We start from the raw sequence: 486,717 nt of genomic DNA, 5'->3' as shown, positions 1-486,717 counted from the left end.
GCTCAGTGAGCGATTGACACGTGTGCAAAGTCTTAACAACAGTGACAGGGAAAGCAGCCTCCTGTCACTGCTATTAGGATTTCTGGTTTTGTTTTTAATGGCAGAGATGTGTGTACATTAAACACAACCTGTCCCATTAAAAAAAAAAAGCCCCCCATGCCATGCCCTCCCACCCTGCGCTGGCACCCCAAGCCACTCCCCCCCCCCACCCCGAGCTGCCGACACACAGCAAAATGACAGGAGGGATGCCCATTCCCTCCTGTCATGAAAGAACTCCCTCCCCCACCCCCCAAAAAACCAGGAAGGATGCCCACTCCCTTCTGCCATTAAGGAACTCCCTCGCTCCCACCCAAAAAAAAGGCAGGATGGATGCCCACTCCCTCCTGCCACTGGAGGCCCTTCCCCCTCCAGGCCCCCCTGCCCTGTACCTCTTAAAAGTTGGGAGTAGGAGATACTGAGAACACCTCCTGCTCCTCCCTCCGACTACGATACTGGGTCTAAGGCCCTGATTGGCTCAGATGCCACAGGACCCTGAGATGTCTGAGCCAATCAGGGACATCCTAAGTCTGTGTCCCTGTCAAAACCTAAACCTACAGTAATCTGCCCTGCTTCTCTAACTGACCCATTTCTCACCCCATGTCCATACCTCACGGACCCCTGCCATCCCACTTCCCCACCCCTCCTACTTGAAACCTCTCTCCACTTCCTTCCATTTCTACTTACTCATCTTGCTCTCTGTTACTGTGCTGTCTCTGTTTGTCCTGTGTGCCAGGAGCTGCAGAGTGAGTGCTGATTGTCTCACCTGTGTCTGTCTGCTATGTCTAAGGGATGGGCTGGCTGATTGAAGACTGCTGTTGTTGTCTGTGTCTGGGATAGCGAGTGCCTGGGGGGGGGGGTCATCTGTTTAGGGAGAGAGCACAACATTTGGTAGATGGTGGAAGTTAGTGGGGATAGTGGTCTGCACCTGTGGTGGGTCATGGAACACTTATTGCACTGGTGGTGGCTGAAGTTCTGCCACGGGAGGAAGAGAGAGATCAGGGAGGGCCCACACAGGAGATACTCCCGCATGAGAGTCTTCAGGGCTCACTCCTTCCTAGACCTCACAGACCAGGAATGTTTAGATAGATACCGCTTCAACAGGGCAGTTATACAGGATTTCTGTCAGCAACTGAAAACTCCTCCTCCAAGCATGCACACACAGGAAAAACTCCATACCCATCCACCTCAAGGTCACTGCTTCCCTCACATTCCTAGGCACTGGGAGCTTCCAGTCTATCCTAGCAGCCAACACAGCACTCACCTAGCCTGCCAAAGCCACACGCGTGTTGGTCAGGCCACTGTGGTATCTCACTTATGTGAGCATTGGCACAGGTGCCATTGGCACAGGTGACATATTCCATGCAGACCCAGCCCCCTCCCCTTTTGCTCAGATTCTACTGACTGCATGGTCATTGTCCCCAATGGCTACACAGTGCACTGCTCTTCCTCTTTGGCCACTAAGCTATTTCAGTGTCCTGCTCTGTAGTCTCAGGTCCAGGTCAATAAAACTACATAAGTGGATAATATGTTGTGGCAAGTAGACACACACTTCCCCTAATCCTTTATGGCAGGCTGGGGGAACACTGATTAGATTGGCAAGGAGTGACCACTGCTGCAAATGGTCATAGGGGTGCTCCTCCCTGTCAAGAATTTAGAAACTCTGAACTTTTATTAATAATAGTTATTCTATTTTATTCTTTTCATTGTTAAGTATATAAAGTAGAGGGGACGGAACTTCTATACTGCGTTCTCTGTGTGGTTTACACAATCAAAGTGGTTTACTTATTTTGTACCTGGGGCAATGAAGTGACTTTCCCAGAGTCACACGGAGCTGCAGTGGGAATCAAACTCACAACCTCAATAATAATAGTAATGCTTCAAATTTTAGGGTAAATACAAATTAATATAGACATGCTAGAATACTTGTTATGAAAAGAGTAATGCAAGAATAGATATACAAAAACATGGCTTCTTAAAGCCAAAATTATATCAAATTACTCTAAGTGGAGCAAGACAGGTGTGCCCAAATAAACCAAAGCCTTTAACAGTGTCTGACCTGGTCAAAGAAGAAATTCTTTTCTGACACCTAAATTGTTTATTTCTCTTAGCCTGGCACAATTCAGTGAGAAATGTAAGCTTTTTCTCAAAGTGTCATTAATTACTTGATTCTCATCACATTCCATTCTATGAGCCACCGATATCCTTTATTATTTCTGAGAATTTTCAGACCTGAAAAATTTCAGAACTCGGGAGGGTAGCCTCCTTTGTGGGGAACAGAGGCTCTGCAAATCCATATCTCTGTACTGCAATTACAGGATCAGGACACACATGTAATCCCCCCCCAAAAAACAAACAAACAAACCAACCAACCAATTGTAAACTGCAGTTACCTTAAACATCATCTTGTAAATTAGCTTTTCAACAGAATTCATCAACTTTATTATTGGTAGAATATGGTGACAGCATTTAGCATAGCAGGCAGTAACGTCAAGTAGGCTGATAATGTCCCACCACATATATCCATATGTCCTGTTGAAATGCAGTTGGTAAAGTCCACAGAATATGGGAAGGATAGGCCTCATAATGTCCTTTCAAATCATTGGGATATTGCCAGGTACTTGTGGGCTGGTTTGGCCGCTGTTGGCATCAACAAGCATAGCAAAGGCAACCTCTGAGTTCTAAAAGATTTTATTGTTCCAATAAAGACTCAACACATCCATGTTTCAGCCTGTATGGCTTGCATCAGGAGTCTAGAGTACAAAAAACACATCAAAATGTGTAAAGAAAAAACATAAAAATAGCATATGAAAAAAAAATTATATATATATATGTGTGAGCATAAAGCATATACAGTTACAGTTATTTGATATACTGCCATTTTTAACAACATAAAAAAGTCAAATCAAAGCAGTTTACAAAAAAAAAGCAATGGGCAATAATTAAAATTGATAAAAACAAACAAGGGAAATAGATATAGACAGACAAATTAACTAAAATGGATACAAGTAGGCAAACAAGGGCAGGAGAGGTTTAAAATATCATAAGAAAACAGGATAAAAACATACATAAAACAATAGCATGAAAAAGCATATGTATTTAAAAGAAATAGGAAAACCAATAAAACAATACAGCAGATATCTGATGTGGAATGCAATAGCAGCTCATATCGTATATATATAAACATTGGGAAGGGTCAGTTAAGAACAAAACAACAAAAAATCATGTCATTGATTACTGACATTTAACACATTCATATATAAATACACATATAGTGAAAAATCTATATGGACATATGTAAACATGTGACAATGCATCATTACTCTACAAAATATACAAATGTGTCGGACAAAACTCGCAGTTGAAAATGAGTCAAATCATACATAAACATCAAAGAACATTGAAATGAATACCAAATGTTACCACATTCAACTGTAAAATATAAGATTAAAGCCTATGTGCTAGCTAATTGTTGATGAAATTATTAAAATTATACACCAAATATGACCTCCACTTTTTCTGTAGATTTTTTGAGAAACTTGAAAAACAGCCTTCTACTGTCTTGCAGTTTGGGAACACTGAGGGCCTGCTTTGAATGCCGTGCTAGCAGCTGCCATGCAGCAACAGCCCCGAAGCCCTTTAAATCTCTATGGGCTTTGGGGCTGTTACTGCGCTGCAGCTTTGTAAAACAGGCCCTAATAAGCAATAAAAATATTTTTAATAAGCCAAGGTATAATTAAGAGAAAGAAAGAAAGAAAAAATAAGGAAAACTAGGAAAGAAGAAAAAAGAAAGAAAAAAAAGCAAACTTTGGTTACATACCTCTACATGATATAACTTTCAGCGAGTATCAGAAAAAGTAATCAAGTCAAAAAAAGGGAGGGCCACTGTAAAGAAAGTGTGAAAACTTATGCATCACTTATGAAAAATAATAAAATCTGATGTAACCAAACAATATATAATAAAGAAAAACTAAGGCCTCCTTTTATGAAACTGCGATAGCAGTTTCTAGTGCGGGGAGCCGCGCTGAATGGCCCGCGCTTCTCCCGACGCTCATTGAGTATATATGAGCGTCAGGAGCAATGTGGGCCATTCAGCGCGGCTTCCCGCACTAGAAACTGCTATCGCAGTTTCGTAAAAGAGGGGGTAAGTGCATGTTGACCAGTGTCTATTTAAAGCAACATTTAGAAAATATATTTGAAATTCAAATATCTTCCCTATGTGTAGGAAATATATAGTCAACATGTTTGTGATTTGCCATTTATAAAGGCAAAAACCTAATAAACCTAATAAATCCTAATAAAATTTGGATTGGCAAGTTTTTCTATGACCTTTGATTGCTTAAGATTGTACAAAAACGGTTCTCTCTTTATCCAAAGGATTGATACTTAAAATCCCCCAAAATAATGGATTATTCTCTCTTTGAACAATGACAATACCATAATACATAATATATTGCCATAAATGTAAATGCAAACTTTAGCCGAAAGCCATGGAAAGTTCATAAGCAATGAGCCATTTTTTAAATAGTGTTAGTCCACTGCCAAACGATGGCTGACGTATATATTTTCTATTCTTATTCTCACAAACTTCAATGACTTCATAGGAAGCCCACATAAAAGAACATTGCAGTAGTCTAAATGTGGTAGAACAAAGCATTGCATAACTTGATGAAAGTTAGATGGAGAAAGCAAATCTCACAATTTCAGTACTAAACAGATTTTTAAAAACATTGTCTTCACCACTGAAGAGATATGACCTTGAAATTATAAGGGGGAGTTCAACAGGACCCCCAAACTGTTAATCTACAAAAACTTACAAAGTTCTCTCTATGCTCCATACCTCCATGCTGCCTGAAGTCTACCAGGAGAGCTTGTGGTACTGCTTGAACATTGGCCCAACTGTGGAGGCCCCCCCTCCCCCCACTGCAGAGAAATGACTTCCAGGGCATGCTGATGGCAGCAGTCTAACCTCGTTGCCACTGCCAGACTGCCTGAAGATTCAATGCAGCAGCCAGGGAGGAGGAAGGTGAAGAGAGAGACCATGCAGATTCCACTGGGGGGTTGGAAGGAGAGAGAGACAGAAAGAGAAGCACTGGAGGGGGGTTGGAAGGAAAGACAGACAGACAGAAAAGCACCCAGGGGGAAGGGCTGAAAGGAGAGAGAGAGAGAAGTACCTATGGCTAGGGTATAGGGAGATGCTACCAAACCTAACTCCTCACTGCCCTCAAAGAAATGTTTTACCAAGTGCTGAGCTATATACGTATAGATGTATAGCATGTCAGGAATATCCTGTTACTACTACGGTAAGGTTTTGACATCTTCAGAGATGTTTTCTGGCACAACTAATGGGGTCGTCTACTGTAGACATTTTGTGGGACGTATAATTGAAACACTTAGTCGTCCACTAGAGCCCTCCTTAGACGGTGATTTTTCAGAAGCTTATCTATTTGATTTTTGAAACATCTTCATCTCCTTGTACATCTTTTTGATTATTGCTGCTAGTTGTTGGATATCCATCTCTGGACGTCTGGGGGTCGAACTTATACATTCTGTTGAAAATGCTCTTCCATGTATACTGGTGTTTCATTTTTCATTTCATTTCACTTTTATCCAAAGTGGAGTTCAAGGGTAACATACTGTAAACAATAAAAACAATAAAAAGACCACTAACAATAACAAAACACCCATAAACTATGACCATGACTCTCTCTCATGCTGCCTCTGAGCATCACTCACCAACCTGAAGAGTGGAAGACTAGAGTCAGAGATTTAACTGAGTGCCTGCAGTATGGTTGACCCATGTTTTTTCCTCACGTTTTGTCATCTCATTTTTAGCTTTCTGTTATCCTTTCCCTTATATTTCTCCTTCCTAGTGGCTATAACAGTAGGCTGAGAGCCAGTAGGGCTACCAGATTTTCCATAATGAAAATCTGGACCCATGGCCCCACTCCCCAAGGCCCGCCCAGCTCTACCCGGCCCAGTCCCATTCTACCTGAGTCACACCCCAGCCCCGCCCCCAGCCCCACTCCCTCAACCTGTTCGCTTGTCGGGAGGGCATTTGTGCATGCGCTGGTGTGACACGATGATGTCACATGCATGAATGTTACATCACCACATTGCATCTGTGCAGGCGCAGATGCTGTCCCGACGTTGCCACTAGTTGGAAGCTTTTCAAAACACAGACAAAGTGCTGGGTTTTGAAAAGCCGTCCAGATCCCCGGACATGTGCTCGAAAATGAGGACATGTCCGCGGAAATCCGGACGTCTGGCAACCCTAAGAACCAGGGAGGTCAGCGTTCAAATCCCATTGAAATGTCTTATTATGCTGAGCAAGTAACCAGGAGGCCCTTTGACTAAGCTGCATTAGCAAATGGGCTTAGAAGGCTTTTAGACAGGTACGCTAAGCCCATTTCTAGCATGGCCACAAAATAGCCTTCATTTCTGGCTTTGTTGAAAAAATTAATGCTGCCATATTAAAGGCCCCTTTTACAAAGCCATGATAGCGATTCTTCTGTGGCAAATGCGCTAGGAATGAAATGGGCTTTGGTGCATTTGCAGCGGGGAAATCTCTATCATGGCTTTGTAAAAGGGGAAACAAGTTTGTGTTAACCAAATAGCACACAGTAATGTCAGTGCACCAGCTGGTGAACACTTTCACACTCACTCGCTATCCATTTTCCATCCCTAACACACAACCCACCCCCCCCCAAAAAAAAAAAATTGAGAAAATAAATACTGCATGTTTAGCGTGCAGCCAATAACATTAACACAGAACACTTTAGCATGTCACATTTTAGGCCATTTTTGCTGCATTGTGCATGCATTAGCAACTAATGCAGCTAGGTAAAAGGCCCCATTAATCTAGGGTTACCAGATTTTTATGCCCCCCCCCAAAAAAAAAAAGAGGATGAGTGGCCATGCCCCATTTCACCCACAGCCCTGCCCAGTTCCTCCCCTCCCAACTTTGCCCCCACATAAACCTAGTTTCTTTGGGGCCACGTCTGAAGGGCATCTGTGCATGCATGGATGTGATGCGATGACATCGTGCGCATGCATGTGATGTCATCGTGTCGCATCCGTGGAGGCATGGATGGCCTCCAGACGCAGCCCCGAGCTCCCATCAGTTTTCAAAATCCAGATAATCTGCCGGGTTTTGAAAACCCGTCTGGACGCACAGAGAATCCTCTAAAAAGAGGACATATTCGGGTAAATCTAGACGCCTGATAACCCTACCTTAATCCTCCATTGACTCGGATACAGGCTTAGACTGTAGCTTCTTAGGAACTGTACCTGCATGTAACTCACCCCTTCCATTACTGAGAAAGGTATGAGCTAAATCCAGAATTCCTTGACCCCTCTCTCTCCTTTCATGTTGTGTTTCTCTTCCCTCTTTCTCTCCTTTGATTAAGTGCCAACTCTGTCCTCTCATGACTCTTTTTCTCAGTAGGGCGAGGAGAGAGGAAAGAGTGCAGGAGCTGCTTTTTCCTGATCCTGGTACTGTGGGTATATCCTCGGTAGCCCTTCAGTTTTGCTGATGGCTCTCTGGTAAGGGGTCTCACAGGGCACCATCAGGGAGGAAGAGAGAATGAAGGGAAAGACCGCAGACACGTAATGAGGTCTGTGACCCCAGCGGAAAATTAAAATATTGCTTGTCTGCTTGTTACCAGCCAGTCCGCAGCAATGCTAATTGCCCCCTGAAAAAATGAATTGCTAGCAGCTGGGGCTTGGAGGGGCACTGCTTTAGCATCTAATTTGGAAGGCTGGAGGGAGAGATGAAGGAAGAGGGTCAGCCTAGGGCCTAAGAATGTGGGTGGTTGCAAAAGTCAGACCACAGCAGGAGGTTTCCTCTGCTGACTGGATGGCAAAAGAAGCAGGAGGGAAGCAGAGAGCCCCTGCTGATGTACTGTCCCTTTCTGCTGCTTAGTTTTTCAGTGGAAAAGGAGCAAGAGAAATGTAGGGAGATGAGAGAAAAATAGCTTTAGGAATGGTGGCCTTTTTTGAACTTTGGGCTGGAGGTGCCAGCCTGAGGCCCTGTCCCTCACATTTGTAATGTAGTAGGATATACTGTATTATATTAACACAGTAAATGTCTGTACACTATATCCAGTCTGACTAACAAGATAGCCAGAGTTGTATCTGGCACGCTGTGCAAGTTCCACTTCCTTATGATTAAACATTGGCATACGTAATATGTAACATCATTGTATTTGAATTATCTCTGTAATATACCAGAAGCAGGGCCATAGCGACCTAAGTGCAGGCAGTGCAGCTGCACAGGGCACAAGGGAGGTGGGGGCTCCAAACTTGTGTCTCTTCCATTGCCTTCCCTGCTTGGCTGTGATGCAGTGGGCAAGATAGGACCGCCAGAAGGCATGTTGCTCAGGGGGGGTGTCCAGCTCAAGACGGTCCTGACTAAGGTTACCAGACATCTGGGAAAACCTGGACATGCCCTCTTTTTTAGAGGATCGTCCAGGTGCCCAGAGGGATTTCCACAACCTGGCAGTTTGGCTGGGTTTTGTAAGTCCCCGCCTCAGGGGCGTGTCTGGAGAGCATCTGTGCAGGCGTGGACGTCAATGCAATGACATTACACACATGCATGCGCAGATGTGATCCTGAGCTCGGGGAGGTTCGTGTGAGGATGGGGCTGGGAGTGGAACGGGGCAGAGCTGGAAGCGGAATGGAGCGGGGCGGGGCTGGGGGCAGAACAGGGCGGGGCCAGGTGTCCTCTTTTCTTTTTAACTTAGGAAATCTGGCAACCCTAGTTTTGACCAGAAACAAATCTTTTTAGTGGAAAGGAGATTTTAGGTCATGACAAAGGCCACGATATGAATCTCCAAGGGGATAAGGCTCAGGTGGGAAAAGATATTAGAACTTAGCTCAGGCTTTTTCCATTAGCAAGTCAAAGTGAGTTACATTTAGGTAAAATAGGTATTTTCCTGTCCTTATATGATCTCACAATCAGAGGGTTCGATAGAGATGGAAGAGTGCAGTTATCATGACGTCTGCACACAACTTTCTTGGCGCAAAAGGGTTTTGCACAGAAGCCAGTCTAGCAAAAACTTTGAATTAGATACCACATTGCACATTAAAATCAATGGTATTACGGCTACTAGCTGTTCCACCCTGATGCAGTACAACTCAGGAAGCTGAACGCCAGGTCTAACGAGGTGTAGCAGGGTTAGTAACATAATAAATAATGGCAGATAAAGGCCTGCAAGGTCCATCTAGTGTGCCCAACAAAGTGGCCAGAGCCATCCCCTCCACTCTGTACAGATCCCAGTCACCCATGCTTAAAAACTGGTTGTCAAGTCTCCTTGCCAACCATATAAGCAGCCAAACATGATGGAGTCTTGGTTATAGCCATATATACAGTCAAACCTTAGTTTATGAGTGCACCGGTTTGCGAGTGTTTTGTGACTCGCAAACTGAGCATTGACTCGATTTGCAAGTCCCCCCCACCCGCTAACCGGCATCGCCCCCCACCCGCAAATGCTGCCCCCACGTGAACTGGGATCCCCCCCCCCCCCGCACAAACTGGCATCCCCTGCCCGAACTGAAAGCTTACCCCCAATGTGGCACTGGAGGGAATGAGAGCCAGAAGGCCTTGAGCATGCGCAGATGCTCAAGGCCCCGCATGCTCAAGGCCCAGTCGAAGGAGAGGCACGATCTTCGGGCACCGGCACCGACACCTCCTGTGAGTTGGTGCTGCATGCCGGTGCCACATTGGGGGGTAAGCTTTCAGTTTGGGTGGGCGGGGGATGACAGTTCACGCGGGGGGTGGGCATTCGTGAGGGGGGGGGCGATGCTAGTTTGCGGAGGGGCAGCGTTTGCAGACAGGGGAGCCATGCCGGTTCATGGGGGGGGGAGATGTGGAAGCCCACCAGTGGCCTTGGGGGTGAGGGGGTCTTTTGGGAATGTGGTGGAGTGGGGTGGAGCAGTGCCGGTGGCTGGGGGGGATGGGAGGTGGAACGAATCAAGCGAGTTTCCCTTACTTTCTATGGGGAAACTCGTTTTGATATATGAGTAAATTGGTTTATGAGCATGCTTCTGGAACGAATTATGCTCGTAAACCAAGGTTCCACTGTAATTCCCAAGTATAGCTGACAGCATGCAACTTAATAGATGAGATGTCTTCCTACCCTCCTCCCCACGAGCTGCATGACACCCTCACTCACAGTATATGACAATAAAGTAATCTACAACACTGGAGTTGTCGAACCTTCACTTGTCTTTTGCCATTTGCAAGACACAGACTATAGAAGTCTGATCGGCATCAGCCTTAGTTCCTATCTCAATAGTCATGTTGTATTTCCATCCTCTTTCTATTTAGGCATCCCTTTTGTCTATCCCATGCTCACAGTTTTTGACTCTACCACCTCTCCTGGAAGAGTGTTCCGGGTGTCCACTACCCTCTCTGTGAAAAAAATATCTCGACGTTACTCCTAAGTCCCCCCTGCTGCTGACCCTTATAATGATATGAAGTCCTGAGGATGCAAAGGGCAGAGTTCTCAAGTATTTGGTAAATAAGCGTCAGTAATAATAACAGGGTCGATATTCAAAAGGGTTTAGCCCTTTGTATTATATTTACTTGATTCCTTCAATAAAATGTTATAACATAACCAGGGAGGTTCCTACCCAATTAAACCCCAATTAAACCATGCCTGGTTGTTCAGCAGCACTTAACTGGTTAGTGCATCTAAAAATCTCCTCAGACCAGACATTCTCTAACTAGCTAGATTAGGAGCAGAGAAACATAGAAATATGATAGCAGATAAAGGCCACATGGCCCATCCAGTCTGCCCACCCACAGTATCCATTATATCCTCCTCTCTCTGAGAGATTCCACATGCCTATCCCACTCTTTCTTGAATTCAGACACAGTCTTTCTCTCCATTACCTTTACCAGGAGAGTATTCCAAACATCTACCACTCTTTCTGTAAAAAAGTATTTCCATTGATTACTCCTAAGCCTATCACCTCTTAAATTCACCCAATGCCCTCTCACTCTGGAATATCCTCTCAACTGAAAGAGACTCGCCTCATGTGTATTTATGTCACATATGTATTTAAATGTCTCTATTATATCTCCCTTCTCCCGCCTTTCCTCCAGGCGATCTTTGCCTTATGACATAGACCAGTGTTTCCCAACCCTGTCCTGGAGGACCACCAGCCAGTCGGGTTTTGGGGATAACCCTAATGAATATGCATGAGAAAGATTTGCATGCAAATTTGCTCCATGCATATTCATTAAGGCTATCCTGAAAACCTGTCTGGCTGGTGGTCCTCCAGGACATGGTTGGGAACCACTGACGTAGACCATCAGCCATTTTAATTACTTTCCTCTGGACCAATTCCATCCTATTTATATCTTTTTGAAAATGCAGTCTCCAGAATTATAGACTGGATTCTAAATGAAAAGGTGGAGCCAGCACTTAACCAGTTAGCGGCGATAAGTGAGTGTATAAAGTTAGTACAGTGGGCAGAGAAACTGGGTTAGGATTATCATATGGCTCCAGAAAAAAGAGGACGGATTAAGACATCCAGGTTTTACTTCAATTGAAAGTAATGGAAGTAAAACCCAGATGTCTCAATCCATTCTCCTTTTTCTGGAGCCATATGGTAACCCTAAACTGGGTTCAATTTTCACTGCAGCTCCTTGTGACTTCTGAGCAAATCACATAACCCTCATTCAAGTGCAGTAGGTGAGACATTCAAGACAGATGGGTTGTGTCCCCATGGCCGCGTGCTATCTGCAGAAAGAATCCACTCCAGATTTTTTTCTCTATGCCTTTGCTGTACTTCATTGTGCTCTCTAGCTCCACCTACAGTTTTTTCCTTGTGCATGTGTGCCAGCAGGAGTGTGTTGTTCTGCTCTCTTTTGTATTATTTGCCGGATCTTAGTGCAGAGTCTTTGTAGGCAGTAGCGTACTAAGGGGGGGGGCGGTCCGCCCCGGGTGCCAGCCCGCCCCGGGTGCCAGCCCTGAGGGGGGTGCTCCCGGCCTTGCCGTTCAGTCCCCCCCACCCCCGAAGGACCGCTCGCCCCCCTGGCCTCCCTGCACCACCTATGAAGCAGCCCCCAGCGGGATCGCGATGTCGGCGATCCCTGAGCTGCTTCGGCGCTGCTTCCTGCGCCGCGGTCCCGCCCCTCCCCTCCTCTGACATCAGAGAAGGGGCGGGACCGCGGCGGAGGAAGCAGCTCCGAAGCAGCGAAGGGATCGCTGACATTGCGATCCCGCTGCGGGCTGATTCAGGTGGTGCAGGGAGGCCAGGGGGGCGAGTGGTTCTTCGGTGGGGGGGACTGAACTCAAGGCCGGGAGCACCCCCTCAGGGCCTGATTCAGATGGTGCAGGGAGGCCAGGGGGGGCGAGCGGTCCTTCGGGGTGGGGCGGGCAGGCAGGCCTTCAAGGGGGAGGGAGGGGTGACAGGCAGGCAGGCCTTCAAGGGGGGGAGGACAGGCAGGCAGGCCTTCAAAGGGGGGACAGGCCTTCAAGGGGGGGGTCAGGCAGGCAGGCAGGCTTTCAAGGGAGGGACAGGCCTTCAAGGGGGGGACAGGCAGGCAGGCTTTCAAGGGAGGGACAGGCCTTCAAGGGGGGGGGAACAGGCAGGCCTTCAAGGGGGGGACAGGCCTTCAAGGGGGGATAGGCCTTCAAGGGGATCAGGCAGGCAGGCCTTCGGGGGGGACAGGCAGGCAGGCAGGTCTTCAAGGGGGGTGCAGGCCTTTGGAGGGGGGGTGCAGGCCTTCGGGGGGGTACAGGCCTTCAGGTGGGGGAGTGCAGGCCTTCGGGGGGGAGTGCAGGCCTTCGGGGGGGAGTGCAGGCCTTCAAGGGGGGGGAGGACAGGCAGGCAGGCCTTCAAAGGGGGGACAGGCCTTCAAGGGGGGGGGGTCAGGCAGGCAGGCAGGCTTTCAAGGGAGGGACAGGCCTTCAAGGGGGGGGACAGGCAGGCAGGCTTTCAAGGGAGGGACAGGCCTTCAAGGGGGGATAGGCCTTCAAGGGGGGACAGGCAGGCAGGCCTTCGGGGGGGGACAGGCAGGCAGGCAGGCCTTCAAGGGGTGTGCAGGCCTTTGGAGGGGGGGTGCAGGCCTTCGGGGGGTACAGGCCTTCAGGTGGGGGAGTGCAGGCCTTCGGGGGGGAGTGCAGGCCTTCGGGGGGTAGGCAGGCAGGCAGGCCTTTAAAGGGGTGCAGGCCTTCGGAGGGGGGGTGCAGGCCTTCGGGGGGGTGCAGGCCTTCGGGTGGGGGAGTGCAGGCCTTCGGGGGGGGGAGTGCAGGCCTTCAGTGGTGGGATGCAGGCCTTCAGGGAGGGGGGCCCTGGTGTAGAAATACACGGAGGGAATGAGGGGGTTCTAAGAGACGCACATATGCCGGACTTTGGGTGGGAAGAAATAATTGATCTGAAAATATAGAATAGGGAGAGATGATGGACCATAGTTTTTAGAGAGGAAAGGAACAGAAAGGGAGAGAAGTTGGACACAAGGGATGGTGTGGGGGGGGGACAGAGATACTGGATAGGAGGGTAGTTGGGAAAAGAAAGGGAGAGATGGTGGACCCTGGGGTGGTGGGGAAGGAGGGAGAGATGCTGGATGAAAGGGTAGTTAAGAAAAGATAGATCTGTGGAGGGAGATGAAAAAAGGATAGAGGCCAGACCTCCTGGGGAGGGAAGGGAAACGGAGAGGACAGAGATGGCAGATGGATGGTTAGCATGCAGAAAGAAGGAAGAAGGAGACCCTGGCAAGCAAGTTATCAGAAGACAACCAGAGCCTTGGACCAACAAGATTTGAAAAATAACCAGACAACAAAAGGTAGAAAAACTAATTCTATTTTCTGTTTTGTGATTACAATATGTCAGATTTGAAATGTGTATCCTGCCAGAGCTGGTGTTAGACCGCAAACGTGAGCTAGGATTTAACAGAGAGGAAAAGTCCTTTTTGTTTCTTTATTTTATTTACACCACAGTGCCAGTGTGGTTAGGAGAAGCCAAAGGGGGGTGAAAAAGCTATAAAATAAGCCCACCAGGATGTTAAAAAAAAAAAAACCAAACACCCAATTGGGCAGGAAATTTGAATCAAAAAACCAATTCAATAGGCTGAATCGAATCGAAAAAATTTTTTTTCTTGAATTGGGCAGCACTAGTTTGCACTACTGTCTTACCTGGGATTGGAGAGAGATGGCATCCTCAGTACTTTATAATGCAAGTGAAATGAGGATTTGGTCAGACTTTTGAAGGGTCTGCAGAAGAAAAATATTGTATAGGCCGGGGACATGAGACAGCAGGAAACGGGAACTTTTCTTCCTTCTATTTTTGTGAATGGCAAGGCTGAGGATGTCAGAGAGTTCAATTAAAATATGTGCTTTATAAGAAATAGAATAATGTGTTTTATAAAGTTTACTAGTATTTTAGCCCATTACATTAACGGGTGCTAGAATATATGTCTGTCTGTCTGTCTTTATTTCCGTGTCTCTCTCTCTGTCCTGCTGTCTTTCTTTCTGTCTGTCTCTGTCCCTGGTCCCCTTTGTCTGTCTGTCTTTCTGTGTCTCTCGCTGTCCCTGTGTCTTTCTTCTTTTATTTCTGTCTCCCTTCCTCCCGCTGGCGGTAGAATATATGTCTGTGTTTCTTTCTGTTTCTCTCCATACTCTCATTCATCTTGTCATCTCCCTTTTGACCTCATTCAAATGGCTCACCACTTTCAGAATACCCCTCCCTCTCTCCACTGGTCAGCCTATATCTCCCTGTCCCTTTCTCTTCATCCCCTAGCATCTTCTTATCCCAGCTCTCTGCCCTCCCATGGATTCTTCTTTCCTCCATTTTTTGTTGTTCTTCTTCCTTCCCCCATTGATGCTGAACAATAAGATGGAGGGAAAAAAAGAGATGCTGCATCTCTCTCCCCTTTCCACCCCCAGACCTAACATTTCTCCCTCCCTTCCATCCCTAGGTCCAACTTCCCTCCCCCAGGTCCACCATCTCTCCCCAATAGTCCTCCTTTCAAGTATCTCTTTCCCCAGATCCAGCTTCGCTCCCTTCAGACCATTACCTACCATCTCTCTCTCTCCTCTGTTCCTGGCCCCATAAGTTGTCCCCCATGCCCAGTCTGGCACTTCTTTTAATATTCTCCCCCTTTGTACTTTATAAAAATTTAAAAAAAGTTAATCCAGGGAATTTCCTAGGCCCAACATGTTCTCCCTCTTCTCTCCATTCCATTCTGATATTGCCTTCATCTTCTGTCTCGCTGAAAAATCCACTGGCCTCAGCTGTGATTCAGGAACGTTGGCCATGGCTCCCCTTCCTGCTTTCAATCTGCCGCAGTTCTCCCCCCCCCTCCCCCCGGCGGAATGTTTCTGAATTACAGCCGAGGGTGGTGGATTTTTCAGCAAAACAGAAGGCGAGGGCGACATCAGACCAGTCCCTTTCTCCCTATCTCCTTCCCTACTTCCCTGTGCAGCAGCCGCAGCATTCCCTCTCCCTCCATTAACCGCGAGAGGAGCCTGCACACGGACATAACAGGCCGAGCCTCCAGCAGTCTAACTTCCCGGCGGCTCCTCTGATGATCGCCGCCTTCTCCGACGCAGGAGCAGCTCATGAGAGGAGCCGCTGCAGCGTCTGTGAAGTTGAAAAAAACTTCGGCCTGTTTCCGTGCTCGGCCACGGCGGGCTACAGGTGCCGCGGTCTGCAGCCACCGACATCCATTTTGACTTTTTTTTTTTTAGTTGAAAGACGCGGCGGTGGCTCCTCTCATGATCCCCACCTGCGTCAGAAGTCCGACGCAGGCGGGGATCGTGAAAGTAGCCACCGCTGCGTCTTTCAAAGAACCGTAAACCGCGCATGCGCACTTCCTATGTGTCGCTACAGCTCACGGAAAAGCGGTGCACACTTAGGAAGTGCGCATGCACGGCTTACCATTTTATTATATTAGATAAGCATTGCTGGCCTATCCGTTGAGGTGTTCCTAATGGTGGTGGTGGCGGTGGCAGCGTGTCAATGTGTTGAGAGGAAGAGGTGGTCTGGGAAATTCTGCTGAGCAAACTCTGGGCCCATTTCCACCCCCCAGTTAGTCCACTCCACTCAACTGGTTCACACACTGAGTGGGTCTTTGGGTGTTGTGCCTGGGTAGTTGTTTTGGGATCTCTTCTAGTAGTTTGTCAGTATCTCCTTGTGGTCCAAGGAAGGAAACTTTGTTAACCTTAGCATTGACCTTCAGAATATGTTTGTAACGGTGACGGGACTAAATCGCGCGAGACAACGGCGCGCCGACAACTGAGCGCAAGGTTGATGGCGCGCCGAAGAAAAGCACTATTTTAAAGGGCTCCGACAGGGGGTGTGGGGGGGAACCCCCCCACTTTACTTAACAGACATTGCGCTGGTGTTGTGGGGGGTTTGGGGGGTTGTAACCCCCCACATTATACTTAAAACTGAACTTTTTCCCTAAAAAACAGGCAAAAAGTTTGATTTCAAGTATAATGATGGGGGTTACAACCCCACAAACCCCCCACAACGCCAGCGCGATGTCTGTTAAGTAAAATAGGGGGGTTCCCCACCAACACCCCCCGTCGGAACCCTTTAAAATAGTGCTTTTCTTCGGCGCGCCGTCAACCTTGCGCTCAGTTGTCGGCGCGCCGTTGTCTCACGCGATTTTGTCTATGAACCGTTTGTAACAGCGCTGCTTGTGTGGCATTAGACTATGTAGTGATCGAAAGAAAAAAACAGATCTTTGCACATTTTTGCACTATATGGTGGGTGTATGAGGATATTCACATTTCCTGCACAGCTAAGTCCTTGTGAAGTTACCTTGTTCTTTCTGTATTTGACATCTAGCAAGGTCTCTGTTTGGAAGGAAAGAACTAAGCTTAAAAATGAATTGGCCAGAAGTTATGGTAAAAGCAGATATCATTGCTGATTTTAAGAAAGGTTTGGACAAATTCCTGGAGGAAAAGTCCATAGTCTGTTATTAAGACATGAGGGAAGTGTCTGCTTGCCCTGGATCGGTGGCATGGAATGTTGCTACTCTTTGGGTTTTGACCAGGTACTAATGACCTGGATTGGTTACCATGAGAATGGGCTACTGGGCATGATGGTCCATTGGTCTGATCCAGTTAGGCTATTCTTATGTTATGTTCTCATCTGTAGGGGCCTTTGTTTTCACCTCTTATTTTAATGTATTTTTTTTCTGGGAACTTATCAGTGTTTTTTTAGAATGGGAACAAAAATGGAAGAGAATTAATGTGTGTGGAATGGGGGGGGGGGTTACTAATTTCTTCAGCTAAATAATTAAATGCACTTCAACCAGACATAGGAGAACTCATGCACCATTCATACACCCTCCAATCAAAATCATCAAAAGAAAAAATACTGTTCGACAACCTCCTAACACTCGACCCCCAACTCTATAACCTATTGACTTCGACCACAGACTACAAAACCTTCAAAAAAGAAATAAAAACCCTTCTATTCAAAAACACATAAAACCGAACTAACACAATCAGAACTGTCCCAAGCATCACCTGCAACTACTCCATATGTACTTCTGATGTCATGACAATTCAGACATAATTTATGTTATGTTTGGATTAATGGTTACATATATGAGGTTCAATAAAAGAAAATTTTCAGTGCCTGTTTCTATTATTTTTTTTTTTTTTTTTTTTTTTTTTTTTATTCAATGTTTTAAAACATTATTATTTGTACATAATAATAAAGAAAGGAATTTACAACAAGAAATTAAGAAAAGTTATTGAAACCAGAGGTTATCATAAGCTTCCTCAAGTCCACATAACTGAGAGATAGCAAACAAATATTACTTACATAAAAAAACTCAAAATAAACATGATCTAAAAGATCAACCATATTAGTGTTAATTATTTCAAAACTCCAACATATTAATTATATAGGGACAGATGAAATAATTTCATGATGTTGCAAAAATTGCTCCAATTGCATCGAATCCCAATAAACATATTCATTATCTTTAAATTTAATCAAGCATTTACAAGGAAATTTTAAATAGAATGTAGCCCCCAAAGCCAACACCCTAGATTTTAATGCCAAAAAGGATTTTCTTCTTAATTGTGTTGCTTGGGCTACATCTGGAAAAATCAAAACATTTTCCCCACAAAATTTAGTTTGCTTATTTTGAAAATAAGCTTTCATAATTAAGGATTTATCTATCTCTCTTGTACAAGTTATAAGAAGTGTAGACCTAGTTGGAATTATATCCTGTGAATCTTCCAGGAAACCAGTTAAATCAAATTCAATTTGTTCCAACTGGTCTACACCTGGTTCTATGGAAACCTTTTTCCTCTGCGGAATATAATATAAATTTGTTAAAGGCAAATTGTCTACATCAGCCATCCCCAAAATTTCTTTAAAATATTTTTTAACCAATATTTCTGGAGACAACAAATGAGTTTTGGGGAAATTAACTAGACGTAGATTTTTTGCTCTTTGCAAATTCTCCATTTTTTCAAATTTCATATGAGTGATATGAAAATCCTTAACTGCTGTTGAAGAAACTGCTTGTAGTGTAACAACCTGAGATTCTGTTGTTCTAATCGATTTTTCAATGATTTTAAAGTTGGAATCAACATTCACAAACTTTTCAATAACTTCTTTTGAAAATTTTTCATTTTGTGTCACTACAGATTTTAATAACCCCTCCATTCGAGTATTTATTTGCCAAAGATCCCTTAAAGTAACTTCCTGAGGTTCAGTCTGGGACTCTCTGACCAACAAAGCCTCATCTTGAAAAGACAAAGCTTTGGGCATCACCCCATAAACTAATAAGGGTGACGCCATTTGCTCAGATAGTCCCTCCGGCTGAAAATTGGAGCCATTCTTAGGCCCCAAAACTTCAGGATTACTTGGTGGAGGTGGTGGAGTTCTACCTGGAGGACTAAGAGATGCCCCTGACAGCGAGTCCGCTCCTTGGCTGTGGCCTAAGGCACTGGATGACGTGAAATGCCTGTCTATGGGGCCTAATAATATTGGTGTAGAAACCTTAGCTTTACCTTTTCTTTTCCCCATCTTTTTTTGAAAAATTTAATACATACAGTTTTCTCCCGTTCTCCCAGTGTCTCCAAGGGGCTCCCAAGGGGCAGAACGTGCCCCTTAGGGCACGCCCCTTTGGCCACGCCCTGCGGCCGCGCCCTGCGGCCGCGCGCCGCAGTCGCGGCGTCCCTTTAACCCTCCGGCAAAGGACCCACGTGACGTCAGGACGTCTGACTCCTTGGGTGCCCGCAGGGAAACAGGTCCCGACTCTCCAGCTTCTGGTGTTAATGAAGCAACTGCAAACCAGGTTAGTTCAAAGTCCACCAAGATGGTAACACCCTCAGTCGTTTGCCTCTCCAAACTAGTGCAGTCGCGGCGTCCCTTTAACCCTCCGGCAAAGGACCCACGTGACGTCAGGACGTCTGACTCCTTGGGTGCCCGCAGGGAAACAGGTCCCGACTCTCCAGCTTCTGGTGTTAATGAAGCAACTGCAAACCAGGTCAGTTCAAAGTCCACCAAGATGGTAACACCCTCAGTCGTTTGCCTCTCCAAACTAGTGCAGTCGCGGCGTCCCTTTAACCCTCCGGCAAAGGACCCACGTGACGTCAGGACGTCTGACTCCTTGGGTGCCCGCAGGGAAACAGGTCCCGACTCTCCAGCTTCTGGTGTTAATGAAGCAACTGCAAACCAGGTTAGTTCAAAGTCCACCAAGATGGTAACACCCTCAGTCGTTTGCCTCTCCATGCCTGTTTCTATTATGACCATTTATTTTTCATGGTTATTACAAAAAATATTTTTTTACATGGGGGGTGTCAAAAAATGATGGGCCCCGGGTGCCACATACCCTAGGTACGCCACTGTTTGTAGGAGTTGAATTTAGTCACATAGCTGACTCCGTCCACTTCTTCCTGGCTTTGTACTGTGCGCTCGCAGTCTTCCACTTTTCCCTGGCATCTGATATGAGCATTCTGATTTCAGAGCAATTTGACTCTCCGGAAGGTGCTCTTAAGATAGCGAGAACCATGTCTTGCTTGTATCCTCTGGCAAAGGAGCGCCAACAGCTTCTGGGTCAGCCCAGGGTGGATTCTTTGGTTGCACAGATGACTAAGCACACTTCTCTACTAGAGAGTTGCGCGGGGACAGAAATGCCACCCGTCCCCACCCGTCCCCGCCAAAGTCCCACCCGTCCCCACCCGTCCCCGTGAGGACTCCCACCCGTCCCCACCCGTCCCCGCGAGGAATCCCTCCGTCCCCACCCGTCCCCGCGAGGAATCCCCTATGTCCCCACCCATCCCCGCGAGGAATCCCCTACGTCCCCGCCTGTCCCTATAAACTACAGAAATAGTTATTTCATTTAATTATGCTACTGAATTAAAGGCTCTGGTAGAAACCCATTTAAAAATAAGCAAAAAGACTTTATTAATTTGGAAATATTAATTGGGAAGAATACATACTTTGTAAACGGGTTTCTACCAGAGCCTCTAATGTTTATAAATTTTTATCAACACAACTAATATACTACTTTATCCTTAAGCAAAAAAAAAAAAATAATAATAATTTTTTTCCTACCTTTATTGCCTGGTTTCTGCTTTCTTCATGTTCTCATTCAATTCCTTCCATCCACTGCCTCTCTTCTCTCTGTGTCTTCCATTTGCTCTGTTACTGTGCCTCTCCCTTTCTCCCCCCTCCCAAATTGGTCTGGCACCCATCTTTTTCCCTCCGCTACCCCCATAGTCTGGCACCTCTGTCTTCTTCTCTGCCAGCGTCTTCTTCCCATTCCCTCTTCCCCATTTCCTTTCAGTGTCCTTCTCCCCCACCATCTTCCCCATGTCCTGTCAGGCAGCATCCTTCTCCCCCCTCTGCCTTCCCCATGTCCTTTCAGCATCCTTCTCCCCCCTCTGTCTTCCCCATGTCCTTTCAGCGGCCTTCTCCACCCTCTGTCTTCCCCATGTCCTTTCAGCGGCCTTCTCCACCCCTGTTTTCCCCATGTCCTTTCAGTGGCATTCTCCACCCCTTTGTCTTCCCCAGTGCTTTCAGGGTCCTTCCCCCCCCTTCCTCCCGTTTACCCCATGTCCTTTCAGCGTTCTTTTCCACCCCTTTGTCTTCCCGTGCTTTCAGCGGCCTTCTCCCCCCTTAAGCGTCTTTTCTTCTCCACTCCACCTTTCCTCCCTCCCTGCCTCCACCTTTGTGGCGCTTTTGCACCCGACCGACAACAGAACAGGCCCGGTCGGACAAATCTCCCTGTCCTGTAGCCGCGAATCTAAATTACCTTCTTACAGCAGCTGGAGTAGTGAAGCTGCTGTAAGAGGTAATTTAGATTTGCGGCTACAGGGCAGGGAGATTTGTCGGCCGGGCCTGTTGTCGGTCGATCGGGGGACCTGACCGGCTGTGCACATTCTCCGGGGCGGACCGCCCCCTCCCCCCTCTTTCGTACGCCATTGCCTTCTTCCTACCTGCCCTGCCGCACACAGCCGACCGGAAGTCTTCCTGATGTCAGCGCTGACGTCGGAGGAAGGGAGGGCTTTGCTTAAGCCCTCCCTCCGACGTCAGCGCTGACATCGGGAAGATTTCCGTTCGGATGTGTGCTGCGACAGGGCAGGTAAGGAGAAGGAGACTACCCTCGCGGCTCGACCAACCCCGCTGCGATCCAACCCCGCAGGAACCCCGTGACCCTCGGAGGCGTCCCCACGGGATCCCCGCGACCCTAGGGGGCGTCCCCACGGGATCCCCGTGACCTAAAGGGGGAACCCGCGGGATCCCCGTGGGTCCCGCGGGATTCCCGTCATCCCCGTTCCCGTGCAGCTCTCTATTCTCTACCCAGTGATGGTGGTGTGGTGCTTAAAGATATGCAGGACTGCCGTGTGGATGTGGTCTTCCAGAGACTTTTTGATGCAGCTGCTTTAGGCATAAAGGCTGCTTTGGCAGCATCTTTTGTCACTTGCGCATGTCTCTCTCAACCAGTGGCGTACCTAGGGTATGTGGCACCCGGGGCCCATCATTTTTTGACACCCCTCCCCCCCCCCATGTAAAAATTTTTTTTTTTTTTTTTTGCAATAACCATGAAATGGAATAAATGGTCAGAATAGAAACAGGCAGTGAAAATTTTCTTTTATTGAACCTCATATATGTAACCATTATTCCAAACATAACAAAACATAAATTATGTCTAAATTGTCATGACATTAGAAGTACATATGGAGTAGTTGCAGGCAGTGGCGTACTTAGGGTATGTGGCACCCAGAGCCCATCATTTTTTGACACCCCCCCCATCTATATGAAAAATATGATTTTTAGTACCAATCTACATATCGCACCACAAGAGTGTACCTAGGAAAAGGCTGCATCTTAAACACTGCAGTGAGCACTAGAACACCAACACATACATTGTAAAACTAAACAAGCCAGATCCCGCACAGTCAATTGGTCCTGTAGTCAATGCCAACTGAAAACTATGTCTTTTTCATACACACAGAACAGAGATACACCCTCGCCCAAAATGGAATAATCACAAACTAAAAATAGAAATATGTAGACAAAAGTTAAACTGATCCGCCAAGAAACCAGACCCTGGATACAATGCAACACCACAAAAAACAGTAACACATGTCCTCTAAAACAGTGCAAAATATAAAGACAGTAGATGTAAATTTGAAAAAACTGATACATAACAATCACCACTTTATAAATTAACAAATAAAAATAAAACAAATAATGAGATATAAAAAAATACAATTTTTTATTGGACTAATCCCCGTAAGCTCGGTCCCCATCCCCGCAAACCACCTGATTCCATCCACACAAGCCTTGAATTGTTTATATTAAAGTATAAAAAGAAACAATATTCTGTACAATTGTCAATTTATAAATCAGCGTCTTCTCCCCACTCTCTTCCCCATTTCCCTTCAGCATCCTCAGCCCACTCTCTCTCCACTTTCCTTCAGCGCACGCACATAAAAACAAGCAAGTAATTTTATATCATTTTCATTCTATTCATTCATAGAAATTAAAGTCTAGATAATGCCAGTCACATAACAAAACATGATTTTACAAAAATAATTCCCTGCAGTCAAGCCTGCAAGGATTATTAGATGTCTTTCAGCAGTTCCCCTCCCTCCCTCCCTCTTACCTTTGTGGCCAAGTCAAAATGATCTACCAACAATAAAATTTTAAAAACACAAAGCACGCTGTACGCAGAGAAAATGTTAATTATCATTTATATTCCGCGGGTTTTCAAAGAGGTCAAGGCAGATGACTTTATGCAATGTCACCTCAGTAACAACTATACAAAAATAGACAAATATTCCCCCTCCCTTTTTACTAAACTGCGATAGCGGTTTTTAGCGTAGGGAGCTGCGCTGAATGCCCCACGCTGCTCTCGACGCTCATAGGCTTCCTGCGCTAAAAAACTCTATTGCGGTTTAGTAAAAGGGGGCCATAGTGCAAAATATAGACAGCAGATATAAATTTTCAAAACGGACACATTTTGATCACTAAGTTGAAAATAAAATCATTTTTCCTACTTTTTTGTCTGGTGATTTCATGAGTCTCTGGTCCTTCTTCTGATCCTTCTTCTTTCTCTCTCCCCCTGGCTCCCCTCTTTATTTCTGTCTTTCTTTCTCTCTCCTCCTGGCCCCCTCTTTCTTTCTGCCTTTCTTTCTCTCCCCCTTGACCCCCCTCTTTATTTCTGCCTTTCTTTCTCTCCCCTTGGTCCCCCTCTTTCTTTCTGCCTTTCTTTCTCTCTCCCCCTGGCCCTCCTCTTTCTTTCTGCCTTTCTTTCTCTCCCCCTTGACCCCCCTCTTTATTTCTGCCTTTCTTTCTCTCTCCTCCTGGCCCCCTCTTTATTTCTGCCTTTCTTTCTCTCCCCTTGGTCCCCCTCTTTCTTTCTGCCTTTCTTTCTCTCTCCCCCTGGCCCCCCCTCTTTATTTTTTCCTTTCTTTCTCTCTCCCCCTAGCCTGCACAAAGCCATCGTGCCGATTTCTCCACTTCCACGATTCTTTCCCTACCCTCACCCCCAAGCCAGCAGCCGATTTCTCCCTGCTCCTTCCCCGATGTCCTGATGTCCTGAACTTCATCGGGCAGCAGCAGCATTCACAATTCACTGATGTTGCCCGCTTCAGGCCTTCCTCTCTGTCGGGTCCTGTCTTCATGAAAACTGGAAGTAGGCAGGACCCGGCAGAGAACAAGGCCTGAAGCCGGCAACAGCAGCGAATTGTAAACGCTGCTGCTGCCCGAAGAAGGTAATGGAGCACCGAGGCAGTCCGCTTCTCCCCCCTCCCCCGCTGACCCTCCTATCTCCCCCCCCCCCCGTGAACCTTTCCGACCTTCCCAGCGAGAGCAGCAAACCTCCTTCGCGGCTTTCTCCTCCCTCTGCCGCGTTACTGATGACGTCATCAGTGATGCGGCAGAGGGAGGATAAAGCCGACGCTACTGGAGGGAGGTTTGCTGCTTTCGCTGGGAGGGTCAGAAAGGTTCACTTGGGGGGGGGGAGAGAGATAGGATGGTCAGCGGGGTTTCGGCTGGGAGGGGAGAGAAGCGGTCTGCCTTGGTGCTCCAAGGCCTGGCGCCATTACCTTTTTCGATAATGGCGCCGATGCTGCTTTCGCTGGGAGGGTAGGAGCGCGATAGGGACCGGGCCAGCTGTGCACCCCCCCTAAGGCGGCACCCGGGATGGACCTCCCCCTCGCCCCCCTTGGTACGCTACTGCCCTGGGGAAACAGCCTGCAACAAGATAATAATAATAATAATAATAATTTTATTCTTGTATACCGCCATACCCGTAAAGTTCTAGGCGGTTTACATCCATTAATTAAGGTCCGTGATAACACACGGATTTACAAAATTTTGACAAGGATACAGGCAATGAAGTGGGGGGGGGAACTTTTTTGAAGAGATTAGGTCGAGGTAAACGGTAATACAGGAGGATGGGTTGTAAGATATGATATAGCGAGAGAGAGATGAAATCGGGAGGGGGGGAAGGGACAGCCGAAGGGGCGGGGTAGAGAGGGAAAGGGGAGAAAATAGGGGGCAAGGGGGATTAAAAGGCCTGTTCACGGAAAAGGTGCGTTTTGAGAAGTTTTCTGAAGCTAAGGTAAGAGGGGGCCTCGAGTATCATTTGGGCAAGCCAAGGGTTCAGCTTGGCTGCCTGGTAAGCAAAGGTTTTGTCGAGAAATCTTTTGAAATGACATAATTTTAGGGATGGGAAGACAAACAGCTGTATTCTGCGGGATTTCTTGTTGGTGTGGTTCAGAGTGAAATGGTGATTGAGGTATCTAGGTAATAGGCCAAAAACAGTTTTGTAACAGAAGCAGGCGAATTTGAACAGGATTCTGGATTCGAAGGGGAGCCAATGCAGTTGGTGGTAGAAAGGTGTGATGTGGTCCCATTTGTTCAGGCCGAATATGAGGCGGACGGCAGTGTTCTGGATCAGTTTTAGTCTTCTAAGGGTTTTCTTTGTGGAGCTCAGATAAATGATATTGCAATAGTCTAGTACGCTCAGGACAGAGGACTGTACCAGAAGGCGGAAAGAGGAGTCGTCAAAGTATTTTTTTATGATGCGCAGTTTCCAGAGTACCGAGAAGCATTTCTTGACAGTGAGATCGGTGTGATTTTCTAGGGATAGATGTTTGTCTAGAGTGACTCCCAGTATTTTTAATGTTTGTTCGAGGGGGAAGACCAAGCCTTTCACTTGGATTGTGGAGACTTTGATTTTTTCATTGGGGGAGGCTAGGAAGAATTTTGTTTTGTCCGGGTTTAGTTTTAATCTGTAGGATTGCATCCAGAGTTCTATCTGATTAAGTATGCTTGTGATGTGGGCTAGTAGATCTGGGGAGAAGGTGGTGAGTGGGATGACTATTGTGATGTCATCTGCGTAGATGAAGGATTTGAGTTTGAGGTTTTGAAGGAGGTTCCCCAGGGAGGCGAGGTAGATATTAAATAGTGTGGGGGACAGGGGGGAGCCCTGCGGCACCCCGCAGGAATTAACCCAGCTAGATGAGGAGGAATCGTTTTTGCGAACTCTGTAGGATCTGTTTCGTAGGAATCCGTGAAACCAGCTGAAGACCTGGTCGGAGATGCCAATGTGGGTCAGGCATTCTAGGAGAATGTTGTGGTCTACTAGGTCGAACGCACTGCTCAGATCGAGTTGAAGGATCAAGGCGCTGGAGCCCAGGCTAAAGAGGGTATGCAAGTAGTCGAATAAGGCTGCAATAATGGTTTCAGTGCTGTGGTCGGTTCGAAAGCCCGATTGATTGTCACATAGTATGTTGAATTTATCCAGGTATGCGGTGAGTTCAGCATTTACTATCCCTTCCGCTATTTTGGTGAATAGAGGAATGCTAGCGATAGGTCTGTAATTAGAAGGGGCGTTTGGGGGTTCTTTCGTGTTTTTTATGATTGGGGTTAGCATGATATGGCCTTGCTCAGGTGGAAAGTATCCTGAGGAAAGTAGAGAGTTCACCCAGGATAACATGTTGGCTTTGAAGTGGATGGGTGCAGTTTTCATGACATTTGGAGGGCAGGTATCTAGTTTGCAGAAGGAGTTAGAGTATTTGTTGTAGAATTTATTGAAGGTTTCCCAGTCCAGTATATTGAATTGGTTCCAGTATAGATCTGCTCTGGACCCTTGGTCTGGTTTGTATATGCTGGTATCAGTAAGAATGGGGAAAAGCTCAAGGGGATTTGTCGAGGCAGGTAGAGTAGATCTTAGTTTTTGGATCTTGGAGATGAAGAAATCAGCTAAGGTGTTTGCGGTTAATGTGGAATCTTCGTGGTTGTTAGTGAGTGTCTCGATGTAGTATAGGTCATTAACTAGCTTAAAGAGATTGCTACTGTTGTTTGTAAAGTCACCAATTTTGTGTGAATAGAATTTTTTACGTTTTTCTTTGGTCAGGTTTTTATAGATTTTTAGTTTGAGTCTCCAGGCATCTCTGTGTTCCTGGGTTTCTGATTTTCGCCATACTCTTTCCGATTTTCTAAGGTCCTTCTTCATCTGTAATAGTTCTGCATCAAACCATCCCTCCTGCTTTGTGGTTCTGGTTTGGCGGGTTTTTATGGGGGCTATTTCGTTTAAAATGTTTGTGCTGTCGTTGATCCAGTCTGTCATAAGTTGTTCTGTTTCTTCGCTAAGTTTTGTGTTCTTTTCATAGCGGGCCCAGAATTCCTCTGGGTCTATCTTTCCCCTGGTGGTGAGGGTTTTGATGTTTCTTGTTTTGCCAATTTTTGAGGGTTTTTGTTGGCAGACAATGGAAAAGTCACAGAGTCTGTGATCGGACCAAAGGGAATCTGACCAATTGGCATGTGTCCAATTAAGTTTTGGGCTGGATAGGACTTTGGAGGAGAAGGTCACCAAGTCTAGTTGATGACCTCTTTGATGAGTTTTGATAGGGGGGGCGCGATGCCAGAGATCGCGCGATGCCAGAGATCGCGCGATGCCAGAGATTTTTGCCTGCTTCGGCTGTTTCCTCCGCCGCGGTCCCGCCCCTCCTCTGACATCAGAGGAGGGGCAGGACCGTGGCGGAGGAAACAGTCGAAGCAGGCAAAGATCTCTGGCATCGCGATCTTGCTGCAGGCTGTTTCCAGACGCGACACCCGGCGCAGGGGGGGGTAACTGGACCGGACCGGGAGCACCCCCTCAGGGCTTGGTACCCGGGGCGGACCGCCCCCCCCGCCCCCCCTTGGTACGCCACTGCTCTCAACTGCGCACATTGGACAGTGAGGCTGTGGATCCTCCTCCTCAACTTCTTTTGGCAGAGTCAGATTATGCTGCTGATGCATTGTATGATCTTATGCGGGTTTTGACAAAAGTGTCAGAGTACTCCATTTCTGCCTGCAGGATGCTAAGGATTAGGCAATGAATTGGTGATTCCACTTCCAAGGCTACTTTGGCTAGACTTCCCTTTATGGGCTACTTATTGTTTGCAAGGGCCTGGACGACATCATGAATTCTGTGGTGGACCGTTCCTAAGACCCTGTCTGACAGCTGACCCAGGACTTCTAGAGGTTCTGATCACTCTAATTTTTGTGGCTCCCGGTAATTCCCGACCGTATGCGAGTGCCACATTGCAGGGATTTTCAAAGGGCTCTTGGCCCAGGTATGCCGGCTACAGGCAGTCCCAGCCTTCCACCTCCCATCCTGCATCCTCTGCCAAAAAGGCACAATGACTCCAGGCCAAGGGATGCCCCTCTTCAGCTAGGAGACATACTCTCAGTGTTCCTGTCCGCCTGGGTTCACATTTCATCTGACCAGTGGGTCTTGGACATTATTTGATCAGGTTACAAGCTGGAATTTGCCTGACCTCTGATGGACTGGTTTGTAGGCTATCCCGATGGGTGGCTGGACAAGGCGCTCAAGGTTCAAACCACTGTTAAATGCTTGCTGGATATTCAAGCTAGAGAGCTGATGCCGCCTGAACTCTTGGGCTCAGGCAGATACTCTATATATTTTGTTGTGCCAAAGTAAAGCTCCAAAGATTGGAGGCCTATTCTGGGATCTTCAGCAAGTGAATGCAGCTCTCAAGATTCCACGCTTTTGCATGGAGACGATGCACATTCCAATTTTTCCAGCCCACCACAAATTCTTACGGTTTCATGTCCTGGAACAGCATTACGAGTTCTCGGCTCTGCTCTTTGGCAATGGCTCCCCATACCTTCACCCAGGTAATGATGGTCATAGCAGCTTACCTGTGAAAAACAGGTCTGCAGGTTCACCTTTACTTGGACGACTGGCTGATCAGGGCTCCCTCATTGGCCATGGGTCAGCACAGTCACTGGAATATCTGGTAGTTCCTTTTTTGACATGGCTACGGGCCGTGTCTATCTTCCAGAGGCACGCAGACTGAAACTGTGTGTCCAGATTTCTTCCCTTCTGGAGCTGCCGGCACCTTTGGCATGTGCCTATCTTCAGGTCCTAGGGTCCATGGTAGCCACTATATATGTAGTGCCGTAGGTGAGGGTACACATGTGTTCTCTCTAGCATGCCCTGCTCTCATGCTGGGCTCTGCACAGGGATGTTTTACAGTCCTGTCTTACCTGGACTCTGAAGGCTCAAGCCAGCATGAATTGGTGGCTTTGCCCTGTCACTCTGCAGGGGCATTCTGCTGCAGATTATTTCCTGGATTGTGGTAATGACAGATGCCAGCCTTCGGAGCTGGGGAGCCCACTGCAATCATTGTCCTGTCCAGGGGTGTTGGACACCCTCTCAGAGGAAATCAACCGGTTGGAACTGAGAGCCATTCAGCTGGCTCTGATGCAATTGCAGAAGATTCTGGAAGGCCATGCGGTCAGGTCTTTTCCAAAAATGCGACAGCAATAACATATGTCAATCACCAGGGAGGGACCAGAAGCCCGCCTTCTGTTTCTATGGGCGGAACGTCACCTCCAGACTTTATCAGCAGCGCATGTGGCAGGAGTTGACAATGTTCAAGTTGACTTTCTCAGCAGACAGACTCTGGATCTGGGCAAGTAGGCCCTGTCTGCAGCGGTGTTCTGAGCCTTAGTGCAGCACTGGGGCCAGCCCCGTTCAACCTCAAGGCCACTGTGAAGAAGAAAGTGGATTGTTTCTTCAGTTGAAGATCCGAGCCTGAAAGCGAGGGTCTCACTGCTCCAGTGCAGCCATGGTCGCAAGAGATTCACCTGTATGTCTTTCCTCCCTGATCCATGATAGGTCAAGTCATTCGGCAGATCAAGGTCCATTCGGGCCAAATCATTCTAGTGGCTCCAGTTTGGCCTCGCAGACCGTGGTACATATATCTGATGTGTCTTTGCAAGGGTCACAGCCTTCAGCCGAGCACCCATTCAGACCTGCTTATGAAGGGTTCGGTATGCATGGAGGACCCAAATTGCTTTGGTTATTCTGAAGTGGTTATTGATACTCTTATCAAGTCTAAGAAGTCGTCCACAGTTTCTGCTTACGCTAAAGCGTGAAAGGCTTTCCAACATTGGTGCGCTCAGGACCAGGTGGGCCCATATTCAGCTCCGATCTCAGTGATTCTTGCCTTTCTGCAAGCTGTGGCATCTCTTCGGGTCCAGGTAGCCAGGCTCTCTTGTTTTAGACCCAGTCAAGCAACTATTCCCTTCCTGGAACTTCAACCTTATGCTGTCTAGCCTTACCAAAGCTCCCTTTGGGCCCTTTCGGGATGCTTCCCTCTTGGACTTGATGATCAAGCCCGTGTTTCTGGTCACTGTTACTTCAGCGCAGAGGGTCTCGGAACTCTAGGCTCTCTCTTGTATTGAACTGTTCCTCCACCGCTTGCACAATTACAGTTCCCGTTGCCTTTCTTACCCGCGTTGTTTGCTTGTCTTACTTTCCATTGATTGGGGGGGGGGGCGCGTTGCCGATCGATGCTGGAGGGGCCCATCGCCATTTGGAAAAAACAATGTTGATGCCTTCCTTCATCGGGCCCCCCTGACCATTTCGGGCCCTAGGCATGTGCCTACTTGACCCATTGGTTAATCCTGCCCTGCCTGGAGGTCACTAATGAGTTTCATGTCTCTGAGTTTCATGTTTGTGCTGACTCATTCTGTTAAGTGGAGTGCTCCCACTTCCAAGGCCATAAGTTCCAGATAGATCCATAGGGCCATTTTGTCAGCCTATATTCTTTCTAGGAAACGGTCTCCTGTTTCCATCAAGGTGCATTCTATCAGAATTGTGGCTTCTTCATGGGCTGAATGCTATTGAATTCAATAGCATTCGGAAATTATACAGATACTAGAGCGATGGCTTTCTGCATTGCTGGTATTAAGATGTGGAACACTTTGGTAGGCCATTTCCAACTATGTGTAAACCGGTCTCAATTTAAGAAACAATTAAAAACTCAGCTATTTGTCACTGCATTCCTGTGATTTATTCACTGTCACATGAAGAGAAGAAACTGTTAACTATGGAGTTTTTAAGATTATAGTCTGTTTTCTATTTTATGTATATTCTTATTGATGTGAACCATTTAGTTTTTTAGTTAAATTGATAGAGAATCAAGTGATATTGTATAAGTTTAAATGTTATTTTATGATATACTTATTGTAAGATGTAAAATGAATAAATAATTTTTTTTTAAAAGTTTTTTAAATGGTATAAAAAAAATCTAATATAATAAAGCCCTAAGCGTGCATGTGCACTCCCACTTGCATGCTCCTGTTTTCCGTGCACTGTAGGGACCTGCAGGTAGGAGTGCGCATGCACGCGGCCCACGCTTGCGGCAGCAGAAAGAAGAGGCCGTACAGCGCCGCGTCTCCCGCGGCTTCGGAGTGTGAACTGGCCAGGGCGATGTCAGCGGGGGCCGGACCAGAGCTGGAAGGGAGAGGAGCTGCTCTCCTCCCCTCCCCAAATGGACTTTAATTCCTGGTTCCCAGGCTACTCCTTCTACGCCGGCTGGGTCCGCGTAAAAAACCCAAAACCCCCAGAGCTCGCTTCGGGTCCGGCAAGGGCTGCAGGTCCTGAAACCTTCCAATTCAAGCAGCATCTGCAGCACTCTACACACGCTGCTTCGGGGCCTTCTACTGCCGTGATTTGCTGGGCAGTAGAGGCCCCGAAGCAGCGTGTGTAGAATGATGCAGACGCTGCTGGAATCGGAAGGTTTGTCGGGACCGCGGGAACGGAAAGGGGGGAGCGGTAAGGGACTAAGGGAGCCGGCCAGACCGCAGAATGGGAAAAGGGGGGGGTAGGGGAAACACTGCTGCTGCACAGGGAAGTGGTGTGTGGGGAGAGAAATGAAGGGGGAGGGAATGCTGTTGTGGCTGCTGCACAGGGAAGTGGTGGGAGAGAAATGCTGCTGCATTGGAGGCAGGGAGAGAGACAGATAGATAGAAAGAAAAGAAGAAAGACACAGGGGCAGGGAGAGACACAGAAAGACAGACAGACAAAGGGGGACAGGGAGAGAGACAGACAGCGGGAGGGAGAGAGAGACAGAAATAAAGACACACAGATATATATTCTAGCACCTGTTAATGTAACGGGCTAAAATACTAGTGTTTTAAATAAATAAATGTCTCAATCCATCTTCCTTTTTCTGAAGCCATATGGTAATCTTATATGTACAGGAAGACAGCGTGGTGGTATCTGGTGTTTTGAAGAGTAGATTGAAATCTTATACTGACCATCTTAAGGTAATTCAGGGTCATCTGTGTTATGAGATCAGTGGTGACATCTAGAGATAAGAATCAGGTTGCAATTGTCTGTGGTGTATTATTATTACAAAGCTTTTAATATTCCACCAAAGCCCTTATGAGTTCCAGGTGGATTACAATAAAGCAGAAGACCGGAAACAAACCCAGTTAAACAGGCAATATTGAAAAAAATTATAAAAACAATCAGTTCAAAAATTTCTTGAATAAACCTTTTTTAAAAGTTTTCTAAAAACTAAATAATTAGTTTCTGATCTAACAGTGAGAGGAAGTTTATTCCAAATAGTCAGAGCTTGATAACTAAAAGAAGCACTAAGTTGACAGAATAGCTTAATTGATTTAGGCCAGTGTTTCTCAACTCGGTCCTGGAGTACCCCCTGGCCAGTCAGGTTGTCAGGATATCCACAATGAATATGCTTGAAATAAATTTGCATTTAATGGAGGAAGTATGCAAATTTAGGGCTCCTTTTACGAAGGTGCGCTAGGGTTTTAGCGCACACACAAAATTACCGCGCGCTATAGCGTGCAGTAGCCAAAAATCTACCGCCTCTTAAAAAGGAGGCGGTAGTGGCTAGTGCGCTCGAGAATTTAATGCGTGCTATGGCGGGCGATAAGGCCCTAGCGCACCTTTGTAAAAGGAGCACTAAGTTTCTGCATACTCATTGTGGACATCCTGAAAATCTGACTTGCCAGGGGGTACTACAGGACCGAGTTGAGAAACACTGATTTAGGCGATGGAAATTGTAAATAGAATTGATTTTGTTGTATATGACCCTGTCTACCAATCATTAAGGAAACTAAGGGCTCCTTTTACAAAAGTGCACTAGCGTTTTTAGTGCACGCACCGGATTAGCGCGTGCTAGAGTGCGCGCTACCCGAAAAACTACCACCTGCTCAAGAGGAGGCAGTAATGGTTAGCGCGTGCGGCATTTTAGTGCGTGCTATTCCACACGTTAAGGCCCTAACACACCTTTGTAAAAGGAGCCCTAAATCCAGCAAATAAGAAGGAGCTAGCGTAGACCATGTAAAATATGGTATGGCCATGTAAAAAATTAATGGCTTTGGCCAGAGGAGCATGATTGCAACGACCAGATTAGATAAGTTTCTGGATTGTTCCATGTGCATTGTAGACTATCCCACTCAAATGAATACTGATTAGGAGGCAGTGCATCCTATGTAATTTTAGTTTATTTTTAATTGTCTGTGGTCCTATTATTATTTCATGAGTGTGTGGCAACTATGGGGCTCTAACCTGTAATTTTGCAGTTAGCACATGACCCCGTAGCACCTCTTAAATGCATCCTCGCTAACTGCTACCAGGGTATCGTGTGCTAATCCAAGTTTCCAAGTTTATTAAAATTTTACTACCCTGCACCTAAGGAAAAACCTTCAAAGTGGCTTACAATCTAAGTACATTTAAAGTATACTGTTTACAATAACATTATGGCTAGAACAAAACGAAAGGCATAACATAAATGTTGGGGGAGGGGAGGCACCTGTTCTTTGGAACTCTCTCCCCACTTACCTTCGCAAAGAAAAATCATTCATTACATTTAAAGCAGAATTAAAGGCATTTTACTTCTCTCAAGAATTTTGCTCATAATTTTTTGGGGGGTTATATTATGGATACCCCTTTTTTTCTTCTCTTTCCCTATTTTCCTTTTGCAAATTTTATTGTTATTTAACCTTATTGTTTTCCCTTTAAATGTAACAGTTTGATTTGTATTATTTTTTAAATTTATTTATTCTTTATCATTATTTCAACAAAATAAGCTTATTGAACAAACAAAAGTTTTCCCAAACTAAAATATACAAGGAAAATAAAGTACTCATTCAAATTTCAATACATACAAACTTTTGAACAGCCCACATTAGGGAGAGAAACAATTCACATCCATTGGGAATGAAAAATTTTTTTTAAAAAAAATTTTAAAATACAAAATCAAATTGGTAGCACCTCTACATTTTAAAATCAGACCAGTAAATTGGGATCAATTGGAACTCTGCATTGTCACTCCCCTCCCTTCCAGAAAGAACTGCAATTGGGAAGGTTCATAAAAAACATAGGTATTCTGATCCAAGCAAATTACACATTTACAAGGATAGTGCAATTGAAATTTTGCCCCCAAACTTTTAACATTCTCTTTCAATTCCAGGAATTTTTTCCTTCTTGATTGTGTCATTCTTGAGACATCTGAGAATATAGAAATCTTGCCAACCATAAAGGAGACTTCTTTCAACCTAAAAAATAGGCGAAGAAGCGCTTCCTTATCTTGTAGAAATACAAATGTCACTAGAAGCGTTGTTTGAAGTACTTCTTCTGAGGTCTCCAGAATTCTAGATATATTGATAGGGCTTAAGTCCACATTAGATTGAACAACTTCTGAGGAAGAAGGTTTATTTTAACAGAAACTGGTATAAAGTATATTTTATGTAGAGGAGGAAGCCCGTCTTCAGCATATTTAAAGACTTCTTTCAAAAATTTATAAAACAACTCTTTTGGGGACATTGTAAGTGTTTTGGGGAAGTTCAAAACTCTTAAATTTAACTGTTTAGTATAGTTCTCCATATTTTCCATTTTCCTCAAAAGCACCAATTTGTCCTGAGTAATTAAAGTACAAGAAGATTTAACTCCTTGGACAGATTGTTCTAAGGATTTAACTTTCTCCCCTTGAGCTTTTAAATCCTCTACATACTTTTGCATGTTCACATTTTGATTTTGAACAAGTGGTAAGATTCCCAGGCATACCTTGTGGAGAGAGTCCAGTGCAGTCCAATTGATTCCAGAGTAATTTCGGCAGGTCTCTCAAGGGGTTGAAGAATTGGTAATTCCCCCTGTACTGCTGGAATTGCTATAGCCACCTTCGGTAAAGATGATTCGGCCGGAGAGTCCTGAAGAGCCAGCAAGCACGATAGCTCCATAGACAGCGTAGCTTCCGTTGTCTGCAATGCAGCCAGCATTCCCCTTTCACCCGGCTGCAAAGGAGGCGCTGGTCCCGCGGGGCTGAGCAAAATCTCGCTCCCCAAAGCCGACGCTTCCCTAGCGTTCGGCTCAGTGGGAACACCCCGGGTTGAAGACATGAAGAAGCTGGTGATGGCTCCCTGCCACAGAACGGTAGGCTCCGGTGGTTGGGCTACCGTCACTCTACCTCTTCTCTACCTCTACCTCTTCTCAAAAGAGCAGGAAAGTAGTATTAGGCAAGAGCTGTGGTCACCGCGTCTTACTACCAAGACGCCGTCTTGTTTCTGATTTGTATTGTTTTATTCCCTTATTTTATACTTATGGTAAACAGTGTGTAAGGGCATAATCAAAAGGAACATCTATGACCGTTTTCGTCTAAGTCCATTTTCATCCAAGTCGCAAGTTGTCCAAAGTAAAAAAAACAGCTTAGGACCCATTTTCAAAAAATACGTCCAAATTATTTTCCATTTCGAAAATCGTCTAACCATACGTCCTGCCGATCTGATTGTGCAAGCTGCTAAATCGTCCATCTTTATACCACATTTTCGTCCAACTTTTCTTCCAAGGCAAAAACGCCTAGGGAGGAGTCTACAAAGTGATGGACTGGACAACCAGTCATGGCACCTAAATAGTGGGGTACCTTACAGGGCACTGCTGTTAACTTCACAAAAAGGGTGCCATGGCTTCATCTCACTACAGCTCCCTTATAGATAATGGTGAGCCCCCCAAACCACCTCCCAAGTCCCCTAGACCCACCTATCTACCACCCAATAGCCTTTATGGCTGCAGAAGCCACTTATAGGGCAGTACAAAAGGGTTTGGGTTTTTTTTTAGGGGAGTGCACATGTTTAACCAGCAATGCAGTGATTACAGTGGCTTATGGGCATGGGTCCTCCTCTCCATGGGTCCCTAACCCACCCCCAAGGCGACTTAAGCCGCCTCTGTGCAGGTCGACTAGGCTTTCCTATGCCAGGCTGCCAGGTGATGATGGTCTGAAGGCTGAATTTTAAAGGTGTGATTACGATTTTTATGGGGTTGGAAGGGAGGGGGTCGGTGATCACTAAGATAGTGTGTTTGTGTCTGTAGTGCTTATCTGGTGACTTTAGGTTGTTTTTTGTGACTTAGACCATGTTTTAAATGGTCTAAGTCACAACGTCCATGTTCCGTCTATGCTGTGCAGTACGACTAAGTCTAAGCCTGCCCACGTCCTGCCCAAATCCCGCCCTTGACACTCCTCCTGAAACACCCCATTTAGCTATGGTCGTTCAGCGGCACTGTGAAGGCCTAGGTCATTTTTAAATACGTCCAAAACTCGGATTTATTATCGGCACTTGGACGTTTTTGACTGATGATCGTCTAAGTGCTGATTTAGGCCGGTTTTTGGACGTTTTTCTCTTTCGATTATGAGCCCCTTAGATTTTATCTTTTTTGTTTTATATTTGCGGTATATTAAATAAATTGAAATGGAACTGGAACTATAGAATAGAATAGAAAAGTAAGGAGGGAAAACACATTAGGGACATTTTAACGTGCGACCTACAAAAGAAACGCTGAACCTACCCCCTTTATAGATGTCACATTAAATTTGCATTTACTGCACATTACCGCATGTCTTGCATTAAGGGACGTTAACTGCAAAATTGAATGCATTTATCGAGCAGTTTTCTGCATGGCAACTGCAGATGCACAACTGCCTTAAGGGTCTTTGAGGTATAACTTTGGCATTTGCCCGCATTAGCATTCACTCCCCAAAATCCTTGTTACCCCCGTCCCCAATCTTTTTTTTTTTTTCTTGACCACAGCTTTATTAGTATTACAACAATTGCCAAATGTGAATTACAACAAATTCAATTCACATATGCAACAATAAAAAAATCACCCATTTTTCAATCCAGCTAGATGGTATCGAACTCGCTCTTAAATAACTCCCCACGCCACAGGCCTATGATGTCACGGGCCCAACTAATTCCCAAAAAATGCTCAAGGTAGTGTGTCACATGCAAGCGCCCAACATATCCTTATATATTAACTCCTGTTCTTAACTAACCTCTCCCCATTTTCAATTCCTGCATGCCGCGACCCCCTACACCCACCCCATACCCTCACCAGCATAACAAAACCCCTTCCAACCTCATGGTTTCAAAATTGAAAAATAAAAATTGAAAGCTGCTTTCAATTCCAAACTCCAACCCACCTGCTAAACACCAATTCCCCCACCTGAACACTGTGTATAGATGCACCTTCTTGTCCAGTTTGTCTGTATTGACTAGATGGTAAGCTTTTTTGAGCAGGGACCTTCTCTTCTAAGTTTTGAAGGTGCGTCTATACACAGTGCTCAGGTGGTAAAATTACAGAGTGAATGTCTAGTAGCACTATAGAAATGATAAGTAGTAGTAGCAGTAGTTTTGATGTGTTTGTTTTGTTGTTGCTCACTCAGAATTGTAGATGAAACGAGTTGAAAATTATTTTTAAATAAAGTGACAATGGAGGAGTATAATGAGAGAGAAAAATCTCTGAGAAGTTGCACATGATGGATCATGATGCCAGGATCCCAGACCTGATTCCCTAATTGCCAACTCCCCCCCCCCCCAGATCAGAATTCAAAAAGAAATATCCAGAAAAAAGAAAACCCGTCTTTTTATGGAAGTTTGGGAAATGCAAGGTCATGCACGTGGGGAAAAAGAACCCGATGTTCACTTACAAAATGGGGGGAACACCACTAGGGGTCAGTAACCTAGAGAGAGACCTGGGAGTGATGGTAGACACAACACTGAAGGCATCGGCGCAGTGCGCCACGGCTTCAAGGAAAGCAAACAGAATGTTGGGTATCATTAAGAAGGGTATCACCACCAGGACGAGGGAAGTCATCATGCCGCTGTATCGTGCAATGGTGCGGCCGCATCTGGAGTACTGTGTCCAGTACTGGTCACCGTATCTCAAGAAGGACATGGCAGTACTTGAGGGAGTACAGAGAAGAGCAACTAAACTGATAAAGGGAATGGAAAATCTCCCATATACCGACAGATTGAAGCAGTTAGGACTTTTCTCCCTGGAAAAGCGGAGACTTAGAGGAGATATGATAGAAACCTTCAAGATCCTGAAGGGCATAGAAAAAGTAGACAGGGACAGATTTTTCAAATTATGGGGCAACACAAGTACAAGGGGGCACTCGGAGAAATTGAAGGGGGACAGGTTTAGAACAAAACGCTAGGAAGTTCTTTTTCATTCAGAGGGTGGTGGATACATGGAACGCGCTTCCAGAGGCTGTGGTAGACAGGAACACATTAAATGGTTTCAAAGAAGGTTTGGATAGATTCCTAGAAGAAAAAGGGATTGAGGGGTATAGATAGGTAAAGACCACTACTCAGGCAATGGACTTGATGGGCCGCCACGAGAGCGGACCGCTGGGCCGGATGGACCTATGGTCTGCCTCAGCGGAGGCAACTTCTTATGTTCTTATATATTCAAAACCTTTTACCTAGAGCAAGAAGTTTAATTCTCAATGATTTACGTTGAAGCTAAGGTTGTTTAATTTACATTCCAGTTCGTTATTTTTATTTATTTTTGTCAGCTTTCATCAAGGGTGGGGAGAATTGATTATGGGATAAAAGGGATAGAATTTTATATAATATATGGATTAGAATTTTAACAATTGTGAATTATTTATTATTTGTAAAAGAATTTCTTTCTGTATAATTTATATGTATTTTTACTCTATTCCTTTAATAAAATGTTTGAACATAAATAAGGGGGGGGGGTAGGGAAGAGGGAAAGGGGGATGGGGATTGGGAAAGAGGGAATGGGATTAGGGGAAATGTATAGAGGTATGAAATAGGTAATATGGAAATATATTTTGGAGGAATGATAGAAATATGTATGAAACAGCCATAACTTCAGAAAAGAAATAAAGACTACATTCTTCAAGAAATTCCTGAAACAGCCCTAACTTCAAACTTAACATCCTTCCCCCCCTCCCTCTTCCCGCCACACAGAAACTACATAACCTACTCATTAACATAACATAACATAACATAACCTCTCTAGAAAGGACAAATGTTCTTCCATTGTAACCCTCCGTTTTTTTAAAATCTCTTTTGTAATCCGCCTTAAAACCGCAAGGTAATGGCGGAATAGAAATTTCTAATGTAATATAATGTAATGTATTGTGAATATAATTGTAATGAACTTCTTATTGTATTATATTATTGTATACTTATTTGATTCCTTCACTAAAATGTTATAAACTAAGAAATATCCAGATAACTGCAAGTATCTGGGGACATTCATGACACTAGCTGAATCGTCCTGGTATCAAGGCCAGCCTTGAACAGAGGCAACAGGGGCTGCCACACAGGGTCCCACGCTCCTAGAGGTCTGACCCCAGCATTTCCCCTTGTCGCTGAACCTCCCCACTATCACCACCTTTTTAAAATATGCACTTCTCCATACAGGGCTCAGGGCAACAGCAGCAATTTGAAGTGGCATAGTAAGAGGTGGGGGGGCGGTCTGCCCCTGGCACCGTCTTAGTGGGGCCCCGTTACCCATCCTCCTTTCCGTCGCCTTGCTCCTTCCCACTCCTCCCACCACCACGTGTGCGCCTTCACTTCCCCCTTTGCCGAACCTTTAGTTTTTCGCCGGCGCAAGCAGCAACTCCAATCTACTGCTCGCGCCAGTGTCAGCTGTCTCTCCGTCCTGGCATTTTCAGCCCAAAACTTCCGGGTCCTGTGCTAGGAGGTGATGTCAGAAGGAGAGCCGACACTGACACAGGCAGCAAGTTCATGAGGCTGCTTACGCTGGGAAAATTAAAGAAGTATGGGGAAAGGAAGAGGCACACGTCTGTGGTGGGGGGGAGGTTTGGGAAGGAACGGGGAAGGGGCACCACCTCCTCGGGCACCACTCACCCTTGCTATGCCTCTAGCAATTTGCATAGGCTGCCTTCCTCTGACCCCAGAGACTGCTCTCTGTTGCATCTGCCCCCCCCCCCTCCCTTTCAAAAGGGCCCCGCAATTTGTAAGGCTAAATAGGTTTCCTGTGGCTGCCACCGCCAGTGTTTAAAAAAAACATGCTCACTGTGGAGGCCAAATATTGCTCACATATAAATATAGACAAGCATTGACTACAAATCCCTGCATGCAATGGGATTCAAATTACGACTAGATCAGCCTGTTCTTACAATTCACAAGCCATTTCTTAGCTTCAAGCAGAGGGAAGGGACAGTAGATGGTCTTCTTGAGGCTTATCTGAAACCATTTTTCTATCAAACAAAAGCTGTTTTGAATATTTCTCCCTCGCTACCCACCCTGCATCCGGATTTCCTTTATAAATACCAAATGCCACCCTCTCCTCCTACACATTTGCAGATTGCGTCTTGCAGATTGCATGATTACATCAAGCATTTAACAAAACCTTCTCTTTTAGGAAAATTAATTCTGCTATGTGGGAGGAATGAGGAAAGATCATCAACTCCCTGTTTCATCCTCTCAGAACTTCAGCATTTCTGGTTCTGGTCCTTTGTTTCTTGCTCTGTTCCCAGCCACATGCCTTCATAGTTCACCTTTATTTGCTCTAGGAAAAAAAGAGTACAGATTGAGATATCCGGGTTTTACTTCCGTTGAACGCACTGGAAGTAAAACCTGGATGTCTCAATCCACCCTCCTTTTTCTGGAGCCATATGGTAACCCTAGGCAAGGAGGAGGTGCAAAAAGAGTATAGAAGTGACTGTAACAGGGTAGCAGAGCATATCTGAGTAGAATGACAAGTTAAGATCCAGTTTCTGGTTGAGGTAATTGATTAGCAGCTATTAAAGTAGTTAAGGTCTCGGTGGCAATTTTGGCAGTGGAGATAACCAGAGGGGTGAGAGTGACTGTGAATTGCTCTTGCCTCTGGTTAGGCCACTAGACTACCAGGGCATCTAAAGTAGGCCTAGGGGACAGAGGTTGGCTGATGGATGGCTCTGAGAGGGGCTGTAGGGGGGCTGTGTGCAGTGATAGTGGCAACAGCAGCTTTAGGGGGAGTTTCAGTTTCAGCTAAAAGTGTCCTGGCATTTTCAGCCAAAACCCAGATTTCAGGCCTTCTGTAGTGCCAAAACCAAAAATTGGGCACAGTGATATAGCAAGGGCGAGCGGCGCCCCTCCTCCTCCCTGCCACACGTGCACACACCCCCCCCCCCCACACACACACACACAAACACACACTTCCCTTTCCCTGTAGCTTTTTCTTTTTTTTCTTTTTTTTTTTAGTTCAATCATCTTTATTAGGATTTTAAAATATACATACAACCAAAGGCATGTTTAACTTCTCCGGCGTGAGCAGCATGCCCATGTTGGTGTCAGCTCGCCCTTTGACATCATTTAATAGGCGCAGATCCCAGAAGTGACATCAGAGGGAGCGCCAATGCCAACGTGGGCAGCAACCTCGTGCCAGGGAACTACAAAAGGTACAGGAAAGACAGAGTGCACGGCAAGGAGAAGAGTGGGAGGACAGAGAGGCGGAGGGGTGTCGCATCGTTAGGAAAACTGCACCCGGAGTGGACTGCCCTTACTATGCCACTGATTGGGCAACCTCTACTTCCGTGTCTTCTTCCCTGCAATCTGATTCCACTGGCAGTCACAGTTACCACCACTGAAATACTGACTGGAAAGACACAGGAGCATTGGAGCCTGAAAGCAAGCTGAGATTAATCCTGGGGAATTCTAATCCAATCCCACCGATTCGTCCCTACAACAGGGCTCGACTCGGTTAACAAAATATTAGCAAAATATATAAGGAATTGGATATTGGATTCAACAGTCGTTAGTTTGAAACAGGGGAGTCAGTCAGAAATTTCTGAAATAAGTAAGTTTTCAGTACTTTCCGGAAAATTGGTAAATGAGAGAGAAGTATGACTGCAGAAGTCTGACTGGTCAAAAATTAAGAATTCTGTGTACAAAATTGAAGAATTCTGCATACTATATATACTCGTATGTATCAAAATATTTCAGTATAACCGCTATCTGAGAATAGTAATTAATTTAAACTTCTAAACTGAAAACTTCTTACTCAAAGATGCCAAGTTTTTAAGTTTTTAGTGCAGATGTTCCGACCAGAGTATAGCAATAAAGCAATATAGCTTGGGCTTCTGGCTTTCAGTGATTTTCATTTCAACATCCCACTGGGTCCAAAGGGAGCTCTGAGCTCCTGACATGGATAATATGAGAAAAGACCTAGCAAAGATTGAGGAATGGTCCAAAATTTGGCAGCTACGATGCAATGCTAGAAATGCAAGGTCATATATTTGGGCTGCGCAAACCCAATGGAATGGTACAGTTTAGGGGGTGAAGAATGTTTGAGCATGAAAGAAATTTGGGTATGATAGTATGTGATGATCTTAAGGTGGCCAAACAGATTGAAAAAGTGAGAGTGAAAACTAGAAGGATGCTTAGGTACATGGGGAGAGAAATGGCCAGTAGGAGAAAGGAGATATTTATGCGCTTGTATAAAATTCTGGTGAGACCTCATTTAGAATATTGTGTACAATTCTGGAGACCGCACCTTCAAAAAGATATAAAAAAGATGGAGTTGGTCCAGAGGAAGGCTACTAAAATGATCTGTGGTTTTCATTATAAGGCATGTGGAGACAGACTTAAAGATCTCAGTATGTATATTTTGGAGGAAAGGCGGGAGAGGGGAGATGCAGAAACACAAAAACATAGAAACATGATGGCAGATAAAGGCCAAATAGCCCATCCAATCTGCCCATCTACAGCAGTCACTATCTCCACTGGTCCCATATTTTATTGAATTCAGACAGTCTTTATCTTTACCACCTCTACTGGGAGACTATTTCATGCATGTACCACCTTTTCTGTAAAAAAATATTTCCTTAGATTACTCCTGAGCCTAACACCTCTTAACTTCATCCTATATCCTCTCATTCCAGAACTTCCTTTCAAATGAAAGAGACTTGCCTTATGTGCATTTCTGCCACGTAGGTATTTAAACGTCTCTATCATATCTCCCCTCTCCCACTTTTCCTCCAAAGTATACATATTGCAATATTAAGTCTGTCCCCATGTGCCTTATGATGAAGACCACTGACCATTTTAGTAGCCTTCCTCTGGACCAACTCCATCCTGTTTATATCTTTTTGAAGGTGCGGTCTCCAGAATTGTACACAATATTTTAAAAGAGGTTTCACCAGAGTCTTATACAGAGGCATCAATCCGCCTTTTTCCTACTGGCTATATTTCTCCCTAAGTACCCTAGAATCCTTCTAGCTTTCACCATCACCTTTTCAACCTGTTTGGCCACCTTAAGATCATCACATACTATCACATCCAAGTCCCGCTTCTCTTTCGTACACAAAAGTTTTTCACTCCTAAACTGTACCGTTTACTTGGGTTTCTGCAGCCCAAATGCATAATTTTGCATTTCTTAGCATTAAATCTTAGCTGCCAAATTTCAGACCATGCTTCAAGCTTTGCTAGATCCTTCCTCGTGTTATTCACACCATCAGGGGTGTCTACTCTATTGCAGATTTTAGTATCATCCACCAAGAGGCAAATCTTACCTGACAGCCCTTCACAATATCAGCAAAACCTTGATGCACACAACTGGTAACTGTTAGAGATGTTTAAATACCTACATGGCATAAATGTGCATGAGGTGAGTCTCTTTCAATGAGAGGAAACTCTGGAATGAAGGGACATAGGATGGAGGTGAAAGGAGATAGATTCAGAAATAACCTCAGAAAGTACTTTTTCATGGAAAGGGTAGTGAATACTTGGATTGGCCTCTCAGTGGAGATTGTGGAGATAAAGAGTGCGTCTGAATTCAAGACAGCTTGGGACAAGTACATTGGATCTCTCAGGGAGAGGAGGGAATAGTGGATGGCATGGTTGGGCAGACTAGATAGGCCACTAGATTTTTATCTGCCTTCTTTTTTCTATGTTTCTATGACTTATTGCAACAACATAGAGCGGTTCATAGTTGTTAATACAAATGTTAGCATTGGGGGAAAAAGGTCAGTGCTATCCAGGGGCGTAGCCATGGGCTGGCCTAGATGGGCCTGGCCCACCCAGTCTAGACTCAGACCCATCCACCCAGCAGCTACAGGCCACAGGCAGCGGGTTTTAAATGCTGCCATCAGTTGACCCAGAAGCCTTCCCTCTGACGCATTTGTGTTTTGCGTCAGAGGGAAGGCTTCTGGGTCAGCCACCGGCAGCATGCAGGACCCACTGCTGGTGGCCAGGCTGCACGGCTATAGGGGTGGGAAAGGAAGGAACACGAGAGGCTGCATGGGCTGGGGGGGAGGGAAAGAGAAAGGCTGGGGGTGGGAAAGGAGGGAAAGTCCCCTACCCTCTTTACTTCATCATTCCCTCTGCAATTCCATATGTAAACAACATATATAGATTCACCTTTTGTCCTGTATGTCTATCATAATTAGATTGTAAGCTCCTTCGAGCAGGGACCATCTCTTGCATGTTTAATGTACAGAACTGTGCGCTTCTGGTTGCGCTATGGAAATAATAAATAGTAGTAGGCTGTACAGGCTGGGGTGAGGTAGGAAGGTAGCTCCTGGACTTTGCATGGTTCTGTCCAAACAAATAAACAAGAACGTGTCAATTTATAGTAAGGATTAAAATATAAAACTTGCTATAGAGGTTGATTTAACTATACGTGTGGTATTACCTATGTCTTTTACATTTTAAAATTATCCTTCTAAGGAAGAATGTGAATTTGATATTAGTTACTTTATTTAAAAAGAAAAAAAGTTGAGCATTTTATTTGTTTCCACTTAAAAGCTGATTTACTGAAACATTAACACCCCCTCCCCTTTTTCAAAGCATCGCAGCAAAAGCCCCCAAACCCTTTAAATCCCTACGGGCTTCAGGGCACTTACCTCAGTAAAAGGGGGGAAAGTACTTTGTCATAGTCATATTGTCCTGTTTATCTTTCCGATTACAGATGTGTGCAAAAGTCTGGAACTACTTGTCAATGTTGCATTCTTTCAACTTTCTGAACTTTTATTTACATTTTTTATTGACCCAATAGATTTGTCTATGTACCACATTATGAGAGATGCATTTGTCTATTCAAATCAACTTTATATTTTAGCTTTCTGAGTTTGTTTGTTAAAGTTGCCATGTTAATTGGTTTTCAGTGTAAATTGAGTAATGTACTTTGCTGGCCAAAAAATATGAGCATCATCTATCCTTCTTATTCATGTAGGAGACTGTTTTGTGTGTCAGTGATGGCTCAGTATTTGATGGCTCTCCAATGTTTTACCCAACTTCCAAAATATCCAGCGTTCCCCTCCGTAGAATTACAAATTGTTAAACATACTCTCATTTATTTCAAATGTAACAAAATGTGGCCTCAGGCACACCTCCTCCACCCTTTTTTAAGTTCAATAATGTTTTATTTTAAAAAAGTACAAAAATAACCAGTGTTTTCATTCCTCATTGGCTCACATTCTTTTTTTGCAATTATTTAAGTAAACTTTTTTTAAAAACTTTTTAATTTTTTTATCCACCGTGCTCTTTTTAGAAGTTTCCTTGAGATTATTCTATTTAAAAATGTTCAAATAAATTGTATACTTAGCTTATCATGCTACTGGGTTACATGATCCGGCATGTTTTGCAACAATTTGCTTTATCAAGGATCCCCCAGAGCCATTGTGTCCACCATCTTACTCAAAATTAGCACAGGACCTGAAAAAAGTGATTTTTTTTTTTTTTTTTTTTGGGGGGGGAGTGAAGAAATAGGCTTAGTTCATTAAGGATATGCTAAGCCTGGATTTTGTTGCAGCTAAGTAAAAAGAGCCCCAGAATTAGATACATAAATCCTTTGAATATTGAGCCCTATGGGATTAGTAACTTGATGAATTGGATCTCAGTTGGATCGTTCTTTATTTTTACTGCTGTATTATTCCAGTCCTGCCCTTAACCTCCCTCCCTCTATTGCTTGTATGAGTTTGCAGTTCTGTCAGCCCTCTTTGGAATTGGTGGGTAGCTGTGATAGCTTCTTTTCCTGATGTGCTAACAGATCTGAAGAAGAAGGTATTGCCCTCAAATGCTAACCAAAAATTATATTGTTAGTTCAATAAAAAAGGTATCATCATATTTTCTTTGTTTTGGAGTGATTGGTGATGGGGACAAGGAAGCATGGGACAGACATGTGGGGTCTCTTAGGGGGATGGAAAAGATAGTGGATGATTTGGATGGGCCGTATGGCCTTTATATTTATTGCCAAAGCTTCATGAAAGATTCTATAGTGGATCCAGCAGAGGGTACCAGTGAGCTATTTAGAGACATGAGAGAGGCAAATCCTGGGTGGAGTTTGAATAGGGATGAAAAAACATTCCCGTCTGAAGCTGTGCCCAGGGGAAGTGAACTTTAACGCACTGCACGCCAGCGAGCTGCCAAGTGACTGAAGTGGCAAGCAGAAAAAAAAAAAAAAAAGAAAAGCTGGCAATGAGCTTTCTGGCGGGTGGCTGCACAGCATCATCTTAAGCCATTTGCCTGTCACACATTGACTTCCTATCTCCTAGGAGGGATCTATTCTGGTATTTGCTCTGTAGAGACGGAGAGGTACTTTATGAGGTGCTGTGCTTGCTGTGGAGGATTCTGGCCTGTCTTCCTATCCTGGTTTACAGAGTCACCCTGCTATATAAATGCAATTTGCTCTTAGACTGTAGAAGCTGGCTGAATTGGCACTAAAATCATCCCCAAATCCATTTTTTCTGCCTGGTTTTGGTTTCAGCCACAAGGTTATTTTAATTTTGGGCACAGCATGGATTTTAGCCCCAGCCGTGGCGGTAACAGCTCCTACACTCATATGAATTCTATGAACGTCGGAGCTGTTACCACCAAGGCCGGCGCTAAAAACTGCGCTATGCTTTTGTAAAAGGGGGGGGGGGAAATATAGAGATAAAACAGATACGTAAATGAATAAAGCTGATACTTTTTTTTTTATTGGACTAACTTAATGCATTTTCTGATTAACTTTCAAAGGTAACCCTTCTTCTTCAGATCTGAAATAATTAAATGTTGACAAGTATCAGAATATTTAAGTAAACCATAAAAGCATTCTCACAGGAAGAGGGAGGAGTGGGTAATGTGGAAATGGAGAGCTGGACATATGGAAGGATGATACAAAGATGGCAAAACAGTTTCAAGTTTATTATAAAATTTGATTAATCGCTTATTCAACATTCTAAGCGATGAACAAATCAATAAAATTACAAAATGGGGGGGACAAACAAAAGTAACAAAAAAACTGAACCTTACAAAATATATTGAAGACTAACTTAACAAACATAATAAAACGTGAGGAAAGGATGGGGACAGAAGTAAAATTTGGTCGATAGAAGAAAAGATACTTATGGTTGAAAACAATAGGAAGGGAAAGAATCTCAAAGAAGTTATGGAAATAAAATGAAGCTCCTAGACAGTCCTTTTAGTCATTAAATGCGTCTATTAAAAGAAAGCTTTTAAGTTTGCTCTTAAATTTATCCAAATTTTTTTCCTCTCTTAAGTAAATAGGGAGGGAATTCCATGTTTGAGGAGCTGTGACGGAAAAGATGAAGTGCCGTCGTGTATTAATAATTTTAAGTGAGGGGATGACTAATAAGTGTTGGTCATTGGACCTCAGTAATCTGGTTTTTAATGGGATGAAACCCCAAGATCTTTGTTAAGGCCTTACATCCCAAAGCAGTGTGGGATTTGTAGTGCCTGATTCTGCCCATTGAAATCAATGCTGCAAGTCCCATAATGCACCATGATGGTGTGGTCAGAAATCCAGGATTGCTCAAAATCTTTTTATAAAGGCAGTTAATAAATCCTAATAAATACAATCTCCAGCCTGGAACTGGGTAACTTGGCATCTCTGTGAGGGGAAAACCAGACATCAGCTAGGATCTGTGGCCAATCAAATGGGCCTTATGGTCATTAACTGCTTCCATATTCTCTCTTTCTTTGATTATGTGAAGTTTTACTGTAGACCAGTGGCATACCTAGGGTATGTGACACCTGGGGCCCATCATTTTTTTTACACCCCCATGTAAAAAAATATTTTTAGTAATAAGGGCCCCCCCCCCATTCCACACACATTAATTCTCTTCAATTTTTGTTCCCATTATAACAAACACTGATAAGTTCCCAGAAAAAAAAATACCAGTACATTAAAATAAGAAGTGAAAACAAAGGCCTATACAGATGAGAACATAAGAGCATACGAATAGCCTTACTGGGTCAGACCAATGGTCCATCAAGCCCAGTAGCCCGTTCTCATGGTGGCCAATCCAGGTCATTGGTACTTGGTGAAGACCCAAAGAGTTGCAACACTCCATGCTGCTGATCCAGGGCAGGGCTACAAATGTTATTTTAATCATGAGTGTGGCTCCCAAATGTACATTTTGGACTAAAAAATGTTTAGTTCTAAATATTTAAAAAACCCCAAAACTTTATGTTTTCATGAAGCATTTTTCTAGGACACGTATATTTACTTTTATTTTGAAATTTATATTACCAGTTGCCATTAAAATTGCACAAAAAGAATATTGGTCTGTTTTCTGATGGTGATCATTACACCTTTGGCCTCGCACGTCTCACCTCAGTTCACTGTATTGTGCTGTGCACCGCTGAGTACATATCATATCTACATCTGTGCCAGAACTGCTGCCGGTCCAAAGTTTACCTTCTGTGCTGAAAAAACTGCCAGCATCGGCAGTGATTCAGCTACGTCACCCGCGGCTCCCCTTCCTGCTTTCCATCTGCCTCAATCCACCCGGGTGGAAACAGGAAGTTGCATCATTGGCAGATGCGGAAAGCAAGAAGGGGAGCCACGGGCGACATAGCTGAATCACTGCCGAAGCCGGCAGCTTTTTCATCTTCACGAAAGGTAAAGGGCCATCGGACCGGACAGGAGAGAAGGCTGGGAACATGCTGGGCCCCGTGGACTACCCAGAGCCTCGGGGCCGGGCCATGAGAAGGGAAGTTCCCGGACCATGACTCCAAGGCCAGAAACACTACCCCTCATGGCTTGCATCTGGGGTGGACCGCCCCCCTTTGATACGCCACTGCTGCAGACTATCTGGCTTGAACATTTGGGTAGGATAAGTGCATAGGTAAAGTAAGCTTATGCCAGTGTTTTGTTTTGTTTTTATTCATTTATATTCCGCTTTATACAAAGCGGTTTACAGCGAGAACATATACAATATTTAAAACAAACACAGATTAGCGACCAGCACTCCGGTAAATGTAATAGACCTAGTTCCCATGTTTCATTTTACAGAAAACAAGTGTCTCTTCAATAATCGCTTAAAAGTACATGTTTCCCTGCTGGCATATATACATAGGTAATTCGTTCCATTCCTGAGGGCCCATGCATGAAAACATGCTTGTTCTTGACACCTTCAACCTCAGACACTTGACAGGCGGAATATGCAAATCAGCATGATGAACAGAACGTAATTGTGGTAATGGAACATATGGCAGAATAGTTTCTAAATAAGGAGGAAAATATGGTTTCCAAACCTGTTCTAGGAGAACCCCAGCCGGTCAGGTTTTCAGGATATCTGAAATGAATATTCATCAGATTGATTTGCATACACTGCTTCTACTGCATACAGATTTCTCTCATACAGAGAGAGGTGCGGGTAGAGCGGTGCCAAGAGAACTTTGTGCCCACCCACTTTGGGCTCAGGCCCGCTCAAAACTGGCTGTCTGGCTATGCCACTGCTCCAGAGACAGAGAAATACCTAGCACACCTGAATGTAAAACACCTAGAACTATTACTGCAAAGGCAGAAGCTAAATCCCCAAATAAATAAAATGCATGCAAAACGCCAAATTCTTAATTGTTCCCATCATCTTCCAGAATGTACAACTAGGGCTCAGGTGCCACAATTTCAGAAGGTGGCAGCAGGATGAAGAGGATGTCTCCCCAGGATCAAGTGAGCATAATTATTGATCCATAGGAATGAGGTGCTGCACCACTGAGAGGTCTAGTCGAGAACCTCCTTGTGCATGGGGTGGGGGGGGGGGTGAGTGTCTGAAGCTCATTGGGCTACCAGGTAAAGTTTGCAGGATAGAGATGAGAGGTCCAAGGCCCACTGGGCCCCCAAAGATTTTTTAATGGGTGTTTTTTGTCTCCGTTCCTGTCAGAGCATGAGGAAATCCCCCCTCATATACTGACCAGGAGAAACCTCTCATGACCCTATGCAGAAAACCTCAGCAGATTACCATAGCAGTGTGTGACAATTTTTGTCAGTACACATTTATAAGAACATAAGAGTTGCCATATTGGGACAGGCCGAAGGTTCATCAAGCCCAGAATCCTGTTTCCAACAGTGGCCAACCCAGGTCACAAGTACCTGACAAGATTCCAAGGAGAAAAACAGATTTTATGCTGTTTATCCTAGCAATAAGCAGTGGATTTCCCCAAGCCACCTTAATAATGGCTTATGGACTTCTCTTTTAGGAAATTATCTAAACATTTTTTAAACCCTGCTAAGCTAACTTAAAGCCACAGTAATCTGCTTGATATTACAAGATTTTGTTTTTCCAGTGAATGTGTTAGAATGGTGTGTGCTACAGTTAAGTGCACCGTTCTAATGAGTAGCTTATCACATCATCCCCTAAAGAGCCTCTCCCCCTGAGTTAATAATCTCTCCCATTCTATAATGTCAGTGCTATTATATTACAATCATTGTTTATATACCGCAAATACCTATACAGGTTCACTGCGGTTTACAATCAGCAAGAGTGGAGACAATATCCAGAATAACAACGAAAACATTTTTTTAAAACCCTAAAATGCACACATCATTATGCTTTTAACACAAATTTACTAAAAAGATATGTTTTAATTTTTTTAGTCTGAGGAGCAACTTGAACCAGTAAGTTTTTCCAAGAGTTAGCAGCTTGATAGGCAAAGGTTGACCTAAATATTCAATATTTTTTTCCTCTCACCTCCGGAAATCAAAATGGGGGTATCATTCTTAGATTGTAAATCTTTATCTCTACATGTAGGTCTCCTTGTACATTTTTCTGCAGTTTGGTTTTGGATTTTTGCCTGGCATCTTCACTGCAATTTTCGTTGGTTCTTTTTTGCCTCCCCTTTAATGAAGCCATGTTAGGCTTTTTTATCGCCGGCTTCGGTGGTTTTAGCTCTGACATTCATAGGAATTCTATAACCATCAGATTTTTTACTACCACAGCCGGCGATAAAAAAGCCTAACGTGGCTTCGTAAAAGTGATATATATATACGTGATATAGATAGATAGATATGTGGAATACTAGCATTTTCAAGGTCAAGTGTGCATGGATATGTGTAACTACTATTTGCACATTCAGTGCTATTCTATAATCAAGGTGCATAATTCACTTAGGGCTCCTTTTACAAAGCTCTGGAAAAAAGTGGCCTTAGCATGCCCTTATGTGGGTTTTTTCCACATGCTAAGATCATTTTTCCTACCGCCAGAAAAAGGCCGATTTTCCATTTTCTGAATTAATGGTCATGTTGCCATTAGTGCACGGCCAGCATGTGAACACTTTCCAACACTTATTTTGTAGTTGGCAAGGGCTTATAGTTGGTAAGCACACGGCAATGTAGCTGTGCTACCTGATTAACGCAGAAACACCCACTCTACGCCCTCCAGACATGCGCCCTCTGATGAAAAATTTAAATTATATACACGTGAGCATTGCAAAATTACTACAGGATGCCTCAGCATGCCCCTCAGTAAGCCCTTTTAAGCTGCAGTACACATGCACTACTGCATACTGAAGTTGAGTAAAAGGAGCCTTAGACCCTCTTTCACTAAGCCGCAATAGAGGTTTCTATCGCAGCATGGAGCGCTAAATGCTCCAACGCTCATAGGAATTCTATGAGTGTCGGAACATTTAGTGCTCCTGGGGAGAGGTTAGTGCATAAATTCAAAGGGGTGCAGCATGGGCAGGGCATACGTAGGGATCCCACTCATACACATAACTTATAAAATACTGTAACATCCTGAAGCGCTGAATTTAGCTACTAGTGATCTGGATAGGCCAACATGAAGACAGGCTACTGGGCTAGATGAACCATTGGTCTGACCCAGTAAGGCTATTCTTATGTTCTTATGCATTATTTTTTTTGCCTCACCTGTATATTGTGTTGGCATTGTAAGTAATTTAATGGTTGGTGCAGTGGACTAAGATCTTGGGGAACTGGGTTCATTCCCCTCTACAGAACCTTGTTACCCTGGGCAAATGGAACTACATAAACTATAGAGGCCAAGAATTCACAGCTTCTGACGTGCTGTGATGGGGTGGCGAGAAAGGCCTTTCGGCAGAGCTGGATCAGGTATCGAGTCTTTGTTGAGGCAGGAATGCACAGGTCTGAGTCATGTCCAGGGTCTGAATGGGTTCCAAATGGGATTTTTGGTAGTTGACCGTGAACCCCAGAATCTCCATTAGGTGAACTGTTGCCTGCATTGCTTGGAGAAATTGATGAGGTGCTGCCTTGCTAAGTCAGTCATCCAGGTAAGGGAAGACCTGAAATCCATGGACACGGAGGATTGCGGCCACTACTACCAAGCATTTGGTGAACACTCTTGAAGCTGACGCCAGACCAAATGGGAGTACCTTGTATTGGAAGTGATGGGTCACCAGTTGAAAGAGGAGGTATCTCCTGTGAGCGAGGAGAATGGGGATATAGAGGTAAGCTTCTTTAAGATCTAGAAAGCATAATCAGCCATCTTGTTCTAAGAGTGGTAACAGGGTTCCTAGGGAAACTGTGTGAAACTTTTCCTTGACCAATTTGTTGAAGGTTCGGAGGTCCAGGATTAGATGGGTTCCTCCAGTGTTTTCCGGAAAGAGGAAGTATTTGGAGTAAAACCCTCTTCCTCTATTCCCACAAGGGAACTTCTCTTTGGCATTGAGTTGGAGGAGGGCTATGAGCTCCTGGCAAAGTAAGGTCCATCGCTGTACACTGAAATGAGACTCGCTTGGTGGGTGGTTCAGTGATTTTGTGTGGAAGTGAAGGGCGTAAACCTGTTGTATCACCTGAAGGATCCACTAGTCTAAAGTGATCTGGGCCCAGAACCAATGGAAATGGGTGAGTCAGCTCCCAATAGGCAAAGTCTGAGGCAGAGGAGGAATGTGAGTCATGATCTCTAATAGATAGTCAAAAGGACTGCTGTTGCTTGAGTGAAGGAAGCAGGGGGGCTTTATGCTGCCTTGAGCATCACAGAGTTGGTGGACAGGAAGATACATAGATGAGATCTCATGGATGATAAGGAAGTCATGCAGTCCATATGACATTGGATTCTCTGGGAAGCATCCTCAATCTGTTCTCCAAATAAATCATCCCCTGTGCAGGATATTTTAGAAAGACGATCTTGAACATTGGGATCAAGATTTGTAGCCAAGCTTGTCTGCACATCGCAATGGAAACTGCATAGGTTTGAGAGGTAATATCAAATAAGGAACTGCTAGATGGTGGTAGGATGGAAGATGATATGGTGGAATGCTTTTTTTTAAAAAAAATAACCTTTATTCAGTTCCAAAGGAAAGCAGCAACAAACAAAGACAGGCCAAAACGGCATCAAGATAACAAAAAGAAACTCTACAAAAGCCAAACGAACAAGGCCTGTAGGTTAACATTTGCTAAGGAACCATCATATTGTAAGGAACAAATAACAAGCACATCCCTAATCTCTCTCTCTCTCCCTCCCTCCTTCTCTTCTCCCACCAGTACCCAATACCTCCCTCCCTCCCAATCCCAATCCCAATCCCATACTAGGTGAGTACAAAACAAAGAGGGACCCATGAAGGCAAGCAATCAATAACCCTCAGTCACATATTCAAAAGGCGGCTACGTACAAGGTGGAATGTATTTATCATAACTGGACATCTTCTGAACAAGGAACTTCAGACAGAAGTCCATAAAGAAATTATAATTCAGGATTCTGCTAGCTATCATGGATCCCTGGAACATTCTGTGTCCAAATTTGTCCAGAGTTCTGCCTTCTCTTCCAGGGGGGCACTGGCAATAGTTCTTGCACTGTGCGCCCTTTTTAATGCAGATTCTGCAACCAAAGACTGGTGTGGAAGCCACGGTCTGTCAAACCCAGGGCAGGACTGGATGTGATAAAGAACATCCAACTTGCTTGGCGTTACTGGGATATCAAGTGGGGATGCCAATTTTTAAATAAGTTCTCCTTCAGAAGATGACGGAGAGGAACCTTGATGCAGTTCTTAGGCCACGCCATATAGTCAAGTGCAGCCATGAGCTCTGCTTGAGGCTGGGCTTTAGAATCCATGGTGATAGGCAGTGTCTGCCCCATTTATCTGACAAACGTTGTGAAGGACAGACTTTCTGGGGGCAATCTTCGATGAGGAAAAGTGTCCGAAATCAAGCTGGAAGACTCATCCATTGATAGGCTAGGAAAATTGCTAGAAGCGTGGATAGATAGGTCAGAGTCATACCTGTCTAAATTAGCCCTTGGTAACATAGGCTGTAGAGGGGGATGTCTAGCAGAGCATTGGGGAGATTGTTGTAGAGAACACTGAGATGATCTTTGGCAACAAGAATGTTGAGAGGACTACCTAGAGCAGGAGGATGAGCTGTGCTTTGTTGATGAGGGTCCATGCCATGACCGTGATGCTGGGTGCTGCTCATGCGCCTCAACGGTGGATGTCAATGATGTTCGCCACCCATATGCATTGATACCAGTCACCCATGAGGTGCACTAGTGACATGTATTGGGGTCAAGCGATGCTGCTCGACATGTGGAGGTCCAAGATTGGCGCTCTACTGTGGATCCCAGGCAACATTTGGACAAGCCAGAAGCAAAGGGCTTTGAGGCAGGGGTTGGCACTGCATGTGCCTGCAGGAGCCCAGGTAGTTCCGTCTGCCACAGCGTGAGAAGCTGTTCACATAGAGATGGCATCAGCATTGATACTTATAAAGGTGCCATGGGCAGATCTGCATCAGGTGTCAAGGTGCTGGTCACCCCACTACGGAGGCACACCTCAAGGAGGACACCGACTGAAGGGATGGTGATCTAGTCTCAGTATGGAAGAGCTTATAGTACATGGATAGTGAAGAAGATGGAGAAGACCCTGACGCAGGCCTTGAGGGGGAGACATTCTTTGGCTTGTCAGTTCTCTTACAAGGTTCACCTGAGGGGAGTAGCAGTGATGAGGAGGACGCCAAAGGTGTCAGTGCTGGAGTGGCATGGGAATTCCCTGGCATAATGTTCTCCCAGTGTGTATTTAAGTTCCTTGAGCCATGCTGCCAGGTATCGGTGGTTCCGGCTGAAATGTTGGTGTGCTGGATCACCTCAATGCTCTGACTGTGCGGGTTACCTTGCTGCTTGGGGCCAGCTCTGGAAGTTCCTCCCCACACGTTACTCATTCCTTTCTGATCACTTCCTGAAAAAGGGGGTTAAGTCCAGGGAGACTATAGTTTAGAGCCAGGTCTCCAGAATGCTCTCAGTCCGGTTAGATAGGATCTGAGCTGAGACGGACCTGGAAGCTTGAACCATGGTTCAGTGTAGAGTTGGCAAGAAAAGTAAAATGTAGACACATGTATCTCTGTTTTGGCTTTTCCACTCTGCGTAGACGAAAAAACTGGAGGTCTCACTAGTTGGAGGAGGTTATGAAGCAGCCGACACACACACAAGGCATGGGCAGTCTCAGAACTCTTAAAGTGACATTGCAGTTTAGATAGTTGTACAGGGGCTCCGTGGTGATGTCACCCATATATGACAACAGTCTGCCTGCTTGTCCTTGGATAACTTCTAGTAGCACTATAGAAACAATTAGTAAGTTATTTGAATATTTTTTCTGCTGAAATTTTCTATTGGCTATGTCCAAATTGCTCTTGCTGTTCACTGTCTTGGATGAATTTATTTCAGAAAGGTAGTAAATAAATCCAAATAAATTAATAACTAACCCTCCTTTTACAAAGCCACGCTAGCAGTTGCCACATAGCAAAAACCCTGAACCCTATGGGTTTCAGGGCAGTTACCACAGCGGCCCATGCTATTGAGCTTTTTATAAGAGGGGCTAAATAACTAAGGCCCAGTGCTGGCTGTCTGACAGCTCTCACACTGTGAACTTTATCTGAAAGGAGCAAGACTACAATTCCCATAGTACAATGGGACTGGGATAAAAGTTATAAAACACAGACAAACCAGAGCCTACTTCAAGCTCAGTGAGCCCAAGCCTTTCAGATTTTGCATAGGCTCTCACAAGCACCCTCAGGTCTCAGCCCAATGGGAACTTGAGACTTACAGGGCTTTTTTTTGTTTAGTTAGGTTTTTTTCCCCAATAACTTTTAATGCATGCTCCTGATGCAAAAGACAGGGTCTAGGATGAGAAGAAATTTTGTGATCCCTGGTTGCTTTTTAGCAGCATGGTCTCCTTTATTAAGTTGAATCAAAGATGTTTCCGTTAAATTCCTGTTGAATAAAAACTGGCAGCTCTCCCAGTCTCCTCCCTGGGATTCAGAAGCTCTCCCAACATTCATGCATATCTTGCCGACCAATCATCCTGCTAGCTGTCTGTAGGTTAACAGAGGACAGCAGGGGAGGGACTGGCAACCAGGCTTCAAACTGTTTTCAGAAAAGCCTTTGTATGCAGCCAGCTGGGAGAATGTATGAAGCTCAGGCTCCTCACATACTGTATACATGTGTGTATACCCCAGTTCCCTGAGCCTCCCCCCTACACTTCCATGTACATATAAACAGAGACACATAAAAGGGTAGCAGATAAAAACAGATAAAGTCTCTACAGTATTTTCTTCTCACTTGCAGATCAGATCCTCTGTGCTTGAATTCAGGTAACTTCCTTATCCATCCCACCTCTTCTGAAAAACTGTTCCATGTATTATGCCTCAGTTCTACCCCTTTCACACTATACTCCCTCATTCAAGAGTTTCTTTAAATTGAAATAGACTCACCTCCTGAGTATTTATGCCACAGAGTTAAATATCTCTATTATATCCCCCATCTCTAGAGTTCCAATATTTGTCAAGCCAAAAAAGGAGGACACCTGACCTCGGTCCCACACACATTGGCCTGCCCCGCCCTTGCCTCCCACTAGCCTGGCCCCTAACCTGCTGCACCCTCCCAGCGCAGCCTCTCTCTCTCTCCAGCCCCTCGCCCGGGCCACCCCAGAGACAGGTATGGCTTTCTGAGTTTCCCCTGTCCCCACACAACTCCTCCAGCGCTGCAATTTCAAACTTCAGACAGCTAGCAGTGTTAGCAACATGATCCTGATTCCATTGGATGAACCTTTACCACACCTTGATGAATCCCCTCCCCCTAATAATGGTAGATACATTTGAGCAGTGGTGTAGTAAGAATAGGAGGTACACCCCCCCCTCCCGCACCCCTGCTCCTTCCCACATACCCTGCTCCTTCCTGTCCCCCACTCCACACATTCTCCCTTCATCTCCACCCCATACCTCTAAATCTTTGCTGGTGCAAGGGCTTCTCCAGCATGCTCCTCATGCCAGCATTGGCTTTCCCTCTGATGTCACTTCCTGGCCCCGTGACCTAGAAGTGATTCAGAAAGGATCCAGGCTGGCGCGATCAACAGGCAGGAGAAGTTGCTCAGGCTAGCAAAGATCTACAGAGGTACAGGGTGGGGAAGGGATGGTGTGAGCATGGCATGGTGTGGCGGGGTGGAGAGGTGCCGGCGCCCCCACCGACACGGCACTCAGGGCGGTGCACCCCACCCCTACCTCCTTACTAGGCCACTGCATTTGGGGTATGATATAAACATGTGCTCTTAAATTGTACCATATGGAGGTGGCTAATGAAGGAGCAAACGTAGGTCTCCCCCTAGCTGTCCTGAAAATTTGCATGTAAAACTCGTCATGAAATATGAAATCATTTTGCCTGATATTCAAAATGATTTGGCAGGCCACTAACAAGCTAAATTGCTTGGTCAGGGCTAGCCTCTAATATTCAGTGGCAATAAACTGGCTAAATGTTGCTGAATATCTTGGTCAGCGTTGAACACAAAACCAGCTATCTTGGTGGTGTTCTGGGAGCAGTCAGCTCTTGACCACTGATTGAAGTGCTGATATTCAGCACTTAAGCGGGCAGGGTTAGCACATACATAAATAGGGCTACATAAATGTCTGTCCTATCTTTATGTACTAATACCTATGGTCATGTAGGTGCTGAATATTGACTTAAGTGGCTATGTGTTAGCCAGCTTAAAAAATAACTTGATATTCAAAGTTGAGCCCACAGGGGTCCCAGCTTTGAATATCCAGAAATAATGCCATTGACGGTGAGCAAAACACTCACCACCAATGGCTGAATATTGAACCCATTATTTTTCAAGACAATAGTAGATTTATGTGCACATCTTGCAAAGTGCTATTCTACAAAGGGCATGTGCCAATTCTATCTGGGAGGGACAGGGGCGTTCACTTAAGATGCATGCGCCATTATAGAGTTTGGATTTCCTGGTAGATGGTGTGTTCCCTGTTGGTCAGCTGATCTCGGTTAGAGAATGACATGGGGAAAAAATCTGTCCCTGTCACGTCACTGGACCACTGTCCTCTTCACTGCCCCATCCCCGCCGTCCCCTTCACTGCCCCATCCCCGCCCCCGCCGTCCCCTTCACCGCCCCATCCCCATCCCCGCAGCATCCACCCTTCCCTCTCGCCACTTCACTGCCCTTTGGCACCCCTCACGCGGTCCGTGCATCTCCCTCCCTCCCCCTTACCTTCTCGGCGCGTTTTAAAGTTTCATACTTGTTAAAAGCTGCTGGAGTGTTTGTGCAGTCGCGTGCGTATGTGGACGGAAGCTTCTCCTCTGACACAACCGGCAGTTTGCAAAGGTTTTGAAAAGCATTGAGCTTAGGGATGCGTCTGGAAGGCATCTGCGCATGCGCGGATGCAGTGTGATGATGCGTGGATGCGATGCGATGATGCATGGATGCAATGCATGCATGCGCGCATGTTATCTCATCGCATTGCTTCCGCGCATGTGCAGTGACCCTCCAGACGTGAACCCGAAGAGACAAGGTTTGTGTGGGCCGGGATTGTGGGCAGAATGGGACGGGGCCCTGGGAAAAATGGAGCGGGGGTGGGGGGCTGAACGGGGCAGGGCCACACATCCACTTTTTTTTGCATCAAAAATCTGGTAACCCTACTGAGGAGGCATTTCCAATTTTATATTAAAACCATACTCTTCAAAAAACACATAAAACCTATCCAGCACAACCAATCCCAATCCAATATCCAACACTCTATTCACCCTTAGATCTCTCTAATACTCTTTTATCTATCAAACATTATCTAAAACCCATAATTTCATCCTATTCTTATCTCCTAAAGACCTCCACTTCCCTTTGGTAACTCTTTACCCAACGTATATTACCTTAAAAATTCTATGTCATCGCTTATTCTAGTCTTTCAAATTTTGAATGTAATTTTTGTTTTAGTTTGGATGTAATCCGCCTTGAACCACACAGTAATGGCGGAATAGAAATGTATATGTATCTAGTAACGTGGACAGCATTGGAATCTTTGGATGCTCATGATTCAAATACTGAAATTCATGTTTAAACTGCTTCCGTGAGCCTTCCTTATCTGTTATCCCCCACTGTGTTCTCTCTTTTTGTTAAAATAATTTCTGACATCTCAGAAGTCTCTTCTACCAGTTGCAATACAGAGGTTTAATGTACTCTTTACTGAAGCCTATTAGTAATCAAAGGGTATTTATTACTTCAATAACATCCCTCTCTGCCTTCCTCTCTTTTCCCATCCTCTAAGCCCTTATAAGATAATAACCATTTTTATTGAGTTTCCAAAATGCAGACACCCAATAAAGGTCATATCCCTTTCATATAAAGATGTATTAGGGACTTTGTTACCTACAGAATATGTAGCAACCTACTACGAGGAAAGGCTGGATAAGTTACAGCTCTACTCACTCGAGGAACGCAGAGAGAGGGGAGACATGATCGAGACGTTCAAGTATCTCACGGGTCGCATCGAAGTGGAAGAAGATATCTTCCTTCTCAAGGGTCCCACGGTAACCAGAGGGCACCCGTGGAAAATCAGGGGAGGGAAACTGCACAGTGACACCAGGAAATTCTTTTTCACTGAAAGAGTGGTTGACCGCTGGAACAATCTTCCACTTCAGGTCACTGAGGCCAGCAGCGTGCCTGATTTTAAGGCCAAATGGGATAGACACGTGGGATCTATTCACTGAGTTAGGTGGGGAAGGGTCATTGCGGTGGGAAGACTAGATGGGCCGTGGCCCTTATGTGCCGTCTATTTCTATGTTTCTATGAAGGGAGGATGGGATTGGATATACGGTACTGTCTTTGTCACAATCAAAGTGGTTTATATGTTATATACAAGTGCTTTTTCTGTCCTTAATGGGCTCACAATCTAAGTTTTTTTTATTTTTTGTACCTGGGGCAATGGAGGATGTGACTTACCCATAGTCACAAGGAGCAGCAGTGGGAATTGAACCTGGCCACTGCACTAATTTTACATTTCCACAACCTTTAATTGTTCAATATATGTATAGGAATTCTTTTATACTAAATACACTTATACTCAGGTCAACAGCATATAATAAATTGTGCCAGGTGCCAGGGTCTATCAACAGGCAGGGGCCCGACTTCCGCCACTAGCGCAGAATCCAGCACTCCCTAGAGTGCCAGTGAGGTAATTCAGCCAGTGGTAGTAAGGGGGAGGGGGGGCAGTCCACCCTGGATGTCATCTTTGTGGGGGTACCAGCACCTGCCCTCCTCTTGGCCTCCCCACCTCCTCACTCTTTCCATGCCCCCCCCCCCCACTACTGTGCATTCTCCTTCCTTTCTCTTCCCCATACCTCTTTAACATTCCCGGCGCGAGCAGCAACCCCAACATGCTGCTTGTGATAGTGTTGGCTCTTCCTCTGACATCACTTCCTGGACCTGCGCCTAGGAAATGACATCAGAGGAAGAGCCAATGCTGGTGTGAGCAGCAGGCTGGGGTAGATACTCGTGCTGTGAATGTTAAAAAGGTATGAGAGAAGGGAAGGAATGCACGCGCATGGCATTAGGGGGCGGGGAAGGAGCAGATGGGGGTGGGGGCGCCACCTCCCCAGCCACCTCTCACTCTCGTTGTGCCACTGAATGCAGCTTAGAGGCTTGTCAGTCAGGCACCGAGCCCAATATCAGTTCAAAACAAATATATATTTATTTTCCAGTCTCCAGTTTACTGGCTTGGCCACTCAATGAATCCGGTAATCTTTACATCCAACACTTCTTTAAAATCAATTCATATTTGAAACCCCTTTAAATGTTCATCAGGTTAATTCACATGATATCAGCATACCTGCTGTTTGTGTACAGTCCAGCTGCATCCCTTTAGCACAGTTCTTGCACTCTCAATGCATGGACCTTTCGTCCATGTTCATTAGCCAGCATGCTGGGCCAAACGGCCCCTCCGTCTTTACAGGTTCCTCTTTATGGTTTCTAAAGGAAATGTACAGCAATTGTTGAGCACTGTTCTAAGAAATCTCCTCCTGACTTCCTAAGTCACTTTGCCACTATTGACCTCCCTTTAAAACTGGGCCATGTGGTGGGGAATCGTTCCACCCTATTAATATTCTGATGGTTCACCCAACCAAGTTCCACTGTAAGTTGCTTCAGGAAAGTCTAGGCTTTGGGATTCCTTAAGAGTTCTAATCCCCTGCACTTTTCTAGCTAGGTCTCTCACTCCCCAGTGCTGGCTAGCTCATTCACCCTTCCCAAAGCCACATAATCTTTCTTTGTAAACATACACTCACATTTCCTCTTTACATTTCACAGTCTTGAGGACTACCTTATTTCAGTAAAGTCTTTAACTCATTTATCAGACAGGTTTACTAACACAATTTCCCCTCTGCTCCTGAGGTCCACTCCATGTCATTTTTCTCCTCATTCATGTCAGGAATATTTTCTTCTAGCTCCATAAAGCTTTCCTCCTCAGACAGCTGTTCCCTTTCCTTTAAACATGGGGACAAATGATTCCTTGGGGCAGCTCTTGGGTAAGCCTCTTCTAATGAGCTCTCTCCAGTGGCGTAGTGAGGGTGAAAGGTATCTGGGGCAGTGGTGCCCCTCCCCCATACTCATCCCCACCCCTTCCCTTCCCCCGTACATCTAGAAGTTGCTCGCAGTGGTCAACAACGTGCTCCTCGTGACCCCATTGGCTCTCCCTCTGACATCACTTCCTATGCGCAGCACCCAGAAGTGATGTCAATGGGAGAGTTGACAGGGTTGCAAAGAGCATGTTGACTGCTGTGAACAACAACTTCCACTAGAGGTATAGGAGAAGGGAAGGGGGTGCGCACATGGAAGAGAGGAATGGGAAGAGGCGGGGCGGAAAGGAGGAGGGATGTCATGCCCACACCAATATGGCGCCCGGGGCGGACCGCCCCCCCCTCTCTCCCCTCCGGCTCTCTCTCCAAGTAAGTTTTGGTCTTGGAGCTTTATTTATGCAGGTTCTGTTCTCTCCATCCATGCCATGCCCCACCCGGACCATGTGTCTGTCCCCTGGCCAGTTCTCTCTTCCCTTCTCTGACACTACTGCCCATTCCTGGCAGGATGTGGCTTCATAGGTCACCATCAGCATCAAGTAGTAGTGTGAGAGGAGGGAGGAGGGATGTGGTGCACTTCCCTATTCTGATGCTGGCTCTTTCTCCTCGTAGCAGCTGGACCATGAAGCCACATCCTGCTGGGACAGGGCAGCATCAGAAGTGAGAGGAGAAAAGTGTAGCCACAGGGTAGCCTAAATTATGGCCTAGTGATGTCACAGCTCTGGGCATTTGGCGCTCTTTAGTGCTGGTGCCCTGGGCCTGAGCCTGAGCCTCACCTGGTCCATAGGTTATACCGGCCCTGCCCAAAAGAAACCTCTCACCCCAATTCAACCTGCATTGAGGTGCCTAGGTTAAATGAAAGATTCATCTTCTGTTCTTCAGGGCATGGTTTTCTCCAAGTCCTTTATAAATGTGTCAATCCCACTCAAACTGTTGTCAGTTTGCTGCTTTTAAAGTTTATGCATTAGACTTGTGGGCAAAAGCAGGACTGCCATGTGGCATTTTCATTAAATTGGCCCTTTTAGTAGGGAATTCAATAAGTGGTGCCGAAAATATTCAGCATTAAGCAATATTCTATAAAGCAGTGTTTTTCAACCGCTGTGATGTTGCCTGGTGTGCCGTACGGTCAGGGCCGCCATCAGGGCAGTACCGCCAGTCTAGGGAGAGGGGCGGTCCGCCCCACGTGGACAAGAGAGAACTGGACGGGGGACCCGCGGAATTCAATACATCTCGAGCCGCGAGGCTCGTCTTCTGTTCCTGCCTGCCCTGCAGCTAACATATAGCCGATCGCAAGCGTTCCCCGATGTCAGCGCTGACGTCGGAGGGAGGGCTTAAGCAAAGCCTGCCCTCCGACGTCAGCGCTGACGTCGGAGAATACTTCCGTTCGGCTATTTGTGCGCGGCAGGGCAGGCAGGAAGCAGAAGATGAGCCTCGCGGCTTGAGCTTCGTTTTGCTGAGAAAGTTGCAAAGATGGGCTGGGAGGCAAACACGGAACACAAAAGGGGGGAGGGAGTGCGTTTTGGACACAAGGCATGAACTTGGGAGAGAGGAAGGGAGGGAAAGAGATGCTGAGGTGGGGGAGGGAATGGGTTTTTGGACACAGAAGAAATGGACTTGGGAGAGAGGAAGGGAGGGAAAGAGATGCTGAGGTGGGGGAGGGAATGAGTGTTTGGACACAGAAGGCATGGACTTTGGAGAGAGGAAGGGAGGGAAAGAGATGGTTGTGTACACGGGGAATAGAAGAAAGGAGAATTTTTGGTCATAGGGAGGGAGTGAGGTACAGATAGTGGCATACCAGGGTGGGGGGGGGCGGTCTGCCCCACCCCAGGTTTACGTCCCAAGGGGGTGCACAGCTGGCCACCCTCCAGTGTTGTCCCTAGGCTGGCAAACTGCGGCTCTTTAGCCACTTGAGTGCCACCGCCGCCAACGGTGTTGTTGGCGGTGGCAGCATTATAAAATACTTTCTTTGTGTTTATTTGATTCCTATTCAAGATAATTACTTTATATATAGTCAATATAGGCACAGAGTTAAATTTTTTAACATTTTCTAATGGTGGTGTGCCTCGTGATTTTTTTCATGAAACAAGTGTGCCTTTGCCCAAAAAAGGTTGAAAAACACTGCTATAAAGGATACACGCCTTATATAGAATAACGCTTAGGCGTGGATCCCGCCTCTAATTTGGGGGGGCTGGAATTATGCCTGCCCAAACCAGGTGTAAATACTAATGCCCAAGTTAGGCTGTGCTTAGGCCAAAATCTGTAATTGCATGTGCAACTTTTTGGGAATGCCCCGACAACCCCCCTCACCACGCCCTCTTTTCAGATACACACTAGAAAAGTTGGATGCCAATTCTTATAGAATAGCGTGCAGCCCGCACACACAACTTCTAATCAAAGCCAATTTACTGTAATAATTGTTAGCGCCCATTCATTGCCAGTTAAGGACTCGTTAAGTAAATTGTGTGCACATCTTGTGTGCGATATTTAGAATCCTGGGGATAATGACCAATGTTGTCATATAGAATCTATAAAATCCTAGGGATAATGACCAACCAGGGAGAATAATCCTTCCCTTTCTTTTGCGCTAGATACTGAAAATAAACCATTGGGAAGGTGTTAGGACAGCCCTGACCAATTATTGTTCTTTAAAGAATTTCTTTTCATTAAGTTTTATCTCTGTGCTAGGAGCTGCCAGGTTGTGTAAGAATAAACAGAGGCTTCGGGTGTGAAGGTAAATTCAAAACCAAAGCAGGATGGTGCTAATAAATTTTCCAAAGCCTCTGAATATCAACCATTAAGATCATTGCTGAAAACGAAGGCTAACCCTAAATATGTGGAAATGACTTTCACATGTGCAGGGATTAAATTGTAGAATAGCCTGGTTGGTCAAATCCAAAAATGTAGAGATAAGAGCTCATGTGGGAAAATGCTGTAAACACAATTATTTGTAGATGCATTTCTTTGAGAAATTGATTTTATGTAAGGATTGAATCTGTTTGTGTTGTTCTAACCTTGTTCTGAATTTTATAATATTTTATGTATTTAATTATTTGTAAACCGTTTTGGAATAAAATGGTATATAATTTTTTTTTTTATTATTATAATTTTGAATACTTACAATATCCAATAGTTCAAAGGAAAAAAAGGATCTCATAAACAATACATAATCAGTCATACATAATTCCTTTTTAAGCCCACATTATGGAGATACATGTTACAATTTCAACAACAAATTTAGAAAATAATTCTCAGTTCATCCTAACGAACCTTGAATCATTCCTTACTTAATATAAATTTTAATAAATAAATAACTGATGTGGCGTAGTAAGGGTGAGCAGTGCCCGGGGCGGTGTCGCCCCTCCCCCGCCCCCCCTTCCCTTTACCCGTACCTTTTAACTTCTCCAACATGAGCAGCATGCCCATGTCGGTGTCAGCTGGCTCTTTGACGTCACTTTCTAGGCGCAGGTTCTGGAAGTGACGTCAGAGAGAGTGCCGATGCCAATGCGGGCAGTGACCTTGCACCAGGGAAGTAAAAAAGGTACAGGGGAAGGCAAGGGGCACATGCACGACAAGGAGAGGAACAGGGGGTGGAGAGGAGGATGGGGTGCCATGCCCTTAGGTAGACCGAGCCCGGGGCAGACCACCCCCCTCCTTATTATGCTACTGTGCAACTGCTCAATGAGGGGTACAGCCTTTGCTTGGAAGAGCTACCAAGGACGCTCAGAAGTTACTGGAAACACGTGAGAAAAAGGTTTTGCCAGCTTTCCCATTACTTATTAGCTGAAAGGCTGTTTAGGTGGTATGACAGTGCTTGAAGAAAATTGCTATGAATTAGAGATATGCATGTCACAGGCACAACAGAAAATCTATGGGGATGATGAGAGGATGGCAGCAATATGATGGGGATGGGGGGGATGGAAAATAATTCACTAGAGATGGTATGAGGATGGGGACCAGATTATGTCTTAACACACAGGAATTAAACACAAAGTTAGAGTGGGGAAAAATAATCAGCACTTTACATACAATAACACCACTCACTTCCAGAACGGCAAGATGACTATTGCAACAAGATAAAGTGGAGAAAAAGACCTCAGTACAAGAAAAGTGCTCTGATAATACCAGCATAAGCTCCAAATTAGCCAGGCACAGCTTAATCATAGGTCCAAAAAACTCTACCAAAACATGTCCAAGATTATATCCCCATATACATATCTAGGGACAGATTTTGTACACAGCACCTAAATTGTCATGTGTCAATCACTCATCGGCACCATTTACAGAATCACGCCTAACGGCACCTATAAAAAAAACAGACGTCATTAATGTAGGCCAGGCTCCTAAGTTCTTTAGAGAATCACGCCTAGCGGCACCTATGTCTGTCTCCACCCCTAAACATGCCCCCTTGGGCGTTAGGTGCTACTAGGCACCATGCATTAGGCACCTACCTTTTATAGAATTGGGTAGGTGCCTATTGACCAAATACATTTTTTTTCAATTATGAGCTTGCTAAAGCTTATAATTGAATCTATTAAGATGGTTTGGGTAATTAAGATAGGTGCCTAAATCAGCACCTCTTATAGAATCCAGCCCCTAGGGCTGGATTCTGTAAACAGCGCCTAAATCAGCAGGTGCTGGCCATGCTTCAATCATGCTTAGGTGCCATTTATATAATAGAGCCTAATGGCACCTATCCAAAAACTTAGGTGCTGGTAAGTTCCTAAGTTCTTTAGAAAATCACACCTACTGGTGCCTATGTCTGTCTCCGCCCCCCAAACACGCCTTCGTAGGCTTTAGGCACCATGTAATAAGCGCCTATCTTTTATAGAATCGGGTAGGTGCCTATTGACCAATTCCTTTTTTTTTTCCAATTATGAGCTGTTAAAGCTCACAGTTGAATCTATTACGGTGGTTTGGGTAATTAAGGTAGGTGTATAAATTGGCACCTCTTATAGAATCCAGCCCCTAGTGTACAGTTCATGCAACAGAGATTTTGTTGGCTTTGGAGTGGGTGACTGGCTTGAAAATTAAAACAGTAAACTTCAGCAGACTCTTTCATCTGTGGTGGCCTCCAAAGAGTCTGTTGGAGGTCATATTTGAGAAATGTTAGCCTGAATTAGGCAAGAAGCCCGGCTTACTGAATTGGTCCAGTACTTATAAACTGCTGCTGTACAATTACAGACCCTAGAAAATCATTCCTCTGCTCCAGAAAATATAGGATTTTTGGATCATTTAGGGAGGAAGTTATGAATGTAGACTACTGTTACGCTATATTATTTTACCACAGGTTTCAGTAAGTACGGCGTAGTAAGGGTGAGCGGCGCCTGGGATGGTGGTGCCCCTCCCCCGCCCTCTTCCCAGCCCCCCTGCTGTGCATGCGCCCCCTTCCCTTTCCTCATAACCTTTTAACTTCTCCAATGTGAGCAGCATGCCCACGTCGGTGTAGGCTCACCCTTTGGCGTCACTTCCTAGGCACGGGTCCCGGAAGTGATGACAGAGAGAATGCTGATGCCGACTTGGGCAGCAATCTTGTGTTAGGGAAGTAAAAAAGATATGGGGAAGGCAAAGGACATGCGCACGCAGCAAGAAGAGGAGAAGGGGGAGGCGAGAAGGAGGGGTGCCACGCCCTTAGGAAGACTGTACCCTTAGGAAGACCGCACCTGGGGCCGACCCCCCCCTTACTACACCACTGACATGTTCCATTTTATGCAATGAAACCTAGTTACTAGCAACCCAGTTTAATAGTAAAATAACACATCTTAACGTTATCCTAAGTTGATTCCTTCCTGCTGGAAAAGGGGATAGAGGGGTATAGATAGAGGATTACTGCACAGGTCCTGGACCTGTGGGCCGTCATGTGAGCAGACTGCTGGGCACGATGGACCTCAGGTCTGACCCAGCAAAGGCATTGCTTATGTTCTTATTTATCATCATGGGCTACCATTAAGATGTGTTATTTTACTACTCATTTGTGCTATTTTAGCATAGTTCCCATTTAGGGAGGACATTATCAACATGGTTTACTATTAAGATTACGTTTAAGTTTATTTAAAAATTTGATTTGATCTCAATATCATATTCCAATGCAATTTACAAATAATGATAAAAACGGTTACATTTTAAAACACATATTTTAAAACTATGACACTACAGGACACAAGAGGAAGACAGGTTTAACTACAATTGAAAAAATAAAATAAAATGAACGTAGAGGTAGGTAGGTAATTGTTACCACTCAATTTTCATTTAGAGGATTTTAGTCCACTATAGAATGTTTGAGTTTTGTAGAATTCAAGCAGCTCAGTTGAAAGCGTCCTTAAAGAGCCAGCTTTTTAAGAGACCTTTGAACTTACTAAGTGATTTTTCTTCCCTAATATAAATTGGAAATGAGTTCCAAGTTTGAGGTGCCCTAACAGAGAAGATTGTGTCCCTGGGTTATTAGTATCTAAGTTTCATGGTATAAAATGGGGCCTGTGCTAAAATACCCCATCTTAGTTGTGCCCGACATTAAAACTTTTCCCTTAATTCAATGAGACCAAGTAACAAATATCTGAGGTTACAAAAAATAAAACGCCTTAACGGTAGCCCATGTTGATAACTACAGCGATGTTCAGCCACTAAACCTAAAAATAGTGCATATAAGGTGGCCTCCACAAATAACAGGTATATCTTGAAACATCTAAATTGATTCAAGTTTTATTTATTTTATGAAGGGGTGCTTTTTACCAAACATCAGTAAAAAGTGGCCTTAATGTGCCTTCATGTGGACCCACACACACACACTAAAGCCATTGAATTTCCTTTTTTTTTTTTTATTAATGACCACGCACTAATTTGGCCATTAGCACATGGCCCGTAAAATAGATTAGCACCTGAGTCCCTACCACAACTTATTATGCAGGCAGTAAGACCCTGATTCTATACAAAGTGCATACTGTTAGGCACTTAGATTGGCATGCCCAGATGATCAAGGTGCCTGACTTATTTGTCTAATTGGTTGAATCAATTAATTTTTAGGTAGGCACCTAATTCAGTAGGCACCATGTAGGCATCTACAACGAGGCGCCTACCTGCATCTACCCAAAAAGTGGGCATGGTTAAGGGCGGAGTTCAGGTATGGATTGACTTAGGCGCCTGTAGGTGTCAGAGTTAGGTGCCAGTAAATTAGGCCAAGAAAACCCTGACCTAATATACCGGCACCTAAGTTGAGTTAGGCGCAATTCTACAAACGGCACCTAGCAGTTGATTGAAAAGCCACTAGGACCCAGATTTTCTATACGGCATCGATATTGGTGGTCATTGATTGCATGTCAATTGAGCAACATAAGAACATAAGAATAGCCTTACTGGGTCAGACCAATGGTCCATCAAGTCCAGTAGCCTGTTCTCACGGTGGCCAATTCAGATCACTAGTACTTGGCCAAAACCCAAAGAGTAGCAACTTTCCATGCTACCGATACAGGGCAAGCAGTGGCTTCCCCCGTGTCTTTCTCAATTACAGACTATGGACTTTTCCTCCAGGAACTTGTCCAAACCTTTCTTAAAACCAGCTACACTATCCGCTCTTACCACATCCTCTGGCAACACTTAACTATTCTCTGAGAAAAAAAAAAAATTCCTCCTATTGCTTTTAAAAGTATTTCCCTGTAACTTCATCGAGTGTCTTCTAGTCTTTGTAATTTTTGACGGAGCGAAAAAACGATCCATTTGTACCCATTCTACTCCACTCAGGATTTTGTATAGTGAATCACGCCTCCGGGAAAGATAGGTGCCAGAAATGTAGGCCAGGGTTTTCTGGAACTACATTTCCACGCCTATCTTTGTTGTGAATCAGCACCTTTACAGCACCTAACACCACTTCCAGCATTAGCCATGCCCATATTGGCATTAAGCACCATAAAACGCCTACATAGGTGCTAGTCTGGCGCATATTAATTTAAGCGCCGGTAGGCACTTTAACTTTTGTTTTTGTTTTTTACTGTTTTAAACAGCATTTGTCAATTAACTTAGGCGTCATTTCTAGAATTTTCCCCTGGGTGTCATTTATAGAATCAGGGCCTACAGGCTCACATACTAAGCATGTGCTAATAGTTAATATTAGGCAATGTACGATAGCTATGCTAACCGATTAGCACAGGACACACCCACTCTCCACCCAGAGACTTGCCCCCACCACAAAAAAAAATACGATGATCAACGTGGATTATACAATGTCATAACATATAACAAATATCAATGGCATCCCTTGATGGATAGCCTGGAAAATCAACACCAATACTTTAATTGTTATATGAGATCTAATAGGTAGGATTACCAGATGTCCGGATTTCTCCGGACGGCTTTTCAAAACCTGGCACTTTGTTCGGATTTTTTAAAGCTTCCCTCTAAATTGTGTTGGGCAGGAGAAAATCTGTGAATGTGCGGATTTCTTCCTGCCCGACGAGAGCAGGCGGGGTGGGGAGGGGGGGCGGGATTAGGAGCAGGGCTGGGGTATAACGGGGTGGGGATGGGCCTATCTTACTGGTGATCTAGTGGGATCTTTTGGAGCAGTACTGATCCACTCCTTTCCTGTGGCTATACCTGCATCCAATATGGTGGCTGCAACCTTTCTCCTTTGTCTCATGGTGCTGCAAGACTATGGAGAAAGGTCTCAGACACCAGATTGGGTGCAGATGTGGCCAAGGGCAAGAGCAGATCAGCATTGCTCCTGCCCCAATGGACTTGGCTTGAATACCAGCGGGGTAGGCCTGGACGAAAGCTTGGATACTGGGGGATGCAGGGGAGTCAGAACATTTCCATTTGTGCCATCTCCCATGATGACAAAATGAATGGGGGGGGGGACACCTGAACAAAAGAAACAGGAAAATTAAAGTTTTCTGGTTGTCCATCTCTAGCATGTGCTGGGGACGGTATATTATGTTAAGTAACATCTGCATTAGAGAATGACAGGGGGACAAATTTTTCCCAGTCCCTGCGGGAACTCATTTTCCCGTCTCGTCCCAGCAAGTTCTTTTCCTGTCCTTGCCCTGTTCCTACAAGCTCTGTCCTCATCTGCACAAGCCTTGCTTGTGCAGTTAAGGCAGAGCTTATAGGAATGGAGTAGGGACGGGGGACTGTGAAAAAACTTGCAGGGATGGGAAAATGGAATTCCTGCAGGAATGGGGACAAATTTGTCCCCGTGTCATTCTCTAATCTGCATCTTACTCTCTGGACAGTCGAACTGAATATAGAATTTGAAGAGCAATCAAAGACCTATTCAGTGAGCCCATATTTCTTTCCTGCCATGATGGCACAGACCTAGGGTTGTCAGATTTCCTCATTAAAAAAGAGGACACCCTGCCAAACCTCCTGTCTCATCCCCTGGGTTCTGGAGGGCCTCTGTGCATGCACAGATGTCGATGCAGCCCCGAGCTCGAGGACTTCCATAATCCGGACAAACTGCCAGGTTTTGGAAATTCTTCCAAGCATCTGGACAGTCCTCTAAAAAGAGAACATGTCCGTGTTTTCCTGGATGTCTGGTAATCCTACTCAGATCTTACCTCATCCTTGGTTTCCATTGATTTGATTTAATTCAATTCATAGATCCTGCATTATGTCCACAGTACCTCTTATGTGTGATTCCCCCTTTCCCCCCAAACACATACTTTGTTATGGTAAGATCCCTATTGCTCTTACTTCTCAAGCCCTTCCTTCTCTTTCACCCCATCATGACTACAGTGCATGTCAACACCTAAGCTGCCCCTACCCACGGGCACCAGAACCTTTGGAAAGTTTTGAACTGTACTTAAATGAATTTTGTCAGGCTTATCCCGTTGGCCTGAATTTGACAGAGGGAGGGAGAAGTATATTGAACAACTTGTAGAGGTATGAGGGATGCTTTCTGGCAGTGTAGGCCCTGCTGGATTTTGAATAAACATTTACAGTGAATGGCGTCATCTTACAGGAATCTCAGCATAGCTGCAGTCCTGCTGTGAAAATCCTTGGTCTGAGTATCATGTGGGGACTAGCTGCATGGTTCAAATCCAGCACTTTGCCCTGGCATTGTGTCCTAACCCCTGCGAAGGTGCAGGCAGCATCACCTCTGCCTTCACAGGACTTATCCTGAGGATCAGATAGCAATGCAACAGCCCTCATTTTTTCCTGCCTGCCTGTTTTGAATTTAGAGGTACGGAGGGCGTATGGACGTGTGAGAACAGGATAAAAGCTGGCACCTTTTGGGCAGGGCGGTAGCTGCCTGGGCTGTGAAAGGGAACTCTTTGTAATAGCACTGTGCCAAGTTTAAGAGACATTGCCATGGTCTTTTCTTGCCCTGCACTGAGAAGCAGGCATATTGGATGTTCCACACCAGAAGGGAAGTTCAGTGGACGGTCTCAAGGGATTCTCTCTTCAGAAGCTGAAGTGCTATAGGTGCCTAGTGCCGGGGTATTGGTGAGAAGCAGCGGCACAAATGTCAGGATGCATTGCAGAGCTAAGGAGGAAGACCTCTGTACTGGAAAGGCAGGAGTTACTGCTGAGGTGCAGTACTAAAATAGTACTTGCATTAAAGGATGGGGTTGCCAATTTGGTATATATGTCAGCATTCCTGGAGGTGGTGACTAGGCAGAGCTGAAGGAGAGTTGAAATATATGCCTTCAGAGCATAGGTACCCTGTTACAAAATTACCTGCCTAAGCAAGATCTTCCTCTGTCTCATGCTCATATTCATTTTGTCTTTCTCCACCATTTTGGGAAGAACATAAAGATAGCCAACTCCAGGATGCACCCTTTCTCTCTTGCTGCATCTTAACGCTTGGAACAAACTGCCTGAGTCAGTACGTCTACTAGCTCCATCCCTGGAACTATTCAAATCCAGAGTATAAGAGCACCTTGTCAAGAATGGATTTGACCCATAACCCCCTCACCCTAAGCATCCTGAGAAACTCCCTAAGTCCCTATTTGTCCTGAAGTAGGTATGCCACTGTTTCCAATTATAATTTCTAGAACTTGCAGTTTGCCAGACAAACCCAGCTGCCAATGAGTTCTATCATCGCATCCTGCCAGTCATACTGGCCCAAATGGATATCTGTATTCCATTAGGAATTCTAACATTTCTTATTAACCATGTTGCCATACTTTCTGTCACCACAACACCCATTGTTAAATTGGGATAGTATTTTGCTATAAACCCTTAAAAACATGCTGCTGAGTCAAACTCTCTAGCAGCTAAGGATCCTATGACAGTGGGGGCCCAATTGGTTTCTAATGAGCTGGAGGAGACCTGCCATATATCTTCCCATGTGGGGCAATGACACTGCTAGATAGTGTGTGTCAGTGATATCCATCCCCACCAGTTCACTTTCAGACTTCATTGGGAGGTATCCTCAAAGTTGTGAGCATTTCCAAATGCATTCTATTTTGTCTGTTGAGAAATGCCTTGTCCTTCAATAGGGTTACCAGATGTCCAGATTTCATGTGGGTCCGGATGGCTTTTCAATATCCAGCGCTTTGCCTGGGTTTTGAAAAGCTTCTAGCAACGAGCGACGTCAGGACAGTATCTGCGCATGCGCAGATGCAATGTGGTGACATGATGTCACTGCGTCACACCAGCGCATGTGTAAATGCCATCCCAACAGGTTGAGGGGCGGGACTGGGGGCAGAACAGAGTGCGGCTTGAGTGGAACAGGGAGTAGCTGGGTGAAAAGGGGTGGGTCTGGGGGCAGGGTCATGGATCTGAATTTTCATTTACGAAAATCTGGTAAGCCTATCCTTCAAGCATGTGGTTCTTCCCATTTTTGTCCTGAGCCTTGGTAGACAGGCAGAGTAGCATTAAAAAAAAACAACAGAAAGACAATGGGGACCACCCCAGAGGTCTCCAGGAGCCACCATTGGTTCCCAAGCCTTGCACTGAAGAACAGTGTCCTATGAGATTATTCCATGTACTCTTAAACATTGCTATTGTTTAGCCAGAGACACCTTCATCAGGAGTTTGTTCCAAGCTTCCACTGCTGTTTTCACAAGGTTCAGTGGCTGAGTGACGCACGCGGACCTCAATAAAGCAATTAGATGGACTGCTGCAGAGCAGGGCTGAGGCCCACTGACTGAGTTGAAACTTCCATTAAGTAGGTATTTTGTGGAGCATGCCTTAGGGATTTGTCCTTCTCTAAAAAGGAAATAAACTCTCTAAAGACATGTAAGAGCACCTAGATATAAAACGGGTGGTAACCAAAGCCTACCGGAATAGACAGACTGCTGACAGTAGGCCTTACTTAGTTTGTCACTTTGAACATGTAATCCCTCATCTGCTCCTACTTGGATCATAAGCTTTTTGAAGAAGGGATCTTGTCAGCTTTTTTTCCTCTAAGGTGAATAATTAACTAGAAACATAAGTTGCACCTGCACATCTTTAATGCAGTGAATAATGGTTAATTTTCTAAATAAAAAAAAAAGAAGAAAGAAAGATGTTTCAAGTGTGACCAGCAGGAGTTCTCCTGTCTATTTTCAACACCTAACTCCCACTCACCGTAAGATGCCTAGGTCATCCTATCATTCTCTGCAAGAAACTCCCCAACTCTAAGCGTGGGAGAGTGTGGCGCAGTGGTTAAAGCTACAGCCTCAGCACCCTGGGGTTGTGGGTTCAAACCCATGCTGTTCCTTGTGATACTGGGCAAGTCACTTAATCCCTAAGTTAGGAGTTTTGTATGTCCTTCCTGAGATTTTTTTTTGGCATGTCACTTAATCCCTCATTGCCCCAGGTACATTAGATAGATTGTGAGCCTGCCAGGACAGACAGGGAAAAATGCTTGAGTACCTGAATAAACTCATGTAAACCGTTCTGAGCTCTCCTGGGAGAATGGTATATAAAATTAAATAAATAAATGTCCTGTCTGTCCAAATTAGATTTTAAGCTCTTCTGAACAGGGACCGTCTATTGCTTGTTAAATGTACAGTGCTGTGTACGCCTGTCAGTACTATAGAAATGATAAATAGTAGTATTAATAGTACTCCTGCAATGGCAAAAACTGAAGCAAGTTCACAAAGGTCTTGGGTTGGTAACTTCACAGAAAATCAGTATATGCCGTTCAGTTTCCTGAACACTGTTAAAATGCTGACACATTAGTATTCTCTATGGAAGGGTGTTTGTTTTGCTCTGCACCCTCTTCTCTTCTAACTCTTTTAATGGTATAGTCCAGGGGTAGGGAACTCCGGTACTCGAGAGCGGTATTCCAGTCGGGTTTTCAGGATTTCCCCAATGAATATGCATTGAAAGTAGTGCATGCACATAGATCTCCTGCATATTCATTGGGGAAATCCTGAAAACCCGACTGGATTACGGCTCTCGAGGACCGGAGTTCCCTACCCCTGGTATAGTCTGTTCTCATTATTCGTGGTAATACAGTTCCTGAAAATATTCACAAACCACAAAATCGCAAATAATGAAATAAGTCTATGGGAAAATATAGGTTAGGTTCTGCCTCAAAACCGCAGAAAGTGAACAGTGAATCCTATTGGGAAGATAGGCCCCCCTCTTTTCCTATGGCGTGCTAAATGCTAATGCTTCCATAGAATATAATGGATGCATTAGCATTTTGCGTGCTAATATTTAGCGGGCGCTAAATCAGCTAGCACACCTTAGTAAAAGGACCCCTCGGTTAGGTTCCTGCATGGGACAGCACTTGAAGCACCTGTAATTCACTCTCTGGATGCTTGGGGATCATATCTGGAAGTAAAGCCTGACCATGAAGTGAAGGTGAAAGCAAATGAGTTGGATTTTTTTAAGCGCCGGTCCATGAATACGCAAACTCAGTGGCACGAATGGGGAATATTGGTTGCAATTGATGCAACCATGGATAGGTGAAATTGTGCATGAGAACAGACTGTATAATGAAGTAGTTTTGGCCAAATTAAGAGTTGCAGAAGTGGCCCATCAAGATGATCATTCACGTTCTTTCGTTCTTTTTTTTCTGACTAACAAATCCTAAGTTTGAGGCTATGAAATTTATAAGAATTGTTCTAAAATAATATGACCTTCATAAGAATTTGCTTATTATATAAAAAAATGGAATGTTAATATAGGAAGACAGGGGAATGAGATTGACTGACAACAAAAGAAAGGTCAGTGGAAGTGGCTGACTACTCTATCTTCATAGATACTACTTGTTTCCTGGTCATCTTCCTCACTTCCTCTCTTCCCTTCACCTCCCTCCAGGAGATGATGTTCAGGAAACTGGCTTCTAGATCTTAAGTTTCCTCCTGAAGGTCTAGAACAGTGGTTCCCAACCCTGTCCTGGAGGACCCCCAGGCCAATTGGGTTTTCAGGCTATCCCTAATGAATATGCATGAGAGAGATTTGCATAGAATGGAAGTGACAGGCATGCAAATCTGCTCCATGCATATTCATTAGGGCTAGCCTGAAAACCTGATTGGCCTGGGGGTCCTTCCAGGACAGGGTTGGGAACCACTGGTCTAGAAGCCAGTTTCCTGAATATCACCCTCCAGTGGCATAGTGCGGGGGTGCAGTCCGCCCCAGGCGCTGTCTTCCTAGGGGCGTGATGGCACTCCCTCCTTCTCTCCACTCGCCTGCCCATTCCTTTCCTTGCTGTGCGTGCCCCTTGCCTTTCCCTGTACTTTTTTGGTGCTCTCTTTGACTTCACTTCCGGAACCCGTGCCTAGGAAGTGATGTCAAAAAGTTATGGGGGAAGGCAAAGGGGTGCGCATGCACGATGGGGGCAGGGCGCCCCTCACCCTTACTATGCCACTGTCACCCTCCATGCCAAGCTAACCCTCTAGCCCAGGGGTAGGGAACTCCGGTCCTCGAGAGCCGTATTCCAGTTGGGTTTTCAGGATTTCCCCAATGAATATGCAGGAGATCTATTTGCATGCACTGCTTTCAATGCATATTCATTGGGGAAATCCTGAAAACCCGACTGGAATACGGCTCTCGAGGACCGGAGTTCCCTACCCCTGCTCTAACCCCTAATGCGCTAGATATCTGACCATGGGATGCTTCCTGCATAGCTTGGGGAAACAACCTGAGGAATAAAACAAGCATCCTTTGCAAATATGCTGGTTGTATCTTCTTGTGATCACAACACCTCCAAGACATGTTTGTACCCCAAAGCTGCGATGATTATGGGTGGTACCAAGTCAACCCTTCTCCCATCCATGATTTAGGGTGTCAAAGTCCCTCCTCGAGGGCCGTAATCCAGTCGGGTTTTCAGGATTTCCCCAATGAATATGCATTGAAAGCAGTGCATGCACATAGATCTCATGCATATTCATTGGGGAAATCCTGAAAACCCGACTGGATTCCGGCCCTCGAGGACCGACTTTGAGTCACCTGTGATAGAGTGTTTGGATTCTGGTAGGTTTCATTTTTTTCTTATACATCAGTGGGTCTCTGGAACTCACAGGGTTAATTTGCAATGCTTGAAGAGTTTGTACTGCTAATTCCCATCCTGCAGCTGTAGATTACACTGGGATCGATCCAGCAACCTTAGATTGCAACACACTTTTATTAATTCCTGTCCTCTCCTTTGTTATGCAAGCATCATGCTTGTTGGCTGACTGATCAGACTGGTTGGAGAACAGCTTAAATTCCAAGGTGAAGATAGGACTGCAGCCAGGTCAGCCCATGTGACCAGGTTGGATGAGGTTTTAAGGTTTCAGCTTTGACAGGGGAGGAATGCGTTTCAAAGATTTATTTGCCTTTTAGAGAGAATCCCAGCGTGGCACTGGTGCCAGGGCGCATTACTCCACATCCTCAATTATGGCCTGCAGTCTGGACACAGTCATTAGGAAGAAGAGGCCAAGGAAGTTTTCGGGGAAGCTGGATAGCTGTGAAAGGCACGTTCCATCTGACATAGATGCATGCGATTGTCAGACATATGTTTCTCTTGGTCTGTGCTGACAATTAGCACCTGCCTTGGGATACCTCACCCTGTGTAGTATCCTAAAGGCACCTGTTTCCCAATAACTGTCATTCTGTAGACCTCTACTTGCCTTTCTGGGTCAGTCTCTTCTTGTATGTGATGCATTTGTCAGTCTATAGATCTTTGCTTACCTCTGTGGAACAGTCTCTTCTCATACCTGATAAATTTATAAGAGCTGTGGGTCAATTTCATCTTGTACCTGATGTATTCTGGTTCCTGAGTCATACCCCTGTGTTGCCTATTTGGTCCTTTTTAATCACAGAAGTCAGCACAATGATGCAGAGTAACTGTGCTCCTTAGCAATTGTCATTTTCATAGTAGCAGGTCTTTCTAGTTCCAAGATAAAACTAGACTATCAGAGGTTACCCTTAAAATGCCCATGATAAATCTGCCTATCCTGTATCATTTCCTCACATGAGGGTAGGATGCCTCTGTTATGTTATGTTATGTTAATCAGGTTTTCTATTCCACCTTTACCTATTCAGTTCAAGATCAAATTACTGTACATTAAAAGAGGTTGGGTAAGTTACCCAGGAAGTTACAATAGACAGTTTAACATGGATATTCAATTGGGTTGCTAGTACAGGTAGATCAGTACAACTGTTAATCGAGTTAGGTCATAGTTACAAGTACACGTATGCTAGGAAGTGAAGTCAGAGGGAAAACCAATGCTGGTGCAAGCAGGAGGCAGGAGAAAGTGTAGTTACTTACCTGTAACGTAGGTTCTCCGTGGACAGCAGGATAGTCAGCCACATATGGGTGTTGTCCCAACACCTCCCAATTTGCGGATAAGCTCTCCAATAGCTCAGAGAGATTTTTTTTTTTTTTTCTCTGAGCACGTGCAGTGCCCGGGCCCCACTGGGCATGCCCGAGCCCTACCCATTTCCCCCTGCTTCCCCCTAATCCCCAGGATGTTCCTAGCTGTGGCCGGGTCGGCCGTATGGGGAGGCGGGTGGGTTGTGTGGCTGACTATCCTGCTGTCCACGGAGAACCTACGTTACAGGTAAGTAACTACACTTTCTCCTAGGACAAGCAGGATGAGTCAGCCACATATGGGTGACTCCCTAGCCGAGGGATGGACCGACTGGACCTGCGCCTTAGCGCTTTGTGCATCCCTCGCCTGGCTGTGGAGGCCGAGCCGGGCAGGGTAATCAGGCAAAGCAGGTAAAGTTGTGGAAACAAGGTTTTAGATAAAATGCTGTGTTAACTGAGCAATAATACTCACAGAACAGTGACCTGGTCAATGACAATCAATGAACAGTGAGAAACCAACAGGTCAACAGTGACCATTCGTACTTGCATGTGAGAATTCATACTTGCCTATTCCACCTTCAGTCTAGACAGGAAGTGCTGGAAGACCTACTTAACTCACAGAACAGCGAAGACTGATCAATGACAATCAATGAACAGTGAGAAAACCAACTGGTCAACGGTGACAATTCATAACTGGTCAATAGTGACAATTCGTACTTGCATATGAGAAGTCATACTTGCCTATTCCACATTCAGACTAGACAGGATTGCTGGAAGACCTACTTAACTCACAGAACAGTGAAATTGGTCAATGACAATCAATGAACAGTGAGAAACCAACTGGTCAACAGTGACAAATCGTACTTGCATGTGAGAATTCATACTTGCCTATTCCACATTCAGTCTAGGAAGGAGTGCTGGAAGACCTACTTAATCAATATCTATAACACCCTACTTGAACAGTGTTTGTCGATATTTATAACACCCTGCTTGATCAGTGTTTGTCAAGGCTGTGCTAGTGGTTGCTGTCCCTCCCAGGAGGGAAGAGCCACTTCCAAGACTGCTCGGCCGAATGCATTTAGAGCATGGAATGCTATGTCGAGGCAGTAGTGCTTGGTGAAGGTATGCATGGAGGACCAAGTGGCTGCATCGCAGATGTCCCCTATTGGTGTGTGGTGCAGATGTACCGTTGTGTTGGCTATGGTTCTGGGCTGGTGGGCGTTAGCTCCCACCTGCGGTTGATGCTGCGCTTTTCTATAGGTGAAGGGGATGCACTCTTATATCCAGCGCGAGCGCCTGCGTTTGGTGGCCGGAAGTCCTGGTCTGTTTTGGTCATAGGAGACGAACAATTGAGGCTTGTCTAATCTGCTGCATAGTCAGGGCCCGCACACAGTCCAGGAGGTGTTGCTGAGGTGGCAGTGTGCCTCCCTGTGGGGAGATGTAGAGTGCCGGGAGGCACGCTGAAGCCACCTTCAGCAAGAATCGGGGGTGGGTTCTGGGTACCACCCTGTTCTCATGAGGGAGTGTGTCGGTAGACACGATGGTCAGGGTTTTCCCAGCCAGGAATACGGGATCTGCCTCCCCCAAAGGTTTGAAGGGGTCGAGGTGAGATGATGCGGCACCAAGTTGAGGTCCCATCCGGGCGGTGGTGGTCTGACCGGTGGGTGCAGATTGGACAGTCCCTTCATGAAATTTTGTGATTACTGGATGCGTCAACACTGGTTTGCTGTCTAGGCCAGCGTGGTATGCCGTGATTGCACTTAGGTGGACCTTGATGGAAGTGGGTTTTAGGTCCCCCTGAGATAAGCTCAGTATGTACTGCAGGATGTCCGGTATGGGGCAGTTGTAGGGGTCTCGCTGCGTGTCTGTGCACTGGTAGCGGAACCTTCTCCCTTTAAACCCATAGTGTTTTCTGGTTGAAGGTCTTCTGGCTGCCATAAGAGTGTGCTCCACGTCTTGTAGTAGGTTCATCCTCTCATCATCCATGCGGTCAGGGCTAAGGAACGCAGGTCGTGGTGGAGGGTAAGGTTCCCGCGTTGTGTAATGAGAACTGCACTGATAGGGAGCGGGGAGAGGTGGGTGAACCGCTATCCCTTGCCGGATAGGGAACCATGGTTGCAGAAGCCCGAACAGGGCAATCATGATCACCGTTGCTCTGTCCTGAAGAATCTTCTGCAGGACTTAGGGTGTTCCAACTCACAGACAGACCGTCGGGGCTTGATCTCTTTGCGCAGAAGGTCGAGTATTTTGAGTTCGGTTCGGTTGCAAACAGGTCGATGCTCGGTGTGCCCCAGGTGCTGAAGATCTTCTTTATCGCCGCTGGGTTGAGACACCACTCATCGGGATCCAGCTGGTGGCTGAGTCTTTCTGCCAGGTCGTTCTGCTCCCACAGGAGGTAAGTTGCCTGGATGGGGCATTGAATGGAGTTGGAGAACTCCCACATGTGGCAAGCTTCCTTGCATAGCGAGGTTGACCCTGTCCCTCCCTGTTTGTTGATATAGTGCAAGGCCACCTGGTTTTCTGTTTGGGTGAGGACTGCCCTGCCTGTTTGAAGGTTTCGAGGGCATTCCCTAAGGCCCTGAGCTCCAGTAGGTGGGTGGTCAGAGGTTGGGTACACTGGTCCCAGTGACGTCTGAGGTGCCCTTTCAGGGATCACATGAGTAGTCTGGTGTGCTGCACAACAAAGACCGGAGCGTGCTGACGATAAGCTGCTGGCAGGGATGCACTGGGCCAGGGATGTCATGGCGTCGATCTGGTAGTCCCGTAGGACGGCCTTGGTCTGCGTGGTGTCGATGACCGCCCAGATGAACAATATCCCCTGGGTGGGTATCAGGTGGGATTTCATGTAGTTGATGAGGAACCCCAGTTCTTGGAGGAGGGTTATGGTGGTTGACGGGGCTGCCAGCTGTCGAGATAAGATAGGACGCGCACCCCTTGAAGGCGAGGATGTGCCACTGCCACGCACTTTGTGAACGCTCTTGGAGCCGTTGAGAGTCCAAGGGGCAGGACCTTGTACTGGAGGCATCTGTCTTGGCTTTAGAAGCGACAATGCCTCCTGTGGGCTAGGTGCATGGGATACTAGCCAATACTCGGGCTGTAACAGGGCCAAGACTGTACCCAGAGAGTGTATCTGGACTTTGTGTATGCATCTGTTGAGCTTAGAGAGATCCAGGGACGAGCGTTGTCCTTGTCCATGGTGACGCGGGGGTTCCTGGAGTAGAAACCCCTTGGTGATCTCCTCTGTTCGTCACCGCCTCTATTGATTCTGCCGAAGCAGGTCCTCTCCTTGCTGCAGGAAAGTTGGGTCATCAGATGGAGGGTTCCCCGCCCATTCCGGGGGGGGGGGCGGGAGTGGAGACGAATTCGGAATCCCTGCTTGATGATGCTGAGGGCCCACTGGTCGATGGTGATCCTGGGCCAAGCCTTCGCAGATCCTGCTGGGCCGGAGGGTGGTCAAGGTTCTGTTTTTGTCTTGGGGAGAGGGCTGCCCTTGGATGCCCCTGCCCCTCGGGCGGTGCTTGTTTGCATAGCAGTTATGTTACTGTTGCGAGCGCTGGGGCACAGACTGCTGCCAGTGTGGACTGGCTCAGTTGTGAGCTGGAGTCTCTATTTTATTTTATTTATTTATTTCCTCTCACTGGCCTCCTGATAAAGCCGCATCTGGAACTGGAGCGCAGCAATTCGTGCGCTCAGCATTGCGCCCTCGAAGGTCTTTTTCCCCATGGAAACCAGGGTTTTTCAGGTCCTTCCCTGACGGGGGTTGGAGGGGGGGGTCGTGCTGCCCTGTTTCTCTTAAGCTACCGCAATGTCCATGTATGGCTGCTGCGGGTTGTCGAATCCCTGAGCTGGAAAGATCTGGTACTTCAATCCCAGTCTCCTTGATGTTGGTTGCCCTGAGGAGGGAGTCAGCCAAATCTTGTCTCTGCAGTCCAGGAGGTTCTTGTGGACTGGAATCGCCACTGCCTGCGTGAAGTACTGGTACTGGTAGTTCAGGCCTTGTAGTACTCTATCTTGGGTACTTGTTGTCCACCAGTTCTTACATGTCTGTAATTTCCCAGATCTCCTCTGGAACCCTTTCTTAAAATTGGCATAACATTGGCCACCCTCCAATCTTGAGGTATTACAGACGATTTTATCGACAGGTTACAGATCATTAACAACAGGTCAGCAATTTCATGTTTGAGTTCTTTTAGTACCCTGGGATGTATACCATCTGATCCAGGTGATTTATCACTTTTTAACTTTTCAATTTGGCTTAATACATCTTCCAGATTCACCAAGATTTCTTTCAGTTCCTCCGCATCATCACCCTTGAAAACCATTTCCGGTTCAGATAGATCACTTACATCTTCTTCCATAAAGACCAAAGCAAAGAATTCATTCAGTCTCTCCGCTATGGTTTTATTCTCCCTTTTGCTCCTTGATCATCCAATGATCCCACAAATTCCCTCACAGGTTTTCTGTTTCTGATGTACCTAAAAAAGTTATTATGAGTTTTTGCCTCTTTTGCAAGTTTCTCTTCATATTCTTTCATAGCTTTCTTTATCAATACTTTGCATCTAACTTGCCAGTGCTTGTGTCTCTTCTTATTTTCTTCATTCGGATCCTTTTTCCATTCTTTAAAGGATGATTTTTGGCTCTAATAGCTTCTTTCATTTAAACTTTTAACCATGCCGGCTCTTGTTTCCTCTTCTTTCCACCTTTGCTAATATGTGGAATACATCTGGTCTGGGTTTCCATGATGGTATTTTTAAATAACATCCACGCCTGGTTTACAGTTTTAACCTTTGCAACTGATCCTTTTAGCTTCTTTTAACCATTTTCCTCATTTTATCATATTCATCCTTTCGAAAATTAAGGCCTGGATTCTGTATAGGACGACCAGTCTCAGAAGCTGCCTAAGTAGCTTTTGAGAATTGCAAACGGCGTCCTATAGAGAATTGCGCCTAAGCCCACCTACGAACTCGATTCTCTAATCGACATCCATGTTACAGGCACCGGTTAGAGAATTGGGTTGCCACTGAGCTTATCGCAGTAAGGGATCTCCCTGCCACGATAAATTTAGTAGCAACACGTCCCCACCTCCCACAAAGACTACCGGCAGGAAGAATGCCCAATCCCTCCTACCAGAACCCTCCCACCTCCCCATACATCGCCAGCAGGAGAGATGCCCAATCCCTCTTGCCTGCCACCTCTGAATGATCACAGCAGGATGGATGCCCAATCTCTCCTGCCTACACCCTGTGCCCCCCCCCCCCCCATTTTACTTGGCAGGAGGGATGCCCAATTCCTCCTGCTGACACCTTATAAACCCCCTCAATGTTCCCTGGAAGGAGGGATGCCCAATCCCTCCTGCCAGAACCCCCCCGAAAGTTATCCCCCCTCCAAAAAGTTTGCCCCCACCCCCACCATCAGTGTTCAACCTCCTAATGCAATCCTTGGGAGCCAACCTAGATCTCACACAAATAAAACATTTTACCAATGTGGATGACATAACAATCATGCGACCTGTAATAGATGTACTTGTTAATACCCTCACTGCTGTCAAAAAATGTGTCTGCATCATAGAAAACTGGACCTTTACCCACCCACTGCCTCAAACTAAATAAAAACAAAAACAAATTCCTTTGGCTAGGACTCTCGACTTACCCACACTACACTCTGATTTTCCATTAGAACTACAATCCCGAATCTTAGGAGTAGAAATTGATAACCACCTACACATGAAGAGCCACATACAATCAATAACAAAACAATCTTTCCATTTAATAAGAAATCTAAGATCCATCAGAAAATACTTTGAAATTGAGGCTTTCTGAATTTTACAGCAATCCCTAATCCTATCTCGACTGGACTACTGCAATGTAACACTAGCTCTAAAACACTGATATCACACTTAAAACTAGTTCAAAATGCAGCAGTAAGACTCATACAGAATATGGAAATTGGAACATCTGCAACCATACTATTTGAAACTACTTTGGCTACCCATAGCTGCAAGGATCAAGTTTAAATTAGGCATCACTTCTTTTAAAATCCTAAGAGGGAATGTCCCCGACTACCTAACAGGGTTGGCCATCCTACTCCAGGGTGCTTCCAACAGATATTCCACCAGAAATCTTTTCCACTTAAAATTCTCAGCATGCAACAATATAAAGTCCAAATAACGTAACGAGGCAAATCAAGTCACATCAGGGTTTGTTTGAAGGGCGCTCAGGAAGCTAATCCTATGTTCACAACTCAACCAGAATCGTGTGATTATAATATGTGTGAAGGATGCTCTCAGTGTGAACCATCAGCGATAGGAGTCCAGCTCCGACACTTCACTTCTGGGTCAAGGCGGTAAGCCTCCACCCCCACACCATCATCGAGCACCCTAAGTGTGCTGCAAATTAAGTAATTCAATAAATCAATCCCCCGCCCTCCAGCCGACCTCTTCGTTTTTGCTTTCGTCGGGGGTCAGGTTCCTGAAGAAGGGCTCCTCCCCGAAACCAGCGTGGTTGAACCTTTTCTCCTGGCGCGGTTTTTGCTTGTTAATGTGTGAGAAGTTTTTCAGATAAGTATTCCTTTTTCAATTTTTGTATGGTGATTTTTGATTTTGATTTTGCTGAATGTTTTTTGAGGGGTCTGGCTGGCAGGGTTTTGTTTGGGGGTCGCTCAGGTATTTTTGTTTGAATTATATTTGATTTATTCACTGGTTTATTATTTGATTGATTTATTGAATTACTTAATTTGCAGCACACTTAGGGTGCTCGATGATGGTGTGGGGGTGGAGGCTTACCGCCTTGACCCAGAAGTGAAGTGTCGGAGCTGGACTCCTATTGCTGATGGTTCACACTGAGAGCACCCTTCACACATATTATAATCACACGATTCTGGTTGTGAGTTGTGAACATAGGTTTAACTTCCTGAGCGCCCTTCAAACAAACCCTGATGTGACTTGATTTGCCTCGTTACGTTATTTCTACTGTAGGATTTTTGGCAAAAATTGAGTGTATTTGTTGTGTACAATATAAAGTCCAGCAGGCAAATCACTTTATCCGTCCAATATCAATTAGCACAATGATGGAGCCAACTTCCACTTCCACTATGATCTTGTGACCACTATCTCAGGTTCAGAAAACTTCTAAAAGCATTTCTGTACCAAGACAGGGAGCCAACCCTGAAGTAACTGAAATGGTTAATTGTAAAATCCCATCTGTAAACTGCTTAATGCAAGTCCTGGGACAAAACAAAGAACCAACAATCAGTGACATAGCAAGAGTAGCAGGTGCTTGGAGCGTTGGTGTCTCCCATTCCCTCCTCTCTGCCCCCACCTCCCCCGCTCCATCCATGCCACCTCCTGCTCCTTCTGCACCCCACACTTGTACCCTCTCTTCCTAACCCGTACCTCTTTAAATCTTCACCAGCGCAAGCAGCTTCTCCTAGGACAAGCAGGATGAGTTAGCCACATATGGGTGTTGTCCCAACACCTCCCAATTTGCGGATAAGCTCTCCAATAGCTCAGAGAGATTTTTTTTTTTTCTCTCTCTCTGAGCACGTGCAGTGCCCGGGCCCCACTGGGCATGCCCGAGCCCTACCCATTTCCCCCTGCTTCTCCCTAATCCCCAGTCTTTAGTTTCCGCCCGTTCCCATCGGTCGGATTTTTCTACAGCTCTCCATTACAACTTTTCTACTCATCAACTTGAAGATGCCTGAATCATCTAAAGAAACAACTGGGATGCAGGAGGAGGATGAACACACTGGATCCTCATGAATTGTGCGCCCACTGATTGGATCCGGCGCTCGAGGTTTCCGTGTGGCTTGCATTGTGCGCACATGTCACCACGTGCACGCAAGCTAAGGAAGAGGGCACTGAGAGACTTCATGAAGAGAAGTGAGGCCCGAGAATCTTCCTCCAGCAGCCATTCTCATCGGAGCGTAGCAGCGGGGGATCCACAGACGAATCCGGTGAGGAGCCTCCAGGACATCCTGGCTCAGTCAACCCCCCCCCCCCCCCGACTGCAACTTGCCCGGTCGAGAAATCTCTTCCGGAGGTCCTGCATGCTGTCGCTAGACGCCAGCCCCTGCAGGAAGCCGATAGGAGTCTCACCAGACCGAGAGATCTCTCCAGGAGTTCCTGCATGTTACTGCTTACAGCCAGCCTCTGCAGGGCATGAAGAGAAGTGAGGCCCGAGAATCTTCCTCCAGCAGCCATCCTCATCAGAATGCAGCAGCGGGGGATCCACAAGCTACAGTGGCAAGGAACCTCCAGGATGCCCTGGCTCAGCTAATCCCCCCGCCTGCACTTGGCCCGGTAGAGAAATATCTCCCGGAGTCCCTGCATGTTGCCGCCTAGAACCAGCCTCTGCAGGGCAGCCGATAGGAGTCTCGCCAGACCGAGAGATCTCTCCAGGAATCCCTGCATGTTGCCATCCTCTGCAGGGCAGCCGATAGGAGTCTTGCATGCTGCTGCGTAAATCCACAGCCTCTGCAAGCAACAGATCGGGGCTTTCACCCTCCAGACGGCATGCTGCCTCTTACAGCCAGCCTCTGCAGGGAGCCGATTGGGGTTCAAAGGTAAGTCCTATCTGCTTGTTTTTGGGAAAACCTCTGATAATCTGTTGCAGCCCCGAGGGCTCTGCCCCACCCTCCTCCCAATCTGAATTTAAGGAGAAAGAATCTCCCATGCTTCTTTCCCTTGGAGGGGACCTGCAGACCTCTCCCCCTAGTAGGAGACATGCTGCCCCAGAGTTCAGCTCATAAAGGACATGCTGAAAAAAAAACAAAAACCCAACTTGATGTTTCTTTCCCTCTTGGGGTCCTGCAGAGTCTACAATTCACACCTTTCCCACCCCGCCCCCCTCCCCCTCTCATGTTGGGAACGAGGAGTCTGCCTTTCTCAGCAGGGTGCTGATATCTTCAGAGATGCGGCATGTCAGACCATGCCTCTCCAAAGGTGGGGGTTTGAAACTCCTCAGCCTTAAAAGCTGTTTGCTCTTCATAAAACCTAGGCAGAGTGCTTTTCCAGCTAGCATGAGGGACTCTGTACTATTCATGATTTCTATAGCACTGAAAGGCATATGCAGCGCTGTACAGTTTAACATACAATAGGCAGTACAGCAGCAGAAGCTAACTCAAGAGGCATTATCACTCCTCTTTCTCTGCCTCCAGGCACAGTGGGAAACGCAGCCAGGAGCACTGGCACAGATGAAGGGGTGCATCCTGCCCCTTCTCTGCAGGCTCTCCCCCCCTCTCAAGAAGGACAGAGAAGGGCGGTGGGGTACATGGAGCCACCCAACCAGTCAAGTGGAGCAGCACATGAACTTGCGAACCACCAGGGTGGGACCAGCAGCCACAGTTAATCCTCCTGCTGACCCACTCCTCTCTCAGCGGGCTACACTCCCCACTATGCCCCCCTTTAGAGGGAGCCACGCACAACAACATGGCGCAGTTCAGCGGCATGCCATGCACCCAAGCAACGGAGGAACCAGCTACACACCAGCCTCCAGCCACGCCCCGAGTTACCACCCACAAAAATATTTACTAAAAAAAACCCCAAAAAACCCCACAAACGAGGACTCACCCCAAGTCCCTCCAGAAACTCACAGCCTTTCTCAAGATAATAATAAGTTATCTATTTCATTCCAGTATGATTAAGGGGCTTCTTTGTTTCTATAATGAGAGGCTACTCAGGGGGGACACAGTTTGGTTATTGATAATCTCTTTCCAGAATATGGTGAATTTTAGGAGTAGGTGATCTGACCAAGAGAATTAAATTCTAGGTTGCTTTTGATCCAGGTTCCATAGATTTTTGTTTCACTGGGACCCCTGTGAATGTTGAAATCATTCAGCAGCATCTTAAGGGAAGCCATTTACAGTATACTATAAGTGATGACTCAATGAAAATTTAGGACAGTTGAGGTAAACTGATGCAAAGATGAGATGACACCAACTCAGGCCATGCATTGCTTACAGACAAATTCTACTTGCATCCATTGGTAGTAGTATATACCCTGTATCAACAAGGGATCCAAGAAGAAAAAGAACAAGGAACCGGAGTGGCTCACTGTAATGGTGAAAGAAGCGATCAGAGACAAGAAGACTTCATTTAAGGAATGGAAAAGGTAAAAAACAAACAGCATCAAAGCAGGTGTCATAAGGTGGTAAGAGGGGCCAAAAGAGACTACAAGGAAAAAATAGCCAAGGAGGCGAAAAACTTCAAGCCGTTCTTTTGATAAATTAAGGGGAAACGACCCGCAAAGGAAGCGGTGGGGCCGTTGGATGACCATGGAATAAAGGGAGTGCTAAAGGAGGACAAAGCCATCGCCGACAAACTGAATACATTTTTTGCATCTGTATTTATCGAAGAGGATATACACAACATACCGTAAGCTGACAGGCTATATGCAGGAAACGAAGACGGGAAACTGACAGGGCTGACAGTCAGTCTAGAAGAGGTATGCAGGCAGATTGATAGGCTTAAAACAATAAATCCCGGGACCGGATGGCATCCATCTGAGGTTAATCAAGGACTGAAAGGGGCTATATCTGAACTGCTTCAACTAATAACCAATCTGTCGATCAAATCGGGAAGAATTCCGGAAGACTGGAAAGTGGCAAATGTTACGCCAATCTTCGAGGGGAGATCCGGGAAACTACAGACTGGTCAGTCTGACCTCAGTACCGGGAAAGATGGTAGAGACACTGATAATGGACTGCATCATTGATCACCTTGATGGACATGATCTGATGAGGACCAGCCAGCACGGCTTCAGCAAAGGAAGATCTTGCTTGACGAGCATGCTGCACTTCTTCGAGGGAGTAAACAGGCAGATAGACAAGGGCGACCCGATCAGCATTGTATATCTGGATTTTCAGAAGGTGTTCGACAAGGTTCTGCATGAATAACTACTGCGAAAAATTGCGAGCCATGGAATCGAGGGTGAAATACTCACGTGGATTAAAAAGTGGCTAGTGGACAGGAAACAGAAAGTGGGGGTAAATGGACAATACTCGGACTGGAAAAGCATCATCAGTGGAGTGCCGCAGGGTTCCGTGCTTGGACCCATGCTCTTCAACAAATTTATAAACGATCTGGAAATTGGTACGACGAGTGAGGTGATTAAATTTGCAGACGATACTAAGTTATTCAGAGTAGTGATGACACAGGTGGATTGCAAAGATCTGCAACGTGACATAAACACACTTGAGAAATGGGCTGCGACATGGTAAATGAGGTTCAACATGGATAAGTGTAAGAAGATGCATGTCTGTAACAAAATTCTTATCCATGAATACAGGATATCCGGGGCGTTACTTGGAGAGACCCCCCCCAGGAAAGAAACTTGAGATTGATGGTCGATAGGTCGATGAAGCCACCCATGTAATGCATGGTGGTGGCGAAAAGGGCGAATATGATGCTAGGAATGATTAAGAAGGGGATCAAGAACAAATCGGAGAAGATTATCATGCCGCTGTACCAGGCCATGGTACAACCTCACCTGGAATACTGCATCCAGCACTGGTCACCGTACATGAAGAAGGACACAGCACTACTTGAAAGGTTCCAGAGAAGAGCAACTAAAATGGTTAAGGGGCTGGAGGAGTTGCCGTACAGTGAGAAATTAGAGAAACTGGGCCTCTTCTCTCTTGAAAAGAGGAGACTGAAAGGGGACATGATCGAAACATTCAAGATACTGAAGGGAATAGATTTAGTAGATAAAGAAAGGTTGTTCACCCTCTCCAAGGTAAAGAGAACGAGAGGGCACTCTCTGAAGTTAAAAGGGGATAGATTCCATATAAACATAAGGAAGTTCTTCTTCACCCAGAGAGTGGTAGAAATCTGGAACGCTCTTCCGGAGGCTGTTATAGGGGTAAACACCCTTCAGGGATTCAAGACAAAGTTACACAAGTTCCTGCTTAACCAGAACGTACACAGGTAAGGCTAGTCTCAGTTAGGGCACTGGTCTTTGACCTAAGGGCTGCCGCGGGAGCGGACTGCTGGGCACGATGGACCCCTGGTCTGACCCAGCAGCGGCAATTCTTATGTTCTTAATAACATCTTCAAAAGGAAGGGGAATGCAGGGCCAATTAAAAAAAGAAAGGGATGTTTTCCTTACTTCTGTCATCTTGGCACACTGTTGGGTGTTGCTCTGTGCCAGACAGTTGCAATCTTCTCTCCCTCGCCCTTTGGCACACTATTTTTTTTATTGTCAACAAGAATAAAGATTTCATCACTCCCACTAGTTTAATGGGACAATTATTGCACTGTAGAAATGAGGTTGTAGAGGTAGAAAGGTGTGACAGGCCAAACTGCCTAAAATGTCTAGAGAGAGGCAGTGCTGAGCCCTGACAGAGAAGTTGCTCTATGCATCTGGACAGGGTTTTGGGGGCTCACTGCATGTATCAGTTCCAGAAGAATAGCTATGGGATGTGCAAAGAAAGTGGTTGTTCCCCCAAATGGACTGCCAATAAAAATAGTGCCTATGTGGTTTTATAAACCTATTCATGCTGGCATCTGTTTTTAGGTTGTTGGTTTTTGTTTTTTTTTAACTGTCTGTTCTCCCTACCTCAAAACTTGGCTATGCTTCTGATCAACTCCTATGGTAAAACTGTTTTGGAAAATCTTTCAAAAATATGGGGAGGATAATAAATGTGAATCGCTCAATCAAAACACATTAGTTCTGTAATCTGTTACGCCTTGGGAGATGATATGATGTGTGATACTGTGTCTAATCGGAAAGTGTGGCATTTACTCTGTCATCGATAGTATTCTTTCAGAGCATCAGGAATGTGGTCATGGGGTCAGCTGAGCCCCTTCATGATATGAAGATGGTCATGCTGTATTTTCAAGATTCCCCCCTCCCCCACCTTATATGCTTGCATTCTTTCTCGCTCTGTCTCTTTTGTAAGTTGACCATCCAAGTGGTGACTCCATTTTCTCAGTGGAGCTACATGTAATGGATTTTGGAGGTCAAAATCATAGTAAAATAATAGGGCAAAGTAGGCTAAGGATTAAGGGCTTGATGTGCTTTGATTGTACCACAGAAAGGCAATATATCAAATCCATTACCCTATACCTTTTATTAAACTTTTTCTCCCATAGACATAAACAGCTACAATTACAACCACTTTAGTGTGTGTTGAACATTGTTAATACGAGTTATTAATAGATTCTGTTGCATCAATTGGTACCTGCAGGAAAATGACATGCATTCATTTATTAATGCAGTAGTTCTTCTTAGTAACTCTAGAGCAGGGGTGTCAAAGTCTCTCCTCGAGGGCCGCAATTCAGTCGGGTTTTCAGGATTTCCCCAATGAATATGCATGAGATCTATTAGCATACAATGAAAGCAGTGCATGCAAATAGATCTCATGCATATTCATTGGGAAAATCCTGACAACCTGACTGGATTGCAGCCCTCGAGGAGGGACTTTGACACCCCTGCTCTAGAGCAAAACTGGAATAAGAGACTTAGGCCCTGAAGTTCTTATTTAAAAAAACCTTAAAAACATTTCTCTTTAAAGATGCTTACGATTCCTAGCACACTAATTATCGATTTTTACTTAAGTAGCTAAAATTACCGCCCCCCTTTTTTTGTTCTTTCCTTTTATGTTTTTCTTTCTCTCCTATCTAAACATTGTAACTTTCTCCCCACTTACCCACACAATTCTTGTAAGTTTTAACCCATAACAAAAGTTATTTTGTATGTATATATTTTATATGTTAATTTTTAACCCATAACAAAAGTCATTTTTTATGTTACACCAATATTTTATCTGTATATTTTATTATGTTGTACATCGCTTAGTAATTTAAATAGGCGATTCATTAAGAACAAATAAACTTGAACTTGAACTAAATATACTGTTAAAATACTGTGGGTCATTGTAGTGCTGGTAAATTTTCCGATTTGAAAAAGACAAGCGATACTGCAAAAACTTTGCATGCAAATGAGCTCCGCAGAGGTCCACGGAAATTCCATCCGATCAGTCTTTGAAGAAAGCGACTGACACACGCGCATAGTCCATGGAAAGAGGCATAATAGTGTGCATGCACCAGGAAATGCTGTCGTAGGAACATATGAGAATGGCATAACAAGGGTGAGAGGTGCCCAGGGTGGTGGTGCCCCTCCCCCGCCCTCTTCTTCGCACCCTCACCTCTACACACTCCTTCCATGCCCCCTCCTGCTGCATGCATGCCACTGCCCTTCTCCCATCAGTGGCTTAGTAAGGGAGGTGCGGACCACCCCGGACTCCATCAGTGGGGATGCTGGCACCTCTCTTCCCCACCCTGCCATATCATGCCAGCCTCGCGCCATCCTTCCTCCCTACCCTGTACCTCCATATTATCTTTGCTTGCGCGAGCAACTTCTACCTGTTGCTCACACCAGCCTGGTTCCTCTTTGAATCACTTTTGGGTCACGGGACCAGGAAGTGATGTCAGAGGGAATCCGATACTGGCACAAGGAGCATGCTTGCAGAAGCCACTCGAGCTGGCGATGATTAAGAGGTATGGGGGGAGCGAAAGCACAAGTGTGGAATGGGGAGTGGGAAGGAGTTGGGGTGCAGAGAGGAGGGTGCGAGGGACGCCACTGCCCCGGGCACCTCCTACCCTTACTATGCCACTGTCCCCGTACCTCTGTAATGTTCTGTAATGTTCCTGGCACGAGCAGCATCCCCCAACCTTCTGTTGTGTTGGAACTTCTTCTGATGTCACTTCCTAGGTGTGGGTCCAGGAAGTGATGTCAGAGGAAAAGCTGACCCTGGCACAACAGCAGATTGGGGGTTGCTGCTCACACCAGGAACGTTACAGAGTTATGGGGAAGGGAAGCAGCGAGCATGCGCGGCAAGGGGGGGAAGGGGCAGAGGGGTGGAGAGGAAGACAGGTGCCTGCGCTCTCACCAAGACGGTGCCCGGGGCAGACTGCCCCTCCATCCCCCTTTACTATGCCACTTATCATAGGCATACCTTATTGTTGCATGTCTGTCAATGCCATAGGCAGAGAAAAGGGGCAGAGAGTTTCCAGCAAGCCATGGAAATGCAAATGCTTTTTTCTATACTGCTTCTGCGGGACATATATGCTGCCTCCATAGTTTTTAAACTTCCACCTCTCATGCAATCGGCAGCCCCAGAGCTGACAGCATATGCTTTTAACAGACACGCTTCAGACGTGCTTTTAATACACGCATATATGCTAACCCTTCCCCCCCATCAAGTGTAATAAATGTATCTTCATCTTTCATGCAAATGGCAAGCCCGAACTGCCGGTGTGCATTTTTGATGCACCTTTAACACATGCGCCTAAGACATGCTTTTAACACACTACTGGCACCTCAGGACTTGCTGATAATTTTGGAGAGTTAAAGGTCAAAACTTCATTTCGTGCATCACCGGGCAATGTCTGGGCATCGCCTGGAGTGTTCATTTTAATATTAATGACCTTGTACTATATTTATATAGGTTTATTGGAGGATGCTACGAAGCACAGAAAAGACCACATAGAGCCATTATATGCATTGGAAGTTAAAATACTTCAATGCTAAACCGGTTAGAACTGGTTTCCTGTTGATCGTTAAAGGCATGGTAAGTTATAACATCGGGACCTTAGAATATTGGGCCCTAATTTTTCTGAAAACAAATCCCTGCCATCTATAGTTCCCCTCTGTATTTGCCCTGGCAGCAGCTCTTTGTCAAGGACAGCGAGGAAAGCTGACTTTCAAAGAGAGAAACAAGGTTAACAAATATTTAATGAAAAAAAGTACTGCTGGCAAAGAGTGCAGGTTTTGCAGTTTTAGGAAGCACTTGCCACACCCTTCCCTCTGTGTACGACTGGCTCATGCAGAGCCCTGTGCCACCTGGCACTAAGGAAACATCCGTCTGGGCTGCAGGATTCCTTTCATTATCCATTACTTCAAAACAAGCTTCATTGACTGAGCTGGGTTTTGGTTGGGGTTTGTTTTTTTTTTTACCTTTTTTTTGTTATGGACTGGACTGCACCCAAAGCTCTCAAGTCCATTAATGCTTTTGTGCCTCCGTCTTGTCTTTCTCTGTCTCTCTGGAAGACTCTATCAGCCTAGGAGGCAGGAAGCCAGGTACAATGCACATCACAGGGGCTGAGCAGCAAGATGGGCGCTTGGCACAGAACACACAGCTTGGGCGGTAAATGCCGTCTGAGCACCTGGCAGCAGGTAAATGGAGACGCCTCCCTGCCCCCAACACCACCATTTATTTTCCAGACTATTCTGCCTAGGCTTTATCTTGTTAACTCCTTGGCAAAAGGGAGGCCAGGTGAGATGGAAAATTCCCAAGACAAGGTTGAGCCAAAAGATCAAGCAGAATTCTATGACTCATTGTAGATCCTGTCCAGGGCAGTCACGTGCAGAAACACTTGGGGATTAGCCAGACACCTAAAACGTGTAGAGCTTGTCTGTACTTCTTAACAGCTCTGTCTTCTAAAGGAACAGTTGAGTGTTTTACACAGTTTCTATTTTGCAGAGCTCATCCATGTTCTAGAAAGCTCTAAACTTCAGTTCCGAAAAGGCTTTGACTTGTAAGGGTTTGGGGTTCTTCAGCCCCTTGATAACTCCAGAAGGAGTAGAAATGAGGAACGGTGGGACTTAGTGATGTGCAGGACTCTGTTCTTTGAGTTCTGCAAGAGAAATCCTGTTTTCTATGTAATCAGACCTGCCAAATTAACCCATTCTGTTATCTGAGGTATGGAGATGGATGTTCTTTCTGCATGCAGGGAAACAGACTTGTATGTGGTGCTCTCTCATAGAAGAAATTAATAGGCAAAAATATCTGGAAAAGTTAAGAGAGGTTGGTTGAGAAGTCAGGAAAGCAAAGATACAAATGGAAGAAAAAATAGCTGACATGGTAAAATTTTTTATATATATCAGCATAGGCGTCAGAACAGGGGAGCCCGCCCACCCTCCCGACTCCCAGGGTTTAACTTAAAATGATCAGGCAGCCGCCGCCATGAAGCTTCAAGGAACAGGCCTGCCCACGGAAATAGAATGAAGACTCGGGGGCAGTCCTTCTTCTTAATGCTGTGTGGCGGCTGCCCAATCATTTAAAATTGAAGCTACCGCACGATTTCGCCAGGGCTAGGGCGGAGCACCTTGGCCCCTCCCCCCAACCAAGACAGCATTCCACTGCTCTGTATATCAGTGATAGGAAGAAGTACAAAAGTGGCATTGTGAGACTCAAAAGTGAAGGGGAGTAATATGTAGAAGCTGATAAAGAAAAGACTGAATTGCTTAACAAATATATCTGTTCTAAGTTCATGGCTGAAGATCCAGGAGCGGGACTACAGAAGACAAATGTGAATAGGAATGGTGGAGTGGTAGACCCCGATCGATTTTCAGAGGATTGTGTTTATGAGGAACTAGCTAAATTAAAGGTAGATAAAGTGATGGGGCCGGATGGTGTACATCTGAGGGTGCTGAAGGAACTTAAAGAAGTTCTAGTGGCTCTGCTGACTGACCTTTTAAATGCTTCTCTAGAGTCGGGAGTAGTACCGGAGGACTAGAGAAGGGAGAATGTGGTCCCTCTACACAAAAGTGGAAGTAAGGAAGAAGTAGGGAATTACAGGCCAGTAAGTCTGACTTCTGTGGTAAGCAAATTAATGGAAACGTTTCTAGAACAGAAAATGGTGAAGTTTCTGGAATCCAGTGGATTACAGGACCAGAAGCAACATGGATTCACTAGAGGTAGATCTTGTCAGACAAATCTGATCAATTTCTTTGACTGGGTGACCAGAGAATTGGGTAGAGAGAGTGCACTAGGTCTGATGTATTTAGAGTTTAGCAAAGCCTTTGAGAGTGTACCACACAGATGTCTAATAAATAAACTGAGTGCTCTTGGAATGGGCTGCATAGTGACAGGCTTGGTCAGGAACTAGTTAAGTGGAAGATGACAGAGGGTAGTGGTCAATGGAGATCACTCTGAGGAAAGGGATATTACCAGTGGTGTGCCGCAAGGATCTGTTCTTGGGCCTGTTCTTTTAAACATTTTTATAAGTGATATTTGCTGAAGGGCTGTCAGGTAAGATTTGCTTCTTTGTGGATGATACCAAAATCTACAATAGATTAGACACCCCGGATGGGAAAGACCTAGTAAAGCTTGAATAATGGTCTGAAATTTAGCAGCTAAAATTTAATGCTAAGAAATTCAAGGTCATGCATTTGGGCTACAAAAACCCAAAGGAATGGTACAGTTTAAGGGTTGAAGAACTCTTGTATGTGCACAACAGAAGAGCAGGACTTGGGTGTAATTGTATGTGATGATCTTAAGGTGGCCACATAGGTTGAAAAAGTGACGGCAAAAGTTAGAAGGATGCTAGAGTGCATAGGAAGAGGTATGGCTAGTACGAAAGAGGAGGTATTGAAGCCCCTGTAGAAGACTCTGGTGAGATCTCATTTAGAATATTGTGTACAATTCTGGAGACTTCATCTTCAAAAATATATAAAAAGGATGGAGTTGGTCCAGAGGAAGGCTACTAAAATGATGTGTGGTCTTTGTAATAAGGGTTCCTGAAGAAAAAGGGGATCCAGGGGTACAATTAGAGGGTTAATATACAGTACAAAAGGCTGTAGAGTAATAGAGTAATGGATCACTGCAGGTCATTGACCTGGGGGGGCCGCCGCGGGAGCGGACTGCTGGGCATGATGGACCTATGGTCTGACTCGGCAGAGGCAATGCTTATGTGCTTATGTGCATAAGGAGACAGACTTAAAGAGCTCAATATGTATACTTTAGAGGGAAGTTCAAATAGAGACGTTCAAATACCTACATGGCATAAGGGTGATAGGCTCCAGAGTAATCTAAGGAAATACTTTTTTACAGAAAGGGTGGTAGATGTGTTGAACAGTCTCCCAGAAAATGTGGTGGAGACAGAGACCGTGTCTGAATTCAAAAAGTCATGGGATAGGCAAGTGGGATCTCTCAGAGAGAGAAAGAGGTAGTGGTTACTACAGATGGGCAGACAAGATGGGACATTTGTCTTTTATCTGCCATCATGTATCTATGTCTTTTTGGCAGAGGTGATGGAGATGAGAACAGTATCTGAATTCCAGAAGATATGGGACAAGCATAGGGGATCTCTGAGAGCATGAGGAAGTGTTTGGAGAGCTCAGTAAACCAATAGTGAGGGTGAGAAGCGCCTGCGGGGGGAGTGAACCTCCCCATCTTCTTCTCCATCCCCTGCCCCCATCCACTCCTTCCTTGCTCCCTCCTGCTGTGTACATGTGCCCCTTCCCTCTCCCCCCATACCTCTTTAATGTTCTCAGCATGAGCAGCAATCCCCAACCTGCTGCTCGCATCCACGCTGGCTTTTCCTCTGATGTCACTTTCTAGGCACAGGCCATTGGAAGAGCCAACAACGTTGAAGAGGTACGGGAAAGGGAAGGGGCACGCACACATGGTAGGGGGGATGAACCGGGGGGGGGGGGGGGCGCGGAGGAGAGGACAGGAGCCAGTTTCCTCAACATGACTGCGCCCGAGGTGAGTTCTAAAAATTGGATAAATGCAAGTTTTTATTTTGAAATATTCTATCCAACATAAGAACATTTTATTTCATTGAATATCATACACCTTACGAATACATGGAGTTTTTAGGATTTCTGCGACCACTGCCTTACAGGTTACTAGAAATTAGATTATTTTATCTCATATCGACTACTGTAATGCCCTCTATCTTGGTATTACAAAAAATTGGCTTTATAGATTGCAATTGATGCTGAACACTGCTGCCAGATTCAGGAAATGCAAATTTGATCTTGTGACACCATTACTTTACAATCTGCATTGGCTGCCCATTTATTTTAGAGTCCAGTTCAAATGTGCCTGTGTCATTTTAAAATTCTCTTTGGCATCTTCTCTCCGTTAGTCTCTCTATCTTGGAATCTTTATAGATTCTCTTTTGCAAGGGTACCAGGGGGCGAAAAAGGACTATCTAGACAGAGCTAAATCTGTCAAAAAAGAAGTCAGAGAGGCCAAACTCCGAATGGAAGAAGAGCTAGCACGGAATATTAAGAAAGGGGATAAATCTTTCTTTAGCTATATTAGTGACAGGAAAAGAAACAAAGTCGGGATAGAACGGCTGAAGCAATCGGACGGTAACTTTGCGGAATCAAATTCTGCCAAGGCAAACCTACTAAACGAATACTTCTGTTCAGTCTTCACCTGCGAAGCACCAGGAGCTGGTCCACAACTTCAGACGGGAGATAACCAGAAAGACCCGTTTCAGGATTTCAAGTTTACGCCCAGTAGCGTCTACAACGAACTATCAAGACTCAAAGTAAACAAGGCCATAGGACCGGACAACCTACACCCCAGGGTGCTCAGGGAATTAAGCGAAGTCCTGGCAGAACCATTATCTGTGCTTTTCAATCTTTCCCTACGCACAGGAAGAGTCCCCTTGGACTGGAAAACAGCCAACGTAATCCCACTCCACAAAAAGGGCTGCAGGACAGAGACGGCAAACTACAGACCAGTGAGTCTCACATCTGTAGTGTGTAAACTCATGGAAACTCTGATCAAACGGAATCTTGACACAATCCTAAACGAGGATAACCTACGTGACCCCCACCAACACGGGTTCACCCAGGGTAGATCATGCCAATCTAATCTGATTAGCTTTTTTGACTGGGTTACTAGACAACTGGATGCCGGAGAATCACTGGATGTGGTATATTTGGATTTCAGTAAAGCATTTGATAGCGTCCCACACAGAAGGCTATTGAACAAGTTGAAAACGATGGGGTTGGGAGACCTCTAACTACATGGGTTGGGGATTGGCTGAGTGGTAGACTTCAGAGGGTGGTGGTGAATGGTACCCCATCCAAGGCGTCGGAATCAGTGGGGTGCCGCAGGGCTCAGTCCTGGGCCCGATTCTATTCAATTTATTCATAAGAGATATGACGCAAGGACTTAAAGGAAGGGTAGCACTGTTCGCTGACGACGCCAAACTTTGCAACATAGTAGGCAAAAGCGTATTACCTGACAATATGACACATGTTCTACTGCTGCTGGAAAGATGGTCAACTACTTGGCAGCTAGGCTTCAATGCTAAAAAATGCAAGATAATGTACCTGGGCAAGAGTAATCCACGTAGAACTTATGTACTGAATGGAGAAACATTGGTCAAGACCAGTGCAGAACATGATCTAGGGGTGATTATTAGTGAGGATATGAAGGTTGCCAATCAAGTGGAGAAGGCTTCCTCCAGGGCAAGACAGATGATGGGTTGCATCCGCAGAGGTTTTGTCAGCAGGAGACCTGAAGTAATGATGCCGTTATACAGATCCATGGTGAGGCCTCACTTGGAGTACTGTGTTCAGTTCTGGAGACCACACTACCGTAAGGACATACTGAGGATCGAGTCAGTTCAACGAATGGCGACAAGGATGGTCTTGGGGCTCAAGGATCTCACGTATGAAGAAAGACTAAAAAAGTTGTGGCTGTATTCACTTGAGGAAAGAAGAGAACGGGGAGACATGATTGAAACGTATAAGTACATCACGGGACGTATTGAGTCGGAAGATGATCTCTTCTGTCTCATGGGACCCTCAACCACCAGAGGGTATCCGCTGAAAATCAGCGGAGGGAAATTTCGTAGCGACTCCAGAAAGTACTTCTTCACCGAGAGAGTGGTGGATCACTGGAATGGACTCCCATTGCAGGTGATTTAGGCCAGCAGCGTGACGGATTTTAAGAGGAAATAGGATATTCACGTGGGATCTCTAGGGGAATGAACTCTGGTGGGCGGATAATTGGAATGGGCAGACTTGGTGGGCTATAGCCCTTTTCTGCCGTCATTTTCTATGTTTCTATGATCAACAATTTAAGCTATCTTGTCCATCTAGTAAAGGTATCAAAAGAACCAAAGTTTTTGGTCAATCTCTGTCCTTCAAGCTCACCCAACTTTGGAATGATCTTCCACTTTTTTTGCAAAGTTTTAGTTATCTTTCATCCTTTCGCAAGTGTCTGAAACCACCCTGTTCACCAAACACTTTGGTAATTAATTCCTCTCCCACTTCTGCTATGTTACTATGTACTTAATTTAATTACTGTTTTTTATTTTCATTACCTTATCTAACTACTGTAAACCAAGTCGAGCATTCTTGGATTGAGGACTCGGTATACAAAACTAATTAGATTAGATTAGATCAGGCTTGATGAGTCTTGGTAATCTCTCTGTAACTTCTTGGATTTTAGAACCAGGTAGATGGCATACCTCCTGGGACTTCATGTCTGGTATGCAGATGGATGTTTCTGTACCCCTCAGAAGGGAATCACCAACTACTAGTACTTTATGCCTCCTAGTGGTCACAGATCCAGTAATTTTTGGAATTTTAAGCTTTGGTTTCCCATCCTCTCCTTGGGATGCTCTCATCTCTTTCACTTCCAGGACAGCATACCGGTTTTTCAATTCAAGAGGGGGTGAGTCACAGTACCAATCTTGCAGTGTTCTGTAATCCGAGTCCAACTGTCTTTCCTCAGCACAGCCTCTTTTTCCCCACTGCTCTCATTCTCAAGGATGCTTCTCAGTCTTGCCACCTCCTCTCTGTTTCTTTAGGGGACATGATCAAAACATTCAAGATAATGAAGGGAATAGGCTTAGTAGATAGAGAGAAGTTGTTCACCCTCTCCAAGGTAGAGAGAACGAGAGGGCACTCTCTAAAGTTAAAAGGGAATAGATTCCGTACAAACGTAAGGAAGTTCTTCTTCACCCAGAGAGTGGTAGAAAACTGGAACGCTCTTCTGGAGTTTGTCATAGGGGAAAACGTCCTCCAGGGATTCAAGATGAAGTTAGACAAGTTCCTGCTGAACCGGAACGTACGCAGGTAGGGCTAGTCTCAGGGTGCTGTTCTTTGACCAGAGGGACGCCACGTGAGTGGACTGCTGGGCACGATGGACCATTGGTCTGACCCAGCAGCGGCAATTCTTATGGTTCTTCTTGAAGTCTTTTTGGAGTAGGGAAATATGATCATGTGTCAGATTATTATGTCAAACATTATATTGGCTTGAAATAAAATACAGGATGCAGCAATGGTGTAGTAAGGGAGGTGGGGGGGGGGCGGTCCTCCCTGGGCACCATGTTGTTGGGGGTGCCGACACCCCTCCTCCTCTCTTCCTTTGCTACACATGCGCTCCCCCTTCCCTTCCCCCTACCTCTAGTTGTTCACCACCACGAGCAAGAACTTCAACGTGTTCCTCGTTACCACATCATCTCTCCTGCTGACATCACTTTTGGGCACCGCACATAGGAAGTGGCATCAGAGGGAGAGCCGACAGGGTCACGAGGAGCATGTTTTTTTGTAAAATAATTTATATTCCGGATATCCTACAATTCTATGCGGATTACAAATTATTCAGGTACTCAACCATTTTTCCCTAACTGTCCCGTCGGGCTCCCACTCTAACGCACATACCTGGGGCAAGAGGGGTTAAGTGACTTGCCCAGGGTCACAAGGAGCAGTGTGGAATTCAAACCCACAACCTCAGGGTGCCAAAGCTGTAGCTCTAATCACTGCACCACACGCTCCCTAAGTTCTTGAAGTTGAAGCTCTTGTTGCTCATGGTGGTGAGCAACTAGAGATAAGGGGAAGGGAAGGGGGGCAGGCATGGCAGGGGGGAGGGATCAGGGAAGGAACGGTGGGGCAGAGATGAAGGAGGGGGAGAGGCACCACAGCCCCGAGCGCCTCTCACTCTCGCTATGTCACTGGGGTTCTGTTGCTACTAATTTATCTGAGTATTCATCAGTATGCGCCAAAATACTTGATTGATAGTATTTTACATTATAGTAACATAATAAATGACGACAGATAAAGGCTTGAACGGTCCATCCAGTCTGCCCAGTAGTTATACCCATTAAAAATACATGATTAAATTAACTTGTCTCTTCTTTGATATTTCTGGGTCATAGACTGTAAAGTCCACCTGGTATTGTCCTAGGTTCCAAATGCTGAAGTTGCCGTCAAAGCTCATTCCAGCCCATCCAACCATCCTGTTTGCAGGATATCTACCATAAAGTCTGACCAGTAACATCCTCATGTTCCAAGTTAGTGGAGTTCCCATCGATGCCCTTCCCAGCCCAATCCTACACCAAATCGTCACGTGTGGGATACAGACCATGCAAGCCTGTCCAGTACTGGCCTTAGCTCAATAATTTACATTCTTCATTTTCTAATTAGAGATCCTCTATGTTTATCCCATGCTTTTTTGAATTCTATCACCATTTTCCTCTCCACCACTTCCCTTGGGAGGGCATTCCAGGCATCTACCACCCTCTCCGTGAAAAAGAATTTCCTAACATTGGTCCTGAGTCTTCCTCCTTGCAACCTCGAATTATGCCCTCTAGTTTTACCATTTTCTCTTCTCCTCTATATTACCTTTCAAGTATTTAAACGACTGTATCATATCTCACCTGTCCCTCCTCTCCTCCAGAGTATACATATTTAGGTCTTTCAGTCTCTTCTCATACTTCTTTTGGTTCAAACCTCTTAACATTTTTGTCGCTTTCCTCTGGACCGCTTCAAGTCTTTTTATATCCTTCACCAGATACGGCTTCCAAAACTGAATACAATATTCCAACTGCGGCATCCCCTTCAAAAATTATGCTCTGCGGGCCAATGTGTTTTATATATATACACCAACGAAGAAAATAAGACTACAAACTAGAGGAAGTGTTTTCTCATGTGTAGGCTCCGTAGAATGGAATAAGCTCCTGATTTATATAAAGCAGCAATGAGATGTGAAGATTTTTAAAAGATTGATAAAACAATATTTATTTTGTTAAAATGAAGCACAAATGTTGAAAAATCATTTTATGCTATAGTGGAATAATGGACATTGTGGTGGAGAGATGTATTTATTGTCTAATTTTGTATAGATGTTTGTTATGTACTGTATATTATGGGGCTCATAATTGAAAGAGAAAAACGTCCAAAAACCGGCCTAAGTCGGCACTTGGACGAACATTGTCAAAATACGTCCAAGTGCCGATAATAAAAAGGGTTTTGGACATATTTCTAAACGACCTAGGCCTTCATAGTGCCGCTGAACGACCAAAGCTAAACAGGGCCTTTCAGGAGGAGTGCCGAGGGCGGGAGTTGGGCGGGACGTGGGCCGGCTTAGACTTAGTCGTACAGCATGTATAACCGAAAGTTATACAGCCCAGGATCGAAGGAACTTGGACGTTGTGACTTAGACCATGTAAAACATGGTCTAAGTGACAAAAAAAACCACCTAAAGTCACCAGATAAGCACTGCAAACACATAAAACAGACCCCCATACACTACCCCAGTGATCACTGACCCCCCCCCCAACCCCATAACAATCGTAATCACACCTTTAAAATTCAGCCTCCAGACTATCATCAGCCTGGCATAGGAAAGCCTAGTTGTCCAGCACAGAGGTGGCTTAAGCCGTCTTGGAGGTGGGTTAGGGACTCATGGAGAGGAGGACCCATGCCCATAAGCCCCTGTAATCACTGTATTGATACTTAAACATGTGCACTCCTCTATACACCCCCAAAACCCTTTTTTACTGGCATATAAGTGGCTCCTGCAGCCATAAGATCTATTGGGGTGGTAGATAAGTGGGTCTAGGGGATTCTGGAGGTGGTTTGGGGGGCTCACCATGACCTATAAGGGAGCTGTAGTGAGATGAAGACATGGCACCCTTTTTGTGAAGTTCACAGTAGTGCCCTGTAAGGTACCCCACTATTTAAGTGCAATGTCTGGGTGTTCAGTCCATCACTTTGCAGACCCCTCCAACGTCCAACAGGACTTGTTCTAGGTGTTTTTGACTTGGACGAAAGGTTGGATGAAAATGTGGTATAAAGATGGACGATTTAGTGACTTGGACGATCAGATCGGCAGGACATATAGTTAGACGATTTTAGAAACACAAAAAATTTTGGACGTATTTTTCAAAAATGTGTCCTAGGCTCTTTTTTTACTTTGGATGACTTGCGACTTAAGACGAAAATGGACTTAGACGTTCCTTTCGATTATGCCCCTCCACGTATGTGATTTTGTGATCTGCTTTGCAAAAAAAGTGGACAATAAATAAATAAACTGTAAACTACATGCCTTTCGGTGTAAGTTTCATACATCCTATGGCTATCTATAAAGGCAATCTGTTTCTGGTATGAATTCATTTTTTTTTAAACGTACTTAAAAGATTTTGGAACTCACCAATTGTTGTGGATAGGCAGATTGGATAAGCCATATGGTCTTTATCTGCTGTCATTTTTTCTTAAGCCATTAACATACAAAGCAGCAGCAATTGCCCTCAGGTTTAAATCACCTGAGACTTTTTTTTTTTTTTTTTTTAGTGAGGGCATGATAAAGGTAACCACTAATTCCAGCCCAAATTGGCATACACACATTCAGACACAATGGCACTCTGCAGTGAATAGCCCAGAGTGTGTTTTAATTTTGTCAGCAACAGATGGTGGTTAAAAGATTACAGCTGAAGTATAACCTTTTGGGTGGAACCTTGTAATTACGGAAAGACAAGTTACATAGGATCCTATTTGTTAGGATCTAGCCACAGGTGTGGTTCTAGTGGTTAACCCAGAAATCTACAGACCTGTGGAGGCCCTGTGAAACTGGGCAAATCATCTGATTTTCACCCAGCCTCCCATTTCCCCAAATACAATTGGATATAAGCACTTTTGCTATTTTCTTTGACCTGGATTTGTGTGGAGGCTGTGCTAAGACAAAGCTGATAGGTTTTGAAGGTGTAGAAAAAAAAAAAAATACAGGACTGTCAAAGGTCCCTTGTTTTCAGGCAGTGTGGCTTTCCTGTTTCATTCTTAGGTGTCCTGGGTACCTTTTCTTCTAATACTAATGTCAGTAAATCTTAGCCACATATGTTTGCAGATGTGTGGCCTCTCTAATGTCATTGTCCATTTTTTTCTCCTTTGAAAAAAATGTCTTACAAATAAAGGTCCTGCTTTCTCCCACCCCACAGCCCCAGCTCTCCAGCCTTGAATGTGTCATTCCAAATCATCCTCTTAGACTTGCTTCACAAACCCCCTAGAAATCTGTGAAAATGCCACAATAATCCCGATTGGGGGAAAGGGGAAGAGGGAATCCCGGTTTGTTTATTTCTCTCTTTCAGTCAAATTGTCAATGACAAAAATAAAACAAAAACAAAATTAAAAAGCAGGAGCTGTGAATTTAGTCAGTCTGGCAACTGCATTAATGTTCTTTCCACGTTCGGCATCTGTGCAAGCAGAGAACTGTGTGTTCCAACTAGATATATTCTGGCCAAGCTCAGAAAAGTTCATCATCTCTCCTCTGGGTGTTTGCTGGTGATTACAGGTTTTCCAGGCAGAGTTGTGAAAGAAAAGGAACTTATGGGATGGGGTGGGGGTGGGTGGGAGGAAAAATTGAGATTAAAATCATAAAAGTCTTTAATAACAATCTAAAATCCAGAATGGCTTTCCTAGGATTAAACAAGGCCTTATACCACTTTCTGTTTTTAAACCAGGCTTGTGTCTTTTGGCATGCATATATGGAAATTCTTTCAAAAAGAAAGGAATACGCTAATACACATCTGACAGTGAGGTTTGTGTGGTCTGGAAACTCCTGCACTTCAACATCTTGTTTGGTCCTTTATTTAAAAGCTATCATAACCTGTAAATTCTCCAGGCCTTTGTGGGTAAGAGGAGAGGAAAAGTAGATGTAGAATAAGTCCTTAAATGGACTTTGCTGTAATTCCATAGGTTTGCATTTCTAAGGCCAAGGAACACGTAATGTATGCCATGCCGATTCAGACCAAAGGTCTCTGTCAGTGGCCAATCTGAGTAACCTGGAAATACCTGGTAGTCACAATGACCCTTTCTTTGTTGCTCACTAACAGGAATAAACATAGGCTTTCCGAAATCCATCTCACTAGAGATGTTTCCTCTAGGAGCTCCTCCAAACCCCTTTTAAACACAGGCATCCTAGATGACTGGGCCACATCCTCTGCAAATCCCACAACCTCCTTATGCGGTACCGTGACCAGGATGTGATGTCAGAAGGGAGCCGATGCCAGAATGAGCAGCGGATGGAAGATTCTTTCAAAAGATATACGGGGAGCGGGGACCCAAGCGATGGGGTGGAGTAGGAAGGTGCTCAAGCGGCAGGGAAGAGTGGAGCATGGTGCAGCGATGCAGGATGCCAGAGTCTTGGGTGCCAACCTCCCTCACTAAGCCACTGGGTAGGCATTAAAACCTTAGGCACACTGCCATTTAATCCAGAGGGTTTTTTTGGGCCTAAATGAGTGCACTTAAATGAAATCAAATTTGCCTCATATCTGCTCCTAACTATGCCTACATGCCGGTGTCACCTTGGTGTAGATGTCTACCTGCTAATTATGTTGTGTTATGTTATGGCCAATCTAGGTACCTAACCTCAGGCGCCATTTATAGAATCTGGGGCACAGCAATCCAGGTGCAGTCACAAAAGGGATAAATACAGAGGCATTATGAATTCAAGAAAGCATGGGACTGGAGTGGATGTTGCGGATGGACAGATTGGATGGGCCATTTGGCCTTTATCTGCCATCATGTTTCTATAACCATAAAGCTCTATGACCTCACAATGCAAGTGTTAAGAGCCGTAGAGGGGCATAATCAAAAATGTACCTAGGTCTGAGGTTGGATGTTTTGTGCAAAATGTCCACAAACCCAGCAAGAAAAATGTTCATTTTCAAAGCTGCCAAACGTCTATCTTTTATTTTTGAAAATGAGCTAGGTATATGTTTAGGTCCTTAGGACACCTACCTTTTTGCCCATTTTCAAAAATAAAAACTTCCATGCAAAAAAACATACAAAAGCAAGTTTTGTAGATGTACCCATCAACTATCTTGTCTGATCGCGGCAGTAGGAATCCCCATCAGCTGATCTGGTTTTGGGGATTCCTGGTGGCTCAGCTGATGAGGATTCCCCCTGCCAGGATCAGCTAAGCCCTACACCCCTCCCCCGACATGGCCTGACATCCTCCTGGACCTCTCCCGACATGGCCTGACATCTCTGCCCCCATCCCCCAACATTCCTGGGCCCTCCTATCACATCCCCGGAACCTCCCCGTACCTTTGGATGATCAAACGGAGGAGAGAAGCTCATTCCCTCCTGCCTACAGGGCCTACGTGTGACAAATGACGGGGCTTCCCCTCCCAATAAATCTTGGAATGCAGTGGGAAGGGCCGAAGACCCTGATTGGTTCAAATGACAGGGCTGATTGGCTCAAATGATGGGGCTTCCCCCTCCTAATGCTTCTTGGGCTGAAAGCCCTGATTGGCTCAAAAGAGCAGCACAGAGCCCCTCCTGCTGCACATGCATCTTTTCCCCGTACCTCATTAACATTCATTGTATGAGCAGCAACCCCAACCTGCTGCTCGCTCCAGTGTTGGCTCTTCCTCTGACATCACTTCCAAGGTGCACTGGGAGGGGGAAGCCCTGTCATTTGCAACACGCAGGCTCTGTAGGCAGGAGGGAGTGAGCTTCCCTCCTGCATTTGATCTTCCCGGAATTCCAGTGTGCTGCTGTGCAATGTTCCTCATTTCTTCCAAAAGTGGTTTCCGCTTTCCACTTAAATCAGGAAGTCCAGCTTCCTGCTTTTGCTTCCTCCGGTATGAAAAACAGGACCAGGTGTTGCAGTCATTGGATGTGCACAAGCTCCTGCTGTGTTACCTGGAGTTTACAAACGATTTTCGTCTCTCCGACCATCTTTTTATTCTGGTGGGTCCTGCCCACAGGGGCAAGCAGGTTTCCAAGGCCACCATTTCTAGATGAATTCGTATGGCCATATCTGTGGCTTACGCTGCGGTGAGAAAGAAGCCCCCACTCATGGTATGGGTTCATTCTACCAGAGGCCTTTCATCCTCTTAGGCAGCCATTAGCAGTTTCTTTGGAACAAATTTTAAGGGCTGCTAGTTGGTTCTCTTTGCATACGTTCACCAGGTTTTACAGAATCGATGTAGCGGCAAAGCAGGATGCTACTTTTGGTGCCTCTGTTTTGGCAGCAAGCTTATCAGTCCCACCCCAATTCTCTGGAACTGCTCTGTCCCGGAATAAAGTGGGATTATACAAGAACGAAAGATTAGGTTCTTATCTTTGCTAATCTTCTTTCTTGTAAATCCACACTTTATTCCGGGAACCCACCCTGTGCTTGCTGATTTGCCGATTGTCTGCCTTTCCAAGTACTGGTAAGCTGAATTTTCAATTTTTGACCAGCCTTTCTAAGAGTGCCATCAGGCTGGGTTTAACACTTAGTTTGGGGGGAGGGGCCCTAGTTCAGGCTCCCCCTTCTGACAGTGCAGGCTATGTCTCCTTATAGCACTATTTTTTGTCGTTCAGGTTTCTAATGTTTAATGAACTGGGTCAATTGTTTTTGATTGTTGCATATCTTTCTATGGGCAGATTGTACTTATTTGTCAGGGAGTGTCCCTGTACCCCACTTTTGTCTTTGTTCGCTTCAGATGTTCCTGGCTGCTTTACAATTAACTGGTTCCTGAGAGGACAATGCTGAGGAAAGAGGGATGGAGCTTAAGTCTCTGAAATGTTAGGTTTCCTACAAAGTTCTGGTGGGTACAGGAAAATAACCCCAATGGTCCTAGAATAAAATGTGGATTTACAAGAAAGAAGATTAGCAAAGGTATGAACCTAATTTTTCATTCCTGCTAATTAAGGATTTTTAGAAGATACAAAACACATCCCTATTTAACAGTGTATTTGCTCCATAGGTACAATTGCTTGGCACCTTTTCTGATGGAATTAAATGTAAATGTGTGTCACTTAAGGATGGTACTTACCACAAAAAAGGCACAAAAACTGAATGAAGGATATGAGTTAAGCCAGGGGAGGTGTTGCAGAGTAAGAGAGTGCTGTAAGTGGTGGTTTTCTGGAATTTAGCCAGCAAAGACCTAGTTAAAAGTTTTTTTGTATCAGAGGTGTTTTGCTGGTGTTTAATCTGTTAAAACCTAAAATCAGAAGCTGTATATAAAGGATCCCACACATCCGCTGTTCTCAGCTCAGAAGCTATGCTTTCTACAATCCAGATAAAAGACATAGAGGAGTAAAGGGGGGAGGGGGTAAAAACAAGAGGTACTGCACTTAAAAAAAAAAAGCTTGAGCCTTTTACTTAAGAAGTCTACTTCTTCTAAGCTTGCATCACATCCACTGCAAATATTCTTGCCTTATTTTATATATCCAAATCTCAAGCCTTTATCAAGATTTTTTGGGCCTCCAACTTGGCACTTTATGAAGCTTTGACATTAGTTTTCTCTGATATTCACTCGTTTTCTGAGTGCCACTCAGACTTCATTCAATAATATTAAGAAAAATCAGATATAAGAAAAGTATTTTCTTCAATCTTTACTTATCAAGCAGGAAGCTGGTGGAATTCCTTACTATGGCTTAGATTCACTAAGCTTATCGATCGTGTCCCGACCAGTATACGACCACTTTGCAACCCTGACCCGATCCACTAACCTTCCTCCCGATTCAATCTGCACCCGATCCAATCCACACATGCAAATGAGGGGAAATGGCATGCAAAAATAGGAAGGCAGTGATTCACTAAAAAGAAGGAACACCGACTGGGCTGACCAATCAAAAAAAGAAGAGACTTATGAGGAACAGTCGCTCACAACCTTTCCGACTGTCCTGCTCTCTGCTGCCCTGAAATCCCAGCCCTTCCGCCATGAAATAAAACATCTTCCTTGTGCAAAAGTGTCCTGCTCTCTGCTGCCCTGCCCTCTGCCATCCTGCTGCCCTGCCTCTCTGCCGCCTTTCGAGCCCGTGGTTTTAACCCACGGGTTAAAAGCATGTTCTAATCAGGCTGCAGCATGTTCTGTTGTATCTGGCTGCCATTCCAACCCCCCCTTCCCGGTTTGTTTTGACCTTGCTTGTGTGGTCTGCGCATGTGTCAGGATCGTTCTGCAGCAATTCGTGGGGTCACTATGGGGCCTCTGATCGTCTTAATTTGCATGAGGACATGTTGTGAATCAGTCGCCCGGGAAAACTCAGCCATGGATCGCCTAACAAGGTGAAGTTTAGTGAATCTAGCCCTATCTACTCAGTTGTGTAGTGAAGATGAGAGTCCCTCCCCCATGCTTTTCTCCATCCCCCCTCCTTCCCAACCCCCCATGCTGTATGTGCACCCTTTCCCTGTCCTTCTTTTCCGGAGCGAGCAGCATCACGAACTTGCCGTCGGTATTGGCTCTCCCTTTGATGTCACTTCCTAGGTGCGGGACCCAGAAGTGACATCAGAGGGAGAGCCAACGCTGGCATGAGCAACAAGTTGAAGTTGCTGCTTGTGCTGGTGATGAGCAGAGGTATGGTATGGGGGGGGGGGGGGCTGAGTGAAGACACGCACGCAACAGGGGGAATAATGGGAAGGAGCGAGCAGGGGCTGGGGAAGAGGATGGGTGCATCTACTTTGAGATGATTAACCAACGACAAGAAGTTTCACAAATCTTTGAAGACATTTTTATTTCAAACATTTGTTCTTGATAATAGATGAAGTGTATGTTGAATAGTTGTGATAGATTTAAATAATTTTTATTTGATTTTGGGGGGAATTCATCAATATGTACTACTAAGATGGGTTATTTTTTCCACAAGTCGTGCTATTTTATTTAATGAGACCTTGTGCTAAAATAGCACAACTTGTGATAAAGTGTAGTTACTTACCTATAACATAGGTTCTCCGTGGACAGCAGGATAGTCAGCCACATATGGGTGTTGTCCCAACAGCTCCCAATTTGCGGATATGCTCTCCAATAGCTCAGAGATTTTTTTTTCTCTGAGCACGTGCAGTGCCCGGGCCCCACTGGGCATGCCCGAGCCCTACCCATTTCCCCCTGCTTCCCCCTAATCCCCAGGATGTTCCTAGCTGTGGCCGGGTCAGCCGTATGGGGAGGCGGGTGGGTTGTGTGGCTGACTATCCTGCTGTCCACGGAGAACCTACGTTACAGGTAAGTAACTACACTTTCTCCTAGGACAAGCAGGATGAATCAGCCACATATGGGTGACTCCCTAGCCGAGGGATGTACCGACTGGACCTGTGCCTTAGCGTTCTGTGCATCCCTCGCCTGGCTGTGGAGGCCGAGCCGGGCAGGATAATCAGGTGAAGCAGGTGAAGTTGTGGAAACAAGGTTTTTGATAAAGTGCTGTGTTAACTGAGCAATAATACTCACAGAACAGTGAACTGGTCAATGACAATCAATGAACAGTGAGAAACCAACTGGTCAACAGTGACAATTCGTACTTGCATGTGACAATTCATACTTGCATATTCAACATTCAGTCTAGACAGGTAGTGCTGGAAGACCTACTTAATCGATATCTATAACACCCTACTTGATCAGTGTTTGTCAATATTTATAACACCCTACTTGATCAGTGTTTGTCAAGGCTGTGCTAGTGGTTGCTCTCCCTCCCGGGAGGGAAGGGCCACTTGCAAGACTGTTCGGCTGAATGAATTTGGAGCGTGGAATGCTATGTCGAGGCAGTAGTGCTTGGTGAAGGTGTGCATGGAGGACCAAGTGGCTGCATCGCAGATGTCCCCTATTGGTGAGTGGTGCAGATGAGCCGGAGTGTTGGCTATGGCTCTGAGCTGGTGGGCGTGGACTCCCACCGGCGGTTCACGCTGCGCTCTTCTATAGGTGAAGGAGATGCACTGGGATATCCAGTGCGAGAGCCTGCGTTTGGTGGCCAGCAGTCCTGGTCTGTTTTGGTCGTAGGAGACGAACAATTGTGAGACTTGTCTGGTCTGTTGCGTAGTCAGGGCCCGCACACAGTCCAGGAGGTGTCGCTGAGGTGGCTGTGTGCCTCCCTGTGGGGGGACGTAGAGTGCAGGGAGGATGATAAACTGGTTGATGTGGAACGCTGAAGCCACCTTCACATGAATCGGGGGTGGGTTCTGAGCACCACCCTGTTCTCATGGAGGGGTGTGTTGGGGGGTGATGGACCAGGGTCTGGATCTCGCTGATACATTTGGCTGCCGCGATGGAGGTCAGAGTTTTCCCGGCAAGGAATCCGGGATCTGCCTCCCCCAAAGGTTTGAAGGGGTCGAGGGTGAGCTGATGCGGCACCAAGTTGAGGTCCCATCTGGACAGAGGTGGTCTGACCGGTAGATGCAGATTGGACAGTCCCTTCATGAAATTTTGTGATTACTCGATGCTCCGACACTGGTTTGTTGTCTAGGCCAGTGTGGTACGCCACGATCGCACTTAGGTGGACCTTGATGGAAGTGGGTTTTAGGTCCCTCTGAGATAAACTCAGTATGTACTGCAGGATGTCCGGTATGGGGTAGTTGTAGGGGTCTCTCTGCGTGTCTTTGCACCAGTAGTGGAACCTTCTCCATTTCAACCCATAGCATTTTCTGGTTGAAGGTCTTCTGGCTGCCATAAGAATGTGCTCCACGTCTTGTGGTAGGTTCATCCTCTCAACATCCCTGCGGACAGGGCTAAGGAACGCAGGTCGTGGTGGAGGGTAAGGCTCCCGCGTTATGTTATGAGAACTGCGCTGATTGGGAGGCGGAGAGGTGGGTGAACCGCTATCCATTGCCGGAACAGGAACCATGGTTGCTGGGGCCCGAACCGGGCAATCATGATCACGGTTGCTCTGTCCTGAAGGATCTTCTGCAGGACTTAGGGTATGAGAAGTGTTGGCGGGTAGGCGTATAAGAGTCCGTGGTTCCAACTCACAGACAGACCGACGGGGCTGAGACGGCGATGGGTCGATCTCTTTGAGCAGAAGGTTGTGTATTTTGAGTTCAGTTCGGTTGCAAACAGGTCGATGCTCGGTGTGCCCCAGGTGCTGAAGATCTTCTTCGTCACCGCTGGGTTGAGACACCACTCATAGGGATCCAGCTGGCGGCTGAGGCTTTCTGCCAGGTCGTTCTGCTCCCCCGGAAGGTAAGTTGCCTGGATGGGGCATTGAATGGAGTTGGCGAACTCCCATATGCGGCAAGCTTCCTTGCATAGCGAGGCTGACCCGGTCCCTCCCTGCTTGTTGATGTAGTACATGGCTACCTGGTTTTCTGTTTGGGTGAGGACTGCCCTGCCTGTCACCCATTGTTTGAAGGTTTCGAGGGCATTCCCTATGGCCCTGAGCTCCAGTAGGTTGATATGGAGTGAGGACGCCTGGGAAGAACATATGTCCCCTGTGCGAAGATTGAGAAGGTGTGTCCCCCATCCATGTTTGTTTGGAGGCATCCATGGTGACCACCAGCTGGTGAGGTGGTGGTCTGGTTTCCCTTTCACTAAGTTATCTCGGGCCATTCACCAGTGAAGCGTCTTGTGTATGGGTTGGCAAATGGGTATCTGGGTGGTCAGAGGTTGGGTATGCTGGTCCCAGTGACGTCTGAGGTGCCCTTGCAGGGATCTCATGTGTAGTCTGGTGTGCTGGACAACAAAGACCGCAGCCGCCATGTGGTTCATGAGACGCAGGAGGGAGCGTGCTGACGATGAGCTGCTGGCAGAGAAGCACTGGGCCAGGTTCAACGTGGAGAAATGCAAGGTAATGCATTTAGGCAGTAAGAATAAGGAATACGAGTACAAAATGACAGGTGCAACTCTGGGAAAAAGTGAACAAGAAAGAGACCTGGGTGTACTGATAGATAGGACCCTGAAGCCGTCGGCACAATGCGCGGCAGCGGCAAAGAAGGCAAATAGAATGTTGGGCATGATAAAGAAAGGAATCTCGAGTAGATCGGAGAAAGTAATAATGCCGCTTTATAGGGCAATGGTCAGACCTCACTTGGAATACTGCGTCCAACATTGGTCTCCCTACCTAAAGAAGGATATAAAACTGCTGGAGAGGGTGCAGAGACGAGCAACTAAACTAGTGAAGGGTATGGAGAAACTGGTATATGAGGATCGACTTAAAACACTGGGATTGTTCTCCCTTGAGAAAAGGAGACTGCGGGGGGATATGATCGAGACCTTCAAAATACTGAAAGGAATCGACAAAATAGAGCAGAGAAGATTATTTACATTGTCCAATTTGACATGGACAAGAGGACATGAAATGAAGCTAAGGGGGGACAAGTTCAGGACTAATGTCAGGAAGTTCTGCTTCACACAGAGAGTGGTGGACATCTGGAATACTCTCCCAGGGGAGATTATTGCGGAATCGACAGTCCCAGGCTTCAAAAGCAAACTAGATGCATATCTCCTTGAGAAAGGCATATAAAGATATGGTGGCTATAAATAAACCAGGTGTATACCTGGCGGGGCCTCCGCGTGTGCGGATCGCCGGACTTGATGGACCGAAGGTCTGATCCGGAGATGGCGCTTCTTATGTTCTTATGTTCTTATGGATGTCATGGCGTCGATCTGGCAGTCCAGTAGGAAGGCCTTGGTCTGTGTGATGTCGATGACTGCCCCAATGAACAATATCCCCTGGGTGGGTATCAGGTGGGATTTTTTGTAGTTGATGAGGAACCCCAGTTCTTGGAGGAGGGTTATGGTGGTTGTCAGGGCTGCCTGTGCCTCCCCTGAAGGCACACACTTTGTGAACATTCTTGGAGCCGTTGAGAGTCCAAAGGGTAGGACCTTGTACTGGAAGTGTCTGTCTTGGCTTTAGAAGTGACGATGCCTCCTGCAGCCTGGGTGCATGGGCACGTGAGTGTATGCATCTTGTAAGTCCGGGGTTACTAGCCAATACTCGGGCTGTAACAGGGGCAAGACTGTACCCAGAGAATGCATCTATGCACCTGTTGAGCTTCCAGAGATCCAGAATCGAGCGTTTGTCCTTGTCTATGGGGACGTAGGGATTCCTGGAGTAAAAACCCCTTGGTGATCTCCTCTGTTCGGCACCACCTCTATTGATTCTGCCCGAAGCAGGTCCTCTCCTTGCTGCAGGAAAATTGGGTCATCAGATGAAGGGTGTCCTGCCCACTCTGGGGGGCAGGAGTGGAGACGAATTCAGAATCCTTGCTTGATGATGATGATGATGATGATGCTTGATGATACCCCACTGGTCAATGGTGATCCTGGGCCAAGCCTTCGCAATCTGATCCTGCTTCCCCAGGCCCCTGCTGGGCCGGAGGGTGGTCAAGGTTCTTTTTTTGTTTTGGGGAGAGGGCTGCCCTTGGCTGCCCCTGTCCCTCGGGCAGAGCTTGTTTGCGTAGCAGTTATGCTACTGTTGCGAGCGCTGGGGCATAGACTGCTGCCAGTGTGGTGTTCTGGGGTATCACTTGGGGGTCAAGACATGCGAGGATGGTTCCTCTGGTGTCTTCATGGGTGTGCCCAGCATTCTAAGGGTGGTGAAGTCATCTTTGGTGCCGTTGACTGTCTCTGTAACCTTGTCCCCGAACAGGTTAACCTCTGTGCATGGTGCATTTACTAGAGACTCAGGCACAAGGCTAGGCTAAGCGCTGGGTAGGGATGGCTTTTCCCCCAGTGCGGCTGGATGTTTCAAAGAATTCAAAGGCCGTCTTGGAGAGGCGATAGCTGCATTCCTCTAAATTATGGAGGAGGAATGAAATAGACTCCTGGACCGGCTTGGTGGTGAGCTGGAGTCCCTGTTTTATTTTATTTATTTATTTTCTCTCAATGGCCTCTTGATAAAGCCGCATCTGGAACTGGAGCGCAGCAATTTGTGCGCTCAGCATTGCGCCCTTGAAGGTCTTTTTCCCTGTGGAATCCAGGGTTTTTCAGGACCTTCCCTGGTGGGGTGTTGGAGGGGGGGGGTCGTGCTGCCCTGTTTCTCTTGAGCGCCAAGGCTACCGCAATGTCCTTGTATGGTTGCTGTGGGTTGTCGAACCCCCGGGCCGGAAAGATCTGATACTTCACTTCCAGTCTTCTTGATGTTGGTTGCCCTGAAGAGGGAGTCTGCCAAATCTTGTCTCTGCAGTCCATGAGGTTCTTGTGGACTGGAATCGCCACCGCCTTTGTAGTAATCTGTCTTGGGTACTGGTGGTCCACCCACGTGGATCTTGAGAAAGGCTGTGAGTTTCTGGAGGAACTTGGGGTAAGTCCTCGTTTGTGGGTTTTGTTTTGTTTTTTAATAGTTATTTATTTATTTATTTTTGTGGGTGGTGACTCGGAGCGTGGCTGGAGGCTGGTATGTTGCTTGTTCCTCCGTTGCTTGGGTGCATGGCATGCCGCTGGAATGCGCCATGTTGTTGTGCGTGGCTCCCTCTAAAGGGGGGAATTGGGGGAGTGTTGCCCGCTGAGAGAGGGGTTGGGTCAGCAGGAGGATTAATTGTTGCTGCTGGTCCCACCCCTGGTGGTTTGCAGGTTCATGTGCTGCTCCACTTGACTGGTTGGGTGGCTCCATATACCCCACCGACATTCTTCTTGAGAGAGGGGGTGAGCCTGCAGAGAGGGGGCAGGATGCTCCTCTTCATCTGTGCCAGTGACCCTGGCTGCGTTTCCCACTGTGCCTGGAGGCAGAGGAAGGAGTGGTGATGATGCCTCCTGTGTGGGCTTCTCCTGCCATACTGCCTATTAAACTGTACAGTGCTGTTTCAGTACTATAGAAATAATAAATACTGTTTCAGCGCTATAGAAATAATAAATAGTAGCAGAGTCCCTCATGCTGGCTGTGAGCTGTGGAAAAGCACTCTCTGCCTATGTTTCTGAAGTGCAGTGAACAGCTCTTTAGGCTGAGGAGTTTCAAACCCCCACCTTTGGGGAGGCGTGGTCTGACATGCCGCATCACTGATGACATCAGCACACACTCTCAGAAGAGTTCCCGGGACTGCCTCTGTTGCCGGGGAGGAAGGAAAAACCTGTGCTGCAATTGGTTGCCAGTGGTTTCCATCATGGCTGGTTGCTGAGACAGGGAGGAGGGACACTTCTGGGATTGCTTACCAAGTGCCCTGCCCATGTCTGATCTCCGAGCTTAATGTGAAAGGCAGACTCCTGTGCTGCAAAGGTTCTTCCATGAGGGGGGGGGGGGGGGAGGGGGGAGAGGTCTGCACTGCAGATTCTGCAGGTCCCCAAGAGGGAAAGAAGCATCGAGTTTCTTTTTCAGAATGGGAGGAGGGAGGGAGATTATCAGAAGTTTCCCAGAGCAGGCAGATAAGGCACTTACCTTGATGGCTGATGCAGGGAGTCAGGGCAAAGCCAGGGCATCCTGAAGGCTCCTTATCCCTGCCAATTTTACATACCCCATTGCTGCCTTACGATCAGGCTGTGCAGGCTGATTCTTAGGCTTCACTCCTTTCCATGGAGTTTCTCAGCGCCCTCTTCCTCAACTGGAGTGCTCATGAAAACAGGTGGGCACAGTTCCAGGAGGGCTGGCTTACGTGCGTGCGGATACAAGCAGGCACAAGGTAAGCAGGGCTGGTTCGGCTTACGTGCGTGCGGATACGGGCAGACACAAGGTAAGCGGGGGTCAGCTTATGTGCGCACGAAGACATGTGCGCACAGTGCAAGCAACATGGAACCTCGTGCGTTGGATCCAATCAGTGGACGCACAATTCATGAGGATCCAGTGCATTCATCCTTCTCCTGCATCCCAGTCATTTCTTTTGATGATTCAGGCATCTTCAAGGTGATGAGTAGAAAAGTTGTAATGGAGAGCTGTAGAAAAACCGACCGATGGGAACGGGAAGAAACTAAAGACTGGGGATTAGGGGGAAGCAGGGGGAAATGGGTAAGGCTCGGGCATGCCCAGTGGGGCCCGGGCCGTGCTCAGAGAAAAAAATAAAAAATCTCTCTGAGCTATTGGAGAGCTTATCTGCAAATTGGGAGCTGTTGGGACAACACCCATATGTGGCTGACTCATCCTGCTTGTCCTAGGGGAATCTGTCTTAACAGTAGCACACATTGATGAATTCCCTCCTAAGTGATAATTCCTAAGAATACTCAGCTATTCATGATATAAACTGCTATGGACTCTTGAGGCTATGGTGGGTAACGAGCAGTACTCCACCTTTTTAATATGTAGAGAACCTTAGAATTAATTAGTTTGTTAAACAGCATCATGTGCCTGTTAATCAGAGTCCTTTGACACACAATTATGACATCAACAAGGTCACTAACCAGTAGTAAGTGAGCTTTGTCAGTTCTTCATAACATCACTGTGTGTAACCACTGAGATTTCTGCTGAGCAGTCATATGTACAGCCTGTACACCACAGAAGTCCCCAAATCTGGCTTACTAGGATGACAATCCAGTGCAGTATTCAAGATTTTTGCACTGAATATGCAAGAAATGATAGGAAGTGGAATGAGGTAGACCACTGAGGCCTGACCAATATTTTGCTCAACATAGCATCAGCAACTACAGTAATGTAGAATGCTTGGCAGTGGACCAGAGATTGTTTGGTCCCTCCAACTAAAAACGTGTTCAACTTTTCCTACGAGATATTTATGTTATGGAAATTCTGAACACTAGACTTGTTTACAGTCTTTGAGGACTGAATTTTGGGACCCCTTGTTCCTTCCTTAAAAAATCTGGATTTCATCTCCTAGCAGCTGACCTTTGGCTTCATCTTGCTACTTTTTGGGGATTCTACCAGGTACTTGTGACCTAGATTGGCTGCTTTTAGAAGAAAGATACTGGTGCTAGATGGACCTTCAGTTTATCCTAGTATGTTATTATGCCTTACACAGCAAGCAGCCTGTAGCAAGAATGCACATTTCAATATGTGTAACAATGTACATGCATCACACATACCCGTGCAAGACCAAATATTTATCATAAGGTAGAGTTTACCGAATCTGTCTTGGTCTTGGCACATGTGTATAATAAACTATAACACAATGCACATGTATAAATATGTTTACATATATGAGGTACTGGGGCTGCAGTGCTGGTAAATTTATCCCATGCATATGCCTTATAGATTTTCTGAAAATCTGATTTGGGTCACAAGAAGGGTGAGTGTGTTCTCTTAGGCTTTCGTGGCTGATGTCATCATGATCATTGCAGCTGTCCGGGTGATGCCATACCTAGGTAAGTGAAATTGACATTTCAATCATGAAGAATGCCACAGCATGATCGGACAGCCTCAATGTGCTGTAAATACAAAAGCAGGTGACCTCTCCCCTATTGTTAACATATTCTGGTTTTTGGACCATAATCTGTTCTGATGTCAGAAAGTCTGAAAATGTTAAAAGTTAAAAAAAGGTCATCTACCAGTTCTTGCCCACCATGATAGACACAGGTAAGCACGAATGGAAAGAGGCAGATTTTTTGGTCAGGCTCAGTCAGTTTGGTGGACAGTTTATAAGAGCTGCATCACAGGCCCAACTGGCCCTTGTAGGCTACAGCGGGTCCTCTGATGCTAACAAGTTCCTGTCTCAACAGTAAAGCCAAAATCTACAGAACTATGTAAGGTTCATTTCTATCATGATATGTACAAAACTAATCTATTTGGAGAAATTGCCCTGAATGATGATCCCAACTATTCTGAAAATCCTCCCCCCCAAACACATACACAGTATTTTTCAGCACCTATAAGAACCCTGTTGTAGTTTCTAGACATCCATTAGACGCTATTACTGCACAATCTAAATCCTTCCTCTAAAACAGGTGTAGGGAACTCCGGTCCTCGAGAGCCCTATTCCAGTCGGGTTTTCAGGATTTCCCCAATGAATATGCATGAGATCTATTTGCATGCACTGCTTTCAATGCATATTCATTGGGGAAATCCTGAAAACCCGACTGGAATATGGCTCTCGAGGACCAGAGTTCCCTACCCCTGCTCTAAAATAAGAAAGGAGACAATTCTCTTGACTTTTACAAGCCCACCCCCTCCTCCTGTGTACCCCAAAATGCCACTTGCAGATCTTCCTGAGGAAGCAGCTTCAACGGCCGGGATCACGGCTAAGAAGAAAGGGGAGGAGGCTGAGAGGGGAAGGTCCTAAGCTGTCAACCAAAACGGTGCTGGACCCAAACTGCTTTTTTTCTGGGGGGGGGGGGAGGGAGAGAAGGGACTGTTGTGATGTTTTTAATGTTCACATCTGTGTAACTTGTGTGTTTATATCCAACTATTCCTCTCTCTATTTGCAAAAAAAAGTCTCAAAATACCCAACAACCCTGCAACACTGAGCAGCAGCCACAAGGGCTATGAAGGGGGGGGGGGGAATATGAACCCTGTTTCTCAGTGTTTTTTGGAGTGGTGGGGATAGAGATGCACCGAGTGGCACCCAGCCGCAGGACTCATCTCTTCGCTAAATATTCCTTCCGATCATTCAGGTTGCTCGTAACGTTGAGTGTTCCGGCTTCTCCTCCTCCTTCCCTCCGAATCCAGGCGTGCATCACATCCTCTGAGCCGCTTGCCCCTGCGTGCCCGTCTGCCATCGGCATCCTGTCTCCGAGGAAATGGCACGAAAGATGCGCTGCCAGCCTTTTCCCTTCTAAAACACCCCCCCCCCCCTTAAAAAAAAAATAAAACAGAAAAGGGAAAGCAGTAAAAGGCAGACAGGTGGACTTTACCGTTATAAGGTCGATGCAGGAAGCAGCATCCAGAATGACCTGACCAAAGTGGAGCTTACTGGGGGGGGGGGGGGGGGGGGAGGTTTCTTGTCCCGTTTTGAATTTTTTTTTTTTCCTTGGTCAACAGCTTTTCTGACATCTGGTGCATCTGACTTGGGCCATGGTAGGTTCTCGTATCACTTTCAGTTTTACTTTTAAGGTTGCTTTGGCGGCGGTGGCTGTGTTTTTCTGTTTTGCAGGCTCTTTTTTCTCGTGCAGTCGGCTCGCTCTCTTGCCCAGGAAGTAAAGTTGCTTTTCTAGCCGCTACTCCGTAAAAGTAAAAAGCGATTATTTGCTGCTGGGGTAGTTTGGAAGAAGGGCCACAGGAGAAAAGGATGCCGGGAAATGGGATCTTGTCTATGCTTGGGAGGGGGGGGGGAATCCTGCTGTTTATTTTGAAGGCGAGAAAAACGATTTGGGGGAGGGGGTAGTGCTGGCATGTCAGTGTTTTCAGGCTGAGTTAAGTTTCATTTCAGGGAAGAAGGCGTGACATAAGATTAAGGCCCTCTGCGTCCTTTGGGGAGGGCTGCCCCTATCTCCCCCCCCCCCTTCCACAGCGCTTGTACTTCCCCACCTCGCTCTCGCGGGTGGGGGGGGGGGGAGAAAGCTGGAGAGATCAGGGCCAGCCCCGGCCCTGCTCTGCGAGCGCCGGAGGTAGCGGAAAAATGGCCGCTAAGGAGAGGGCGGAGAGGAAGGCGATCTGCGCCAACTTGAACTTGAGAGCGATGCCGCGGCTGCCTCTGCCCGGCTTGAAGGCCCGCAGGAAAGGCTCCTTGCAGCAGTGCCTGTGCAGCACAGACAAGCAATGCAGCAAAAGCCGAGTCCTAAGGTGAACCTTCTCCGCCTCCCCCCCCGCCCCTGCCTGCAAACCCAGACACATTTATGGATAACAGAAAAGCTCCCTGCGTGATATATGCATACCTTACACACTACACAGCTCTTTCGTTTGGCTTTCCAAAAGGAAGACCTTTCAGAGTCCCACACGTTGAATACAGAAGAATGTACGCCTGTCGTTTAATTACGAGCAAAAAGACGCATCTAGAAGGAGAGGGTTCCTTGGCGAAGCTTTTTGTCCTAGTACTTTCACTTTTAAACAAGCTTAGACAAATTGGCGTTTTCCAAAGTGGTGGTGTTTTTTTTTCTCTCTCTCTCTCTCATTTCTTTAAAATCAAAGTGGCAGAAGCACTACATAATCCAGTTTTTAAAAGGTCTATATACAGTGAATGAGGGACCCTGAAGTGAAACGTGACGCGTTTTCCTTCTCGACCTTGACCTTCGAGTGAAATGAACGGACGATTAACGTAGAGGAAATGGTGTGTAGATAGCTTGGCCTTCCAGTTTAATCCATACAGCCCCATTTTCACTGCTGCTGCTGCTGCTGGGCCTTAACATTTTATTTAGTTACTTCCCATAAAAAAAGAGGTACCACCTAAACCCCGTGTGTCAGCTTCTCCTCGGCTAACAAGAATAGAGACTCCAACTTGTGTGGGAGTTAAAGTGAGTGAGTGTCAAGCCTGCCACGTTTTAACCAGGAAAATAATCTTGCATTTTCAAAAAGATTTAAGTGGAGATCCCAAAGTGCCAGCTTATTGTAAATTTTATATAGATATTAAATTACAGATAGAAGGGGAAGTTATTGTTTTTTTTTCTAGCTAGTGGGATACTTTTTTAGGTTGAGTCTTAATATTTCCAATAGATTGTAATTTGCAGGATACATTTTATAGAGAGCTTTTCATATGGTTTCATCCTTATTACTAGCAGTTGTAAGAGCACTAAAAAGGATATCTTCTAATATTTTTTTACAAATATCGTTGGCAGGACAGATACTTTTAATTTAAGATACTGATATTATTAGCTGATAGGCACGCTGCTCAGGCTTCCTGGCCCATCTCAAGTTCACTCATGAGCAGCGATTCCCTTTGACTTTCTGTCTCCGCATATAATAAAGCTGCTTTGTGATTTTACACTTTTCTTTCTCTAGTGGAAACATGCGGTTTCCAGTTTTGCTCGATACCTCGCCGTCACCCGGATTTACTTTGAAGTGGTGGCTTGATGCTTCACCGTCACCCCCCCCCCCCCCAAAGGGCAATTCCTAGCAAGAGCCAGGCTTTACCTTGCAATTACATTTGAGGAGGAACTTAGAAAATATAAAGGGCTTTTCTTTTTCGCCTCAACTTCGTGCAAATTATTGGAATCGTTAGTCTCTGTACGAAAGAGGCAGTTGGAAGGCTGCATGTGATTCACTAGTGTAATTACATTTACAACGCATCAAAAAAAGTTTAACCCAGAGGCTTCAGTGGAAAAGATACGGTAAAGTCTGAGAGAGACTTTTGTTTAAGGGCGGTCTAATGGAGAGTGCTGAGCTATCTGCTGCGTCAGCAGGTTTGAGTACTGTATTTTATCAATTTTATTTGGCGGGGAAAAAGCGCATATATTTTAATGGCTTTTTGATGTTGTGTCGAATTTAGCAGGTGCTATTGCTAGGTTGCAAATAAAATGAAATGTATAATAGTTTGTATGTATTTTGGTTGCTATAAATCAATGTGCAATGTATATATAAAATTAAAACTATGTATACATAAGAAAATCACGTGTGATCAGCCCCTCCATGAAATTTAAGGCAAACAGGTGTATAATTTATTTGCTGTTGATGATATATCTACATAGATGGTCCTTTGCTGGATATATATTATTAACTATTAATTCCCTTCCTTTTGTATATATATATATATATATATAAATATAATCCCCCCCCCAATAAACAGAAAACCCAATTTATCCAAAGTCCTCCAGGGCAGGCCCTTCATGCAAGTATATATATATATATTTTTTTTAATTATTTATGCATCTATAAACATATTTGTTGATTTCTATAATGTTGCCTTCTACGAATATTACGCACGATTCCCTACCATTCTTGCCTTGAAGCATCTTAGGGTGAGGGAGGCGAGAAGCGCACTTTGTCCTGGCATGGTAAGGGACCCATTTCTGTACGAAGGCTTGTCTGGGTGCCCTAAAAGCAATTCAAGAGGTTTGCATTCGCGATGACGTTACATATGTAGAGTAGGAGAGATTCCGCCGAATGACCCTGATCAACGCTTATGATAAATGAACTTTATCCCGGCAGCCTTCTTCTGACCCGAGTCATCTGAGGAATCTGGTGCAGTTAGAAGACTTGAGTTCTGTTCCGTGTCGCTATTCTTCGTGTGATCTCTATTAGTTTTTTTTTTTTTGTTTATTTTTAATGGGAAGGGGGTGTCATATCTGTTGCCGTTTTCCCTTTTATTCCCCCCCCCTCCCTTCTCCGGTGTTACTTATCCTTCCGCCCTCCGTTTTGGTTCTTACCTACTTATCCTTTTCATCTTACTTGATCTAAACGCTTCCTTTAACCCCCCCCCCCCCCAACGTTATAAATCCCTGTTGCCGCAGGCGCCAACATTTCAAAATGGTTGGGGGGCGCCATACATAATACAGAGTACTCTTCTCTGGACATAGCGAAGGCGCTTGCTCAGTACGGGGCGGCCAACATCCGCTGCACCCCCCACAGCTGGATCCAGTGCGCGTTGCCCCGCTCAGTCGCCCAGCGCTGCGCGCCACCCTGCTACGGTCCTGGCCCTGGCCCTTTAAATGGGATGTCATATTTTATTTTTCGAGGGACGGGCTTGATCTCTCGCGTCACTTTCATTCCCTCCCTTCCTTTTTTTTTTTTTTTTTTTTTCATTTTTTCATTCTTTCCCTTTCTCTGCCCATTTCCCAAATGGAGCACACTTCCCCAACTTCCCCGGCTCGTTTTTATCTACTGAGATCCTTCTGGGCGTGTTTGTAGTGGGGAAGGTTAACATTACATATATTTTATTTTTATTTTTGGTTTCTAGTTTGCTTTTCTTTTCCGAGGGTATTTTTTTAAGAAAAGAAACAAAAAAAAAAATCCCCAAAGAAAAGTTGAATGTGTGTACTTGTCGGTTCTCTTGGGCTTTGGGATCCGTCATCTGGAGAGGGAGAGGGAAGTCGCCGGTGCAGTCGCTGAAATGAGTCAGTAACTTTCATCTCTGGAGTTTGCCAGCTCTCTTTAAACCATGATGTACTCCTCTCCTCTCTGCCTGACCCAGGTACTGTGCCACTCCGTTGCCTTCCTTGTGCTACCCTCCAGGTTGGCGAGAGACCGTCTCTCCCTCGCCCCACCCCCGTCACCCCCCCCATTACTTCGACTTTATAAACAATGCAAGTACAATATTATTATTATTTAACAGTTGTATGAAAAGGGCGGGAGCCACTTATTCTGCACAAGACTGTTACAGGGTAGGGCTGCTGGTGAGGGTGGGGAAATTTACAAAATTGGGTAATTATTGTTATGTAGTGGCATTGTGTGTGTTTTTAAAATAAAAGAAATTTAACAGCTGCTAAACTGGGAGGAGGTGTTGCATTGTAGGACAAGAGGCTCCTTTTCTGAGGGGGGGGGGAGAGCTCCAGGTTTTTTTTTTCTTGATGTCAAGAAATGCTATTAAAATCAGTAAGCAGGCCAAGTGGAAGAGGAAGGCTTGGCTTCGTTTGTCTGGTACAGGGTTTCCAGAGGTGCTACAGTTCTTGTGGGTGACAAACAGCAGGTTATCTGATATAAGATCTCCATGTGCCCTTTTGTAGATGAGCCAGTGGGACAAGTTGTCATAGGTAGCAAGTTTGTAGGAGCCCTACTGCTGCTATTATTACCTGCATGACTTTTCAATTGTAATCTCTCTCTCCCTCTATCTATCCCTATATACCCACACACTTTTTTAAAGGTAGGTTGAGGTTCAATTTGTTTTGCCTTTTTTCACATTTTTACTTTGTGAGTAAAGTTTTGATCGTATGGGCCTCAAAGCCATTCCTACCCCTGTTCCATTCTGCGTCATGGTAGCCCCTCACCAGCGGTGCTTTGAATCTTTTGGGGGAGTTTTTAAAAACTCTTCTTGGCTATTGGGCACAATATTGAACGTCACGGGTTCAATGTAGCTAGAAAGAGGGTTTTATTTCTTCTGTCTTCAGCTTTGATCAGCGCTCCAGAAGCTGGAATTGAGTTTTAGTGTTCTTTATATTCCGCCATTAATTTCGTGGCAAGCAGTGATTCCTCTCCATGTTGGGCAATATCTATTAACTCCTTCGATGCCAGTGCAAAGGGTCACCAAAAGCCCCATAGTTGAAAAGATGTTTAGTTTCAAATGCTTGGCAAGCAGCAGCCTAAATAACAATTATAGGGTACTTTTGCTTACCTCCCTCCCCCCCGTCTTGATTCTGAGCCCTCATAATGCTTGTTTGTGCCAGGGTGGTAAGATTTGCCATGCCCGGACAGCTGTAAGAAATTGCGCTCTCTCTCTTCCCCCCCCCCCCCCCAAGTTTAATTACAGTTTAGTGCCTGTACAACACCCCCGAATGAGAGTGTTCTATTGATTTTATTTTGGCTTTTCTTCTGGTTATCTGCTACTATTTTATGCCATAGAAATTTACTAAACTGCCCCCTCCGTTGCGTGCACAATACAGGAACAGATGCCAGTTCTGCTGTGTGCTTCTTGGACCTGCTCACTCCTTCACTGTTTGGACTTTTGATAACAGTCCAGGGGTCAGGTTAGCTGAATTTGTGGCGAATATGACTTCTCACTCCATAAAGCTGGCGTTGCAAGTTTGGTTGTTTCGCTATTTAAAAAAAAATTTTCTCCTTGCATGCCTCCCCAACTCACTCTTACACACCTTTTCAATGTATTAAATTGTATAGTAAAATAAATAATTTGTGTGAATATTTGCCACATGTTAACAGTGAGGTTTAGGAACAGAATACGTCAGTGATCCATGCTGACACACTCCAAATGCATCTATCCTCTCAGAGATGATATGTAGAAAAGCAACATTAAAAAAAAATCCCACCAAATTACTCCTTTATTTTATTAAGAAAAGAAGATGCACCCATGGGCAAGGAACCAACCCCAGTTTCGGCCTTTCTCAGGTGGTCCCAATTTTAAAGTATTCATCCCTTCTTTTGTAGGGAAGGCTGGGGGGGGGGGTTGGGGTTACATTTTAATTATGCATTCCTGCCTAAACAAAGTTTTAAGTATTTGTGCAGTGGAAACACTTTTTGTGACCCCATTTTAGCTAGCCATCTGAACCTCAAAGTTGAAACAAAACTGCAGATATGTTATCGGACGTGGTTGCTATTTTTATAATTATGGGTCTTGCCCGTGGATAACAAATAATGTTTGCATCTGTACAGTGTGTGAGAGCACCATAGTGACTGTCACACTGTAGAGCTTCTGTGAGTTTTTAAAAACATTTTTCGATTAATTTTCTTGTGGTTGAGTGGGTCTGGGTTGAGAAAGGCAAATGGTTCCATTTCATTGGGTTTAGGGAGAAGAGAATAATTTACTATTTACAGAGTACAAATAGGCTACATGGAGCTTCCTTATCCCATTCTGTGTCTACATAAACCCTTCCAGTTGCATACATTTATTTTGCCAGGTGAGGATATTGTTGAGATCAGCCTTGGCCTGCCCAGAGGACCGCAGGACAGATTTTGTAACAAACAGCTCACTGGTGGTGCCTAAGATACATGAAATGCAACAAACTCAAAAGTGAAATTCAGGGAAGAGAGCTCTAGTTGATATGCCCATGAAAAGGCTAGATTGCTGTTCGTTTACCATGCTGTCACCTAAATTTCAGTATACCCTGGCCTGGCATTAAAGCCTTACTTCAGCACAGCTGAATTAAATTCCTAGGTGACATTGGGCAGATTCAAGTCAGTCGTTCAAATGGGCTGCATACAGATTTAGTTTCCTGGCTATGCACAGGGACCATGTCTTGAGTTCTATTTTCTATGTGTTTTGATTGAACAAACAGATTTGTTTACCCTGGAAATCAGATTGACTTGTGGCCCTCAAGAACCAGATTCACGTACACATCCTTACTGAACTTCCCTGTAGAGACAAAATATAACCTTGAAACATGTGGCAGGGAAGTTGTTAGCCTACTAATGTTAGAGCCACCCTCTGACATGGGTTGTCAACATTGCCAGTTGGCCAGTAGGCCTGGGTTTCATGGCCTACTGATTAAACCCAAGGGCTCCAAGAGCACACAAGCAGGAGGGCAGTGACACCTGGAAGGGGATAACCTTTTCAGAAAACATATATTGATGCTTATCCTCGCTCTGTATGTGTGCCAGACAGACTCTGTGTTCCCTTCCTGGTGGAACTTTAGCTTTACCATTCCCTGGATAATTTACTAAAAGAGAAGTCCATAGGCCATTGTTGAGATGGCCACTGCTTATTCCTAGGATAAGCAGAATAGAATCTGTTTTGCTACCTGGGATCTAGCTAGGTACTTGGGATCTGGGTTGGCCACTGTTGAAAACAGGATACTGGGCTTGAAGGACCTTCGGTCTGTCCCAGTATGGCAATTCTTATTTTCTTATGCAGAATCCCTTCATATTTAAGTAGTAATAAATGATAATTTTATGATTTTGTTCCCAGGGAATATGGAAAAGAAGAATTAACAAGACATAAATTTGCCTAAAAGTAAAAGCTGAGAGAATACACAATGTGAAATATTTTTTTTAAAGACTTTTAAAAATGTTTTTTTCCCCCTCCTGCTCTGGTAGTGTTGATGAAGAATAATAGATTCCATTATTAGACCCCATCTGGTTGGTTGCTGATACTTCAGATGCTTTCTGGTTGGCCGCCAAAACTGTAGCTGTTCTCTTATTGGTCATTTTGTTCCTGGCTGTGTTCAGATTGGTAGTTGCTCTGTAATTCAAACTACAGCTGGAAGCCATAGAAGTAATTTTTTCCACCTCTAAAATAAACTGCATAGCACACATCTGGCAGAATTTGAGCTTCCTGAAGACGTGTTTTTGAATGTGTGGGCTGTTGCTTTCAAGGGAAGTTGAACTTTATGGTGAACTTTATGTATACAGTATAGAAAAGATCCTATGAAACTGTCTAGATCTGGAGCTACTTGAATTTTAATCCATGTAGAATTTTTTTTGCATGTATGTGATTTATGTAGTTTTATTCTTTGTTATGATTTGCTGTATTATCTATCTGTTTTGAAAGAAAAATGAGCACGCACATTGATCAGTGATTCTCAAACCTGGTCTTGGAGGCACCCCAGTCACAGGGTTTCAGGATATTCACAACGAATATCCATTAGAGTTATATGCATGCAGATCTCTCTCATGAATACTCATTGTGGATATCCTGAAAATTTGACCGGCTGGGGTTCCCTCCAGGACGAGGTTTGGGAATCACTGACATAGATGGAATAATAAGCTAAAGTAAAATCTGGTAACCCTGAGCAAACCCCCTTAATGTAGTCATGCAAGTGGTCTGTTCCCACATGTTAAGTGCTTTCAATAGAAGGTCCCTTAAATACGCCTGTAATGACAGGGAGCAAGCATCCAAGCGGTTGGGCCTTGCAGACAGCCATAAAATAGATAACGTACCTCCCCGCTCCCCCCCTTTTACAAAACCGAAAAAGCAATTTTAGAGCTGGCCGGCACACTGAATGCTCTGCGCTGCTCCTGATACTCGTGAGTGCCTGTGCTAAAAAATGTATCCGCCATTTTGTAAAAGGACAGGTTACAAATTTAGATAATGCTGTAAGACAATAGATAATATATAGAATAATAATAATGTATAGGATAAATGTTACAGGTAACCCAAACTTTAAGGAGGTGCATATGTACACATATAAGAGGAAATCAATAAACATAGGGTTCCTTTTACTATGGTGCGCTAGCATTTTTAGCACGCTCTAGCCAAAAAATTACCGCCTGCTTAAAAGGAGGCGGTAGCGGCTAGCACGCATGGCATTTTAGCGCATGCTATTCCGCGCTTTAAGGCCCTAACGCACGTTTGTAAAAGGAGCCCATAGTGAATTTTTATTATTTTGAAGCTATTCTTATTATATAGAAATAAAACAAAACATAAATGAAACAAGGTAATACCCTTTTTATTGGACTAACTTAATACATTTTTTGATTTATTGCTATATATTACCTTTAAAAGTGGACTAAGACAGCTACCACACCATTTTACTTAAAACTATACTTAAAATCGCCTTAGAGCTATTGATTTCCTTTTGTATATATATGTGTGTGTTTGTATGTGTATATATATACTGTATGTGTATGTGTATGTATGTATATATATATATATATATATATATATACATACATACACAAAGAGAGAGAGGGGGAGTTTGCTTTTTTTCTTTCAGCAAGAGAGCAAAATAACCCCATTTTAGCTAGCCTTCAGCTCTTTCAAACCATGGTGGCATGACTTTTGTGACAAAATACTTTATTGATTTTTATATAATTCAACAATACAATTTTCTCAGAAAAACAAAAAGCAGAATCAGCATCCTTATTGCATTCAGCGTATTAATAAATTCCGTTTGACTGTCGGTCATCAGTTGTATCTCACCTGGACTGAAGGATCTACTTTGGCTCCCAGTAAAGAGCAGAATGAAAATCTCACCTATACTCTTCAAAACCCTAAATCAAATGGGTCCAACATATTTAGCAGATCTGCTCTTTTCTTACTGCCCCGCAAGAATTTTTAAATCTTTTCAGCATGCCTTATTGGCAGTGCTGGCCGTAACAAAGACACACTGACAGAAACTAGGCAGAAAGCCTGTTCTGTTCCTGCTTCAGGCACCAGAGCTCCGCATGGAAACAGTTTACCTTACTTATATTTGAAAGAAAAAGATCAAAACTTGGAATTTTAAACAGACTTTTAGTTAGACTGAGTATGCCCTGTAACTGAAAACCAAATGGTTTGTAATAATCATGGTTTATAATATGTTCTATTTTTGTTTTTATTATATTAGTATATATTATGGCGGCCATATAGGAATATGTGTAAACATATTTTTATTTTATCATCTGCAATGTGCTAAACATGCAGATAAGAAAATGCCAAAAGTGATTAAATAAATTGCTCTGTGACCTCACACTGTCCCCAGGAGTCCTGTATTGGTGAGCTCTGTGATGTCACACTATCCTATAGTGTCCACTGCTGCCTATAATCTCTGGAAAGGTAAATACTCTTTTTGTTAAAATACATATATTAGGACAGTGCTAGCATAATTTCAGTTAATGTAATTGTATTGAGTACATTTGCAAACACACCTTTTATTGTGAATAAGTATGAAAATATGTTTTAAAATAGACCAAAAATAAAGAAAAAAAAAAGACAGGAGACCTTGATGGGATAAAAAAAGAGAAAAGTAGAGAGAGAGAGAGAGAGAAACCCCCCCCCCCCCCCAGAAGTACAGTATAAAATATAGCTCTGGACAATCTGGATAGCATGTACTTTATGTAAGAGATCTACCTGAACCGGAAATGGTTTTCAAGGGTAATGATGCGAAGGAACTGAAAGAAATCCCAATGAATCTGGAAAATGTAGTAAGCCAGATTGACAAGTTAAAAAATAATAAATTACCTGGACCGGATGGTATACATCCCAGGGTACTAAAAAACTCAAAACATGAAATTGCTGTCCTGCTGTTAGTGATCTGTAACCTGACGCTAAAATCATCTGTAGTACTTGAAGATTGGAGGGTGACCAATGTTACACCGATTTTTTAAAAGGGTTCCAGAGGAGATCTGGGAAATTACAGACCCATAAGCCTGACTTAAGTGCCGGGAAAAATGGGGAAAACAATTATAAAATTATGGAACACGTAGACAAACACCGGGGCACAGTAAACCTAGGGGTCCTTTTATCAAGCTGTGGTAAGGGTTTAACGCACATATTACCGCATGTTAAACCGCCTGCTGCGCTAGCCGCTAATGCCTGCATTGAGCAGGCATTAATTTTTTAGCCGGCCGCATGGGTTAGCGCCTGATGAAATGTCCGATGCGCTAACCCCACTAGCACGGCTTGATAAAAGGACCCTCTAGTGTCTCCGGCTCGAGACACCAGGAAGTGCACTGGCATCAGTGCGCTTATGTCAGCGCATGCGCAAAGGCCCTTCAAACGGGCCTTGAGCCAAGAGAAGGACCTGTGCTGGAGAGAAAGGCCAGCAGAGAGAAGAGGTGCTGGTGTCGGGAGATTGCTTACAGGACATGACTCTCTTCATGATAGGGCATGTCCTGTAGACAGTCATCCGGCGCCGGCATCTCTCCTCTTCCCCAGTGTACCACGGCACACCTGAAATCTCAGGAGGCACATAGTTTGCGACAGAGTCAGCATGGGTTCAGCCAAGGGAAATCTTTCCTCACCAATTTGCTTGACTTCTTTGAAGGTGTGAATAAACATGTGGATAAAGGTGAGTCAGTTGATGTAGTGTATCTAGATTTTCTGAAACCTTTTGACAAAGTTCTTCATGAAAGGCTTCTGAGAGAATTAAAGAGTTATGGGATAGGTGGCAAAGTTCAGTTGTGGATTAGGAATTGGTTATCGGATAGAAAACAGAGGGTAGGGTTAAATGGTCATTTTTCTCAATGGAATAAACAGTGGAGTGTCGCAGGGATCTGTACTGGGACCGTGTTATTTAACTTATTTATAAATGATCTGGAAATTGGAACAACGAGTGAGGTCATTAAATTTGCAGATGACACTAAACTGCTCAAAGTTGCTAATACACATGCAGATTGTGAAAAATTGAAGGCAGACTTTAGGAAATTAGAAGACCGGGCATCCAAGTGGCAGATGAAATTTAATGTGGACAAATGCAAAGTGATGCACATTGGTAAGAATAACCCAAATCACAGTAACTGGATGCTAGGGTCCACCTTGGGTGTTAGCGTTCAAGAAAAGGATCTGGGTGTCATTGTAGACAATACAATGAAACCTTCCGCCCAATGTCTGTCAGCAGCCAAAAAAGCAAACAAGATGTTCGGAATTATTTAAAAAGGGATGGTTAATAAGACTAAGAATATTATAATGCCTCTGTATCGCTCCATGGTGCGAACTCACCTGGAGTATTGCATTCAGTTCTGGTCTCCTTATGTCAAGAAAGATATAGTGTCACTAGAAAAGGTTCAAAGAAGAGCAACCAAGGTGATAAAGGGGATGGAACTGCTCTCATATCAGGAAAGACTAAAAAGGTTAGGGTGTTTCAGCATCGAAAAGAGACAGCTGAGGGGAGATATGACTGAAGTCTATAAAATCCTGAGTGGAGTAGAATACGTACAAGTGGATCGATTTTTCACTCAGTCAAAAACTATACAGACTAGGGGACACTCGATGAAGTTACAGGGAAATAGTCTTAAAACTAATAGGAGGAAATATTTTTTCACTCAAGAGAATAGTTAAGCTTTGGAACGCATTGCCAGAGGTTGTGGTAAGAGCGGATAGCATAGCTGGTTTTAAGAAAGGTTTGGACAATTTCCTAGAGGAAACGTCCATAGTCTGTTATTGAGAAAGACATGAGGGAAGCCATTGCATGCCCTGGATCGGTAGCATGGTATGTTGCTACTCTTTGGGTTTTAGCCAGGTATAGTGACCTGGATTGGCCACCGTGAGAATTGGCTACTGGGCTTGATGAACTGTTATTCTTACCCAGTAAGGCTATTCTTATGTTAATATTAAGCCATAATGAATTTCAAGGACTTTCCATTAAAAAGATGTTAATGTGATTTGGTCTATGTTCCTAATTTTTTCCCTTTCTTAAATGTATTTATTTATGTGAAAATTACCAAAGCAACTATGAATCGCATATGGAGGGGCATTTTCGATAGTGTATCTAAGTCCGACTTTGGACATTTCCTGCAAGATGTCCAAAAGTTGGGGTTAAGAACATCCATTTTTAAAACCGCTAGATGTCCAAATTTTTTTTAAAAAAATGATCCATTTGAATGTCTTGGCCCTTAGGATGTCTAACATTTTTGGTAATTTATAAATAGAAAAAATGTCCATGTTCAAATCAAGCCCATTTGGATGTGGGAGGGATCAGCACCTTAATGGACATCATAACAGGGCAGTGAGGCACCATGGGAGGCACTGATATGAACTTCATATAAAAGGTGCCAGATACATATTTCAACAGAACCCCCCTCCAAAACGCCCCCCCAAACCTACTATACCCACTTGTTTACCACCCCGATTGCCCTTATGCTTGCAGGTGTCACCTATATGTCAGTACAGTAGGTTTTAGGTGAGTGTTGGTGGGATCACACTTTCCACCATAAATATAGTGGGGTTAGAGTGGCTTAAGGGCCTGGGTCTTCCTCTCTATGGTTCACTAGCCCACCCACCAGGCTAATGAAGACACCTGTGTGCTGCTCCACTAGGCTTTCTCATACCAGGTGCTGCTGTTCTAGAGACAGCTATCTACTGTTTCATTTACATCTTTGGTGGGTGGTTGGGGGTCAGTGACCACTGGGGAATGTGAGGGGGCTATATTTTCATCTCTCCAGTGGTCATCTGGTCAGTTTGGGTTCCTTTTTGTCCCTTATTTGCAGGTCTAACTCTGAACGTCTAACTGATGCCCTGGATGTCTTGAAAAAGGTTTGCTTATCCCCGCAAGACATCCAAGTTCTAAGCCTGCCCCAAACACTTCTTTTACATGCATCCTTGACATTTAGAAGTCCTGGAGGGTAAATGCAGAAGATCTCATGCCCTTTTCGTATTTCCGCCGTTAAGGGTTGTAAGAGTAAGAAATACCATGATCATACACTCTCCTTTCAAGCGGCCTCTCATTACAAAGCCTTCCGTCACATTCTTCTTACATCACATTCTTATTTACATTTCAAAAGTCAACTAAAAACTTATCTTTATCAAAATTTATAATCAACTAGCTCTTCCTTATTCCTCCATTTACTCTTTTGTAAACCACATTGAACTCTATGGTTATGCGGTATAGAGGCCCGATTTTATATTATGTTATTATTTTTTTTTTTAATAAATTAAATTGTATGTTTGACTGGTTAAGCTCTGTTCTGGACTTGTCCTGGCATTAATTGTCAAAATGGAAAATGGCTACTGTTATATAGTCAATAAAATCATATACTTTTTTGTCTTATCAATATCATATCAAAGACTACCCATAGATATTGTTTTTACTTGTACCTTCAGACCGCCACCTGGCCAAACACTCCCGGTTGCTGAAAACTCTTCGTCGGTCTAACCTTTATTAATAAGAACTCATTTTCTATTATTTTTGTAAAATTTTCTATAATTTGAAACTAAAGGAACATCACTTTTACTTATAGTGATCTTTTCCTAGAATCACCTCTCCCAATAATAGAAAAAATAGAAAATGTGTTCTTATTAATAAAGGTTGGACCGATGAAGAGTTTTCAGCAGCCGGGAGTGTTTGGCCCGGTGGCGGTCTGAAGGTCCATACAAGTAAAAACAATATCTATGGGTAGTCCCTGGCATTAATTGAGCATAAGTGGCTGAGCTTCCCTTTCTTTGGGGGAGAGAAGTGTTGCGTCTGGAGAAGGAATCTCACATTCTCTGTAGCTCATGTGCACTATGGCCTCTTTGGCTTATGAGTTCTGAAGGTGAATTTTCTAATTGCAAACTGTGGGGGTCTTTTACTAAAGATTAACACGTTATCTGCCAAAGGACCCATTTAATTCCTATGGGCCCTGTGGCAGATAACATGAACTAATCTGTAGTAAAAGACCCCCTGCATTAGGTGTAGTATTGACTTTTGTTGGGTTTTTTTGTTTCATTAAACCTGGTCAACTTGGCCTTTCAGTGGGTTAGGGCCATATGTTTACAGTTCAGGTTCCTTCAGCTCCAGCTCTGGACCCTGTATGTGTGTTTTTGTTTTTAATTAAAAATATATACTGTCAGAATTTCGAAAAGTTGCAACTGCAAACTCCAATCTGTTTTTAGGTTTTAGATCTTTTTTCTTTGATTTTTAAATAATTTTCATGTTCCTAGTGCTAGACTTTCACTTAGGGCTCCTTTTAGGAAGGCACACTAGGGCCTTAATGCGTGCAATAGTAATGTAATGTAATGTAATTTATTTCTTATATACCGCTACATCCGTTAGGTTCTAAGCGGTTTGAAGAAAATATAGTGCGCGTTAAATTCCCAAGCACGCTAGCCACTACCGCGCAATAGTGCGCATTAAATTCCCGAGCATGCTAGCCACTACCGCGCAATAGTGCGCGTTAAATTCCCGAGCACGCTAGCCACTACCGTGTAATAGTGCGCGTTAAATTCCCGAGCATGCTAGCCACTACTGCCTCCTTTTTAGGAGGCGGTAGATTTTCGGCTACCGCACAGTAATTTTGTGAGTACGCTAAAAACCCTAGCACGGCACACCTGAAATCTCAGGAGGCACATAGTTTGCGACAGAGTCAGCATGGGTTCAGCCAAGGGAAATCTTTCCTCACCAATTTGCTTGACTTCTTTGAAGGTGTGAATAAACATGTGGATAAAGGTGAGCCAGTTGATGTAGTGTATCTAGATTTTCTGAAACCTTTTGACAAAGTTCTTCATGAAAGGCTTTGTAAAAGGAGCCCTTAGGTCAGCAGTTCCAGCGGAGAAGGCATGAGAAGCCACTCTTTTCAGTGGGAGTGGGGGTGGGGGGAGCTGATTCCCAGAGCTGCATTTAAGATGTCGGTGCTCATCAGAAGTCCAGAGAGCAATGGGAAGGAGAAGTTTTTCTCCTAGAGATCATAGACTATGACTTTTGAGCAGGCAGAACCAGGCTCCTCTTTAGTCCAGCCTTTTTATTCCTTCAAAATATGGCACCTTGGGTATTTGGCTATTTTTTTTATTCCTAAATACAGACTTTCGTATTCCTGTATATCAGGGGTTCTTAACCAGTGGTGCAGAGAAGGGTCTTGAAATATGAGGCAGTTTATTGAAACTTGCTAGACAGAGTGAAGGCAGTTATTAGGACAGTTTTGTGCTGACTGAATCTGTGTTGGGTCCTTAATGTAGCTGGGTGTGGTTTTTTTTTTTTTAGATTTTCAAACCCCAGTTTGGATATCTTCTCTCTAAATTGTCATATCTGGAAGCTAGGGAAAGGGCACAAGTTCCAGCTCTGTGAGTGCAGTGGGTGCTGAGTACTCATAATATTGAGCAAGCTCCTTCACTATGTCCCGGGAGGGGCAATTTGTTACATGCTTATGACCCCTCAATCATTTTGAAAAGTTGGCTCCTAGGGGAAGGGGCACATTGGACCGAAGGATCTTGTGTTTCAGCCCAGTAGCATATGAGGGGCTGCTGAAAAATTCTCAGCCCAACCAGTTTGATTTATTTATTTGGTTTTATAAAGAAGAGAATGATGTGGAGCCATGAAGCTTACAAATTATTCTGCACTTTTCTTGACACTTTTTGTTTCATTTCATATCATTGAAATAAAAAAGTGTCAAGAAAAGTATGGCACAACTTGTAAGTTTCATGGCTCTACGTCATTCTCTTTTTGGTTGGGCTGAGAACTTTTCAGTGGCCCCTTGTTTTGTGACATCATAATGCCTCATTCCACCAATGCCTAAGATCTATCCTCATGGCTTAGTTTCCCTGTATTTGTGCCCATTTACTAGATACATTTGCCTCATTAAAACGAAAAGTGTCAAGAAAAGTGTGGAATAACTTGTAAATTTCATGGCTCCACATCATTCTCGTCTTGGTTAGGCTGAGAACTTTCCAGCAGCCCATCATATAAGTAATCTTGAAAGAGGTGCTGATTGGGGGGTGGGGTGAGCTTCTTAATTCAGTTTCACAGTACTTGTCTTCTGTGGGTGGGTAGAGGCGTGTCCAGTACATCTGTGTGCTATCAGTTCATAGCAGCATTTGTCTTTGTGAAGTGTGAAGTTAACAGTGTGTATGTATGCATGTGCACTCATTAGGGATGTTAAATATTAAACAGTTAGATGACAAAGAGTTGTGCTATTTATTCTTCATGTAAACATTTAATAAGATCTGGCCCTAGTTTGCTGCAGGGACAGGTAAGAGTGAGTCCGACATAAGCCAGGGTTGACTTCAGCACTTCCTGCTTGCATGTTCCGGGCCTGTCTTATCACACTGCCTTCCTCCATGGAGCTCAAGCTGTCCCTTGCCACTCTCCCTTCCCTTCTCTCCCTCCCCCTCCCCTAGTCCAAGTGGTTAACTTTTAAATGGCCTGTACATCCCTACTGCTCATGTTCTTGTTGAACAGGGTAGGCTGCTGATCGCTAGACTCACAGAGGTTTGTCTGTGGCTCAGCTCCATGTACTTTCTCATTTTACGTCCCTGGTAGGTAAAAATAGCTTCCCGTTTAGAGGAATCTCTGAACCAGGATGTAAATATAACAATAAACTCATTGTGCTGGGTGTCAGAAAGAGAGAGAGAAAGAAAGAGAGAAAGCGTGTTTTAGCGGTCCTTCATTTAGAGGAATGGGCCTGGCAACTCTTTTCCCTCCCCCAACTTGGTTTCTGGCTCCCACTCTCCTTCTCCCATCCCTCTCCTCCTTTGATCTAGGCCTTATAATGGGGGAGGGAAGTGCACCTCCTGTAGGGCAGAAGGACCAGTGGTGCCCAATGCCAAAAAGGGGCAGCAAAGCATGCCAGGTACTGCTTAAGTCCCTTTGAAAATACTCATATCTTATAATTTAATGAAATGGAACAAAGAGCACAGATGGAAACCCACTAGGAGCACAATAACACAATCTGTGTTTGTGTGTCCAAGGGATTTCTGTAGCCTAGTATCCGGCACAGCCTCAGCCAATTAGACATTTTCCCCAGCCCAGGCCCTGAGGCTCCTTATCTCATTAGAAATGCATATAATAATTTCTTGTACGTATTTTGTAGAGAATACAGAAAGGGAAAGAGCACATTTCAAACACAAATACTTTCATTTTATTCCTAAAGGGGGCAAGTCCATACCACAGTAACCTGACAAGGTCCAGCCCTTACCTGTCATATTAAATCCTGAATGGACTGGACAAAAACCCACCTTAGCCTCATGCGGACACACTCCTTGCTTCCTAAAAGGTTTGTCAATATTTTGTGTTGTACTTTTACTGATCCCCCCCAGAAACAAAACTATGTAAACTTATCTGTATCCACCTACATTGTTTTTGAGAGAGGAGTTTTTCTTATTCTTTTCTTTTCAACCTAGCACTTTTCTCCTGCTCATTTAGTCTTGCAGTTCCATCAGAACCATCCTCTGCTGGGTCTTTGATGTCTTGAGTGTTGTGCAACAACCAACCCATTAAGCCCCTCCCTCATTTTTCTATCCCTTCCTGCTTAGCCAGATGTTGTGGTGACAGTTCTTTAGCTGAGGGGCCACTGAGTGTGGTCTTCCTTCAGAAGCCTGCACAACATTGCCAGTCCTGGCAGGCCCACAGAATAGCAGCCAGGCTTGTAAATCAAATATAGATTACCCCTCACGGAAGTTAACAGTGTGGCCGGTAAGCTATCTGTCCAGCCCCTGCCTTAAATTTTATTGTAAGGAATGAATTTTAAAAATGCCTTTTTAAAAAGGTAAAATTAACTAAAAAATTTTTATTTTTTTATTTTTTGGATTTGGAAAGTAGAAGCAGCAGGGAGTCTGGAAATGGGGTAGTGCTCTATGGGTACCAAGACGACCAGACAAAACACCGCTGTGGAAGATGGGATGTTTCTCAGCCTGCAGTGAACGGCCTCCAGGTGAGGAGAAAAAAAAACAACAACTACCTTCCAGTGAGAAAACCAGAGCCTTTTTTGAAATGTAGAGTTAAGGAGGGTGGGTTGATCCTGGAAACTGAACGTCAAGACTTTGGGAATAGGATGTTTCAGTCCAGAGAGCGAGAGAAGAGTTCAGACAATGAGCTCAGTCTTTCAGTATATAGAAATAGAATGTAAGGGCAACAAAAGGTCATAAGCCCATCTAACCTGTTCAGTTTCATTCCTGGTACAGTGCCACAGACCCAGGTTATCCTGGCTTTCCTCTGCACTTCTGTGCAAACAGATACCTTCTGTGCCTTTGAGTGTCCCTGGCTTTCTTGAAGTGGGTTTGGTTTTATCCCCATCTCTATTGTGGGGTTACTCCATGCATTCACACTCTAGGGGGGGCAGCAGAAACACTGTTTTGGTTGGAGGGACTAAGCAAACAATCTTTAATTCCACCCACAAAATTCCAAACTCCTGATGTTGTGTTGAGCAAAATATTGGTGGATCCGTGGCTCTGGTGGCCCACCCCATTCCACTGCCTTTTTTCCACCCCCTTTCCATGGAATAAATATTTAGTGATATTGAATCTGGGTTTGCATCCTTGGAGCCACAGTGTTGTCGGCTTTTCATCTGTAGTCGTTTTCCTCTGATTTGCTCTTACTCATCCCTTGTACTCCTGAGATATTTGAATGTCATATACAGACTTAGGCCTTTAAGCATCATCTCATATGATTTTTTGGTGCAGACCCTACACCGTGTGGTGGCCTTTCTCTGGACTGCTTCCACACTCTCCATATCCTTTTGGTCATACAATCTTCAAACTTGGATACAATATTTAATTATTTATTTCTACTCTACCTCATACTAAGGTGAATCACAAAAACGCATAATGAAAGCATTCAAACAAAAATGTAAACGCAACAAACACCCTTCACTAAAGCATTCATAACCTGCATCTGAAAACGCATTACCAAGTCTTCTAAAAAAAATATGTATATTCATATTAAAGTACTGCATCTTTAACTTGTTTCCCAAAGTTCTTCACCAGAGCCAATATTCCAGGTGAGGGCTTACTAACTGCTAAATAGCAACACTATCACTTCCCTGTTTTTTTTCTGCTGGTTCTGCCATCGCAGTCCTATTCACCCTACCATCTCTCCAGTTATGGCCCATCGCCTTGTTTCATTACCTTGAGATCATTAGACATGGGTCTAATGTTGTGTGGATGTAATGATAGGTCTCTGTCCTAGTTGCTGTGCACCAGTGTCTAATACAAACAGAACAGATTCAAGTACCAGCTGATTTTGCCTCCTGTATTGTAAATTTCTATTGCCCCAACCTTGACTGCGCCTCTTGGCAAAACTGGGTCCTACTGTCCACAGTTTCCTCAGTTAAGTATTTTCTTACCTGAAAACAAACTGCACAAGCACTGCCCCAAACCCTCTGTGAAAGAGTTATTTTAGTGGGATAGGGGGAAGGAGGTTCACATTGTCTTGAGAAAGGACAACAGGAAGGCCTGCTTAGTTTAATATTTTAAATATTTTGGAAGGTGATATGGTAGAGAGTCATGTCTAGGCCTTGTTGTCATGACAACTGGAGCTTTAGCCATGCTGATGTACTGGCTAATAGTGCAGAAGCAATATTTTTTTGGATGTGTTTTGGGATTTGCTTGAGTCAGCAAAAAGGTTTTAGCCAATTTCTTGCCTGCTGTTCTTTGGCTAGATGTAACGTTTCCCTACGGATCAGGGTGTGGGTGGGGATGGTAATGGGGCCACTGAGGTGGTTGGTAGTTCCATATCTATTGATTACAGCTACAGTAACCAGAAATCCAGTTTTCCCTGTCGTCTTGGGGGCTCCATAGGTTGGGCTTTGACACGCAGCTCCTGATTGGTGTAGCCCGACTTTAGTACAGGAAGAGGCGGTCGGAGAATACCGGGAATTAGTGAGTCCGCGAACCGCAAATTCGCAGGAGAACACTGTATTTGACTCCTTAGCTTCTGCTAAGCAATGTAACTGCAGTCCATTACTTACTCTAGCTGCATATGCAGTTGGAATTTCAGCTCTTTATCAAAGTGTGTGTGCCACCTGCTTCAGATTTTAACCTTATGCGGCTCATAATCGAAAAGAAAATACATCTAAAAATCCACCTAAATCGGCACTTGGGCGATCAAAAAGACAGGTCATCCAAATACCGATAATCAAAACGTGTTTTAGATGTATCTAAAAGCAGCTTAGGCCTTTTCACTGCCGCTGTGCCCCCAGAGTGAAAAGTGGTGTTTTTCAAGGAGTGGTTAGGGTGGGAGGTAGGCGGGATGTGGGCCGACCTAGACTTAGTCGTCCTGCAGCAATAATTGAAAGTTTAACAGGTTGCCTGTATGGAACTTATATGTTTTGGTTTAGACCAAGTCAAAACAGGTATAAGTTCTGGATTGGGTCGCTGAGCTGATTGTGGCTGCCGCAGTCAGCTCAGAGGCCCAGGCAACCCGTCCCCCCACCCCCGTAACGATTGCAGCAGAAGATATTCCCAATCCCTCCTGCCCGGCACCCGCTGCAACCCCACCCCCTAACAATCATGGCAGGAGTGATACCCAGCCCTTCCTGCCCGGCACCCGCCGCGACTCCCCCACAATGATCGTGGCTGGAGGGATGCCCAGTCCTTCCTGCCTGCACCTGCTGCGACCCCCCTGCAATGTATCACCCTGTACCCTCAAAAGTTTGCCGGCAGGAGAGATGCCCAATCTCTCCTGTCAAACACCTCCCCCCCCGTACCCCCAAAGGTTCGCCGGCAGGAGAGATGCCCAATCTTTCCTGTCAAACATCCCCCTGAACCCCCAAAAAGGGACTGGGCATCCTTCCTGCCACAATTGTTGCAGAGAGGTCATTGCAGTTGCCGGGCAGGAGGGACTGGGCATCCCTCCTGCCGCGATTGTTGCCGGGGAAAGGGGGATAGTTCCACGATTCTCTAACCAGGTCTTATGACTGACGCCAGTTAGAGAATCGTGGTTTTAGGCAAATGACTGCTTCCTCCCAGGCCTAAAAGGTATTGTTTTGGACATTTGAGACTTGGGCAAATTTTTGTTCGGGAATAGGGTTTAAAGGTAGATGTAATGGCAGTCTGGGCAATTAAATGCCTGAACGTACAGGTAGATGAAACCAAAAAGAATTGACCCCAAGGAATCCACAGAGGAAAGAATCCAAGGAAAACCAAAAAAACACTGTGGAGTAACGATGTTCCTGAAATGGACTTTATTAAAAATATAGATACGTGGAAAAACTGATATGTGGAAAGTCATAAGGAGAATGCTGCTTGAAATGAGCGTTCTCCTTACGACTTTCCACATATTTGTTTTTCCATGTATCTACCACCATAGGACTTTTAGGGACCCCTGAAGAATACTATCTTGTCGAAACGTAGACCGTGTTGGGTCCTACGCTTTCAATGTACTAGGTCTTTTAGGTTTTTATGTGGATCATTTTATTTACATGTGGATTGCATTATTGTATTTTTGGAACGTTTATATTTTTAATAAAGTTCATTTTAGGAACATCGTCACTCCACAATGTTTTTTTTGTTTTCCTTGAATATGCAGGTAGGCCATTCTTAAAAAAAACAACACATTTTGGACGTTTTTTTCGAGAATGAATATTTCCCTACTGTCTACTTTGGTTGCCTAGCGCCTTAGGCCAAAAAGGAACTTAGATATTTTTTTCGATTTTTCGACTATGTATCTAAAGACTTGATTTGTTGTGTGGTTTTGAACACTCATGTACATTCGTGAATTTGATAATTCTTAAAATGGTCCAGTGTAAAATGTTTTGTAGCCTGCTGTCAGTTTTCTGCCCTTAAGGCAGTTAGTTATAGAACTCCAAGCAGACCTCAGCCCCAGATATGGGTGCTCAGAGTGGACCAGGCATAATTTGGGAAATGCCCATTAGTACAGAGTTGCACTCGGAGGCAGAAGCCTGGATTTAGAACTTACAAGCAGTAGGAATCTGAGTCAGAGTTTGCACTTGTGTGCGCAGAGGCACAAACCCAAAACTTGCAACTAGTAAGAGCTGAAATCGATTGGGAATTAGCCAGGCTACTGTTCTTGAACTGAAGACAGCAGACAGGATATGAAGCAGCAGCGATGGCTGGGAGTGAAGTGGAACAGTGAGTAGGTTACAGAACTGGAGCAATGACTGGGAATAAAGTGAAATAGTGAGTAGGTTACAGTGCTGGAGCAATGGCTTGGAGTAAAGTGAAACAGGGAGTAGGTTATAATGTTGGAGCAATGGCTGGGAATAAAATGGAATAGCAAGTAAGTTGCAATGATGGAGCAATGGCTTGGAGTAAAGTGGAACAGCGAGCAGGTTACAGTGCTAAAAGCAGAAATTAATACTAAATTGGAACTGGAGGCCTAGCATGGAGAAACTTAGCAATAAAGATTCTTTGTGTAGGAAGTTGATTAGCAAAAGTGCTACAACCAGTCTTCCATCTGCTACAACCAGCTACCTGTTTCTTAGCAACCTCAAATGAACTCCAACCAATTTCTGATGCCTAGAGGTGTAGTTTTGGGGGCTGGTCTAGCTCAGTCTTTTGTCTTATGGTATTGGCTTGCTGTAGGCCATAGCTAGAGGTCTGTTGATTGCAGGGTCAGTGCAGGGGTACTGGGTTCCCTAGCCAACCATCAGCCTTAAACCTTCCTCCCTCCATTAATGTTCAGCTTCTTTTCTTTCACCCCCCCTCCCGCCTCGCACACATACCCAGTCAAGACTTTTATAATTTAATTCGACAATCATTATCATCGCCTCCTAGAAAAAAATCTCATAAAAATACAAAATCAGACATCAAATTATCATACTTTGACATATTACATTTTATGTTATATATAGATGCAGATATAGATATATGGATAGATAGATACAAACCTAGATATCAGTTTCTAAAAATCATTTACCCAGGTAATTGGGCTCTTTGAAAATTGCTCATCCTTTCTGCAGGTAAAAGTACACATTGATAGTTTTGGGCTTAGTATAACTTTCAGGATGTATTGTTTTGCTTTGACTGCCGCTGCTTTTAGCTTCTGCTCCCCCCACCCTCCCTCCTGAAGCTAGATGACTGCCAGTCTTGTGTTTTGTGCAGTGGTTAAATCGGCCCTGGGTGATTAGGTCTCTTCCTCTGACCTCTGGGGCTAACCTCTCAGGGTCTTGCTCTGACACCTGCAGAAAGTGTGTAGCAGCTCTGGAGGGAAGGCTCACCTCTCACCCCTGTTCTACTTTTCTCACTCTGGCCTGTCAAGTTGACAGGAGTCTCTCTTTAACCATGACCTGTGCAAGGTCAACTCAAGTCATACCTGGCAATGCGGATGAAACAAATCTTTTTGCTTTCCCTGGGGAAACAGCCTCCTGTTTGCAAGCACTCCTCATTAATGAAGATTCATTTCCTCAAGACTTTTTCTCCTCTATTGATAATTTTTATTTTTAACAGAGCCTAGTGTTGAATGAAAGGGGGAAAAAAAAAGCTATAAAGCTTTTGCATATTGCTATCACTGTTAGATGTAGCACATTTAAATAGTTGCAGAAGCCTGGGTCAAACACAGAGATGTCTTAGCCCTGGGGCAAGTGGGTAGGATCTATGCCTTTTTATGATTACAATCAGAGAAAATCGAGGCCGGCACAAGCAGCAGGTTGTAGACACTGCTCACGCCAATGAAGAGTCAGAGGTAGGGGGTAGAGAGGAAGAGAAGTGCTGGTGCTCTGACCAACATGGCACCCGGGGGGCGGTCCACCCCCACCCCTACACTACACCACTGAGTAGGCAGCAGTTTACATGGCTGGTCAGAATGGCTATTGGGAACTGTTATCTGTTGTTCTTTACCGTGTCTCAACCATCATGTTTTGGGTCTCATCAGAGCAGGAGTTGAAGGAATGGCTCCTTTTGACCACAGAAAGGAAGGAGACAATATCAAACAAGCTTCTCCTTTTTTTTTTGTTTTTGATAGAAGGAACTAACAAAAAAAGAAAAGCAAATATTTTGCCAAAAGGAGATTGTCTGCCTGCTTCTTTTCCCCTCCCCCACCCAAAATCATTCACCAGCCATGCTGAACATTCATTAAAATTGGATCATTTCAGCCTAAATTGTACCAAATCTCTTTTCTTTTTCTTGGACTTTCACTGGCCATGGGGTGAGAAGAGGTGGAGGGAGGCATCTTTTCATTTACTGTATGTACTCAAATGTAGATCATCCGAATATAAGTCGAGGCACCCTACCCCCCAAAAAGGAGGGAAAAAAGGTTGACTTGAATATAAGCCGGTGTGTGTGTGTATTAATATTCATGTGCCCTTTCCTGTCAGGATCTGCACCCAGCCCCTTTCACTCCATGCCCTGCCAGACTCTCCACCCTGTTCCCCTCCCTGCCAGGCTCTGCACCTTGCCCCACCTCCAAGCCCTGTACCATGTCCCCCCTGTCTCCTGATGTCATGGAGGTCTCCACCAAGTCTGCTGTATGACTTGGTGGTCCAGTGGTAGGCCGGGGCAGTAGGGATCCTTCCCATCAACTGTGCTGGCCGACTCTGACAATTTTTTTACCTCTCTCCTTGCTTACCTTTTTGAATTCCTAATAGTCCATTGGTGTACCAGGCAGGAGTGAGCTTTCTACACTCCTGCCCTGCGCTGAGCTCCTCCCTGAATGGCTGCCTTGAGTTCTCGTGGCCTAACGGTGTACCATGCATGAGTGAGATTTCTGCACTTCTGCCCAGCCATGAGCTGCTCCCTGAATGGCTGCTGCCAGTTTTCACGAGTCCTGCGAAAACTGGTGGCAGCCATTCAGTGAGCGGCTGAGCGCCAGGCAGGCACGCAAAAAGCTCACTCCTGCCTGGTACACCACTGAACCGTAAGAACTCGCAGCAGCCATTTAGAGGATCTCAGCGTGGGGCAGGAGTGCAGAAAGCTTGCTCCTACCTGGTACACCGCTGGACTAGTAGGGATTCAAAAAGGTGTGCAGGGGGAGGCGGGAGGGATGTATAAAAAATTGTCGGTGTTGGCCGGGACAGGAGACAGGAGGGATCCCTCCTATCTCAGCCCACCAGGTCATACGGCAGGCCCGGCAGAGGCTTGCAACAAGTCCAGGAGGGGGACAGGTGGACGCTGATCCAAATACAATATGAGACCCCTATTTTGGGGCCATTTATTTGCCCCAAAGTCTTGTCTTATATTTGAGTATATATGGTATTCACGCTCTTTTCCTTATGTATCACCTGCTTTCATCCGCTCTTTTTCTATTGGCCATGTGAACACCCGTCCTTGTGGGGGGATTTTTGCCATCAGGGATGCTGAGACATTGAAATAGGGTATGAAGGAGTTGGGGTGCAGCCTTTCCTTTCCAGAAAAGAAGCATAATCCAGCCTCATAATTATCCCACTACCTTTTACAGGGCAAGATCAACTGAAGGATAATTACTCTTTGGTTTATTGGAATCTGATATTTGGTTTTCACTTGTCAAAATGATATATCTTTAGTAATGACAGGAACTTAACATGTGTTGACTTTGGTAGTCTGGTGATTGGAAAGTAAGGCAGGGGCCTCCATGTGCTGTCCTGGAGATTTTTGGTCTTGTCCTGGTGCACTCTACCTACTGTTCCTTCATTTCCCATATGGTAGAGTTACCTTATTTGGAACCTCAGAAATTCGGATGCATGGTCCTGCTCTGTTCTGCCCCATCCACGCCTTGTTCTGCCTCTAGTCCTGCCCAGTGCCACCTCAAGTCCCACCCCATTCCTACCCCCAGCCCTACCCCCTCAAAGCCTCATCTTCTTCCCCGATGAGCTCCAGCTGAGTCTGGAGGGCCTCGAGCATGTTCAAATATGTGTGATATCATCCGTGCATGCTCAGAGGCCCTCCAGATGCGGCCGGAGCTTGTCAGGGCTTTCCTAAAACTGGACAAACTACTGGGTTTTAGAAAGTCCATTCAGAAACTCTAAAAAGAGGACATGGCCAGGTTTTCCCGAACGTCTGGTAACCCTACAATATAGCTATGTGCTCTATGAAATAGACTGCATGTTTCTGGAGCCTGTGTAGTTGCATTGGTGTAATTTTCATTTCCCTCTCTGTGCCAATACACTTTATTTGGCATCATGTCGCTCAGGCTCTGTAGGAAGCACAAACAACGATGCTAAAATCTTGTCTGGGGTAGTGAGGAGGACTCTTATGTGTAGGGTAGCTATTATTAACTGGGAAGCCCCTTTCCCCATCTCATCTCCAGAGCCCCTGATTTCATATGGTCACGTACAGTTCAAGTTCCTCTAATAGTGTGGTGAATGAGGATTATAGGGCACTTCAAACCAATTGGAAATCTGGGAAACTATAAGAACATAAGAATGGCCTTACTGGGTCAGACCAATGGTCCATCAAGCCAAGTAGCCCATTTTCATGGTGGCCATTCCAGGTCCCTAGTACCTGTCCAAAACCCAAGGAGTAGCAACATTCCATGCTACCGATACAGGGCAAGCAGTGACTTCCCCCATGTCTTTCTCAATAACAGACTATGGACTTTTCTTCCAGGAAATTGTCCAAATATTTCTTAAAATCAGCTACGATATCTGCTTTTAATAAAATCTCTGGCAAAATGCGTTCCAGAGCTTAAATGTTCTCTGAGTGAAAAAATATTTCCTCCTATTGGTTTTACAAGTATTTCCCTGTAACTTCATCGAATGTCCCATAGTCTTTGTAATTTTTGATAGAGTGAAAAATCAATCCTCTTGTACCTAGTTGTTGCACATGAAATAAAGTGTTCTATTTTTGCCGTTCCAAACTTATGGAACCATTTCCCACGAGACATAAGATAAGAGGCAAATTTTAAATCTTTTAAAATTATGTTAAAAACAGTTTTTTAAAGAAGTATTCGGACAAGATTTGAATCAATTGAATCAATCTGAAATCACGCATATCTTCTGAATGTTTTGGATCTTCAGTCAGCAGTTCTATGAAATCTTAATATGATATTATTGTTTTATTTAGGAGTGACTGTTTTCTTGTATGCTTGCTGTTTGTGTGGGTTAGGTCTATCCTATTTAACAATGGAGTTCTTTTATTTTCTTTTTATATTCCTTTTAAATACTTGATTGTATTTTGTAAACCGCTTGGACCAGTAAAATGAACGAGCGGTATACCAAGATTAATAAACCATAAACCATACCCATTCTACTCCACCCAGTAGACTTCAATCATATCTTCCCTCAGCCATCTCATTTCCAACCTTTTTAGTCTTTCCTCATATGAGAGGAGTTCCATCCCCTTTATCATCTTGGTCCCTCTTGTTTGAACCTTTTCTAGTGCCACTATATCTTTCTTGAGATAAGGAGACCAGAATTGAATGCAATACTCCAGATGAGGTCACACCATGGAGCAACACAGGGGCATTATAGCATTCTTATTCTTATTAACCATCCCTTTTTTAATAATTCCTAGCATCCTGTTTGCTTTTTTGGCTGCCGCCACACATTGAGTGGAAGGTTTCAATGTATTGTTTACGATGACACCCAGTTCTTTTCTTGGGCGCTAACCCCCAAGGTGTACCCTTCCATCTGGTAACTGTGATTTGGGTTATTCTTCCCAATGTGCATCACTTTGCATTTGTCCACATTAAATTTCATCTGCCACTTGGATGCCCAGTCTTCTAATTTCCTAAGGTCTGCCTGCAATTTTTCACAATCTGCATGTGTATTAGCAACTTTGAGCAGTTTAGTGTCATCTGCAAATTTAATCACCTCACTCGTTGTTCCAATTTCCAGATCATTTATAAATAAGTTAAATAACACCGGTCCCAGTACAGATCCCTGCGACACTCCACTGTTTACTCCATGGAGAAAAATGACCATTTAACCCTACCCTCTGTTTTCTATCCGATAACCAATTCCTAATCCACAACTGAACTTTGCCACCTATCCCATGACTCTTTAATTTTCTCAGGAGCCTTTCATGAAGAACTTTGTCAAAAGGTTTCAGAAAATCTAGATACACTACATCAACTGGCTCACTTTTATCCACATGTTTATTCACACCTTCAAAGAAGTCAAGCAAATTGGTGAGGAAAGAACTCTCTTGGCTGAACCCATGCTGACTATCTCTCATTAAATCATGTTTGTCTATGTGTTCCACAATTTTATTTTCTATAATTGTTTCCACCATTTTGCCCGGCTCTAAAGTCAGGCTTACCAGTCTGTAATTTCCCGGATCTCCCCTGGAACCCTTTAAAAAAATTGGCGTAATATTGGCCACCCTCCAATCTTCAGGAACCAATACAAACTCTATCCATTTCAAAATGCACCAATTTTCAAATACCAACCCTAGAGGTCCTTAAACAATTGTTACAAAGTATCAACATCAAAGGTGCAGGTTCTTCCGCAATTTCTCCTTTCTTTATAAAACGTTTCTTTTCCTTCTTTGGTCCCTTCATTCAGACAATGATTGAAAATAGTTTAATTACAGGAATCATACCAAAAGAATGGAAAGAAGCAATCATCCGTCCAATAATTAAAAATCCTAGAGATTCAATTTTAACTGAATCAAATTATTAACCTATTGCCAATTTACCATTCATCACTAAACTAATAGAAAAAGTTGTTTTCAATCATGTAAGCAACTTCATTGAAAAAACTCATACACTACATCTCAACCAGACAGGTTTTAGAGCCAATTATTCTACAGAACATTCTATGATAGGTCTTACAACCAACATTCAGTATTATTTGGATCACCATAAATCGGTACTTTTGATTTCACTCGATCTATCAGCAGCATTTGACACTATTTGACACATCACGAGACTGTCCTCCATTGGTATTTCTGAACAATTTCTAAATTGGTTTAAATCATATTTTCAAGACAGGTCCGCCAAAGTTATTTTCAATAATTCATCATCAGGAAACTATACAAACTCTTATGGTATTCCTCAAGGTTCTATTCTGTCTCCCCTTTTATTCAATATTTTCTTAGCTCCACTTCTCACACTAAGTCAATTCATTGGATTCTCCGTTTTTGCTTACGCAGATGACATCCAGCTCTTACATCCAATAAATACTGCTGATTCTAATGAGATAACGAACATAAACAATAAGTTAAAACAAATTAGTCAATGGCTAAAAGATAACATGTTGGCTCTGAATCCATCCAAATCTTCAATAATGTTTTTTCCATGAAAAAAGGATATTACACTTGCATCACAAATTTTCTTGGACAATTGCCCACTACAAAAAGTGAAGACGACAAAAATATTGGGAGTATTATTGGACCATGAATTATCCTTCCATGATCAGATTAGTTCCATAGTTAAAAACTGTTTTTATAAACTACGTCTCATTAGATCCTTAGCCAAAGTCTTAGAACCCAAAGCTCTTAATGTTCTAATTCATTCCTTGGTTATTTCCAGGCTGGATTACTGCAATACATTATACCATGGCATAACTCAGAAAGAAATAAGAAGGTTACAAATTATACAAAACACATCAATAAAAATTATTACTAACTCCAAAAAATATGATCATGTCACTCCTCTCTTGCAAAAAGCACACTGGCTACCTATCTCACACAGAATAATATATAAAATTGCATTATTAACCTTCAAAATTCAACAAACCAATACACCAATATTCTTACATCGTTATTTAATACCATATTCTCCAGCTAGATCTCTAAGATCAACAGATCAGCATCTGCTCACCATTCCGTCTTTGAAAATAATAGGCACTAGAAGAGCTACAATTTTTTCTATCCTAGCACCCCAGCTTTGGAACAAGCTACCAATTTATCTATATGCTGAAACCTCTTTAGAAAAATTTAAAAACACACTAAAAAGCCACCTATACAAAGATGCATATGAGTAATAGATTGGATAACTTTTTCTATCAACAATCTTAGGATCAAACAATTAAATTTAACCAGATCCGTATATAGGTCACAATCTCTCTAATTCACTCTTAGACCTAGTTTTATGTAAAATATTTTTAATTACCCTCCTGATGTTGTTTCCCCTTAATTATTTTCTATTCCTTAAAAAATTGTAGTTCACCCCTCTTTCCTTATGTTTCACTATCTAGTATGTATATTAATTGTATGTTTATTGGTATAAATTGTTTTATCTTGTCCCCTAAAATTATTATTGTTATACGCATTGAAAATATTTGATATTGCGTTTACATCAAAATTTTAATAAACTTGAAACTTGATTTTAGTGACAGGTTACAGATCACTAACAGCAGGTCAGCAATTTCATGTTTGAGTTCTTTTAGTTCCCTGGGATGTATATCATCCGGTTCAGGCAATTTATCACTTTTTAACTTGTCAATTTGGCTTAGTACATCTTCCAGATTCGACGAGGTTTCTTTCAGTTCCTCCGCATTATCACCCTTGAAAACCATTTCTGGTTCAGATAGATCTCTTATATCTTCTTCCTAGAAGAGTGTTTGTATATATGTATTGTAATGGGGAAAAAAAACTCTATCACTGACAGGGTTCAATTCAAATGGAAGCACATTATTTGGGCATCTGTGGATTAGGATTAGGATTGTGCCATCCTGAAGTCATTTCAGCCCCACCCCACCCATTGCCACATCTCACCTAGGAGTTGGTACAGAACTGCTCGTAATGGGACTTTTTTAATGGCTGTTTGATGGAAACTGATGGCCTCATCAGTTTAACAGTAGCCCATTGGCTAGTGTAGAGTCAGCCAGTGATGTCTTCTGTAAAAATGCATTAATCTGGGGGTTACCATTGACCACCGAGCCACTGGGTTTTCTCTCTAGATAGTAGTAATGTATATTTGATATAGAAAGGGTAGGGAAGAGTAACATCTCATTTGCATATATTTGGGATGGCAGTTTCAACTTGATCAAGGAAGGGGTAATGATAGGTTATGCTTATGGATTCTCTTGCTTTCTTGAAGTTCAACATTAAGGAGCTCCAGCTGTGCACCCTTCTCATGCTCGGTTTTAGGTCTGAGTCCTTTCTATAGCTTGTGCACTGTAGGGACTGTTTCAACTCCAGCTGGACCCATTCATGCATCTTTGTTGCTTCACCGTTAAGTTTAAGTGAGACCCTGCCATAACTGGGAATAGGGAGATGGTGAATAAGCCAAGCAGTCATGCTGGCCACAAGGACAGGTGGGAATTTTTATGAGCCAAGCCCAGTAATGATCTGCTGAAGCAGCTGGAGTTTTTGAATCCTTCTGGAACAAGTCCAGACTTAAATGTTCGCACAGGACAAAGAAGGTGTTGGACTGGAGTGGAATTCTTGTGTTGCACTTCAAATGACCACGTTGCCCCTAGGTTGGTTCCTCCTTGGCTTTGCAGAGACTTGTTGCTGATCCGTTGTGTCAGTTGGCATCCCATGCCTAGGCAGCATGCCTCTCCAACACCACTGTTTGTCAGCCTTTGGAATGCACGCATGCTCCCCACCCCCTGCATGCACTCTCCCACCCGCCTTACTGATCAGTTGCTGAAACAAACAAGCTTACTCTTTCTGTAGTCTACCGCCTTCTTGTCTCTATTGATTTCTGTGTCTGTGTGTCTGTCTTTGCAGTATCTACTATGACAAGTCCAGTATCTGCATAAAACTCATTAGTCTGTGGGTATAGCACACTTACTGTTGCATCTAGTGCTTTTTGCCACTGGGAAAAATATAATGCCAGGTTTAAAAATGTTCATAAGCATAAGCCTTCTAGTCTGTCCATCTCACATGCCACTCTACTACATGGCTTTGGCTTGTCTTTTGTGTCTTGCCAAAAAAATATTTCCATGGGGCAGGGAAGATTTTTTCATACTGTACTTCATCAGAGAACAAATGGACTGGGCACTGAGAAGGGGGATCTAGGAGATCTGACAAACCGTCTTAATTCTTACCCTCTGATTGAGGGCTTCCAGGGGTCTGAGCTAAAGCAATAGCACAGGAATAAGAGAGACAGTTCAGAAGGAGTCACCTGTTACACAACAGCCTCTGCTTGAAGGCAAGGACTTCAGAATATAATGCATCCATAGAGCGGTGCTTCCTATACCTTGGATTTTGTCATGCCTTTTTATCCAAACAGGATGTCAACACATTTTATTAATCTGTTTAAAAGCTGAATAAATAATTACGTTTGGGCAGGAGGGGAGGGCATTTCTCAGACTTGGCACCAGGGCCAGGAATGTCAGGCACCAGGCCTTGTCAGAACCCTTTGCATGTAAGATATTTTTATTGCCCCTCAATCCAAGCTCACCAAAGACATTTTGCTGTTTATTTGCACAGAATTTTTTTTTCCACAGCTCTCTTTTTGCGGTGTCTTCTTGCAGGATTTCTTCATTATAGAGCTTTCTTTGTGTCTCTGCTGCATTTCTCTTTGAGGAGTTCTGAGCAGGCACTGGAAACACCTAGGGTGAAGGTCATAGAAATGGCTGCTTGACAGCTGGAAGACAACATTAGCAGTGAAGGTGGAGGGGGACCCTAGTAATGACTGCAGTGCAGCAGGATTGCAGTGGATGCACTAGGCAGGCCCTAGCTAGAGCTCTGCAGAAGGTGGGACTGAAAGCATGGATCTAGTTGCTTCCCCAGGTCCCGTGGTTTTCTGTCTGAAACCTCTAACTTAATGTATTTCAAGGCTAAGGAGAGCATGTGAAAGAGAACTGCTTGTTTGAAAGAGAACAAGATCGCACTGTAAGCTCCCTGGCTCAGGGACAGTCTCTTAACTGTGTTGCACTGTGCTCTGTACATCTTGTGGCACTATATAAATGTTTGTTAACAATAATCTGCATATGAGATGTGTTAATGTTTGAGCAAGCAGTATATTATTTAGGAGGGCCATTTGTCATGATTCAGTTCATATTTCTTATGTTTTATTGATACATGCTGAGGACAATATGAATTAGCAAACGTTTTATAGAGACAAAGAACGCAAGTCCACGATGCCCATTGACTAGGAATGAGAGTAGGTTAGTGATTAGTGTAGTTGGCTAAAAACGGGGGAAGTCAAGGTTCAAATCCCACCCCTGCTGTTGCCTGCATGTAATACATGTAAACCATTTTGGTTGTATCACAAAAAGGTGGTTTATCAAATTCATGACCCTTTATCTTTTCTGGAACCTTGGGCAAGTCACCTAACTGAACTCTTCACTGACTCAGACACTAACTCGGATTATGCATGATTTATCTGAATTGTACAACACCTTAAGCACAAGTGTGGAAAAACACATAGGTAAATATAAACTTGTGAGGGGGGGGGGGGATCAGGCCCATAACAGAAAACATGCTTTGGTGTAAGTGTGCTCATAGTGTGCCATCTCTATGAAGTTGTACCTCTTCCACCCCCCCCCCCCCCCCCAGCAGGATGTGGTGTATGGAAACCTGCCTAATAAGGAAAGAGGGGCATTCTGGGATGTCTGTTAGTGCTAGAGTTGCTCAGCTTTAAGCCTGTTAATTTTAAAGCCCAAAATACTATTTTTTCCACTGCTCTCTTGAATTTTGGTCTGCTCCCCACTGCTTGTCTTCCACAATGTCCTTTCAATTCAACCCCTGGCAGGCATATGATTTAGACATTTTAAGTTGCTTTTCCAGGAATGGGAAGCTCATGAGAGAGCTCTAGGGTTGGTAAAAGGAGGCAATGGTTTAAGAGCAGCCTATTCTGTCAATTTTAAATATATGGACATTCCTTCAGTCATTCTTTATCGTTATTACCAGCATATGAATGATTTTATTTTATTTTTTTTACTATTTTCAAAACAAAAACATTTTAGAAATTTATAGGTAAACTGAAGTAATAACACCTTGGATGTTGATCTACTTTGGGTTTTGGGTTTTGTTTTGTTTTTTTTTGGGGGGGGGTTTGGTTGGAAGGATCCAGGTATTGCTCATGGTTGAACTTTGACATTGGATAGTGTTTGTGATGGAGTGAGTGAGGGGGCTTAAACACAGATCTTTCTTAGGGCCTCTATGAAATTTTTTTGAGCCTGTTTTGGCAAAAAATGTAAACCCTGCAAACAGGGCAAGATTCATTCTTCGAGGACCCCTAAGCACACAAGTACACTGGGGCCCCCTGGCCCTGCCCATGCCTCACCCCCATTTATCTGTTTTCTTCTTTACTTCTTTATTTCCACTTGTAATTTTTTTTTTAATCAAAACAAACAAAGATTAGCATACCAGTGCACAGTTTTTCTTCTATGCAACCCCCAAACATCTCTGAACAAATCCCCCTTCTTTCCCTTCCCACCAGGACTTTAACTCTGAACCCTTTCCATACAAGGAACCCTCTTTTATTCATAAGTTCCTTATTCCTCATGATCCTCCAAGAACTCTACTATCTGCCTCTCAGCACCTTCTTTATGTCCCATCCTTAAAAATCGTCAGTACACTCAGGGCAGCTTCATTTGCCACAATAGCCCCTACAATATGGAATTCGTTACCAATACATTTAAGGTTGAGAAAAATCTCAATATATTTAAGGGCGGTCTTAAAAGCTTTTTATTCAAAGACGCCTATGATTGCTAAATGATTTCAGGGCCCTTCCATGCCAAATTCTGCTTTTTATATTTATCACTGATATGACCCCTCACTTTTCCCTCTTGTTTTTAACCGTAATTGTTCTCTTTTAAATTGTATTTCTCCCTACTACCCTATTGTTTCCATGTAAATACTGTCATGTCACCAATAAGTTTAATTGTCCCCCTTTTTAATTAATTTTTTAACTGTTAAACGCTTAGAATGTATGATTAGCGTTTTATCAAATTTTAATAAAACTTGAAACATATATAAAGGTGTTCAAATATATTGTAAAGCAGTAATACTATCCGAAATATGTCTATATTAATAACCAAGTTTACAATGCCTCTCAACTGCCTCACTCTACGTCAACCAACTGTAACCCATATGTATGTATAAACAACCAAATCTGTAACTCTGTAACACCTAGTACGTTCCACTTCATGTATGTTAACTTGTAACGAAACAACAAGGCAAGCAGTCCACCAAAGAATCCAACATGAAACAAAAGAAGATTGGCAGAAAATAAGGAGATTCAAATCAGGTTTATTCAAGGTGCTCCCAAGAATCATGCCCAATGCATTTTGCCAAACAAGGCTAGTCAATGCTAACAAAAAACCATGTCTTTCATACAAATAGAACACAGAAAAGACCTTCGCCTAGTATGGAATATGTAATCACAAACTAACCCCTCCCCCTTTTACAAAACTGTAGTATGGTTTTTAGCCACAGTGGTAACAGCTCAGATGCTCATAGAATTCTGAGCATCAGAGCTGTTACCACCACAGCCGGCGCTAAAAAATGCTCTACAGTTTTATAAAAGGGGGGATAAAATAGAAATACGTAGACGAAGGTTAAATTGAACCACCAAGAAGCTGCTCTGCACACAATGCAACATCACAAAAACAGCAATGCATGTCTCCTAAAGCAAAAAAATAAATAAATATAAATTTTTTTTCTACCTTTGTGTTCTCTGGTTTCTGTTTTCCTCATCTTATTGTCACTCTCTTCCATTCATCCACTGTCTGCCCCTTCTGTATGGCATCTTCTGTCTTTCTATGCCACTTCCTTCCATCTTTCACTTCGCCCCCATTGGTCTGGCATCCATCTTCTTCCATTCCCTCCTCCAATGGTCTGGCATCTCTCTCCTCTTCCCTTCCATCTCCCACACCCCCATGGTTTGGCATTTCACTCTCTCCTCTCCCTTCCTCCCATTTCCATCAGCATCAGCCCCCTTTCTTTCCCTCCAACCCAATTCCATCCAGTATCCTTCCCCCTTATTTCTCTCTCCCTTCACACCAATTCCATCAGCGTATGCCCTCTTTCTTTCCCTCCAACCTAATTCCATCCAGTATCCTTCCCCCTTATGTCTCTTTCCCTGCACACCAATTCCATCAGCATCTGCCCCCCTTTCTCTCCCTCCACCACCCTTCTCACAAGGCAGCAACGATGCCCCCCCACCCACCCACCCCCCGCCACCCCATCAATGTCAACGGGTCCTCCCCGGCATCAATGATAACAAAAACAACAATAATATACAGTAATTGTCCACACTCAAAGAAGTAGCTTTACTAAAGGATGGTAAGTTTTTTGTACTTACTGCATCTTAACAGTAAAGGTTAAGGTATAATAAGCACAAAATCTATGCAGTAATTCTGGGGGGCTTGCCTAGCATCTGCCCTGTATTTAACACAAAGAGCAGACACTTTCTGCACATATTCCATGTCTTGACAGATACGTAACACAGATGTGCTGAATGTACCCATAGAAAATAGGTCCCCAGTGCTCAAAGATTTGAAAATAAAAGTGCCATGGAAGTGGTTGCACTCCCTCCTAATACTCCTCAGGTAGATCAGTGCCTATCCCTCATGTCATTCCCCCCCCTCCCCACTTCACCACTACCCTCCCTTACCCACCCAGCTCACTCAGGGGTTCCATGGTAGTCTAGTGGCAGGAAATGGGAGTGGCTCTGGCTCTGGGATGTCCCTTGAGAGAAGGAGACTATCCAGGGGGATGGGATTGGAAGCAAGGGGAACTGGAGCCCTAGCTTTTTTATTTTTAACATTTTGAGCAGCGGCTGCACTGCTGGACATGGCTACAATTAATGCTACTTATTTTTTTATTTGGCTCGTTTTATATCCCGTCCTCCCTAACAAGCTTGGTAGTAATTTTATTTATTCAGTTTACTATACCGTTCTCTCAGGGGAGCTCAGAATGGTTTACATGAATTTATTCAGGTACTTGAGCATTTTTCCCTGTCTGCCCCAGTGGGCTCACAATCTATCAAATCTATATGATAGTATGGCTGCACCCCCCCCCCCCCCGAAACATACACATACATACCAATATCATTGTGTAGCGCACATATTAACACAGAGAGGTGATATATGCATACACACCTGATGAAGTACATCTGCACACACCTTCCTCCTCTTCCTTCTCCCCCCCACCCCTGTCCACACACACACATCAATACAGTACACTTCTTTGTAAAAAGGGTGGTAGGTGCATGGAACAGCCTCCTGGAGGAGGTGGTAGAGATGAGGGGGAAAAAAAAGCTTGGGACAAATACCTGGGATCTCTATGGGAGAGGAAGGGATGAGGAAGGGATGGCAGATAGACTGGATAGACCATATGGTCTTTATCTGCTTTCATTTTTCTCTGTTGCTATGTACAGATAACAGCCACTGACTGTTCATTGTCCAACAGGACAGTGAAAATCCTTTCCAGGTTCTAGCCTGTGCTAGATATGGAAGGTGCAGGATCCCTGGGGAGAATAGAAGCACCAGACAGTACTGGGGAAACTTTTCAAAAGGGTGGGCCTTTTGTCAAGAAATTATTTTCTACAGTATTTTGTGGAAATGAATTATTCGAACTACTATTTAACTGTTTTCAAAACATGGAACATTACCACCGACTGTGGAATGGATGTTGCAGCAGTAAAAGCTGCTAAATCTTTTCAAAAACTATGAGGCGCTTTCAAAAGAAAATGGGAAAACATGAAAAACAATGCTTAATTTAGATCCTTTTTTTACTAAGCCACGGTAGAGGTTTCTACCGTGGCCCGGAGCACTAAATGCTCCAATGCTGCTCTGACGCTCATAGGAATTCTATGAGCATAGAGCAGTTTTGGAGCATTTGCCGCTCTGGGCCACAGTAGAAACCTCTACCGCGGCTTAGTAAAAGGAAGGGGGGGGGGTGTTAATTTTTTTTAGAATCCCTACTTCCACGTCATCAGACTGCTTTGCTAAATAAAACTTTTATGCCTTGCAGCACATGACCTCACTATTACCCTACTGCTGCCCTGCTCTGCCATTCTCTGAGTAGAACAGGAGAAATAAGTGTTGTGTCTGTTGTACCTCTAGTGCTGGTTCTGGGTCAGTATAAATTAGAGATAGTTTCCTTGCCGCCTCCCCCCCCCCCCCCCCCCATGGTATTGCTAGGTTATGGAATCATTGGTATCTGAAAATCTGGTGCCTTCCAAAGTGCTGTTGATTAGAAAAGAATATTTATTTTCTTCGAACTGTGGCATCCCTGCCTCAGTTATCAGGAGACGTCATGTTTGGGTACCCAGGCAACTTGCAGTGTACCCTGCTCCTAGGAGCCCCCCCCCATTATGCACCAAACTGAGGAGATAGTGGCAGGCATTCAAATAAAGGCCCTGAGAGTGATGGGGGAACTGTCTCTTACACGTTAATGTATAGTGCTGCATGCGTCTGGTAGTGCTATAGAAATGATAAGCAGTAGTAGGAAACAAACCACCATATAAGGCACATTTGGGTCTCCCTCCTTCCTTGGATTCTCTGCACTACTTGTTCAGGTGGAATTTACACCACTGTGAAGAGGTGGACGAGTCAGGAGATGCCATCGGAATTAAGCCACTGAATCCTATGCTGTCATGTGATCCGAGAGGATATTCCGAGCACTGGCTGTCCCCACAATGAATTCTACTCTTTCTTCCCTCCCTTCCGCTTTATGGAAGTGAACTTTTCACCTCCTGAGCTAGAGATAGGGAATCTGATGGCTAAACCGCCAATCCCTTCCCAGACACGACATCACTCAGCCCCTTCTACCACCCTGAAAGGGTCCTCAGTTATATTTATTGTTTGATTGATAGGTTGGGGATGCTCCGCAGGGAACATGCACTATAGCTTATGCTTAGGAAGTGCTCTCTGTGTGTGAATATGTGTCTTATTATTGTGTTATATGTCTTTATATTGGCATTATTTTTTGTATGTGTTAGTGCGTCTCCAGATGAAGGTATCTGAATCAGGGCTATGGAGTCGGTACACCAAACTTTCAACTCTGACTCTGACTGCAACTCCTATGATATTAGACTTTAAATTATTTGATCTGGATTTAAAATATTGGTGAATACAAGGCCGGTGCTAGACATGATGGGGCCCAGGGTAGATGATAGAGAGGGCACCCCCAAAGCTTGCTTGCCCTGTTTGCCTATTCCTAACACCATCCCTGGGTAATATATATGAGAGGCCGCTGAAAAGTTTTCAGCCCAACCAACAAAGTTGGCGCAGTCTCCATCAAGGGCTGTACACGGATTCTGTTAATCACGCAATGTCTCTGGGTACAGAATTGCACCTCCAGCAAAGGGTTTTCTTGGCCTACATTTCTGGCGCCTACCTATAATGTAAATCATGCCTTCATAGGTGCTTTAGGCCACCTAACACCACTTCCTGCGTTAGCCACACCCACAGTGGCGATAGGTAGCATAAAGCACCTATGGAAGCATGATTCCGGCGCTGGTAGGCACCTTCAAACTCAGTTGAATGGCATTTTTTACTGAGTTCGGTCACCTACCAGCACTGTTTAGAGAATACGGGCCTTAGTCTAGTGATTTTCCATTTTTTTCATTCCGTCAGAAAAATATGGAACAAAAAAAGTGGAAAATCGCCGGACTAAGTGTATAGTATAACATAACAGAACATAATAGCAAATTTCTAGACCACATAACTCTTAGTTCAATGCGATTAACAAAATATTATGCTATGAGAAAATGCAAGAATAATGTGATATACAGAAATTTAGTTAACCAAGAATTTGGAAAAAAGCAAAGTCTCGATGGATACTGCCCCATCTTTGCTGTTTGGGCTGAAAACCTTTCAGCGGCCCCTCATATATATTACCCAGGGCTGGTGTTAGGAATAGGCAAACAGGGCATGCAAGCTTTGGGGGTGCTCTCCCTATCATCTAACCTGGGCCTCATCATGTCTAGCACCAGCCCTATATTTACCAATACAGTAAAACCTTGGTTTATGAAAATAATTCGTTCCAGAAGCATGCTTGTAATCTAAAGCACTCGTATATGAAAGCGAATTTCCCCACAGGAAATAATGGAAACTCAGATGATTTGTTCCACAACCCAAAAACTTTAATGCAAAATACTATACGTACTTATATTGCAAGACCTTGCTCATTTAGACCAGTCACTACACTCCTGCAGCGTCGGAGAGAGAAGAACCATTGGCTCAGGTGTGATGATGTGACGCGTGTATGTTGCATGTACTTATATTGCAAGACTTTTCTTGTTTAGAACAGTCACTATACTCTTGCAGCGTCAGAGGGAGAAGAGCCATCAGCTCAGTTGTGATGTGTGTATACTGTATGTACTTGTATTGCAAGACATTGCTTGTATATCAAGTTAAAATTTAATAAAATGTTTTGCTTGTCTTGCAAAACACTTGTAAGCCAAGTGACTTGCAATCCAAGGTTTTACTGTATTTTAAATCCAGATAAAAAAATTTAAAGTCTAATATCATAGGAGTTGGAGTCAGAGTCTGAGTTGAAGGTTTGGAGTACTGACTCCATAGCCCTGAAACATACATACATAAATATAAATTAATAAATTTATCATATATTGAAGCTAAAGTTGAATTTGGAGTCGGTACATTTTTAGCGACTCCGCCCACCCAAAATTGCTTCCAACTCTGACTATCTGAATATGTTCCTGTGCACTGCTGCAGTTTTGTGTGAGAGTTTTAACGTTGGCATGCCAATGAATTAATTTTAAGTTCATGTGTGTAGGGGGGGTAGTATGATTAGCTAGATGCTTTTGGTTGGGGTTTTTTTTTTAGATGTTATTGCTCTTGTTTTCCAAAGCCAAACTTGGGAACAAGTTACAATCAATTAAACAAGTTTTCTCTGCCCCAAATGGGCTCCCAGCAATTTCTGCTTAAGGTGATAGAAGGTGAATGACTTGACTGAGGTCACAAGGAGTGTCAGTGGGAGAAATGGGATTTGAATCTGTCTTCATTGCTTGTGTGTTAGTGAATAAAAAGTCTACCTTTTCAAGGTTGCTTTTAACTCCTAACCCCCACTTGTTTGTAAAGTGCCCATGCCTGAAAAACTCGCTAACCCCTACTTGTCCTGTTTGTCTGTTTGATTAGATTGTAAGCTCTACTGAGCAGGAACTGTCTCTTGAACGTTTTAATGTGTAAGTCTAGTAGCACTATAGAAATGATAAGTAGTAATAGTAAAATATATAAGGTAGTGTAAGCAAGTGTATAAGTTGGGGGGCTGTGGTCAGCAATTTGGGAGAAGGTAAGGTGGGGGTCATTTGGAAAGATTCCAGCAGTCATAGCTCTGTGATAGCCCACAAAACAATGATTCTTCCTTCTGACATTTTTGGGAAGCTACCCGGGGTTTTCTCTCTTCCTGATCCAGCTGCTTCTGAACATCTGGCACTAATGCAGTGCCTTTGTGGGACAGCCTGGTGCTTGTTCTTTGAACCATACCAGGATTGGAGATATTGCAGAAACACGAGTGTCACTGATCTAGTGATGGGACTCAGCACTTGGCTCCAGAGGGATTTGGGGTGTACCGGTGAGGTTTGTTACTGAGATGGCTGGGCTAGATGGGACAGTGTGGGGAGCAGGTTGTGCATGAAAGTTCATGGCTTCATAGGCCTGATAGTTTCTGTTGATTGACTGAAGGAACAGAAGGAAACCACTGGGCACCAAAATGAAAAAGAGCAGAGCCCACAGACAGTAGACGTACTTAGAACGAAGGACAAGAGGAGACAGCAAGACCTGGATGCCCCAGAACAAACAGATACATAGATAAATTTGCTTGTCCTCAGACTTGCTGTTCTTTACTAACAATAGAGCAGAGAGCAGCACAGTACAGCTGGACCTTTAAATGTACCGGTAACTTAAAATAATAGAACTTAATTTCTGTAGGATGCACCTGCACAGTTCCACTTCTTTTGAGACCCACTGCAGGGGCGTTCTGCTCCAACCTCTCCCTTCCAGATAGCCATTAAGGAAGAAGAGGGTAAGCCTGGAAGTAGAGTCACTGTACACCCTAATCCTGTGTTCTTTGCAAGGCCTGAGGTCAGTAGTGGCCCCTGGAGACCTCTTTGGCAGTCCCCATCATCTTTATGCTTTTTCTTCTGCTACTCTGCTCCTGTACCCATGCTGAGGACAGAGAGGGGGAAGTGGATGGGGAGAAGAGCCCATGCATGAAGGAGAAGTCATTTCTCCATAGAAGAAGGCATTTGGAAATGCCCACCTCCTTGAAGATACCCCCAGTGAAAAGTTTGAAGGCAAACTGGTGGGTACAGATGTCATTGACGTAGGCTGGTCAGCAATGTCGCAGCTCCACAAGGGAAGATATTTGGAAGCACTCCTTTAGCTCATTCAAATCCAAAGTAGCCCCAATGTAAAAATTAGTGAAGATCATTGTTCTAATCCAGTGGTCTCAAACTCAAACCCTTTGCAGGGCCACATTTTGGATTTGTAGGTACTTGGAGGGCCTCAGAAAAAATTATTAATGTCTTATTAAAGAAATGACAGTTTTGCATGAGGTAAAACTCTTTTATAGTTTATAAATCTTTCTTTTTGGCTAAGTCTTAATAATAATGTTGTCATTTATAGCTAGAGACATATGATCAAGAAACTGTTTTATTTTACTTTTGTGATTATGATAAACATACTGAGGGCCTCAAAATAGTTCCTGGCGGGCCGCATGTGGTCCCCGGGCCGCGGGTTTGAGACCACTGTTCTAATCCAACCCCTCTTCTTTGGTTCCCCCAGTCCCACAGTTTAATTACTTTTTTGTCTACACATTAAGCCCTGTAAAATATTAATCCTTGACAATTTCTGAACAGATGCCAGTTGAGGAGGGTGGTGGTGAGAGTATGGTGTTACTTTGTCCTTTGGAAATTGGTAATGGTGTTCCCATCCTCACTGGGATCCACTGGCTTTGAGTGCCCTACTGGGGACATTTGAGCCTCTCTGCCTGTCCATTGATCCCAGAATCAGGCTCACAGCTCCTTCCTGATTTTGAGGGCAGGAGAGGGCCTCGTTAATTTACCACAGCTGAGCAAATGGCAATTACCGTACTGCTGCATACTATGGCCAGGAAAAGTCATACCAACACATCAACAGTGCTGCAGAACGAAAAAAAATAATTTGTGCAAACTGAAATGATGCCTTAGACAGGGTGCAGCAGCCATGAAGCAGTAAATTAAATTGTGCTGTCCAGACCCAGTTATAAGTATTTGTTTATAAAATAAATTTTTTTTTTACATATTGGAAGCCAGTGAAAATGACCAAATGGCCCATGTAGTCTGTTCAGATAGACCTGTTCAGCCAGCTAAGGAATCAAAGATATAGCTTAATCTCCAGCTGTAGACACTTCACCATATGCAGGCCTGAGTTCCTCCCCTTCTTCTTCTTCTTCTCACAGTTCAAGCTTTCCTTAACTCTCCTTTTTGTATGCACTTCCACCTCTAGCTCCTGCTGCAATGCACCTGACAACCATTGGGGGTTAAACAAGGATGCAGTTTTTTTGTGGTGTATCAAACCCAAGCCACTAGGCTTCAACACACTCTCTCCTTTCATCAAGCTGAAACCCAGTAGGGCTTCAGCACTCAAACCCACCCACCCCCACCTCAAGCTGAAACCCACTAGGTATCAACAAAGTACCAAAACTAGCAAGGTTGTCAGGTTACCAGATTTGTTGAAGCAAAAAAAAAGAGGGCGTATGGCCCCAGAAAGGTGGTATATCAAGTCCAATCACCTTTCCCTTTTACCTTGTTTTAGTCTAATATAGCCAAGCTTTTTTTTTGGGGGGGGGGGGAGAGGAGGTTCTAAAGCAGGAGCCCTGCTCAACATGGAGACAGAATTACCATTCACGTTCAGGATTTTGGCTTTTGTGGTCAGGGTCCCCTGTGTGCTTTCAGCTCTTTTGGTGTTCAGGCGGATGTATTTCAAAGACAGGGTCTTTAGTTACTAAAGAAAAAATGTTGGATTACATATATAAAATAGTTTATGTATGCTTTTACCAACGGGCCATCCTGCTGCCTGTTACTTGATATAGGATTTCAGCAGCTGCTGTCAATGTCACTTTTCACGCTGTAGAAGGCATTAGGGAAAACTAATTACAGAGGGGCTACCTGGTAATTTGTGGGGCCTTGTAACAGCTTTATTTATGGCCTAGTAATTGTTTCCTCCAGCGTGCCAGAAGGGGAGAGGAGGAGTGGAAGTTGGGGGAAAGAAAGGGTACTTCATGGAGAGCAGGGCGACAGGAGCTGATGGAGCAGTTCAGGTTGTAGGAGCAGGCTGGCTGTTGTAAGCATCTGCCCCTTCTGGAATTCCTTGTGTATCGGGAACCCAGCAACCCACCTCTGGTCTCCATGTTGCATTCTGCTGTAGCCACCACTGAAGTAAGCAAAACTGGTCGAAGGGTAAGGGATAAGGGTTGTTTCTTAACTTCCCATGATAAGTTCACTGATAGAGAAGATTCTATAATGTTATAAAATTTTTCTCTGAACCCTCATTACCCAGTTTTCCAAAACTGTATGTTCAAAGCGAGGTACAGAAATACAAAAAAACCCAGCATCTCAGCATATTCCTTGATATGGAAGTAACTATAGCTTATAACAATGGACAAGAAGACAGGTTTAATTTTTATTACAAAGCATTCATATGACAAGAGGACTTTATAGCAGTAACATGACCTTTATTAACCAGTATTTGTCTCTTCAACTTGGCAGGATACAGATGCATGGCTGAATCCCTCACAAGTACATTCCTATGAGCATCCCTTTCTACAGTAGGTTGTCTGTGTCACATGGATGCTGAAGTGGAATGACTGGCATATGAATAATACATATTTAGAGGATCTCCACCTCCACAGAAATATTGTGTAAAGAGTCCTCAGAAGTAGAGAATGACACAGGGACCAATTTTTCCCAACCCCCGCGGGAACTCATTTGCCCGTCCCGGCGAGTTCTTTTCCTGTCCCATTCCTACAAGCTCTGTCCTCATCTGCACAAGCCTCAAACACTTTAAAATCATAAGGCATTGCTTACTGGAATAGGACAGGGACAGCGACAAAACTCACGGGGATGGTACAGGGACATTGAGTGCCGACGGGGACAAATTTGTCCCTGTGTCATTCTGTACTCGGAAGCCAGTAGGCATTGGGAAGTGATGGGCTTCATGCCTCTTCCTTTCTGTGAATATGTTTATGTTTATTGGTTAACACAGTAAGGCAGTGTACAGTAAAATATGCTTTGTAAATCTGGAAAGGAATTACATAGTCGCAATAGTAAAGAGGAACATGGAAGGAAAAAAATACATGTCTGCATAGGAGGCTGACAGTGCTGGCTTCCCTCACCTGTATGTGCTTCTTATATGGCATTATGGTTTGAGATGGGGGTGGCAAGTATTACCAGAACAGTTGACCGCAGAGAAAAAGCAATCCTTGTTGGGAGTGTGCTGTGTTGAATTTGGAAGCTGATCGTTTTTTGTTTTTTTTTCTGGCTGATTTCAGATACACAGCAGTTCCTACACCAACTGTTCTGCATTAACACTGTTTAGCTTCAGAGCTAAAAGATTCTTGCTCTTGTGTATACTGGACTGTGTTAGGAGACTGGTCTTTTGCCTTCCAGGACTGAGCCTAAACGTCTAATAGTTATTTGCAAGCTCTCTCTCCCTATATTGCAAATTTGCTCTAAGCTGTCCAAATTTGGTATTGGTTACAGTCAGTCAGGTTTTCCAGGATCTCTGTGATTTAATATGCATGAAATAAATTTGCTTATATGGGGTCTCTTGTGAGTGCTGAGTTTTGCATTAGAGAATGACACGGTGACAAAATTCATCACCGTCCCCGTCCCCGCGGATAACCGCGGGAAAACATCTTCATGTCATTCTTTAAGGAGAGAGGGAAAAATCTGAGTATAATTGGGCACAACCACTGACCCGCAAGCTTTGCTTTGAAGAATGCTGGTGTAGAAGGACCGAGGTTGAGATAGACACTACAGAATGACAGTCTCTGGTATCCAGAGCAGATATTGTGATGTCATAATGCCTCATTCCACCAGTGCCTAAGAACCAATCACATCAGTGATGTCACAATGGCTTCATTATCATTGGCTCACATAAGAATCAGAGTATGAATTGCCACAACCACTGACCCGCAAGCTTTGCTTTGAAGAATGCTGGTGTAGAAGGACTGAGGTTGAAATAGACACTAGAAAATGATATGGGATTATTTCCTGTGGTTATCCGCGGGGACGGGAACAGTGATGAATTTTGTCACCGTGTCATTCTCTATTTTGCATCAATATTCATGGGTGAAAACCCGGACAGGTTTGATAAAATTCACTCCTTTCAATTAGCAGTATTCTGATCAGATCATTAGAAGCAGACCTAGGCATGGATGCTCTAAACTCACTGTGCATGTAACGATTAACGCTAAACCAGTTTGAACCAGTTTAGTGTCAAAGTAATTTACCCACTGATTCACATAATGGCTCACTGAGGGCTTTTCCATGGGTTCATTGCAGCCTCGACTCTGCTAAGCAAATCTAGTATAACGAGGTCATTAATATTAAAATGAGCACTCCGACCGATGCCCTAACATTGCTTGGTGATGCACAAAATGTAGCACTGACTTCTAATGGCCACAAATTAGTGACAGGTCTGGAAGTGCCGGTAAGTGTGTTACCGACAGGTCTGCCATGAAATTGAAATACTATTTATCATCATATGGGTGAAGGGCCATATGCGCATGTGTTAAAGGCATGTTTAATAATAATAATAATTTTATTCTTATATACCGCCAGACCAGTGCCAGTTCTAGGCGGTTTACAACAAGAGAAACTGAACAGTCAGCAAGTTATACAGATCATAAGAAAATACATGATAAGCAAATAGACAAACAGTGGAAAACTTAGGTTACAAATCTATCAAATAATTGCATTTTTAATAATTTTCTAAAGGAGTAGTAAGATGAAACACATGGAATAATTTTACCAAACCAGTCATTCATTTTGGCTGCCTGAAAAGCAAGAGTTCTATCAAGAAATCTCTTGAAACGACAGGATTGTATAGTAGGATATGCAAATGAATGTACTCTACATGTGGGCTTGTTGGAATGATCCAGGAAGAAATGGGAAACAAGATAGACTGGAGACATACCATAGATTGATTTAAAACAGATACAGACAAATTGGCAACCAATGTAATTTTTGATAATAGGGACTGATGTGCTCCCATTTTTTCAAACCGAAAATCAACTGTACAGCTGAATTTTGTACCACTCATAATCTTCTAAAATACATGCCCCTCTGGCCTCAGCCACTCAGCCCACCTGACCCCACCCCCACCTCGTGAAGATCGGTAGGAGGGATGCCCACTCCCTCCTGCCTTGGCCACCCGGATCCCCCCTCCCCCATGAAGATCATTGACAAGAGGCAGTGGCGTACCTAGCATATGTGACACCCAGGGCCCATCATTTTTTTGACACCCCTCTCCATCTGTATGAAAAACATGATTTTTAGTAACAATCCATACGTCACACAATAGTGTACCTAGGAAAAGGCAGCATCTTACATACTGCAGTGAGCACTACATCAATACACCCATTGTAAAACTAAACAAGCCAGACTAGTACAGATCAATCCTACACAGTCAATCCTAACAGACAACCATGTCTTTTTGAACACACAGAACACAGAAAACACCTTCGCCTAGTATGGAATTTGTAATCACAAACTAACCCCTCCCCCTTTTACAAAACTGTAGTGTGGTTTTTAGCCACGGTGGTAACAGCTCAGATGCTCATAGAATTCTGAACATCAGAGCTGTTACCACCACAGCCAACGCTAAAAAAACGCTCTACAGTTTTGTAAATGGTGAGATAGAATAGAAATACATAGATAAAGGTTAAACTGAAGCACCAAGAAGCTGGACTCTGCATACAATGCAACATCACAGAAACAGCGATGCATCTCCCCTAAAGCAAAAAAAAAAAAAAAATATATATATGGAATTTTTTTCTACCTTGTCTTCTCTGGTTTCTGCTTTCCTCATCTTCTCGTCACTCTCTTCCTTTCATCCACTGTCTACCCTCTCTCTGCCCCTTCTAAATGGCAACTTCTCTCCTTCTGTTCCCCTTCCAGAAACTTTATGCCTCCCCCTTCCATCTCTCCCTTCCCCCCGATTGTTCTGCATCCATCTTCTTCCCTTCCCTCCTCCAATGGTCTGGCATCTCTCTCCTCTCCTTCCCTCTCCCACACCCCCATGGTCTGGCATTTCACTCTCTCCTCTCCCTTCCCCCCACTTCCATCAGCATCTGCCCCCTTTCTTTCCCTCCATCCCAATTCCATGCAGTATCCTTCCCCCTTATGTCTCTTTCTCCTTTTCCTGCACACCAATTCCATCAGCATCTGCCCCTTTCTCTCCCTCCAACACTTCCATACCACTCTGACCCTTTTTCTCACCCTTCACCACCCTTCCATACCACCCTGACCCCCTTTCTCACCCTTCACCACCCTTCCATACCACCCTGATGCCACTTATCTCCCTCCACCACCCTGACCCCCTTTCTCACCCTTCGCCATGCTTCCATACAAACCCTGACCCCCATTTTATCCTTCCACCACCCTGCTATGCTCCATCCAAATCAGCAAGGTCCCGCAATGACTGCTTCTGTTCCAGAAGAGGTAAGTGACGTCAGAGTGGGGTGGGCCGGCAGATGCAGGGAGTTGCGGCAAGGTCCTGTGATGACTGCGGCTGCCGGTCCACCCCCCCTCCGACGTCACTTACTTTTTCCGGAGCAGGGCAGTAGACACAGTCATCGCGGGACCTTCCTGCACTTCAGCATGGCTACCGACTCTGCTCTGGAATAAGTACGGCAGCTGCGCTGAAGTGCCATTTAGAGCAGCGCGGGAGGTTCCGGACCCGGCTGGCTGTGCATCCCCTTGGAGTGTGCACCTGGGGAGGACCGCACCCCCCCCCTTGGTACACCACAGGGAAGAGGGATGTCCACTCCCTCCTGCCTTGGCCATACAGATCCCCCCCCCATGTGTTAAGATACTGCTTCTCAATCCATGCAGATCCCCCCCATATGTTAAGATACTGCTTCTCAATCCATGCCTTGAGGCACATCCAGTCCCATTAGGTTTTCAGGATATCCACAATGAATAAACATGAGATAGATTTGCATACACTGCCTCCTTGGTATGTAAATCTATCTCATGCGTATTCATTGTGGATATCCTGAAGAACTGATGGAACTACTGGTACCTAAAGAACTGTGTTGAGAAGCACTGCTTTAAGACATGATCACACCCACTTTCAGGAGACATGCTTTAGGCCACTTTGTCTCTCATGTTGGTGCTGGAGTACCCCCTTGCCAGTCAGGTTTTTGGGATATTCACAAAGAATATGCATGCAAAAGGTTTGCATATAATGGAGGTGGTCTATGCAAATTAATTTTTTGCATATTCATTGTGGATATCCTGAAAATTGGCCTGGCAAGGGGGTACTTCAGGACCGACTTGGGAAGCACAGTCTAAGGCCAAGTCTGAATTTTTGAACTTCCATCATTACTACAGTATAAGAATGTAGGAGGAAGAGGAGGATGTGAAAAAAGCCAGGACTGGCCTGGAGTTTCCTTTCTGAAACTGGGTTTCTTCCCATCTCTCTGGGCTATCATTCTGAGTTTGGACCTCTGCTATATCACAGCTGCCAAGACACCCAGATCAAAGAGGGAGGATCTTAGGCCAGTCTTGGCCACTTCCATTCTGAAGCTGTCTATTGCTCTCGGGATAATTTCAAGCAGTATACTCAAGGCACTGTAAATTCCACAACACACTGAGATATGAGTCCAAAAAAGCTGGACTGTTCCAAAAATCATCCTCCAGAAACCTAATCACTTGACAGCTCTGCTTTCAGACTGAAGAATGAATTTTCCTTGGCCACCGTAGAGTCCATTTTAAACTGGTTAGAAATGCAATTTTTGTGGGGTGAGGGGGGGGGGGGGAAGGAACACAATAAGAGCACTGTGCCTTAAGTGACCACACTGGGGATTATAATTTTGCTTTCCTCTTGCTGTGTACACAGCTGAATCATTCGGTCTCTGTACAGTGCAACTCAACTCTTTTCTCTGTCAGAAAGCACCAGCAAACTCGAGCCTGGATGTTCTGAAGTTTATTTTCAATTTTGGACAGCTGCAGATTAGCAGATATTTTTTTTACTGGGTGAAGCCTAAGTCCACATGGCCAATTTCTACCTTCACTGCACCATGTCCATCTATATCTACCAATAAATATGTTTTTTCTTTCTCCCTAATGGTTTCATAATTAGCTAGACCAGTGTTTCCCAAGTCGGTCCTGGAGTACCCCCTTGCTAGTCAGGTTTTCAAGATATGTGTAATGAATATGCATGAGAGAGATTTGCATACAATGGAGGCACCACTACATGCCCTTCCATCCAGCACTTCCCTCTTTCTCCTTCTCCATAACCCTGGATCCACCTTTTCTACCTTTCTCTTGCCAACTGCTCTCCTCCCACCTCACATTTTAAAATGCATTTTTGGGATTTGGAAAGGAGTTGCTGATGTAGCAGTGATTCTCTGGTGCTGCCTGTGGCTTCCTCAGCGCTGGTCCTTTGCCACAGTCTGCCTAAGCAGAAATAGGAAGTTGCATCAGAGGGAGGTGGACCACAGCAGAGGAATGGCACACCCCTCCTTCTGAATCCAAAAATGCATTTTTAAAGATGGGCGGGGGGGGGGGGGGCTTCGGACTGGGGTGGGGAGAAGGAAAGGACATCATGGACCATTGGGACTCCTAGATCTGTTTGCCCAGATATTCGCAGAGAATGACACAGGGACAGAATTTGTCCCCGTTCCTGTCCCCGCAGTTGACCGTGGGAAAACATTGCCATGTCATTCTTTAAGGAGAGGGGGAAGAATCAGAATATGAATGGCCTTGCATTGAAAAATGCTGGTGTAGAAGGACTGAGGTTGGGATGACACTGGATGGTTTCCCTCAGGGACAGGGACAAATTCTGTCCCCATGTCATTCTCTATTTAATCAGCAGAACTTAACCAGTTAGTGCCATTGAATATCTCCTCTGACCGCCAGAGCACTAACCGGCTAGGTTAGGGGTGGATTGTGGGTGGAACTAGCATTTAACTGGTTAGTGGCAATATTCTTTCTGCCAACTAGTTAAGTGGATAAAGTTAAGATAACTGGATAACTTATCCATCAAATTAACTGGGCACAGGTCTTAATATTAGCTGTTACCTGGTTAATTTCTGTGGTGTTTTTTTTTTTTAATATAATTTATATTTCGCATATCCTACAAATTCTATGTGAATTACAAATTATTCAGGTACTCAAGCATTTTTCCTTAAGTGTCCTAGCGGGCTCCCACGCTAACTAATGTACCTAGGGCAATGGGGATTAAGTGACTTGCCCAGGGTCACAAGGAACAGTGTGGGATTCAAACCCAAAACCTCAGGGTGCTAAGGCTGTAGCTCTAACCACTGCACCACACATTCTCTAAGTATGTTGCCACACATACTTAGATATTCAGTGCTAGAGGCCGGACATGCTTCCAGCATTAAATATCCAGGGTTAATTCAGCCTGCAGCTGTGTGTGACTTTTACAAACACTACAGCAGGCTGAATATCAACCCCCAGAACTTCAAGGTTGGGGAGACTGGATAGACCATATAGGTCTTTATCTGCCCTCTGAGGAGGTTTCAAGTTTCTGCAGAAACACCTGTAACAAATTACAGTATTTGGTATTATTTCTTTTCTGAGTAGCTACTAATCCTGTTTAGGAGGTGGAACTAGTACTGCAAGCCATTTCAGAGCTCCAGCCTGATGGTTCCTACTAACTAAGGGCCAGATTCTCTAATATCACTGGTAAAATCAGACGGGCCGCTGTTGCGGACATAAATGTAATGATTTTTTTTTTTTAATGAGTAATTCTCAAAGAACCGCATATGCAAATGAGGTTCATGGAGGGACCCAATTTACATGAGATGAGTAACTGGTGATAGCGATTGGAACGTGTAAATGCGCATGTGCATGCATATCGTGAGCATGCCTTATTGGAGCGCAATATATGCACTCATCATAAGTGCATGTCACATGCGGTTGTGTATACTATTATGATTTATGTGAATAGTATTTTTAAAAAAAATCTTGAGCCATAGCCAGAAACATGCGCCTGAGATGCGCTTTTCACAGTATCGACACCTCCGGACCAGCTGGTAATATTTGGTCATTAAAAGCCAGCGCCATGCTTGGAGAATCACCCAGCGATGATGGAGAATCGCTTGGAGTGCTTGTTTAAATATTAATGAGTCCATTTTACTACCATTTTAATATTTATGACCTCATTATAATACATTTGCATGGCAGAGTCGGAGGCTGCTAGGAAGCTCGGAAAAGACCACGGTGAGCCATTCTGATAACTGAGCGGTAAAGGCACGGTAAGTTTTGAGAATCCGGCCCTCAGTCTGCCGGCAGTGTTTCAAGTCAGTCCTACTGCTTAGGCTCCTGTTTGTGAGCAATCTGTAGTCCCTAATTATTTGTCAGAGTTAAAGAATTAGGAATTAAATTTTTAAAAAGAGGCTGTCTCATTGGAGCGTAGAGGTATATTCTCACCCATTGGTGTATTCAGTAATAAATAGATTGTCTTCCTGTTAGCTCAGCATTCAAAACACAGTTGCTAACAGGTTACTGTCAGTGTGGATGAAGGAGTCAGCTAAATATAACTGAATATTTTAGGGGAAAATCAAATAAGTAAATAGATGTGGCTACCAAATAATGTGTTCCCTTCCATGGCAACCATGCTTTCAGTGACTGCATCAATTTTTTTTTTTAGGAAGGATAGTTGGAATTTCTCTAATGATGTGTTGTTTCTCCTCATGGTTCTAGTTGTCCGGTGTATTAGTAAAATATTATGGTCCCTGTTCCTTCAGTGTGTTCCTCTGAAGTTTGCAGTGGTTGTGAGTGAGTGGGGCCTTTCACAAGGCTCCCACATGGCTTCAGATGTTCAAGAAAATCACTCCTGGGGAATGTGGATTAGGACAGACTATATAGTTCCTCTTAGTCCCTCCCCTAGTCCTTTGCTATTATGATGCCTCAACCTAACATGCTTGAGAAAGGAGGGATGGTTGAAGGGAGAGATGGAGAGCAAGCCATGAATGACCTTCCTGGTTATTTTGGCTACAGCACAAGTACAAAGAGTGAATTGGGTCTAAGCCAAATTTCTAATGCACTACATCCACCAGACTAGATGTTTAGCTATTTTGCTGAGAGGTATTGGGCCTAAGTTTGATTGGAAGATGAATTGCTAATTAATATGTCAATTGATAACAGGCTCATGCAGTGTTGTACACAGTAGCACAGACATTTGCATTTGCTTTGTATTCAAAGATGAGACCATTGGGGTGTGTAAGGTACATACCATGGGTGTTTGAGTAAGAAGATGTATGCATGTTTAGCAGAGGGATTCCTTTGCATCTGTGCCTGTTTGTATATGTGGGTCTACTCTAGAGGATATCTTTGGGTGTGGGGGTATATGTTTAATGGGGATGTCTTTGGAGCTACATAGGTATGTGTGAGGAGGTCACTGAGGTATCTGTAGGGTGAGGCATAAAATAGTAACCCCCCCAGAGTATTATTTTCTGCTTTCTCAACAACCACTTGGAAGATCTAAGGAGATCTCTACTTACCCTTCCCTCCTTGGTCACTTCCACCTGGGACACATCCAATTCCCCTCCCTCAGTTGTTCCCATTGCCTCTCTCTCTTTGTTTAATCTCCCTTCTGCCAGCTCCCTGAAGAAAATAATTGCATCACTTAAACCATCTTCACCTTTGAAGAATCCAATTCCTGCCTTTCTTCTGCTTTGGTTTCTAGGTCCACTTTTCTCACCTTTACTTTCAATGGTCACTAGTAGCCTCTCTCTTACTACTTTCCCACCTCCCTGGAAATACGCTACCATTACTCCTTAACGATTCTAAATCTGACCCCAACACAGTGAACAATTATAGACCTATTTCTAATCTTCCATTTGTCATTGAGAAAGTCCTCACAACTCAGCTCTCTGATTTTCTTCATTTTACAAATGCTCTCCATCCTCACCAAATAGATTTCCATTCATATCATTCCACTGAACACACACATTTAGGTCTCACAAGCTATATCAAGTTAATATTTGATAGTAATAGGGATGTCATCTTATTTTCCTTAGATATGTCTACTGCCTTTGATCTAGTTGACCACACTATTCTCTTAAATAAGGGACCTTAACATAAGGTTGTCCCTTCAATGGTTTCATTCTTATTTAATAGAGTGGTCTTATGCAGTTCACTTTCTGGTTTTTCCTCAGCATCTAAATCACTTCTTTCCAGGGTTCCCCAGGGATCTATCCTGGGACCTATCTAATTTAATGTCTTTCTCATACCACTTGGGGGCTCCTTTTACGAAGGCACGCGTTAGCGGTTTAACGCGCGCTAAACCGCTGGACGAGCTAGCCGCTACTGCCTCCTCTTGAGCAGGCGATAGTTTTTTAGCCAGCGCGGGGGTTAGCACGTGATGAAAAGTCACGTGCGTTAAACCCGCTAGTGCGGCTTCATAAAAGGAGCCCTTTATCTTCTGTTACAGTTCAAGTTTCAAGTTTATTAATTTTTAATATACCGACCATCAACGGGTATCTAGCCGGCTTACAATAAAATGCTAAAAAATAGAGATAACAGTAACACTTGTAAAAGTGATGTTTTTAGAGAGGAGGGGAGGTGTACATTAAGGACATTGATGAGACGAACTTGAAAGTGAGAGTTAAAAAGGAGGGAAGGGGTAAAGTTACATTATTAGAGATGAAAAAAAAAGAAAGAAAAAAAAAGGGTAGAAAGGAAAGGGAGGGAAAGGGAGAATACAATAGGGATAGGATCGCTTCATTAAAGTGGTTGGTTGATTGAAGATGGGAAGATTCAAGAGCAGTTGAATGTGTCTTGAAATAAGAAAGTTTTTAAGTTAGTCTTAAATTTATCGATTAATTTTTCCTGACGGAGTTGAGATGGTAAAGCATTCCATAGGGTTGGGGCTACTACTGAAAAATTTGATTTCCTATTATAGAAAAATTCCTTTATAGAAGGGATGGAGAGTAGGTTTTGGTCAGCTGACCTAAGAGTCCATGTAGGGCGCAAAGGAATGAGAAGCTTATCAAGGAAGGAAGGTTGGTGGGAGAGTTTAATTTTGAAGGCCAATATGATGGTTTTGTAAGTGATGCGATGTGTGATGGGAAGCCAGTGAGCTTCTTTCAGAAGAGGAGTCACATGATCGTATTTCCCTAGCTTGTATATAAGTTTTATTGCCGTGTTTTGAATTAGCTGTAAACGCCGCAATTCTTTTTGAGGGAGTCCATTATAGAGAGAATTACAATAGTCAAGATGAGAGATAACTAAAGATTGAACTAGGGTTGTGATTGCTTTCGTGTCAAGAATAGAAGTAAGGGAACATATGAGACGAAGCTTATAAAAACAGGTTTTTACCACTGAGCTTATTTGGTCATGAAACGTTAAATCTTTATCGATGATTATTCCAAGTAATTTTATTTTAGTTTCCATTTTTATGGGGTAGGATTTGATGGAAATCTTTCCTGTTATTGTTTTGTTGTTTTTGATTGGAAAAAGTAGACCACATGATTTATCGAGATTAAGAGAGAGTTTATTTGTATGAAGCCAGTCACTAATTTTGTCTAGTTTATTATTAATTTCTTGTATTTCTGAGATATTTGAAGTATCAACGAGGTGAAGTAATTGAATATCGTCCGCGTAAGCGAAGATTGTGAAGCCAAATGACTGGGCTAGAGTAAGGAGAGGTGACATAAAGATGTTGAATAGCAAGGGAGAAAGAATAGAACCCTGTGGGACACCGTAAGGTTGTGCTATGGGCAATGAGGTTTCCTCTTTCGAATGAACTTTGAAACTGCGTTCGTTGAAATATGAGGCAAACCATAAAAGAGCTGAACCTGTGAGGCCGCAGTCTTTAAGTCGGCTGATGAGAAGAGAGTGGTCAACAGTATCAAATGCTGCGGACAGATCTAGGGAGATAAGAAGTACAGATTTCTGGTGGTCAAGAAAATAATATATAGTTGAGATGAGACCTAATAATGATAATTCAGTGGAGTAAGAGGAACGAAAACCAGTTTGATGTGGGTGAAGGGCATGAGTTTTGTCAATAAATTCAGCAAGTTGATTATAAATTATTTTCTCTGTCAATTTTGAGATAAGAGGGAGATTGGCGAAGGGACGGAAGTTCACTGGCAAGGTGGAATCTAAGTTCTTGTTTTTTAATTTAGGAAACACAAGAGCTGATTTCCAAGCTTTAGGGACGAGACTGTAGGAAAGACTTTTAGATACCATTTACTTTATGCCGATGATATTCAGCTCCTCCTTCCTTTCAATTCTCATTCCTCAACTAGTTATTTGTCAATCTCTGGTAAACTACAGATAGATTAAAACTTAGCTCAACAAAAACTACTGTAATGATCTTTTCCTCTGGGACTCCCTGTCTGAACCCTTCTTATTTTACTATTAAGGGTACTATTCTCCCTTACTCCACTTCTATATGTTACTTTATTTTTTTCCATTTTCATATTTCTAAGGTAGTTTCTTCTTCTTTCCTTACCCTCAGGCACATTCATTCTATTCAATCTCTTCTTCACTTAGACTCTCTTTGCATCCTTTGACATTCTTTGATATTTTCAAAACTCGACTGCTGCAATTCCCTTCTCTTTGGTCTTCCAGCCTATCAATTTCATAGACTCCAATTAGTTCAAAACACTGCAGTTAAATTTCTACATAGTTGTTCCAAGTTCGACCATATTACTCCTTTCCTCAAATCAGAACATCTTCTCCCAGTATCATATAGGATTCCCTATATACACAATATCCTTTCTCTTCAGGTTCATTTTTCAGGTCTTCATACCATACATTTTTTCCTCTATACTACAAATTTCAGCTAGGATTCAATGTAGTTTACAAAAGATTAAGAACAGGACATGAACATTGAAAGGATAGAAGGTAGGCTCCCTTCCTTTCTGTCTAACCTTCTGGTCCAACCCTCCGCTCCTCTTAGCAGTATCTCTTAACAATTCCTTCCTTTCTACAGCCTCAGTATCCTGAGGTTGTGGGTTCAAACTCTGCACTACTCCCTGTGACCCTAGGCAAGTCATTTAATCCTCCACTGCTCCAGGTACATTTAGATAGATTGTGGGACAGATAGGGAAAATGCTTGAAGAAGGGGATCACGAGTAGATCGGAAGAAGTTATAATGCCACTTTATAGAGCAATGGTCAGACCACACTTAGAATACTGCGTCCAACGCTGGTCTCCATACCAGGATATAACTCTGCTGGAGAGGGTGCAGAGGAGAGCCACGAAACTAGTCAAAGGATTGGGGAATTTGAGCTACAGAAAACGCCTCAAGAAACTGGGATTGTTCACCCTCGAGAAGAGAAGACTGCGAGGGGATATGATAGAGACTTTTAAAATATTAAAAGGTTTTGACAAAATAGACCAGGAATCAGCATTACTAACATTTTCAGATGTGACACGGACAAGAGGTCATAGTCTGAAACTGAGCGGCAGCAGGTTCAGGACTAACGTCGGAAAGTTCTGTTTCGTACAACGAGTGGTGGGCACTTGGAATGCTCTCCCGGAGGAGGTTGTGATGGAGACTACTGTTCTGGGTTTCAGACGCAAGTTGGATGCATACCTTCTTGCTAATCATATTGAGGGATACGGGAAATCCGGGTCTCCATAAAGGAGTACCTAAATGGGCCTCCGCGTGTGCGGATCGCCGGACTAGATGGACCTAGGTCTGATCCGGAGAAGGCATGTTCTTATGTTCTTATGCTCTTACCTGTATATAAACCACTTTGAGTGTAGTTGTATAACTACAAAAAGGCAGTATACAAGTCCCAATCCCTTTCCCCATCCTTTCGACAAGTATTTCTACAGGAACTTTTGTTTTTTGGTTATGGCCCCAACTCTCTGTAACTCCCTTCCCCTTTATCTCAGGATGAAAGCATCCTTCATAAAGCTCAAGAGTCAATTAGAAGCCTTTTTGCTTGCATGTAATTGTAAGCATTGTTTCTGAAGTTTCCAATACAAATATTAGAAAAAAGATAAAAATAAAATAAAAGCCTATTACTTCTTCCTGGCCTTCCACTTAGAGCCTCCTCCTTGATTTTGATTTTGTTCTTTTCTCTTGATATAATTTTTGAATAGATCATCTCTGCACTTTCCTTCCTTTTGTCGGCTCCCTTCCCTCGTCAGCCTTACACACTTTGTAACCTTTCCTGCCCTTTTATCCTGTAGGTCCTGTGATGTCTCTTATTTGTCTCTGGTGTTGTGAATGTTTACCTCCCCCCCTTAATTTTAATTTGTAAACATATGAAATTTTACAGCTTTATTTTTTTGCAACTATCTACGTTTTATATGAGAGTGAAACGACATTATCTTTAAACACAGCGAAGTTGCAGACCTTTTTTTAGCGTGATCACCCAGCAATTTTGTGGATTCAAAATTTGAAACAAAAAAATGGGGTACCAGCTTCACATGGAAACATGACAGCAGATAAAGACCAAATGGCCCATCTAGTCTGCCCATCCACAGTAACCATTATCTCTTTCTCTCTCTCTGAGAGATCCCAGGTGCCTATCCCAGGCCCTCTTGAATTCAGACACAGTCTCTGTCTCCACTACCTCTTCTGAGAGACTGTTCCATGCATCTACCACCCTTTTTGTAAAAAGGTATTTCCTTAGATCACTCTGGAGCTTATCACCTCTTAACTTCATCCTATGCCCTGTTATTGCAGAGTTTCCTTTCAATTGAAAGAGACTCGACTCGTGTGCATTTACATTACGTGGTATTTAAACATCTCTTATCATATCTCCCCTCTCCCGCCTTTCCTTCAAAGTATACAGATTGAGATCTTTAAGTCTGAACCCATAAGCCTTATGATGAAAACCACATACCATTTTAGTAGCCTTCTTCTGGACCGACTCCATCCTTTTTATATCTTTTTGAAGGTGCAGCCTCCAGAATTGTACACAATATTCTAAATGAGGTCTTACCAGAGTTTTATACAGAGGCATCAATACCTCATTTTTCCTACTGGCCATACCTCTCCCTATGCAACCTAGCATCCTTCTAGTTTTTGCCGTCACCTTTTCAACCTGTTTGGTCACCTTATTCAATCACATCAAATATAATCACACCCCAGTCCCTCTCTTCTGTCGTGCACATAAGTTCTTCACCCCGCTAAACTGTACCGTTCCCTCTGGTTTTTGCAGCCCAAGTGCATGGCCTTTCATTTCTTCGCCATTCTTCAAGCTTCGCCAGGTCTACACAGTAATGTAGGCTTTTGTCTGGCTAGCAATGTTGGAGGCCTATCGTAGATGCCACCCAAAGCCACAATTGCCAAACTCAAGGAAGTGCTGCAGAAGACCTGGGACTGCCTGCCACAGAGCTCCCACACACATCTCTTCCTCCTCCTCCCTTGCCCTTGCCTCCTGCCTTCAATTCTCTCTATCATATTGAACCCCTTCTCTGTTTCCGATAAAGCTGGGGGGTGGACGCAGAACATTCACAGTGACTGCGAAATTCTGACACATTCATTGTTTCATTAGAATGATGTTATTTTGCCATGTTTTAGTTCAAACATCTTTAATGTACAAAAATCACTAGATAGTAACCCTAAAATGTCAATAACTCGTAGCTTTAAATAATTAAGGGGTCCTTTTACTAAGGCGTGCTAGCCGTTTTAGCGCACGCTAAACGCTAACGCGTCCATTATAGTCTATGGATGCGTTAGCGTTTAGCACGCGCTAAATTGGCTTGTGGGCCTTAGTAAAAAGACCCCTGCGTTTGTTTAATAATAATCTGTAAGTTTGATGATTAAAATATAAAATTTCTCATAGAAATTCAAAGGAGTTGCTGAGAAGATGGTAAAAACTCTAAGGGGTTACTTTTTCTTTTTTTTCTTTTTTTTGCCTCACCCTGTATATATTTAAGGGGCCCTCATTTGAAATGGACATGGATGCTTCGTATGCATCCTTTTGGCCTAGAGAAGTAACACACTACACCTTCCATTCCTTCCTTTGAACTCCCCAAGGCAATCTCCATCCCAGACACAGCTTTATTAAAGCAAAGCTCTCAAGGCCACTCGCTGCTCCCTTGCTTCTTACTTAGATCACTCTGCAAAGGAAATTAGATAACTTTCTTCTTGTGCCAGCCGAAGGCTAGCACCAAAAAGTTAAGTATTCTACTCCTGGTGTATTTCCCCCAACACATACAGGTGCTGGGCACTGCTCCCTCCCTCCCTCAGCTCTGCTCTGTCTGTTTCCCTTTACTCCCCCAGCCTGAGAGCAGTAGGCCATGATAAAAGAAAAATGTTACGGCCTATCTAGCATTCTTTACTTCTAAATATAACTCTCCTTACATCGCAGGATGACAGTGAAATTACTGTAAAAGTAATATCGAGGCCACTCGTACAAGTGTCGTTACCAAGGCTCGCTTTTTACCAGGCTTTGTCAATAAGATTTTTAAGGAATTCATTTCTTTACTATAATAAATTACCCCTCCTGTTTACAAAGCCGCATGGCAACAGTACCAAAGCCCATTAATTCCCAAAGGGGTTCGGTGCAATTACCGCAGGCCACTGCAATAATCAGCTTTGTAAAAGAGGGCCTTAGATGGTTCTTTTTTCATTGCTAATTTTGTTCTGTTGCAATCAAGATAATTGCTAAACTTTACCTATTCTAACATTTCTGCCCACAGAAGTGAGAATCTCTCAGTCTGTGTTGGTGTCAGTATAGGGAGAGGGGCTCCCTCAGTCTTTCAATATTCTTTGAGTACTTCATTAGTAAACACTTGTCACCTGGCTGCAGCATTGCCCATCCAGCTCTTTCCATCTGCCCATTCCATTTGTGCTATTTAGAAACTCTAAAAATCCCTACATCAGCAGACATGAGCTGCACAAATCAAGATATTATTCTAATGAGCATGTCTTTGTACTCTTCATGGATGACAAGACTTTTCAGGTGACAGGGACTGAAATTTGCTTCTTTAACTCCTTCCTTGGTGCCCTAATATATAATATTCTGCAGGAAAGATGGGCTGCTACATTCTGTACTGATGATAACATAGAGAAGAGGGGCTTCCTTAATCTGTGCTGGTGTAAGGTATAGGGAGTCCTCCCAGGGGAATTCTGCGCTACTGTGCAATGCAGAATTTGCGTAGAATTCACCACCTCTGCAGACAGCACAGAATTCTGCCTTTCCTGCGCAACATTCTGTGCAGTCTACGTTTGCGGCAGAGATAGGCAGCTGGAAAGTGACTCCCACTCTCCCTACACACTCATTGGTTCAGTGCAGTAGGAGGAGGAGCTGCACAGTCACAGATCAGACTACTTCCTCCTCTGCTGCTTTGGTCCCTCGCAGTTCCTTTAAACCAGTGGTCTCAAACTCAAATCCTTTGCAGGGCCACATTTTGGATTTGTAGGTACTTGAAGGGCCGCAGAAAAAATAGTTAATATCTTATTAAAGAAATGACAATTTTGCATGAGGTAAAGCTCTTTATAGTTTATAAATCTTCTCCCTCCCCCCTCCCTGAAGGCCTGCATGTTCCTCTCTCTTTGCAGTGTCCTCCAGCTTCCCCCTGGCCTTCCGGTCTTAGTTTCAGCTAATTACCGCAGCCTGCAGAGACGATCACCATTGCTGTAGCGTTCCTTGTAGGCTGCCATCGGCCTCCGCAGCACGTTCCCTCTGCCGCGATCCTGACCCTTCTCTGACGTCAGGGGCAGGATCGCGGCAGAGGGAACGTGCTGCTGAGGATGACGGCAGCCTGCAACGATCACTACAGCACCGGCAATCCTCTCTGCAGGCTGCGGTAATTATCTGAAGGTAAGAATGGGAGGCCAGGGAAGAAGCCGGAGGACACTGCAAAGAGCGGGCAGCACTAGTACAGACTGCGGGCCGCAAAATAGTACCTGGCGGGCCGCATGTGGCCCCCGGGCCGCGAGTTTGAGACCACTGCTTTAAACCATGCGGCTGTATGGAGGCTCGCGGCTCAAAGGAACAGTCGGGCCCAGGACAACAGTGATGCAGAAAGCAGCCTGATGTGTGACTCTGCAGCGCCTCCTCCTCCTCCTCCTATCGCACTGGATTGGCGAGTATGTAGGAAGGGATAGGGAATCTGGAAAAAGTGTAGATGGTGTATATTTGCAAAAGGGGGCTGGAAAAGTTGTATGGAGTATAAGTGCTGCTCGGGATCTAGCTAGGTGCTTGGGAGCTGGGTTGGCCACTGTTGGAAACAGGATACTGGGCTTGATGGACCTTCGGTCTGTCCCAGTATGACAATTCTTATGTTTTTATGAGGGGACTGAAAAAAAAAGATGACTAGAGTGTAGGGGCCTGGATGAAGGTGGATGAGGTGGGTGTGCATGTGTGTATAGGCAAGCCGTGAGATTGGGGTGGAGGTCTGCAGGAAAGTGCATAGGAAACTGCAGTGGAGGTGCAGGGATATGTTATGCCAGCCCTTAAAATAGGAGAATTCTGCACAAAAAAATATCACAAATAAAGTGATAAATAAATAAGCCTAATCCCACTATCCTTTAACTCCTCGAGTCCTGACTCCACCAGACCCGCCCAAAGATATAAACTATCCTTCCCCTCTCTACGCGGTATTCTCTATGCAGGTAGACTGGGAAAATCTCTTCTCTTCAAAATCACAGGTCTCTGGAACGATCTTACTATCCCGTTGCGGAACCTGGGCTCTCTCCAACTATTCCGCAAGCAACTGAAAACTTGGCTCTTCTCTAACATGTCATTCTATTTTCCCCCTTACTCTTCCATTCTACATATAAGCTCATGTAAACCTTTTCGTTTCTCTTCTTATATTTTAAGCTCTTGTAAACCGCGCCGAGCTCCACTTCGGTGGAGAGGATGCGGTATATAAACTTAAGGTTTAGTTTAGTGCAGAATTTTGCAGAATTTTCAATTTTATTTTAATGCAGAATTCCTCTCTGGAGTAAGGGAAGGGGGCTTCTTTAGTCTATCCTGGTGTCAGGTATAGGAAGAGGGGCTCCTTCAGTATATGCTGGTATCAGGGAGGGGAGAGGGGCTCCCTAATTCTGTGCTGGTGTCAGGAACCTAGATTGGGGTTCCCTCGGTCTGCTGGTCATCAGGGAGGGGGGAGAGACTCTCAAATCCTCTCTATAACTTCATGGAACTCCTGATTTTCGCTAGCTTTTACTAAACCATGGTAGAAGTTTCTACCGTGGGCCGATGAGGTAAATACTCTGACGCTCATAGAATGAGTGTTGGATTTACCTCGCCAGCCTGCGGTAAAAATGTCTACTGCGGTTTATTAAAAGGAGCCCTTTGTATTTTGCGGGTGGCTGTGAAACAGTCCCTGACTTTGTTTCATTTTGTGTTTGTGTAATGGAGAAGGATGAGGTTTCATTGAGGGTTTATTGCCTCCTTACCTTGGGAGTGGTTGCATATTACAGTCAACTTCATATAAAAATACAAATTTACCAACCACTCCAGCACCAGAATGGCACCAGTGAGCAATTTTGCCTGATGCAATTCCCAATTATTTGTAACTTGAACTGTATTAAATCCAGCACAGGGACCTGGAACTGCAGGGAGGTCTGGAAGCCAAATGCTGGTCCGGTTTCTGCTTCTCTTTAACTTCTAAATATGTTGTTTTTATGCATATTACCCGGATTAAAAAAAAAGAACAGAGAAGCAAATTTAGGAGTCTTAAGTTTCCTTGTTTCATTCTGTTGCAGCACTGAGCTGTAGCTGGGATTTCAATTCTTTGTGGTATTTTAATTAACTGAAAGAAAAGTTACATCTACAGGGAGCCGCCATTAAATTTCTTGTTTGCAGGGTGAAGGTCATGTTTGCATCTAGAACACTGAACAAGTAGTGAAGCCTGACATTAAGGAAAGTTTAAAAATGAAAGGAACCTGTGTAGAGAGTGGTTTCGGTCTCCCAAGGCAAAACAAAAATATTTGAGACCCAAAAACAGTAAATGCTGTTCTCTTCCCTTGCAAAACAAAGAGTCAGGTTGTTCCTGTTCAGCCATGATTCTTTTTTTTTTTCTTACAATTTCTCCTTATCTCTCTCTCTCCCCTCCCCCCGACCTGTTTCCTGCAGGATGAGTTTCACCCCTTCATTGAGGCTCTGCTCCCACACGTCCGTGCCTTCGCCTACACATGGTTCAACCTACAGGCCCGCAAAAGAAAATACTTCAAGAAGCACGAGAAGAGGATGACGAAGGATGAAGAGCGGGGCGTCAAGGACGAACTGCTGAATGAAAAGCCTGAGGTCAAACAGAAATGGGCCTCCCGTCTGCTGGCCAAACTGCGCAAGGACATCAGGCCCGAATTCCGGGAGGACTTTGTGCTTTCCATTACTGGCAAGAAAGCACCCTGCTGTGTCCTATCCAACCCGGACCAGAAGGGCAAGATGCGTCGCATTGACTGCTTGCGGCAGGCGGACAAGGTCTGGCGGTTGGACCTGGTCATGGTTATCTTATTCAAGGGGATCCCACTGGAGAGTACAGACGGTGAACGGCTTATCAAGGCGGGACAGTGCACCAATCCCATCCTGTGTGTCCAGCCCCATCACATTAGTGTTTCCGTTAAGGAGCTTGACCTCTACCTGGCATATTTCATTCGTGAGAGAGGTAGGTGCCTGCCTCTTTCATTTCCTTCCAGCGGGAGTTGATAGTGAATGTGGGTTCTGTGCCCATTTTTATCTGATCCAGCAGAGCAGAGTGTAAAATGCTTCTTCCTCCTCCCCCAGGCAGCCCGATAATCCGTTCTGACACAGAATCAATTCAAATGTTTTATCTTTCTGCAATATCAATTCAAAGTGTGCTTACTGTCCTTCCTTCCCTAGGAGAGAGAACTGTCTCCTGGGAAGGGGAGAAAGAATCGCAGAAGGTAAAATGTTTGCTTGCCACTTCCTGTGTCTTGATCTGAACGTTGTAAAAAGGGCCTGCCCTATAAACTTAAAAACCCGTAGTTAGGGTTACTATATGGCTCCAGAAAAATTACGGAACTACTATTACTATTTATCATTTCTATAGTGCTGAAAGGCTTACGCAGCGCATTCAATAGATGGTTCCTGCTCAGAAGAGCTTACAATCTGATTTGGACAAACAGGACAGAAAAGGAGGACGGATTGAAACATTCAAGTTTTACTTCCATTGAAAGCAGTAGGTGTTAGGGGCACAGAACGAGACATCTGGGATATCGCAGTCTGTGGTCCTTACTTCCATTGCTTTCAATGGAAGTAAAACCCGGATGTTCCAATCCATCCTCCTTTTTTCTGGAGTCAAATGGTAACCCTGCCTATTGTGGGTTTCTGTTGTTGTTTTCTTTTGGTTGAGTTTTCTTCTTTTTTTTAGGGGGGGGGGGTGGGATCAGAGGAAAGCAGATAATGAAGCAGACTACGTTGTGGAATTTCTCTGCAGCCTTTTAGTTTCTGTTCTTTTGTGGATGTTTGTTATTTTGGCTTTGTAGTTCATTTGTGCTATACATGATAGATTGTGTTTTATTTATTTGGTTTTGTCAATATAAAATATGCAAAGGTGAATCACCTTCATCATAATCCAAAATTTCAATGAAACATAAAGAGCAGAATTAAGGTATGGGCCCTCTTAAATGTTTAATTCAGTGGAGCCCCAGCAGATTATTGGCCTGGTAAATCAGCTGCAGGCAGAAAAAAGAGTGGAGGAAGGGAGACCGACGTCACCACCACTGCCCCCAGGTCTGTCTTTTTTTTTCTACCATCATTTGGGCTCCTTATATCAAGCAGGCCGGTGAGGTAAATGCTCTGATGCTCGTTTAATTCCTATGAGCGTTGGAGCATGTACTTCGCCGGCCCAATGTAAAACACTCTACCGCTGCTTGCTAAAAGGATCCCTACGGTAGAAAGAATCTGCAAGCAGCCCTTCTCACCTACTGCTTCCTCCTTTGCCACTTTTGAGCATCCCCCTCTTCCTGTGGAAGTTTTAAAATGCAACAGGCAGTGGATTAATAAACATGTACGATCTGTCTGCCATCAACAGCTAGGAAGCCCGCATGGCATGAAAGTAATTTAAGAAATGCCCTTAAACATGCTCTGCTGAGGCTTGTTAGTCTGGAGTGGTCCTCCTTGCCGCAGGTCCAGGTCAAAACCCCGTGATAATCACCTCTCGGCGTAAATTAAAGTTCTGACCTTAAAGCCCTCCTTTGAAACTCAACATTTTCAACTTGGGGACCCTTCCCCCTTGGCTGAGACAAATTGAACATGAAGCAGCCAAAGTCCAAAGCACTTAAAAAGGGTTAAGTATAATTCCGTAGAGGGAGGGATGGGTATGTGAGCTGCTTTCGAGCAGCAGAATGAAGCCTGGTGCTTTGTTGGAAGATTTTATCCAACCAGGGTTCACCAATTTCCCGTGGTACAGCATTTGAACGTAAGTATCTATCGGTAATTGGAATCCTTACCTTGCCGTGCACTCCTCCCCCCCCCCTATTTTATAGTTCATTCTGCCTCAAGGTAACATTACCCTTCCGTTCAACCTTCTCCTCCCCCCCACTTCCCCCAAACCATGCCTACCACCTAACTAGTTCCCACCATAGGTGCCTTCCCAAATGGCCAACTAGGCCCAGCTCCTTGGCCTGCCTTTGCACCCTTAAGCATTGGAAGACAGGAGCGTACTCAAGATGATCCCTCACATTGGGTTCTAAGAAAAGAGGATGGAAAGGGTAGAGTGAAGAAAGGCAGACCAGTGATGGAGAGAAAGCAATGATAGAGATTGGGGGCCAGGAAGGTGCAGGCATTGAGTCCTGGCAATGAGGTCACATTTTGTTTGGATTTTCCGGGTGGCAATTCTTTGGTCAGAAACATTATGAACCATCTCAAAGGAATGGCATAGGTTTGTCTCTTGCTGTTTGTGTTCTGTTTCTCTTTTTGTATTGACCTGGAGCCCTTCTTATGGTTTGCTTCTTTGACATATCTAGAGTTCAAGAAAGAGTAAAAGGATAATTATTACTGGCTCTGTTTTCCATTTGGTTGGTTTTACAGAAGGCGGCATGATTGAGTGAAATTTTTATTGAATCACCAAGAAAATAAAGCACAACCATACCAGGAGGAGTTTTGAGTTTGGCTTGGTTGGTATGTTCTTGCATTCAGGCTCAGTTTTGACAACTGTGTAGAATATGAAGACTTTAGAGAAAGGGCGAGGGGGAAATTACAGGAAGGCTCTGACTTCAGCAGAGAAGGATCTCAGCAATTCTTTGTGTAGGAGTCAGAGGAAGCAAGAGTGCAAGGGTCCAAGGGGCGAGAGACTGAGTTAGAGGTAAACACTTTTCTTCTAAACTTTCCCTTTCACTTTACATGCATGATAGAGAACTTGGAGGGGTAGGCGAATTGAGGGGGAGGGCGATGACTAGACTTTTGCTGCCCCCCGCCCTGCTCCGCTAAAGCCCCTAGCTAGGCTTTTCCCTAATCAACTAAACAGGTTATCGAAATGTAGACTGGGGGTGAGAAAAAGGACCCTGAGAGAGGGCGCACTCCCACCCTTAGTGTAATGCCCCCTGCTTCAAATATTTTCCCTGAGGGGTGTGAAGAGCAACTCCCAGCCTGCTGCCTTCTAACCTTGACCCCAGATGTCTGGGTCTCCAGGCAGCTGATTTGTCTAATTGGTAACAATCCCTGGGCTGTAAATACTCAGCTGATAAGAAACTTGAGCTTTTCACTTTCCCTGGCTAGCCACTGACTCTGTTTGCATTTAAAGATGATTCTACCTTTAAAACCTCTGTTGGGACCTGGTAAAGCAAAGGTGTCTCCTGTCGCATTAGTTTGCTATAATGGTTCAAGTGAAGGTTACAAGAAGGTGCATAAAACAGTGTGATTGCCATGTTGGTCCACTTTAAATGTATTAAATAGAAAGAAAAACAAAGAAAGAAAATAAAGATGATACTTTTCTATTGTACTAACAATACATTTTTGACTAGCTTAGGAAGGCAAAATCTTTTTTCTCCAGTTAGGACAATATGAGCAAAAGATAACAATATCAGAATATATAAGGGAAACCTAGACGGGTTCCAGTGACAATCTCACAAGGAAAGGTGGGATGGGGAAGGGAGAAAAATGCATTTCATCTGTGATAGACTGTTATTATTTTTACTTATATAGCACTGAAAGGCGTACGCAGCGCTGTACATTTTTTTATTTAGAGATGGTCCCTGCTCAGAAGAGCTTACAACCTATCTTGGACAGACAGACACGACATATAGACTGAACCAGTTCTACCTCATTGCTTCTTGGAGCTGGGAAGTCTAGTAGCACATATCCACAAGCTGTATACATTGAGACAGAAGATTTAAATTAGACCAGTCCAGCCTGTTCCTGATACTGTAATCAATCTGATAATTCCCTCCCCCAATCAGAGCTCACACAGACATTTAGCAGGACTAGGCAGTCGCCTAGGGCAGCAACTTCTGAGAGGCGCAAAAGAGCAGCCACAGTTAAGGCAAAACAACAGATCCTATCAGCCACACAAAGTAAAAGAAACACAGAGGTACTTTAACCCTTTTATCATGGTAGGTGACAAGTTTTCAAGCATCTTTTTAACCCAGATTACAGTATACCCCCACGAATTTGCGGTTCGTGAATTGCTGACTCAGTCCTTTCGCGGTATTTTCTGACCGTCTCTTCCTGGTACCAAAGTAAGACTATACCAATCTGGAGCTGCTTTGACACGCCAGATAGCGTAATTGGTATAGCCTGACTGTAGTTCCCGGAAGAGGCGGTCAGAAAATACTAAGAATAATCTCACACCCAATTTTCAGCACCTGCCAGTGCCCCAGCTGCCCTTCCCTCCCTCCAATCTGCTCCTAAACCGCAATTTGGTTTTTCAAAATTCGCGGATGTTCCTGGGGAGTCATGTATTCTGTTGGGGCAATTATAATTGTTTGGAAGTGGTGGGGGGGTGGGGGCAAAGGGCTTAAAACTTAATTGCAGAAAAGGATTACAAGGCAGAAGGTTTGCCTAGGTACCTAATGCCCTTACATGGATCCTTACCTCCATCTCCATCCTATGCTTTAATTTGCTTGTGATCTCCCCTCACATCTTTTCCTTATACTCTCAAGATTATTACTGTAAAAACTCAGGTGTTTAGATCCGAGCTCTTGGCTGGTTTTTCTCTCTGTTTGGAAATATTCTAGTTTGCAAGTTTTTTTCTTGAGCGGCCAGAATGCATGAGCCTGGAGAAGGTGTCCCTTCTTCAGGTCTCCATTTCCAGTTGGGACATCGAGTTCATAGCTGCTGAATTTATTTACTTTTCAACACTTGTGTCCTATAGGGCAGTGTTCTTCAACCTTTTGACACCTATGAACCCGTGGAAATAAAAGAATTATTTTGTGGACCAGCACTGGTCCATGGACTGGCGGTTGAAGAATACTGGGCTAAGTTGTGGGCCAGACCCCACCTACATCCACCTATTTTTCGGGCAATGCAGCCCAGGGAAGCCAAAAGGTTGGACACCCCTGATGTAAACGCTGGCGCACAACTCATGGCAGTTAGGGGCATAAATTAGCCTCCAGTGTGACACAATAGGAGTGGCCTAGTGGTTGGAGCAGCTGCCTGAGCACCCTGAGCTTGTGAGCTCAATTCCCACGGCAGCTCCTTGTGACTCTGGGCAAGTCACTTAACACTTCATTGCCCCATGCAAACTGTCTTGACTGTGTAAACCACACCGAAAAAGCAGTCCCATGCCCCCCCCCCCCCCCCTTTACCTAATTTCTGGGAACACCTCCAACCTCCCCATGGCCCTGCCCCCTTTTGACTTGTGGACTATAAAACATAAGTGCGCATTTTATAGAACAGGGCCTCAAATGAGTGCTAATTATCAGTAATTATTAATTGTTAATGGATCATTATTTAATTTGCACGCGGACCTGGGATTTGCACTCAAAGTTTGGCGACCTTTATAGAATGTAAGGGTTAGTGTAGAGAGTTGCGCGGGGACAGAAATCCTACCCATCCCCGCCCGTCCCCGTCAGGATCCTCTCCGTCCCTACCCATCCCCGCAAGGAATTACCTCCATCCCATCCCGTCCCCATAAAAAGCAGCAATTACTTCTGACAGGATCATCAATTCCACAGTTTCTTTTGTGTTTGCGCTGCTGTTTTCCTTGTGGAATCTCTTTGGTGGAACCCTTAACTTATAAACCCCCTTTTTTACTAAGGCTGACGTGTCCATTATATTATATGGACGAACCCTTCTTCCAAAGCCTTCCATCTCTGTGGGAGTCCTGTGGGCCAGAGGGGGGTCCCCGTGGGAGTCCCGTGGGCCAGAGGGGGGGTTCCCGTGGGAGTCCTGTGGGTTAGGGGGGATTCCTGCGGGACCCCCGTGAGACCCGCGGGATTCCCGCGATCCCCGTTCCCGTGCAGACCTCTAGGTTAGTGTTCACTTCTTAGTTTATATGGGCCTGCCAGTCTTCAACAAGCAGAGTCCCCTGGCACAACAGAGAACCCATCAGGGCAGAGTACGTGGAGGGAGCCAGTCTGGCACTGAGGCAAATCTTCTTGGCCTTTGCCTCAAAGAGCACATACAGCAGACTAAAGTAACAGCTGCCCGTTCTTTAGCACTCTTCATCCCCACCGGCAGTGGGGGAAGTCAAGTCTGAGAGAGGGAGACCAGAGTAAATGGAGATACATGTAATTTCTCTCTGTAACTTCAGAAGTAGCCAGCCTTGCAATGGTTAAGTTGTCCCCTCTGTCCAGCTTGGACCTGGCTGTTGGCAGTGCTCTCAAACTGCGCAGACGGCACCTCGTTAAGATGCAGCCTCCGTTTCCGCCCCACTTTATCAGTCTGGAACATGTCTGCATCGGATCCCCTTCGCGCTGAGCTGATAAAATTTTGAAGAGCTTTTTCTTCTCATGTCAGCACAATTTTTCCAAGCAGTAGCAGCAGCAGCAGCAGCAGCCGCCCAAGCCTGAGCCTCTGCTGTTTAAGGTCTGGACTCTGAGGGATTGCTGAAGCACACCATGTCTTCTAGTATAGTGGAAGGAGGGGGTTTTCTGGCCTCATATACTGCAGAAACTATTTCTGGTTTGGAGAGACACACTTGTCTTCCCTGTACTATGAAATGTTATTTGTCTACTTCCAAAACACTTCCAGATAAACTTGACTAATCTAACAGGCCAATGTAATTTTGAAAGTTCTCTGTAATATCGCTGTCTGTATACAGTCTCTTCCCCTGTAAACCGCTTTGAACTGTTTGTGGTATGGCAGTATATAAAAATAAAGTTATTATTATGTATGATTTGGGCACTGTGGTTTGAAGGGGCCCACTATAGTTATCCTCTGTGTAGCTTTCGAGGAGTTGGGGTTAAACCAGGGATCTCAAAGTCCCTCCTTGAGGGCCGCAACAATCCAGTCAGGTTTTCAGGATTTCCCCAATGAATATGCATTGAAAGCAGTGCATGCACATAGATCTCATGCATATTCATTGGGGAAATCCTGAAAACCCGACTGGATTGCGGCCCTCAAGGAGGGACTTTGAGACCCCTGGGTTAAACTGATCAGTAGACATGGAGCCAGGTGGAGGCATGCCCGAAGCACAAGTTTGCAAGGAATCTTTAGGCTCTTTTCACCCAGTTGCCCTGAGCCACTGTGACTACTTGGTTACTTTTAGGAACAGGTCTTTGGGGAAAAGGTGAGCAGAATCCTTCTAAGAATCCAGGGATGCAGGCCTCTTATCTCTGCAGTCTCTTTCTTCAGATTGGAAGTGCAGGGCGGGCTGTAAATATATCTTAGCAAGGAGCAAGAATTGATTTTTTTTTTTTTTTTTTATCACACATTACCCTGCTGCTGCCAGTTGCCATTGAGAGAGCCTGTGGTTTATTGCTTTTGCTGAGGTGGTCAGTGAAGAAGAGGAGAGCATGGTATGTGTGTGTTGGGATGGTGGGGGTGGGGGAACTGCTGGTGCTGCAGCTGCCTTCAAGGGCATCTGGAAATGATAACTTGCTAGGAGCTAGACTCTTAACACTCTCATCAATGCTGTGATTTACATCTGGGAAGTGGGGGAGTAAAGAGGTGGAAGGAGGAGGGGGAGAAGGCTGGGTCTAGAGCCAGTTCCATGAGCTGTGTGTAACAGGAACTCTTAATTCTGCTAAATTCACATAAGAGGTGGGGGTACTGATTAGAGAGAACTGAACTTTTTTGAGGGATACTTTTGGTAACTCCTGTGTTTTCAGTTTCAGTTTTTCTGGGAGATCACTAGTAGAGAATGACACGGTGACAAAATTCATCACCGTCCCCGTCCCCGCGGATAACCGCGGGAAATAAACCCATGTTATTTTCTAGTGTCTATTTCATCCTCTGTCCTTCTACACCAGCATTATTCAAAGCAAAGTTGCGGGACAGTGGTTGTGGCCATTCATACTCTGATTCTTCCCTCTTTCTTTAAAGAATGACATGAAGATGGTTTCCCGCGGTTATCCACGGGGATGGGGACGGTGATGAATTTTGGCACCGTGTCATTCTTTAGGTCTATAGTTAAGTTATTCTAATAAAAAAATGAACCACACTGTATCCACTTGAAGGGCCTTAGAAGGGAAGAAGAGCTTGAAGCCATAGGTTTTCTCTAGCTAGCAGAACACAGGGGGGCTGCGAGAACAAAAATGCTTTGAGATGAGAGTCTAACATAAGCAGGATACATTTGGATTTCATTTGTAGGTGGGGTTGATAATGTATATAGTGCCCCGTCGAGAGGAGGGAACAGAGATGCCAAACTACCCACTTCCAGGCTGGTGTTTTAGGAACAGTCCTGTATTTCTGACCACTCCCCATCCTGGTACATTATGGTACTTGCAGCATTGATTTCAATGCACAGGATGAGGCACTTCAAATCCCTCAGTGCAGCGTCCCGCAAACTTTCTTGAGCCATGACACACTAAAGATAGTGGCTGTGGCTCGAGGCACCTGGAAGTGTGTGGACATCGCTGGGATGACATCACGTGCATGCATGATATCATCAACCTGTCTTTTAGATCGGCCAAGTGCCGACTTGGATGGTTTTTAGACGTATTTAAGTTTCGATTATGAGCCCCATAACTTTAAATTAATCTCAATTAGCGTCAATTATGAGGTGTTATTTGCCAATTATTGGCACTGATTAGGCTAATTAATCAAGTCGTGCGCATACATCAGCGCCACTGTAGGCGCCATATACAGAATTTGGGGGAATAGTGCTTCCGTGCTCACCTTTATCTTGACCTTCCCCCCCCCCCCTTTCCACTGATCCTTTAATCTCTACTTTTAAATTAGAGAATGACACGGGGACACATTTTTTGCCGTCCCCGCAGGAACTCAATTTCCCTGTCCCATTCCCGTGAGTTTTGTCCCTGTCCCTGCCCCATTCCTGTAAGCTCTATTTTAACCACAGAAGCCTTGAACACTTATGATTTTAAAGTGTTTGAGGCTTGTGCAGATGAGGACAGAAAGTGCAGGGAATGGGGCAGGGCCAGGAAAATGAGTTCCCGCGGGGACAGGGAAAAATTTGTCTTCGTACCATTCAGCGAAAGATTAGAGAAACTGGGCCTCTTCTCCCTCGAACAGAGGAGATTGAGAGGGGACATGATCAAAACATTCAAGGTACTGAAGGGAATAGACTTAGTAGATAAGAACAGGTTGTTCACCCTCTCCAAGGTAAGGAGAACGAGAGGGCACTCTCTAAAGTTAAAAGGGGATAGATTCCGTACAAACGTAAGGAAGTTATTCTTCACCCAGAGAGTGGTAGAAAACTGGAACGCTCTTCTGGAGTCTGTCATAGGGGAAAACACCCTCCAGGGATTCAAGACAAAGTTAGACAAGTTCCTGCTGAACCGGAACGTACATAGGTAGGGCTAGTCTCAGGGCGCTGGTCTTTGACCAGAAGGCCACCGCGTGAGCGGACTGCTGGGCACGATGGACCACTGGTCTGACCTAGCAGTAGCAATTCTTATGTTCTTATGTCATTCTCTATTTTAAATTTCAACCCTAGCAGCTTGGACAGAGAGCTTCAAGGGGGCTACTAATCCCTTGGAACCCTGGTAAAGAGTTTGTGCATGTTGCCTAATATGATGGTGAAGTTTTGCCCCTTCCCTCCGCAGTCCTGATGGTCCCTCAGGTAAAGCTGGGTTGTGAGTACTGGCAGGCACATGAATAGGATTGCCAGCGCAGAGTTTCCGTTGCTTAGCAGTACTGGAGAAAAGCCTGGTCCATTCCTCATAAATTGAGCCAGTTAGCAAGGTCTGGTCTCTGCGGGAGCCAAGGTTCCTGGCAGAGGTGGGTGTCTGCTTGTCCAGGCTTCTTACAAACTGGGCTTGAGCTTCCTGTCTTTGGTAAGCGTGGGATTGGTAACCTTCCTACTACTTCTGGGCTGCTGGTATGAGTGCAGTAGCTGCCAGTGGGAGACCTGATGACACACCAACGCTAGTTACTTTGAAAGATGCTGGGTACTTGTTACCTCCATGTTCCAAGAGGTAGTTAAACCTCTCCTGTGCTCAGAGGTGGAAGCCAGTCTGGGTCTCTGGAACACAAAAATCAGCTTAAAAGGAGTGTGCTCCTTTGCCACTGATGGGGATCACTTGGAGTGGAGTTGGATATCCTGGAACCCAGGTGGGGTTGGGGGGTGGGAACACTGGAGCTGATCATTCTTGATTTATTCATTTTAGATGTTTTGAGAGACAGCTGTGTGGGTCATGTCCAGATGTTAGCAATTTTCTTCCAGTTCTTACAGCTTATGGAAAAGATGATGACTTAAGATCCTTTCTATATAACAATGTATATATAGAATATTATTTCTTCCTACCACAATAAATATTGCTACTCTTCAAAATCTGCTTATGATTATTGTGTGCTATATGGTGTGAACTGTGTACTGCTGAAGTATCGTCAGAATGTGGTTAAGTAAGAGGAGGCTGTGAGTGCTGGAGGAGCACCACTGGTGATATGTGCTGCACCCCATCAGTTCTTATTCTTCCAACAAAAGAATATCTGAAGGATGAGGGGGTCATGATATAAAGTTAGAGGAGATGTGCGGAAAATAATCTCTTGCTGAAAGGAGAGAGGGGACAGGTGACGGTACTACCTTGAAGCACAGTGGGAGATCTGAGAAGGCAGATTAAGAGAGATTTCATTTGCAGAGATGCACTGTGAATTTGAGAATTGCAGGTGTCTGGCCACATAGAGGGCCATATCTATAACTGATGCTGCACGTTACACACCCAAATTATGCAGGTTGTGAGCCCATCCTATAAAATCATTTCCACATGTTAATGTTCTTTAAGATTTGTAGCCTACACATCTACACACCTACCTTTTAGACATGCCCTCTTACCTCATGTCAATAGCAGGAATGAATGTGTGCATCCAAATACAGTACCTCAGTGCATAATGCAGAATATTCTCCTACGCACAGACAAAAGTGGAAACAGTACCTTAGTATATGGATGACACAGGAGTGGACAGTAAACATAAGAACATAAGAAAAGCCTTACTGGGTCAGACCAATGGTCCATCAAGCCTAGTAGCCTAGTACCTGGCCAAAACCCAAGGAGTAGCAGCATTCCATGCTACCGATCCAGGGCAAGCAGAGGCTTCCCCCATGTTTTAATAACAGACTATGGACTTTTCCTCCGAGAAATTGTCCAAACCTTTCTTAAAACCAGTTACGCTATCCACTCTTACCACAACTTCCTATTGGTTTTAAAAGCATTTCCCTGTAACTTCATCGAGTGTCCCCCTAGTCTTTGTAATTTTTGACGGAGCAAAAAATTGATCCACTTGTACCCGTTCTACTCCACTCAGGATTTTGTAGACTTCAATCATATCTTCCTTCAGCCACCTCTTTTCCAAGCTGAAGAGCCCTAACCTTTTTAAAGTAACATGTCACAATGCATAATAGTGTACAGTAGGACCCAACACGGTTCCTGTTTCAGCAATTACTACCTTCCTCAAGAGTCCGCATATTCAGTAAGCTGATCTTATGCAGAGAAGAATTATGACAAGTGCAGTTAGTTACCGGGTAAAAAATAGAAAACCATAGAGGTACAACAGGTAACCCAAGCGTTGCTCAACTAAGTCACTCCTATACCCCTTCTCCCACTGTGAGCACTCTCTTGCGTTTAGGCACTAAGTTAAAGAATATTGCGGAGCATGTGTCTTGCAATTATGCACGTAACTGTAACAGTCACATGACTCACATGTGTAGAATATTTTCTTACAATAGATTCTCTGTTAACCGGAGCTCAAGCAACCAGAACTCTCAAGCAACCAGCAAAAAAAAAAAAAAAAAGTCAAACTTGGGCACGCTTTTCCTGAGTACGCCCACACTTTGCCTACTACATGTCCAGTGGTTTCTCTGGAACAGTTTATGGTATGGCACAGTATTAGTTAGGCCTAACTCTCAAGCAACCAGAAACAATATTTATTCGACATCTATGATAACTGAGGAGAAGCTCTGATAGACTCCCTGACAGGTGGGAAGAAGCCTAGATTTTAGACTTACGTAGTTCATACCTTTTTCAGCTCAATGGGCTAGATGCACTAAAGTCGGTCCGTAATGCTGACTGGATCACTGTTGGCCGATTCTCTGGCCGATTGTGGAACAGTGATCGATGCGCTACGTAAAGGGTGAAGTAATTTGTCCAAGATCTCAAGAAGTAGCAGTGACACTGGCTTCCCAGGTTCTCAGCCTCATGCTCTCATATGCCTTTCCTCCACTCCAAGGCAACAGCATCCCCAAACTCTTGAGATTCTCTAAAATGTGTGTGTGGTAAGGGCTGCAGACTGTAGTGGGAGGGGGTAGAGTGCCATACATCTTGAATTTGGGAGAAGGAAGTGGCTGAAAGTCAAATGTGAAGCTGTGCAATGCTGATCTCGGTGACTCTAAATAGATGCACCCAGTGACAGTGTTAGGAGGTGGGGAAGAGGTGCAACCAGGGCAATGGCCCTGAGTCATCATGCCACAGGACGCCTCCAATCTACCTGAAGCTGAAACAGGCATTTTTTGCTTGTGTCTTTTGGGCCCCTTCTCAGATTTCTCCCCTGTACACACCTACCCCTGCATGTCTAACAGCTGATCTGTTCATGCACTGGCACATCCTGCTCACATGCTTCATTTTCCGTTTCTTTGATGAGCAGATAATCTGGGGCTCTGTCCCTGACCCCCCCCCACCTCCCTCCAAATCCAGACATCTCTCACCATTATTCCAGAGCGAGGTGTACACCTGGCAGGACCTCCGCGTGTGCGGATCGCCGGACTCGATGGATCGAAGGTCTGATCTGGAGATGGCGCTTCTTATATTTTTATGGAAAGGCTGGTTGCAGCACAAGAGAATAAATGGACAGAGAGGGAAGGCATGATGAACTCACAGTTTCCTTGCTGAGATCTAACATCTTAAGTCATGCATCAAGATAAGGCTGGGCTTAAAGGAAAAAAAAAGTTCAGCAAATGCTGTTTGTGGTCTAGAGCCGTTTTATAAATCTTGCTCCGGTTCTGGAGTTAGTACATTGTGCAAGTGAGTTGTCCTGGTTCTGGTATATCTTCCCTACAGTGGATGCCATCTCTCATAGTCCAGGCTTATTTTTAGCATTCAGTATTACCTACCCCAAAATCATGTGCCCTCAGCACAGATGACCTGAGCTTTGCAGGAGTGTCCAATCTCACAGTAGCGGCAATGAGAACAAGTACCTGTCTGTTACAGCTGTCAGGATCCTACATAGATGGCAGATCCTCTCCAACTGTTATCAGGTTTATCCTCAAGGAACATGAGAGAGAAACTACTGCTAGGATTACCATTGCAGAAATCCATAACATCTCATAAATTGTCGGGCAATTCATTACCCTACCAGGCAGTACTAAACTGGAACGCTCTTCCTTTATTTATTAGGGGAAAATATAAGAATTGCCGTTGCTGGGTCAGAGCAGTGGTCCATCGTGCCCACCAATCTGCTCATGCGGCAGCCCTTAGATCTAAGACCAGTGGCCTAATTGAGTCTGCGTACTTTCTGCTTTAGAAAACTATTGAAAAGTTTTTTGTGTAAAAAAAATATGTATTAGATCTTTAATGATTTCAAAGTATCTGATGATTTTTTAGTTGGCATCTTTTAACTCTCATTGTGTTGATTTTATAATTTTATTTTGATGCAATTCCTAGTTATTGTCTAGCTACTCTTATTGTTAGCTGCTTTGAACCTGAATAGTAACTGCAGGTTATAAGATCTTTTTAATGTAATGTGCTCTGCCTTTCTGACCGCTTTTTTGGGGCATTAAGGACATTTTTTTTGCTGCTCAGGACCAATGCTGTGCTCTGCCATGCAGTAGTCTCATATTTGATTTCCTTCCACCTGCAGAGGCAGCACTGATGACCTATGGGAGGTAGGAGTAGAGACCATGATCAAACAATGGCAACACCTAGAAGCCTGATTTATGCTCCAAGACTGAAGGGATATGGAAAGAGCCCTGGTGCATGGTCCCCTACCTAAGGTTACCATGTTTGTGAAGACAAAAAAGAAGACACATGACCCCATCAGTACTCCACCCATTTCCTTGGTCCCCCTTTTCATTCTCTATAACCTTTTAGTGCTTTTCTCTCTCTCTTTATTTCTCTCTCTCTCTCCTTTCACACCCCCCCCCCCCTCCTGTGGGCATTTCTTTCTTTCTTTTTCTCTCTCTCTCCTTCCAACCCCCAACCCACCCCTGTGGATGCCCCTCTCTCTCCTTCCAACTTCCTCTCCTAACAAAAATCTTATACACGAATGCAGGATGTCCGGTGCAGTACTCGGAGAGACTCCCCAGGAAAGAGACTTGGGAGTACTGGTATACAAATCAATGAAGCCCTCTGTGCAATGTGCGGCGGCAGCGAAAAGGGTGAACAGAATGCTAGGAATGATTAAGAAGGGAATCACAAACAGATAGGAGAAGGTTATCATGCCGCTGTATCGAGCCATGGTATGCGCCCACCTGGAATACTGCTTCCAGCATTGGTCGCCGTTCATGAAGAAGGACATAGTGCTACTCAGAAGGGCCAAGAGAAGAGCGACTAAAATGGTTAAGGGGCTGAAGGAGTTGCCATACAGTGAAAGATTAGAGAAACTGGGCCTCTTCTTCCTTGAAAAGAGGAGACTGAGAGGAGACATGATCGAAACATTCAAGATTATGAAGGGAATAGACTTAGTAGATAAAGACAGGTAGAAAGAACGGGAGGGCACTCTCTAAAGCTAAAAAGGGATAGATTACGTACAAACATAAGTTCTTCTTCACCCAGAGAGTGGTAGAAATCTGGAACGCTCTTCCGGAGGCTGTTATAGGGGAAAACATCCTCCACGGATTCAAGACAAAGTTAGACAAGTTCCTGCTGAACCAGAATGTACGCAGGTAAGGCTAGACTCAGTTAGGGCACTGGTCTTTGACCTAAGGGCCGCTGTGGGAGTGGACTGATGGGCATGATGGACCACTGGTCTGACCCAGTAGCGGCAATTCTTATATTCGTATGTACTGTTTCTGTCTCTCCCGTCCTATCCAGCATTACCCTACTCCATGCTCTTTTCTCCAGCATTCTCTCCTTTCCATAATGCTTCTCCAGTCCTCCCTCCCCCTCCATGCTGTTTCTCCCTCCCTCCATGCTGTCTCCAGCCTCCCTCCCTCCAGCCCCCTGTCCTCCCTTCCCTCCCCTGACCTTTGAAGCTGCTTCTCCTCATTACCTTTCTAACTCCTGAATCCCCTACATATCTCCTCTCCTGGCCCAGATGCTGTAATTTAATCTTTGGGCAGCCGGCAGCAGCAACGAGGTGAGCCTTCTGCAGTCAGCCTGTCCCAGAAGCTGCTTCTGCAGCGATTTCCTGTTCCTGCATAGGTGGGACCTGCAGAAAGGTGGCTTCCAGAGCAGGCCGGTTGCAGCAGGCTCACCTCATTGCTGCTGCTGGCTGCCCGAAGATTAAATTAGAGCTGCCAGGCCCGAGGAGGAGGTAGGTGGGGGAGTTGGGAGAGCCGGCTAAACCCAGACAGACTCCCCCATTAAAAAAAACAAACATCTGGGCACCTGGTCAGGCCTCTAAAAATAGGACATTTCTGGATTTTCCCGGATATCTAGTAACCCTACTCCTACCCTACCCATCCATAATGGACCAAAGTCTAAGCAAGTGAGTTAAGAATGGGATATAACATTAGGGAAACCCCTTCCCTCTTCCCCCATGAGCTAGTAGTGAATGAAGGCTCGTGCTAATGACAGGTTCTGCCTAAGGTGGACTCTGAAGGAAGCCAGCAGGAAACTGCCAGCCCCTCTCCCCTCTCCCCCCCGTGCAAAACACTTAGGGCTCCTTTTACAAAGCCGCCCTAGGGCCTTAACGCACGGAATAGCACGCGCTAGCCGCTATCGCCTCCATTTGAGCAGGCGGTAGATTTCCGGCTAGCGCGCGCTAATCCGGTGCATGCGATAAAACCGTGGCTTTTAAAAGGAGCCCTTAGTGTTGCTGTCTAACTTCTACTATACAGATACAGCTCTCTGCATAGTCCTCAGGTTTTTGTACTGAAGCAAGGACTTCTCTTAAGTTACTGGCCACTGTAAGAGTTTCAAGTTTATTAAAAGTTTGATATCCCACTTTTTCAGAATGAAAGCGGCTTACATATAAATAGAAAAATCTAAAATTCATGATCAACAGACAAAAACAAAACAAGGTTAGCTATGTGGTAAAAAGGGGAGAAATACAATGTTTAAGAGGAAAGATAGACAGAAAAGGAGAATACACTAGGGAGGGGTAGGGATTTTCATTCTGTGAGGAAAAGTATCTAAATGTTTATAGAATGAAGACATCTTTGAACAGGAAACTTTTTAGGTTGGCTTTAAATTTCTCGAGTGATGATTCATCACGGAGAAAAGTTGGGAGCGTGTTCCATAGAGTTGGCGCTGTCACAGAAAAAAATTGTTTTTCTTGTAGTATCGTAAAAGAAATGGCGTACCAGAGGGATAGCTAGGAGATCTTGAGAATTCGATCTTAGTACTCTTGCTGGCTTATAAGGTCTACGTATGAATCCTGGAGAATGGAACAATTTTGTCTTGAATGTTAGCAGTGGAAGCTTTATGATTGTAAACTTTTGGTGGCCCTGTCTGAATAATAAATATAGTAACAGCAGTTAAATACCAGTCTGGGTTATCTAATGTACCCAATAAGGAGGAATAGTGCCACCTTCATTTTAGTACCTTCCCTTTGGAATGCCCTACCCCTCCCTATATGAGTGGAATTGTCTTATGCATGATTCATTTCAGATCAGCCTTAAAAACACACTTGTTTCAGACTGCCTTTCAAAATTTGGGCTTGAGGGAATCATATTATTATTATTTTCCTTTTTTTGTTGGATAAATCTTGCTGTTGGCTGGATGGACCTAAAGTCACTAGGCCCGATAGTCAGACTTCAGGAGCAATCCAGCTATTTTCTACAGTCGGCAGAAAACCCGAAAATTCAATGCTGGGCCGTATCCGGCAATCGGTATTGAATTTCTTTCTTTTTTTTCTTTCTTTCTTTAGCCACTTTTGACCTAGCTGGTTAAGCTGACTGGCTGTTACAGTGGCCAAAGATAGGTCTGCTATTTAAGCAGGTCTATCTGTCCACTCAACTTAGCTGGTCAGCCAATATAGCAGCCAGCCCGTTCACCAGCTAAATTACATTACATTTATTGACTTCTGTTCTGCCTTAACCTTTCAGTTCTTTGCAGATTACAATAAGAGGTATCTGGACATTTCCAGGGAATTACATTTCAAAGCTTATTATTAGACTGCTTTCCCAAATGGGAGGCAGCTCTCTAATAGGCCTGTTCCCTACAAAAGAAACTAATGCCCTGCTAATGCCTGAATTTCAAAATGCATCCATAAGATGTTAACCTTAATGTTCTTAATACCATCATGTCTATTCCATAACTTGCAAACACTTGATCTAATCCTGTTCCACCTGTGGGGATAAACATCCCAATCATCACATATTGGCCATAATCCACGATTGTCATTATTATTTAAAACGCATATGTCCTGTCATCCCAGCAGCAGGAACATATATCCATGACCACTGTGTGATAAGGATACCATTAAAAAAAAGTGACCATAAGCCATTATGTAGTCATGAATATTAATACTGCAATATAATATTTCCTAAATATACATTTTTCCAAATATCATTCTCAACTTTACTAAATGCTAATAGTCAGCAACCGTCTTGTGCTGAATATTTGCACTTAGGCCCCTTTTTACGAAGCCGCGGTAGGCTTTTTATCGCCGGCCACGGCAGTATTAGCTCCAGTGCTCATGGAATTCCTATGAGCGCTGGAGCGAATATCGCCAGGGCCAGCGATAAAAATGCCTAACATGGCTTCTTAAAAGAGGGGCTTAGCCAGGTAAACAATATTTAACTTGCCAGGAGCTGTTCCTAGCCGATTAAATAAGGCTGAATATGGGGCAGACGGCCCCGAAGTCCAGAATGCTGAGAAAGATAAATAGAATGTGTGTTCTAATGACTGGCTTCTTTCCTATTGATATTATGCAGATTTTTCACTCTTTTAAACCGATTTTGTACATTGTAAACCACTTTGACATGCTCTTCATACGAGGCAAGATATTAAACCTAAATAAACAATACAAGGAACTTTAAAGTCTAATGACAGGCCGTCCTCCTTCCTCCTTAAATCACACTGGCCAGCCCTAGAGCATATAACTGGATCGTGCCACTGGCCCTGATATTCAGCTAGGCTACCTCCTGTGGTCGTCGGCAATCCCTGATATTCAGTGCTGTATCCAGCCACCAGCATTGGAATATCTGGGTCAAAGTTCACTATCTTGAATTTAGCTGGCTAAGCTGATATTCAGCAGTAGGCTGGCTAAGGCAAAACAGTGGAAAACAGAGCTGCTTTTTAGGTGGGTCTGTCTAGTCTCAGCCAGCCAGCTACTGAATATTTTGTAGTGGCTGACTGGGTTGCGTGACATAGTCGGTTACTGGCCAATCTGGCGAGCTGGATGTTCAGCCGGGGATAGACAGATGTCTCCTGCTGAATACTGGTGGATAGCCAGCTAAGTACTGGGAACTATTTCTGGCTGGCTAAGTACTGCTGAATATTTTTTACCACTTTTAGTCTAAGTGATTTACATTCAGGTACTCAAGCATTTTTCCCTATCTGTCCTGGTGGGCTCACACTCTGTCTTAAGTACCTTGAGCAATGGGGGATCAAATGATTTGCCCAGGGTCACATGGAGCAGCGTAGGATTTGAACTCACAGCCTCAGGGTGCTGAATAGAGAATGACATGGGGAAAAAAAATCTGTTCCCGTCGCTGCCCCGTCCCCAGACCACCGTCCCTTTCACCGTCCAGTCCCTGCCGTCCCCTTCACGTCCCTGTCCCCGCCGTCCCCTTCACCACCCCGTCCCCATCCCCGCAGCATCCACCCTTCCTTCTCGCCACATCACTGCCCTTTAGCGTCCCGAAAATCTCCCGCCCTCCTTACCTTCACGGCGCTTTACTAAAGAAATTTACTGAAGCCTGCCTGCCTGCAGTCGCGTGTGTGGGTGGAAGCTTCTCCTCTGACGCAAAAGTTGTGTCAGAGGAGAAGCTTTCGCCCACACACACGCGACTGCAGGCAGGCAGGCTTCAGTAAATTTCTTTAGTAAAGCGCCGTGAAGGTAAGGAGGGCGGGAGGGAGGGAGATAGATTTGGCCAGAGGGAGGGAGGGGGCCGCGCGCGATCGGTGACCGCGCGCCTTCCCTCCCTTAACTGCGTGGACAAGGCCATTCACCTCTCCACAGGGCGGTGGATGGCCTTGTCCTTGTGCCTGCACTGAGTACTTCCCCCCCCCCCCACCGTTTCGTCGGGTTACCTGCGACTAGCCGTGGGTAACTGCCACCGTGTCATTCTCTAGTGCTGAGGCTGTAGCTCTAACCACTGTGCCACACACTCCCCCTATGTGGGGGACTGAATATTTGACTGCCATGATACTATCTGGTCAGTGCCAGGGTAGTCCATGGGACATAATAAAGGTAGATCCAGAAATCATCCAGGCACTGTCAGTGCCGATAGCTAACTGGACATTAGTTAGGTGCCACCGACTTGTGTCCCTGTCCTAGCAACTTGATGAATTACAGGTCTAAAAAGAAATCGGTTATTTGCTAGTCCGGTAAGGATCTCCAGCGTCATCCCCACGGTTGTTTTCAACATGTCCAGCCATCTGATTGCAGGTTGCCCTCTTAGCCTGGCTTCTTCGATCTTCCCAAATATGATGTCCTTCTCCAATCCTCACTGTGCCCGGTTCACTATCTGGGTACAGCACTGAATACGGGCTGTTTCCAGAGAACTTTGGGCACTGCCAAACACTCAGATATTCACTGCTTGGACCTGGATGGGGACAGGCACTGAATATTTGTGTTTGGTTTAACCAGTGGTGATGATCACCTTTTTAAAAAAAAACACTGACTGCCAGTGGCTGAAAATCACCCCCAGTATTATATGGCACTTGCAGACAAGAAGAATTCTTTACCTGCCCAGTTCTGGAGTTGGTTGTGAAAGCTCGGTCACGGAGATGAATGTTAAAGCCACCTTACCATATGCTCTACTGACAGCTGGTGTCCAGGAACTGGGACCTGCTAGCACACCCTGCAATAAACATGATACTCATAGGATAGGTGTGATGAGAAGAAGAGATGTGTCTCTCTGTATAAGATGCTCACAAGAAACCCTGACAGGTTTCATAAATCTGACTTTATCATAAATCTCTACCCTATAGAATGTTAATGTCAGTGATCACTTGCTGTATAGATATCTCACCTTATATACATGTACAATTTTATGTAGCGTGTTTAACTTATGAATCAAACATGATGATATGGATAATTCTATGTAGCGATATGCTACTTGTAACCCGCCTAGAACTCCGATTTGTGAGGATTTGGAGAGATATAAGATAAACATGCTGAAGAGAGACATAGTGCCAGAGTGGACAACTTTCTCCTAAAATGGAGGAACGAGTAACACTTCTTGGGATATTCTCCCTGAACTTTATCTGGTCAGTATTAGGGTTGCCAGATTTCCCCTGTAAATAAAAGAGGACACCTGGCCCTGCCCCATTCCAGCTCCAGCCCATTCTTCCCCAAGCCCCGCTCCCAGCTGAACCTCCTGTCTCCTTCCCCAAGGTCTGCACGGAGGTCTACGTGATGACATCACACACATGTGCATGTGTGTATGCACAGAGGGCCTCCAGATGCAGCCCTGAGCTCAGGGCCTTCCAAAACCCAGACAAACTGACGGGTTTTGGAAATACCTCCAGGCACATAGACAGTCCTCTAAAAGGAGGCCATGTCTGGGTTTTCCCGGGCATCTGGTAACCCTAGTCAGTACTGTATTCAGTTCTGCTTAGAGGGCCGGGTGTGATATTTAGCCATCAACGCTGTTTAAAAAAGTGCTGTCCGCTGCTGGCTGAATAGTGACTGGTATGTATTTATTTAGAGTGTGGCACAGTGGTTAAAGCTACAGGCTCAGCACCCTGAGGTTGTAGATTCAAACCCACACTTCTCCTTGTGACCCTGTGCAAGTCACTTAATCCCCCCATTAAATAGATTATGAGCTTGCTGGGACAGACAGGGAAAAATGTTTGAGTACCTGAATGAATTCATGAAAACCATTCTGAGTTCCCCCGGGAGAATGGTATAGATGAATAAATAAATAAAATTTAGTATTCCTACTTTTCAGATAGGTCTTCTATTTGTGTTGAGTATTCTTGGATAAGTATTGACAGTAGAAGGAAAAAAAACACTTGGAACATCAAGGTTTCATGTGGGGAAGGAGATAAATTGGCAGAGGTAGATGTCTGGCAGAACTGTGTAGCAATAATGCAAGAGTATCTGTTTTTAGGGGTGTTGCATGGCCAAGAGGGGAATACAAACTTTTACCTAGCTTTGGAAGAGAGGTCACAGGTGGCGAGCATGAGTGTCTCTGAGGTGTGCCAATGGATAATTTAGGCATCATCTGTTTTTCTTCACCTGACTAGCCTCCTCCTCTCCCCCCCCCCCCCCCTCAACATGCACACTTACTCTTTGTCACGTAGCTTGGATAAAGTGGAAACAATCAGGTCTACAGTTTTGTTCAGTTGTCATAATGATAACCTATAATTTGAACCCAAGCCAGCCTTATCAATTGTCACATCTAACTGCTTGCCATTCCTGGCATTGCTAGCCTGCACCATTCTTTCCCTGTCATGCCTTTGAACAACAGACCAAGCAGTGGATAACGCTCCTTGCCAACACTCTTGCATAGTACCAGCCAGTCCATAGTATTGTTCACCTTGGTGATCATACCAGGCCCCAAGGCCTAGTTAAATGAAATCTAATATTCTGGTTGATCGTTGGCACAGGTGCCCCACTCCCTTAGCTGGATACATATGGAGCTATCTCATTCTCCCTCTATTGTAGTCTGCCTGGTCTGGGCAGTTATGAGTGAAATGGTAAGAGGTCTTGGTTTCCCTCCATTGTGGGGGGTCATTTTATAAATCTTTTCTTACACATAAGCCAGTGTTGTATATGCAGAAATAGGTGTATAATTGCCCGAGAGTGTAGAACACCGATTATCTGGATGTCCAATTATCCAGATTGCTTCAGGGGGTCTCAGTTTATATTTGAGTTCCCCCCGAAGTATCATTCCTATTTCCTATCACTCTTCCTTCCACTAGTGTTCCTTCTCTTCTGCTTCTGCCGCTGCTGCCATCAACCCAGCCCGCCCCCTGAACTGTCAGCATGCCCCATACAAGAAAAGAGAGCATTCCCCCTCCCTCACTGTACAGACACCATCAACTCCTCTCCCGGATCCAGAGGAAAGACCCCCCAGGCCTACCTTGTTTCCCCGCCGCTGCCATCAGCCCAGCCCGCCCCCCTGAACTGTCAGCATGCCCCATACAAGAAAAGAGAGCATTCCCCCCTCCCTCACCGTACAGACACCATCAACTCCAGAGGAAGAACCCCCAGGCCTACCTTGTTTCCCTAGTTGTCTAGTGGCGCACTTGGCCAGTGATCCTACTCACTCCTGCCTATGTTCTTTCAGCGACAAAAATAGCTGCCAAGATTTACAGCGGCAGGCTGGCAAGGCTATCATAGCGTTGCGAGACTGCCCCTGGAAGTCTCGGCATCTATTTTCATTGCTGAAAGAGCATGGGCAGGAACGAGTAGGATTGCACCTGCCCCAGTGTGCCGCTAGACCACCAGGGAAACAAGGTAGGCCAGGGGGGTCCTTCCTCTGGATCCAGGAGGAGGGTTGATGGTGTCGGGGGAGGGGGTGCACTGACGGTATTTTTTTATAACAATTATTAAAAACAGAAGAAAAAATATTATTATCCAATCATCCGAATTTTTTATTATCTGGACTACTCTCTGCCGAGGTTAGTCCAGTCTTGAAGAGTAGACACGGGGCACACAGACAATCTGGTTGAAGCGCTGGCAAAAAGTCTGAAGGAACAGCAAATGATGTGCTGGAATGAGCTTTGACGGAGAATTCAGTAGATGGAACCCAAGCACAGTACTGGGCAGAGCTTTGGGTTCTGACCCAGAAATAGCTAAGAAGGAAAATTTAAATTAAATCAGTGATTTAAAGAGAGGGTAAGGTTGGGCAGACTGGATGGACCATGTGGGTCTTTATCTGCCGTCATCTACTATGTTACTATGTAACATAGGCACTTTATGGTGCCTAACACCACTTCTGGCATTAGCCACGCCTATTGTGGCATTAGCCATGCCTATAGTGGCATTAGGCAGCAGTAGGTACCTCTGGAGACTTAACATGTCACTTGTATACCGCAAACCCATGAGGATCTTTGCGGTTTACAATAAGCAAGAGTTGCTGAACATCAAACAGCGAGCTATAATTAAACCAATCAAAAATTACCAATTATAAAAATGTATTATATAAATAAGCCTTGAACAGTTTTCTAAAATTCACATAAGAAGTGGAAGTGGAAAATAATCGGCGAAAAACAGAATCCCAAATGGCTTCCTGATATGAAAGCAATCTGTTGTGAAATCTTTTTGTAACGGCATCCCCTAACCGATGGAAAATCAAATATTGTTGATATTGGTAAAGAATGTTGAGAACTAGAGAAATTTAAAGTGCCTTTAGGCGCTAGTAGGCACTTTAAAATTTAACATTGCTTGCCGTTTCAAATGACATTTCCTAGTAGCACCTAAGATTAGGCATATTTCATAGAATTTCCATCAAACTGCGCATTTAGCCATGCCTGAATTTCGGCATGTAAATGTTGATTTATGCTAGAATTCTATAATGGAATCCTGATGCCCAAATGCCCTTACAGAATTACCACTTAGCGTGCTGCATCTTGGTGCCTAACAGTTGGTGCTCTCTATTGAATTTCCCCCTTTGTGGGCAATAATTTTCAAAAGGGATCAAAGTGAGGGTTTCCCTTAGCAAACCAGCTACAGTGGGCGAGAGCTAAAAGTGCCCATCTACGTTGCAGTACAGCTTGAGCCATTCAGAACTGCCCCAGAATATTTAGCAAGCTGATAATTTATGGACTTACCAGACATGTTGAACATATTCTTAATTATGAGGTATTCTTTATGCTTCCAGGCTTGGGTAAGCTCTTTGATACATGCACTAATTATATGTATGCATTTATATCTTTAACGTTTGCCTATTGTGGTTTCCCTGAACAAGCCGTTCAAAACAAGGAACATAAAAAAGATGGTTACAAATTAGGAAAAATAATAAAACATCAATCTTCATAACATGGGCAGATGGTGACAGTCCATTAGCAAGCATATATCTTTAAAGAGTATCCTGACAGGTCAACCTAAAGGGTACCTAGAATAAATATTCTTGCCAATTCAGCCCCTCACAGAGCCTGCTGGCATCCACAAAGTCTCTGCACACCATAAGCCACTCAGAATATCCAACCCCAAACAACCCTCACCACCAACCCAGTCCACTCTTACCAACAGCATACAAGTCAAACTTAAACATTTTTGCCCCCTACCAGAAACAACAGTTACAGGAAGGAAAGTCTCCCTACAGCCTACTCCAGAAGAAAATAATGTTCAGGGGTTTCCCCTAAATGTAAAATAATTGGGATCCAGCCTTTGTACTGTGAGACCGTGCAATGTCCAGAGGCTTAGCCTTTCAAAATACTGAAAGGAATTTACAAAATAGAGCATGAAAAAAAAAAGATTTACAATGTCCAGTGTGACACGGACAAGAGGACATGGGGGGGACAAGTCCAGGACAAATATCAGGAAGATCTGCTTCATGCAGCGAGTGGTGGACACCTGGAATGCTCTCCCAGAGGAGGTAATTGTGGAATCCACCATTCTAGGATTTAAAAGCAAACTAGATGCACATCTCCTTACGAGAGGCATAGAGAGATATGGGTGACTAAAATTATGTCAGGTGTACACCTGGCTGGGCTTCCGCGTGTGCAGATCGCCGGACTTGATGGACCGAAGGTCTGATCCAGAGAGGGCAGTTCTTATGTTCTTAATAAGCAAAGATCTCGGAGGGTCTTGCTGGTGGATAGGAACTCTTCCAGTCTGTGCTGGTGTCAGAGAGGGAAGCAGGCTCCATCGGACAGTCTGTCCAAGCAAGGGAGAGTGCTGGGGTTGTGCTGTCGCTTTACAGTGGCAGGGAAATAACTTTTGTCGCTTTGTTTTATCACTAAACAGAGAATCATCCTAGAACAACTCAAACCATCATCAAAAAGGTTGGAATCATTTTTGCTTTAATGCATGCTAAAATAACAAATGAAATGAAAACAGACATAAAATAGATTGACAATGAAGTGAAAAAATGGAAAAAAAATTCTGTTTTGGGCACTTTTCCCTACACATATCCATGGATAGAATGTGAACTGGATACCTTGCTCAGCTGGGTTGAATCTTTTTTCAACTTGCTAGACAGGATTGAACCTCACTTTTTCATCCCTCGGAATAGTTATACTGTCATCTTTGCATTTAGACAGAATCTCCCTAAGATTACTACCCCTTTGGTGTCCATCTTGCTGTCCTTGTGCCAGGGCCTTAGTTAGTCACAGTGCTGGCAATGGCTTTTTAATGCATTAGCCTATTTGTCACTTGCCTCTTTCACTGACACTAGAGTTTTGTTTGCCAGTGGGCTCCAGCAGACCTCAGTCCCATGGGAAGGGGCAGGCCTGGCATCTCTCATCCTTAGAACGCAACCACCGAGAGGCAAACAGAGACTGCCAGGTGGCCGTCGCCAGGCTGCCAGCTCTGTGCAGCATGAGCAGATGGCATCAATCTGCCAGGCACCGTGTGCCCAGCCTTTGTGATCTGGGTACACCGTCTGCCGCTGTTGGAAGTCTCTCAGCCATCACGTGCAGGACTGATGCCCCCGTCTCCATTCTGACCCTTGAAGATTAACCCTGTCTGTACCACAAAACAAAAGAGTAAGAGACCCAAAAAGACAAATTGTGTATGTTCTGTGAATTTTAAACACTCTTCCCTGGTGGATGTAATTAAAGCATAGCACTGGCAGCGCTTAATCTGAAGTATATATTCAGAATGAAAACAGGGGAGCAGTTTCCCCCATGTTAAACTAATCCAGGTGGGAACCGTGAGACTATTGCCAAGAGTTCCGTTTCTTTCCCTCTCAGCTTTCAACTAAGACAACTGACCAAATTGTTGAATTAATATCACCTGCTATGCAATGTCTCCTTCATCCCTAAAGTGAAAGAGGACTTTACTCTTCTGTCTTTTTATTTAGGAGGTAATATTCAGCCTGAAAGGTAAGTGGCTGGGAAGCTGCTCTCAACTGTGGGCTGGACTAACCCTGGATACCTGTGTTGAATATCCAAGTATGTGTACTGACCTGGAATTTAACTGGGTATCAGCCAATATTCAGACTTGTGCCTGGTTAACTTGGTACATAAAGTTAGAGTAAAGGTGATGAAACTCGTACACTGCTTTTTCTGTGTGGTTTTTACACAATCAAAGTGGTTTACATATTTTAGACAGGTACTTATTTCAATGAAGTGTTAAGTGACTTGACCAGAGCCACAAGGAGCTGCAGTGGGAATTGAACTCACAACCTCAGGATGTTGAGGCAGCAGCTGTAACCATTAGATCACTCTATTTTCAGTGGCTCTAACTGCTTAAGTGCCACTGAAGTGAGTGGTTAGCCCTGAACAGGTGATTTAACCAGTCAGGAGCTGTGTCTGGCTGGTTAAATTTCTGTATATTGACCCCTTAGTGGACTGAATTTTGCCACTAACTGACTAAGTTGTAGCTCTGCCCAAACTCCACCCCCAGACCGAGGTTTGCCAGATATCCAGGAAAACTCAGACATGTCCTCTTTTTAGAAGACCTTCCGGGTGCCCAGCAAGTTTCAAGTTTATTAAAATTTTGATGTAAACGCAATATCAAATATTTTCAATGCGTATTACAATAATAATTTGTGGGGACAAAATAAAACAATTTATACCAATAAACATACAGTCAATATACATAATTAAATAGTGATACATAAGGAAAGAGGGGTGAATTACAATTGTTTAAGAAAATAGAAAAACATTTAAGGAGAAACAATATCAGGAGGGTAATTAAAAATATTTTAAATAAAAACTAGGTCTAAAAGTGAATAGGAGAAATTGTGACCTATATACAGATCTGGTTAAATTTAAGTGTTTGATCCTAAGATTGTTGATAGACAAACCCTGCTCTTAATGCTGGAAACCTACCGCCAGCTCAGCTGGCATTGGAAGGTTTGAAAAAAAGGATTTCATATGATTTTCTGTTTTAAAATCTGCCAGTCTTGAATTGTTTTGGAAGCCCTTGCAAGCTTCTAAGCACCGGTACTAAGAAACAAAAGTGTGCGAGTCTCAGCAAACCTGAAAGTGAAAACACACTTTGGTGTCTCTTTTCTGCCCTTAAATATAAGCCTTTCAAGTGGGGAAAATTGAAGAGCTTATATTTAAAGGCTCAGAAGAACAGTGCAGATGTGTGCTTTAGTTCTGAGTTTGCCTGGCCATGTGCACAATAATAATAACTTTATTTTTATATACCGCAATATCACCAGCAGTTCAGAGCTGTTTACAGAGAAAGAGACTGTATACAGATAGCGATCTTACAAAAAAGACTTTCAAATTACATTAGCATATTAAGATTAGTCAAATTTATCTGGAAGCATTTTAAAGATGCATCAAGGCAGGAATGGAGTCAGAGAAATTTATACATAACATAACATTGTACTTATAGACCGCGTTACCAAAAAGTTCTACGCGGTTTACAGAAGATTATAAACATTAAACATAATCGTATATTTATCAAAGAGATAAGTTTTCATTGACTTCCTGAAAGTTTGATAGGAAGGTGCGTTTGAAATAAAGTTGGTTAAACATTTGTTCTATTTGCCTTCTTGGAATGATAATGATCTATCAAGGAATACAGCCCTTCAAGGATGGAAAAGCGAACAGCTAGGCGCTACGTGTGCAAATTGTGCCTGGAAATTCAAAATGGTGAGACAGGTAGATTGGAGATGAACCTGTTATGGTTTTGAAGCAAAAGCAAGCAAACTTGAAAATGATCCTTGCTTCCACCAGTAGCCAGTATAATTTTATGTAATATGGGCTTATATGATCCGATTTCTGGAGACCATAAGTGAGACAGATGGCAGCATTCGGAATGATTCTCAGTCGTTTGATGGTTTTCTTAAAGGATCCCAAGTATATAATATTGCAGTAATCTAAGATGCTTAAGATCAGAGACTGACCCAGCAATCGAAAAGAGATGAAGTCAAAATAGTCAAGAGCTGTGCTTACAGCAAAACTGCTTTGTGCACATGTCAGACACGTTCCTTCCCCCCTTTCAGTCTCACAGTGCATATATGATTTGGATGTCTTATAGCAGTATGGGGTGGGCACTGCTCACGCTAGGGCCTTATTTACTAACTTACCTTTTTATTTATTATGCATTTATGTTATTTATTTACCACCTCCTGTTTTTTTAATTATTATTACATTTCACATAATTCACAAGACACATTCTTGTTACAGAAACTCAGAGAGCAACAATATTACAAGAAATCATATCATAAAAAGGAAAAAAAAAAGAAAGAGAAACAATTTTACCCTTCATTAGACCGCGAAACTGTGTGGGTGTGGACAAAAGAAAATAATAAGGAGCTTAATTACATTCAAAACTTAAGGAAAATTTTACATGGAATTTTTTCGCCTTTATTACCTCTATCATTTAGCTCTCTTCGGTCTCACACTACCAGGAATACACATAGGGCTCCTTTAACAAAGGTGCACTAAGCGTTTTAGCACACACACCGGATTAGCGTGGGCTACTGCGTGTACTAGCCGCCTGCTCAAAAGGAGGCGGTAGCGGCTAGCGCGTGGGGCAATTTAGTATGTGGTATTCCGCGCGTTAAGGCCCTAGTGCGGCTTTGTAAAAGGAGCCCATAAATTTAAATTGCTTTTCCCTTCTGTTAAAGGGATTAAAACCCTAGGTAAATTCTCACATTCTTTAGCCTATTCCTTGGTAAAAGCTTGGAACGATCTTCCCTCGATTATCAGAACGTCATTATCTCTCTCACTTTTTAGGAAAAATCTGAAAACGTATCTCTTTCAGAGATTCTTAACTGAGGCCTGATCTAATTTATTGAGAATTTTTCTATTACCTTCATTATTGTTTTCTATTATATTCTTTTAAACTTTGTTAACCGGCTGGAATGATCCGGTATATAAGATGGAAATTAGATTAGATTAAATTAAGGAAAAGGCTTAGAGTGTTTTCCCCCTTCACATTTTTTTCTTTTTTCCTATCTTAGAGTTATTCTCTTATGATTTTCTTTTTTTAAATTTATCAATCATTTATTCATTTTCCAACAAAAAATTATTGAACAAGTCAAGACCCAATCTCATTACAAAAAAAAAACCACATATCTAAACAAGTTAGCAATCATTACAGCAAAAAAATAATTTTTAAGACTTCCACAGCCCACATTTGAAAGAGACAATCACAAGGGGTGATATTTAAACAAAACTATAGTAAACATTTCCAAATTAAATGGAATAACATAATATGCTTCACTTGGTCCCCCGCATTATTACCCCCTTTCCTTCTAGGAAAAATTGTAATTGGGAGGGTTCATAAAAAACAAGAATTTTGATCCAAATAAATCATACATTTACAAGGGAAACGTAATTGAAATTTCGCCCCCAATGCTTTCACATTTTCTTTCATCTCCAGGAATCTTTTCTTTCTTGTTTGCGTGGATCTTGACACATCTTGAAAAACTGAGATTTTTCCATTCAGAAAGGAGACTTCTTTATGCCTAAAAAAAAAGGTGAAGAAGTGCTTCTTTATCCTGTTGGAATACAAATAATACCAAAAGCATGGAACACAATACAACTTCCTCCTGAGAATTTTCCATTATATTAGAAAGATCTAATGGACTTGAAGAAATTACAGAAGGCAAATCTCCTGGTTCAAAGGAGGAAGGTTTTTTAGGAGAAACTGGCAAAAATATATCTTATGCAGAGGAGGAAAATCTTCTTCAGGGTTTTGGAGAACTTCCTTCAAAAATTTATAAAATATTTCTTTAGGTAACATAGTAATCATTTTAGGAAAGTTCAGCAAACTTAAATTCAGTTGTTTTGTATAGTTTTCAAAATTTTCTATCTTCCTCAATAAAACTAATTTGTCCTGAACAACAGTTCCACGGGTTGCTTGAACACCTTGTACTAATTTCTCTAAACCGCTGATTTTCTCCTCTTGGGTCTTCAATTCCTCTTCACATTTTTTACCTTTAAAGTTTGCTCTTGAACAAGAGGAAAGATTCCTAGGCATACCTTATAGAGCGAATCTAATGCAGTCCAAACTGAATCAAGGGTAATCTCAGCAGGTCTAACGTGGGGCTGAATAGATGGCATTTACCCTCTCTGCGCCGAGATTCCAATATCCTCCTTCGCTGAAGATCTTCCGGCCGCAGTTTCCTGGGGGGCCAGCCAGCCTGAAAGCTGCAGACATTCTCTCTTAGCTTCAGGGGAGACGCTGGTCCCGTGGGGTTAAGCGAAATCATGCTTCCCATAGCCGACGCCTCCTTCGCATCCAGCTCAGCGGGAGCACCCCAAGGCGAGGAGGAGAGTAAGCCCATGAGGAGTCCTTGCCGCATTAGGGCATGTTCCGGTTGTCGGGCTGAAATCGCCACCCTGCACCTTCTCTTTGGCATAACGAAGAATGCTTCCAAACACAGCAGTAAAAGGTAATCTTTCCCCAACCGGCAGGAGCTCTACACAGGATGTTCGTCCACTGTGGCGCCATCTTGTCTCTCTCCTTGTGATTTTCTTAACATCAAGGAAGTCCTTCAATTGTTCAGGGGCATAAAATACATATTTAGCTCCCACATAATGGACCAGACACTTTCAAAGATAGGCTAACAAGAAAGTCACTCCCATTTTAATAGTTTCTTGTCACAAGGATAAGAACATTTTCCTTCGTTCCTGCGTAATCTTTGCCACATCTGGGTAAACCCAGATTTTCTGTCCTCCAAAAGGAAGATGAGAATTTTAGAAATAAAGTCGTAAGACCATGTTCATGTCCTTTTCTTAGTTTTTAGACATTTTCTCGGTTTAGGTTGGTTCGCTGTTAAAAAAGTTCTAAAGTGTGTTAAAAAAAACCTTCAAAGATATCATGTATAATCTTCCGCATCCTCTATGGAAATTCCACAATGCCACTCGTAGACGTATTCAATCCCTCATGGCCCACCTTGAACAGGAATCTCAGTAAACTTCAGTTGAACTACCCCTCAACAAAAGGCCTCAAACGCAAACGTACCAACAATACCATGTTTACATATATCGGTGCAAAGTTTTGGAACAACCTCCCCACAACCATCAGATCCGAACTGAACTACCTCACATTCCGAAAGAAACTAAAAACTTATCTCTTCAACACCATATTCGCCTCCAATAAAACTGACCAGTGTGCCTATAAATCACCCTTTAACCTATACTGGACCAGGTGCACAGCTCAATCACCCGACGATGGATTATAACAGATTATCTCTACCTCATAGCATCACTGAATGTACCTTCTTTAGCATCCGTGTATAACACTAATTTGTATCTCTTTGGAAATTGCACTGTAGGGAAATCTCTACCTCATACCTTTTGAACAGTACTAGCTCTCCTGTTCTATTATTAACCCCCTCCTAACTGTATTGTCATGTACCACTAAGGAACTTCTTATACTATACTAAATTGTATCCATTTAAATTGCATTGTAAGTCACCTTGAATCTATTTAGGCATAGATTCAGATTAGATTAATTCATAGGTTGCCGCATGTTAAACTGACTTTTTGCACTCTGGCTTTTTTAAGGATGTTATCAAATTTTACCAGGGTGAATATCCTGTCTTAGAACTGTCCCTCATTCATAGGGTTACCAGACGTCTGGGAAGACCTGGACATGTCCTTTTTTTAGAGGAATGTCCAGTTTCCAAAATCCTGCAGTTTGTTTAAGTTTTGGAAAGCCCCGATGAGCTCCGGCCACATCTGGAGGGCCTCTGAGCATCTGCGCATGCTCCAGGCCCTTCAGACGCGGCTGGAGCTCGTTGGTGAAGAGAGGACGCAGTATGTGGTGGAATTGGGGGTGGAACAGGGCGGGGCTGGAGGCGGAATGGGGCAGGGTCATGTGTCTGGGGTTTTGCGGGAGAAAATACGGTAGCCCTACTCATTCAGACCAGATGAAAGTGCACCTAAGGTTCCTTAGCACATGTGTTTTTAGTCATACTGAGAAGAGATATTCCTTGGAACAGGATGAGAAAATAAGGAAGATGTTTTGGGAAGGATTAGAAAATAACACACCTAGAGTAGATTGTATTATCAAATCTTTACCTGCATGGAACGTTCAAAGGAAAGTACATGTGACCTTCTCTTTGAAAATCAGCTGTAGGGCTCGCAGATAATGAATACCTGCACAGTTTTTGAAGATTGCTGCCGCCATGGGAGTAAAACTTCAGTAAATCAGGCCGCTGGTCTCCAGGCACTTGAATCTCGTGAGCCCAGGCCTGTCCTGTTACATAACTCAACAGCAAACTCTCTGTCTTTCTGAACGAGATAAAACAGTTGGATGGCCACAGCATGGGGGTGGGTATTAATAAGATGGAAATGTTTTGTGGATTCTGGGGTAAATATTTAGGGGGGAAGGGGGGATTGTGACTTGTATACCACCTTTTTGTAGTTTTACAACCACACAAAAAAGCGGTTTACATACAGGTACTTCAAGCAATTTCCCTATCTATCCTGGGGGGCTCACAATCTATATAATGTACTTGGGGCAGTGGAGGATTAAGTGACTTGCCCAGGGTCACAAGGAGCAGTGCAGGGTTTGAACCCACAACCTCAGGGTGTCGAAGCTGTAGCTCTAACCACAGCACCACACTCTCCTCCAATTTAAACAGCCAGAAAAAGCTTCTGGCCATTTAAATCGCTTGTCCTGGTCTAACTGGACATATTCACCAGCACTTAACCAGACAGTGCTGATGAAAATGCCCAGTTACCCCTCTAATTTTATAAAAAGCGCTAAAAATTACCCACACAATTTTAGTCACATACCCAAATTGCACACGGAATTTAATTGAATAACAAACTAATTAGTACTAATTGACATTTTAACAAGCAATTATCAGTGCTAATTAGATCAAATTACGAGTTACATGTGTAAATTTAGGTGCAAGTCAGAAAAGGGGGTACAGAAATGGGCAGATGGGGGGCTTTACTTTAAGTTATGTGCGTAATTATAGAATAAAGACATTTATGCCTAAATTTTGTTGTGTTCCACTTCAACCTTGATGTACTTCCAAAACACTTCCAGATAAACTTGACTAACCTTAACAGGCCAATATAATTTCGAAAATTCTCTGTAATGTCGCTGTTTGTGGTAGGGCGATATATAACAATAAAATTATTATTATTATTATAATTCTTGTGTTCACTGTGCCTAATAGCGCAGTTTATAGATTAGCACTTTTTTTCGTCACTGATTATTTAAGTGCAAAATATAGAATTCAGTCTTTAGTGCCTAAAATGGGAAAGAGCTATTTGGGGGGTCTTCCCAGGACAGAGTTGGCTCTTAACAAGTGCTGACATTCAGCATATTCACCATAGCCGCCTAAGTGCTAAATAGCGCATGTGATTGCCTATGCTTTCGCCACCTGCATATACCTGGAAATTCAGTGCTGGAGCTCAGACATGGCTCAGCATTGAATTTCCTGGGGTAACGCTGGCAGCAGACAACAAATCGCTGAGCCCACCAGCTGACTATCTACCCCTCCCCGCTTATTATGTTAGAACGGGGCCAGTGCAGCAGCTGCGGCATAAGCTACAATAGAATGGTTTAATGATACATAAAGTTGTAGAAGGATAGATACAGTAGGATGGATATTGTAGGAAGATTCAAAGTAGCACAGTCTATTTCTTTTATCTCCCGGTCATGTGTGCGTCATTCTTCAGGATCTGCAAGCTGCAGGTGCTATTTACATTCTGCAAAATAGCTTATCTGGGTGTGTGTTTTTTTAACTCTTGTCTGATTCATCTTTCTTTTTACTCCATGTATCTCTATATTTTTTTTACATCCTCATCCCCCCTTTCACGGTTTTTAGCGCTGGCTGTGGCAGTAACAGCTCCGACGCTCATAGAAATTCTAAGAGTGTCAGAGCTGTTACCGCCATGGCTAGCACTAAAAACCGGTTTTGTAAAGGGGGGGTTGTAGCATAATGGGTATGCATCTTTTGGATATGACAACGCCACTGGCCAGAATCATCAGGAGCTACAGTGGGAATCAAAGTCACAACCTCAGAGTGCAAGCATGGGAATGAATAGACTACTATGTTTTTTTTAATTCTATGGGTGTTGTATTCAGGAAAAGTACCCACAGAAGAAGAAGAAGGTGCAAATACCTGCAGAGGTCTCTTCTTTAAGCAATTTTCAAAGTTAACATATGAAAGAGAAACAAAAAAAAAACACTGTGGAGTAACAATGTTCCTGAAATGGACTTTACTGAAAATTTAAAAGTTCCACAAGTCAATGTAAGCAATCCACATAGAAATAAAATGATCCATATAAAAACCTTGAGGACCTAGTCCACCGAGAGCATGGGACCCAACATGGTCCGTGTTTCGACAAGATAGTCTTCTTCAGGGGTCCCTGATAGTCCTAAGGTAGTAGATACGTGGAATAAACAATCCAAAAGTGCAAATGCATGGAACTCCTCAGAGAATGTGCTGCATAAACCAAAAGCAATATAGTCACTCCACAGTGTTTTGTTTTTTTTGTTTCTCTTTTGGATTTTCCTCTCTGTAGATATCTCAGGGTCAATTTCTTTGTTTTGGTTGCATCAAAGTAAACATATCACATATATTCACTATGAAAACTGGTGCAAGGTTTGGTGCAAAGTCTATGGGTAACAATTTCTGTGGACTTTGCAGGCTGGGGGGGGGAGGCAGTTTGAAAATTGACCTCTATCTGCTATCAATGTGAAGCCCACAGTGGGTTCTTATGATCTTCCCTTCAGCAGTCTGTGCTGTATTCATACTTTTGATATGTCAATATGAGGTTTGCATGGGACTCAAAGCTGTTCTTCAGCTGTCCATGCTGTATTCGTACTTTATACATATAAATCTGCAAAAGGCTCTGGGAATTACCACCACCACAGCACTTTCATTTGCTTCAATGTTTCCACCATTAGAAATCTAAGGTTCCAAAATTTCAAGCAAGGAGTAATTTTCATGGATTTACTTAAATCTACCACTGAAAATTCTAACAGCATGCATAGCTTGTTCTGCTTCTTTTAAGAGGATGAAACTTATGGAAGGTGCATATCATTCATCTTTGTCATATATGCAGGCATTCTAATTTTTTTTCCGCATCAATAATATCTGTCATGATGTGCTTAGCAGCTGGTAAATCTTATCAATGATGTGTTTGTCTTCAGTGGTGGTGATGCTATGGGTGGGGAGCTTTTGGAGAAAGGGAATCTAGTGTCATCCCCACTGGAGAGGTTAAGAGACGGTGTCAGAAAATGTTGCAGCCGCAACACTTCACTCCCGTCACTTTGGAGCTCTCCAGATGTGCCCATAAGAAGCTTGGAGAGGGGAAGTGGGCAAGAGAAAGTTGCCCCCACCTTTCATGCTCATTCCTATTTTAGGAGGAAGCCTGCTGTCCCTTGCTGTTTCCTGCTTTCCTTTATTTGTTTGGAGACTTGCTGTGTGGTTTCGGAAGCTGCCTGAATTGACTTGTGAGAGACCCTGGTGGCAGCAGGGCCTCCTTCCCTGGATGAGAGTGTGGGGAAAGGAAATCACTTCCGTGCTTGCAGCTCTCTCTTTTTGAAGGGGACACTTTTAAATGTTTTTGTTTCCAAAAAAGAACTACTCCAGAAGCCGTTAAAGCATTATTTTGTGTCTCAGACCTCCCTCTTGGGCTGAAAGAGAAAAATCTGTAAGGATGGGCAGTCTGATTTACTACTGCAACACATCGCAGGGTTTCTGCTGACTCGTTACAGGGCTTCCCAGACCAGTCCTGGGTCACTAGAGTCAGTTGGGTTTCCAAGATTTGCATATCCTGAATGTTCAGCATAGGCAGTTTGTTCTCATGGATGTCCCTTCCGGATGTCTTGAAAACCCAGCTGACGGAGGATTCCTCAGGATGTTTCTGGGAAGCCTGATTTACCAGCATCAGAGCTGAGTTTTCCTGTTACTTGTATTTGTAATATGTTACTGCTGTTTGTAATTATACACTGAGGTCCCAATTCTATAAAAGATGCCTAAAGTTAGACACCTAATTTGGCTCACCTAGCCAATTTAGGTGCCTAACTTATTTGCTTAATAACTGGTTTAAATTAAAATGAATTGCTAATTATGCACCTAAATTGGTAGGCACCTACCAATTTTGAGTAGGTATCTACCAGAAAAGGGGTGTGGTTATGGGAGGATCTTAGGCATTTTTTCCGTGTAGGCGCCAGTATTTAGGCCGAGAAAACCCTGGCATATTAAACAGGGGACTCCTAAGGTTTTGATGCCTACCAGTGCATAAATCCATTTTAGGCATCGCCAGCTGATATTCTATAAATGGTGCCTGGTTGAAGAGTGATAGCGGCTATGCTCTGCTTTCCTCAGTGCCTGAATTTTAGGCTCCGTTTATGGAATCGGAGCCTGCATGATTTTTTTTAAGCCTACTATCTAACCCTCCTCCTTTACAAAACTGCGCTAGCGTTTTTAGCACCAGCCGCGGTGGTAACAGCTCAGACGCTTATAGGAATTCTATGAGCATCGGAGCTGGTACCATGGCGGCTGGTGCTAAAAACACTAGCGCGGCTTTGTAAAAGAAGGGGTAAGGTAGCAAATGCCCTCAGGATGGGCCCCAAAGTGACGGGCTGGGTCAAGAACTGGTTGAGGGGAAGGCGACAGAGGGTAATGATCAATGGTGATCGCTCTGAGGAAAGGGATGTTACCAGTAGTGTGCCTCAAGGTACTTGGGCCTGTTCTTTTTTACATTTTTAGAAACGATATTGCTGAAGGGTTATCGGGTAAGATTTGCCTCTCTGCGGACGATACGAAAATCTGCAATAGAGCAGACACGCCGGATGGTGTGAACAACATAAAGAAAGACCTGGCGAAGCTTGAAGAATGGTTTGAAATTTGGCAGCTAAAATTTAATGCTAAGAAATGAAAGGTCATGCATTTGGGCTGCAAAAACCCGAGGGAACGGTACAGATTAGTGAGTGAAGAGCTTATGTGCATGACAGAAGAGCGGGACTTGGGTGTGATTGTATGTGATGATCTGAAAATGGCTAAACAGGTTGAAAAGGTGACAGCAAAAGCTAGAAGGATGCTAGGTTGCATAGGGAGAGGTATGGCCAGTAGGAAAAAGGAAGTATTGATGCCCCTGTATGACTTTGGTGAGTCCTCATTTAGAATATTGTGTACAATTCTGGAGGCCACAGCTTCAAAAAGATATAAAAAGGATGGAATCGGTCCAGAGGAAGGCTACTAAAATGGTGTGTGGTCTTCGTGATAAGGCGTATGGGGACAACTTAAAGATCTCAATCTGTATACTTTGGAAGAAAGGCGGAAGAGGGGAGATATGATAGAGACGTTTAAATACCTATGTAATGTAAATGCGCATGAGTCAAATCTCTTTCATTTGAAAGGAAACTCTGCAATGAGAGGGCATAGGATGCAGTTAAGAGGTGATAGGCTCCGGAGTAATCTAAGGAAATACTTTTTTACAGAAAGGGTGGTAGATGCATTGAACTCCCAGAAGAGACAGAGATGTGTCTGAATTCAAAAAGGCCTGGGATAGCCACGTGGGATCTCTCGGAGAGAGAAAGAATTAATGGTTACTTTGGATAGGCAGACTAGATGGGCCATTTGGCCTTTATCTGCCATCATGTTTCTATGTTTCTTTACAGAGAGCAGGGTTGCCTGCATCCTTATCTTACCTCCCCACTCCCTCAATGAAAATATCTAGTCTCCATCCTATTTTGGCTGCCACCACTGGTGTGACAATTGCCAACAGATTTTCTAGAGCCAGTATTGATTTAGCTGTCATTTCATCTGAGACTGTAGTCCCCATATCTATTCTGATGGATCCTCCAATTAATTGGGTTTTCAAGAGATCTGCAAAGAGTAAGTGGTAGTTCGCCCAAAATGACCTCTTGCTTATTCATTGCAGATTTTCTGAAAACCCAGCTGGATAGGGTTCTGCCAGGACAAGTTTTGGGAATCACTGGTCTTTGGTTGTGGAGCCCTGCTTTTTTTCAGAAACTGTTCCTTATGGATATGAAACTTGGCAGCCTTAGGCCTTACTTCTGGGTAAGAAGGATGAACAGTTGACTCCAAGCCATTGTGGCGCTCTGAGTGCATCTGGATTAACCCTGTGGCAGCCAGGTCTGCTTTGCTTCCAAAGTACAGGGCAGTAAATGGAAGAAGAGGAGACTTATGAAGGGAGTGGGGCAGGACAATCTCTCAAAAACAATGAAGGAAACAGAACTATCAAGATTTGTTCCTGAAATAGTTTGGTAGTGTTAAACAGAATCATGAAGATCTTTCTTTAGTGCTTTGAGGCAGCCAGAAACCACTTTCAGCTTAATTATTGCCACCTTCCTATACTGAAGGGAACTGGGGTGCTGCAGTGCTGGGTTTCATCAGAACCCTACAGACAGGACTCATAATAGTGCATGAGTAACTCGCCAGCCTAAACTGGGCTTGTCCAAGTTTAGTCCACCAGTGCTACAAACAGGCCACTTTTTCAGGATATCTCTAATGAATATGCATGAGAAATATTTCCATGCCACCATATCCATTGTGTGCAGATCTCTCTCATGCAAATTCATTAAGGATAACCTGAAAACTTGGTGTGCTTGCAGCCCTCAAGGACTGAACTTGGACAAGCCTGGCCTAAACCCAACCTGGTGACTCTGCAGTCCAGTTTTTCAGGATGTCCAGAATGATGTATGAGAGAAATTTACATATGGCAGGGGGGGGGTCTCCCATGCAGCCACATTTATCTCATATTTATTGTGGCTGCCTTGGGGTCATCGAGATAGTTTGTGGAAGCTGGGAGGGGGGGGGGGGAAGAAGACCTCGAGAGAACTCTTGAGTGTGGCGGTAAAAGAGGCTCAGAGATATAAATCATGCAGAGGTTCAGAAACATAAGGAAAAGGAAAAGTATAAAGACAAAGGAATAGAGCCAAGGAACAGGGAAGTTGCTGTCTTCTGGGATTGAGTTGATACTGTGGCTTTAAGAGTTTTAATTACTGCTTGAGGTCAGTAGCTGCAATCTGATTTCTCTCTTCCTGTAAATTCTTTCATTAATGAATGCTTACTCCCTCCCCCCCCTTTGTTGCATTTTATCTGTTCCATTTTTCCTCTTTCTTTTCTCTGGCTGTGAATCAGCTCAAGGTGATGCATTCTGCTGCAGACTTGGAACTGGAGCAGCCCTCGGAGCTGAGGGCCAGAGCGAGCACTTTGGGTTCCAGCCCAGCCAGATGAAAAATGAATCTGCCTAATCTGCTGGGAACAGCACAGAGAACATTGCTGTTCTTTGGGGTTTGTTTATATAGAGTGGCTGGCTGTCTGAGCCACTACTGCTATTACTTATTTATAGTGTTGGGGGGGGGGGGGAGGCACACCAACAGACGTGCTGCAGAACTGAGAGGGCAAGGAAGACCTTTACAGCTTTCCCTAGCTGACTAGGCAGTTTGTAGGCTGCTAGGGCTTTTATTTTCTCACTTCCTGGGTGCTTCTGCATGAAGCCATCCTGATATACATTCAGAAGCTTATAGCTCTGAAACATACCCACCATGGCCCACCCCACTTTAATGTTAAAGTAAAACAAGGGGAGTTCTTAAGAGCTATATCAACCATCCCCCTCCTTCCATCACAAGGTTTGTAGTCAGTGCTGGCCCAAGAGTATCTGATGCCCTGGCCTAAGGGAACATTCTTCTGTGCACCACCCTCCTGAAGGGCAGCTCAAGGCCATAGCCATCCCACCTCCAATAGTCCAGCATAAGAACATAAGCATTGCCTCTGCCGGGTCAGACCAGGGGTCCATCATGCCCGGCAGTCCGCTCCCGCGGCGGCCCTCCAGGTCCATGACCTGAAAATGTTCCCTACCTAACCTAAAATGTCCATACCCTATTCGCTCAAAGTCCTGTAAGGTAAACCTCTATCTGTACCCTGTTATCCCCTTCGCTTCCAGGAAGTCATCCAGTCCCTTTTTGAACCCCAGAATTGTACTCTGTCTTATCACCTCTCCGGGAAGCGCGTTCCAGGTGTCTACCACCCTCTGAGTGAAGAAGAACTTCCTTGCATTCGTTATGAATCTGTCTCCTCTCAGTTTTTCTGAATGACCTCTTGTTTTAGTTGTCCCTGCTAGTCTAAAGAATCTGTCCCTCTCCACCTTCTCTATGCCTTTCATGATTTTATAAGTCTCTATCATGTCCCCTCTCAGTCTCCGCTTTTCCAGGGTAAAGAGCCCCAGCCTGTCTAACCGTTCGACATATGAGAGGTTCTCCATACCCTTTAGCATCCTCGTTGCTCTCCTCTGGACCCTGCTATGCTGCTCTCTGTCAATCAGGCACTGCTTGGGGTGAGGAGGTGAGGCCTTACACTGCTTTGGCGTAATCTGTGTGGACCAAGGGCTGCTGCTAGGTGCTGTGAATAGGGAAGGCCAGAAATGCAGGAGGGCATAGGGGCAGGAGAGCTACATGTGTGCAATGCTGAGGCAGATGTGCACAGCTGGCACTCATACAGCACCAAGGACAGGGGAGAGGAAGCAGTTGGGTTTGAAGATGTAACTGCTGGTTGGACTAGATCAGTGTCTCTCAAACTTTGTGCCATCACACAGTGGTGTGCCCTGAAGAGATTCCGGGAGTGCCATGAGCAATTACAGAATTTTACTTTAGTTTTAAAAATTCCCTTCATAAGTATACACTAGAACAGATAATATGTACATCACGTATGCAAAAGTCTGTCAATGAAGAGCGTCTGTGTGCGTAAGGATACAACCGAACAGACAAACATCATTCTTTGACTTGATTGGTCCTTGAAAACTAACAGCAAGTAATTTTATTTTTATTTTTTATGCAGTCGTTAACCTAATTTGAGCAACAAAGCAATCAAGGCTTTGTTACTGTTTGGATCTTCTTATCTTTGTGAACTTCGATTTTCAGCTCTGACAGAAATTAAATTTAAAAAAAGAGAATGACTGCAGATGGTGGATGATGAAATGCGTGTTTGCTTGTTGACTATCGAGCCGCATTTTGAATTAATTTACACTCAAAAACAAGCATATCCATTGCATTGATTACCAATCCTATTCTATCTACTGTAGCGCTCCTTTTACGAAGCCACATGAAGCTTTTTTATTGCCAGTCGCAGTGATATTAGTTCCAACGCTCATAGAATTCCTATGAGCACTGAAGCTAATACCACTGCAGCCAGTAATAAAAAAAGCCTAACGCAGCTTCGTAAAAGGGGGGGTGGGGGTTAGTTTTACCGTTATTACACTTACCCGTTCATAGCTTAAAGAACTTCAAATAAATAACTCTCAAATTTAATTTTTTTCTGGTTTGGCAATTTTATGCCATGAAAAACATGTGCTCCATTTAGTGTGCCGGAGCTAAAAAAAAAGTTTGAGAGACACTGGATGAGATGGACCTATGCTCTGACCCAGTATAGCATTTCTTATGGAAGAGCTTTACTTCAGTGTTAGTCACAATACTGTCCACAAAGCTTGCTACCCTAGGCAGATGTCTAGTTAGTACCATGACCCTGTTTATAGTGGTAAAATATTGATCCCTCCTCCTTTTCTTTATCAGCAGAGAGGGTATATTGATATCTGGAATGTTCTATTTCTAGAAGCCAAAGCCAAAATAAAACTACACTTCTCCCTCAGTATTCGCGGGGGATAGGGGCAGAGCTGGACCGCAAATAACCTCGTCTAGCTCTGACCCACTCCCGCCTCCCTCCCGGCATCCTGGCCTTACCTAGTGGTCTAGCAGGCTTTCGGGGCAGGAGCGATCTTCCTACGCTCCTGCCCCGTGCAGATCTCCAATAGGAAATGACTGCTGTGAGTTCCCGTATTCTTTCGAGACTACGACAGGAGCTCACGGCAGCCATTTCCTATTGGCGATCTACACTGGGCAGGAGTGTAGGAAGATTGCTCCTGCCCCGAAAGCCCGCTATACCACCAGGTAAGGCCGGGATGCTGGGAGGAAGGCTGGAGAGAGGCGGGAACGTGTTAAACTATGGGGGGGGAGTTCCTCCCCCCCAAAAAAAATCAAAAATATGTGAAATCGTGAGTGTCGAAACCGTGAATGGGAAGGGGGAAGTGTAAAGTATCAGTCTACCTTATCCTGAAAGTTAGACTGAAGGGGACCACTGGTTTTTTTTTTCAGGATAACCAGCTATGTAATGGGTTATTTTATGAACCTGTCCCAAAGATGCGCAGAAAAAAACAATATTTGATGGCTTGATTCTGTTGGTTGCCCCTTAGCCAACCACACTGCATGTATATGATATCAGAAATTAAGAAATAAGCCAACCTCTATAGCAACGTTTCTCAAACCTGGTACTGGAGGAACCCCAAGGATTCCATACCTAAAGCGCGCAGGACTTTGGCACGCTGACAATCCCATGGCAACATTTGTGCACAGGAAAAATGCTTCCTCCATTCCTGTTAGCGCTCTGAGGGGGGTAGAGGAAGAACCCCCACCCCCGACTACACTTAGAAGTGTTCATGCTGGGGGGGTTGGGGGAAAACCCCCAGTACACTGAAAAGTCCCGTTTTCCTTCCAGTTTTCGGTCTTCTGGAGTTTTCAGTGTATTGGGGGGTTCTCCCCCCCAATGGGAGCGTGAGGACTTCTAAGTGTAGTGGAGGGTTCCCCCCCCACACACACACACATACCCTCAGAGGGCTAACAGGAACGGCAGAAGCGGTGGCACGCATATGTCCTGTGCGCAAATGTCACTGCGGGATTGTCGGCGTGCCAACGTCCTGCGCTCTTTTGACGGGTTACCACCCCAGGCAGTCAGGTTTTCAGGATATCCACAATGCATGTTAATGTGAGAGACCTGCCTTCACTACAAGTAAATGTCTCTCATGAATATTCATTTTGGATATCCTGAACACTTGTCTGGCTGGGGTGCCTCCAGGACCAGATTTGAGAAACATTGCGCTAAGGAAACGTTTAGATGTTTTATTACACTTAGCTCTGGAGTTGAGTAAAATGACCACAGAGAAATGCATTGCACTTTGAGAGAGGAAATGAGCCAGAGAAAGCAAAGGGAGGATCTGCTAAACTCCCCTCCCTCCTTCCCAAAAAGACACCCTCCAAACAAACCCAGAGATGATAGACCATCAGAAAAAGAAAAATGAGTGTCTGTTCCTCTGCGGGAGAGAGAGGCGAGGAAATAGCTTCAGACTGCATTTAGGATGGCATGAATAAAAGATGAGAGCGAATTTGTCTGGCTTGCACCTGTCACGCTCCCCTCCCCCTCTCGCCCCACCCCAGAGATGTTATGTACTCAATGCTCCACATTTTGGCAGCATTGATGCCCTTTAATGGGTCCTTGCAGTTGCGAGCCTGGCACCATACCCACTTTCTCTCAGCACTACAATGAGGGAAAGACGGAACGGAAGAAGGGGGCAGCTGGCGTGGCAGATGCCATGGGTTAGCGGTGCTGCCCCTCTCACCTGCCAGGGGGGGACAAATGCATTCGTAGGCTATTAAGACTGAAATAACAGAGAGTGATACCCCAGGGAGAGATTTCTGCGCTGACTGGTGCCAGCAGAAAGGGTAATGAATTCTTTCATCACGGGGGGATTCATTTTGGGGCTCTCTAGGTCCACCTGGCAGCCAAAGAAAAATGATAGGGGAGCTGAAGTGTTTGTTTAGGGACAACTCTCTTGTTCCCAAAGGAAGGAATAGCAATACTTTGAGTTAATCCTCCCTAAATTAAGTTAATAAGAACATAAGAATTGTCATACTGGGACAGACTGAAGGTCCATCAAGCCCAATATTCTGTTTCCAACAGTGGCCAACCCAGGTCCCAAATACCTAGCTAGATCCCAAGTAATAAAACAGATTTTATGCTGCTTATCCTAGGAATAAGCAGTGGATTTACCCACATCATCACAATAATGGCCTATGGACTTCTCTTTTAGGAAAGTATCCAAACCTTTTTTAAACCCTGCTAAGCTAACTGATTTCACTGGTGGTTAATAACCTAATACTCTGACACTGAAGTGACTCTTTTACCGATAGAGAGAGAAAATGCCAAGGGGGAGGAGCAGGATTCTAGGTAAATCAAAAGGTTAATGATTTCATGGTATCCCTAGCTCAAACTCACTCGTAATTTGCCTTGGAAATCTCCATTGGCTTAGGAGAGAGCACAGGACTTGAGCAACTTGAGAAGCTGTTGAACTAAGGTGCATTGGCAGAGCTATATGGGGTCTCTGTGCTAGAACTATAAAGTTGCTGGTCAGCAGGAATGAGGTGCATTGTCACAGGACTGGAATGGCAAGGAGTGCTGCAAGTCAGGACCAAGGTGCATTGGCAGAGTTGGGGAAGGGGGCTGTCAGTACTGGAATAGTAGGGAGTGCTGTGGGGAAACTTTGAAGTCCTGTAGTAGATTCATATATTAGCCCAGTAATAAAGTTTTACCATTTGACCACCATAATCTATATGCAATAAATGGCACTTAAAGGTAAGTTCCATAAATAGGTACTGTGTGTAACAGTGATCTGTGGTAGAGAATGACACGGAAACAAATTTTTTCCCGTCCCCGCGGGAACTAATTTTCCCATCCTGTCCCCACGAGTTCTTTTTCTGTCCCTGCCCCAAACTCCATCCTCATCTACTACAAATTTGTCCCCATGCCATTCTCTAATCTGTGATACCACTGTTTGACTTTATACTCTAAGATTAACACTGAAAAAATGGATGCAAGACTATTCCTACAGTGTCTGAGGACCCCACCACACTTGGAAATTGCATCAATGCACCTATCAACACTGTATTATGTGTGTTAAATCTACTGCATGGGCAGGAAATGCAGAGACAGCCTCTGACAGGTGCATAGGTTTCATTAAATATTCTCCAAATTAGAGTTTTATCAGAACAGACTGTCATGTGGTTGTTGTGAGGCCTGAGCCCTGACAGGGTTAACACAACATCAGATGCTGAGCAGTAGCTCTTCTCTCTCCCTCCCTCTGAGGATTAATGAGCTGTGATCTCCTGCAGGGAAGCAGTAATCTATGGCCAACAGATGGGAGAAGATCCTGGTGCCAACAGAGACAGCTGGTGCTGTTTGTGGCACTCCCAGGCTATGCCTGTCTTCCCTGGGAAGGAGCCAGGAGGGTGGGGCTGTGCCTTCTCCTGGGCCATAAGCCCTGATGAGGATCTCCTCTGGCATCTGGATGTGACAAACAGCTGGTGCAAGAAACTCAGCTCATCTCCCCCCCCCCCCCCTCCCCCTTGCTATCCATGTGTTCTCATCTCAGTCACTCACTTGGCTGGTTGTATGCAGTTCAGTTTTAAATAACTAGGAAAACCATAAAATTTAATATCAGCTCATTGTTGGCCTGCGCCTCAAGAACACTGGAATAAAGATCTGCTCAGATGGCTGGAAATCATCATTGGTGGGTCTCACCTGTGTGTACAGTTTGGTTCTGAAGGAAGGCTTTTCATTGATCTTTTTCTGCATCACCTGACGTGTTCCAGTTCCTTTTAAGGCCCACGTGATCTTTTCCTCAGTTCTCTGGCAGTGGCACACTTGTGCCTTAATCATCCCCTCTTTTAAAGTCTTTTGCAGTACGATGCCCTTGGTGTGGGCATCGCTGCTGCTGATTTTGCAGTGCAAGGGGTTGTCGGATGATGTGAGGGGCGCTGTTGCCTGAAGTCGGTTGGTGTCGGGTTATATGGAGGGGACTTGCCTGAAGTCAGGTGGTGTCCACTGATGTGAGTGGGTGTTGCCTGAAGTTGGGGTATCTGGTGATGTGTGTTTGGGGAGGGTGTTGTCTGATGTTGGGGGTGTTCGGTGATGGGGGGCATGAATGTGGAGGTGATGTTGGGGTGGCTGGGGAGGGGTGTAGGGCTCCAGTTGATCCTGGCAGGGGGAATCCCTTTCCATTGAGCCAGCAGGAATCCCCAAAACCGGCTCAGCTGATGGGGATTTATCTGCCCCAATCAGACAAGGTAGTTGGGTACGTCTACAAAACTTGCTTTTGTGCATTTATCACGTGGATGTTTTTATTTTTGAAAATGGCCAAAAAAGGTAGACGTCCTAAGGACCAAAACTTATACTTAGGTCATTTTCAAAAACAAAAGATAGACGCCCGGCAGCTTTGAAAGTGGACATTTTTTTTCCTGGGTTTGTGGAAGTCCTGCCCAAAATGTCCATCGTTAGACTTATACGTCCTATCGAAAATGCCCCTCCATGTAGTGCCCCTCCATGAAAATGCCCCTCCAAAGGTTCATTGATTAAGTTTTGTCCTCCATTTATTCCCTCGGAGGCCAATCTTTTTTTGTCCAATGTTCATGTTTGGCTCTACTATCCCAAAGGCATATCTACTATCCCATAACCATATCTAAGAAACTAGAGCTGATGCGATCTATCCAATGCAATTTTCTGAATCAGCACCACAAATAACCCCAGGAACAGGTGAAAAACCCCAGGCACCAAGAAATTTTTTTGTTGATGTTGTGTTATTTAATGGACTTTTTCTCCAGCAAATTAGCAAAATCCTTTTTAAACTCAGCTAGGACAGATGCTTTGACCACCTCTTCCAGCAATAAATTGCACAGCTTGATTGTGGGTTGAGTGAAAAAAAAATACTTTTTTCAGTTAGTTTTATATCTAGGAGTTTCATGGAGAGTCCTATATCAGTACAGTGCGATACCGATTCCCTGTATACTTGCTCACCTCATTCATGATTTTATAAAAGACCTTTATCATATCCTTCTCAGCCAATTATTCTCTGTGCAGAAGAGCCTTAACCTGCTTAACCTTTCTTCATAAGGAAAGTGCTCCATCCTTCTTATCATTCTGGCTGTCTTTCCCTGTAGCTTTTCTAGTTTTGCTATATAGGCCCTCTTCTATCAAACTGCGATAGCAGTTTTTAGCGCAGAATGGCCCACGCGGCTCCCGATGCTCATTGAGTTCCTATGAGCGTCGGGAGCAGCATGGGCCATTCAGCGCGGCTCTCCGCGCTAAAAACTGCTATCGCAGTTTGATAGAAGAGGGTACGTTTGAATGGGGCAATCAGAACTATTATACTATATTGTGGTGCAGTTACACCGTGGTTCGATATAAGCACATGCAGACCCATTTTGGAAAGGACTCAGAAGTCAGAATTGAGACAATCAGGTCTGAATGTCTTAAGCTTCAGAATAGAATCTGCAGACTTAAAGCTTGTTCTAAAATACAGCAGAAATGAATGTTTATGTGCTGGGCATGTGGCACAAATATCCATTTTAGAAAAGTGTCAAAAATGTAAAATGGATTAAAGACCAGCACATAAATGTATATGTGCCAGCACAATACATACATAAGAACTGCCATCTCCGGATCAGAGCTTCGGTCCATCATGTCCGGCAATCCGCACACGCGGAGGCCCAGCCAGGTGTACACCCGGCGTAATTTTAGTCACCCATATCCCTCTATGCCTCTCGTAAGGAGATGTGCATCTAGTTTGCTTTTAAATCCTAGAACGGTGGATTCCGCAAAACCTCCTCTGGGAGAGCATTCCAGGTGTCCACCACTCGCTGCGTGAAGCAGAACTTCCTGATATTTGTCCTGGACTTGTTCCCCCTCTTAGCTTCAGTCCATGTCCTCTTGTCCGTGTCACATTGGACATTGTAAATCATTTTTTTTCCTGCTCTATTTTGTCGATTCCTTTCAGTATTTTGAAAGTCTCGATCATATCCCCTCGCAGTCTCCTTTTCTCAAGGGAGAACAATCCCAGTCTCTTAAGTCGTTCCTCGTATTCCAAGTTCTCCATACCTTTTATTAGCTTCGTTGCTTGTCTCTGCATTCTCTCCAGCAGTTTTATATACTTCTTTAGGTTGGGAGACCAATGTTGGACACAATATTCCAAGTGTGGTCTGACCATTGCCCTATAAAGCGGCATTATAACTTTCTCCGATCTACACATTTATCTTTGCCAGTTTAGAAATATAAACATGTTAAAAACCCATTTTTTTTGTCCGGGTATTCAACTGAAATTAGGAGTTTTCTGTATTTAGGATGATTTCAGTATGACTACTGATTTAAATTTTGGGAAGTAATTGTTTATTTTAAATGTGTTGCATGCTTTAATGATTTGGGATTTTTTTTATTGTAAGCCACCTAAGTTTTAGGCAGATAATAAATATTTTAAATAAATGTATTTTCTTGACTAAGGCCCCCTTTTACAAAGCCGCGTTAGGCTTTTTTATCGCCATCTGTAGTGGTATTAACTCCAGTACTCATAGAATTCCTATGAGCGTTTGAGCTAATTCCACCGCGGCCGGCAATAAAAAAAAGCCTAACGCGGCTTTGTAAAAAGGGGAAGTATATCATGGAGACCAATATTCCTTGACTTCATGAGGGGACAAAACCACTAGGGAATTAAGGGGCAACTTCCCTTAATCCTCTAATTAGAGCAGTTTACCAAAACCTAAGGTCTCCTTTTATCAAGGCGCGCTACGGGGGGTTAGCGCGTTGGACATTTCATCACGTGCTAACCCCCGTGGCAGCCTAAAATCCTAACGCCTTGTCAATGGAGGTATTAGGTACAAGCACGGCAGACGGTTTAACGCACGGTATTCTGCGCGTTAAACCGCTACCGCTCTTTTGTAAAAGTACCCCTAAAAGTGCTTGGTAAGAGATATAAATCCTGACTTTTAGATCAGCATCATCTGTTTCCCTTCTGAAATGTGGAATAAATGTATAGTTTCTAGCTATGTCCTTGGGCAACCTTGGTCCTCAGAGCTATAATCCAGTCAGGTTTTCAGGATTTCCTCAATGAATGTGTATGCAAATAGATATCAGTCTAACAATGAACTCCCCACTGAAGAACTGCCACAAAGACAGAACTGCTGAATTACCGCTGTAAGCGAAAGAAAAAGCCTCAGGTACTGGGTGAGAAATATATGCCCTACCCATCCACCAACCACATCATCGGCATTAAAAAAACTTTTGTTACAATGGTTAAAGCCTAACCTAACTGCAGAAAAATGCAAAATTATTTTTCAAAACATGAAAACACCACCCCTTATGGCCATCACACAGTCTAAATGTTTATACACCAACGTTTCGCAGTATATCAACTGCTTCCTCAGGGCTCAAAGACATTCTGTCTTGCCTTATAAAACTCTGGAAGGCAAAAACAAACCAACAAACAACCCCATTCCGATGTAGGAAAACTATTTAAATCTGATACTAACGCAAGAAAATCTTTTCGTACTCACTGTGGCGTGGTTTCAACTTCTTTTACTCATTCTGTCTTCAGTACGGCATCTCAGCATCTAATGTGTGATCCCCCACCAATCAGCAATTGTTACGTGGTTGCAGAACAGAGGGGTTATCCTATCACATTAAGGACACAGTTGCGGCTGATTTGAGTTCCTATTTTAATTTGTAGTATTGGAGAGCTCTTAATCTTAAATTTTAAAGATGATCTTTAATACAAATAATATTTAGCAAAAATAAAACCAATCAATGTGAGAATTCAGACCCTTCGGGGCTACTGTGTCCAACTCATATATCCAGGTTTGTTCTCTTTGTTGTAAATGTAAGTGGACACAGTAGCCCCGAAGGGTCTGAATTCTCACATTGATTGGTTTTATTTTTGCTAAAGATTATTTGGGGGATCACACAAGGTTGGGCTGTTCTGTACTAGATCCAGGTACAGTGGATGGAACAGTTTTGGATCTGGAGTTGTAATTAGGGAGGTGGGAATCATGTAATTTATTGGAAGTGGCATAACTATAGCTTCTTGGAGTTCTGGGGAATCTTTTTTTTTGTTAGCATAGCTGAGCCTCTGTTTGCATGATTTTAGAAGGAAACTAAGAAGTTTTATTGGGTATTGGGTAAGAATTGATGTGTTTAAAAAGATGTGCTTGGATTATATAGGTAAGACCATAAGAATTGCCATACTGGGACAGACCAAAGGTCTTTCAAGCCCAGTATCCTGTTTCCAACAGTGGTCAACTCAGATCCCAAGTACCTAGCTAGATCCCAAGTAGTAAAACAGATTTTATGCTGCTTATCCTAGGAATAAGCAGTGGATTTCCCCAAGTCACCTTTTTAAAACCCTGCTAAGCTAACTGATTTCATCACATTCTCCGGAAACGAATTCCAGAGTTTAATTACACGTTGTGTGAAGCAATATTTTCTCCAGTTTGTTTTAAATCTACAGATATTGATGGTATCTGTATTTTATGTAGACTGTTTTTGTGTGTTACTAATTTGGTTTATTTGGCCATTGGCCAAAGTTGGTGCTAAAAAGACTAAATATAAGAACTGAAGATTAAATTAAAAATAAATAATAAAGCCCTCTAGGATCCTTGTGTACTATCAATCTGCAGGGTGTACTGCATTCGTTCGGTTTATTGCTAATTAGACTAAACTCTGCTCTTGGCCAGCATTCCACTCATGACAATTTGGAAAGTGGAAACTGAAATAAGTGACCCTTGGAAATTCTGAGGCGTAATTTAATGTGGGCATATTCAAATTAGAAATACTATGGCTATGTACAAGATTAAATGTGTATTACATACTGGTAAAAAGGTCCACTAACTGTTGTGCTTTCTGACCATATCATTTTATGGAGATGTTTCTGTGTATGTATGTATTTTATGTGCAATAGTGCCTGCATGTGGGATATGTAAACTGCTTTGATTCTACTCATAGAAAGGCAGTATATCATATCCCTGACCCTTTACTAATGGGTTTTAGACCATCCTGACTGAAGGATATTCTTCTATGCTGGTGATTGCTAATCCGTGGTCCATGGATGCCTAGGGGTCCTTGAGATCTTTACAGGGGGTCCACAGGACTAGACTTTTCATACTGCCATTACCTTAATCCATGCAAACAAAATCCAGAAGTCGTCATAGAGGCAGGATCTGCAATGGATGCAGGGGTGGTAGAAGCGGCATCAGTAGCCACACAGACCAGAAGCACTAGTTTCAAGTTTATTGGATACTTGATGTACCGTCTATCAAGGTTATCTAAATGGTTTGCAATAAGATCATTAATAAATATATAAAAACAAAGCTCTATTAAAATTATAGGGATTTCATAGAAATACTGAACTAACATGAGACCAAGAGGAAGGAGGGGAGGAATACATGATTACATTGGGATTGGAAGTGGCTAGAAGCACAAGTGTTCATAAGGGTGGGGCAAGAGGTGTCTGTGGTAGAGGTCCAATTAGGAATCAACAGTGCACGCTGATTGGTGGAGTGGCAAGGACTGGCTGGAGGGGGGAGAAAGAAGAAGGTGGGGATTGGCTGGGGGTAGGGAGATTGGAAGGGACTGGCTATGGTCAGAGGGAGAGAGAGACTGGGAGAACTGGCTGTGGAAGAGAAAGAGATAGATTGACTGGTGAGGACTAGCTGGAGAGGAAGAGAAAGGGAGACTGGTTGGGGAGAACAAAAGAGAGAGACTGTTGAGGTCTTGCTAGAGGGAGAGCAATAGAAAAAAGAAGGGAGATAGAGACTGGAAGCGTCTGAGAAGTGTGGTAGTTATGAATTTGGGGTCCCTCAAATTTCTGGATGTTTATTAAGCGGTCCACACTGCCAAAAAAGATTGGGAATTTCTGCTTTGAGTAGTTTGCACGTAGTTATGGAGTGAAATGTCTGCACCCTGACCATTTTACTCCATGACCATGTTTGCACGTGGTCATGGAGTGAAATAGCTGACCCCTTCTGATCGATGGCCGGTTGGTGTCAGATGTCACATTTTTGGATACTTGAGGGGCAAAAGTCCATGTTTCTTTCAAATGTCCTCCATGACATTTAAGGTTATACCCAATACCAGCTGATATCTAGGTATGACGCTGAATATTAGGGCCTGGCACCAAGTGACAGAAGTTTATTCACATACAAAGTCCAGATAATTTGGGACAGAGTTTTTCCTGTTCTAAGGAATCCATATACTAGTGATGAATATCACCAGTTACGTACATCCGACTTCTGTCTTGCTAACTGGACAGGGCCAGGGTGTTCAGTAGTGATGTTCAATGGCATTACCTGGATAATGCCACTGAAAATCTGGATGGGCCTAGCCAGCCCCATCTAAATAAGTAGCTTTGAATAATTGGCCCATTGAGCTTATAAGCTTTTTTACATTTAGGCCCACTTTTATCAAGCTGCATTAGGGTTTTAAAAAATCTCCAGCCACTGCAATAAAAGCTCCGATGCTCATAGGAATTCTATGAGCTTATACTGCAGTGGCTGGCGGAAAAAAAAAACCCCTAACGCAGTTCATAAAAGGGGGCCTTAATTTATTGTGGTCTGCTTTGATTGTGGGGGAAAGGGGGTTCAGAGAAACAGTTTATATAAATGTTTTAAAGAAGCAACAATTTCCGTGTCAATTAAGTGTTATTCCTTTAGAAAAACAAAAATGGCCATGCTATCAGCATTCCATTGTCATTGGTTTGGATTTTTAGGGCACGTTAATCAGTGACTCAAAAAGATCGGTTTCCTATTAAATCACACATTGACTATAAACTTCTCACACCAGCTTTCTAGTTTCCCCCTCTACTTAGCTTTTTTTTCTTATTCCCTATAAGCCTCTTTGCTTCCTCTGCTCTGTAACTGCCCATCAATTATCCACTTCATCGATGCATATGACACAGTTTACCTCAATGCGTCACTCTGCCTTTTTTTGCAGTTGTTTCTTCATTATGGAATTTGTTCCCTATAGAACTCCGCTCGGAGATTTCTTATCTGAAATTTTACGCCCTCCTTAAAACCTATTTTTGCTTGGGCATTTTACTTGGCCGGCCGAGCTTGCTGGCTTGTGATTTGGTTCCTTTGTGGTCCTCTTTCTTTCTTCTTTGCTTCCTCCATCTCTCATCTCTCTCTCTCTCCCACTAATACTATGCTCATTTCTCTCTTTTTCTCCCCCCCCCCATTATCCTTTTCTGACCAACAATGTTGTAGTTCCTTTCTCACTAACTGCTTGTTGTAAACCGCTGATATTTTTTTGAAGGCAGTATATAAGAACCTAATAAACATGAACTCAAATAGGATCACAAAATCCTCATTTGAGGACACAAGGGCTGCAAAACAAACTCAATATAGAGAGCAATAAAAGTGGCCCATATGGAATGGGATGCTATAACCCTGGCCTATGTAGGCTTGTGGGAGATGCGGATATCAGCAGTGCTGCAGGTCAGCCTGCAGCAAAGGTAGGACAGTGGTTGCACTGTTTTGTTTTTAACCTGCTAAAATTGCATTAAAGTGTGAGAACCACTGTATAACATTATCTAACCTTCTCTTATGCTTCCCCAGCTGGGGTCATGATTGTTGCAGTCGTCCGAGTCTTGACACGTCTAAGTAAGTGGAAGCGGTAAGACCCAGACAGCTGCAACAATCATCTAAACTGTGAACTATAGAATGATACGGGGACAAATTTTCCCTGTCCCCGCGGGAACTCATTTTCCCGTCCCGGCGAGTTCTTTTCCTGTCCCTGCCCTGTTCCTGCAAGCTCTGTCCTCATCTGCACAAGCCTCAGATACTTTAACATTTTAAGTGTCCGAGGCTTGTATGGTTAAGGCAGAGCTTATAGGAATGGAGCAGGGACAGGGCCAGCGACAAAACTCACAGGGACGGGACAGGGAAATTGAGTTCCTGCGAGGATGGAGAAAAATTGGTCCCCGTGTCATTTTCTACTGTGAACTTCCCAGGAGCTGGCTGTGATTATGTCTTTTATCCATCACCATTCAAAATTTAAAAGGCAGAAGTATAGGTTTAGTGCTTCTACGGGCTGATGAAATTAAGAATGCTAAGCACACCTTTTGTGCACTAAACTCCACTCTCGATTTAATAAAGGTTTGTAGCACAGAAAAAAAAGGTGTGCTAAAACTGAACCAAACATGTAATAAAGTTATTTACCTCCTTGAAAATCCCCTTTAAAAGAAGGGATTAACTATGACTCTCCAGTACAAGGAGTGCATTAAAGATCTGAAGTACTTAACGCTTTTCCTGATCATTTAACTCTTGAGTCAGGTATGTAGTTAAGCTAGCTCACATTTCTGGAGCTAGTACGAGGGGCCGCTGAAGAGTTCTCAGCCCTACCAAGAAGAGAATGATGCGGAGCCGTGAAATTTACAAGTTATTCCACACTTTTCAGGTCATTGATATGAAACGAAAAGTGTCAAGAAAAGCGTAGAATAACTTGTAAATTTCACGGCTCCGCATCATTCTCTTCTTGGTTGGGCTGAGAACTCTTCAGCGGCCCCTCGTATTAGCATATGGTCCTTTGCAGACTTGGAATTCCTGTGCCTTGGGGTCACAAACTCAAGTCTCGCCTTTCTGGGGTGGATCCTCGTACCTAAGAACCGCAGTCTAACATTAGCTCCCAGAATTGTGACTTTGCTACATACGTGACCTAGAAGGTAAATTTCTGCATTAGGAAGCAAAGCCAGCTCTAAGCAGGAGGAGATCTAAGTCTGGTATCCCTGAAGAAGGGAGGTCAACCTACAGTTCCTTCCTACTAACCATTTACCCTACCTTAACCCCTCTTTTGACCGTGCTGTACTCATCTTTTCCTGGTTAGCTTCTGTGACTGAGGACACAAACTTCAGAGTTGCAGCGGTCAGAGGCTCCAAGTTTTCTAATTCAGTGGTTGTAAGTGTGAGTTAAATTTTCACTTCCAACCACTGAAGTTAAAATCTTTTTAACTGAACTGAAGTTAAAAAGGTGTGGTAAATTCAAGAGCAATGTTAGGCAAGTCTACTTTACGGAGAGGGTGGTGGATGCCTGGAATGCGCTCCCGAGAGAGGTGGTGGAGAGGAAAACAGTGACTGAATTCAAAGAAGCGTGGGTTGAACACAGAGGATCTAGAATCAGAAAATAATATTAAATATTGAACTAAGGCCAGTACTGGGCAGACTTGCATTGTCTGTGTCTGTATATGGCCATTTGGTGGAGGATGGGCTGGGGAGGGCTTCAATGGCTGGGAGGGTGTAGATGGGCTGGAGTAGGTTATGACGGAGATTTCGGCAGTTGGAACCCAAGCACAGTACCGGGTAGAGCTTTGGATTCTTGCCCAGAAATAGCTAAGAAGAAAAAATTAAACAAATTTAAATTGAATCAGGTTGGGCAGACTGGATGGACCATTTGGGTCTTTATCTGCTGTCATCTACCATGTTACTATGTAATAGTAAAATGTGGTATTTTTTTACCATTTATCCTTCACTAAGTTTAACATGTTTCCTTTTTTTTTTTTTAGCTCCTAACATATTTGCATATCATTTGTTTACTGCATCAGGAATTAGTTTTTATTTTATTCTATTGAAAATTGCAGTATACAATGTTTTCTTATGTTTATAATGATGGGTTGTTGGGTTTTTTTTAATCACAATAGCAAAGAATATGCTCACTCTCTTTTTACTGTGGTTTTAACAGATCAGCCTCTTACCCCGTCTTCTATTAAACTGCGCTAACAGTTTGTAGTGCAGAGAACCGCGCTGCTCCCGATGCTCATAGGAACTTTTTGAGCATCGGGAGCAGCGCGTCTCACCGCGCTAAAAAGTGCTATCACAGTTTTGTAGAAGAGGGGGTTAGTCTCTAGTTCCTGGCTTCTCCATATCCCACTGTGCCTGATACCAAAGCTACACAGTAGAGAATGACACGGGGACAAATTTTTCCCTGTCCCCACAGGAACTCAAATTACTCGTCCCCGCATGTTTTGTCGCTGTCCCTGCCCCATTCCTGTAAGCTCAGCCTTAACCGCACAAATCTCAAACACTTATGATTTTAAAGTGTTTGAGGCTTGTGCAGATGAGGACAGAGCTTGTAGGAATGGGGCAGAAGCAGGGATAGGAAAATAATTCACTGGGACAGGACAGGAAAAGAAGTTCCCACGGGGATGGGGAAAAATTTGTCCCCTTGTCATTCTCTACTACAGTGTTTTTCAACCTTTTTACACCTATGGACCAGCAGAAGTAAAAGAATTATTCTGTGGACCGGCATCGGTCCGTGAATCAGCGGTTGAAGAACACTGGGCTAAGTTGTGGGCCAGACCCCGCCCATCTCTACCCAATCTCCACCCCAGACACCGCCCCCATAATAGTACTAATTGCACCTTGCACGTCCCGTGCCTCATCTGGAAGCCTTCCCTTTGACGTTGCAATGTCAGAGAGAAGGCTTCCAGTTCAGGCGCAGGATGCCCGTAGGAGCCACTGCCCGTGGCTTTGTGCACTGAATCAGTTAGGAAGAGGGAGCTGGCTTGAAGATAACGCCGCATTGATCGCACTGTGGACCGGCGGTTGAAGAAAACTGTTTTGGGCCTGATGCACATGCTGGCCCTATGGACCAGCAGGAAATTTCTGTGGACCGGCACTGGTCCATGGACCGGTGGTTGAAGAACACTGCTCTACTACACAGATCTCCAGGCTGCTCCTTCCAGCTGGTCATACAGCCATGGTGTCCCACCCTCCTACTGTAGTCACATGTCCTGAATCCTCTAAATGTTCTACTTCCCTGGCTTCCTGTAGGGAAGGGAATGTAAACATCCCATGCACAGGAACTTGTGTCTTTGTTAATATTTTTTTTAAATCTACTTTTAAGGATCTGTAAATACTTGTCACCTAGACTGACCCTTGTGAGATACAGAATGCTGGTGCTCCATGAACCTTGATCTGGCACATTGTATGTTTTTAAAGAGAAAGAGAGATGGCTGATGAAAATATTTGAGAATCGTAAGTAAGGGAGGAAGGTCTAAAAAGGATTTTCCCCCTAGGCAAAGACAGATCCTGTGTAAAAACTCCCAAGGATTCTTGGGATTTTTGTTCTCTCTCTTTCAGTCAGTTTGCCCAAATGGAATAACGAAAGTAGTTTCTTTCTTTGGCTTTGTTTATTTATTGTCAAGAAATTCACCCAAGGTGGTGTACAGCAAGAATAAGTCAGACTTAGGCAATAGAGAACTTCCACAGTAAAAAAAAAAAAGTTCAAATAACAATACGCATTATGACTACTTACAAGATCAACAGAAAACATTTTAAAACATCACATCATTGACGTTACAACCGGTCGGGTTTTCAGGATTTCCCCAATGAATATGCATAAGATCTTTTAGCATACAATGAAAGCAGTGCAGGTAAATAGATCTCATGCAAATTCATTGGGGAAATCCTGAAAACCCAACTGGATTGCGGCCCTCAAGGAGGGATTTTGACACCCCTGCGTTACAAGATCCTGAACAGAATACACCTCTTTGTGCCTTTTTTTTGTTGTTTGCAAGTCCTTAAAGTTTGGCTTTGATTCCATCCTCTTGCTGTATAATAATTCTCTGTGTGCCTTTCAGAATGTTTCATAAACTTGTACCCTACTCAATTGTACTTGGCTTTCTTAGAACTGTTTTTAATGTTAGTGGGCTAATGCAGTGACCTAGCTAGCCCCTGTCCCTTCTGTTTTCTGTCACAAAATCATGCTGGTGCTGTGCCTGTCCTCATGGACACCTAAAGAGAGGGTCAGCAGGTGAGCTCTTTTTATCCGACTATGAGACAATAAGCCTGTGATTAGCTTTTGAGAACTAGGCGCCCATTGTGAGGTTAACACAAAATGAGCTAGGAATGGTGGTGAAAAGGGGCAGAGCCCTGGAGCGCTCATCACAGATGTATTAAGTTAGTCCAATAGAAAGTTCTCACCTAGAACTTGTTTTATTTCTTCTTTTTTTGCTGGAAACCTAGTGACCTTCGGCACTCCTGTTATAATGTTTCTCTGAAGAATTTGAAGGGTTAGATATTGGAGTCACTAATCAGCTCCTAATCAGGTTTAAAGAGGATTTTTATGGTTGGGGAGGGGTGTCAGTGATCACTGAGGCAGTGTGTGGGAGTCTATACTTTGTGTCTGCAGTGCTTATCTGGTCACTTTGGATACCTTTTTGCCACTTAGACCTGTTTTTACATGGCCTAAGTCGTTGTGACAACTTCCGTCCAGGCAGCCTCATTAAAGTTTTGGTTATATTTGCAGTACGACTATGTTTAGATCAGCCCATGTCCCACCCAAATCCCGCCCTCAGCACTTCTCCTAAAACACCTCTTTTAACTCTGGTCATACGGCAGCACTGACAAGGCCTAAGTCATTTTTAGGTACGTCTAAAACCCGTTGTGATTATCGGCACTTGGACGACTTGGCTTTTAGATCGTCCAAGTACCAATTTAGACCGGTTTTTTGATTATGAGCCCCTTAGTGTTTTCAGATCTTAGATTTCTTCTAGGCTAGGTCAGTAAATTTCAAACAACTCTTGTAGTACCCTTGGAGCAATATAGTACAATATCTGATGGATAATTGCATTGATCTTAAAATGTACTCTTTGCTGAATAGGCAGCCAATGTAACTGTTTCAATATAGGGGATATATGTGAACTCCTAGGAACCCCTGCAATCAATCCAGCAGCCGAATTGATCAGCATCTGAGACCTTCAATTTCCCTTTAGCAACCCCTAAATACAGTGAGTTGCAGTAATCTACTCTACTCAGTATTAGAGTTTGGACTACACTAGCTAAGATTCAGAGTCAGATTCAGGTGGTAGTGAATGAAGGGACTGCCTTTAGCCCCACACCAAAGGGAACTCTTTGCTTGCTGGAGTGATGGAATAGCCTAGGGTTACTAGATGTCATCTCGTCACATCTGTGCATACTCAGATGCCCTCCCAATGCAGCTCCAAGCATGAGAACAGGTTGAGGGGGCAGTGCTGGGGATGTGAGGCTGGGGTGGAATGGGGCGGGGCCGGGTAGAACTGGGCAGGGCCATGGGTTCGGATTTTACCGTATACTTTGGAAGAAAGGAGAGATATGATAGAGACATTTAAATACCTACGTGGCGTAATTACACATGAGTCGAGACTCTTTCATTGGAAAGGAAGCTCTGGAATGAGAGGGTATAGGATGAAGTTAAGAGGTGATAAGCTGAGGAGTAATCTAAGGAAATACTTTTTTATAGAAAGGGTGGTAGATGCGTGGCGCAGTCTCCCGGAAGAAGTGGTAGAGACAGAGACTGAGTTATAGTTTATAAAAAATTTGATAAAACGCTTTACATTACATTTCAAAGCATTGTACAGTTAAAATAAATAAATAATGAATAAAAACAATACAGGAACAGCCATACTAGGGGAGGGAAGGAATAGAACAAAAGGGAAGAATGGGAAAAATTGCAATTCTTAAAAAAAAACAGAGGAGAAAAACAAAAGGAAAGGATTGGGAAGAGCTTTAAAATTGAGAAAAAATAAGGATGTATTAAGAAGATATAGGATACATCAAGATTAGATAGGATATATTAATCATATGCATCCTTAAAAAGGAAGCATTTTAAGCTGTGCTTAAACTTAATCAAATTTTGTTCTAATCTTAGATGTAATGGTAGTGAGTTCCAAATAGAGGGTGCTGTTACAGAAAAAATGTATGAGTGACGAGTGACGATTACTTTTAGAGAGGGAACATTAAGGGATCTCTTAGAGATAGGAAGGGATAATGGTTACTGCGGATGGGCATACTGGATGGACCATTTGGCCTTTATCTGCCAGCATGTTTCTATGTTTCCATGGTAACCCTAGAATAGCCTAATGCAGGGGTGCCCAAATGGTCGATCGCATTCGATCAGTAGATCACAAAGGCAACACGAGTTGATCATGTTGCCTTTGTGATCTTGTTCTTCCTTCCTCCCCGAGCCAGGCCAGGCACGTACAATCGCCAGACCCACAAGACTTCACCTCTGACATCAATTCTGATGGAGAGGAAGTTCTGGGCCAGCAGAAAGAAAATTCCCGAGCATTAAAATGAAGGATTGGCCATATTTCTTTCATTCCACAGGACTGTACTAAATTATCTAAGCCCATTGATTTTATCAGCTTACTGGGTTGTTTGTCCAACAATGGGTCCATAACAGCATTAAAGTCCCCAGCTACTATTAAATTAGAAGAAGCCAGTGGCAGAATCAACTGTTGAAGAGTTTTGAAAAATTCAGCCTGATTTGAATTAGGGGCATAAATATTAAAAAGCATCAGACTATCTTTTCCTGAGCTCATGTGCACCTGAATCCATTTTCCCATAGGATCTGCTGAAATTACACTAAGGGCCTGTTTTACAAAGCCACACTAGCGGCTGCCGCACAGCAACAGCCCTGAAGCCCTTTAAATCTCTATGGGCTTCAGGGTCATTACACGCTGCAGCCACTAGTGCAGCTTTGTAAAACAGGCCCTAAATGCAGCTGAGCATTTTCTATTTACTAAGATAGCCACCCCAGCCTTCTTGCCACTGCAGGAGTGAAAAAACTATGTTTGACCCACCCCGTTCCAACTTAGCCAATTCACTAGCAGATAAGTGAGTCTCCTGAATAAAATATATATCCGCCTCCTGCTGCTTTAAAAAATTAAGTGTTTTTTTTCCTCTTAATAGGATGGTTGAGTCCATTGACATTTAAAGAAAATATTTTTAAAGGCATTGTAAATGCTTACACCATGCTACTAAATATTCTACTAATTTCCCTTTACACATATAATAAAGTAAAAGTTTTCCCCCACATCCAGGGTCCCCATGTAAACTCCTTCCCCCCTCCCACCCCAAACCCCTCCCATAAAGTATCTCTTAAACTTGGGTGCGCACATGATGGCTAGCGACTACCCCTCTCCTCCAAAGACTATAACTTCCTCAAATTGAATCCCCTTAAGTATGATTTTCCTTGTTTAACTATTAAAGTATTTTGATGACCTTATTAAACAATGGGTAATCAAATAAACAATTTATTATAGAAATCTGTAACCCTTTTAGTAATAAAATAATTAATACATGAAACAATTTCCTGCCTTGATAGTAACCTATTATCATACCATATCATTTCATATGTAAACATATTAAATAAATAGAATTGAATTGAAACCACAGTACAAATTAACATACTGACAGATCCATGTAATCATATAATTAAATTTGGAATTAAATTAATTTATCAACTTATATTAGTATACCTCTGCCCCTACCACATCAATGCATAGTCAAAAGAATAATTCATTAATACTAATAGAATACTTATTGTTCAAATATATTTAATTGTTTTCCCCATTCATACCAAAAACCAAATATACCATCTTACCATTCATGCATTTTCCCCCTTTTTGTATCCTATTAAACTTTAAACAATATACAGTGCAAACCAATTAGCCCTTTAGCAATACAATAAAATGCTTCCCCCCCCCCCCACACACACTTTTCTCTCCCAATATACTACTACTTGGTTATGTTAAATTATTTTATACTTGGTAACACTTACTAGAACCCGAAATTTTATAGTCATTCACCTTGCATACAATTCAAACTACCAAGTGTTCCCTTATGCCAGAAGTATCTGTACTTATTTACCACTCGTACTTCTAGTATATATTAACTTGTAACCCCAAACAATCCACATTCACATTTACCCTCCAAAACAGTAATCCAAATGCTTCCTGCCCTGGGATCCAATATATTACTGCATAAAATACAAAGGAATATTATATAATATAAATTTTTGAGCTTGGACAGAAGAAAACAAAATCAATCATCCATTACCCACACATTTCTGTTTCCATTCACATTAAACCAAACAACGTCCCATGCCGTGAGTTTATGTACAGCGAAATTCTCAGAAATTCTGGAAATAAGTTCACCACAGCAATTAACACTCAGAAGGCATCCACACTGCCCGTGACAAAGTACTTTCCACAGACAGTGGCATTTTCCTTTATCAGCCAGTTCTTGACCAGCACAAACACGCTGACCATCTTGTCAACGTAGTTAAGTTTGAGGGTGAGCTGGGAGCGAATGATGTCAACTCATGTGTTCCAAGCCTCTTGTTAATTTTCCCTTAGCCAGTGGGGTTTTTTTTTTTAACCTCCAATAGCATTCCAAATAGTAGTTTAGAATAAATCACAATTAAAGGACAAGAGAAAAGCACACTACACCAACCTAATAGGCACTGAAACCCAAGACACCAAAAAACTATTCCAAATTCTAAAAACCCTAACCGACACCAAACCCTACCTGACCATTAACAATACTACCCCCCCCCTTCAGCCACTCTATTAGCAGAACACTTCCAAAATAAAATTACCAATGCAAGAGCTACCCTTAATGACACCTCTACCCATTCTAACGAATTCACAATTCTCCCCATAGATAGAGATTCTACTGCAGCAGATAGAATATGGTCTCAATTCCCCAACATACAATGGCCCGAATTCAACAAATACTACAAAAAATACAGCCATGCATCCTGTGAACTCAACAACTGTCCACCATATCTCCTAAAAACATCCAGCACAAAATTCCATGCTCTTCTTCTAAACTGGATACAAATCTCGTTAATAAACGGCCACTACCCTACCAACCTCAGCGAAATCATCATCACCCCGATCCTCAAAGACCCCAAAGGACCGATAGACCAAACAGTCAACTACAGACCCATTACCTCTATTCCATTCTACGTCAAAATAATAGAAGGACTAGTTGCCAAATTCCTCTCCAATTACCTAGAAAACCATAACATACTCTATCCCACACAATCCGGCTTCAGAAACAACTTCAGCACGGAAACACTACTAGGATCTCTCTTGGACACAGCCAGACAACATCTCAGCACAGGAAAAAAAATGATGCTCATACAACTAGACCTTACTGCTGCATTCGACTTGGTGGACCATAACATTCTACTACAAATCCTGGATACAATAGGTATCACAGATAAAGTATACACATGGTTTGAAGGATACCTTAAATCAAGAACCTATAGAATAAAATCAGATAAACAAAAATCTGAACCTTGGTCAAACCCCTGTGGAGTTCCCCAAGGATCCCCTCTATCCCCGACTCTCTTCAATCTCTATACAGCCTCCCTCAGCTCTCACCTGGACAAACAAGGCATAACCTCCTACAGCTATGCCGATGACATTACCATTCTCATACCCTTCGATCAACCTGAACTCTCCATGACGAACACAATATACCAAACACTAAAATCAATAGCAACCTGGATGAAAGATCACAAACTGAAATTGAACCCAGATAAAACGAAATTCATCCTCCTAGAAAACAACAAAATACCAACCATAACCAACATTGAAATCAACGCAATCAACTACCCCATACAAACCACCCTAAAACTGCTAGGAATAACTATCGACAGATGCTGCACCATGCAACCGCAAATCAATAAAACAATACAAAAGTCATTCTTAGTCATGAGAAACTTAAGACAAGTTCGGAAATTCTTCGAGAAAACTCAATTCCAGCTCATAGTTCAGTCCTTAATACTAGGCCTACTTGACTACTGTAATATCCTCTACCTCCCATGCCCTACAACCATAACAAAACAACTACAAACTATCCAAAACACAGCACTAAGACTCATCTACTCATTAAAGAAACATGATCACATTACAGAAGCATATCTCCAATCACACTGGCTTCCAATCCCAGCAAGAATACAATTTAAATTCTACTGCCTACTATTTAAGACTTTATACGGAGACAGTCCAAACTACCTGAATAACCGCCTCATCCACAACACCGCAACCAGACATAGGAAAACTCACACCCCATTCTCATACCTCCCAATTAAGGAGGTCAAACGGAAAAAACTATATGATGGCCTCCTGGCCACTCAAGCAGCCAAACTAGACAACCAAATCGCCAATCTACTGATGGCATCCCTCGACTACAAGACTTTTAGAAAAGAAATAAAGACCATACTCTTCAAGAAAACTCTGAAAAAAGAAATAATACCGCAAGTCTCAAACTCCACCTCTCACTAAAGCCAACTACCCCAAACAAGTAACCTTACCCATTTCTCACTCTTTTTGAAAATGACCAATTATTATTATTTTTTTTTTTGTAAGTTCTTGTTGTAATACATCTTGGATAATTCTTTTGTAATCCGCCTTGAACTGCAAGGTAATGGCGGAATAGAAATCCCTAATGTAATGTAATGTAAATCTTGAACCATAACAAAATGTCAATTGTTTCCTAGAATATTCAAATATCCATGGTGATGAAATATTTCCAACTGCAGTAAATCACATATTAGAGAATAAATATCCAATCTAACAGAAAAATTAAACTTAAACTGAATCAAAAATGAAAATGAAGTATAATAAATAAATAAAACACTTTATCCAGCAGATTCCTTAAAGTTATGACATCTCTTCAGAAAATTGGCTGATGTATTCTTGCAATTTGTCAGGGTCCTCATAGTTAACAGTTTTATTAGCATGGGTCACCTTCATTATTGCTGGATACATTAATCCATACTGTGCATCTAATTGTTTCAGCTGTGGCCGGAGCATCAGGAACCTCTTCCTCAGATCAGCTGTTGTTTTTGCAAAGTCTGGCAGGAGCAAAATTCTTGATTCTTGCCATTTTAGATTTTTCTTTTCTTTTGCTAGTCTCAAAATTTCCACTGCCTGGTGGAAGCACAACAACTTAAAAATCAATGGCCTAGGGCCTCTTTGACCATTTACCCTTCTTGATGGGACTCTGTGAGCCTTTTCAATTTCCAGTGGCTTAGGAAACTGCAGTGGTAGCACTTTTGGTAGGAAGCCCTCCAAAAATTTGATGGCATCATTACCTTCCACTCCTCTCAGGTAAACCAATTATCCTGACATTTTTCCTATGTCCCCTATTACCCAAATCTTCCAATTCCTTGGACAGGCGCATGATGGTCTTATGGTCTGATTGATACTGGACCAGTTTAATTTCACAGGCTTCCACCCTGTGTTCACAGCTCTCCAGTCTTGTGTTAAAGATCTGTACCTGCTTAGTAAGGCTGCCAATTTCTTCCTGCACTGAGGCTAACTTCCCTGAATTAGCCTCCACTGTATCCTGTACCATTTTCATCCTCTCCATGAGTTGTTCTAAGATGTCCATAGAGTCCTTGGGAAGTGGTACTTTTGCTAATGCTAATGCCTGCAGCAAAGGCAGTCTCAAGACGAATTTGCTTCCCTGATGCCATAATAATGAATTATCCATCCGCTGTGAGGGAATCAATTTTAATTGCTGAAAAATAAGCTGTAAGAGTCACCAGAGGAGGAGCTCAACACTCACACAGCCATCCTCATCACCTCCAAGTTCTGGAATCGCTTTGTGTTTTTTAAAATTTTATTGTTGGTAGATCATTTTGACTTGGTCATTTTAAAAGTAGCTCGCAAGCCAAAAAAGTATGGGCACCCATGGCCTAATGGGTAGAACAGCAGGCTGAGAACTAGGGAATTTAGGGTTCAGATCCTACTGCCTCTCCTTGTGAGCTTTGGCAGGCCACTTAATCATCCAGAATTTCAGATATAAACTTAGGGACCCTTTCACTAAGCTGCACAAAAAAGCACACTCTCACACAGGCCTCTTCCATATTCTCTGGACAATCACCAGCAAGCATCACATCCAGACTCCCATCTTTCTTTAAACACAGGCACAAATGTAGACCAACATTTTAAGGGCCTACTTTTAAGGCAATGATCTTGTGCCTACGGAGGTGCATAGGGATGTCTGTGGACGCCTAAGACCACCTCTAATGCAAACCACGCTCACGCTGGCCTTCGGCATCTGTAGGCATCCCTATGTGCCTCCATAGGTGTGAGACAGGTGCCTAAGTGTGATGCCTGCATTTCTTTTAGAAAAAGCATGCATCCAGGTTGTTTTGTTAGATGGTGGTGGGATGCCTACCACCGTCTAACTTCAGGACACCATTTGGAGAATTTGGCCCTATGCCAATTAGTGCCCATGCACTAATATAAGCGTTACCAAGTGACTATTTGAAAAAAATATTTATTTGTTTTAAATTTATATTCCAATAAATCCACAGTTCTGAACGGGTTCCACAAAAAAATACATAATCAAATTATAATAAACAAACATATAACATAAAATAAAACTCATAAAATGTGCAGTCTACAGCTGTTCTCACTGAAAATTTTACAACATAGTAAACCAAAAGTCTATCTTTAAAAAATGAACAGGCTTACTTATATTCTATTTCAAATAACAACGTTCTCTCACCTTTCCTGAATTGCATCATAGTAGGTGACTGCTTGATTTCAATTGGTAATAAATTCTACAAACTGCACCCTGTGCTGACACCATAGACTGTCGAATTCTTACTTGTCTCACCAAATTCAATGACAGAATTTCAAGATTCATCTAATTCTCAGGTCTCACTGCTCTCTTTGGTTGGTAACTAGAGAACAACGAGCTTAACATTAGAGAATGACACGGGGCCAAATTTGTCCCTGTCCTCACAGGAATTCGATTTCCACATCCTGTTCCCATGAGTTTTGTCCCTGTCGCTGCTCAATTCCTGTAAGCTCTGCATTAACTTCACAAGCCTCGAACACTTATGATTTTAAAGCGTTTGAGGCTTGTGCAGATGAGGGCAGAGCTTGCAGGAATGAGGCAGGGACAGGAAATGAACTCACTGGGACAGGACGTGAAAATGAGTTCGCGCGGAGATGAGGATAAATTTGTCCTCATGTCATCCTCTACTTAACACTACAGGACAGTTGTCTTTCAAAACTTTAAACTTTAAAAATTATCACAGGAGTAATTGCCATCTTCTCTCTAGGAGGCACTAAGGGATCCCATGTTATGGATGTTGAGGAGAGTGTGGTGTAGTGGTTAGAGTTACAGTCTTAGCACTCTGAGGTTGTGGGTTCAAACCCCACGCTTCTTCTTGTGACCCTGGGCAGTCACCTAATCCTCCACTGCCCCAGGTACATTAAATAGATTGTGAACCCATCGGGACAGACAGGGAAAATGCTTGAAGTACCTGTATGTAAACCACTTTGAGTTTGGTTGTAAAACTACAAAAAGGCGGTATATAAGTCCCAATCCCTTTTACCAATTAGCGCATCAAGTTCTATATAAATGATAAATATTAGTAGTAGTATCCATACTCATTCTCTGCTCCTGACACTCCACCTGGCAAAGAAATATAAATAAATATTGTACACTTAGGGCCAGATTCTATAAACGGCACCGAATTCGATAGGTGCCTAACAAAGCAGCATCTATCACTTATCAATCAAAGTTGGGCGCTGTTTGTAGACTCGCGCCTAAATCGGCTTAGATGCCAGTAGATGTCATAATGTTAGGCACCAGAATAATAAAGCCAGGGTTTTCTTGGTCTAATATTCTGGTGCCTAACATAGACGCCTACCAGCGCCTAAGTCAATCCACACCCAAACTCCACCCCTTACCATGCCTACTTTTCATGTAGGCGCCTTGGTGTAGATACTTACCATGAGGTGGTAGGTGCCTACTGGCTAAATAATTTTTTTAATTGTTTTTTAATGGTGCTTTCAATTATCAATGTCAATTAAGCCAGTTTGAAAAAATAGAACATAAGAATTGCCATATTGGGACAGACCGAAGGTCCATCAAGCCCAGTATCCTGTTTCCAACAGTGGCCAACCCAGATCTGAAGTAATAAAATAGATTTTATGCTGCTTATCCTAGGAATAAGCAATGGATATCCCCAAGCCATCTTAATAATGGCCTATGGACTTCTCTTTTAGGAAATTATCCAAATCTTTTTTAAGCCCTGCTAAGCTAACTGATTTCAGCTCATTCTCTGGCAATGAATTCCAGAGTTTAATTACATGTTGTGTGAACAAATATTTTGGTTAAGAGTTTTGGTAGTGTACTCCGAAAGGAGAGGTCAGATTTTGGTAATGTTATAGAGGAAGAGGCAACAGGCTTTAGCAGTTTGTTGGATCTGAGTAGAGAAGGAGAGAGAGAAGTTGAAGATGACCCCAAGGTTGTGAGCTGACAAGACAGGGAGGAGGAAAGTATTGCCTACAGAAATAGAAAATAGGGGGAGGGGGGTTTAGGTGGGAAGATAAGGAGCTCGGTTTTAGCCATATTCACTTTTAGATGGCAGTAAGACATCCAGGTAGAATTCCTATGAGCGTTGGAGCAGCGTCTGAGCATTTAACACCCCGGACTATGGTAGAAACTTCTATCATGGCATATTAAAGGGGTAAGCACATTGAAGGCCCTTATGAGCTTTCAGAAGGGGTTGAGGAGCTAGTACCCATGTCAGGGGTTCATTCACATGATACACCTGCAGAAAACCAAAACCTTAACGAAGCAAATCAAGCTCTAAAAAAATTACTGCCTCAATCTACTACAGTGTATAAGAACTCCATTATTTTACACCAGTGTTTCTGAACCAGTGTGTTAGGACACACTGATGTGTTCCCAAGAAAGGAGAGTTGTGTCAAAAAAATTTGTTGTAGATGACAAGCCTGTGTTTCCTTTACAACCATCATTATCTACAGGCTGGGAAGACCAGCAATATTGAGAGTCAGATTCTTGAAATCCCTGTAACTGGTTCCTATTTCTACTGTACCTCACCACTACCCCCAATAATAACTGCTGTCTCCAGCCCCAACTGCCAGAGGATGTGGTAAGAGCAGTTAATGTAGCTGGTTTAAAAAAAAAGTTTGGACAAGTTTCTGGAGGAAAGGTCCATAAACTGTTTGTTTAAACAGACTTGGGGGAAGTCACTGCTTGCCCTGGATCAGTGGCATAGGATGCTGCTACTATTTGGGTTTTTGTCAGGTACTTGTGACTTGGATTGACCTCTGTGAAGACGGGATACTGGGCTGGATGGACCATTGGTCTGATCCAGTAAGGTTATTCTTATGTTCTTATGCGGGTCTGCTATTTGCAGGTTTTTGTGTGGCTTCACTGTGGAGGGATTTTGTGTTGCTGTTTCTGAGGTGACACCAGAATTTGAATATATATTTGTTTTGTTGTATGATAAGCTAGATATCTGAGATTCATGTGTTGCATAGTTTGATATGGAGTAGGCAAATTCTAAACTTATAATTAAGCAATGAAATATTTAGATGTTCTTTGTTTATGCTGTGTTCGGTGTGTCACATTGTCTGTCAGGTATGTCACAACAAAAGAAAGTTTGAGAACCACTGTTCTACAATGATGAAAGAGCTGGGCAATTTTTCTTTTTAATTCTATAGTTATTATTTTTTTTGTACTACAAAAAGGAGATGACACTTTCAATTAAAAGAAAAAATAAAACATCTCACTAATGGAAGAGGAAATTAAAAAAAAAAATCACCACATCACAGTGAACTGAGCTTACAGTGTGAGCCAGGAATTCCCAAATACAAATACACAGAGAGTATTATAATGCACTAGCTGATGCCCCGACGTTGCACGGGTATTTAATTATAGCAATAACACTGTAAATGGATTCAAATAAAGATACTTTATAGTGGTGAATGAAAGTATTTTTTTACAGCTTAATAAAAAGTACAATATTCAAATTATAATGTGAAATATTTGACAAAATGAATACAATACAACTAACGCAAAACGTGATTATAAACAACAATTTTAGTTTCACCTCCTGGAGCAAGAACATATAAATTCTTGGGTGAACCCACCCTTGAGCAAGCAACATAGAGTTGTGGGCCACGAGACCCCCAAAACATATCAACCCAGGTAGTGAGGGATCTGCATACCAAGTTTCGTTCAAATCAGTCAAGCCGTTTTTGAATTACTGTGAGAATGGCAGCTTTTTACATTTTTTCCATTGACAGGAATGGGTGAAATCTGATTTTCTGTTTGTAGCTCCACCCACGTGTGCAGGTGGGCCGCAAGACACCCAGAACATATCACCCCAGGTAGTGAGGGATCTGCATACCAAGTTCCGTTCAAATCGGTCAAGCCGTTTTTGAATTACAGTGAGAATGGCAGCTTTTTACATTTTTTCCATTGACATGAATGGGTGAAATCTGATTTTCTGTTTGTAGCTCCACCCACGTGTGCAGGTGGGCCGCAAGACACCCAGAACATATCACCCCAGGTAGTGAGGGATCTGCATACCAAGTTCCGTTCAAATCGGTCAAGCCGTTTTTGAATTACTGTGAGAATGGCAGCTTTTTACATTTTTTCCATTGACATGAATGGGTGAAATCTGATTTTATGTTTGTAGCTCCGCCCACGTGTGCAGGTGGGCCGCGAGACCCCCAGAACATATCATCCCAGGTAGTGAGGGATCTGCATACCAAGTTTCGTTCAAATCGGTCAAGCCGTTTTTGCGTGATCGCGGCACATACACACACACATACATACCTCCGATTTTATATATATATAGATTCCCCTGTACCCCAATTCTTAACCACACAAAAATAAAACCCCTAATTATTCATCAAAAGGCTTCCAGCTGAGAAGGATCACTATAAAAATAGTTGGCCCCTTGATATGAAATAAAGCATCTGCGTGGAAAATGTAAACAAAAAATGTAGCACCAGTAGATTTAAATTACAAAAACTGCTTCTTTCTCAGTTGGATAGCCCCTGATGTGTCAAATACATAATTCTTTTCTACAGTAGGTCAGCTCTTTTTTTTTTGTAGAGGACTGCAGTTTTGTGTATTGCAGTTATAAATGTAACCACTAGGGTTGCCCTGGAGCTTGTTATATCTTGAGAAGATTCAAGAAATTGTGTCAAATTAGAAATTGATGGATTCTCAACTACCTGGGCGATCTCTGGCGGGTGCAAAGTAGAAAAATTAAAGTCAGTGATGGAAGAATTTACCGTGCCCCATCCCACCCATGGGATCTCCTTTAATCCATGAGATCTCTTGCTTGCTCCCCACATATTCTCCCTTCAGCTCTCTGCCCCCTTTTTTTTTTTTTTTCTCTCTCTCTCTCTCTCACACTCACTTTTTTCCACCCAGTCCCTTATGTCAGTGACCTAATATTTTAGGATTTTTTCTTTAAACATTAGATTGGGGAGACAGTTTGGAACAGCCTGCATCAGGAATTTTACTAACCTGTGGGATTTCTAGTGAAAGTTTGCTAAGGGTGCAAGAAAACGGAATATAGTGGTAAAAGACAAGAACACCAGAACGGCATTGAGTATAGAGGTATCGATCCCAAGTAATTACTCGGTTAATTGCCGGGAGAGAGGAAAGATCCTCAAATACTGAGAAATGCAGTCCAAGACCAAGAAAATGTGGTATGTGGAAAATGATCTCAGTCTCTCAAATTTACTGCTAACGCTTGCATTGGTACTTGCATTGTGCCAAAACAAGCTTTCTTCTAGAGTTTATAAGATGTAACATGGATAGGAAATTTGGCCAGGTGTGTGATTGGAAGTTCTTTTTGATCAAACTTGTGGCTCCCAAAATGATGGGATATAATTCTATATCTTTCTGCCGCATCATTTCCTGGTTCTCGGACTGCATTTCTTGGTACTTGAGAATCTTCTCTCTCTCTCTCTCTCTCTCTAGACCAGTGGTTCCCAACCCTGTCCTGGAGGACCACCAGGCCAGTCGGGTTTTCAGGCTAGCCCTAATGAATATGCATGAAGCAAATTTGCATGCCTATCACTTCCATCATATGCAAATCTCTCTCATGCATATTCATTAGGGCTAGCCTGAAAACCCGATTGGCCTGGTGTTCCTCCAGGTCAGGGTTGGGAATCACTGCTCTAGACAATTCACCGAGTAATCCCTTGGGACACCTCTATAATCAATGGCATTCTGGTGTTTTTCTCTTTTATCACTATATCCAGTTTTCTTGACTCCAGATTTTTATCAGTTTGCTTGTAAACATAGTGTCCGTCTCTTTGGCAGATATTCAGACCAGTGCTCAGTTACCTTTGTGGCTCAAGTTAGGATAGCCTTTTTGTTGTCCTAACTAGTCACTTACCTAGGATTACCACATGTCCGGATTTATCCGAAGAAGTCCTCTTTCTAGAGGACTGTCCGGATGTCCAGACGGCTTTTCAAAACCCAGCACTTTGTCTGGGTTTTGAAAAGCGTTGCGCTCAGGGCCACATCTGGAGGGACCTGGTGATGTCACACGCATGCGTGTGATGTCATCGTGTTGCATCCACACATGCATAGATATCCTCCAGATGTGGCCCCAAAGAGATGAGGTTTGTGTGGGGCCGGAGTTGGGAGTAGAATGAGGCAGGGCTGTGGACAGAATTGGATGGGGCTGGGGTAGAATGGGGTGGGCCCATGCATCCTCTTTTTTTTTTTGAGGCAAAATCTGGTAACCCTATGCTTACCTAAGCAAGGTTAGGTCCTGATTCATCCTATGTTCCACCCAAGTTCTACCCATGTACTGCTCAGGCACTAACCGGACAGAGTGGGGCCCATCTGTGGTGATTTGGGCGGACTAGATGGGCCATTTGGCCTTTATCTGCCAACATGTTTCTGTGTTTCTATATTTAGTGGCACTGATCAATTAGATGCCACTGAATATTACCACTTAGGCCAGTGTTCTTCAGTGTAAGGCCTGGGGGCCCCTGGAGATCACTGGGATGGCCCTCATCAACATTTTGATTTTTATCCTGCTCTTCTCTGCCTCTCTTCCCAAACTCATGGCAGAAAGGGGGAAGTGGATTGGCTGAAGAACCACATGCTTGAAGGATAAGGCATTTCTCAATAGACAAAGAGAATATATTTGGAAATGCTCACCTTCTTGAGGAAACACACAATAAAACGTTAGCAGGCAGGCTGGTGAGGCGGATGTCATTAACGTCACTGATTAGCAGTGTCGAGGACTCCCATGGAAGATATCTGGTGGCTCTCCTTCAGCTCATATGGATCTAAAATGGCCTCAACTTAGAAATGATAAAAGACCACTGAGCTTCTCCTGCCCAGTTTAATTGCTTTGAATAACGTGTCCTTTGAGCACAAATTTATACACTGAGCCCTAGTAAATTTTCAACGAGGCCAATTTGAGTATAACTCTTAAAATTAGAAACCTAATTCTTTGCATATCTGGCTCATTGTAAATTATAGACTAAGTCACACTGAATATAGTAGAGGGTGTGTGTTGTCGTAGCTTAAAGGACAAAGAAGTCAAAGTAATACTTTATAACTGGATAAGACTTCTCAGTATACAAATAAGCAAAATATATATCAGGCTTATAAAGTAAGTAAAGTGTTCACATAGTTGAGCATTTGAACAGTATGTTCATTTCAAGCTCTTTTTCTAAATAAGTCATACACAGTGATCGGGCGGTGGGTTTGGCTATAGGAGCTAACGCTCTTGGTCAAATTTTACAATTCTGAGTGTATGTGAACACTATACTTACTTTATAAGCCAGATATATATTTTGCTTATTTGTATACTGAGAAGTCTTATCCAGTTATATCATTATAAATTATGACAAATAAAGACCTGTATGGTCCATCCACTCTGCCCAACAAGGCGGCCACAGTTGTACCTGCTGTTCTGTGCAGGTTACAGCCACATTAAGGGCTTCCAAGCCTCTGCTTGAGTATCTACCTGGAGTGTACACTGTAAGCTCCATAGGGTAGGGACTCTCTCTCTCTTTCTCTCTGATATATCTGTTTGGTTACTGTAGAAATGATTAAGAGTGAGTTATACCACCTTTCCCTTAATTAGTGGCCTTAACACACACTTTCTCCCTCTCCCTCCTTAGACATTTTCCCTTTTAGTTTCCTTTGCTTCCTGTCTGTTTCTATCTTACTTTCAAGCTGTCTCTCCCCCTCCCTTTCCATGCCCCACTCTGTAACTCAGCAGTATGGAATTCAGAAACATAATATTTATATTCAGGCTGCAGTGACTGCCAAAATGACCTGAATTTGCCTTCTCTCTCTTTCTTCTGAATTTTCCTCCTCAGTTTTCCTTCAGAGTGGAAGGATGGGGGAGGAAGGCTGAAGTGAAGCCAAGCTTAAAATGTGGGACAGATCCCCCAGAAAGAGAGATGAGGAAAATAATTTAAATGCAGCTGAAAAAGAATTTGGAAGGGAAGGAAGGATTTAGTTTCTTCTGCAAATGTAGGTTCTCTTAGCCCACATTTTCCCCAGCTGGATAAGAGGCTTGTATACCCTGCTGAAGGGATTTTTATCTGGGGAGGGGAGGATTTTTTAAACAGCTTAGAAGCATAAATTGAACCCTTTGAAAATGTACTAGGGTTGAGACTAGGGTTGCCAGATTTCCTCTATGAAAAAAGAGACCTCCCTGATCCCACCCCATTTTGTTCCCACCCCCACCCCCACACGAACCTCCCCAGCTCAGGACCACATCTGTGCACGCACGGACATTGATGTGATGATGTCACACATATATGCGCATGGGTGATGGGACAAAAGTACGCCAGACAAAGCCACGCCGACATTTCGGCACAGACAGTTGCGCGCAAGACTCCGGCACACCGCTGGAAAACTTAATTTTAAAGAGCGCCTATGGGGGGGTGAACTTAATAGTGTTCGCGCTGCCGTTGGGGGATGTGGGGGGTGCAACCTCCCACATTATACAGAAAACTTAACTTTTTCCTAAAAAATCGGGAAAAAGTTGTTTCATCTATAATGGGGGGTTCCAACCCCCCCAACGGCAGCACGAACACTATTAAGTAAACTGGGGGGGTCCCCCCTCACCCCCCCTGTTGGAGCTCTTTAAAATTAACTTTTCCGGCGGCGCACTGGAGTCTTGTGCCCAACTGTCTGGGCTCAAATGTCTGCGTGGCTTTGTCCCGCGCGCGAATGACTGTGAACCACGCGCATGTGTATGATGTAAGCGTGGCAATGTCTGCACACGTGCAGACGCCCTCTAGACGCAGTCCTAAGATCGGGGACTTCCAAAATCCATACAAACTGCTGGGTTTTGGAAATCCTTCCGGGCACCCAGACTGTCTTCCCGGACATCTGGTAACCCTAGCTGAGACCCTAAATATGGACTGTAAGACGAGAATTCATCAATGTGTGCCACTGTTAAGATGGGTTATTTTACCACATGCCATGCTACTTTAGCACAGAGTCCCATTTTATTCAATGAAACCTTGTGTTAAAATAACACAACTTGTAGTAAAATACCCCCTGTCTTAATGGCACACATGAATTCCCCCCTTAGTTTCACTAGGCACCTAAATAACAATCTTAAATGGTGAATTGTTAGGCGGAAGGCCTTACGGGCCAAGGCCCCACCGGTATTTCACCTGACACAACATCAGTAACTTGACAGCTCAGGGATGGGACTAAGATCAGTTGATTTGGGCCTTCCAACCAACCAGATGCCTTGTTGTCCCATTAGTTGCTGTGGAGGGTTTAGGCCCGGGAATAAAGTTAGGAGTTTGGCACTGATTTTATCTCCAGGCTGCTAATTTAGGATCCAAAATCTAGGAAACTGAGCTGCAGGCCTAAATTTAGAATTCTAAATTTAAATCAGGCCCAAAATATTTATTTATTTAAAAATTTATATACTGCATAATAACTGCGGTTTACAAAATCACATGCATACATAATTCACAACTGCTAAACATGTTTCAACAAGACATACAAAGGAAGACATTAACAAACGATATCATTATCAAAATCTTCTTTAAATTCATCCTGCAAGATGGACTCACAAGATCCCAGAAAATCATTTATAGGACAGGAAGGCATTAACAGAGAATATCATTAGCACAAGACGGAATTGACAATAATTGTGTTTTCAACATTTTCTTAAAGTCCAATCTCCCATCACAGAATCGCCAGAATACCAGGCAGCGCATTCCAGAGCTTGGCGCCAGCCACAGACAGCATTGTTGCCCCGATCTTAACATGAGAGACTAACATCTTACACTCCAAACTCAGGGCTCCTTTTATCAAGCCGCGCTAGCGGTTTTAACATGCGTAATAGCGCGCGTTAAACCGCCGGCTACGCTAGCCGCTACTGCCTCCTCATGAGCAGGCGTTAGTTTTTAGGCCAGCACGGGTATTAGCGCGTGATGAAAAGTCGTGCGCGTTAACCCTGCTAGCGTGGCTTGATAAAAGGAGCCCTCAGTTTCATACTATTTTCAGATCTCGAACATTTTCTGGGTTGATAGGTTCTAAATTCAAGGACTCAGCTTTATAAATTTCATTTAATTTCCTATTTTTAGTCCACATTTTCCAAAATAATTCAGAACAGATTACGGTGTATAAAATGATGCAAGTGTATAAAATAGTCATGTCCCCCACCCCCACCCCTTCACTACCCCTAATTCCTATAAACCCACTACCACAGCAATCAGTGTACAAAGCACAAAAAATTCTTATCATTCCATCAAAGATTTATGAAATTAAAGAAGTTTTCATTGAGGCTGACTGCAGTAAGAATTAGGGGTAAAGGCAATAAATAATAATAATAATTTTATTCTTATATACCGCCAAAGCCATGAAAGTTCGAGGCGGTTTACAACAAGAAGTGCTGGACAATCAGCGAAGTGGTTAGAGTATAAAATCATCTAATATAAGCCATGATAGTTCGAGGCAGTTAACAACAAGAGGAGCTGGAAATCAGCATCATACAAAGACATCGGATAACAAGCTTACAGAATGGAAGAAGAGAAAACTAACAAATTTCTTAGGATGCAAATCGGTTAAACAAATTCATTTTTACTAAAATTAAAGTAGGATGAGGAATGCGGGATGATGTTACCCAGCCAATCGTTCCATTTGCCTGCCTGGAAGGCGAGAGTTCTGTCCAGAAATCTTTTGTAGTGACAGTAATTTGTCTATATGGGTAGGGTTACCAGACATCCAGGAAAACCCAGATATGTCCTTTTTTTTAGAGGACACCTGCCCCCACCCCGTTTGGTCTCCAGCCCTGCCCCCAGCCAATCCTCCTGTCTCCTTCCCCCCGAGGTCTGGAGGGCCTCTGCGTGTGCACGGACGTTGACGCGATGACATTACACACATGCACACACGTGTTGATGTCATCGCATTCACGTGCGCACATGAGCAGCGGGCCTCCGTGCATGGCTCCGAGCTCGGGGATGTCCAAAACGCAGACAAACTGCCGGGTTTTGGAAATCCCTCCAGATACCCAGACATCTGTTAACCCTAAGAAAGGTGAAACACTTCTTTTAGTTTTCTTTCCCCATGTTCTTTTTGTTCTCTCCTTTCTTATCGTGCTTTATCCTTTTCCTCTGTGTAGTTTTCTGTGTCCTTAATCTATGTACTTTTTCCTTTGTATACTTTCTATTCTCTCTCAATCTCTGTGTTTTTCCAGCTCTTGTCATTATCTTTTTGTTTCACCCTCTCACTTCTGTTGAACTTTCATTCTCTGTCTCGCTCTCTCTCCATCTGTGGACATGTGCAAGGATATTAGGTCCCCTTGGCGAATCTTCACCTGTGCATTCTCTTCAATTAACTTTCAGGCCCCTAGGCTCCAAGATCTTGATAATTAAAACTCAACAGTTATGATCACCTAAATTCCATCCTTTCTGGAATGATCCTACTAAAATGCATTTGGATTCTAAACATTCCATTGACTGTTCAAGCCAATGCTTATCCTATATTTAGGAAATTATTGACAGCACATCTATTTGATAACCAAGATTGTTGAGACTTTAAGATATGTTCTTTTTAGATTCCGCATTTCAAATGTACTTTTTATTATGTTTTATATTTTAACTGAATGTTTATCTGTTTATGTATTTAACGATGTAGTAGCTATGATAGTTGGGTTTTTTTCGGAATTGCTTAACTTATGTAAATCGCATTGGATTTGGAGTATACGAGTAAATCAAAGAATTTAAATAAACTTGAAACTTGAAACTATTACTAGCTGAAATGTTCAGTTTTACTGTTGTGAACCGCCCAGAACTGCTGGTGGGGCAGTATATAAGAAAATAAATTATTATTATTAAATTATTATTATTATGTGTATCTACACACGCTTGATGAAAGCAATTTATCCAGATAGATCGGTTATTTGAAATTCAGCCACCCTTTGATTTCAACTGACGTTTGCTGTCCCCGGGCACCTACCTGGTCTGCCTAAAGGTTGAACCGGCTCAAAGTATCTATCTTTTTCAGTCCCTTTATGTGTGTGCGTGTGCATGTGTGTTATCTGTGCACCTTCTCCCATCTGAATGCCGCTCAATGCAATGCAAAAAAAATGTAGGTCATAAGTGAGTGAGCTGTTTTCCATGGAGGATGTCAATAGGGAAATGTTGACATGTACCACATTGCTCAAAAGGCCGCTGCCACCTCGAGATGACCAGTTGTCCCATCAGTGTTAGTAGTCTGACGTTGCCTTAGGACAGAAAAAGTAGTTCAGAGCACACTGAGGCCCAGCAAAGCAAGACCCATTTGCTCTCTGCTTTTATTCTTCATCTCAGCTTATTTCCACTGAGCCTCTTTGCTCCCCTTTTCAAATAATTTTTGTTGTTGTTTAAGCTTCCTCCTTTGTAACCAGTTTTGACCTCTGTTCCCTAAGACTTATGGATGGAATCAACTTGGGACTTTGCTGGAACATTTTTTCACTGACTTTAGAGGCCTTATGATAACAGATGCCTTAAAGTAAATAGAAGAGGTAACATCAGGAGTGGCTAGAGCAACAGCCTCAGCACCCTGAGGGTGTGGCTTCAAATCCCACACTTCTCCTTGTGACCCTGGGCAAGTCACTCAATCCTCCATTGCCCCAGATATGTTAGATAGATTGTGAGCCCACTGGGACAGATAGGGAAAATGCTTCAGTACCTGATTGTAAACCGCTTGGATAACCTTGATAGACAGTATATAAACACTTAAAATAAATAAATAAATCAGCTTATGGCCGAGGCTCCGTTCTACCTGGAAATTCAATATCGGGCCATGTCCAAGTATCCACATTAAATTTTCAGGCATGCTCTCTTTAGCGGGACCACGTTTGTGGAATGTCCTGCCCACATATTTGAGGGATATCTCTTGTGTTTCAACTTTTCATAAGATGTTGAAAACACATTTGGTCCAAAACGCTTTTCCTGCATTCCATACATATGTAATATAATTTGAGGAGAGCACATTCAAAGCATAGATTGAAGTGTCTATAACATTTATTTAAAAATGTATATACCGTGTATTACCTATACGGTTTAAATAATAACAGGCATATTAAACAAACATTCATAATTCAGTTGTTAAAAAAACAACACTCCTAAAAATGGCCAATAAGCATAAAAAATTTTTCAAATCCAGTTTGAGAATATGTATGCCTTGATATTATTTGTCGTGTTTGGCGATGAAGTACTTCTTCTGCCCCTTGACCTCAGTGCCATGATTGACCCGGTCCAGCGCTCTATTCTGTTACACTGCCACAGTTACAGGGTCCTCACTGTCCAGGTTCCATTCTTATCTGCAAGACGGAACCTTTCAGGCCTCCTGTCATAACTCTTTGAAGTTGTCGAGTCCTTTAAGGCTCGATCCTTGACCCGATTCTCTTTAACATTTTCCTTTTTCCCCTTCTTTCAATCACTGATTTCTTTCTCCATATATGCTGAAAGACATTCAGCTGTTTTTCCACACATTTCTACATTTCTGCAATTTCACTTAAACTGAACTTGATTGTTGATTGGCTTTTTGATAATCAACTGATATTAAATATTTTTAAGACTGTGGCCAATTTATTATTTTACTAGTCTTTAAGCCCGTTATATTAACGGATGCTAGAATAGATGTGTGTGTCTATCTTTCTTTCTTTCTCTCTCTCTCTCTCCATGACCGCTGTCTTTTTTTATTTGTCTCTTTTTCCTTGGATGCTGTCTGTCTTCCTTTCCTTTCCCAGAGCAAAGCATGACTGATGTCTGCTCCCCAGCACATCCCTCCCCCCAAAGCAGCCCCCTTTTTCTCTCCCCTTGGCCCCCTGTTGTGCCATGCCTACCTGCTCCGTGGCCCCCTTCTGTTCTCCCCCTCCCAGAGCAAACCATAATTGCTTTCTGGCCCCCAGAACACCAATCCCCCCAAAGCAACCCCCTTTCCCTCGTGCTCTGGCCCCCTGCCTGCCTGTATTGCTACCTCTTCTGGCCCACCGGTACGAACCGCCGCTGCTGCTCCTTTTCAAAGCAGCCTGCTGAGGATTGCCGGCCAGCTGTAGCGAACCTCTCCACCTCGGTAGCACGTTCCCTCTGACCCATGGGAGGTGTAGGGCAGCCTGCAAGGTTCGCTACAGCCAGCCGGTGATCCTCAGCAGGCTGTTTTGAAGAGGAGCAGCAGCGGTTTGTTGTCTGGGTGAGTGAGGGCGGGAAGGGGGAGTCTCTGGTGTGTTCCCTGCCTCCGTGTTTGAAAATGGAATTCGGCACAGAGGGACACATCACACTGTCAGAGAACACGCCGTCCTAAGTTCACATGCTCGCTTAGGGTTTTATTATAGAGGATTTCCATTCTGTACGTCCTCCCCACTATTTTCTCTTGCCACTATATATAACATTCAGATTCCTCTTAAGGATACAATGAAAATATTGGGGGTCTCTCTTGATAATCACATTTCTTCCTCTGCCCACATTTTATCCCTGCACAAAAGTCTTTCTATATGCTTAGACAGATTTGTGCTAGGTAGTGTCTCTAATCAATATTAATTATCTGCATCTACTAGTTCACTCTCTCATCATCTACTAAATCACTCAAAACCTACCTATTCGGCAAACAAGACCCCTAACAACCCCTCCCCCCCGCTTACATTACTACACGCCCCCCACCCTCCCCCGCTCTTCTCCTCCCCTTAATTGCTCCCCTCTCCCCTATCTCCCCTCCGCCAGTCATCCTCTGTAAAGTTCGATTAACACTGCTTATATCCGATAAACTATTTATATCGGATAAATTCATGATAAAATGCTGTAAACCCTGCTTTAACATTTGTTTTTATCTGATAAATTGTGTATTGCTGATAAATTGTTTAAAATTGTTCAAACTGTTTGTAAATCTGCGTGTCAACTCAGATACTACTGTAACTGATGTAAACCGCCTAGAACTCTCCGGGTATGGCGGTATATAAGAATAAAATTATTATTATTATTATCATGTCGCGTATGTCTCGATTACAACAACTCTCTCCTCCGTGATCTTCCTCAATACCAATTCCTTCGATTACCGGCGATTCAAAATACTGCTGTCAAACTAATTTATGATGCTAAAAAAATACGCACTCCTTCTAGAAGAGCACTGTCCCCCCTATTTACTCTATAGGATTATCTTTAAGATCCTGATGCGAGCTTATCAAATCCTGCACTCTGGCATCCTACCCTTCCTCATCAGTTTTCTAATTCCATAAGCTCCAACTTGTACTCTGCTCTGTCAACTAGCACTTTTTAGAAATTCCCTCCTTTTTTACAGATTCACTCACATCTTGCTCGTGCTTCCTGTTTCAGCATTGTTCCTGTGGAATTATCTCTCCCTCAATCTGCATTCTGAGTTATCATTTACTAGAATTAAATATCTGCTTAAAACCTACCTTTTCATAACAGCGTACCCATTCGCCCAATCAGGGGCAGTGGAATGCCTTTTCATTTGGGGGGGTCAAGCTCCCCCCAACCCCACCCATGCTCCACCCCCAGCTCCACCATCTCCCTTTCCCTTATGTACCATCCTATAGTCATCATCCCTACCACCAAAATGTCCAGCATCCTTCCCTACCTCTCAGCACCCCCATTACGGTGCCCAGCATTCTCTCCTTCCCTCCCCTCAGTCTCTAGCATTTCTCTCCCTCCCTAACCTCTCACCTCCCATAGTCTCTAGTACGCCTTTCTACCTCCCAGCTACCACCCTTCCCCCAGGATGACAATACTCCAACCAGCACAGCATCAAAACCATAGATGCTGGTGGGCATGGGGACTTGTGCATCTGTATATGCTCAAGACCTGCCTGCTCACTCCCTATTTCAGAGGGGGCAGATTTGGCAGGCCTTGGACATTCACAGATGCTCAAGTTTCCGGGCCTGCTGGCCTCTGTACTTTTGGTTCTATGCCAGTTGGAATATTATCACCCTGGAGGAAGGAGGTAAGATACTAAATAGAGAATGACATGGGGACAAATTTGTTCCCGTCCCTGTGGGATCTCTATTTCCTGTCCCATCCTTCAAGCTCTGTCCCTATCACTGCCCCATTCCTACAAACTCTGTCCTCATCGGCACAAGCCTCGAACATTTTAAAATCATATTTGGATTTTCAGAAGGCATTTGAGAAAGCTCCTCGTCAATGACTCCTGAGAAAATGTAAAACTCATGGAATGATAAGCACTAGGCAGTGTTTTGTGAACTGGAACTAGTTAAAAGATAGGAAAAACAGAGAAGGATGAAATGGTTGTTTCTCTCAGTGGGGGAAGGTGGATATGCACTGAAATTGGTACTTTTTAATGTATTTATAAATGATTTAGAAAATGGAGCAACAAGCAAGATGATCAGATTTTCAGATAACATAAAATTATCAAAGTGATTGGCTTAGAGCCAGATTATGAGTAATTGCAGGAGGACCTTATGAAACTGTGGGACTGGGATCAAAATGGCAGATGAAATTTAACATGGACTACTGCAAAATGATGCACTTAAGGAAATACAATTCAAGCTGTGGTATACAGTGTTGACTTGTGTGTTAGGAATCACCGCCTAGTAAAAAGATTTTAGCATCAACAAGGTGTGGTGGGGTAAGGAGGCAAATATTACTGTATTAGGAAAGGACTGGAGAATAACATGGAAATTATAATACCTTGGTACGACCCCCATGACACACCCAAGAGGGGGAAGTGACCTGCTGTTAGTGATCTGTAACCTGTCGCTAAAATCATCTGTAGTACCAGAAGATTGAAGGATGGCCAGCGTTACGCCAATTTTTGAAAAGGGTTCCAGGGGAGATCCAGGAAATTACAGACCAGTAAGCCTGACTTCAGTGCTGGGCAAAATGGTGGAAACAATTATAAAAAAATAAAATTGTGGAGCACATAAACAAACATGATTTAATGAGACAGAGACAGCATGGGTTCAGCCTAGGGAGATCTTATTTATTTATTTTATTTAAAAGATTTCTTAACTGCCTATAACTAGGTGGATTTACAAAAGACAATCATCCTCTATAATAAAACTATAAGCGTGCATGCGCACATAGGAGGCCTTGATCCCTGACAGCATGCTGTGTCCTTCCGTGCCATATTCTATTTGTGGCACGTGTGCCGGCTTGTGACGCATGCAGCGATTTCAGCAGCGGTGGCGGGTTGACTCCTGCGCTGCCTCTATGCCTCTTCTAACCCCCGGACCAGCAAATGCAGCAGCCGCAGTGCATTTGCTAGGCCGGCCCACTTTGATAATGCAAGGTGGGTCAGCCTAGCAAAAGCCCTGAGGCTGCCCGGGCTAGCAGATGCTGGACATGGGAGAGCAGGTGAAGGAGAATGGGCACTACTGGACAGGGGGATCAGGTAAAGGGTGCTGCGGGATGGGGGGAGGTAAAAGGAAGGGAGAAGGCCTACTGCTGGACAGGGGGAGCAGGGAAGAGGTGCTGCTGGACAGGGGGCAGGTAAAATAAAGGGAGAAGGGCTACTGCTGGACAGGGGGAGCCAGCCGAGGAAAGAGAGAGACAGAAAGAAAGACAGACAGACAGCGGCCAAGGAGAGAGAGAGAGACAGAAAGAAAGACAGACAGACAGCGGCCAAGGAGAGAGCGAGAGAAAGAAAGACAGACACACACATCTATTCTAGCACCGGTTAACCTGTAAACCGCTCTGAACTGTTTTGTGGTATTGCGGTATACAAAAATAAAGTTGTTATTATTATTATTATTATTAATGTAACGGGCTTAAACATACAACATATATTATACAAATAAAAGGTCCTTCATATCAGCCATATTTTGGCCAGGTACTAGTGACCTGGGTTGGCCACCATGAGAACAGGCTACTGGAGTTGATGGACCATTGGTCTGACTCAGTAAGGCTATTCTTATGTTTATTATAATTTAATATATCATCTTTCATGAGGAGATACGAACTGTGAGCATTAGACAATAAATTTGAGAGGAAAGAATACCAGTTGTCAAAGGAAAGGAAATAAATTGAAGGAAAGTGTAAAAAAAGTAATAGTAGCAGTAATAATGTATATTACTGGTAATATATTACTAGAAACAAATAACTAGTAATATATTACATTTAAAAGAACTACTGTTGAGTAAGTTACTTTCCAAAAGTAATATAAAACAGGAATATGTTACAGTTACTAATCTAGGTTGGTTACTATGAAAAATAATATATTACTTGTAAAAGTAATACTGTATAGTACCAGTAATATTCTGCTAATTAGATAATGCTGTGGTGGTCTCCCTGGATTTTCAGTGGCACTCTCCATCTAGTCATGTGTGACATTTAAAATACAGGGATTACCCAGATAGCATAATTTAACCAGGCTGGTGCCGGCAGCAAAAATGAATCGCTGCTGGCGCTGTAAGGCACACCAGGGAGGGACAGGGTTTGGAAATAGGAGGGCAGATGCTGGGAAGCCATGGAGTTGAGAGAAAGAAAGGGCATTTTGGTGCCGTTGCTGGGTGGACCTGAGCCAAGAATGGGTTACCCTGGCCCACCCATAGCTATGCCACTGTGGCAACCTCATACTTTTCCTTGTGGTAGCTTTCTGCATCAGCACTTCTGCCTCTCCGTCTTTCCCCATCCAGCCTGATTAATGAGTGTGTTTCTGGTATTAGGGTGCCAAAGTATTTGTCATTCATTTATTAACATTTGATGGTTCACATTTTCTTTTTGACAACAAATTGAAATATAATTAGTACTTCTAACTTTAGGTTTTAACCAACAAAACCTTTGATTAAAAAAAAAAAAAAAAAAAGAAAATAGATGTTTATCGACTAAACTACTTCTCCTCCTACTCCCTCACCCCTCTTCCAGCTTTTCTTTTCTGCGCTGCTGACCCCTAAGTGGCACGTTCACATTTTATTCCACTGAAAAGATACCCAGCAATAGGACCTGTGGCACAAAAAGGCCAATTATGTGTACCTTTGAAGAACTCCAAATTAGCTAGAAAATAAACACCTACATTTACAATTTATAAACACTTAAGAAGCCGTGGTATATAATTACAATAAAATAAATAGCAGACATGAACAGTTTGCAGTTAACTAAATCGCTTATCACCCTTACCCGTTAGAAGAAAAGAAAGGCTAGCAATGCAAATTAAGAAATTCTGCAGTCTGTAAGAGTTGGGCAGGAAGTGATTGCATGCCATAGAAAGTTGTGCTTTGACTTTTTTTCCTAAATAACAGAGTTCTTTTTACTTACTTTTTACTTTATAGCTCAGGGTCCTCGAGGGTCAAAACCCAGACAGGTTTACAAGATTTCCACAATTAATATGCAAGAGATGGGTTAGCATACACTGCTTCCATTGTATGCAAATAGATGTCATGCATATTCTTTGTAGAAATTTTGTTATAGCTCAAAAAAGCAACGGGGCACAACAGTGGCATACCAAGGGCAGGGCGGGGGGACAGTCCTCCCCGGGTGCAGGGAGCTCGAGTGGTCATGGGTCTGAACTCCGCCTGCACGCAGCCTTCAGCTCTGCTGGCCATGCCCTCTCTGATGTCAACTTCCTGTTCTAGGGTGGGGGACCAGCAGAGCCGATGGTCTCACACAGGCAGCCCAAAACCCAGTGACCAATTCACACACCTTCGTACTGCCTGGAGGAGGAGGGTTGCTCCAGCCAAATGAGGGGGTGCTCCACCCCGGTTCCTGCCCAGCCACACCACTGGATCACAAATTTTCAGTGCAAAACAGAATGACACTATGTATAAAAGACCTGGGACACTCAGATTGAAAAGGGGCACATCGTGGGTCGGGTTTGTGCATATTTTCAGTACGTGTATATTTTGAAAAATTTCCCCATGGGCTTTTTGCACCTTCTCTGAGCCACATGGAGGGCATTTTCAGTTGGTCATCTAAGTCTGAGTTTGGAAATTTTGGGAAAGACATCCAGAAATCCAGCAGAGAAAATGCCCATTTTCGAAACTGCAAGACATCTATTTTTTGTTGCTGTTGTTGAAAATTACCTATCTAGACATTTTGGCCCTTATTGTGTCTCAAATACGAAAAAAACATCCAAATGAAAAATGTACAAAAACAAATCATTGGGCCATCCAAGCAGCCAGCATTCCTAGTAAACTGGCCGCACGGACAGCTGAGCAGAGCAGAGCAGAGTGGCACTCTAGCTGGTACTGCAGTGATCATCACATTAAAAAGTCCCAATATTGTATGGTGAGACCTCCAAACCCAACCCAAAACTTACTGTACCCACCCATACACCAGAACAATAGCCCTTATGTTTGCAGGTGTCATCTTTATATAGGGAAAGTAGGTTCTGGGTGGATTTTGGAGGGCTCACCATACAATATAAGCAAGTTATAGTAATATGTGTACCTGGGACTTTTTATGTGACATTCACTGTAATATCCTTTAGAGATGAGAATAACAGGGAGGACAATTTTTTCCCCATCCCCGCAGGAACTCAATTTCCCTGTCCCGTCCCCATGAGTTTTATCGCTGTCTCTGTCCCTCCCCCATTCCTGTAAACTCTGCCATAACTGCACAAGCCTCGATCACATATAAAGTGTTGGAGGCTTGTGCAGATGAGGACGGAGCTTAGGCATTGGTGGAATGAGGCATTATGACATCACAATCTGAGCTCTAGAATGTTGCTACTTATGATTTTAAAGTGCTTGAGGCTTGTGCAGATGAGGACGGAGCTTAGGCATTGGTGGAATGAGGCATTATGACATCACAATCTGAGCTCTAGAATGTTGCTACTTATGATTTTAAAGTGCTTGAGACTCGTGCAGATGAGGACGGAGCTTAGGCATTGGTGGAATGAGGCATTATGACATCACAATCTGAGCTCTAGAATGTTGCTACTTATGATTTTAAAGTGCTTGAGGCTTGTGCAGATGAGAACGGAGCTTAGGCATTGGTGGAATGAGGCATTATGACATCACAATCTGAGCTCTAGAATGTTGCTACTTATGATTTTAAAGTGCTTGAGGCTTGTGCAGATGAGGACGGAGCTTGTAGGAATGAAATAGGGGCAGGAAAAGAACTCTCGGGGACAGGACAAGAAAATGAGTTCCTGAGGGGATGGGGAAAAATGTGTCCCCGTGTCATTCTCTACTTTAGAGTGCCCCTCTGCTCTGCTCAGCTGTGTGGCCATCTGAAACTGTAATACAGACTGGAATGTACGGGAGGGAGGGGGGTCACATCTTTCGGTGGTGGGAAGGGGTCAGTGACCACTGGGGTCATAAGGGGGAGTCATGCCTTAATTCCTCCAATGGTCATCTGGTCAGTTTGAGCACCTTTTTGACCCTTGGTTTTAAAACAGGTCTAGCCCCAAATGTCTAAATGGTGCCCTGGATGTTTTATTAAAGTTTGATTTTTCCTGCAGCCCACCCTAATCCCTCCCAAAATATGCCCCTTAAGATTTGGGTGCACTGGAGACAAAATGACCAGAAAGACATCTAGAAAGTCAGTTTCGAAAATGCCCACTTGAACATTTTGACTAGTAAGGCGCCCAAGTGCTGGTTTATGCCATCTTTTGGACATCTGCCTTTTTTTTTTTTTTTTTTAATGAGCCCTATGAGCACCTGCGAAGGACTTGTTTTGAACAAGGCTTGAAATGAGTGATTCAGGGGGCAGTTATACTGCCGGAGAATGTGGTGAAATTAGTTAGCTTAGCAGGGTTTAAAAAAGGTTTGGATAATTTCCTAAAAGAGAAGTCCATAGGCCATTATTGAAATGGCTTGGGGAAATCCAGTGCTTATTCCTGGAATAAGCAGCATAGAGTCGGTTTTGCTACTTGGGACCTGGGTTGGCTACTTTTGGAAACAGGATACTGGGTTTGATGGACCTTTGGTCTCTCCCAGTATGGCAATTTTTATGTTCTTACCCCACGGTACTTTGTATCATTTAAAAAATTAGCTTCACCATTTAATTTAATTTAATGATCTGGAATACAGCCCTTATGTGTAATTGCTGGCACTTTTACATACAGAAATAGTAAAAATCAGTACTTTACACGTGGAAGCTGCTGACTGATGCCACTTTTTCTGCACATGTAGGTTTTAAAATCGATGCATCTACTATATGTGCTAGTAAGTATAAATGGATTTGGTGACCCTGTCTAGGTACACAGTGGCGTAGCAAGGGTAGGAGGCACCCAAGGCGGTGGTGCCCACCCGTGCCCTCCTCTTCCCTTATCGCTCCTTCCCACCCCCACCTCACTCCACTCTCACACTCTTACCCCCCCCCCCCCCATGTACCTCTGTAAATCTTGGTCAGCATGAGTGGCTTCTCGAGCATGCAGCTCATGCCAATGTTGGGTTTCCCTCTGATGTCACTTCCTGGCCCCGCAACCCAGAAGTGATTTGGAGGGGAACCAGTCCAGCGCAAGCAACAGGTAGGAGAAGTTGCTCACACTGGTGAAGATCTACAGAGATATGGGGTGGGGAGAGGGATGGCATGAGCGTGGTGTGGTGTGATGGTGCAGAGAGATGCCAGCACCACCATCGAGGCGGTGCTCTGGGTAGTCCTCACCCCCCCCCTCCCCATCCCCCCTTACTACCAGACTCTGTGTTCTGACGTAGACATTCCCATGGCCAGTTTTAGCTATGGGCAGGGGAAGGCAATTCCAGTCCTTGAGAGCCGGAGCCAGGTCAGGTTTTCAGGATATCCACAATAAATAGGTATGAGATAGATTAGCATCTCAAGGAGGCAGTGCATGCAAATCCATCTCATACATATTCATTGTGGATATCCTGAAAACCTGACCTGGCTTTGGCTCTCGAGGACCGAAATTGCCTACCCCCGGACAAGGGGATAGCTGCCCCAGGCCTAGTTTAACAAGGCAACCTTTCTTCCCTTCCCCTGATACAGTTACTTCTTTGCTCCTCCCCCCACCCCTATCACTGTCACATACCGATGAAAAAATTAAGTGTGGATCCCCTGTCTAGGTAGCAGTGCTCAGGGCACTGCTGGTCCCATGCCTTAGAAATAGGAAGTTACGTCAGAAGAGGCACGATTGGAGAGCCTTAAGTAGCGCAGCCTAGAAAGGGACTCCATGCTTTTAATGCTGATTGTTTTTTCTATGGGATACAGTAGGTTGGTAAGATGGGGAGGCCAGATTTTATTTAATCCATTTTCTGTACAGTTCTCCCAAGGGAACTCAGAATGGTTTGACATGAATTTATTCAGGTACTCCAACATTTTTTTCCTCTGTCCCAGTGGTCACACAATCTATCTAAAGTGCCTGGGACAGTGGGGGGATTAAGTGACTTGCCCAGGGTCACAAGGAGCGGTGTGGGATTGAACCTACAAGCTCAGGGTGCTAAAACTTTAGCTTTAACCACTGTGTCACACTCAGATGCCACTGGATCCAGAGGGGGCCATTCACAAAAGCCTGCCCAGAGCCCCATGGGTGGTTAAAATGGCCCAGGACATTCCAGTTTCTACCTCAGCTTAGAGGCTTAGAATGAGCTTAACGTGATTGTTCTTTTTTTTTTGCCAACTACGGAATTTGTAGCTATGCTTTGCAATGGCTGTAGTACATTTCAGGGCAAATCCCAGCAGCCCCCTGATACAATGTTTTGCAGTACTGTAGTCAATCTGATTTGCATTACCAAGTCCTTTTTTTTTTTTTTGTCCTAAGTTAGAGTTAGCGAAGTCGAGGTGGACAAAAAATTTGTTGAACCATCTACCAACTGACACTTGAATCTTCATGATCATTTTGGAGTTAACCCCCAAACTTCATGTGTGCTCTTTTAATTCAGTATCACATTCTTGTTACTGTTAAGTTTCAAGTTTTATTAAAAATTTGATAAATCGCTTAATCATACTTCAAAGCGATAAACATTGCTGCCGTGAGTTCCCGTTGTTGTCTCGAGACTACAACGGGAACTCAGGGCAGCCATTTTGATGACTGCTCTGCATGGGGCAGGAGCATTCGCTTCTGTCCCACATCACCACTAGACCACCAGGTAAGGTCAAAGACGCAGGAGGGAGGCGGGGTGGGTCAGAGCCGGCCCAAAACATTATTCACAATTTTTCCCTATTTGCGGGCCAGTTCTGCCCCTAACCCCCACGAATACGAAGGGAGGAGTGTACAACGATAACAAAAGAATGATAAAAAAATTAATACTCATATAATTGTCAATAAATATATCCACATAGAACCAGCATAGTCAATTTTTGCTATAAATAAGAAAATGATTGTTCACAAACACTAGGACAATCTTGAAAAGGAAATTTACTATGAATGTAATGAAATGCTGCTGCTTAACTTTACAGAGAATGAGTGAAGGGGGAGAAACGAAAAAAGAGGGAACAAAAAAGGAGGAAGTAAAGAAGGGGGAAGGGGGAGCAGATGAAAAAGAAGAGGGAAAGTGAAAGAGGGAAGGGGATGAAACAAAGAAAGGTGCGGGAAAAAGAAAGAAAGAGAGATGGGGAAAAGAGGGGAAAGGGGGTAGGGAGGGAAGAGGGGAAGGGGTAGGGAGCGGAAAGGGGAAGTCAAAGGGGAGAGGGGAGAGAGTAGGAAGGGGAAGTCAAAGAGGGAGGGGGAGGGAGAAGAGAGGGAGGAAAAGGGGGAAGGGAGGAGAGAGAGGGAAGAAGGGGAAGGAAGTGGGAAAAAGGAAAAAAGCAGCAATAGGAGAAAAGAAAAGTGCAAGTAAACAGGAGGTGATAATAAATAAAACCAAAGACATACTCAATAAAAGCACTGCTTATTACACAAAATAACATTGAAGGTAAAATACCCACTACAAAATGTGAGCCAGTAAAATGAACTAAGAGTCTGCCATCAGGAATTACAGCAAAAGCAGTAACAATGTGTAATTCTCAGCATTAAATACAAAAATTGCAGTGCACACCCTGGCCTCCGACTAGGAAGTTAAATAACTCTAGCAAAGGCTTTAAAACAAAACAGCTGAATAGTCACTCTAAAGCAAACATAACAATAAAAACTTTAGAACGGGGAATTATGCATAATTAAAATAGCGGTGACGTCTGAGAAAAGAGCAACCGCCCACATGAATAGCAATACAGTATTCAGATAAAACATTTAGTTCAGTGTATAAAACTAACGATTAAAAATACAGAAGTGGTATACTGAACCTACAGGTGAAAAAAATGTAAAGCTCCCGGCATAGGCACATGAGCCGCCCGTAAGCAGTAAAAAAAAACAAACACAAGCAAGGGAGTTAATGAAACAAATAGCATTTGCATATCAATGAAGCAGCTGATTTGAATGGAAATAAAGTGAGAAGATCAATAAAGCTGACAGCGTTAGCACGTAAGCAATGCAAAGGCAGAAAAGTGTGAGAACAGCAGCACGTAAGCGGAGAAGCAAACCAATAGAAGCTTAAATGAAGCTAACACATGAGTAAACCAACCAGTTTAAATGCAAAATAAATAAATGAATGACCTAACAGCCCATGGAAGCACAGACACAAACTGCACACGCTGCTGCTCGGCCAAAGCTGCCCTCTGACATGAACCGCCCAGGCGGAAACAGAAAGCTGTGTCAGAGGGGAAGCTTTGGGATGAGCACCGCTTGCAACAGAATGATTGCCACCGATGCTGGGGGGAGGCCCGGCCCGGCCCGGCCTGGCCCGTGTTGCCGATCTTTCCCCGAGGCCCGTTGCTATTTGGGGGGGGGGGAAGCAGAGTCGTCTTCTTGTTACTTCTTTCTTCAGCGGGCCCCCATGGCAAATTCGGACCCTAGGCACGTGCCTCCTGGGCCTACCCGTTAATCCGGCCCTGATTAGACCCCTCCCTAGTATGTATCAAGTTAGGATGAAAACTTGTATCGTAAACTTGTACTATAATTATGGCAAATCTACTGCAAATCATAACCTGTTAACTATATATTATATATGTTTAACCTGTACCCGTTCTGAGCTCTTTCGGAAAAATGGAATAGAATAAATAAATAAATAAATAAATGGAGACTGCCCCAAATTGATAGTTGGGCTGAGAACTATTCGGTGGCCCCTCGTAATATAAGAGCCAAGATGTTTTAATATCACACATGCTGTTCTTTGTAGCTCCTCGTTGTATGCACGGGTTTTTGACATTGTAAATCGCCTTGATCCTTTATAGGCATAGAGCGATCCACAAATCCTAAATTAGTTTACAGGTAGTTATGTATTTATTTTGTAAGTTACATGGTAACTTGCATCATAACCTTTTGATCCTGTCATTCCCAATTCTGAAAGGTATAAAATACAAGATGCCTCGTAGGAAATCTTTTAACTATCAAATTGCAAAAACGTGGAACTCGATCCCCATCGAAATTCGTGCAGCCACTCTTATCAAGCAGCATTATGGGGCAAAGACTTGAAAAAATTACTTATGCATGCAAGTAACTATGGAGCATATAGGAAACACCTAAAAACATATCTGTTCTTGAAGTACCTAGGTAGCTGATCTGCACAATCTCTCCCACAACAACTGATCTCATAAACTGTTAGTCACTAATCTCCAACTATGTAAGTTCTACTCAATTTGTAGCAATTTTTTTTTTTTTTTTAATTTAATCATTGTAAACTGCATAGAACTTCACGGTCCTGCGGTATATAAACTGTTATTATTATTATGCACTATTTTGCAAAGGTCTGAAAACATGGCTTATGAAGAAGTCCCTGTTAGGAGCTTAAGGAGACTGAAACATTGTAATAAATATTTACTCTATACGAGTAGAATTGGCAATGTTAGTGATTACTTACAGTTTTAGATGTCTTATCTTGCACTCCATGTATAACTCTATATAGCATGTAATGTATAACTCTATGTAGCGATATGCTGCTTGTAACCTGCCTAGAACTCCAATCCGCACGGATTCCGCAGGGCATAAGAAAGTGGTTCCCAAAACTGTCCTGGGGGACCCCCAGCAAGTCAGGTTTTCAAGATATCCCTAATGAATATGCATGAGAGAGATTTGCATACCTGTCACTTCCATTATATGCAAATCTCTCTCATGCATATTCATTAGGGATATCTTGAAAACCTGACTGGCTGGGGGTCCCCCAGGACAGGTTTGGGAACCACTGGTATAAGATAACATTTCTATTACCCAGTTCAGACCTTACTTTTAGGATAATGGGATGTGTTATTTCACACCAACTCATGCTGTTGCTGCACAGATCCCATTTTATGAGTGAAACCTAATTACTAATAACTGGAATTTACAGGATGATAACATGTCTTCACAGTAGCCTGCATTGATAACTTCCATTCCTCAATGGTGTTCTGCCCCTCTGAAACATTTTGAGTGCAGTATTGCTCATGAAAATTTTATCCACTACTAGTGGGAAATCCCGATTGGAATAAAATATGGCAGTCAGCATTTCTTCTGCAAAAGCAGCATGACTAAGACTGTAACAACCAGAGGAGGAGAGTTTAGCGTTAGAATTTAAATCATTGCAAATCTTTGTGGTCAGATGTGGGAAGGAAGGGGTGCTGGATGTGAACGAAATAGAGGATAGTGTATATGTGTGTCTGCCTAAGTGGGTGGAGCATGAAAACTTGTCTTTGGATAAGGAATGATTTCCTGCACTCTGGTGGTGGGGGGGGGGGGGGGGGGGGGGGGGGGGGGGGATATGGGCGGACTAGATGGCCTGATTGATTGATTTCCACCATCACTGTTTTAAGTTATTATATTTCTTTCTGAAATATGTTCTGATAACAAGTTAGTCTTGACTGTTACATATGTAGCAAATGTTGCTTAGATTCATAATGTCATTGTTCTTTTGATTTTTAAACAGTTTGTAGCCTCCCTGTTAGCTACAAGTTAGTTCAGATAGCTGCATCACAAAAAGTGTAGCACATTTTTTTTTTTTTAAATACAGATTTTGGCAGATGTCTGTGTAATATTGTTTCGTTCTATGTGGGTTTCCCCCTCCCTTCGACCTTTTCTTCACTGGTTTTATGTAACCCTCCCTTTCTCCTCGCTGCCTTTCAACTGTCTATCTATATATTTTTCCATTTCTTTCCTCTTTCTCTTCCTCTTTTATTTAGAATCAGAGTTTAAAATGGCATTTTATGTGCAGATCTGGCTTTTGCTAAACATGTCTAGAATTTATGAGCATAAATCTGTGTTAATGCGCCCCATACGTGTAAGTTTGTCTGATATGGGTGGTAGTGTATCCAGAGGTAGTGCACGGTTCAGTGCTTACTTTACAAAATACACTTGTGCATGCAAGACAAAACCAGATGTGAACACCCAAGAGCAGGAGATCGTGTACTTTTCATTAGAAAACTGCTGGATTGATTTTTCACTCCATCAAAAATTACAAAGACTAGGGGGACACTCGATTAAGTTACAGGGAAATACTTTTAAAAACCAATTGGGAGAAAAAAATTTTTCACTCAGAGAATAGTTAAGCTCTGGAACGCGTTGCCAGAGGATATGGAAAAAGCGGATAGCGTAGCTTGTTTTAAGAAAGGTTTGGACAAGTTCCTGGAGGAAAAGTCCATAGTCTGTTATTGAGAAAGACATGGAGGAAGCCACTGCTTGCCCTATATCGGAAGCAGGAATATTGCTACATCTTGGGTTTTGGCCAGGTACTGGTGGCCTGGATTGGCCACCGTGGGCACGGACTACTGGGCTTGATGGACCATTTGTCTGACCCAGTGAGGCTATTCTTATGTTCTTCTTATGTAACGCATGTGCGTACCTGTTGCATTAGTTAGGCATCCTTTTCTATTATTATCCTGAAAGTGATTAAAATAAATGGAGAAAAACATATTAATAATACTGATTACACTATTCATTTTGGTAAACAAACATATATCCTGTAGATCTGAGCAGTTTACAAAAATTACACACACAATATAAGCCCACAATGCCAGATGTCCCTCCTATTCCCATTTCTTACCAAAGTACCAGAACCAACTACCCCTACAGATGAGATCCCTCGAAAGGCTCCTGAACTTTAGGAAAGCAATAAAAACTAATTCCTTGCCTACTACCCGTATGTTTAAAAATGGAATGTATATTGGAATTAAACCCTCTGTATACTGTATGTCATACTAGGACACACACATTGTATCATAAGCTTGACAAATTGTAACCCATTTTGACTGTATATTATGTATATTAACCTGTAACCTGTAACTCTTTCTGAGAAAATGAAATACCCATCCCCCTTTACTAAACTGCGATAACGCTTATTAGTGCAGGGAGCTGCGCTGAATGCTCTGAGCTGCTCCCGACGCTCATAGGAACTCCATGAGCGTCGGGAGCAGAGCATTTGGCGCAATTCCCTTCGCTAATAACCGCTATCACAGTTTAGTAAAAGGGGGGGAGGGCGGTGGTAAGTTTATGTTTATGCTTATTAAAAACTTTGTACAATATATAATACACATTCATTAAGAAAGGAATTCCATTTAAAAATAGGACAGAAAAGAATAAAAGCAAAAGTTAATTTTTTTTTTTTTTACTAAAATACTATAAATATAAAGGTAATAAGTAATAAAAAGTCACCCATTCACAGAATCCACCATCCACTAAAAATCTACATCTACCCAAATTTCTGTGCAGACAAGTGGATCTTGTTTAATTATTTTTTTCTACAATCCAATGAATTTGAAATCCAAGGGACAGCAAGAAAAAACCCTGAATCTCGGTGGTTCATAGATAAGGAACACAGACCCATTCCCTCCAAACAAAAGGACCTTCGGAGGACATAGAAGCTAATAGCTTGCTAAATAACTTAAGACTCCCTCATTCAGGTCCTCCTTTACAAAGCCGCACTAGTGTTTTTAGCGCCGGCCACGACAATAAGAACCCCAATGCTCATAGAAAAATTCTATGAGTGTCAGAGTTCTTACCACCGCGGCCAGCGCCAAAAACACTAGCGAGGCTTTGTAAAGGAGGGGCTCAGAGTTTATACAGGCAACACATCTTAGGAAGGTAAGAATTGCACTGCTGGGTCAGACCAAAGGTCATCAATCGCAGTTAACAGTGGGAAACCATCCCGGTGTCATTCTTTAAGGAGAGAGGAAAGAATCAAAGTATGAATGGGCACAGCCACAGACTCTCAAGCCTTGCATCGAAGAATGCTGATGTAGAAGGACTGAGATTGAGATGGATACTAAAGAATGACACCAGATGGTTAGAACATAAGACTATAAACGCTGCCATACTGACAGACTGAAGGTCCATGAAGCCCAGTATCACCAACCCGGGTCACAAGTACCTGGCAGAAACCCAAAAAGTAGCAACATTCCAGAGCTGTGATGTCATAGTGCCTCATTCTACCAATGCCTAAAAGCCAACCTCATCAGTGATGTCACAATGGGTTCATTCTCCTATTCTTGGCTCACATAAGAATCAGAGTATGACCACCAACTCCCAAGCCTTGCATTGAAGAATACTGGTGTAGAAGGACTGAGGTTGAGATAGATGCTAAAGAATGACACGAGATGGTTTCTCGTAGTCATCCATGGGGACGAGGACAAATTATGTCCCCGTTTCATTCTCAAGGCTTTATTTATTAGAACCCTTTATACCCCATCATATCCCAGGGCCTCAAGTACTTGGCAGGATTCCATCTACTTACTGCCAGGGTGAAACAGTGACTCTCTTAAAGTCTACCCTAATAATGACTGAAGGACTTTTCTTCCAGAAACTTTTCAAAGCCTTTTTTTAAACCTGACAATTCAGTTTTTACAACATCCTCTGGCAGTGAATTCTAGAGCTTAATTATATGCTGAGTGGCAAAATTGTTTCTCTGATTTGTATTAAATCTACTAGTTTATAACTTCATGGTATGTCCCTCAGTCTTTTTTTTTTTTTTTAACTTTTTTAAAGAGTAAACAACTGATTTCCATTTACCTTTTCCACTCCACTCGTGGTTTTATGGAACTCTATCATATCTCCCTCAGCTCTCTCTTCTTTAAGCTGAATAACCTCTTCTGCCTTTCCTCTTAGGGGAGTCATTTTATTCTCTTTTATCATTTTGGTTGTCTTTCTCTGTACTTTTTCTAACTCTGGTGGGGGGGGGGAGATGTGGTCATTAGAATTGCGCTTAATTCTCAAAGTGCAGTTGCTTTATGGAGCAATCCAGAGGCATTATAATATCCTCTGTTATATTCTTTTCCAAATAATTTCCTGACATTATTTGCTTTTTTGGCCACCTGAACATTGAGAAGAGAATTGTAGAGTCTTATCCATGAAGACATTGAAATACGTGGTGACTCCTAATGCATTATAGAAACATGATAGCAGATAAAGGCCAAATGGCCCATCCAGTCTACCCATCTGCAGCATCCACTATTTCCTCCTCTCCCTAAGAGATTCCACTTACCTGTCCCATGCTTTCTTGAATTCAGACAGTCTTTGTCTCCACCACCTCTACCGGGAGATTATTCCACGCATCTACCACCCTTTCAGTAAAATTAAGTATTTCCTTAGAATACTCCTGAGCCTGTCACCTTTTAACCTCATTGTATGCCCTGTCACTCTGGAGTTTCCTTTTAATTGAAAGAGACTCACCTCGTGTGTATTTATGCCACATAGGTATTTAAACATCTCTATCATATCTGCCATCTACCACCTTTCCTCCATAGTATACATATTGAGATCTTTAAGTCTATCCCCGTAAGCCTTATGACGTAAACCAACAATCATTTTGGTTGTCTTCCTATGGACCGACTCCATCCTGTTTATATTTTTTTGAAAGTGCGGTCTCCAGAATTGTACACAATATCTACACTTCTCCCTCCATGTTCGCGGTTTCAGCATTCGCGGTTTTGATTATTTGCTTTTTTAGCTTGCTGGCTCCTCCCCCCCCCCCCCCCCCCCAATTACATCAGCTTGCATAGTGAAATCGCTGATTCCAAACGTTTACAGAAAAAAATCGCCGATTCCCGGCACTTTCTTCACCGTGTTTTGCCTCTCCTTCAGGAACAGGCCAGGTCTTCTACCATGTTATTCACGGTTTCACCATATTCACAATGGTTTTTAATAGAAAACAGCGAATAACATATGGAAAAGTTCTTTGCGGTTTTTCTGTATTTGCGGTTCTGTTAATCCCCTATCACAGCGAATACAGAGGGAGATGTGCCCGCATCTGGAATACTGTGTACAGTATTGGTCACCGTACCTCAAAAAGGACATGGCAATGCTTGAGGGAGTCCAGAGAAGAGCAACTAAACTGATTAAGGGTATGGAAAACCTTACATACACTGACAGACTGAAGAAGCTGGGGCTGTTCTCCCTGGAAAAGCGGAGACTCAGAGGAGATATGATAGAGACCTTCAAGATCCTGAGGGGCATCGAAAAGGTTGACAAGGACAGATTTTTCAATTTGAAAGAAACCACAAGAACAAGGGGTCACTCGATGAAATTGAAGGGGGACAGGTTTAGAACAAACGCAAGGAAATTCTTTTTCACACAGAGGGTGGTGGACACATGGAACACCCTTCCGGAGGCCGTGATAGGAAATAGCACAGTACAGGGTTTCAAGGAAGACCTGGATAGGTTCCTGGAGGACAAAGGGATTGAGGGGTACAGATAAGAGCAGTGGAAGGTTTAGAGATAAGTGTAGAGGTAGGTATAAAATTAGTCAGGGACCGCTGCTCAGGCAATATGCCTGATGGGCCGCGCGTGAGCGGACCGCTGGGCAGGATGGACCTCTGGTCTGCTCTGGCGGAGGCGACTACTTATGTACTTATGTAGAAGTATAAATGAGTTTTAACTTTTTCCTACTGGCCATTCCTCTCCCTGTGCACCCAAGCATCCTTCTAGCTTTCGCTGTTGCCTTTTCAATCTGGTTGTCCACCTTAAGGTCTTCACATACTGTCACACCCAAATCCCACTCCTCTTTCATGCACAAAAATTCTTCAACACCCCACCACCACCACCATCCCCTTGGGTTTCTGCAGCCCAAATGCATGACCTTGCATTTCTTAGCATAAATTTTAGCTGCCAAATTTCAGACCATTTCTCATTTGCTAAGTTACATCAGTGGTGTCCATTCTAGGGTTACCATATTTTTCTCCAGGAAACTCCAGACACATTACTCTGCCCCAGCCCCACCCCCACAAAACCTCCTCTCTTCTTCTAGATGAGCTCCAGCTGCATTTGAAGGACCTGGAACATGCGATGATATATATGACATTATCTGTGCATGCTCAAAGGCCCCCAAGATATGGCCAGAGCTCTTCAGGACTTTCCAAAACTCGGACAAATGACAGGCTTTAGAAAGTCCATCCAGTAGGCCGGACGTTCCTCTAAAAAGAGGACATGTTCGGGTTTTCCTGGCTATCTGGTAACCCTAGTCTACTCTATTGCAGCTTATGATATCATTCGCAAAGAGGCAAATCCTACCGGTCAGCCCTTTAGCAATATTGCTTACAAAAATGTTGAAAAGAACAGGCCCAAGAAACTCATCTTTAGGCACACCACTGGTAACATCCCTTTCCTCTGAGCGATCTCCATTGTCCAATATCCTCTATCACCTTCCGCTCAACTAGTTTCTGACCCAGTCCGTCACTTTTGGAGCCCATACTGAGGGCACTCAGTTTATTTATTAGACGCCTGTGTGGAGCGCTGTTGAAGGCTTTGCTAAAATCCAAAAGCACCACATCTAGGGCTTTCCCAATTCTTTGGTCACCCAGTCAAAGCAATTGATCAGATTTGTTTGACAAGACCTGCCTCTAGCTATAATATGTGCATCACATTTTACTCATCCACATTCTAGTCTCAAACGACCCTCCTGCAATTTTTCTTTACTCATATGCGGCCTTGGCTGAATATTGGCCAGACCTGCCTAAGCTCCAGGCAGCCAAGATTATCTATTGATATTCAGTGCTGGTTCCTGGACATGGACCAGCTCTGAACATTACTGGATAATTCAGCCAGCGACAGTGTTTATAAAAAAATAAAATAAAATGCTGACCACCACTGACTGAATATCGGGGGGATTGTCTCTTATCCCATTCAGGAATCTCTCATGAGAGATTTTGCCAAATACTTTCTGCAAATCCAGATACACTGTATCAACTGGCGCACCTTTATTCACATGTTTGTTCATGCCTTCCAAAAAAAGAACCTAACAGGCTGGTGAGCCAAGACTTTTCTTGCCTAAATTTGTGTTGACTTTGTCCTATTAAATCATGACTATGTGTTCAGAAATGTTCCTTATAATAGTCTACCATTTTACCTGTCACTAATGTAAGGCTCATCAATTTTATGTTGGTCACCCTCCAATCTTCAATTATCATAGATTATTTTAATGACAGGTTATAGTTTACTAACAGTAGATCTGCAATTTGATTTCAGAGTATTTTCAGTACTGTGGGATATATGCCATCCAGTCCAGGTGACTTGCTACTCTTTAGAGTGTCATCTTCCAGGTTCACTGAGATTTGTTTTGGCTCTTATTAACTGTTAAATACCATTTCTGGAATGGTTAGACTCCATTGGGGCTCATTTTCAAAGCACTAAGATGTCCCAAAAAAGTCTTAACAAAATGTCCAAATGCCGATTTTTGAAGCTGACTTTTTGGACATCTAGCTAGGCTTCTTAGCCATTGTGCATCCAAAGTTCGAGGGGGCGTGTTGGAGGCATGATAGGAGTGGGCTTTGGGCAAGCTTAGATTTGTATATCTTGCGGCGATAATCAAACCTTTCTCAAGATGTTCAGGACAGAACTTAGATGACTGGACCTAGACCTGTTTTAAAAACATCTAAGTTCCAAACTGACCAGATGACAACTGAAGGGATTAGGTAATGACCCCACTACATTCCCCCAGTGGTCATTCCCACCCCACAAAGATCTGAATGAAACAGTACATACCTGTCTTTAGAACAGCAGCACCTAGTATGGGAAAGCCTAGTAGAACATCACACAGGTATCTTAATTAGTCTGGTGGGGGGGACTAGTGAACCATAGTGAGGAGGATCCAGGCCCATAAGCCACTCTAACCACTATATTTATGGTGGAAAGTGTGAAGCCACCAGAATCCACCAAAATCCTACTATATAAGTGCCACCTATAGCTATAAGTGCTATTGAGGTGGGTATAATAGGTTGGGGGGAGTTTAGGAGGGCTCAGCATAAATTATAATGGGGTTATGATGAGATGTACATCTGACACACTTTCTATGAAGTTCATAGCAGCGTTCTCTAAGGTGGCCCACTGCTTGGTATGTCAGTGTGGCCAGTCCATTAAAATGCTTGCCCCTCCCACGACCAAATGGTCTGGATTTGGACATGTTGAACTTGGATGTTTTTGTGGTCAAAAATGGCAAACAAAGTTAAACATCCTAAGGTGATATTCAAAAAATTTTTGGGGATATCTAGTGGTTTCATCAGTTTTAAAAAAAATGGCTGTTTCTCCACCCCCAACTTTGGACATCTTGTAGGAAACGTCCAAAGTCAGACTTAGGCATCCTATTGAAAATGTCCATCCTTACATATTCTTCAGTAAAAACCAAAGCAAAGAATTAATTTAGGGGTCCTTTTATCAAGCCATGCTAGCGGGATTAGTGCATCGGACATTTCAACATGCACTAACCCCTGTGGCCGGCTAAAAAACTAACGCCTGCTCAATGCAGGTGTTAGCGGCTAGTGTGGCAGGTGGTTTAACGCGCGTTGATAAAAGGACCCCTTAGTCTCTCAACTATGGTGTGGTCTTGACCTTTAATTATCTAGTGGTCCAACTAATTCCCTCATAGGCTTTTTGCTTTGAATGTACCTCTAAGAGATTTTTTTTTTTTTGCCCATATAGTAAGCTATTTTTCCTAATTCGATTATCAATAGTGGCATAGTAAGGGTGAGCAGCACCCCTCCCCTGTCCTCTTCCCTGCTCCCCCTTTCCCCCTGGGTCCCCTTCCCTTTCCCCATACCTTTTTAACATCTCCGGTGTGAGCAGCATGCCCTTGTCGGTATCAGCTCGCCCTATGATGTCACTTCCTAGGCATGGGTCCCGGAAGTGATGTCAGAGAGAGTGTCGATGCTAACGCGGGCAATGCCGGGGAAGTAAAAAAGGTATGGGGGAAGGCAAGGGGCGTATGCACGTGGCAAGGAGAGGAGCATGGAGGCGGAGAGGAGAAGTGCTGCCTGTGCCCTTAGGAAGACCACCAATTAACATCAATAGTTAGTTGTTAGCTTAGGGTTACCAGATTTATGATGCATAAAAATAGGACACATGAAGACTGCCAATCAAGTGGAGCAAGCTTCATCAAAGGCAAGACAAATCATAGGTTGCATACGCAGGAGTTTCTTCAGCCGTAAGCCTGAAGTCATTATGCCATTGTATAGATCCATGGTGAGGCCCCACCTGGAGTACTGTGTGCAATTCTGGAGGCCGCATTACCGTAAGGATGTGCTGAGACTTGAGTCGGTCCAGAGAATGGCCACCAGGATGGTCTCGGGACTCAAGGATCTCCCGTACGAGGAACGGCTAGATAAATTAAAGCTATACTCACTCGAGGAACGCAGAGAGAGGGGTGACATGATCGAGACATTCAAGTATCTCACGGGCCGCATCGAGGTGGAAGAAGATATCTTCTTCTTCAAGGGTCCAGCGGCAACAAGGGGGCATCAGTGGAAAATTAGGGGCAGGAAACTGCACGGGGACACCAGGAAATTCTTTTTCACTGAAAGGGTGGTTGATCGCTGGAATAGTCTTCCACTTCAGGTTATTGAGGCCAGCAGCGTGCCTGATTTTAAGGCCAAATGGGACAGACATGTGGGATCTATTCACAGAGAAAGGTAGGGGAGGGTCTTTGGGGTGGGCAGACTAGATAGGCCATGGCCCTTATCTGCCGTCTATTTCTATGTTTCTATGGCCCCACCCTGTTCCACCGCAGCCCTTCCCAGATCTGCCCCCCAGCACTGGCCCCACACAAACCTCATCTCTACAGGGCTGCGTCTGGAGGGCTCACTGCGCATGCGCGGATTCAACGCAATGACATTATATGCATGCATGCATGTATGTGATGTCATCACATCACATGCATGGATGCACTCCAGGCACAGCCCCGAGCTCAATGCTTTTCAAAACCTGGACAGGTCCTGATAAATTTGGACATCTGGAAACCCTATGTTAGCACCCTGTTATGGATGATTCTGAGCTGATTAGTCGATTTATTTGCACTCACTTCTCTGAGGGCACACACAATGTTGGGCATGGAAATTTTAACACTATATATACAATCAAGGGGATAGTGTTTCAAGTTTTATTAAAATTTTGATGTATTGCAATATCATAAATTCAAAGCGATTTACAATTAAAAACAGGGTCTTAGTTATTAACTACAACAAACACACAAACATTACAGACTTATACAGAGGGGAAGTGGGCAGAACTACAATAAGCATAGTAAAGGAAACATGAAAGGTAAGTATAAAGGGAGGGTAAAAATTTTAAAAGCATAATAAAAAGTGAAAAGGAAATTAAAAGGGTTTTTTTGTTTGTTTTAATTTCTCAGAACCTAAGACAAAGGAAACGCGAGTTTCTGCAATGAACGGGTCAAAAGAGAATCCGACGATTATGTCTCGAAGGCATCCTTATAAAACCAGCATTTTAACAGTCCTTTAAATTTACATAGCGATTTTTCTTCCTTAATAAATGATGGTAAAGAGTTCTATATTCTGGGCGCTGTAACCGCAAAGATTGCATCTTGTCTTGTATTTATTCCAGGGGTAGGGAACTCCGGTCTTCGAGAGCTGTATTCCAGTCGGGTTTTCAGGATTTCCCCAATGAATATGCATGAGATCTATTTTCATGCACTGCTTTCAATGCATATTCATTAGGGAAATCCTGAAAACCCGACTGGAATATGGCTCTCGAGGACTGGAGTGCCCTACCACTATACTAAGTGATGAAATTACTAGAAGGTTTTTATCCTCTGATGTCAAACTTCTAGTAGGAATATATGGAATAATATACCTTTCTAAGAATGATGGGGCTTTAGTTGTTAATATTTTGAATGTTAATAATGATATTTTATAGGAGATTCTGTGGACAACTGGAAGCCAATAGGCTTCTTTGAGAAGAGGAGTCACATGATCAAATTTTTCCTATTTGTTATAATTTTAATTGCGGTGTTTTGAATTAATTGTAGTCGACGGATTTCTTTTAGAGCGACTCCTTTATAGAGCGAGTTGCAGTCATCTAACTTTGAAATGATCAGAGAATGTACATGGAGATTCAGTGAAGATGAATCCAAGAATGGAGCAATTGATCTGATCATTCATAACCTTTGAAAGAAAACAGCTTCTCACTACTGCACTAATCTGGTTGTGATATGTCAATTTTTGATCGAGAATAACCCCCAAAACTCTAATCTTAGTAACTTCCTGTAATTGGATATTATTTATGTTGACTGGGGCGGTGAGTTTTAGTCCTTCTTTCCAAGGGAAGTGTATTATTTTTATTTTGTCTATGTTCATTACTAGTTTATTTTCATCTAGTCAGTCTGAAATTGTACCTAATTTCTTATTGGCATATAGGAATTCCTCTGTAGAATATGAGTCTAATGGAAGTAAGAGTTGAAGATCATCCGCATAAGCGAATGCTGTAAACCCAATAGACTGACAAAGAGTCAGCAGGCAGGCAGGGTTCTCCAGCTTCAGTAAGTTTCTTTACTAAAGCACCGCGAAGGTAAGGGGGAGGGAGATAGATTTGGCTGGAGGGAGGGAGGGGGCCGCGCGCCTTCCCTCCCTTAACTGCGGGGACAAGGCCATTCACCGCTCCATGGGGCGGTGGATGGCCTTGTCCCTGTGCCTGCAGTGAGCACTTTTTCCCTCCACCGTTTTGGTGGGATACCCGTGGCTAGACTGAAATCCATTGGAATTAGTGATACTGTGCTTCAATGGTCTCAGTCTTATTTCTCAGATAGATTATCAAATATTATCTTTAATAATTCCACCTCAGACATGATATCTACCAACTATGGCATCCCGCAGGGGTCAATACTATCCCCCCTACTCTTTAACATCTTTTTAGCCCCTTTGCTTCCTTCACCTCTACAGTGAGCCACGCCGGTTCTTTGTTCTTTTTCCTCTTGGATCCCTTGTTGATACGCGATATATATAGATTTTGCGCCTCGGTGACTGTGTCCTTAAAAAGGGACCAAGCTTGCTCTAGCGTTTTTACAGGAAGAAGGATATATTTTAAATCAGGGATTGAAAAAATGCCCACCAGCTCTGTAGTCTCACTCTCTCTCCTCTTTTATGATCTAGAAGAGACCAAGGTGCCTATCTCAATTCCTTTTTTTTTTTTTTTAAAGCTGGACAGACTTCTCCTGCTCCCTTGCACTGTATATATTGTCCTCGTTCAGTGAAGAGGCATCCCTGTGCTTTGCCCTATTCACCATACAAAACCTCAGAGCCTGTCGACTTGGATTTCTTTGGAAAAATTTTTTTTGATGTATGAAACAATTGTTTGCCCTATCTCTCCTGGGACCCAGAAGGAAAATCAAGGATGAATTCTCTAAGCTACATTTCCTTTTTCCCAGCGTGGTATGGCCCATAGACTATTCCAGGGGAAGGCCTAGCCAATTGGTAACTGGGTTCTACCGTGTTTCCTCAAAAATAAGACACTGTCTTATATTAATTTGGGGCCCAAAAAAGCACTAGGTCTTATTTTCAGGGATGTCTTATTTTTTTTTTCATGTAATGATCATCTTTCCTCCACCCCAATTCTTCCTATGTCCTTTCTCTCCCCCACATGTGAAGCATCTTTCCTCCCTCTCACCCATCCCCTTGTGCAGTGTCTTTCTATCCCTCCTTCCCATCCCCCTGTGCAGCAGAACCTCTGCAGCTTGTATCCCTCCCTCCCTCCCATCCCTTGTGCAGCAGAACCTTTGCAGCTTATATCCCTCCCTTCCTCCCATCCCCTCGTGTAGCATCTTTCTATCTCCCCACTACCCGCTTCGCACCCCCCACCCCCACTGACCCATCTCTCCCTTCTATCTGAACCGTGTGACAGGAATGCCTTATTACAAGGTCAGCAGCAATCTACACAGGCTGCTTCGTGGCCTTCTATCTCCCGGACATTCCTCTGCCGCATTGATGATGACATCATCAGTGATGCGGCAGAGGAATGCCCAGGAGATAGAAGACCGCAAAGCAGCCTGTGTAGATTGCTGCCGATGCTGTTATGAGGTATTCCTGTCTCGCGGTTCAGATGGGAGGGAGAGATGGGTCATGGGGTTGGTGGGTGCAGGGGGGGTGCGTGGCAGCAGGCGGAGAAGCACTGCTGCCAGTGACTAGGGCTTATTTTCGGGGGTAGGGCTTATATTAAGACCTACCCCAAAAATCATGGTAGGTCTTATTTTCGGGGAAACACAGTATCACAATAACATACTGTAGATCTCATTGATTTTGCTCTTTGCTGACCTTGCATTACAGACAAGAGTCCTTTGCAGAGAGTGGCTGAGGCCATCACTGGGAATTCCTCTGCAGAGATGCTCAGCACTTGGCTCTCCTCCCCTCGCTTGCAAACCTTTCAGCAGCTGATTTACACAGCTCCAGCCAGGCCCTAGGACCAGAACACTGTGTCTGGTGGAGAGATTATATAATCAAATGTTACACAATCTGCATTTATTCTGGGTTTCATCTCCAGCCCGCCTCTCTGTGTTTTGAGAGGAGAGCAACGAGAAACAGTATGGGGGCATCTTAAGTGTGCAGTGATGAGAGAGGAAACAGCATTGAAGCTTGGGTGCAGGGAGAGGAGAGGGGCAAGAGGGAGAGAAGTGGTGCCTGGGGCTTTGATATAGGCAAAGGAAAGAGGGAGGGAGGGAGGGAGCAGTGGGAGGAGCAGTGTATATTGAGATGCCTGGGAGGGAGAGAAATAAGGGAGGACTGTAGCTTGCACACAAAAAAGGAGAGAGAAGGGTGAACTGTGGTTTAGACACAAGCAAAGAAGAGAGGGAAGAAAGGATGTAGAAAGGGAAGGAGCAGACCCGAAGATATGGAAAACAAAGGAGAGAGAGCAGGAATGAAAGAGGGAAGCAGCAGAGGTTAAAGGGGATGGAGGGAAACAGCTAAGTTTAGAGCTATACAGATGGAGAGGAATTAGACTTGGGGCTTAAGATACAGGTGGGGGATGGGAGGGAAGGAAGAATGAAGCTTATAGAGATGGAGCAGAATTTACCCAGGGCAGAAAAAGACCTATCCTTGCTAATGTTCTGAAGTTGACTAAAGTTTTCATTTTTTGCACCTGTTAAAATAAGGTGCTTTTTTCCCCTTGTGCCTGCCTCTACCAATCTTCTATTTCTCTTTACACCATTCCTCCATTTCCCCTTCTCCCCCCTCCCATCATCCATACACTCTTTCTTTCTTTCTTTTTTTTTTTTTTTTTTGCAAGAAATCTCAGCTTCCCCTCCTCCCCCCAAGACATGCACTGGTTTAGCTGTGAGTGTCTTCAAACTTTATCCACTCTCACTGTGGCTGAAAGGAAGGCGGCAGGGAGAGAGCTGCTAGGGAAACACCTTTGGCAGGAGAAAGGGATTTCCCAAGGTGACAAGCTTGGCATCACCCTAGTGAATTGCATTGCCTCCCTCCCTCACACCAACCCCCCCCCCCTAACTGGACCAGAATTTTCATTTAACACACAGGACCAAATTTAGTAAAAGTAGCCCAGCACGCTTCATGCAGTCTTTTCTACTGCCCTCCATTTCTTCCACATGGCAGTAGTTAGTTTATCATGACTGCGCCTATAACTGCCACGTATTGACTGTGTCCTAAGGGAGTGGTATATGTAGTACTGTGAAGGATAGGATCGCACAGACAGTGAATTTTAACCTCCCTTGTTTCCCACCACCTGCCAGGCTCCCAGCAAAGGCTCAGAGAGACGTTCTGTTCCTGTTGTTCATACATGTACTTTCAGAAGTTTAGGGGCAGAACAAGATGCGCAGAACACTGTTAGAAAGGAACTATAATATCCTTGTCACCTTCAGTGGCATAGCAGGGGTAAGAGGTGCACGGGGCAGTAGTGCCCTCCACCCTCTTCTTTGCCCCCGTTCCCTCCCCACTCCCATTGTCACCTTCAGTGGCATAGCGGGGATAAGAGGTGCCCGGGGCAGTAGTGCCCTCCGCCCTCTTCTCTGCCCCCGTTCCCCCCCACTCCCATTGTCATCTTCAGTGGCATAGCAGGGGCAGTAGTACCCTCCGCCCTCTTTTCTGCCCCCGTTCCCTCCCCACTCCCATCATGCGCGCCTTCCTCTTTAACTTTTCACCAGCGCATGCAGCGTCTCCAACCTACTGCCCGCTCCAGCCTCAGGAAGTGACTTCAGAGGGAGAACCGAGGTCGACCTGAACAACAGGTTGGAGGTGCAGCATTATAGAATACAGTAGATCCGTGTATGACAAAACCTTGCATTGATAAACCTCGCATTGTAACTACGACAAATTGTAGCCCGTAAACTGTATAGTATGTAAGTTAACCTGTAACCCGTTCTGAACTCTTTGGGGAGAACAGGATAGAAAACGAAATAAATAAATAAATTATTGACAGTAAGTGCCAATAATCGCTTCATTTAACTAAATTGAGTATGTGTGTGTGTGCGCATAATTTTGAGCTCCATATGTAGAATTTGGGAGATGGAGCCTGTTCTAAAATATGTCCAGGATGTTTTGGCATGAGCGTCAGAACAGGGGAGGCTACAGGGGTCATGGCCATCGCCAGTTTGTTCCTGCCCGCCCACCCCCTCCCGGTGTTATACTTTTTAAATCTTTGGGCAGCCGCCTTCCAGGGGCAGGCCTGCTCGTTGACGTTGCACAGCGGCTGCCCAAAGATTTAACAGTACAGCACTGGGAGGAGGTACGTGATAGAGGTCTGCACAGGAATGCGGATCACGGGAATCCCGCAGGAATCCCCCCCTAACCCACGGGACTCCCAGGGTGACCCCCCTCTGGCCCTTGGGACTCCCACGGGGACCCCCCTCTAGCCAACGGGACTCCCACGGGGATGGAAGGCTTTGGAAGCAGGGTTCGTCCATATAATATAATGGATACATCAGCCTTAGTAAAAGAGGGAGTTTATAAGTTAATTACCTGAACAGAAAACAAAAAAAGGGTTCCACCAAAGAGATTCCACAAGGAAAACAGCAGCGCAAACACAAAAGAAACTGTGGAATTGATGATCCTGTCAGAAGTAATTGCTGCTTTTTATAGGGATGGGCAGGGATGGAGGGAATTCCTAGCGGAGATGGGTGAGGATGAAGAGGATCCTGACGGGGACGGGTGGGGATGGGTGGGATTTCTGTCCCCGTGCAACTCTCCGTGGGGGAGTCAGGAGCTGGTGAGAGGCTATGCCGCAGGATTCTGGTGGCTAGGGCTGGGCCCCAAACAAAACAGCATTCCGCTGCCTGTGTATGTCGGTTACATGCAGTTGGAGCATCCATTTTACAAGCATGAATGTCTAAGCTACCATGGGGGTCTACACAACAACACAGACATGCATGTTTTTATTTCCGGGTTGGGGGTGGGTTGATGTGTTGTGTTGTTGATGGGGTTGGACCCCCCCCTCCTGGGTAAATTTTGTGGGTCTGAGCTCTCCTACTACGAGGGATCTTCAAAAGGTTTCTGCGCTTTAATTTTTTTTAAACGCTATTTATTAAATATCTCAAAATGTACAATCCACAAAGCCGCTGAAAGGGGCCGCTGTGAGAGAAGCAATCCCAAAGTCAGAGGCAAAAGACCAGGCCTCCACAAAAGAATCAGAAACGTCCACAAAGCACACAACGTGAAGCCAGTCCCTGGACACAGCAACCTGACAGTTGCCCAGAAGCTCCTCCCCCCAACGGAGGACCCCTGAGGAAGGCTTACATGTACTTGTGTTGGGTCTAAGTTTTAGTGCCTGTTTTCATAAATTGAAATAAAGTATTTTGCATTCTTAACTCCTGTGTCCAAGGACTGGCTCCACGTGGTATGCTTTGTTAAATATCTCAAAAGCATATTACTCGCACATCACTACCTGCAAGGTGAGCCGGCTTGCCTGACTCACTAATCACATGACATTCTACAATACTGCTTCTCCCACCTTGACCTTTTCACATGAAAATATGAAAGGGTGGAAACTTTTTGAAGAACCCTCGTAATTACTTTCCTGTCAGTGTCTGAGACAATCAGTTTTCAGGCACTGACAGGACAGAAGGCTATGAGATTTCAGACTTGCTGTAAAAGTTTGCATGCTAAAAGTAGTCATTCTTTGCTGTGTATTACACGGGTGCTCATTTTAACACTAATGAGTAGAGTTACCATGTGGCTGCAGAAAAAGGAGGACGGATTGAGACATCCAGGTTTTACTTTCTCTATCTGTCCTCCTTACTTCCATTGCCGCAGCGCTTGTCTTTTCAAACATGGTGCCTAACATACTCTGCAACTGGGTCAACTGGAAATTGTCCTGCACAGGACCGAAGGTGCTGGGGTGAAAAAGCCCCCAAATAGCAGATAGCCCTGTCCTTGAGTGCAAGCCTTTGGACTGCTGAGAATTTCAGTGTCCCGGTGGGTGATCCATTGCCAGTCACCAGATCCCTGGAAGAGGAAGACACCGTGAAAATGGAGCAAACAGCTGCTCTGGGAACTGGTCGGGTGACTGAAAATTCAATTGGCTACAAAAATTAGTGAACGTAGCAGAATTAAATAAAAGCTATAATTGCTTAAGGATTCGTATGGAAAACGAGAAAAGAATAAAAGACATGAATCAGACCAAACTTGTTATTTTATAGTACAGGCCTCGCCACATGTTCAGCTGCATCAGGTCTAATTTGTCTCAGCTCAGGAGAAGCTAGACAGCTTTGTGGCAGTGTGCAGCAGCAAGCGCAGTTAAGTCTCCCTGGCTCTGTTTCTTGTAGTCATCATTATCTTCACAATGTCTCCTTTGCTTGCGAACGGCAGGGCCTTCTGTGGGCACTATGGCTTCTTGTAACCATGCTCTCTGGAAACTTGCATTGGGTTTTACTAAATGGCGGGAGAGCCGGTGAGGTAAGTGCTCCGAAGCTCATAGAATTCCTATGAGCCTTGAAATATTTGCCTTGCCATTCCTTGGTAGAAACCTCTGCCATCGTTTAGTAAAAGGAGCCCTGAGGGAGCAGGGATGGAATAGAGTGTGAGTGCCAAGCCTGGCGAAGGATCAAATGGGGGCAGGTATCTCTTTGCTGCTTTGCACACCTGGAAGAGCTTGCTCATGGAGGAGATTTACTAGTCTCTGGGGCAGAGAGCACAAGGTCAGAGGCGCATGACAGCCCATGGGGCAGGATCCTACTCAGAGGAAGGAGAAGAGGGGGTGATAGTGTCATCTCACTGGGATTTTCATCTCATTAGAATTTTATTTTCAAAGGGTTAATTTTATAAAGCTTTTTCACACATGTAAGGCCTGGTTTACATGGAGAAAATGGTTTTGTGGACATGTAAAAAAAATAGGCGTGCAGAAATTAAAAGCTTGGCACACATTCCCAGGGTGGAGTTTGAGCAGAGATGGAATTACAATGTACGTGTGCACATTTTCAGCTTCAGAGCAGGGTAAGCTTGTGTAGCAGGATTTGTGCACTATCAGGGATGGCTCTGGGAGTCTGTTTTATAGGCACCTGTGTTATCTTTATAGCATCCTAGGTTACCAGATGTCCTCTTTTTAGATGACTGTCCGGATGCCCGGAGGGATTTCCAAAACCCGGCAGTTTGTCCAGGTTTTGGGAAGTCCCCGAGCTCGGGGCCGCGACTGGAGGCCCTCTCTGTGCATGTGCGGATGTTGACGTGATTATGTCATATGCACGTGCATGTTTGTGATGTCATCACGTTGACATCCGCACATGTGCAGAGGCTCTTCAGACCTTGGGAAAAGAGACAGGAGGTTCGGCGGGGGTGGAATGGGGCGGAGCCGGAGGCAGAACAGGGTGCAACCGGGGTCAGGCTAGGTGTCCTCTTTTTTTAAAAAGGAAATCTGGCAACCCTATCCTGTTCTAAAATCAAGCCCTAAATACAGTGGTCTAGACTGGGCTTTGAATAGATCTGGATCGCCTTCCAGCTCTACCTTCCAGGAGGGCATTACACATCTCAGCTGGACTCTCTCATGTCACAGCATCACATGGAGCTGTCTCTGCTCAGCAGTCAGTGTCCAGCATGATATAGGAATCAACACCATCCCCTCTCCTTCCCCCCAGCAGACTAGAAGCCTGAGCATGTGCAAGCCCATGGCAATGTGATGTCATGGAAGCCTGCAGTCAGTTACAGAGCCATCTACTAACTCCGGCTATAAGCCAGGGACAGAGTCCTCCTTTTTCTTGATTCATGGGAAGGGGAAGGGCAGTCCTTAAGGACAGGAATCCCAGAGAAGGACTTCTTATCTTGTCTCGGGTACTGTCCAAGAGCTTTCAGAGCTATGCAGGGAAAGCTCAATCACATTGTTTATTTGCTTATTGTATGAAGTGTGCTGGTTATAAGCAGCTTCTAGATACAGATAATGAAAAAAACTGGATGCTCTGCAAACTTAGGACTATTGCTGTTGAAAACTACAGGGCTTGGATAGTGTGGTGGAAGTGGGGGGAGGGTCCCTACAGGACAGTGTACAGTGTAAGAGTGTGCCAGGTCTTTGCCTTTTTTGTTGCATATTTCTCAAGCAGACACAGTCCCTTTTCCTCTCTCTTCCCCTTAGCCCAGACCTCTCTCTCTCTCCCTTTCTTGGCTCTCCGTCAGTAGTGTCTTGTATCAACTCCAAACAGCCATCTCTGTCAGGGAGCCGAGATACAGAGCAATAAAAAATACTAATTATAATAGTCGCACCCCCACTCTGGCCCTTGCCCTGGCACTGAATCTCTTTGGCACCCGGGCTGCAGATCACCTCTTTAAGCTCTCTCTCCAAACACACAATTCCTAAAATGGCCGCCAAGAGGAAAAGAAGGGGGGAGTTTATCTAAGACTTTTTTTTCTTTCCTTTTTTGACTCTGAGCCTAACATGGCTGCCAAGAAAAGGTCTCAAACACGCCGCTAGCAGCCAAGAGCTCGATTAAAAAGTAAACAAAGTTATTTATAAAGGACACTCCTTTTGCAGTTCATTTTAACTTTGCTTTCTTCCTTCTTCATGCTTTCCTTTTAATTTTTTTTTTCTCTTTTGGTTTGACTCAGCACTGTGAAAGTTTAATTAATTTATTTTTTGTGACTTCTCTTCTGTATATTTTAATAGCCTTATTCCTTCCCTGATTTTGTTTCATGCTTTCTTTCAGTTTTTATTAGTTGTCTTTTTTTTCCAGCAATTAGCATTCCAAGAAGGTTTGGCGCACCCAGTACACCGAGGCTGCCAGCAGCTGTATAGTACCAATGGGAGTTGGCACAGGGGCAGGGATTGTGATTAACTCTTAAAGGCAAATGGGGTATGACAAGGAGAGAAGCAAAGCAGACCTGAAGCTAAAACCAATGCAGCAGTGAGCCTGGGCTGGGGATCAGGTGAAACATCCCTTGCCCTTACTCCACCCCCAGGAGAAAAGAGATACTGTATACTGTATTCAGTGTGTTCCAAAGATCACAAAATGGCTGACAAGCAGGAGGGGAACAGACTAGGAAAAGATTGATAAAATGGCTGCAGGGAACTGCCTCCCTAGTGATGTCATCCAGGTTAAGCTCCCTTTAAAGTCTTGCTTGCCCCCCTCCTCCACTAAGGTCCCCTAGCAACCCCCAAAATGTGGATTTCTGCCATCCACTTCCCCCTACATACACACTTTCAAACAATACAGCATGACTTCACACTGACTTCAGCTTGGCATAGAAAGGCGTAGACATGCAGAAATAATAATAAAATTATTATGTTTCAGGTGTTCAAATCCCAAAATCAGAATAATGGTTGTTTCAAAAAACAAACAAACTTAACTTTGAGGGAAAAGGGGAATGATATGTGTATTGGGGGAAAGAGAGGAGCAGATGTGAAAAAGAAACCCATGGAGGTTAAAGGTTTTCTGTTTGTTTCAATGTGTTCGGACTATGTTAGCCTTCCAAGGAAACAGCCAAGTTGCAGACTACTGAAACTCTACAAGTCAAAGAAACAGAAGCAAGGGAAGAAACGAAAAGAGAATCAATGTATTTTTTTAAAAAAGCATTTGGAAAGGGTTTAAAAGTTAGGCTAGTGCAGGGGTAGGCAATTCCGGTCCTCGAGAACCACAGGCAGGTCAGGGTTTCACGATATCCACAATGAATATGGTATGAGATGGATTTGCATGCAGTGCCTCCTTGGGATGCAAATCTATCTCATGTATATTTATTGTGGCAATCCTGAAAACCTGACCTGCCTGTGGCTCTCGAGGACCGGAATTGCCTACCCCTGGGCTAGTGCAATACCAGCATAGCTATTAACAGAAGCTGATGCCACAAGAAATTGGGGGCCCAGAAATAAAGTGACCAGATTACCCATTCCAGAAGGGAAACTTTTTGGCCAGTCCTGGTTTTTAAAATTACATCCCAAAGCACTGTAGGATTTGTAGTCCATGATTCTGTCCACTGAAATCAGTGCTGCAGGTCCTATAATGCACCAAGATGAAGCTGGCAGAAATCCAGGACTGGTCAAAAAGTCTCCCTTCTGAAATGTGTAACCTGGTCATTCTACCCAAAAATCCCGGGACCTGATAATAGCTGTGCTTTCATGGCAAAGTGCAGGTTTGAAAGAGGTGGAGCTGGGAGTGGGATTGAGATGCACTGGATCCCTCTCCCCTTCTCTTTCCTCTCCATTGCCAACGCATGTTGAAATGTTGGTGGTCTCATGTATTGGAATCTACCAGGAAAAAATAAATTGAAAATGGTTTCTGTGGGCAGAGGAAGTGACATCACCCAGCTGATGGCAGCCTACCTGATGAGCTCCCTCTACCCCTACTTGTAATCGGCAATAATTAGCTTCATCTGAGCTCTGGAATTGATACAAAAACTGAGGCGGGGCACAGTATAGGTATCAGAATCTTTTATGGCAAGTAAAAAACAAAAGCCTGATAAAAGCATTTGCTTATCAAGCAGTGGGTGCTGGTGACCACATTGCTGTGAAGAAAGGTTGGATGGTAGAGAGGGGATAGGGGTATAATATGGATATATTTGGGTGGAGGGTTGGGTATTTTGACTATCTTAATGAACTGGAAGAGAGGGATTCTTGGAGGTTTGGGGATTTGAAAATGCTTTTGTTTTGAGTGTCTTGGAATGTTGTTTGTGGCTTATTGATTTTTTTTCTACCTTTGACATCAAGCCCACAATTTTACATAAATAGGAGATGAACACTAAGCATTAAGTTCATGCATTACTCTCAAAATGGCGGGTCATGTTTGGTATTCATTTTCCACTCATGTGAAATTGCAGGGTTCCTGAGGAAGCAGTGACTATTCAGAAATGGAGCTCTATTAGACCCATTTTTGTGAGAGATTGAGACTTCAACAATAAGATAAATGTTATAGATACGAGCAAATGTGAAAATGATTTCAGTCCAGAATGTTTTGCATTCCTATAGTGAACCTATTTAAACTGAGGGCTCTCTTTTATATTATGAAATTTTGATTTATAAGATATTTAGACTTTTACACAGCCATTCAATTTACCATAATTAATAAAATATGTTTTACTTTTGATATTTTTCTGTGTGTCTTGTAATTGAGAACTGATATTGATATCATTTGTTTGACTGTACTCTAGCTTGGCTGGGAAGGATGGGTAGATTGGGGATAGTGGGTGGAAGGGGCAGGGTTCTTGGGGATATATGGGTGAATGGAGAATATCTCTACATTGTATAACTGCAGCATATTGAAGAACTACAGTATGTCATAAGTATGTATATGGTGTTCTTGTTCGTTTGTATTTGTGTAAAGTTTTCAATAAAAAAAAAAAGAAAGAAAATGGGCTCTGCAAATACTTTCCTATAAGTGGTATGGTAAAACAGTTTGCACTGTCCTAACAGACTTTGACTTGTTCTCTTTGTGTATATGTAGAAATGGATAGATACAGCTAGAGAGAAATGATGCCACAGTGTGAGATTCTTTCATGATATTTCCTGTGTAATATCCAGAGGAATTGTAAACAACAGAAGTCCTTCCATAGCTTGGCTTAGCATTGCATGAGGATATATAGGATGACCAGGTAGGATAGACAGTTGGGGGGGGGAAAGAAGGATTGTTCTAGAGAAGAAGCTAGAGTGTGAAAATATTAGTTCTAGGTGTTCGTATACTTGCAACAGAGCCTTTGGCTTTGATAAACTCTTGGATGATCCTAGTTAGGTTAGCCAGCTGGCTCCATGTCAACTGGCCAGGTTGAGACAGTCTTGGCTTTACCTGATAGAAAAATGTAGTCCCGCCCGTCTGAGTAGCAATTGATCTGTGAGCCCAGAAGTGTAATGGGAGCAGACCCAGAACTTGGTTTGTGACCCTTAGGCATTGAAATTTAGAAATAGGTCATTCACGGGCTGAGGATTTTCAGTCATCCCACTTGGTATTTACAGTGCTAAAGGCAGCAATTGGTAACAGTCCCAAAATTCAAAATCCCAGTGTCTCGTAATATTGTTTTGTTTATAATTCATATTTCAAAACCTGCTGCTGACTTTGGGCTACTTATTTTACCAGGCAATACCCTCTTTGTCCTAACAGACAACCTGAGCCAAGTCTTCTGTTTCAATGTGGATTTACAGCTCCACAATGGGTAGAGATGTTTTCCCAGGCCCTATTGCATGCATGGACTTGTATTTTTGACACCTCTGTTTCAGCTACAATCCATGCAAGAAATGGTGGAAAAGAAAACCTGTGGCTGGATCAATGTGCCCTGGAAAAAGATGGTTGGTTGACAACCTTAGCAGTAGTGGAGAAACCCAAAAACCAGCACAGTTTCTCCCTTTGAGATAGGGTGGTGTCTAGTCACCCAGGAATGAAAAAGAAGTCAATTCAGCCAGTAAGATTATTTTTCATCCCTTTTACAGTTGAAGTCCACCTAGTTTGATGCATAAGTACTTAGACACTGCCTTTTGGTACCCTGGAACATAGTAGAAAAAACCCCCATGAAAACACGATGGCAGATAAAGGCCAAATGGCGCATCCAGTCTGCCCATCTGCAGCATCCACTATCTCCGCCTTTTCCTAAGAAGTCCCATGTGCCTGTTCCTCGCTTTCTTGAATTCAGACACAGTCTTTGTCTCCACCACCTCTACTGGGAGACTATTACACGTATCTACCATTCTTTCTGTAAAAAAGCATTTCCTTAGATTACTTCTATCACTACTTCATCATATGCCCTCTCATTCTGGAGCTTCCTTTCAAATGAAAGAGACTTGCCTCATGCATTTATGCCACATAGGTATTTAAACATCTCTATCATACTCGTATCTCCCCTCTCCTGCCTTTCCTCCAAAGTATACATATTGAGATCTTTAAGTCTGTCCCCATACGTCGTATGATTAAGACCACTGACCACGTTAGTAGCCTTTCTCTGGACCGACTCCATTTTGTTTATATCTTTCTGAAGGTGCGAACTCCAGAACTGTACACAGTATTCAAAATGATGTCTCACCAGAGTTTTATACAGGGGCATCAATACCTCCTTTTTCCTACTAGCCATTCCTCTCCCTATATACCAGTGGTCTCAAACTTGCGGCCTGCCAGGCACTATTTTGAGGCCCTCGGTATGTTTATCATAATCACAAAAGTAAAATAAAACAGTTTCTTGATCATATGTTTCTTTGGCTATAAATTACAATATTATTATTAAGGCTTAGCCAAAAGGAAAGATTTATAAACTATAAAGAATTTTACCTCATGTAAAATTGTAATTTCTTTAATAAGACACTAACTGTTTTCTGAGGCACTCCAAGTACCTACAAATCCAAAATATGGCCCTGAGAAGAGTTTGAGAACGCTGCTATATACCATAGCATCCTTCTAGCTTTCACCATCACCTTTTCAACTGGTTTGACCACCTTAAGATCATCACATATTATCACACCTAAGTTCTACTCCTCTTTCCTACACAAGTTCATGATGTTGCATTAAATCTTAGCTGCCAAATTTCAGACACATTTTCAAGCTACACTAGATCCTTCCTCATGTTATTCACACCATCAGGGGTGTCTACTCTATTGCAGATTTAGGTGTCGCCCGCAAAGAGGCAAATCTTACCTGACAGTTCTTCAGCAATATTGCATACAAAAATGTTAAAAAGAACAGGCCCAAGAGCCAAGCCTTGAGGAACACCACTGGTAACATCCCTTTCCTCAGAGCGATCTCCATTGACCACTACCCTCTGTTGCCTTCCACTCAACCAGTTCCTGACCCAGTCTGTAACTTTGAGGCCCATACTGAGGGCACTCAGTTTATTTATTGGACGCCAGTGTAGAACATTGTCGAAGGCTATGCTAAAATCCAAATACACCACATCTAGTGCACGTGCTCTATCCAATTCTCTGGTCACCATGTCAAAGAAATTGATCAGATTTGCCTGACAAGACCTACCACTAGTGAATCCATGTTGCTTCGGGTCATGTAATCTGTTGGCGTCCAGAAACATCCCTATTTGTTTTAAAAAAGCATTTCCATTAATTTACATACCACAGAAGTCTGTAATTCTCTATTTCTTCCTTACTTCCACTTTTGTGGAGAGGGACCATATCGGCCTTTCTCCAGTCCTCCAATACCACTCCTGATACTAAAAAAAAAAGCATTTTCAAGGTCAGCAGAGCCACCAGAACTTCCCTCAGTTCCTTCAGTACCCTCGGATGTACACCATCTGGCTCCAAGCTCATATGATGTCATCGTAGCGAAGTTCGCGCATGCACAGAGGGCTTCCAGACGCGGCCCCCAAGCTCAGCAACTTCCAAAACCTGGACAAATTGTATTATGCTGTTTGATATTTATGCTATTTGTATTTTGAATGTCATGTTTCTTTTGCAAAATTTAGATAAATAAATTCAAAAAACCCCAAAAAGCTGATTGTGATGTGTTGAGTGCCAATATAGGCACTGATTAAGCCTATTTCTCTAGTAAATTAGGTGCCGATATCGGCACTTAACTTTAGGCGGACTTTATAAAATAAGGGCCTATTATCCCACAATCTAGTCCATAGATTAAATGATATAATGCTATCAGTTTATGCTGTATCAAGTAATTTCCTTCTCATCATTTGCTTTTGGAACTAGAACAAGGGCCAGCTAAGCCTTGGATGTGCTCTGATATAGTACTTGTGTTTCTTTTCTTTCTTCTCCTTTTCTATTCCTACATTTCTCAGATAGAACTGTTGGCTTGATTCTTGGAAATAGTTTGTAGACTAAGATGCTGTCCTGGAGCATTTTAGTTACAGTTTCAGGCCATGGCACTAGTATTCCTGACGCCTAGTGATGCCAACTGGCTCCATGTATTGTGTTCAGTTTTGGAGACCGTATCTGGCGAAGGACACAAAAAGGCTTGAAGCAGTCTAGAGGAGGGCGATGAAAATGATAGGAGGTTTGCGCCAAAAGACGTGAGGAAAGACTGGAAGCCCTGAATATGTATACCTTAGAGGAAAGGAGGGACAGGGGAGATATGATTCAGACGTTCAAATACTTGAAAGGTATTAACGTAGAACAAATTTTTTTTCCAGAGAAAGTAAAATGGTAAAAGCAGAGGACATAATTTGAGGTTGAGGGGTGGTAGACTCAAGAGCAATGTAAGGAAATTCTTCTTTATGGAGAGGGTGGTGGAAGTCTGGAATGCGCTCCCGAGAGAGGTGGTGATGAAAACGGTGACGGAGTTCAAAAAAGTGTGGGATGAACACAGAGGATCTAGAACCAGAAAAATATTGAAGCACTAAGGCCAGTACTGGGCAGATTTGCACGGTCTGTGTCTGTATATGGCGGTTTGGTGGAGGATGGGTTGGGGAGGGCTTCAATGGCTGGGAGAGTGTAGATGGACTGGAGTGAGCTTTGACGGAGAATTCAGTAGTTGGAACCTAAGAACAGTACCAGGCAGAGCTTTGGATTCTTGCCCAGAAATAGCTAAGATGAAGAAGAAGAAGAAAAAAAAACCCAACCAATTTTTAGATTGAATCAGGTTGGGCAGACTAGATGGACCATTCGGGTCTTTATCTGCCGTCATCTACTATGTTATGTTATAAAGAAGAGGGTATTTCAGTGCTAGTTTTAGCCCAGCACCTGCATGGACTTGTGCTGTTGATCATTCCATTGATTTCCTTTGGAAAATCAACACATTTTCCAAGTGTATTGATGCATGTGGTCAAAACTAGGACTTGGATTAATCTGTTCCCTGCAAATGATGGGAGGGGAAATGGAAAAAAAATGTCCTTCTGCTTCTTCCCCTTTCCCTCCAGCCTGACTCACCGACACCACTATCCAGTTGGTTGTATGTGCTAAAACTGGCACCCAGCAATAGGGTTCTCCTCTTCTCAAAATCAAACATGTCTGACCTTCCTGCTCAATTGACAGAGGTGGGGAGGCCCAGCACTCTATCTGCAATGTTATACATGAGGAGAACAGATCTGCAAATCTAATCTAGGAATGCACTAGAAAACATAGTGCTGAGCTCAGCGTCTGCTGACAGAGAGGAGGAGCGTGATTATTTTTAGAAAGAAGCGAGAGGCGAGTGGGGCAGGGGGGTGACAGGGTGGACATTGCGGCAGGCATGAGAGAGGGGAGGGCTACTGGTTCAAGTGTGTTGTGGCACTAGTAGTGAGGGAGAGGAAGTGCCATTATTTTAGGATGTCAGTGCTGGTGCAGTCTAGTGTACAGTGATGATGGAATTTAAAAATATTTTTTTCTTGGTTTCTTCCTGCAATTTTCAGTCTATTACAAATAGAGAGTGGTGGGTGGGAAAGGAAAGCAAGGGATGCCCCTACCTACCCCAGCTTCTAAAGACAAATTTTCCAGCTATTTTCTACCAATCATTTCATGAGAATGGAACTAGATTGTTTTTTCTACTAAGTTAGAAGCAGTAGGATTAAGGGTACCTAGGAATAGTCACACTTTTGGGGGCCTGCCCCCCAGCCTCCGTTCCTTCCCACATTCTCGCATTGACTTGTGCACACAGACCCATAATGCTCCATGCAGCTCCTGATCAACTTGCTGTATCTGAACAATATATAGACAAATGACAGCTAAGAAAACAGTTGAATCATCCAGAGTACATCTGGCATGAAGGGGAAATAACTTAGCTTTCCCTTCTACATGGAGAAGCCACTGGAGGGAAGGAGAGAGTAATGCAGAAGGGGAAAGTGAGGTTTCCATAGCAGTCATACTAAATTATGGTAAGTTTGGGGGGGAGTTAAGAGAAACCCAAAATACAAGAAGTCATGAGCAAGCAAAAAACAGGAGCAGGAATATTAAAGGATTTCCCCCTTTTTTGTAGTGAGGCGATCATAATATTTGCCTCTATGATCAAAATGCATTAGGCATCAGGCCCGCAAGGTGACTTATGAAATCAGATGTTAGGCCGAGCTAAACAAGCCAGAAGAGAAAGAAAAGAGCTATTGATTCAATATTTGCCGCAGACGTCTGTTGGCTCACAGTTTAGCAGGTCCCCCTAGTGGTACTTGGAGGTATTGCTCATAGCTGCAGACCAGACTTCACTGGCTTGCTCCCTCCCTCAGTCCTGTGAATGGTAGTTTTTGGGGGGTTTTAGTTTTTTTTTTTTTTTACAGATCTCTACTGAGAGAGGCTAAAGAGGAACTTTAGTGGGCTGACAGGTTGGCCATCCCTGAGGTTTGGGATACAGAATCAGTGCAGCCTACATCTGTGAATGAAACCCAGCACCCTGGTGAAAATAGTAGGGAGGTGTTATCTCACTGTCCTGGATAGAGCTCAAAAGTTTAGAATAACCATGTTGTCTGACTTTGGGAGTTTCTGGAGGGACTTTGTATAAAAAGTCATCTCTCTGGACCTTCGATACAGGTATCAGAAAATTTTCCCTATTGGATCCCGATATACTCACTGAAATGCAAGTACACCATTCTCATTTGCTTGTAGAGAGGCATTTGGCACAGCAGTTGGTTCCTCTGTCTTTGGATGTTCAGCTCAGTTCAGAACCAGGGCTGGGATCCAAAAACATGAACCTTCATTCACAACAAACACCTCTCAGCCTTAGTCCAGTCAGTGTAGCCACAGCTCTTGGCCAGGAGTCATACATCTGGCAGCTGTAATTTTGGGCCCTAATCCCAACTATAGGTGTCAACTGATGCACAATGGCTGGGCCTTTCTCCCCCTTAGGAAGGCAGAAGGCTCAAGTCCAGGTATCAAACTCAGCTCCTCCACCTGGCAACACCTAGCACAGCCACAGAGCCATCTTAGGGTATCCTGAAATTTCAGATCCAGGCAGAAAGGTATAAGATACAGTATCCTTCTGAATTCTTAGCTAAGGGCCCCTGTCATCTGGGATGTGTGAAAGAAAAAAATAACACACACACATACAGTATACCCTCTGAAGGTGCTGTTGCCCCAGGTAAATTGTGAGCCCACTGGGACAGATAGGGAAAAAATGTTTGAGTGCCTGAATAAATTCATGTAAACCGTTCTCAGCTCCCCTGGGAGAATAGTATAGAAAACTGAATAAATAAATGATTGTGCAAGGATGAAACTCATTAGTGCTTTCTGGTACCAAGTGCTGTTGTATGATATGGCGAAGGGAAGATTATTGGTGAAAGAATTAAAATTATCTGTGCTGTGTGCCTTTCCGGTACTGCTCTATAGGATGAGTTTAAAGGAGGATGGGGATAGTCGATGCTGTGTGCTTCTCAGTGCTGAGAAGGAGGGATTATTGTGGGTCAAGAATCAATGCTGTACTCAGTCATGTGGTCCCTTTCTCTCTCTGCCCTTCTTATTTCCAACCCCTAGACACAGGAATGGTGTAAAGCTGTTGCAGGGCCACACAATATCAATGTGTCTGCTTCTAAGCTGTGCCTGTCTAAGCGTTCCAGGGTGCCTTGCATTAGCAGTGGCAGGCATCTGTGGGGCGAGGGTGGTCCCAGCAGTTTAGACACTCGTTTATCATGCTGCAGCCTGGTAACATGAACTCTGCTTGGTGCAGAGGGACCACTGAGGATGTCCATTAGCCCTGCAAATTATATTATATAAGGCAGACCAAAAAAATGTTTCTCTGTCACTATGGGAACCAAGATCATAACAGCTCATCTTTCCCATGGTCTCAGATTTAAGTTTTTAACCTTAGCCCAGGAGACTACCTTCTTCTGTTCTTCTATTTACGGCTGGCATTTTGTCTCCTACTCTTACTTGCACTCTCTTCCCCAACCCATGACATCCCATTTCTCAGAGACACTACCTGATTTCCTTCCCTCTCATTCGATGAATACTAACTTTTGCGGAGGTGGTGAGTCTACCATCTACACAGTTTCTGTGTTTTTCACCAAACTTGAAGGTGAAAGGGAGTGAAAGGGTGGAGATGGTAATCCAGTTGCAGTCAGTAGTCTAATATTTATCTCATGAGGCAGGTAAACTCCGACTCTGTTCCCCATCTGTTGAGTGAAGTTCTCAGGATTATTGATGAGCTGTCACTGATCAGCCCAGACCGATGCTTTGTTTAATGAAATTCAATGTGCAGTGTATGCTGGGTGTTCTAGTCCACTTCTTTCCATAGAAAGGTGGAGGGGAATAGCACTGCAAATTCAAGAAAGAGCTGTAAAAGAAAGCAAAAACAGGAATAGAAAATGTCTTAATTCTTATGAAATTATCTGGCTAAAGAACAAAGATGTGTCTGGAGTGGTGTGGGTGGGTTCAGCAGGAGTATCCTGATTCGGAATTGCACCTTATGCGACACACCTCCTAACATCTACACCCCACCCACTGCACTGCTGCCACCACAGGGAAGACAACGGACAAGGAACACATTTTGTAGCCCCATTTCCTTTCCCCCTGTGTGGCTGCACTGCCCTTGGGAATGTCCTGATGTGCCAGGACTCCTGGATGGAGGAAGGAAGTAGATTAGATAATCTGTTAATTCTCATTCTAGAAAGAAAGATTAGGATCTTGCCTCGATAATCTTCTTTCTTGTAGATGTGTCTAGCAGTCTTGAATGCTAGGGTTATGCGTCTGAACCCACAAGTTGCTTGCAGAATATCGCTCATCTTTCAACTCCACCTCCTTTCCAGAAGGCTCTCTCCTGCCCCCTCAGTTTGTACAAAAGCAGTCAAGAACCACTGTAATGGAGGGCATCAATGGAATGAGGGCAACAGGGAAAACTCCCCAACACTATACTTCTATTCTACTCTGAAACAAGCATAACATTATCAAAATTATGCAGAACTGCGTGCAACTGGCACTAACAATTATGGAGCTCACAGCTACTCTCAGACTTGATATCCCCCTTTATTTTTCCTTTCAGCTTAGTTGAGAGACAGAGAAATTCTTCACAGTCAGACACAAACTGAAATTAAGACCAAAGACAGGGCAGGGCTTCAGAACTACTAGACACATCTACAAGAAAGAAGATTATCAAGGTAAGAACCTAATCTTTCTTTCTAGTGCAATGTGTCTAGTACTTCTGAATGCTAGGGACGTACCAAAGCAGTCCCCTGAGTCTAGGGCAGGACTACTGAGCCTGCCTTTAATACTGAGGACCCAAGGATGATATCCTTCCTGGTTGCCATGTCTATTCTATAGAACCTGGTAAAAGTATGAAGAGTAAACCATGTCGATGCTCTACAAATCTCTATTGGGAGGACCACCCAAGCCTCTGCCCATGAGGGAGCTACCCCTCTGGTGGAGTGTGCCTTCAATATGATCTTTGGCTGCTTACTACATCCCAAAAAACAAAAAAGACAATCCAACACAGTCTGCAGTGAAACAAAAACAGTACAAACCAAAACAAAAAGGAACTACAGACAAGCGTACAAGATGCAGGCTATGTTTATTAAAACAATTTTTTATTGCAGTTAATGTCACCACCTTTTTACAAACCAGGGGACCCGACACGGTCCGTGTTTCGTTTAACACACCATCAGGGGTCCCTAATTTGTAAGGTATCACATTGAACCTCAAATAAAAATAAACATAAGCCTATATAGTCCGAAAACATAAGCCATTTGTTTACATGATGGTTACCAGCAGCGAATTTGTGTCAAAAACGGCCTGGGATGCTCCTCTGAAGTTCAAAAACTGTAGGGAAATGGAGTTTGAAGGGGGGAGGCCCTAGCTATCTCCCAAGAAACCCTCAAATTTCAATTTCCAGACCCCCTCCCCTCTTTTCCCCTTAGGCTAAGGGTATAATAGCCTTACTCACTGGGCCATGTGATGCCTGCCTGCCTCAGCTCAGAAATGCACCTGGAACAAAAAGAGAATGACTGCCTCACAGGTTCATCACTCTATGAGCTTGGTCTTCAGACTGCCCGTCGGTCTGATGTCAAACTGAGCCTCAACCCCTGGAAACTTTCTCGTCACAATGGGGAGAGAACCATGCAGCCAGCCAGCTATTAATCCCAGCCAAGCAGGGAAGGAGCAAAACAGCCTGTGCTCAAGCTCCTGATAAATCAGGGATGCGAGCAGCTACTCAAGGAATGGCCCCTGATCTCTAAAACTGTTACAGCAGGCTGGCTAGATAGGTGTCCCTGAGGGCTGATCCTTCTAGCTGCAGACTTCTGTCATGCAAGTCTGTGTCTTCTCCAAGGCAGGGGTCCTACCAAAAGGAAACCTCTGGGAACTGAGCCTCAAACTTAAAATGACAGGAAACCCCCCCAAAAATAATAAAGCCACAAAGAAGAGCAGAAACATAACTGAGCAACTTGTTTTGCAGAAGAAAATCTGAGGGGGCAGGAGCAAGGCTTCTGGGAAAGAGGCGGATTTGAAAGACGAGTGATATCATTCTGCAAGCAACTTGCGGGTTCAGATGCATAAACTTAACATTCAGGACTACTAGACACATTGCAGTAGAATCATGTTTATATGATCTGGACCAGACCTTGAGTTGTACAGAGGAATGTGAAGAAAAAAGGGGGGGGGTAGGGACTGGCAACCTGGAAGGGTGTTGCCAGGCCTGGCATTTTGTGTGGGCCCAGAGTTCAGATGGATGGGCCTTCCAAAATACCCCTTCCCCCCACCTTTGTCTTGCATTTCTCTCCCTCTTCGCCACCCCTGGTTCCAGCATTTGCTCCATGACCACATCCTGACAAAAAAAACCCTTTTTGAACCCCCCTTTTCGCTGTACCTCAGCACCTTCTTCAGCAGTAGTAGCAATGCACATCCTCTGCCTACACAAGTACAACAAGCTTGCCTCTATTGCAGTGGTCTTCACTAATTTTTAAGCTGAGGGAGCCACTTTGTAGGGTTACCAGATTTTCTGTTCGGAAAATCCTTCCAGACCCCTTAAACCTGCCCTCCAGACCCGCCCAGTTCTACCCAGCCCTGCCCCGCCCCATCACACCCCAGCCCCGCACCCTGCTGCCTGCTCTGGTCGAGCAGGAGAGCATGCGTGCATGTGATGCGATGACATGCATGATTGTCATCGCGTTGCCCTCCCACCCAACGGCGATTTTGAGGGAGGCTTTTCAAAACCCGGACATAGTGCTGGGTTTTGAAAAGCCATCTGGACCCCCGGACATGTCTTCAAAAGGAGGGCATGTCCAGGGAAATCTGGACTTTTGGTAATCCTACCACTTTGTATTCAGTGAGCTGAAGAGCCACCAAATATCTTCCCTTGCGGGGCTATGACACTGCTGACCAGTGTGTGCCAATGACATCACCGCCATCAGCTCACCTTCAGACTTCATTGGGGTGGTATACTCAAGTTTGTGAGCATTTCCATCTCTTTTGTCTGTTGAAAAATGCCTTGTTCTTCCTCCTATTCTCTTCCCCTTTCTGTCCTACACCTGAGTAGAAAAGCAACATAGTAGAAAAAAACAGGAAGACAATAGGAGCCATCACAAAGGGCTCTGGGAGGCCACCATTGCCCCCCCCCCACCCCCCCCACCCCGGGCTTTGCACTGAAGAACACTGCTCTACTGTATCCCGCTGGAGAGGAAACATGAAGTGATGTCAGCAAAGGCAGGATGTGGCAGAGGGAAACTTGTGGGACCTGTGCAGGCAGTGCATATAAACGGCTGCTGCTGCCAGCAAAGGTGCTGAGGTAGAGCAGGGAGTGGGGTTCAGCTAGGGGGGGAGTGTTGCCAGGCCACAGCAGAAAGATGCCATCCTGGGGTGGCAGAAAGATGTCATCCTGGGATGGAGGAGAGAGAGGGAGAGGGGAGTGAGGTGGCCACTTCTGAACTGTTTTGGGGGCCAGACAGGATGGGCGTATGTCCACCCAGGCCCACTCATAGCTACACCACTGTGCCCGGGCACATATACCAAGAGTAAATCTGGACCTTTCTCTCTTTTTCAGATTCTGATCGGGATAGCAGTCCAAGGACCGGCATTGGCTCAGACCAGGAAGACACTAAACCAATCACACTGGGTAAGTGAATGACTTCTTGAGGCTGGAGAATTTAGCGGGTAACATGTACAGGTGAAAGCAATGGGCTGGAAAGCAAAATCTAGTGAAAGACGGGGCAGATAGAGGCAGTGAGGAGATGGTGTCAAAGAAATCCCTGTGTTATCATTCAAGACAATGGACCAGGCACAAGAGGTTGTCATATCTAAGTTTTGAAGACATGTTTTCACTAAAATGGTATGTAAATAGATAGGTAGATAGTTCATCTGCCAAGCTACCAATGCCCATCCCACCAGGGTTTATGGTAACAAACAGAAATAAAACAGAAAAAGGAAAATAAGGTGATACTTTTTTATTGGAATAATTTAATACATTTTTGGCAAGCTTTTGAAGTTAGAGCCAGGGTTTCTGACAAGCAGATTGGGGTGTCTTTACAAATCCGGGAAGGAAAGTGTACATTGAGGAGTTAAATTACTTAATTATAATATTGAAATCACATCATATGTATTATTGTATTAATAATTAAGATGAGGATGGGAGTAAATGATTGTTTAATGTAATAATTGTATAATTATTAGTGCGTTCTATGCAGTATTTATGATTTACTAATTGTATTGCACTATCAAAGTTTGAAAATCGATAAAGATTTAAACACAAGATTGGGGTGTCTTCACTATGAAACCCTGTCAGGATGAGCTTGTGGTATATATTTAGAAGGGGAAGAAGAGCAGTTCTAAAAAGCTTATTTTATCATCTTTGAACCAAGGTATCCCCTGGATTCCGTAAATGTGCCCAAATTTGGACAGGATTCTGAGATGCGCACACAAAAGGGTTGTCCAGAAAAACCTAAAGTTGGAAAAACTATGCGAACTGAAGTTTTTCCCATGAATTTGATTGTGCTTGATCAGAAAATAATTTTTAAATTTTTTAAAGCCCATCCTGGGGTCCCTCAAAGTCCCTGATTACATAAAGCACTTTATTATGGAAAATAACAGAAATGTAATATACTTCGCTAATAGCTAAACACGTACACTTTGGTGTAGTCATCTACCAATGACATGGCAAACACTCAAGCATTCATTGTCTTCTTGAGATAGTCAGGATAAAGCCTGCGATGCTATTTCAACTTCTTTTAACAAGCCCTTTCGCTGCACTGTGTCTGTGGTGATGCTAAATTTCTGTTATTTTCCACAAAAGAGTGCAGATATTGAAAGTTCATTTAATAAAATACTGCTAGATTTTTTGAATAAGATGGCTTTTTATCCATGTACAAGGGTCATTTCATAAATAATGCACACATTTTTAAATTTATATATTTTATTTTTTTCAAGTATTTCTTTACAATTCTGTAATATAGGGCTCCTTTTACGAAGGCGCGGTAGTGGTTTAACGTGCGCAATAGTGCACGCTAAACCGCTGGCTGCGCTAGCCTCTTGAGCAGGCGGTAGTTTTCCGGCTAGCGCAGGGGTAACGCATGATTAAAAGTCGCGTGCATTAAAGCCGCTACTGCGGCTTCGTAAAAGGAGCCCATAGTCTCCCTGCTTTGCAATGACCTAGTCCCAGCGTCCGGAAAGCTTCATTATTCCATCCAAGACAACATTTCAGTTGCTGAATAGCTCGGAACCCGGCGGAAGAAAGCTCTTCCAGAGATGCAAAACGATGTCCACTCATAGGTTGTTTCAACTTTGGGAAAAGGTCAAAGTCTGGTGGTCTCATGTCTGGATTGTAGGGAGCATGAGGTAACACCTCCAAGCCGTATTCGTGTAGTTTTCAATGACATTCCCTTTGTGCGGGCGAGTGTTGTCGTGAAGAATGAGTGGCCCAGCCAAGAACAACTGAGGTCGGGTTTTGTGCATTTTTCACAAAAAATCACGATAATACACTGCTGTGACACTTCTTCCACATGGAACTTTGGCTGTGATGATGATGCCTTCATGATCATAAGCAAAAATCATCATTTGTTTGACTTTTGATTGAGCTCATCAAAATTTTTTGGTTGTGGGGAAGATGGAGCTCTCTACTCATCATTGAAAAACTACGCAAATATGGCTGGGAGGTGTTACCTCATGCTTCCTACAGTACAGACACGAGTCCACCAGACTTCGACCTTTTTCCAAAGTTGAAACAGCCTTTGCGTTGACATCGTTTTACATCTTTGGAAGAGCTTTTTTCCGCTGGTACCCGAGCCATTCGGCAACTGAACAAAACGGTGTCTTGGATGGAATAATGAAGCTTCCTGGACAATGGGACTCAGTCATTGCAAAGCGGGGAGACTATATTGAAGGATTGTAAAGAAATACTTGGAAAAAAAATAGTGTGCATTATTTATGAAATGACCCTTATATCATCGCTGAGTGTGAAAACATAAGTTATAGCTATATTCGCTCCATTAAGCAAAGATAGTAGCAAATTTTTTAAAATATATTCTTTATTCATTTTTAAAACTTCAATTGTGCACAAAAGATGATACATTTACATAAATTAATATCATTACAGCACTTAATAGAATAAAGGCAAAACTTTTTTTCCCACCCATTTTCAATTTACAAACATCTCATAAAATACTTATAATCAAGATAGTAGCAAATTTTAAGAAAAATAGCTTTAAGTATTCAGTGACTTTGAGGGACCCCAGGATAGGCTTAAAAAAATTATTTTCTGATCAAACACAATTAAATTCATTTGTAAAACTTCAATTTGCAGTTTTTCCAACTTTAGGTTTTCTGGCCAACCCTAAGGCACAACTACATTGGCTACAAAGCTATTTCACGATAATTGGGCTGTAGCCAGTGGCGTACCAAGGGTGAGGTGGGAGTGGGGGGCAGACCACTCCGGGTGCACACCCTAGAGGTGTGCATAGCTGTCCAGGTCCGGAACAACCCGCAATACTCTACAACAGGACCTGCACCTCAGCGTGGCTGCTGTTCTTATTCCGGAGCTGAGTTGGCAGCCGCCCTGAAGTGCAGGAAGTGTCCCACGATAACTGCGTCTGCCAGCTCTGCTCAGGAAAACGTAAGTGATGTCAGAGGGAGGTGGACCGGCAGCCACAGTCATTGCGGGACCTTGCTGGTTTGAAGGGAGAAAGGAGCATAGAAGGGGGGTGGAGGGAGAGAAAGGGGGCAGATGCTGATGGAATTGGTGTGCAGGGAAAGGGGAGAGAGACATAAGGGGGAAGGATACTGGATGAATTGGGTTGGCGGGAAAGAAAGGGGTCAGATGCTGATGGAAGTGGGGGGAAGGGAGAGGAGAGAGTGAAATGTCAGACCATGGGGGTGTGGGAGAGGGAAGGGAAGAAGAGGAGAGAGATGCCAGACCATTGGAGGAGAAAAGGGAAAAAGATGGATGGAAGAGGCATAGAAGGAGAGAAGATGCCATATAGAAGGGGTAGAGAGAGGGTAGACAGTGCTTGAAATGAAGAGAATGACAGGAAGATGAGGAAAGCAGAAACCAAAGAAGAGAAAATTTTCTATTTAATTTTTTTTTTTTTTTTTTTTGCTTTAGGGGAGATGCATCGCTGTTTCTATAGTGTTGCATTGTATGCAGAGTCTAGCTTCTTGGTGGTTCAATTTAACCTTTGTCTACGTATTTCTATTTTATCCCCTCTTTTACAGAACCGTAGAGCATTTTTTAGTGCTGGCCATGCTGGTAACAGCTCCAATGCTCAGAAGTCTATGAGCGTCTGAGCTGTTAACTACCGTGGCTAAAAAACGCACTACAGTTTTGTAAAAGGGGGAGGGGTCAGTTTGTGATTACAAATTCCATACTAGGCGAAGGTGTTTTCTGTGTTCAGTGTATTCAAAAGACATGGTTTTCTGTTAGGATTGACTGTGCAGGATTGATCTGTACTAGTCTGGCTTGTTTAGTTTTACAATGGGTGCAGTATGTAAGATGCTGCCTTTTTCTAGGTACACTCTTGCGTGACGCGTGGATTGTTACTAAAAATCATGTTTTTCATACAGATGGGGGGGGTAAAAAAATGATGGGCCCTGGGCGTCACATATGCTAGGTATGCAGCTGGCTCTATCAATCAATTATTGATGTTAATTGACACTGAGTTGGATTTGTGCACGCATCTTGCTACGCACTATTCTGTACCACTGCATGCCCAAATTCCATAGCATGCAACCCAGAAGGGTGTGTGGCCATGCAGGGGCACAGAGGCAGCTCTGAAGCGTTCTCCCTAGATGTGTGCAGTAATGTAGAATTAGAGAGATCCACGCCCAGCCTGCATGCCCAGATTTATACCAGGTTTCAGTTGGTGTTAGACCTCAGGGAGAGAAAATCCAAGCAAAGCTTGATTTTCTGCCTTTATAGAATTGCGATTTAGCAGATTTATGTGGAGCAATTTCAGCACCATTTATTGATTCCGATTTTTATATGCTTCTGACCAAGGATTATTCTACCAGTTTCATGAGACTCCTCACCTTGTACTGAACAGAGAAGAATCTGGCCAGGGCCACCCTCAAGATGTAGAGCTGGGTTGGCAGACATATACTTTGGCTGTGAAGATGAGTGCCATTTGTCAGCTTGTGGTGCTGAATATGTGCCACCAGCCTGAACGTGCACTCTCCTCATAGACCCGCTGGGCTTCTGACTTGTGGCATGTTCATTACCCCCCTCGTTCTCTGCTGCTCTTGTGGTTTTAATGTCAGAGCAGTGATACCGCAAACTCTCTGGTTGTTCATGTGAGAGTCACATGCTCTACTACAGTTGCTGGAGCTGGATTGGCTGAAAGGTTTCACCCTCTTTCTGCCTGCCCTGCAGTGCAAAACTGTTCAGTAAATGTTTTGCACTTACGGTACTTGCTGTATCCTTCCAGAAGGAAGATTGGCAAGAAAGTGCTTGCAGCCTGAATAGATATGTCAAAGGGTGATACCCTTAGTGTAAGAGGACCCCCCTCCCCTACTTTCTCTCAATGCCCATTACAACTGTGCAATGTGTTAAAATATGAAAAAAGATTTTCCATTACCCCTCCTCATGATTTTCCACATTGCCTAGGCCCCAGGGCCTGGGAGGCTGAGCAACAGCTCCATAAGTCAAATATTTGCTGTTTTCCAAACATGGCACTCAGCCCTGTGAGTTGAATACCTGCTGCAAGTGTTTGCTTGGAGCGCAGGCTCTGTGCCACTCCAGTCCAACTACTTCTGGGTTGAGAATATCATAACCATGTGCAATTATTTTGCAAAGCCTCTCTCAAGAGAATGTGGCTATCATATTTGTGTGGTTAACTAGAGCCATTGATTTAATTTGAACTCATATCTTTAGGTCTGTGCTGTCTAAGCCAACCCCCCTCCCTAAAAAAAAAAAAAAAAAAAAGTCAGGATCAGAAAGAAACAGTCAAAGCTTCTCCAGAGACTCTGTTATAGTTTGTCCATGTGCTTTCCATGCTCCCAGCTATTTCTGGCTCCTAGGATGGGGGAACGCTCTTCCTTTCTCCACTGCAAGTGCTGCTTTATTCTCAGAAAGCATGAAAGGTGGCACAAGCTACTGACAGCTGTTGAATGAGGAAACTAGGCGGTTGCCCCTGAATTCTATATATGGCGCTATGAGTTGCCTGTTTAACTTAATTGAATAACGAAAAAATTAGTGCAGATAATGCAATCAATTATTGGTGCTAATTGGCTTTAATTGAAATTTAGGCGCAGGCGCCAGGATCCGTACATAAATTTTACATGTAGCTCCAAAAGGGGGGAGGAGCCAGGGTTGGGTCATGGGCGAATCAGAGGCGTTCCTCCAGTTTACACACACTGTTATAGAATAACAGGGTTCTGCATCTAATTTAGGCGCAAGGATTTGCACTTCATTTCAGTTGATGTAAATGCTTGCACCTAAAGTTAGTTATGGGTCCCGGCATAAGCGCTATTCTGTAAACATCACCTAACTTTGAGCACCGTTTATAGAATAGTGCTGAACACTATTTTTTTTTTTTTTTAGCAGTGTCAATTTTTTTTAGGCCCCATTTGTAGAATTTAGTCTTCGAGATGTATCTAGGTGGGGTTTCCCTATGTGTTCAGTTGTTTATGGAATTTGTCTTAGTGAGAAATGTAGCAAAAGTATAGAAATTTTGTTTTTTCTGCTCTTCAGACACGTCAGATTTCCAGGAGAGCTTCGTCACCTCTGGGGTCTTTAGTGTCACCGAACTCATTCAAGTTTCCAGAAGTGAGTAAACAAATGACCCATCTCCGCCACTCCCTAGGCCATTACTGGTATTAGGAACCCTTCATGAACCTCCAGCCTTGCGCCCCTTTCAGTTAACTTTTAGACCCTTAGGCCCTGATTCTATTAAAGATGCCTATAGTTAAACACATAGATTGGCACCCCTAGCCAATCTAGGCCCCTACAGTAACTTAATTTTTTTTTAATGGCTTAATCAGTGCTGATATTTGAAAACACCATTAAAAAACCATTTTAAAAATTAATTTGCCGGTAGGCACCTACCTCTTTGATGTAGGTGTCTAAACCAAGGTGCAAGTAGACATGATTAAAGGTAGATTCGGGGCAGAGTATGGGCATGGATTGAGTTAAATGCCCTCATTTAGGCCAAGAAAATGCCTCAGGAGTGCACCTCGGGATTTTACACCTACTGGGGCCTAAGAATGCTTAGGTACCGCTAAACGTGATTCTATAAATGGTTTCTAGTGGTTGATAGACAATCATGCTCAACAGCACCTAGGAGTTAGATGCCGTTCATAGAATCGGGCCCCGAGTGCTTCTCCCTTTCTGAAATTCCAAGGCCCAATATACAGAAAATGCTGAGCTCATAAATTTATGTTGCTAAGTTAGCCTCCTAAATTTGTGCCCTATTTTCAGCCAGACTTAGAAGCATAACTTTTCAGCTGAAAATGAATCTTAATTTCTAGTTCAATATGTGTAATAGTCCTGAACGCTAGGGTTATGCATCTGAACCCACAAGATGCTTGCAGAATGCTGTAAATCATCTTTGAACTCTGCCTCCTTCCCAGGAAGCTGCTTTTGCCCCCTCAGGTTTTTTTTTCTGCAAGCATGTTGCTCAGAAGTTGCTCTGCTCTGCAATTTCATTTATATTTTCTTAGTGTTCAGTTAGAGGCTTGGTGCCCAGAGGTTCCCACTTGGTTTCGATTGGTGTAAATCCTTACACCTAAATTTGGGCGTGGATCCTGGTGTTAAGCCCTGTTCTATAAATGGCGAATAAACGGCGCTGAACTCTACTGTTTATAGAATAGCACTTAATGCTCTTTTTTTGTGTGCCTAAATTTGGGCACAATTTATAGAATTTAGTCCATAATCCTCTAGATTAGTGGCGTAGTAAGAAAAAGGGGGGCAGACTGCCCCGGGCACTGTCTTTGCGGGGGGTGCCAATGCCTCTCCTCCTCTCAGCTCCCCCCCACACACACAAACACACACTTGCTGTTTGCGCCAGATTCGGCTCCCTTCTGATGTCACTCCTGGTCGCGGGCCCAGGACATGACATCAGAGGGGAGACGGCACAAGCAGCGGGTGGAAGATGCTACTCATGCCGGTGAACATTTCAAGAGGTATGCGGGGTGGGGGGGAGCGCTCAAGTAGTGGGAAAGAGTGGGAGGCGCATGGCACGGTGATGCCGGGCGCCACCAACCCGGGTGCCAACTTCCGTTGCTATGCCACTGCCCTGGATTCTATATATGGCAATTAAAGTTACATGCGCAAATTTGGCTGCACAGCCAAATTGTGCATGCAACTTAATTGTTTAACAAGCCAATCGTCACTGATAATTGCCCACTGTCAAGCAATTATTGGTACTAAGTGGCACTAAATAGAATTTACATGCACCACTTTCTAAGCATATTCCATAAAGTGGTGCACGTAAATTCGAATGCATGGCCATAGGAGGGTCATGGCCAGGTCATGGGTTTAGATTGTGAGCCCGTTCGGGACAGAGAGTGAAGTCCAAATTTATTTAGTTTGTAAACCTCTTAATACGCATGTACGAGCGGTATCTCAAATATAATAAATACAATACAATGGGCATTCTTAAGAATTACATGCACTGTTATAGAATATGCCCAATCCATGCAGAATTTAGGTGCGGGCAGGTTTTAGTTGGTGTAAATGATTGCACCTAAATTTTAGTTGCAAGGCCGGCCACTGCACGTATTCTATAAACTAGTTAGTCATGGTTTACAGAATAGCGCTAGGTGTGTTTTTTTCCATGCTGGTATTTTTTTGACGCCATATATAGAATTTATCCCAATGTGTATAAGTGCCCTTATAGAATAGGCTGACAGCTTGCATAATTTGGGCGCTTAGCTTGTAGTTCCAAGTTATAGAATTTCCTTCTATGTGCAGTGTCCAGAGTTGTGAAGTCACATGAAACCTCTGCTCTGCACCTGATACCTTCTGTTATTTTTACTGTGTTTTTCATTTGGTGACAGATGAAATTGTAGTTCTGGATTCTATCCAGTGCCTGAGACAGTGTCATATGCGACACAGTGCTTCACACTGAAGGAATCCCCTTTTCTCATCTCAGGTTGATCTTCAAGTTTCAAGTTTATTAGGTTGTTTGTTGAATCGCTTAATCAAATTTCTAAGCGATTTACAATAAAATATACGCATATGAAAACGAAAACATTACATACAATTTATCAATTATAACAAAAACAAAGGGAAAGAGAGGGAGAAATACATTTTTTATAGTAAAGAAAGAACATACAGGGAAAACACATAAGGAAATTAAAAAATGAGTGAAAAATAATTAACTAGAGTAACACTGTATAATAAAATTTAATTAATTTAAAAATGCGTCTTTAAACAAAAAGGTTTTTAATTCGCTTTTAAATTTCCCAAACACTTTCTCCTCCCGTAAAAACATAGGAAGCGCATTCCAGATCTGGGGAGCTGTACATGAGAAGATAAATTGTCTTCTTGTGCCTATTACTTTTAACGTAGGAATTGATAAAAGATTCCGTTCACTAGATCTTAAAGTTCTTTTAACAGAGTATGGAATAAGTAGTCTGAATAAAAATGCTGGAGTCTTATTTTCTAATGTTTTAAAAATAATAGTACATAATTTATGTGTAATTCTGTGTATGACTGGAAGCCAATGAGCCTTGGCTAAGCAATTCTGACCTGGAGGTTCATGGTCCTCCCCTGGGACTGGGCTTTAGCTCTGTCCCTGCTTTTCATTGTACTGTATTCCTTGTTTCTTTGTGGCTTTATTTTTTTGTTTTGTTTTGTTTTTAATCGCTTCTATCTTGCAGCGCCCGTGGTGACAGGCACAGGGCCAAACTTCTCCCTGGGTGAACTGCAAGGTCACCTGGCCTATGACCTGAACCCTTCCAGTGCTGGGATGAGGAGAACACTAGCCAGCACCTCATCCAGTGGGTATGTACCATGCATCCTAAATCTTGTATTTCAAGTCATGCGTTAGAGCAGTGTATCACAAACTGTGTGCCGCTTGAGATTTCAGGTGTGCCCAGCACACTGGGAAGGAGGAGAGGAGGCACCGGTACTGACTGACTGCCTACAGGACGTGCCTCTCGCAGCGAGAGGCATGACCTGTAGGCAATCGGTGGGCACCGGCTTCTCTCCGGCCCTCTTCCCTGCTGGCATCCTTCACTGGTGTCTCGGGGCCCGTCTGGAGGGCCGTCAACGTGATGATGTCAATCATGCGTGCAACATCTACGCACTTCTGGGTGCCTCAAGCCGCAGCCACTACCTCGCGGCTTAAGAAAGTTTGCATGGCACTGCGTTAGGAGGATGGCATCAGCTCTAGTATATTATCAGTATAAACCCCAAGCCTGCACAGGCCCCTTCTACCAACCATTGCACCACACATAGAGGTAGGCAGATGGTCAGAAAAAATGGCACAGGTGCAGTAGAACATCTTTTCAATTGGAGGAGTCAAACATCTAATCTTCAGCTACGGTACCTGGGTCTCTCAACCCATTCCCGTGCTGGAAAGGTGTACCTAAAACTGAGAGAAACCAACATTCTCATGTGCATGCGTGCATCCATAGGCACACACGTGGTGAGAAGAGTGTCTATAGCTCTGTTAGGATTTATTGTTTCACATTTAGAGAATACCCAGGGCTCCTTTACAGCAAATTCAAAGTTGTGCTCCAGCTCATTTAAGGTTGGTGTGGAAACTGATGAGGATGCCATGTTCACCGTTGCCTACTCTACCTCCTAATACACTTTCATAGGGTGGTGGCTCATCCATTTTCAGCTACAAATTCTGTGATATCCTGTCACTGATCTTAAGTTTCCTGGCATCATTTTCAGTGTGGGGGGGGAGGGGGAAATTGGTGGTTCGGGACAAGGGGATAGGGGTTACTCTGATAACATGTTCCCTGAATTTTTTTTTCTTTGTTCCCTCTTTCTGTGCCCTCCCATCCCCTGTTTTCCAGGAGTAAACGGCACAAATCGGGCTCCATGGAGGATGACATTGACACCAGTCCGGGGGGTGAGTTTTACACCTCCCCTAGCTCCCCCACAAGCAGCAGTCGCAACTGGACGGAGGACATGGAAGGGGGTAAGCGACTGCATGTGGGAGTGGAAGGGGAAGAGGGGAGGGAAGGAAGAAGGCATGTTTACAGGTGCTATATACATAAATCCAAAATGTTTCTGTAATACTTTGGTAATGCTCATGCTCCAGCACATGCTTGTCCCCATATGTGCACTTTCACAGACTTGTATCTCTTTATGTATAAATGTGCATTTATCTACAGATACATGTGTATATACAGAGGGAGCTTTTATAAATCATCTAGATTTGTCAAAGATCATAAAACCATTGCCAAGGGTATCTGACAACCTAGTAGAATCTTCAGCCATGCATCATCCCCCCTCTACCTCCACCAAGGAGTGGCTCAAGGCCACCCCCTCTATGTCCAGCAACCTCCATAATCCAGCTACTCCTCTTCCCTGCCTCTCCTCCCTAAGATGTCCAGCTTCTCTCTGCTTCCCTCTTCCCCACCCGAAGCAGGACCAGCCCAAGCGTATCTAAGGCCCATGCTGAAGCGCTACTACATCCCACACCCCCCTCAATAGAAAATGTGTCAAGGGAAATTGGGATGCAGAAGTCCTGCAGAATCGCTTTGTTCAATGTCGCAGAACCTTCTCGTCATACCATCATTAAAATCGATCAATACGTTGCGTTCCAATAATTTTGCGGTCACCGCCCCTTCTCTTTGGAATTCGCTGCCCAATCAGTTGCGCAGTGAATCCGCAATAAATCAATTTAAATTAAAAACATTCTTGTTCCAGGATGCTTTTGGACAATAACTGTCCTCTTAAGGACAAAATCAAACTTTATTGCTTTTTACCCTAACCTATTGTTTTTTTTCCCTTTCATTGTGCTCTTTCTCTCACGATTGTAGTTCTCTCCTTTCTTCCCTACTGTCTGAAGTTAGTCCATACGTCTTATTATGCATCTTTTTGGTATTGTTTAGTATCCCTAACTTTTAAATTTGTTTTTATGTAATTTTTATATTGTACACCGCTTAGAAACCTGATTAAGCGGTTTAAAAAATCTTTTAATAAACTTGAAACATGAGCACAGACCTGTAGTGGAAAGCCCCAAGCCAGCAGAGAGTACCTTTGGAACCGTCCTAGAAGAGGTATGTGACAGCAGATGCTTAGAAGAAGGAAGGGGGAGAAGATGCTGAACTTGGGACCAGGGGAAGGAATGGGAGAGAGAATGCTCTCCTTTCACACCATTGTCCTCTCCTCCTCCCAAATGCTGCTGCCCTTATGGTAGGCCCAGCCCTGATCTTGCTGGAGAAGGGTTGTAATATTAACCCCTTCTCTTCAGTTTCACCCAAAAGCCCAAGAAGAGATTGTCCTCAGCTAATGGCTCAGACCCTGCACTTGAACTGCAACCAAAGAAAAGCGGAGAAGGGACCACCTGTAATTTAATAGATTTAACAATTTTTTCCCAGCAAGGAGCTACCTCCATATGCAGACATATCCACCCCCTGAATTGGTGTAGTCTTCTCATCTAGTCTTGGGAAGTCAGTAAATGTATCTTCCCCCCCCCTGTAATTCCCATTCCCCAGGTGTGGATGGTGACTACAAAAGTAATTTTTCATTATTTTCTTTTTCTTTCCTTTTTGTTTCACTGTCTAGACAGTGCCAATTAATTCTTCATTAGGAAAAGAAGGGGAGTGGAGGGAGGGAAAGAGAGCTAATTAAAGTGCCAGCCTCTTCTTTCAGGTGGTTGCAACTGCTGGCTCTCGCACTCCTTGGTTGGTTTTATGGGGTTTGGGGGGGGGGGAATGTTTTCCCCTTTCTATACAAGTTCCTTTTTTTTAATTGTGTCTGTTAGGATTTTGTTGTTTTCTATCTTGCTCAGCTACAGGAACTTTTCCATTGGTCCAAGACATCAGCCATTCACTGCCAAGGGGAAACAGGCATGAGAGAGTTTCTGCTTTTCTAGGCACTTTTCCTGTGGGTTACACCTGGCACTAAATGATGGTGGGAGCGGGGTTAGAAAAGAGCAGCTTTGTCAACTGAAACCTGTGGCCAGCAGGGAATTGAAGTTACTGTTTCTGGTACATGCTGAATCTTTTTAAGTTTTGTAATTTTAATACCACATTTTACATCCTGTTAGAACCTAAATACAGAGAGATTTTTTTTCTTTAGTTTTGTCTTAGAGTGCTTGAGAAATTTTGTTTTGTGCGTGCCTCTAATACACCTCCATCCCACTCCTCAAACTGCACTGACATCCCAAGCCATGGGGAAGGGGGGGTCTCCACCCAACCCCTCATACCATGGGTGAACAAACATATTTTGAGATGGAAAATGGAGGGAGAATGGGTAATAAATGCTGGCAGGTAGAGAAAATGATGGCAAAAGAATCAAGGAACAGTGAGGAGGTGGGGTGGAAAGGGGGAATCTGCTAATAAGAAATTTTAAGTGGAAAGCAGTTTGTGTTCCACCAGGTCCATCATTAAAAAACTATCCCATTCCACACAGTAATATTTCCCATTTCACAACAGTAATAATTTCCTAAAAAAGAAATCCCGAGGCCACTATTGAGATGGCTTGGGGAAATCCACTGCTTATTCCTAAGATAAGCAGCATAAAATCTGTTTTACTACTTGGGATCTAGCTAAGTACTTGGGACCTGGGTTGGCCACTGTTGGAAACAGGATACTGGGCTTGATGAACCTTCGGTCTGTCCCAGTATGTTCTTATGTTAATATGCCAGCCCTGTGTTCAACCCAGTGCCCTGACCTTGCAGTGACCAGATCTTCAGATGGAGAAACTGTCCTTTGTTGGAACAGTCCATATATTGGCCTAGTGACCCATACCCATTCTTGACATGCAGATGGACATTCAGGCCAGGCAGGATCAGAGGTGCTTCGTTCCTTATTGTTCGGTTACCCATATAAGTGTACTCCAGATAAGGCTTTTCTTGATAAATCCTCCTCTGCCTTTTAGTCCAATCCCTGTTGGTCCCTCTGGGATATACAGTCAAATCCTCCTTAAATGATCTGTGGCCTGATTATAGCTGTGACTTAGGTGGGAATGAATAATTGAGGTGTGTCACTGTTGGAGAGTTAACCCTTGAAGTGTCATATGTCTCCACTCATGTTCTTTGGCCCTGTCTGGAGAAAACCCTTCTTAAAGCTGCCTAAGGAGAAACAGAATGATGCACACTCTTTTCCAATAAATATGGAGGAAAGGAGAGTCAGGTAGATCTCTGCCCCCCATCCCAGTCTTCCTAGCTGTGAAGAGACAGATGGCAGAACTTACTCCCTGTCTCCATACCCGTGGAGAGAGAAACAAACAGGTAGAAAGCATTTCCACAGCACAAAGGGCTAACCAGGACACAAAGTACTGAAGTACAGAAATTGTTTACTACAGCAGAACAGAGTTTGTCCTTAGCTGACCTGGCTGAGGCTGGAGTGTGTGTGTGCGTGTGTGTCTTTCTCATTCTCTCTCCTTGCCTTGTTCTCTCCCTCCCTCTCTTTCATTTTGTCAGCTTCCTTCACTTAATGCCTTTGTACAGTCTGTGGTTTGATCTGGAATCCTGTCAAGAGCTGGTTTCAGTCTGCCTTGGAATTTATTGTGCACTGAAAAAAAAAAAAAAAACCAACCTACAAGTTCATTTTACTCACTCACTCACACTTTCTGTCTCTGCGTCCCTAGCCTTAAATCTTTTCCTTTTTTTATTGCATTTTTCCCTTGAATAGACCTGAAGTCTCTTCCTGATCCCACCTTCTTTTCCTGTTCCCCTTTCTCCTGCATCCCACCTGCACTGCAAGCAGTCTCTGGCTTTTTTTTTTTAATATCTTGGCATGGTGAATAATTTGTAGGCACTGCACAAAATCTTCCCTGCAGCTGACTCTTTCATCTATCTTTGGTTATAAAATAAATCCATGAAGGAAAGAAACCCTAGTGCATGATGTTAGCTCTTTTTGTTTTCTTTAAACAGCTTTTGTGCTTATTTTTGGTCAGGGCAGAGGGCAAGAGGGATATATGGAATGAGGTGAGGACACGCAGGTTGCCATTTTAATTTGATCTATCTAGTATAGATGTGTTTCATAAACACAATAAGGGATAAGGGATAGGGACTTGTATACCACCTTTTTGTAGTAACATAACCACATTCAAAGTGGTTTACATACAGGTACTTAAACATTTTCCCTATCTATCCCGATGGGCTCACAATCTATCTAATGTACCTGGGGCAGTGGGGGATTAAGTGACTTGCCCAGGGCCACAAAATGTAGGGTGGGGTTTGAACCCACAACCTCAGGATGCTGAAGCTGTAGTTTTAACTGCAATTGGTGAGGTAAGTGCTCCGATGCTCAAAGGAATTCTATGAGCATCAGAACATTTACTTCACCGGCATGTGCTAAAAACCTCTAGCACAGTTTGATGAAAGGGGCCCTAAAACAACTAAAATAATCTCAATATTATAATAAAACTTAATTCTAAACAACAAAATAAGGCTATTTTTGTAGGAAAGAGTGGTAGGTGCATGGAGTGGGCCTCCACACAGACCCATTTGGATCCCTATCGGTGGTGTAGGCAAAAATAATACTGGATTTAAGAAAGCCTGGAATAATCACAAAAGATCCTTAATGGCAGAGAAGGGTAAGATTGCCAAGCAGGTTGAATCTGTGGCACCACAGTAAGTAGAGAAAATGGAAAGGGTAAGGGATTAGGTACATTAGAAGATCAACATTCACAGCATTTTAACTAGCTAGAAAGCTCTTGGCCTGTTAAATCATTTGTCTGCTGCTAACAGGTCATATTCAGCGGCATTTAACTGGATAATGCTGCCAAAAATGTCTGGCACTTAACTGGCCAAGATAGCCACATAAATAGGACTGACTTTTATTTGGTCCTGTCTTTATACAGTTTTTCACTGACGGTTAAGAGCTGAATGCTGCACTTAAGAAAACAAAAAAACTGCATAAAACTAAATGGATGAGCAAAGGAGCATAGAAGACCCAGACCTTCAAAACTGAAGCTTTTAATGTCACCAGTAGGAAGTGGAACGAGAAAAACGGACTCGACACGGACCATGTTTCAGCTACAAAGCCTGCATCAGAAGTCTAATGTGGCAATCTAATTCAACAAAAACTCGTGTCCAAAAGTCACATTAGACTCCTGATGCAGGCTTTGTAGCCGAAACACGGTCCGTGTCGAGTCTGTTTTTCTCGTTCAACTTCCTATTGGTGACATTAAAAGATTCGGTTTTGAAATTCTAGTCTTGTCTGCTCCTTTGTTTATCCAAATACTGCATTTATCCAGCTATGTTTGGGTTGACTCCGTATACCTGGAAATTCAATGCCAGAACCAGGGCATGGCACAGCATTGAATTTCTAGAGAGAACTCCAGCAGCGGCCAGCAAAACACTGATCACTGCCAACTGAATATTGGACTCTAGGTATTCTTCTCTTCCCAGAGAGTTTACATTCTGTTTGTACCTGAGGCAACAGTGGGTTGAGTAACTTGCCCCAAATCCCAAGGATCCACAGGGCGATTTGAACTTCCCTGGTTCTCAGCCTGCTGCTGACATGCTGGATGTGACGGTTTGGTGTCAAATTCCATGCTTCTGTATTTGACCATCTGTATATTAAAGATTTCCTTCTTGTCAAATATAAGAAAAGAATTCATGTCTTTCTTTGGCCCGAGGGGTTTGGATAAACTAAACTAAAACTTAGTTTTATAGACCGGGTCATCAACCAAAAGGTTAACAGTAACGACTCGGTTAACAGTAACGAAAACATAATACGGAAAAACAAAAGAATGAAACCTACGGTAAATTAAAATGGTTAGTTTCCAAAATGCTTAACAAACAAGAAAGTTTTCAGGGCTTTCCAGAATAAAACAAAGGGGCCTAAACTTCATAATGCAAGTGGTAAATTATTACAGAGCTCTGTCAGTTTGAAAGTGAAAGAGTGGCTGAGTCTCCTGATAGATCTATTGTATTTATTTTAAAAATTTCTATACCATTTAAAACTAAACGGTTTACATAATTTACATGCATAATTTTGTAAAAACATGATAAAACAGACACACAAACAATCATCAAAAATCATATCTACAAACTAATACCATATCTTATATAATGAGAATCATGAATAATTCATCAGTTGTGTAGAGAGGAAAATTATTGGCTAAAAAAAGGCATCTACAAATAATTGCATCTTGAGTAATTTTCTAAACATGCCCTTTTCACTACAGTTTTGTATTTGGCCTACAAGGGAGTTCCATATTTTAACTCCTGCACAGCATAGAGTCATTTTTACCCCTAAGAGAAGAAAATATAAGTTTTAATTTTTGAGAACTTCTGGCGAGATGGAATCTATGCACATTCCTGTCTAAAGGAGCCAGAGTAGTGAAAATGCCAAATAGGATCTTAAATGCAATAGAAATGCATTTAAAATGAATTCTAAGATACACTGGAAGCTAATGTAATTCTTTGAGCAATGGAGTTACGTGATCAAATTTACTCGTACCAAAAATAAGCTTAGCAGCAGTATTCTGTATCAGCTGGATATAGCATAGGAAGGTGAATGCTATTATTTTTCAGCCACGAGGCAGGAGAGTGCCTGGAGTCTTGAAAGCGGGTCATCCCCTTCTACTATAAATTGTCCCTACCAGCCCTGGATCAACTGGCCTAAACTTTTCCCCCATTTCTTCAGCTATCATTGGATGACTCTCATAACCAGTGCCACAGTTTCTCCCGTCCAGCCTTTGGGAGAGTTCATGTTTGGGCTCAGATGCCTCGCAGACATCTTCCAGTCACCTCCACACCATAAGAGATGACTATGCAGATGAGTGGCTGAAACATAAAGCAAATTGGGATCCTTTTCATCGGAAGCCAAATGTTTTATAATTGTATTTGTCCACTGAGATCCCTTCTCCTCTTTAAATAGAGTTGATAGTACTTTGCAAACATTGGTCTTATCTAGTCTCGGTAGGTCTCAGGCATCAATGCTGATGCCTTAAATAAGACACCATAACTTGCATTGCTAGTGATGTGCTACAGTTCTTGTTTTGGAAGTGTTATTGCAAAAGGGTTTCTGGTAAGGTTTGCCCCTTTATAGATGATACCAATGGGATAGACACCCTGGATAACAATGTAGTGTTGATAACAAATCTAGCAAAGCTTGATGGAACTAGCAAAGTGAGGAATGGTCTGAACTGTGGCAGCTTAGATGCAATGAAAAAAAATATAGGAGTCATGTATCTGGGTTGCAAAAAGCCAGGGAAGTAGTACAATATAAGGGGTGAAATACTTCTATGCATGAAAAAAAAAATTTTTTAAATAATAATTCCCTCTTTCACTCCCCATCCTTCCTCAATCCCTTTAAGCCAGGGGTGTCAAAGTCCCTCCTCGAGGGCTGCAATCCAGTCAGATTTTCAGGATTTCCCCAATGAATATGCATGAGATCTATTTGCATGCACTGCTTTCATTGTATGCTAATAGATCTCATGCATATTCATTGGGAAAATCCTGAAAACCCAACAGGATTGCGGCCCTCAAGGAGGAACTTTGACACCCCTGCTTTAAGCATTCCTCAAAATTGAAAAGGTTAGAAAACACAGCATAATATAACTATTTTTAATCAGAAAAAACTGTCAATCCCAATATCCAATAAAACAAAACCCGACCCTACCCACTATACCCTCCTCTCCACTATAGCAATAAAACACTTTATGCAAAAAGAAATTACCCAAGAAAATGACCCCTTCCCCCCTAAACCAGACATGGGCAACTCCGGTCCTCGAGGGCCGGAATCCAATCGGGTTTTCAGGATTTCCCCAATGAATATGCATTGAAAGCAGTGCATGCAAATAGATCTCATGCATATTCATTGGGGAAATCCTGAAAACCCGATTGGATTCCGACCCTCGAGGACCAGAGTTGCCCATGTCTGCCCTAAACCCATTAAGAGAGAATCTGCCATAAACAGAACAACAAATAATAAAACTGGAGTGTAGATGATATTAAATCCAAACAAAATAAACACATAAACAAAAAGCAACAGAAAATAGTCAAGGTACAGAAAGGGCAGTTTCCCCTATCTGGTTCAAAACATACCCCTGTATCCTAGGGTGCAACAAATGTATGTACGCTCGCCAAATAGAAAGGAATCTTTTTTTATGTTTAAACGTCAAACGCAAATCTTTACGTTCCATCATCACCAGGATCTATTTCTCCAATACCATTATGAGGGGGCCACAGATTGTGTCCAATATTGAAGGATCCATTTTTTTTCCCCACAATCAAACCTTTCGTTACCCATAGTTTTGGGCCGCTGTCGACAGCATCTGTGTTTCAAAAAATAAAGCAACAATCCATTAGCGGTTATTTACCAGCCTTTGGTGTGAAACGGATTTGGCCTCTGTTGGGTCAGAAAAGATAAGTGCTTTTCTATTCTTATTTTGATGTGCAATATATAGCATTGCTCATGGATCGATATTGAATTGCTGGTAGCTCATTTTTCAATCGCGCATGGAAGAGAATGATTTTTGAAAATTGAGGAAACTCATATATATAATTAAATTATAAATAATTTAAAATAAATATTGAATAAATTAAAAACTAAAAAATCGACATAATCAACAGAGGTTTTTGACCAATGATAGTATCCCAACCCCAAATCGGTATCTGTCTATTGATTTGACTCCGGGGTCTTTTGAGGTCTTTTTTCCTCTGTTTAAATAACTTTTTGTACCATAGATACCTGAGTGTTCTATATTGTTTATTTATCTCTGGATAGGTTGTTTTTGAACACTCATTGAAGGTCTTCACTTTTTCTATTTAGTTCAGCATAATACTTCACACACACACACATCAGAGTCACAAGTTCCTTTTTAAACCGTTCTTAAGTTGAATTTGTATGCAACTTGGATTCTGTACAGTACAGAGTCTATAAAAACATTAAACATTAAAGAACATTAAACATTAAAGAAATAGTCCTTGAGCTTGTTGAGGTTTGTGCAACTCACAAATGGAAGATTAGATTAGAAAATAAAGTACTATAGTTGAAATAGAAAGAAATGATAAGTGTACACTTTCATTCTTCATCTGTCTCACTGTTCCTTCTCCACCACCGCCACATCCAACATTTCTCCCTCTCCTCTCTCTCTTCCCCATGCATCTGTACCTCACACCTCTCCCACCACCATGTCCAATATTTCTCTCTCCCTCCCTCCCTAAGCCCAACAATTCTTTTTCTTCATTTCCCCATGTGCACCATCTCTCTTTCTCTCTCACTCAGGCACCCTACCCAACAATTCTCCCTTTCTATTCCTTCCTCCATCTCAACATCTCTTTCCCTAACTCCCTCTATTCTTCCATCCTATGTCCCAAGTTCATGCTCCCTCCTTCCTTCATTTGTCCGAAGTTTGTGCTCCCTTCCTTCTGTGTCCCAACATGATCCTGCTTCTCTTTTTCTGTGCCAATGCGACACTCTTCCTTCCTTCTACTACTACTAATTCTATGTCCCAACACGACCCTCATCATTCTTCCCTCCCTATGTTCTTTGTCCCTAATTCATGCCTCCCTCCCACAGGTGTTTACCTCTAACCAGCTCCCTCCTCGTAGCCTCATTTCTCTTCACAAAACTGCGGCCACGGTTCCTACACATGGCCTGCAACTGACCCGGAAACCTTCCATCTGAAGTCAGAAGGAAGGCTTCTGGGTCAGCCACGTGCAGGAGCCACTGCTCACGGCTTTGTGAAGAGAAGTGCAGCTGGGAGGAAGGAACCGGCTAGAGGAAGTAAACACCAGTAGGAGGGAGGCACAAATTTGGGACACAAAAAAAAGGGAGGGAAGGGCGACAAGAGGCGCATTGGGACACTGAAGGGAGGAGGAGAGTCGTGCTGGCACAAAAAGGGAGAGGCAGGACCCCGGTTCATAAGTATGAGTCAGACATTTTTAACCCAGGGACTGCCTGTATGTGCATTTCTGGAGAACTCATTTTCAAAAAGATATCTATTTTATTTTATTTATTTATTTAAGATATTTTTAATCTGCCTTTATCCAAGGCGGCTCATAGTATCACATACACATTTCAAGATTTAAAAATCTTAAAAATCACATACATCAGCAAAAATCATAAGATTATATCATCTATAAGGTGGTTACTGAAATGGTCAATGGTCTTCATCATAAAGCATTTGGGAACAGACTTAAAGATTTCAATATGTGCACTTTAGAAAGGCAGGCAGGAGAAGGGAATATGATAGGGACATTTAAATAACTCAGTGGCATAAATGCATAGGGGACAGGCCTCTTTTAATTCATAGAAAGCTCTGGAACAAAGGGGTATAGGAAAAAGGTGAAAAGGGATAGATGCAGGAGTGTGTGGTGCAGTGGTTAAAGCTGCAGCCTCAGCACCCTGGGGTTGTAGGTTCAAACCCACACTGCTCCTTGTGCAAGTCACTTAATCCCCCCATTGCCACAGGTACATTAGATAGACTGTGAGCCTACCAGAACAGACAGGGAAAAATGCTTGAGTACCTGAATAAATTAATGTAAACCATTCTGAGCTCCCTTGGGAGAATAGTATAGAAAATTGAATGAATAAATAATTTATAGAAATGCTCCTTTATGGAAAGGATGGTGGATGTGTGGAATAGCCGCCCAATGTAGTTGGTAGAGATGAAGATTGTATCTGAATTCAAGAGAAATGGAGAAGCACACTCATAGGATCTGTAGGGGAGAGAAAGGGATGGTAGAGATTAGTAGTTGACATGAATGGGAAGACTGGATAAACTATATCAGTGGCCGCCAACCTTTTTCATTTAAAGGGCCCCAGTTTGAATACAAAAAAGCTCTGAGGACCATCAAAAGATTTCAAGCTTACACGTACTATTAATTTTGTTATCTGCCTTGACCTGCTTGTTCAGACTGGGTATTAAATATTTAAAAATGAATACTTATGTTGATTCTGCAACACTTCAAGGATATATTTTTAAAAACTCAATTTATTTTGGATGGTCAGTTTCTGTATCAGGTGGGCAAGAGTGAAATTAACACATTTATAGGACTTGAAGAGCATTTTCCAGGGCCGCAGTGGAGGACTTCGGGGCCAACATGCAGCCATGGGGCCATTCATTGGAGACCACTAGGCTATATGGTCTGTCATTTCTTTATTTTTGTTTCTGTTTAATCTTAGTTCATAAGAATATCATATAGCCATTCCAGCAATAAAGCAAAAAAAAAAAAAAAAAAAAGCTCAAGACGATATAATACTCAAAACATGAGAAGGGCAGTAGCTAATGGGGTCATCAACTAGCTCTTTATCATGAGGGACAGATGGCACCAGTTCTGCATTGAATCTATGGACTGATTTTGGTTTTCTACAAGAGGGTGGCCTTTTAAGCCCATAGACTTCACAAGGCTTAAAGTAGAACTGGTTCAGCCTGTCCAAATGGCATGAAATTAGCTGGTAACCAACAGTCTTGTTTGGTGTTGAGATTAACCTAACCTTCATGCATTGCTTCTGGAATGTACCATTGATACTGCCTTTAATATTATGACTTTCTTTAGAAACAAAAGAATTCTAGATTTGGTAATGTACTGAACGCTTACATGTGGCTTCCTGTTTTTGTTGCCAGGGATCTCCCCAACTGTGAAGAAGAGTGAGATTGACAAGTCTCCCTTTCACAGCCCCTCTCCCCAGGACTCCTCCCCGAGGCTTACCAGCTTCACCCAGCATCATCGTCCCGTCATTGCTGTGCACAGTGGTAAGTGCCTATAAAGGAAAGGGTGCAAGGAGAGGGGTAACGATATCCGTAGAGGTGAAATTGCTGAAGATATGGGACTTTTCTATTCTTTACCAATTCCAAATAATAATAATTTTTTTCTTTTTTCTGCTTCTCTCCCTTTCTTTTCCTGTCTCTGTCTTTAATTTTATCATTACCTTTCTCTCATCCCTTCTTTCTCTCTTCTTGTACTCTCTTTTTCTCTCTCTCTTTCTGCACCTTCTCTCCCTTTCCATTCTTCTTTTCTCCATTCTACTCCCTCACCTTTTTCTCTAGGCATCACAAGAAGTCCACATCCTTCATCCGCTCTACATTTCCCCACCACATCAATCCTACCCCAGACGGCCTCTACGTATTTCCAGCACACAGCCATCCGCTACCCTCCTCATCTTAACCCTCAGGATCCCCTGAAAGATCTTGTCTCATTGGCCTGTGACCCATCAGCTCAGCAGCCTGGACCGGTAAGACACCTCTTCTGGTTGCCTTCATTCGCCTGTCTACACTTACTTCATGCTCCAGACCTAACACTGCTTTATCACTTCAGAATTATTGACCCAACTAACCCTGTCTCCTACTATCCAAGGTGTCAAAGTACCATGGACAGCTCCACTGGTGCATAGCATGCCCTCCCTATGGCAGAAGTTCCCCAAACCATAGGTATAAACAGGCACATCCTGAGCTAGAAATGTGCCCTATGTGACATGCCTCCTAGGGCTCACAGCCCACCCATTTTGTTGCAGTCAAGCAGGGGAGACAATGGACAGGGCACAATTTTGGCAGCTCCCACCTGCCTTGTACCTTGTTTGACTCCAACAGCTGCACATACCATGTTCCAACCCTAGGTATAAACCCATTATCCTATCTGAAAAGACCTTCAGAGCTTACAGACAATAATATTCACCACCTCTAATCGCACATAGCTGAGGAGATGGACAATTACTCTTGCCTCTCACTGAGTGATGTGCTAGATGGACTTTCAGAAATCCCTTCTTTATTGATAAGAAAAATATGGCATTAAAGAATGCTAGCATATATTGTTCCCACATCTCTGCCAGGGGAGAGAGGTGGAGTCAGACGTGCATTGAGCTCTTCAGAAGCAGGTCCAATTCTTTAGCTCCTGCTCTTGCTTGGTAAGAAATGGGAGACAGTTACTCTGTGCAGCCCCAGCCTCAGCCCCAGGGATGGCATGATGGGCCTTTGTATTGGAATGTCAGATGCTTCTGTGATCTCTAAAAGTTTTGCCTGCTGCTCTGAGTCTAGCATGTTTGTGTGCTCTGTTTCCTAAGTTAAATGGAAGTGGTCAAGTCAAAGTCCCCAGCCACTATATTTCCACACAGATGCTGGCACCACCCCCTCCACCAGGCATGCCACGGCTGACGATTCCTCCTGACTCCAAATCAACGACAACAACTTCAGATGGAGGAACCTCTTCTCCAACTTCACCCAGTAAGCACCACTGAACCTTAACTCCCAAAACAGAATAAATGATATGAGAAGAACTAAAATGTTACTGTCATGGCATGGGTATCTATTGTACTCTAATATCTAACATCTGCTGTGGTAGGCTTGGAGGCAGTGGTGTAGTAAGAGGGGGGATGACGGGGGGGGGGGTCTGCCTCAGGTACCATCTTCCTCAGGGCGCTGACACCCTTCTTCCTCTCTGCCCCTTCCCACTCCTCCTCCTCCTCCTGCCACGCGCATATAGCCATACCACATAGCCTATAGCTACTCCTCTGCCTGCCAAGCGCATGCGCGACCCTTCCCTTGCCCTGTACCTTTTTGAACTTTGGCACGATCTGCCACCAACTTGCTGCCCACGTCAGCTTCGGCGCTCGCTCTGGCGTTGCTTCCGGGACCCGCACCTAGGAAGTGATGCCGGAGAGCGCACCGAAGCCGATGTGGGCAATAAGTTGGTGGCTGCTTGCGCCGAAGTTAAAAAGGTACGGGGAAGGGGCACGCGTGTGGCGGGGAAGTGTGTGGGAAGGGCGCCGCTCACCCTCGCTATGCCACTGATTGGAGGGCAGTGATACTGAATTGAAAGGACACCTGACTTGGTAGGTCTTGAGAGTGAGGTATCCATACAGGGAGAGACATCTGTCCTGAGGTTTTGGAAAAAGTAACAGTATAGAAGGCACTTGTTTTGGTAGATCTAAGGAACAGTGATACCAATTTAGATGTATACATACCATATTAGATCTTGGTTTGTGGTAGAGGCATAGATGGAATTTACTCAGCCATTATGAAACAAAGTCTGTGATTCTTTGAGTCATATTTGGGAGGAGTATTTTGTCTCATGTTCTAGGCCAGGGGTTGGCAACCTTTTTAAAGCAAAGAGCCAATTTATCCTAAAAATTTGACCCAAGATTTACAAAGAGCTGCAATGGGTACAGAAAGGGGTTTGAGATATTCCAGGTCTCTTATTCTCTTCCCTCCCCAAGGTCTAGCTTCTCTCCCCATTTTCTTCCCTCCAACCCCTCGCAGGTCTCTGCACCTCTCTTCCCTCCCTCCACTGCCCCTGCGTGTCCCCCTCCCCTAACCCATAGTCAAGGTTCTCTCGCCTCTCCAGGCTACAACCCTTGTCTCCCTCCCAAACCTATGATTCCTCCTTTCCCCCGGACCTACCGAGGTACCTGGTGATCCAGTGGGGGGTCTTCGTGGCAGGAGCGCAGGTCTCTTGCTTCTGCCTCCTTGTGGCTGACTTCTATAATGGCTGCTGCAACCTTTCGTGGCAGCTTGCGGTACTAGAGGAAATGTCGTGAGCAGCTGCGAGAGGTCACAGCAGCTATTTTTAGAAGACAGCCACGAGGAGGCAGTTGCAAGAGGACCAGCCTCCTGCCATGAAACCCCCCCAGTAGACCAACAGGTACATTGGTAGGCCTGGGGGAGGGGGCAAACTGTGGGGTTGGGAGGGAGATTAAAGAATTGGGAGTCGGGACCTGGAGAGCTGCAGCCACATGGCAGAAGAGCCACAAGTGGCTCATGAGCTGTGGGTTGCCGATCCTTTCCTAGGCTATTTGAATATTACAATTACCACTCAGAATGGGAATTATTTAGTTGTTGCGGTAAGAGAATAGATAAATATGTAATTTTTCAAGCAGATTTCTTCAGTGGAATGGATAAATGTGAAGAACTGGAATCCAAGGGAGTTAGACAGAATGAGAGAAGAGGAAGGAATGAACAGAAGAATAAGAGAAGGAATGAGGCTAAGAAAAGCATGAGTGAATGTGGGGATAGGGGAAGCATGGAAGGGAGGGAGAATAGGAAAACAAGGAGAAGAAGTTGATGATATTATGTATGTTTTATTGTAAACCTCTGAGAAAAGGCTCTAGTCTGGATGAGTGGTATAAATTTTTTCAGTAATAATATTACACCACCAGACATCTCGTCAGAGCTTAGTAAAAAGGAATATTTTTGGCTCCAGGCACCCCTTCCCCCAGTCAGAGCTCATTGATGCAATGGAAATGGCCTAGTATGTCCTCCAGAAAAAGGTGTTGAGGGTCAATTGTAACTGGTGATACTAAGCCAGTCCATGGCATGTTGTTCATGAGATATGAATTGTATTTTTCAAGTCCAAAGCTGTAAACTCTTTATCCTTGCTATGCACATGATTTTTATTCACATGGCACCTTTCATCCAAACAGGCTTTCTGTCCTTTTAAATCGTAATCTTTTAAGGGAACCATCTCTGTTAGCATTCTGACTGGAAATATGTTGAGATTTTGTTGAACTGAAAGGCGCATCCGAATCCAAGCTGTTATTATATACTGTAAATGTAAGCAGAAAGAATGACTGGTGTGTACAGCACCACAGACCTTTAGGGAGCAGCTATCTTGTGGATAATTTACTACAAGAAGTAAAATTGGCCACAAAATTTTAGCAGCAGGTAAAAAAACTGGATTCTCTGCAGAGTTTTATACTTCATCTTGATCCAGTGTGTGACAATTATCCAGAGATGAGCTTGCCTGACGATAGCCCATTCATTCTATAATCAGATACACCCAATGTTAAGCTTAGCTCACAAAATTGCCTGGACAGATTTTAGTCCAGGGGTCTCAAAGTTCCTCCTTGAGGGCCGCAATCCAGTCGGGTTTTCAGGATTTCCCCAATGAATATGCATGAGATCTATGTGCATGCACTGCTTTCAATGCATATTCATTGGGGAAATCCTAAAAACCCGACTGGATTGCGGCCCTCAAGGAGGGACTTTGAGATCCCTGTTTTAGAGTATCTTCAATTCCATGGGTAACTTAATTGACAAATTGGCAGTAACAACCAATTATTGGTCATAATTGATATTAATTAATACTAACTGGAACTAACTTGCAAATATATGTGTAACAGCTCTTAATCAATATTTTATAACCATAGCACACAAATTCTACAGTGTGTAACTGCAAGGGGGCATGAATGTGGGATGGGCATAAGAGCTGGATGAATTTGGATTGTGATTTTAAAGAGTGGGTTCGATTGATGGGCATAAGAGCTGCCATACTAGGAGAAACCACAGGTCCATCAAATTCAGTATCCTGTTTCCAACAGTGGCCAACCCAGGTCAAGTACCTGGCAAGATCCCAAAGCGTAAAACAGATTTTGTGCTGCTTATTCTAGGAATAAGCAGTGGATTTCCATCTTAATAATGGCTAATGGACTTCTCTTTCAGGAAGTTATCAAAACCTTTTTTAAACCCTGCTATGCTAACTGCTTTCATCACATTCTCTGGTAATGAATTCCAGAGTTTAATTACATATTTGAGTGAAGAAATATTTTATCTTGTTTGTTTTTAAATCTACTACTTCGTAGCTTCATTACATGCCCCCTAGTCCTAGTATTTTCTGGAAAAAGTAAACAAGCAACTCGCATCTATTCGCTCCACTCCACTCAGGGCATCAGTAGGTCAGGGGTGTACCCAAAGAATATGTGCTAAGGTTATAGAATGCCAACAGTTTCACATGCAATTGTAACATTAATTGAGGAGTTTTACACCAGCCATTCACATTGTGTAAAGGTCATGCCTAAATATTGGTGCATAACTGCAGATTTAACATTGGTATTCTATAATGGTAATCACTTGAGTAATTGCTAATATAAAATTTGCCTAATTTTAGGCAACCTCTATAGAATTATCCCCTATATACATAGGTACCTTCGTCAGATAGGAATGATCCCTCCCGATAAATTCTGAATTAGAAACGCACCTATTATGTGTTTTTTTTTCTCTGTTCCTCAGCCTACTCGGCCCCTGGCACGCCTCCTGCAAATCGTTCCTTTGTGGGACTAGGACCAAGAGATCCTGGAAGCATCTATCAGCCACAGGTAATAAACAGCAGGGGGCTTAAGATAATCCCCCAGACCTAACTTTCCCATCCCCACTGCAGCGACAGTCACTAAGAGCAGGTGGGAAATAAATACATCTACTGTTGCAATTAGCACGGTCTACAAAAGACATCTTAATTGTTAGAAACTACTACTATTTATTATTTCTATAGTGCTACCAGATGCACATTAAACACATAAGAGACGGTCCCTGCTTGAAAGAGCTTACAATCTAATTTGAAAGGCACTGGACAAAAATGGTTTTCTATTACCCCTACAACTAAAATATCCTAATAGTCCGCACTGAAGGGGGAAGAGGAGGGGAACTGTTCATACACACTGCAACAAAGCAATCAACAACAACAAAGATGTCTGGTTGCATAGTATTGAAACACATTTTGATTGAAATGGTGTGGTGGCCATGTTAGTCCACTTTTCAAAGTAATATTTAGAAAGGGACATACCGTATTTTCGCGGATATAACGCGCACCTGTGTAAAACGCGCACAGGGGTATAGCGCGCAGAAATCACGATGATATGTACCAAAACTTTTCTATACCGCGCTCAGGCATATAACGCGCATGATGCCCGACGCTCCTTTCGCCCGCCCTGACTTTCCGTGCGCTGTCCCGACTCTCCATTCACCCCCCCTGACTTCCGTGCACTGCCCTGACTTTCCGTGCGCTGTCCTGACTCTCCGTTCACCCCCCCTGACTTTCCGTGCACTGTCCCCCCTTGAAGTCCTGTCCCCCCTTGAAGGTCTGTCCCCATCCTGAAAGCCTGATGCCCCCCCCCCGACGTCCGATACATCCCCCCCCGGCAGGACCACTCGCACCCTCACCCCGAAGGACCGCCGACTCCCCAACAATATCGGGCCAGGAGGGAGCCCAAACCCTCCTGGCCACGGCGACCCCCTAACCCCACCCCGCACTACATTACGGGCAGGAGGGATCCCAGGCCCTCCTGCCCTCGACGCAAACCCCCTCCCCCCAACGACCGCCCCCCCCCAAGAACCTCCGCCCGTCCCCCAGCCGACCCGCGACCCCCCTGGCCGACCCCCAAGACACCCCCACCCGCCTTCCCCGTACCTTTGTGTAGTTGGGCCAGAAGGGAGCCCAAACCCTCCTGGCCACGGCGACCCCCTAACCCCACCCCGCACTACATTACGGGCAGGAGGGATCCCAGGCCCTCCTGCCCTCGACGCAAACCCCCTCCCCCCAACGACCGCCCCCTCCCCCAAGAACCTCCGCCCGTCCCCCAGCCGACCCGCGACCCCCCTGGCCGACCCCCACGACCCCCCCACCCCCCTTCCCCGTACCTTTGGAAGTTGGCCGGACAGACGGGAGCCAAACCCGCCTGTCCGGCAGGCAGCCAACGAAGGAATGAGGCCGGATTGGCCCATCCGTCCTAAAGCTCCGCCTACTGGTGGGGCCTAAGGCGCTTGGGCCAATCAGAATAGGCCCTGGAGCCTTAGGTCCCACCTGGGGGCGCGGCCTGAGGCACATGGGCCAAACCCGACCATGTGTCTCAGGCCGCGCCCCCAGGTGGGACCTAAGGCTCCAGGGCCTATTCTGATTGGCCCACGCGCCTTAGGCCCCACCAGTAGGCGGAGCTTTAGGACGGATGGGCCAATCCGGCCTCATTCCTTCGTTGGCTGCCTGCCGGACAGGCGGGTTTGGCTCCCGTCTGTCCGGCCAACTTCCAAAGGTACGGGGAAGGGGGGTGGGGGGGTCGTGGGGGTCGGCCAGGGGGGTCGCGGGTCGGCTGGGGGGGCGGTCGGAGGTTCTTGGGGGGGGGCGGTCGTTGGAGGGAGGGGGGTTTGCGTCGAGGACAGGAGGGCCTGGGATCCCTCCTGCCCGTAATGTAGTGCGGGGTGGGGTTAGGGGGTCGCCGTGGCCAGGAGGGTTTGGGCTCCCTCCTGGCCCGATATTGTCGGGAAGTCGGCGGTCCTTCGGGGGGGGGGGGATGTATCGGACGTCGGGGAGTCGGCCGGGCAAGAGGGCTTGGGCTCCCTCTTGCTCCGATCGTGGATGCGGGTGCGGGTGGGAGCGCGTGCGAGCGGTCGTTCGGGGTGGGGGTGCGAGCGGTCCTGCTGGGGGGGTGAATCGGGCGTCGGGCGGGGTGGGAACTATGTTTAAAAACTTTTCTATACCGCGCTCAGGCATATAACGCGCGAGGGGTATGCGCGGTAGGTAAAATCGCGTATAACGCGCGCGTTATATCCGCGAAAATACGGTAAACCACAGCAAAATATTTTTTTGTGGGGTGGCACCCTGAGCCAACTTTTCCATTGATGCCCCTATCCCCACAATCTGATATTTCTGTCCTCTCCTGCCCCCATTTGTTATCTTACCCTCTCCCTCAAGTTTCTCCCTCCTGATGGATTAGGTGAGGCACTGGCTCAGGACACTGATGATAAAGAGTACCAAAATCCTGGTCAGCATCTATTCCTCTAGAAGTCTGAAGGTAGACTTGACTCGGATTTTGGTGCCCTCATCATCATTGCCCTGAGCCAGGGCCTCACCTGGTCCATAGGCTGAGCTGGTCCTGGGTGGAGGATGGATGATTTTTTATGCCTTATATTTCCCTGTCCTTTCACATGTTTCTCATGGACAGCCATAAAGTCTTCATGTGAGTTGAACGAAAAATTAGGTTCTTACCTTTGCTAATCTTCTTTCTTGTAAATCCACACTTTATTCCGAGACCAGTGGGTTATTTCCGTCTACCTGCCAGAACTTTGTAGGAAGCCTCAAATTCAGAAACTTAAACCCTTCCCCCTCGTACCTCATCATTGTGCCAGTGCCTCAGTCAGTCTAAAAGCAGCCAGGAACATCTGTAGAGGGCAAAAATAAGAGATAGGGGAACGGGGAAAGCTCCCCAAGGAAATCAATTCTGCTCCTATCAACAAATTCAAACAGCAACAATTAACACCGAGAGAACAGATTATGAAAAATGAGAAACCTGAACGACAAAACAGTGCTATAGGGAGACACAGCCTGCCCTGTCAGAAGGGCCCCCCCAGACTAAATGTTAAGACCCATTCTGATAGCACTCTTATAAAGGCTTGTCAGAAAACAGAAACCCAGCTCAGCAGTACTTGTAAAGACAGACGATCGGTGAATCAGCAAGGAATACAGTGGGTTCCCAGAATAAAGTATGGCTTTACAAGAAAGAAGATTAGCAAAGGTAAGAACCTAATCTTTCATTCTTGTACAATCCCACTATATTCTGGGACCAGTGGAACGTCACAGAGCAATCCCAAAATTTCAGGGTGGGACTGATGCCAAAACAGAGGCACCAAAAGTAGCATCCTGCTTGGCTGCCACAACAATTCTGTAAAACTTGGTGAACGTATGCAAGAGAAACAGCTGACGACTCTGCCCAAGAGGACAACACATCTCTGGTTGAATGAACCATCACTGCGAGGGGGGGGGGCTTCTTCCTGGCTGCCATATAAGCCACGGAAATGGCCATATGGATCCACCTGGAACCTTAGAAGCCGACCTATCTTTGCTGACAGGACCCGCCAGAACATACGGATGGACAGAAAAGACAAGCTCTTTCAGCCTGGCTTGTAGGAAGAAAGACTGAGAAACTGAGGCACTGGCTCAGTGATGAGGTATGAAGGAGAGGGGTTTAAGTTTCTGAATTTGACGCTTCCTGGTGGATAGACGGAAATAACCCACTGGTCCCGGAATAAAGTGGGATTGTACAAGAATGACCTTTCAAACAACTATTGTGTTAAGAGTGTTTGTCATTTTTCTTAGTTAACATATTTGGTTAGGTTGAAAGAGCACCAGAGGGTCACTGAGTCCTATCTTTTCCTGGTTGCCTAACAATTCTATGCAAGTTAATCCAGAGGGAGGTAAGAAAAAAAGTTATCCTTCTGTATAAGAAGGACAAAGAAAATGGCTGCCTTAGCTTAAAACATCTGCAGCAAACCTTGCCAATAACATATTATATCTCAGCATAAAATTTTGCCAGTTTAACAAAGAAAAAATAAATAAAGAATCAGCGAGCTCTTTATTTTCAAATCAGTTATTGGAAATATAACAAAGAAAGAAAAAGAAGGACAACTGGTTTCCGTCAGTTTCCACGGTACATCAAATGGTGTTTGGAGCTCCTCCAGCTTGGATTTAGATTTGAAATTTATTTACTTCCCTTTTCTGAATCTGAACACATTCAAGTTGCAATTCAAATAGTGTAACCGTGTCTCTACCCAAGTGGGGGCTTTCAGTTTAAGCTGTAATTTGGCGGGCAGGAAGCTCATTTCTGAGATTCTCCTTAGAAGTTTTCTGGCAGGGTCTTGTGTATCCCCTTTGCTGCAACCAGGTGCCCTCTCTATATTTATTACAATCCTTTTTAAGGCATTTTAATATTAATAAGCTGCTCCTCCCCTTGCTCCGTATTTTGGGGTATTTTCCATAACATGCGTTAACCTGTTTTTGACACACATTATCACACCTTAGATGGAAGCTTCATACTGTCTGTAGTGCTTGTAAGCCTTTTGTACTTTATAGCTGTAGGCTGACTTTCAAAGGGAAGCTTTCCAAGGAGTTACCCTTTGAGGATTTCTTACTCAACAGGCATCACTGGTACTTAAGTATATGCAGAGTTTCCAGATGCAGGCTCTCCACTGGGAATAATCTTCCTGCCTCTACATTTCCAAGGTGGTCCTGGTCATGGTGGAAAAAAAATGCATTTGCTGTAAATGATACACTAAGGCAGTGTTTCTCAATCCGTTCCTCAGGGCACACCCATCCAGTCAGATTTTCAGGATGTCCACAATGCTTCCTTGGTAGGCAAATCTCTCTCATGTATAGTCAAGTTTCAAGTTCAAGTTTAATAGATTTTGATTTTTTACGCAATATCATATATTTCAATGCGTATTACATGTTTCAATACATAAAAAGAGAGCAGGGTGGACAAAATAAAATAAGATAAGACATTACATACAAATCATTTGTTCTATTACAAATTAGTTCAAACTAGTAAAAATGGGTAATGGGAAGAACTACAATTTATACAAAAAAGAAACATTTAAGGTTTGAACACAAAGGATGGGATTATTTAAGAAAAAGTATAGAATGAATTGATTGAAGATGCTTTAATCATTTGTAATGAATTCAGTCAGAAAATGAGGATATTGTTTAGATTAATTGAACAGTCTATATATTAACAGCCTTTTTTTAAAGGAAAAAAAGGTTTTAAAAAGCACTTACAGTTTCAATTTGATGACCTATTCGTTTAATTCATTGGGGTCAAGATATTGTGTTTACTTGAATGTTCTATCCACATATTGAATGCATCTGTATAGAGAAAGCCTTTTAAGGCACGCTTAAATTTGTCTAATGATGGTTCGCTGCGTAAGTAAATTGGCAAATTATTCCACTGTTGGGGAGCTAGTACTGAAAAAATGGATATCCTGTGGATATCCTGAAAACTTTAACTGGCTGAGTGTGTCCCAAGGACTGCATGGAACAAGGAAGCACTACATGAAGGGGCAGAGGTATTTTCAGAAGGTGTGTTTCCTCTGATAAATATCTTTTTTTTACTTTCAGAAAAAAATCTTCTGACAGTTACGCCTTCTGTAAAATATCAGGGCAGATCCTGGTTTAAAACTCAGCACATAGAAAGAACAGACAATTGGCAAAAAGAGGCGAAACAAATCTTTATAAACCTGGAGTCTCCATGCCGGTCCTCCTCCCACCCTAAAAAACTATTTAGTGGCCTTGGCACAGGCTCTAGCATTTGATTGGTAGCATGTGCAGTGGAAAGGCCACTGGCCAATGGATTTCCTGCTTTCCTGGCTGCCTGTGCGTGCAGCTTGGCACCCATTAGGCTCCTCTCATCTGCTTCTCTGTTGGAAGGCAGCAAGGCTTCTCTGCATGTTCTGGCACTTCATTAATAGTAAGTAGAAAGGCATTTGGCTGTTAAAGGGACAGGAAACCTTGTTATTTGGATGGAAGAGGAGAGCCTGGGTTACTATTAGATGTGGTCCAGACAAACTACCATAGGTCAGTATTCAGCTTGTGAGGGAGCCAGGAGAAGCCGATCTGAAGAAGAAGGAGTTACCTTCGAAAGCTAATCATAAACTACATTAAGTTAGTCCAATAAAAAGGTGTTTGTTTGTTTTTTTTAATTTCTACATATTGCCTCGAAGTATGGACTAATACAGCCACCACACCATTTCGTACTTTAAGAGAAAAGCCAGAGCTGATTATATCTGTGGAGAAGTAGCCTAGCCATGAAGCTGTGATCCAGGGATGCTCGAGTTCAAATCCCACAGATGCCCCTTATGGTCTTGAGCAAGTCGCCTAATCTTCTGTTGCCTCAGGTTTATGCTTAGATTGTAATTCACATGGGGACAGGAAAATACTCGCACTGGTTTGGAGTTTGCTTGAGCCACAACTGAAAGAGAGTGTGAGCATCATGCAAATTAGCTCAGACAGTAGATGTGGGAGACTAAAAACTGGTGGCGGCGGCTTTCAAGTCAGGTCTCAAACACCATTGCTAATTTTCACAGTAACCAAACTTGACTAATAGCAAGATTTAGCACATCAGCTCTAGATTATTTTTTATTATTATTATTTTAATTTTATTTACTTATATACCACTTGCAAGCCTGAAAGCAATCGAAGTGGTTTGTTTGTCCTCCTCCAGGCTACTCCTTTTCTGAGAAAAGTGAAAACGCTGAAAATGGAAGGGGTTACAGGGTGTATGAGGGATGCAATAAGATTTGATTCTTTTGGTTGGTGGCCAGCCATGTTACAATAAGTCCTGATACATTGGGCTGTGGGATTGAGCCAGATCCCTGCGCCGTATCCTGTATTCTGACATTTGGAATTTTGCTAAATAACTCTTGGCACATTGCCTTGAGCTCTTTGTGTAACTCAAACCTAGTGTATCCTGAAAACTGCAGCTCCCCCCTCCACTCCCCATTTCCCTCTTTTTCAAGGGAGAGTCATGAAATAATAAGTATTTGTCTAGTGCTTTTAGCAGTGCTGTAGTAAGGGGGATGCGTTCCGCCCTGGGCGCGATCTTCCTTGGGGAGCTGGCATCCCTCTTGCTCTCCGCGCCCCCCCCCCCCCTTCCCCTGTACATTTTTAACCAGCGTGAGCAGCTACGAATTTGCTGTTCACATCAGGTTCAACGCTCTCTCTGATGTCACTTCCAGGAACTGTGCTTAGGAAGTGACGTCAGAGAGAGCAGTGAAGTCAACGTGAGCAGCAAGTTCGTGGCTGCTCACGCCGAAGATAGCAAGGTACAGGAAAGGGGCGGGAGAGGGGCGCCACCCACCCCTGCTACACCACTGGCTTTTAGAGTAGGGTTGCCAGAGGACTGCCTGGTAGTTTGTCCGGGCTTTGGAAAGCCCCAACTAGTTCTGGCCGCATCTGGAGAGCATCCAAGCTTGCGCAGATGGACGTCGCACACATCCGCACATGCTTGAGGCCCCCTTGGATGCCGCGGAGAGGTCGGGGAAGAAGAGATGAGGCTCTATGGGGGCAGAATAGGGTGGGGCTGGGGGCAGAACGGGGCAAAGTCATGTGCCAAGGTTTTTGCTTCTGAAAATAGGGTAACCCTATTTTAGAGGGCAATTTTATAAGACTTATTTGGGGGTAAAATGCTATTATAGGTACAAATGGGATCTTAGGGAATAAGCTGGCATATGTAGGGGCATGGATTTGGGTGAAATATAGGATTTGGGTGGAACAGTGTAAAATGCATGCTAACATGTACACCTGTTCTCGAGCTCTATCATACCAAGGACAGGGCAGTGGGGATGGCCTGCCCTGGGTGGGGGGGGGCATGAATCAATCACAGGACCATGGTCCACATCCCGCCAGCCCCATCCTCTTTTGATGTCAACTTCCTGTTCTGGGGCAGGGGACTGCCAGAGCCAACAGTCGCAGGCATGTGGACTGTGGCCCAGCGACTACCCCGTGCACGGGCCCATTACCTGGAGGGGGAGGGGAGCTCCACCCCGTGTGACTGCAGAGCCAGGTATGCCGCTGACAGGACGTATTATTTTACAGGATGAAGCTGACTGGTAGGGCTGTGTAGTTTTCCACGCTGCGGTTGTAGGTTGTGTGAAACACTCGTGCATATGCGCACCCTGTTCTAAAATCCACCCCAATGAGGGCAGTTTTCAGAATCTGTCTATGAAAGAACCCAAAAAGGAGCTGATAGCAAGCAGCTTTCATTTTCCCTCTTGACGACAAATAGTAAATAAATGTAAAATGTACAGCGCTGAGTACACCTTTCAGCACTATAGAAATGATAAGTTGTAGTTAAAAAAATATGACTGACCGACACTAAGCGGAAAATACATAAATCAAGGACAGTACACTAACAGAGGTGTGATAAGGCATCCAGGTTTGCATGCATGAACTGGACCCAGCGGCTATGGTGTCACATGTTACACTTGCAGTTATGAAAACCTTTGAGAAAGCCAACATTATTTTCATATTGCTCCCACTAAACAGGGTGCATTAGAGCTGGCTTCCTTTCTGGTCCTTTCCACAGGAGCTGAGAACCCCGTTGTACAGATTAGAGAATGACCCAGGGACACATTTTTCCCCCTTCCTGCAGGCACTTAATTTCCCCATCCCGTCCCCGCGAGTTTTGTCCCTGTCCCTGTCCCTGCCCCATTCCTATAAGCTCTGCCTTAACTGCACAAGCCTCGAATACTTATGATTTTAAAGCGTTTGAGGCTTGTGCAGTTGAAGGCAGAGCTGGCAGGAACGGGGTAGGGGCAGGAAAAGAACTTGACGGGACAGGGTGGGAAAATGAGTTCCCGCGGGGATGGGAGAAAATGTGTCCCTGTGTCATTCTCTAGTACAGATTATCAAGAATCATAGAGCTTTGCAGCAAGGGACATTGGCCACACCCCCAAATCTAGACAAAAGAGATCCAGTTCCCATTCCTAAAGGAATAATGCCAGGGAACACATCAAATTACGTCCCGGATTCTATAAAAGGGCACGCAATTTTGTATGCCCAAATTTGGGTGTGATCTTGAGATGCGTGCGCAACTAGGTTGGGTTACGAGCCAATTAACATCAGCAGTTGGGCTTTGACAATCAATGGTTGATGTTAAGTGGCACCAGTTTGGATTGGCATGCATATTGTGGCTGCATGCTCTTCTATAAAACTGCTCGCAAATCCCTTAGTACACAACCCAAAAGGGAAATGGCCATGGGAGAGGCATGGGCGGATTGAGGTGTTTTGGAAATTTGCACTCAGTGTTATAGAATACTGTGGATGCACACCTCAAATTGACCCCAGGAATTACATCTGGTATCCGCACGCATAAGTCCTGCCACCCCAAATTTGGGTGCAGGAACCAGCGCTATGCACTATTCTATAAAGGATGCTCTGGGTTGAGCCCAGGTTTGGGTGGCATAACAGAATCTAATCCTATATTTATAGAAAACATGTTTATATATTGTACCTGTATACTGAGTATAAATATGCACAAGCTGGGGGAGAGGTCAAGCGCAGGTAATTTTTTAAGACATTTATCTACATTTTAAAAAAACACAAAACACCATTTTACATGTATAAATAACCTCTTCTAAAATTTCCAGTTGTGTATATGTCTAAATTTATGTGCCTAAATCCAGTATATGCCAGAGTTTATCTGACCTGATCAGGGGCAGCGTTTGCACATCTGCACGTATTTTATAAAATACACCCACAAGCCCACAAAATAGAAAAAACTGTGCATGCTACAGAGAAGATGTAGATTTTTGTCTGTGTGTCCTAAAAGGTAATTTCTAAAAAGGAAATTACTTATGTGCGTAGGTAGATTGTAGCCATGCGCTTAAGCTATGTTCAGTATATGTTTAAAGGGCACAAACAAATATTTGTATATAGACTGGACCAAGTGCATCACTGTGGCCCCTGTAGTGACCACACAGCATGAACTGTAAGAATGGGAGGAAACCTGTCGCTTCCTCCTCTATATTATTACCAAACTCCGACCTCTCCTCTCTGAACAAATTACCAAAACCCTTATCCAAGCTCTCATCAACTCACACTTAGACAACTACAATGTACTTCTCTCAGGCCTCCCGCGCATCCGTCTCTCACCCCTTCAATCCGTTGTAAATGCTGCTGTACGACTCATATTCCATGAGAGCTGCTATTTTCACATTACTCCTCTCTTCAGGTCACTTCATTGGCTCCCCATCCATTTCTGAATACAGCTCAAACTCCTCTTACCGACTTACTGACCAGAGGGCCGCCATGTGAGCAGACTGCTGGGCATGATGGACCACTCGTCTGACCCAGCAGCGGCAATTCTTATGTTCTTACAAGTGCATTTACTCTGTAGCCCCCCCCCCAATCTCTCCTCACTTATCTCCTCCTATGCCACCTCCCTCCTCCCCACCCTGAACGCCGTTCGTCGGGTAACCATTGTATCATTTCCTCTACCAGAAGCTCCCCAACCCTGAGATGTCCTGTCTGTCCAAATTAGATTGTAAGCTCTTCTGAGCAGGGGTCGTCTATTGAATGTTAAATGTACAGTGCTGCAAACACCTTTCAGCACTATAGAAATGATATTTAGTAGTGGTAGTAAGTCTTGCCCTCCCTTTCACCTCTGGATTCTGTCCCAAGCAGCATAAGGCTCTTTCCTGGATGTGATGTGAGCTGCAGTGAGGAGGGAGGGTGAAAGGAGAGATTCCTAGATTAATATTTAGCTGGTTCATGTTGTTTTCCTTTCTTGAGAAGGAACATAGTTGGTGTCAGCTCGGGTGAATGGCCCTTTCATTCACAGGGAACGGGGCTGTCCTCTATGACACCTTCTGTATAAACTGGTGATAAGCTTCATAACTAATAATGTCTTTTAAGTATATTTGTGTTATGGTGCCCTATTCTCCCTCCTTCCCCCTCCAGGGATCACATGCTGTACCTGCTGACCTGGTAGGGGAAGAAGTGGAGTATGGGACCTATTAAAAGCTGCACACCACAATCTCTAAGGAGGTTTTCAAGTAAACATTCAGGCAATTAATGATATGCCCTACCCCCCTCTATGAACTCTATGCTGTACTCATCTTTCTGTAGTAGATAGTATGCACTGCAGAGATTAGGACACCTCCAGGGGGGGGAGGGGCTGAAAAGCTTAGTAAGCGGCTGAACTGTCTGTCTATCTGTCTTGCACCATCTTTCATCCTCTGAAAAGGAAGGTTCTGCTTGCAGTTAAGCAGCTGTGCAAACCTTTTCTTAAGCCTTTTAAAGCAGGTGGTTATGAATACCATCATCCCCCTGAAAATGCCCGTATTTTCCTGACAGGCTGGGATGTTCAGAGTCTCCACAATGATAATCATGAGAGAGAGATTTGCATGCATTTGATCTGTGTGATCAGCTAATTTCCATAGTCAGGTCACACTTTGGTTGTACTACAGAAAGGCAATATATCAAGGATCTAACAAACATAAAACTCCTATCAGGGGAGGGGGGGGGGAGAGGGAGATTGAGGATTACAGTAATAATAATGTGCCCTATTGAATAGTGACGTTAGAAGTAAAAATGTTTCAAAAGTAAAGGGCAGCAGCACTTGTCAATCAACTGTGTTCCTTACTTTTTGCAAAAACATTTACGAATTGAGAAGATAGGGTTTCAGTCTCTGTCTCTTCCTGATGTTAGAGCCCTCTGTAATGTTCAGTGCCACTCCCTCTAAAAAGGTCATCTGAGATCTTTTACCCAGCCAGTTGCAGAGTAGAGAATGACACGGTGGCAAAATTCATCACCGTCCCCGTCCCCGCGGATAACCGCGGGAAATAATCCCATGTCATTTTCTAGTGTCTATTTCAACTTCGGTCCTTCTTCAAAGCAAAGCTTGTGGGTCAGTGGTTGTGCCCAATTATACTCTAATTCTTTCCTCTCTCCTTAAAGAATGACATGAAGATGGTTTCCCGCGGTTATCCGCGGGGACGGGGACGGTGATGAATTTTGTCACCGTGTCATGCTCTGGAGCAGAGCTCACCTACTGCATGAGCTCCCCTTTTCTTGTTAAGAATTTTTTTAAAGAAGCATTTTCCTAATTGGCCAGGCCCTCTCCCTTCAATCTGTGCTGATCATCCTCAGAGTCTCTTGCTTAGGGTTACCAGACGTCCTTTTGAGGACATGTCCGGGGGTCCGGATGGCTGTTCAAAAGCCGGATGCCATCTGGGGGCAGTACTGGGCGGTCCTGGGTGGCATGGCCATGGGTCCAGATTTTTTACTTCGCTAAATATGGTAACCCTACTCTTGCTAGCTGGGCTGATCTTGTGTTTTAGTGGAAGAGCCTTTCACAGCCATAGATAGGTCCCAAGTTTGATTCTTTTGCTCCTTGGGCTGAGGATGCAGTGGAAATAGCATTCAGAGCTCCTGTTGAGAAGGGTGCCAAAGTCATTGTGCTACAGTGACACCTGCTGGCCAGATGTGGAAGCCAGGGTTGCTGGGTTCTGGAAAAAGGCTGGGTTCATTACCTCAGGTAAACTCTGGGGGGTAATCCCTGGATAGTTGCAAATGGAGACTGATGGTGTCGGATCACAGCCTCTGTTCTGGTTTGAGCTGGAAGCTGGAAACAGCAGGAGGGAACCTGTCAGATTTTAAAAATGATGCTAGGCAGCTCAGATATGAGGAGGATAGACACATGTTTCGCAAACATAACAAATTGTAACTCGTCTTGACTGAATATTATATATGTTTAACCTGCAACCCGTTCTGAGCTCTTTGGGGGAGAACGGGATAGAAAACAAACAAATAAATAATAATAGTCTAATACTTCCAGGTCTGTTCACAAGAGGAGAATGGGATTTGATATACTGTTTTTACAGTTAAAAACAGTTTACATATTACTGTATATATAGATATTTATGGGGTTACCATATTTTTTTTAATAAAAAAAGAGGACCCGGACCCGCCCTCGCCCCTGGCCCCTTCATCTCGCCACCCCCAGAAGCTAATTTTGAAAATTAAACATCAGCACCTTGCATGCAGTTTGGCACGGCCGGCTTACTCAGAATCCAATGCCTCTTCCCTCTTACTTCGGTCCTTCTTCAAAGCAAAGCTTGTGGGTCAGTGGTTGTGCCCAATTATACTCTAATTCTTTCCTCTCTCCTTAAAGAATGACATGAAGATGGTTTCCCGCGGTTATCCGCGGGGACGGGGACGGTGATGAATTTTGTCACCGTGTCATGCTCTGGAGCAGAGCTCACCTACTGCATGAGCTCCCCTTTTCTTGTTAAGAATTTTTTTAAAGAAGCATTTTCCTAATTGGCCAGGCCCTCTCCCTTCAATCTGTGCTGATCATCCTCAGAGTCTCTTGCTTAGGGTTACCAGACGTCCTTTTGAGGACATGTCCGGGGGTCCGGATGGCTGTTCAAAAGCCGGATGCCATCTGGGGGCAGTACTGGGCGGTCCTGGGTGGCATGGCCATGGGTCCAGATTTTTTACTTCGCTAAATATGGTAACCCTACTCTTGCTAGCTGGGCTGATCTTGTGTTTTAGTGGAAGAGCCTTTCACAGCCATAGATAGGTCCCAAGTTTGATTCTTTTGCTCCTTGGGCTGAGGATGCAGTGGAAATAGCATTCAGAGCTCCTGTTGAGAAGGGTGCCAAAGTCATTGTGCTACAGTGACACCTGCTGGCCAGATGTGGAAGCCAGGGTTGCTGGGTTCTGGAAAAAGGCTGGGTTCATTACCTCAGGTAAACTCTGGGGGGTAATCCCTGGATAGTTGCAAATGGAGACTGATGGTGTCGGATCACAGCCTCTGTTCTGGTTTGAGCTGGAAGCTGGAAACAGCAGGAGGGAACCTGTCAGATTTTAAAAATGATGCTAGGCAGCTCAGATATGAGGAGGATAGACACATGTTTCGCAAACATAACAAATTGTAACTCGTCTTGACTGAATATTATATATGTTTAACCTGCAACCCGTTCTGAGCTCTTTGGGGGAGAACGGGATAGAAAACAAACAAATAAATAATAATAGTCTAATACTTCCAGGTCTGTTCACAAGAGGAGAATGGGATTTGATATACTGTTTTTACAGTTAAAAACAGTTTACATATTACTGTATATATAGATATTTATGGGGTTACCATATTTTTTTTAATAAAAAAAGAGGACCCGGACCCGCCCTCGCCCCTGGCCCCTTCATCTCGCCACCCCCAGAAGCTAATTTTGAAAATTAAACATCAGCACCTTGCATGCAGTTTGGCACGGCCGGCTTACTCAGAATCCAATGCCTCTTCCCTCTTACTTCCTTGGCGCTACAAATCAATTTTCTTCGGGCCCCCGGCAGCTTAGTGAGGTGAGCCTGCTGCCGCCGGCCTGTCCAGAAGTTGCTTCTCTGCAGGTTCCTGTCTACGCAGGCCAGTGGCAACAGAACTCACCTTGCCGAGCTGCCGGTTGCCTGAAGAAAATTGAATTCCAGTGCCCAGGAGGTAAGAGGAGAAGGGCCATCAGACTCCTTGTAAGCCAGTGTTGCCAAACCTGGACAGACCGACACAATTTTTTAAAAAACCCATCTGGACACCCAGACAGTCCTTTAAAAAGAGGACATGTCTGGGTTTTCCCAGATGTATGTTAGCCCTAGATACTTATGCTGTACCTGGGGCAATGGAGGGTTAAGTGACTTGTCCAGAGTCCTAAGAAGCTGCAGTGAGAATTGAATCTGGTTTCTCAGGTTCTCAGGCCACTGCTACTCCTCCACAAGATGAGCTTTGAATATAAAACAAACATAAAGTTATGTAAGTTAAATATCATTGGCTGATTTACTAGGAGTTTCCCAGTAAATCAGTGGTCAGTGGCTTAGTAAAGGGGAGGGGGTCGGTCCGCCCCCAGGTACTGTCTTGGTGGAGGCGCCAGCTCCGGTCCTCCTCTCTACCCCCCTCCCCCTGCTCCTTCCCAACACCCCTGCCTTGGGAGCTCACTTCTTCCCTTCCCCCTCTACTTCTTTAATTTTCCCGGCACCAGCAGCATCACGAACCTGCTGCCTGCGGCAACTCTCTCTCTCTGACAACACTTCGGATCCCGTGCACAGGAAGTGACGTTGGAGGGAGAGCCAACGCCGAAGCGGGCAGCAGGCTCATGATGCTGCTCGTGCCAGGAAAATTAAAGAGGGGCTGGGAAGGGGCACATGCGTGCGACCAGGGGGGTCAGAAAGGAGTGGAGAAGAGTGCGGGGGGGGGGGGGGCATCGCCGACTCTCGCTACGCCACTGACAGTGGTGCCAAGTTTCACAAGCAAGCAGCTTAGGCTGACCCTGGCACTTTCAGTAGCTGAGAGACAGGACTGAGCTGGTTCTTAGCTCCTCCCGCTGAGGGAAGCAGGGAGGACCCGGCTTGGGATACCACAAGGCATCGCTCAGTCAGCCTGTATATTTTTGGCTCTGGGCGCTTCCTGTTCTTCCAAGCTGGGAAGTGAAACCACCACAGCCCTGCTCTTATGAGTAAAAGCAGCCCCAGGCGCTGTGCGTATGGTAGTGCTGAGAAAGGAGAATCTACAAATTATTGATGAAGGAAAAAGATGGGCAAATGCTAGCACATCAGCAAGGCTGTGGTAACTGGCTTCACTGCTGGATCCATGGTGGCTGGCAAGAAAAGGGTTTTTCAGCAAGGTGTTTCAATCTGCAGAGCTTCTCTGCTGGAGGTGTTTTCTGTTGTATCCTGGGATGGGGAGAGGGCGGTGTAGGACTCAGAATTACTGAATAGTTGCCGAATTAAGTCTTTTACACCTTGGCTTGGCAAGGACTGCAGATGCTACCGAGGTACCAATCAGAGTTTCTGGAGTTGTGCAGCTTTGTACAATCATGTGGCGGTCACTTTATAACTATGCAGTTACCTGGGTTAGAGGGCATAAAGTGCCGTTTGCAGCCTGTTTGTTTTTATATATATATATATATATATATATACAGACACATAGGTGCCCATGTCTATATGAAATACTAGCGCATATCCTGTAGAGATCACAGGCAAAATGAATTTGCATGTTTTTACAACTGCAATACACACAATCACTCATATTTTATGAAGTACGGTGTAGCTATTAAAAGGAGTTTTAACACTTAAACCCCATACAGCAGGCCTCCCCTGGATATTCAACAGCACCTAAATGCACAGTGTCACAGAATATGTCCTCTGACCACCACAGCACTATGTAGTTAGTACCAGGAGGAAAACCAAAACAACACTGTGGAGTGCCAATGTTCCTGAAATGGGCTTTATTAAAATTATAAAAGTTCCAAAAATACAATAAAGCAATCCACATGTAAATAAAATGATCCACATAAAAAACCTAAAAGACCTAGGGCTCCTTTTACAATGGCACGCTAGGGCCTTAACACGCGGAATAGCGCACGCTAAATTGCCACGTGCGCTAGCCGCTACCCCCTCCTTTTGAGCAGGTGGTAGATTTTCGACTAACGCACGCTAATCCGGTGCGTAGGATCCAGCACGGTCCGCATTTCGACACGATAGTCTTCTTCAGGGGTCCCTGAAAGTCCTATGGTGGTAGATATGTGGAAAAACTGATATGTGGAAAGTCGTAAGGAGAACGCTGCTTGAAACCAAAGCAAGGAGGCTCCAGAATCGGGGAGGAGACAGCAGTTGTGCAATAACCAATGATGTTCAATGCTCCGCAAATAGGTCCACACAAAAAGCAATTCTATCTTTGCACGGCAGTGGCGTACCAAGGGGGGGGGGGGGGCGGTCCGCCCCGGGTGCAAGGCCCGAGCGGGTGTTCAGCTGGCCACTTACCGGGGAATAGGCTGCCACCGGGGAAAGGCTGCCATTGCCGTCATCAGAAAGAAGCCGGCGCCGAATTCTCCCTCCCTGCTGCTTCTCTTCCCCGAGCCGAGCAACTCTAGCCGTCCGAGGTCAATTCTGACATCGGAGAGGACGTTCTGGGCCAGCCAATCGCTGCCTGGCTGGCCCGGAACGTCCTCCCCGACATTAGAATTGACGTCGGACAGCCAGAGTTGGTCGGCCCGCAGGAAACAAGCAGGGCGAATTTGGCGCCGGCCTGTTTCTGGTGGCCAGTGGCAGCCTTTCCCCGGTGGTAGTGGCAGCATGGTTGTGGTAGCGGCGGTGGCATGGGGGAGGGAAGGGAGAAAGAAAGAAAGGGGGGGGAGCCAGGGAGAAAGAAAGAAAGAGGAGGGAGCCAGAAAGAAAGAAAGGGGGGCAGGGTGAAAGAAAGAAAAAAATGGGGCATGAGGAAAGAGAGAGAAAGACAGACATAGAGAAAGAAAGGGGGCATGGAGAGAGAAAGAAAGAAGGGGGCAGGGTGAAAGAAAGAAATGGGGCACGGAGAGAGAGAGAAAGACAGACATACAGAAAGAAAGGGGGCATGGAGAGAAAAAGAAAGAAGGGGACAGGATGAAACAAAGAAAAAGTTGGGGGAGGGAATGAAGTCTGGAGGAGAGGAAGCATACAGGAGGCTGAAAGAAGGGAAGAAATATTGGATGCACAGTCAGAAGAATAAAGTGCAACCAGAGACTGATGAAATTACCAAACAAAGGTAGGAAAAATGATTTTATTTTCAATTTAGTGATCAAAATGTGTCCGTTTTGAGAATTTATATATGCTGTCTATACTTTGCACTATGGGCCCCTTTTACTAAACTGCAATAGCAGTTTTTAGCGCAGGAAGCGTCGAGAGCAGTGTGGGGCATTCAGCGCAGCTTCCTGCACTAAAAAACGCTATCACAGTTTAATAAAAAGGGAGGGGGTATATTTGTCTATTTTTGTATAGTTGTTACTGAGGTGACATTGCATAAAGTCATCTGCCTTGACCTCTTTGAAAACCCGCGGAATATAAATGATAATTAACATTTTCTCTGCTTACAATGTGCTTTGTGTTTTTAAAATTTTATTGTTGGTAGATCATTTTGACTTGGCCACGAAGATAACAGGGAGGGAGGGGAGCTGCTGAAAGACATCTAGTAATCCTTGCAGGCTTGACTGCAGGGAATTATTTTTGTAAAATCATGTTTTGTTATGTGACTGGCATTATTTAGACTTTAATTTCTATGAATGAATAGAATGAAAATGATATAAAATTACTTGCTTGTTTTTATGTGCGTGCGCTGAAGGAAAGTGGAGAGAGAGTGGGCTGAGGACGCTGAAGGGAAATGGGGAAGAGAGAGTGGGGAGAAGACACTGATTTATAAAATGACAATTGTACAGAATATTGTTTCTTTTTATACTTTAATATAATAAGTTCAATATAAAACAATTCAAGGCTTGTGTGGATGGAATCAGGTGGTTTGTGGGGATGAGGACCGATCTTACGGGGATTAGTCCAATAAAATGGTATTTTCATATTTCTCATTATTTGTTTTATTTTTATTTGTTAATTTGTAAAGTGGTGATTGTTATGTATCAGTTTTTCAAATTTACATCTACTGTCTTTATATTTTGCACAGTATTAGAGGACATGTATTACTGTTTTTGTGGTGTTGTGGTGTTGCATTGTATGCAGAGTCTGGTTTCTTGGCAGTTCAGTTTAACTTTTGTCTACATATTTCTATTTTTAGTTTGTGATTATTCCATATTGGGCAAAGGTGTATCTGTCTGTGTGCATGAAAGGGACATGGCTTTCTGATAGCATCGACTGTACTGGATCAATTGACTGTGCAGGATCTGGTTTGTTTAGTTTTACAATGTATGTGTTGGTGTTCTAGTGCTCACTGCAGTGTTTAAGATGCTGCCTTTTCCTAGATACACTCTTGTTGTGCAATATGTAGATTGTTACTAAAAATCATATTTTTCATATAGATGGGGGGGTGTCAAAAAAATGATGGGCCCCGGGTGTCACCTATGCTAGGTACGCCACTGTTGCACGGTCAGCTATGCGGGTGCCGGCTGAATATCGGCTGATACCCACAGAATTTCAGGTCCATGGCTGATCTGGAAATGCAGTGCTGGTGACTAGACGTTGTCCAGCATTGACCGCCATGGACTGAATATTGGGAGTATGCATGTAAATGAAGACTCTGCCCAGAACATGCCTGCCCTGAATGTGCATACAAGCACACACAATCTTGTCATTTGACTTACTGTGGATTAATTTTACTGTGGATTGGCTTACTGTGGATTAATTATCCCTCAGATTCTCTACAGCTTGCTGAAATTTGTGGGGCAAATTTTATTTATTTATTTATTTGGTTAGTTTTATATCCCGTACTTGCCAACGAGCTCAGAACGGGTAGCAAGGTTGACATACATAATGCATAGAGAAATTATGAATGTACATGAGTACAGTAATGTTAGATATACAGAGTCAGGTTTAGCATACAATTTGGTCATTTTAAGTTAACTTACCGTTATTTCCATCTTCAGATAAACAGAGTGGGTCTAGATCAGTGTACATTAGAATACATGTGGTTGGGAGTGACTGGATTTATGGGAAGAGGTAAGTTTTTATTGCTTTCCTGACGTTCAGAAGTCCTTTGAGGGATCTGATGTGAGGAGGCAATTGATTCCAATAGCTTGGTAGGAAGTGGGGGGTAGGAACGGCGTCTGGTGCTCTGGAGTTGGATGTGTTTGCAGACATGTTTCCTCCTGGGAGCGGAGTGGTCTTTTTGGGATGTATGGAGGAAGTTTGGTTGATATGTAGCTGGGCACCAAGTTGTGTAGGGATTTGTATGTTATTACTAGGCCCTTGAAGAAACAACGTTTGGTAATGGGTAGCCAGTAGGCCGATGATAGTGCTTCTGAGACGGAGTCGCAGGTGTGGAGGTTTTTTAGGAGTCTAATTGCCACGTTTTGCATGCTTTGTAGGTGCTAGAGATTTTTTGCTGTCAAACTGTTGAATAGTGCGTTACAGTTGTCAATGCGGAACAGTTTTGGGCGTGATTCTGAGATACGTGCACAACATAATTACTTAATGAGCCAATTAATACAAATTATTGGCATTAATTGGCTCTTCCATAAACTTGTGCACCAAAATTGTCTCACACACAAATCCCAAAAGGGGCGTGAACATGGGAGGGGACGTTTCCATTATTTAGTCATAATGTTATAGAATTCTGAGGTTGTGCACTAGGATTTACACCAGTTTCCACTTGGTGTAAGTCTGTGCTCCCAGAGTTGGTCGCACCCAAGTGGTGTTCTATAAAGGGCGCTAGAACATGATTTCATCATGGATATTTCCGGCGCCTAACTTTCAGTGCTATTTAGTGAATCCAGCCCTATGCGTGTGAAAGGAACTTTATAAAATTATCAAATTGCCCTCCAAAGGGGTAAAGGGGCATCTATTTTTAGATGGCCTAAAGGCACCTGTTTGGAGCTCATTTTCTAAAGGAAAGTAGGTGCCTGGTTTTCTTTATAAAGAACCAGGGGTTATGGATTTGATATACCACCTTTGTAGAATACAAGCAAATATGTTCGTACATTTTAGGCAGGCACTTACACCAGCCGTAACACTGGTTTAAATTAGGGATGGGTGGCCAGAACATTTTCGTTTTAGCTTGTTTATGGGAATTTTCATTTAATTTGTCTTTGGCCATGTTGTCATTTGGTCAATTTTTCATAATAGTGCATGTTCTTTGGACATATGGAAAGAGGGCACGTTCTTTTCCTGAGTTTCCACAAGCAGAAAGGTTTATGCGCACATGGTGGTCCCACTACTTCTGATATAGTGCCTTCTATTTCCACACGGGGTGTGCTATTATTGGCAAACGACAAAACTTGAAATGTCGTGCTTTTCCTGCTCGTATTTTGTTTAGCGATGACATGCTACTACTGCTACTACTTATCATTTCTATAGTGCTCAGCACTGCAAAGCGTACACAGTGCTGTACATTAAACATGCAATTGACAGGTCTACCCTGCTCAATAGAGCTTACAATCTAATTAGAACAGACAGGACATGCAATCGGTGGCTTAGTAAGGGGAGGCACGGGGGGAAGTCCGCCCCAGGCATGGTCTTCCTAAGGGCACGGCACCCCTCCTCTTCTCTGCCCCCCCTTCCCACTCCTCCCCCTGCCGTGCGCACGCCCCTTCCCTTCCCCCGTACCTTTTTAACTTTGGCACAAGCAGCCACAAACTTCCTGCCTACATAGGCTTTGGCACTCTCCTTGATGTCACTTCTGGGACCCGCGCCTAGGAAGTGACGTCAGAGAGAGCGACGAAGCAGACGCGGGCAGCAAGTTTGTGGCTGTTCGCGACAAAGTTAAAAAAGTACAGGGAAGGGACATGCGTGGTTGTAAGGGGGAGGGCGCCACCGCCCCGGACACTGGTCACCCTTACTACGCCACTGCATACAATGACAGTATGTTGACATTTCCTATGTCATTGCAAACAACAGCCCAGCCAGCGTGTAAATGCTCACACCTAGATTGCTAAAAATATGGATAAATTGTAGTGCTCTATGTTTAAATCTTTTTTATTAGAAAGAAGAAAAATAATACAGTCGTAAGTAATTCAATAAACACATCATGAAAATATCCATCTATAAAGTATCAAAAACGAACCATATTACCTATACATACTAATCACTATTGTCTTCCATAATTATGAAATTTTCCTTCCATATATCCCTCACCACCCATCCCCCCTCTACACTTTAATCACTGAATCTATTGAAGTTCTATAATTTAGGCATGTAACTGGACACCCTATCTAGGGTCCAACTGTGTGTACTGCCTCCACTGCATTTAGGAGCTATTGGATGGGACTTGATATACCACTTCTTCTGTGTGTAATCAATACAATACAATACAATTTTTATTTATAGGCTACCAATACCACCATGAACTTCACAGCGGTTTATATAAATAATTATAAAGATAAAAATTATTAAATGGTATTACAGTATTTAGGAATTAATAATAAATTCTTGAAATAAATAGGTCTTTAGGTCTTTTTTGAAAATCTTAAAATTAGATTACTGGTTAATATTAGTCGGTAAAGTTGATAAGCTTGATAAGCCTATGTGGAGTTAAAAGATCTATTGTATCTTATATTCTTAATGACTGGATACCGAAAAGTGTCATTATTTCTCAGATTGGAAGATGGATTATTGGAAAAATTAAGAGTTGAGGCATATAATCTGGAGATTCCCAAAATGTATTTTAAATAGTATGCAATATAATTTATTAAGTGTTAGCTCTTCTATAGGTAGCCAGTGCAGTTCACATAGGTAAGCTGTAATCTTTTCACTTTTCTTCAATCTGAGAATTAATCTAATGGCTGTATTCTGTAGAGTTTGGAGGTTTTTTTAGTATAAATTTCAGGCACTAAGATGGTGACATTGCAATAGTCCAACTGAGACAAAACTATTACACATTGGGAAGAATAACCCAAATCACAGATACCAGATGCTAAGGTCCAACTTGGAGGTTATCGTCCAAGAAAAGGATGAGTGCCCAATGTGTGACAGCAGCTAAAAAAGTAAACAGGATGCTAGGAATTATTAAAAAAGGGATGGTTATCAAGACTAAGAATGTTATAATGCCCCTGTATCGCTCCATGGTGCAACCTCATTTGGAGTATTGCGTTCAATCTGGTCTCCTTATCTCAAGAAAGATATAGCGGCACTAAAAAAAGGTTCAAAGAAGAGCGACCAAGATGATAAAGGGGATGGAACTCCTCTCATATGAGGAAAGACTAAAACGGTTAGAGCTCTTCAGCTTGGGAAAGAGACGGCAGGGGGATAGAAGGGTATAGATCAGTGGTTCCCAAACCTATCCTGGGGGACCCTAGCCAGTCAGGTTTTCAAGATATCCCTAATGAATATGCATGAGAGAGATTTGCATATAAGGAAGTGACAGGTATGCAAATCTCTCTCATGCATATTCATTAGGGATATCTTGAAAACCTGACTGGCTGGGGGTCCCCAGGACAGGTTTGGGACCACTGGTATAGATAGAGGATTAATATACAGGTCCTGGACCTGATGGGCCGCTGCATGAGCGGACTGCTGAGCATGATGGATCTCTGGTCTGACCCAGCAGAGGCATTACTTATGTTCTTATATATAAAAAAGAATCTTCATATGCTCTGTAAACACTTTGAGGTTACTGTGAAAAGTGGTATAGCAAATTTAATAATGTACGTAATTAATGTAAGCGATTCGATTAGGAGCAGTGGAGAAGAGTCTATTAAACTAGTGAGAAAATATTCCCTCAGGCAGTTGTGAACAAAGGCTTATGGCATTAGGATCCCATTAAGGGTTCTGATTGAGCTGAAAGGGGGAACTAGCAGGCCCAGAGAACAGGGATAGAGGGGGAAAAAATAGGATATATTTAACATAAGGCCTTTTTATGAGCAGCTGAAAGTGAGTTGCACTCAGATGCAGAAGGAATTTCCCTGGCCCCCAGAGGGCTGACAGGATACCTGAAGCAACAGAGAGTTAAGCAAGTTGCCTGGTGACCCTGGGCAAGTTAGTGGGATGTATTTGGAGAGTATAGGGTTGATATTCAGCCAGAGGCAGTGAGCATTTTATTTTTTTTTAGATGCTGCCAGCGTTATTCCCAGGTCATGGCCAAGAACTGGCGTTGAATATCTGGTTTTATTGAACACTTTGCATGTTTAATGTACAGGAATATATGCATCTGGTAGTGCTACAGAAATGATAAGTTGTAGTAGTGGTTTATGCAGCCGGCTATCTCTTGTGAGGTTAAGTGCAATATTCAACACTTGACTGAATAAGCGACATTGTATAAAGACAGGACTTTTATGTGGTCCGGTTTAACCACTAAACTTAGGCGGTTAAGTGCTGAATATAAGCTGCATAAGTGCCAGCTGCACCTCCGATCCACCCACAATATCTAGCTTTAAGGTTTACAACTGGTCAGTACCACTGAATATCAGCAGATAGGAGATAGCCCTGAACAAGCAATTTAACTGACTAGGAGACGTTTCTGGCCGGTCAAATCTCTTTGAATATTGACCCCTATTTATTTATTGGGATGACTGTGATCCCACTCTGAGTTCCCTGAAATCTGTTGAAGACCACAGAGTTCCTGATCATAGTTCATAAGTACCATGCCCCAGAGTACTTTGTCCATTGTCACCTTTTTGAAAAATTATTTTGTTGCGTCAGTTGTACTCATACACCTGTTTAGACTTTGCTCTGAAATAGGGTTGCCAGATTTTCCAGTCAGAAAATCCGGACCTCCTAGACCCAGCCCGCCCAGTTCTGCCCATCCCCATCCTAATACTGCCCCAGTCCCGCCCTAGCCACGCCCACCGCTGCCTGTTCATGTTGGACATGCATGGACTTCCTCCCTGCCCAACACGATTTGAGGAGGATTTTCAAAACCCGGACAAAGTGCCAGGTTTTGAAAAGCCGTCCGGACCCCTGGGCATGTCCTCAAAAGGAGGACATGTCCGGGAAATCCGGACATCTGGTAACCCTACTCTGAAAAGATACCCACCTTGACACTTGTAGCTGGGCAGAAACAGTCATGTAGAAAAGTAGAAAAATTAAGGCAGATAAAGACCATATGGCCTATCTAGTCTGCCTATCCATGCCATCTTTAGAGAACCAATGTACTTATCCCAAGCTTTCTTGAACTCAGATACATTTTTCATCTCCCCCACCTCCATTGGGAAGCTCTTCGACACATTTTGAGGTTACTTCTGAGTCTATCTCCTTTTACCCTAAGGCAGGGGTAGGCATTTCTGATCCTCGAGAGCCGGAGCCAGGTCAGGTTTTCAGGATATCAACAATGAATATGTATGAGATTGATTTGCATGCACTTCCTCCTTGAGATGCAAATCTATCTCATGCATATTTATGTGGATATCCTGAAAACCTGACCTGGTTCCGGCTCTTGAGGTCCGGAATTGCCTACCCCTGCCCTAAGGCATCAAAATCGGTGAGGTTTCATCATGAGTAGTAAACCTAAGAGAGCTTTTTTAGGAATCTCTTGCCAGCAACAGGGGTGTTTCAAGAACACCGCCTACACTTCTTTACTCCACCTCCCAACCCATATTGATCCCCTCCCCCATCCTGCAGCCATTCTCCATTTTCTGTTGCCGCCCTAGGTAATGAGTTCCAGATGTTGCCTACTTCTAAACTCAGGAAACTGTACACAGCAGAGCAGACAAATCTCTGTCTTCACAAGGGACACTTCTTCTCCCTCAGTGAAAAGTGTAAACATTTTCCCCAGCCTCCCCACTCCAAAATAATAATCCAACTGTGCGGCATTGGAGTGAGAGGTGAAAAGATACCCCCTCCTCCTGTCAGCATAAAGAGCTCTGGGATGTTAGTGTGCATAGCGAGACTGCCGTTACCTCTGTGCGTGACCTTGCAGTCTCACTGTGTCCTTTAGCATAGACTGTGTTCCACAAACTTTATATGCTTCCATACACTGAGAGATTGGAGAAACTGGGTCTCTTTTCCCTGGAGAAGAGGAGACTTAGAGGGGATATGATAGAGACTTACAAGATCATGAAGGGCATAGAGAGAGTAGAGAGGGACAGATTTTTCAAGCTTTCGAATAATAAAAGAACGAGGGCATTCAGAAAAGTTGAAAGAGGACAGATTCAAAATGAATGCTAGGAAGTTCTTCTTTACCCAACGTGTGGTGGACACCTGGAATGCGCTTCCACAGGGCGTAATAGGGCAGAGTACGGAACTGGGGTTCAAGAAAGGATTGGACAATTTCCTGCTGGAAAAGGGGATAGAGGTGTATAGATAGAGGATTACTGCGCAGGTCCTGGACCTGTTGGGCCACCGTGTGAGTGGACTGCTGGGCACGATGGACCTCAGGTCTGACCCAGCAGAGGCATTGCTTATGTTCTTATGACTCTAGAAGGCAACGTTTCTTCTCTAACCACCAGGGAGGGGTCATTGAAACATCCTCCCCTGAGTCCACAATTACTTCTAATAACATATTTGGGAATAAATAAGGGAAAAAAGAGTCTTTTATGAGGTCTATTCAAAAAGTTCCAAGACTGATTTTATAAAAATTTATTAAACAATCTTACAACGTATTCCATTGGGTCGGTCCACTTCAAAGAACTTCCCTACATATACACTTTTCCCAACGTCGTTTCTACTTCTGGAAACAGTCCTTAAAAGTATCTTCAGGAATCGCCAAAAGTTGCTGCATTGAATTTTGCTTTATGTCTTCAACAGTGTCGAATCACTTTCAGCATGGATTTAAGTTTAGGAAACAAAAAGAAGTCAGCAAGGGCCAAGTCAGGAGAGTAAGGTGACTAGGAAAGAACTATATTCGCGTTTTTGTGCAAAATTCGCAAATTTTGACGCATTCAAAACATCTTCCACAACTCATGACATGTTCCCCATAAGCCACTTTCAACGTTTCATAAGTTTCTGTAGCGGTTTTACCCAATTTAAAACAGAACTTCACACTGTAGAGCTGCTCATTTAGGTCACACATGATGAAAAATAGCCAATCACGAAAACACACTTTCCCAAAAACTGCTGTAGCTCAGAGATGAAAACAGATATCAACAACCGGAAAAAAGGAGGTTACTCGTGAGGTTTCAAGCTACTGAACACCGCCTAGCGCATTTCAAAAGAACTTCCGTTGGCACACAATTCAAACTGTCCTGGAACTTTGTGAACAGACCTCACACATGCTAATCAGAGCTGGGAGATAGATAAATGAAGGTTTTGCTGACTTGAGCAAAGAGACATCTCGGGCTATGTGAAAGAACATAGCAGGCCCTGAAAGTCACAAGGGAGGAAGCATATTTCTCACATGGCCAATGGACAAATCTGAAATAACTGTTGAGTGTAATGGTACGAAATATTATAAATATAGCCCTAGCAGAGTCTCATCCCCCACATGCTGGGGTCCAGGGCAGACATTTGTAAGAAGGCCTTCAGTTTGGGAAGGCCTAGGGACCCAGGGTAAACGCCTGTTTGCACTCATAAACTCCAGAGCTGCACACCTTCAGGGCTGATGTAATGCGGTGCCAAACAGAGCAAATACCCTAAGACTCTGTGTCACAGGGTCTCAAGCATGGCTGAAGATAAGAAGGAACAGTATGAAAATGGGCTTTGGGGTCCCCACCCCATATTTTGCCCCAGAGATCAGCATGTTTAAAACCTGGATCTAGTGGCTTAGTAAGGGGGGGGGATGTCCAACCCAGGCACCATTATGGTGGGGGCTCCAGCTCCCGTCCTCCTCTCCGCTCCTGCCCCGTCCTACCCCCCCCACACTACCATGTGCGTGCAAGCGCCACTTCTTTTCCCCTTCCTAGTAGCTCTTTAATGTTCGCAGTATAAGCAGGAACCCCAACCTGCTGCTCGTGCCAGCGTTGGCTCTTCTTCTGATGTCACTTCCTGGACTCACGCCTAGGAAGTGACGCCAAAGGAAGAGCCGAAGCTGGCGCGACCAGCAGGTTGGGGCTCCTACTCGCATCGCGAATGTTAAAGAGGTAAGGGGGAAGGGTAGGGGTGAACATGCGGCAGGAGGGTGCGGGGAAGGGGTGGGGGTGGGGCAGAAGAGTGACGCCATTTCCCCAGGTGCCTCTCACCCTCGCTACGCCACTGCCTGGATCCATGCCATATTTGTATTTAAATTACTAATGAGCATAAATCTACAATCCATAGACAGAGCCACTCTGTTGTTGTTTGTTGAGAAATGTTTCTTCAAAGTTTGCACCCAACTTGAAAAGCAAATACTGTGTGCAATAACAGAGGAGCAATACAATGGATCATACATTCTGTGGCGTAACGAGGGAGGTGCCCGGGGCAATGGCACCTGGCCTCACTGCGCCCTGCAATCCACCACATAACCCCCTCCCACCCTGTGTCCTTCTTCAAAATCTTTGTTGGCAGCAAGCAGCTCCTAGCTGCTGCTCGAGCCATCCTCAGATGTCCCTCTGACATCACATCCTGGGTGACCAGAGAATTGGATAGAGGGAGAACCCTAGATTTGGTGTATTGGTGGTGTGGTAAGTATGTGGTGCAGTGGTTAGAGCAGTGAAGAGGAGCAGCACTGAATTATCATACAGTGGGAGATGCCCCTGAGTTTGCCCCTGACAAAGGACACGAAACGAGGCTCTGTTGGGCGATCAGCTGAGGTACTCCTTTCAGTGGACCTTCTTTATTTGGTGGACTGAGGCGATTTTCTTCAAGATAAGTCCTAACGGTTGAATTTTTTTATGCTTGATGATTGCTATTTATTCTCATTTTTGACCTAAAAGTGGACTGTTCTTGAAAATGATTTCACATTAATGTTTTTGAATTCTTAGCGCTTGTTATGCACTTGGCACTTTGGGTACTATTCAGTCTATTTGATATTTATTGGTCATTTATAGAGGGTGGTGGACACCTGGAATGCGCTTCCAGAGGGCGTGATAGGACAGAGTACAATTTGGGGGTTCAAGAAGAGATTGGATGATTTCCTGAAGGAAAAGGGGATAGAAGGGTATAGATCTATACCCTTGCATATAGATTTGCATATAAAGGAAGTGACAGGTATGCAAATCTCTCTCATGCATATTCATTAGGGATATCTTGAAAACCTGACTGGCTGGGGGTCCCCAGGACAGGTTTGGGACCACTGGTATAGATAGAGGATTAATATACAGGTCCTGGACCTGATGGGCCGCTGCATGAGCGGACTGCTGAGCATGATGGATCTCTGGTCTGACCCAGCAGAGGCATTACTTATGTTCTTATATATAAAAAAGAATCTTCATATGAAAATTAATTTATAAGTTCCCAGTTGAGCATTATGATGTTTGTGGGTTAACCCGGTTTAGCACTTCGGTGCAGCATGCTAGGACATACCCAGGTGAACTTTCTATTGATTGGAAAAAGTTCCCACTAACTGACTGCACACCTGGCACTGGATAACAAACGTCTTCATGTGTAGTGCCTTCAGTGTGCTTAGGTAACCTCAGTCCCAACAAGCCTTATAAGAATCGAGAGCAGGTCTTTCTCCAGGCAGTGGTTAGAGTTACAGCCCCAGCACCCTGGGGCTGTGGGTTCAAATCCCGCACTGCTCCTTGTGACCCTGGGCAAATCACTTAATCCCCCAGTGCCCCAGGTATATTAGATAGAGTGTAAGCCCACCGGGACAGATAGGGAAAAATGCTTGAGTACCTGAATAATTTGTAATCCACATAGAATATAAATAAATTTAGATTTTAGCAAAGACTATGACAGTGTTCCACACAGGTGTCTTAGTATGGGCCCCAAAGTGATGGACTGGGTCAGGAACTGGTTGAGTGGAAGGCGACAGGGTAATGGTCAACGGAGATTGTGCCTCAAGCTGTGGTTCTTGGGTCTGTTCTTTTGAACATTTTTGTAAACGATATTGCTGGTAAGATTTGTCTCTTTGCAGACAATACCAAAATCTGCGATAAAGTAGACAGTGATAGTGGGGATAACATGAGGAAGGAGCTAGTGTTTAGTTTCCAATAGATCAAAACAGTTTACAACAATAATAAGTAGAAAAAACCCCCACCATAAAAACATAAGAGAGAATAGCAAATCACATACTTACAAACCAACTGGTTTTGTTGTGTCTATCCTGTCCTTCTATCAAAGGTATCAAAGGAGCCAAGATACTTTGGTCATTCTATGTCCTTTAAGTTTCCTGAACTCTGGAATAATCTTCCACTCTTTTTAAGAAGTTCCGTCTCTCTTTTTTTCGTAAGTCTTTTGAAAACTATCCTGTTCACTAAGCATTTTGGTAACTAACTCCTTTTCGATTTTCCTTCTCTTTAGTCCTTTTTAGCCTAAACTAATTATTGTAAACCCAGAGGAGCTTTCCTGGATTGAAGTCTCGGTATACAAAGCCAAGCATTAGATTAGATTAAATATTAATTAATATATATGAGCATTTAAATGGTTTTCTTTTCCAAAAGCTAATTCACAAATTGCAGGAGCCCTTCTCCCTATACCTTACACTAGCACAGACTTAGGGAGCTCCTCTCCTTATATCTGACAACTGTACAGACTGAGGAATCCCCTCTCCCCTCCATATAGTCTTTATCTGCCTCCACTTTTCTCTGTTTCCATGATACCAGCACAGTCTGAGGGAGCTCCTCTCTCTGTACCTGACACCAGCACAGACTGAGGAATCTCCTCTCTTCTGCTGATGCCAGCACAATTTTCATGAGGCTGAGAGTATACGAAACTGGGTTTGCACGGGAGGGGAAGAGGTTGGTTTTTCTACTGCAGTAGGTCTGATGACACCATAAATCTCCTGAGTAGATATTGCTGTGCTGTTACAGCTGCTCTTCCGAGTTTGAGTTTTAAATAGTAAGAGGCAGGATGTCCTGCCCCCTTCTCTTCCTTTCCAGGTGCTGAGACCCCCCCCCCAGCCTTGCAGTATGTTCAGTACATATATGTGCTGCTGTCACCTATGTTTAGCACATTGTGAATGTACTGATTATAGGGGAAAATTCTGGAACGTATAGATTGTGTGTGCGTCTCTGCAAAATCCCTCACCCAAAAGAAATTATTATATTTCATCACTTCACTACACTGCTTCTGTCCCATTGATCATCCCAATTTGAGCTTCTATATATTTTCATTTGCATCCAAATGGCTCCCAATATAGCATGACAGAAACATTAATGTAGCCACCTCTAGGGCAAATGTCCCGGCAGCAGCTTTCTAGCATCTGGCCTGAACAGTTATCCAAAGGTGTTGGAAGAGCTCTTTCTTATTCATTGCTGCTTAATTGCAGTTGTGTGAACTGAAAAAAAGAGAGTGGCTCTAATTCATCTTATGTCCTGTAGAGGAAGAGGTTGGGTCTGGATTTGAACTCGCATCCCTAGCAGGAATTTTAGGGCTCTAGCCATTACACCCCGAGAGCCACACCTCGATCTGCACAGCAGAGTAGGACTAAGCTCTGACTAACTGAAGGCCTTTGCTGCAGTGCTTCGGCTGAGGAGGGGGTCAGGAGAAGAGGGACTGTGAAATGGCTGAGAGGGAGGAGTGGGTCGGCTTACAGTGGGAGGGTCATGCCTGAGCTGTCTGGTTGCCAGCGGAAACCAGACATGATGTCATCGCAGCTTGAACTTGGGGCTCAGTGAGAAGAGAACAATGGAGCAGCGGCCCAGTCCCGCCTGTATTGATTTACAGCTAATCAGCTTTCAGCAAGTTGCAGCTCCTGTGTTTCTCTCTCAGTCTCCAAAGAGAAGAAAGACAAAACTGAGTTGTTTGTATTTGTTTTCTTTTAAAGATCATGGCTGGAGTGAGCCCTTCCATGTCTGTCTTCCAGATTAGGGAGGCAGAGGCTCGCATGCAAGGTTTCCATCACCCCTGTTTCTGCTCCAGGATGTAATTGCAATATCTAGAAAAGAGGATTTAGAGGTTTTATTTATTGGGTTTTGGCTTGGGCTTGCTTTTATATTCACAGACAGCTTCAACTGGAAGCAGAAAGAGTACCAGTAAAACCTAGTTTGGGTATTAGCCTGCTGGCTACTTCCATAGTTAGGAAGGTAGATTAGATCTTTATAAATAAATTGGTAGCCTTGCTCCCTCCAAATTTTGCCATCCTGTACCAGTCTCTCAGTAACAAGGTTGCAACCTGCCTTCATTAGAAGTGCTGGAGTGCCAGGGTGTGACTGACAAAGGATCAAGATTCAAGTATATTTGATGTATCACACATTCTACTAAAAATTACAGCAGTTACAAAAATTTAATTAAGAAGAAAAAAACATACAATAACAACAAATGACAAGATGTATACATAAGAATTATAAAATAGCTTATAAAAATATTCTAGCCAGATATAAATTGTAAAATTAATATCAAGGAAATACGAAACATACACAACAACATATATTATTAATTGAAACAAATTTTAAAATTGATTTACAAAAACAAAAAGATGTGGGAAAAATTAGTCCTCTGCAGTGAAGAAGGAAAAAATAAAATAAACCCAGTGCTTAACTTGTCCAAAGGCAGCCTCAAAAAAAAACTAACAACTTCTTTTACAAAGCCTGATATCATGGGCCACTGCGGTAACTGCACCAAAGCCCACAGAAATTTAAAGGGCTTTGGGCTTTTGCTGCATGGCAGCCGTTAGCATGGCTTTGTAAGGGGGGGGGGAGTAAGTTTTGAGGTGAGCCTTGAACTGAATCAGAGAAGATTTGAGTCTAGTGTACTATGACAATGAGTTCTATAAAGTGGGAGGAAAAGGCACTGGTATGAGTGGTATCAAGACAGATCTTTTTATAAGAAGGATCGATTAACAGTTATTGTTGGGAAGAGCGAAGAGATCTGGCAGGAACATAAGTTTCCAAGTTTATTTAAGAATTTTTTATACCGCCTAAACAAAGTTTCAAGGCAATGTACAGTTAAAAAATTAGGTTTTTATAGACATATACAATTCACTGTAAACAGTAAGCTCACAAGAACATAAGAATTGCCACTGCTGGGTCAGACCGGTGGTCCATCGTGCCCAGCAGTTGGCTCCCGCGGCGGCCCCTAGGTCAAAGACCAGTGTCCTAACTGAGACCAGCCTTACCTGCGTACATTCCGGTTCAGCAGGAACTTGTCTAACTTTGTCTTGAACCCCTGGAGGGTGTTTTCCCCTATAACAGCCTCCGGAAGGGCGTTCCAGTTTTCCACCACTCTCAGGGTGAAGAAGAACTTCCTTACGTTTGTACGGAATCTATCCCCATTTCAACTTTAGAGAGTGCCCTCTCGTTCTCCCTTCCTTGGATAGGGTAAACAACCTGTCTTTATCTACTAAGTCTATTCCCTTCAGTATCTTGAATGTTTCGATCATGTCTCCTCTTTTCAAGGGAGAAGAGGCCCAGTTTCTCTAATCTCTCGCTGTACGGCAACTCCTCCAGCCCCTTAACCATTTTAGTCGCTCTTCTCTGGACCCTTTCGAGTAGTACCATGTCCTTCTTCAGGTACGGCGACCAGTGCTGGATGCAGTATTCCAGGTAAGGGCGTACCATGGCCCGGTACAGCGGCATGATAACCTTCTCCAATCTGTTCGTGATCCCTTTCTTTAATCATTCCTAGCATTCTGTTCGCCCTTTTCGCCGCCGCCATGCATTGCGTGGACAGCTTCATCGACTTGTCGACCATTATTCCCAAGTCTCTTTCCTGGGGGGGGGGGTCTCTCCAAGTACCGCCCCGTACATCCTTATTTCGTGTTAAGATTTTTGTTACCGACATGCATCACCTTACACTTGTCCACATTGAACCTCATTTGCCATGTTGCAGCCCATTTCTCAAGCGTGTTTATGTCGCGTTGCAGATCTTTGCAATCCTTCTGTGTCTTCACTACTCTGAATAACTTAGTATCGTCTGCAGATTTCATCACCTCACTCAGACAGACAAACAGACTGACACAATAGGTAAGAGGCAAGAAATACATTATATAATGTAATAGGAAGATACAAAGAAGGCAAAAACAAAAGGGGTGGGTTCTAAAATACTATAAAAAAAAAATTATTTCAAAGTGTAAAAGAAAAGTAAGCAATAAATAAAGTTGTGCTTTTTTATTTTGCTTTGGTTCTTCTTGTCCAGATATATATAAGTGAGGTAGTACCGTATGTTCAAGCCCTTCTTACCCCACTCTATCTTAACCCCACATCTGCAATCCTTCATTCTAATCCTTCACTCTAGCCGTTATCTCTTCCCTGCCCCCCACCAGAATAAAAAGCTAAAAGAAGGAAAGTACAGGGGAAGCACGAGAAAAGAAGGAATAGAAGGGGCGGCATGAAGAGATACCTAAAATAGGTAGGGCAACAAATGATAGGAAGACATTTGGTAGAATTTTCCTACCAATTGTCGTATCCTACAAATTGTCTTCCTACCAATTGTATTTTGTTTTTTGTAAACTGCTTTGGTTTAGACTATGGATACATTTTTTAAATAATTAACTAACTAAATTCCTACAAATTGTCTGGATCCCTTCCAGTGGGCACTTCAATATTATTCTCTATCTAATGATGGCCAGATACAAATGGGACAAGAATGAAGTGGCCTTTCTTCCACCCCACAGCTGGCATTTTAAAAACTGGTACAGTACCATTAAACTCTCACCAGTCAATCATTTTACAGATCTGCCTGGTTATCATAGTATAGGAGGGAGATGTTTCTCTCCATCCTTAATTAGAACTTCCATCCCAACACCATGTGGATATTTATATTCGCTGATGGTACCCATTAAGGCCATCACTGCATTAGGTACAAATATATACCTGGATGGGGTTGTCAGCCTACAGTCTCCCCTCTGGAACCAGGGCAGCCATAGAGGTGGAATAGCAGGGAATCTGCAATGGTTACTAGCCGAGGGGGGCACTACACTGCCCTGTTTGGTCCGTTTGTGAGACTTTAAGCATTCAAGCCCAAAAGAGAGTGGACACTGAAAGCAACCCTTTCTAAATATGCCATTTTGTCTAGAGATTGTCCTACTTGGTACTACTTAACCTGGCAGCACAGACTTTTTAGATCATTTGGAAAACTTTTCTTGGTTTGCCTTCCTTTATTCTCTTCTGTCTTTTTTTATTATAATTTTTCCTTTCTGTCTTACTTCACATCTTTTTTGGGGGGGCTTTTTTTAAAAAAACACTCTTTTATCTGGGTTTTTTAACTTTTCATTTCTCTTGACTTTTATCTCTTCAGCAGACAAGCTGCTCCTGCCAGCCCAGGGAGGGAAGGGGGGGGGAGGTGCTAATAGGGAAGGATGCGCGGCTTGTAAACATCTCCTTCAGGCCTTTGAAGCTTCAGCAAAATAACAGTCCTTCGACCACACCAGAGCCCTCCCCTGTGCCATACAGAACTGCCTCTGGGCTGGGAGCACCCAGCCTGGTCCCCACACCAGTGCTGCCACTGGAGCTAGCTAGTGATCATATAGGAAACCAGAAAATTAGAAGCCATCTGCTGGCGGAGAGCAGAGACCTGATCTGATCCCCGGGTCCCAGGAGAGTTAACCTCAACTGCACTGCAGACACAGCAAGGCAGAGCCCTCAGGTTTTCCTGCTCAGTTCAGGATGTAAATGTTTTCCCATTTTATTTGGCTTTGCTTATAAAAAAAACAACCAAAATAAAGGGGGGGGGGAGATCAAGAATTCAGCACTCTGGTATATCATTGTTAATTCCTCTCAAATGAGGAAAGACTAAAATGGTTAGGGCTCTTTAGCTTGGAAAAGAAACGGCTGAGGGGAGATATGATTGAAGTCTACAAAATCCTGAGTGGAGTAGAACGGGTGCAAGTGGATCGTTTATTCACTCCGTCAAAAATTACAAAGACTAGGGGACACTCGATGAAGTTAGAGGGAAATACTGTTTCACACTTCAGCTAAAGCATGGGGCTTGGTTTCGTGGCTAGACGATCGTTGTAGCTCCAAGGTTGGTCTGTCGATGCAGCTTCCAAGTCTAAGCTCAGTTGTTTTCCTTTTAAGGGCTTCTTTCTTTTGGTGAGAAGTTGGATAAGGTGGTGAAGAGCTTGGGTGACTCTAAGGTGCCTAGGTTACCAGAGGATACACCCTGTCTAGCTGGTGGAGGTACTATGACCTAGAGACGCCTTAGTAAGGCTCGGTGCTACAAGCCAGGTAGAGGAGCTCCTAGGGGTCAGTATTTTTAGAGTATTCGGTCCTTTCTGGGAGTCATCGGGGTAGACATGATTCTAGGGCCATCCTCTCTGCAGCCTTTCCCTCATAAAAAAGTATTCACCCCCCACCCCCATTTCCAGTTGGCGCAAGACTTTGAGAGTTTTATTGGGAGTGGGCTTAGTTAACTTCAGACCAGTGGGTTATGGAGGTAGTTCATGAGGGATATGCTTTGGAATTCATTCAGCCTCCGATGGATGCCTTTCTGGAGTCTCTTTGCTGTGCCCCCTGGAAGCAAGCAGCATGTCAGCAAACATTTAAGAGGCTGCTTATCTCAAAGCGCAGGTCATTATTCCATCTATTTTGTGGTCCGTAGAAAGGAGGGGGTCCTTTCATCCTATATTACACTCAAGGGAGTAAATTGGTGTCTTCGAGTTCTCTCTTTTCAGATAGAGACCTTGTGTTCAGTGATTCTAGCAGTACAACCAGGAGAGTTCCTCATTTCTCTGGATCTTACAGAAGCATACCTTCACATTCCAATCCAGGAGGAACATCAGAGATTCCTTCACTTTGTGATTTTGGGAAGTCACTATCAGTTCTGTGCACTTGCTTTTGGTCTATCTATAGCTCCTCACACCTTCTCATAGGTCATGGTGGTGGTAGTGGCAGCGTTGTATCAGGAGGAGATTTTGGTCCATCTGTACCTGGATGACTGGTTGATTCATGCAAAATCTTTGGAGAAGATTCTAGTGGTCACGGAGTGAGTGGTTCAGCAATTATAGTCCTTGATCTGGTTGGTCAGCTTAGACAAAATTTATCTGGTTCCCTCCCAGTGCCTGGAGTAGCTAGGGGTACAGTTCAACACAAAGTTAAGGATGGTGTTTCTCTTGGAGGGATGCATTCAAAAGCTTCAGAGACAGATTTAGTCTCTCTTATGGTCCCATCTTCCTTGGGTGCTGGATTATCTTCAAGTGTTAGGATCCAAAGCAGCATTGCTGGAGGTAGTGCAGTGGGCCTGGGTTCAAATGTGGCCTCTGCAGTCAGCACTTCTCAACCATTGGTCTCCACAATCTCACTCTCTAGACTCCTGCTTTCCTCTTTGAGATCTGGTTCATCACAGTTTGCAGTGATGGCTTCAGTCAAGTGGTGACAGATTCCAGTCTGGTTGGCTAGGGGGCCCAGTATTTGGGTTGGGCCAGTTCAGGAAGCTTGTTGGTCCATCAATCAGTTGGAGACAGCAGTGGAGTATGTGCATCATCAGGGAGAAACCAAGAGTTGGCTGGTGGCTCAGAAGGCAGTGGTTTTGTTGGAATGGGCAGAAGCTCACCTTCAGGACCTTATGGTTTTCCATATTGCTGGTGTAGAAAACATACATCTCAGTCATCATGTATTAGACCCAGGCGAGTAGAATCTGGGACATGAGGCCTTTGACCTGATTGTTCAAATGTTGGAACACTCGATCATGAATCTGATGGCCACTTTTTGCAACACCAAGGCTTAGCGGTTCTTCAGTCGGCATAGAGATTGTCTAGATGTGCTGGTTGAACCTTGGCTGGCAAAAAGGCTCCTGTATATGTTTCCCCCATGGCCTTTCATCGACAGGGTTCATCAGCACATCGCTCATCACCCAAGGCAGGTGGTTCTAGTGGCTCTAGATTGGCCTCAGCACCTGTGGTACGGGAATCTTGTTCAGCTCCGTGCAACAGAGCCACTCCAACTTCCTCTTTCATCCTCTCTCTTGACACAGGGATCCATTCAAATGTTCAGACTGTCTCCCTTTTGTCTCATGAGTGGACATGTTTGACCAGAAAAGGTTACTCCTCCAGAGTGATTTCCACCCTTTTTGGGTGCTAGACTGTTGTCCACTTCTGGGGCTTACGTCTTGGTTTGGCGTGTGTTCAAAGATTGATGTGATACTCGTTTGAAAATGACTTTGCTGCATATTTTACTCCTGACAGAATTCTGCACAACTGCGTAGTGCAGAATTTGCACAGAATTCCCCATCTGCTCAGAATTCTGCACAGCATGTCCCCTCCTTCTCCTCCACGTGGGTCTGGCCTCTCTTCCTCTGATCAACCCCCCCCTCCCCCCCATGCGATCAGACATTCCTGTGGGCTTCCCAAGATAGCAGCAGTGGCAGCAGCTGGCTGGCTAGCAGAGGCAGCGCTGTGAACAAGCTGTTTGAGGTCGGACCTGTCAAGGCCTTTTCTTTGCTGCATCATCCAACTACAGGAAGTGATGTGGCAGAAGAAAGGCCCTGGTGGGGCCGGCTGCAAGCAGCCCATTCACAGCACTGCCTTTGCTGCTCGCTGGCTGCCGCTACTGCTGCTTCCTTGGGAAGCCCGCAGGTATGTCTAATCTCACAGTGGGGGGGGAGGGGTTAGTCCAGAGGGAGAGAGGCCAGACCTGCATGGGGGAGGAAGAGGGGACAGGGAAATGGATGCTAGACCACAATTTGGGGAGGGGAAGGAAGGAACAAGGATCCTGGACTGCAAGCAGGAGGGTGGGGAAGGAGGGGACATGGATCCTGGACTGCAAGTGGGGGGGAGGGTGAGAGGAGGGGAAATGGATGCTGGACCCGTAAGTAGAGAGGAAAAGGGGTAAGAAGGAAACCTAGGCCAGAAAGGGGGGTACTTACCATAAAGAGGGAGAGAGAGATGCCAGACCAAGGGGAGTAGGGAAGAGATTCAGGGTGTAAATGAGAGAGGTCTGCCACTCGATCCTGATATGTGATGGAAAAAATGTACTAAAGGTGGAGGGGGGGAGACAAGAGAGAGGAAAACTACAGACATAGATTGCATTTTCAAATCTTCATCTGGACTTTTATCAGCAGAATTGATTCACAGAATCAAGGACCACCATGCAACCTTCTTTTCCTCAGGATGTTTCAAAAAAAATGGTACATAGCTCGTGGAGAAAAAAAAATACATACAATCTTTGTCTTGATATATACAGTTTCAAAATTTGCCCCTTTTTTCTCCTTTTTTTCTATCTGAAAATGAGTCTCATCTAAAGGAGAACAGGTTCGAATATAAAAACCACAACTCTACTATGATGTAATAAAGGACTTACGAATGAGCAAATTTGAAATTCCTAGTTCCTTTATTACATCACAGAAAAGTCCTAGTTAGTGTGTTAAACAAGTTCTTTGCACTCACTTCATTAGTTAAAATGTTTCTTTTCTCTGCACAGGGACTCAGAATAACTTTATGTTTGTTTTCTCTCTTGTTTTCTGCAGTCCTGGTACCTGGGTTAACCGACGGCTCCCCAACCATCCACCCCCCGGCACCCCCTCTCTTTCCAAGTCTCCCTTCTCTTGTGTTCCGGGACAGCAGTCCCGCCAGAGAGGAAAAAGATAAAATTCATAAAGAGGAAACAAACCACCACCACCACCACCACAGCAACAAACAGGCAGCCGTGGGGGCAAAAGACTGCAGGTGAGACAGACTACAAACCATCCAGTGGCAAACTTATCTTGCAGCTCTATCCTGCAGCAGCTCTGTGGATGGGAAGAGAGAAGATCCAGAGGCGAGGTCGAACACACTTATTTTTCTTCTTCTTCGCTAAAGAGAAAATATAAATGAATCACAGCGAAGCAAGGTGGAAAGGCAAAAAAAAAAAAAAAAAAAAAAATTATTGCTGGAAACACTATGGCTTTCTCTCACCGCCTTAGCCGGAGACTTAATGCAACTTGTTGCAGTGATTTCTTCCAGCCGCCGGAGCTCTCCTGCGGATTCTCCAAGGGTTGTATATGCAAAAATCCTCTTTAATTTTTTTTTTTTTTTTTTGGCTTCTTATGAGTGTAAGGAACAAATTTACACCAGCCTTCATTTAAATCAATATTCATTTGTGGCTACTATGGACCCCTTCAGTCCTATCCTCTCCCCTTCCCCATCTAAGTGCAGGGACAGATATGGGAGCATTTAAAGTGGGGATGGGAGGAGGCACGTCTTCATCTCCCAGCATGAAACAAGATGTGTAACAGGCCTTCACTTCATGATCGGATGCATTTTTTAAAAAAAAAATCATATATGTGTATTTTTTAAATATTACCTGCATGTACAGTCTTGGTTTGTGTGTTAGGAAGTGAGAACTGACACCATTCAGATGCACGAGAGTTAGGGATCTTGGTGGAATTTTGAAGGAGAGATTTGTATTTTGTTTTATCATTCATTCTAATGCATTCTGATTCCTGCATTCTCATAGATCTATAAATATGATGCAGTAGGATGATAGTTAAAAACAAAAATACTGAATACTAACCCCCTTATCCCCGTTACAAATTCTCTTATGACTTTTAGAGTTGGCATAGTTTAAGGTGATTTGCTGCAGCGCCTCAGGAGAAAGAAATTGTAAAATAATTAATCAAAAAGGAGGAATATTAGCTCTTGCAATCTGTGGATACCTCACCTGGCATCTGAAGCATGCAGAAAATGGCAAGGGATAGGTTAATATCAGAAAGAATGAAGCTGATAAATCTTTTAACAGTCCCCTTTCTATGGCAAAGCAGTGTGGTACTGGGGGACTGTGATGAAACCCAGCTTTCTATTCAAGGTTGGTTATAATATCCCACACATTTATAAAGTCCTCCTGCTGAGGCCACAGCACACCTAGCCCTCACCTCATATTTTCTTCACACAAAACAGCTATTTAGTCCCTCTCTCTGCTCTTGGGAAGGCCTATGCAGGGCCTTTATCCACAGGAGCAGATGCTGAGATTACAGCATTGGTGGGGAGGGAGAGGGATCCCAGGTTTTTTTAAGAGCCTGTGTGGAGAGAGACAGACAATGAAAGTTGTTTGTAACTCAGTGCTCCAAGCTTCAGGTGTAAAGTGTCAAGGAGTTTTGGAATTCAAACCGAAAAAAGAAAAGATAGTTTGAAAGCCTAAGTCCACGCAGGCTCCTGTGATCATGTGATGTGGCTCTTTATTAGTCTGCCAGATGTGCTCGGTCATGTACACTTTGGAGAATTGGCAGAAACCAATTAGAGCATCTCTTTTCTATTATATTCATTTTGTTTTCTAAATCCCATATGCCAAATTGGTACAGAGGAAAATAATCACTTAAATGTAGCAAAAAAAAAAAAAAAAGTGTGACTATATCTAATGTAGCACTAGATAGCTGTTCTAAAGAACGGTGAACCATTTAAAGCTAAACAGAAAACAGGAACTTTGGTGATTGTATTTCTTTTATTCTGACTCCCTGCCCCAAGTTCCGTCTATAATTCCTACGAACTTAGTCCAGGAGTCTACATTCAATGTCTCAAACATGATGCAGGTACCGACTTTTTTTTTAAATTGTGGCTTTTTATTTTTATTCATTTTTTTAAAGGCACGAGAGCCTCAAAATCTTTTGATACGTGTTAGTGGTGGTTCTGGGCTGGTGGACAGAATCTACGCAGATGATCAAGTATAGTGGTGGAGGGGAATGTGTTTGGATTGAATTCCATTTTTCCTTGAACTTAGTGCACTTTCTCCGTCTCTTGTTTTTTTCAGAATATGATATAAGCCTGGGATGAAGCCTGAAGTCTCATTTATATCAGGTCAGATCATTCCCAGGTTTCAGTGGAGGGAAAGAGAGGTTAAGCTCGTACATGTGGCGAGCAGTCTATGTGCCTGTACACAGAGGCGCTGAGGCTAGGGACAGCGTCCGTAATATTGCATATTTTTGTAGGAACATGCACTTTAAGAAAAAAAAAACCCAGTGGGAAAGAGAAGAGTCAAGTGTGTCATTTTTAAGAAACAAGGTTTCATTTTTTTTTTTCCTTTTTAAAGAAAGGAGTTGCTAAGTCAATCAGAAATTTTAGAGGCCAGGCATGAACTTGGACTATACCAGTCAGGAATGCACTTGGCCACCTGAACAAATCTTGCATGCTCACCGCATTGAAGTGTTAATATAGATTTGCACAGAAACAATCATTTTTTAAAGGTATTTCAGGCCCCTTTGTGTGGTCTTACTCGGACAAGGCCTTAGGCCTGCTTCGAAAATCTGTTGCTGAGTGGCTTGTCCTTTCTGAGTCTGTGCATTGTACATAGACTATTTGGGGAACCCACTAGTCAAAAATAAATCCTGACTACACCCTTGGATTACAAGGAGTTGGGCTAGAGTCGCTCAAAAGATGTGACTATAATCTCACAGTGCATCTAAGTAGATGTAGCCTTCTAAGAGAGAAAAGGAGGGGGATGGAGGTCCAGAATATACAGGGAAACGGAAGGAGTGTGGATAAGTTAAGAAAGGAAGGTTCCAAAGGTAAACCTCTCCCCCCTCTCCCCTTGCATCCCCATCTCCTATATCCCTCCCTCACTCCATTTCTGTTGTCTTTTAAGATTGTTGGAAGTTCTAGTACATTTCAAATGTTTGAGGTCACTGTAGAAATTGTGGAGCAGTGGCTTGGCCCAGTCCTGGTTTTCCTTAAAAGGAGATGCCAGATTGACTTATCCAAATGCCTTGCTTCGGCGCTTAAAAATTGGGACAGACCATAGCGATGTAGTGGCATGTTGGGTTCAAGGCAGGATGATGAGGCTTCTGGAAGTAGCTTTGATCTTTTTCACGATGCTTGTTCTCCCCACCCTTCCCCCAGTCACAGTGCTCCACATTGATAGAGCAGAAACAGACAGTGAATCTACTTGTGTTTTGAAAGACAGCCTGAAAGGATTGTGCTCAGTCACAAATGTACATCAAAAGAACTTAAGAATAGCCATACTGGGTCAAACCAGTGGTCCTTCTAGCACAGTATTCTTTGTCCATAGTGGCCAATCCAGAAACCCAAATAGTAGCACTATACAATTTTGGATTCACTGTGTAGTTCCTTCTCTAGGACCCTAGATCACCTGTATCCATGTATCTTAATCCCATGTGCCCTTTATAAATTGTGCCTCGCTTAAAATAGCTCATTCTTCATGGATTTAAGTGCCTGCATTTTGTACTCTGCGCTTTCAGAGGTCTCTGCATCTCTAGAAGTTATCTGCTCACAGGCACAGACCAAAAATCCTCTGGCAGTGGGGCAGTGGTCAGTGGTCAGGAGTGTGCCAGGAGATGTCAGGGCAGTAACGGTGTGTACAGATTCTTTGTTTCCTCTTGGATGCTGTCAAGGATTTGGCAGTTTCACCCCCAGTACACACACACCCAGAAGTGGCCTTGTCATCTTCTTGTTCTACTGGACCCTCATATTGAGATCTGTCTGGTGGACATGTGAGAAGAAGGAAGCAACAACATTTGAACTCAAGGTTCCAAATAGCTGTAATTTATACGTTCATATATAGTGATAATCTATACCACAGCAAAGACCATCACTGGCTTGTATCACTTCAGCAGAAGTGGTGCTGTAAAGATACTGCATAAGCCAGTTCATTATATCTCATTCTTTGGTCCTTCTTGAAGCCAGAAGTTTCTGGAGCATTTCAGCTGTCATAAATCAGAAACAGTAAATGCTGAGAGGACTCACCAAGCCAACTAAACCAAATTTTTCATTTTCTCTCTGACCTGTCTCCTTTGAAGAATTCAGCCTGTAAACTGACATTGGGGGTGACTTACTTCATTTCTTCGGCCCTCATCCCAGGGATCTTTTTTTCTGTTGTTTCAACTTGTCAGACTATTGAGTTTATACCTGTACTTCTGTCATGGAAACCAAGGAGAAGAGAGAAACAAAAAGAAAAATCCCATCCTGAAGTTCAGATGTCACCCAGATAGAGTCAAACGATGTGCCGGATGATTTTCTGTATGTGCTTTACCATTGGTTGCTATTAAAGTGTGGTTCGTTTGAAGACCAGGCACACTCTGCTTCTGCTTTTGGATTTGCTGCTGTCTGTGCAGAGCTGACTAACTCCGCTATTTGACCCAGATAGAACCCATCATCTCTTAGCATGGGTAGTGGAGATATGCCACTAACAGAAGAATTGAGGGGGGTTTACACAGAAAGAACAGGAAAATAAGATGTCAGGTTTTAAGGTTTCTTGGATGCCTTATAGTAACTCCTCATCAGGAGAAGGATTCTAGACCAGTTTTCACTGGATTCTTCCCAGTGGCTGGTATCACTTTCCTGGTCTTACTGAATCCAAGGCAAGAGCATCTTGTTTCCTTCCAGGAGGCAAAAGCGAATTTATCCTAGTGAACTTCAAAACGGTGGTTTTTGAGGGGGGAAGGGTTCAGCTTTCATCCACCATTCCATGTGTCTCCTTTTTTCCTCTCCCTGTTCTCCTCTTTTAAGCATAAACTCTATAGAAGGGTGGGGGATGGATTGCAGGCAAGTAGAAGGGAATTATTTGTCCCTGCACGGAGTGGTCCTTTTTTGTTATTCTTACTCCTTAAATCCAAATTAGGTTACAACTAGCAAAAACCCTGTCTCCTAGCTGATTATTATTGCAACTGAAAATCCTTTGGTATGCTTTCTTTTGTTTTTTTTCCAGAAATGCTTAAAATGATTCCTAAACTCAATATTAATGGACTGGGCTCACAAATCTGCGAGATACCTCTAACCTAGGTGACGCTTTTCAAGTTATATCACCGATCCATAGCACCTTGATTTTTCCTGAGACCGCCTCTCCCCTTCTTCCCACCTCCTTCGTCTTCTGGTCTTCAGAAACTGGCACTTGGAGGTCAAGAAACCTAATTTTGGTGTGTTATACTAATCAAGCAGTTGAGATTTGTGAGAAGACTTTTAAGGCTGCTGATGGATGTTACAAAATCCACTTGGAACTGCCTCTGCATTTCTTCTGGAGTTGTTGCTGCTGCTGCTGATTCTCCCAGTGGCCATCTCTCACCATTCACCAGTTACTTGCTCGGGGGACCTGTACATCCAAGCAAACTCATTCAGGGAGCTGACAGAGCAAATCATAAACAGAAAAATACTACAGCCAAAACCGACAATAAAAGAAAATTGCATGGTGCTTTGAACCGGAATTTATGTGACCCCAGCTGAACCAATCAGCCACTGGCTGATCTGTGCATGGCTGACTGTATTACTGGCATACCTTTTTTTCTAAGATCCCCAATTCACACACCATCCTACTACTAAAATAAAGGGAAAAAAGAAAAAAAATGATTAAAAAAAAAAAAAACCCCTTAAAATATCATCTTCCTAATTTGCACGAAATTTTATACCACATAATGTGCCTTGCGTTCTGAAAGTAAATATTAACTTTAATAATCACTGCACAGAAATAACTGCATGAACTGACTTCTATTTAAAAAAAAGGGGGGGGAAGGATACTTATGCCATTCATAAAGACACTTATTAATGCTAAGGGCTTGTTTTTGTTCCATCTGGTTTGTAACATTGGATTGGAATTTCCTGTATTTCTAACCAATGCTTTGGTCATGTGGCCCCTATTTCAAAAGAACAGTTTTGTACTTGGAAACAATTTTAGCAGACCTTTTAGCACTAGAAAAGGTGACGATATGTCACTGACCCAGAATCTTCATTCCTCTTATGCAAATGGAATCAACAATGCTGGCTGATTTTGATAAAAAAAATGCCCCCTTCCCAGCTGACTGCAGGCTTAGGATGTTGACCTTTATATGAGATGTTAGACTAGCCTTTTGAAGGTGATTTTCATCTTGGAGGGGTGTATGCAGGACCGGTTCAATCTATGGGCTAGGTGAGGCCCTGGCCCAAGGCATCAAAATCACATGCTGGACTAGGATTTTGGCATCTTTTATCAGTGCCTTAAGCCAGTATTTCACCTGGTCCGGGAGGGGGAGAGCCAATGCAAAACCTGGCTCAGGATGCTACAGTCCCTTGAGCCAGCCCTGGGTGTATGACGGGATGGAGAGGTATAATGATTAGGTAACAACAGCTGAGGCAATTCTGGTTATACGTGTATGTGTGTGTGTGTGTGTTTTCTCTACATACAATTTAGAATTATGCAAAGGTTTTCAACAAATTACAAAACCAGGACTGTAGTTTGCCAGTGACCTGATATGAGATGATCAATATAAATTCCAGGGTTGATGAGGTAGCTCTGGCAATTCATTGGATCAGTAATCTTAGCTCCTTCTCCCACATAAAACCCAATGTTGAGTTTCATGATCAATTTTTAAAAATTCCTGAAAATCCAGACCATTTTTTCGTGCTGCAAAATAGATCTGTAGTACACTGGTTCCCAGCCAGTCAGGTTTTCAGGATAGCCTTAATGAATATGCATGGAACAGATCTGCATACCTGTCACTCCATTACATGCAAATCTCTCTCATGCATATTCATTAAGGCTATCCTGAAAACCTGACTGGCTGATGGTCCTCCAGGACAGGGTTGGGAACCACTGCTGTACTATATATATATAAAAGAAAACCCACAATATTCATGTTTGTGTGACTACATGAGAATAATTTTTCTACGCCCGTTTTTTTCAGTGAATAGTGACATGCACAGTAGAGTAAAAATAATGCAATCAAACTACAGTGCTTCCTATAAGGCTATCATGAATGCAGAAACCCTTTAAGTATAGCATCCCATCCACCAGGACCTCAGACTTTAATATTGAATGTACATAATGTTTATGAAACCCTCCATGCATCTACCACCATTCCTGTAAAAAAGTATTTCCTTAGATTACTCCGGTGATAGGCTCCAGAGTAATCTAAGGAAATTCTTTTTTACAGAAAGGATGGTAGATGCATGGAACAATCTCCCAGAAGAGGTAGTGGAGACAGAGACTGTGTCTGAATTCAAAAGGGCCTGGGATAGGCACATGGGATCTCTCGGGCAAACTTGATGGGCCATTTGGCCTTTAACTGCCATCATGTTTCTATGTTTCTCCTCCACAAAGGCAAATTTGTGGCTTTCCACGAAAAGGACACTTTTCCAGTCTTGTGGGATGGGAGGGAGGTCTTTTTATTCTCATCTTGCCAGCTTTTAATGATCTTTCATTTTGGATTCCAGGGCACCCCTTCACTCCCCTTTTTCCCCTAAGGATGTGTGAAAAATACATTTTTCACCAGGCAGATAATTGCTTTTTGAGGTCTTGAAATTTGCCAAAACATTTCCCACACAATCACATGCAAAATCTGTCTTTCAGACGGTGGAAGCCCAGTGGAGCAAAGGAGGACTGTGGAAACTACAAAATTTATGGTGAACATTAGTTAAATGTGCAAAATGAACTGGTCATTCATAACATGCATCTGTGAATCTAATGTGCAGAATTAAGAGGAGAAATGGATATTTTTGTTCATGAATTATATTCACAAGGTGACTGAACACTCCAGTTTTTGCACTTTTTGCTTTGGGTGTGAACTCCCTGCATGTCCCTATCCCCAGTGTTTACGGGCAATGTATTATAGCTCTCTTACATAGTGGCTGTTGATTTGCCTTTGGTCATTTTGACCTTTCAAAAGAAACTTTTCCTATTCCTTAGCGATAAGTATCTCCCCCTCAGATATGTCTTCCAGTGAATTTTTAATATAAACAGTGTAAAAAATAAATATATATATATATATATATATATATATACACACACACACACATGTAGGACCAGTTTTGTCGGCATGCAGATAATCTATAACCAATCAGAATTCTGGTTTGGGTCTATATTTTTCTTAATTTGTTTCTGTTTGGTGTAAGGAGTTGGTTAGATATGCATGCTTTATAGACCAATCATGTAGTGATACTTTACATCCCATTAAGGATTCTGCATTAGGTTGAGCTGAAAGATATCTTTTGGTCCTGGATAGAAGAGTGGACAAGCCATGGAGGAGGAGGGGGGTCTCAAAGTGTAACTGAGAAGCGGAAAATCATGTCGATTTGATTCTGTTTGCAGTTTATTATTTGAAACAAAAAAGACATTAACTTTCTCTATAGTAAATACGATCTGTCTTTTAACAATATATTTTTCATGTCTTAGGGATAATCAGTAAGCAATGACCCAGAGCAAGAGCAGGAATCTGCTAGGTTCCTTTCCCTTTAATGAAAAATAATAATTATTGAATCTGTAGAATGAAATTTGTAATATATTCTTCTAATGCCAGAGAATTCCTCCCCAGCATTTGCAGTATTCCTCCACTGAACATTTGAATTGTAGCCATATTTTGGTTTTAGGCCTTGGTCTGAAAAGGACCTCTAGCTAAAGCTGAATAAGGATCTTTGCTTTATGGGGGTGGGGAGGGGAAAGTCAGAAAAGATAAGAAAGGTAGGAGGGAGAATAAAGTGACAGACTGGGGAGGAGAAATATTTTGAGTCTAAGAAGCCAGAAAGATTTAGCAACAGAGGTGATGAGGTAAAGCAACAACACTGTGTAAGAGAACGGACAGGAGAGTACGTCCTCCTGCTCCCACCGCTATGGTCCCCTTGGAGGGGAAACAGGTGCTTCTTTGCTCCATATTCAGTCCTGTGAATGCGGACTGCTTCAGCTTTTGAACTTTGTGAGCTCTTGTAGCATTGTAAGGAGTTTTCCCTGTTTTTAAAGAAGGGCATCAATAATTTTGTACAGATGAAACACAAAAATGTTCCATTTCGTGGTTCTAATATTTAGAATGATTTACAATGATATTGTTATTATATATGTATTCATATATGCATAAGTAATTCTATTAGATGCTCATATATGGATATGTACCCCCACTAGTGTGTCACCCTTTTTGAAGCTGGTGTTTCAGTCCAACTTGTTAAATTCTTTACCATTTATACAAAGTACGGTGATTTGATTTTTTTGCATATTCCTGTACTTAGAAGCTCAGGTCACTGAGTTAAAGTTGTGAAGGTTCCATATGGCAGGGTCAACCACCTTTAAGACTACCATAACACATAAATGTAGAAAGATAGGAAATCAAACTATTCTGAACCAAAAATCACAGTGGCAGTTGCATATCGTCTGGAGGGCAAACAAAAATTCAGCTCTCTTGCAAAATTTGGTAGTGCATTGGTAGCCAGAGAACAAACAACGAAGGTGACTAATCGGTGTTCAATTTCCTTTATTGTATGTCACTCAACACGATCATGAGAAGGGCCTGCCTCAGGAGTCTGAGTTATGATGATGAATCAAAAACTGGTTTCATAATCTTCTTGGTGAAATCTTTAGACATCTGATTCTTGGTGAAATCTTTAGACATCTGATTCTGTAGTCAAAAGTGTTCATCGCTATCTCTGTAGTCATGTCGAGTCATATTATATAATAAAGCAAATTGAACACCGATTAGTCACCTTCGTTGTTTGTTCTCTGCTTTCACGGTTGTGGAGATAGTGTTTCCTGTTTCTAGTACACTAGTAACCACCATTCTTAAAAGCACTGAAATAGGATTTATTGCATAAGGGGAAAGGAAGTAAATCCCTCAGTCAACTAGGATAACCATGACCAAGAAAGAGGCTTGTCTGTGTGAACAACTCAACACACACTTTTTGACACTAGAGCGAACCAACTTACAGTATATTCAAATTTGCTGAGATGATTTTATGAGTCTTTTGCAAACACTTTTGGGAGATTTTTCGGATTTGTTTGATCAGTACAGTACTTCCTGTACATGTTTTTGTTCATTTGGGGTATGTTTGGTTTTTTTGGTTAGGGTAAGAGAGGGAAGGCATTTAACTCTTGTTGAATTTTACATGCTTAAGCATGATGGGGGCAAAGCTGGAGTGAGTGTGTGTGCGTGAGGGGGAAGAGATGATGCAGGTAGTGATTCTGCGTGTGAGTGTGTGTGTGTGAATGCACGCGCATTGTGGAAAATGGGCCTTAGAGCGCCCTCCAGAATTATGTTTTATGCAATGTACAGTATTGTTTCTGCAAGTACAATGCAACGCTGGTGACTTAGTTTGTTTTTTAAAAAATGTAAAAAAAAAAAAAAAAAAAATTTGCATAAAAAAAGTAGAGAAGGATTAAAGAGCTGTGGTTGGTTACCTGCCTCTGGGAGGGTTGGCGATGGCTTTGGAAAGGCCCCCTTTGGGATACCCTTGCAAGTGTGATATTTCTTAATTGGCACAAAATATTAATTTACGCACACCATAAGCAAGAAATAAATGATGCCATCTTGGCAACCAATTTCATTTGTCCTTTTTCTTTTCAAGTAAAAAAAGGGGGACTTGGGGAGAGGGTTGTTGGCATGTCTTTTTGATGGAGATTGCTAATGACTTGTGGCTCTAAGGACTTTCAAATCACTCTACTTGGAGCAGCCAAGAGGAGAAATTCTTGTGTATGTAAAAGAAACACATCTTCCATATTTTTCATGCTTAAAATACCCTTTAAAAGTTCAACTATTCATAGTTTTCCAGTTCATGTTGATAGCTGGTAATGACAACACAGTAAGCTTTAGATCAGGTCCCGATTCCTGTCCATAGCATGCAAAGAACTATAGTCCAGTTTTTCCATAGAACTACAAATCTTCAAATGCTTTAAGAAACCACTGTGAAACAATGGCATACGGCCTGGTTTCCAGGAATTTTAACTGGATGGGAAGAGGTTACCTTGACTTTCTACATAAACTCCTCAGAGAGTTAAGAGAGCTAGAGGAAGATTTTTCTTAAAATGACTAAAGGTCAAGATGAAGTTTAAAACAAGCAAAAACCAATAACAACACCTTAATGCCTTGGTCTTCATATCCTCTCTCATGCATATTTAATAGGAGTATCCTGAAAAACTGACTTGTTGGTTTTTGAGGACAGAGAGCAAAGACCAAGGCCATCCTGGTTAATAATACCACATGGGTTCTGAGAATTTCAACAGGTGCACACAAGGTTGGTGGTACTTAAAATGCCACAAAAACATAGGCCCAAAAGGCCTATGCTAAATGCAGAGGGATTCTTTGTAATCTAAAGGAAACTGGCACTTTGCTGGATTATTTTGATCTTGATTTTTGTGTTTTTTTTACTTCCATTGGTTCTCATGCCAGCTTTCTACTAGGGTTGTTAACGAAATCTCTCACATCTGGATAGGCTGAAACTGCCATGGATTTCCTTCTTTTGTATGTACGAGCTCGCAATATCAGTTTCTCTAAGAAAACAAGTATGTATGGGTGATGTCCAGATGTCACGTGATAATTCTAGTGCAAGGCTGGCATGGAAACTAATGACTTAGAGCCACTTCCCACCAAAGAGACCAAAACATCCCCCAACTCAATCCCTGAAAACTTTGCACTGCTTCACAATTACCACCCTTTTTCTAGTTGCAGAAAAACTACAGCAAGGGCCCACTGGGTCATCGCCACACACCATAAAATGGTTGTGAAGATGGGACCACCACAGGATATTAATTTAGGTCTATAGTGTATACTGATTTTTTTTTTGTCCTTAGTAAAGGGGTTCTGTGTGTTCCTTGCAATCTACCAGTTGTCTTAGAAGGGAATATGCAAATTCCATTGTATCCTTCATTTCAACTTTTTTTTTTTTTTTGCCAGTATGTTGAATCATGGGGAGGGAGGTTTGGGGAGAGGGGAGCATATGAGGCGGTTGATACTCTCCCTTCTTCCAAACTGTTAACTAGTGATTGACTTGTTCATGACTAAGAAGAGCATCCCAGCATCTGCCATAGCAAAGAGAATCAGATATAGTGGAACTGTGTGTTTCAGTAACTTGCCGAGTACTCTCTGGAAATACCTTCAGATGATCTGAGCGAGTAGAGAAGAGGGTATGATACTTTTCAGATTGCTTGGAGCTGGCAGTGTAGCTGTGCAGATTTCATGTGTGGTCATGGGAGGTAAGGGAGGGGGGAGTGGAGCTCAGCAGATGTCAGACCCAAAGCATAGGAAAGGTGCATGTTGTGTTTTGTGAGTACATGAAAGCTCTTTCAGAGCTTCTGCTGACAATCAGCTGCTCAGTGCTAGACCTCTTCTATAGTCCTAGTTGGTATGGAGTCCCTATGTAGCACTAATTACCCTCACCTCATCCCCAAAATAAAGTATAGAAACTGGAAAGTTGCATCCAGCCAGGCCTATGGCATGCTGTACCTTCTCTGCCCATTTCATGCACTTCTGATTCTTGCCGAACTGCAATTAACTGGCCCACAAACCTTGGTCTGCTGGGTACTAAATTCATTACACTGTCTCAAGTTCTAATCCCTATCTAGATTCTATGAGCCATATGTCATATGTAGGTGTATGTACACCTATAGATTATGATACAGTGCTACAGAGCTTTAGCTCATGATCTGGATATCCCAGGCATGAAATGCCCTCCACCACCAAATGGCAAAATCCTTCTATCTTTCATAGGAAGATGGCGGTTTAGTGCTGATTCACTGGGGTGGGAAGGCGGGAAGAGACTATGCAGGACTCAGCAGACAAACCTAAGAACAGACAACCCTTTTCAGCACCATCATTGAGCAGCAGTGCCTGTACAAGTGGCATCTATGAAGATCTATTGCTATCTTAAATTTTGTATGTAATATTAACTCTAAGAGTCTTGCCTTTTTATGTCCCCTGTTTTGCACACCGTCCTGGGTTCTCACAGAGTACGAGGGGGTGCTGAAAAGCTCTCAGCCCAACCAACCAGCTTCCTAAATTCTGAGCATCGTTTTGCCGCTGTAGCTGAAAAGAATGTTATCTTATTTTGTTAAGTGTCAACCTGCAGAAACAAAATTCTGTGTTTTTTGACGTTGTTTCAGATCACTGATTGAACCATCATTCTCTTCTTGGTTGGGCTGAGAACTTTTCAGCACCCCCTTTAGTGTGAAGACTTTCAGTCTCTGGTAACCAGAGCTGAGATTGTGATGTCATAATGCCTCATTCCACCAATAAGAGCCAACCTCATCAGTGATGTCACAATGGCTTGATTGTCCTATACTTGGTTTGCTTTTATTACATACAAGGGGGTGCTGAAAAGTTCTCAGCCCAACCTACTAACTTCCTAAATTCTGAGCTTTATTTTGCCACTGTAGCGAAGAGTGTTATCTTATTTTGTTGTCAATTTGAAGAAATGAAATTCTCTGTTTTGACGTTGTTTCAGATCATTGATTGAACTATATCCACGTCATTCTCTTCTTGGTTGGGCTGAGAACTTTCCAGCACCCCCTCCTATAGGGTCTTCTCTGCCTCAGTGGTCTCTTCTTTAATTTATCATGATCTGTATCTGCTCCCTTTGCTGCTCAGAAGCGGCTGGGGTGGAGAGGCACATCAGTCTTGCTGGGTCGAAACTGGTCTTTAATTGTCATTGTTGCCCAAATGTTTGAAAAAGAGAGAGAGAGATCGTAGACAAGAATATAAAGAAGCTGAAAGAACTGCAGTGTCCTTGAATGCACCAAACCTTTATTTCATTAAAGGTGGAGCTTTGGTTTAGGAGGAGGTTTGTTTGTTTGTTTTAATGTTTCATTTTAGGAAGATTCAGGATACAGCAGTTTGAACTGCTGATCAATAATTAAGAAAAAAAAAAAAAAAGCAGCAGCATTATAAATAAATCAATACCAAAAAAGCCCATTGTCTAGGAGTGCCTCTTAACATTTTTGCTGCTGGCTTTTTAAAAATATTTGTTCTTTATTGGTGTAGGTGTTTCAGAAAAGTATGTGTGGGGGGGGGGGAGTTCTGCATGTAAAAATTGTCTTCCTGGGGAGGGGAGGGAGGGGACTTTTTGTATGATCCGCACAGCCCCTCTCTGTCAAAGAGATCCCCTTTCCAAACACAACTGTCAAGAGAACCAGGAAGCTGGAGGGTATGGCATTCTGGGAATTCTCAGGGCTGAGAGTGGATGTTAATAGGCCACCAGGTCAACAGCAGGGCTGAGTCCACCCTGGCTTTACTCTCAACTAAGACTAGAAAAGCAATCTTATTTTAGATTGACAGTGCCTAGTTATCCTACCTGATTATTCTTAAGGGGACATTAATTCTTAGGGGAATGATGAGGGAAGAGAAGAAGCAAATATAGAAATCGGTCTAGCAAAGTTTACCAACCTTAACTGGGAGGTATATCCTACCGTTTGCTTTTTAGGATTTCTGTAATGCACATGCATGGGGTTGGATCGTATATACAGTCGGTCTGCAATCTCATGAGTGTTCATTGTGGCAACCATGAAAGCTCAACAGGATTGGTGGACCTCTAGGGCAGGATTGTAATACACTGATTCAGAGCACCAGCCCCTAACTGGGATAGAAAAATGATCTATACTGAAATTATAAAGAGAAAATGATTGATTAATTTGGAGAAAGAAACAATACACAGGAATAAACTTTATAAAGTAAGCCATACTGGGTTAGACCAAAGGTCCCCCAAGCCCAGCATCCCATCTGGAACAGTGGGCAGTCCAAGCCACACATACCCAGCAGGTTCTCAGGGAGTAGATGAATTTCTTATTGTTTGTAACCAGAGATAAGTGGTGGCCTTCCCAAGCCTGCATGGCTAATAATGGTTTATGGATTTTTTTTTTTCCTTCAGGAGCTTGGCTAAACCCAGTTATACCAACTGCATGGATTTCTTTAAACTCTAATTTGGAAGGAAAAGGGGATGAGCAGAGTGCATTATTCAGTGCCCCCTAGTTGGTTAAGGCATCCAAAAGACCCCCCACAAAACAAAAAAAAACCCATCTCAGTGCACTATGGCCTGAAACAGGATCCCCAGATCAAACACTGTTTCCCTTGGTTGAGCCCTGCTTCCTTATCATATTGTAGATGGGCACTTTGGTCAGAGAACAAGACCGAGTCCATAAATCAGGATTTCCCCAAACCTGTCCTCAACCAATCACATATTAAGGGTATCCACAATGATTGAGAGAAATCCACATGCACTGGAGACCCAGCATATGCAAATTTACCTTATGTATATTCATTGTGAATTTCCTGAAAAATCAGACTGACTGTGAAGTTCCCCAGACAGGTTTGAGTAAAAATTCTAGGACTGGATCAATGATATGGAGATGATCAGTGAACCCATATGGATGCAGTGCACATGTTGGACAGCCTTGCATCACATTACAAGGTCTTTTCCAAAGGATTCCTCATTTTATAACCTATGAAAATTGGCCACTACCCTCAGACTTCAGCCATTGCTAGCCATCCCACCTACAATAGATACAAGATCATTTTGTAATGCCTTAACTGGCCACTAGGTGGCCAGACAGACTGGGTGGTGGGAAGCAGTCAGCTATTCTTGGGTAGAGGAGGTGGGTGGAGGATCAACAGCTTTAATATTGTAGGAGGAAGAGAGCAAAAGGGAGATTTCACCTCCAGCTGGAGAAATTTTTTAAAAAAATTTAAATGTGTAAAATAAAGGAAAGTATGGAGTGCCGTGGAATTGGCAAATGTTCATTTTCCAAAGCAATGAACACTTGCTCCCCACCCCCACCCACCTCCAGCACACACAGGAAAAAAAAGATAAATCTGTACTGTGTGGCTCTGTGAGAACAGAAAGGGTTAACCTGGCAGCCTGCTCTGGAAAGGGGTTCTCTCCCTGCTCTGGTCTCTTTTGTCTCTTTTCTCAGCATCAAATATCAATTTAAGAATTTGATTTGATTTTTTTCCCTTTGTTTTAAGAAAAATAGAAAACTAGGGGGACTAGGGAGAGAAGTGAAGGAGGGAGAGGAAAAAAAAACCTAATGTTTTCACTAGGACAGCGCTGGTTCCGCATGAGCAATTTATATTTTTACTTTCTGAGAATTTAATTGTTCTTTTCAATTATATTTTACCAATATTACAATAATTAGTTAATTCTGTTGCTTGCTTGCTTGCTGCGCACATACCCACAATGCACCAGGGCACACAAAACCTTGCCGAAATGCACTCTTGAATTGTACCGGACCGCTGTCCCAACCCAGTGCCCAAGGGCACACAGCTTATTGCTATATGTTCCTTTCTAATGGTACCCCTCATGCCTCTTTGCCTTTGATACCCCCTCCCCACTCCCATTCCCTCACCCTGCAGCCTTCCATTGGCAATATTAAAATGGTGGAGACTGCAGCATGGAATGGCTGGGCAAGTCGGAATAGAGCAGCCTAGCCTGGCTCCCACCATTGCTTTGCAGCTAGCCCAAGAAACTGGGTGTCCATCCCAAACGACAGCTTGGTTTGCAAACCCTGGTGCTTCCTTTCACCGTATTTGATTATAACATTGTGTATGCTGATTGTTAAAGTGATGCTGATGCTCTCCCACATACAATGTTACTGCAAGTCCATATGTTTGGGGGTTTTTTTTTTTCATTTTCCCCTATGCAAAACAAAAAAAAAAAACCAACAACAAAACAAAAGAAAAAAATTAAAAATTAAAAAAACACCTAAAAATGTATAAAAATAAACAAGCTATGCTACAACTTTATCAAACAGTCTGATGTTCTTTCCCCTGTCCATGTTATGGGTAAACGTTTGTGCCTGGTTTCTTGCTGTATCTGGTATACAAAGGTCTGGGAATGTCCAGTTGGTTCAATCCAGCGCTAGCTGGTCCCAGTAGAAATGCAACTGTGTTATTTTATGTGTGTGTATTTAAAGTGTGCAGTATGCATGTGCTGTGTGTTTACATTATAGCAGGGAAAGATCACTGTCATTAAAGGGCTGCCCCTATAGGAAATGGGTTTCAATATTCAGAACCATGGAAACAGCAGGTACCCCTAGTTAGTAACTACCCACAGCTGGAGCCAAAAACTGGGAGAGCATGGAGACTGCTGCCCATACTTTTCCTGGCATAAATGAATGACTTAACACTGCATCTCATCCAGTCCTTAGGGCATGCCCTGCCAGTCAGGTTTTCAAGATATCCACAATGCATATGAATGAGATAGATTTGTATATTAAGGAAGCATTGCATGCAAACCTATGTCATGCAAATGCATTGTGGATATCCTAAAAACCTGACTGACTGGGTTGAGAAGCACTGACTTACAGTTTGAATGCATTCAGGGCTGGTTTAACCTGTGGACCAGGTGAGGCTCTGGCCCAGGGTGCCGGCATTAAAGAGTGTCAAAAGCCCGAGGCTGTGACATCACCAGCTCATAAATTAAGCTACAAAATGTGATTTGAACACTCTCCTCCTTCGTTCCTCCTCTGACGCTACTGCCCGGTCCTGACAAGATACGACTTCAAAGGCCAGCTGCCATAATGAGAGAGGACCAGCATTAGGAGGGAACTGGCCTGGAGGAGCAGGGTACGGGGGCGCCAAAACAGATCCAGGGCACCATAATGTCTTGAGCCAGCCCTGGTTGCATTGATATATACATTTTACAGTGCTACTATTTAATGTGTCAATTCCATGGGATGCACACAATGTTGGATAAAATCATTATAACAAAGATTTCAAATCAAAATCATGGGACAGGACTATGGACTAATCTGTCAACAGTCTCCCGGAAGAGGTGGTGGAAACAGAGACTGTGTCTGAATTCTAGAGGGCCTGGGATAGGCACTTGGGATCTCTCAGAGAGCGAAAGACATAATGGTTACTATGGATAGGCAGACTGGATGGGCCATTTGACCTTTATCTGCCGTCATGTTTCTATGATAAGCATGGATGTGCAAATTATAAGTCTATATACAGCAAGAATTAATATATTTTATTTATTTAAATACCACTTACATTCAGGTACTCAAGCATTTTTCCCTGTCTATCCTGGTGGGCCCACACTCTACCTAATGTACCTGGGGCAATGGGGGGATTAAGTGACTTGACCAGGGTCACAAGGAGCAGTGTGGGGTTTGAACCCACAACCTCAGGGTGATGAGGCTGTAGCTCCAACCAAGTCTCAAGTTTTCAAGTCTATTTAAAAATGTATTATACCGCCTAATCAGGCTTCTAGGCAGTGTACATTAATCAATAAAAACAGTCAAGTTAACAAACATATTTGAGGGAATAATTAAGCCAACAGACAAACTTGTACAAAAGGAAAAAAAGGAATCAAACTACAATATCATAGGAAAGAGACACTGAAGAAAAGAACAAGAGATAGGGGAAAGACCAAAAGAAGGGAAGTTGAATTGTCCTTAGAAGGACAGTTGCTATTAAACAGCATCTTTAAAAGAGTAGTTACTACTCGAAGGAGTCTTTAAACAAGAAGGTTTTTAATTTGGATTTAAGTTGGTTTCAATTTGTTTCCTCTCTTATGTAATTGGGTATAGAGTTCCAGAGGGAGGGTGCAGTACCGGAAAGATATTTAAGTGCATGGTATTAATATTTTTCAAAGAGGGGATATTGAGAAGATATTGTGTAGCAGAGCGGAGTGATCTGAGGGGGGCATAGGGTATAAGAAGTTTGTTAATGAATTCCAGTTGATTACAAGTTCTAGTTCTGAATGTAAGTAGAAGAATTTTATAAGTGATTCTATGTTCGATGGGGAGCCAGTGTGCTTTAATTAGTAGAGGTGAAACATGGTTGAATTTCCTTGCCTGGAAGATAATTTTAACAGAAGTATTTTGAATAATCTGCAATCGTCAGATTTCTTTCTGTGTGATCCCTTTGTATAAGGCATTACAATAGGATTGATGGGCTTTGGTAGCTTAAACTTGAGTTTAGACCTTGCCAATATTAAATAATGACAGCCCTCCTATGTCATCATTTCTTTTTATAGGTCAGTCTAACTATAAAAAAAAAAATCATATCCTCCAAAAAAACTATTTTTTCAGGGTATGACCCATTTCCTTCATCTTGGCTGAAGCTTCCTCACTTACGTAGATGTTTGTCCTCTACTCCTAGATATTCTAAGCCTTAGGGCTCCTTTTACTAAGCTGCGCTAGTGGTTTTAGCACGCGCTAGACGCTAACGCCAGCATTGAGCTGGCATTAGTTCTTAGTGCATAGCGCAGGGTTAGCGCGTGCAGCAAAGCAGCGTGCGCTAAAAACGCTAGCGCACCTTAGTTAAAGGAGCCCATAGTCTATCTATAGGCTCTTTCCCTAATCTCTGGAAACAAGCTATTGTTCACCTGATCTTGAAAAAGCCCCTTCTCGATCCCTCTGTGGCCTTTAATTATTGCCCAATTTCAAACTCTGCTTTGTGTCTAAAATATTGGAAAAAGTAGTTTTTTACTCAACTTAATTCTTTTTGTAAAAAATATTTTGCCCTTCATCCAAGGCAGGCAGGTTTTTGTATATAAACTCTAACAACTGCCCTTCTGAGTGAGGTATATTCCCGTCTTGAAAGACATCATATCGTAATGGCTGTCTCACTTGACCTGAATGCTGCTTTTAATTTGGTTGACCATCATCTTCTTCTCCAACATTTGCTCTCCCTTGACCTGACAGATAATGTCTTATCCTGGTTTAAATCTTTTCTAACTCATAGAGACTTTAAGGTTTGCATATCACTTTGCAATTCTTCCAACCACCAGATAAGTTAAGTTAAGGATCCTTTCTTTCACCACTTCTATTTAACATTTTCTTGAGTCCACTCACATCCTTAATTCAATCTAAAGGAATCTTAGCCCATTTTTATACAGATGATATTCTCCTTTTATTCTTAATCATTCCCTCTACTCCATTCATGACCCCTTTTCAAAACTGTTTGGACTCAGTTGTAGATTGGTTGTTTGAAAACAGACTGGTCTTGAACAAGGAAAAGACAGTTGCCTGCTGGCTTATAGTCTCACTTCCAAAGCCATCTAAGCCCCTTCTACTTCTTGGCAACAAGATTATCCCAGTGAATAGCTTCTGGTACCTAGGGATAATTGTAGATTCTCATTTATCATTTCACCCTCAAGTTTCTGCTTTAACTAAACCAAGTTTCTAAGAACATAAGAATAACCTTACTGGGTCAGACTAATGGTCCATCTAGACCAGTATCCTGTCTTCATGGTGGCAAATCCAGGTCACAAGTACCTGGCAAAAACTCAAATAGTAGCAAGATTCCATGTTACTGATCCAAGGCAAGCAGTGATTTCCCCCATGTTTGTCTCAATAGCAGACCAAGGATTTTTCCTCTAGGAACTTGTCCAAACCTTTTCTAAAACCAGCTACGTTAACTGCTCATACCACATCTTCTGGCAATGCGTTCCAGAGTTCAACTATTCTCTGAGTGAAAAAAAAAATTCCTCCTATTGGTTTTAAAAGTATTTCCTTCTAGCTTCATTGAGAGTCTGCTAGACTTTGTAATTTTTTATGGAGTAAAAAAATTGATCTTGTAGACTTCAATCATATCTCCCCTCAGCCGTCTCTTTTCTAAGCTGAAGAGCCCTAAATTCTTTAGTCTTTCTTCATACGAGAAGAGTTCCATTCCCTTTATCATCTTGGTCACTCTTCTTTGAACCTTTTATAGTTCCGCTATATATTTTTTGAGCTAAGATGACCAGGATTGAACGCAATTCTCAAGGTGAGGTCGCATCATGGAGAGATACAGAGGATTATAACATTCTTAGTTTTGTTTACTGTCCCTTTTCTAATAATTCCGAGCATCTTGTTTGCTTTTTTGGCTGCTGCTGCACATTGGGCATAAGGTTTAAGCATATTGTCTACAATGACACCAAGATCTTTTTCTTGGGCTCTGGCCCCAAAGGTGACCATAGCATCTGGTAGCTATGATTTGGGTTATTCTTCCCAATGTGCATCAGTTTGCATTTGTCCACATTAAATTTCATCTGACATTTTGACACCCGGTCTTCCTATTTCCTAAGGTCTGCCTGCAATTTTTCACAAGTTTGTATGTGTTTTGCCAACTTTGAATAGTTTAGTATCATATACAAATTTAATCACCTCACGCGTTGTTCTAGTTTCCAGATCATTTATATAAGGGACGTTCAAAAATTTACCTCAGTAGGAAAGAAAAGACTTTTCAAATAATTTTTGTTTTATTTTTCAATATAGTCTCCTAATAGCTCCATAGACTTCATCCACTTTCCCTGCAATTACCTTAACCCCTTTGCAGAGAATTATTCTGTCTGATCTTCAAACCAGGACATCATAGCTTCCTTAACATCTTCATCACTTGAAAACTGCTGTCCACAGAGAGATTTCTTCAAAACTTGGAACAGGAAATATTCTGAGGGATCCAGGCAAGGACTGTAAGGTGGATGTTTCAGATGATGCTACTACTACTACTATTAATTATTTCTATAGCGCTACCAGATGCACGCAACGCTGTACAGAATCACAGAGTAAAAAAACAGTCCCTGCTCAAAAGAGCTTACAATCTAAACATGCAAGACAGACAAACAGGATGTCATGGATACAGTTAAGGGGAACGGTTAATCAGCTGGCTGGGTTGGAGGGCAGAGGAGTAGGGTTAAGGATTGAAAGCTAAATAAAAAAGGTGGGTTTTTAGTCTGCTTATAAACAAGGGAAGAGAAGGGGCTTGACAGACAAGCTTGGATAATTTATTCCAGGCAACGGGGGCAGCTAGATGAAAGGAACGATGTCTGGAATTGGCAGTGGAGGAGAAGGTTAAGTTAAGAATGACTTATCTGAGGAATGGAGTTCTCTGGGAGGTGTATAAGGAGAGAGAAATGAGGAGAAATATTGAGGGACAGCAGAATGAACACACTTGTAGGTCAGCAATAAGATTTTGAACTGTATGCGATGGCAGATAGGGAGCCAGTGAAGTGACTTAAGGAGAGGGGTGACATTAGCGTAGCGAGGTTGATAGAAGATGAGTCACGCAGCAGAATTTTGACAGATTACAAGGGGGAGAGGCAACATTGAGGGATACCAGTTAGGAGTAGATTGCAGTAATCTAAGCGTGAGGTTACCAGAGCTTGGACAAGGGTCCGGGTAGTGTAGGGTAGAGGATGGGGCGAATTTTGGTGATATTGAAGAGATATAAGTGACAGATCTTAGCAGCTTGTTGGATATACATAGAAAATGAGAGGCCATAATTGAAGATGACTCCAAGGTTGCGAGCAGAGGAGATGCTGAAACCCACTTTCTCAGATGGCAACCTGTGATTGTCATGACATGTGCACCAGTGCATTGTCGTAAAGAAGCAACACACCTGCTGTTAGTTTTCCTCATCATTTTTCCTTGATTGACTCCTGCAAAGAGATCATTGTGATGATGTAACTTTTCCCAGTTATGGTTGTGTTGTGTGATGTGAACTCTAGAAGCAAAAGTCCTTCATCATCCCAGAAGACAGTTGCCATGACTTTGCCTGCATATTTTTCTGTCTTGAACTTATGCTGCCACTGTATTGACTCCATTTTGGACTTAGGATCTTTGTGATAGACCCAAGTCTCATCTCCAGTCCCTAAACAATGAAAAAAATTCACTTGGTCTTCATGGAGCATCTCCAAGTTCTCCTGACAGCACTGGAGCCTTGTGGCCTTCTGACATGGTGTCAGCATTCTTGGAACCCATCTTGCACTAAGCTTGGAAATGCCCAACTTTTCATTAATTATTTTCCAAACTGTACCTACAGAGATGCCCATTTCTTCAGCTATTCAGGAAACCTTAATTCATTTGTCTAACAAAATTAAATCCTTGACTTTCTTGCACAGGCCATCGTGAGTCATCTTCAGAGGACTCTCTACCCCACTTAAACTATTTGCTCCAAAATTTTACTTTGTAGAATGATGGGGCAAACTCACCATAAATAGCAGTCATGCATTCAAGGATCTCCATTGGCTTTTTCCCTTGTTTTGTGAGGAATTTTATTACTGAATGCTGCTCTAAATCTAGCAGTTTCTCTTGATTCACACAAGGACTCTCCTGATATCCTGTCTCTTGGAATGTTAGACTTGCACTCAACTGCAACTGTGCATGAATAACCTTGAGACATATCACAACCTGCACAGACTTGTATCAACACTCTTGCTACACTCTTTCATACTCAGGTAGATAAATTATTGAACACTCCTCATAAATAAGTTAAATAGCACCGATCCTAGAACAGATCCTTGCAGCACTCCATTAATTACTTTCCTCCATTGAGAAAAATGGTCATTTAACCCTACCCTCTGTTTTCTCTCTGTTAACCAATTCCTAATCCACAACTGAATATTGCTTCCTATCCCATGACTCTTTAATTTTCTCAGTAACCTCTCATGAGGAACTTTGTCATAAGTTTTCTGAAAATCTAGATACACTACTCAACTGACTCACCTTTATCCACATTTATTCACATCTTCAAAGAAGTCAAGCAAATTGGTGAGACAAGATCTTCCTTGGATGAACCCATGCTGACTCTGACCCATTTAATCAAGTTTGTCTACGTGTCCCACAATTTTATTTTGTATAAATATTTCCACTATTTTGCATGGCCCTGAAATCAGGCTTACCAGTCTGTATTTTCCTGGATCTCCCCTGGAACCCTTTTTAAAAAATCGGCATAATATTGGCAACCCTCCAATCTTCAGGTACTACAGATGATTTTAGCAACAGGTTACAGATCACTAAAAGCAGATCAGCAATTTCATGTTTGAGTTCTTTACGCTGGGATGTATACAATCCAGTCCAGGTGATTTATTACTCTTTAACTAGTCAATTTGGCTTAGTACATCTTCCAGGTTCACTGAGATTTCTTTCAGTTCCTCCGCATCATCACCCTTGAAAACCATTTCTGGCTCAGGTAGATCTCTTACATCTTCTTCCGTAAAGATCGAAGCAAAAAATTAATTCTGTATCTCCACTATGGCCTTATCCTCCCCGAGCACCCTTTTGTTCCTTGATCATCCAGTGGTCCCATGGATTCCCTCACAGGTTTTCTGCTTCTGCTGTACCTAAAAAAAATAGTTACTATGAGTTTTTGCCTCTTTTGCAAGTTTCTCTTCATATTCTTTTTAGCTTTCTTTATCAATACTTTGCATCTAACTTGCTAGTGCTTATGTCTCTTCTTATTTTCTTCATTTGGATCCTTTTTCCATTTTTAAAGGATTCTTCTTTTTTTGGCTTTAATAGCCTCTTTCACTTCACCTTCGTTTCCTCTTTTTTCCACCTGTGTTAATATGTGGAATATATCTGGTCTGGGCTTCCACAATGTCCATGCTTCTTTTTAATCATTTTCCTCATTTTATCGTAGTTGCTTTTTCAAAAATTAAGTGCCAGTTCAGTAGATTTCTTTAGCGATGTCATTCCAGATATTAGCTCAGATTTGATCACATTATGATCACCTTCCCAGCAGACCCAACACAGTTATCTCCCGTACTATGCCCTGCATGCCACTAAGAGCCAAATCTAAAATAGTTCCCCTCTTGTCAGTTCCTGGACCAATTGTTCCAAGAAGCAGTCATTTATGACATCTAGGAATTTTACCTCCCTAGCAATCCCTGATGTAACATTTATCCAGTCAATGTTGGCCCAATTTGCTAGCTTTCCTAATCTCTGAAAACATTTCCTCATCTGTCTGCTCATTCTGCCCTGGGTGACGGTAGTATAACCCTACCTGTATATTCCTTCCCTTCATACATGGAATTTCTATCAATATAAATTCCACACTGCTATCTATGTCATGCAGAATGTTTATTTTGTTTGATTCAATTCCCTCTTTAACATATAACACAACCGTGTCCCCCCCCCTTCAATGTAATCTATTCTATTCTTGCAATATAATTTGTACCCATGTAACACTGTCCCATTAATTGTCCTCATTCCACCAGTTCTCTGAGATGCCTATTAATATCTATCTCATTATTCAGTGCTATATACTCTTAACTCTCCTAATTTATTTTTTAGTCTTCTAGCATTTGTATACAGACACTTCAAATTGTGTTTTCTCCTTGTATCTACATGCTGCTGAGAAGATGACAGAGAGTCATTTACTCTGCCTTCCTCTTAAGCACTCCTGGCTTTTACTGAAACCTCTTTATTGAGATTCCCTAAATATCCTGTTTCAATAGTATCCTTCAAGGATACTCTACACCGAACCATCCTCTCCTGCGCAACTGTAGGCTCCCCCCCCCCCCCCCTCATCTTAGTTTAAAAGCTGCTCTATTGCCAGCAGCCTGGTTCCATCCCAGTTAAGATGGAATCCATCCTTTCGGAATAGGCTCCCTCTCTCCCAGAAAGTTGCCCAGTTCCTAACAAATCTAAATCCCTTATCCTTGCACCATCATCTCAACCATGCATTGAGACTTTGGAGCTCTGTCTGCCTCTTGGGTCCTGCACGTGGAACAGGAAGCATTTCTGAAAATGCTACCCTGGATCTGGATTTCAGAACCTCCCTCCTATATTTTCCTATGTCATTGGTACCTACATGTACCAAGAAAGCTGGTTCCTCCCCAGCACTATCTAAAATCCTATCTAAGTGATGCTTGAGGTCTGCCACCTTCACACCAGGCAGGTAAGTGACCAGGCAATCCTCATGCCCACTAGCCACCCAGCTATCTACATGCCTAATGATCGAATCACCAACTACATCTGTCCTAACCCTTCCTTCCTGGGCAGAAGCCCCTAGAGACACATCCTCAGTGTGAGAGGATTTTGCATCCTCTGGTGAGCAGGTCATGGCTACAGGATTATTTCGTACTTCACTACAATAATACTCTCCTTTTAGGAAACCTCCCTCCTCCAAGGCAGCACATAGCTTGCCAAACTGGAGGTGGGACTTCTCTACAACATCCCTGTAGGTCTCCTCTATGTACCCAGTACCTATATCTCCCTCAACTCCTCCAAGTCTGCAAGGACTCGTTTTCTGAGAGCTAGGAGCTCTTTGCAGCAAACGCACACATATAACTTCTCGCCAAGTGGGAGAAAATCATATATGTGACAGTACAAAAGATTGGATAGCACCCCTCTTGCTGCTGGACTACTGTCTGCAATAAAATAGTTCTAAAACATAGTTCTAAAATATAAATACAGTAAAACCTTGGATTGCAAGTAACTTGGTATGCAAGTGTTTTGCAAGACAAGCAAAACATTTTATTAAATTTTAACTTGATATACAAACAATGTCATGCAATACAAATACATACAATATTTTATATTAAAGTTTTCGGGTTGTGGAACGAATTATCTGAGTTTCCATTATTTCTTATAGGGAAATTTGCTTTGCTATACGAGTGTTTTGGATTACAAGCATGGTTTCGGAACAAATTATGCTCATAAACCAAGGTTTTATTGTACTTCATTATCAACCATATCCCTGATTCTCAGATCAAAAATTTACAGATCCATAGTATAGTTGGAATACAATTAACTTAAGTAATTTTCAAAAAACATATTGGCTAGATTCACTAAGCCCACCGATCAAGTTCCAACCACTTAACGACCCCTTTGCGACCTGATTTCCCTCCGATCCGATTCACTAACGTCTGTCCTGATCATCCTCCGATCTGCGCATGCAAATGAGGGGGAACGGCATTCAAATGTAGGCAGGCAACGATTCACTAACAAAAAACCTGTAACACCAACTGAGCTGGCCGATCACAAACAAGCGACTGCTGGGGATCAGTCATTCACTGCTTTCCAACTGCATCTCCTGCTCCCTGCCTGCTGTCTGCCCCAACTTTCTAGCTCTCTGCCCTCCCCCCCCCCCCCGACTCTCCTGCTCTCTCTGCCCCATCTCTCTGCCGTGATTTTCTCTTGTCGCCCTGCTCTGCCCTGAATCTCCTGCTCCCTGCCCCGACTTTCTGCCATGATTTTCTCATGCAGCCCTGTTCTGCCCCGAATCTCCTGCTTCCTGCCCTGACTTTCTGCCACATTTTTCTCCTGCTGCCCTGCTCTGCCCCGAATCTCCTGCCTCTCTGCCTTTTGCCAAACTTAAAAGAGGTGCAGACTGTGGTAAGAATGTGATGTGTTGATCCAGATCCAATTGCTCAGAGAGCCCCCGACTCTCCTGCTCCCTGCTCCATGTGCTGCCCTGGCCTTCCTCCGCAGTGCGAGCCCGTGGTTTTAATCCATGGGTGTAAAGCGGGTTAAAATCATGGGCTCTCTGTTATAGGGGAAAGCACCCTTCAGGGATTCAAGAAAATGTTAAATAAGTTCCTGCTGGACCAGAACATACGCAGGTAAGGCTAGACTCAAATAGGGCACTGGTCTTTGACCTAAGGGCCGCCGTTTGAGTGTACTGCTGGGCACGATGGACCACTGGTCTGACTCAGCAGGGCAAATCTTATGTTCTTAAAAGTTTTTTTAAAAAAAGGTTGTTGCTCTTCGACGCATGCAGACTGGTCTGCATATGCATCGGGATCGCTATAGAGTGATCCCGGCAGTCAGTTGGGGGTGTGATTCCGATTGCCCTCATTTGCATGAGGGCAATTCGTGAATCAGCCCCCCCGGACACGGATCGGATCCCTCACAGATCAGATCTGATCCGTGCCCTTTGTGAATCTAGCCCATAGTAAGACATGCCATAAAGCTATTCAATAAAGAAATCCAAAAGGCTAGTCCAATCTATTTCTAGTCAGATCCAATTTCACCTTCTTAGTAACAGGCACCCTAAATTGATCCTTTTGTAAGAATGCAAAGACCTTCCCAGGAGAGTATTTGAATAATTTCTTACACAGGTACTCAGATGAGAAGTGCCAAACTTTAAAGATTACAGGGTTTATTTTCAAAAAAGATAGACATCCAAAAGATGGTATAAACCGGTACTTGGACATCTTACTAGTCAAAACGTCCGTGGGCACTTTCGAAACTGGCTTTGTAGATGTCTTTCTGGTTGTTTTGTCTCCAGTGCATGTAAATCTTAAGGGGGTGTGAAAGAGGTGTGTTTTGGGTGGGATTAGGGCGGGATTAGCACTTAGACATTTTACAGCGATAAATATTTTACAAAATGTCCAGGGCACAATTTGGACGTTTTAGGCTAGACCTGTTTTTAAAACAAATAAGGGCTAAAAAGGTACCCAACCTGACCTGGAGGGATGAAAATATGTCCCACACACACTACCCAGTGGTCACTGTTCCCCCCTCCCACCTCCCAAATATCTTCATAAAACAGTACATATCTGTCTCTGTGACAGCTGCAGAGGCCAGTCCCAGTAAAGCTGCAAACAGGTCTCTGGAGTAGCCTGGTGGGCAGTGCAGTGGGCTGCAGAGAAGGGGACCTAGGCTCATATGCCACCCTAATCAGTACACATGTGATGGAAAGTGTGAGCCCACCCAAACCCCCACTGTACTGCCATATAGGCGACACCTGCAAGCATAAGGGTTATTGGGGTGGTAGACAGGTTTGGGGGGAGTTGTGGGGGTTTGGGGGGTTATGGTAAAATATGTACCTGGCACTCTTAATATGAAGTTCACAGCAGTGCCTCCTAGGGTGTCCCACTGCTTTGCTGGCATATCTGTATGGCCAGTCCATTAAAAATGCTGGCCCCCTCCTACATGCAAATGGCTTGTTTTGGACTTTTTTAATTTTGACATTTTTTTTTTTTTCAATAATGACAAAAAAATTTAGACATCTAGCTGGGCCATTTTCAAAAAAAGATAAATGTCTTGCAGGTTCAAAAATGGATATTTTCTCCACCTAATTTTTTAACTCAATGCATTTAGACCAGTGTGCCTCCCGAGATTTCTGGTGTGCCGCGACATACTGGCGAGGAGGAGTCGTCCACGCCAGCTGCCTGCGTACAGAACGTGCCTCTCGCTGGAGTTTTATGATCATTTCTTTCAGCATCAGTCAACAGCCTAGTAGCCGTAGTTTGGATTAACTGCAAATGTTGCAAGTTAGCCTTACTTGATCCCCCCCCCCCCAAAAAAAAAAAAAAAAGTATTACAATACTCTAAACAACTAGTAATAAATGTATGAATCAGTTTTGTGAGATTTTCCATAGTCAAAACTGACTTCAACTGCCGCTACAATTGTGGATGGAAAAAAGCGTGATTTCACAACATAACTGATTTGAGGTTCGAAGATTAATTCTGAATCACAATGCAACCCCAATGTTGTGATTTGAGAGAAAAGCGGCAATGACTTGCCACTTATCTCTGGCACAACTCTCAAGTCTGAGTTAGAGGTCTGCATGGGAATGGAGATCGCGGGAATCCTGCGGGTCCCACAGGAATCTCCCCTAACCCACGGGACTCCCACGGGGACCCCCCTCTGGCTCACGGGACTTCCACGGGGATCCCCCTCTAGCCAACGGGACTCCCACGTGGATGGAAGGCTTTGGAAGCAGGTTCATCCATATAATATAATGGACACGTCAGCCTTAGTAAAAGAGGGGGTTTATACAGAACAGAAAACAAAAAAAGGGTTCCACCAAAGAGATTCCACAAGGAAAACAGCAGCGCAAACACAAAAGAAACTGTGGAATTGATGATCCTGTCAGAAGTAATTGCTGCTTTTTATGAGGACGGGTGGGGATGGAGGTAATTCCTTGCGGGGATGGGTGGGGACGGAGAGGATCCTGGCGGGGACGGGTGGGGACAGAGAGGATCCTGACGGGGACGGGTGGGGACGGAGAGGATCCTGGCGGGGGTGGGTGGGGATGGAGAGGATCCTGGCGGGGAAGGGCGGGGATGGGTGGGATTTCTGTCCCCGTGCAACTCTCTAGTCTGAGTGACTATGAGAAATCCACATTACTGAGGATTTCTCAGCATTCAAAATCAAGTGGTTATCAGTGAGCCAAGGTACACAACTGATTCAATTTACTAATAAGATCAGAAACCACCGATTCGTGAATTTTATCAATAAAGTCAAGCAACAGAATGTCATCTGCAAAAAAGATCACACTTGATACCTCAACTGTTAAGCAGTTTTACTAAAGGTACTAAATACACATTAACCCTTTATTTGGCATTGTTGCTCAGAAGCAACGTGTGTCTTCTATGGCTCTTATGGGAGATCTGCATCTCCAAATGCCTGTTATTTGGCACTGTTGCTTTCGTTCAACATCAAGTTACGTAAAGCAGCCATTTCACCATCTGCCAATTAAAGGATTGGAGATAAAATGTCCCCTGAGGCACTGATAAAGTAAAGAGGATGTGGACCACCCTGGGTGCCATCTTGATGGGGGCATCAGCACCTCTCTGCCCCACCCCAAGCCACACTCACGCCCTCCCCCCCCTTAAATCTTTGCCAGCATGAGCAACTACACTGGCCTGCCTGGCTCCCTCTGAAATCATTTCTGGGTCACGGGGCCAGGAAGACATCAGAGGGAAAGCTAACGCTGGTGCGAGCAGCAGGCCAGAAAAGCTGCTTGCACTGGCAAAGATTTAAAGAGGTATGCAAATGTGATGTGGGGGTCATGGAAGGAGGAGGGGTGCAGAGGAGGGCATAGGGGGGCACCACCGCTCTGGGCACCTCCTAGCCTCACTATGCCACTACCCTGAGGAAAACCTGACATTACAGGCCCTTTAAGTAACAACTCACTCTTCCAAAAAAACAAACATAACTGATTAGTAAAATAAGCAAGTCAGTTTAAAACTGTAGAATTTAGGCCCATTTTAGTCTCTGCACCAATTTCAGATGTGAGACTGTGTCAAAGGCTGCTCTCAAGTCGAGTTGTATCCATAGGGTATCCAAATCCGACTCGGCTTTTCACAAAATTTCATTTGTCTTCTCTAACTGCAATGATTCTGCATTGTGGTTACTCCTGTAACCTGACTGCTGAGGGTAAAGAATCTTATTTTCCTCCAAAAAATCAATTAGCTGTCCCCAAACAACCTTTTTCACTATCTTCACTAACAGTGACATATTAGAAATGGGCCTAAAATTTGCATATTCATCACAATTTGACTTGCCTTTTTACAAACAGGAGTAATAATGGCCTCCTTCAGACAGTCTGGAACAACTCCTATACTCAGGGATAAATTAACAATATGACTGATGAAAGAAGCCACCACCCTCCTACTGGAGGAAAGAATTCAAAAGGGAACAACAGCTGATGAATTTATCGAGCATACAATCTGTTCCAACTCAATAATTGAGACAAACTTAAACTGATCCCACTTTCAGGCAACTGCAGAAGTCTGTTCTTGAGAGTTAAATACATCTCCAGGCCGCGAAAAACCTACATTTCTTGAGGACATGAAATGATCACTATACAGAGAAGAATTGTTTTCATCAAAATACTGCAATAAAATCTGCTGCAGCCAGGACATTACCTATACTAGTTGAGATCCTTGTGGAAGACTTAGATAGATTGTGAACAATTTTAAATAAATAAGGAGGATTTGGTATTTCCAACTTCTGAGAGTTTTCTAGTGACATAGAAACATAGAAGCCAAATAGCCCATCCAGTCTGCCCATCTGCAGCATCCACTATCTCCTCCTCTTCCTAAGAGATCCCACATAGAGAATGACACGGGGAAAAAATCTGTCCCCGTCACTGCCCCGTCACCAGACCACCGTCCCCTTCACCGCCCTGTCCCCGAACCCGCTGTCCCCTTCACTGCCCTGTCCCCGCCATCCCCTTCACCACCCCTTCCCCGCAGCATCCACCCTTCCCTCTCGCCACCTCACTGCCCTTCAGTGGCCTGAGAATCTCCCTCCCTCCTCCTTACCTTTGCGGCGTAAACAAACTTAATGGAGGGAAGGCGCGTGGTCACCAATAACGCGTGCGGCCCCTTCCCTCCTTCCTTCCCTCCCTCCCTCCCTCCCTCTCTCTTACCTTCGTGGCGCTTTAGAAAAGAAACTGATACCAGCGAAGCCTGCCTGTGCCACCCTGCAGTCGCGTATGTGTGGGCGGATAAGTTGCAGCTGTACTCACTCGAGGAACGCAGAGAGAGGGGTGACATGATCGAGACATTCAAGTATCTCACAGGCCGCATCGAGGTGGAAGAAGATATCTTCTTTTTCAAGGGTCCCGCGGCAACAAGGGGGCATCCGTGGAAAATCAGGGGCAGGAAACTGCACGGGGACACCAGGAAATTATTTTTCACTGAAAGGATGGTTGATCGCTGGAATATCCACTTCAGGTTATTGAGGCCAGCAGCGTGCCTGATTTTAAGACCAAATGGGATAGACACGTGGGATCTATTCACAGAGAAAGGTAGGGGAGGGTCATTGGGGTGGGCAGACTAGATGGGCCGTGGCCCTTATCTGACGTCTATTTCTATGTTTCTAAGCTTCTCCTCTGACAATTGTCATTTTATAAACACAAATAAAACAGAGCAAGGTTCAACAAAACCCATCTCCCTTCCCTTTCACAAATATTCCCTTCACTATTGTGAAAACTGAACAAACCAAATTACTACAGAATACTACATAGAAAAAATCAAGCTAACAGAATACTTTAGTTACATATGGCAGGAATAGTGTTAAGGGAGTTTAACTAGGGCAACTGCCCCCTAGTCAGAGAGAGAGCCCTAAGACAGCTGGAAGCTAAAGAAGCACAGCCTGGACTTTGCGGTCCCCTATTATGTCTACTACCAGCTCTAGCAGGATACATATTTCAAATCTGAAATATTCGAATCACAAAATATAAAATAAATTTATTTTTTTTCTTTTTGTTGTCTGGTAATTTTATTCTTCAAATCACATTGGTCATAGGCTTTGGTTTTAGGTTCCTTCTGTCTTCATTGTGGCATGGTTGGCTCCTGAAGGTAAAATAGGCGCAAGAGAAGCTGGGGAGAAGATGCCAAGTCTGACACTGGCGCAATTTTTTTTTACCACATGAGTAAGACTTTTCACCACTCCCACGGGGCGGTGAAAGGTCTTGTCCCCATTCCTGCGGTAAACCAGTTGCAAATGTCTCCATTCCTGCGGATTTACTGCAGTGACCCATGGTTTACCATGGTAAACGGTCCCCGTATCATTCTCGAATCCCACGTGCCTGTCCCACACTTTCTTGAATTCAGACACATTCTTTGTCTCCACCACCTCTACCAGGAGACTATTCCATACATCTACCACCCTTTCTGTAAAAAAGTATTGCCTTCGATTACTCCTGAGCCTATCACCTCTTAACATCATCCTTTGAAATGAAAGAGACTCATCTCATGTGCATATATGCCACGTAGGTATTTAAACGTCTCTAACATATCTCCCCTCTCCTGCCTTATGGTGAAGACCACACACCATTTTAGTAGCCTTCCTCTGGACAGACTGCATCCTTTTTATATCTTTTTGAAGGTGCAGTCTCCAGAATTGTACACAATATTCTAAATGAGGTCTCACCAGATTCTTATACAGGGGCATCAATACCTTCTTTTTCCTACTGGCTATACCTCTTCGTATGCACCCTAGCATCCTTCTAACTTTCACCATCACCGTTTCAACCTGTTTGGACATCTTAAGATCATCACATACAATCACACCTAAGTCCCACTCTTCTGTCATGCACAAAAGTTCTTCACCCCCTAAACTCTACCATTCCTTCGGGTCTTTGCTGCCTAAATGCATGACCTTACATTTCTTAGCATTAAATTTTAGCTGCCAAATTTCAGACCATTCTTCAAGCTTCACTAGGTCTTTCTTCATGTCATTCATACCATCCAGGGTGTCTACTCTATTGCAGATTTTTGTAACATCGGCAAAGATGCAAATTTTACCTGACAGCTCTGCAGCAATATCGCTTATAAAAATGTCAAAAAGAACAGGCCCAAGAACAAAACCTTGAGGCACCGCATCTAGTGCACTCCCTCTATCCAATTCTCTGGTCACCAAATCAAAGAAATTGATCAGATTTGTCTGACAAGACCTACTTCTAGTGAATCCATGTTGCCTCTGGTCCTGTAAGCCATAGGCAGCAGAATGCTTTTTTTGTTTGAGGGGGCCTGAAAGCTGATTATTGGGCCCATAAGAACATAAGAAATGCCTTCACCGGATCAGACCTTAGGTCCATCTAGTCCGGCGACCAGCACACGCGGAGGCGAAGCTAGGTGTTCCCTGATGATTACCATGTTTACCCGTATCCCTCAATGTGATTCGCAAGAAGGTGTGCATCCAACTTGCCCTTGAAACCTAGAATGGTGGTCTCCATCACAACCTCCTCCGGGAGAGCATTCCAAGCGTCCACCACTCGCTGTGTGAAGCAGAACTTCCTGGCATTTGTCCTGGGCCTGCTGCCCCTCAGTTTCAGACCATGTCCTCTTGTCCGAGACACATTTGACAACGTGAATAACGATGATTCTTGCTCTATTTTGTCGAATTCTTTTAGTATTTTAAAAGTCTCTATCATATCCCCTCGCAGTCTTCTCTTCTCGAGGGTGAACAACCCCAGTTTTCCAAGTAGCTCAAGTTCTCCATACCTTTTACTAGCTTCGTGGCTCGTCTCTGCACCCTCTCCAGCAGTGTTATATCCTTCTTTAGGTAGGGAGACCAGTGTTGGATACAGTATTCCAAGTGCGGTCGTACCATTGCTCTGTAAAGCGGCATTATGACGTCCACTGATCTGCTCGTGATTCCCTTCTTTATCATTCCCAACATCCTGTTTGCTTTCTTTGCCGCTGCTGCACATTGAGCCGACGGCTTCAGGGTCCTGTCTATCAGTACCCCCATATATTTTAAAAGATCATTCAATCCATGTCCAGCACATACCACCTTGAAATATGTGCTTTCTGAAACATGTATGTGAAACACAAGTAGTAGCTTTTTAAAAATTGTTTTCATGTGCATGTATTTGTAAATGTCACTTGTCTCTTCTAAAATGACTTCATAGAATCCTGTCTTGTACTAGCAACACCCCAACACCCCCCTTCAATGAGCTGTAATTGTACCATTACTTTGTAGGGTACCTCCTTGATTGCCATAGCCATCTTAAATATTTACAGGTCACTCATATTCTTATGTCATGACCATCTGTCCTTAGAATTAGACCTCATAACTCTGTACCTGAATATGTCAGGGTAGGAGTGGGGAACAGGGCACCCTGACCCCATTTCATCTTCTTCCAGTGTTCTTGTTTGCTTGGACATAAACAGGAAAAGAATGGGGATGGGAAAAGCTGATGGAACCAGACAGTGGCATACCTAGTATATGTGATACCCGGGGCCCATCATTTTTTGAAACACAACCCCTCCCCCACCACCACCGTCTGTATGAAAAACATGATTTTTAGTAACAATTCACACGTCACACCAGAGTGTACCTAGAAAAGGCAGAATCTTACATACTGCAGTGAGCAGTTCAACATCAATATATACCCATTGTAAAACTAAACAAGCCAGACTAGTACAGATCAATCCTGCAGTCAATCCTAACAGAGAACCATGTCTTTCAAACACACAGAACACAGAAAACACCTTCGCCTAGTATGGAATATGCAATCACAAACTAACCCCTCCCCTTTTACAAAACTGTAGTGCGGTTTTTAGCCATGGTGGTAACAGCTCAGACGCTCATAGAATTCTGAGCATCAGAGCTGTTACCACCACGGCCAGCAGTATAAAATGCTCTACAGTTTTTTAAAAGGGGGGATAAAATAGAAATGCATAGACAAAGTTTAATTTAACCCCCAAGAAGCTGGACTCTGCATAGAATGTAACACCACAGAAACAGCGATGCATCTCCCCTAAAGCAAAAAAATAAATAAATAGAAAATTTTTTTCTACCTTGTCTTCTCTGATTTCTGCTTTCCTCATCTTCTTGTCACTCTCTTCCTTTCATCCACTGTCTGCCCTTTCTATATGGCATCTTCTCCCCTTCTATGCCCTTTCCAGAAACCCTATGCCTCCCTCTTCCATCTCTCCCTTCACCCCCATTGGTCTGGCATCCATCTTCTTCCCATCCCTCCTCTAATGGGCTGGTATCTCTCTCCTTTCCTCTTCTTCTCTTCCCTCTTCCACACCCCCATGGTCTGGCATTTCACTCTCTCCTCTCCCTTCCACCACTTCTATCAGCATCTGCCCCCTTTCTTTCCTTCCAACCCAATTCTATCCAGTATCCTTTCCCCTTATGTCTCTCTCCTCTTTCCCTGCATACCAATTCCACCAGCATCTGCCCCCTTTTTCTCCCTCCACCACCCTTCCATACCACCCTGACCCCCTTTCTCTCCCTCCACCACCCTTCCATACCACCCTGCCCCCTTTCCTCCACCATCCTTCCATACCACCCTGACCTCTTTTTCTCCCTCCACCACTCTTCTATGCTCTTTTCTCTCTCCCCCCCCCCCAAACCAGCAAGGTCCCGCAATGACTGCGTCTGCCGCCTCTGCTCCGGAAGACATAAGTGATGTCGGAAGGGGTGGACCGGCAGATGCAGGGAGTTGCAGCAAGGTCCCGCGATGACTGTGTCTGCCGGCCAACCCCTCCGACTTCACTTACATCTTCCGGAGCAGAGGCAGCAGACGCAGTCATCGCGGGACCTTCCTGCACTTCAATGCGGCTGCCGCCTCTGCTCCGGAATAAGTACGGCAGCTGCTATGAGGTGCAGGTCTCATTGTAGAGCAGTGTGGGAGGTTCTGGATCCAGCCGGCTGTGCCCCCCCCTCCCCCCAGAGCAGTCCACTGGAACCAGAGGTCCCTAGAAACACTGCAAAGGGACCTAGCTTGGAAGCCCAGTTTCATCCATCTTCTCCACACAAAAATGGAAAACTCCCTGCAATGGATGACCATACAAGGAAAAAACAGTAATTATTAATGATAAAGAAATGTTACTGAGTCTTCAGAAAACTCACTTTAACAGCTTAGAAAGAAACTTAAAATCCAGGGAAAGGGACTTATACACCACTTTTTTTGTAGTTTTACAACCACATTCAAAGCAGTTTGCATACAGGTACTTCAAGCATTTTCCTTACCTTTCCTGGTAGGCTCACAATGTACTTGAGGAAGTGGAGAATTAAGTGACTTGCTCAAGGTCACAAGGAGCAGCATAGGGTAAACCCACAACCTCAAGGTGCTGAGGCTATAGCTTTAACCACAATGCTGCACTCTCCACTGGAGGAAGTGAGAGAGCTGGTGCTCCATGAATTCCACTCAGCCACCCCTCCTCTCTCTTCACCATCCTGTACTCCCTCTTAATATCATATGAGCACAGTTTCCCAGGCCTCTCCCCTCTCTTCTAAATAAATTCAGTTTGACTTTTTCCTCAAATTGGCCCTTTCTTTGGCCTCCCCTCACCCCCACCCTTGTATTCTGCTATTTCATCCCTCACCATACTTGGATTCCCCCTCACTGCATGGCACTAAATATGGGATCCTTTGTCACCATGCAAAATTATGTTCACAGTAAGTGATAAATGAGAAAGATTGAATTACTACTTCACATAAGAAAAATATGCAAAAAGGGCAGAGCTTTAACTGAGGTCTTTTTGCTCCACTTTTGTGATATATATTCCACCTTTTGAATCTTAACTGGATTCTCCTTGAATTGGAAGAGAGTAGACTATGTTTTTGTTTAAAGATTGAATTGCCCCATCTGAATGTGTCCAGTTGCAACAATTCTTCCACTTTGGTGAGCTAAGTATATAAATTCCTATATTCAACTCAGAATCAGAGCCTCACCCCTCTCTTTCCTACCCAAACCTTCCAGCTGTGCCCCTTCCCAATCACAAGAATCTCAAGAATACTTCCGCTATCTCCGCTGGTAGACTTTTTCAGGCCTTGCCAACTTTTTCTGTACCATAATTGAACAAAAAGATCAACAACATTAAACTCAATACCCAGGTCCTCTTCCTGGTCTTATTTCCAAGTTTCCACTCCAAAACCAGGACATCCTGTCTTCCCAGGATAATTGAAGATTAGGTTTCAACCATGGTTTCCCTTGCAGGTTACTCAGCTTTCTTGGAAGCCTAACACAACTGTTGTTTAGATAATAACTGCCACTGCATAAAGGTTATCCCGGTGTCTTTTTGGAAGCCGTTTCACTCATGCTAATGCATTTACATCAGACTTCTGCATCACTGGTTTTCTCCATTTAAACCACGGCTTCCATTAAAGCAGTATGGTTAGGATGGTGACTGTCTTTGTAATGGAGTGTTATCCTTACAATGAGGGAATTAGGCCAGCGTTAGGGGGGGGGGTCACAAACAGGACACTTGCCATAGGTCTAGGGTTGCCAGATGTCTGGATTTCCCCAGACGGCTTTTCAAAACCCGGCACTTTGTCCGGGTTTTGAAAAGCTTGGAACAAATCACTGTCGGGCAGGAGTGCATCTGCGCATGCGTGGATGCCCCACGATGACATCAGTGCACACACGCATGTGTGTGGCAACCTCACGTCTCATTTGCGCAACAAAAGCAGGCAGCAGGGGGCGGGGCTAGAGTGGTATTGGGGCAGAACTGGGGCATAATGGGTCGGGGATGGGTAGAACTGAGTGTGCCTGGGGACGGGTCGAGGGGTCCAGATTTTCCAAACAGAAAATCTGGTAACCCTACATAGGCCCCCATGCCAGAAGGGTCCTCAAGCTTGCCCAAAAATGAAGGCAGCACAGCCTGCTGGTAATTGTTGGGGCCTCCTTAACAAATTTCTTCTCTGGGCACTAGCATGTCTAATATCGTTTATCGTTTATTAAACTTGATATACTGCCGTAGTTGCAGCACAATTCAAGGCGGTTTACAATAAAATAAATTAATAAAATAGAAATTGAACGCCATACTAAGAGAACATAAAAAACATCCAAAGACCAATACTACAAAAAGGACTGTGCTCCCCATTACTTTCCCCAATTAGGAGAAAGCTCATTCTAAAAGGTAAGTTTTCAAAAGTACTCGAAACTTAGCATATGAAGATTCTAAATGTAAGTTTGCAGGTAAAGAATTCCATAAAGCTGGCGCAGTAGCAAAAAAAATGCTGAGTTTTGTGTTCTCTTCCATTGTGTTTTTGAAGGATGAGGAATGACCAGTATATTATCTGTTATTGACGGGTCCGTGATGGAGAATAGGGAATAATTAAGATTGCCTGAAAAAGAGAACTGGAATGGTCAGGGTTGATTTTTTTTTTTTTTGTCCTCTCCCTTATGCAATGCATATGATTTTCCTGGCAAATTTTAAATAAACAGCAGTGGGTGCCAAATTTGAAATTTCCTAGGTATTCATTATGTCTAGCAGGGAGACCAAAAAAAAAAAAAAGAAGAAAAAGAGGTAAGTACTGCCATCTGCTGGAGATACTGATTAATTGTAATATATCACCCAGCATCACTTGAGCTACAGCATGCTAAGTCTAAATTTGGTCAAAAGAAATTTGTATAGTACCTTGTTTAAGAAATTTTTGCACGTCAATAGCTGACTTCTCTTTAGTACTAATCAATAAACCACTTCAATTCACCCTCTATTTTTTATCATTTAAATAAAACCCCATAGTAACAACATACTCACCCCCAGTACATAAATTAAGAGGTTGAAGTATCGTAGAAAATGCATTGTTTTCAGTAAAGAGACCTCTTATAACATGGATGTTATTTCAAGTCTTCATCCTGAATGCATGTGATATAATCATTTACTTCAAAACCTCCTTCCTAACCATCCCTTTAATGTGTATTTAATACCAAAACTAAAACTAAAAACTAACTGAGGGTTTAAGTCATATCTCATATTTAAAAGTGTTACTTCTTTAATTTAATTATGGTATATAAACCTAACAATGTTTTATTGATGTTGTCTGAAGTCTAAATTTGGTAGCAAGATCACTAGGGTCAGCTTAACCATCACACAGGTAAGACAGCTGCCTAGGGCAGCAGCTTCTGGGGGGACAATAAAGAGCACAATAATTGTCCTGAGAGATACACTAACTTAAAGAACCATCAGTCCAAACATTTATCCATGGCTTGATTAGAATTTTATAAAGTGATTAAAAAAGAGTAGGCAAAGTTTAACATTGAAAACTATAATTACATTACATTACATTAGGGATTTCTATTCCGCCATTACCTTGCGATTCAAGGTGGATTACAAAAGAGTTACAGAAGATGTCTAGTCATTTTCAGGGAGAATAAAGAGTAGAGTAGGCTGTTTCTGGGGGTTGGGGAGTTAGTGGAGGGAAGGAAGAGGACTTGTGGTGTTAGGTCTTTATCAGGAATTTCTTAAATAGTATAGCCTTTATTTTTTTTTTCTGAATGTTTTGTAGTCTGGGATCACTATCAGTAGATTGGAGATTTGGTTGTCAAGTTTTGCTGCTTGAGTGGCCAGGAGGCCATCATATATAATGTCTATGAATATATAATATCTATGAATATATAATGTCTATCATATATAATGTCTGTGAATTATGATAGTACTGTTTGGGGAGGGTAGTGTTAGGGTGATATAATTGTTGAAGGTAATGTGCAGGAGAAGGACCTTGGAGGTGATAGTGTCTGAGCATGAGTAACCTGTATAAGTGGCATGGGGAGGCTAGACCTCCAAGCCTTCCCTGCTCACTGGACTCACTGCATTTTACGCCCATGGCAGTAAAAAAATAGCACAGACTTTCACGTCTGCAGCTATCTGCACATCACTGCTGCCTCTGCCTGTTTCATATCCTTCAAAAGAGGGAGTTTATATCAGAGAGTCAGGACTAGCGAGGAAGCAACTCGAGTGCATAGAACTGCGGTCCCAAGCATCTGATAGTGGATGATGGATGGTGGAGGGTTGCTGGAGAGAGATGGAGAGATGTTAGATGTCAGAGGAGGAGAGAAGAAAGAGTTAGTGAAAGACAGGAGAATAAGAGGAAAGCGAATGGGAGGGTCACATTGATGAAAAGAGATGGAAAACTATAAATAGATACAATAAAAAGAGGGAGTGTGAAGACTGGATATAAATGAATGAAAATCTGAGTGGATAGAGAGGTAGAATAAATGGAAGAAAGCTGAAAGGAACATATCAGTGTTGGAGCTGGGCAGTAAAAAATGACAAATAGACATGAGATCCTTGCAAAGATATTTAAAAGAAAAAAAGAAAGCAATAACTAGAAACTGGAACCAATACAATTAGAACTTAAGAACAGCCATACTGCGTGAGACCAATGGTTCATCTAGCCCAGGGGTAGGCAATTCCGGTCCTCGAGAGCCACAGGCAGGTCAGGTTTTCAGGATATCCACAATAAATATGCATGAGATAGATTAGCATCTCAAGGAGGCAGTGCATGCAAATCTATCTCATACATATTCATTGTGGATATCCTGAAAACCTGACCTGGCTCCGGCTCTTGAGGACCGGAATTGCCTACCCCTGATTCTAGCCTAATATCCTTCTTCCAACAGTAGCCAATCTGTGTCACAAATACCTGGCAGAATCCTAAATACTAGCAACATGCCATGCTACCAATCCCAGGCTAGACAATAGAAAATTGATTTTTTTTGTTTTAAATTTAGGATGAAGTAATATGGTGGCTCTGTTAGCTCACTTTAATGGTTAATAAACAAAAGTGAAAGAAAAGATAGAAAATGAGATGATACCATTTTACTGGTAGTCTCTATGCAAGCTGGGGGTGCATGCTTTTCCCTGTGTGGACAATTGGCTGGTCAAGAGCACGTCGAAGGAAGGTGTTCAAGCATCAGTACAGAGAACTAGCTGTATGTTGAAGTTCATAATCAAATACCCAAAGTCCCATCTCAAACCCATTCAGCAATTGGAGTACATAGAAGCCCTGCTAGACATGGTATAAGGATTCCTGTTCTGCTGTCCGTGGAGAACACCTGCTACAGGTAAGTAACTTAATGTTTATATTTTTCCCAAAGTATGAGCCGCACTTTATACACCCCTTACAACTGCTCATTTTTTTTATTTTTTTTTTAATTTTGGTCTTTATATAATAGACATCAAATTGCCACCCTTTTGGCTTCAGTTGACAGACACATGACCACCCACACTCTGTAGGATATATTACTTAACAGAATGAAGCTGTCTGGTAGGGCTGTGTAGTTTCCACTGTGCAGTTGTATATTGTAAAAATAGTGTGCAGAGATACCCAATTATAAAATTCACCCCAGTGAGGGCAATTTCCAAAAATCATTTATTTAGGTAACGGCTATTTATTGGCATAAATGGGCAACAGTCACTTAATACTTCATTGCCTCAGGTACAAAATACCTATCTAAAATATGTAAACCGCCTTGATTTAGCCACACAGAAAAAGCTGTATATCAAGTCCCTTCCTTTATCCCCTATCTGAAAATTTTCCACCCTTTCTATAGATAATATGGAATCAAGGAACGTGAGATTTAAGAGAGAGAACAAAAGGACTGTAAAGGCTGATGACTCTGTGAGATGTGGTTCTGCTCAGAAATGTAGAAAGATTTTGATATCAAAGGGAGCAGGCCTTGCACCTGTGTGAGGCTGAAGAGCTGGTCCGCATAGGCACCATTTTATTCAAAATTCCCCCCCAAGCTATGCCTCTTTTTCTGACCCTTACATGGGAGTCTATTGGTTCAAATTCTTTAATTGCTGGGCTACCCTTATTTTTTCTTTTTTTCATAATAGTTTAAGATAAAAAGGTATTAGAGGGGGAAAAAGGGAGTGCTGATGTTGTTAGTTGAGTGGTAGCTCTGTGGAAAATGCTCCTGAAATCTTTGGGATCAAATCCATAAATTGCTGATTTCCTACCTTTCTGTGGTACAACAACAACAAAGTTAATATTTATTATATACAGATATCTTCTCTGACCCCAGTGGGCTCACAAACCAGGTTTTTGTACCCAGGGCACTGGATGGTTAAGAGACTTGCCCACAGTCACAGGGAGCTGTAGTGAGAATCAAACCCAGTTGCCCAGGTTCTCAGCCTACTGCATTAACCATTAGGTAGGTGACACTGGTTGACAGATGGCTTAGTGGTTAGTGTTACTGCTGTTCATTATGCAGTTGGTGTGTTCAGAATCCATTAAGAAGTGTTGGGTTGTTTCTGTTTTACAGTATTTTTGACTAATGGCCAATGGCTGGAGAGATTTGATTGAGAAATGAGTTGTAGTTTAACTTACCTAGTAATTAGGTAGGGCTACAGCAGACGAAGAGTGTTGATGAAGGGGGTTGTGTTAGATAAATCTTCTCTGGCCACTAGCAACCAGGTTATGCTGTGTCCCCACCTCGCTATACTGTATGATATATATATATATATATCTGTAGATATAGATGAAAATGGCCTACCATTTATTAAAACCACCTTTCCTATTCAATTAGCTAGACCCTAAGTCACTTCTGCCTCAGTAGGCCTCAAATCCAGAGTTGTGAAGTTACAAGCCTAGCCCACAGGCCTGCAAGGTTTTCACAGCAAGAACTCTTTGAAACTTCTCTTTCCTCTTGTGTGGGCTTAGAGCTCTGTAGGAGAGAGAAGACCGCTGAACAGAGATGCATTACTAGGTGCTACCAGTGTCTCAGAGATAAAATGTCACATAATGTCCTTATTAATAATAGTTCAAATACCAGTTTTCACTACACTTAAAAAATTTTTTTTAGCTCATTTGTTTTAGTAATTTTGATAATTTGCAGTCTTGCATTGAAATAACAATTTCCTGCAACTACTGTAATAATGAGATCGATGTATCCAGACTTTCAGTAGAATAACCTAAACTAAACTAAAACTTATCTTTGTATACCGGGTCTTCAACCAAAATGGAGTTCAACTCAGTTAACAGTAACTAAAAGAAATACAAAAAAGTAACAGTCAGAAAATATCAATGTGACTGATTTCCAAAGTGTTTGGCAAATAAAATAGTTTTTAAAGATTTGCGAAAAAGTTGAAAAGGGCCAGGACCCCTTAAGATAAGAGGAAGTTCATTCCATAGTTCCAATGTCAGCTCTAATGATTTTAGACCTATGTTGGGTGATATATGATGGCGCTACACTCTACAAGGAGCCTCTGATCTCCTCCAATACCCCCACCCTCCATACAGAGCTGGTGTTCAAGGTCTTATGTCAGTTCAGTGGCTTCAAAAGAAGGGGTTAGAAACATAGAAAGATGACGGCAGAAAAGGGCTAAAGCCCATCAAGTCTGCCCACTCTACTGACCCACCCCATTAAGTCTGAGTGCTAATGACCTAGTTCCTTAACTCGACCCTCATAGGGATCCCACGTGGATGTCCCATTTATTCTTAAAGTCGAGCACGCTGATGGCCTTGATCACCTGCACCAGAAGTTTGTTCCAGTGATCTACCACCCTTTCTGTGAAGAAATACTTCCTGGTGATCATTAAAGAAACACAGCCTAAGTAGGTTCCCACTTTCTCCAGGGCTGACACTGTGAGGAGATCTTTGCAGCACTGACTGTTGGACATTCAGACACATGAGACACAAAGGCCCTAAATGAAGAGAGACTTCAGCTGCAGGTAAGCACTGGGAATGCTGGCAGGACAGATTATAATAGTCAGAAGAACAAGGCAAACAACTAATACAAGAAAGAGTGGGGAAGAAACTGGGATAAAATTTGAGTTTATTAAACACAGTTGAAATGTAAAACATTTGAGACAATCAATCTGTCTTTCAATTTCTTCCAGACCCAACACAGTCTGTGTTTCGGCTTCGAAGCAGAAGCCTGCTTCAGGGGTATAGGTGGTAATCCAGTAGGTGACACTTAAGCATTTAACTTCCAAAAGAAAAAGTACTGTAAAACACCAAATAAAAGTGCACCGTCAAGAGAGGCATGTGAGCTCAAATGTCTCTCTTTCTGGTGCATTTTTTCTTTACTTTAATGCTGTTCGTTTCACACACAGCCACGTATCTCCATGAGCAAAACAGATTTTTTTTCACCTAAGTTCTTATGAGCGCTTTTATTTGGTGTTTTACAGTACTTTTTCTTTGGAAGTTAATTGCTTAAGCTCCACCTACTGGATTACCATCTATACCCCTGAGGCAGGCTTCTGCTTCGAAGCCGAAACACAGACCGTGTCGGGTCTGGAAGAAATTGAAAAACAGATTGATTGTTTCAAATGTTTTATATTTCAACTGTATTTAATAAACTCAATTTTATCCCAGGTTGATGTGCACAGGACAGATTATAATACCACACTCCTGTGACTCAACTGCACAGGGGCAGAGGCAACAGTACCAGAATAACATAGGGGTAATAGTCCTTTTTGTGCTGATGCCCCAAAGCTCTCAGTGCTGTGCATCAAAGGGGGCCGATGCTGATGTTTCTTGGCCTTCACCCAATGCCAGATATCAGAATCCCAGTGTCAAAGGAAGCCATAAAAAATATGTGTGTTCTCAGTGTTGGGTCCAATGCAGTGCCCAGTGGCAAGGGAGGTAGAGAAGAAAGAGTTGCACAGGAATGTGACTGTCAGGAATCCCACAGAGTCCATGGGGATCCTGTGAGAATCCACTCCAGACTCATAGCGATTCCACAGGAATGGACAAAGTTCCTCTGGGGTTTCCATGGGAGCCTGCCTACCTGCCTGTCTCCTTCTCCTGAGCTCTCTTCTCCATCCTTCAACAGGCCACCGGCAGCGGTTCTTCCTATATGCTGCCGGTGGCTGACCTGGAAGGCTTCCCTCTGACACATTGGAGAAGCATACACAGACTGAGGCAGTAGGCAGATGCCGGAAGGACAGGGCCGGAGTCCAGAATGTTTCACCTATCTACTGGAAAAGAGCTTTCCAGGGTAAGTACATAATCTCTTTTTCCAGTGCAATAGGTGAGACATTCTAGACAAATGGGACTTACAAAGGCAGTACCCAAGGACACAAAGGCAGAGTCTTGTTTCACTGCCACATCCACTCTGTAAAACTTGGCAAATGTGTGTAGAGAGGACCACATTGCCGCCCTACAGATCTCATCAGGGGAGACAGCTCTAGCTTCAGCCCATGAAGAAGTCGCACTCCTGGTAGAATATGCCTTGACAGACATGGGAGACTGTTTCTCAGAAAGAATATAGGCTGACGAAATGGCCCTAAAATAATAAAAGGGAGAGAGCAGAACACACACAGTCCTGTTGGCACGCATGCAGAAGGGAAAAACTGTTGGTGGAGCTAAGGAGCCCAGTGAAGTACAGAGGCACAGAGAAAAAATCTGGAGTGGATTCCTTCTGCAGGTGGCATGTGGCCATGAGGACACAACCTATCTGTCTAGAACAGGGCTGCCCAAGTTCGGTCCTCGAGATCTACTGGCAGGCCAGGTTTTCTGGATATCCACAATGAACATGCATGAGAGAGAGATTTGCATACCAAGAAGGCAGTGAAGGCAAATCTCTCTCATGCATATTCATTGTGGATATCCAGAAAACCTGGCCTGCCAGTAGATCTCGAGGACCGGACTTGGGGCAGCCCTGGTCTAGAATGTCTCACTTATTGCATTGGAAATGGGATTTTTTTTTTTTTTTAATTGTCTGTTTGTATGCTAGAAGACAGAAGGAAAGAATAATGATGCACACCGATGCCATTTGGTGAAAAGGAGAGTAGTGGTCTAGCACTCCTACACATAACCACTCTATTTCATTCCATATGGTAACACCAGATGATATCTCCGTACCAGGTGAAGTACACTCATGAAAGAGGAAAATAACTGAAAGGGGTGTTTATTGACTGTATTTTACATTAATTTCTTGTAGAAAAAGATGTATCCTTTTGAAATGGATTAGCATTGATTCCCCTACTTTGAAGCAGTGGCAGAATCAAATGTATGAACTATTGCAAATGAAACCTACGTCTATTGATACACAAAGACACAGAGCCAAAAAGAGTTCTCTCAAAATATAGACTCGTTACTTTAATTCCTTACCAATGCGAGTGTGCTCCAACTCTTTAAATGCACTGGAACTTTGAGCCCTCAACAACCCATTTATCCCCCTTTTACAAAACCGCACAAGAGGATTTTAGCGCCAACCGGCACACTGAATGCTCTGTGCTGCTCTGACAATCATAAGAACATAAAAACATAAGAAATGCCTCTGCTGGGTCAGACCTGAGGTCCATCGTGCCCAGCAGTCCGCTCACGCGGTGGCCCAACAGGTCCAGGACCTGTGCAGTAATCTTCTATCTATACCCCTCTATCCCCATTTCCAGTAGGAATTTGTCCAATCCTTTCTTGAACCCCAGTACCGTGCTCTGCCCTATTACGTCCTCTGGAAGCGCATTCCAGGTGTCCACCACATGTTGGGTAAAGAAGAACTTCCTAGCATTTGTTTTGAATCTGTCTCCTATCAACTTTTCCGAATGCCCTCTTGTTCTTTTATTATTAGAAAGTTTGAAGAATCTGTCCCTCTTTACTCTCTCTATGCCCTTCATGATCCTATAAGTCTCTATCATATCTCCTCTAAGTCTCCTCTTCTCCAGGGAAAAGAGACCCAGCTTCTCCAATCTCTCAGAATATGACAGGTTTTCCATACCTTTTATCAGACGTGTCGCTCTCCTCTGAACCCTCTCGACTAACGCCATATCCTTCTTAAGGTACGGCGACCAATATTGGACGCAGTACTCCAAATGCGGGCGCACCATCGCCCGATACAACGGCAGGATAACTTATTTCGTTCTGGCTGTAATACCCTTTTTGATTATACCAAGCATTCTATTCGCTCTCTTAGGAACTTTAAGACTGTTGGAGCAGAGCATTCAGCGTGCCGGCCGTCGCTAAAAATCTATTGTGTGGTTTTATAAAAGGGATGGTGGTTACCATCTTAATGTTGTAGAGTTTGTTCTCTGTCTTTATGCCCATCATTATTAAACATGGAAGTGTTTGTGTGTGCGTGGGGGAGGGGGGGGGCTATATGCTTTGCTATCTTGAGTGTATTATGGCAATTCTTATACTCATATTGACTTAATGGGCCTAGCTCCTTTGTATTGTTTTACGAGATTGTGATTCAATGCATTTCAAGAAAGATATCTAAATATTAATTGGAGCCAATAAGTACAGCGAGGCTCCCCATTCTATTGAGAGTCCTTTGTCCCACTGGAAGAAGAGCCTCAGGCCATGGCAACAGAGGTAATGGAGCAAAAGCAAGCAGGAGCCAGGCAAGCAGATTGTTTTAATAAAGTTATTAAATATGCTAACAAAATCATTAGGCAAGCAGTAAACAGAACCCAATTGGTTTACCGGAGGGAAAATAAGCCCAAGAAAACCAAGAAGGAAAACAGGCAATTCAAATTTCTTTCAATAACTTACAAAATAAGAAAAATGAAATCTAGCAAAACATTTCATTCTATCTCATTTTCAAATCATCAAGTTCCAAAAAGACAGTAACTTGTTGGACAAAAAAAATAAAATCTTTTTAGTGCACTCTGATCATCATCTTCAGTGGAAATGTGTGCATCAGTAAATTAAAAACATCATACACTCCTAATGTCAAATCAGTTTATGTCCCAACAATTTTTTTTCAGAAGAGCTAACTGTGTCTCCAATTGTGCATCGCTTACTGCCTTGTGGGAGGAAATGTAATAAGCAAAAGGTAAGGAAATCATAGTGGCAGCAAGGGGAGGAGGAGGACCAAGTCCCAACTTTGTTGGTAGGAGAGGAGGGGCTCCTGCCTCCTATGCTTACTCCACACTGTATTTATGGTTGTTGCAATTCTTCTCATTCTTGAAAAAGCAGCAAAACTGTTAAATAAAGATCAGTGCAATGAACTGGAGTACTTCAGGGAAATAAGCAAAGCCAGGTGCTCTTGGGATACATCTTACATGGACGTAATTTTGTCGTCATTGCTTTTTTCTGGTTCCGCTTCCACCTCCAGGGCTATGTTGTCAAAGCCGACATCTTTGCCCCTGTTAAAAGCACAAGGAGACAACCAGCGTCACCAAGATGTAGCTTGTACACTGTTCAGTCAAGAGACAAGGAGATGCACCACCCTCCTCAATGTCCTATGCAAAGTCACCAGGGGAAGAAGCAGGTGGCAGAAGTGGAGATTTACAGTAGCAAGACCAGGTTTAATTTTGGAGTGGACTGGAACAAGGAAGTATGAGAACATCTTTTTCCTAGCCTTTCTGGTGTAGTCAGAACCAGCTTCTTTTGGGCTATAGCACAATGGCCTGCAACTACATAGACCAGGGGTCCCCAAAGTCCCTCCTTGAGGGCCACAATCCAGTCGGGTTTTCAGGATTTCCCCAATGAATATGCATGAGATTTATGTGCATGCACTGCTTTCAATGCATTATTCATTGGGGAAATCCTGAAAACCCGACTGGATTGCGGCCCTCAAGGAGGGACTTTGGGGACCCCTGACATAGACTGTTATATCCTCTCATTACACAGAACATAGGTCCTTCTTGTATTTTGGAGGAAACTTGGGACCCAGATGATAGCCATCGGAACTGGGGTTGACAGCAGTTAAAGAATAGAAAGGGAATGGTGGTTGAAGTGAATTGGGGTGGAGATGGAGGTGGGTATGGAGAGGGATAGGGATATGATGTATTCCGGAAAGGCATTTAAGATCTGGTGTTAAATGATCATAATAATTACAAGTCAAAGATCTTGATGCTTTTTTGGAGTGTGTTTCTGTTTCTCTCTATGTTTATTTTTATCTCTATTTTGTTTACTTTAATTATTATTTTAATTCTATCTTTAAATTATTTATTCATTACTTGTTGGAATATTTCATTTCTATCTCTATCTCTACCTCTGTATTTTTATTTTCATTTTTCATACTGTTTCTTCAGGTATTTTAGTTAGATTGTGAGCCTTTGGGACAGTTAGGGAATTTCCAAGTACCTATCTTATTTATTTAGTTTTTATTTATTGTATCTTTAATGCATCATTTTTGTAATCCGCTTAGAAACCTCACAGTTATTAGCAGTATATAAGAATTAAATTAAATTAAAAATTAAATTAAATTAAAATTATTTAGGGGGTCCTTTTACAAAAAAAAGTATGGGGAAAAGTGGCCTTGGCACACCCTTATTTATTTATTCAATTTTTGAGCCCATCCTCCCAAAGGAGGTCAAAATGGGTTACAAAGCAGGTACTCAAGCATTTTTCCTATCTGTCCTGGCAGGCTCACAGTCTATCTGATGTACCAGGGCAGTGGAGGATTAAGTGACTTGACCAGGGTCACAAAGAGCAGCATGGGCTTTGAACCCACCACCTCAGGGTGCTGAGGCGGTAGCTCTAACCACTACGCCACATTCTCCTCCATATGCAGATCTTTCCCAGATCTTTCCACAGTCAGAAAATAGCCACATTTCCAACTTCCAGCATTAATGGACATGCGCTGTTGCCATTAACGTATGAGTCCTTATTGCCACTTAATTTGTAGGTACTAATTAATTAGCATAGAAATGCCCACTCTCTACCCTTCCTCAACATGCTTCTTCCACAAAAAATTCAACCTGTGATAAGCACACACTAGCACTTACCACAGCTTGGTAAAATGACCCCTTAGTAAGTACGCATTCTCTCTGAACTAGCCACTAGGAAGTAACTGGATTAGCCTCAAGGCTTCCTGCTCTTTTTTTATCCTTCCAATTGACTGACATTTTGGGTTCATGGCAAAATACATTTAGCTCATGGTCACAGGAAAATAACTCCCAACTCTGGGTTCCAGGATAACCATAAAGAATAAGCATATGACATATCATCCAAGTTCACATTTGCATATGCAAATGTCTCTGATGCCCATAAAACTATTTGAAGGCAGACCAGCTCAAGCAGAGCAGGATGCATCAGTCCAATGTTTGCAGGGCTAGGGGCAGTGCTGCTGCAACTTGACAAGCTAGTATATAAGGCACCACACTATCCCACGATATGACCGACAAGAGCAATGGTAGAAGACTTAATCTCTTTTTTTCAAGGAGGTCAGAAAGCAAAGCTCCCTCTAGAGCAATTTACCTTGCCTTTACGACGTCCTCCTCATCTTCCTGCCTGTGTGGAAAGAGAAAGACAAAGGATGCTAATATTGGGATTAAAATTACAATCCAAATGAATCCACATCCACCTTGGCTATAGCTATATGGGATACTTGGAACTGATGTGTAAGGGTTTCAGCGACTCATTTGAGTTTTAGTGAATACGGCAAAAACAAAAGTTGACTTGTTCTTTGAATGGCCTGGGAGAGAGCCAATACCCGCGCATCATCTTTACGACCCAAGAGGCAGACAGTAGTGCCTTGTCCGTGGTGCTAGTCTAGCAGTTTGAGTACGGGGGAAGGGAATGGGACTTGTATATTGTGTTTTTGTGGTTACACATTCAAAACAGTTTACATAAACATAGAAACATGATGGTAGATAAAGGCCAAATGGCCCATCTAGTCTGCCCATCCGCAGTAACCATTATCTCTTTCTCCCAGAGATCCCAAGTGCCTATCCTAGGCCCTTTTGGATTCAGACGTAGTCTGTCTCCACCACCTCTTCTGGGAGACTATTCCATGCATCTACCACCCTTTCTGTAAAAAAAAGTATTTCCTTAGATTACTCTGGAGCCTATCACCTCTTAACATCATCCCATGTCCTCTCATTCCAGAGCTTCCTTTCATATGAAAGAGACTCGACTCATGCGCATTAACACCACATAGGTATTTAAATGTCTCTATCATATCTCCCCTCTTCTGCCTTTCCTCCAAAGTATACAGATTTAGATCTTTAAGTCTGTCCCCATATACCTTATGACAAAGACCACGCAACATTTTAGTAGCCTTCCTCTGGACCACCTCCATCCTTTTTATATCTTTTTGAAGGTGCGGCCTCCAGAATTGTATACAATATTCTAAATGAGGTCTCACCAGAGTTTTATACAGGTACTTAGTTTGTACCTGGAGCAAAGGAAGTTTAAACCCCCCTTTTTACAAAAGCATAGTGCAGTTTTTAGCACCAGCTCAAATACCCATAGAATTCCTATGAGTGTAGGAGCTGTTACCACTGCGGCCGATGCTAAAAACCATGCTACACTTTTTTTTTTTTTTTAAAGGGGGGGGGGTGTAAGTTACTTGCCCAAGGTCACAAGCAGCAGCACTGGGAATCGAACCCACAACCTCAGGGTGCTGAGGCTGCAGCTCTACCTCTACTACTAGGCCACACCTCCAAGTTTCATTAACAGTTGTATCCATCCATCTCTACTTTTGTAAAATTACAATATTCTACATTTTACAATGTAATAATGTAACAAGCTGGTGGCCTAGACCAGAAGGATGCTGAGCTGCATAGCGAGGGACATTACTAACAGAAAGGTGATGTCATCATTAGCAAGGACTCACTTGGAGGGCTTTGTTCAGTTTTAGAAGCCGTATCTCACTAAAGATATGAAAAGACTTGAAGCAGTTTAGAGGAAAGTGGTCAAAATGCTACGGGATCTGCACCAGAATAAATATGAGAAGTGATTTAAAGACTTGATTATGTATCCCTAGATAAAAGGAGGGACAGTGAAGATATACCTTTCAAATATTCAAATGTTTTATTAATAAACAGATGAACCTTTTCCCAAAGATGGACAAACAGTAGAACTGGACAACATGAAATCAAGCTGCAAGAATGTGAACTTAAAAGCAACATCAGGAAATACTTTCTCATGGAGAGGGTGGTGGAATGCCATCCCACTAGAGAGAGTGAGGACAGAAATAGTGACAATTAAAAAACAAAAACAAAAACAACACATGAGATAAACACAAGAGGATCCCTATCTAGTAAGAGGACAGAATCAATATAGAGCATTGTACTGCAATCAAATGACTTCACACTTTAAAACATTAAAACACACACACACACACATACATACACACATACATACATACATATATATATATATATATATATAATTGCAGTACAATGCTCTATATTGATTCTGTCCTCTTACTAAATAGGGGATCCTCTTGTGTTTATCTCATGCTTTTTTTTGTCACTATTTCTGTATATAAACACACTATTTCTGTATATATATATATACACACAAAGACACATAAAACAGACTTTTTTTTTTGGGGGGGGGGAACCACACACACAAAACAGACATTGGTGGAGGGGGGAGGGAAGAAACCTACACAGAACAGCATATACGACCTAACCACCTTACTGGACAGACAAGTCATGGTAGTCTTCATCTGCTGTCATTTACTATATAACTGTGGAATGGAAAACCCTTAAGGCTAGATTCACAAAGCAAACCGATCGTATACCGACCAGTTTTCCTTCCAGCTCGATTCACTAACCTCTCCAAGATCCGCTTCCAATCCATGCGTGCAAATGAGGGGAAACGCATGCAAAGTAGAAAGGGACGCGATTCACCAAAGAAATTTCGGACTGGCCGATCAACCCAAGAAGCGACTGCTGGGGACCAGTCAAAAACATCTTTCTGACTCTCCAGTTCCATTGAAGCCCTGCTCTTTGCCCTGCTCTCCGCATGCCCGGCTCTCTGCTGCCCCAAATCTCTCCTACCTGCTGCCCCGATGCTCTTCCCCGATCTCTCCTGCCTGCTCTGTCCCGAATTGCCACCCTGCTCGTCCCTGGATTTCTCCTGCCTGCCGCCCCGAATCTCTCCTGCCCTTCCCCACACTGCAAGCCCGTGGTTTTAACCGGCGAGTTTAAAGTGGGTTAAAACCACGGGCTCGCTGGGCTACAAAAGTAAAACAAAAAAAAGTTAAAACAAAAAAAAAATTAAAAACTCGCAACTCAGAGGGGTCTTGACGCATGCGCAGGCCATCAACAGATGGTCTGCGCATGCGCAGGATCCCACACTAGTGATCCGTGTCAGCCAGATGAGGGCGTTCCTCCAAGTGCCCTCATTTGAATGTTTCCCAGTTGTGAATTTGTCGGGCCTGATAGGATCGGCCATGGATAGCCCAGGAAAAATGGGTTAGTGAATCTAGCCCTTAGTGCTGTGTACACTGCCTTGAGTGAACTCTTTCAAAAAGGTGGTAAATAAATCCTAATTAATTAACTGTGCATACTAACCAGGTGACATAATACCCTCCCTTACCCCAAGGGTGTTCAATTGCACAGAATGAATTGCTGTCCCATATTTTAATTTCTAGATTTTTTTTTGTCAGTTGTGATGTCTGTTTGTTTTCCTTAGCTGCCCTTATGATGATAATGTGAATAACTGAAAGGTATGGAGGGGAGGGGGGGAGAGGGGGCTTTGCAATCTGCACTGGGCAGTTACAACCTAGATGGACCATTTTGGGGGTTTTCTACCATCCTCTACTATGCTGAATACCACATTTGGAGACAGCCTATGGGTCTTTGAACAAACCTTTTATTCCAGGGGCATAGCAGACATGCGCTGGATACATATGCCTGGTTGCACCTTCCACCTTTCAAAGCCCTGCTTTAGTTCTGTATGTGTCACTACAGAAGCAAAGTCTCCCCTCTCTCTACCTTTTTTCCTTTTTGCACCAGAGTCTGTTTGCAAGCATCAAGGTGAAGACGATGAAGAGGAAAACCACCACAGCAGTAAGCCCCACCAGCCATGGCTGCAGAGTCTTGGTGCCAGTTGTGGCTTTTGCTCCTCCTGCCAAAACAAAATAAATAATTTCAAATGTATACATGATCTTCTCCTCCACTATGTTATAAGAATATAAGAATAGCCTTACTGGGTCAGACCAATGGTCCATCAAGCCCAGTAGCCCGTTCTCACGATGGCCAATCCGGTTCACTAGTACTGGGCCAAAACCCAAGGAGTAGCAATATTCCATGCTACCAATCCAGGGCAAGCAGTGGCTTCTCCATGTCTTTCTCAATAACAGACTATGGACTTTTCCTCCAGGAAGTTGTCCAAACCTTTCTCAAAACCAGCTACGCTATGCGCTACCACATCCTCTGGCAATGTGTTCCAGAGCTTAACTATTCTCTGAGTGAAAAAAAAATTTCCTATTAGTTTTAAAAGTATTTCCCTGTAACTTCATTGAGTGTCCCCTAGTCTTTGTAATTTTTGACAGAGTGAAAAATCAATCCACTTGTACTCATTCTACTCCACTCAGGATTTGTAGACTTCAGTCATATCTCCCCTCAGCCATCTCTTTTCCAAGCTGAAGAGCCCTAACCTTTTTAGTCTTTCCTCAAATGAGAGGAATTCCATCCCCTTTATCATCTTGGTCGTTTTGCTTTGAACCTTTTCTAATGCTGCTATATCTTTCTTGAGATAAGGAGATCAGAATTGAACGCAATACTCCAGGTGAGGTCGTACCATGGAGCAAAACAAAGGCATTATAGCATTCTTAGTCTTGTTAACCATCCCTTTTTTAATAATTCCTAGCATCTTGTTTGCTTTTTTGGCTGCTGCCACACATTGGGTAAAAGGTTTTATCGTATTGTCTACGAAGACACCCAGATCCTTTTCTTGGGCATTAACCCCCAGGATGGATCCTAGCATCTGGTAATTGTAATTTGGGTTATTCCTCCCAATGTGCATCACTTGCATTTGTCCACATTACATTTCATCTGCCACTTGGACGCCTAGTCTTCCAGTTTCCTAAGGTCTGCCTGCAATTTTTCACAATCAGCATGCATTTTAACAACTTTGAAGAGTTTAGTGTCTTCTGCAAATTTAATCACCTCACTAGTCGTTCCAATTTCCAGATCATTAACCCTTTCAGGACCATAAGGATCGTAGGCCAATTTTTGTGGCTTTGACAACATTTTTATGGTAAAAAGGGCTTGCAGATGCCAAAAAATGGATTTTTTTTGTGAAATATCATTATTTTTATTTAAAAAAATCACACTTCTGGCTTATGGACAGTGTGGCAAGTGAATCTTCTCGTCAATCTGGCAACGACGCTAATGAATGAATGTCGGAACCAGTTTGTTTACATAAAGGCAGTATCCTATGGAATCCGTACATATCAAATTTAGAACGGTAGACTATCCCAATTAAAATTTATAGGATTTTAAAGTTATGGGACAAATAGGTCCCTTGGTCCTGAAAGGGTTAATACACAAGTTAAATAGCACTGGTCCCAATACAGATATACATTGGGCAAAGCAAATTCTCATCCTCAAAAGCTTGAGCTTCAAAAAATCCTTTAAAGAACCACCAGACTCTTTGTTGTTTTTGTGGTCTCGCAGAAGTGATACCATCCACTGTGAAAATGTCTTAAGTTAAAACTCAAGGGGGCTGCTCCGGTGGCTGTTTCAGTGCTGCCATTGGAAGGACCTTGGGTTTGTGACTCCCAGATACAGCTTGAGCCCGCACAGCAGCCCATGGGCAGAGGGTACGAGAGTCACCCTACTATACACAACTGTGACATCTAATACAATGAGTGGGCTAGGTAGCAAGGGAAGGGACATACTCTTACGAAAGTAGAAGTACAACAAAAACCAAAGGAGCTGAAGGAACAGGGAAAACCCCCAAAACAAACAACATCTGTGTGTTAATAAAAAAGCAACAGAGGGCAAATCTCTTTCAGTATTGTCCTAAACCCTGCCCCCCCCAAACAAAAATAAAATAAAAAATTACCTCCTCCAGACATCCTGTTTCATTAATTGGGCCCAAATGTTCTCTGTTCTCCTTCTTTCTAATTATCATCAGTATTTCCACCCCTGCTTTCTAGTGATGAAGTAAATTAAATCCATCTCCTTCTGTCACCTCTTGCTCCTCAGACCCTTCTGTCTCTCTTAGTCTCTTCACATTTGTTCTATTTATCTTTCTCCCCCCCCCCCCTCTCTTAATAGTCTACTGTTTCCTTCTTCTCTCATTCTATCTTTTAGTCAGGCTTTGTAGATGCCACTTCTTCATGCTCGGTCTTTTTGGAGTCTCCTTACTACCTTAAATTTGTTTTGTCCTATGTAGATGGCGCATACAACAGCTAAGATTATGTCCAACTTATTTTTAGAAGCTTGTATGAAATCTGTTCACAGAATATTCCACAGCTCCAAAGCCTGCATCATTTCCACTGGTTTTAAAATAAATGTATCTTTGAAATGGTTCCATATCATTCTATTATCTTCCATTCTCTTTTGCATTCGCCCCCCACCCCCTCACACACACACACTTCCCTTGCACATAAAGCCCCACCTCCTAATTCTCTAACCTTCATGTTGGAATAATGGAGAGCAGTTTCCTACCTGGCTGAGCCTCTGAAGACAAGACAAGTAGCAGAAGCCCCAGGGAGAGAGCAACAGGCGACATGGTGCTTCTGTGTTATCAATTGCTTTCTCGCTTGTTCGGCTACAGAGGAAGACAGTAAGCTGGATCCTTAATCGGGTATTATAGGTAGGCAGGTGGACTTGGATGCAAAGGGCACTCCCCTCCCACAAACTCCTCGATCAGCTGACAATGGCGTGCACAAAATAAGCATCTTGAATGATAAATTCATTTTCTTGGGCCTAAAGTCTGATTTGTTTTATTGCACTAAAGAGGGTAAAATCCAAAGTGTGATCACAGAGGGTTGCATAGCAACAAGACAATATTAACCTTTCTCTGACAAGTGAAGGAAGCAGGAAAAAGAACATTTGAACAAGAAAAAGGAAAAAAAAACTGCAGAGTCGATGTACAAAGTATCAGGTTGTTTTATTAAAAATACAATCAATTTAGAGAAATCTCAACAATGGTTCTCTATGTGGGGTACAGGACCCAACATGGGCTGTGTTTCGGAGAAACACTCCTTCCTCAGGAGGCCAGATGAAATGGAAAACCAATTATGGAGAACCATGGATTTGGGGAAATTGGTGAACAGTAAACACTGCCGGATTATGTCCACTCTTCTACAGTACCACACCTGAATTAAAAAAAAATAAACCAACACCCTCCCACAGCTGTCTGAAATGCAGGAAACTAACACAGTACATTAAGTGCCAATTGCATCCAGCCCATTCCTTCTCCAGGCACCACATATGCCTGGGATTTGCCCAGAGAGGACTTCACCTCCTCAGAATGATATGATTTAGCAGTGGGCAGAAAGGAGGAAGGGCTAGCGATCACTCTAAATGGTGCTTAGTACTTTGGATCTGTTGCCATAGACACAGAAATGACTCACAGCAACCAAAGTCCATAATTGGGTACTCTTACCATAAACAAAGACTTAAGAGGCCAGGATCGAGGCTTACATTCTCTCAAGATGGGGGATAGGTTTGTGCAGTGGCATCTACTTATGAAAGAAATACTATGCTGGCTCAGACCAACAGTCCAGTAAGCGTAGCACCCTGTTGCCACCAGTAGTCAATCCAGGGCCCTTGAAAGAGTAATCAACTGGATCCAAATGAGGAAATTTATTTCTTACTATCCATTCCTAGCAAGAGAGGAGATGCCAGTGAACCTGTCCCCAAGAAAATGTGTCTACATTTTTTTTTTAACTTGGCATTTTTTTTCCTGTTACTTTGGGCTTCCATTTTTTTTTTTTAATATCATTTTTATTAAAGAGTCAAGTAAGGCCAAAATTTCTTTAAGCCTTCATTCACAGTCATCCAAGGATTTCCCCCCCCCCCCTCTTTTATAGCCCCTCCTATCTTAGGGGAAGATGTTCAAAAACATACTGTGGAGCCAGTCTAGCTTTGAGTGGAAGTGGCTCAAAGGCTTGGAAGTAAGACTGGTTGTAGCCAGTCTTACTTACAAAGCCGCTCAGCCTCTGTTGCTCAGAAGGGTTCTCAGAGGCACCTACAAATCACGGTAGAAGCCGTCAAGAACCCTATGCAAATGTATTACACGACGCTCATTAGAATTAAAATGAGCACTCCTTGTAATGCACAGGTAGGACTGCCCACCTCTTACTGGGCAAAATTTTACAGCAGAGGCTGGAGCTGCCAGTAGCGGTTTGTGCATCTATTGAGTGAGTGTATGCTCTGCGGAGAGCAGGATTAATTCTTCGAGGGCCCCTAGGCACACAAGTACACTGGGCCTCTCTGGCCCTGCCCCGCCCCTAACCCGCTAATGCCCCACCCCACCTCACCCATGTCCCGCCCCACTTATCTGTTTTCTTCTTTACTTCTTTATTTCCACTTGTATTTCTTTTTTTAATTCAAAACAAACAAAGATTAGTATACCAGTGCACAGTTTTTCTTCTATGCAACCCCAAAACATCCCTGAACAAATCCTCCTTCCTTCCCTTCCCACCTACTTACCCAGAAATTTATCTCTGAACCCTTTCCATGCATATATGAAGTGTTCAAATATTTGTAAAGCAGTAATACTATCCGAAATATAAGTCTATATTAATAACCAAGTTTACAAGGCCTCTCAACTGCCTCACTCTACATCAACCAACTGTAACCCATATGTATGTATACACAACCAAATCTGTAACTCCTCTAGTAGTTCCACTCCATGTATGTTAACTTGCAACGAAACAACAAGGCAAGCAGTCCACCAAAGAATCCAACATGAAACAAAAGAAGATTGGCAGAAAATAAGGAGATTCAAATCAGGTTAATTCAAGGTGCTCCCAAGAACCATGCCTGATGCATTTCACCGAACAAGGCTAGTCAGCGCTAACTAAAAAACATGTCTTTCATACAAACAGGTCACAGAAAACACCTTCACCTAGTATGGAATATGTAATCACAAACTAACCTCTCCCCCCTTTTACAAAACTGTAGTATGATTTTTAGCCACGGCCCGTGCTAAAAAAATGCTCTACAGTTTTGTGAAAAGGGGGAGATAAAATAGACAGAGGTTAAATAAAACCACCAAGAAGCTGGTGTCACACCACAGAAACAGCGATGCATGTGCCCTAAAGCAAAAAAAATAAATAAATAGAAATTTTTTTTCTACCTTTGTCTTGTCTGGTTTCTGCTCTCCTCATCTTCTTGGCAATATCTTCCTTTCATCTTTTGTCCTTCTGTGCCACTTCCAGAAGCTGTATGTCTCCCCGTTCCATCTTTCCCTTCACCATCATGGTCTGGCATCCATCTTCTTCCATTCCCTCCTCCAATGGTCTGGCATCTCTCTCCTCTCTTCTTCCCTTCCCTTTCCCACACCCCCATGGTCTAGCATTTCACTCTCTCCTCTCCCTTCCCCCCACTTCCATCAACATCAGCCCCCTTTCTTTCTCTCCAACCCAATTCCATCCAGCATCCTTCCCTTTCCCTGCACACAATTCCATCAGCATCTGCCCCCTTTCTCTCCTTCCACCACCTTTCCATACCACACTGCCCCACCATCCTTCCCACCACCCTTCCATTCCACCCTGCCCCCTTTCTCTTCCTCCACCACCCTTCCATACCATCCTTCTCACAACCCTTCCATACCACCCTGCCCCCTTTCTCTTCCTCCACCACCCTTCCATACCATGCTGCCCCACCATCCTTCCCACCACCCTTCCATACCACCCTGCCCCCTTTTTCTTCCTCCACCACTCTCACATACCATCCTTTTCACAACCCTTCCATACCACCCTGCCCCCTTTCTCTTCCTCCACCACCCTTCAATGCTCCTTTCTCCCCCTCCAAACATTGCTGCTGGCTCTGCCCTCTGAGCTTCTTTGCCCGAAAGCAGCATTATAACAGCTGACGGCAAAGCCCTCCTCCCGCAGCAGCAGCAACGCCCCCCCCAACATAGCAACGGCAACGGCAATGGTCCCCCCCTGCAGCAATGGCAACAGGCCCCCCTCCCAGCAGCAACCGCAATACAGACGGATCTGTTACTGGAAGGTCCCGCGATGACTGTTTCTGCTGGTCCATCCCCCTCCGACGTCATTTACTTACTCTGGAAGACGTGACGTCGGAGGGGGATGGACCGGCAGAAGCAGTATCATGGGACCTTCCAGTAACAGATCTGGCTGTATTGCGGTTGCTGGCGGGAGGGGGGCCCGTTGCGATTGCTGCCGTGAGGGGGGGCTCATTGCGGTTGATGCCGGGAGGGGGGCCCATTGCGGTTGCTGCCGGGAGGGGGGCCCGTTGCCAGCAAGGTGAGTTGTCCTCTTCAGCGGGCCCCCCTCATCATTTCGGGCCCTAGGCACATGCCTAGTGTGCCTATTGATTAATCCGGCCCTGGCCCCACGCTTATGGTCAGAACACAGCTGTTAGGCACAGGACACACACACACGAAACAGCTGCATCCATATTGCGGCTGAAACAAACAAAAAAAAAAATACACAAAAATAACTTGCTCAGGAGCTCTAGTGATCGTGAACTGCACTGAATCTGTGCAGAAGAGCTGTGCCAACAACTTAGCTCTTCTGTGCAGGTGCCAGGCACAGTTCGTCCCTCTTTTACCAGGCTACTCAGCACAAATAGTGTGCATATGATTTGAATGCTACTTGTGCTGAGCATTGCCCTGAAAAATCAAAATCGCGCCCAATCTGGTATTTTTTTTTTACTGGGTTGCCAGAACTTTGTGCATCCTGCCCCGAGTAACTTCAGTCTATAATACACAAGAGTTTTTAAATTCATTATATAGCAAAATAGATTTCTGAAGGTGGGCGGGGGAATTAAACCAATTATTTTTCATAAAGCAGGAGAGTCAAGATGGTGGCGGTATAGGCAGCAGCGTCAATATCACAGAGCTCTTAACATCCAAAAAAGTTACCTCAAATACCTCATTCTAAGAGGAAGGGCACAGTTTGTCCATACCCCTCCTTGGCAAGGACTTCCACCCCCACCCAGTGTAGTATCCTGGAGTTTGCTGCTACTGCCACTGGTCCTCATTCCTCCTGAGGGGTTACCAAGCTTTTGTCAGTGGGAGGAGCTAAAACTGGCAACTTTGGGCTGGAGGATTCCTTCTTCTCTCCACCACTGTGCCCTGCTCCATTCATGGCTCAGCCGGGTAACCCCTGTATGGAAGACTCGCCATGGAAAACATCACTGGAAGGGGCTGAGCTCATGAGAGAACAAGGAGAGCAGAGAGTCCTCAGAGCCGGTCTTACAGCTGGACTAGGAAAGAAGAAATCTGCTATGGTGACTCTCGAGAGCATATGGGACCCTCTCTAGAGATTGAATTCAACAGCTGCTGGATCTTCCCAGGAGCTAACCAATCATGTGAGTATAATGGACGTTTTGGGGAAAATCTTTATCTTTTACCAAGGAAGAGTTTTCTTCAGAATTTAAGAAGGTTAATGATAAAGTGGCTAATCTACAAGATGTGACTGACTGGATTCTGAAAGAAAAAATGCTTCTAAATAGAAAGATTGAGCAATTAGAAAATTTACAATAAGAGGTTAAATTTATGTTTACTGAATTTTCCAAAATCATTCTTCTGGAAGCATGACTCACTCCTGGTTTTACCAGAGCTTGAGTGCAGGCTGTGTGGCACCGTACCAGTCCTTTATCAGGTGGCTGATGCGGTTCCCACCCCTCACCCCCAAAGACTTGTGAGAAGCTGTAGGGATCTGGGGTCTCAGGCTCGTACAGGATCTGACTGGTAGTCCAAAGAAACAAGCATTTGGAGTGAAATTTCATACTTGTCTGAGGCAGCTTTCTTCTCCTTTGCCCAGCTGCAGCTTCAGTTTCAGTTGCACAAATCACAACAAAGTACAGGCTATTGTAGCCTATGGGCGACATTAGGGTAGTCTATAAATTAGGTTTCTGGTGCTGGTATTTGGGTCCCCTTCCTTCAAAAATCTATTTTGTGAATTTTCTATGCTTTTATTTAGCTCTCCTGGGCCATTTTTTTGTGCTGTCGCTGCTGTGGCGGCCATCTTGGATTTCCTGATTTGATTTTAAAAGCCTCTTATTTGCCTCAAAATTGTTCCAGAGGACTCCTCAGGCTGTTTTAATGTGAATTCATGCCATATTGATGCTGGCTGGCTGGCTGAGGAATGTCCTTATTCCTAGGGTTGCCATATGACTCCAGAAAAAGGAGGATGACTTGAGACATCCAGGTTTTACTTCCTTTGCTTTCAATTGAAGTAAAAACCATCTGGCTCAATGTGTTCTACTTCCATTGCTTTCAGTGGAAATAAAACCCGGGTGCCTCAATCCTTCTTCCTTGTTCTGGAGCCATATGGTAACCCTACATATTCCATGTGCCGCAGGACATGTGAGGGGGTGGGAGCACTGGGCTTAGCTACCTCTATGGTATCCCAATTGAAGATGGCTCTGTTTGGGAATCAAAAATCCCCCCTTGAGTCCTCAGCGAGTGACTTGGTAGATTTGGCGGAGTGTTTTTCTCCTTATATGGTATTTAGGCCCCCCTCCTAGTGTATCCCTAGGTAGGTGTGGGCATCCATTCTGCAGGTCTTCAAATCCAGGCATTGGGGGGGGGTCAAAGGGGGTCCTGGCCCATATGGCTAGGTGGAGGGGAAGGTTGGATCCTTGAGATGGGGGACCAGACCAGCCCCCTAGACCACCGTGGTCTTCTTTTGGTGGCTTAGTGAGAGGGAAGAATTAGGGTCATTTGGGGGGTTTATGGAGAGGCAGGGGGGATTGAGTCTGCCACTGGATCATCAGAGCTATTTTTGGAGGGCTCGAGAGGATTAACAGGAGGGGATAATCTGGCGAAGCTTGGAGGGCTTGGGGTAGGCGGGGGGATCAGTGGGAGGGATCAATGTGTTGTTGCTTCAGAGGGGGCTCGGGTGTTCAGGGACATGTGCTGGTCTGAGCTCTCTTACCAATTACTTTCCTATCAGTGCCTGAGCCAATCAGCTCTCAGGCACTGACAGGAAAGTAAGGCTATGAGAGTGCAGTTCTGCCATAAAAGTTTGCTTGCTAAAGGTAGGCGTTCCTTGCTGGGTATTACACGGAGTGCTTGTTTTAATACTAATGAGCTCCTTGTAATGTATTAGCATAGGGTTCTTGGTGGCTGTTACCACTATCAGTAAAAATCACTAAACTTTCTCTGCATAGCTAATTTTTGAAATGAACAAGTCTTGGCCCAGACATCTTTCACATATTAACCCGCACCCATGAAGAGATGCAAAACTAGGAGCAGGAGTAGAGAATGACAAAGGGACAAAATTTTCCCCGTCATTGAGGAATCTATCTCCATCCCAGTCCTGTCCCCATCCCTGCAAGCTCTGTCCTCATCAGCACAAGCCTTGAACACTTATGATTTAAAATTGTTTGAGGCTTGTGCAGATGAGGACAGAACTTGTGGGGATGGGACGGGGACAAATTTGTCCCCGTGTCATTTTCTATAGCCTTCATTGAGCATGCCCAGCAACATACCCAGAGCCACCTGATTTTCCCCCTCCCCCCACATTCCTGAGCCTCCACCTGCTGCTGTGCTCCAGAAACAGCCTAAAAGCTGCCACACTGACTGGTGGGACCTTTCTTTTGTCATGTCCCACCTCTCTAATACAACTTCCTGCGAGTGGGATGCATAGGGTTACCATATTTGTGAAGACAAAATTAAAAAAAGAGGATACATGGGCCCACTCCCAGTCCCACCTCAGTCCCACCCCTGACCCCGCCCTAGCCCTCTCCCAGGCAGCTGTCGGCTGTGTGCAGCCAGGAAAGTAGCAAGCTATAATTGCGCCCTATGCAACTTGCTCTCCATGGTGCTGCCCTCACCCTCTCCCCCATGATATATCAGACTTTCAGTTGTGAGTTTTGTACTTTAAATTAAAAATATAATTCTTACTACCTTTGTTGTCTAGCCATCTGATTTTTCTAATCATATTGGTCCCAATCTCTGCTTTCTTTTTCCCTGTGTCTTCTCAACTCTCATGCCAGGTTTTTGTGTCCATTTGTCATTTTTCTCTTGTCTTCTGTCTTTTCCATCTCCACTACTATATCCATCTCTAACATTGTTTTTTCCCCTTAGCATTCTTCAATTTTTATCCCTCTCCAACATGGTTTCTGCAGGGGGAGATCGTGCCTAACTAACTTATTGCACTTCTTCGAAGGAATTAACAAAAGGATGGACAGGGGAGACCCCATAGACATCATATACCTTGATTTCCAAAAAGCCTTTGACAAGGTGCCTCACGAACGTCTACTCCGGAAACTGAAGAATCATGGGGTGGATGGAGACGTACATAGATGGATCAGAAACTGGTTGGCAGGTAGGAAACAGAGGGTAGGAGTGAAGGGCCACTACTCGGACTGGATGAGGGTCACGAGTGGTGTTCCGCAGGGCTCGGTGCTCGGGCCGCTGCTATTTAATATATTCATAAATGATCTAGAAACAGGGACGAAGTGTATAAAATTTACGGACGATACAAAAATATTTAGTGGAGCTGGAACTAAAGAGGAATGCGAAGAATTGCAAAGGGACTTGAACAAACTGGGGGAATGGGCGGCGAGATGGCAGATGAAGTTCAACGTTGAGAAATGTAAAGTATTGCATGTGGAAAGCAGAAACCCAAGGTACAACTATACGATGGGAGGGATGTTATTGAATGAGAGTACCCAAGAAAGGGACTTGGGGGTAATGGTGGACATGACAATGAAGCCGACGGCACAGTGCACAGCGGCCGCTAAGAAAGCAAATAGAATGCTAGGTATAATCAAGAAGGGTATTACAACCAGGACGAAAGAAGTTATCCTGCCGTTGTATCGGGCGATGGTGCGCCCGCATCTGGAATACTGCGTCCAATATTGGTCGCCGTACCTTAAGAAGGATATGGCGTTACTCGAGAGGGTTCAGAGGAGAGCGACACGTCTGATAAAAGGGATGGAAAACCTTTCATACGCTGAGAGATTGGAGAAACTGGGTCTCTTTTCTCTGGAGAAGAGGAGACTTAGAGGGGATATGATAGAGACTTATAAGATCATGAAGGGCATAGAGAGAGTAGAGAGGGACAGATTCTTCAAACTTTCTAAAAATAAAAGAACAAGAGGGCACTCGGAAAAGTTGAAAGGGGACAGATTCAAAACGAATGCTAGGAAGTTCTTCTTTACCCAACGAGTGGTGGACAACTGGAATGCGCTTCCAGAGGGCGTAATAGGGCAGAGTACTGTACTGGGGTTTAAGAAAGGATTGGACAATTTCCTGCTGGAAAAGGGGATAGAAGGGTATAAATAGAGGATTATTGCACAGGTCCTGGACCTGTTGGGCCGCCGCGTGAGCGGACTTCTGGGCATGATGGACCTCAGGTCTGACCCAGGAGAGGCATTGCTTATGTTCTTATGTTCTTCATTCATTCTTACTATATACGAGTCTATAACTTTCTATCTCTTTTCTCTCACACCACACCTCTCATTTCCCGTTCTTATTTCCCAGTCTCTCACTAACTCTGTCTTCTACTCCTTTAATTCAGCATGTCCTTCTTTCTCTCTTCCCACTTCCATCCACTGTCACCCCTCTCTCTCTCTCGGGTCTCTCCTTACTTCCATCCAGTGTCTCTCCTCTGTCCCTCCGCACCCTTCCATCCAGCAGGTCCCCTTTTTCTCTCCTTATCCTTCCATTTAGCATGCCCCTCCCCTAACCTTCCCCATCAAGCGTCTCCCCTCTCTCCCCATCCTTCCATCCAGAATCTACTCTCTGCCCCTTTCCAGTGTCTCACCTTTTTTTCTCTTCTCACCTGTTTAGATGTCTCCCTTCCCTCTCCCTCATCCTTTCATCCAGCATCTCCCCTCTCTCCCTATCTTTCCATCTAGTGTCCCCACTCTTATCCTTTTTCCATTCAGGTCCTCTTTTTCCATCCTCATCTTTTCATTTAGCATGTCCTCCTCTCTCCCTTTTCCATCCAGGGACCTTTTTTTTTCTCCCACTCTTCTATTTAGCATGACCTCCTCTCTTCCCCCATCTCCCCTTTCCCCCTTTTCTATCCAGGGTCCCTTTTTTTCTTTCACATCCTTCCATTTAGCATGACCTCCACTTTCTTCCCCCAATCTTCTATAACCAGTCCAAAAAAATAAATAAATAAATTTAAATCCATCTGGGATCTGGCTGTGGGGGCTGAAGGCTTTCCCATAATCCTGCCATGGCCCATGGGTGGTGTGGCATTGCTGCTCCTGGCCAGTGGGACCGCAGCAGCAGGAGGCAGACAGATCAGCTGATACCTCTCTCAGCGGCTACAGCACTTGTTGATTCTGCTTGCCTACCACCAGGGAAAGAGAGGGGTGCTCATTCTGGTGCAAGTGCATCAATGAGAGGATGCCTAGCATGTGCAGGGGTGCACTGAAAATTAAGAGGGGCCGGGAAGAGCAGAGTGCGCTCCCAGACCACTGACAGTGGTGGAAATGTGAATGGACCCCAGCTAGCTGGAGGCTGGGGTCTGGAAGTCTTTGAGGCCGTAGCTAGGACCCAGCAGGGGTAGAGTCCCAATAGGCAAGCCAGCGCAGGTGTTGGCTCTGATTGGCCACCGGGGGCAGCAGAGTTCATGCAGGACCCTGGTGAGGAGCAGGCCAGGATCTAAGAATAGGGTTAGTAGATGTCCAGATTTCCCTGGACAAAAGTAGTAAAATAAAAAAAAATCTATCCTTATGCGTGACAAAGCCCCAAAAAGAGGACGTCTTGGGAAACCTAGACATCTGGAAAGCCTAGGGATGCAGTAGATGAAAGGTCCTGCCAGCCAGCTTTCAGGCTGACTTTGCCACATATCTCTTCCCTGTGGAGGTCGGGGGGGGGGGGGGGAAGAGAGAGATGCATAACTTGCTGGGAGGCAGGCAGAAAGACAGACACCTGCAGCAGAGGGAGGAAGGGAAGAGAAAAGCTGGAATGGGGAGGGACAGGGACACAGATGGGCCAACCTAGACAGAAAGGGAGGAAAGACAGAAGAAATGCTGAATATGGGCAGAGGATAGGAACAGGGACACAGAAAGACACTGGACAGGACAGACAGGCATACAAAGAGAGAAGAAATGCCAAAAGGATGAGAGACATTAGAGTTAATACAAACCAGAAAAATGCAGAAGACACACACCAGGATGTTACTGATAGTAGTTTTCATCTTTTCTTGGCTTTATTTTGTCATTGAAAGCTCCAATGTTGACCTTCTGGTTGAGACTGACCAGCTCAATTATATGGGAAGGGGAGGTTAACACTTTGTTATGCTATATATCCCAAGGTTGTTAATGAACACAAATGAGCAGGAAAAAAAATGTTATTTAGGGCCTGATATTCAGCTGGCAGCAATCAGCATTTTGCTGTCCGCCACAGGATTATACCTGGATATTAATGCTTGTCCACATCTGGGCTTCAGCTTTGAATTTCAGCGTATACAGACCCAGCCAAACAAAACAAACCTCATATAGAACTGCCTTTTATGCAGTTAACTGGTTGAAGTGCCAACTTTGCCCCTGCACCCCCCCCCCCCCAAAAAAAAAAAAAAAAAAAGTAGACAATTTTGTCTTTGGCACTAAGCATTTTCAGCAGCAATATCCTGTGGAGCACCACTGAAAATGTCCAGTTAGCTCTGTATAGGCAATTTAAATGGCCAGGAGTCTCTCCTGACCATCAAAATCATTTTGAATACCAGGCTCTTGTATTTATTTGCTAATAATGTGTACTATATCAAAAAGGGCACATGCTTTCGAAAGTGTACATTTTTCCCCCCAACAGCATGCTTATTCAAACCACTGCATATGCGCACAGTCAGGAACAGAACATGCCCTCTTTCGAATCAGTATATGCTCAACAACTTTGCTGTCATGATAACATAAAGGCCAGCAGAAAATCATCAAATATTCCTGGATGACTTGGAAAATATGAATCAAAAATTGGCTGCCCTTCCCTAGAAGGCACCAAGGACTGGATTGAATAACACTGCACTAAACAGAATCGACAGCTTGCCTGAGAAAATGTGTCCTGCATCCAGATCAGATGGGTCAGAGGTTAATTCTATGCACCAGCTAAATAAGTCATTATATCTGACCTGCAGATTACCCAGCACGTCCACTTTTGATTCTAGCCCCATTTGAGGCAAGAGCTTTATAGAAATATGTCACTGATGTAGTATGTGCATTTGGGGGTGTGGGGAAAAAAATCCTAAGCTTCTAGTTCAAGAGCTGCTTTGTTTGGAATCAACTTAATTACATTACATTAGAGATTTCTATTCTGCCATTACCTTAATAGTACATCATGAGTTTGCTGCCTGTTGGTGTTTTCCATAAGTCCTCCAGTGTAGGTTTTCCACTCTCAGATTGATTTCCAGCTATATCAGAAGAATTTACTTTGCCAGATGTCTTGAAAGAGATGGACACCTGATGACCCATGTGGTGAAGAGTGCGATCAGTTTCCAGCAAGGGTAAAATGCTATTGCTCTGGGTGAACTTACTATTACTACCATAGGTTCTGTTAGATTCGTCCCTTACAAACACAGAGATCTCATCCACCTTCTGCACGGCTTCTAATTCCATGCCTTGATTCTCAATGGCAGAGGCAAGGCCACGTGTCCCTTTCTGTTCTTCTGGCTTAGGACCCAAGGCCCAGTCTAGAGAAGAGACACACATCAAGAATATAGATTTATAATGGACCATGCCTACCTTCCTTTCCCAGGTTAGAGAAGCAGAAACATTTGTCACTGCAGGTACTAGCTATAGCAAAGTTTGAGAATGTAACATTCTCCCCTTACCCATCCCTCCCTTCTGAAGATAAAATCCTTGCAGAGCATCCAAGGGCATATCAGAGCTCAAACATTCACTTATTCAGATGTCTAAGAATCCACATTACTCAAAAGTAAGAGGAAGACTGTGGACATAGCCACAGATACTCACCAGCAAAATCATGCATCAGATCTTTGATAAGGTGCCCCACAATGGCATAAGCAACAACAATTACCACAAAGGCAGCCATCAGGAGATATACTACATGTTTAGGCAAGCGAATGGCATCCAGGGATGAGGGTATGTAGTCTACGTACAGGGATTCCTCCTCCTGTGAGCCATGCTGAAAGAGATGCTGAGCTTCAAGTGCAGTGTTACTGCTCTGACTGTCCAGATCCATCTCCTTACCCAGTTCTCCAATCCGTACTTGAAGGTATACCACTTCAATAGCTTTCAGGCTGTTAAGAGAATTATGGAGATGCTGAATGTCATCACTTTGTAAAACTTGGGCACAGCAATTTTTTTAAAGGCTTTCTTTTTCTTGATATAATCTTTCAACAGGGGATGTTTTCACATTTCCCTCCTGTAGGAGGCACATTTAGAATCCACAAAAAGTGTTTTTGCAGACATCTGATCTAAAAACATCACCCTCAAGGGCACAGAGGTGCCTTGCAGTTTTGCTTCACGGTAACTTAAGTAATGCAAAGTTAGCACCAGGGTCTCTGCTCTTCCAACAACCTCCTAGTTACTTCCAGGGCTTTACAGACACAATAATTGAAAGACAAATATAACGGACACAGCAAGGAAAATGCTGGCTCAATCTAGCTGAAAGTTTGGATTTTTTTCATCTTATTTTTCTACTTGTCTTACTTTGTCTTCATCTCATTGGTTTTCTTTCTGTCTCTATTCTTGCAGAACTGGGGATTCTTCTTTCTTTCTTTTTTTTTTTTTTTTTTTAATAACACTTGTATCTCCTGTATCTTAAAGAATTGTATTGGTGAGGGGAGGGCAGATATGGACTTCCAATGTCACATCTAGCAGTTCAACTCTGCTGTTGAGAACCTCAGATACACATCACTGTTTATGGCACTAGTTGTCTATAAAAACAAGCAGAATGAAATTGTACTCACTTTCTCTTTTGGTACTATCATATTGCATGAAGCTGGATAGCCTTATTTCTCCATGAAAGCTCAGATGACTTGCTGGGCAGTTCCAAGGTACTTAATACTGCTCCTGACATAGAAGATTAGGTTCTTACCTCAATCTTTCCAGCAGAAAAGCACACAAGTCTTGAATCTGTGGATAGTGCATCTTCACTCGTAAGTACTGCAGAAGGCATCATTTACATTTTCAACTCCACCTCCCTGCATCACTGGACACTACCCTCTCTCCTCAGTTTGTACCAAATCAGAGATAATCCCAGAAAGAGGAGAAACAACAAGGAGGGACACAAGAAACTCCCTGATCACATACTTTTGATATGCCCTGCAAGAAAACACAACTCATTAACAAATGCAACATAGCATTAACAAGGTGGAATGAAAACAACCACCTACCTGAGTGCAACCAGCACTAACAAGTGTAATCCTGTATCCCTGAAGCCATAGCTTTGTATTGCTTCATATCGCTTGAGTGCCATTTGTAGCAACATACCTGTCTGAAGCTAAAAGCAGGCTACACTGAAAACCGATAAGGCGGGGCTTCAGGTATCTGTGTTTTTTTTCCTGGAAAAAAGATCAATAAAGGTAAGAACCTAATCTTCTATTCCAGTGCAAAAAGCACATGAGTTCTGAACCTGTAGGAAGTACCAAAGCAGTTCCTTGAGCTTAGGGTGACATAGAACAGCCTGCTGTGAGTATCGCAGACCCAAAAGCAAAAATCCCTTTGTGCTACCATATCCACTCTGTAAAACTTAGGAAAGATATATAGAGTGGACCATGTAGCTGCCCTACAAATCTTGTTGGGCGGTACCATCTTTTACTCCACCCATGAAGACACCACACTTCTGGTGGAATGCACTTTCAAGGAAATGGGAGGACGTTTACCACATCCAATGTAAGCAGAAGAAATAGCCACCTGTATCCATCTGAGGCCTTAGAGGTTAGTCTTTCTCTCCGTTTTGGACCTGTTAGGACAGAGATGATATTAAAGTTGGAAATCATTTTCATTTCCAGGTAATGAAGGAATACCCTTCTGACATTTGTCACTGCTGTTTCTTTATGCCTGTGGCCTGAAATGATGGTAGTCAGACTTCCTGATTCACATGGAATGCTGACACCACCTTCAATAGAAAGGAGGGAACCAGTGACAAACCTAGCACCAGCACTAGTTTTGCCCCTAATAGGATCCGGTGCAGAAGAGCTGACCAGGTTAAGTCTGGTGACCAACTGGAGGCTGACCTCACTTGCCCATATGACCAGAGCAGTAGTGGTCTGGAACAGAGGCAGGCAGACTGGCAACAGCAGCAGCCGGTCTATAAGGCAGCTAGGAAAGCCAGAGAGAAATTAGCTGCACCTAGAAAACCCAGGCAGGGAAAGCCTGCATGGGAACCAAAGCCCATCCCCCTCTACAGGCTAAAGGGGATTGGCTCTGAGCTGATTAAAAATCAGGCTGAAGCAAACAGCAGGGGAGGAGAGAGTGATGAGGTTGAGTCACTCCAGCAGCCCAAGGCAGGGCCGGAGCCTTGGAATCAAGCAGCAGAGGCAGAGTTTTCAGATTGGCCGATGTAGGAGGTGGAAGAAAGTCTCCCCACTTGACTTCCAGATTCCTGAAGGTGTAGAAGGAATGGAAGTGCAAGACACTGGCCCTATGCCAGATAGAACTCATGGACACAAACTGAGAGTCAGTGAGTAGCTGGAAATAGATGGTGTTTTTCCTTTCTAAGCTAGAAAAGCTTTATATATTTTTGCTGCCTTTGAGTTAACTATTATTTTGGGTACAAGAAGTGTACTTACCTGCAGGTGGATAGCTTGTTTTCCTAAAGGGAAGTTTGTGGCTAAAGAGCTTGGGAACGGTATGAATGGGTTTTCTTTTTTCTCTGTTTGAAAACCTTACTGTGACTGCCGTTTGCTGGTAGTATAATCACCTAATCTTCCACAGCTGCACTGCCTTCCAAGAGGTAGCTGCAGAGACAGTGGGCTCTTTGCAAGGCTGTGCTGTGGCTTGCTGCCTAACAGAGTATCTAACCTTGGCTGTTATAAGAGGTTGTTTTGAACTTTACATGAATGCTGAAAATCTATGTTTCCTACCTCTGGGATAAACACTGCTGAGAGGAAGTTTTTATTATGTTTTGAATACCACTATAAATTCATTGCTGAATCAGAGTGCAAGAACTCAGGCAAGACAATCTATATGTGATTTTTGCTTTTGTACTTTTATTTTTCCTTTGCAACTGAATTTGTTTTAAGTGAAATGGAACAGATATTTGCCTTGGTGTTATACCTTTTGGTCTGCTAAGGTCAGAATAAATACATTATTCTTTCTTGAAGAACTTGGTCTGAGTGGTGGTGACTTGAAGCCAGTGCTTACCTTGCTTGCTCCAAGGCCTAGGCAGTTTCCTAGGGCCCTTCAAAAGTCCTGAAGATACCCCTGGTCATAGGGGACACGCCAGTACAGAATATTTGTCACAGGATAGCTCCGCTCTGAGGAGTGTTTGTGACAAACCTTATGTAGGAACACTGCATCAGTGATTGAGCAACAGTTCCCTGCATTACAAGGCCTGGAGCTGCAAAATTCTTCTAGCTGAAACAATAGCCACCTGAAAAACCATCTGTACAGTGAGATCTGACAGCATAGCCTTCTGTAAGGTTAGAAAGCTGGAATGCTCTTCCGGAGGCTGTTATAGGGGAAAACACCCTCCAGGGATTCAAGACAAAGTTAGACAAGTTCCTACTGAACCGGAACGTGCGCTTTTAGGGCTAGTCTCGGTTAGGGTGCTGGTCTTTGACCAGAGGGCCGCCGCGTGAGCGGACTGCTGGGCATGATGGACCACTGGTCTGACCCAGCAGCGGCAAATTCTTATGTTCTTATTATTATTTAGGGCCTTCAACATGAGGTCAAGGTTCCATGAAGGACAAGTTCAATGCACAGGCAGATGCAACCGCACTGCTCCCTTCAAGAACCTGGAAATATCCAGGTGAGAAGCCAAGGGCCTCTTTCCAATCGAGCTTGAAAACAGGAGAGGTTGGCCACCTGAACCTTTAAGGGACTAATCACCAAGCCCTTCTAGAAGAAACAATAGGCTCACCAGCACTGAAATAATTTCCAGGCTTTCGCATAAGCCACAACTGTTGCTGGTTTACTGAAGCGAAGGATGGTGGCTATGACCACCTCAAACTACAGTTTTTGCACTAAATCCAAATGCTTAATAGCCATGCCGTAAGCCCAAAGTGTTCCAGATTCTCTAAGGTGATTGGACCCTGCAAGATCAATGTTGGATGAAGAGGGAGTCTCAGACTATGTTTTTTTTGCAGATGAACTAGATCCACAAACCAAGGGTGACATGACCAATCTGGAGCTAGAAGGATCACCAGCCTTTAAGGTGGTGCTATTCTTCAAATAACTTGGCGTATAATTGGCAAAGATGGGAACATGTATAATAGATCCCTGGCAGGCCAAGACTGAACTAGAGCATCCACATTGGCGCTTCCCCACTCGCACCTTCGGCTGAAGTATCATGCGGTCTTGTGATTGCAGGCTGATGCCATCAGGTCAAGCGTCAAGACGCCCCCAGCACTGAACAATCCTATCAAATGCTACCACTCCCCTAGACCCAGTGTCTGCTGACTTAGAAAGTTGGCCTGAACATTGTGTACTTCTGCTACTTGCGCTGATGAGATGGCTAGGAGATGGTTCTCTGCCCATCGAAATTATAGCTGAGCCTCCTTGTCTGTTGATATAAGCCACTACTGTGGCATTGTCCCAATTTGTATTAGCCTCGTTCTGCTGTCCTGACTACAGATGCATCTGGGGACATAAAACACACACACACATGCAAATAGCCAAAGAGATGTGTTTTTTATTCAGAACAACTACACATATTTATAGTCCCCACCCCCCTTTGTACATAAGAACTGCCATCTCCGGATCAGACCTTCGGTCCATCAAGTCCGGCGATCCACACATGCGGAGGCCCAGTCAGGTGTACACCTGGCGTAATTTTAGTCATCCATATCCCTCTATGCCTCTCGTAAGGAGATGTGCATCTAGTTTGCTTTTAAATCCTAGAATGGTTGCGCAGTCACAAGCTAATAATGGGTGTAGCTTATAAGGAAAGATAAGTTTCGTTTCTCATGAAAACAGGGAGGGGGGTGGGGGGAGGAGATTTGATGAAGAGATTTTAAATCTGGGATAACTTTAAAAAAAAAAAAAAAATTATGGCATGTGCAAAAATACTACCTCTGTCTGAGCTTCTACTGATTTAGGAGGTACAGTTAAGGCTTTCGATTACACTTAAGGACCTATACATAAATGGTCCTGTGCACTTACCTGCCTTGAAGTATGCAAAGAAGTCCACTCCTGGTTCCTAAAGGTCTATTACAAAACCTGTTGCTCTCTCTCAATCCAGATCCAGGACTGTAAATTCAAATCATGGCCTTAAAGCTATGATTCTGGACAACTGCCAAGAATACACATTTGACTCTTCATTAGGAGTCCCGTGAATCTTCATACAAGGAAGGAAAGAACTTCCAAAAATAAACAATCCATTAACTGGGACAGAAGCTTTTCTTAGTGTAAATCAGACAGAGCCACCCCACTTACTTCATCTGTTAGAAACTTTTTGCAAGAAGAAAATGAAATTCACAGCAACAGAGTCATTATCCAATCCAATGACAAAAGTTATTTCCCCTTTCTGAAAAAAAACGGTCAGAGCCCTTTATTTCTCTCCCATTTTTAACATTCCTTCAGCACTTGCAAGGAGAAGTAATACATTTTGAAACAACCAAATCAACAGTATATCCAATGCATAGTGGGGAGAGGAGAGACACCCCCACCCAAAAAAAAAAAACACAACTTGCACTAGCCTGTGGCCAAATCAGTTTTCAAGGAAGCTACCATGTATTTCCCCTCAGTGGAGAATACGATATGTAGCCAGGCAGTCACTCTGACACTGGTAAGCTTTGGCTCTCTGCTGCTTTTACTTTAGCCAAGGTCAATCAACTCTAAACCTTCTGAGCACCACCTCCTCTTAGCTGCAAATCAAGCAAAAAAAAAAAAAAAAGACAGAGCAATCCCCTAAGCCAGCTATGGCTCAGTGTAGAAGGACCCAGTTGCTAATCCTCCCTGCATCACCACTAGCAAAAGGTTAGAGGATGACTAGAAATACTGTATGCATATACAGGATTTCAGGAGTGTCTGTGACATTATAGAGACTTTACATTCAGACCCGAGTTCTTCTAACCATGTCATTTATCTAACATAAGGAAGGATTAGGTTCTCACCTTGAAAATCTTCTTTCCTGTAGAACAACATACGATTCCTTATAGATGGGTTGTTTACCCAAACTCATGAGTTGGACTGTAGAAGGCATTAATCTTTTTTCTCACCTCCATTTCATTGTCTCCCTGGGCTGTGCCCTCTCTCTTCAGTCCATACCAAAGCAAGCAATAACTCCTAAGAGAGGGGGATTTGGAGGACTTATGGGTGGGATGTACCAGAGCAGTCCCTTGAGTCTAAGGTATGACAGATGAGCCTGAAACAAGTACAGAGGACCCAAAGGTCATAACCGCTTGTGCCAACCCGTCCACTCTGTAAAACATCATAAACGTATGAAGAGTGGACTATGTGGATGCCCTGCAAATTTCATCAGGCAACACTGCCCTGGACTTTGCCCAAGAAGAAGCCACACTTCTGGAAGAATAAGCTTTCAAGCTGACTAGTGGCTGTTTACCACAGCCAATGTATGCCAAAGAAATTGCCACGGAAATCCATCAGCCCAAGAGGCTGGTCTACTTCGATTAGGCCTGGATAATACAAACAGATGGTCTGAGAGCCTACAATCATTTGTCACCTCAAGATAGCAGAGAAGCACCCTCCGCACATCAAGCAACCTCAAAACCTTGTCCTGTTTTTTTTCACCCGTGGGCTGAAATACAGGTAACCTCACTTCCTGATTAACATGGAATGCTGAAACCTCCTTTGACAAAAAGGAAGGCATGGTGCGCAAAAACATTCCTACTTCTATGAATCTGAAAAAATGCTCTTTGCATGATAATGCCTGCAGCTCGGACACCCTCCTAGTCAAAGTGATTGCGACCAAAAACACCTTCTTCACAGTCCATGACAGATGTTTCCGATAAAGGTTCATATGGAGCATTAGTGAGGGCCCAAAATAAGATATTAAGATTCCACGTCGCAAAGGGCTGCCTCATTGGAGTGCAGAGCCTCAGGAACCTGGAAACATCTGGATGAGAGACTAGAGACGCTCAATCTACTCTGGCCCGGAAGCATGAAAGACTAGCTACTTGAACCCCAGGAACAAGAGGACCTCACGAATGTGAAGGGATGCAGTTCTGAACCAGGGCAAGGTCAGCATACAGGCAAGGTCAGCACACTGATTTAAAGGCCCTGTGTAAGGATCTGAGGCCTTGTGAAAGAAGTATGAATCCTTTCTCATTCCCTCTCCCCTCCTGCCACATAGTCATTCTAAGGCAAGGAAAGATGTTAGCACCTTGTGACAGAGTGCTGAGGCATTCCCCCCTCCTCTCTCTTATCACAAGATCCTTGTCACATATTAACCTGACCCAAGTTTACCCTTATCTTTATTCCTTATCTTGTTTAACTATTCCTTATAAGGGCAACAATCAGAGTTTGCCTACGTACAAAAGCAGGCCCTGAGTTTAAGGCTAATCACGAGGTGCTTAAGGAGCATGCATTATAACCTTTGGACTGTCACATGCTATAGTAAGATTATAGACATATTAAAAGTGTACACAATGGAATCACTTTATTGTAACCGTTATGATGTATTCATATGTCACATGAGATAGTAGCTTTGAGAATCACATTAGATAAGTAAACAAATGAGTTAGCTTGTTATTATCCACACTGTAAATGCATGATGAAATTGTAACCTTGCAGAGCATTAGCTAAGTAATTAAGGGAGTTAAGATTCTCAATAAAAGGGTGAGAGACCATCCATTAGGGTCGCCTCATCCCGACCTGAGTCCTGTGTGAAGCCTCATTCCTACACAAATGGAAGCCCAGAAAGGATTGCTTGCACCAATGTTGAAAATTTTTCCATACTTTAGAGTATTGGCTGCCTCTGTCTCTGGCTTTCTAGAACTGAGAAGAGTTGATATCACCAACTACGAATATCCTTTCTGTGCTAAGGTTGTGCACTCAATAGCTATGCTGTAAGACTAAAGCATTCTGGATTGCAACAGAATGCCATGATGCAGCAGTAGTCTGAGACAGCTATCCTGTGCAAGTGGATCAGAGCAGCATACCATGGGCGATGCAGCCAATCCGGGGATATGAGGACTACCAATCCAAGATGGGTCGCTATTCTGCAAATGACTTGGCCTATCACCCATGGTAGGAACACATACAGCAGTTCTCTTGCTAGCCAAGGTTCAATGAGAACATCCATTCCAACGCTTCCTGACTCAAATCTTCGACTGAAAAAACTGAGGGGCTTTCTTGTTGTCCATTGATGCCATGAGATTGAACGTCAGGTGCCCTTAGCGTCTCACAATGCAGTTGAACACTCTTTGGGAAAACATTAATTTCCCTGGATCCAGTGTCCACCGCCTTAGGTAGTCAGCTTGGACATTGTCTACTCCCACTATGTGTGCCACTGTTATCACCTGCAGGTGGACTTCCACCCACCAAAACAACAAGTGGGCTTCTAGCTTCAGAGAAGAATTCTTGGTTTCCCCTTGCCTATTGACATACACTACCACTGTAGCATTGTCTGAGAATACTCAGACTGTTTTGTCTTTCAGCTGTGTTTGGAAAAAGCAGAGAGCTAACCGAATGGCTTTCAACTCGTCTGTTGATAGACCATGTTTTCTGTGATGGCAGTCATCAGCCTTGCACTGGATGACCCTCACAATGGCCACCCTAGCTGCAGAGACTGGCATCCATCCATGTTTCAATTAACACATCTTCCTCAGGGGTCCAAGGTCTTCCTATGTAATGAACCATATGGAGTACAATATACCAAAGTTTTTGAAGCTTGTAAAACGACGACATAATCTTCGAAAAGCTGCGTCACAGAGTATATAGCGTATCTCCCTGAGTCTGCATCTGGAAACTGGCTCTATGGCTCCAATTTTTAACGGCCTTTGCACCATTGATCTAACCTTGGCAGCTTTCTCCAATCTTCCCACGGAGAGTCCTGGAGTGGGCAATAAAATTCAAGCTTGTAGCCCTCTTGAATTATATCCACCACTCACTGGTCTGAAGAAATCTGCGCCCAATCTCCTAAAACTCCAAAAGTCTCCCTTCTATGTGGGGGAGCTTGGAGGCCGACCTGATGCCACTGGGACTTATTAGAATTGGCTGCTGAATGTGAGCCTGATGTCTAGACTCTCCAGGAGCTATCAAACCTTTATTTAGATTCTTGATAGGACCTTTGTGATGAGGATCCTGTAGACCCATAATATGGTCTTCTGTAGCCACAAAAGGAATCATGACTGGATCTGCCTGATTCTCATTGTTTACTGTCTAAAAAAGGATTTAAGACGATGGTCTATTACACTTGTCATCTGGTCCTTTTCCAAGGAGCATTTGCCCCTTATAAGGGGAGTCTGCTCAAAGTAGCTTTAAACATCAAATCTCCTGCTACAGCCTGATCCTAACTCTGAGCATATCATAGATACGAGGGTTCTTCAAAAAGTTTCCATACTTTTGTATTGTCATAGGAAATGGTTGAGGCGGGAGAACTGGTACGAGGGTGTGTAATAGAATGTTATGTGACTAGTCAGTCAGGCAAGCCACTCACCTTGCAGGAAGTGATGTAACATGCTTTTGAGATATTTAATAAATAGTGTTTAAAAAATAAGTGTGGAAACTTCTTGAAGATCCCTCATCTACCCCTGCCAGGATGACAGGGGTAGATGAGGGAGAGGGAATCACAATTTTGTCATCGCCCTTGTTAAGGGACCATCTGGTGTGTCCTAATGTTCTATTATCGTCCTGGTAATCTCTGGGTGAGAAGGGAAGCACTAAACTATGACTTGGTACTGCATAACAGTGAAAGCTGAGCAGCTGAGACCTGTGGGGACTCTAGGTCCAACTTCTGCAACGAAACTGTAATTGCTTCAATGAAATCTGACAGTTTGAAAAATCTTCTCACCATCGGATCCTCTCCCTGGTCTAGGGCTGCTACCAATTCCTGGCTGTCTGCCCCAAACTGTGAAACAGAATACTCTAAAGAGAGCAATGGCATAGTGTTTGACCCTAAGTCTTCCCAGTCCTTTTCTGACTGGACTTCTGGTTCCTACAGCTCTACAGACTGTGAAGGGGCTTTGCCCTGTGGAGGTAGATCCTCTCTGTGCACCTCCCTGCTGCCACCCTGTAGGTGTTTGTATTTTTGGAAGGCTGCATATATCAGGGTCAAAGATCTAAAAGGGTACCTCTGCCAGGGTCAGGTGCTTCCACACAGCAGCACTACATTGACAATATGTAGTCATGGTTTAGGGGATCTAACCCAGCTTTCAAAGAAACATTATTGTGGTTTTGGGGGTTGTTTGTGGGTTTTTTCTTTAAATAAACAAGCAGCTGCATTGCATGTGGAGATGCAGCTGGGGTTTGAACCTGCAACCTCAGGAGCATGGGGTGGATGCTTTGACTGATGAGCCATGATAGAGACACCTTTAATTTTGGCATAGCAGACACACTACATTATTGTGGTTTCAGAGGGGTTGTTTTTATTATTTGTTTAAATAAACAAACAGGTGCATTGTATGCGGAGGTGCAGCTGGGGTTTGAACCTGTGACCTCAGGAGCATGGGGTGGATGTTCTGACTGGTGAGCCATGACACCAACAGCAGACACACTACATTATTGTGGTTTTGGAGGGGTGTCATCTGTTTTTAAAAAATTATTATTATTTGTTTAAATAAACAGATGCACTGCATTATTAGCCGAAAATAACAAATCTAGAGCAGAGGAAAAGACACCTTCTCAACTCACTTGTAGAAGTTAAGACTGAAGAGAGAGCACTGTCCAGTGAGATACGGATGCCTTCTATAATCCAACTCACGAGTTGAAGTACACAACCATCCATAAGAAATTGTATGCTGTTAGCATAGGAATACCAAGTTTCATAACAGGAAAGTACCATACCATGTGAAAAGGTATGGGACTGATTCTTGGAGCTCAGCAGCCTGAAATTATACCATAAGGCATTCTGCCTATGATTTGTACAACAGGGACATCAAACTTGCAACCCACGTGCAATTTTTAACTACATACATAGCTGCACACATGATTCTGAAGAATTGTAAAGCTATCTGATGGATAAAAAGTCACAATTTCGGAAGAAAAAAAAATTTCAGATTTTTACAAATACCAAAAAAAAAAAAAAAAATCCACGTAAGACTAAAGTAATTCATGCAGTTCACATCAAATTTCCCAATATCTAAAAATAACTTGACACCCTTGCTGAAGAATATCTAAAAAGCTTAGTGTGGTTTCTGTGTTAGTCTAATAAAAAGGTTTATATATATTTTTTGTTTTATTTAACCTATATATATATATACCATATATATATATAACATATATATTTAACCTATATATATATATATATATATATATATAGGTTAAATAAAACAAAAAAATATATAAAACCTTTTTATTAGACTATATATATATAAATATATATATATATATATATATATATATATATATATATAAATAAAAAGCCTATGGTATGTCAGTGATGTTTCTCTTTGCTGGGAAGGGAAGGGTTAAAAATTTCTGTTAGCTACTAGGACTAATTGCAGTAACTACCACATTCAGAAGCAGCAAGAGCAGTTTTGAAAGAGGATTTATCAACCTAAGGAGATTAGGCTCCTCCATGCACACATAAGCCTTCATGATCCAAACACCCATAGGAAAGTATGGAGTTGTGGGAAGGGAAGGGGTTGGCAGTATTTCTCTGCTATTACTAAAGATCCTTTGTCTCAGTTAAGCGTGTTAAGTAGTCCATTGTTAACATATTCTAGAATATATTCTGAAATAACTTAGAGGTCCTTTTACTAAGGTATGCTAAATCAGCACACCTTAGTAAAACGGCCCCTTGGGATATAGAATCTAACAGGGAAAATCACAGAAGCCAGGTACTTGGTATCTAAAATTAAAAAAAATAAGTTAAAAAAAAAATGCAAACTGATTTTCACTGGCTCCTAAACATGTGTGTTTCAGACATCAGTTTTCTAAATGTATTTGCAATACTAGATTAAGTAGCATGCTGTAGGGAAGAACAGAGATACACTGGCACAGCTATGCAGAGAGCAAGGAACTGAACAAAGTAGAGAATGCAGAAAAAGGGTTTCATGTCTAGAAAAGAGGGAACTCCAGTCAAAGCCTAAAGAGTACTGAAGAAGCCAAAGCTAATGCACTGGCACCTGACTGTTGCCTTCAAGTATTGGTCCTTTACACTGAAACAGCCTGGAAACAAATGTGGTGACAGCCAGGCCTGTCAGATTTTGAGTGGAGGGCAGAGGTAGAAAAAGAGGTTGCAAGGGTTTATATAAAAAAGAGAAAGTACCAACACCAATTCTTATATAAGAGCAAAAATCAGAGTGGATAAAGTGATTTTAAAAAAATGTTTTTATTTTAAATGTGATTTTTTAAAAATAAAATTCAAATATATATTATAGTCCAAAAGTTATTCATCATGAAATAAGGATTCATTTTTAATTATGTAGCATGAGGGGGTATATTCATGCAATGTTTAAAATTTTTGGTACCTGTAAATAAATTTCATTAATCCATTCATGTCAAGGGGAATTTTTCTGTCCAGAAGACATTATTACAGATGCCTGGTTTCACATATCTCAAAACTGTGAATTTGCATTATAAAATATTCAGAGCTGAGAAAAAGACCTTAGCCCCATTGTTCCTTTGTAAACCGATGTACACAAAATCAACCCCTTACCTCTTAAGTGCTAAATTTATTTCTAGTGCAATAGATGTGTAATTCTGGACAACTGGGTAGTGAATCCAAACCTGCACACTTTGCAGGTTATCAAGCACACTTTTCTACTCCTCCTCCTTCCTCAGTGGAGTGTGCTGGCCCTGCGGTTTTTCCTTCTGCACGCTTACAGTAAGGCATGCGTCTGATCTGCTCTGTTTAAAACTTTAATTTTCCATTTTTTCTTCAAATTTGGGGGGCTTTCAGTGCTCTAGAGCAGTGATTCCCAACCCTGTCCTGGAGGAACACCAGGCCAATTGGGTTTTCAGGCTAGCCCTAATGAATATGCATGAAGCAAATTTGCATGCCTATCACTTCCATCATATGCAAATCTCTCTCATGCATATTCATTAGGGCTAGCCTGAAAACCCGATTGGCCTGGTGTTCCTCCAGGACAGGGTTGGGAATCACTGCTCTAGAGTTCCTAGTTTTTCTGGGGTAACTGCCTGGGAGAAGCAGAATTGGGGTCTGCAGCTGGTAGGCCAATCCCTCTGTGGTACCTGTTAGCCACCCTACTTAATATTTTAGGAGCTCAGTGACCATTCCCCTTGAAGGTAGTTCGCCCAATTTTTTCAGGAGTTTGAATGCAGGCTGATTTGGCACCTGTAGTGGCCCTTGGGGGGGACTTTCAGGGTGCCAGCTGCATGTCACCTTTACCCTTTGTGCGCATGGTTCGGTGGGGGTAGAGATCCAGCCTGATCTTGCTCCAGCTAGCAGCCCAGAGATTTCAGTGTTTGGAAGCTGAGCAGTATCCTTCTCCAAGGTCCAGCTGCACACATTAGCTGAAGCAGAATGAGGCACCTTTACATCACAGCAAGGCAGTGAGTACACACTGTTACAGTCTATGGGAAAATCGAGGGGGAGGGAAGGAGGTCTGAAAACTGCTTTTTTGGAAGTTTACAAGATTGCCCTAACCCAGGGGTGTCCAATGTCGGTCCTTGAGGGCCGCAATCCAGTCGGGTATTCAGGATTTCCCCAATGAATATGCATGAGATCTATTAGCATACAATGAAAGCAGTGCATGCAAATAGACCTCATGTATATTCATTGGGGAAATCCTGAAAATCCGACTGGACTGCGGCCCTCGAGGACTGACATTGGACACCCCTGCCCTAACCGTTCCCCTTCCTCCAAAAACTCCTTTTTAGCATTTTGGGAGTTTTTATTTGGCTGCAGCCATCTTGAATTTCTCAATTTTATTTTAAAGTCCTCCAGCTGCCTCAAAATCTATTGTTTGACCTTAAAATCAATGGCAGTGGACTCCTCAGACCCAAGACAGGATTAATTTGTTGAGGGCCCCTAGGCACACAAGTATACTGGGCCCTCTAGCACTGCCCCGCCCAAATTCCACCCATGCTCCACCCCCATGCCCCGCCCACATTTATTTACCTGTTTTATTTACTTCTTTATTTCCACTTGTATTTCTTTCTTTTTTTCTTTTATTATAAAATTCAAAACAAATATCAAAGATTACCATACCAGTGCCAGTGTACATCTCTGAACAAAACCCCCCTTCCTACCTACTTGCCCAGGACTTTAACTCTAAACCCTTTCCATACATATATAAAAGTGTTCAAATGCATTGTAAAGCAGTAATACTATCTGAAACATAAGTCTATATTAATAACCAAGTTTGCAACTCCTCTCAACTGCCTCACTCTGTCATTCAACTGTAACCCATATGTATGTATAAAAATACAACTAATAATTTGTTGAGGCACAAACGTGAAACTAATAATAAATATATTAAAAATACGTGTTGTGAAATTCAGTTATAAGCAGGGATTCATCCAGACCATATGTACAAAGATATAGCTGACATACTCGAAATCAAAAAGATGAAAAGGAGAAAAATAAACCTCAATTGAGGGAAGTTGGGACTACACAAGTACCCAACCCTCCACTCATCATCACGGGTTTATAAAAAACTCCAAAACATATATAGATAATCAATTCTCACGTTTTTCATTCATACAAAATCTTCTTTTTGTTGTTTTCTCAAAGTCTTTTTTATAAATTCAATATATATGTGTCAAGCAGTAAAAGGCCCGAATCCCAAACTTAACCACATTAATTGGCGAGGACTACAGCTGAATGCAATAAGTGTGAGCAGTTGGTAGAGATATGAAGCATACATATGAAGCTGTGAAAAAATACACTCATCTGAAATCGAGGGTTTTCACCAAAGGCTTCCTACTCAAGATCCCGACAGAAAAGACTTTCTGTTTCGCCCGGCAAGGGCTACTTCAGGGGAAAGGTGCCAACTCAAATATCTCTCTGCTTCTTACTGTCTACTGGTGGTAAAACCGACTCCTCTCAGGACGGTGCTGGGACTGAGAGACGCGCCCGGCTCGAATAAAACACGAACCGGGTGTCATGACGTCATCAACTACGTGATGTACGATAGGCTGAACACGAGCACTTCTATCAAGTTCCCAATTTGACTAAAGAAAGGAACATTAAAGGTAAATTTCAGAGAAACGGCTGCCATTCAAAAGCTGTATTTAAGCCCAACGGCTCTAAAGTTTGTAAACGACTAATCCATTGTTGTTCTTTCTGCCATAACATTCTTCTACTATCCCCTCTTCTCTGAGTCGGGTGCAATTTCTCGATGACCCAACATTTTAAGTTCTCAAACCTATGGCCAAATTGAGTGCAATGAGCAACTATCGGGGCTGTTAATTTCAAAGTGTTCAAACAGCTTTTATGTTCCGTAATTCTGATAGTTAGAGTACGTGATGTTTGACCTATATATAAACGGTCACATGGACATTGAATAGCATATATTATATTCACAGATTGACATGAAGATGTGTGATGTAGAACAATATTCTTGCCATCGCTGGGATTGATAAAATTAGAAATAGTCAGCATTATGTCACAATTTGAACAATGGCCACAAGGTTTGTGACCCTGGATATTGTTTAAATCTTCTCCTATAAAATCTTCCTTAGACGTATGACATAGCAAATCACTTAAGTTTTTATTTCTTGATTGCGAAAAAATAAATCTTTTGTTTTCAAAACAAGGAAGAGTTTTTAATAGGGGAAGGTGTTTTTTGTATTTCTTGATCACTTGTGATGACATATGCGTTTGTTTAATCACACATGGAATTATGATGTCATCTGAATGAGGTTTTTTGTAATCTAACAATGTTTCCCTAGGATTGTATAACGCACGTTTTTTGGCTCGTTTTACTATGTTTTCAGGATAGTCTCTTGACAATAATTTCTGTTCCAGTATTTTTGCTTCTTGTACAAATTTGTCTTTGGTGTTACAAATATGACGATATCTAAGAAATTGCGCAAAAGGAATGCTAGTTTTGAGGTGAATAGGATGCATGCTGTTGAATTTCAGCAACGTGTTTCTATCTGTTTTTTTACGATAGACTGAAGTTTCAATATACTGATCTCTCTTATGGATTTCCACATCTAAAAAGCTGATGTTCTCCATACTATATGTCATGGTAAATTTGATGGAATGATGACACTGATTGATTTTATCATTAAATTCTATAAGTTGTTGTGTAGTCCCCAACCAGATGATAAAAATATCATCAATAAATCTCCACCATTTAAAAACATGGTGAAATTCTGGCATGGTGTAAATCAGAGTTTCTTCAAACCATGACATATACAAATTCGCAATTGTTGGGGCGAATGAAGCTCCCATTGCTATCCCAGACAGTTGCTTAAAAAATTCACCATTGAAAATAAAATAATTATTTTTCAATGCTATTTCACAAAGGTCCTTCAAAAACTTTGTATGTATATTGTCTTGAACAAATTGCGAGTTCCATAAAGCTTCCAATACTACAAGAGCTTCCTCTTGCGGGATGCTAGTATATAATGAACACACATCAAATGTGGCCATGATGCACTCCGTAGGTAATGCAGATTCTAACTCATTAAGTAATTTAAGAAAATGTGTGGTGTCTTGTAAATATGATTTGATGGTTTTCAAAAACACCTGTAATTGTTTATCTATGTATTTACTTGTTCTTTCCAATAGTGAATCACGAGCTGATACTATTGGTCTACCAGGCGGACACCGGATATTTTTATGGATCTTTGGTAACAAATACAATATAGGTACTTTGAAATGCTGAGGAGTGAGAAATGTATATTCTTTTTTAGTGAGGAAACCACATTTCAGTGCATCTGCACAGATGTTAATAATCTTTTCAAAAATTTCCATCGAAGGGTCTTGATCTAGTTTAAGATATGTATCATAATTACACAATTGAGAGTTAGCTTCTGCGATATAGAGATCACTACCCCAAACCACTACTGCTCCCCCCTTTATGTATGCTTCATATCTCTACCAACTGCTCACACTTATTGCATTCAGCTGTAGTCCTCGCCAATTAATGTGGTTAAGTTTGGGATTCGGGCCTTTTACTGCTTGACACATATATATTGAATTTATAAAAAAGACTTTGAGAAAACAACAAAAAGAAGATTTTGTATGAATGAAAAACGTGAGAATTGATTATCTATATATGTTTTGGAGTTTTTTATAAACCCGTGATGATGAGTGGAGGGTTGGGTACTTGTGTAGTCCCAACTTCCCTCAATTGAGGTTTATTTTTCTCCTTTTCATCTTTTTGATTTCGAGTATGTCAGCTATATCTTTGTACATATGGTCTGGATGAATCCCTGCTTATAACTGAATTTCACAACACGTATTTTTAATATATGTATAAAAATACATACATATGGGTAACTACTCTAGTATGTTCCACTCCATGTATGTTAATTTGCAACAAAACAACAAGGCAAGCAGTCCACCAGAGAATCCAACGTGGAACAAAAGAAGATCGGCAGCCAATAAGGAGATTCAAATCAGGTATATTCAAGGTGCTCCCAGGAACCATGCCTGATGCATTTCGCCAAACAAGGCTGATCAACGCTAACAGAAAACCATGTCTTTCATACACACAGGACACAGAACTACCCTCACCCAGTATGGAATAAGTAATCACAAACTAAACTCCCTCCCTCCTTTTTACAAAAGCACGGAAGAGGTTTTTAGCACTGGCTGGCGGGCTGAATGTTCTGTGCTGTTCTGACAATCATAGGAATTCTGTGACCATCTGAGCAATGCAGAGCATTCAGCATGCTGGCTTGTGTTACAAACCGAAGGAACGGTACAGTTTAGGGGTGAAGAAACAGTGGTGCATATCCCCCAATACTGAACAAAATATAAAGATAGCAGATGTAAATTTGATAAAAAGAGAAACAAAATCACTTTACAAATTAACAAATAAAAATAAAACAAAAAAATGGAAAATAAGATACCATTTTATTGGACTAATACATTTTTTAATTAGCTTTCAGAGGTCAAACCCTCTTTCTTTAGGTCAGTAAAGTATACTGCTGTTACAGTATCCTGTCCTGACCTGAGGAAGGAGAATTTGGTCTCTGAAAGTTAGCCAAAAATATATTAAAATTAGTCCAATAAAAGGATCATCATTTCTAAACATTTATCAACACAGCTAAACTTTATCCTAAAGCACTAAAATAAAAAATAGACTTTTTTTTCTACCTCTGTCATGTGGTTTCTGCTTTCCTCATCTTCTTGTCATTCGCTTCCTTCTATCCAGTGTCTGCCCCTTCCAGAAAATCTCTACTTCCCTCTTCCATCTCTCCTTCTGCTCCCCCCACCCCTCTTTGGTCTAGCATCCATCATCTTCCCCCATGGTTTGGCATCTCTCTCATTCCATCTCTCCTTCTCTCCCCCCTGTGGTTTTAGTGTCTCTCTTCTCATTTCTTCCACTCAGATCTGATATCTGTCTCCCCCATTTCTGGGAATTCTCTTTTCTCTTCTCCCTTCTCTATTTCCTGCCTCCGTCTAAATTAAATTCTTTCTTAGTATTCAGTCCCGTTTCTCTCTTTTCACTGTGTCTACTCACAGCTTGCCACCCCATCCTTCATCCCTCCTCTATCTCACTAACTCTACCTTCTTCCCCCCATTCAGCATGGGAGAAAGAAGCAACAGTGGTGAGGAGCTGAGAGCCCCTCACCTCTGCTGCTGCTTTCCCATATGCGCCTGAAGTTGACGGCACAAGTTCTCCCCGCTTCCATCATCTTCCCCCTTCTCTTTCTCTCTCCACCCCAGGCAATTCCATCAGTTATCCTGCCCCCCTCAGTGAATTGCCTGGGGTGGAGAGAGGGAGAGAAGAGGGCAGATGATAGAAGTGGGAAGAACTTGTGCCGTCAGCGTCAGGCACATGCGGGAAAGCAGCAGCGGTGAGGGGCTAGAGGTTATCTTCCTCTCATTCATGTCCTTGCCACCCCCATCCCTTGGTTGGTCCCACAATTCCCAGCATATCCCCTCCCTCCATTCTTGTAGCCCAGCATCTCCTCTCCTGACATCTCCCTGTCCTTTTTCCTTCACTATCTTCCTATCCCATCTCTATTCCCTTCTGTCCCTCTCCCCATGATCAATCATCTCACCACCTCTCTCTTCTCTCCCCTTCAGGGTCAAAGATTACTTCCGCTTTCTTTCCTGCTGTTCTCTACCCCATCACCCTATGATCTAGAACCCCTCCTGCCCTTGTCCAACATTTCCCCTTCTCTCCCTCCCTCTCATCCCCTGCTCCAACATACCGTATTTCGACTGCCCTTCCATCTTCCCCTCCCCAGGCCTGCTGACTTCCACTCATTTATTGCTTTCTTCCACCTCTGCCGAAGTGCCTCCCCCCCCGCAGCGATCGGCAACATCGGGCCCCCCCCCTCAATCGGCAAAACAGGGCCGGCGACTGCTTTCTCCTGCTGCTGCCGAAGCCTATAAACAACTTTAACACACGCCGCAGGGCTCTAACAGTGCGCGTGCTGCTGATGGCTTCTTTCCTCCTTCCTCCCCCCTGACGTAACTTCCCATTTGGTTGATGGAGGAGGAGGAAAGCCGGTAGTGTCACACACACTGTTAGAGCCCAGTGGCGTGTGTTAAAGTTGTTTATAGGCTTCGGCAGCAGCGGGAGAAAGCAGTTGCCGGCCCTGTTTTGCTGATCGAGGGGCGGGCGATCGAGGGGGGGCTGGTGTTGCCAATCGATGGGGGGGGGGGCGGTGTTGCCAATCGAGGGGGGGGCGGGCTGTCACCATCTGAAATTTTTTTTTTTTGAGTGGTCTCCTTCAGTGGGCCCCCCTGACCATTTTTGGCCCTAGGCACGCGCCTACTTGGCCTATTGGTTAATCCGACCCTGCTCAGACCCTTTTACCCCTATATCATGCCAGTTTTGTGCTGGATGGTTGGCTCAGCATCCATGCACCATCCAAACATATCAGGGAGCAGGAGCCTCAGGCTTAGCCTCCTCTGAGGTCTCTAGGGCCAAGGAACTGCCAGGGGTCATGGCTGCAGGGAAAATATCCCTTTCAGAACCCTGGGACTGCAGCTTGGCAAAATGTAGGGGCATAAATGTCACAGAGTCCAAGAGGAGAAAGATAAAGTCCCCTAAAGGAGTCTCAGGACTGATTCATCAGGATTTCACTCCTGATTTTGTAAGTCTCAAGTAGAAAGCTTATCTAAGTTGCCAAAATTCTCCTGTGCTCCCTGGCATGGCACGACAAATGTGCGCAGGAGAATCACGCCCCGTCAAATATGGAGCCACAGATACTATTTTGTCTTGAGGGTTATGAAGTAGCCCTTTTTTAAGGGAGGGGAGGACCCCCCACTACACTTAAAGTATTCACTTGATATCTAGTGTTAGGGTAAGGTTTAGATGAGGATTTAATCCTCATCTAAACCTTACCCTAACACTAGCACAATTGACAGGCTGCCATTGTCCTGCGCGCACTTGCAGGTACGCACATTTGACAGGGCACAATTATTCTGTGCTCATTTGTTAGTGTACCGCTCCCTGGAGACTCCCCAGAAGCCACACAAGGGGGGGGGGTTCCCTCGCTATGCACACTTCCCCCTGGAACAAAGAGTACTGTTCAAGACACAGAGGACCAGTCTGAAAGTCTTGGAAGATGGGGGAGGAGGAGGATTGTCTGATCTGTACTTTTCTGAAATAGTGATGCTTTATTCTTGGGAGACTTGGGTCCCAGTCGGACTGGTAGTCAGGAGATGGTAGTAGCACTTGATCAGGAAGAGGATCCGTCTGTGCACTGCCTGTTCAAGTCCACAGCGTTGCTGTAGATTATTAGATTCCTAAAGGAACTAAATCTAGAATCCCCATCCCTCTCTACTATACAGTGTTCCGTCATAAGTGGCGTGAGGTCTCAGCCTACAGCCTATCCCTGGTATCCTGACATTAATGGCCTAGTCACAGAGCATTGAGATGCTCCTGAAGGTCCCTTAAAAGATGGCTAAGACCATGTCCAGGTTATATCCCATGGCTCATGAATGTCAGCAATTGCTTACACAGCCCAGAGTGAACGTCCTGGTGGTCCCTGTGACTAAACGCACCACGCTGCTGAGTGAGGAAGATATAGTTCTGAAGGATGCACAGGATTGCAGAGTGGATGTGATGTTTGAGTCAGTTCAAGGCCTTAAAGCAGCAGCCTCATTTGTGGCATGCCTGCCATACCAATTTTTGTCATACTCCCTCAGGGAATGCCAACCCTTTCCCCTCGTTTATAGTAGCAGGGGTGGATTATATAACTGAAGCACTATATATCATCAGACTTATGAGTAAAGTCTCTGCTTATACCAGCAGAGAACAGGCAGGTATGTCCAGCAATCCTTAAGCATCACTCCCCCATCACTAGGTAGAGCTGTGCGCCTGACAACCCGCACTATGGCAGAATCCATTTTAGGCTGTTCCAAAACTTGCTGAAAATCAGGTGCCAGGGATAAAGCTTGGACATAGCTTTAGAAGACCAGAAAGAGCTCTCTAGAGTCCCACTGTTCCGTAACCAGCCCAAGAAGCTGCAGCTGGGATGGGGGAAAAAAAAATAGCACATTAGAGCAGTCCATGACCAAAGCCTGAGAAGTGGAAGGTGGAGAATCCAATTTTAGTTCTTTCAGAACATCAGCAATGAGAAGATGGATAGAACCATGATTAAAAAGGCTGTGTACAGAAGGGTCATCACCCAAATCCAGACACTCAGAGGCCGAGATGACTAGTCCTGGCAAGGATAACAGATGGAATTAAAATAGAAGCAGTGCCAGGAGAGGCATAATATTTAAATGGTAACTAGTTCAATTGAGGTCTGCCGCCAAAGGACAAGAGGGATTTCCGAACAGGAAGCTTCGCCATCTGAGGTGGTCCTGATGTGCTCTCCGGCTGCATCGAATGAAAGGAGTCTGCAGAAAACACTTTCCAGAGAAGCCGAATAAATTCTGGTGAAAAAAAGTCACATCCCACAACAATTGCAGGGGTCTGATGAGACACACACACCCTACCAAAGGAGTCCCCAGACTCGGAACGCAGGCATTTTATGCCAGACTCCAGGACCGCTGAGCGATATTTTTCCTGAAGTCATGGACCCAGGTCGGCTCCCCAGCCGTACATGGAGGAGGTGAATTTTGAATCCTCCGCCCCCTCTCCCTGCATGCTATGGCATGGAGTACACGGTTGCTGACCGGCACCATCAATGCACATATCCAGATTAGGGGCAGGGGAGTGAATCCCAAATGATTTTTAGACAAATCAAGGGGTATTGAGGCAGAAATAAAACTTTAAAAAAAAAAAAAAAAAAAAAAAGATAGTTAAAAATCCAAGATGGCCACAGCCAGAGAATTCGTGCCAAAAATGGCAAAAATAAACCAAACCTAAAAATAAAAAATAGCGATTTGGGGTCTGGGAAAGAGGCGGAGGACCTGAACTTTACCCTCAGAAACTGTGAAAAATGAGTTTTTAAGCATTCAGCAAGCCATCCCCTAAGTTCCCATAGGAAATAATGGAGGGTTACTCGCAGTTCTGCAGTGCCGTACCTGTCAGCAGTTTTCCTCCACTCAGCTGCTGTTAAAAGGATTTTCTACCTTAGAAACTTCTCCAAATGATCAGAGCTGAAGATCTTAAGACTGCCAGTTGGCCGGACGACGACTATGACTTCCGCTCCCACAGATCCTCGCTATGCGGTCAGGGGCAGGAAAGGCAGCTTGTTCCTTGAAACCCAGGGTTTCACTCCAAACACATACAGTCTGCGCTTAAAACCCATGACAAGGTCACAGAGCAAGCAAATTCCCAAGGGAAGGGGCTACAAGTTTAGCAAGGGTAACACACAGTAGGCTGGCTCCACAGATCAACCAGAGTTTCTCTGTGAAGCAGCAGTCTGGCACCACAGGACTGCACCTGGAAGAGGTCTCAAGGCACTGAAGCCACAGAGAAAGCAAACTTTAAACAAAAAAAACAAGAAAAGAAGCAGAGCAACTGCAAAAGACACTTGCACGGATTGCTTGCAGAAATTGTAACTGCTAGCTCTCAGGCTAAGGGAATGGAGTATATGTTCAGAAAAGTGTTGGGATTTCTGCAACTCCTGGATTGAGAGTTGGAACTGAACACCTAGTGTATGAAATCCAGAAGGGACGTAACACAATATATATGCTATAGTTTTATTGTTTTGGCTAAATTAAACTATTTAAATTGTTAAGGTGATTATTTTTCTCCTTTCAATAAAGTACAGCAGAAAAGTTGTCCAAATATGATTAACCTAGATTAAACTGGAGATAGTTCACCTCAAAATACCATGTTTACCCAAAAATAAGACAATGTCTTATATTAATTTTGGGCCCCACAAATGCACTAGGGCTTATTTTCAGGGTAGGTCTTATGTACATGATCATCTCTCCCTTCCTCTCCTTCACCCCAATTCTTCCTCTTTCCTTTTTCTCCCCCAAATGTGCAGCATCTTTCTATCCCTCCCTCCCATTCCCCTGTGCAGCAGAACTCTTGCACTGTGCACAGCATTTTTCTATCCCTCCCTCCCATCCATCATGCAGAACCCTTGCACAGCTTCTATCCCTCCCTTCCATGAAGCTGAACCCTTGAGCAGCCCACTCCCCGCTGCACAGCCGAACCTCCACTGACCTTCCATCTCTCCCTCCCAACCGTGAGACCTACATACCTCCCTCCAAAGAGCAGCGTCAGCAGCACTTTAAACAGGATGCTTCATGGCCTTCTCCCGCCAGGGCCTTCCGTGCGCTGCGTTAATGATGACATCATCAGTGATGTGGGCAGAGGGAATGCCCTGTGGGAGGCCGCAAAGTAGCCTGTTTAGAGTGCTGCCGACACTGCTCTTTGTAGGTCTCACGGTTGGAGGTTCGGCAGGGTTCAGACAGGAGGGTCAGTGGGGGTTTGGCTGCACGGTAGGGGGGATGCGGGGGGAAATGCTGCTGCCGGTGAATCCGGGGACATTCAGGTTAGGCTTCCGGGGACTAGGGCTTACATTAAAACCTACCCCAAAAATCATGCTAGGGTTTTTTTGGGGGAAACGCTGTAATTTCATAATTATTTATCTATGCATTTCTAACAGTATAACCAAATCAGAATTTTTATATATAAAAGTAATCAGAAAAGTTATTTTAAAAAAAGTAATATTTACAATCAGATGAAGGTTTTATAATTATACCAGCAAGAATGAGTTCTTCTGTAGAAAACCATGATCTAAATCAATTTTTCTGACTAGTGATTTAAATCAAATCCATCCTAGCAAAAACAAAAAACATAGTAGAAGAAAAAAAACAAATCAAAAATGATAAATCCCCTCCCTTTTACAAAACCACGATAGCGGTTTTAGCGCAGGCCAGTGTGCTGAATTCTCTGCACTGCTCCCGACACTCAGAGTTCCTATGAGCGTCAGGAGCAGCGCAGAGCATTCAGCATGCTGGTCTGCGCTAAAAACCTCTATCATGGTTTTGTAAAAGGGGGGATAAAAGGTTACGAGTTAAAATAGAAAAAAAACTTTGCCCCTGGCTCCTAGGCTATTTGACTGGCACCTGGTTTCCTATTATTTTTCAGTTCTCTCTATGTGGTGCCATAACAAAAAACTGTGGCATCAGTACACCAAACCTTCAACTCGGACTCCTACTAGGTCTTAAATTTGTTCTGGATCTATGGGCCTGTTTTACAAAGCTGCGCTAGCAGCTGCCGCGCGGCAACAGCCCGAAGCCCTTTAAATCTGTATGGGGCTTCAGGACCGTTACCACGCTGCAGCTGCGTGGCTTTGTAAAACAGGCCCTAAAAGTTGTGTGCGTAAATAAGTATAAAATGATTTTTTTTTAACCATTATAACATACAGCAAACTTATTTTGAAGCTGGAATCAGAATCAGTATATTTTTGCCAACTCTGACCTCACAGTCCTACCCATAACATCCGGTACACGGAGCTTAATCCTTAATCTGGTCATATAAAGGTTCCTCAAATCTGTAACACAATACAGTGTGGGGGGGGAATAGGGAAAAAAAAGAACCCAGTGAGTGTTCATGTGTCCTTTTAATTCCAGATACAAATAGCAGCATATTAAATAAATCTGGGATTCAGTCTTTGAAGATCTTTTTCAATGTGGAAGGGAGAGAAAGGAAAACTATCTTGCTGTCAGAATTCCATGCAGCTCATTATACAGCTTGAATTTTACTCAATCCATCTGCATATTGGAACTCTGTGCTGTTTTCATAGTCATACATGTCCAGTGCTACCTCACAACTCTCTCTCACTACTCGCTCTTTGTCCTGGGCATACACTCTCAATGTCTCCAAACAAGATTCCTTGGCAATAGATCCCAGCGCCTCCGCACACTCATGACGCACCATGGGGTTCTCATCCATGTTCACCAACACTTCAGCCAGCTGGGGTACGGAGGCCTCATGCTGCATCTGACCAAGGACAAAGCCGATCTCATGTCGGAAAAGAGCACTGCCACACTTCAGACCTAAAACAGAACAGGAAAACAAGAAAGAAAATAAACAATGGACCAGACAAAAGACAAATAATTTAACACTGAAAGCATGCCTTCTGAGGCCAGGATGGGATGGCAGACAAAGGTTGCAGCTCCTTGCATAAGGGCCCATAAATATCTCACTCACAAGGGAGCAAGCTCTAGGAAATCATACTGTTGGCAACACATGCTTGGTGAAGTACAGCATGGCACTATGTATGATTGCTTGTTTTCTCTTAGCCACAGCATGATGGATAACAATGAATATGGTACATGTAATCATAAATGAAGGCTCTCAGTAGTTAATCTGCATGTCTAGGCAAAGCATCAAATAGAGATGGCAATGGGTATGAATGGGCTTCAGAAGGCTTTGACTACCGCTGAAAAAAAAGGGGTGAGGGATATGTTCACGATAGAAAATGAACAGAAAAATCTGATGAACTGAATTTGCATAGTATTGTTAAATGAGGAAGTATCTTACCATCAGCAAGTGCCAGCACAGCTCTTTCACTGCCAATATTCCTGAGGGCAAACATAGCCCGATACCTGTCAAAAAGCATCTGGGACTCATCCAGCAAGGTCTGTCTCAACTTTTCTACATCCTTCTCCTCAGCAGGAGGAGCAGGATCTACTGATAAGTAGGGGTTGTTGTTGGGATACTCTCTGTTTTTCTGTAGCCATTCGAGTCGTCTTACAGCTAACTGGCAAGTCTCTGCTACCTGAAGAACAAAAGCAAAAAAAATTATACCAACCATAACACCTCATATTACTGAGCCATAAAAGCCAGATAACAGCGAGTCTCTAAAACTTTACCTCAATAATTGGGTCTGTAGAGTATTGTTTTAGCAGATCCAAGACTTCTAGACTTCCAATAGCTCCCAAAGCTTCCCCTGAAAGCATAGAAAGAAATTAGACAAAAATCATGTAACACTAATACAATGAAGACAAATGACAAAAATAAAGCATATACGAGACAACCATACAAGACAAATAGCCATAAAAATAAAACATTTTCCAGTCATAAGAAACATAACCCCCCAATCTAACCAACTTCAGATAACTTTTTGAAAGTAATTAGATGCAAAAAGACAGTTTAGAAAGAACATTTATGTTGATGTCTAGCTTTTGCCCTTTCTGAATGTAACTCATCATAAGCCATCACTGATAAATTGGGTATATCCCTATCCCCAAAGGGCTTATGATCTAAGTTTGTAACTGAGGCAATGGAGGATTGCCATATATACTCAAATATAAACCGAGGCAACTTTTTTCCCCTAAAAAAGAGTGAAAAAATGTTGACTTGAATATAAACAGAACTCACAGCAGTCTCACAAAATTAATGTGTGAACTCGCATCAGCAATTCTGATTAGCGAGACTGTACGGAGCAGGAGCATAGGAGGATTGCTCACTACTGGACCAGCAGGGCTTAAGGCAGGCCTAGTGTAGGGTTACTAGATTTTACTTGCGTAAAATCCGGATCCATAGACCTGCCCCCAGGCCTGCCCAGTTCCACCCATCCCCGCCCCATCCCCCCCCAGCCTGTTCTTGTCAGTTGGGAGGGCATCCGTGCATGTGCGGATGCCCCCTCCCATCGCGATCTGAAGCTTTTCAAAACCTGGACAAAGTGCCGGGTTTTGAAAAGCCTTCCGGACATGTCCTCTGAAGAAAGGACATGTCTGGGTAACCCTAGCCCAGGGAGGCCAGTGACGGGTCCATGTCTGTTTTATCATTCCCTCTTTGAAAAATTCCCAAACCTTTATTTGTCCTGTTTGTCTAACTCTATTAAGCAGTGATCATCTCTTATATTTTAATGTACAGCATTACATACATCTAGCAGCATTACAGAAATGATTAGTAGTAGTAGTAAGACTTGAATAAAAACAGAGACCCCCATTTTGGGTCATATTTTTGGCCCAAAAATCTAGGTCATATTTGAGTAAATACAGTAAGTGATTTGCAAAGTTCAAAAGGAGACTCAGTAGGATTGGTCTCTCTGGTTCACAGTCTTCTGCTCTAAGTCAAATACAAAAATTGTATCAATTCAATGTGCTACCTTTATTATTCAAAGTGAATGAGAAATTGAAAACACGAGTAAACTTCCCCTTAAAGTTGAGAGGGAGAATAGCACAGTTACCTGGTTCATAGACAACGGCGCGAAAGACAAAGGCGCGCGCCAACAACTGAGCGCAAGATGGAGGCGCGCGCCAAAGAAAATTACAGTTTTTAGGGGCTCCGACGGGGGGTTTTGTTGGGGAATCCCCCCACTTTACTTAATAGACATAGCGCCGGCATTATGGGGGATTTGGGGGGTTGTAACCCTCCACATTTTACTGTAAACTTAACTTTTTCCCTAAAAACAGGGAAAAAGTGAAGTTTTCAGTAAAATGTGGGGGGTTACAACCCCCCACAACGCGGTACGATGTCTATTCAGTAAAGTGTGGGGTTCCCCCCCCCACGCCCCCCGTCAGAGCCCTAAAAACAATTTTGAGCGGTGTGCGCCTCCGCGCTGCGCTCAATTGTCTGGACGCGCCTTTGTCCCGGCGCGCTTTTGACCTGACACCCAGTTACTTACCTGTAAAAAATGTTATCCAGGGACAGTAGGCAGATATTCTCACAGATGGGTGATGTCATCCACAGAGCCCGGTACAGACAGTGCTAAAGTGTACTGTCACTTTAAGCTTTAACGAAGCTTTGAGACTCCCGCATCACACCACACATACGCAAGTGCCTTTCCACCCGACATCAGCTCGCGGTACCTCAGTTCAGTAAACAAGCTAAGAAGCCAACAAGGATTCTTATTAAATGAGAATATCTGTCTGCTATCCCTGAATAACACCCATTATAGGTAAGTAACTGCTTTCTCACAGATGGGACTTCCTAGCTATCATAATAGGGAGTGAAGGAGATTCGGCCTCTAAGTAGAATATAAATTTAGAGGAACCGCTTGGCTGAACTGACTTCCATCTGGAATGAGTGTTCAGACAGTAATGAGATGCAAGGCATCATCTCAGTAGTATGAGAACCAAGCATATCCTAAATGGGAGTGGATCGCAGAAAGGTCACTGAGGCTGCCATTGCTATGACCTTTGTACGCTGCTACATGAACCTCTAGTGGTAGCCCAATCTGAGAATAGCAGAATGAAATGTATTCCACTAACTGTGTGGAAATAGTTTATTTGGTTACAGGAGCTCCCAATCTGTTAGGGTCGAAGATGAAAAGTTGAGAAGTCCTGTGCGGCTATCATATCACAGGGCAGTCAGAGACACCTGCCTGGAAGCTGCTATAACTCAATAAGTAAAAGCCCTGTGCTCCTCTTCCAGAGGTCATAAGTTCAAATCCCAACCAGCTCCCCCAGCACATATTTTAATTGTGGCATTCTACCTTGCAGGTGCACCTTGATGATCTCACAATGAGGTCCCCATTGTGCAGCTGCAAACCTCCATTTGCAATGAAGAAGCCATGCTAAGGTTTATATCTGGCTTTTTCTGTTTTTAACTTTTGCAAATGAAGTTATGCATGCAATCTATATATTTTTGTCATGTGCTTTATTTGCTGAATCCATCTGTTTTAAGAATGACCTCATTGGAGCAATCTTTAGTGAGAAAAAAAAGGGTAGCTTTTTAGCAAGAATCATAAAGCTGTTTTTTTCATGTGCTGTGCTTCAGTTAATGGATCTTTGCCTCTAATTAGCAAATAGCATTGCTGCTTGCCCAGAAAAATAGAAGGTTTTGCATGCAATATCTTTGTATTGATGTGCCCTGTTTATGTGGTGGCTTATTAAATGTATTTTGAACTTAATAAAGCAAAAATAAAAACTCAGCGAGCTATTTAGCAGATCGCATTAAGGACATCCAAACTGTGCCTAAGTTCCATCCATAGAACTCAGGTCTATCTGAAGTCTAAACTATGCTCAAAAGTAGGCTTCATTACAATGCCTATAAGACCTAATTTTACAATTGCTATCATGCAGTTTGCTAGCTCACACTGTAGCACACTGGTTAAACCTATACTCTTCTATCCTAATGTTGCTGGTTCGAATCTCAGTCACTGTCTGATGGAAGCGAAATAAATAAAAGCATTAAACAGATCCAACTCCTAGTATTACAATTATAATGAAAAACAGCACAGAATCGCCATTCTAATAACATAATAATAAAATATTATGGACATTAAGGACATTGTTTGGACATCTAAATCTCACCTAAAACCTGAATACACAAAGCACACTGTATGCTTTTCAACATTCATTCCTACCAGAAAACAGATAACCCCATGCAAATGCAGGACCAAAAACTAAAAGTACTAATATTTACAAACCCTAAGATGCATTCTGGGGTGTAGGTTATCCGGTCCCATGGCTTTGTTTACTTTGAGTCTTGAAAGTTCGCCGTAGACACTACTGGGCGTAAATTCGAAATCCTGAAACGGGTCTTTCCGGTTATCTCCCGTCTGCAGCTGTGGACCAGCTCCCGGCTCTTCGCGGGTGAACACTGAACAGAAGTATTGGTTTAGTAATTCTGCCTTCACAGAGTCTGATTCTGCAAAGTTACCTTCCGATTGCTTCAGGCGAACTATCCCATCTTTGTTTCTTTTTCTGTCGCTAATATAGCTGAAGAAAGATTTATCCCCTTTCTTAATTTTCCGTGCTAGCTCTTCCTCCATTCGGAGTTTGGCCTCTCTGACTGCTGTTTTGACAGCTTTAGATCTGTCTAGATAGTCCTCTTTTGCCCCCTCTCTGCCTAAATGTTTGTAGTCAATAAAAGCGTCTCTTTTCTGTTTAACTAGGTCTGAAATTTCTTTACTGAACCATTGGGGTCTTTTGTTTCTCCTGCGTTTACTTACAGTCTTTATGTATTGGTCTGTTGCTTCGTGTAGTATGGACTTCAGAGTCAACCACATATCCTCCACATTATCAGTTTTTGCTTGTTTATGTAGCTCCTCATGGACGAACTCTCCCATGCGGTTGAAGTCTGTGCCTCTAAAGTTGAGAACCCTTGTTGCTGTGTTTGTTTTCGGGAATCCTTTCTTGAGGTTGAGCCAAACCATATTATGGTCGCTGGAGGCCAGTGTTTCTCCTACTGAGACTTCCGTGACGCTATCTCCGTTGGTGAGAACCAGGTCTAGTAACGCCTTGTCCCTGGTGGGTTCCAATACCAATTGCTTGAGACGTGCGCCCTTTATGGAGTTTAATATTCTTCTGGTGCTACAGTGTGCTTTGTGGTTTTTAAATTTTGTGGTTGCCATTATGTATTATAAGATATTGTGTGTATATGAAAAATGGATAAAAGAAATTGCATTACAATTAGTACTATTATGGGGGTGGCATCAGGGGCAGAGCTTGGGCAGGTCTCGGGTGGAGCTTGGGTGGGGGGTACTCAGTTGATATTTGTTAGACTTAGGGGGTACTTGGCTTGAAGAAGTTGAAAAACACCGAGCTATATCATCATATGGTAGTTTTGGAATGGGCACACATGCAAAATTATTTTTTTAGAAGGTATATCAGATGTGGAGAGGAAACATTTCTTTGCTAACCAGTTACTACAGTACATTACCACAAGATAAATGGTTAGTGCATGGTAACACAGAAGCCTTAAAAATACAGGAGGAAGTAAGCACTCCTTACAGTAATTTTTTAAAATGGCCACAATGTTAATGGTAATATTAGCACATGAAAGCAAAAAAAGGGAACAAAAGTAACTGCGTTATAATGCAAAAAAGGAGGATTTTAAGTTACAATAAAAATGATCTTAGCAAGTGGGAGAGATCCATATAAGGGCACATAAGGACTATTATCATTTCAACTTAGTAGAATGACGCCTTAGGATAGAGTACGGACGATAACAAGGTAATAACTATATTTAATTAATTAAAAATTTCACGCTGTTGCTTAACGTGGACACATGACACAGTAGATTTACACATAAAACAGGGAGAGAGTGACAAACATGCCACTACTGAAAGAATATGAAGGGCAGCTTCCCGCCTACCACCCTCACCAGCTTCATGTCTGACCATCGCCTCCTGGTTCCTATCCTCCAGTACTCGGATTAACACCGGCACGGCCGCCTCGTCTCGCATCTGCCCCAGGCAGTAAGCCAGCTCGTGCTTCAGCAGGGCCGACTCGTCCCCGAAAGCTCGACTGATCCACTCCACAGCCGCCTTGCCGCCCACGTTACGCAGGGTGAAGAGGGCTCGGAAACGAGCCTTGAGCGGCTGCCCGACATCTATCAACACCTGACCCAGGCCTTCCACTTGTTTCTCTGTCACCATAGCGAGCCTAGGCCACCGGCAACCCCAGGCAGCACGACTTCCGTCGCATTCTCAACGGGCAACTACCTCTCCTCTCCTTGACACGCATGCGCAAGTCTGACCGCTCGGCTTTAACGTCATCCAAGTGCACCAGAAAGCGTGTGTTGCCTGGATAACTGTTGGTCTGGCTGTACCAGCTGTTGATAGTTTACCTATGTTTTTATAGATCTGGAAGAGCATTGATGTGTCATTTGGTCTTCACTTTCAGTCAGTGGGTGCCAAGCCATCAACGGGTCAGTTTTTCTATCCATAATGCATATGAAGATTATAGGGTTGCCATCCAGAAAAAGTAGGACGGATCGAGATATCCGGGTTTTACTTCCATTGAAAGCAATGGAAGTAGGGAGGATAGTAAAACCCGGATGTCTCAATCCGTCCTTTTTTTTTTTTCTGGAGCCCTAGATTTGCATGCCTGTTTGCTTCATTCAATGCAAATCAGTCATGAATATTCAAGATGAGTATCTTGTTCTTACCTTATATCTCAATCACTGACTATGTATCCCTGTTGTAAACCGCTTAGAACTTCTGGTATAGCGGTATATAAGAAATAAATTATTATTATTATCTTGAAAACGTGGCCTGTTGGTGGTTCTGGAGGACTGAATGAAGACTAAGAACTCGCCTTAAAAAACCCCAAAATGAAACTAGGAGAACTTATCCATCTTTAAGACACATATAACTAGTCAAGTTTTCAGGATACCCACAATGAATTTGTATGAGATAAATTTACTTGCACTGCCTTCTTTCTGTGTAAATCAGGGGTCTCAAAGTCCCTCCTTGAGGGCTGCAATCCAGTCGGGTTTTCAGGATTTCCCTAATGAATATGCATGAGATTTATGTGCATGCAGTGCTTTCAATGCATATTCAAGTAGTATTTTATTAAATGAACCTTCAATATCTGCACTTTATTGTGGAAAACAACAAATTTAACATACTTCACTAATAGCTAGACACATACACTTTGGTATAGTCATCTACCAATGGTGTTCCAAACACTCAAGCATTCAATGAGTTGTTGAAATAGGATCAAGCCTGTGATGCTGTTTTCAATATATCACTAATGAATATGCATGAGGCTGATTTGCATATAATAGAGTTGATATTAGAGCATATCTTGTTTCTAAATATGCTGTCTGAATCACTTTTTGGGGGTATCCTCGTTGCAAAAAAAAAAATAAAATATACTCATGGTTCTTCAGCTTGCTGCTTAAATTCATGATCTGTACTGCATATGTGTTAAAGTCTAAAAAAACTGTCCTATTGGGTGGAAACTTTGAAAATGAAGATACGTACTCATAGTTGTTATGATCCACCTCTTAACAATATCACTGTTGTTTCAAAATATGAAGCAGAATGTGAATGTCTAAAAAGTTGATCTCCCTGCTATCTAATGTTGATTCAAATACTCACTACTTTACCAAAATTTATTGAACTCTCATTTCTTGTTTTAGCCAAGCATTTATTTAATTTTTTATTATACTTGTATATCTTATTAAGGATTTTGTGTATATCATGGACCACTAGAAGAACAAATCGATTTTGGAAATGATCATAAGAACATAAGAATAGCCTTACTTGGTCAGACCAATGGCCCATCAAGCCCAGTAGCCCGTTCTCACGGTGGCCAATCCAGGTCACTAGTACCTGGCCAAAATCCAAGGAGCAGCAATTCCATGCTACTGATCCAGGGCAACCAGCTGTCACTCGAAGCCCAAATGATGAAGTTACAACTGTCTTATTTGGTCATACTATCAGAAGAGAGATATCGCTGGAGAAGGACATTATGACCCCCTTTTATGAAACCACATTAGGCTTTTTTTTTTTTTTTTTTCGCCAGCCATGGCAGCTCTGATGCTCATAGGAATTCTATGAGTGTCAGAGCTTTTACCTTCACGGCTAGCGATTAAAAAAGCCTAACATGGCTTCTTAAAAAGGAGGGGGGGGAGGGGGGTGGTACGTTTGGGAAGATTGAAGGAACCAGGCGAAGAGGGTGACCTGCAATTAGATGGCTGGACACGTTGAAAATACCCATGGGGATGAGACTGGAGGACCTTACTGAACTAGTACAAAACTGATTTATTTTTTGATCTGTAATTCATCAAGTCGCTAGGACAAGTCGATGGCACCTAACAAAATATCTTATTTAATGAAGGGCCCCTTTTAATAAAGCTTAGTGTGCACTAAGTGCTAAAAAGCCCATAGGAGTGGCAATGGGAGCAACACTGGAACCATCAGTGGCATCTTTATACGAGGGGCTGCTGAAAAGTTCTCAGCCCAACCAACAAGTTGGGGCAGTCTCATTCGAGGACTGTACACTTAGTCCAGCGATTTTCCACTTTTTTCGTTCCATTAGAAAAATACGAAATGAAAAAAGTGGAAAAGTCTTACTATTCCTGTTTGTCTGTCCAAATGAGATTGTAAGCTCTTCTGAGCAGGGACCATCTATTGAATGTAAATATACAACGCTGCATACGTCTTTCAGCACTATAGAAATGATAAATAGTAGTAAAAGTATTCTTAGGGAATGCCATGGGGAAATTAGAACTACAAGTCCCTGCTTGCAACTGGGTAAATCCAGGCCTGGATCAAGAATGCTGTTAAAACAAAGAAAACACAGAGCAAGTGTGACAAATGAAAAATAAAATAAAAATGATACTGATTCAATTTGATTTACAAACTGTATCTTCTACACCTCATCTTCCTCAGATAGGACAAAGCAAATTACAGTTTTAAAACAATTATAGATAACTATTAAAAAAAAAAAAAATCAAAGCATAGAAAGGAGAACAGACTTGACAGAAAATAATGGAGCCAAAGCTGGTAATCATTTTGTATTGCTTTTATGTATCTGAGGCTGTGAAACAGCAAGGTACAGCATGTGCAGAAGTAACCAAAAAAGGAAGATGGGCAAAAATTTGAACAGTCACCTCACTCACAAGGACCCTTTATATAGTACAGTGGGAATTTTCCTCTTTTTATAAAAGAAGTCTATGGGCCAATATTAAACAAACAGTAGCCACTGGAAAATTTGTCCTATTTATATGTCACATCTCATTCTGAAAGTGTGAAGGAGCTCTAGCCGAGGGTGTTAAATACCATTTCCACCCCCTGCAGATCACCCTAATACTCTTATTACTTCCCTTTCTCAATACCAAAGTTTAAATTGGCAGAAAAATGAGAGCAAATGGCATTTATGTCATCATGCAGATAATACGAGTAAACAGAAATAAAACAAAAGGAATAAAGATGATACCCTTTTTATTGGCCTTAGTGCATTGTTTGATTAGCTTTCAAAGCTAACCCTTCTTCAGATCAGATCTTAAAAAGTGGGATAACATGGCTACCATACCATTGTCATTATGCATAAATTCTGCCTTCTTTCTAGCATAGAGTTTTCCTGATCCAGTATAGTTTTCCAGAGGTCTGCATGGACCAGTAGTTATCAGTCTCGTCCTCTGGACACATTCAGCTAATCAAGTTTTATGGATTTGTACAATGAATACAGAGCTGCCAAGTTACCAAGCTCCAGGTTTTGGCAAGCCAGAATTTTGAGCCCGCACACCAAAGCAATGTGTAATTTATAGTCTATGATTCTACCCAGTAAAATCCATGCTGCAGATCCCATATTATTTCTTGTTAGGAATATCAGAAAGCCATGATTGACATGAAATCTCCTTTCTGGAATTGGGTAACTTGGCAGCTCTGTGAATATACATGAGGTAGATGTGCACTTCCCCTTCTTGTGGAAGATGGGTGATGAGTGGCAACTGAGCACTTACACCACAGGGAAGGTCAAGAGTGAGATTTGGCCCACCAAAAGGTATACTGCAGGTGAGAGAGAGAGAGTCGGTGGCTCAGCCTCCTTTCCCTTCCTGGTTTTGCCCATCCACGCTCCACTTTGTATGGGCAGAGATGGGAACAAGCTTGGAAGGAAGGTGATATTGCAGTTTGGGAAGGGTGAGTTTCTTAGCTGGTAAGATTGATACCAGAGCAATTGTACTTAGGGATCAAATGAAGTTACAACAGAAGGGGTATAGGCTGTCTTAAGTCCAGAGGACCGCATCAGCCTAGCTGGCCCTGTTTAGGGTTACCATATTTGTGAAGCCAAAAAAAAAAAAGGAGGACATATGACCCCCACCCATACTCCACCCACAACCCTGCCCCACACTCCACTTCAGGGGTCCCCAAAGTCCCTCCCTGAGGGCCGAATCCAGTCGGGTTTTCAGGTTTTCCCCAATGAATATGCATTGAAAGCAGTGCATGCACATAGATCTTATGTATATTCATTGAGGAAATCCTGAAAACCTGACTGGATTCGGCCCTCAAGGAGGGACTTTGGGGACCTCTGCTCCACGTATTTCCTTGGTCCCCCTTCCCATTCTTGGTACCCTTTCAGTGCTTTTCTATATCCCCTTCCTCCCCCACAGGTGCTTCTCTCTCTCTCCTTCCAACCCCCTCTCCTATGGGTACTTCTTTCTATCTTTCTCTCTCTCCTTCCACCCCAACCCCCGCAGGTACACCTTTCTCTACTTCCAACCACTTCTCTTGCTGTTTCTGTCTCTCCCCACCCATCCAGCACTACCCTACCCCATGCTCTTTTCTTCAGCACTCTCTCTATAATGCTTCTCCAGCCCTCCCTCCCTCTATCCATACTGTTTCTCCTGCCCCCCTCCCTCCTCCAGCACTGCTTCACCTCAAGAACTCTAGCTCCCAATTCCCCCACCTACCTCCTCCCCGGGCCTGGACAGCAACAATAAGGTAAGTCTATTGCATCCAGCCTGTTCCAGAAACTGTGGAAACAGGAAGTTGCTGCAGAGGCAGCTTCTGGGGCAGGTCGGCAGTAGCAGGCTTATCTCGCTGCTGCTGGCTGTCTGAAGATTAAATTTCAGTGGCCGGGTCCAGGGAAAAGGTATGTATGGAGTCGGGAGAGCCATTTAAACCCAGGCAGACCCCCATTTTTAAAAAACCATCCGGACACCCAGACAGTCCTCCAAAAAGAGGACATATCTGGGTTTACCCGTATGTCTGGTAACCCTAGCCCTGAGCCTGGTAGGGTAAGGGCTGAGAACAGGAACAGACACTGTGAACTGCGCCTGACTCAGGACAGGCTACTACTGTATGTATATATAATAAAACTGAAACCTTGTGTACCAGCACTATGTGTATGTAATTATTAAGAGTACCAGGAGAGGGGAGTAAGAATACAGCTGTCTTGAGTCATTTATTCTATTTGTTTAGGATTGCCAAATGTCCAGATTTCCCCAGACATGTCCTCCCTTTCGAGGACATGTCCGGGGGTCCGGACAGCTTTTCAAAACTCGGTACTTTGTCAAAATCACATTGGGAAGGAGCATCCATGCATGCAATGCGGTGACG

The 486,717-nt window shown here is 43.7% G+C and overlaps 3 protein-coding genes across 9 annotated transcripts; 1 reads left to right on the top strand and 2 right to left on the bottom strand.

Moving 5' to 3' along the window:
• Positions 1 to 121,331: 121,331 nt before the first annotated feature.
• Positions 121,332 to 385,612, top strand: NFIC (nuclear factor I C). Of its 7 annotated transcripts, none has more exons than XM_033956985.1 (13): positions 122,464 to 122,565; positions 139,035 to 139,157; positions 139,703 to 139,814; positions 185,806 to 186,337; positions 313,501 to 313,572; positions 319,633 to 319,707; positions 322,764 to 322,887; positions 323,913 to 324,037; positions 335,602 to 335,730; positions 336,025 to 336,209; positions 337,035 to 337,194; positions 340,975 to 341,060; positions 379,754 to 385,612. In XM_033956985.1, the coding sequence occupies exons 2-13, from the start codon at positions 139,099 to 139,101 to the stop codon at positions 379,769 to 379,771; spliced, it is 1,677 nt and encodes a 558-aa protein (XP_033812876.1). In that variant the 5' UTR covers positions 122,464 to 122,565; positions 139,035 to 139,098; the 3' UTR covers positions 379,772 to 385,612. The 7 variants fall into 7 exon arrangements, with proteins under 7 accessions (XP_033812879.1, XP_033812876.1, XP_033812877.1 ...); XM_033956986.1 differs by lacking the exon at positions 122,464 to 122,565 and adding an exon at positions 125,000 to 125,361 and having other exon boundaries at positions 337,086 to 337,194; XM_033956984.1 differs by lacking the exon at positions 122,464 to 122,565 and adding an exon at positions 125,000 to 125,361.
• Positions 385,613 to 427,852: 42,240 nt separating this feature from the next.
• Positions 427,853 to 436,953, bottom strand: SMIM24 (small integral membrane protein 24). Its single transcript, XM_033953573.1, has 4 exons — positions 436,822 to 436,953; positions 434,137 to 434,269; positions 430,664 to 430,696; positions 427,853 to 428,604 (listed from the first exon to the last, which is right to left on the bottom strand). Exons 1-4 carry the CDS (start codon positions 436,883 to 436,885, stop codon positions 428,517 to 428,519), a joined length of 318 nt encoding a protein of 105 aa, XP_033809464.1. The 5' UTR covers positions 436,886 to 436,953; the 3' UTR covers positions 427,853 to 428,516.
• A 37,616-nt stretch (positions 436,954 to 474,569) lies between these two features.
• On the bottom strand, positions 474,570 to 481,471 carry DOHH (deoxyhypusine hydroxylase). Its single transcript, XM_033955862.1, has 4 exons — positions 481,029 to 481,471; positions 475,844 to 475,920; positions 475,512 to 475,749; positions 474,570 to 475,024 (listed from the first exon to the last, which is right to left on the bottom strand). Exons 1-4 carry the CDS (start codon positions 481,300 to 481,302, stop codon positions 474,711 to 474,713), a joined length of 903 nt encoding a protein of 300 aa, XP_033811753.1. The 5' UTR covers positions 481,303 to 481,471; the 3' UTR covers positions 474,570 to 474,710.
• Between the last annotated feature and the right edge of the window lie 5,246 nt (positions 481,472 to 486,717).

This window comes from Geotrypetes seraphini, chromosome 8, assembly GCF_902459505.1.
Source record: "Geotrypetes seraphini chromosome 8, aGeoSer1.1, whole genome shotgun sequence".
NCBI lineage: Eukaryota > Metazoa > Chordata > Amphibia > Gymnophiona > Dermophiidae > Geotrypetes > Geotrypetes seraphini.
This window is presented reverse-complemented; position numbering and strand designations above follow the sequence as displayed.

What these genes read in the sequence shown, in the direction of transcription:
- NFIC (XM_033956985.1), top strand. Translation starts at nt 139,099, where the DNA reads ATGGACTGGACAAAAACCCACCTTAGCCTCATGCGGACACACTCCTTG. An exon ending in CACTAAACCAATCACACTGG is followed by an intron (nt 313,573 to 319,632) that starts GTAAGTGAATGA and finishes TCTGCTCTTCAG; the next exon opens with ACACGTCAGATTTCCAGGAG. An exon ending in GACGGAGGACATGGAAGGGG is followed by an intron (nt 324,038 to 335,601) that starts GTAAGCGACTGC and finishes TTTTGTTGCCAG; the next exon opens with GGATCTCCCCAACTGTGAAG.
- SMIM24 (XM_033953573.1), bottom strand. Translation starts at nt 436,885, where the DNA reads ATGTCGCCTGTTGCTCTCTCCCTGGGGCTTCTGCTACTTGTCTTGTCT. An exon ending in GTCTTCAGAGGCTCAGCCAG is followed by an intron (nt 434,270 to 436,821) that starts GTAGGAAACTGC and finishes TTGTTTTGGCAG; the next exon opens with GAGGAGCAAAAGCCACAACT. An exon ending in TGGTGCAAAAAGGAAAAAAG is followed by an intron (nt 430,697 to 434,136) that starts GTAGAGAGAGGG and finishes CTTTCCACACAG; the next exon opens with GCAGGAAGATGAGGAGGACG.
- DOHH (XM_033955862.1), bottom strand. Translation starts at nt 481,302, where the DNA reads ATGGTGACAGAGAAACAAGTGGAAGGCCTGGGTCAGGTGTTGATAGAT. An exon ending in GATGGTCAGACATGAAGCTG is followed by an intron (nt 475,921 to 481,028) that starts GTGAGGGTGGTA and finishes CTATGCTTTCAG; the next exon opens with GGGAAGCTTTGGGAGCTATT. An exon ending in TGTGCTGGCACTTGCTGATG is followed by an intron (nt 475,025 to 475,511) that starts GTAAGATACTTC and finishes GTTCTGTTTTAG; the next exon opens with GTCTGAAGTGTGGCAGTGCT.